General features: G+C 43.4%; 3 protein-coding genes across 10 annotated transcripts; 2 read left to right on the top strand and 1 right to left on the bottom strand.

The window, feature by feature from the left end:
• The first annotated feature begins 109,622 nt into the window (after nt 1-109,622).
• LOC126100176 (glucose-6-phosphate exchanger SLC37A2) lies at nt 109,623-466,940 on the top strand. 8 transcript variants are annotated; one of them, XM_049910729.1, is made up of 14 exons: nt 109,623-109,750; nt 402,379-402,642; nt 402,815-402,984; nt 404,051-404,129; nt 404,218-404,353; nt 418,062-418,143; nt 420,040-420,248; nt 428,967-429,071; nt 436,998-437,093; nt 437,183-437,273; nt 437,630-437,778; nt 448,627-448,828; nt 453,224-453,321; nt 466,620-466,940. In XM_049910729.1, exons 1-14 carry the CDS (start codon nt 109,701-109,703, stop codon nt 466,686-466,688), a joined length of 1,800 nt encoding a protein of 599 aa, XP_049766686.1. In that variant the 5' UTR covers nt 109,623-109,700; the 3' UTR covers nt 466,689-466,940. The 8 variants fall into 8 exon arrangements, with proteins under 8 accessions (XP_049766686.1, XP_049766689.1, XP_049766691.1 ...); XM_049910734.1 differs by lacking the exon at nt 109,623-109,750 and adding an exon at nt 245,871-245,931; XM_049910736.1 differs by lacking the exon at nt 109,623-109,750 and adding an exon at nt 245,914-245,931 and having other exon boundaries at nt 402,382-402,642.
• Nucleotides 466,941-487,487: 20,547 nt separating this feature from the next.
• On the bottom strand, nt 487,488-520,756 carry LOC126100493 (gamma-secretase subunit pen-2). Its single transcript, XM_049911102.1, has 3 exons — nt 520,589-520,756; nt 487,897-488,001; nt 487,488-487,813 (listed from the first exon to the last, which is right to left on the bottom strand). Exons 1-3 carry the CDS (start codon nt 520,647-520,649, stop codon nt 487,674-487,676), a joined length of 306 nt encoding a protein of 101 aa, XP_049767059.1. The 5' UTR covers nt 520,650-520,756; the 3' UTR covers nt 487,488-487,673.
• A 184-nt stretch (nt 520,757-520,940) lies between these two features.
• On the top strand, nt 520,941-575,998 carry LOC126100492 (peroxisomal biogenesis factor 19). The gene is made up of 7 exons (XM_049911101.1): nt 520,941-521,090; nt 521,314-521,430; nt 521,511-521,666; nt 521,794-521,954; nt 549,300-549,455; nt 558,930-559,106; nt 575,763-575,998. The coding sequence occupies exons 2-7, from the start codon at nt 521,328-521,330 to the stop codon at nt 575,895-575,897; spliced, it is 888 nt and encodes a 295-aa protein (XP_049767058.1). The 5' UTR covers nt 520,941-521,090; nt 521,314-521,327; the 3' UTR covers nt 575,898-575,998.
• The last annotated feature ends 718 nt before the right edge of the window (nt 575,999-576,716 follow it).

Genomic DNA, 576,716 nt, shown 5'->3' with positions numbered 1-576,716 from the left:
CTCCTCAGTAATGGTATGATGAGCTGGTTGTCTAGATAGTGTAGGCTACAGCTCTTGCTCTGGCTCCCTGCCAAGTCTGTCTGCTTCCACTTGTCTACCACGAGACCGCATGCCTCAAACCAGTGTCCTCTTCCGCATCCCTCTACACAGTGTCTTAAAAATTCTACACTTCCTCTCTGCTCCACACAAAATCTGTGCAAATGAGCTTCCACCAATGGGAATGGCTTATCCAATGATTAACCATAGCATTTATCTAAACTGTGCTCAAACACCCCAACTAGCGGGTATCATTTTAGTCACCCAATTAGCCGCCTCCCCGTGCATAAAATTTTTTGGACCAGAGTTCAAAATTCCCACCTAGTTGATATTTTTTAAATTAACTAATGTGCAGTCTTCCCGCATTGCGAGAGAGAGATATTGGCAATCCACATGGCGTGGTGTTTGAATGTCGCCAAATCTCCTGCACAAGTAGAGGAATAAATTTTTTTAAAGAGTGATTGCCAATAACTTCCTACACGAAGGCAACGAGATGACTATCTCTCACCATTCCGGCTTCCCTCAGTTTTCTTGGAGGGCTAGTGGGTGAAAAACATAGCACCAGGATGTCCTTGAAATTTCTACAACAACTGTGTAGGAAGTCAAAGCGCTAGCTACCATTGCTGCAGCAGACATCCTGGCCACTAATGTGATAGTACATTCTAACAGTCGTCGGAAAAGGGCACTGGAGCACTGAGGCAACATCAAGTTTTTTGAGTCATCCAGCGTTTGTGGGCGAGAATTCGTCGAATTCGACCCAAATACGGAGTGGCGGGTTACTGGTTGCTCCTCCAAGGCGGCACCACAGCCCAAAAAGTGAAGATAGTGCACAAGTTTTGGCCAGCAAATGGATCATAGTCCTGTAGCTCCTACCGTATTCGTCTGATTTAGCCACAGCCGACTTCCGGTTGTTCTGCAAATTTTAGTTGGCTGTGAAAGGACATCGTTATGATGCAGTTATGGACATCCAAGAAAATGATACTGCAGTACTAAACGCAACACCAGAAAAGGACTACAGTGACTGTTCATTTATAAAATTATTTCAGTTGTGTTTTGGTTCAGGGGAGACTATTTTGAAGAAATACAATGATTTTGTGAACATAGTCGATGATATCTAATTTTCACAACCACAGTCCTGACGGAAGTGGGACGTGTTGTGTAATTCATCTGATGACAGGAGTTCGAAATGCGCATCAGACGTGGACATTAATAAAACAGAGCCTCACTTCATTCTCTGAACAATAACAACATAACGTAACTCTGCCCTCCATCCAAGCATATCACAAACAAAGAAAATTTGTAGCCTGACACCATACTGAAAACTGGAAACTACCTCACCACACTGACAATCCATATGAAAAACAGCAAAACCACAGCAGATTTTTAATTCTTTCGTGAAATCATCCGTCAAGATAATATTCACTAGGCACCGAGCCCGCCATAAATATCTCGTATGTCGTCCATCGCAGTTTGTTTCCATCGACCCTTTATTCACCTACCGCCCTTACCAAAAAATAAGAGAAAAATTGGCTCTTCATTAATGCATCATGACACTCCTGTTGACGTAACCAGAAGACACAGATCTAGCAGAAAGCACCATAAGGTGCACAGGGCACAAAATGCAGTGGCAACAATTCATATCTCAATGATTTATCAAAACGCACAGTAAAGTTCCACCTTTGCCGTCACAGAGCCACAAATACAAATTGATTACAAGAGTCCTCCGCCCCCCCCCCCCCCTCTCCCCCTCCTCCCGCCAAATCACAAAAAAATCCAAAACGCTAAAGACAGGTAGTATTTATATCAAATATTTCGCTTTTGTTTTCCCACAATCTACTCACACACTGATTCAGCAATTAATATCATCAATTCATATCCATAGACACACTCATTGCTTCACTACACACGTAGAGGCGCTTTTACTCGAAACTAGGACTCAAATGGAACAAAATCCCAGGAATGCAGCAACAAATCAACAATTTCAACAAAAGTTTTCGTACTGTTGATGCGACGTACACAGCATGATTTCAAGGAAAAAACTGACTCTGTTTCGACCACTCTTACGTTACACTCTTCACCACAAATTGCCATTGATACCTAAGCAAGAAAAATCACATTATTTGTCAAATCCACAACTAATACAACCCAGAACTAATCACATGAATATCTTATCTAATTAACAAGACATAAATCATAATTGACATAACAGTACAGGAAATATGTGTCTAGAAACAGAGAATGAAGACAAAAGTACATCATGGCCATGACGAACGTAAAAATCACACAACACCCATCAAAATACATAAAAAAGTACCCTCAGATTTTGATTAACCAACATCTACATAAATCTACTCACACACTGATTCAGCAATTAATATCATCAATTCAAATCCATAGACACACTCATTGCTTCACTACACACGTAGAGGTGCTTTTACTCGAAACTAGGACTCAAATGGAACAAAATCCCAGGAATGCAGCAACAAATCAACATATATCAAAATGGCAAGAGGAGCAAGAGAGGCGCGTTGAGAGCGTAGAAAAATAGATGTGTATGGCTGGTGAGAAGACGCAAATGGTGCACGTAACGGTATGCAGCTTTCAGGTAAATGTGCACATAAGACAGGACGTGTTGATCAAGAAACAAGCCATGGAAAGGAATATTATCCCATATCGCGCAGGCGTGAGGATGAACAGCATACGACAAGCAACTGTCAAATGAGGTCACAATAAGATGAGTCTTTTGACTACAAACACATCAGGAATTCCAAGTCTTTAGGGATAATGAGACTGCATAACTCCTGAAAGTTGGGACTGAACAGTTTGACACTTAATGCCTCCTACGTGGCGGCTGAGGCAACGATTGGAATCTCTGTGCAGATACCTAGAGGGCGAAACAGTGACGAAAATGTGACCAATAGCAAAATAATGAACATCGGACAGGGAATTTAAGAACTCATTGCTGTCTGATTATCAATCCAATGCAGCACAAGAAAGAAACAAGCAGGATATTACCATAGGTCGGAATCTGGAGGGATGCATTTTCTGAAGTCCTGTAAAATCCTTCAAACCATGTCAAAGAAAAATCAGTTTCTTGATGTACCATCCAGCTCCTCACAGAACACAGGATCGTGTTATCAGAAATTACTCACTAACTGCAACACATTTTTTTTTCTGAAAGCAGGTTGGTTTTAATCATGATTCCAGTACACTATACAGGGTGATTCAAAAAGAATACCACAACTTTAAAAATGTGTATTTAATGAAAGAAACATAATATAACCTTCTGTTGTACATCATTACAAAGAATATTTAAAAAGTTTTTTTTTCACTCAAAAACAAGTTCAGAGATGTTCAATATGGCCCCTCCAGACACTCGAGCAATATCAACCCGATACTCCAACTCGTTCCACACTCTCTGTAGCATATCAGGCGTAACAGTTTGGGTAGCTGCTGTTATTTCTCGTTTCAAATCATCAATGGTGGCTGGGAGAGGTCGCCGAAACACCATATCCTTAACATACCCCCATAAGAAAAAATCGCAGGGGGTAAGATCAGGGCTTCTTGGAGGCCAGTGATGAAGTGCTCTGTTCTCGGCCGTCCAGAACTTTTCCCTTTGCACAAACACCCATTCTCTGTAAACGTTTAATACACCACCTATTAGGAGGTTTAACACCATACTTCGTTCGAAATGCACGCTGAACAACTGTCGTCGATGCACTTCTGCCGTACTCAATAACACAAAAAGCTTTCTGTTGAGCGGTCGCCATCTTAGCATCAATTGACGCTGACGCCTAGTCAACAGCGCCTCAAGCGAACAAATGTCCAACTAAATGAAACTTTATAGCTCCCTTAATTCGCCGACAGATAGTGCTTAGCTCTGCCTTTTGTCGTTGCAGAGTTTTAAATTCCTAAAGTTGTGGTATTCTTTTTGAATCACCCTGTATTATTCCCCACTCTTTTGGCTACGTAACCCGTAACCCTGTTTCTCAACATAGTCTCCATTAAGTGCTAGGGCCTTACACAACCTTACTGGCAGAGCGTCAATGCCCACATAGTGTGACTCTACTGGTCGACGTTGGAGCCAACGTCTGCTGCGTCAGTAACCTCCCCGTCTCCTCAACCCTCACATACTACTTCCCGTGGAGGGCATCCTTTACTGGGCCAAACAGAAGGAAGTCAGAGGGTGCAAGACCCGGGCTGTAGGACGGATGAGGAAGAACAGTCCAATGAAGTTTTGTGAGCTCTTCTTGGATGTGCACACTTGTGTGAGACCGTGTGTTGGTTTTAATCCGTCGATCACCTCAAATGAGAGTGTCCACACGTCCCAGCATTGCAGGAGCCGACGGCCCGTGGAGATCGAACAGGTTTGCACGACCTTGTTGCGATTATGACAGACACATCACCCAACGACTCACTGTGCTTTTGTTCGCTGCCAGGCCTCCTTAGAGATTCTGCAAGCACCCATGAATCCCTGAGATGCTCTGGTTTTCTGCCGAAAGAAACTCAGTGGCAACTCTCGGCTTGAAATGCACCTCCAGTACAGATGCTAAATATAGAGCCGCCATACATCAGAACTTCATGAAACTACACGGGAATATTCCTCAAGGTCCCACAACAAATTCTGAATTTTTTCAACGGATACTGCACGAGAAAAAGTGTTGCTTTACATGTTTAACGCACCCTGTAGTTGTCCCACGGTTTCCTTTAATCACTTGCGACGTAAGTAGGGGTTATTCACTATACGAGCGGGCACCACACAGTCTGACAGGTGGTATATTCTGCAAACGTGTCATGTCACTATGTCTTGTTTATTACTGCTTATGGGTATGTTTCACTGCTATTGTCTGTTAATAATCCACTGATATCTTACATTAACTTCGCTTTCCGCTGTATTATGTCACCTTAAGATTTTTCGTACCTCTTTGGCGTGAAGGTAGGAAGTGTTCGAATGCCAGGAAAAAGTAATCTTGAAGTATTTCAGCGCACATTCCGCTGCAGTGTGAAAATCTCATCCTGAAAAGTAATCTTGTCTCAGAAATCTAACTCTATGCTTGAATTTTTCAATATGTCCAGACTCTTTAACTGAAGAGAACTCATTACTCCGCTGTAAACTGATAATTTCATTCTGGAACATCCTCCCTGGCTGTGGCTAAGCTTCATCTCCCGAAATTCCTTTCTTGCTGGAGTGCTAGTCTCGCAAATTTCTCAGGAGAGCTTTCGTGTAGCTTGGAAGGTAGGAGACGAGGTAGTGGTGGAAGGGAAGTAAAGCAGTGAGGGCGGTCTGTGAGCCGTGCCTGGGTAGAGCACCTGGCTGCAAAAGGCAAAGGTCCCGACTTCGAGTCTCGGTCCAGCAATTAGCTTTAAGCTACCAGGAAGCTTCGTATCAGTGCACACTCCGCTGCAGAGTGAAAATTTAATTCTCGAGTATGATAGCAGTCAGGAACTCACATAACCAGTAATAAACACCACATAGCAGCGTGACACAACTTCTCAGCTACTGCGGCATGGGTTCCTCGTCATCAAAATGAACAGAACAGGTCTTAAAAATTCTTCTTAAAACAAAAGGAAAAAAAACTGTGAGGTGTGCGTGAAGAAACACGAAATTCGGAAAAATACAGACCACCCTAATGAAACATATCAGACCAAACGTGACTGACATATTGCAATATGGTCTAGGGTAGCCGCCACGGTAGCTCAGCGTGTTCGGTCAGAGAGTCGATTGGCCTCTGTAATAAAAAACTGAGTGGAAGGATCAACCACCGAACTTGAACAGGATGTCTTGCGACGTCCGCAACGACCAAACACAACGAAAAAAAAAAAAAAAAGGTAGCGTCTTTGACTCATAATCAAAACGTCTTCGGTCCCGGGTTCGATCCCCGCCACTGCCTAAATTTTGATAAATAATCAGCATTGGCGGCCGAAGACTTCCGGCATAAGAAGTCAGCCTCATTCTGCCAACGGCCTTGTCAAAGAGGGCGGAGGAGCGGATAGAGGTTCAGGGCACTCTCTTGTCCTAGGGGTGGGAAATTGCCCCTAAAGGCGGAAGAATAGGCAATGATCAACGACATGAGGATGCAGAAGGCAATGGAAACCACTGCATTAAAGACACGTAACATGTATGCACAGGACATGTGGCTTGTAATTGAAGAAGTTTCATGATGATCTCTCCATTGGCAAAAGATTCCGGAATAGTCCCCCATTCGGATCTCCGGGAGGGGACTGCCAAGGGGGAGGTTACCATGAGAAAAAGATTGAATAATCTACGAAAGGATAACGTTCTACGAGTCGGGGCATGGACTGTCAGAAGCTTGAACGTGGTAGGGAAACTAGAAAATCTGAAAAGGGAAATGCAAAGGCTCAATCTAGATATAGTAGGGGTCAGTGAAGTGAAGTGGAAGGAAAACAACGATATCTGGTCAGATGAGTATCGGGTAATATCAACAGCAGCAGAAAATGGTATAACAGGTGTAGGATTCGTTATGAATAGAAAGGTAGGGCAGAGGGTGTGTTACTGTGAACAGTTCAGTGACCGGGTTGTTCTAATCAGAATCGACAGCAGACCAACACCGACAACGATAGTTCAGCTGAAGATGAACAGATAGAGAAAGTGTATGAGGATATTGAAAGAGTAATGCAGTATGTAAAGGGGGACGAAAATCTAATAGTCATGGGCGACTGGAATGCAGTTGCAGGGGAAGGAGTAGAAGAAAAGGTTACAGGAGAATATGGGCTTGGGACAAGGAATGAAAGAGGAGAAAGACTAATTGAGTTCTGTAACAAGTTTCAGCTAGTAATAGCGAATACCCTGTTCAAGAATCAGAAGAGGAGGAGGTATACTTGGAAAAGGCCGGGAGATACGGGAAGATTTCAATTAGATTACATCATGGTCAGACAGAGATTCCGAAATCAGGTACTGGATTGTAAGGCGTACCCAGGAGCAGATATAGACTCAGATCACAATATAGTAGTGATGAAGAGTAGGCTGAAGTTCAATCATTAGTCAGGGAGAATCAATACGCAAAGAAGTGGGATACGGAAGTACTAAGGAATGACGAGATACGTTTGAAGTTCTCTAACGCTATAGATACAGCAATAAGGAATAGCGCAGTAGGCAGTACAGTTGAAGATGAATGGACATCTCTAAAAAGGGCCATCACAGAAGTTGGGAAGGAAAACATAGGTACAAATAAGGTAGCTGCGAAGAAACCACGGGTAACAGAAGAAATACTTCAGTTGATTGATGAAAGGAGGAAGTACAAACATGTTCCGGGATAATCAGGAATACAGAAATACAAATCGCTGAGGAATGAAATAAATAGGAAGTGCAGGGAAGCTAAGACGAAATGGCTGCAGGAAAAATGTGAAGACATCGAAAAAGATATGATTGTCGGAAGGACAGACTCAGCATACAGGAAAGTCAAAACTACCTTTGGTGACATTAAAAGCAACGGTGGTAACATTAAGAGTGCAACGGGAATTCCACTGTTAAATGCAGAGGAGAGAGCAGGTAGGTGGAAAGAATACATGGAAAGCCTCTATGAGGGTGAAGATTTGTCTGATGTGATAGAAGAAGAAACAGGAGTCGATTTAGAAGAGATAGGGGATCCAGTATTAGATTCGGAATTTAAAAGAGCTTTGGAGGACTTACGGTCAAATAAGGCAGAAGGGATAGATAACATTCCATCAGAATTTCTAAAATCATTGGGGGAAGTGGCAACAAAACGACTGTTCACGTTGGTGTGTAGAATATATGAGTCTGGCGATATACCATCTGACTTTCGGAAAAGCATCATCCACACAATTCCGAAGACGGCAAGAGCTGACAAGTGCGAGAATTATCGCACAATCAGCTTAACAGCTCATGCATCGAAGCTGCTTACAAGAATAATATACAGAAGAATGGAAAAGAAAATTGAGAATGCGCTAGGTGACGAACAGTTTGGCTTTAGGGAAAGTAAAGGGACGAGAGAGGCAATTCTGACGTTACGGCTAATAACGGAAGCAAGGCTAAAGAAAAATCAAAACACTTTCATAGGATTTGTCGACCTGGAAAAAGCGTTCGACAATATAAAATGGTGCAAGCTGTTCGAGATTCTGAAAAAAGTAGGGGTAAGCTATAGGGAGAGACGGGTCATATACAATATGTACAACAACCAAGAGGGAATAATAAGAGTGGACGATCAAGAACGAAGTGCTCGTATTAAGAAGGGTGTAAGACAAGGCTGTAGCCTTTCGCCCCTACTCTTCAATCTGTACATCGAGGAAGCAATGATGGAAATAAAAGAAAGGTTCAGGAGTGGAATTAAAATACAAGGTGAAAGGATGTCAATGATACGATTCGCTGATGACATTGCTATCCTGAGTGAAAGTGAAGAAGAATTAAATGATCTGCTGAACGGAATGAACAATCTAATGAGTACACAGTATAGTTTGAGAGTAAATCGGAGAAAGACGAAGGTAATGAGAAGTAGTAGAAATGAGAACAGCGAGAAACTTAACATCAGGATTGATGGTCACGAAGTCAATGAAGTTAAGGAATTCTGCTACCTAGGCAGTAAAATAACCAATGACGGACGGAGCAAAGAGGACATCAAAAGCAGACTCGCTATGGCAAAAAAGGCATTTCTGGCCAAGAGAAGTCTACTAATATCAAATACCGGCCTTAATTTGAGGAAGACATTTCTGAGGATGAACGTCTGGAGTACAGCATTGTATGGTAGTGAAACATGGACTGTGGGAAAACCGGAACAGAAGAGAATCGAAGCATTTGAGATGTGGTGCTATAGACGAATGTTGAAAATTAGGTGGACTGATAAGGTAAGGAATGAGGAGGTTCTACGCAGAATCGGAGAGGAAAGGAATATGTGGAAAACACTGGTAAGGAGAAGGGACAGGATGATAGGACATCCGCTAAGACATGAGGGAATGACTTCCATGGTACTAGAGGGAGCTGTAGAGGGCAAAAACTGTAGACGAAGACAGAGATTGGAATACGTCAAGCAAATAATTGAGGACGTAGGTTGCAAGTGCTACTCTGAGATGAAGAGGTTAGCACAGGAATGGAATTCGTGGCGGGCCGCATCAAACCAGTCAATAGACTGATGACAAAAAAAAAAATATAAATTCAAATTACTTGTTTTCCTTTTTTCAAGTGTTCAGTATAATGATACGATAAATATTGTTGTTCCCGTTTTTCATTTCATGTATTATCAAAACAGATATTAAATATTAAAAATTGTAGCACCGTTAGGTGTTGATGTTCCTAACTATGGTCCATCACACATAGTTTCTGTTGGCTCATAGTTACGGTTCTAATGTCTATTTGTTTGGGTAAGGAATGAAAGAAAACTTTGTTTGAAATACTTATTTTGCAATTTATCAAATTCAAACAGCGATACCTAAGAAAATAAGTGACACAATTATTCATTTTTCCCCACACATCTTAAAGTTCTTTTGCGGAATATAATTCCTTAAATGGCAATTGAATTTTCGAAATTACATCAGATTTCTTGTAAATGAGATCAGCTCTTTCTTTAGGCCAAACCCATAGTTTCTCAAGTCTTATTATGCAACTCATTTCTGCCCCAGATTTGCCAAAATTGACTAAATCATTAATTGTAAGGAAAAGAGAAAGATTAAGATTTAACATCCCATTGACATGGAGGTCATTAGAGATGGAGCACGAGACTGGATTGTTTCAAGGATGGGAAAGCAATTTGGCAAAATCACAGAAAACCTTAATCAGTATGACCAGACGTGGATTTGAACTATCATCCTCCCGAACACAAATACATTGTGGTAAGCACTGCGCCACCACGCTGTCTTTAATTGCAGTCTCTTCCCTCTCTCAGCTTTTTTTAAAGTGTTTCTTTCAAATGTAACTCCATTTTATCATGGGTATAAGAGCGATATAGCTTCCCATCTACTGTTTTGATGTTTATTGTGTATTATTTATTGTAATATAACCTGCAATTTGTGTTAAAAAGAGCTGTTTTAATTTCAGGTATTTAAATACCGTACCAGCAGTGTAAAACAATTTAACATGAACATCCTTATGATGCTACCTCTTTTTTCTTCTGCTGAGTAGTTTCTCTGTGACCAGCACTCCATACGAGCAAACCAGTTGCGATTTTACCTTATGTTGCTTGCATCTTAGGTAGTTGGGCTACACTTTGCTTTTTTTCAAAAATAATAGCACGATGTTGTCACAGGGTCGAGCCATTAACGTTTGCTTTCATGCCCAGCAGCTAACTTGCTTCAAATAATAATCTGTAGGTGTAACCCTACAGTCAGGTAGTCTATGCATTGGCTAGAATTGCGAATTAGTAAAATACACAGAAATATAAAAAAGGTAAATGAATAATTTAATAAATAGGATTCTATTCTAACATCTGTAACTGATGTAGAGAATGATACTGGATAATATTTATTGAAAAAAGTATAGCTCAAATAAACAGAAAGCTTTCCTACGATCTCCAATTGAAATACAGATAGAAATTAACCTCATCAAATGCAGTAGAGTTGCAGTGAGAGCGTTACGAGAATGGTAGCAAAATCCCAAAGCTAAATGCTGAGTAGAAACTTCTGCTCTATATATTCTCATACACTATCAAAGTATGTTAGTGGCCATTCACTACCCAGAATCAATCACATTCATGACTGAATAACACCAGTTACCACAGTTAGGTTTGCCTTCTTCCAGAACTTCTTCAAGATGTCAGCGAAAAGTGTGTTTAGTCGCTCCTTTGAGCTCTTCACTCGTAAAAGTGTCTCTCTGCATTTTACTTCAGTGGTGTTCCAACACTGTCTTGTTTTCCATTGGCTGAAGGCCATCCACATACAAATACATCGTTCCGAAGTTCTACAGAGATGATTTGACTCAACTTGATCACTTCCGACGCTAAACTAACATATTAAAACAATATTTACATAAAGAAATATCATAAACATTCAACCACACTCAGATCGAATATAATAATTACAGATAAAGGTTTGTTCATAAATGAATAAGCTAGTATTCTTGTGCAAGTATGTTCATGTTAAATGACAACGAATTTTTGTTAAATATTGTTTAAACAGTTATTTATGCCTGCTTGACATAAGTGACTTTTGGCAGTCTTTTTAACAGTGGGGTCAGCTAACACAAGCAGTTGACCACTTAATGGTATGAACATTCGCTTACACTCAAATCATTTACAATGAATTACAATTAAAGGTTTGTTCATAAAGAATGAATTTTTTGTTAAATGTTGCTCGAACAATTATTTATGCCTGCTTGACATACGTGACTTTTGGCAGTCTTGTTAACAGAGGTGTCAGTGAACACAAGCAATCTTTAATTAATGTTTAAATAAAGTTACTGGCAAAATAGCAGAATATCCATTAAGTAAATGCACACGTATGATCAGGTATGAGGCATTCATTTGCTGTATTATTGCAGAGAATATTATATTCTGACAGACATTTTCAAAATAAAAAGTTGATAATAAAGATAAATACAGATGAGCGGCTTCCAGGGATGACAGTTATCGTACAGTGCTATCACCTGAAATATCATTTGTTGAAATCACTTGAAATATTAAAAGTTGTTAATTCAGATGTTCATTGTGAAAATGTTTAGTCACTGTAAAATATTAACTTCCGTAGTTTTTAAGCTGTATATATACTCTTGTCATTGGATGCACCTCATTTTTCTGAGATTGGCGATGTGTTCAGATTTACTTAATTATGGAACTGTGATTTATTGTCGAATTTCAAAGAGCTGTAAGAAGCCATCTTCCAGCTTGTTTGATACTTCGCCATTGCTGGAGCATGTTAAACAATCGACAGGTCGGCCAAATTACCTGTACCGGGATTTTCCCCATTTCCGGCCAAGCCTTTCTACCCTCAGATAGGCTCGACATCAATGGTCGTTGCGGCAGGGCCAGATGCGGCGCTTTGGCGACCCTGGGCGCTGTCCTCCAACGTTCAGCTTCAGACATAAATTCACCTCACCTCGTAGCAGTTCTTGGCGGCCAGTTAACTCGCCTACACATGCATAACGTTCCACCCTGCAGATGGAAATTTTGTATCACAGTTACAACTCAAGTTTAAAAGCTTTTCAAAATATATAATGCAAATTCAGTAAAAATTACTGCAACAGATCACTGTTAAATAAAGAGAAAGTATACAGGATTGTTTATGAAACTTCCTGGCAGATTAAAACTGTGTGCCCGACCGAGACTCGAACTCGGGACCTTTGCCTTTCGCGGGCAAGTGCTCTACCAACTGAGCTACCGAAGCACGACTCACGCCCGCTACTCACAGCTTTACTTCTGCCAGTATCTCGTCTCCTACCTTCCAAACTTTACAGAAGTTCTCCTGCGAACCTTGCAGAACTAGCACTCCTGAAAGAAAGGATATAGCGGAGACATGGCTTAGCCACCACAGCCTGGGGGATGTTTCCAGAATGAGATTTTCACTCTGCAGCGGAGTGTGCGCTGATATGAAAAGCTGTGAGTACCGGGCATGAGTCGTGCTTCGGTAGCTCAGTTGGTAGAGCCCTTGCCCGCGAAAGGCGAAGGTCCCGAGTTCGAGTCTCGGTCGGGCACACAGTTTTAATCTGCCAGGAAGTTTCATATCAGCGCACACTCCGCTGCAGAGTGAAAATCTCATTCAGGATTGTTTATGTTTGCACACGAAATATTGCAACAAAATCAAAATCATATTCATTTCTCAAGAGAGTTCAACACCAACTAATGTTTTGCAAGAGTGCCAATAAAGTACTTTTGCGATTTCACAGACACCTATCAGACTTCCATATGCAGCACAAGAGAAATACAGACAACAGTTATACAGGTCTATACAAAAATGTAATTCGAGACTAGAACCATCGCCTTCACACTGTATCTCGTATACGCATACGGCGTCGAGGGCTTGTACTGTGTCGTTAGGGACCCTCCCAAATCCCGAATCCGGCGGCCACACCGAGAAATTGATTTGATGCCTCCTTGGCGAAGCACCTTGTCTCCTCGATCACTCATGCCCTTGAACTCAGGTAAACGTACCACTGTGAGCTATTCTTTTGTCTCGTTTCCTGTATCTGATTTCCTATTGACGTTAGTAGCTATTGCTATTTTTTTTATTGTCATATCTGTAGGCTCGAGAAGGTTTTCTTGTTTCTTGTTCGATATTGTATGTGTATGCAGGATGGAGTAGTTCTGCGCCTGATGAAGATCGTAGTATAAACAGATCGGCACTGGAGGAAATTTCAAGAAAGATGAATATTTGTGAAACAGCTGTTTATGCGTACAGGCAAAACAAGGGAGGCAATCGATATGCTAAGGCAGCCCGACAACATCAACAAACAAGACGGCTACAGGCTCCCGGAGTCTTGGTTGCCAGCTATTCCCTGCCAGCAAGCCCTGCAATCCACAAGTACTCTGCCACATAGCCCCTTCCTCTCTCATAACAGCCACCTATGTTACTTTAGGGCAAATCAAAATCCAATAAATGTCACGTCGGTGGTCTAGCGGCACCGTTCGAAAAGTGATGTAATCCAGCATCAAACTCGCCTGTCCAGAGGAAGGCCGCTGCAACTCGTCCGAGACAATGGTTTATTTGGTATTCTAGTATATTATAACATGACGCCACAGTATGACAATAAGGATTTTAATGTGACGCCTGTCTCGTGTTTACGAAAAAGTCGCAACCTCTGCTAACAGCGAGGTTAGTTAAAAAAAAAATGGCTCCAGTCACTATGGGACTTAACATCTGAGGGCATCAGTCCCTTAGACTTAGAGCTACGTAAACCTAACTAACCTAAGGACATCACACACATTCATGGCCGAGGCAGGATTCGAACCTGCGACCGTAGCAGCAGCGCGGTTCGGAACTCGAGCGCCTAGAACCGCTCGGTCACAGCGGCCGGCAGAGGTTAGTTATTTGTTTATTCATTCTCTAGCTTCACACTAGATATTCAGCTTAATGCAGAAATAAAACATACTTTATAGTTAGATAGCAACATGGGGGCTCATAAATACTTACAGTCTCATTAATTGCGAAGTTAATACCGAGCGAGATGCCGTAGTGGTCAGGACCCTGGACTCGCAGTCAGAACGACGAAGGTTCAAATCCCAGTCCACCCATTCAGATTTAGGTTTTTACATGATTTTCTTAACTCGCTCCAAGCAAATGCCAGGATGGTTTTTTGAAACGGCACGGCCGATTTGCTTGTCTGTCCTCGAAATAATTCCAGCTTGTATTGCATCCCTTATGATTTACTTTCTGACCAGACTTTAAAAACTGACCTCCTTTCCTTCCAAAACTGTCACACGGTTTATTCACACTTCGCAACAAATCGCTACACTCACACATCTATATGCTGACCATGCTGATACCCTCGCATTTTTTGCGCGTTTCCATTTGTCGGCCGGAAAACAGAGTCAGCATCCTTCCATAAGGAAGGAAGCGTTGAGCTGAGTAAGATGAAAAGGCGTTAGCATTTTCCATCTCAGTTCGGCGGGTGTACAATTTTTCCATAAATAATTCATACTCGAGAAAGTAAATTTTGCAATGACAGCGATGTTTCAGTTTTTAATTTCTACCAATTTATATTTTTTATGTAATAATTCGCTGCATATAGGATGTTTATTGAAGAAGTAGACTTGAAGTGACTTCGCTAACAGATTCGTCTCTTTCATATCTCTGGGCAATTTATTGTACAGTTTGACTCTCTGGTAGAAAATACTGTTTTGTTTTTTGTTTCATTTTCTCGGTACGTGTAGGTTAAGTCTGCCCTGTGCAATGGTAATGATGAGATCTGTTTGTTTACTAGTTACTTACGTTTTTCTTACTGTGCGCTGTGTACACTGTAGTGATAAAAGTAATCGAATAGCCATAAGTCCACATACAGATGGTGATACCATCACGTACACAAGGTGTAAAAGGGCGGTGCATTAGCGAGGCTGTCATTTGTAGTAAGGTGATACATGTGAAGAGGTTTCCGACGTGCTGTGCCCGCACAACGGGAGTTAACAGACTTTGAAATGTGACTGGAAGTTATAGCCAGAAGCATGGGACATTCCATTTCGGAAATCGTTGGGGAATTCAATATTCCCAGATCTGTAGTGTCAAGGGTGCGCCCAGAATACCACATTTCAGGCATTACCTGTCGCAACGGACAATGCAGTGGCCGACGGCCTTCACTTAACGACAGACAGCAGCAGCGTTTACGTATAGTTGTGAGTGCTATCGGACAAAAGTATCTGTTAGGTCAGTGTGGCAAAATTTGGCGTTAAGGGGCTACGGCATCAGACGACCGACGCAAGTGTCTTTGTTAAGAGCACGACATCGCCTACAGCTCGTCTCCTGGGCTCGCGACCACATCGGTTGGACCCTAGACGATTGGAAAATCACCGCCTAGTCAAATTTGTCCTGGTTTCAGTTTGTAAGACCTGGTGGTAAGGTTCGAGTATGGCCCAGACCCCACTGTAATGGGATGTCCAGAGCGGGTTGTAACAACAATAACAATATACTATTGTATTTATAATAAATTTTTCCCCTGAATTTCAATAAATTAGACTAATCGATGTTCTGATTTCAATTCTTTTTTGTTTCATGCCATTATGTTGAAGAAGCTATAAACAATTTTCAATGTAAATTTTAATATTTATGTCAAATTTCAAGCAATGTTGTAATCAAAGTGGAGTGTAACTAATGTTGAAACTACTGTAAGATGTGAAAGTTGTAATTATACGCCTGGTCCATACGTAGGCAAGGTATTAGGATAAGTAGAATGTAAAACCTTTGGTGAATACCCTGTCTGTAGGGGAGCGGTAAAAGGTGGAGGCAGGCGGCCGCGGGAAAATGCACACGGGCGCTGCACGGCATAACGGGCTCAGCAGAGTTAGTCGGAGTTGGGCATCGATCTGAGAAACACATGCTGGATCGAGGAGGCTCTCCTGGAAAAAGTGGTTTCGTTGAGCCTCGGATGCGCTGTTTCCGACGTCTATACAACATGACAATTTTCCATAGGCACTAAATGGAAAAGTATTGCGACGCCATGAAGAAGTAAAGTGCCGATATTTCATGAGCCATTGCTGTAATTGCACGTGTGCTCTGTGCCTCGCCATCTCGCCGCCTGCCGACCGCCTCATCGATACGAACAGGTTGAAACTTTCAGTACTGTATTCGTGTGGACCAGTGTTACTTTTGCTACATACTGTTCAATAACAACTTAAATTTTAACAGAACTGTCCTATCAATTAATTATCCTCACAACTAACTAGACAGGGTCCTTTCCACATGTTGTGCAATCCGAGTATCCCAAGATGAAGATTTAAAGTTTATGTTAATAATAATTACCTGCAGACCGATCAACGTTAAAATGATGTTTAAAGAACTTTGTTGTTAATTAATACTGGACGAATAATATAGGTGTGACAAAGTTGGAAGATAATGTTGAAATTGGTTTAGTAATGTAGTTTATTTAAATTGAGACAAAATAACGGTAGTTAAATGAGCAGGAAATAAGACAAAAAGAGTGGTAAATCATATTTTGAAAATCTTGAATGCTTAATGCTCTCAATAATCAAACTTTCACTACAGTTATCATAGTAGTTTCAGGGTCCGCCCCCCTTTTTTCTTTTCTATTCATTTGAATTCTGAAGTGTACTGAACTGATTTGACCAGCAAAGTTAAAGTCAATATAAAACCTAAATTTATCAGTGTTTTACCCTTCTTAAAATTGACATTGTATGTGTGTTTCAGAAGTGCTATTTCTAGGGTAGCCTATGCCCGATTTCAGTCAGATCAATAGACAAAACGCAGTTTGTAGTAACCATTATAGTGTAATGTTGTGTATTTATAGCTTGTCCAAATTAGTACAGAAAGTGCAAATATTAGTTCAGCAGATTTTTCTGGTTCTAAAATTTACCATATAATGCAGTATTACTACGTGTTGTTATGCTTGCACGTACATCCACTTGTATAGGGAAAAAAGTCACGTAATGCCTAATCAGGCTGGCGACCATATTATTAACAATTGGTAGCATCTGCTGTGTATGTTTCTTGCCCATCCTAACGTGTAGTTGCACTTAAGACTTGCTTGACGTATCATTGTTGTTACTGAGTGGGTGTAAGTCTGATTTTGCCTCCATTCAGGTACACGCGGTCAACATATTTACTAAAATCCTTTCTTATATGGTGAAGTCCGTCAACTTACCATAGTACAGGCTTTAAAGAGTTAACGTACGCGAGAGCGTAGACGTTACAGAGTGACATCGTCGGGGTTGTAGGGCGTGGCCGGGTAGAAGAAGGTGGCTGTTTTTAGCAATCTTCCTCTTTATTGTCAGTTCTTCCAATACATTTTCCGGTAGCTCAGCCCCACCGCTCGTGTTGTGGTGGAGACGTACTGATGAGCGCGAAGCCGTGCTCAGTCAGCGGCTGCGCAGGCGGTAGGAGGTTGGCAGCACGAGGCCCGGCCAAACTCGCCTCCTGCAGACGCGGCGGCTAGTGACGACGCCGGGAGTCGCCGGTGCAGCAGCGGGCAGCGCCCTCCGCCGGCTGGTCCTCGGGGACAGCGTCACTGATGACGACGACGTAACAGCGACCGAACGCCCAATTTGTCGAACCGCTGCCGACGTCCACCTCTGATGCCCTTAAATAGTGCAGACCGCTGCTGAAGACGCCGGTTACGCGGCGCCGTGTTTATTAGAATGTTGTCGATGAGTTGGCTAACCCAACCGCACCATACGCGGCCCGCGCCTGCGTCATTCTGCTAATGCTGCGTTCTGGCTGTTGATGGCTGCCGCGCACGTACACACATACCGACGCTCGTTGCAAAACTGTGTCACCTGCAAAACGCGCCGGTCAGCCTTTGTCCGCCGTCTGCCGTGAGGTTGGCGCATCGCGCACTGAAACACACTAAATCACAGTTTCGCACCAAATTTCCTAAAGATAACCCCTTGCCCTCTACACCATGGCGCCGTAGACCCAACTTGTCAAAAAGGCACTGTGCAAGCTGGTGGTGGCTCCACACTTGTGTGGGCTGTTTTTGCATGGAAAGGACTGGGTCCTGGTTATGTTGGGCTACTTCGAGACCATTTACTGCCATACGTAGACTTCATGTTCCCAAACAACGATGGGACTTTTATGGATGACAATTGTAACGCCGGAAATGCATATCCTCCTATTTCCATCTATTGTACTATAAATTTTTTTCTTATTTTGTTACCTGAATATATGACATTTCTGTGCCTTTATATATTGTAATTGTTTTATTGTTTGTATATATATATATATATATATATATATATATATATATATATATATATATATATATATATATATATATATGCATTTATTTTGGTTTGTTTTGTGAATATTATTTGTATTTATACGCTGGGTCTGGCCTAGGGAAAACTATGCTATCGAACGAATACATCGATAGGTCGTGTGGAGAAGCAAAGTGTTTAGGATCTTTGATAGTGTTAACTCTGCCGCATGGAGCGCGGGCGGAGGAGAGGGAGTCTGGCTGGGGTGGTGCAGTGGAGCAGGTGTGTTGTGTGAAGCTCCCGTGAGTTGCCACGCTTTCGGGGTTTGGCAGCATGTAATTGCGCTCGACTTGCGATGATAGTTTCTGACATGGTGTCGCCGACGGGAAGCATTAGCTGGCGCATATCAAGAGCCCGTTTCGCCTGGTGACCGTGTCGAGAAGAAGGCGCGCCATCATCCAGCTTCTGCAACAGCGACGGCCGACAATGAGTGACTGTCGCCACCTCCTCGATCGGCGGCTTCAAACCTTCAATCAACCAACAAGGAAGACTGGAAGCACGTAAAGTTTTAGAACTGTATGGCAGACCTCAGCTTTTCAAACTTTTAAAATTGTTGCATCACAAAATTACAGCAACTTAGCATGAACCTTTGTTGCTCATTGTCCCAATTGCATTGCCAAGCAGGGTCCCTTCCTTTTCCGAAATGAACCCGAGTGTCGTTGAAATTCAAACGCCAGCATTAAAGTAACATAATTCGATTTCACTGCTTAATTTCAAAGTTCAGTTGAAGTATTCATAGCTGGCTATGATATTTAGATTACACAAGCACAAATTAAGAGTGCGAGTTTTGTTACCGTATTTTAGCTTACCTGTGACTGCAGCTCAGCTTGGTACGTACTAAATTTTACTATTGTTAATTGTTCAGAATCATTTAATTCAAGTTCAAAGTTAAATCTCTTATTTCTAAATTGTGTAGATTCAAGTAGCTTTTGAAATGATTGTTGAGGTAGTCCAAGACTAACTGTATTTTACTGAATTTCGATGTGCTTCAGAAAGAAAGCTCACTTTCAACTTCAGTCACTAAATTAAGTTTCGATTTTCCGGTTTTATTAATTCTTTTGCTAAATTAAGTCAGAGTGTAGCGAAATTTATTACTTCTGACAAACTTTCAGTTTTCACACTACACGAGTCAACCTTCAGTTGCCACGCTTCTAGTGCTAATTATATGTGTAATAACCTTTCTCTTTCAGTTGTCCTTAGGACTGGCGACCGTAATTTTCCCCAAATCTCAAATATCTAATTACTGCTAGTTAATTGTTAACGTAACAGCCGCACATTTACTTTCTTTATTAACTTTACCCCTTTTCAAAATTAATTTCCACCTGTTTCATTTGCATCTTTCCTTTCATTTAGATGTAACCCTTTCCCCCCTCTTTACCGACAAATTAACTGCGGTGACGATTGCTTTTCCCAAATTTCCATTAGGTACACGCGGTTTAATTTTTCACTGTCATTGAGGTCGATAAGTGAGGGCGAGGTTACACAATGCACAATGTCACCTGGCAACAATCGTTTGCGATTGGTTTGAAGAACATTCTGGACAGTTCGAGCGAATGATTTGGCCACCCAGATCGCCCGACATGAATCCCACACAACATTTATGGGACATAATCGAGAGGTCAGTTCGTGCACAAAATCGTGCAGCGGTAACACCTTCGCCATTATGGACGGCTATAGCAGCAGCATGGCTCTGTATTTCTGCAGGGGACTTCTGACGACTTGTTGAGTCCATGCCACGTCGAGCAGCTGCACTTCGCCGGCTTAAAGGTGGTCCGACATGATATTAGGAGGTGTCTCATGACTTTTGCCATCTTATGTTGTTGTGGTTTCCAGTCCAGAGACTGGTTTGATGCAGCTCTCCATGCTACTCTACCCTGTGCAAGCTTCTTCATCTCCCAGAACCTACTGCAACCTACATCGTTCTGAATCTGTTTAGTGTATTCATCTCTTGGTCTCCGTCTACGATTTTTACCCTCCACGCTGTCCTCCAATGCTAAATTTGTGATCCCTTGATGCCTCAGAATATGCCCTACCAACTGATCCCTTCTTCTCCCCAATCCTATTCAACACTTCCTCATTAGTTACGTGATCTACCCATCTAATCTTCAGCATTCTTCTGTAGCAGCACATTTCGAAAGCTTCTATTCTCTTCTTGTCCAAACTATTTACCGTCCATGTTTCGCTTCCATACATGGCTACACTCCATACAAATACTTTCAGAAATGACTTCCTGACACTTAAATCTATACTCGATGTTAACAAATTTCTCTTCTTCAGAAACGCTTTCCTTGCCATTGCCAGTCTACATTTTATATCCTCTGTACTTCGACCATCATCAGTTATTTTGCTCCCCAATAGATCTCAGGATCTATGCACCCAAATTGCGTGAAAATGTAATCAGATGTAAGTTCTAGTATAATATATTTTTCCAATGAATACGCGTTTGTCATCTGCATTTCTTCTTGGTGTAGCAATTTTAATGGTCAGTAGTGTGTAAGGAAACGAAAGAGCTTGCAGTTGAAGAGATGTTTCAAATATTGAAGATGAACAAGCGCTCTCGGCTGTTGTTGTTGTTGTGGTCTTCAGTCCTGAGACTGGTTTGATACAGCTCTCCACATGCTACTCTACCCTGTGCAAGCTTCTTCATCTCCCAGTACTTACTGCAACCTACATCGTTCTGAATCTGTTTAGTGTATTCATCTCTTGGTCTCCCTCTACGATTTTCTACCCTCCACGCTATCCTCCAATACTAAATTGGTGATCCCTTGATGCCTCAGAATATGCCCTACCAACTGATCCCTTCTTCTAGTCAAGTTGTGCCACAAATTTCTCTTCTCTCCAATTCTGTTCAATACCTCGTCATTAGTCATGTGATCTACCCACCTAATCTTCAGAATTTTGTCATCTTACTGTATGTTACTTTAAGTCGTACACTGGTACGAACTTACATACGCGTAACAAAGGACGGATTCCAATATAAAACAAGTTTTACATCCACAGTATACTGAAACGAGTAAACAAGACGAAGATGTAGCGCAGGATACACAGAGGTGGTATGCTACAAAAATCCTTCTGATAACACGATGAGAAATGATAAATCGCCGTTGGTACAAATTTGGGATCTCTCCTATTCAATCCATAGTAATGACCAAGTCTCTAAATTAACAATAAAATTTTCATTTGTATGGCCCCTAGGAACTGTTTGAAAAGCTGCGGATGGATAACACATGCACGCACGTCTGTAAGTACCATCTAGACAGAAAGTGGGAACAGTATGCAGTTAGCAGAGTTGGGTATTACAGCCACATGTATAGTTACGCCAGTATTCAGGCACATACATATACGAGGTACACAGTGACATTCATTTATAGCCTGAGCGTTCCATATCCTGCTGAATAGCACGTCGGGATCCTGTCAGTTAATTGTGCTTTGGTCTTGGCATTCTAATTACCAAGAGCTTTAGCTTAGCAGCGCAAGGAGCTGTATTCGACGTATGCACTGTTGACGAGGTTTCTTTAGTTATTCTGCTTGTGGATATTTTCTGTAGTTTCAGTACTATGGCCATATTTTGTGCACTCAAGCCGAGATGACAGGCATCTTATCCGCATGGCTGTAACGCATCTTGCAGCCACGTCTCGGTCCCCGAGTCAACAGATGGGGACGTTTGCAAGACAACGACCATCTGCACGAACAGTTCGACGACGTTTGCAGCAGCATGGACTATCAGCTCGGAGACCATGGCTGCAGTTACCCTTGATGCTGCATCACAGACAGGAGCGCCTGCGATGGCGTACTCAACGACGAACCTGGGTGTACGAGTGGCAAAACCTCATTTTTTCGGATGAATCCAGGTTCTGTTTACAGCATTATGATGGTCGCATCCGTGTTTGGCGACATCGTGGTGAACGAACATTGGAAGCGTGTATTCGTCATCGCCATACTGGCGTATCACCCCGCGTGATGGTATGGGGTGCCATTGGTTACACGTCTCGGTCACCTCTTGTTCGCATTGACGGCACTTTGAACAGTGGGCGTTACATTTCACATGTGTTACGACCCGTGTCTCTACCCTTCATTCGATCCCTGCGAAACCCTACACTTCAGCAGGATAATGCACGACCGCATGTTGCAGGTCCTGTACGGGACTTTCTGGATACAGAAACTGTTCGACTCTGCCCTGGCCAGCACATTCTCCCGCCCTCTCACCAATTAAAAACGTCTGGTCAATGGTGGCCGACCGAGCAAATGGCTCGTCACAATACGCCAGTCACTACTCTTGATGAACTGTGGTATCGTGTTGAAGCTGCATGGGCAGCTGTACCTGTAGACGCCATCCAAGCTCTGTTTGACTCAATGCCCAGGCGTATCAAGGCCGTTATTATGGCCAGAGGTGGTTGTTCTGGGTACTGATTTTTCAGGACCTATGCACCCAAATTGCGTGAAAATGTAATCACATGTCAGTTCTAGTATAATATATTTGTCCAATGAATACCTGTTTATCATCTGTATTTGTTCTTGGTGTAGCAACTTTAATGGCCAGTAATGTAGAAGAAAACTTCCTATAATGATGTATCTCGAAACCAATGCCTGTTGAGATATGTACTGTTGAATATCCACAGTTCACAGCCTGCATTTTAGTTAACGATGACGCACGACTCACAAGAGAGATTATAGTAAATACGCACGTGTGGGCAGATGCAGATCCTCGAGCAATCTTCCACGGCAGGCACCAGTAAAGCTTCAGTATCAATGTATGGGCAGGTATGGTCGGTGACAGGTTCATGCAGCCGTACACTTCACCAAACAGATTAACAGGTGCTGTGTCTCGCTTATTTCAGCACAATGAATTACCAGCGCTACTGGAGAACGCTACCCTTGCAGGAAAGCGAGCGCGATTTACCCACGACTGGGTCGTGCGACACTACCTGACTGAAACGTTTCATGGGCGATGGTTTGGTCAGGAGCACCGGTAACATGATATCCCCGTTCACTGCACCCGAATCCGTTGGATTTCTGGCTATAAGGGCATCTAAAGTCATTGGTGCATGCCCACTCTATCGACAATGCGCAGACGTTAAAGGAGCGTGTAATCAAAGCATGTGACGCAATACGAATGGAGTGTACGATTCACTGCGAAGAAGGGCTCAAGGGTGTGTCAGGGTGGTTGAGAACCACACGCAGCAATGCCTATAGTGTCTATTTCTACGTAACAGACAGTTTGGTTCATATTTTAAAAGGTATTAGTTTCTGGACATGCTGGGTGGGTCAGGAGGAAAGGTAGTGTTAGCGATTCTGAACAAAATAAGAGGGCGTATGAACATATGTCCTGTTCTTAACAGTTAACGAGGACAATAATGAAAACAATGTTTAACGGGACAAGTGCATCTCACACTAAATGAAACATTGTAAGCTAATGTTTTGTTTAATTGTGTACATTTTCTCAAAAAAGATGTTGAGAAAATCGACCGTCAACTGCAATATATTTTGAAGCTCTTGTAGAAAGCTGTTATGGTGCTGATCCCATATCATTCATAAAGCGGCTCTGGAATTCCCATTCCAAAACCAATAGACAAAGATTATATCACCATATCCCGCATGTGTGAAGACCTGATCCTTACTGTTTTAAGTATACATGTAAGAACACTATAGCACACTGCTGCAACCACTGTAGTATTGAGTCATGAGGTAAACAACGTGTACATTTGCAAGACTCCTAGCCCCACCATGCGATGCGAACAGAAATGGTCAGTAAAGACAGCAGTATGTAGTCTAACGTAACTTTGCTCGTATTCGCATGTGAGTGATAGTGACCAAGGACATGCGACTGATACGCGTGATTTTCAAACAACTGTATGTCGGGTACGGTTGAGAAACGGGCATATTTTCATTTGAAATTTTTCGTCCAGTATCACCAATACTATCACTCCTCAAAGGACATACCTTGCCCTCTGACTAAACCTGTGTAGTTATAGGATTTTTCTTCTAGTTTTGATCAAAATTACCTCTGTAACACTTTGTTCTGATGACCCTGTATTATTTCGCAGTGTTTATGCCAGAGACGCGTCAGTTAGTGCTCTGCCTTCATAGCAAACATGGCACTCGACAACGTGGGCCTCACATTTATTGCGACTGAGTTGCTTGCCTTACAAAATATATGTAAGAGTTATGCAGTACAAGTCGGGGAGGCTTTCTGTGAATGTTTTAATGGACCACAGGATCTATCGTGGCATCATAGATTCGTACCATGTGCGGTTTCCTATATTTTTCTCTACTATAACGACTGCTGTAAACGAAAAAAAAAAAACATTATGCTGATCGAAAACTTACATGATCTTATACTGCGACAATTGTTGAGAGAAAATTAAACGTGTATGCTCACCGACAACTGCACCCACCATGGACCTCATCTTACTCTGAAAAATGCTACGAGTAAAATAAACACTTCTGCTTACTGTCAGGACACCACCTGCATCTACATCTACATCTACAAGGATACTCTGAAAATCAGAGCAGAGGGTTCATCGAACCACTTTCACAATAATTATTTATTACTTCACTCTCGAACAGCACGCGAACAAAACGAATGCATATATATTTCCGTGCGAGCTCTGATTTCCGGTTTTTTTATTACGATGATCGTTTATCCCCATGTAGGTCGACGTTAACAAAATATTTTCGCACCGGAGGAGAAAGTTGGTGATTGAAATTTCGTGAGAAGATCAAGAGAAAAGCCCTTGTTTTAATGGCGTCCTCCCAAATCTTGTACCATTTCCGTGACACTCTCTCGCCTATTTTGGGATAATACAAAATGTGCTGGCCTCCTTTGAACTTTCTCGATGTACTCCGTTAATCTATCTGACAAGGATCGCAGACCGCGCAGCACTACTCCAAAAAGAGGACGGACAGTCTGTTTAGTAGATCTGTTGCATCTTCTAAGTCTTATGCCAATAAAACGCAGTCTTTGTTTAACCTTCCCGACAACATTTTCTGTGTGTTCCTTCCAATTTAAGTTATCGTAATTGTCATTCCTAGGTATTTAGTTGAATTTACGGCCTTTAGGTTTGACTGATTTATCATGTGACCGAAGTTTAGCGGATTCCTTTTAGCACTCATGTGGATGACCTCACACTTTTCATTGTTTATGGTGAACTTCCAATTTTCGCAGCATACAGGTACCTTTTATAAATTGTTTTCCAATTTGTTTTGGTCTTTTGATGACTTCACTAGATGTCAAACAACAGCATTATCTGCAAACAACCTAAGACGGCTGCTCAGATTGTCTACTAGATCGTTTACATAGATAAGATACAGAAGAGGGCCTATAACACTACCTTGGAAAACGCCAGAAATCACTTCTGTTTTACACAATGACTTTCCGTCAATTACTACGAGCTGTGACCTCTCTGACAAGAAATCACGAATCCAATCGTGGAGACGATATTCCGTAAGCACACAATTTGATTACAAGCCGCTTGTGAGATATGGTGTCAAAAGCCTTCTCGAAATCTAGAAATAAGGTATCAATTTGAAATCGCTTGTCGATAGCAATCAACATTTCGTGTGAGTAAAGAGCTATTTGTGTTTCACGGTCTGCTGTTGTGGCTATTGTGGACAGCGTCGTATCTGGCATTTCCTGATCAGTCAGAAACTTTTTCAGAGTATCACATGGTGGGTGCTTTCATGTACTCGTACATCTTTCCAGACCACTTCCGGAAATTCGTTCGGAGTGAACTGTATTTCTCTCGGTCTAGACAGCGACTGACACCTATTGCGCAATACACCTTTACGCATTACAATATATTGCACAATACACTGAACGAGCTTCAGTAATTTTGAGATTCTGCAGTGGTCTTCAGAATATTGCGCAAACCGCCAATACCGATCTCAGTCAATATGCTTCTTCTTCTACTTGTTCCACACTTTCAGTGTTAGGCCTGTTATGGTTCCAATGTTTTTGTCGGCCTGCCAGGATCTCTTTTCGCTTTTGGAATAAAGTACACTGAATGACGTGGCAGTATTTCTGGAGCCATTCTTGGTAGATATTCATTCCATTACGTTTTGTTTTCATCCCATTTTTCTTTCGAAATCCACCGAGCGAGGTGGCGCAGTGGTTAGCACACTGGACTCGCATTCGGGAGGACGACGGTTTAATCCCGCGTCCGGCCATCCTGATTTAGGTTTTCCGTGATTTCCCTAGATCACTCCAGGCAAATGCCGGGATGGTTCCTTTGAAAGGGCACGGCCGACTTCCTTTCCCATCCTTCCCTAATCCGAGCTTGTGCTCCGTCTCTAATGACCTCGTTGTCGACGGGACGTTAAACACCAATATCCTCCTCCCTCTCTTTCGAAATTCATATTTTCGACATTTTTCGAATATCTTCGTTTCGTATTTTGTATTTTGTATTTTGAATTCCTGCACTGCTGTAAGACATCTCACTTCTATTCCTCGTACAGTTCTACTTCTTTTCTTTTCTTTTTTTAAATTTTTTCTTAGTATCCGCAATTCAATTCTATAAAATGGGGTTGGCAATACGACTGTTTTATAAAATTGCGGTCGTATTTTTTTCAATGCTTTACGCTTTAAAATTTATCAATACTTTCAAATCTATTCACTTAAACTGCATATCTTGTTCATATTCATACGACCTTTTGCGTCCAGGAAAGTTAAAATATTTTACCACTACAATCGTTTCTTTTTTTATTAACCACAGAGTTAATTCTCTCTGAATATTTCTCACAGAATTCCATTGACTTAGATTTACCAGAAGATATTTTCACATTTTATTCTGCACACATTTTATTCAGTTCATAAATTCCTTTTGTAAATAATCGTCTCTTGAAAAGAAAATCAGTGTAAGATCGTCAGCGTATAGGATTGGGTTTTAGCTTTGCCGAATTGCATAGCTGTACCCCAGTGTTTATCGTAGAATTCCTTTTGCGAACTGCACTGGCAGTATAAATACTGAACAGCGCAACGGATGAGATACAGCACTGTCGCTCCGCTTTACTCGCACCCATTTATTTACCCGGTGTACCGGTATGAAATGAGCGTTAAGATACAAATATGTCGATAGGGAACATTTGTTGTGAACGAGCCCCAATTTTTTTTTTTTGTATAATATCTGTCAAAGATATTTAGTATACATCAAGTCATGGAACAAACAACATCATATGTTTTCATCTTGTTAACAATGTCGAATTTTGTACCAGAAAGTGATGATTTGCGGAAAGCATTAATGTTTTGTTTTCATTTGAAAAAAAAAGTGCTGCAGAGTCGCATCGAATGCTTGTCGAGGCATATGGTTATCATGCTCTATCAGAAGCAACATGTGAAAGATGGTTTCAACGGTTCAGAAATAATGAAGAACGTGGAAGACCACCAAAAAAGTTCGAAGACGCCGAATTACAAGCAATATTGGATGAAGATGATACTTTGAGTCAGAAGCAAATGGCAGCAATGCTAAATGTTGCACAACAAACAATTTCTGACCGTTTCAAAGCTATGGGAAAGATCCAAAAGTGTGGAAAATGGGTGCCACATGAATTGAATGAAAGACAGATGGAAAACCGAAAAACCATTTGTCAAATATTGCTTCCAAGACATGAAAGAAAGTCAATTTTGTATCGAATTGTTACTAGCTATGAAAAATGGATTTATTTTAAGAATCCTAAACGGAAAAAAAATCATGGGTTAATCTGGGACAACCATAAACATCGACTGCAAAACCAGATCGATTCGGCAAGAAACAATGTTCTGTGTTTGGTGGGATCAGAAAGGTGTGGTGTACCATGAGCTTCTAAAACCCGGTGAAACTGTGAATACTAATCGCTACAGACAACAAATGATCAATTTGAACTATGCATTGATCGAAAAAAGACCAGAATGGGCCAGAATACATGGCAAAGTAGTATTTTTACACGACAATGCACCTGCACACAAAGCAAAACTGGTTCAGGATACAATCAAAACACTTGGCTGGGAGCTGATACCCCACCCGCCGTATTCACCAGACTTGGTCCCTTCCGAATACCATTTGTTTTCATCAATGGGACACGCATTGACTGAGGAGCACTTCGTTTCCTACGAAGAAGTCGAAAATTGGGTGTCTGATTGGTTTGCTTCAAAAGACGAACATTTCTATTGGCGTGGTGTCTAAGATTGCCATAAAGGTGGTCAAAATGTATAGGAAGCAATGATCAGTACTTTGAATAAAATGTTTTTACTTTTCAATTCAAAATTAGTGTTTCATTTTCACAAAAAAACGTTCATTTCATACCGGTACACCTGGTATTTGTATCGATTCTGTAGACTATTCCGCAATAGATACTGAGTGTGCACGGGGACCCTTTATAGTAAGAACTGAGACGACGGAGGGGAGAAGGCGCCTCTCTCTGGAAGCTGCCGCGTCATCCGCAGCGTGCGTGTTAGTCGCGTGCACTCCACCTTGAGCGTCCTTCACAGCTCGTCTGCACCTGGATGCTAACCGGCAGGACGGATAGGTCGCGTCTGCTGCCTCCTCGCAGGCCAAACCCTCTCCGTGCGTCACGTAAATTTCTCAGTCGCCCATCACCAGGAAGGTTCCTCACCTCGGACTCCTAAAAGCGAATTAAATTTATTTCAAAAGACGGGGAGATAAGTCTTTTCTTGGGAACAACAGAACTGTCTCTAGTTTGTCCACCTGCTAAGTACTGTTTAGCTGTATGGCTCGACAGTTCCCATACTCATCCGGTGGATGTTTTACTTTGAAAGGCCGCGCACACTGCATCTGGCCCGCTTCTCTGCATGCCTTTTCGTTGGTTCATTTGGTGAGCAACATCACCGCACTGCACGTACGACGACAGTACGCGCTATTCGTCCACGAGACTCAGAGGACCATAGACACGGGTTCACAGGTAGATGCCGTGTTTCTTGACTTCCGCAATGCGTTCGATACAGTTCCCCACAGTCGTTTAATGAACAAAGTAAGAGCATATGGACTATCAGACCAATTGTGTGATTGGATTGATGCGTTCCTAGATAACAGGACGCAGCATGTCATTCTCAATGGAGAGAAGTCTTACGAAGTAAGAGTGATTTCAGGTGTGCCGCAGGGGAGTGTCATAGGACCGTTGCTATTCACAATATACATAAATGACCTTGTGGATGACATCGGAAGTTCACTGAGGCTTTTTGCAGATGATGCTGTGGTGTATCGAGAGGTTGTAACAATGGAAAATTGTACTGAAATGCAGGAGGATCTGCAGCGAATTGACGCATGGTGCAGGGAATGGCAATTGAATCTCAATGTAGACAAGTGTAATGTGCTGCGAATACACAGAAAGATACATCCTTTATCATTTAGCTACAAAATAGCAGGTTCAAAAATGGCTCTGAGCACTATGGGACTCAACTGCTGAGGTCATTAGTCCCCGAGAACTTAGAACTAGTTAAATCTAACTAACCTAAGGACATCACAAACATCCATGCCCGAGGCAGGATTCGAACCTGCAACCGTAGCGGTCTTGCGGTTCCAGACTGCAGCGCCTTTAACCGCACGGCCACTTCGGCCGGCCAAATAGCAGGTCAGCAACTGGAAGCAGTTAATACCATAAATTATCTGGGAGTACGCATTAGGAGTGATTTAAAATGGAATGATCATATAATGTTGATCGTCGGTAAAGCAGATGCCAGACTGAGATTCATTGGAAGAATCCTAAGGAAATGCAATCCGAAAACAAAGGAAGTAGGTTACAGTACGCTTGTTCGCCCACTGCTTGAATACTGCTCAGCAGTGTGGGATCCGTACCAGATAGGGTTGATACAAGACATAGAGAAGATCCAACGGAGAGCAGCGCGCTTCGTTACAGCATCATTTAGTAATCGCGAAAGCGTTACGGAGATGATAGATAAACTCCAGTGGAAGACTCTGCAGGAGAGACGCTCAGTAGCTCGGTACGGGCTTTTGTCAAAGTTTCGAGAACATACCTTCACCGAAGAGTCAAGCAGTATATTGCTCCCTCCTACGTATATCTCGCGAAGAGACCATGAGGATAAAATCACAGAGATTAGAGCCCACACAGAGGCATACCGACAATCCTTCTTTCCACGAACAATACGACACTGGAATAGAAGGGAGAACCGATAGAGGTACTGAAGGTACCCTCTGCCACACACCGTCAGGTGGCTTGCGGAGTATGGATGTAGATGTAGATGTAGATACGCTCTCGTCGGTTATGGGCTAAAATACAGACGAACCAGTCTCTCTCCAAATGTGATATCATTTTACAAGGTTCTACAGTCCCATTCAAATCACATTTTTAATTAAATCTTTTATTGAACTGAAATAAGAATTACAAGGTTTTACATATTTTTAAGCTTTTTCATGAACACCCAAAGCACATCATCTCCTTCTCTTATGAAACTTCCTGGCGGATTAAAACTATGTGCCGGACCGAGACTCGAACTCGGGACCTTTGCCTTTCGGGGGCAAGTAAAGCTGGCGGAAGTGAAGCTGTGAGGAGGGGGCGTGAGTCGTGCTTGGGTAGCTCAGTTGGTAGAGCACTTGCCCGCGAAAGGCAAAGGTCCCGAGTTCGAGTCTCGGTCCGGCACACAGCTTTAATCTGCCAGGAAGTTTCATATCAGCGCACACTCCGCTGCAGAGTGAAAATCTCATTCTTTCTCTTATGCCTGAAATACTAATAATAACACACAGAAAAAGAAAAAAAATACACGAAGGTACACCAAACAATGGTCTGCCTCTGTCACATTCTCATATGTGGTCTCAAAACAGTCTGCATTTTAAGTCGTTTTCTTTGTAACTTAAGGGGCTCCGGAACGCCCTATACTTGCAATGTTAAAATAACGCTTATAAATTACATCTTTCCTCACAAAGTATTTGAGGTAGGAAGTTGAACTTTTTACAGATTATTTATTGGAATATGGGCTACAACTTAACACAGGGATTTTACAAAAATTTAGTTCAGTTATTAAAGATGATTTTTTTTCAATTGTAATGAAAATTCACAACATTTTTTTGCAATTTTTTATTTATATATTCAAAAATATGCAGTTTTTTGGAAAAAGGCTGTGTTAAATTATGCAGAAGGTACTGTGTAACATTTACTGAAAGTTTGAAACAAATATGTTTGGAAGATCCTTAGAAAACATGTAATTAGTATGAGAAAATAAAAGTTTTGGGAATCGAGCGACAAAAATTGGATTAACTTTTTAGTGCATTCCAGGTCCATAAGATGGATTATCTTCATCCTCTGCAAACTCCTCCTCCAGATTCCTCTTGTTCCTCCTCCTGTTTACTCTTGCTTGTATTTCTAGACTCTTTACAGCCCTGTCTGCAGCCCGAAGGCGTTCCTTGTCTAAAGCAAGCATCGCTCGTACCATGTTAGAATGTTATTACTTACAGTAATAACACATACCTTTGGCTTTCCAACATTTCTCCTTTTCTTAAAAGCCTGCAGAGGATTTCTAATAACTTTACTTCTACTCATGATTATACTTCAACAAAACAGAGACTCAAGAAACAGAATTAATTACGAATATTTTCGAGATATCGACAGAGTAAATAAACATGAAACAATCGACAATCACACCAGCGATATATATTGAACCATCACAGGTTAGCCACAACACATACTTTATCTCACATCACTAAAATGTACCTGATGAACACGGACGTTAATAATAACACCATTTGACAGCAGTTTAACAGCGCCACAGTGGGTCACGCCCATGTAGAACACATTTCAAAAAAAATTTAAAAATAGTTGTAGTCTTCGGAATTAAATAAATTATATATGTATTAAAATGTAATAGTCTGCACACTCAGAAAACGCAAAAAAGTAAAAATTGAACTTTTCATGATTTTGGGCCTTTCCGGAGCCCCTTAAATGATTTTCTCAAATGTCCTATTCCATCAGAAGATTATGTTACTGATTAATACGTACTCTTTATCGTCATTTTCCTTTCTTAGCCTGTCTCGCAGGTGACTGTGCAGTGGCCGTCCATACCTGGTTGCTAGATGAGGTTTAAGGCTGTCGTAACAGATAGGCCATAAATTCCTTTATATCATTGCCTTGAGTTTGACGAGAAAAAAAAGTGTCAAGTATCTAACAGGCCTGGCAAATGCATTGTGTTTAGCGTCAGGGAAAAATTTCCAAGCCGGTAGCAAAACTTGGTGGACGTTTGTTTAATTTATGATAGTTCTCATGATAACAGAGTGCATTTTGTTGCCCAATTTCAAATACAAATAGCTTTCATGTGTAGACACACACTGAGGTGACGAAAGTCATGAGGTGCCTCCTAATATTGTGTCGAAGCTCCTTTTGCTCAGCGTAGTGCAGCAACTCGACGTGGCGTGGACTCAGTAAGTCGCTGGAAGTCTTCTGTAGAAATACTGAGCCGAACTGCCTCTGTAGCTATCCATAATTGCGAAAGTGTTGCTGGTGCATGATCTTCTACAAGAACTGACCTCTAGATTACATTGCAATAAGTAGCAAGTCAAGTACAGATTTAGAAATAGCTGCTAATCAAATTTTCACTGACATTAATAAGTGGTTTAAAGCTAATTCACTGTCATTAAACTTTGAGAAGACGCACTATATGCAGTTCAGAAGCTCTAAGAGATTTCCTTCCAGCATGAGTATAACATATGACGACATGCAGATCGAAGAGGTTTACAATGTTAAATTTCTGGGATTACAACTCGACAATAAATTCAGTTGGGAAGGGCATACCAAAGAATTGCTTAAGCACCTAAACAAATCTGTATTTGCTGTGAGAATAATGTCAGATGTAGGAGATATAAATATAAAAAAACTTGCATAGTTTGCTTACTTTCATTCTGTTATACCATATGGGATCGTATTCTGGGACAACTCATCAAACCGAGCAAAAGTTTTTAAGGTGCAAAAGTGTCTGATAAGAATTATTTGTGGTGTAAATTCAAGAACATCTTGTAGGAATCTGTTCAAGGAACTTTGTATTCTAACCACTGCTTCTCAGTATATTTATTCCTTAATGAAATTTGTTGCATGTAATACATCTCTATTTCCAGCCAATAGCTCAATACATAGTATGAATACTAGGTATAAGAACAATCTACGTAAAGACCTAAAATCACTTACCTTGGTCCAAAAAGGGGTCCAATATTCAGGAACACACATTTTTAATAAATTGCCAGCAAGCATTAAAAACTTGGTTTCAGATAAAGTACGGTTTAAACAGAGTTTGAAAGACTTTTTATAGGCAACTCCTTCTACTCCATAGATGAATATCTTAACAGAGACTGTTAAGCCAGCTTAAGTAAAAATATCTATTAGATTTCAGTTTTGACAACACTTGGTCACAACAGTCAAGATTAGGTATTTTTGTGTATGATAATTTTATTAATAGTGCATAACAATGTTTCATTCTGACAGTGTGTTAATTCTGTAAATATTAGCTGTTTCAGTTTACTGCATTGTATTAACCTATTTCGACAATCTCCTGACAAATGATCAGGGTAGTAAGTGTTATATTCAAATGTTTTCTGTTCTTATATTATAGTTTCTGACATGTTCCACACCCACAAGAATCATTTCATTTTTTGGGTCTATGGAACGAAAACTGAATCTAATCTAATCAGAATGTTATATTATCATATTTGAGAGTATAGTTTTAGATTAATAAAGTGTCAGATTATGAAACATGTAATACTTCCCATTTCCTTACGACTTTTGTGAAGTTATTTATTTCTGGCGTTCTTAATTCTGTACTACATATTTAAGTCGTTAAAGTATCACTAAACAGTTATTCATTCAACATATACAAAAGTTATATGAATTTAGTCAATGGTTAGAATAGATGTGTTATTGTAACACTTTTCACACACATTCTTCATGTGGTTTAGACACATAGCTTTCAAACATCGTGCACAATGTGCTTGAACTTTTATGTGTTTACTCTGTGGACAAACTGCCCAGCGCCTGGGATTAGATATCATTTGTTCAGAAGGTACAACAGTCTTGCTGTCTTCGATTTCCGCCATTTGAGCAGCTTTATCTCTAACTTGTTTAGGCAAGGAGCGAGCTGCTGCTCTCTTACGCGCTATCGCGTTTATTAATGCTTTTCTCACTTTACGTAAAAACTTTCTCTGGGAAATCCTCTCACTGTTGTTACTTGCATGTATAATGAAGGCGTTAATGCCAGAAATGTCAACCACAAAATAGGTCAAGTGGTAATGTCTGGTTTTTCTTGAGACTGATTAAGTACCGCACACTTCATCTATTGTGTCTGCTCCTGTTTTTGTCTTATTGCACGTTGTTATAAGTTCTGGTTTCTTTTCATCCGCAATGTCAGTTTCAATGGCATTTTCAAGGTACAAAGATGAAAGGAGGATAACGTTTTTTCCTTTCTTTGGCAAGTAGGAAACTATGGGACTATCCTTTCAGAATCCAAAAAGGCTGCTTTTTAAATCACGACGTCTCATGCAAACAAACTCTTGTTATTTCTAAGAGTTCCTAGTTTCTTCATTAAAAGTTATTCAGCCAGTGAGATGGAACAAAACAACTTGTCAAGTGTCACATTTCTCTGAATTCGACTTTGAAAACGGAGCCTCTAGTTGTTTCCCAACATAGATTTCCAACCCCAAAGTATACGATCTTCTTGCATCGTGCAAGAGGAAGATCTTCAATCTATATTTTGCCGGATTGCTTGGTATACAGGGTCTAAATTTTAAGTTGACAAACCAGAATAACTCGAAGAATAAGCTTCACACGAAAAAATGTGTAGAATCCAAAGTTGATTATTTTCGATGGGGACATCTGCTAGTGCTAAAATTAGCCCGCCACCCCAGCCCTCTGCGGGGAACCCCCATTTTTTATTGTAGAATCAGATTCTACAGGAAAACTACGTACATTTTGTCTTAAACATTTGTTTTCATTCTTGGTAGTTGCCGCTGTAATTCAAGAAACCCCATGTTATTTTTGCGTGGAAAATGGTTACGGATAAATAAAAAAAGTTATTTACTTCGTAAATGTTGATTCGTTAAAACTAAAACTCTCCCTCTCTCCCCATACGGTGAGGTTTGAGAGAGAGGAATTAGAGCTTTACAAATGTTGATCCAAATATTATTTTTTTCTGCAGATATGTGTGTGTCAACATTTGTGAAACTTCCATGCACTTGCAGAGGCATCAGAATCTTAAACAAAATAGCAACAACTGGCCAAAGAAGTTTTTAGCTCTCACTAAGTGCAATATAAACATACCACAACGCAGTCTTAATCGCTGTTGTGCGCTGCGGCTCTAGGGTTTGGGCGCGTAGAGCCAGGAAGGTAAGGGCAGCAGTCTCTACGGCGAGCACAGAGAAGTTTACTGCTGTGCCTGACTGGGCCGCATAGAACAACACTGACCGAGGCGCTGCTGGAGATGCTAGGCTTCTTGCTAGCCGTAAGAAAGAGAGGTGCACTGTTGGCTCAAAAAGCCATAAGGTAAAGGAGATGTCAGGCACAAGAGCCGTATCGAATACGGAAATTGACGCATACGTTGACAGAGAATGCCAAGAAATCAGGGACAGCCTAGAAACAGGGGTGAGAAGGAGTCAGTTCCTTTCTAACATAAAAGAAAGATCCAGGATGTCATACATACTTCCGACTAAGGGAACTACACTCCTGGAAATGGAAAAAAGAACACATACTTGCTCCGGACACTGCGAGAGGGCTGTACAAGCAATGATCACACGCACGGCACAGCGGACACACCAGGAACCGCGGTGTTGGCCGTCGAATGGCGCTAGCTGCGCAGCATTTGTGCACCGCCGCCGTCAGTGTCAGCCAGTTTGCCATGGCATACGGAGCTCCATCGCAGTCTTTAACACTGCTAGCATGCCGCGACAGCGTGGACGTGAACCGTATGTGCAGTTGACGGACTTTGAGCGAGGGCGTATAGTGGGCATGCGGGAGGCCGGGTGGACGTACCGCCGAATTGCTCAACACGTGGGGCGTGAGGTCTCCACAGTACATCGATGTTGTCGCCAGTGGTCGGCGGAAGGTGCACGTGCCCGTCGACCTGGGACCGGATCGCAGCGACGCACGGATGCACGCCAAGACCGTAGGATCCTACGCAGTGCCGTAGGGGACCGCACCGCCACTTCCCAGCAAATTAGGGACACTGTTGCTCCTGGGGTATCGGCGAGGACCATTCGCAACCGTCTCCATGAAGCTGGGCTACGGTCCCGCACACCGTTAGGCCGTCTTCCGCTCACGCCCCAACATCGTGCAGCCCGGCTCCAGTGGTGTCGCGACAGGCGTGAATGGAGGGACGAATGGAGACGTGTCGTCTTCAGTGATGAGAGTCGCTTCTGCCTTGGTGCCAATGATGGTCGTATGCGTGTTTGGCGCCGTGCAGGTGAGCGCCACAATCAGGACTGCATACGACCGAGGCACACAGGGCCAACACCCGGCATCATGGTGTGGAGAGCGATCTCCTACACTGGCCGTACACCACTGGTGATCGTCGAGGGGACACTGAATAGTGCACGGTACATCCGAACCGTCATCGAACCCATCGTTCTACCATTCCTAGACCGGCAAGGGAACTTGCTGTTCCAACAGGACAATGCACGTCCGCATGTATCCCGTGCCACCCAACGTGCTCTAGAAGGTGTAAGTCAACTACCCTGGCCAGCAAGATCTCCGGATCTGTCCCCCATTGAGCATGTTTGGGACTGGATGAAGCGTCGTCTCACGCGGTCTGCACGTCCAGCACGAACGCTGGTCCAACTGAGGCGCCAGGTGGAAATGGCATGGCAAGCCGTTCCACAGGACTACATCCAGCATCTCTACGATCGTCTCCATGGGAGAATAGCAGCCTGCATTGCTGCGAAAGGTGGATATACACTGTACTAGTGCCGACATTGTGCATGCTCTGTTGCCTGTGTCTATGTGCCTGTGGTTCTGTCAGTGTGATCATGTGATGTATCTGACCCCAGGAATGTGTCAATAAAGTTTCCCCTTCCTGGGACAATGAATTCACGGTGTTATTATTTCAATTTCCAGGAGTGTATATACACTACTTACCTGGACATGGTCTCTCATAGTTGTCCGCAGCTCGTGGTCGTGCGGTAGCGTTCTCGCTTCCCGCGCCCGGGTTCCCGGGTTCGATTCCCGGCGGGGTCAGGGATTTTCTCTGCCTCGTGATGACTGGGTGTTGTGTGATGTCCTTAGGTTAGTCAGGTTTAGGTAGTTCTAAGTTCTAGGGGACTGATGACCATAGCTGTTAAGTCCCATTGTGTTCAGAGCCATTTGAACCATTTGAAAATGGTCTCTCATACCGTGGAGTTACGAGTTTATCACACAGTTAAGGGCTAGAAGGGATAATGTACACAATGTTATACATATATAGCTAATAGTATTGAGGAATATTGTACATCTGATAAGTGGTACTATAGCTACGCAGATCCATAGCTGAGGTGGTTTTTGGACCCAGTGATAGCCTGATCCTAAACCGAAAACGATCGTCTATAATCCAATATACAGTTACAGTTGACTATTGCTTAATACAGTTCTTAACTTTCTTTAAGGCTGTACAACACTTCCCCCAGAAAATATTTCCAAAATTTTGTTTTTCTTATTCTGCCTTAACCTGTTTCGTAATCTCAATAAACGATGATCTGACGCTGATACAAGGTGTAGCCAGAAATACGTGCGTTTACCGATAAGATCCACTTTGCGGCGAAATGGGCCGATCATTGCCCTTACTGACGTGTGATATCGAAAGACACGTGTTACAATATCTCCCCTGGTTTCGCAACTCTCAGTCTGCTTTTCCTCGTTTGTGTTTTGCAATGTTAGTCATTTCTTAGTGAGGAGCACACGATTTTCCTGTCATTCTGTAATGCTGTGGGCTCTTTCACGGCCTCAGTTATGTGAGACACCCTGTATTGTGATATGGATCGTTGCTGTGACCTGTAATTGAAGAGATCGTGAAAGGAAAGAAACAGAAGAGCAGGCCTGGATATTAGTATACAAAATAGATCTTGGGTGATGTGGTTTGCTATGCAGAATCGAAGAAGATGGCTGGCTGGCAAGCGCCAAATACGGAGGATAGCATCAAATCAACCTTAAGGCCGATGAGCGAAATAGGATGCATTGTCATTCCTTTTTGACTCGCATGGCATTCTGCAGCAGCACAGTCAATGATTTACATTCCGAATCAGTTGCCACAGATTCAGAAGACACAGGGGTTGTCGCTCAGGGCATTATTCAGCGCGTCGCGTTCCTATTACTCATAGACCCCTGTTTAATTGAAAATGTTTGTCAAACTAACCTTCACTGTCACTGTCAAACAACGAGGAAGAAAAAATAAGTTTACGTTACCATCAAATTTAAGCAATAACTCATAAGAACAATGACGAGGAAAGTAGCATCGTAGGATAAGGAATTCCGACGTATCCTGCCCCCCTTTTCCTTTTGAGAGGATTGCAAGCAGTTTAATACAGTCTACTGCTCTATTTTCTCTAAGCGAGTCAAAAATTAACAATCCTGGAACTTGGGAAACTTGGATCTAACAATGGTCTACCAAATGATCATCCCATCGCATTGTTCACTATGTGCGGTAAACTATTAGATAGATCAGTTCAGCCGGCCGTGGTGGCCGAGCGGTTCTAGGCGCTTCAGTCCGGAACTGCGCTGCTGCTACGGTCGCACGCTCGAATCCCGTCTCGCGCATGGATGTGTGTGACGTCCTTAGGTTACTTAGGTTTAAGTAGTTCTAAGTTCTAGGGGACTGATCACCTCAGATGTTAAGTCCCATAGTGCTCAGAGCCATTTGAACCATGTTTAGATCAATTCACATTAGGTTATGTACAGTTACTGATTCCGTGGTTCCAAGTCAATCTATAGTAGTTGTCTCCAGGTCTTACCACTACCTTCATTTACTGGAAAATGGAAATGAGCATTTGGCGTCATTTGCCGGAAGGACACTTACAGGGCAGGTTCGGCCACCATGGTGCAAGTCTTATTGGTTCAAATGGCTCTGAGCACTATGGGACTTAACTTCTAAGGTCATCAGTCCCCTAGAACTTAGAACTACTTAAACCTAACTAACCTAAGGACATCACACACATCCATGCCCGAAGCAGGATTCGAACCTGCGACCGTAGTGGTCTCGGGGCTCCAGAACCGCACGGCTACCCTGGCCAGCCAAGTCTTATTACGTTCGACGCCACATTGGGCGATCTGCGCGCCGAATGGGGGTGAAATGATGATGAAGACAACACAACACGCGAAAGAACTTGCCCCCCTTCTAACAGCCGTGTACCGCAAGTCTCTAGAGGAACGGAAGGTTCCAAATGATTCGAAAAGAGCATAGGTAGTCCCAGTCTTCAAGAAGGGTCGTCGAGCAGATGCGCAGAACTATAGACCTATATCTCTGACGTCGATCCGTTGTAGAATTTTAGAACATGTTTTTTGCTCACGTATCATGTCGTTTCTGGAAACCCAGAATCTAATCTGTAGGAATCAACGTGGATTCCGGAAACAGCGATCGTGTGAGACCCAACTCGCTTCATTTGTTCATGAGACCCAGAAAATATTAGATACAGGCTCCCAGGTAGATGCTGTTTTCCTTGACTTCCGGAAGGCGTTCGATACAGTTCCGCACTGTCAGCTGATAAACAAAGTAAGAGCCTACGGAATATCAGACCAGCTGTGTGGCTGGATTGAAGAGTTTTTAGCAAACAGAACACAGCATGTTGTTCTCAATGGAGAGACGTCTACAGACGTCAAAGTAATCTCTGGTGTGCCACAGGGGAGTGTTATGGGACCATTGCTTTTCACAATATATATAAATGACCTGGTAGGTAGAGTCGGAAGTTCCATGCGACTTTTCGCGGACGATGTTGTAGTATACAGAGAAGTTGCAGCATTAGAAAATTGTAGCGAAATGCAGGAAGATCTGCAGCGGATAGGCACTTGGTGCAGGGAGTGGCAACTGACCCTTAACATAGACAAATGTAATGTATTGCGAATACATAGAAAGACGGATCCTTTGTTGTATGATTATATGATAGCGGAACAAACACTGGTAGCAGTTACTTCTGTAAAATATCTGGGAGTATGCGTGCGGAACGATTTGAAGTGGAATGATCATATAAAATTAATTTTTGGTAAGGCGGGTACCAGGTTGAGATTCATTGGGAGAGTCCTTAGAAAATGTAGTCCATCAACAAAGGAGGTGGCTTACAAAACACTCGTTCGACCTATACTTGAGTATTGCTCATCAGTGTGAGATCCGTACCAGGTCGAGTTGACAGAGGAGATAGAGAAGATCCAAAGAAGAGCGGGGCGTTTCGTCACAGGGTTATCTGGTAAGCGTGATAGCGTTACGGAGATGCTTAGCAAACTCCAGTGCCAGACTCTGCAAGAGAGGCGCTCTGCATTGCGGTGTAGCTTGCTGTCCAGGTTTCGAGAGGGTGCGTTTCTGGATGAGGTACCGAATATATTGCTTCCCCCTGCTTATACCTCCCGAGGAGATCACGAATGTAAAATTAGAGAGATTCGAGCGCGCATGGAGGCTTTCCGGCAGTCGTTCTTCCCGCGAACCATACGCGACTGGAACCGGAAAGGGAGGTAATGACAGTGGCACGTAAAGTGCTCTCCGTCACACACCGTTGGGTGGCTTGCGGAGTATAAATGTAGATGTAGATGTAGAACACCCAGTCCCTGAGCGGAGAAAATCCCCGACCTAGCCGGGAATCGAGCCTGGGCGCCTTAGGACCGCAGTCCGTCACGCTGACCATCCAGCTATCGGGGCGGACACCTTCATTTACTGATGAAACAGCTTCCCGAAGAGGCCAGGAAACTTGGCTCGCCTTTGTTGATGAAACTGGATCCTACCAATTTCGGATGGCTAGATGGACTACTGATTAAGAGGAAACCAATCACACACTGTGATGAGCTCATTGAAATACTGGAGTTTTTTCTTAAAAATTGCTCTTTGAGAGCAGCTGCGGGTTAATGTTAAAGTAAATGAAATAAGACAAAAATTGGCCATGTGCGAGTAGGTCAGGCGCACATGATTATACGTATATCGACAATTTATCCATTTCTGGAATAGGTAATCTCGATCACTTTTGCCTGTTATCAACCTGGATACTGGCAAGATATCGGTCCTACGGATTCCAAAATTTTCGAGAGTGTTTTTATTTCAGTAATGTAACTGTGAGATAAGGTGATGCAGAAGGAAGGTGATCATTATTGTAACAATCAGTAGTTCTGCATTCAGGATGACTCGGTCGCAATAGTGAAATTGGAAAAAAAAAAATTTGTCATCTGACATGTGACACACACACAGTGGTTACGGTTACCACAAGCCACACCACCAGTTGGGAAACGGGGCTAAATTTCTATTAGTTTACTGCCGAGCTGAGATTTACACAAACAAATGTTTTATTCGTATCTTACAGAAACTAACAGTACGGCAATAAATAACCTTTTAAACACGCCGCTAACGGCAATCAAATCATTTATAACAATACAACAATTTAAAAAATTCATAAAAAAAAATAAAAGTGCCAGTACGGCAATCAACAACCTTTCAAAACACGCCGCTAATGGCAATCAAGTCATTTACAGCAATGCAACAGTTTAAAAATTTCTTTTAAAAACGGCAATCCAGTCATTTATAGCAATACAACAGTTTAAAATTTCTTTAAAAAAACACAGAAGCTAACAGTACGGCAATAACAGCCTTTCAAAACGCGCCGCTAACGGCAATCAAGTAATTTATTGCAACACCACAATTTAAAAAAATTATTTTTTTAAAAAGACACAGAAGTTAGCAGTACGGCAATAACAGCCTTTCAAAATACGCCGCTAACGGCAATCAAGTAATTTATAGCAATACAACAATTTAAAAAAATTTAAAGAACATTAGTAAAAAGGCTACTAAAGTAAATACAGAACTTTGTTAATAAAGTAGGTGAGGTAGTGAAGCTACCAACACCGCCATTAAAAAAAATTCAAAGGTCTCAGCAAACACACGATTAATGGCAATAAAGGCATGGAGGAATTTAAAAGGTTTTTAAACAAAAGTGTCCTGGAATATCATTAGAACATAACAGATATGACGGACCCGTGTAAGGCGGCCACAAATCACCCACTCAGGGATGCTCAGGCTAGGCAGAATACTGACCCATTTAATACGCCCCTAAACACAATTGCCACCCTCAGGCTGGTCACCGCACCGACTTTTAGCCAGCGAAAACTTGTAATAAGATGGCTTAACTTGCTGACAGAATTAGAGCCAACCTCGTGCAAGGAAACATTACAGCACACAGTCCTGAATGAGCGACCACATGATCAACCAACAAGAAGCAAGAATTTACTCATAACACACGACAGAATAACGAAACAATTAAAACTGCCAAAACTACACCTCCCATCGGGCAGTAACGAGAGGAGGAGGAAAGATCACTGTCTTCCATTACACCGGTGCCGGGGACAGGAAACCCGATCGCCAGAGGCCACAAGGCAGAAAAGACACTGGTTACGCAAACTTATTACTTAATGATTAAACCTTCCACTAACTTAACATGCAATTATGCTCGAACAGGCAGTACACGACCTCCGATGGCAAGGATCCACACATCCGACCGCGCACGCGTCGCTAGTGTACCCAACACGCCACGGTCACGCGACAACACGCTCTGTCACCGGAGTTCACGTCTTCTCTGCAACGTTGACGGGTAGTGACCGCTCTTTCACGTGGTATCTCCTTTTTAAACTCCGGTGTTGAACCGGAGGACTTAAAGAAGCTTGTTAACGTCCCGCCAAGGTGAAATGAACAGCAACTACTCGTGGGGCGATTCTGTATACAACCAACCCGCGGGGAGCTCTTCCGTCAACTCCACCCGCTCGTTACACACAGTAACTCAGTACAACCGACCACGCCTGGTCCGCGCTGGCGAGCCACACTGCCCTCCCGTGTCCACCAGACTCTCTCTGCGCATACCCTACTTTCGCACCACCACACGAAGTTACCACCGGTCAAAGATCTCACTTCCTCCATAGCAGTTTCCCGGAAGCAAAACGCAGATATCGATAGCAGAGGGAAAAATACAATCAAGCAGCCACTTAATGACAGACAACATATCAAACAAACATGTCATGGGAAGGAAAGGAAAACCAATGCAATTTAAACACAAGGTGTAGCACGAGTCGATACATGGCTCAACGTGGTTCGGAATTTATCCGTCATCAGATATCCAGGAGCGATTGTTGCACGTGGATATGGCGTTCACGTGACATATTCTCCACAATTGTTTGGAAGAAGAGGAAAGTGTGTGCTAAGTTTGTCCCACACACCTCGATACCCCAACAAAAGCAGTGATGTATCGATGTCTGTCATGTGCTCACTGGAACGCAAAATGTGGACAATTGTTTTCGGGAAAAAACCATCACGGTGACGAGACTTGTTATTACTCACATGAACCTACCACAAAAAAAAGTGCGGAAATCCACATGAAGGGTCAACACTTGGACGATGTAAGTGACATTCAAGTCAGTGTGACGTACGAGTTGAACAACATTCCAAAGAAGGACTTATAAGAAGGTTTCATGTGTTTGTGTTATTTTCTACATTGTACTCATGTCGAGGGGAGATTATGTACAACACCTGAAATGTCAAAACAAGCACCTTAAAACGGCAGGACGATCACTTGGCTTGCTGGTCTGTATGGACGGAGATGTACTTCAGACTAACGACAAAGTGTAAAGCATAGGGTCTGACTTCGCTGTTTTTCGCATTGAAAGATAACGCTTTCTCAAATTGGTTTATTGCGTATTGTGGCTTATTGATCACTAGGTCTATTAATACGTATCATCTTAAGGATTTTCAGTACTTCATACATTGAGAGTAGCAGTGTCTTTGCTCCACAGAAGTGAATATATGTGTAATGAAAATATCTTTTTAATGACCATACATGTATGTTTTGCAGACGATGTTTTCATTCTGGGATGCACCCCACTTGTGATCCTTCTGTGAGCCTAATGTTATTGATTAAATTGTTTGAGAGCCTTTTCTCGCAGCGACCTACCTCTCGCGTAACTCACCAGAATCTTCCCACCACGAGATGTTATGAAGTGGAACGGCACTCAGTGGCGTCGGGTTGTCTTCAGTGACGGGTGCACGATTTGTCATGTGCCTGGAGAATTTGGACACCACCGACGAACGTCCTGCAGCGCCATGACCAACCCCGGGTTAACAATGCTGTGAGCAATTTGAACACTGAGTCGAACAGACTGAAAAGTGTCTGTTGCTACAATTTGGACTTGAGGATATACTAGACATTGCCTTACACCTGAATAGGAACGGGAAAGACTGGCTGGATGACCTTCTTGCAGATAATATGTGTGTGGGGGGGGGGGGGGGGCACCATCACCCAGTAATATGAAATCTCTGACAGACAACAAAGTAAAATATGAAGAAAAAAACTGAAGAAGATTCTCCTTGACAGGTCCTTCTATTCTGTAGAAGAATTTCTGTTATAGTAATATGCAAAAGGTGTTGGGTGGAGTTGCTAACTCACAACTGTACATTTTATAAGAATTAGAAATGTTTAGCATGTAATCACATTTACAAATTAATATGCAATCTGAATGTAAAATGACTCATTATGATTAATCGTGCAAGATGGTCCATAGAACGTGAAACTACTAAATAACTAACTAATTTCAGGGTTTAACATGTGAGGGCCACATTACTTCCTTCTGTAGTATTGAGGAGTAGTAAAGAGTTGGAAACGTGGAATATTGTCAAAGTTTCTTTGCCTCTGCCAAGAGCCAGAGGCAGTAGGTTAGCCAAGAGGTAAGAGGATTGCACATGTATCAGAATGTGTCATCACGCAGGGGCAGTGGCGTGGGACAGAGGTACAGTTACAGCTGTACTGCATTACATAACTTCGCGTAAGTCTGCCGTAACAACACGTAACACTGTCACAAGAACACCTAAGGGGCGAGTACGACAGATAAATCAGCAGTATAAGTGGAACGAATGCGTTCATTACAAACGAGCATGACGTCAGGACGTCACTCGTGCTTCCTTTAAATACGCCAGCTTTGATAGCAACAAGGCACTCGCAGTCAGACTTGCAGTTAGATGTGTACTGGGACGCTGCATAGCGCTCAGCTCGGTGATCGACATGTTAATCTTTATTAAGGAGATATTGCAATAAGGGCGGCCCATCCAGCAGCAGACGTGAGGGGACAGTACCAGCTCTGGTCCTCTCTGCTGCCACTGTCAATCATCAACCCAGGATTAGCAGACATCGCGGCGGACTCGCTCGCCGCCAATGCTGACCACATCAGTGAGCCGTCGACGAGATCGTGCGAGGCCTAGGCCCTGTGCATCCGCCGTCACAACCGGATGAGCCGACGACGCTGGGGGACTGCAGCCCGTTCTGCCCGTCCACCGCAGACGAGCCACTGGGAGGAGCAGGGAAGAAGACGGGGTCGGATAGAGTACACTCCGCACTATGAGAACGCTTCTCGTGCAACCAGCGCCGGGACTCCAACCCGGAGCCTCCTACGTGCAGCGGCCTGCTATCCGCCGCCGAGCCGGCCGGCCAGCTAGGCACCGCCAGCCAAGTGCGGCTGAAGTAAGGGCATTCCACCACCACGTCACAGCACGCGGCGCTGCGCTAGCAAGACTGGTGCGGTCTGGAGTTGGTGTCATTGCTCCGAGTCAGCGAGGATTCGGGGAAGGTCGTTGATATCACGAAGCTCAGCCAGCCTGTGTTATGCGGGCCACATTGTACTCGGCAGGAATAAAGGAGCCATGAATTAATAATGTTTCTTTGGCGTTTCTGACGCGTCCACAGTCATTTCCTAGCATCCTGACAACTGGAGAGGTCATTGCTCGGCTTCCAGTCCACCATAGGCAACCGGGACCACCGGGGCACCTACAGATTTGGTGTCAGAAGTCCTCGCGCCAACCGCCTACGAATTTGGTATCAAAAGTGTTCGAACTGCCCACTACAGCACTGGCCTGCAGATCTGGTATCTGGAGTCGTCAACACCGCCACTACAGGACTGAAACCACAGAGCTGCGGTCAGAACTACGTAGCCTTATGGTAAGTGCACGAGGCGACTTTTGTTAATAACTATGGATGCACGTTCTTTGTTGGGAGTGCACTTTGTGAGACCTGCGGAAACAGTAGATTTATCTGAGTTTAAGGGAAACAGTTGGGAAACGTACTTCGTACCAGTCAGATGTACTGTGTGTAGTTTAACGAGGCATGGGGAGGCATGCACGAAGTTTGTACCAGTAGAATGTTCAATTTGTAGACGGTTTGGTCACGCAGCGTACAATTGTAGAGAGAGTTGCTGGGCAATAACAAGGCGGAAGAATTAATTTTGTCTAGTTGTGCATTGTGGGTCTTGTTTGTCTTCTTGTGTGTAGTGCTCAACTGAGCCAAAGGAGTTGAGTAGCTAGTGTAGTTATTGTTTTGAGGAGTAAATTCAGTATAGAGTACGTTGTTGGTAATTTGCACAAATCATGCCGGAAATAAGATCCGTTAGAACCGAAGTGAGTATAGCTGCTCTGATGGAGCAAGTCTCAAAATTGTTAGAAGAGATTGTGCAGCATAAGTTACGTCATGTTGAATTAATGACGCAAATGGAGACCTTGCGTTCGGCGCAAGAGTCGCAAATGGGTTCAAGTGAGTGCAAGTCAGTAGCAATGTCCACCTTGCAATATATCCTTCAGTGGCTAACCTGATCACGCCTTTCTCGGGTAAAACAACAGAGGATGTCACAGCGTTCATTAACGATGTTTTGGCAACAGCTGCAATCAGCAATTGGTCGGACGTAACTATGTTACGTATGTCAAATTTGCGACTTGCAGAGGAAGCCAAGACGTTCGTGATGTACCATGAGACGCTAAGTAAGGCGAGCACGTTTGAAGAATTGGCAGATGGGTTACGACAAAGATATCGTAAGCAGAATAGTGCGAGATTTTTAGGGTGAAGTTAGCTAATTTGACACAGAAGGTCAATGAGACAGTGGAGTCTTTTTCAGATAGGATACGGAAAATTAATTCGCAGGCCTATGAATTATAGGGTAATCCTGATGCGGATCGTGTGTTACTACGAGAGCAGAAAACAGAGCCCTCGATGTATTCCTCAGGGGAATTACTGCAGAATCTTCTCGTAGGGTTAGGATGGAGAACCCTGGGGATTTAGCTGCAACGTATCTGCAGGAGACAGACATTGCAACAAGGGTTCGCAATGATAAACGCATCTTTGCGTCGGAGTGGAATTGTTACCGTTGTGGGAGGAAAGGTCACGTGAAGGCTCAATGCAGACAGCCGCAGTGCTATGATTGTAAACGCTACGGTCACAAGAGGAATGAGTGTCGTAGTAAGCAGAATGGTAACGGGAATAAACAGGAAAAAGCGTTAAACGGGAACGGGAGTGTTTCGTCCGTCGGAAGACATTCCCGGTAAGCAGAAGTACGGTGACAACTAGTACAGAGACGGATTGTCGCTTGATGGCTGTTGTAAGGAATAACAGATGTAAGTTTTTGATTGATACAGGGGCACATGTATCTGTTGCTAGTCCAGACCTCGTGGGTAGGAGAAGACTAGGTACTCCTAGGTATAGATTACGTGAAGTAGGGAATAATGAGTTGCAATCATTGGGTACAACACAGCTCGTTTTTAAGATTGGAACTGTAGAGTTCGGAGAGCAAATGGAAGTGTTGCCAACTGTGGGACAAGGGAATTCTGTGATTCTCTGACTGAACTTCCGTGATAAACATCATGCCAAAATTAGTGTTTCACAGCGTACAGTTGAACTTAGTGGAAACTTGTTTTCGATGGGTACCACAGCTGTAAATGTTTCTACGTCGCGAGGTGCATCCGTTGCTAAGATGTCACCAATTGAACCGCGTACAAGGGCATTAACGATGATTACGCATTTCAAAGTGCCTTCGGGTACAGGGAAGTTAGTTTGGTTGTCAGTAGGTACTTATGTACCACAGCAGAGACTATGTGTGGTGGAGCGAATGCAGAGCAATGAAGCATTGGATGAATTGCTTTGTTTTATTAGGAGAAGCGTTGCGCGCGTAACGGATATAAATGGGGAACTGGTGATTCCGGTCAGTGTAGATAATTTTGGGGCAGATGAAGTGGATCTCCCAAAGGGTTTAGTGGCAGCAAGTTTGGAAATACTCGACGATGAGGATATAGGTGAATCCCAAGGTGCTTATAACGCCAAGAAAACCGTCAAGGCATCTGTACTACGTGATAAGATTCGTCATTTGGAGAATGGTGATCGAAAAGCTATGGAATCTTTGTAATTAGAGTATTTAGATTTGTTTAATTCAGAAGGTCCATTACCAGCAACTCCTATTACACAGCACCGTATATCGACTGGCGATAGTGCGCCTGTCTATAGAAAACCATACAGGATAGCGAAACACCTACAACCACTAGTGGAAGAATTTAATAATCAACAACTAAGAGTCGGTATTATAGAGAACAGTGAAAGCCCGTGGTCTGCCAACATAGTGGTAGTTCCTAAGAAGTCATTGGACGGTACTAAAAAGTATAGGTTTTGTTGTGACTATCGTTTTTTGAACGCACGAACTGTAACAGATGCGTATCCAATACCGAACATCACGGAAACATTGGACAACCTAGGTCGGTGTAAATATTTTTCGACACTAGATCTAAAGAGTGGGTGCCATCAGATAGAAGTAAGTCCTGAGGATAGACCGAAGACGGCCTTTACAAGCCTTGGTCACCTTCAGTATCGCAGAATGCCATTTGGGTTGAAAAACGCTCCTGCTACTTTCCAGCGTCTGTTAGATGGTGTGCTTCGGGGACTGAAACCGAAGATTGCTATGGTATACCTCGATGATATTGTTACTTTTTCGCGTAATATAGAAGAGCATGTGGAATGACTGAACGAAGTATTTAGTAGGCTAAGAGCGGCAAATCTTATGCTTAATGTCGAGAAATGTCAGTTTGCTCAGACGCAAGTGAATTATCTTGGGCATATTATCAGTCAGGATGGGGTAAGAACGGATCCTCGCCTAACGTCTGCTGTGCGTGGTTTTACAGTACCACAGACCACTAAACAAGTTCAGCAATATGTCGGTTCATGTAATTACTACAGACGATATGTAAAGGGGTTCGCGGAAATTTCACATCCATTAACGAGATTGTTAAAGAAAGGTGTTAAGTTTGAATTGACAGCACAGTGTCAGGAGGCATTCGAGAAGCTCAAACAGATACTAACATCAGACTCAATGTTGATACTTCCTGATTTCGAACAAGAGTTCATACTATCTTGTGATGCTAGTAATATTGCTGTAGGCTGTATTCTTTCTCAGAGGGTTAATGGACAGGAACATCCAGTGGCTTATGCTTCCAGGCAACTGAATAAGGCAGAGAAGAATTATTCAACTAAAGAGATAGAAATGTTAGCAGTGATATACGGTATCTCGTATTTTCGCTGTTATTTATGTGGGCGTAAGTTCAAGGTGATTACAGATCACGCAGCATTGAAGTGGTTGTTGGGGTTGAAAGATCCTTCGAGTCGTTTAACGAGATGGGCACTGAAACTAAGCGAATTTGACTAGGAGGTAATTCACAAACCAGGGGTAAAACATACGAATGCAGATGCGCTTAGTAGAAAAATAGCAACTGTACAAGTTGTGGGCATAAGTGAGGAGTGGCTGGCTCTGAGCACTATGGGAATTAACATCTCAGGTCATCAGTCCCTTAGAACTTAGAACTACTTAAACCTAACTAACCTAAGGACATCACACACATCCATGCCCGAGACAGGATTTGAACCTGCAACCGTAGCGGTCGCGCGGTTCAAGACTGAAGTGCCTAGAACCGCTCGGCCACCAGAGGCCGGCGAGAAGGAGTGAATAAAGGTGCAAGCCACTGACAGAGAGTGTCAATTGTTCCGAACGCAACCGCAGTTTGAAATTCTGGATGGGTTGCTTTGCAGGAAGACGAAGTGCGGACTACGCGTCGTAGTACCGGAGTCGCTGAGGGAAGAAGTGTTGGAATAAGCGCACGACCATGTATTGTCGGGTCATGATGGTAAAAGAACGACTGATAGACGGTTAGCTGAAAGGTTTTGGTGGAAGACACGTCGCAGTGATGTAGAGGAGTATGTGCAGAATTGTATACTGTGTGCGCAGAGAGCAGATTTAAGTCATCAGAAAATTCAGTTACAGAGACTATCTGAAGCGGATCGTCCGTTCGCATTCATGGGATTAGACGTAAGCTGAGCATTTAACAAGACCCAAGCGGGTAATCGATATGTATTAGCAATATTAGATCATTTTTCCCGATGCCTGGTAATGGTAGCGATTCCAGATCAGAAGGCAAGCACTGTTGCGCAAGCCTTAGTAAATAACTGGTTGCTGAAGTATGGTGTGCCTGATACTATAATTACAGATCAGGGTAGTAACTTTATGTCGGAGCTGATGAAGCAGTTATGCCGTTTATTGAAGGTTAAGAAATTGCGGACAAGCCCATTTCATCCTCAGTCGAATGGACGAACAGAACGGGTTCATAGGACGTTAATTAAGATGATTAGTCATTACGTAAATTCAGAACACACGAATTGGGATGTGTATTTAAATCTGTTGACAAGCGCATATAACGCGAAAGTTCATACAGGAACGGGGCTCTCTCCGTATGAGGTAATTTATGGTCGGAAAATGCCATCACTATTTAATGTGCTCAAACATCAGGTAGGTTCACAGGATGAGTCAGTGAAGAATTTCGACAAGAAATTGAGAGAGATTTGGCAAAGGGTATGGCGTGCTAATACTAAAGCTTTGGAGAAACAAGAGAGTATTGGGCAAAGAACAGGTAAACTGCCGCAATACAGAATTGGTCAATGGGTATTGTTGGCTAATCCTTATGTTCCGAAGGGTAAAACGAAGAAGTTTTTGACGAAATATTCTGGACCGTATCAGGTAAATGAAATAGTGTCTCCAGTGAACGTAAAGTTGCAGTTACCAACCAAGTCGTCAGTAGTTCATGTGAGTAGGATTAAGCCGTTTAAGGGCGCAGTGGATGCGTTATCGCAGATTCCTCCAGCAGTAACAAAGGGTGTGAGGGTACCGAAGCTAAGGTCCTCAGCTCGTGGTCGTGCGGTAGCGTTCTCGCTTCCCACGCCCGGGTTCCCGGGTTCGATTCCCGGCGAGGTCAGGGATTTTCTCTGCCTCGTGATGACTGGGTGTTATGTGCTGTCCTTAGGTTACTTAGGTTTAAGTAGTTCTAAGTTCTAGGAGACTGATGACCATAGATGTTAAGTCCCATAGTGCTCAGAGCCATTCGAACCGAAGCTAAAAGAACAGCAGAGGAACGTTCCTTACGCACTTACGTCTAGGGATAAGTAGATTAAGTGTCCTCGGGGAGGAACATGTCGTATTTATTGTTATTAGGTAACAGGGTATGTGTAGTTTTTACTTTCCATTTGTGTGTCTTAGACGTGGTAAGGAAGGGAGCGATGGACATGGCTTCCTTTTCCTTCAGGTGCCGTGCCAGGATGTGGCCCGGGAAACTTCTCGTCAGTCTGGTACTGCTACACTGTTGCAGAGGAGAGGTGGTGCGGGTGCAACCACTAGATAAGGGAATTTTGTTTGCAAGACAATTAGATGTGGTATTGCCAAGCCGCAGGTGGACAATTGTGTTCACATATAATATATGGGGAGTGAGGAATGATGTACGGACACTACAGGATGGGCTTACGGCGCTACAGGCGGCCACGGAGAAGGAGGGGTTGTTTCAAGACATACGGAACGAGTATCAGGAATAGAAGCTCTCATACGAAAAGCTGAGAAGGCAGCTGCAACAAGTAACAGAAGTGGTCCCGCAAACGCTCGTTCGCAGGAAACGATGGTGGTTGGTTGCAGGGGGAAAATTGCTGAAAACAGTGTTTGGAACCGCGACGAGGAAGATATAAGGAGCTTAAATAATATGGTGGGGGAGGTGCAGGAGTTGGCAACGTCAGACCTGGAACGGTATGCAGCAAATACCAGGAAATTGTTGAATGGGGATACAGAGGCTATACAGGCGAGATTGAGCCGAATAGACGGGAAAATATAAGTAGCAGCTTTATTGAGGGCATTAGCAGACAGGGTGGATGATGCGCGTGTCGAATTGGAAGCGTTATATGAAGCTATGCATCACGCAGTGCATGGGCAATTGAGTGCCACTTTGTTAGGTCCAGATCAGATGCTGAAGGCGTTGCTGAAAGCGCAGAAAGAATTCTCGGAAGGAGTGCGTCATGTCGTGCCTCAGGCGAAGCGAAATTTATCGTTACTCTGTCACATGTCTAAAGTGAGAGTAATTACGGATCAGGCGAGTATACAAGTAGAAGTGCAAATACCAGTGATGAGTATCAATTCGCGGTACCAGTGTTATACAGTACACCCGTATCCAATTAGATGAGGTGCATTTGGGAAGTGGGTGCAAGCGCAAACTCGGGAAGTGTTGTTGGTGTCAAGACGGAGGACTGCTTGTGTGGTAATGTCTATGGAAGACGTGACAGACTGTTTCAGGGGAAGTGTTTTTATTTGTCCAGCAAAGGAGGTGGCAATCCACAATCATTCGTGTGAGATGCAGTTGTTCTTGGGGAATATGGGAACCTTAGAATGCGAGAAGAAGTTGTTACTTCCGAGACCGAAATTTCAGAAAGTTGGGGAACATTGGATTTACTCTGTGTTCGAATTAGAGACCGTAGTTGCCACTTGTTACAGAAATGATAGATTGACAGATATATCAACGCTTGAATTGTAGGGCAGTGGGTTATTGATTAATGGCACTGGATGTGAAATAGTGGGGCAGCATTTTCACCTACCACCTACTTTCACGGGTACAACAATGATTAGCGTGACACAGCCTATCTTGTATTATCCAGAGGAACCACCACACATATTGCCTCGCCAGAACCTAACTTTTTTAACGAGTCCTTGGATCACACATTGCTACAATCTTTAGATAGCATGATTATCTCAGAAAGAGAGCAGATCTCAGTTAATCAACTACTGCAGCACGTGCAGCAATATCGGTAGGAACGTAAGCAAAACACAATTATATTTGGTGTGCCAACGACTAGCATAATCTTAGTTTTAGTGTTAATTAGTGCAACTTACTTTTTATACGGAAAAAGGTGTCTCGTTCTGAAATAACAACCGTACATCAAATATCTATGGGATGAATAGGGAAAAGTGGAACGTAATATAAGTAGATAACCAATGATAAGATGGAAACAGTATTAAGTGTAAATAGACTATTAGCGGATAAGAAAAATTTGACAGTGTTGAGGGAGTAGTTGTAAGATACTTGTAGGGTATAAGGAAGTATGGCGTGCACAACCAGCAAGTCCAGAATTGAATTTTCTTAAAGGGGGGGATGTGTAGTGTCACGGAATAGTAAAGAGTTGGAAACGTGGAATATTGTCAAAGTTTCGTTGCCTCTGCCAAGAGCCAGAGGCAGCAGGTTAGCCAAGAGGTAAGAAGATTGCACATGTATTGGAATGTGACGTCGTGCAGGGGCAGTGGCGTGGTTACACACAACAGGCGAGAGAGAATTGCTTAGCACGCGGGTTTGTGTTAGACGGAGACTTTCGTAGACTGTAAGACAGAGGTATAGCGTCAGCTGTACTGCATATCATAACTTTGCGTAAGTCTGCCGTAACAACACGTAACACTGTCACAAGAACACCTAAGGGGCGAGTACGACAGATACGTCAGCAGTATAAGTGGAACGAATGCGTTCATTACAAACGAGCATGACGTCAGGACGTCGCTCGTGCTTCCTTTAAATACGCCAGCTTTGATAGCAACAAGGCACTCGCAGTTAGACTTGCAGTTAGATGTGTACTGGGTCGCTGCGCAGCGCTCAGCTTGGTCATCGACATGTGAATCTTTATTAATGAGATGTTGCAGTAAGGGCAGCCCATCCAGCAGCAGACGTGAGGGGACAGTACCAGCTCTGGTCCTCTCTGCTGCCACTGTCAATCATAAACCCAGGATTAGCAGACATCACGGCAGACTCGCTCGCCGCCAATGCTGACCACATCAGTGAGCCGTCGTCGAGATCGTGCGGGGCCTGGGCTCTGTGCATCCGCCGTCACAACCGGGTGAGCCGACGACGCTGGGGGACTGCAGCCCGTTCCGGCCATCCACCGCGGACGAGCCACCAGGAGGAGCAGGGAAGAAGACGGGGTGGGATAGAGTACACTCCGCACTATGAGAATGCTTCTCGTGCCAACAGCGCCGGGACTCCAACCCGGAGCCTCCTACATGCAGCGGCCTATTATCCGCCGCCGAGCCGGCCGGACAGCTGGGCACCGCCAGCCACGTGCCGCTGAAGTAAGGGCATTCCACCACCACGTCACAGCATGCGGCGCTGCACTAGCAAGACTGCTGCGGCCCAGAGCTGGTGTCATCGCTACGAGTCAGCGAGGACTCAGGGAAGGTCGTTGATATCACCAAGCTCAACCAGCCTGTGTTATGCGGGCCAAATTGAACTCGGCAGGAATAAAGGTGTCATGAATTAATAATGTTTCTTTGGCGTTTCTGACGTGTCCACAGTCATTTCCTAGCATCCTGACAACTGGAGAGGTCACCGCTCAGCTTCCAGTCCACCGTAGGCGACCGGGACCACCGGGGTGCATACACTTCCTTCACCGTAGTTTCCACACTGCCTGAGAAAAAGAAAGAATGAAGCACCTGGAGAAACTGGGCTGGAGGTCAATCTAACTTCGTACACGTACACGCCGTCAACGCGTACGTATACGATTAGAGATAGTTTTCTGTGGCAGGTAGAATTACCGTCACAGTGCATGGTGTAGTTCATGATTTGTGTTGTTACTAGGGGTGGTAGGGTATATAAGGGGCGTGAACAGTGTTAGATGTTATCACTGAAGGACACGGAGTTTCTCATGTTATACGTGTTATCAGTGTCTATCAGAGTCTGAAGAAGCCATGATTGCAGACCACAATCAGGTGAGCTGGTCGATTTGTTCAATATTCAGATCTGTGGGGCATTCGAATGTGACAGTGGTCCAATGCTGGACTGCATGGGAACGTGAGGGCAGGCATAACCGTCGTCAAGGTTCCAGTCGACCAAGTCTCAGCACTACAATGGAGCGCTGCCACTTTGAATCCCAAGCACATCGTAACCCGTTCACACCTGACCCTGCCATCTGAGAACAAGTGATGCATTTCCTGCAACTCTCTGTGTAGATTTGCACGTTTGGTCGAAGACTATCTGCAACTGGACTTCGGAATTACCGTGACATCTGTACAGTGAAGTTAACACCACAACACAGACGGCTGCACTTGAAGTGGTGTCGTGACCAGGAAGCAGGGACTGCTGATGAAGGGCGTCACATTTTGTTGAGCGATTGATCCCAGTTCTGCACTACCCAGCGAGTATAGCAGCCACTTGGGAAGAAGTCCACTTTTTTAATGTTTGGAGAGGCACAGTGGTGTTACTCTCTGTATAATGGTGTGGGGAGGCACTGAGTACAATTTCAGGTCACAGCTGGTAATGACTAAAGGGACTGCGACGGCGCGTCAAGGCCATCCTGCCTCCTCATGTGTTACCTCTCCTGCAACAGTATTGTGGTGCCATTCTTCAACAGGACAATGCTCGTCCACATATGGCATTTCTCTCTATGAATTATCTGCGTGATGATGAGCTACTGTCGTGCCCAACAAGATTTCCAGATCCGCCCAGTCGATAAAGTATGGGACGAGTTCGGACGCCAACTCCGACCCAGCGTCAGTATCCATGATATCGAGGAACGCTTCAAAAAAGTTGTGGTCCTGCTCGCCTGAAAAGAGAATACAACTGCTACATGACATGCTTTCCAATCGAATCAATGAGTGCATTCAGACCAGAGGGGATCTAATGTCACGCTAATAAATCGGGTCCTACTGCCAAGTCCTTCGTAAATCTGACACGATTTCGTAATAACTGAAAAAGCATAATATACCCTCTCAGTTCCTGAAATTTCATTCCCTTTATTTGTCCCCTTCTGGGTATTTAACTATCGTGCTGGGCAGAGTATTTGGAGTTAATAATAACAAATAATACACTACTGGCCATTAAAATTACGACAGCACGAAGATGACGTGCTACAGAAATTTAACCGACAGGAAGAAGATGCTGTGATATGTAAATGATTAGCTTTTCAGAGCATTCACACAAGGATGGCGCCATTGGCGACACCTACAACGTGCTGACATGAGGAAAGTTTCCAACCGATTTCTCATACACAAACAGCAGTTGATAGGCGTTGCCTGGTGAAACGTTGTTGTGATGCCTCGTGTAAGGAGGACAAATGCGTACCATCACGTTTCCGACTTGGATTAAGGTCGGATTGTAGCCTATAGCGATTGCGTTTTATCGTATCGCGACATTGCTGCTCGCGTTGGTCGAGATCCAATGACTGTTAGCAGAATATGGAATCGGTGGGTTCAGAAGGGTAAAACGGAACGCCATGCTGGATCCCAACGGCCTCGTATCACTAGCAGTCGAGATGACAGGCATCTTATCCGCACGGCTGTAAAGCATCGTGCAGCCACGTCTCGATCCATGAGTCAACAGATGGGGACGTTTGCAAGACAACAACCATCTGCACGAACAGTTCGACGACTTATGCAGCAGCATGGACTATCAGCTCGGAGACCATGGCTGCGGTTACCCTTGACGCTGGATCACAGACAGGAACGCCTGCGATGGTGTACTCAACGACGAACCTGGGTGCACGAATGGCAAATCGTCGTTTTTTCGGATGAATCCAGGTTCTGTTTACAGCATCATGATGGTCGCATCCGTGTTTGGCGACATCGCGGTGAACGCACATTGGAAGCGTGTATTCGTCATCGCCATACTGGCGTATCACCGAGTGTGATGGTATGGGGTGCCATTGGTTACATGTCTCGGTCACCTCTTGTTCGCATTGACGGCACTTTGAAGAGTGGACGTTACATTTCAGATGTGTTACGACCCGTGGCTCTACCTTCATTCGATCCTTGCGAAACCCTACATTTCAGCAGGATAATGCACGACCGCATGTTGCAGGTCCTGTACGAGCCTTTCCGGATACAGAAAATGTTCGACTGCTGCCCTGGCCAGCACATTCTCCAGATCTCTCACCAATTGAAAACGTCTGGTCAATGGTGGCCGAGCAACTGGCTCGTCACAATACGCCAGTCACTACGCTTGATGAACTGTGGCGTCGTGTTAAAGCTGCTTGGGCAGCCATCCAAGCTCTGTTTCACTCAATGCCCAGGCGTATCAAGGCCGTTATTACGTCCAGAGGTGGTTGTTCTGAATACTGATTTCTCAGGATCTATGCACCCAAATCACATGTCAGCTCTAGTATATTATATTTTTCCAATGAATACCCGTTTATCATCTGCATTTTTTCTTGGTGTATTAATTTTAATGGCCTGTAGTGTATGATAAAGGGACAAACACATAAAAGCAGTACTCGGGAAAGCGAATGGAAGACATGCATTTGCTGGAAGCTTTCTGGGAAAGTGTGATGCATCTGTAAAGGAAGTTACCTGTAAGGCGTCAGTGCGACCATTTGTAGGGTAAATGGAAATGTCGTGTGGCTAGGGCCTCCCGTCGGGTAGACCGTTCGCCTGGTGCAGGTCTTTCGATTTGACGCCACTTCGGCGACCTGTGCGTCAATGGGGATGAAATGATGATGATTAGGACAACACAACACCCAGTCCCTGAGCGGAGAAAATCTCCGACCCAGCCGGGAATCGAACCCGGGCCCTTAGGACTGACAGTCTGTCACGCTGACCACTTAGCTACCGGGGCGGACATTTGTAGGGTACTGTTCCAGTATTCGGTGTCCTTGTCAGGCAGACATGGAAGAAACTCAGAGACCCGCTGCTAGCACTGTAACGTGTCCGTATAGCTCATACGAAGATGTAAAGGAAATGCTCAGAGCATTTTCATATGTAGGAATCCTTTGAAGAAAGACATTTGCCTTGAAACACTGTTGAGTAAATTTGGAGAAATTGTATTCGAAGCTCGCTGTTCGACAAGTAAGCCTCTACCGCCGTATATCTCGCATGTGGGTCGCGAGAATAAGATTAAAGGCACGTACAGAGGCCTATAGGCAGTAATTTTCCCTAGCTCATTAGGCGAATGGATTAAGAAAGGAAACCGCTGATATCGGCACGATGTGCCCTCCGCCATACAGTAACAGTGACTTGCGCGTTGCAGTAACAGTGACTTGCGCGTTGCAGTAACAGTGACTTGCGCGTTGCAGTAACAGTGACTTGCGCGTTAGGTATGTAGATATAGGTGGTGTCGTTTGACATGCGTGTCCGCCACTGTGGTCTCTTTACAGTTAAAAGTGGGGCACCTTCCAGCCAGACGGGGCCGTGCGTCATCTACCATTGTACCCGACTCTCGTGACGAACTCCGCCCGCACGCGACCCTGGGCTCCTCGCAAGCAGGCAGAAGGATGACGGGCTGTTCGCAGCTGTGACGGCGCGCCACGTCTGCCGTGAATGCCTGGCCGACTCGGGCTACCTCACAGACGTCGCTCCCGTTTGCCGTGGCCACACGTCGTATCACGTCTAGAACAGTGCAATAGTTACGAGGAGCGTTCAATAAGTAATGCAACACTTTTTTCTGAAAGCAAGTCCGTTTTAGAATGAGATTTTCACTCTGCAGCGGAGTGAGCGCTGATATGAAACTTCCTGGCAGATTAAAACTGTGTGCCGGACCGAGTCGAGTTCGAGTCTCGCTCCGGCTCACAGTTTTAATCTGCCAGGAAGTTTCATATCAGCGCACACGCCGCTGTAGAGTGAAAATCTCATTCTGGAAACATACCTCAGGCTGTGGCTAAGCCATGTCTCCGCAATATCCTTTCTTCCAGGAGTGCTAGTTCCGCAAGTTTCGCAGAAGAGCTTCTGTGAAGTTTGGAAGGTAGGGGACGAGGTACTGGCAGAAGTAAAGCTGTGAGGACGGGGCGTGAGTCGTGCTTGGGTAGCTCAGTTGGTAGAGCACTTACCCGCGAAAGGCAAAGGTCCCGAGCTCGAGTCTCGGTCCGGCACACAGTTTTAATCTGCCAGGAAGTTTCATATCAGCGCACACTCCACTGCAGAGTGAAAATCTCATTCTGGAAACATACCTCAGGCTGTGGCTAAGCCATGTCTGCGCAATATCCTTTCTTCCAGGAGTGCTAGTTCTGCAAGGTTCGCAGGAGAGCTTCTGTAAAGTTTGGAAGGTAGGAGACGAGGTACTGGCAGAAGTAAAGCTGTGAGGACGGGGCGTGAGTCGTGCTTGGATAGCTCAGTTGGTAGAGCACTTGCCCGCGAAAGGCAAAGGTCTCGAGTTCGAGTCCCGGTCCGGCACACAGTTTTAATCTGCCAGGAAGTTTCAAGTCGGTTTTATTTAGGATTCCAACACACCATATTATTTCCCATTGTTTTGCCTCCACAAGCCTATTTTTGAGGACATCTATTCCCGCATGATACCACTATACTGGTCGACGTCTCGATGTCTCAGCCTGCAAGATCACAGAGGGTGTGATTATTGATAGCTGGTAGCTCTAAAGTTAGGCGCGTTATGGGGCCGCTTAGGGACTTGGCTGCCACGAAGGGGAAGAAAACTAATGTGCACTCCGTGTTCGTAGCGGATGGAGTCATTCCAGACGTGGAACGGGTCCTTCCGGATACCATGAAGAGCACAGGGTGCAGCCAACTGCAGGCGGTGGCTCACGTCGCTACCAATGCTGTGTGTCACTTTGGATCAGAAGAGATTCTCTCTGGTTTCTAGCGGCTAGCTGAAGTGGTAAAGGCTGCTAGTCTTGCTTGCGAGATGAAAGCAGAGCTCACCAATTGCAGCATACTGGACAGGACCGATTGCGGATCTCTGGTACAGACAAGAGTGGAGAGTCTAAATCGGAGGCTCAGACGGTTCTGCGACCGTGTAGGCTGCAGATTCTTCGACTTGCACCATAGGGTGGTTGCGCTTCGGATCTACATCTACATCTGCAACTACATGGATACTCTGCAAATCACTTTTAAGTGCCTGCCAGAGGGTTCATCGAACCACCTTCACAATTCTCTATTATTCCAAACTCGTAGAGCGAGTGGGAAGAATGAACACCTATATCTTTCCGTACGAGCTCTGATTTCCCTTACTTTAGCTTTGTGTAGTATGTAAGTCGGTGTCAACAAAATATTTTCGCATTCAGAGGAGAAAGTCGGTGATTGGAATTTCGTGAGAAGATTCTGTCGCAACGAAAAACTTCTTTCTTTTAATGATGTCCATCCCAAATCCTGTATCATTTCTGTGACACTCTCTCCCATATTTCGCGATTTCGCTGAACAGGTCAGGAGTCCACTACACGTAGGAGGCGGTTACGCAGGGGCTGTGTGGCGTGAACTGGGAGCCTTTCTTTAGGTTAGAGGGTCTCGGAAAAACACAAAAAGGGCTTCAATCACAAAGGGTGTAGGCCGAACACAGGAAGAACATAGATACAGGAACCATCGGTATAACAGTTGTTCAAATGGCTCTGAGGACTATGGGACTTAACATCTGTGGTCATCAGTCCCCTAGAACTTAGAACTACTTAAGTCTAACTAACCTAAGGACATCACACACATCCATGCCCGAGGCAGGATTCGAACCTGCGACCGTACCGGTCACGCGGTTCCAGACTGAAGCGCGTAGAACCGCACGGCCAAAGCGGCCGGCTGGTATAACAGTTGTAAATTGTCGTAGCTGTGTTGGAAAAGTACCAGAGCTCAAAGAGCTGATAGAAAGCACTGATGTTCAAATCGTTATAGGCACTGAGAGCTGGCTAAAGCCGGAGATAAGTTAAGCCGAAATTTTTGCGAAGAACCTAACGATGTTCGGAAAGGATAGGCTAAACACAGTTGGCGGTGGAGTGTTCGTTGCTGTTAGAAGTAGTTTATCTTGTCACGATATAGAAGTAGATACTTCCTGTGAGTTAGTATCGGCAGAAATTGTTGGCAACCGGAATAAAATAATAATTGAATCCTTTTACCGACCTCCCAAGGCAGGTGGTACAGTTCCTGAAAGGATGATTTCAAACACGTACCCGACTCATACGATTATAGTTGGTGGTGACTTTAATTTACTCTCGTTACGTTGGCGAAAATACGTGTTTAATTCCGGAGGTACGCATAAAACATCATCCGAAATTGTGCTAAACGCATTCTCTGAAAATTATTTGGAGCAGTTAGTTCTTGAGCCCACGCGAATAGTAAACGGTTGTAAAACACACTTAACTTCTTAGCAACAAATAATCCTGAGTTAATAACGAGCATTCTCTGCCTCGTGATGACTGGGTGTTGTGTGATGTCCTTGGGTTAGTTAGGTTTAAGTAGTTGTAAGTTCTAGGGGACTGATGACCATAGATGTTAAGTCCCATAGTGCTCAGAGCCATTTAATAACGAGCATCAAAACCGATTCAGGGATTAGTGAACTCAGGGTTGTCATAGCGAGATTGAATATTATAAACTCCCAAATCCTCCAAAGAAGCAGAAAAAAGTTTACTTGACGCCTTCTTGAGCGACAATCTCCACTCCTTCCAAATTAACAATATAAGCGTAGATCAGATGTGGCTTGAATTCAAAGAAATAGTGTCGGTAGCAATTGAGAGATTTATACCAAATAAGTTAAAAACGATGGAGGTGATCCTCCTTGGTACACAAAACGGGTCTGAACACTGTTGCAGAAACAACGAAAAAAAATGCCAAATTTAAACGGTCGCAAAATCTCCAAGATTGGCCGTCTTTTACAGAAATTCTAAATTTAGCGCGAACTTCAGTGCGAGATGATGCCTATAATAGTTTCGGCAATGAAACTATGTCTCTAAAACTGGCAGGAAATCCAAAGAGATTCTGGTCGTATGTGAAGTATGCTAGCAGCAAGACACAATCAATGCCTTCTATGCGCGATAGCAATGGAGGTACTACCGAAGACAGTGCTGCCAAAGCAGAGTTACTAAACACAGCCTTCCGATATTCCTTTACCAAGGAAAACGAAGTAAATATTCCATAATTCGAATAAAGAAAAGCTGCCAATATGAGTAACGTAGACGTAAATATCCTCGGAGTAGTGAAGCAACTCAAACCACTTAATAAAAGCAAGTCTTCTGCTCCAGAATGTATACCAATTAGGTTCCTTTCCGAGTATGTTAATGCAATAGCTCCATACTAAAAATAATATACAACCGTTCTCTCGACAAAAGATACGTACCCTAGGCCTGGAAAGTTGCACAGGTCGTACCAATATTCATGAAAGGTAGTAGGAGTAATCCACTAAATTACAGGCCCTTATCATTAAAGTCGATATGCAGCAGGATTTTGGAACATAAATTGTGTTCGAACATTATGAATTACCTCAAATAAAACAGTCTATTGAGAGACAGTCAAAAATTTAGAAAACATCATTCTTACGAAACACAACTAGTTCTTTACTCGCACGAAGTACTGAGTGCTATTGACAAGGGATTTCAAATTGATTCCGTATTTCTGGATTTCCGGAAGGCTTTTAACAGTGTACCACACAAGCGGCTTGTAGTGGAATTGCGTGCTCAGTTATGTGACTGGACTCGTGATTTCCTGTCAGAGAGCTCACAATTCGTAGCAATTGACGGAACGTCATCGAGTAAAACAGAAGTAATTTCTGGCGTTCCCCAAGGTAGTGTTATAGGCCCTTTACTGTTCCTTATCTATATAAATGATTTGGGAGACAATCTGAGCAGCCGTCTTAGGTTGTTTGCAGATGACGCTGTCGTTTATCGCATAATAAAGTCATCAGAAGATCAAAACAAATTGCAAAAGATTTAGAAAAGATATCTGTGCGAAAATTGGCAGTTGACACCAAATAACGAAAAGTGTGACGTCATCCACATGAGTGCTAAAAGGAACTCGTTTAACTTCGGTTACACGATAAGTCAGTCAAATCTAAAGGCATTAAATTCAACTAAATACCTAGGAATTACAATTATGAACAACTTAAACTGGAAGGAACACACAGTAAATGTTGTGGGGAAGGCTAACCAAAGACTGCGTTTTATTGGCAGGCCACTTATAAAATGTAACAGGTCTTCTAAGGACACTGCCTACACTACGCTTGTCCGTCCTCTTTTAGAATACTACTGCGCAATGTGGGATCCTTACCAGACAGGGTTGACGGAGGACATCGAAAAAGTTCAAAGAAGGGCAGCACATTTGTATTATCGTGAAATAGGGGAGAGAGTGTAAGTGAAATGATATAGGATTTGGGATGGACATCACTGAAACAGAGGCGTTTTTCGTAGCGGAGGAATGTTCTCACGAAATTCGAATCACCAACTTATTCCTCTGAATGCGAAAATATTTTGTTGATGGCTACCTACGTAGGGAGAAACGACCACCATGATAAAACAAGGCAAATCAGAGCTCGCACGGAAGGATATAGGTGTTCGTTCTTTCCTCACGGTATACGAGATTGCAATATTAGAGAATTGTGAAGGTGGTTCGATGAACCCTCTGCCAGGCACTTGAATGTGATTTGCAGAGTATCCATGTAAATGTAGATGAGAACATCTTGCTGCATCAGTAACCTCCCCAGTATCCATGTACTGCATCTCATTGAGTGCGTCCTTCATTGGGCGACACAGATAGAAGTCGGAAGATGCAAGACACAGCTACAGAGTGGATGACAAAGAACGGTCCAAATGGTTCAAATGGCTCTGAGCACTATGGGACTCAACATCTTAGGTCATAAATCCCCTAGAACTTAGAACTACTTAAACCTAACTAACCTAAGGACATCACACATACCCATGCCCGAGGCAGGATTCGAACCTGCGACCGTAGCAGTCCCGTGGTTCCGGACTACGGCGCCAGAACCGCTAGACCACCGCGGCCGGCCAAAGAACGGTCCAATGTAGTATTGTCAGCTCCTCTAGGGTGCGAAGATTTGATTGAAGCCTTGCACTGTGATGAAGGAGGCGAAGAAGGAGAAGTTCGTTTGCTTTTTTGTGGCGACGAATACGCTGAAGTTGTTTCTTCGATTTCCTGAGGGTAGCACAATACATTTCCGAATTAATCATTGAACCATGACAGAGAACGTTAAACAGAATAATCCCTTCAGAGTAACAGAAGACCGTCGTCATGACTTTATCAGCTTCGCGTGCGGATTCGAACTTTTTCTTCGGAGGAGTGGTGGTGTGGTGCCATTCCATGGATTGCCGTTTTGTGTCGGTTCGAAATGGTGAACCCGTGTTTCATCACCTGTGACAATTTCCGACAAAAAATTGCCACTATCATCTTCGTAACAAGCAAACGGCTCCTTGCTGCTCTTTAACGTCTTCTGTCAGGCAGCAAGGAGATCATCGGGCACACACCTCTGAGAACCCCAACTAATGAACGAGTGCCTCAGCACTATCGACAAAGGCATCTAGTTGAGCAGCAAGGTGTTTAATTGTGATCAGTCGATCACCACGAATGAACATGTCTGCACGTGACAGTATTGCAGGAGTGTAGGCACCCCAGTGGTCCCAGTCGCCTACAGTGGACTGGACGCCAAGCGGAGACTCTCCAGTTGTCAGGATGCTAGGAAATGACTGTGGACGCGTCACAAACGCCAAAGAAATATGATTAATTCATAACACCTTTATTCCTGCCGAGTACAATGTGGCTTGGTGATATCAACGACCTTCCCCGAGACCTCGCTGACTCGTAGCGATGACACCAGCTCCGGGCTGTAAGTCTTGCTAGTGCAGCGCCGCGTGCGGTGACGTAGCGGTGGACTGTCCTTACTTCGTACTTCGGCCACGTGTGGCTAGCGGCGCCCAGCTGGCCGGCCGGCTGGGCGGCAGACAGCAGGAGGCTCCGGGTTGGAGTCCCAGCGCTGTCAGCACGAGAGGCGTTCTCGTAGTGCGGAGTGTACTCTGTCCCACCCCGTCTTCTTTCCTGCTCCTCCTTCTGGCTCGCCCGTGGTGGACGGGCAGAACGGGCTGCAGTTCCCCAGCGTCGTCGGCTCACCCGGTTGTGACGGCGGATGCACAGGGCCTAGGCCCCGCACGATCTCGACGACGGCTCACTGATGTGGTCAGCATTGGCGGCGAGCGAGTCTGCCGCGATATCTGCTAATCCTGGGTCGATGATTGACAGCGGCGGCAGAGAGGACCAGAGCTGGTACTGTCCCCTCACGTCTGCTGCTGGATGGGCCGCCCTTACGGCAACATCTCATTAATAAAGATTAACATGTCGATCACCGAGCTGAGCGCTATGCAGCGACCCAGTACACATCTAACTGCAAGTCTGACTGCGAGTGCCTTGTTGCTATCAAAGCTGGCGTATTTAAAGGAAGCACGAGCGACGTCCTGACGTCATGCTCGTTTGTAATGAACGCATTCGTTCCACTTATACTGGTGATTCACCTGTCATACTCGCCCCTTACGTATTCTTGCGACAGAGTTACGTGTTGTTACGGCAGACTTACGCGAAGTTGTGAAATGCAGTACAGCTGACACTATACCTCTGTCTTGCACTAAACGAAAGTCTCCATCTAACACCAACCTGCGTGCTAAGCAATTCTATCTCGCCTGTTGTGTGTAACCAGGCCATTGCCTCTGCGTGACGACACATTCCCTACATGTGCAATTCTCTTACCTCTTGGCTAACCTACTGCCTCTGGCTCTCGACAAAGGCAACGAAACTTTGACAATATTCCACGTTTCCAACTCTTTACTATTCCGCAACACTACAGGAGTCACAGCCGTGTGCAGCCGGCCGGCAGGAGAGATCTGACGGGTTCGTCCCACCTTGTTACCACGGTGACAGACGCCTTGCCCAAGGACTCACCGTATTTTTGTTCACTCCCAGGTCTCCGCAGGCATTCTGCAAGCACCTACGATTATCTGCGATGCTCTGGTTTTCCACCAAAAGACACTCAATTACGGCTGTCTGCTAGGAACGCACCTGCGTTACGGACGTCAATTTGAAGCCTACACATCTTGCTGCCACCAATCGGAACTTCACGAAACTACAGGGGCTGAAGCGGGAATATTCCACGATGTCCCAAAACAAATTCCGCAATTTTTCAACCGATACTGGCCGAGAAAAAAAAAAGGGTTGCGTTACTTGCTGAACGCTCCACGTACAATTCACAGGAAGGCAGGTGTTGACATGTGCGAATATTATAGATCTGTCAGTTTAATAAGTCTTGGTTGCAAAATACTGGCATGATTATTTACGGGAAAATGAAAAAAACTGATATACGAGGGGGGACCCAAAGCAAACCGGACTCCGAGGGCGCCGCCACTCGTATACATAGTGCACGGTTCTCACGCTAGATGGTGCTGGTAGAGACCTTCATGAAACAGCTGTGCAGACGGCGTCAGTGTAGAACCGAACGTGAAAGTGTGGTATTGAGTTTCTCTGACTGTTGGTGGGTTACCTCTGCGAAGTCGTTACGCCAGCTTTAAAAGAACAAAGAGTGTGTGTGAAATTTTGTTTCCTGCTTAAAAAAACTGCAACGGAGACACACTAAATGCTTCAGGAAGTTTTCCAGCGACCTCAGAGGAAATGGGAATGAGCGTTTGGCTTCATTGGCTGGGAGGCCCCTTATGGGGCAGGTCCGGCCGCCTTGGTGCAGGTCTTATTACATTCGACGCCACATTGGGCGACCTGCGCGCCGGATGGGGATGAAATGATGATGAAGACAACACAACACCCAGTCCCTGAGCGGAGAAAATCGCCGACCCAGCCGGGAATCGAACCCGGGTTCGTACGACGACAATCCGTCACGCTGATCACTCAGCTATCGGGGCGGAAAGCGACCTCAGTAGTCATTAGACATTGTGAGAGAGCAGAATGGGGCGCTTTGCGGAACTCATGGGCTTCGAACTTGATCAGGTGATTGGATGTCACTTCTGACATACGTCTTACGAGAGATTTCCACACTCCTAGACATCCCTAGATCCACTGTTTCCGATGTTTTTGTTTGGTGTGAGGAGCGTAAATAATGGACGTCTGAACGGTGGAAAAACGTTGTGTAGAGTCAAGAATCACGATACACAATGTGCCGATCCAATGGCAGACTGTGGGTATAGAGAATGCCCGGTGAAGGCCATTTGCCAGCTTGTGTATTGCCAACAGTAAAATTCGGTGTTATGGTGTGATCGTGTTTTTCATGTAGTGGGCTTGTACCCCTTGTTGTTTTGCACGACACTATCACAGCACAGGCCTGCAACGATACTTTAAGCACTTTCTTGCTTCCCACTGTTGAAGAGCAATTCGAGGATGGCGATTGCATTTATCAACACGATCGAGCACCTGTTCATAATGCATGGGTTGTGGCGGAGTGGTTACACGACAGCAACATCACTGTAATGGACTGGCCTACACAGAGTCGTGACCTGAATCCTATAGAACACCTTTGGGATGTTTTGGAACGCCGACCTCGTGCCAGTCCTGACCGACCGACATCAGTACCTCTCCTCAGCGCAGTACTCCGTGAAGAGTGGGGTGCCATTCCCCAAGAAACTTTCCAACATCTGATTGAACGTATGCCTGCCAGAGTGGAAGCTGCCATCAAGGCTAAGGGCGGCCCAACACCATATTGAAAATTCAACTGACACCGAGAAACCATTTCTCTAACGTCTCGGTTCAAAGACGGCCAAGTCAGATGCTCCTTAATCTTATGTAAGGTCTTATACGTTCCTAAATGCCCGCTAATCAAAGAGTTGTGAAAGTAATGGAAAACCTGGCGTATTAGGGCGGCTGGTAGACAGATCTTAATCTCCCTGGCACGTCCCACCCTTTTGCACAAAATGCCTTTGCTGATAACGTATTCACCCAAACGTTCTCCCACCGAAAGCCGTTTCTTAACGGGTCCTCAAGTGGGATCCTGATCCTGTTGGTCGGCAATGTCACTAAACAAACGAGGAATACCGCCTAACACGACACAACTAAGATTGCCCCCCTCAGTTTCCTGGGCGCCTTCACTAGACGGATGTTCAGTAAACATACGGCTGAGGACGTCCGCGATCACATTCTCAGTGCCCCTAATGTGTTTAATCTCGAGCTGAAACGCCGAAATGCGTACCGCCCACCTCGCGATATGGCCAGTTTTACGCGGTCTGGCTAGCACCCAGCTTAAGGCTTTATTGTCAGCCTCTAGCTGAAATACTCTATGTTCGAGATAAAACCGGTACTTCTCTAGCGCGAACAAGACGATCAATGCCTCCCATTCGTAAACAGAATATTTAAGCTCGGCGCTGGTTAACGGAGGAGACGCGTATGCTAATGGCTGCCTCTGACCCTCGAACTCCTGGAGGAGGACTGCCGAAATTCCAGCATTAGATGCGTCGGTTTCGACAGTGAATTTCTTATAAAATCAGGCACTCCGAGAACCAGAGGATTGGCGATAGCTGCCTTAATATGCTCAATAGGAGCCACTTGGGCATATCTCCATTCAAAAAGCACCCCCTTTCGGCGCAGTTCATTTAAAGGAGCCGCCAAAACGCCTAAAATAATTCACCATGCCTATAAACCTGGTAATCCAACGTTTATCAGTAAGCGGCGGCAGAGCCCTCAATGCCTTAATCCGCTCCTGGTCAGTGCGAATGCTTTCACCTAATACTAGATGACCTAAGAAGGATACCTGGCTAATGTCACCTTACTGGGTTTAACAGTCTAACTGGCCCCCTGCAACCTAGCAAATCTTGCTGGATGTGTTCCGGATGCTCTTGAAAAGAACGACTATAAATTACCAAATTTTCCAGATAATCATAAACACAGGCTAATTTCAAGTCTCCAAGAATATTATCCAGCAAACGAGTAAGGACTGCTGCGCCAGTAGCCAAACCAAAGGGTACCCTGTTAAACTCAAACAGATTCCAATCAGTACAAAATACCGTAACGTGTTTACATTCTGCGGCTAAGGGAATCTGATAATAGGCCTCATTCAGATCGAGCGCAGTGAACCAAATAGTCCCAGCAAAACAAGTAAAAGAGTTATGAAGATCAGGTAAAGGAACTGATTCTAGGATAACCTTCGTATTTAGGTGACGGTAGTCAACAACAGCCCGAAAATCAGGCCCCTGATCCTTAGGGATAAGGAATATAGGGCAGGCATAAGCAGATGTAGAAGGCCTAATAACTCCTTACTCAAGCACTTAGGAGATCTATGCCCTTAGCATCTTCATCTTAGGCGGTGAGAGACGATATGGGGACCTCCTGACAGGAATACGGTTATACAGGGTGTTACAAAAAGGTACGGCCAAACTTTCAGGAAACATTCCTCACACACAAATAAAGAAAAGATGTTATGTGGACATGTGTCCGGAAACGCTTAATTTCCATGTTAGAGCTCATTTTAGTTTCGTCCACCTGCGCTCAATGGAGCACGGTATCATGATTTCATACGGGATACTCTACCTGTGCTGCTTTACAAGTACGACACAGCATGTGGTTCATGCGCGATGGAGCTCCTGCACATTTCAGTCGAAGTGTTCGTACGCTTCTCAACAACGGATTCGGTGACCGATGGATTGGTAGAGGCGGACCAATTCCATGGCCTCCACGCTCTCCTGACCTCAACCCTCTTGACTTTCATTTATGGGGGCATTTGAAAGTTCTTGTCTACGCAAGCCCGGTACCAAATGTATCGACTCTTCGTGCTCGTATTGTGGACGGCTGTGATACAATACCCCGTTCTCCTAGACTGCCTCAGCGCATCAGGGATTCCATGCGACGGAGGGTGGATGCATGTATCCTCGCTGACGGAGGACATTTTGAACATTTCCTGTAACAAAGTGTTTGAAGTCACGCTGGTACGTTCTGTTGCTGTGTGTTTCCATTCCATGATTAATTTGATTTGAAGAGAAGTAATAAAATGAGCTCTAACATGGAAAGCAAGCGTTTCCGGACACATGTCCACATAACATATTTTCTTTGTTTGTGTGTGAGGAATGTTTCCTGAAAGTTTGGCCGTACCTTTTTGTAACACTCTGTATAGACGAATATGGTATTCGAGAACATTAGTAACACCCAGTCTGTCACAGGGAAGTTCTGGGAACCTCTCCAACAAGCCCCCTAGTTCAGAGGCCTGCTGGGAAGAAAGATGGGTGAGATCAAACTCACTAACTTTAGTATCAACAGCCAGCATTCCCGTGTACAGGTGCTGACAGATTGAGTACGGGAGTCCTTTATTTTCAATAAAAGAAAAGGATTTTTTTTTAAATGCCTGAGCTATGGATGTCAATGGATCTTCACAAAGCCGTGCGCGGGCCCTGGGTTGGCGACACGTCAGATTTTTCCAGTATGTGCCGCTATCCCACGGCTTGTTCACGTGCTCGACGAACAACCTTTCTGTTGACGGGGTGACGCTTAGGGAAGCGTCGCTTGCCTAGGTAGAGCTCCTACAGCAGCCAATCAGAAAGGTCCAGGAGATCACGTGTGAGCGCCCGCCGCGCCGAGCTGCGCGGACGAGGCGTGTGGATCGCCCTCTTTTACTGACAGGCCCCCGACGAGATCGGACGCATTGGCCGGTTGCCTCCGTGCACTTTTCGAGGCCCGGCTCAATTAGTTTGCGCCTTAGGGCCTCTAAACTCACATTAATGTACCTCGACTAGGTCAATCAGTAAATGTTTTCTCAATAAACGGGAGGCAGTTTGCCGACCGGAGTTGAAAAATTAACACTTGTTCTTTTTTAGACCCCACTTCCACCTCAGCCACATCCTGACACGTACACCGGCATCTCGATGCACCTTACGTTTAGCACATTCACATAACCCAAATTTCTGAGCAGAAGCGAACTTAAAGAAAAATGTACCCGGAATAATCCAAGACAAGACCAGTTTTACCGACAAAATCACACCCCAAAATCAAATTGACCGACACCTTCTTAACCAAGTGCAAAGAGACCGGCCACGAGAAATCGCCAACTGAGACACTTCCTCGGGCCTAACCAAGCAGAGGCGACACCTGCGCATTGGCAACCCGACATCTCTGCACCAGAGGCAGCCATTGAGTTTTTGTTTAAAGCTTTTAGGAGTCTTGAGGACAATATTGGCTTTTTAGAGGGCACTCAACCTAGTGGGAGTCAGTTAGACAGGGTGTGGGCAGAGTTGGTACATTTAGTCAACTGGATGTCTGATTAAACGGCATTAAAGTTAGAGGATCGTGATAAGGAATCAACCGCTGAATTGGGGTCCTTGGTTAATGAATTGCAGTTTAAGGTCACATGTTTAGAGCTTGATGGAAGAGGACGGGCGAGCAGGATTTATTATTTTCCGGTATAACAACCCTACCACAACAAAGGTCAAAAATTAATTATGATTGTAGTGTTGCTCACGCTGCTAAGTATTGCATTTTAGGGCAACAACAAAGTTATATTATGTGGCAGGTGTCATTAGAGCACAGTTAATAAAGTCATTTCTTGAAATAAGCGATAAACTAGGCACTCATCTTTTCGTGTTTCCCACGCTGGTCTCGTTGTGAACTCATGGCTCAACCGTCGAAAATCTAGGTAGTGATGATTCCAAGCTCGGATGCAAAGAGGCCTAGGTGTTATTCTGCGATATTCGAAAGTTTTATAGATGTGTTTCGTAAACCATTCTTGAAGATTAAACTTCTGCAAGTTAGGACAATGGTGATGTAAAAAAGTAATCAGCACTCCGAATTTAAGTTACATTTCTTTTTTATTACTTTTGTTGCAATATCACGTAACTCGTTCCAGAACATCACTTCACAATATAAAACATACTTGAAAATATCTTCCTCACCGTTAAAGTTCACATTTCATAAACTGACCACAATTTGCGTCTTTTTAACAGGACGACCAAAGCTTGACTCTATAATAACCGCTGAAGCGCCCAAAAATCAGAGTTACAAGTACGTCAAAGATCATAGTGACAAAAGAAAGAATACACATAAGAATAATATCATTGCAATATATACATTTCGATGTATCGAAGTACCTCTACATTAATGAAAACAAATCTGAATGTTGTCACAGAAATATGTGAGCTATTTTACAGAAACACAGTAGAATATTGCTGGTATCGAGTGGTTGGGGTGAAGTGCCGTAATGGTTACGTAATTCAAGTACCATTACACCGGGCAGTGTGCTAGCGACCCCAGGAATAACGCCCTGATGTCCTCCGAGAGGTTAGCAGGGGCGTTTGCTAAATTGCCAAATCCTCTGGTTCATCTGTTTCGAGACATCACAGAATTAGCCATAGACCAACTCGAGCAACTTGAACGGTTGTTGGTTCGCTTTGAGCAACACGCTGATCCGTTTGTTGTTTTGCATCAGGTAATTTTGGCACTGTTGTATCCTTTAGCTAGAGGCGAATTGAGGACTCTGGTATCCAGGGCCATGGCAGAAGGGTTTTCATGACAGGAGTTGAGGGAACTTGTGATCAGCGAAAGACTGACCACCAGAGTTCGTAAACAGCTCGAGTGTCGCTATGTTTGGCAAATGCAGAAAGATAGGGAGGAGTTGTGTCAATATGTGGAAAGAGTTAAGACGGCCTGTTTGGCCTTGTTAGCCGACTTGCCAGAACGAGAGTTAGTTTCAATTGTCCTAAAGGCAATGCGAGCGGCGGATAAGTCACATGTTGTTTTTCGTGGTCGTCCCTCCACTTGGGAAGATTTTCGCGCCACCGTTGTAGCGATATCCACGTTGCTATTCTCGGATGATGGACACCGTGGGCATCACTGAGGGTACCTCTGGATTACCAACATCAGCTGAGTCTGCTAAAGGGGAATCGCGGCGTTGTTTCAGGTGCGGTCGAACGGGGCATTTAGTTCGTACTTGCATTCAGCCGCGGACACCCAGAGCCAATAAATTCCGCCCAGCTGGGCAGCGACCCCGGGGTCGAGCCTTTAAACCCTGGTGTGCCCGTGTCGCTGCTCGATCATCACTCCCGCTGCCTTATACACTCCTGGAAATTGAAATAAGAACACCGTGAATTCATTGTCCCAGGAAGGGGAAACTTTATTGACACATTCCTGGGGTCAGATACATCACATGATCACACTGACAGAACCACAGGCACATAGACACAGGCAACAGAGCATGCACAATGTCGGCACTAGTACAGTGTATATCCACCTTTCGCAGCAATGCAGGCTGCTATTCTACCATGGAGACGATCGTAGAGATGCTGGATGTAGTCCTGTGGAACGGCTTGCCATGCCATTTCCACCTGGCGCCTCAGTTGGACCAGCGTTCGTGCTGGACGTGCAGACCGCGTGAGACGACGCTTCATCCAGTCCCAAACATGCTCAATGGCGGACAGATCCGGAGATCTTGCTGGCCAGGGTAGTTGACTTACACATTCTAGAGCACGTTGGGTGGCACGGGATACATGCGGACGTGCATTGTCCTGTTGGAACAGCAAGTTCCCTTGCCGGTCTAGGAATGGTAGAACGATGGGTTCGATGACGGTTTGGATGTACCGTGCACTATTCAGTGTCCCCTCGACGATCACCAGTGGTGTACGGCCAGTGTAGGAGATCGCTCCCCACATCACGATGCCGGGTGTTGGCCCTGTGTGCCTCGGTCGTATGCAGTCCTGATTGTGGCGCTCACCTGCACGGCGCCAAACACGCATACGACCATCATTGTCACCGAGGCAGAAGCGACTCTCATCGCTGAAGACGACACGTCTCCATTCGTCCCTCCATTCACGCCTGTCGCGACACCACTGGAGGCGGGCTGCACGATGTTGGCGCGTGAGCGGAAGACGGCCTAACGGTGTGCGGGACCGTAGCCCAGCTTCATGGAGACGGTTGCGAATGGTCCTCGCCGATACCCCAGGAGCAACAGTGTCCCTAATTTGCTGGGAAGTGGCAGTGCGGTCCCCTACGGCACTGCGTAGGATCCTACGGTCTTGGCGTGCATCCGTGCGTCGCTGCGGCCCGGTCCCAGGTCGACGGGCACGTGCACCTTCCGCCGACCACTGGCGACAACATCGATGTACTGTGGAGACCTCACGCCCCACGTGTTGAGCAATTCGGCGGTACGTCCACCCGGCCTCCCGCATGCCCACTATACGCCCTCGCTCAAAGTCCGTCAACTGCACATACGGTTCACGTCCACGTGTCGCGGCATGCTACCGGTGTTAAAGACTGCGATGGAGCTCCGTATGCCACGGCAAACTGGCTGACACTGACGGCGGCGGTGCACAAATGCTGCGCAGCTAGCACCATTCGACGGCCAACACCGCGGTTCCTGGTGTGTCCGCTGTGCCGTGCGTGTGATCATTGCTTGTACAGCCCTCTCGCAGTGTCCGGAGCAAGTATGGTGGGTCAGACACACCGGTGTCAATGTGTTCTTTTTTCCATTTCCAGGAGTGTATTTGTTCTCGAGTAAGTGGCGAACATATTTGTGCCCTGTTGGATTCTGGTAACTCCTTTTCATTATTGAGCCTGGAATGGTTTCTTGAATTTGGTCACCTTGTGAGACTTAGGAAGGTCCCTTTGGCCGTGCAGAGACGTCAGTTGGCCAACGGGCAGGTGTTGCCTCTGCACGGTTGGGACCAAGGAAGCATCTCTGTTGGTGATTTCTCGTGGCCTGTGTCTCTGGCCTTGGTTAAGATGCTGCCGGTCGATTTGATTTTGGGATGTGATTTTATCAGTAAAACTGGTCTTGTCTTGGATTATTCAGGAAACACCTTTTTCTTGAAGTTCGCTTGTGGTCAGAAATTTGGGTTCTGTGAGTGTACTAAACATGAGGTGCATCGAGTTGCGGGAATGCTGGCTGTTGATGATAAGGTTAGTGAGTTTGATCTCACCCATCTTTCTTCCCAGCAGGCTATTGTTCTTGACTACCATGTTCGTCTGTCTAACCATATTCCCGTCAGACAGTCCCTGTATCGCCCAGTAAGGTGACATTAGCCAGGCAGTATAAAGCGAGAGTATTCGCATCGGTCAGGAGCGGACTAAGGCCTTGAGAGCCCTTCTAACGCCCAATTATAAGCGAGGGATTGCCAAGTTCACAGGGATGGCGAATTATTTTAGGCGTTTTATTCTTAATTTTGCTCAGTTGGCGGCTCCTCTAAATGAACTGCGCCGGAAAGGGGTGCGTTTTGAGTGGGGACCTGCTCAAGATGCCGCATTTGAGCATATTAAGGCGGCCATAGACTATCCTCCCGTTCTCGGAGTGCATCATTTTAATAAGAAATGTATTGTCCAAACCGACGCATTGAATGCGTGAATTTCGGTAGTCTTCCTCCAGGAATTCGAAGGTCAAAGGCAGCCATTAGCATACACATCTCGTCGGTTAACCAGCGCCGAACTTAAATATTCTGTTTACGAATGTGCAGCATTGGCCATCTTGTTCGCGCTGGATAAGTACGGAGTTAATATACATCTACATCTACATACATACTCCGCAATCCACCATACGGTGCGTGTCGAAGGGTACCTCGCACCACAACTAGCATCTTCTCTCCCTGTTGCACTCCCAAACAGAACGAGGGGAAAATGACTGCCTAGATGCCTCTGTACGAGCCCTAATCTCTCTTATCTTTGTGGTCTTTCCGCGAAATGTAAGTTGGCGGCAGTAAAATTGTACTGCAGTCAGCCTCAAATGCTGTTTCTCTAAATTTCCTCAGTAGCGATTCACAAAAAGAACGCCTCCTTTCCTCTAGAGACTCCAACCCGAGTTCCTGAAGCATTTCCGTAACACTCGCGTGATGATCAAACCTACCAGTAACAAATCTAGCAGCCCGCCTCTGAATTGCTTCTATGTCCTCCCTCAATCCGACCTGATAGTGATCCCAAACGCTCCAGGAGTACTAAAGAAAAGGTCGTATTAGTGTTTTATAAGCAGTCTCCTTTACAGATGAGCCACATCGTCCCAAAATTCTACCAATGAACCGAAGACGACTATCCGCCTTCCCCACAACTGCCATTACATGCTTGTCCCACTTCATATCGCTCTGCAGTGTTACGCCCAAATATTTAATCGACGTGACTGTGTCAAACGCTACACTACTAATGGAGTATTCAAACATTACAGGATTTTTTTCTATTCATCTGCATTAATTTACATTTATCTACATTTAGAGTTAGCTGCCATTCTTTACACCAATCACAAATCCTGTCCAAGTCATCTTGTATCCTCCTACAGTCACTCAAAGACGACACCTTCCTGTACACCACAGCATCATCAGCAAACAGCCGCACATTGCTATCCACCCTATGCAAAAGATCATTTATGTAGATAGAAAACAACAGAGGACCTACCACACTTCCCTGGCCCACTCCAGATGATACCCTCACCTCCGATGAACACTCACCAAGATATCATGTGAAAAAAGGGCGAGTTGCGTTTCGCAGGAGCGATGCTTTCTAAAGCCGTGCTGATGCGTGGACAGCAACTTCTCTGTCTCCAGGAAATTCATTATATTAGAACTGAGAATATGTTCGAGAATCCTGCAACAAACCGATGTTAATGATATTGGTCTGTAATTTTGAGGATCCGTCCTTCTACCCTTCTTATATACAGGCGTCACCTGCGCTTTTTTCCAGTCGCTCGGGACTTTACGTTGGGCAAGAGATTCGCGATAAATGCAAGCTATGTAAGGAGCCAATGCAACAGAGAACTCTCTGTAAAACCGAATTGAAATCCCATCAGGACCTGGCGATTTATTTATTTGCACCCCATTCAGCTGCTTCACAAGCCCAGGGATGTCTATCACTATGTGCTCCATACGGGAATCTGTACGAGACTCAAACGGCGGTATGTTTGTACGATCCTCCTGTCTGAAAGATTTCTCAAATGCTATATTTTTATCTCGAACGTAGAGTATTTCAGCTAGAGACTGACAAACAAGCCTTAGTCCGACAAGCCTTAAGCTGCTAGCCTGGCCACGTAAAACTGGCCGTATCGCCAGGTGTGCGATACGCATTTCGGCGTTTCAGTTCGAGGTTAAACTCATTAGAGGCACTAAGAATACGCTCATGGACGTCCTCAGCCGTATGTTTACTGAACAACCATCTAGTGAGGGCGCCCAAGAAGCTGTCGAATGCAATCTTAGTTGTGTCGTGTTAGGCGGTATTCCTCTTTTGTTTAGCGACACTGCCGACCGTCAGGATCAGGACCCCACTTGGGGGATGGTTAAGAAACGGCTTTCGGTGGGAGAACGTGTGGATGAATACATGATCAGAAAAGGCATTTTGTGTAAAAGGGTGGAACGTGCCAGGGAGTTTAAGATCTGGCTGCCAGTCACCGTAATACGCCCGGTTTTCCTTAAATTTACAACTCGTTGAATAGTGGGCATTTAGGACCCTATAAGACCTTGCAGAAAATTAAGGAGCATCAGACTTGGCCGTCTATTGACCGAGACGTTAGAGAGAAATGGTTTCTCAGTGTCAGTTGTGTCGTGTGTCCAAACCGAACAACGCTATTCAACAGAGGTTCCTTAGTTTTGAGCTGAATCTTGCCCCATGGACAAACTCTTTATTGATTATGTGGTGACCTTTCCTCGCACCAGAAGAGTCCATCGGTATGTATTAGCCATTATTGATGCGTTTTCGACGTTTACCTGGCTTCTTCCGAGTCGTAATGTGACTGCTGCCACCATCATTGCGCATTTAACTAACGTATTTAGTGTGTTTGGACCTCCTAAGCAAATCATTAGATAACGCACCGACCTTTCCTTCTGCTCCCTTCAACGCCTTCTGTTTTGAAAGCGGTGTTAAGCATGTAACTGCCACTCCGTATTATCGGCAGGGCTCCTTCGTGGAAACGGTCAATCACAACCTCATATCCGCACTGATTATCTTTCATCAGAAGTCTTCCAGTAAGTGGGATTCTAGTCTCCCTTGAACTGGTTTTGCCTTCAATACCGCCAGCCATGAGGCATTGAAGGCTACTCCAGTTTCCTTGGTGTTTGCTTATCCTGTTAATTCCCCCCTTTCGAACTTATACGGGATTCAAGACCTAATTCCTGCGGAGATCACTCCTCAGGTCGTCAAGGAAAACTGGAATCGTGCCAGGCGCAATATTCTCAGGGCTCACAACAAACAAGCTGGTCGTTATAGCCGTAATCAGAGATCGTTCAGGGGTAAGCCGGGAGATCAGGTGTATGTTCGTAATTTTCCCTCCTGGAGGAAGGTGTCTGTTGGCAACCTCGGCAAGTTTACTCCCCATTTTGTGGGTTTGCTTATGATTATGCGGATTTTAGGCCCAGTTAATCTTCTGGTTAAAGACAACTGCACCAGTAAGCAATTCTGGGTCCTCCTTAACCAAATTAAGTTTGGTTAGGCCGCCAGTTGAGTCCCCTAACACCCTCCCCCCCCCCCCCCCTCCAGGTCGTTCTCTGCTGGAGGCCAGACTGTATCGTTTAGCTGACATGGTTGCGGTTGTTTGTCTTCTTCTTGTGTTGACTAGCGCCACTTGGTGTCGCAAGCATTGTCTGACCCCTAGTGGCAGCAGCGGTGTTGTCGATATGTAGTAACTGTGGCCCTATCTTTGGGGTGACGTCGTTGTTCTTCTGGGTCGTGTCAGTGAGCAGTTTGGTTGGGGACGCACGAGGTCCGTGCAGAGCGAGAACACGCCGGGACCACTGGCGACGCGCATGGACTGCCGGATCGAAGAGCTGTGGTCCTGAGGGTGCACGACCTCGTCGAAACCGGATCCTGCAAGTTTTAAGTTGAGTGCATTTCAATTTGAGTAGAGAAACCTCCACCATTTTAAAACCTCGCAATTCTCCAGTGACTTGGGTTCGTGTTGCTGCGTGTAGTGTCGCCGAGGCGAAGAGCAGTGAGTGGAGTGCTTGGAGAAGGCAAATCTGACTAGCTTTCCTGGGCTTCTAATTACGATTTACTACCTTCAGCTTGTTACTATTGTTAAGTTCAACCAACGGTATTTTTCCTGCCTGTTGGCCACTAACGCCCCAGTTACCTGCCCTGGGGGTTAGTGTATGTAACGGCAGTGTACATTTCCTCGCCTTCCCGCCTCTGTCCAGTGAGGCACGTAAGTTTGACAGCTTTCTTGATTGTAGATTGGTTGGCGATTCTTCTGCTTTGGTGGTAGTGAGTCCTTTCTTGTTCCGGGCGCTCTAAGCGCAGTATTCTGCGGGTGGAGTCCAGACCGCCGGTTCTAGCTTTCGCGTATTTTTACATCTCAGCATTTGGTTTAGTGGACATGAGATAACCTCACCTAGATTATAATTAGTCATTCGTTAGACTGTCACTAGTCTGAGTTACCATCTCGTGATGTGAATGAAAAACTTGACTGCCTTTCTCATCGCTCGAGGAAGTGTTTTTGGCCTGACCTACTCAGAGGTCGATTCCTGGAGCACTGTCTGTGACTGGCCCTTGTGTTTTATTATTCTGTTATTGTTTTATTATTGTATTACCAAGTTAACATCATTTGTCTCACCTGTTTGGTGATCAGTTCCCTGTCTTTTAAATTAACTTTTGCTATTGCATTGCTGTTTGATAGTATGTCTGTTAAATTTTTTTAATAATTGCCATTCTTGGCGTTAAAGGCCTTCAGCCGTGACTGTGGTTACTTGCCTTAATATTCTGATTGTGACCTCACTGCCTTGTTTACAAAATTCTATTTGCTGTGTCTATATGTTATGTGAGTTTGTTAATTTTTTTTAATAATTGCCATTCTTGGCGTTAAAGGCCTTCAGCCGTGACTGTGGTTACATGCCTTAAAATTCTGATTGCGACCACGTTTCCTTGTTTTCAAAACATTATTTGCTGTGTCTGTACTTTATGTACGTTTGTCAATTTTTTTAATAATAGCCATTCTCACCGTCAAAGGCTTTCAGTCATAACTGTGATTACTTTTCTTAAACTTCTAATTGCGGAGCCGGCCGGAGTGGCCGTGCGGTTCTAGGCGCTACAGTCTGGAACCGAGCGACCGCTACGGTCGCAGGTTCGAATCCTGCCTCGGGCATGGATGTGTGTGATGTCCTTAGGTTAGTTAGGTTTAATTAGTTCTAAGTTCTAGGCGACTGATGACCTCAGAAGTTAAGTCGCATAGTGCTCAGAGCCATTTGAACCATTTTTTTCTCATTGCGGCCACATTGCCTTGTTTTCAAAATATTATTTGCTGTGTCTGCATTTTATGCTCATTTTGTAAATTGTAATGTACTGAAAGTACTATTAATTAGGCAGTTGTTTCTTCCCTATTATTAATGTGTGATATTTTTATTTATTGCTGAGACTGGAATTATTGTCTTAAAATAAATGTGAGAAATTGCAAAAGAAAACCAATAGTAACTGATTTGGGCCCCGTCCACATTCGTAACCGAATCCTGTCTTCCTTGAGTACCAGGTCTCAACTGGTAGCAGAGCGTTCAGACCTGGTACCAAGAAAGGCAGGATTGGGTTGGAAACAATCGCAAATAAAAGGTGACAATAAATTAAGAAGTGTTCCCTGGCTGAAAGCCTTAATGATAACAAATTCAAAACTATTTCTCGGCTGAAGGCCCCAATAGTGATAATTTAAAAACTGTTTCAAGGCTGAAGGCCTGAATAGCAATCCATTAAGAACTAGTTAAACATCTTCAAACTTGAAATTACAGTTATTAAATGTTTTTAAATTTAAAAAATCATCAAATCTGACCAAACCAAAGAAAGGAGGGATGGCGCAGACATTGCTCCAAGGACCAACCTGAGAAAGTCCCTCAAAACTTCGCAAGCGATGAGACAGGCAGCCAAGAGTTGCATTCACTTCGCGAGATGGTAACCCATACTAGTGGCAGTTTAAACGCATGTGCAGTAATCATTTGCCGAATCTACCTAACGTCCGATGACCAATGCAGTGACGGACTAACACACCCAAGCCAGAACGAGGCAATGGTGGAGGTTTCACTACTTGAATTAAGGTCCACTCAACTTAAACTTCCTGGGTCCGGTTGACAACGAGGTTGTACTCCTCGCGACTACAGCCCTTCCACCTGCTAGTGAATGCGTGCCGCCAGTGGTCCCGGCGTGTTTCACGCTGTGCGGACCTGGCTGCTCGACCGTGCCCCACCGAAGCTGTTGAACTACACACCTTACGGGACAGCAGCGGCAAGGCAAGGAGAAGTACACTGCTGTAACATACACTAAGCTCCAGGGCAGGTAACTGGGGCTTTAGCGGCCACTAGGCAGAAAAATACCAGTGGTTGAACTTTACAAATAATAACATATACACTCCTGGAAATGGAAAAAAGAACACATTGACACCGGTGTGTCAGACCCACCATACTTGCTCCGGACACTGCGAGAGGGCTGTACAAGCAATGATCACACGCACGGCACAGCGGACACACCAGGAACCGCGGTGTTGGCCGTCGAATGGCGCTAGCTGCGCAGCATTTGTGCACCGCCGCCGTCAGTGTCAGCCAGTTTGCCGTGGCATACGGAGCTCCATCGCAGTCTTTAACACTGGTAGCATGCCGCGACAGCGTGGACGTGAACCGTATGTGCAGTTGACGGACTTTGAGCGAGGGCGTATAGTGGGCATGCGGGAGGCCGGGTGGACGTACCGCCGAATTGCTCAACACGTGGGGCGTGAGGTCTCCACAGTACATCGATGTTGTCGCCAGTGGTCGGCGGAAGGTGCACGTGCCCGTCGACCTGGGACCGGACCGCAGCGACGCACGGATGCACGCCAAGACCGTAGGATCCTACGCAGTACCGTAGGGGACCGCACCGCCACTTCCCAGCAAGTTAGGGACACTGTTGCTCCTGGGGTATCGGCGAGGACCATTCGCAACCGTCTCCATGAAGCTGGGCTACGGTCCCGCACACCGTTAGGCCGTCTTCCGCTCACGCTCCAACATCGTGCAGCCCGCCTCCAGTGGTGTCGCGACAGGCGTGAATGGAGGGACGAATGCAGACGTGTCGTCTTCAGCGATGAGAGTCGCTTCTGCCTTGGTGCCAATGATGGTCGTATGCGTGTTTGGCGCCGTGCAGGTGAGCGCCACAATCAGGACTGCATACGACCGAGGCACACAGGGCCAACACCCGGCATCATGGTGTGGGGAGCGATCTCCTACACTGGCCGTACACCACTGGTGATCGTCGAGGGGACACTGAATAGTGCACAGTACATCCAAACCGTCATCGAACCCATCGTTCTACCATTCCTAGACCGGCAAGGGAACTTGCTGTTCCAACAGGACAATGCACGTCCGCATGTATCCCGTGCCACCCAACGTGCTCTAGAAGGTGTAAGTCAACTACCCTGGCCAGCAAGATCTCCGGATCTGTCCCCCATTGAGCATGTTTGGGACTGGATGAAGCGTCCTCTCACGCGGTCTGCACGTCCAGCACGAACGCTGGCCCAACTGAGGCGCCAGGTGGAAATGGCATGGCAAGCCGTTCCACAGGACTACATCCAGCATCTCTACGATCGTCTCCATGGGAGAATAGCAGCCTGCATTGCTGCGAGAGGTAGATATACACTGTACTAGTGCCGACATTGTGCATGCTCTGTTGCCTGTGTCTATGTGCCTGTGGTTCTGTCAGTGTGATCATGTGATGTATCTGACCCCAGGAATGTGTCAATAAAGTTTCCCCTTCCTGGGACAATGAATTCACGGTGTTCTTATTTCAATTTCGAGGAGTGTAGAAATGGAGGAAGGCTAATTAGGTTCGCCTTCCCCAAACATTCCACTCGATGCTCTTCGCCTCGGCGACACTGCGAGCAGCAACACGCAAGCAAATGGCGAGATCTCACAATGGTGGAAGTTTCACTACTTGTATTAAGGTCCACTCAAACTTCCTGGGTCCGGTTGACAACGGGGTTGTACCCCTCACGACTACAGCCCCTCCATCCGGAAGTCTTGCGTGCCGCCAGTGGTCCTGGAGTGTTCTAGTTGCTCGTCCGTCCCCAACCGGACTGCCAACCCACATCACACGGAAACACCACAACGTCCTCCGAAAGATAGTACCACCATTACTAGATATCGATAACCGCCGCTGCTGCCACTAACGGACAGACGACGCTTGCAAACGGAGTGGCGCCAATGAACACAAGAAGAAGATAACAACCGTAACTATACCAACTAAACGATGCCAACCTAGCAACGGCAGCAACGCGAGCAGTAGCACGGCTTACCTTACATGGGATCAACGACTTCATTCACATTATTGTGCAAAAGACTAACAACTTCATTCGGTTCTTTATTCCATACTCCTTCAGTGTAAATATAAAATATTGCATCACTGTTGGACATTTGATGATTACTGAAACTGTAAAACGATAATTGACGCTTGTAATAAACATTGTTAGTGCTGATATTTGGCAAGGGTGTGTGTCTTGATGTCCACGCATATTGCTTCATTTTCCCTTGCTTTGTAGTTCGTTTTCTCGATTTCTCAATCGTGAATAAAATGTAACGGCCCTTAGCTTGTGAACCTGGTGTTCCATACTAAGTTCAAAAAAATGGCTCTGAGCACTATGCGACTTGACTTCTGAGGCCATCAGTCGCCTAGAACTTAGAACTAATTAAACCTAACTAACCTAAGGACATCACACACACCCATGCCCGAGGCAGGATTCGAACCTGCGACCGTAGCGGTCGTTCGGTTCCAGACTGTAGCGCCTAGAACTGCACGGCCACTTCGGCCGGCCCATACTAAGTATTTTGATTTTTTATGTAATTCCTTCCCCCATGAAGCATGGACCTTGCCATCGGGGGGTAACTTGTGTGCCTCAGCATTAGAATTAGAGAGAGCCGTACCACAAGTGCAACCACAACGGAGGGTTCTCTGTTGAGGGGCCAGACAAACGTGTGGTTCCTGAAGAGGGGGAACGGCCTTTATAGCGGTTGCAGGAACAACAGTCTGAATGATTGACTGACCTGGCCTCGTAACACTAACCAAAACGGCCTTGTTGTGCTGGTACTGCGAACGGCTGAAAGCAAGGGGAAACTACAGCCGTAATTTTTTTCCAAGGACATGTAGCGCTACTATATGCTTAAATGAGGATGGTCTCCTCTTGTGTAAAATATTTCGGAGGTAAAATAGTGCTCCATTTGGATTCCGGGCAGGGGCCACTTAGGAGGATGTCGTCAGCAGGAGAAAGAAAACTGGCATTCTACAGACCGGAGAGCGGAATGTTAGGTCACTTAACCGGAAGTAGGTGGTATGAAGTTAGATATAGTGGGAATCATTGAAGTTCGGTGGCAGGAGGAACAGTACTTCCACTCATCTGAATATAGGGTTATAAACTCAAAGTCAAGTAGGGGTAATGCAGGAAAATGGTAAATGAGTAAAAAAAAAATAGGAATACGGGTAAGCTACTACGAACCACATAGTGAAGGCTTCATCGTAGCCAAGACAGACAAGAAGTCCACTCCTACAATAGTACTACAAGTTTATACGCCAACTAGCTCCACAGATGATGAAGAGATTGAAGAAATGTACGCCGAGATAAAATAAATTATTCAGATAATTAAAGGAGAGGAAAATTTAATTGCGATGGGGGACTGGAATTCGATGTAGGAAAAAGAAGAGAAGGAAAAACAGTAGGTGAATGTGGACTGGGAGAAAGGAATGAAAGAAGAAGACGTCTCGTAAAAGTTTGCACCGAGCCTAATTTAATCATCGCTAACACTTGGTTTAAGAATCATAAAAGAAGATTGTATACATTGAAGAGACCTGGAGAAACGGGAAGGTTTCAGATTAATTATGAAACGGTTACACAGAGATTTAGGAACCAGATGTTAAATTGTAAGACATTTCTAGGGCAATTGTGAACTCTGACCACAACTTATTGGTTATGAACTGTAGAGTAAAACTGAAGTAATTGGAAAAAAATAGGAAATTAAGGAGATGGGACCTGGATAAGTTGAAAGAACCTGAGGTGGTTGAGAGTTTCAGAGCGAGCAATAGGAAAGAGTTGATTAGAGCAGGAGAAGGAGAATACAGTGGAAGACGAATTGGTATCTTTAAGAGATGAAATAGTGAAGGCATCAGAAGATCAAATAGGTAAAAAGATAAGTTCTAGAAGAAATCCTCGGATAACACAAGAGGTGTTGAATTTAATTGATGAAAGGGAAAATTTAAAAATGCAGCAGTTGTTACAGGCGACAGGGAATACAAAAGTCTATAAAACGAGATTGACAGGAAACGCAGAATGGCTAAGCAGCAATAGCTAAATGGCAAATGTAGAGATTTAGAAGCATATTTCACTAGGGGAAAGACAGATACCTCATACAGGAAAATTAAAGAGGCCTTTGGGGAAAAGAGAAGCAGCTGCATGAAAGACAAGAGATCAGTTGGTCGCAGGTTCGAATCCTGCCTCGGGCATGGATATGTGTGATGTCCTTAGGTTATTTAGGTTTAAGTAGTTCTACGTTCTAGGGGACTGATGACCTCAGAAGTTAAGTCCCATAGTGCTCAGAGTCATTTAGCTCAGTTGGAAAACCAGTCCTAAACAAATAAGGAAAGCTGAGGTGGAAGGAGTATTAGAGGGTCTATACAAGGGAGATGAAATTGAAGACGGTAGATGAAGATGTAAGGGGGGGGGGGCTATAATACTGCGAGAAGAATTTGACAGAGCCCTGAAAGATCTAAGTCGAAACAAGGCCACGTGGGTAGATTACACTCCGTCAGAACTACTGATAGCCTTGAGAGAGCCAGCCATGACAAAACTCTCTCATTTGGTTTGCAAGATTAATGAGACAGGGGAAATTACCTCAGACTTCAAGACGAATGTAGTAATTCTGATTCGAAAGAAATTAGTTGCTGACAGGTGTGAAAATTAGGGAACTAAGTCATGGCTGCAAAATACTAACACGAATTCTCTATAGAAGAATGGATAAACTGGTAGAAGCCGACCTCGGGGAATATCAATTGGGATTCCGGAGAAATGTAGGAATACGCGAGGTAGTACTGACCCTACGACTTATCTTAGAAGACAGGTTAAGGAAAGACAAAGCTACATTTACAGCATTTGTAGACTTAGAGAAAGCTTTTGACAATGTTGACTGGAATACTCTTTGAGATTCTGAAAGTAGCAGGGGTAAAATACAGAGAGCGAAAGGCTATTTACAATATGTACAGAAACCAAATGGCAGTTATAAGAGTCGAGGGGCATGAAGGGGAAGCAGTGGTCGTAAAGAGAGTGAGACATGGTTATACCCTATCCCCGACGTTATTCAATCTCTATATAGAGCAAGCAGTAAAGGAAGCAAAAGAAAAATTTGGAGTAAGAATTAAAGTTCAGGGAGAAGAAATAAAGACCTTGAGGTTTGCCGATGACATCGTAATTCTGTCACAGACAGCAAAGGACTTGGAAGAGCAATTGAACGGAATGGATGCTGTCTTGAAGGGAGGATATAAGATGAGCATCAACAAAAGCAAAACAAAGACAATGGAATATAGCTAATGAAATCATGTGATTCTAAGGGAATTACAGTATAGAGTAAGCAGATTCAATGGATGTAGGTTGCAGTAGTTATTCGGAGATGAAGGGGCTCGCACAGGATAGGACAGCATGGACAGCTGCATCAAACCATTCTTCGGACTGAAAACCATAACACCCAAAATATGTAATTTCTACCCTTTATTTTTCAGAGTTTTTTTGTGAAAGCTTCGCAGTGAAACTTTTGAATTCTGCTTGAAATTTGTCACATGTTCAGCAGGTATCAGTATACAGGTACCCAAATGATAAGTTCAGTTTACTGTGTAATATTTTCGTGTGTCTCTAATGCAACAGGAAGCTTAGGGTATTTTTCTTTATATAACTCAAAACTTTTTTTTTACAGATAGTTCTTCTGGAAGGTAAATTTTGCCTGTATTTCGTTTGCAACAGCGCCTCTTTCTTTCTAAAAAATGCGCATATGTAATATATAGCTGCTGCCTCCTTTTCTGTGATTAGTTTCCAAGGCCGATTAACATGTATGCTTTTATGTTTAGTTGACATTCTAGTATTCTTCACACTCGATTGTACAGTCAGTAATCTGCACTTTGTTATTCCGTGCAAATCATGGCAAACAGGAATTTCACTCATAATATCATTTCGTTTTTTTCTTACGCTGTATGAAAAAGAGCAATGTCTGGCATTGGAATTGTTATGCAAAGGCCTTTTATGAGTAAATAATGTCATAGAAATGAGACTGGTTAGAAATGAAGATTGGTCATTCCAGTTACCTAGCAAATTAAGACTCTTGATAAACAGTTCTCTCTCGTGAGCTTTGATTTGTTTGAAAGACCCTTAGAGCACCACACTGTTACCTCACTTTGAACGAAACACAGTATCACGTTTGCACTCGCAACCAAATTGAGGTAACAGGTGTAATGTCAACAGTGGAAGCAAACCCTGGTCTTATCCCATTCCTTCAGTGAGAACACCGTCTTAGAACGTTCTTTCCATTACCACTAAAAATGAAACTCTTTGTATCTCGTTGACTTTTCACATTTTTTGAACGTAATTTTGGCTGCCTTGTAGTACCAATGGCTGGTCATCAGAATGTGCCGTGAACTCGTTTCCTAATTAAATTGATTTCCCCTTTATTTCCATGATATCTTCATTTATAATATGACTGAACTACGTACAGCTTCTGAGAACAAATATCCATACAGCTTGATAACAGAAATGTCATGTTTCGCTTCTGGACCGCCAGAACCGACGTCAGAGTTGTTTACTTCTGGTCAGACAGAGTGAAGCTGGTCGCAAGAGTCTGAAGTACAGGGTGATTCAAAAAGAATACCACAACTTTAAAAATGTGTATTTAATGAAAGAAACATAATATAACCTTCTGTTATACATCATTACAAAGAGTATTTAAAAAAGTTTTTTTTTCATTCAAAAACAAGTTCAGAGATGTTCAGTATGGCCCCCTCCAGACACTCGAGCAATATCAACCCGATACTCCAACTCGTTCCATACTCTCTGTAGCATATCAGGCGTAACAGTTTGGATAGCTGCTGTTATTTCTCGTTTCAAATCATCAATGGTGACTGGGAGAGGTGGCCGAAACACCATATCCTTAACATACCCCCATAAGAAAAATCGCAGGGGGTAAGATCAGGGCTTCTTGGAGGCCAGTGATGAAGTGCTCTGTCACGGGCTGCCTGGCGGCCGATCCATCGCCTCGGGTAGTTGACGTTCAGGTAGTTACGGACAGATAAGTGCCAATGTGGTGGCGCTCCATCCTGCTGAAATATGAATTGTTGTGCTTCTTGTTCGAGCTGAGGGAACAGCCAATTCTCTAACATCTCCAGATACTGTAGTCCAGTTACAGTAGCACCTTCGAAGAGAAAGGGACCAAAAACTTTATTGGCTGAAATGGCACAGAAAACGTTCACCTTAGGCGAGTCACGTTCATACTGAGTTGTTTCCCGTGGATTCTCGTCGATTCGCTTCTGCCGTACTCAATAACACAAAAAGCTTTCTGTTGAGCGGTCGCCATCTTAGCATCAACTGACGCTGACGCCTAGTCAACAGCGCCTCAAGCGAACAAATGTACAACTAAATGAAACTTTATAGCTCCCTTAATTCGCCGACAGATAGTGCTTAGCTCTGCCTTTTGTCGTTGCAGAGTTTTAAATTCCTAAAGTTGTGGTATTCTTTTTGAATCACCCTGTATTACTGTCACACTAGTCTGGGCAGAGCCTGTCTGTTACCACTTGGTGATAACAGTCTGATTTTTTTCTCGTTTCGCGCTCGCACTATTTCGGTCAGGTCTTCATCCAAGGGCGTGGACACCACTGAGAGCACTTTCAACATCATCCCTGTGCTCCGAGCTGTCACCGTGTGCCCAGTGTTGCAGGTGGTAATGTATTCTCAGCAGTCTAATTAATTTGACCCCTCCCATCTTACGCCGTCTCCTTGTCGCCACACGAAGCCACAGCTTGCATGTATGATCTGTATCAATGACACTCACTCCCGATCGATAATGTTCGTAGTAGTCAGGGGTAACGTGTTATGGCATACTCTCACAAAGTTTGTAAGGCTCTATAACATGCCAGTTGATACCAGTCCTGCATGTGAACTTAGCCAATATCTCATCACTCAGGTTCCATTGTTCTTATTTATGCACTACTGGCCATTAAAATTGCTACACCACGAAGATGACGTGCTACAGACGCGAAATTTAACCGAAAGGAAGAAGATGCTGTGATATGCAAATGATTAGCTTTTCTGAGCATTCACACAAGGTTGGCGCCGGTGGCGACACCTACAACGTGCTGACATGAGGAAAGTTCCCAACCGATTTCTCGTACACAAACTGCAGTTGACCGGCGTTGCCTGGTGAAACGTTGTTGTCATGCCTCGTAAGGAGGAGAAATGCGTACCATCACGTTTCCGACTTAGATAAAGGTCGGATTGTAGCCTATCGCGATTGCGGTTTATCGTATCGCGACATTGCTGCTCGCGTTGGTCAAGATCCAATGACTGTTAGCTGAATATGGAATAGGTGGGTTCAGGAGGATAATACGGAACGCCGTGCTAAATCCCAACGGCCTCGTATCACTAGCGGTCGAGATGACAGGCATCTTATCCGCATGGCTGTAACGGATCGTGCAGCCACGTCTCGATCCCTGAGTCAACAGATGGGGACGTTTGCAAGACAACAACCATCTGCACGAGCATTTCGACGACGTTTGTAGCAGCATGGACTACCAGCTCGGAGACCACGGCTAAGGTTACCCTTGACGCTCCATCACCTGCGCCTGCGATGGTGTGTTCAACGACGAACCTGGGTGCACGAATGGCAAAACGTCATTTTTTTTGGATGAATCCAGGTTCTGTTTACAGCATCATGATGGTCGCATCCGTGTTTGGATACATCGCCGTGAACGCACATTGGAAGCGTGTATTCGTCATCGCCATACTGGCGTATCACCCGGCTTGATGGTGTTGGGTGCCATTGGTTACACGTCTAGGTCACCTCTTGTTCGCATTGACGGCACTTTGAACAGTGGACGTTACATTTCAGATGTGTTACGATCCGTGGCTCTACCCTTCATTCGATCCCTGCGAAACCCTACATTTCAGTAGGATAATGCACGACCGCATGTTGCAGGTCCTGTGCGGGCCTTTCTGGATTCAGAAAATGTTCGACTGCTGCCCTGGCCAGGACATTCTGCAGATCGCTCACCAATCGAAAACGTCTGGTCAGTGGTGGCCGAGCAACTGGCTCGTCACAATACGCCAGTCACTACTCTTGATGAACTGTGGTATCGTGTTGAAGCTGCATGGGCAGCTGTACCTACAGGGTGTTTCAAAAATGACCGGTATATTTGAAACGGCAATAAAAACTAAACGAGCAGCGATAGAAATACACCGTTTGTTGCAATATGCTTGGGACAACAGTACATTTTCAGGCAGACAAACTTTCGAAATTACAGTAGTTACAATTTTCAACAACAGATGGCGCTGCGGTCTGGGAAACTCTATAGTACGATATTTTCCACATATCCACCATGCGTAGCAATAATATGGCGTAGTGTCTGAATGAAATTACCCGAAACCTTTGACAACGTGTCTGGCGGAATGGCTGCACATGCAGATGAGATGTACTGCTTCAGCTGTTCAATTGTTTCTGGATTCTGGCGGTACACCTGGTCTTTCAAGTGTCCCCACAGAAAGAAGTCACAGGGGTTCATGTCTGGCGAATAGGGAGGCCAATCCACGCCGCCTCCTGTATGTTTCGGATAGCCCAAAGCAATCACACGATTATCGAAATATTCATTCAGGAAATTAAAGACGTCGGCCGTGCGATGTGGCCGGGCACCATCTTGCATAAACCACGAGGTGTTCGCAGTATCGTCTAAGGCAGTTTGTACCGCCACAAATTCACGAAGAATGTCCAGATAGCGTGATGCAGTAATCGTTTCGGATCTGAAAAATGGGCCAATGATTCCTTTGGAAGAAATGGCGGCCCGGACCAGTACTTTTTGAGGATGCAGGGACGATGGGACTGCAACATGGGGCTTTTTGGTTCCCCATATGCGCCTGTTCTGTTTATTGACGAAGCCGTCCAGGTAAAAATAAGCTTCGTCAGTAAACCAAATGCTGCCCACACGCATATCGCCGTCATCAATCCTGTGCACTATATCGTTAGCGAATGACTCTCGTGCAGCAATGGTAGCGGCGCTGAGGGGTTGCCGCGATTGAATTTTGTATGGATAGAGGTGTAAACTCTGGCGCATGAGACGATACGTGGACGTTGGCGTCATTTGAACCGCAGCTGCAACACGGCGAACGGAAACCCGAGGCCTCTGTCGGATCACCTGCTGCACTAGCTGCGCGTTGCCCTCTGTGGTTGCCGTACGCGGTCGCCCTACCTTTCCAGCACGTTCGTCCGTCACGTTCCCAGTCCGTTGAAATTTTTCAAACAGATCCTTTATTGTATCGCTTTTCGGTCCTTTGGTTACATTAAACCTCCGTTGAAAACTTCGTCTTGTTGCAACAACACTGTGTTCTAGGCGGTGGAATTCCAACACCAGAAAAATCCCCTGTTCTAAGGAATAAACCATGTTGTCTACAGCACACTTGCACGTTGTGAACAGCACACGCTTACAGCAGAAAGACGACGTACAGAATGGCGCACCCACAGACTGCGTTGTCTTCTATATCTTTCACATCACTTGCAGCGCCATCTGTTGTTGAAAATTGTAACTACTGTAATTTCGAAAGTTTGTCCGCCTGAAAATGTACTGTTGTCCCAAGCATATTGCAACAAACGGTGTATTTCTATCGCTGCTCGTTTAGTTTTTGTTGCGGTTTCAAATATACCGGTCATTTTTGAAACACCCTGTATATACGCCATTCAAGCTCGGTTTGACTCAATGCCCAGGCGTATCAAGGCCGTTATTACGGCCTGAGGTGGTTGTTCGGGTACTGATTTCTCAGGATCTATGCACCCAAATTGCGTGAAAATGTAATCACATGTCAGTTCTAGTATAATATATTTGTCCAATGAATACCCGTTTATCGTCTGCACTTCTTTTTGGTGTAGCAATTATAATGGCCAGTAGTCTCTGTTGGGAACGATAGCGAAGAGATGGCTGTGAGAAGACGTTAGAAAATTGCTTTCTGATCGGCCCCTCTGCAGGACAACAACGCAACAGCAGCGGCCCCTGTGTGAAGAGGACATAAGCATCTCGCCCGGCTGCTCGCGGTAATTTCTATTGCAGAGATTAGACACTTGTATAGCAGCGACTTAGGATTGTTTGTACTGAAGAACATTGCTTATGTTGCATGTCGCCCTTTGCTTACGACACGTCTGTTTAATTTACAAAGTAAAGTATTGTAATCTTTTCTTTTTTTAATAAAACTAATTAATACGATTTGTTTGAATGTTGTCGAGCGATCCGAGAAAGCAGGTTTCCTAGACACCCCATATTTGACAACTAGGCTGGATTTAACAAATTGTGTCTGGCAATACTTTAGAAATTATCGTAACAAACCACTTTGTGATACCAAAATCTTCGTATTATTTGGTAGTTGAATTTCATCTTTATTATCAGGGTCATTTGCCAGATAGGAGTGATCACCAGTTAAATTATAATCAATAGAATTACAACTGAAAGTGACCACAAACGGAGCCATATCATAATTTCCTCCATAAATTGCCTGTTGCGTGATAGGAGTTCTGGTAGCTAAAGAGGGGGGGGGGGGGGGGGGTTGAGTGTATTAGCCTAACTAATACGGATTTCCTTAATGAATCTGGGTGACATGGCCACCTCTAAACCCCAGTACCTCTCATAATATACCGATCCACGTCTAGCATCTTTCCAAGTTGGTTCTGAGAGGCAGTCAGCATTTATTAAAGTTCAGTTTTTTCACTGCCTTAATTTAATCATTGTGTTGTTCCTTTTATTTAGTTTTTTTTCATATGGATGTGGTTTCTGCACCACATTCCACGTTTTCTGTCTATTGATATCCGGCGTTGCTAACAACATTGTGGATCAGTTTTTGGAGGGGATGATAATTGATAATGCACATTAATGTGACAAGTGTTATGGGGAGACCAGGAAGCGTAACATAAATTTTAAAATTTTTACGAAATGTCATGCACTGCGAAGGAAGGCTAGGTTGAGACGTAGTGGGAGTCGGTCCGAAACGTATAGCGTGATGCACAGAGGAGAATTATGAACAAAAACGGGTCAACGGATGAGATGGTTCACATTCCCACGGAACAGGATGATGGACACAATGATGAGAGGCACTATTCAGTAACCGTTGCTAGTGTAGCAGTGAATGTGATAATATGGGAGAACAAGGAAGACAGAAGGATCAAGAGGCCAGTCCTACTAAGACGATGTCATCCGAATAGGATGCTCAGCCCTGAACTAATCATTTTGTTTTCTCTCGTCAGGCAGCTTTCTGATGATCCTGTAGTTAGCCCGTATGGGGTGAGTTCCACACAGGAAATGAGGCACATTCCGCGTTTCAATCACAACTGATACCTATGAGGACTTCCTGCGATGGCTGACGCAGTCTTCTGTAGAGCAGTTTATCTGTGCTGAGCTGCGTTGCCATGACGTGGGCCTCACGGTCCGACTGCCGTTACTTCTGTCGACGCGGGATGATGTCTGATACTGCCCACTGGCACCTATCCCGGATGCATCTACTGAGGGGCGTCTGGCTGGTGGCCCTTGCCACTAGCCGCATCATCTCCTCAGAGCACCACCATACCGACTTCAACTCACATCCCTGGAGCACTGCCACGGAGGAAAATGACCTGTGGAAGGGTGAAGTATAAAAATATGATATGTTCCTTAATTTGGGACTGCCAGTGGGAGACCATAGTTCTACAAAACATAGTCTCCCCCTGCCCCCCTCCCCCCCTCCCACACTATCAAGACAAGTTTTTCGTTATCGAATTTTGAGACCGTAATAAGCTATGTGTTGTAATATTTGACAGTCTTGGCATTGCCAAGTGTGTCAGTGTCTTATGGTTTTTTTCGCTATTGTTTATACAATAGAGGGCTCTGGACACATGATGTCTATCTGTGCCTCTCAAGCATCTAAACACTATTTTTTTTTAATTTTTTAATTTTACATGTTTTCTTAAATAACTCGTCAAGACAATTCTATTTTTTAGCTTAAGTGTTTGGTAAATCAGTCAAGAAAGATTCCTTTAATGGGTAGCCTTCTTCGAAGGATTTCATACAACACTCGCTGTCAATGACTTTTTATTGCTGAAAGATGAAACCTTTTTTTATTACTTCATTCTGGGAGTGTAAATTTTTGATGTACAGTATATTTGATGCCTATGTGACAACATATTTAAATCTGCTGTGTATCATTGTTTTGATCTTGCGAATTGTCTTATATAATGTGAGACATAATTATGACTGCTTGTCACTACCTACAAAATGTCACGCTTCATAGATGCCACACAAACACTGATAATGTTTCACTGCGCTGTCAGGCCTAAGAGCGCTGAATATTTGTTACAAATTTCCTGCATCAAGTGTTGAATGTCTGCTGTTTTCAATATACAATCGTAATTTGCTAAGCGAGACTCTATGTCTGTGAGTCAACAGAACAAGTCTGAAGGTTAAATTATTGCAATAACGACATTTGCGTTCTTAGAGGATGACGACTGTGATTGTGCTGGGTACACAAAAAAAGAATTTTTAATTATTTAAGAGTGTCAGTGAACTTGCAGACCACGTGCTCCGGTAATTAACAGAACTTCCAGCACAGCCTTCTACCAAATGTTCAACTTTCATTTGTGGGGATCACATGCTTGTTGAGTGTGTGTGGTATCCCTGAGCATAAGTCCGTGTTGGGCGAAGTGTTGTAGTTAGTGGGAAAGGGAGGTTCCCTGCATCGTTAACCCTTCCAGCTATCTTCTTGTCCCTGCTGACTTTCTGTCATTTGAGTAAGACATAGTGTAAGTTCCAGCCTCTAAGATTTTTAATGTGAATGACTTACTATTCTGACGCTAAATCAGCCAGTCACTATAAAACAAAATCTTTAGTGAGTGAGGGGCTATGAAAGACCCCAAGCTCTCGTGTCTTCTCCCCTTCATTTTTTATTCTTTTTTTTTTTTGCCTTGATTCAACTTTTTCTTGTTAACTTCGTGAGTGGTAACGGCAAATTAAGATCACTGGAATAATGAAATCTGGAATGACAGCTTTGATTTTCGTTACACAATAACTGGCTGATGGAGCTGTCACACATTGTTATCGCTTCTGGTCAGCTGCGTGAAGGTGATCGCAAGAGTCAAAACTACTACTGCCAAGCTATTCCGGGCAGAACCTGTCTGTTACCACTTGGTGACAACAGTCTGATTTGTCTGTCGTTTCGCACTCGCACTGCTTTGGTCGGGTCTTCTTTCTCCACGGCCGCGGACCGCCACTGACAACAGCTGCGACGTCATCAAATGGTTCAAATGGCTCTGAGCACTATGGGACTTAACTTCTGAGTTCATCAGTCCCCTAGACTTAGAACTACTTAAACCTAACTAACCTAAGGACATCACACACATCCATGCCCTAGGCAGGATTCGAACCTGCGACCCTCTCGGTCGCGCGGTTCCAGACTGTAGCGCCTAGAACCGCTTGGCCACCCCGCCCGCCTGCGACGTCATCCCTGCGCTCCGAGCTGTCGGCACGCTGCCAGTCTTGCAGGTGTTAATGTATTCGCAGCAGTCTAATTAATTTGGCTCCTCCCAGCTTACTCTGTCGCCTTGTCGTCATACAAGGCCACGGTTTGCCTGCGTGATGAGTATCAAAGGCTTTCATTTCCAATCAGTACTGTTCGTAATAGTCAGAGGTAGCGTGTTAAGACATATTCTCACTCACAAAGTTTGTAGGGCTCCATAACGTGGTAGTTGATCCCACTCCTATATGTGAATTCAGCCAACATCTCATCACCCATTTTACATTTTTCTTATATATATTCCATTGAATAACTGTGTCTGGTAATACTTCAGAAATTCTTGTAATAAATCACTTTGTGATACCAAAACATTTGAATTATTTAGTAGTTTAATTTCACCTTTATTATCAGGGCCCTTTGCCATATACGAGTGATCAGCTACTAATCTATAATGAAGAGAACTATGTCGAAGGCGCAAATCCTCAAGTGACCACAGAGAGGGCCATATCATAATCAATATGCATCATAAAAGTAAGGGTACAAGTTATGTGCCGCAAAAACTCAGAAACGAATCTCCGTAAAATCAAGGGAGTTATAAAGTGTGGTAACCCTCTATCCCCCATCCATGAAGAAGGTCCCCGTTTTTACCTGAAAGGTCTGCTTTTGAAGATATAAGGGCTGAGAAGTTTCACCCTCGTGAAATTTCTATAGTATTCGAGAATATTCGAGAGTATTCGAGAGCATTACACAACATTCCAGAATGTTCCGGAATGTTTTACAATGATCCAGGATGTTCTGAAATGTTCGAGAATAGTCTGGAACATTCGGGAAGATTCCAGAATTTTAGGGAACATCCCAGGAGATCCCAGATAGTTTTGAATCATTCCAGAACAATCTCGAATTCTGTGGAATGTTCTGGAACATTGTGGACCATTCGAAACCTTTTTGGTATGTTCTGGAATTCGCCACTGATGGGGCTACCCATTGGTAGGGGTGTATAAAGCAAGACCATTCGTGGGTTAGTACGTCAGCTCTTTATCAGTGTTATTTGAAGTCCCTATATGAGTTTTACCCCAAAGTTAATAAATATTGAGTTATCCATATTTTCTGATGTTTCCACTTAGAAGTTTGTTTTCAGTTGTACCTATTGTGGAAGTTTTGATCAACTAATTGAAAATCAAAAAGAATTAAGTATCAGAAGAAACGGTCGTGGTAATGGGAACCCATACGATCGGTTCCTAACTATGACATTTATCAACGATTAATACGTGTGAGAGGGACCCAGTATCCTGCCGATGTGGCCAAGCGGTTCTAGGCGCTTCAGTCCGGAACAGCGCTGCTGCTACGGTCGCAGGTTCGAATCCTGCCTCGGGCATGGATGTGTGTGATGTCCTTAGGTTAGTTATGTCTAAGTAGTTTTAAGTCTATGGGACTGGTGACGTCAGATGTCAAGTCCAATACCGCTTAGAGCCATTTTAGCCGGCTTGAGTGGCCGAGCGGTTTTAGGCGCTTCAGTCTGGAGCCGCGCGACCGCAACTGTCGCAGGTTCGAATCCTGCCTCGGGCTGGATGTGTGTGATGTCCTTAGGTTAGGTAGGTTTAAGTAGTTCTAAGTTCTAGGGGACTGATGACTCAGCTGTTAAGTCCCATAGTGCTCAGAGCCATTTGAACCATTAGAGCCATTTGAACCATTTTTTGGGACCCATTACACCACAACAGCTACAAGTGCAAATGATTGTTTTAAAGTTTGCTTCTTGGGTTTACAAACTTTCGTACAAGCGGAGAAAACGCACATATTAGCAAAAGAGGCAGGCAAAAGAGAATACAGGAGTCTAAAATATAGAGAGTTTGACGGGAAGCGCAATGGAATGTCTAGAGCAGGAATTCCAAGCATTTATGACTAGGGGAAAGATACACTGATCAGCCAGAACATTATTACAACTTACCTAACAACCGGTATGCCCACCTTTGGCACGGATAACGGCGGCGACTCTTCGGCGCATGGAAACAACGAGGCCTTGGTAGGTCGCTAGTTGGAGCTGGCATCACATCTGCACACACAACTCACTTAATTCTGGTAAATTCCGTAGAGGGGAGCGATGAGCTCTGACGCCACGTTCAATCACATCCCACATGCGTCGATCCGGTTCAGATTTGCTTGTTGAAGGGGGGGGGGGGGGGGGCAAGCACATCAATCGCCACTGTGCTCCTCAAACGACTCCGCCACATTCCTGACCCTGTGACATGTTGAAAAAAGCCACTGCCGTCGGGAAACAAGGTCGTCATGAAGGTGTGTACGTGATTTGCAACCGGTGTAAGATACTCGCTGGCCGTCATGGTGCCTTGCATAAGCTCCATTGGACCCAGGGACGCCCGTGTGAATGTTTCCCACAGCATTATGGAGCCGCCGCCAGAATGTCTCCGTCCCACAGTATAGCGGTCAAGGAGCTGTTCCCCTGGAAGATGACGGATTCGTGACCTCCCATCGGCATGATGAAGAAGGTATCGGGATTCATCACACCATTGCCCCAACATCCAGTGCGATGCTCACGTGCCCATTTCAGTCGTAGTTGCCGACCTCGTGGTGTTAACATTGTCACGTGCATGGGTCGTTGGCTGCAGAAGCGCATAATTAGGAGTTCTGGGTGCGCTGTGCGTTCAAACACACTTTTGCTCTGCTCAGCAGTAAAGACTGATGTTAGTTCCACCACAGTTCGCCGCCTGTCTTGTTTTACCTGTCTGCCCAGCCTACGATGTGCGATATCTCTAACGAGGGGTGGTAGCCTAACCGCATGACACCTGGACGTGGTTTCACAGTGGTTTCGCACGTCTTGGAGACATTCACCATAGAACTCCTCGAACACCCTAGGAGTCGAGCAGTTTCAGAAATGCTCGTGCCGAGCCTCCGGGTCTTCACAATCTGTCCTCGTTCAAACTCAGGCAGATGGTGCGCCTTCTCCATTCTACACAAGGACAGCACACAAGTAACGGGTAAGGCGAATTCTAGATTGCGTTTTATTGGTAGAATCCTGAAGCGATTCATTCCTTCAACAAAGGAAATTACTTACAATAGTTCGTCCAGTCTTAGGGTATTGTTCGTCTCTATGGGACCGTTACCAGCTGGGTCTGATTCAAGTGATTGAGAAGGTCCAAAGAAGGCGGCAAGATTCGTGACTGGTACATTTAGCCATCGCGAGAACGTTACAAATCTCATAGGAAGGCCGGCCGCGGTGGTCTCGCGGTTCTAGGCGCGCAGTCCGGAACCGCGCTGCTGCTACGGTCGCAGGTTCGAATCCTCCCTCGGGCATGGATGTGTGTGATGTCCTTCGGTTAGTTAGGTTTAAGTAGTTCTAAGTTCTACGGGACTGATGACCACAGCTGTTAAGTCCCATAGTGCTCAGAGCCATTTGAACCATTTGAATCTCATAGGAAGTTTGAAGTGGGACACACTTCCAGACAGACGAAGCGCTAAACGGAAGGGGCTGCTCACTAAATTCTAAAATCCTATCTTAGCCGAGGATGTAGGGCATATATTATTGCCACCAATTTTCAAATCGCGCAATGATCACCATTCGAAGATAAGGGAAATTAGAACTCGTACTGAGGCGTTCAGACAGTCGTTTCTCCCACGCGCGATCCGCGAGTGGAACAGTGGGGGGAAATATGGCCGCGCGGGATTAGCCGAGCGGTCTAGGGGGCTACAGTCGTGAACTGTGCGGCTGGTCTCGGCGGAGGTTCGAGTCCTCCCTCGGGCATGGGTGTGTGTGTTTGTCCTTAGGATAATTTAGGTTAAGTAGTGTGTAAGCTTAGGGACTGATGACCTTAGCAGTTCAGTCCCATAAGATTTCACACACATTTGAACATTTGGGGAAATATGATTTTGGCGAGAATAGCGCCCTCCTCCACACACCGCTTGGTGGATAGCGGAGTATATATGTAGATGCAGCACGCTCACTGGTACTACATTCACCGTGCGTGTGTCTGACTAGCAATCATTCCTCGTCAGGTGCGGCTGCCATCACGTGGACGTGTTTATACCTGTGGTAGGTCGGTGGTCATAATGTTCTGGGTGATGAGTGCAGATGTAGAAACGTTTGAAGGAAAGAGAAACAGTTATTTGAATATCAAGAGCTCAGACGGTAAGTCAGTATGTAAGTTTCTTCCCTTCTAACCGATTATACAAAACATGATCGTGACCGTGTGAGCCCAATCGTTCAGAAAATTAAGATATTCATCCCTGAACTAATAACTGATTAGTGGGTAAGAGTGTATAACAAGTTATTTTTTTAATAACTTACTCCACTCCCTTCTAATGCAAATTTTTAATGAACGTTATAATGTAGTGCAAATAACACACAACAAAGACAACGAAAAAACGAAATGAAATGTGCGCAAGGCATATTTTGGCCGTGAGTTCCCTATCAAGGAGATTGCCACCTGGTACAAGTCTTTTTTACTTGACGCCGCTTTGACATCTTGCGTGTCAATGACGACGACAACAGAGCACCCAGTATCCGAGCGGAGAGAATCGTTTCGGTCGTGAATCGAAACCGGGCCCCTCAGCCACAATGACCGCTCAGCTAAGAGGCTGCCTAGATAACGAAAAGATACCATGAACTTGTTAGTAACGTACAGCAAACAAATGACGTTAGTTGAAAATGTGTTCTCTGGTCCAATTGGATAAACACTGTTCATTTAACCAGTCACTTACCTGAACAGTTGAGTGTAACGTAACTAATCTGAACAAACGTGTGCTGAATAAATAGCTAGCACACGTAACCGACACAAATCTCTATGAAATAATAAAGAGACATGTTAGCTACGTTTTTGAATTACTAAAGAAAGTCAAATTTAAAATTTTGAAAAAAGTGCAGATAATCGTTATGGAAATGGTTAAGTGGTGAACTGGCCCTATTACAAGCAAAACTGCGTTACCTCGCAGTGACGTTTACCTTCACAGGCAAAACATATTAATCTCCCAAATAAATATTGTAGACTTTCACTACTTTAAATAATTTTAAAATTATTTTCAGTAAGGAAAGTAATTGAGATTAAGCGTCGTTGCAATGCCGGAATACGAACCATCAAACCAATCAGAAAACACTTTTACAAAATAATCATGATATTCGCAAATCAGAAAATTATAGTTCTGATTTTAATCATATTTTTCCAGTATAATTTCAGTCATTGCACTTCTGCTTTACTATTTACTTTCATTCAAACTGTAATTACACATACTGCATATGATTGTTATATAGAACAAATTCACTAGCTTACTGGGGAATCGTCATTTCCCAACAATTTTGTAATATATACTTTGACACATTAATAACATTCGGTAATTCTGAGTAATAATAACTGTAGTCAACGACAATACCGGGGAGCTCTAATTAACGAAACTAGCATTGTTACTTAGTCTTCCGTAGAAGTTCACTGAAATTCACTGGGTATGCCGTACAAACCCTCTAATCTGATCTGATGTGAACAGCTTTACAGGTTGTCAGTGCTGCTGATACGACAGTATTGGTGTCAGTGACAACGTTCCATTGGCTCCAGTTGTTACTTGTCCACATATGTCACTTCCACTATGCGTTCCAAAATGCAGTTTGGCGTTGCACGAGACACACGCACTTGCACTCTGCATCCTTGCTGGTGTTGGAGTGCCGTGGGTGTGCACTCAGCGTAAGAAGGCAACCTCCATAACAAATAAAAATGTCAGTCATGTGAAGGTTAGAAGGCACCTTCAACACAAAAGCGTTGTTATTATCTCACATGTTCTGCATCCTTGAGGATCTACTCACTATAGATCTATTGGAACGAAAAGTATACCCAGTCTAATGTAATCTAATCTAATCTACAGTTTACTCTTTGCCAAATATCGAAAACATCTAACCTCCCGTAACGTTTCCCTGCAGGCAGTGACCCAATGCGAAAATAATTTATATGGTATCACAAAGGTGATTTGAAATACCTTTAACAAAACTTACATTAAACAGACCCTCTTAAGATAAATAAAAAAAAAACCACGCACCGCGAAGGAATTATCCGAATGTGACTGAAATCGGTAGGTGTGATGTATATGTACAAACAAAAGATTACAATTTCAGAAAAAACTGGATGATTTGTTCAAGAGAAAGAGCTACATAACTTGAGCAAGTCAGTAACGCGTTGGTCCACCTCTGGTCCTTATATAAGCAGTTACTCGGCTTGACAATGATTGGCAGAGTTGTTGGATGTCGTGCCGAATTCTGTCAAATTGGTGAGTTGTTGTTGCGGTCTTCAGTGCTGAGACTGGTTTGATGCAGCTCTCCATGCTACTCTATCCCGTGCAAGCTTCTTCATCTCCCAGTATTTACTGCAACCTACCTCCTTCTGAATCTGCTTAGTATATTCATCTCATGGTCTCCCTCTACGGTTTTTACCCTCCACATTGCCCTCCAATGCTAAATTTGTGATCCCTTGATGCCTCAGAACATGTCCTACCAACCGGTCCCTTCTTCTTGTGAAGTTGTGCCACAAACTCCTCCTCTCCCCAATTCTATTCAATACCTCCTCATTAGTTATATGTTCTACCCATCTAACCTTCAGCATTCTTCCGTAGCACCTACATTTCGAAAGCTTCTATTCTCTTCTTGTCCAAACTATTTATCGTCCATGTTTCACTTCCATACATGGCTACAGTCCATACAAATACTTTCACAAACGACTTCCTGACACTTAAATCTATACTCGATGTTAACAAATTTCTCTTCTTCAGAAACGCTTTCCTTGCCATTGCCAGTCTACAATTTATATCCTCTCTACTTCGAACTACAGTTATTTTGCTCCCAAATAGCAAAACACATTTACTACTTTAAGCGTCTCATTTCCTAATATAATTCCCTCAGCATCACCAGACATAATTCGACTACATTCCATTATCCTCGTTTTGCTTTTGTTGATCTTCATCTTATACCCTCCTTTCAAGACACTGTCCATTCCGTTCAACTGCTCTTCCAAGTCCTTTGCTGTCTCTGACAGAATTACAATGTCATCGGCGAACCTCAAAGTTTGTATTTCTTCTCCATGGATTTTAATTCCTACTCCGAATTTTTCTTTTGCTTCCTTTACTGCTTGCTCAATATACAGATTGAATAACATCAGGGAGAGGCTACAACACTGTCTCACTCTCTTCCCAACCACTGCTTCCCTTTTGTGTCCCTCGACTCTTATAATTGCCATCTGGATTCTGTACATATTGTAAATAGCCTTTCGCTCCCTGTATTTTACCCCTGCCACGTTCAGAATTTGAAAGAGAGTATTCCATTCAACATTGTCAAAAGCTTTCTCTACGTCTACAAATGCTAGAAACGTAGGTTTGCCTTTCCTTAATCTCTCTTCTAATATAAGTCGTAAGGTCAGTATTGCCTCACGTGTTCCAACATTTGTACGGAATCCAAATTGATCTTCCCCGAGGTCGGCTTCTACCAGTTTTCCATTCGTCTGTAAAAAATTCGCGTTAGTATTTTGCAGCTGAGACTTATTAAACTGATAGTTCGGTAATGTTCACATCTGCCAACATCTGCTTTCTTTGGGATTGGAATTATTATATTCTTCTTGAAGTCTGAGGGAATTTCGCCTGTCTCATACATCTTGCTCACCAGATGGTAGAGTTTTGTCAAGACTGGCTCTCCCAAGGCCGTCAGTAGTGCTAATGGAATGTTGTCAACTCCCGGGGCCTTGTTTCGACTCAGGTCTTTCAGTGCTCTGTCAAACTCTTCGCGCAGTATCGTATCTCCCATTACATCTTCATCTACATCCTCATCCTTGGTGAGTTAGAATGTCAAAATCCCTAGCTGATTAGAGAGCCCTGCCCATAATCCTCCAACCGTTCTCAATTCGGGAGAGATCCAGCGACCTTGCTGGCAAAGGTAGAGTTTTGCAACAATGAGAACAAGCAATAGAAACTCTCGCCCTGTTCAAGTGGGCATTATCTTGCTGAAATGTGATCCCAGGATGGCTTGCCACGTAGGGCAACAAAGTCGTCCACGTGCTGCTATGCTGTAAGGGTGCCGAGGATGGCAACCAAAGTGGTCCTGCCAGATGGCACCCCGGACCGTTACTTCTGGTCATCAGGCTGTATGGCGGGTGACAGTCAGGTTGGTACTAAAGCACTGTCCGTGACGTCTCCAGAAACGTCTTCGGTGGTCATTGGGGCTCAGTTCGAAGCAGGACTCGTCACTGAAGACGATTCCACTGCAGTCAATGAGGTTACAGGCCATAGACGAGTCTGGAGGCGACCAGGACAGAGGTGAGACACCGATCTGACTGTTGCCCGCCGTAGGGCACGACACCGAAGACTGATGGTCCGGGGTGCCATTTGTTTTTGAAACGTAAACGTCCCCTTAGAACAATTTATACAAGACTGTGCTTAAACTGACACACAATATTTTTAGCACAACGCAATCTGACTTTCAAAAATCCCTACAAATGAATGGCCCCGACTAACATTAATCTATACCTTTCACAAATCACTTACCTCACCAAAAATCTCCGTTACTCGAACTACTGCAATACAGCGAGCGCCACTACTGCCAGCTAAATAAAAGATTCAAACTACGGAAGGCACTAACTACTGATGGGCATAGTTAGCAAATAAAAGATTTTAATAGAGAACAAACAATGTATTTACCTTAATAGTCATAATATATATAGCAATTCATAATATCCAGTATTACAAATTTTAAAACTCCGCCATCTCTCTCCCCACATCCACCACTGCTGGCGGCTCACCTCCAACTGCGCATCGCTACGCGCTGTTCACATCCAGCTGCCGCTGCCCAACACTACAATGGCAGACAACAATGCAAACTAGCCACAGACTGCACACAGCACAGCCAGTGATTTTCATACAGAGAGCGCTACGTGGCGGCGGCGTTACCAATATAAGAACCTAAACAGCCTACTTACATTTTCATAGCAGAAACGTTTTTGGTTGTCGTCCGAGGCACTCTTACATCACAGCATGACGTCGACGGTATTCTACGCTCCGTTATGTAGCCTTTCATTTCAAGCATTTCAGGGCTTATATTTCAGCAAGATAATGCCCGGCCGCGCTCGGCGAGAATTTCTACTGCTTGTCTTTGTGCTCGCCAAACCCTACCCTGTCCAGCAAGGTCGCCGGGTCTCTATCCGACTGAGAACGTTAGGAGCCATATGGACAGGGCCCACCAACCAGCTCTGGATTTCGACGATCCAATGCGCCAATTGGCTATAGAATTTGGTACGATACGCATCTAGACGACATCCGACATCTCTGTCAATCAATGCCAAGCTGAATAATTGCCTTCATAAGGAACAGAGGTGGCCAACGCGATATTGACTTGCAGTTTGTGAAGCTCTTTCTCTTTGATAAATCATCCAGTTTTTTTCTAAAATTGTACTCATTTGTTTGTCTGTACATGTACGGCACATCAACCGATTTCCGTCCCATACGGACAATTCCTTCGTGTGTTAGGCGGCGCGGTCCTTTCCGTCCCTTTACGACGGACCTGCACCTACCTGTGAACATTGTCTCAGCAGATCATCAGTAGGGAAACCGAGGGAAACCTACTGTAATTCGACGTGAACCACGCTGCAATTTAAGTCACTAATCTACTATTCGGGAGAAACATGAAATGAAAGTTTGGAAATTTTGTCCTCAACTAATATATTCTGAAACTTCGGTGAACAAATATCACTGCCAAGCCCGTGCTAGTCTTAACACAGTCACTCACAATCCCTTTCACTGACGTTAGCACGTTTATGGTGTTGCATTTCCCGAAAACGTAATAGCTACAAAAATACTAATTGTTTTTGATTGAGAACGCTCGCCAAATATTAAGTCTGTCGGTACCAAATGCAGTCACAGTTTTTAGCCACCGACCTGCTCAATATGCCACGCGGAATATATGTCTTTTCTCGTCACAAAATTCACTTAAAAATTCCGAAATTTCTACACACACATCGGAATACTTATGCCTTCACTTTCCAACACTTTTGATGTATGAAACACTGCTAGATCCGGAAACTTATCCTTTTCATCGGAACTACTACTGCACACGTCCGATCTGTTTCATGGCTAGGCTAGGACTCCCCTCTAGAATACTCTAAGTCTTCTCTACCAGCAGGGAAAGGCGCGCGAAGAATATTGCTTTGGTGGCGGTTAGTGTTTAACGTCCCGTCGACAACGAGGTCATTAGAGACGGAGCGCAAGCTCGGGTTAGGGAAGGATTGGGAAGGAAATCGGCCGTGCCCTTTCAAAGGAACCATCCCGGCATTTACCTGAAACGATTTAGGGAAATCACGGAAAACCTAAATCAGGATGGCCGGAGACGGGATTGAACCGTCGTCCTCCCGAATGCGAGTCCAGTGTGAATATTGCTTTACCATTGGACACTTTACTCAACAGCCAATAGCAAAACAACACTCTCCCGCGTCAGTCCGCGCTTTTCATCAATAACCAATCGCAAAATAGTAAACCTAACGACTGCACTTTATACCGACGTAATTGTCTAATATGCTGAAGTTTTGCTTATGCATAAAGTTATTTACTATTGTTATTTATCCCTGAATTAAATTTCCCTTCATCATAAACTTACTTTACAAATCTATTCTACAAAAATTCCCTTTGTTCATATCCATACTTCTTCGAAATGTTCCCACACTAAATCCTACTACACAACTCGTTAAACAATTATCTTCATATTAACCTTAAACCACACTCACGCATCATTCATACTGCTAAAACACATTTATAACATTTTACCTACACAAAAAGACATAATAATAGCAATTCATGAAAATACTAGAAGAGTTTATGAAAAACATTCCATTACTTTAGTGCACTCTAGTGGGCACAATCTAAACTAAAATCACAGTCCCACTATACAATATTGTCCTCTATCGGCTGATACATAAACTGCGTGCGCGTCCAGTCTCGCGTCACCATCTGTCACTATCCAGCTCTGAGACACATCTCCCACTTAACTGCCTCCAAGGCAGGATCGTTATTCGGCGCTACGCCTCACGTGGTGTCTCTCTTTCTTTTCTCTTTATATCGTGTCGCGTAGCCGTCCTCCTTCCTGCTATCACTGCAACCCAACTGGTTTTCACATCTTTAGCCTTCCCTACTTTGCTTACTACTTACAAAGCTGGGCGAATCATAGCGAACTATGGGGTACATACGTTGGTACATGCACAATAATCACAACGTTTATACTGACCGAGATAATGAGGCAAGTACATGTTTTTTTTTTTTTTTTTTTTTTTTAATGGGACGCTATACTGTTTTTACCATCATTCGAATGCTCTGGAAAAGATGCGTATAGAGATGTAACGCATGCTGCTATTGTGATTCAAACTTTGCTTAAAAGAGGATGGATGAGGATTTACCTGCCGGCCGGAGTGGCCCTTGCGGTTGGTTCTAGGCGCTACAGTCTGGAGCCGAGCGACCGCTACGGTCGCAGGTTCCAATCCTGCCTCGGGCATGGATGTGTGTGATGTCCTTAGGTTAGTTAGGTTTAAGTAGTTCTAAGTTCTAGGCGACTGATGACCTCAGAAGTTAACTCGCATAGTGCTCAGAGCCATTTGAACCATTTTTTAGGATTTATCTACGTAGCGTAAGCCGTGCATGCGCGAGGCGTGTTTACAGTCTGCAGCATCTTCCGACCGCCTCGACCTTCAATCGTACAATATTTAGCAGCGTCTTTTAAGCGAAGTTTCCATCACAATAGCAACTATATGCGTCTTTTCCAGAATGTTCGAATGATGGCAAAAAAAGTACAGCGCCCCATTTAAAAAACATGTACTTGCCTCATTATCTCGGTCAATGTAAACGTTGTGGTTATTGTGCATGTACCAAAGCATGTGTCCCATAGTCCGCTATGATTCGCCGAACACCGCTTGTCGATACGTGCAATCGCCCCCAGAATAATGGGGGTGTTACGGCTTACGTGACTCACCCTGTATACAGGGTGTTACAAAAAGGTACGGCCAAATTTTCAAGAAACATTCCCCACACACAAAGAAAGAAAAGATGTTATGTGGACATGTGTGCGGAAACGCTTAATTTCCATGTCAGAGCTAATTTTAGTTTCGTCGTCCATCTACGCTCAAAGGAGCACGTTATCATGATTTCATACGGGATACTCTACCTGTGTTGCTAGAACATGTGCCTTTACAAGTACGACACAACATGTGCCTTTACAAGTACGACATAACATGTGGTTCATGCACGATGGAGCTCCTACACATTTCAGTCGAAGTGTTCGTACGCTTCTCAACAACAGATTCGGTGACTGATGGATTGGTAGAGGCGGACCAATTCCATGGCCTCCACGCTCTCCTGACCTCAACCCTCTTGACTTTCATTTATGGGGGCATTTGAAAGTTCTTGTCTCTTCGTGCTCGTATTGTGGACGGCTGTGATACAATACGCCATTCTCCAGGGCTTCATCAGCCCATCAGGGATTCCATGCGATGGAGGGTGGATGCATGTATCCTCGCTAACGGAGGACATTTTGAACATTTCCTGCAGCAAAGTGTTTGAAGTCACGCTGGTACGTTCTGTTGCTGTGTGTTTCCATTCCATGATTAATGTAATTTGAAGAGAAGTAATAAAATGAGCTCTAACATGGAAAGTAAGCGTTTCCTGACACATGTCCACATAACATATTTTCTTTCTTTGTGTGTGAGGAATGTTTCCTGAAAGTTTGCCCGTACCTTTTTGTAACACCCTGTATAGACGAATATGGTATTCAGGAACATTAGTAACACCCAGACTGTCACAAGGTGGTCAGAAAATGTGTGAAATGCTTTTAGGGATGTTACAGTGTTCAAATGGTTCAAATGCCTCTGAGCACTATGGGACTCAACATCTGAGGTCATAAGTCCCCTCGAACTTAGAACTACTTAAGCCTAACTAACCTAAGGACATCACATACACCCATGCCCGAGGCAGGATTCGAACCTGCGACCGTAGCAGTCCCGCGGTTCCGGACTGCAGCGCCAGAACCGCTAGACCACGATGTTACAGGGCAAGTTGTACTGAGACATAAATGTTAAGAAAGAAATTCGACACGTTGCGCCGTTTCCGATTTATTTAGCATTGAAGTTAGCCAATCAGATCGTCGCGCGCGTAAACTCAAGTTTCAGCTAACGAGACAAAGCACTCGTTGGGCAACACCGCCCCTGGCATGCCGCTTGAATGCGAGCGCGCGACGCCCCGATTGGCTAAATTCTATGCTAAATAACTCAGAAACGGAGCAACGTATTGAATTTCTTTCTTAACATTTATGTCTCAGTACACCCTGCCCTGCAACATCCCTACAAGCATTTCACACATTTTCTGACCACCCTGTATATGTTTTAGTTACTGCTTGGTTAGTTACAGATCAGTTTAGTTTGTTTTAGTTACACGAAACTCCATTGCTTTCACTATTACAAAATTAGATAGTATTTGCGAAATATACTGTAAAAAATATCACATCTGTGTTGCAGCCTTATAAGTAGTAAGCAAAGTAGGGAAGGCTAAAGGTGGGAAGATCAGTTGGGTTGCAGTGATAGCAGGAAGGAGGAACGCTACGCGATACGACAGCAACGGCACAGCTGCGCAGCAGTCACGCACCCCGGTGTCGGCATAAAGAGGGCCTCCGCCAGATTGTCTGTCCCCAGTGCGAGTCTGCGTGTGCGGTGTGTGTGTGGTGCGGTGCGGCGCCCGTGTCGACCTGTGGAAGAGAGAGCACGGCGAGGCGCACATCAATGCTGCTGGCGAGGCGGAGTGACGTCACCGCCTTGTGGGACTGGGGTCGGTAAGTCGCGCCGTCCAACTACAAGCCACGGGTCAGTCTACAGTTGACTGTGATCACGAATTTTACAGTGACGTCACGAAATCGGCTCGAGGCGCACTGTTCAGCGTGGTTCAGATCGGCCGTTCCTACAATACAGGGTAATGCTTGAGGGCATTTGTCGTGTACGCTATGTCAACGGCTCGCATCCATCTTGGGGTAAGACCTCGGGTTTAAATGTGCCTCTACTGTGTTTCCATTCTCACTACACGCACGCGTGCATCCAGTGTTCGCTTCTGAACGAGGTCAGCGGGTATTCGTAATTTAGGACGATTTTTAAAATATGTTAACCTTCGGGCTCTCTTTTGGGGGGAAAGGTGTGATGAGAGAGTATTGTCTAATCCCCCTCCGGATGATGAGTATGGACGCTACTTCTACTAAACATTAATTATTTACATCGACAGTGCCTGTCCCCCCCCCCTCAAAAAAATCTGCACCTTCATTTACATACATAGTCAGCAAGCCACCGTATGGTGCGTGGCGGAGGGTACCCTGCGTCGCTTGTAGTCGTTTCGTTTCCTGTTCCCCTCGCAAACAGAGGGAGGGAAAAAACGACTTTGAGCCTCCGTATGAGCCATAATGGCTCGTATCTTGCCTTCGTGGTCTTTATGTGAAATGTTTGTTGGAGCCAGGAACCGGTAAGTGGATAAAGAGGACGCGCCAGCCAAGTCCCTAGCTTTTCTTCCCTTTGTCGGAAATATCTCCTTCGAGATAGCAAGGATTCTTAATCGTTTTAATGTGAAAGTGGTTTTTCGTCCTTCGGATTTGCTGGGGTCGGTGGAGGATGATTTGTTACTGCGGAAGTCGGGAATTTACAAAATACCGTGTCAATGTGGTATCGCCTATATAGGACAGACAACGCGTGCAGTGGAAGAGCGTTGTACAGAACATCAACGTTGCACTCGCCTACTGCAACCCAGTAAGTCTGCAGTTGCGGAACATTGTATTTCTAACGGATATTCAATGGAGTACGACAAAACTTCGATTTTTGGCCACTGCAAAAACGTTTTGGAACTCCATTATCAAAGAATCATTTGAAGTACGTTTTGCGGGAAATCTAATGAACCGTGACAGTGGTTACCAATTCAATAACGCATGGAATCCCGTCATCTCCAAATTTGCTCGAGACGAAGACGCCAGAAGACTTCGATAGCTGCGGCCGGCGACAATAGCGACGGCAGCTGAGTACTGCAGTTCCACCACCGAGGGCGCTGCCGCTGGTCGGTGTGGCCCTTCTGTCTCCGGGACTGCAACGCATGCGCGGCTGCACTATCAGCGCACTATAAAGCTGGAACGGAGAACGTCTTCGTCAGCCCTCGTTCGACTCACCTGAAGACGGCTGGAAGTTGTCCAGCCGAAATATCGTGCAATGAAGTTTACGACGACCGGCTGCAAAATCGAAATCTTTTTGACCACCAGTAGTAGAGTTCTGCAGTCAGTTTCAAATGCCGGCTCTCTAAATTTTCCCAGCAGTGTTCCTCCAAAAGAAAGTCGCCTCCCCTCCAGGGATTGATTCCCTTTTGAGATCCCGAAGCATCTCCGCAATATCTACATCTAGATCCATACTCCGCAAGCCACCTGACGGTGTGTGGCGGAGGGTACCCTGAGTACCTCTATCGGTTCTCCCTTCTACTCTAGTCTCGTATTGTTAGTGGAAAGAAAGATTGTCGGTATGCCTCCATGTGGGCTCTAATCTCTGATTTTATCCTCATGGTCTCTTCGCGAGATATACGTAGGAAGGAGCAATATACTGCTTGACTCCTCGGTGAAGGTATGTTCTCGAAACTTTGACAAAAGCCCGTACCGAGCTACTGAGCGACTCTCCTGCAGAGTCTTCCACTGGAGTTTATCTATCATCTCCGTAACGCTTTCGCGATTACTAAATGATCCTGTAACGAAGCGCGCTGCTTTCCGTTGGATCTTCTCTATCTCTTCTATTAACCCTATCTGGTACGGATCCCACATTGGTGAGCAGTATTCAAGCAGTGGGCGAACAAGCGTACTGTAACCTACTTGCGCATTGTTCGAACCATCCGATAACAAATCTAGCAGCCTGCCTCTGAATTGCTTCGATGTCTTCATCCGAGCTGAAAGCAGCCTAACCACTCCATCAGTACTCACTAATAGGTCGCTTTAGCGTCCTATATGCGGTGTCCTTTACAGATGAGTTACACTTTCCTAAAACTCTCCAAATAAACCAAAATCGACCATTCGCCTTCCCTACCACAATCCTCACATGCTCGTTCCATTTCGAATCGTTTTGCAACTTTATTCCCAGGTATTTAAACTATGTGACTGTTTCAAGCAGGACACTACTTATTCTGTATCCGAGCATTACGGGTTTGTTTTTCCTACTCATTCGCATTAACTAACACTTTTCTACATTTATACCCAGCTGCCATTCATCACATCAACTCTAAATTTTGTCTAACGTGCTGTGTTAGCAGAAGAGCCAACACCGTGTTACTAGTGGAGGCCGAAATGCATGCGTGTTAGCTCACGCAGGCTGGTGTGAGGAGGGAAGAACTATACTGACGTGAGGTCTGGAACATGACAAGGAATGAGAATTCAGAAAGCGGACGTAATTAGTTTGATACTTAACTTTAATCCATTAATGATGAACGTCGTTCTTGACGGTACATGATTCACAATGTTATCTGTTCAGAATACATTCTTGAAGATAGCCATTATAGTAACTGAATATGGCGCCTTGCCAGGCCGTAGCAAATGACGTAGCTGAAGGCTATGCGAAACTGTCGTCTCTGCAAATGAGAGCGTATTTAGACAGTGAACCATCGCTAGGAAAGTCGGCTGTACAACTGGGACGAGTGCTAGGAAGTCTCTCTAGACTAGACCTGCCGTGTGGCGGCGCTCGGTCTGCAATCACTGATAGTGGCGACACGCGGGTCCGACGTATACTAACGGACCGCGGTCGATTTAAAGGCTACCACCTAGCAAGTGTGGTGTCTGGCGGTGACACCACATATCTCATCCTACAGTGATTCATCTCTGACACCTTCTCGTACACCACTGCGTCATCAGCAAACAACTGCAGATTGTCCGCCCGATATTTATGTATACAGGAAGAACGTAAATAAAAAATCTAAACTTCTGGGAAGGATTCCTAATTGGAAATGAAGTAAAAAAGGTCCTATGAAATGGACGGTGTGGTGCAACTACAACAAATCGTCGCGGAACAGAGTGCAGGGCTGCATAGCATCCTGATCACAACAGGTGTTAAGGGCCACCTTGTAACACCTCAGATTTATATTATTTGCCGATCTGATCGAATAGCAGCCCAATAATTATTAATTAATGTGACCGTGTAGCTAATGGGGCTGGCAATCGGAATTGACTGCTACGGAGTTGTTACTTTCCAGTTTGTCCTTCTCAAATGCTGTAATAATGAAATGTCTGGTAACAAGAAGAAACACCAACACAGTTTCACTAATCAGGAACCTATATTCGTCTCAAAAACACAAAAAGAAGGAGACAGCCACTGCCTTCGTCATACATATCTAATTACGGCTAATCTCGGCTCAGGCTTCTTCGTTATTCATTATCGTCGTTTGCTAATCCAATCACTGCAATCCAACACTGCAATCCAACACTGCAATCCAAAATGATGCCGGCGCGGTAGACGCGAAACCAAAATATCGGCACTAGAAATATTACTGATCACTCTCGTAATTATACTTCTCCACTTTCCCGATATTATTCTAATACAAAGGGGTTAAACCGCGGCGATGGCCACTCCCTTTGTCGGTAAAAACTTGCATTACAACAGCTGGCCTCCACACAGCTCGGCCCGCAACATGGGACTGACTCAACTCACTCTCGCTCTCGCAACACGACACAATCGATCGTTCGCCCTATCGACCTGTGCCGAGTGCAAACTTATAGTAAGGGCCTACGGACCCCTTACAACTTCCATGGTACTGCAGGTGATAGGAATACTAGTGGTTGTCACGCAGGCTAAACATAATCGTACTTTCGCTTACACCATGTTGGCGGGACACTTGCTTGGACCTTGTACCAGGGTTCGTTTCCGTATCCTGTAGAACCCAGTCTGCCTAATCTGGTGTACCCACATTTGCCACCTCCCAGCACATTCGTCTGTCTGAAAGGATCCATGATCACACGATGGCCCGAAAAGGGCTTGAAATGTTGCGTGATGTGGTTGGTGTCTGTGGAGTACTTCTTTTGGTATAGCCCACCTGCTCGGCAGTACGCAAACACCACCTCGGCTTGTTCCCGACGTGAATACCGGACCATTCTGTTGCTCACAGTACGCTGCGTCACACAGCCCGCTACGCACAAGCAACTCATGGCACGTTGTCAAAGGGGCTTTCATTCGTCATTACCATCTACAGTGGCAACGATGCATTTCCGGATTTGACAGGACTTTTTTTCCTCTGTTTCTTGTCCGGAATCCGTTCCTGCAGTTTGTCGGTTTTATTAATGGTCACTCTGTATAGAAAATAATAACGTTCCTGTCACACTTTCCTGGAACACACCTGACGACACCCTTGCCTTTGGTGAACATTCGCCGTCGAGGACAACATACTGGGTTCTATTACTTAAGAAGTCTTTGAGCGACTCAAATATCTGGCAACATATTCCGTGTGTTCGTACCCTCGTTGACAGTCTACAGTGGGCTACCGTGTGAAATGCTTTTCGTAAATCTAGCAATATAGAATCACCCTGCTGCCCTTCATCCATAGTTCGCAGTATATCATGTGGGAAGGGGCGATCGGAGTTTAACACAAGCGTTGTTTTATAGACCGCGTCGATTTGTGAACATAAGCTTTTCGGTCTCTAGGAAATTTATAAAGTTCGGACTCAGAATTCTGTAGCAAACTGACGTTAAGGATATTGGCCTGTAATTTGGTGAGTCCGTTCTTTTACACTTCTTATACATCTGGGCTTTTTTCCAGTCGATTGGAACTTTGCACTGGACAAGAGATTCACCATAAATGGAAGTTAAGGAAGGTGCTAATGCCGTAGTGTACTCTTTGTAAAACCGAAATGAGATTCCATCCGGACCTGGCGAGCTATTTGTGTTCAACTGTATCAGTTATTTCTCTATGGCACAGATATTTATTCTTATGTCAGCCACACGGAACCCACTATGCTGGTCAAATGACGGTATGCTTGCACGATTCCACTACGTGAATGGTTTCTTAAACGTGGAATTTAAAACTTCGTCCTTCGTTTTGCCACATCACACTGGTGATTGAATGACTAGATGGAAGCCTTAGATGCACTTAGCGATTTTATATAGGACCAGAATTTTCTCGGGTTCTCCGCCATATCTTTTGCTAACGTATGACGGTGGTAGTTGTTACATGCTTCGCACATAGTATTTTTCACAGACGCACGAATCTCTACTAACCTTTGCGTATCGTCATCTGCGATTTCTCTTTCGAACCGAGTGTGCAGCAGCTTTTGCATCTTCAGCATTCTGTGAATTTCACAGTTAACCCACGGTAGATCATTTCTGTTCTTAAACAACTTACTTGCAACAGATGCCTACGACTGTAAGAATAATTTCAATAATAGGTGCATGTTTAATTATTAAAATAATACGTTTGCTGACTCAGCGGTAAACTGCCACACAATGGATCCGAAGATCCTGAGTTTGAACCCCAGTCAGTACTAGGTTTTTTTCCTGTCACTTTTCATCTCTTTCACCTCTATCAATGGTTGTTGTTGCGTAATCTGTCGAGTGGCACCGTGATTCAGAATCGACTTTAATCTTTAGCTCCGCCTATAACGGGCTGGGTAAAGTTAGTTTTTAGGTTGTAGGAAGGCAACGACATTCCAGCTCCAACTGGGTCATGCCTAGTAGAGCACTGTGGTATTCAAACTATCACATGATAGCTTTATTTTAATAATAACTGAAAACTGTTGCCTTGTGGCCTTGTAGTAAAGCACGTGCCTGCATAGTGAAAGGTCGTAGGATCGAGTCCTACTAGGACCTCTGAATTTTCGCACTGTCTTTTTGTGAATCATTCACCTCTCATGCGAATATTTGACACGTGTTCGGATTCGACGTTAAACTTTGGATGGATAGCAGGAGTATGTTAAGAAGACGCAAGTCGCCGAGGTAGCGTCCAATTGAAGGTCTCGCAACAGGCCATTGAGCGACACGAAATTATTATTACTTAGCGCTCATTAAATCGCTAGAGCATAGCTTCAATGAGATTGCAGAGCAGAGGAATACATCAACGCAAATTTTGAAAAATAGTACGGATCTGGAAGCATGTGAATGGGAGCAAACTGCTTGTTTCGGTCATTTCCGCTTACGTTTGGCAACGGCCAATATTTCTGAAACTTTTTCTTAGTGGAAGATATTTGCCTTTCGGGCTTTCCTTACTCAGTTTCGGCCAGTATCTCTGAAACTTATTCTCAGAGGAATACATTTCCCTTACGGGCTTTCCTTACGCAGATTCGGTCGAACCACGAAGATGCCGGATGCGTTCTCGGCGGTAGGAGTGGTCGACTTGTGAATGGAAGACTTAAGCACTCCGGAATATTCTCTGCAGCCGGTGAGGCTGAAAGTGCATCAACGTCGACAGGGAAGTATCTAAAAAGTATAATTCCTCGCCGTATTTGAGATCCTTAGTTTTGACACATGATTTTTCCCATTGTTGTTGTTGTTGTTGTGGTCTTCAGTCCTGAGACTGGTTTGATGCAGCTCTCCATGCTACTCTATCCTGTGCAAGCTTCTTCATCTCCCAGTACCTACTGCAACCTACATCCTTCTGAATCTGCTTAGTGTATTCGTCTCTTGGTCTCCCTCTACGATTTTTACCCTCCACACTGCCCTCCAATACTAAACTGGTGATCCCTTGATGCCTCAGAACATGTCCTACCAACCGATCCCTTCTTCTGGTCAAGTTGTGCCACAAATTTCTCTTCTCCCCAATCCTATTTAACACTTCCTCATTAGTTATGTGATCTACCCATCTAATCTTCAGCATTCTTCTGTAGCACCACATTTCGAAAGCTGCTATTGTCTTCTTGTCCAAACTATTTATCTTCCATGTTTCACTTCCATAGATGGCTACACTCCATACAAATACTTTCAGAAACGACTTCCTGACACTTGAATCTATACTCGATGTTAACAAATTTCTCTTCTTCAGAAACGCTTTCCTTCCCATTGCCAGTCTACATTTTATATCCTCTCTACTTCGACCATCATCAGTTATTTTGCTCCCCAAATAGCAAAACTCCTTTACTATTTTAAGTGTCTCATTTCCTAATGTAATTCCCTCAGCATCACCCGACTTAATTCGACTACATTCCATTATCCTTGTTTTGCTTTTGTTGATGTTCATCTTATATCCTCCTTTCAAGACACTGTCCATTCCATTCGACTGCTCTTCCAAGTCCTTTGCTGTCTCTGACAGAATTACAATGTCATCGGCGAACCTCAAAGTTTTTATTTCTTCTCCATGGATTTTAATACCTACTCCGAATTTTTCTTTTGTTTCCTTTACTGCTTGCTCAATATACAGATTGAATAACATCGGGGAGAGCCTACAACCCTGTCTTACTCCCTTCCCAACCACTGCTTCCCTTTCATGTCCCTCGACCCATAACTGCCATCTGGTTTCTGTACAAATTGTAAATAGCTCTTCGCTCCCTGTATTTTACCCCTGCCACCTTCAGAATTTGAAAGAGAGTATTCCAGTCAACATTGTCAAAAGCTTTCTCTAAGTCTACAAAAGCTTGAAACGTAGGTTTGCCTTTCCTTAATCTTTCTTCTAAGGTAAGTCGTAAGGTCAGTATTGCCTCACGTGTTCCAGTATTTCTACGGAATCCAAAGTGATCTTCCCCGAGGTCGGCTTCTACTAGTTTTTCCCTTCGTCTGTAAAGAATTCACGTTAGTATTTTGCAGCCGTGACTTATTACACTGATAGTTCGGTAATTTTCACATCTGTCAACATCTGATTTCTTTGGGATTGGATTATTTATATTCTTCTTGAAGTCTGAGGGAATTTCGTCTGTCTCATACATCTTGCTCACCAGATGGTAGAGTTTTGTTAGAACTGGCTCTCCCAAGGCCGTCAGTAGTTCTCCCGGGGCTTTGTTTCGACTCAGGTCTTTCAGTGCTCTGTCGAACTCTTCACGCAGTATCATATCTCCCATTTCATCTTCATCTACATCCTCTTCCATTTCCAAAATATTGTCCTCAAGTACATCGCCCTTGTATAGACCCTCTATATACTCCTTCCCCCTTTTTCCCATTAAGTCGGCTAAAAATTTCAAAACTGATGTTCGTTACCTGACGAAGAAAATGAAGCACCGAGAAGGGGAAGAGGACACGAACTGAAACTTCACAGGTTGAGAGGGTATGTGACGGTATCTCAGTGATTACAGTATCGTGTCAAATGTACAAAGACTTGACAGTATGAGACCACTTACCTATAAGAAGCTACACACATTTGGCCTAGAGGCATGCCCTGATTCGGTTGGGAGGTCTGTCGCAAAGCCGTTGTATCATCTCCTGGGGCAAGATGGCGCACAACTGTTGTAACTGGTGCTTGATATCCCGAATACTGCCTCTGGCGGCGAGTTGACGTCATAACGGGTCCCACACAAGTTCTATCAGCGACGAATCTGGGGATCCTGCCAGCCACGTGAGAACCTCAGTATTGCGCAACAGTTCATAGAGATAACTATCGTGTGCAGACGAGCATTGTCCTCTTGAAAAACGGCACCACGATATTGTCGCACGAGAGATAAGACACGAGGGTGCAATACGTTCGTGATGTGCCGTTGTGCTGTCAGAATTCCCTCAGTCAGCACTAGCCGTCACCTGGAGGCATACCTGACGGCTCCCCGCACCTGACACGACAAGGAACACCGCTGTGGCTCTCCAAAGCATTGGAAGAATGGGATCTCTGCCGAGGTCGCCGCCATAGCCGCCGACGATGGTCATCCGGGCGTGTGCGGATCCGCGATAGATCCCTGAACATAATGTGAGCGTGTGGGTTGCTATTCTGTCATTCTGCGCAACGGATTAATCTGAGGTGTACCCTTTACCCTGTGGCTCCTGCAAGATGCAATTTCCACCCCCACACTACTACAGAAGTCACACAGACGCTCCTAACGTTCTAAAGAGAAGTGTCTGAAAAACTTTCAGCAATAAATATCTTCTGGAGTCGTCCGCTGTAAGGAAATGACACAAAAATTCACAAAATTTCTTACATAACTAGTGGGATACTTGGGTACTGGAGTAGTGCTAGTTAGTGTAAGAAAAACATGAAACTAACGAAAGTTATTACTTATTTTGCAAAAATTCTGAGAAATCACAATGGCACTTTTAGTTGTAAATTGAACAAGTTATATCCTGGTTCTTTTCGGAATGTGAAGTTACCTCTCAAGGATAGCATTCGCTAATGAAATTTCTATACAAAGTTTAGGATTGTCATTGACTTGGCAGGATGGCTGAGAGCTGCGCCTACTCAACTTGAATAATTATCCTTTAGAATGTTGCTAGGTACGGTCGAGGCTGTCGCGTGTGAAATGCAGTGAAGTGTACTGTTGTGGATGAAATATGGGGCTCGCAAGAGCTGTAGCGCACAATACCGTAAGCTGCGATGACTGCTGTCTGCGCCGCTCGCTGCTGAAAAATAAGATAACTCTCGTTCTATCTGGATTGACCTTCACCAATCAAACTCTCCCTACGCCTTGATGAAGTCAAGGACTCCTATTCGCCCCTAGTCTAACTATTGGGGTGGTACACCGGTCAGATAACCAGTCCACCGTGATGCCACTCAAAAATTCGCTCACAGACGTTTATCTATAACTCTGTCCGTTCACACCGCCCAATAAGTGTGGTGGCCAACACAGTGAACAATGCTTAATCGCAAGGACTCAATATAGAGTCGCACTTCGAATCGCTCTCGACAGAGGTGCTCTCCCAGTGAAGTACTGTTCCTCTCTCTTTGAGTACACGTACGAGCGCGCACGCTCTCGTTACGTGTTCACGCTCCAAGAGCGACAACAGAACGGCTCCTCTCCACGCCAGACGTGAAGGGGTATATCTTTCGGTCTCTTCCATTACTCTTTCAGGTTAAGGCGTCAGAAATATCGTCTGCCAATCACCATTGCTCATCTAAAACGGGAGAATGACGTTTCGTTTAAGGCGACCAATCCGGAAACCTGTAGTATCGGCATTTGGCGTTTGCTGTCTCCCTGTGAAAATCTCTGAAACTGCATGCTATGTGTAAAGAATGCATAGGCTGGGCGCTCCCACATAATGTAGCGGAATTTGCTTTTAAGCCGAACATGGGGTTGTTCCTCCTTTCACTCGGGCAACTGCTGTCTGCTCTATGGGTGGTCACTGGCCGACATAGATAGGCTGGGTCGTCCTCTGAAGGGACCAGCTCCCTGGCGTGTGGTCTCCCTCTCTCGAACTAAAGGCTCCTGTGACCGTCGTGTCTGGAATGTATGTGTGTATGCCACCCTCGAGTATTTCAACCACCCACAGAGCACTTACTTGTTATATGCATATCGTTTACATGAATTAATACAACACTGACTTTATCTTATCGAGTTTGGGTTCGAATGAATCATATTGATGTGCGGAATATGATTGTGTGGGCGGAATATGTAAGCAATGAAGGTCAGGAGACAACGATGTCTTACAATAATTCGACTCCATTCTACGGCAGCGCAAGCTTACCGGCCATGGTACTGCTCCAAACGCAGCCATTTCTTCTCTGGTGTTAACAGGAGTCTATTGGTTCAAATGGCTCTGACCACTATGGGACTTAACATTGGAGGTCATCAGTCCCCTAGAACTTAGAACTTCTTCAACCTAACTAACCTAAGGACATCACACACATCCATGCCCGAGGCAGGATTCGAACCTGCGACCGTAGGAGTCGCGCGGTTCTAGGCTGAAGCGCCTAGAACTGCTCGGTCACCTCGGCCGGCTACAGCAGTCTATTCCCTAGCCCGGCTGCTGCTAGGCCACGATCAATGTTGCAGGATGATACAGAATGTTGCAAAGAGTCAACTACTTGTTCTCGGGTGGCAAGCGCAGAAGTTAATGGTTTACAATGCTCTTGGTACACTATATACCGATACTCCCTTGTAGCGGTCATACGTGGTCGACCGGAACTTCGAAGACGAGTGTGGCTGTCCTCACGTTCTCAAGCACTCCAACGTCGCCGGTCTCTGTGGCCGAGCGGTTCTAGGCGCTTCAGTCTTGAACCGCGCGACCGCTAAGGTCGCTGGTTTGAATCCTGCCTCGGGCATGGATGTGTGTGATGTCCTTAGCTTAGTTAGGTTTAAGTAGTTCTAAGTTCTAGGCGACTGATGACCTCAGATGTTAAGTCCCATAGTGCTCAGAGCCATTTGAACCATTTGAAATTCAACGTTAGACCACTGTCCCATCCGAAAGCCCCACAAATCTGGATACTGCGCGATTCGACCATTTGGCGAAATAGAGGCCCACAATGAGGGGGGGGGGGGGGGGATGCTGATAACACTGACTCACACGAGTACGCGGCATCTCCGTGTTCTTCACAGTGACCACTCAAAATCTGGTGCTGTTCACGTCGGTTATAAACCCTACCGCCCCAGGTAAGAACGCTAAACACGAACAACGCTAGTGCACTCTGGTTGCCGTTCTACTTGTCACAGAGAATTGTAATTCTAATCATTTATACAGGGTGAAAACTATTTAAGCCGACAAGTTCTGGGAGGTTGTAGGGGACATCAAAACAAATATTTTTCCATAATGTCAATTTTTCCTATGAGGATTATTTAAACCGGTGGAGGCCATATTACGCTCTTCAGTTGTTAGAGGGCGCATTACGATCGTCAGTTGTTAGAGGGCATATTGCGCTCGTCTCTGTTTACTAATGTAGCGATACACCTGGAGTGAGTACACTGTTATGGTTGGTGCGTACTACGTAGCGCACCGCAACGGACGAGCTGCACAGCGGGTTATCAACAACAATATCCTAATCGCCGTATCCCGCATCATACGACCTTAGCTGCTGTGTACCAACGTCTCCGTGAGACTGGGTCATTTAGCAGATTACCTGGACAGGGACGCCGTCGCACGGTAAGTACGCTGCAATTTGAGGAAGCTGTCTTGTAGCATGTGGAGCGGGATCCTTCAATCAGCACTCGTGCAATTGCACGTAACATGGGGACGAATCAGACGGACGTAAGAACAGTCCTTCGAGAACAATTGTTACGTCCATTTCACTTACAGCGTGTCCACAACCTGGAACCAATTGATTTTTCGCCCAGAGCACAGTTTCCGCAGTGGTACCTGGTACAGTGTGAAATGCATCCTACATTTCCATCCTCTGTGTTGTTTACCGACGAAGCAACGTTCGGGCGTGATGGAGTCTTCAACATGCACAATTCGCATGTTTGGAGTGAGGATAACCTACATGCCACAGTTACTAGCGCTCATCAAGTGCGGTTCTTCGTTAATGTGTGGGTCGGTGCTGTTGGGGACTGTTTAATTGGGCCGTATCTGCTACTTAGGCCATTAAATGGCAGGCAGTATTATAATTTTCTCGCCAGAGCATTGCCCGAATTGCTGGAAGACGTTGCGCTCCCTACAAGACGACGCATGTGGTTCCAACATGACGGGGCGCCGGCACGTTTCAGTCGTCGTGTGCGTCGATTCCTGGACAGACGGTTCCCAGAAATGTGGATTGGCAGAGGTGGTCCTGTACCATGGCCTGCTCGATCCCCAGATATGTCCCCTCTGGACTTCTTTGTGTGTGGAGAGATGCGCAACCTTGTTTACGCAATTCCTGTTGCATCAGAAGAGGATCTGGTTGCCCGGATAGCAGCAGCAGCAGGAACAATTCAGGATACTCCTGAGGATTTCGCCCGTGTCAGACAGAACATGATCCGACGGTGTAACCTTTGTTTACGTGTCAATGGAGGCATTTTGAAAAAAATGATGGCTCTGAGCACTATGGGACTCAACTGTTGTGGCCATCAGTCCCCTAGAACTTAGAACTAATTAAACCTAACTAACTTAAGGACATCACACGCATCCATGCCCGAGGCAGGATACGAACCTGCGACCGTAGCAGTCGCACTGTTCCGGACTGCGCGCCTGGAACCGCGAGACCACCGCGGCCGGCATTTTTTTGAAAATCTATTATAATTGAAAGTGGGTTGTGTTAATGTGTTGCCTCTTGGTCATTAAAAAATGGAAAAGTTTTTGTTGGTTTAATTAATTTGCCGCCAGAGAAATCTTCCTTTACTGATTTAAATACTCCTCATAGGACAAAATGACATTAGAGAAAAATATTTGTTTTGATGTCCCCTACAACCTCCCAGAGTTTGTCGGTTTAAATACTTTTCACCCTGTATACTAGCCGATGGCGCGTGCACTGTGAGTTAACGAGCATTCCGCTCTCATTTAAATACATGGCCGAAAGAGTCCGCCTACAGGAATTGTGAAGCGAACCCTGCCGTCCAGGACCGGATGCCACGAAGGGCGCAGATTCAGCACGAGATGGGAAAACTCACAGGCGTCTATTGTCTATTGAGGCCAAAGCGCTGTAGTGTGCCAGTGAGACAGGCGAGAACCTACGCCATAAGGAAATCCAGTAGAAGGATTCTGTGGCCAAGGAGACGTAGCAGTGTTAAATTTGGCGGACCTAAGATCGGTCATAAAGGGAAAAATTTACGAAAACTATTTAATTCTGTAGTAGTGCAGGGAATCAAGCCACCGTAACTTTAATCTGCCGTCTTTCATAAAATTTCATGGTGATCCCAATAAAAATCGAATATTGATCATATCTACACTCCTGGAAAAGGAAAAAAGAACACATTGACACCGGTGTGTCAGACCCACCATACTTGCTCCGGACACTGCGAGAGGGCTGTACAAGCAATGATCACACGCACGGCACAGCGGACACACCAGGAACCGCGGTGTTGGCCGTCGAATGGCGCTAGCTGCGCAGCATTTGTGCACCGCCGCCGTCAGTGTCAGCCAGTTTGCCGTGGCATACGGAGCTCCATCGCAGTCTTTAACACTAGTAGCATGCCGCGACAGCGTGGACGTGAACCGTATGTGCAGTTGACGGACTTTGAGCGAGGGCGTATAGTGGGCATGCGGGAGGCCGGGTGGACGTACCGCCGAATTGCTCAACACGTGGGGCGTGAGGTCTCCACAGTACATCGATGTTGTCGCCAGTGGTCGGCGGAAGGTGCACGCGCCCGTCGACCTGGGACCGGACCGCAGCGACGCACGGATGCACGCCAAGACCGTAGGATCCTACGCAGTGCCGTAGGGGACCGCACCGCCACTTCCCAGCAAATTAGGGACACTGTTGCTCCTGGGGTATCGGCGAGGACCATTCGCAACCGTCTCCATGAAGCTGGGCTACGGTCCCGCACACCGTTAGGCCGTCTTCCGCTCACGCCCCAACATCGTGCAGCCCGCCTCCAGTGGTGTCGTGACAGGCGTGAAGGGAGGGACGAATGAAGACGTGTCGTCTTCAGCGATGAGAGTCGCTTCTGCCTTGGTGCCAATGATGGTCGTATGCGTGTTTGGCGCCGTGCAGGTGAGCGCCACAATCAGGACTGCATACGACCGAGGCACACAGGGCCAACACCCGGCATCATGGTGTGGGGAGCGATCTCCTACACTGGCCGCACACCACTGGTGATCGTCGAGGGGACACTGAATAGTGCACGGTACATCCAAACCGTCATCGAACCCATCGTTCTACCATTCCTAGACCGGCAAGGGAACTTGCTGTTCCAACAGGACAATGCACGTCCGCATGTATCTCGTGCCACCCAACGTGCTCTAGAAGGTGTAAGTCAACTACCCTGGCCAGCAAGATCTCCGGATCTGTCCCCCATTGAGCATGTTTGGGACTGGATGAAGCGTCGTCTCACGCGGTCTGCACGTCCAGCACGAACGCTGGTCCAACTGAGGCGCCAGGTGTAAATGGCATGGCAAGCCGTTCCACAGGACTACATCCAGCATCTCTACGATCGTCTCCATGGGAGAATAGCAGCCTGCATTGCTGCGAAAGGTGGATATACACTGTACTAGTGCCGACATTGTGCATGCTCTGTTGCCTGTGTCTATGTGCCTGTGGTTCTGTCAGTGTGATCATGTGATGTATCTGACCCCAGGAATGTGTCAATAAAGTTTCCCCTTCCTGGGACAATGAATTCACGGTGTTCTTATTTCAATTTCCAGGAGTGTATAACAGATTAGGATTTACTGTTAAATTGAAATTAACAAGTTTTGTAACAAAGACCCGAATGCTAAAATCTGAACGCTTTGGTCGATCCGCGATCGACATTTCATATAGAACGGCATCATTAAAACGACAAATGTTGTAAATATCAACTCTAACTTTATTTATTGGAAAGATATAGTAAATTTAAATTATCTGTGTTTTCAGTTAAGCATCACATCATCATTCCCTCCACACAAAACGCAGCATGACACCTTATTGTATCATTAGGTAATAGAAGATTTGTTGTAAAGTTTAGTGCATAATAGTTACTTTTGTTCTTTATTTATTTATCAGAAAGCACATTGGCGCAAGGCTACTGGCCGTGACATTCAAAGCTAAGAAGGAAATTATATTGGTTTTATGTAAAAGAATTTAACGTTTGTTATGTAATGGATATTATTGTTATTTATTCAGAACGTGAAAGTGGCCAAGCTTTGATTATTTAAATATGTTAAAATGTAAAATAATGTAGAATAAGCTGTAGCCAATCAGATAGACGGCTTCAGGAAAGGGAACTGCTCTAGTCAGTTGAGCGACAATGTTCGGCACGCGGGGGACGCGGCCGGAGACGGCCAGAGGGACAGTTCGGCTGGAGACACCAAAGTGCACAGTTCGGATTGAGACACGAAAGCGGACAGTGGGTCTTTAGGTAGCTAGGAAGTGAAACGACTTGGCAACTGACCCTTAACATAGACAAATGCAATGTGTTGCGAATACATAGAAAGAAGGATCCTTTATTGTATGATTATATGATAGCGGAACAAACACTGGTAGCAGTTACTTCTGTAAAATATCTGGGAGTATGCGTCCGGAAGGATTTGAAGTGGAATTATCGTATAAAATTAATTGTTGGTAAGGCGGGTACCAGGTTGAGATTCATTGGGAGAGTCCTCAGAAAATGTAGTCCATCAACAAAGGAGGTGGCTTACAAAACACTCGTTCGACCTATACTTGAGTATTGCTCATCAGTGTGGGATCCGTACCAGGTCAGGTTGACGGAGGAGATGGAGAAGATCCAAAGAAGAGCGACGCGTTTCGTCATATGGTTATTCGGTAAGCGTGATAGCGTTACGGAGATGTTTAGCAAACTCAAGTGGCAGACTCTGCAAGAGAGGCGCTCTGCATCGCGGTGTAGCTTGCTCGCCAGGTTTCGAGAGGGTGCGTTTCTGGGTGAGGTATCGAATATATTGCTCCCCCCTACTTACACCTCCAGAGGAGATCACGAATGTAAAATTAGAGAGATTAGAGCGCGCACAGAGGCTTTCAGACAGTCGTTCTTCCCGCGAACCATACGCGACTGGAACGGGAAAGGGAGGTAATGACAGGGGCACGTAAAGTGCCCTCAGCCACACACCGTTGGGCGGCTTGCGGAGTATAAATGTAGATGTAGATGTAGAAAATTTCGCGTTGTGTGGTATCGCGGGACATAGTCTCTGAGCGGTGAGCAGCCGCGCGCCATTGTGTGAACTCTTAGTTAACGAGGTGCTGTACTGGACAGGTAATTCTCGATGAAATCGTGAGTGATCGAACTGTGTCAAATGGATATGCGTTGGAATGTAATATTAATTCTAATTATGACCACTTTCGCTATTACTTTGCTTTCTGTATAAACATTATTCTGAAAAAATCGCAACTGTGCGGCCTACAACATTTATGGGTCGTTAATTTCGTTCCCTATATTATTATTACTGTTATTATATGTTATGTTAACTTTGTACATCGCAAACTTGCCATCAGCCAGACAATTTAACCAAAGGGTCACAAGAGTTTAATTTAGGGCGTCTAGTGCGACATGTGCGGTTCATCCCCTAGACGAGTTTGAGGCAAGACATTTTAAACGAAGAGGAACCGCATTTGAGCCCGGACATCTTTGGGATGTTAGCTCGCAACACGTAGAAAGTTGCACTGACATCAGTCCACGTCTTCCGTCTGCTTCACTTTTTCTGTCAGGAAATGTAAGTGAAAATATAGAAGATTTTGGTAAATTGTTCTTTGGAACTGGTCATGACCCTCCCCTTATCTGCTCCTATATTTGTGAGGATTCGCGTATCATTTCGTGATCGCTTCATCATATCGAAACGGGCAAATGACTGTGCTCATATGAGCTCGTAATTATATTGCATGATAAATACTCGTAACTCTTCCATCAACGAAAATACTAAAGCTAGTACTTTTTTCCCCCCATGAACCATGCACCTTGCCGTTGGTGGGGAGGCTTGCGTGCCTCAGCGATACAGATAGCCGTACTGTAGGTGCAACCACAACGGAGGGGTATCTGTTGAGAGGCCAGACAAACGTGTGGTTCCTGAAGAGGGGCAGCAGCCTTTTCAGTAGTTGCAAGGGCAACAGTCTGGATGATTGACTGATCTGGCCTTGTAACAATAACCGAAACGGCCTTGCTGTGCTGGTACTGCGAACGGCTGAAAGCAAGGGGAAACTACGGCCGTAATTTTTCCCGAGGGCATGCAGCTTTACTGTATGATTAAATGATGATGGCGTCCTCTTGGGTAAAATATTCCGGAGGTAAAATAGTCCCCCATTCGGATCTCCGGGCGGGGACTACTCAAGAGGATGTCGTTATCAGCAGAAAGAAAACTGGCGTTCTACGGATCGGAGCGTGGAATGTCAGATCCCTTAATCGGGCAGGTAGGTTAGAAAATTTAAAAAGGGAAATGGATAGGTTAAAGTTAGATATAGTGGGAATTAGTGAAATTCGGTGGCAGGAGGAACAAGACTTCTGGTCAGGTGACTACAGGGTTATAAATACAAAATCAAATAGGGGTAATGCAGGAGTAGGTTTAATAATGAATAAAAAAATAGGAGTGCGGTTTAGCTACTACAAACAGCATAGTGAACGCATTATTGTGGCCAAGATAGACACAAAGCCCATGCCTACTACAGTAGTACAAGTTTATATGCCAACTACCTCTGCAGATGATGAAGAAATTGAAGAAATGTATGATGATATAAAAGAAATTATTCAGGTAGTGAAGGGAGACGAAAATTTATTAGTCATGGATGACTGGAATTCGAGTGTAGGAAAAGGGAGAGAAGGAAACGTAGTGGGTGAATATGGATTGGGGCTAAGAAATGAAAGAGGAAACCGCCTGGTAGAATTTTGCACAGAGCACAACTTAATCATAGCTAACACTTGGTTTAAGAATCATGATAGAAGGTCGTATACATGGAAGAACCCTGGAGACACTAAAAGGTATCAGATAGATTATATAATGGTAAGACAGAGATTTAGGAACCAGGTTTTAAATTGTAAGACATTTCCAGGGGCAGATGTGGACTCTGACCACAATCTATTGGTTATGACATATAGATTAAAACTGAAGAAACTGCAAAAAGGTGGGAACTTACGGAGATGGGACCTGGATAAACTGAAAGAACCAGAGGTTGTACAGAGTTTCAGGGAGAGCATAAGGGAACAATTGACAGGAATGGGGGAAAGAAATACAGTAGAAGAAGAATGGGTAGCTTTGAGGGATGAAGTAGTGAAGGCAGCAGAGGAAGTAGGTAAAAAGACGAGGGCTAGTAGAAATCCTTGGGTAACAGAAGAAATATTGAATTTAATTGATGAAAGGAGAAAATATAAAATGCAGTAAATGAAGCAGGCAAAAAGGAATACAAACGTCTCAGAAATGAGATCGACAGGAAGTGCAAAATGGCTAAGCAGGGATGGCTAGAGGACAAATGTAAGGATGTAGAGGCGTATCTCACTAGGGGTAAGATAGATACTGCCTACAGGAAAATTAAAGAGACTTTTGGAGATAAGAGAACCACTTGTATGAACATCAAGAGCTCAGATGGAAACCCAGTTCTAAGCAAAGAAGGGAAAGCAGAAAGGTGGAAGGAGTATATAGAGGGTCTATACAAGGGCGATGCACTTGAGGACAATATTATGGAACTGGAAGAGGATGTAGATGAAGATGAAATGGGAGATACGATACTGCGTGAAGAGTTTGATAGAGCACTGAAAGCCCTGAGTCGAAAGAAGGCCCCCGGAGTAGACAACATTCCATTGGATCTACTGACGGCCTTGGGAGAGACAGTCCTGACAAAACTCTACCATCTGGTGAGCAAGATGTATGAAACAGGCGAAATACCCTCAGACTTCAAGAAGAATATAATAATTCCAATCCCAAAGAAAGCAGGTGTTGACAGATGTGAAAATTACCGAACAATCAGTTTAATAAGCCACAGCTGCAAAATACTAACACGAATTCTTTACAGACGAATGGAAAAACTAGTAGAAGCCGACCTCGGGGAAGATCAGTTTGGATTCCGTAGAAATACTGGAACACCTGAGGCAATACTGACCTTACGACTTATCTTAGAAGAAAGATTAACGAAAGGCAAACCTACGCTTCTAGCATTTGTAGACTTAGAGAAAGGTTTTGACAATGTTGACTGGAATACTCTCTTTCAAATTCTAAAGGTGGCAGGGGTAAAATACAGGGAGCGAAAGGCTATTTACAATTTGTACAGAAACCAGATGGCAGTTATAAGAGTCGAAGGACATGAAAGGGAAGCAGTGGTTGGGAAGGGAGTAAGACAGGGTTGTAGTCTCTCCCCGATGTTATTCAATCTGTATATTGAGCAAGCAGTAAAGGAAACAAAAGAAAAATTCGGGGTATGTATTAAAATCCATGGAGAAGAAATAAAAACTTTGAGGTTCGCCGATGACATTGTAATTCTGTCAGAGACAGCAAAGGACTTGGAAGAGCAGTTGAACGGAATGGATGGTGTCTTGAAGAGAGGATATAAGATGAACATCAACAAAAACAAAACGAGAATAATGGAATGTAGTCGAATTAAGTCGGGTGATGTTGAGGGTATTAGATTAGGAAACGAGACACTTAAAGTAGTAAAGGAGTTTCGCTATTTGGGGAGCAAAATAACTGATGATGGTCGAAGTAGAGAGGATATAAAATGTAGACTGGCAATGGCAAGGAAAGCGTTTCTGAAGAAGAGAAATTTGTTAACATCGAGTATAGATTTAAGTGTCAGGAAGTCATTTCTGAAAGTATTTGTATGAAGTGTAGCCCTGTATGGAAGTGAAACATGGACGGTGAATAGTTTGGACAAGAAGAGAATAGAAGCTTTCGAAATGTGGTGCTACAGAAGAATGCTGAAGATTAGATGGGTAGATCACATAACTAATGAGGAAGTATTGAATAGAATTGAGGAGAAGAGGAGTTTGTGACACAACTTGACCAGAAGAAGGGATCGGTTGGTAGGACATGTTCTGAGGCATCAAGGGATCACCAATTTAGTATTGGAGGGCAGCGTGGAGGGTAAAAATCGTAGGGGGAGACCAAGAGACGAATACACTATGCAGATTCAGAAGGATGTAGGTTGCAGTAGGTACTGGGAGATGAAGAAGCTTGCACAGGATAGAGTAGCATGGAGAGCTGCATCAAACCAGTCTCAGGACTGAAGACCACAACAACAGTACTTTTTTAACTGAATAGTATAATTTTTAACAGTGTTCTACGGTTCTTGAAAAGACGATTACCGTGACATAACGCTTGTTAATGCCGGTTTATCAAACGTATCTGACACGGAACCAGCCATGAAAGCCCCGCTGCGAGGTGTTTATACCGCAGCATCGGATTCCTGTTGCCTTGCTTCTCAGTGTAACAACTTCTCTCAGATACTTTACCCAAAAATTTCAGTACCGCTACTAACAAGCGTGATATCACTGCACTCGTCTTTTCAAGAGCGTTCTCTATCCGACAAGAAAGATAGACCATTTTATTTCAGGAAAAAGCACACTGCCTTATTATCTCAGTTGAAGCAAGAGAGGAAAGTGTTACAATGTAATAAAGTGACGACCTCTCTTGGTACTATCATTTGCCGAAAACCTCATTTCGACATGTCGATGCCTCAGGATGTGTTCCATCAACCGATTCTTTCTTTTCGTCAACTGAACCCAAAATTTTCTTTTCTCACCGTTTTGATTCATAACCTCTTCTTCGGTTATCCGATCTACTCATCTAATTTTTGGTATTCTTCCGTATAATCATATTTCAAAAGCATATATTTTCTTTTTCTTTTTACTGCTTGTCATCTACGTTTGATTTTCGTATGTAACTACACTCAAGGAACTACAGTAGATAAATCAAGACCAGGCGGACTGAAACGCCTGATTAAACCCGCAGAACAGAACAGGTAGTTGGAATTGTGGAAAGGCGCCAGAAATGAGCGGCTGTTAGTTACACTCGAACACATACACTCCTGGAAATGGAAAAAAGAACACATTGACACCGGTTTGTCAGACCCACCATACTTGCTCCGGACACTGCGAGAGGGCTGTACAAGCAATGATCACACGCACGGCACAGCGGACACACCAGGAACCGCGGTGTTGGCCGTCGAATGGCGCTAGCTGCGCAGCATTTGTGCACCGCCGCCGTCAGTGTCAGCCAGTTTGCCGTGGCATACGGAGCTCCATCGCAGTCTTTAACACTGGTAGCATGCCGCGACAGCGTGGACGTGAACCGTATGTGCAGTTGACGGACTTTGAGCGAGGGCGTATAGTGGGCATGCGGGAGGCCGGGTGGACGTACCGCCGAATTGCTCAACACGTGGGGCGTGAGGTCTCCACAGTACATCGATGTTGTCGCCAGTGGTCGGCGGAAGGTGCACGTGCCCGTCGACCTGGGACCGGACCGCAGCGACGCACGGATGCACGCCAAGACCGTAGGATCCTACGCAGTGCCGTAGGGGACCGCACCGCCACTTCCCAGCAAATTAGGGACACTGTTGCTCCTGGGGTGTCGGCGAGGACCATTCGCAACCGTCTCCATGAATCTGGGCTACGGTCCCGCACACCGTTAGGCCGTCTTCCGCTCACGCCCCAACATCGTGCAGCCCGCCTCCAGTGGTGTCCCGACAGGCGTGAATGGAGGGACGAATGGAGACGTGTCGTCTTCAGCGATGAGAGTCGCTTCTGCCTTGGTGCCAATGATGGTCGTATGCGTGTTTGGCGCCGTGCAGGTGAGCGCCACTATCAGGACTGCATACGACCGAGGCACACAGGGCCAACACCCGGCATCATGGTGTGGGGAGCGATCTCCTACACTGGCCGTACACCACTGGTGATCGTCGAGGGGACACTGAATAGTGCACGGTACATCCAAACCGTCATCGAACCCATCGTTCTACCATTCCTAGACCGGCAAGGGAACTTGCTGTTCCAACAGGACAATGCACGTCCGCATGTATCCCGTGCCACCCAACGTGCTCTAGAAGGTGTAAGTCAACTACCATAGCCAGCAAGATCTCCGGATCTGGTCCCCATTGAGCATGTTTGGGACTGGATGAAGCGTCGTCTCACGCGGTCTGCACGTCCAGCACGAACGCTGGTCCAACTGAGGCGCCAGGTGGAAATGGCATGGCAAGTCGTTCCACAGGACTACATCCAGCATCTCTACGATCGTCTCCATGGGAGAATAGCGGCCTGCATTGCTGCGAAACGTGGATATACACTGTACTAGTGTCGACATTGAGCATGCTCTGTTGCCTGTGTCTATGTGCCTGTGGTTCTGTCAGTGTGATCATGTGATGTATCTGACCCCAGGAATGTGTCAATAAAGTTTCCCCTTCCTGGGACAATGAATTCACGGTGTTCTTATTTCAATTTCCAGGAGTGTATAACTTTATTTAGTTTCCCAAACATTACAGCGCAAATTTCCGAGCTTAACTATGGACTGAATATGTCACACAATCTTATGGCTTAAGGGCATAACGTTTTTAGTTTTTAAAACTGCTGAAGGCCCATGACTTAAAACACAACTACAATAAATTTTCAAAAGGGAGAAAGCGCAAGGTTTTATCCTTAAATAATATTTCAAATGAGGCTGAAGGCCCAAACAATCTAAGACTTGACAAATCAGAAATTTTAATTTTAAAACAGCTGAAGGCCCATGATTTAAAAACACACCTACAATAAATTTTCAAAGGCAGAAGGCCCAAAGATTTATCCTTAAATATTTAAAAAAAAAAAGTAGGCTGAAGGTCCAAACAATCTAAGACTTAACAATAAGGAATTTTACTATTAAAACGGCTAAAGGATCGTGATTCAAAACACAACTACCATAAATTTTTTACAAGGCAGAAATCCCAAGACTTTATCCTTAATAATTTTTTTTAAATGAGGCTGAAGGCCCAAACAATCTAAGATTTAACAAGTAAGGAATTTTTCAATTTTAAAACGGCTGAAAGCCCATTATTTAAAACCCAACTAAAAGCATACAAATTCAAACCATCGGCTATGAGCCATTAAAACACTCAATCAAACACCAATAAGAAAAGGCAGTACAGCCAGCGGCGCTCAGAAGTTTCCGGGGGTGGGTCTGCACTTGAAATATTAACGTTCGCTTAGGGGAGACAGGTAGTCAGCCCAGCTATATCCGATCCGCCGGGAACCTAACGCAACTTTGGCGTAAAAATCACTTTGCGGAAACGCACAATGCAGGTATTTCGCATTCGTATGCAACAATCGACAGCACCCTTGCCTGTCTGAATGCCATCACGAATGAGAGCCCAAGAAGTCGTCGGAAATGCTCTCGGCCGAGTCCTCAGTTGCATCAGCTACTCTTTCTTTCCGTACGAGGTACGGTCAATTCGCGCAGTCGCTATTGCAAATGATGTCACCAAAAGCAATCACTTCGTTAGCGGCGAGGAGCCTTGGCTCAGCGGTAGACCCACCGACAAGACGATTAGCCTCACACCCGACCTGTACACAAGGAAATCGAATGCCAAAACGTAAAAGGCGAAGCAGCCTACAACAAAGCGACAGCGACAACAAGGTGAGGAAAGGACACTGCCTGAATGTTACGTCAGTGGCCCGGGCAGGTAATCGGAACGCTAACGGCCACAAGGCAGAAAATTCCGCTGGTGCACTTGGACTTGAAATAACTAAAATACAGAATGAAATTTTCATTCTACAGCGGAGTGTCCGCTGATATGAATCTTCCTGGCAGATTAAAACTGTGTGCCAGGAAGATTCAACCAAAATACAGTTAAACTAAACCGGATGGTTGCCAAACTTTCGCCACCTCGAACACTCACTGTTGCTCACGGGAGTACCCCCCAACAGCCAGCCATGAAAACCAATGGCACTATATGAACAGACTGGCTTCGGTAATTAAATCACCACTCAACTTTGATGTCCTGGGTCGGTGAGCCACGAACCTCGTAGCACTCGGAACAGCCCCCACACGCTCCGACACTGCGTAGAGACCGCCAGCGGGCCCGGCCCACTGCGCCACGCGGAGATTTCTGGCTGATCCACACCAACCGACCGACTGCCGCACCCCGGCTAGCCGGAAACTATAAGGACCAGACCAAAGATAGTACTAGGTGCGAATATCGATACACACCGCTGCTGCCACACGTAGAAAGAGGAAGAACCACGGCATAACCGCAGTAACCGCGGGAAAGCAAACGCAGAGTAACAGTCACGGTTTAGACCAAAGCATAAGCCGGGGCAACCACGGCTCACGGACCTCGTGCGTTGTTGGTCAAGGACTGACTAGCATTGCGGAGGGTCGTTGTAAAAATATCACATAAAACCAGCAGAAGGAATCAATAGTGAGCTGCAAAATGCTGCAAGCTGTCCAGTTAGAGTAGTGAATGTGCATAGAGAGTTAAGAAGGCTGGGGTACATTGGTGGAGCGCCTCTTCACACACCACACATTTCTGTAGTCAATGTTAAGTGACGCTTGAAGTAGCGTAAACAATGACCTCAGAGTGGATACAGGCAATCCGATGGATGGGTTTGAGTTTGACGAATGCGTGCGGAACTTCACTTTGCCATCATGTGTATTGCCAACAGTGTAGTACAGAGTAGGTTCTGTTACGGTATGGGGGTGTTTTTCGTTGTTAGGTTGTAGTCCACTTCTTGTGCTTAAGAAAACGCTAAATTTGGAAGGATATGACCACATTTTGCAGCATTGTGTTCAGTGTACAGTAGAGGAACAGTTCCGAGAGGAAGCCTCTATCAGTATGGCAATCCACCCTGTCATAGAGCAGCATGTGCGACGCAATGTTTTATGGGCAATAACATTCCTGAAATGGACTGGTGTGCCCAGAGTCCCGACTGGAATCCAATTGAATACCTTTGGGAGGAGTTAGAAAGTCGACTTCGCACCAGATCCAAGTGTCCAACATCATTACATTCTCTTGTTTCGGCTCCTTCAGCACAGCCCTGAGGAAGACTACTTGCAACACAGGCAGAAGCGTCGACAATTTTATATATTGACAACGCAGCGTCAACAGTCCAGAAAATATCTCACTGAAAATGTCTCCAGTAGAGTTCCAGCAGTCATAAAGGCGAAGGGTGCACACATGTCCACTGATAGGTCTCCGGATACTTTTGCCTAGATACGGTGCTTTTTGGATTTGTATATGGGCGCCTTGAGAAACCGAAACCTTCCTCTATAAAAGAATTGTGTGTTACAGGCTTTTCCGCTATTTTGAAGGTATTTTCACAGAAATTAAGATAATTGATGTAGCAAACACAATGAATCATTATTACGCTTTTACTAAAGACCTATAGAAGGCCACAGGTCCTTATAATAGAATACTTAGAAGACATCCCAGAAGAGTTCCCGATATTTTTGGTGGCGGATTTGAGGATCGCCTTGTGGAACGGAACGTAAACTTCTGCAGTCACCCGTTGCGTCCAAACTCCAGCACTCTGCACCTACATAATACGATGCATGTTTTTCGTTTTCTAAGACAGCACCGTTTTCAAATAAAAATAAAACAGGTAGACTTTAATCAGTAATTTAATTTTCACCTCAAAGCGTGTACTCTAATCTACTTTTCTAAATAGGTCCCATAAATTTTAAGGCACTTGTATTGTACAACCAGCACTGAATACCTTTCTCGTAGAAATCTGGCACCTGAGCATAAATTTTCATAATTTAAATGTTCTTCATCATTTGCATAAAGTGCACTTCTTGACACTTGAGAAAACTCATCACATAACGTCGAAGTCGTAAAGCGTCTACCCTCTCTCACTTTCTGCACCAAATCGTCAGTAATGACTGTAGGTCGCCCACCTGGTTCCTCAACATACACGCTGGCACGGCCATCTTTAAAAGCCCTCAACCATTTCCGTACCATTACATCGGTCATATGACTCAAGAATTGTGTTTTGTGCAAATGCTACAAAACATTTAAATGATGGAAAGTTATATTGAGGTGACCAATTTCTACCTGAAAGGTATTCACTGCTTGTTATACGATACGATAAATGCCTTAATATCTGTGGGGATTGTGTAGAAAAGTAGATTATAGCAAAGGCTTTCATGTGAAAGTAAAATTGCTGAGAAAAGCCTACTTGTTTATTTCTCCTTCAAATCAGTACTTACTAAAAAAATAAAAAATCCATTTGTCACATAAACAAATTTTTTGTGTGCATTAACACTTAAACATTATCTTCTTATATTATTCAAAGCCAAAAAGGAACCCAGCATACCGTACATACAGAACAGTACTGATGTATTACAACAGCGGCTCGATGTGGCGACCACCAACATTGGTGCAGGCATTGTACCTACGAAGCATGTTCTGGTACACACTTTCCATCCCACATGATGTCTCTTCAATTTCCAGTGCACCGGCCGGAACTGGTGCCAGCAAACCTTCCATGTCTCTACAGGACTCGTAGCATGGCAGACGTTAAGTGACGTCAGGTACACGTCATCCTGTCTATCCTGTTGCATACCAGGACAAGCAACTCTGAGACTTTCTCTTTCCCTCACCAGATATGGACGTGTTACACATCCGAACTGAAACCGCTGCAGAACGGCAACGGTACGTTTCCGGACATGTTATGTACTCACTCCCTTTTACAAGTCCTAGAAGTCTGCAATGGGAACTTCTGAACGTCCTGTATAGTCCATAAAGCCACCGTACAGCGAGAGGTAGTGGGTATTTCGTATCAAATTAGTGGTTTTCCTCCTTTCGCCTACTGTTCAAAAGAAAAATTACTGTATGTCTCTGTATGCGCTCTAATCTCTCTTATCTCACTTTCCCTGGCGAGATATACGGTGGTGACAGCAGGAAATTTGCACAATCTTGCTCGCACAGAGGTTCTTTAAATTCAACGAACAGGCTTTCGCGAGAAACACTTTGCCTCTCTTCCGAGGATTCCTATTTAATTCCCTGAGTATCTCTGTTAAGAGAAAAACAAAAGTGCATTGAGGAAGAGACTTCCCTGAACGATCATGTTTTCAGCATTAAAATAATTCAAGAAAAATGACGTAAATTCTATCTGGAAACATATGTTGCAGTTATTGACTTCGAGGAAGTTTTTCTCCGTCGTTGCAACGAGATAACAGACAACAATGGAATAAAAGGGGATATAACTCATGGATCTTATGCAAACAATGTGAAGGTTCCAAAACAGTCTTAAACACGGGCTGCTCCAAAACAGAAGCAAGAATAACAATGAAGGCGTCAGTCGAGGATACAGCCTCGCACCGACACTCTTTAACGTCTATACTGAGAATCTCATAAGAAAACGGTAGAATGAATCACATGAAGGAATACAACTCAAAAGAAGCTACCTTTTGAAGACTACTCTGTACACATATGGTGAACAGGTGTTGGACAAAAATTTAGAAACACCGAAAGGAATGGACCCTTGAACGTACTCGTAAATGAAAACTTCAGCCAAGCCCTATGGTTGCACAGTTGTTTGACTACGAATGGCACCTGTGCAATGTTCTCAATACGTTTCCAATGTCAGTCGTGGTGATAACTGTGTTCTGTGTAGCTGTGATTGCCTGCCACGGTGGCCGAGCGGTTCTAGGCACTTCAGTCCGGAACCGCGCGACTGCTACGGCCGCAGGTTCGAATCCTGCCTTGGGCATGGATGTGTGTGATATCCTTAGTTAGGTTTAAGTAGTTCTAAGTTCTGGAGGACTGATGACCTCAGATGTTAAGTTCCATAGTGCTCAGAGCCATTTGAACCATTTTTTGTAGCTGTGAGTGCATTATGTTGGAGCTAGGTGACCTCCAACGTGGGCAAATATTGGTACTCCTATGGTGGCGTGCTTCCGTAACCAAGGAAGCCGAAGTGATTGGTGTTTCAAGAGGCACCGTACCGAAGATTTATCCCGAACAGAGAGAAGCGAAAAAAATACACCACAACGAGCACGAAGCTGTGTGTTCGTGTCAGACGGCCATTGAAGAGGGTTGTGACGAAAAACAAGAGGGCGAAACTGCAAACGTCACTGCAGAACTGAATATGGCATTCGCGAACCCCGTCAACATCAAAACAACCCGTAGTGAGCTCCGTAAACAGGAAACTGCAGAGAGATCCGGAATTCCAAAAGCAAACATCAGTAACGGAAATGCCCGTAATAGGGAAACGTGGTGCCGAAGCCATAAAACCCCGTCCACGGAGCAGTTGAAGGAAGTCCTTTGGTCGGGTGGGTCTTGCTTCACACTGCTTCCAACTTCTGGCCGTCCCAAGAGTGAAGTATGGTGGGAGTTCGATGACTACTTTGGCAGCCATATCGTGGTTTTCCACTTGTCCCATGTTTACTCTGCAAGGTATCATTACAGCCAAGGATTATTTGACTTTGGGTGATCAGGTCCATCCCAGAGACAAATATTGAGCCTTTGTGAGCTACTTTGGAGTTCGGTACTCACCTTCATCATCGTTATCTGAACTTGCCATTATTTTGTAGGAAGATTGTTAAGCCGTGGTGAAAACTGCTGTTTTGAAGTGCGCGCCGCAGCGCATAGTGTGAAGCAGTCGCCCTCCGTTTCTGGCGGTGGCGCCGCTGTGGCAATCGCGGCTTTAGTGTCTCCCTCTGGTGGGAAAGGGGAAAGGTTGCCTGTTCACGTGCATTTAAGGGGCGCTAGGAGCTCGCCAGTCGGTCAGTTGGTCAGCCGGGTAGTTGTGGGCATCAGTGTGTCTGTCATCACGAGTGCTGGTATGTGTTAGGCCGCCAGTCTGCTCGAGTTTGTTCAGGCAATGGTCATTGGCGGTTGCATCGATCGGTTGGTCGGTAGCGCACTGGGACAATGACATGAGCGTCGGCGCATGGGAGGTCGTCACGTCAGTCCAGTGGGCCGCGCAGTATAACGAGGGGTAGTGGCTCCGCTGCCGACAAGAGGGCAACAGGAAGTCAACCCACGACATCAGTCTGGCGGGTGCGAGCTGCGACGCAGCAGGACGGGAAATCGGTGAGCATTCCTGCGTCCGTTGAAGCGGCTGGCAGCGGACGGTTCGGGAGAGCGTTTTGGGGGTGCTGCGCCAGGTCTTCGCCTGACATCGCAGTTTATTATAAGTTAAGTGATTCGTGATGTTTCACTTACTTGTTAAATTCTACTACTTTTCTTGGTCAGTCTCTCGTACCCAGCTTGCTCCTCTGTCCCTCGTCCGCATTTGTTAGGCAGTTAGTGTCTGTCTGTCGGTCTGCCGTACGTTAATAGCTGCCTCTGTCGTGTTTGTCGGATTCGGTGTTAACGAATTTATTGCTTGAAGGGTAGCGCCCGAATTCCTGAAAAAGAGGCAAAGAGGTTTGCGCTACTTGTGAGAAATCCACCTGCGTTAGGTTGGTGGCGGAAATGGCATCCTTGGGTTTTCCGGGCCACGCGGAGTGTGGAGGAGGCTGGGGAGGAAAAAGGGAGGCAGTCTGCCGCAGGTACGGAAAGCGTCCACAGCTGTGGATATTGCGGAGACATGCGGAAACTGGCAGAAGTAAAGCTGTGAGGACGGGTCCTGATTCGTGCTTGCGTAGCTCAGTTGGTAGAGCACTTGTCCGTGAAAGGCAAAGGTCCCGAGATAGAGTCTCGGTCCGGCACACAGTTTTAATCTGCCAGGAAGTTTCATATCAGCGCACACTCCACTGAAGAGTGAAAATCTCATTCTGGAAACATCCCCAAGGCTGTGGCTAAGCCATGTCTCCGCAACATCCTTTCTTTCAGGAGTGCTAGTTCTGCAAGGTTCGCAGGAGAGCTTCTGTAAAGTCTCATTTCAAATTGTATTGAACGGATGGACGTGTACGGGTATGGAGACAACAGCATGAATCCATGGACTCTGCATGTCAGCATGGTACTGTTCAAGCTGGTGGAGGCTCGTGTGAGGCGTGCGCAGTTGGAGTGATATGGGACCCTAGTTACGTGTAGATACGACTCTTACAGGTGACACGTACGTAAGCATCCTGTCTGTTCACCTGCATCCTTTCACGTCCATTGCGCATTGCGACGAACTTGGGCAATTCCATCAGGACACTGCGACACCCCACATGTCCAGAATTGATACAGAGTGACTCTAGGAACACTCTTCTGAGTTTAAACACTTCCGCTGTTGGCCACCAAACTCCCCAAAAATTGAACATATCTGGGTTGCCTTGCAATGTGCTCTTCAGAAGAGATCTCCAACCCTTCATACTCTTATGGATGTATGGACAGCCCTGCAAGATTCATGGTGTCAATTCCCTCCAGCACTACTTCAGACATAAGTCGAGTCCATGCCGCGTCGTGTTGCGGCACTTCTGCGTGCTCCTGGAAGCCCTATTCAATATTAGGCAGGTGTACCAGTATCTTTGGCTCTTCAGTGTAGTAACTGTAGTTATTTTAAATTCATTTTGCAATATGAGACGTGATCACTAATGATTATTATATGTTTTGAAGGTAATTTCTCGTCTTCTCATTGTCTTGTATTCCAACAACCTTAATTAATTTAATGTCCCATGCTACAAGTACAGCGGATGGACAGAAATAGGGAAACAAGCCGTAGGCATTCAAAACAGCTTCCAGTCGTATCAATAACGATAAGTACAGGTGACACATGCTCTTCAAGAGAGTCTGACATTTCTCCTGCAAAACAGTGGCAAGTTATGGAGATCAGTAGCGATTGCGCACCGTCCTCTCTAAACTGGACAACAAATTCAGATCTTGTAACTGTGATGGCCACGGAAGATGCGACAATTCGCCCTCGTGCTCAGAAAGCAGTCCTGGACGATGTGAGTTGTGTCAACAGGGCTCTGTCATTTTGCAACACAGCATCACCACTGGGGAATAGTCACTGTACCACGGGATGGACCTGATCAGCCGAAATGGTCACATAATCCTTGGCAGTACTACGTCCCTGCAGAGTAACCTCGGGGCACTTGGAATATCACGGTATGGCTGCCCAAATCATACCCATGTTTCACTCTTGGAACGTAAACTCTGCTGAAAGTTGGAAACAGTGTGAAACGAGACTCATCTGACCAGACGACTTTCTTCCATTGCTCCATAGTTCAGGTCTTAAGGCTTCGGCTCCAGGTTTTCCTGTTACAGGCATTTTCATCAGTCATGACTGGTTCAAGAATTTCATTTCGCTCTGCAATCCTCTGAGTATGGAGCTCCCTTGGTGTTGTTTTGGTGCTGAGAGGGTTTCCGAGTGTGACATTCATTTCAGCAGTGACTTTTGCAACAGTAACTGGTAAAGAACTTGTCCGCTAAAGGCAAAGTTTCCTAGTTTGAGACTCGCTTCGGCACACAGTTTTCATCTGCCCGGAAGTTTCATATCAGCGCACACTCCGCTGCAGAGTGAAAATTTCATTCTTGTGACTTTTTCAGCTGCCGTCTTCCTAATTCGTTTCACAATCCTCTTCAGTGCACATCTGTCACACACAGTTTCATCCGCGTTGTGACTTAGCGGATGATGTTTTTCCGCTTTCACTGTATCCGGTACAAATCGTCAATACGATGCCTCTTGAAACACCAAACAAATGGTTCAAATGGCTCTGAGCACTATGCGACTTGACTTCTGAGGTCATCAGTCGCCTAGAACTTAGAACAACTAAAACCTAACCAACCTAAGGACATCACACACATCCATGCCCGAGGCAGGATTCGAACCTGCGACCGTAGCGGTCGCGCAGTTCCAGACTGTAGCGCCCAGAACCGCAAGGCCATTTCGAAACACCAAACACTTCGACTACTTGGTTCGGAAGCACCCACCATAAGAGTACCAACAATCTGCCCATGTTCGAATTCATTTAGCTCCCCCACACTGCACTCACAACTACACGGAATACTGTTCTTAACACGGCTGACATTTACAAGGTACTGACGACGTTGCACACGTGACTTTGCCGTCAAATAATGCATATGAATTTGTGTTCGAGCATGCATTTTGCGTATTTTTGTCCAACCCTTGCGAATACCGCCTTTAAAGATAAGTCTTTATGATGCGCATTCACGAACCCCAAATTATACTGCAGCAGCCGATCGGTACGAATCGCGAACGCTCATGAGTTATCAGGACTGAAAAACAAACAAAACACAGTCCCTCTTCTCACATCCTTTAACCCCGCAATGACCGCGCTGTTTACCTCTCTGCCCAGAGGTAAGTTGCCAACTTTATTTAAAATTAAGCACATCATAAGATATTACCCTTTCTGTATTTTTGTCAGTTACGGACCAGGAAAAGCATCATTAGTAGACATTTTACATTCAGTTGTTAGCTGGTAGACGCATCTTATTATAAAATACAGCTCAAAACTGTGGCCCACACCAGCACTTGATTCGGGCCGTAGTTTGATAACCACTGTTCTAAAGCAAAAGAAAGTTTTCTAAAAGGGACACGTTTTAAATTTTTTATGTTTGCATGCAGTCTTGAACCAAAAATAATATCAGTCAGAATCCCTTAAGAAACGTGGCTGATTACATATGTAGTACAGTCTTTAGAAAGGAGCGCTTGAGACAGAAGAGGCAGTTATTGTAGAACTCTCGTGTCCGCTTCCGCCATCTGTTGGTGAATTTTGCTAATATGTTTAGGCTGCAATATAATTGCAGCGTTTGTTTGTGATGCATGAAATGTTTCCATACATCAGTGACATAATGTCCCATAACATGGTGAACCCGAGGGCATTTAACACTGGATAACGTTATCGAGCAGAAGGTGAGTATTATCGCCAGTGTGCAGGTGGTCATTACTGCACTTGTGGTGGCGTCTGGCAGCTATATTTCGTAATAGGCCAATATTTACAAAAGAATCATCATCCGTGATTCGCCTCGAACGATTTGCGGAAACACACCAAATCTAAATCTGGGTGCGCTAATCACAGTAGCCGGTCGCTCGGTTACTCTGATAAGTAATACTGTGAATCCTGACTCGGATCCTCGAGGTCAGTGGGCAGAACTTTCCAAACAATTAATCACGTCTGCAGGTATCCTGTCAACGCAGGTAACATTTTATACCGCATAATTCAATGTGGGTACATCAATTCGAAGACTCACTGTATCAGCTTGTGTCATATCGGCCGATATCTGGTATGGAGTGGGCAGGTGCTACCTTAGTCCACAGAAATAACGCGAGATTTGATCTGCCGATGAACTGATTTAAACTTGCCTTGCGCAACCATCAGCGGCGTCGCCTTCTGTCATTGAGTGAGGCTTTCCACTCGAGCGAATTTTATCAGCCCGATTAAAGCTCACACCCGTCAATTGCATGCGTAGCTGTACATTTTGAATTGCACAGAACGAAGTAGTTAAAGTTCGGTTCACCGACACGGTTTCCTTATGTAGCATGACCTTGAGAAATGACAAACAACAAAATAGAACGCGGCTTCAACTTTCTGGATAACAAATAAACCTCTTCTGTACTACGAAACGCACTTTTGGTCCACGGGAAAGAACAGTAAATTCTCGAGCAAATACTTTTTCCCAAATTGCATGGATGCTATGATTTCGAAAAAAAGGGACTGCGAAAATATGTTTCCCAGGTGAAAATTTGCGTAAAAGCCTGCTAAGAGGTTGCTGTAAAATGGAACAAAAATTTAGTAATTAACCACTGATAATAAATTTACGGCTCTAGAGAACCCTTCAGTATGTGTAATTAAGATGCCGGAAATTCTGAGAAGAATGGGGATACAGTACACAAACAGCAGACTCAGTTGCAATATCCACGAAAACGAAATGGCAGCAATAAAAACATTATCGAACATGTACTTCTGATAAGTGATAAAAGAGATGAACAGACTTCGAGAATACGAATGAAGGAACAGTGGGAATAGATGGTAGCAGAAACTGCAGTTGTGACAGACAGGATGGACCACTTGGATGAAATGTTAAATGATAAGTAGTGCCGAATATCACGAAAGTGGTGAAGCACGGTAGAAGGAAAAATATGGACAAGGAATGTGAAACAGTCTCCAGAGAAGCTACTGGAACGCAATGTAGAAGGCAAATCCGCCAAGCAAAAGCGACCTCAAAAAAAGTAGGCGAAGCAATGTTTCTTAGCAAAAGAACCCCGCTCGTGTCGAGATAGGTCTTGAAATTTTGAACAATGTTTCTGAAACTGCGTATATCGATTACGTCATTTTCTCTTAATGTGGACCGTGAGAAAACTGGTAGCATCTGAAACGTGAAGCAACAGCAGGATTCGTATTTTTAAAAAAAGAAAATAAGTACACGCGTCACTCTCCATGTACGTAAACGCTCTATAAGCCAATGTACAATGTCGGTCGAAGGGTTCTTCTCACCAATATTAATGTTTCTGTGTCGCATTGCATCCGTATCCGAAGCGAGTGAGAAATTCCTGTACACTCGTGTCAGTGTAAGGCCGTATCTCCCTCGTTCTCAAGATTCCTGCAAGACCGCGACATGTACGATGCCTGTTGCTACCAGTTAATCACGGAGTCGGTTAATGGAAGCGAGAGGATTGCGCAGGGACTTACCAGACTTCAATGGCAGACGCTACAAGAGAGGCACTTGCATCACGAAGAGCTTTTACTGTAAAAATTCAGTGACGTATGATGGAAAACGGTCTACTTCCTCCCACATACACTTCGGGAAATGGCCACTTCTAGAAAATCAGGGAAATGTGAGCTCAGACGGAAGTTTATCGACTGTCATTCCTCCCACGGACCATTGACGAGCCGGCTGGTGTGGCCGTGCGGTTCTAGGCGCTTCAGTCTGGAACCGCGCTACCGCTGCGGTCGCAGGTTCGAATCCTGCCTCGGGCATGGATGTGTGTGATGTCCTTAGGTTAGTTAGGTTTAAGTAGTTCTAAGTTATAGGGGACTGATGACCTCAGATGTTAAGTCCCATAGTGCTCAGAGCCATTTGAACCATTTTGAACCGTTGACGAATTACCTTTTTTATCATAGCTACGTCATTCGCCACTTATGACTGGACAGGCCGCGTCAATGTTGCAAAGTTAATACTAGTCTACACAAGCAATTTCAATGAGGTGGCAACAGTCATGGGTTAGCGCTATGTACATACACAGATGGCGGTAGTATCGTGCACACACAGTGTACCAAGGCAGTGCATTGGCGGATCTATCATTTGTATTCGGGTGACACACGTGATAAAGTTTCCGACGTGATTACGGCCCCACGAGGCGAATTAACAGACGCTGAAAGCGGGATGTCTGCTGGATCTAAACCCATGGGACATTTGATTTCGGAAATCGTTAGGGAATTCAGTAATCCGAGATCCACGGTGTCAAGGGCGCGTCGAGAATACCAAATTTCAGGCATTACCTCTCAACGCGGACAATGCAGTGGTCTTTAGTTAACCATCGAGAACAGCGGCGTTTGTGGAGAGTTGTCAGTGTTAACAGACAAACAACACCGTGTGAAATAACCGCAGGAATCAACGCGGGACGTACCACGAACGTATCCATTAGGACTGTGCGGCAAAATTTGGCTTTAATGGGCTATTGCTGCAGACGACCGACAAGAATGCCTTTGTTAACAGCACGACTTCGCCTGTACCACCTCTCCTCGGCTCGTGACCATATCCGTTGGATCCTACACTACGGGGAAACCGTGGCTTGATGAGATGAGTCCCGTTTTCAGTTGGTAAGAGACGATGGTAGGGTTCGATGTGGCGCTGAACCCTCGAAGCCATGGACCCATGTTGTCAACAAGGCGATATGCAAGCTGGTGGTGGCTCCACAATGGTGCAGGCTGCGTTTACATGAAATGGGCTGAGTCCTCTGGTCCAAATGAACTGGTCACTGGAAATGGTTGTGTTCCGTTTCTTGGAGATTATTTGTAGCCAATCATGGACTTCATGTTCCGAAACATCTCACAAGACGTGATGTCACCGGGCGACAGTTGTTCCATATTTGGTTTGAAGTACATTTTGGACAGTTAGAGTGAATGATCTGGCCATCCATATCCTCCGATATGAATACCATCGTATACACTCCTGGAAATGGAAAAAAGAACACATTGACACCGGTGTGTCAGACCCACCATACTTGCTCCGGACACTGCGAGAGGGCTGTACAAGCAATGATCACACGCACGGCACAGCGGACACACCAGGAACCGCGGTGTTGGCCGTCGAATGGCGCTAGCTGCGCAGCATTTGTGCACCGCCGCCGTCAGTGTCAGCCAGTTTGCCGTGGCATACGGAGCTCCATCGCAGTCTTTAACACTGGTAGCATGCCGCGACAGCGTGGACGTGAACCGTATGTGCAGTTGACGGACTGTGAGCGAGGGCGTATAGTGGGCATGCGGGAGGCAGGGTGGACGTACCGCCGAATTGCTCAACACATGGGGCGTGAGGTCTCCACAGTACATCCATGTTGTCGCCAGTGGTCGGCGGAAGGTGCACGTGCCCGTCGACCTGGGACCGGACCGCAGCGACGCACGGATGCACGCCAAGACCGTAGGATCCTACGCAGTGCCGTAGGGGACCGCACCGCCACTTCCCAGCAAATTAGGGACACTGTTGCTCCTGGGGTATCGGCGAGGACCATTCGCAACCGTCTCCATGAAGCTGGGCTACGGTCCCGCACACCGTTAGGCCGTCTTCCGCTCACGCCCCAACATCGTGCAGCCCGCCTCCAGTGGTGTCGCGACAGGCGTGAATGGAGGGACGAATGGAGACGTGTCGTCTTCAGCGATGAGAGTCGCTTCTGCCTTGGTGCCAATGATGGTCGTATGCGTGTTTGGCGCCGTGCAGGTGAGCGCCACAATCAGGACTGCATACGACCGAGGCACACAGGGCCAACACCCGGCATCATGGTGTGGGGAGCGATCTCCTACACTGGCCGTACACCACTGGTGATCGTCGAGGGGACACTGAATAGTGCACGGTACATCCAAACCGTCATCGAACCCATCGTTCTACCATTCCTAGACCGGCAAGGGAACTTGCTGTTCCAACAGGACAATGCACGTCCGCATGTATCCCGTGCCACCCAACGTGCTCTAGAAGGTGTAAGTCAACTACCCTGGCCAGCAAGATCTCCGGATCTGTCCCCCATTGAGCATGTTTGGGACTGGATGAAGCGTCGTCTCACGCGGTCTGCACGTCCAGCACGAACGCTGGTCCAACTGAGGCGCCAGGTGGAAATGGCATGGCAAGCCATTCCACAGGACTACATCCAGCATCTCTACGATCGTCTCCATGGGAGAATAGCAGCCTGCATTGCTGCGAAAGGTGGATATACACTGTACTAGTGCCGACATTGTGCATGCTCTGTTGCCTGTGTCTATGTGCCTGTGGTTCTGTCTTTGTATCTGACCCCAGGAATGTGTCAATAAAGTTTCCCCTTCCTGGGACAATGAATTCACGGTGTTCTTATTTCAATTTCCAGGAGTGTATTTATGGGACATAATCGAGAGGTGAATTCGTGTACAAAATCCTACACTGGCCCCACTTCCGAAATTATGGACGGGTATAGGGGCAGCATGGCTCAATACTTCGACAAAGGACTTCCAGTGACTTGCTGAGTCCATGCCACGTCGATTTGCTGCACTATGCCGAGCAAAAGGAGGTCCGACACGATGTTAGCAGGTACCCTATGACTTTCGTATCCTCAGTGTATTTACAATAACACAAAAACAAATTAGCACAAGTATAGTATACGGGACGGGGCAACGGCCTTGCCGTAGTGGATACACCGGTTCCCGTGAGATCACTGAAGCGCTGTCGGGCGTGGTCGGCACTTGGATGGGTGACCATCCAGGCCGCCATGCGCTGTTACCATGTTTTGGGGTGCACTCAGCCTCGTGATGCCAATTGAGGAGCTACTCGACCGAATAGTAGCGGCTTCGGTCAAGAATACCATCATAACGACCGGCAGAGCGGTGTGCTGACGCCAGGCCCCTCCTATCCGGCTCCTCCTCGGATGATGACACGGCGGTCGGATGGTTCAGATGGGCCACTTGTGGCCTGTAGTGGTGGATAGTATACGGGACAGGAAAGGAGGAAAACGTACCAAACGTCCCCACCGTCACGCACCGTAACGTGACTTGCGGAGAGTAAATGTAGATGTAGACGTAGTTCCCAACGTGGATCTCTCCATTGATGGCTGAGACACCCTCAGTTACAGAACGGTTTTTCGTGTTGTACAGAGTGATTCCGTGACGATGATACAAAGTATCGGGGATGATGTGGGAGGGTAAATGTATCAGTTTGAGATAAGGGACTCCGGTCCGGAAACGACCAAGTCGAAAGGTATAAGCGAAAATCTCACTCAATTTCCGCACTAGCTTCGCACAGAGCTCAAACTTGGGGCCCCAGCCATCGAACTCTGACGACGACGTTCAGAATTCCCTCTGAATACTCTCCGATACCCTCAGATAATTTTCCCTGTTGACGGACTAGTAACGGCGGATGGAACTCGTGTCAGAGATACCGAAAATCCAAAGTCTATGGTACAGTAACAATGAATTCCATTTAGCTGCAAGTTTCACAAGCTGCTATGTTTACAAGTGTTGTTCAAAATGGCGTTCCCCAGCATCAATGCAGTCATGGCATCGTCGCACAAAGTTCCTTGGTTCGCTCCGGTGTCGTTTGAACAGTGTAACAGGCAGCGAGAAATTTTGCCAGGAGATCTTCTTTATTCTTGACAGTTGTCTCCTACACAACACTTTTCACATGGCCCCACAAGAAGAAATCAAACGGGCTGAGATCAGGTGAACGTGCTGGCCACGAAACAGTACCTCCTTGGCCGTCTTCTTTTTAGGGAATGACTGATCCCAATGCTCACGAATCGTCAGTCCAAAGTGAAGGGAGGCTCCATCATGTTGAACCTACTGAATAAAACAAGTGGGATATGTTCCAGTAACTATACTAAATGTCTTTTTCCAAAGTTGTTTCACAGAGGAAGATTGCACTGTAGTTCCTTCTCTAGATTGTCGCACAGATGACAAAATGGTAGATATCGAAATAGACGACAGAGGGATAGAGAAACAATTAAAATCGCTCAAAAGAGGAAAGGCCTCTGGACCTGATGGGATACCAGTTCGATTTTACACAGATTACGCGAAGGAACTTGCCCCCCTTCTTGCAGCGGTGTACCGTAGGTCTCTAGAAGAGCGTAGCGTTCCAAAGGATTGGAAAAGGGCACAGGTCATCCCCGTTTTCAAGAAGGGACGTCGAACAGATGTACAGAACTATACACCTATATCTCTAACGTAGATCAGTTGTAGAATTTTGGAACACGTATTGTGTTCGAGTATAATGACTTTTCTGGAGACTAGAAATCTACTCTGTAGGAATCAGCATGGGTTTCGAAAAAGACGGTCATGTGAAACCCAGCTCGCGCTATTCGTCCACGAGACTCAGAGGGCCATAGACACGGGTTCACAGGTAGATGCCGTGTTTCTTGACTTCCGCAAGGCATTCGATACAGTTCCCCACAGTCGTTTAATGAACAAAGTAAGAGCATATGGACTATCAGACCAATTGTGTGATTGGATTGAGGAGTTCCTAGATAACAGGACGCAGCATGTCATTCTCAATGGAGAGAAGTCCTCCGAAGTAAGAGTGATTTCAGGTGTGCCGCAGGGGAGTGTCATAGGACCGTTGCTATTCACAATATACATAAATGACCTGGTGGATGACATCGGAAGTTCACTGAGGCTTTTTACAGATGATGCTGTGGTGTATCGAGAGGTTGTAACAATGGAAAATTGTACTGAAATGCAGGAGGATCTGCAACGAATTGGCGCATGGTGCAGGGAATGGCAATTGAATCTCAATGTAGACAAGTGTAATGTGCTGCGAATACACAGAAAGATAGATCCTTTATCATTTAGCTACAAAATAGCAGGTCAGCAACTGGAAGCAGTTAATACCATAAATTATCTGGGAGTAGGCATTAGGAGTGATTTAAAATGGAATGATCATATAATGTTGAGCGTCGGTAAAGCAGATGCCAGACTGAGATTCATTGGAAGAATCCTAAGGAAATGCAATCCGAAAACAAAGGATGTAGGTTAGAGTACGCTTGTTCGCCCACTGCTTGAATACTGCTCAGCAGTGTGGGATCCGTACCAGATATGGTTGATAGAAGAGATTGAGAAGATCCAACGGAGAGCAGCGCGCTTCGTTACAGGATCATTCAGTAATCGCGAAAGCGTTACGGAGATGATAGATAAACTCCAGTGGAAGACTCTGCAGGAGAGACGCTCAGTAGCTCGGTACGGGCTTTTGTCAAAGTTTCGAGAACATACCTTCACCGAAGAGTCAAGCAGTATATTGCTCCCTCCTACGTATATCTCGCGAAGAGACCATGAGGATAAAATCAGAGAGATTAGAGCCCACACAGAGGCATACCGACAATCCTTCTTTCCACGAACAATACGAGACTGGAATAGAAGGGAGAACCGATAGAGGTATTCAAGGTACCCTCCGCCACACACCGTCAGGTGGCTTGCGGAGTATGGATGTAGATGTAGATGTAGATGTAGAACCTGGGTAGTACGTATCTGAAAATCACTACGTACGCTGGTGCATTTAAGTGGGGAGGAAGAAGAAACGGGCTTAGTACGTAATCATTGACTATGTCTGGCCACGCAACGAGTTACAATCTGTGTTGATAGTTCTCCACGGCTAAAGCGTGGGGATTCTCATCTGCTCAAAGATGGTTATGCGACTATTTATTATTCCGTCTCTGGTCGAAGAGGCTTCATTTATGAAAAATAATTACGCAGGAAAGCGAGGATCGTCTGTAAAGCACTGCAAGAACCAGTGGCTGACAACGAAATGAGGACCGAAGTCAGCAGGAGTCAAAGCAAACATTTCCGTGGATGATAGGGGTTAACTGCATTTCCCATAATTCTCGCCGCACAGTACTCAGTGAAACATCAATTTGATGTGCAACTGCCGGCCGCGGTGATCTAGCGGTTCTCGGCGCTCAGTCTGGAACCGCGCGACTGCTACGGTCGCAGGTTCGAATCCTGCCTCGGCCATGGATGTGTGTGATGTTAGGTTTAAGTAGTTCTAAGTTCTAGGGGACTGATGACCACAGATGTTAAGTCCCATAGTGCTCAGAGCCATTTTTTTGATGTGCAACTGATCGAGTGCTGATTGCAGGCGCCTCATCCACTTGAGCAAGAATTGCATCTTCTAAGACGGGAGCCCGTGGTGCTCATCATCCTCTACATTTACTTCTACATCTGTTCCGCAAGCCGCGTAATGGAGTGTGCGGAGGGTACTTCTGGTACTATTAACTGGTCCCGTGGGAAAAATGATTGTCTGTAAGCCTCTGTGTCGGCTCTAATTTCTCGAATTTTCTCGTCATGGTCGTTATGCCAGAGGAAGTAATACGTTGTCCCATTCTTCATGGTAAGTGCTCTCGCGAAATTTCAATAGCAAACATCTCCGTGATGCACATCGTCTCTCTTGTAACGTCTGCCAGTGGAGCTTGTTGAGCATCACAATAACGCCCTCGCACCGACGAAAAGGTCACGTGACAAAACGGGCCTCTCTTTGTTGGATCTTCTCCATCTCTTCTTTCAGTCCTGCCTCGTAAGGATACATTATTGACGAACAAAAAAATGGTTCAAATGGCTCTGAGCACTGTGGGACTTAACCTCTGAGGTCATCAGTCCCCTAGAACTTAGAACTAATTAAACCTACCTAACCTAAGGACATCACACACATCCATGCCCGAGGCAGGATTCGAACCTGCGACCGTAGCGGACGCGCGGTTCTAGACTGCAACGCCTAGAACCGCTCGGCCACCCCGGCTGGCATTGACGAACAGTACTGAAGAAGCGTCCTGTAAGCCACATCTCCTTAAGATTCTTCCTATGAATGTCAGTCTGACATCTGCTTTTCTTACTACGAGTGCAGTTCAATAAGTAATGCAACACTTTTTTTTCTCGGCCAATTTTGGTTGAAAAAACCGGAAATTTCTTGTGGAATATTTTCAAACATTCCCGCTTCGTCTCGTGTAGTTTTATTGACTTCCGACAGGTGGCAGCGCTGTACGGAGCTGTTAAAATGGCGTCTGTAACGGATGTGCGTTGCAACAATGGGCAGTGATAGAGTTTCTTTTGGCCGAAAACCAGGGCATCTCAGATATTCATAGGCGCTTGCAGAATGTCTACGGTGATCTGGCAGTGGACAAAAGCACCGTGAGTTGTTGGGCAAAGCGTGTCTCTTCATCGCCGCAAGGTCAAGCAAGACTGTCTGATCTCCCGCGTGCGGGCCGGCCGTGCACAGCTGTGACTCCTGCAATGGCGGAGCGTGCGAACACACTCGTTCGAGATGATCGACGGATCACCATCAAACAACTCAGTGCTCAACTTGACATCTCTGTTGGTAGTGCTGTCATAATTGTTCACCAGTTGGGATATTCAAAGGTTTGTCCCCGCTGGGTCCCTCGTTGTCTAACCAAACACCATAAAGAGCAAAGGAGAACCATCTGTGCGGAACTGCTTGCTCGTCATGTGGCTGAGGGTGACTATTTCTTGTCAAAGATTGTTACAGGCGATGAAACATGGGTTCATTACTTCGAACCTGAAACAAAACGGCAATCAATGGAGTGGCGCCACACCCACTCCCCTACCAAGAAAAAGTTTAAAGCCATACCCTCAGCCGGTAAAGTCATGGTTACAGTCTTCTGGGACGCTGAAGGGGTTATTCTGTTCGATGTCCTTCCCCATGGTCAAACGATCAACTCTGAAGTGTATTGTGCTACTCTTCAGAAATTGAAGAAACGACTTCAGCGTGTTTGTAGGCACAAAAATCTGAACGAACTTCTTCTTCCTGACAACGCAAGACCTCACACAAGTCTTCGCACCCGAGAGGAGCTCACAAAACTTCAGTTGACTGTTCTTCCTCATGCACCCTACAGCCCCGATCTCGCACCGTCGGATTTCCATATGTTTGGCCCAATGAAGGACGCAGTCCGTGGGAGGCACTACGCGGATGATGAAGTTATTGATGCAGTACGACGTTGGCTCCGACATCGACCAGTTGAATGGTACCGTGCAGGCATACAGGCCCTCATTTCAAGGTGGCGTAAGGTCGTAGCATTGAATGGAGATTACGTTGAAAAATAGTGTTGTGTAGCTAAAAGATTGGGGAATAACCTGGTGTATTTCAATGCTGAATAAAACAAACTCTGTTTCAGAAAAAAATGTGTTGCATTACTTATTCAACTGCCCTCGTATTTGTTTTATGTGGCCATTCCTCTTAAGGTCGCTCTGGATTGTTGCTCTAGATATTTTACGGTAGATACTGTATTCTCCTCGTTCGTTGTTCTGTGGTACCAATTGCCCCGGCCGGCCGGAGTGGCCGAGCGGTTCTAGGCGCTACAGTCTGAAACCGCACGACCACTACGGTCGCAGGTTCGAATCCTGCCTCGGGCATGGATGTGTGTGATGTCCTTAGGTTAGTTAGGTTTAAGTAGTTTTAAGTTCTAGGGGACTTACGACCACAGCAGTTGAGTCCCATAGTGCTCAGAGCCATTTGAACCATTTGAACCAATTGCCCCGTCTTACTTAGTCGTTGGAATAGTCTTGGAAACACGGTGTGAACAGGGAGTCTTCTACGCAACTGGTTGGTCCTGTACAACCTTTCCGCTTCTCTACTGCTTCCATTTGCTTTCATGTATAGGAAAATCATATCTGCAAGTTCCGTCACCACATACATCTCTAGTTGGTTAAGGCTGATCGACGTTAGTACTTCAACTTGTAAACAAAAAGTGCAGCCTACTACAGTGCAAATACTGAACACTAGGATTGCTCATGTCACTTCATAGTACGCCATCTGCATTTGATTACTTGAGATATTATCCCAACCTCTATATCTAAGGGCTCGTCGGAATTGCCTACCCCACAACTTTAGCGACAACAGTACTGGTAGATGTATTCCGCCGCCAGAGACATCAGAAATATTGTCGCTTTTAACTTTTGAGTTACCTCAAATTGATACATTTTCCCTGAAAATTTGTAATGTCAGCGAGAAATCACCCTATATAAGTCTGTTTACTACCGCAAATCAACACACCTCAGTTACACATTGATAGATGATTTTCCGTTTCGGACACACTGCACTCTTCACTCTAAATTTTATCTAGTTTACCTAAAAAACATGCGAAGACACTTTTACTGTACTCTTGAAGCCGGCCGAGGTGGTCGAGCGGTTCTAGGCGCTACAGTCTGGAACCGCGTTACCGCTACGGTCGCAGGTTCGAATCCTGCCTCGGGCATGGATGTGTTTGATGTCCTTAGGTTAGTTACGTTTAAGTAGTTCTAAGTTCTAGGGGACTGATGGCCTCAGATGTTAAGTCCCATAGTACTCAGAGCCATTTGAACCATTTGTACTCTTGAATACTTCTGCTATCAATACAATCGTTATCTTCAAGTGCTCTAAATAGACTGACAAAAAAAGTGAAACACCGAGAAAGGGATCAGGAAATGAAATGAGAATTCGTGAGTATTTCAGTGATCATCGAGACAAATTTACAAAAACTTGGCTATCTGAACACACTTATCAGTACGACGTTGCACCCCCTCTGTCCTAGATGCGTGCACTGATTCAGTTGGGAAGGCTGTCTCAAATCTATTGCATCCTCTCCTGAGGCGAGCTGGTCGGCTGCTGTTGTGTATGCCGGATATACGTATGCCGTATACCAGCGCTGGGCCTGAGTGCTCTCTGAGCTGGTCCCACGGATGTCCTGTCGAGGACAGGTCTGGAGATCTTGCTGACCACAGGAATACTTCAACATCACGCAAACTGTTCATAGAGATTTTGTGTGGATGACCATTGTCCTGTTGAAAAATGGCACCATGGAACTCTGAGAGGCAACACATGAGGACATAGATGTCCGTGACGTACTTTGTACATCAGAGTTCCCTCAGTCACTACCAATCATAATCTGAAGTCGCGCCCAATGCTCTCCCCCCTCCTCCCCTACCCACACTCACCATGAGTACAGGGATAACACTGCTAGGCCTCTCCAAAACACTGGAAGATTGGGGCCTCTCCCCAGCTGGCTGCCTTACTCATCATTGATGGTCATACAAGCTAGTACAGAACGCCAAGTCATCATAGAAAATGCGACGCCATGCATTTTTAGTACATGCTTCATAGTCACTGCACCATTCAAAACGCAGTCGTTTGTGTTGTGGTGTTAACGGCAGACTATTTGCGAAACAATAATTCCCTAGTCCACCTACTGCTAGTCTCCAACCAATGGTGTGGGATGACATAGAATACTGCAAAGAGTGCATTACATGTTCCGTGGCATGTGTAAATGTGGAAGGGTTACGATGCCCTTGGTGCACTATAGGATGAGCCTCCCTTGAGGTGGTCAGATTTTGTTGGCTGGTAACCTGGCAACAAGTATGTCTGCCTCCCTATGGTATCGTATAGAGATCACAGTGCCACATCGGAGTCGGCAGCGTGAATCGATACAACAATACCAGTGAGTGCTCGCTGCAATCCGCATCGACGTATGGGAGGCCCTCCAAAAGACCACAGCTCCCTCTCAGCAACAGCAGCGCCCTCACACTGAGGTCAATATAGCGTTGAGCATCCAAGAGCTCAGCCTCACTTCGAGGCCTCAGATACAGCAGTCAACGTCATTGTTTAAGCCCAATGAATGGTTAAAGTTTCAGATTATCTTGTAGTGTCGTTAATGTTGAACATTGTACCTCATGAGAACAGAATGTTCACGATAACAGATTGTTAATTAGTCCGTGAAGTGATGCGTTGCTTGTCCATGGCATTTGTAAATTATCCAGTACTCCTGTGACAAAGAAGTGTGTCAAAGTTAAGTAAATCTTTTATTCATTTATACAGGGTGATTCAAAAAGAATACCACAACTTTAGGAATTTAAAACTCTGCAACGACAAAAGGCAGAGCTAAGCACTATCTGTCGGCGAATTAAGGAAGCTATAAAGTTTCATTTAGTTGTACATTTGTTCGCTTGAGGCGCTGTTGACTAGGCGTCAATGTCAGTTGATGCCAAGATGGCGACCGCTCAACAGAAAGCTTTTTGTGTTATTGAGTACGGCAGAAGTGAATCGACGACAGTTGTTCAGCGTGCATTTCGAACGAAGTATGGTGTTAAACCTCCTGATAAGTGGTGTATTAAACTTTGGTATAAACAGTTTACAGAGAATGGGTGTTTGTGCAAAGGGAAAAGTTCTGGACGGCCGAGAATGAGTGATGAAAATGTAGCACGCATCCAGCAAGCATTTGTTCGCAGCCCAGGAAAATCGACTCGCAGAGCTAGCAGAGAGCTGCAAATTCCACAATCAACTGTATGGAGAGTCCTACGAAAAAGGTTAGTTATGAAACCTGAACTACCCGAGGCGATGGATCGGCCGCCAGGCAGCCCGTGACAGAGCACTTCATCACTGGCCTCCAAGAAGCCCTGATCTTACCCCCTGCGATTTTTTCTTATGGGGGTATGTTAAGGATATGGTGTTTCGGCCACCTCTCCCAGCCACCATTGATGATTTGAAACGAGAAATAACAGCAGCTATCCAAACTATTACGCCTGATATGCTACAGAGAGTGTGGAACGAGTTGGAGTATTGGGTTGATATTGCTCGAGTGTCTGGAGGGGGCCATATTGAACATCTCTGAACTTGTTTTTGAGTGAAAAAAAACCTTTTTAAATACTCTTTGTAATGATGTATAACAGAAGGTTATATTATGTTTCTTTCATTAAATACACATTTTTAAAGTTGTGGTATTCTTTTTGAATCACCCTGTATAATAAAGTGAACTGGTATTTCATATGTTCTAATATGGTCAGCCTTATCCAAGAGCAATGAGAGAACCTACAGTTGTGGCCGCACGGAATTAGTTCAGCAGGTCACAGCATTCACGTTCCCATGCAGTCCAACAACAGGCCAGGGTCACATCAGAATGCCCCACAAATTGGACGATTCGATCAGTTGGCCAAATGGAGACCCACAATAAGGTTCTTTTCAAACACTGTCAGCTGTCCATAATGTTTTTTCACCGAGTATGCGGTATCTCCATGTCCTTCAAAGTGATCACACAATGCCGGACACTATTTACACCCGTTATACACTCTACCAGGCCTAATAACAACACTAAACATGAACAGCATAAATGTGCTCTGGAAGCTGTTCTACCTGTGACAGAGAGTTGCACCTCCAATCATTTACATAACCGCCAATGGTGCGTGCGTATACGAAGTCACATTGGCACCATACCATTATCGTCCACAGGCTTCACTTTCTTTGTCAGGTAGTACACTGCAATTAATTAACTGTGTGTTTGCCTTGATCGTTAATTTGCAGCGTTTTCTTTTCGATGTTCGTAACGCTAATGGTTGATGAATCTATCTGCACTTGTCGGTCCACCGCATGAGCGGCTACACTTGAGCTCACCCTTCACGCGATTCCTATCGTTGTACTGCCACGTGTGGTTAGTGACGTAATGACCTCGCTCTTTGTGGTTATTTTTATGATTTTATCTCACATTCTATTATGAGTCTCTATTTTGTCAAAGAGAACTAGATAACAAACCAGATAGCGTCATTAGCTGATTCTGCTGTGCTACCAACATGCTGCATTGTCGGGCTTTTATTATTACTATGGCAGCAAAGTAATTGCTTAATAGCTCAGCAATTTATCCAGATAAATGTCAGATCTTGCTAACTCCATCTACATCATTCCCAGATACCGTTATCGAAAGTGAGCAAACACGATCCGGTTTTTGCTAGCCGATTACGAAACTCTGCACATAATTCACGATAATAAAATCGATTGTAGCTACGCCTCCCACCAGTAAGCCGCCTTGAATGACAAAAGTAGTGCTGAAGACGATTACTGAGAAACTGCCATCGTTCAAAATACACAATTTGATTACCTCACGTAAAACAATATAATTATCTCCATACATTGAGGCACATCTCTTAAATCTCTTTCATAGCTTTTGCTTTTCTAAACTGTTCATTGGCTTTTGCCACTTGCTAAATGTCTGCAAATACAACCAACCTCTCTGAAAGAAGTGTGCCATTGTTTCAATTAGGTTTACATGTCTCTTAAATGATAATCTGAGTCCACATTCCTCACTTTCTTCCTCACTTTCCGCTTGGCCACAACGGCCGGCAATTACTTCTCAGTGGCCCTCCAGAACAGTGTGTTCTCTGCCGCTCTCCGAAACCGAATGTTCTCTATACTCTTTCGTTTCTCTTACTCTGATATCTCAACGCAGTGATTCCGCCAAAAGCCCGTGTTAGCCAACGAGGGTTCGAGCTTATTTGTTTAACCTGTCAAAAGAGGGAAAAATTTTCCACACGACTCCCCTATTTTGGTCTTAAGAGTCTTAGGAAGATCCCCACTACATACCAGCCGCCAATGAGAGGCCTGGGCGTTAGCCTATGCGACATGAGCAAATACTAGTTCTGTTATTTTTCGGAAGTGTAATGAATTGCACAATTAATTGATTGCAGAAATCTCTCAGAACAATGTGTGTTGGTCAACTACCGCCAATAGTTTCACATTTTCCTGTGTCAGAGAGGGAGACACCACCATTATGAGTATGCCTGCAACAGAACTGGCGTTCGCCGTGCCTAGCTGACGTGACGTCACCAACAAGCGCCGAGACCTTCCTTCGAGTCGGTGTTGCTATAACATGCGTCTGCGTCTTGAGGGTAATCTGAAAAGCTACTGCCCGCATCTCGTGGTCGTGCGGTAGCGTTCTCGCTTCCCACGCCCGGGTTCCCGGGTTCGATTCCCGGCGGGGTCAGGGATTTTCTCTGCCTCGTGATGGCTGGGTGTTGTGTGCTGTCCTTAGGTTAGTTAGGTTTAAGTAGTTCTAAGTTCTAGGGGACTGATGACCATAGCTGTTAAGTCCCATAGTGCTCAGAACCATTTTTTGAAAAGCTACTGCTGTGGCGCACTGCAGTGAAACTTCCTGGCATATTAAAACCGTGTGCCATACTGAGACTCGAACTCGGGACCTTTGCCTTTCGCGGGCAAGTGCTCTATCATCTGAGCTGCCCAAGCACGACACACGACCCGTCCTCACGGCTTTACTTCCGCGAGTACCTCCTCTCCTACCTTCCAAACTTCGCAGAAGCTCTTCTGTGCAGGATGGTAGAGCACTTGCCCGCGAAAGGCAAAGGCCTCGAGTTCGAGTCTCAGTATGGCGCACTGTTTTAATGTGCCAAGAAGTTTCATACCAGCGCACACTCCGCTGCAGAGTGAAAATCTCATTAGGGAGCTACCGCTATATCACGAAGGTTTTACAGCCCAAGGCACTGCCTCTCCTGCAGGCCATTCTACATGTCATATTTCAGCAAGACAACGCCCGGATGCGTATTGCGAAGAATATGTAAGCTTTCTTCAAAGGATGATAGGTATCATTTATTCCCTGGCCTGCCCGTTCTCCTGACTTGTCATCCATCGAATGTGTCGAGGATGTGGTCGGTCGGCGACTTATTCGTTCAGGGCCTCCCGCAGCCACAGTTGATGCATTGTGGACGCGCCGACAAACCTCGTGACAGAATATTCCCCAGCAACATATTGAGGCGCTCTTTGCTTCCATGCCACGATGTTTATTGGCTCTGATTGCAGCACGTTGTGGCGCTACTCCATACTGAATTTCCACACTCGCAATGCACGTATTGGTCTGTAATTGTAATCATTTGTACAGTGCGATGTCCCTAATAAGTGGAATAAATTTCATTGTGGTCATATCTCTCGTTCTTGGTGTTCCACTTCTTCCAAACAGTACTTTATTGCGGTCAAGATTGTTTTTCATCCATTTTAAGGTAGACAGAAGTTTCTGATTCGGAGAGAGGCTGAGAACAGTGGCTTCCATTTTCTAAAGTGGACAGAGAGTAGTTGATGTTCATTCGAGATCCCAAACGGTAGCTAGAATGGTAAGTATTCTCACTGCCATTGAGGTCAACGTCGTGTGAGGTTCAGGAACCTTGCAATCAACTTGGAATCGTTTCACCAACCGTAGTCCGGTTTCTTAATTTTTCATTTCTGTTCTTTTGCGAGTCATGACTCAATGTTCGTCACAGTGAATCTGGAGCTACCACTGACTTGCTTGTTAACTGGCCTGGTGCATCTATTAATTCTGGTGTACGTCTAATCTCTCCTTAGCACCCTGGGTAATGCGATTACTTCTGCCACATCATTTAAAGTTGAGTCATCCGCGATTTCTGAAAGTAACGCCTCTTCTGGGTTATCCAGTACCCTTGTGGACGCACAATACGTTTATTACTTCTGAATGAGACAGTTTAATAGTTCATATATTTCTTGCTCTTTTTAATATAGACGTTCAAAAGTTTATATATTTTTTCATATTTGTAGGACTTGGTAAAACATACGTATAATAATCGAATTTCTCTGTATAACATTTCGATAATTAGTCAACCTCACGTCACTAGGATGTTGATTAACCAATCCCACTAGCCATAGTTATAAGTGAGGGACGTTGTTTCTCATAACGATTCCCTGGGACAAATCTTCTTTTAAATCAGACAGCTGCCGATCTACCTACAACCCATAGGATTTATTCCTTTGTTTTTGTGTTAATCACTGATGCTCAGATATCGGGCCACCATTGTATTAAATCATGAGTAGAAACAGTAGCAGCAGCTTACAGTTCTAGTTCCCCCTCCTCCTCCGCCAACATAATCGTTAACAATAGGCAATCTTCATTTGACTCACCCCACCAGGATACTCATTTCCGCAAAATAATGTCCTTTCCTTTAATCAGATAACTTTCAACATCTATAACGAATAACATTAGGCCTCATTTGAATTTCTGCTGCCGTTGTCAGTTTGTGACGCGTAAAGTGTGAGCGTCCGTTGCTTGATATCGTGTCGCTGGTCTACAGACTTCCCCATCTCTTATCTTTGGCCTCAGACTTGAGTGCGCTTATTCTCATCACTACTTATCTCAGCAGGATGTGTCGTATCAGCTGCTTTCTTAGTCAAGTTATGACATAAATTTATTTTTTCCCATCTCAAAACCTAATACTCTTCACTTGTCTGCAGTGTTTATCGTCCAGGCCTCATTAAAGTATAGGACTAAACCTTCAGAAAATACTTTCCAAATTTAAATTTCTAGTTAAGCGGAAGTTTCTACAATGCGCTGTCACGGAACTCACTGATCGGAACTGTGTAAGAGTGTCGTTGGCTGTGGATGAGGTAATCTCTCAAGTTTTCCACCAGAAAACTGGTCCAGACTGTATACCAATTAGGTTCTTTTCCGAGTATGCTGATGCATTAGCTCCATACGTAACAATCATATACAACCCTTCGCTCGACGAAAGATCCGTACCCAATGACTGGAAAGTTGCACAGGCCACACCAATATCCGAGAAAGGTAGTAGGAGTAATCCACTAAATTACAGGCTCATATCGTTAACGTCGATATGCAGCAGGATTTTAGAACGTATATTGTGTTCGAACATTATGAATTACCTCGATGAAAACGGTCTATAGACACACAGTCAACATGGGTTTAGAAAACATCGTTCCTGTGAAACACAACTAGCTCTTTATTCACATGAAGTGCTGAGAGCTATTGACAAGGGATTTCAGATCGATTCCGTATTTCTGGATTTCTGTGCCACACAAGCGGCTCGTAGTGAGATTGCGTGCTTATGGAATATCGTCTCAGTTATGTGACTGGATTTGTGATTTCCTGTCAGAGAGGTCATAGTTCGTAGTAATTGACGGAAAGACATCGAGTAAAACAGAAGTGATTTCTGGCGTTCCCCGAGGTAGTGTTATAGGCCCTCTGCTGTTCCTTATCTATATAAACGATTTTGGAGACAATCTGAGCAGCCGTCTTCGGTTGTTTGCAAATGACGTTGCCGTTTATCGACTAATAAAATCATCATAAGATCAAAACAAACTGAAAAACGATTTAGAAAAAATATCTGAATGGTGCGAAAAGTGGCAGTTGACCCTAAATAAGGAAAATTGTGAGGTCATCCAAACGAGTGCTGAAAGGAACTCGTTAAACTTCGGTTACACGATAAATCAGTCTAATCTACAAGCCGTAAATTCAACTAAATACCTAGGTATTACAATTACGAACAACTTAAATTGGAAGGAACACATAGAAAAAGTTGTGGGGAAGGCTAACCAAAGGCTGCGTTTTATTGGCAGGACACTGCCTACACTACGCTTGTCCGTCCTCTTTTAGAATACTGCTTCGCGGTGTAGGATCCTTACCAGATAGGACTGACGGAGTACATTGAAAAAGTTCAAAGACAGGCAGCACGTTTTGTACTATCGCGAAATATGGGAGAGAGTGTCATAGAAATGATACAGGATTTGGGCTGGAAATCATTAAAAGAAAGGCGTTTTTCTTTGCGACGGAAACTTCTCACGAAATTCCAATCGCCAACTTTCTCCTCCGAATGCGAAAATATTTTGTTGACGCCGATCTACACAGGGACGAACGATCACCAGGATAAAATAAGGGAAATAAGAGCTCTTACGGAAAGATATAGGTGTTCATTCTTTCCGTGCGCTATACGAGATTGGAATAATAGAGAATTGTGAAGGTGGTTCGATGAATCCTTTGCCAGGCACTTGAATGTGATTTGCAGAGTATGCATGTAGATGTAGATGTAGATGTAGAATTCTGTGCACTGTGAGGAGTAAAAGCAAAGTGAATAGAGTGAAAAAATGACCCATATTCAAACGAATGAAAACCGAAACTGAAAGTGAGTAAATCGAAAAACATACTACCTGTGATTAAATATAACAAAAAAGTGTGATCAAACTCAAATATATCTCAAAAAACGAAATTAAATATATCTGCCGAATCACCAGAGAAAATGCAGCTGACGACTCTTACGAGAGACAACCTGTTTGTACAGAAGGGTCGGAAACAGTCTGAAAAGCTTGTAAGGGTGTTGCTGGGTAGTTCGTGCTGAGAAATTATTGTTAAGAGAAAAATTAGATACGTTGCGCCTTTCCTAGCTAATTACCATTGAAGTTAGCCAAACAGGCCGATGTGCGCGGAAATTCAAGTGGCCCGCGAGAGACAGTTTTACCAAACGCGCTCCTCGTTTCCTTTCCTAAAACCGAGAGCGATACAGAATGTGGATATGGGACGGTAGTAAGGATCGAACCCGAGCCAAAGGCTGAGCAGTCTCGTGCGCTATCGTCTACGCTATGAGAACAACTGACACTAATTGTATCTGGCAGTCAGCTTAAATTTACGCGTGCAGCAGTCTGATTCAATGCCAGTTAACTCGTTATTTCTCAGCACAATCTACTCTGCAACACCCTTACAAGCTTCTCAGACCGTTTCTGCTCCGCAGCCAGAGACTGTGGATGTCTGTGTGGGTGAGTTGCGTTTGCGTAAGTGTATTTGTGTGTGTATGTTGACTACTTTTGATGAAGGCCTTGTTGGCCGAAAGCTTACTTTCTGACAGTGGCAGATTGTAATGTTAATCATGAATATGATCTATGGAACATGAAACAATCTACCTAAAAAAAAGTAAAGAAAGAAAAATCATAGACAAAAAAACGTAAGACGGAATAGTTAATAAATGTCTGCATATATTTTCATAGAACCGATACGTAATGACCTAAATCAATAAATTCGGGACATTTATACATAAATGCGCTATATTTTACAAAGAGGATCTTCCTAAAAATGGTAAGTTAGCATCAACCTACAAATTGCTGTTACGCATCGAAAATACACTACCGGCCATTAAAATTGCTACACCAAGAAGTAATCCAGATGATAAACGGGTATTCATTGGACAAATATATTATACTAGAACTGACATGTCATTACATTTTCACGCAATTTCGGTGGATAGATCCTGAGAAATCAGTACCCAGAACAACCACCACTGGCCGTAATAACGGCCTTGATACGCCTGGGTATTCAGTCAAACAGAGCTTGGATGGCGTGTACTCGTACAGCTGCCCATGCAGTTTCAACACGATACCACAGTTCATCAAGAGTAGTGACTGGCGTATCGTGACGAGCCAGTTGTGCTCGGCCAACATCGACTAGACGTTATCAGTTGGTGAGAGATCTGGAGAATCTGCTGGCCAGGGCAGCAGTCGAACATTTTCTGTATCCAGAAGGGCCAATGCAGGACCTTCAACATGCGGTCGTGCATTATCCTGCTGAAATGTAGGGTTTCGCAGGGATCGAATGAAGGGTAGAGCCACGGGTCGTAACACATCTGAAATGTAACGTCCACTGTTCAAAGTGTCGTCAATGCGAACAAGAGGTGACCGAGATGTGTAACCAATGGCGCCCCATACCATCACGCCGGGTGATACGCCAGTATGGCGATGACGAATACACACTTCCAATGTGCGTTCACCACGATGTCGCCAAACACAGATGCGACCATCATGATGCTGTAAAAAGAACCTGGATTCATGCGAAAAAATGACGTTTTGCCATTCGTGCACCCAGGTTCGTCGTTGAGTACACCATCGCAGGCGCTCCTGTCTGTGATGCAGCGTCAAGGGTAACCGCAGCCATAGTCTCAGAGTTGATAGTCCATACTGCTGCAAACGTCGTCGAACTGTTCGTGCAGATGATTGTTGTCTTGCTAACGTCCCCATCTGTTGACTCATGGATCGAGACGTGGCTGCACGATCCGTTACAGCCATGCGGATAAGATGCCTGTCATCTTGACTGATAGTGATACGAGGCCGTTGGGATCCAGCACGGCGTTCCGTATTACCCGCCTGAATCCACCAATTCCATATTCTGCTAACAGTCATTGTATCTCGAACAATGCGAGCAGCAATGTTGCGATACGATAAACCGCAATCGCGATAGGCTACAATCCGACCTTTATCAAAGTCGGAAACGTGATGGTACACATTTCTCCTCCTTACACGAGGCATCACAACAACGTTTTACCAGGCAATGCCAGTCAACTGTTCTTTATGTATGAGAAAACGGTTGGAAACTTTCCTCATGTCAGCACGTTGTAGGTGTCACCACCGGCGCAAACCTTGTGTGAATGCTCTGAAAAGCTAATCATTTGCATATCACAGCATCTTCTTCCTGTCGGTTACATTTCGTGTATGTAGCACGCCATCTTCGTGGTGTAGCAATTTTAATGGCCAGTATTGTATATTAGTAACGCCGTTACTTTTAATACTATCTTACCTGTGAAACAAGTTGCTATTGGCGTTCACACATTTTATTATTTAAATAAAAGTGCACAAGACTTCATTATCATCAAAATATTAGTACTGAAATCTCTGCAGTCCTGAATAACGTTTGCTTCACAATCCATCTGCAGTTGCTAGCCTCCCGTCACCTGATCCAGACGTTAGTTCCTTTCTAACGACACCATGCACTGTCTGCCTCATTCATTGTCTCAAGAAAACTCTGGCCTCTGAACACAGGACATCCACATGCCTAATGTCTACATCTGTAACAAGTATCCACCCGTCAGCTGTTCGAGATGCTGGCTTCATTCTAATGACATCGATCACTGTCTGCCTTATCGATGATCTCAAGAGAATGCTGTCCTGTGTGCACAGCGCATCATGCATAATGACTCCGTCTGTAACTGTTATCTTCCCATCACTCGATAGAGGTGTTGGTTTCATTCTAACGACAGCATACACTGTTTGCCTCATACGTGGTCTCAAGAAATTCTGGCCTGTGAACACAGGACATCGATGCGCCTGACTCCGCCTGTAATCGGCGTCTGCCCATCAGCTGACAGAGATTGTAACGGGCCGTTCACCTCTAGCATTACTTTTCCTCAACAATGTTATTTTTCTAATTTTGGACAGGTCAGTATTATCTCAGCTGCTTTTCTGAAAACTTTCATATAATTTTATACACAATACGTTATATTTCAAGCTAAAATTTATGAAAAGGGATTTTTTTTCCGATGCTACAATCGATAAGTACTATTTCTGAATGCACAATTAAAATTACCTTTCTTAGAAATATTTGAAATTACGAATTATTGGCACACTTAAAATTTGTGTTGATAATTACACAATCTAGTACTGTTTATTACGTTTATTTCTGGATTCTTTTACGAAATAATAATCGAAACTAATAGAAATTCATTTAATGAAACAACAAGTTCACTGATACCAGTCACCGTTTTATTTGTTTCCACGACGCGTTTCGAAGGTTTAAACCTCCATCATCGGGTGGATTTACATTAGTTAGTATTACATGTGTGTGTGTGTGTGTGTGTGTGTGTGTGTGTGTGTGTTGTTACGATTTTTGGAGGAACTTGTGGCACTGCCTAGTGGAGAAACAAGACACTATTACACATTAGAATAAAGACTAACAGACATCAGTTTGAAATTTATCGGATGCCTACCACAACGCATACCACAATCCACAACTCCACTTGCCACCCCTCAGCACACAAAATGGCAGCATTCTGGTACATGATTAATAGAGCTATCCAACTATCATCTCAGAAGATAAATGTGATCAAGAAATTGAAATAATAAAACAAACGGCTATTGAGAATGGTTATAACAGCTCCATAGTAGACACCCTAAAACACTCAATAATGGCAAAGCAATCACAAGACTAAAAACAAAAAAAGAATAACATATTCCATACAATCCCCTATCTGGGTAACATTTCATACCAGATTGTCAATGTCTTCAAACGAAAAGGCATAAGCATGTCCTTTACAACAGACAACAAGATTGGACAGAAGTTACCCCACAACATTGGCACACGAAAACCACTTCATCACACAGGTGTGTTCAAAATTGAATGTTTGGACTGTGACTGCTTCTACATAGGCCAGACAGGCAGATCATTTGAGATTAGGTTCAAGGAACACATGAAAGCACTAAAAAACAAAAAATACCACACATCAGCAATAGCTACCCACCTGCATGAAACAAAACACCATGTAACCAACACAAGTATTAGCATCCTACACATCCAACCAAAAGGCAGAAAACTAGACATCCTTGAAACACTCCAAATATACAAACACCAAATGAAACAACCAGAATCCATCTTAAATGACAAAAATGACAATATTTACAATAGTATCATCTGTTTTCAGCAACTGCCTACACTCTTAAAAAACGCGCACACACACACACACACACACACACACACACTTTCTCTCTCTCTTCCTCTCCTTCTGCCTCCAGCCCCTCACATCTGTTTATTAATCCCAATCAGAGAGTGTCATCTATGTATGATTTTACTGCTGTAGCCAATATGATCATTGTATTTCAAGTGTGTAACATTTCACCTAATTGTTATTAACAAGTATGGAGTTTAAGCCATTTTAACATTTCGCCTGATTGTATAAACGAGTATGAATATTTAGCTGCTTTAACTTGTCAAAGTTGGATTTATATACCACCTGAAGTACACACCCATATATATATTCGACACCTCAAAACAAACATCTCCAAATGCTTTAAACAATTATTTTGTAATAATGTTGTTACGATGTATATTCTTTGCTCTTTGCAATTATGTCATCTCTTCTGCTATACGAACCTTGCACCCAGCTGATTCCAGGCACCATATTTGTTTACAAATGTGGCAGTATACATGTGATGTGTTACGAGAGCAAAAGGAACCTGTGACCACTGGAGGTACTCTAGTTTACTTATTTAATGTTTACCATTAGATATCAGTTTAATTTTTTGTCAAAAGTAATCCTAAACCATGTTGTGTAATAGTGCCTTGTTTCTCCACTAGGCAGTGCCACCAGATCCTCCAAAAATCGTAACACAACACACACACAAATGTAATACTAACTAATGTAAATCCACCTGATGATGGAGGTTTAAACCTTCGAAACGCGTCGTGGAAATAAATAAAACAGTGACTGGTAACAGTGAACTTGTTGATTCATTCAATGTCAGTAACAGTCACGGTAAAGCCTAACCTAAAAATGTTCGCATTTAAAGAAATTCATTTGTCAAGAAAAATTGAAAACGCTTTGGGATATGGTTATTACCGCAGAGTGAAGTTGTAGTAGTAAGCATACATATGTGATCGGAAGTATTTTTGTATTTTGTGCGAACAATGTAAATTCGGCTTTGTTAATGTTAAAATTCAAAATACTGTATGATATACTAAAATGTGATAAAGTATATTAACGCAACAACAACAATTCTGCAACAACAATCTTCAAATTTATTTAGATCAGTTCAACCGTGAGGACCTAAAATGTGCGAATTTCAGCTTCAAGAATCAGACCCCTAGACAATAAGAACTGGGTCAAGCTCTACATGAAAATCTAAGTAAACTAGAAAGTTTACTGTAATCTTCGCTCCTCTCAAATTTTTCATAAAAGACTTTGCTTATTGTGGACAATAACTAGAATTAGGAAGGAGTGGGAAATTGCATGGTGTTGGCTTCATTCTAATGAGATCATGCACTGTCTGCCTCATCCATGGCCTCAAGACAGCTCTGTTCTCTGAGCACAGAACATCCAGATGCCTGATGACTCCACCTGTAACCTGTATCTGCCCGTCAGCTAATAGAGATGTTGGTTTCAGTCTCATGACAACATCCACTGTCTACCTCAACTGTGGTCTTAAGACAATTCTAACGTCTGAGCACACCACATCATGCCTGAAGACTTCATCTGTAACCAGTAACCATGCTTCAGCTGATAGAGATGTTGGTTTCATTCTAATGGCTTCGAGCACTGTCTGCCTCATTCATTGTCTCAGAACAACGCTGGCCTATGCACACAGGACATCATATACCGAATGACTCCACCTGTGACCGGTATCTACCCATCAACTGATCGAGATGTTAGTTTCATTCTCATGACAGCCTGCACTGTCTGCCTCATCCACGCAGTCAGGAGAACCCTTGTCTCTGAGTTCAGGATATCCACTTGCCTAATGTCTCTATCTTTAATCAGTATCTACCTGTCAGCTGATCGAGATGTTGGTTTCATTTCTGAGCACAGGACATCTGCATGCCTAACGAGCCCACCTGTAACCGGTATCCAGCCATCATCTGATCGAGATGCTGGTTTCATTCTAATGACAACATGTGGGGTCTGCCTCATTCGTGGTCTCAGGTGAACTCTGGCCTCTGAGCTCAGGACACCCACATCACCTATAACCAGTATTGGCCCATCATCTGAGAGAGATACTGGTTTCATTCTAATGAATTCATGCACATTTGCCTCATCCATAGCCTCGAAAGAATTCTGGTCTCTGAGCACAGGGCATCTGCAAGCCTAATGACTCCACCTGTAACCTATATCCGCCCATCAACTGATCAAGCTACTGGTTACGTTCTAATAACATCATGCGCTTTCTGCTTGATCTGTAGTCTCAGGAGTGTGCTGATGTCTAATCATGTGTGACTATTTACTCCTGTCGTCTGCATCGTCCGTCATATTCCAGTTAGGCAAAACAGATTAGTCAGTCTGTATATGATTAATGACAATTATGGTCGCGCATTTTCTGGTATATCCTATAGGAGACTGATATCATCTGCAATACTGTAGCCGAAATCCATTATCTGTCACCTTGTACATGTATCTTTGTTGTGAAATCAAGCCACAAGCAGTAACCTGAAGGTACATTATCTTCCTGAATACTTGATACATAGTGCCATACTGAGAAAAATACTTCGTTACATTTGTGGCATGTGTCTTATGTCGCTGAGTGGCAATATGAATGCTTTTAGTCAATCTATCACTTCAGATAATACGTACATAAATATGTATTTCGCTTTAGACTGATAAGGAGATGTAGATCCACGTGTTAATATCAGTTAGTACTTAATGAGTACATCCCAAGTTCATTCGTAATTTTTATTATCAGTTGTGACGTGTCTAAGCAATCTCAACTTTGGTCAAGAGGCGTCTACGTTGTTCATGACACTTGTTTTTAGAAGTAACACGTAGTGAAAGGCTTAGCTAATGTAGCATTTAATTTATGGACGTGTGCTGCACCACCTGGCGTTGTTTGACAGTACAACACAGTGTCTGAGTAAAGCATAAGAGAATCAGAATCAACTGACTGGTCAGCTTATCAACCTCTGAAAAACGCTGCAGTCTGAAATTATACGGCAGAACTTTACTCTTTTTTGTAGTAGTTTTGAAATGTGGAACATCCAAAGTAATACATTCATGAGGATGTGGAAGTGGAAAGTATTTTCTTTTTAGTTCTAGTCACGCTTTGTTTCTTTTCTAACTACAAATTGTGACATACCATCCTTTATTTAGAGGCCTAAATAAAGAGAACACAACCTGCCCCTACCTCTAACATCAATTAATTAGGTCGCCCGCCTCACTATAAAAAGTTCACCCCGGAAGACAAAGATATTTTTCTAAATACGAGTCCTAAGGCCACTCCGACTGTCCCGAAGGCCCAGTATCCCTCATGGGTTCGACGAACAACAGGAATACAAAGCTGGAAGATTAACAACAACAAATAAAATTAGACGATCACCTTACCCGTTCACTTATATCCACCCCACACAAAGATTACTGTGCACACTGGACATACAGCGACCAGCACAAAATGCATATAAACACTTAAAGTCAAAAGGACTAACTACTAAGGAGTTAATATCGGGCAGTTCCGCTATTACCCCGTTGCTTCTGTTTTGTTTTACCCCAGCTGCATTTTTTCTATAAAATTCCATCTGCATAACATAATATAACGGTATAAGTTACTTATTGAGCAAAAAAATCACAAAACAAGTAAAAAACCACAAAAACCTAACAAATTATTTCATCCAACAACAACGCATCTAATACTATAGTTCAATTCTTTTATCTTGGCGGTTTGCGCATGCCCGCCCAGACGCGGGAGCTTGCTGCGTTGCCAGTTGTATGCGCCAAGAGAAGCAGCGCCATAGTATAGTTCGCAAACTTACGTTTAGGGGGGAGCGCGCAGTTTATGAAGTAAAGCCACCACGGCCGCATTAACCCTTTCGCTGCTACAGAGACGTGCTCCCCGCATTCTGCGATGTGCGCGATTTTGTCATCATGCACTGCTCGCCTGTGCAGACACAAGGTGTTTCGACTGCTTTGACACACTTTATCATTCGATATCACAAAAACTATTTGGCCCAAAAATTTGATTTTTACACATCTTCTTGACTGATACCTTCCCCCCCATAAATGACTTAATTTTGTTTCAATGTTCAACGCAGTTATTGTGCAGCATTAGATGTAGGAAACCATTGCACGAAATTTTGAAGAGTTTGCAGGGGTAAAAGTTCATAGCGTATACTTTCCGTATGGTCGATTTTAGTTGCCACTAGAAATTTCAAAAAATTACATTCAAACGAATAAAATTCATGAAGTATGACACTTCGATATTGTTTTTAAATAAAAAAAATATTATGCACCAATCAAGGTTTGAACTCAGAACCTTTCGCTTAGCAGCCAATGCTTTTCCCAAACTTCCTATAAAAGAAAGTCTGCTATCAAGACATTACTTTTGTTCAATTACTTTATTTATGACTGAACGTTTCTAAAACTGAAGACACTCGTCCGTGCTCTGCGCTGCAGTCTAGTTCTGGCAACGTCATTCTCTGTTCATTGGCTGACTGTGTTTTGTGACGTCAGATGCGCAGAACGAACCTAAACTCGGCCGCCGTCATAAATGACGCGCACTTTACCAAACCCAGTGGCTGGTAGTGAAACTGCCAGCTGCTTTCAAAGTCTAACGGCCATCAAGCAATATTACCAACTCCCAAAGAGATTTAAGGGTTCCCAGTTTTATCCCCCCCCCCCCCCCCCCCATTATAGCCCTGTTGGCCCTACCCCTGTCGTCATGCTGACAGCACTGCAATGCCAATTCACTTAATCTGAGCGGTGAAACAACATCAATTCTCATCATTAAGAAAGTTGGAGAGTGTACGTAGAGGTAGTCGATCTGTTTGCTGTCTATTGGGAAGGTAGAAGTGGGAAAACCAGACAATCATGAATTTCATACATGGAATAACTCTAAGACCAGAGATATGAAACATAGAAAGCAATGTGTACAAAGACTGTAATCTGAAAAAGGACAATCTTGACAGATGTAGTAGGAGATCAACACTGAGAATGGAAACTCCCCGTCGTATCCCCCTCAGATTTAGTGGTAGAATGGCCCAGTGGATAGCCCTTCATAAATTGAACACAGGTCAGTCACGAAAACAGGAAGAAGGTCTGAAAAAAGAAGCAAAATAGAAACGGTGAATGGTCCAAGTTCAAGAAGTGCAACATCGAATGAGTTGCAAGAATCAAGGTCTCGTGATTATGTGGTCACGACGTTGGACTCCAAAGCTTGAGATACGTATTCAGACCTGCCTCGTGCCCCATTTTTTCCCCAAAAAATTATGGACTTTCCGACAGGTCATTGACGTGTCTCTTCTCCTCCTGAAGTCTTGGCAATTGCTATACTGTATACTGGTCGTAGAATAGGTAAGAGTACATTACCGTCACCAACAAATGTGAATGAGACGCCGCATAGACCTCTCACGGAAATGAAAACAACAAACAAACAGGTCTGAACTATGTTACAACAATGGAATTCAAGAGTCAAAACTTCCAAAACGAAACGCAAGAGTCAGAACATATGGTGCTTGTGTAGAACAAGTTCACAGGAGGTACGTACTTCCGGAGGTCCTTCCGTTACACCTCACTGTTGCAGACGGACGTTATACCACGACACAGACACAAATTTGAATACAACGGGCAGACACGGAAGTGACCCGACAAACAGTTCATAATTTTGTAGAACGGTTCCCCTCCCTTGCTGTCCAGCACCATCACCAGATGTCCACGTCCGCCCCCGTTAGCTGTGTGGTCAGCGCGGCGGAATGCCACGCCTACGAGCCCGGGTTCGATTCCCGGCTGGGGCAGGAGATTTTCTCCGTTCAGGGACTGCGTGTTGTGTTGTCCTCGTCATCATTTCATCCCCATCTCCGACGCCCAATGTGGCGTCGAATGCAATAAGTACTTGCCCTCGGCGGCCGAACTTCGGCGAAAGGGGTGCTCCCGGCACACAATGCCGTAGCTCATTTCCATACCACATGTCCGCGACGCTGTGGCTCTTTATTTCTGCTCGACGTTACACATCTTGACCTTGGACCGCTCGCTATTTCAGTTTCTCTTCTTTTTTTCTCACATGTTGAAAATACCGCTTTGGTTGTAAGGTTCTTTCAATTTAAAACACTACCGGTTTCGGGCTTTTACATGCCCATCATCAAGTGTTATAACTTCGTGCTGTGACCGCAAGTCCCGCGGTGGACGAGTACAAAACGCGGTTTCTCTTTTCCTTGCTAACTTTTGCCCTAGTGGAATTGTAAAAGCAGGGGAGCCACATTCACTCCCAACAGCTCGCTTTCTCCATTTCGTGGCAATACTGTGGCCTGTGCAAACACTTCTGATTCGGAAATACGCTGCCACAAACATTGCCGGGCAACAATGGCCGGCAGTGTTACAGAATATTTTGCTGCAATTATTCTATCCGGAAAAGTTGCGTACAACACTGCCGGACTATTTCTCTGCAATGCGCAGTTTGAAAATGGAAGTGACAAACTTCAAAATGCCACCACCGCTCTAGCAGAGCATTTATTCAGATTACCGGTTTCTGCATAACTGTGCTGTCGTTTTCAAATCACATGCACTATACTTCAAAGCGTCTCGTCCATGTGCACAATAATTTGTGTCAAATAATAATCAGACATTCCGAGAACATGCATAACATGCATGAAATATTATATCGCCTTGTCAAAGGTAAAACAATAATTATGTAAAATATTCTGTATGCGGCTTTTAATCGATTTGCCTTTGACATGTCAATATAATACTCCATGTAGCTCCCTGGAATGTCTGTTTATCACGTGACACAAGTTATTGTACTTTTTTTTTCTTTATTGAGTTTAGATTCCCCCCCAAGGTGGCGGGCTGGCAGCAGCTTAGTACGCCGCTCTTCAGCCTACACAATTTGTTTTAAAAAGATGAAGATAATAAATAATAAAAGCAGGCGATAAAATCGGTGACTTAAATGGTAAAATGGCGGAAAATCAGGGAACTTAAAACATAGAACAAAAGGTTGATAATGCTGATAAAATACACTCCTGGATATGGAAAAAAGAACACATTGACACCGGTGTGTCAGACCCACCATACTTGCTCCGGACACTGCGCGAGGGCTGTACAAGCAATGATCACACGCACGGCACAGCGGACACACCAGGAACCGCGGTGTTGGCCGTCGAATGGCGCTAGCTGCGCAGCATTTGTGCACCGCCGCCGTCAGTGTCAGCCAGTTTGCCGTGGCATACGGAACTCCATCGCAGTCTTTAACACTGGTAGCATGCCGCGACAGCGTGGACGTGAACCGTATGTGCAGTTGACGGACTTTGAGCGAGGGCGTATAGTGGGCATGCGGGAGGCCGGGTGGACGTACCGCCGAATTGCTCAACACGTGGGTCGTGAGGTCTCCACAGTACATCGATGTTGTCGCCAGTGGTCGGCGGAAGGTGCACGTGCCCGTCGACCTGGGACCGGACCGCAGCGACGCACGGATGCACGCCAAGACCGTAGGATCCTACGCAGTGCCGTAGGGGACCGCACTGCCACTTCCCAGCAAATTAGGGACACTGTTGCTCCTGGGGTATCGGCGAGGACCATTCGCAACCGTCTCCATGAAGCTGGGCTACGGTCCCGCACACCGTTAGGCCGTCTTCCGCTCACGCCCCAACATCGTGCAGCCCGCCTCCAGTGGTGTCGCGACAGGCGTGAATGGAGGGACGAATGGAGACGTGTCGTCTTCAGCGATGAGAGTCGCTTCTGCCTTGGTGCCAATGATGGTCGTATGCGTGTTTGGCGCCGTGCAGGTGAGCGCCACAATCAGGACTGCATACGACCGAGGCACACAGGGCCAACACCCGGCATCATGGTGTGGGGAGCGATCTCCTACACTGGCCGTACACCACTGGTGATCGTCGAGGGGACACTGAATAGTGCACGGTACATCCAAACCGTCATCGAACCCATCGTTCTACCATTCCTAGACCGGCAAGGGAACTTGCTGTTCCAACAGGACAATGCACGTCCGCATGTATCCCGTGCCACCCAACGTGCTCTAGAAGGTGTAAGTCAACTACCCTGGCCAGCAAGATCTCCGGATCTGTCCCCCATTGAGCATGTTTGGGACTGGATGAAGCGTCGTCTCACGCGGTCTGCACGTCCAGCACGAACGCTGGTCCAACTGAGGCGCCAGGTGGAAATGGCATGGCAAGCCGTTCCACAGGACTACATCCAGCATCTCTACGATCGTCTCCATGGGAGAATAGCAGCCTGCATTGCTGCGAAAGGTGGATATACACTGTACTAGTGCCGACATTGTGCCTGCTCTGTTGCCTGTGTCTATGTGCCTGTGGTTCTGTCAGTGTGATCATGTGATGTATCTGACCTCAGGAATGTGTCAATAAAGTTTCCCCTTCCTGGGACAATGAATTCACGGTGTTCTTATTTCAATTTCCAGGAGTGTACATATGAAGCAGACAGGTAAAAGAATAGACAGACAATTAAAAAAAACATGGCGACTGTCTGGTTTCTGTTGGCAAGAGATATAAAATTTACACCCATCGACAGCATGGTTTCTGTTCGCAACACTTTGGAAAGACAAACAACACTGAACATTTACTTGAACAATGCACTAAAAAATTGTCACAAATATGATATACCATAGCTGAGGGCAGATGGGGGGAACCTGGACAGATGATGGGAAAGGAAAGGGGTGGGAGAAGTAGAGGAAAAAACGAAGTGGGTGGCACGGGGGTTATGAGCCGATGGAGGACGAGGACCCGTAAGAGGGGGGCGGGTGCTGGACAGACGCGACAGGGAGTGGGGAAAGGCAGAGGAGGGTATACAAAAGGACTCAGTGGGGGATAGGGGAGGAAGAGATAGGTTAGGTGGGGAGAAAACAGGGTGGAAGGGGGGGGTAGAGAGAGGAAAGGACAGAGGAAAGGAGGGGGGCTGAGGATTAGAGTTGATAGGAAGGATAAATGGAGGGACAGAGGGCATCATCCAGGAGGGGGACTTGACAGTAGCCATCTTGCGAAAGGAGATTAAGGGCGTAGAGATGGAGGGTAGAGGGGACACAACAGTGAAGGCGTGGCAGAGGGCAGGGATTGGAGAGGAGAGGAGCAACCAGGGGGTAAGGGGGATCGAGGCAGCGGCAGGTGTAGAGTATGCGGATATGTTCGAGGAATAGGAGCAGATGGGGGAAAGGAATGAGGTCATAGAGGATCTGCGTGGGGGACGGGTGGCATATGCGGAAGGCGAGGTGGAGTGCGTGGTACTCAAGGATCTGGAGGGACTTATAGAATGTGGGGGGCGGATATGCAGGCGGGACTGGCATAACAGGACGGATTAAGGATTTTTAGGTGTGGAGGATGGTAGAGCGGTGCAACCCCCATGTCTGGCCAGAGAGGAGTTTGAGGTGTCGGAGGCAGTTGTGGGCTTTGGATTGGATGGAGCGGAGATGAGGGATCCAGGTGAGGTGGCGGTCAATGGTGAGGCCAAGTTAGGTGAGGGTGGATGAGAGGAGGACAGGAAGGATGCAGATGGTAAAGGAGAAATCCAGGAGCCGGAAGGAGCGTGTGGTACGACCTACGATGATTGCCTGGTTATTGTACACGTGGACGAGATACTTTGAAGTGTAGTGCGTAAGCCGGCCGGAGTGGCTGAGCGGTTCTAGGCGCTACAGTCTGGAACCGCGCGACCGCTATGGTTGCAGGTTCTAATCCTGCCTCGGGCATTGATGTATGTGATGTCCTTATGTTAGTTAGGTTTAAGTAGTTCTAAGTTCTAGGGGACTGATGACCTCAGCAGTTAAGTCCCATAGTGCTCAGAGCCATTTGAACCATTTTTTGTAGTGCGTAAGATCCGAATACGGTAACACAATAATACCGAAACTAGTTATCTGAATAAATGCTCCACCAGAGCGATCGTGGGATTTTGTAGTTTGTTATTTACACTGTTGGGAAAGAAATCAGTATACCTGGAAACACGACATCGATTTTGCTTAGATGACAGCATATACGCCGGCCGTTGCGGCCGAGCGGTTCTAGGCGCTTCAGTCTGTAACAGCGCGACCGCTACGGTCGCAGGTTCGAATTCTGCCTTGGGCATGGATGTGTGTGATGTCCTTCTTAGGTTAGTTAGGTTTAAGTAGGGGACTGATGACCTCAGAAGTTAAGTCCCATAGAGCTCAGAGCCATTTGAACAGCATATACCGCTTGGAGGGTAGTGAATGTACTGGTAATGGTTTCAATGTCGTCCACCAACAGATGGCGCAGTGGCATAGTTACCAGAGCAGTACTGTGTCTATCCTTTAATAGGTATTACTCACAACCAGAAGACTCTCTCGGGGGAGGAATCGAAATGCAATAAAGAAAAAAAAAAAAAAAGACAGGAGACTCAGTAGACAGCAAACGTGGGGAGCGAGCAAGCAACTACGCCACGGAGGTGCACTCGTGCTTCCTCTGAAAGAGTTCAAATTGTGGCCTTATGAGTGGCGGCATAGTCCTTTCGGAAAATTGTCGCACAGGTTGGACGTGTTGTATCAGTTGTGCAGGGATGTTGGTATCAGCTGTCACGTAAACATTCCCACACGCATAGACGAGGTTCTGGACGTCCAAGCACCACAGACGCCCACCAGCATCTTCGTCAGCAGTGGCTGATCGTACAGCTACCACATCACAGACAAGAGAGCTCGTGAGCCTATACATCACAACACAAACTGTTGCGAGCTGGTTACTAGCGTGTGACTGTGGAGTCGCAGACCTGGAGCCCGTCTTCTACTCACGCCACAACATCGACGAGCACGGCTCGACTGAGGCCGTCAGAGGATCACTCGGAAGATGGAATGGCGCGTTGTGGTCTTCAGCTACGAAAGGAGATTTTACCTGCACGCAAGTACGATGCAGACCTAGTAATCGCTGTCTCGTTGAGTTCCTTTGTCCAGCACACACTGGCCTTAACCCACGCCTTATGGTCTGGCAGGCGATAAGCTACAACTTTCGTACCTCTTGGGTGTTTCTGAAGGGGATGCTAACCGGTGCTCGGTATGTGCAGAATGTTGTTAGACCCGTTCTTTTACCATTCTTGCAACAGGAAGGTGAGGTGTTGTTCCATCAGGAAAATGTTCACACACACATTCAACGTGCTGTGCAACACGTGCAGCAACTTCCGTGGCCAGCACAATCTCCGAACTTGTCTCGAATCGAGCACGTGTGGATATGATGGGACGAGATGTGACCTGTGCGACTCATCAGTCAACAACTCTTACAGAACTACGTGAACAATTCGTGCAGGCGTGGCATAACATTTTCCGGTACAGTATTCGCCAACTGTATGATCGACTGGATGCCAGAGTAAGCACTTGCATTTCCGCCCGTGGAGGCTACTCCACGTGCTTACATGGGTATTTCAGCATGTGTCGTTACCTGGTACCTCAGAACCGCTTGTGCTAATGATCTGTAAATGAAATTATTTCATGTATTTCATATGCCCTGTTGCAACAATAAATCTTGACTGAGCTGGAAGTCTCTAAAAGGGCATACTATCATCAATCAACAACTCTTACAGAACTACGTGAACAATTCGTGCAGGCGTGGCATAACATTTTCCGGTACAGTATTCGCCAACTGTATGATCGACTGGATGCCAGAGTAAGCACTTGCATTTCCGCCCGTGGACGCTACTCGATGTGTTTACATGGGTATTTCAGCATATGTCGTTACCTGGTACCTCAGAACCGCTTGTGCTAATGATCTGTAAATGAAATTATTTCATGTATTTCATATGCCCTGTTGCAACAGTAAATCTTGACTGAGCTGGAAGTCACTAAAAGGGCATACTATTTTTTTTTCCGGCAATACATTTCCATACCAGTTTACATCGCCACCCGAATGGAATAATATCAAACCTGTACTAAGTCGAAACAAGGCCCCGGGAGTAGACAACATTCCATTAAAACTACTGACAGCCTTGGGACAGCCAGTCCTGACAAAACTCTACCATCTGGTGAGCAAGATGTATGAGACAGGCGAAATTCCCTCACACTTCAAGAAGAATATAATAATTCCAATCCCAAAGAAAGCAGGTGTTGACAGATGTGAAAATTACCAAACTATCTGTTTAATAAGTCACAGCTGCAAAATACTAATGCGAATTCTTTACACACGAATGGAAAAACTAGTAGAAGCCGACCTCGGGGAAGATCAGTTTGGATTCCGTAGCAATGTTGGAACACGTGAGGCAATACTGACCTTACGACTTCTCTTAGAAGAAAGATTAAGGAAAGGCAAACCTAAGTTTCTAGCATTTGTAGACTTAGAGAAAGCTTTTGACAATGTTGATTGGAATACTCTCTTTCAAATTCTGAAGGTGGCAGGGGTAAAATACAGAGAGCGAAAAGCTATTTACAATTTTTACAGAAACCAGATGGCAGTTATAAGAGTCGAGGGACATGAAAGGGAAGCAGTGGTTGGGAAGGGAGTAAGACAGGGTTGTAGCCTCTCCCCAATGTTATTCAATCTGTATATTGAGCAAGCTGTAAAGGAAACAAAAGAAAAGTTCGGAGTAGGTATTAAAATCCATGGAAAAGAAATAAAAACTTTGAGGTTCGCCCATGACACTGTAATTCTGTCGGAGACAGCAAAGGACTTGGAAGAGCAGTTGAACGGAATGGACAGTGTCTTGAAAGGAGCGTATAAGATGAACATCAACAAAAGGAAAACGAGGATAATGGAATGTAGTCGAGTTAACTCAGGTGATGCTGAGGGAATTAGATTAGGAAATGAGACACTTAATGTAGTAAAGAAGAAATTTTTTAAATTCGAGTATTGATTTAAGTGTCAGGAAGTCGTTTCTCAAAGTATTTGTATGGAGTGTAGCCATGTATGGAAGTGAAACATGGACGATAAATAGTTTAGACAAGAAGAGAACAGAAGCTTTCGAAATGTGGTGCTACAGAAGAATACTGAAGATTAGATGGGTAGATCACATAACTAATGAGGAGGTATTGAATAGAATTGGGGAGAAGAGGAGTTTGTGGTACAACTTGACTAGAAGAAGGGATCGGTTGGTAGAACATGTTCTGAGGCATCAAGGGATCACAAATTTAGTATTGGAGGGCAGCGTGGAGGGTAAAAATCGTAGAGGTAGGCCAAGAGATGAATACACTAAGCAGATTCAGAAGGATGTAGGCTGCAGTAGGTACTGGGAGATGAAGAGGCTTGCACAGGGTAGAGTAGCATGGAGAGCTGCATCAAACCAGTCTCAGGACTGAAGACCACAACAACAACAACAACAACAACAACAACAACTGTAAACATAACTTTAAGACAAAAGTGAGTTGGCTCTAGGTGATCCTACCCTGTGAAGATGTCTTTCCATGATTACGACAAATACCTCGGAAACAGCAGAAGAGGCGATTAAATTAATGAGTCCTGAGGTAAGGGTGACGGGAGAGGTAGCCCTCCCACGGAGGGACAATCAGGTGGATGGGTTAACTACTGCCATACCTACTGGCGCTTCTCCTTCAAACTTACTTTGAAGAACCTCTAGCTACACTGCCGAACTAAACAGGGAAACAGCCATAAGGGGAGGAGGAAGGGAACTGAAGCTTCGCGGGTTGAGAGGGAATGTGATGTTATTTCAGTGATTACAAAATCGAGTCAGATTTATTTAAGAATTTGGCGGTACGAACACACCTATCAGTACGACGTCGCTTCAGCTCTGGTCTAGATACATGCTCTGATTCGGTTGATAAGGGTGTCATAAATCCAGTATACTCTCCTGAGACAAGCTGGTCCATAAACGTTGTAACTGGTCCTAGGTATCCTGGACACTGACAATGGCATGCGGTTGACGATAGAGCTGGTTCCAAACATGTTCTATCAGGGACAGACCTGGGGATCTCTCCGGCCACAGGAGTACCTCAACATCAAGCAGGCAGTTCACAGAGACACGTGCCATGTGTGGACGAGTATTGTTCTCTTGAAAAATGACACCTTGAGTCTCTCACATGTGAGGTAATACGCGAGGACAGGATGTCCATGACGCACTGTTGTGGAATCAGAATTCCCTCAGCCATTAGCAGCCGTGATCTGGAACCATGCCTGATGGCTCCTCACCCCGTGACAGCAGGACACTGCGGTGCCTCTCCAAAGCACTGGAAGAATGGGACCTCTCCCCAGGCCACCTCCACACTCACCGACGTTTTTCTGCTGGGGTAATTCAGAGGCACAGTTCATTGTTGAGCACAATGCGACGCCTTTCGTCAGAAGTGCATGCTTCCCAGTCACAGCACCTTTTCAAACACAGCCGCTCGTTTTGTGGTGATAACGGCAGCCCACACAGGGGCCGGTAATTCCATAGTCCGGCTGCTCCTACTCTCCGATCAATAGTGTGAGACGACACAGAACGTTGAGGCGAGCTCTCCGATGGCAGGCACAAATGTGTCCAGTGGTCCATACGGAGATCCCTCTTTGTGGTGGTCAGACGTGGCCGACCAGAACCTCGACGAAGAGTCTGCCTGACTTCACGTTCCCTTGCCACTGTCACATCCGATTTCGCAGAAATCTGGATATTGCACGCTTCGACGAGCTGGCCAAGTGGAGACAAACAACGAGGCTCCTTTCAAACTCTGTCAGATGCCGGTAACGCCGTCTCACACGAGTACACGGCTTCTCCACGTCTTTCACAGTGCTCAGCCTACATATGACACTGTTTAGGCGCCTTACGTTCCCTACCAGGCTTCGTAACAACGCTGAACATGGACAACATTAATGCCGTCCAACCTGTCACAGTGGATTACAGCTCTAATCATTGAAATATCCGCAGATGGTGTGTGCGTTTGCAAAGTTACTTTGACATCTTACCGTGTCTTCTCGGTGTTTCTCTTTTTCTGTCAAGTAGTGTACTTCTGTACTTAGGGAACCACCTTACGGTGTGTGGCCGAGGGTACGCTGATCCTTTTCGTTATTGCATTCATGAATGGTGCACGAGTTCTAATATCCTGTCGTGGTCGTTTCGCGACATATATGTTAGACGAAGCCTATTACCTAAGCCTTCTTGGAATGTACGCTCTCTTAATAAAATGGCTCTGAGCACTATGGGACTCAACATCTTAGGTCATAAGTCCCCTAGAACTTAGAACTAATTAAACCTAACTAACCTAAAGACATCACACACACCCATGCCCGAGGCAGGATTCGAACGTGCGACCGTAGCAGTCCCGCGGTTCCGGACTGCAGCGCCAGAACCGCACGGCCACCGCGGCCGGCACTCTCTTAATAACAACAGTTAACCTCTTCGTGATGCATAATGGCTCTCCAGCAGCTTGTGTAACTAGAGCATCACATTAACGCTCACTAAACGCTTACTAAACGGATAGCTCTTGTTTTGCATCCTGTCTATCTCCACTATTAGTCCAACCATGTAAGGATTCCACACTCACGAACGGCACTCAAGAGTCGATCGAACAAGTGTTTCGTTAGTCACTTCTCTCGTGGATGAATCACACTTGCTCAAGATTCTTCCAATGAATCTCAGACTAGCATCTACTTGTCCTACCTATAGATTTACATGTTCACTCCACTTGAGTTAACTGTCAATGTTTACTCCTAAGTATTTCACAGCTTTTAAGGTTTCCAGTGATTTAAAAATGGTTCACATGGCTCTAAGTACTATGGGACTTAACGCCTGAGGTCATCAGTCCCCTATACTTAGAACTACTTAAACCTAACTAACCTAAGGAAATCACATACATCCATGCCCGTGGCAGGATTCGAACCTGCGACCGTAGCAGCAGCGCGGCTCCGGACTGAAGCACCTACAAACGCTCGGTCACAGCGACCGGCAAATCCAGTGATTTATCACCAATAATTTAACCTAATACTAATGTATCTTTTTGCTTATGAGCAAGACGTCAAATTTCTTTACATTACGAGCCCACTGTGCGCCCGTGTACCAGTCATCGATCCTTCCTGCATTTCGCTACAGTCTTCTAGAGTTGGGGCTTCCTATAGACGATCAGATGAGTCTGTAACAGTCGTGGGAAGTGACACTTTTGCGGAGATGAAAGGTGTTGGTGTTTCTGTGGAGTCCAAGACGTTTGAGGTAGACTTTTACGCTCACATTCGTTGTCTTCACCAGCTCACCACGTCCGCAGCTCTTGGTCTAGTGGCTAGCGTTGCTGCCTCTGGATCACGGGGTTCCAGTTTCGATTCCCGGCCAGGTTGGGAATTTTCTCTGCCTGGGGACTGAGTGTTTGTGTTGTTCTCATCATTTCATCATCATCATCGTAATTCGTGACAGTGGCTAGATTGTATTGTGAAAAAGAGGACTGTGTAAAAATTTGAAGTTTGTACGGGCGCTGAGACGGCCCAGTCGAGCGTCGTACAAGCCAAACATCATCATCACCACTCACCACAAAAATCGAGCTCACACGGAAGTTTACCAGCAATCGTTCTTCCAGTAAACTATTCGCGACTGGAACAAGAAAAGCGTTAAGTCACTCTGCTGCATAAAGTACACTCCACCACACCATAAGGTGACTCGCGGAGTATAGATGTAGCTGCACATGCCAACCTACCCCAGACGTCAGTGCAAGCTATAGATCAGTGTGGTGCTGCGAAAAGCCTCTTATCCCAGCACGAGCCCGAGGTTCAGCAGAAATGTATCTCCACAGAGGTATCACCCCATACAACTCTTCCAATCCCGATCTCAACAACTGCAAACACCTCCGGTAACTTCCACACTATCTGCGACATCATCTATAATTCTATGTAGAATGCTTGACAAAACTAGCATTCAGATGACGTGGTCGAATGTCAACGTAATTTCGTACTCTTACACATCGTCATTGGTATGTATTGACACATACTAGACTCTGTGTGAGGGGTAGTACAGCCACCAGAGTGCATTAGTGTTGTTAGTGTTTAGTGTTACCAGGCCTGGTATGGTATGTAAGGGGCGTGACAGCGTCATATCTTCAGTGATTACTGCGTACTCGCGTGAGATAAAGTAATCAGCACCTCACATAACTTGAAAGGTGCCTCATTGTGCGTCTCCATTTCATCGTCTGGTTGTGGGTCATTCGGGTGTGACTGTGAGGCGATGTTGTACTCATGGGAATGTGGGTGGAGGTATACGTGTCATCAAGATTCCGGTCGATCACATTTTACCACCGCAAGGGAGAATCGCCGAATTGTGCATCAAGCAGAGTGTAACACGTTCACATCTGCACCTGTCATCAGAAAATAGCGAATAGACTCCCTGCAGTATTCTGTGTCGTCCCTCACCAATCGTCAGACACTAGCAGTAGCCGAAGGAACTGCCGTCTCATGTGTAGGCTGCCGTTAACACCGTAACACAAACGACTGCATTAGGAATGACGCCATGACAGAGAAACATGGACTGCTCATGAACGGTGTTGCACTGTACTGAGCGTTGGATCGCGGTGTAAATGCGTGCGTGATTTCCTAAGGGACCAAACTGACGATGTCATCGGTCCCTAGACCTACACACTACTTAAACTAGCTTATGCTAAGAACAACACACACACTCATGCCCGAGACAGGACTCGAACCTCCGCCGGGAGGCGATCGCGGTACTGCAACATTACAGATGGGCATGTCGGCGAGTATGGCGGCAGTCAGCTTCTGGTCACCTACTGGTGACAAACAGACCCGAACTATTTGAAACAGTTAACGCAGAACAAGGAATCAGCGATCATAAAGCGGTTACTGCATCGATGATTTCAGCCGTAAATAGAAATATTAAAAAAGGTAGGAAGATTTTTCTGTTTAGCAAAAGTGACAAAAAGCAGATTTCAGAGTACCTGATGGCTCAACACAAAAGTTCTGTCTCAAGTACAGATAGTGTTGAGGATCGGTGGACAAAGTTCAAAACCATCGTACAATATGTGTTAGATGGGTATGTGCCAAGCAAGATCGTAAGAGATGGAAAAGAGCCACCGTGGTACAACAACCGAGTTAGAAAACTGCTGCGGAAGCAAAGGGAACTTCACAGCAAACATAAACATAGCCAAAGCCTTGCAGACAAACAAAAATTGCGTTCGATGAATTCGAAAGTAAAGTTCTATGTACTGACTTGGCAGAAAATCCTAAGAAATTTTGGTCTTATGTCAAAGCGGTAGGTGGATCAAAACAAAATGTCCAGATACTCTGTGACCAAAATTGTACTGAAACAGAGGATGACAGACTAGAGGCCGAAATACTAAATGTCTTATTCCAAAGCTGTTTCACAGAGGAAGACTGCACTGTAGTTCCTTCTCTAGATTGTTGCTCAGATGACAAAATGGTAGATATCGTAATAGACGACAAAGGCATAGAGATACAATTAAAATCGCTCAAAAGAGGAAAGGCCGCTGGGCCTGATGGGATACCAATTCGATTTTACACAGAGTACGCGAAGGAACTTGCCCCCCTTCTTCCAGCGGTGTACCGTAGGTCTCTAGAAGAGCGTAGCGTTCCAAAGGATTGGAAAAGGGAACAGGTCATCCCCGTTTTCAAGAAGGGACGTCGAACAGATGTGCAGAACTATAGACCTATATCTCTAACATCTATCAGTTGTAGAATTTTGGAACACGTATTATGTTCAAGTATAATGACTTTTCTGGAGACTAGAAATCTACTTTGTAGGAATCGGCATGGGTTTCGGAAAAGACGATCGTGTGAAACCCAGCTCGCGCTATTCGTCCACGAGACTCAGAGGGCCATAGACCCGGGTTCCCAGGTAGATGCCGTGTTTCTTACTTCCGCAAGGCGTTCGATACAGTTCCCCACAGTCGTTTAATGAACAAAGTAAGAGCATATGGACTATCAGACCAATTGTGTGATTGGATTGAGGAGTTCGTAGATAACAGAACGCAGCATGTCATTCTCAATGGAGAGAAGTCTTCCGAAGTAAGAGTGATTTCAGGTGTGCCGAAGGGGAGTGTCGTAGGACCGTTGCTATTCACAAAATACATCAATGACCTTGTGGATGACATCGGAAGTTCACTGAGGCTTTTTGCAGATGATGATGTGGTATATCGAGAGGTTGTAACAATGGAAAATTGTACTGAAATGCAGGAGGATCTGCAGCGAATTGACGCATGGTGCAGGGAATGGCTATTGAATCTCAATGTAGACAAGTGTAATGTGCTGCGAATACATAGAAAGATAAAGAATCTATCATTTAGCTACAATATAGCAGGTCAGCAACTGGAAGCAGTTAATTCCATAAATTATCTGGGAGTAGGCATTAGGAGTGATTTAAAATGGAATGATCATATAAAGTTGATCGTCGGTGAAGCAGATGCCAGACTGAGATTCATTGGAAGAATCCTAAGGAAATGCAATCCGAAAACAAAGGAAGTAGGTTACAGTACGCTTGTTCGCCCACTGCTTGAATACTGCTCAGCAGTGTGGGATCCGTACCAGACAGGGTTGATAGAAGAGATAGAGAAGATCCAATGGAGAGCAGCGCGCTTCGTTACAGGGTCATTTAGTAATCGCGAAAGCGTTACGGAAGTGATAGATAAACTCCAGTGGAAGACTCTGCAGGAGAGACGCTCAGTAGCTCGGTACGAGCTTTTGTTGAAGTTTCGAGAACATACTTTCATCGAGGAATCAAGTGGTATATTGCTCCCACCTACGTATATCTCGCGAAGAGACTATGAGGATAAAATCAGAGAGATTAGAGCCCACACAGATGCATAACGACATTCATTCTTTCCACGAACAATACGAGAATGGAACAGAAGGGAGAACCGATAGAGGTACTCAAGGTACCCTCCGCCACACACCGTCAGGTGGCTTGCGGAGTATGGATGTAGATGTAGATGTAGATTTTTACCGTGTTTTGGAGAGGCCCAGCGGTGTCGTGGCGTGGAGATCCGTCAGGTATAACGTCACGTGACGGCTGGTAGTGATCGAGAGAACTCTGAAGGCGCAACAGTGCGTCACAGACGAGCTGCGTCCTCATCACTTGCGTGATGTTGAGGCGAGAAAGATCTCTAGATCTCTCCCCCGAAAGAACACGTGTGGGACCGACTCGGACGGACACTCCGTCCCAGTGCCAGAATCTAGGGTATCAAGGATCAGTTACAACAGTATGTACGAGGGCTGTTCGGAAAGTAAGGTCCGATCGGCCGCGAAATGAAAACCACAGTGAACATTTAAAAAAAAAATTATTCCCAACAGTTAGCCACACCTTCCGGCTACCTCTATAAATAGTCGCCGCTCCGACTTCAGACGTTTGTCGTGGCGTTGTACCAACTTTCCAGTATTCTCGACGCAGAAGGCAGCCGCCTGTGATTTCCGCCAATTCTCTAAGCTGGTCCGCCTTTCATTGTTTGTGCCAAGATGTTGTCTTCGTACCCAGTGGTTGATACGGACAGAGATGAACATCGGAGGGACCCTATTAAGGGTGGTCAATCACTTCCCATCGAAAACGCTGCACGAGTGTCTCTGTTGCCCCTGCAGAATGTGGCTGAAAATTGTCTCGAAGAAAGAAACGCGTGACAGTTATGTTATGTGGGCTGCATAGCTTCAGGCGAAATCTCTCACCAGATCCACATACTTGGCGGGAGACACTGTTGTTGTGGGCATCACTTTTTGCTCTGGACTGAAAAGAGTGACGTGAAGCGATCGACAGGCACACTAAAGACACTGCCCAACACATCTGTGCAAAGTTCCATCGGACTTTCACTTTGGTTTCCATTTCGCGCCTAACCGGACGTTATTTTCCAAATACTACTCGTAATAAAATGGAATACCTACAGTCGTCTTTACGATGTTATTTATTATACGGCTACCAGTGTCGGTGTTTCAGTACACTATCGTCAGGTCTTAATTGACGCTGGAGGGGATAACTGAGACCGTATATACGGTTCCATTAGGGGCCAACACGTATGAACTGGTTTTCGCAGACTTCTTGTAACAACGATGTTGGCTGGAGACAAAACATCGTTATTACAGGTAGTCCGCAAAAACCAGTGCATGGATGTTGGCCACTGATGGAATCTCGTATACGGTGAGTTAACCCCTCCAGCGTCAATTAAGGCCTGAAGACAGTGTACTGAAGCACTGACACTGGTAGCCGTGTAATAAATAACATCGTGAGGACGGCTGTAGGTGTTCCATTTTATTACATTATGGAACGGCTGAAGTCCGTTAAACCACCAATCAGAAGTGTAACCTCCCCCTCACTTATCGACCTTAATGACAGTGAAAAATGAAACCGCGTGTACCTAATGGGAACTTGGAAAAAGCAATCGTCACCGAAGTTAATTTGTCGGTAAAGAGGGAGGAAAGGGTTACATCTAAATGAAAGGAAAAATGCAGATGAAACTGGTGGAAATTAATTTTGAAAATGGGTAAAGTTAATAAAGAAAGTAAATGTGCGGCCGTTACGTTAACAATTAACTAGCGGTAATTAGATATTTGAGATTTGGGGGAAATTACGGTCGCCAGTCCTAAGGACAATTACTATAGTAACTGAAAAAGAAAGGTTATTTCACATATAATTAGCACTAGAAGCGTGGCAACTGAAGGTTGACACGTGTAGTGTGAAAACTGAAAGTTTGTCAGAAGTAATAAATTTCGCTACACTCTGACTTAATTTAGCAAAAGAATTAATAAAACCGGAAAATCGAAAGTTAATTTAGTGACTGAAGTTAATAGTGAGCTTTCTTTCTGAAGCACATCGAAATTCAGTAAAATACGGTTAGTATTGGACTACCTCAACAATCATTTCAGAAGCTACTTGAATCTACGCAATTTAGAAATAAGAGATTTAACTTTGAACTTGAATTAAATGATTCTGAACAATTAACAATAGTAAAATTTAGTACGTACCAAGCTGAGCTGCAGCCACAGGTAACCTAAAATACGGTAACAAAACTCGCACTCTTAATTTGAGCTTGTGTAATCTAAATATTGTAGCCAGCTATGAATACTTTAACTGAACTTTGAAATTAAAGCAGCGAAATTGAATTATATTACTTTAATGCTGGCGTTTGAATTTCAACGACACTCGGGTTCATTTCGGAAAAGGAAGGGACCCTGCTTGGCAATGCAATTGGGACAATGAGCAACAAAGGGCCATGGTAAGTTGCTGTAATTTTGTGATGCAACAATTTTAAAAGTTTGAAAAGCTGAGGTCTGCCATACAGTTCTAAAACTTTACGTGCTTCCAGTCTTCCTTGTTGGTTGATTGAAGGTTTGAAGCCGTCGATCGAGGAGGTGGCGACAGTCACTCATTGTCGGCCGTCGCTGTTGCAGAAGCTGGATGTTGGCGCGCCTTCTTCTCGACACGGTCACCAGACGAAACGGGCTCTTGATGTGCGCCAGCTAATGCTTCTCGTCCGCGACACCATGTCAGAAACTATCATCGCAAGTCGAGCGCAATTACATGCTGCCAAAACCCCGAAAGCGCGGCAACTCGCGGGAGCTTCACACAACACACCTGCTCCACTGCACCACCCCAGCCAGACCCCTCTCTGCTCTGCCCGCGCTCCACGCGACAGAGTTAACACTACCAAAGATCTTAAACACTTGGGTTCTCCACACGATCTATAGATGTAATCGTTCGATAGCACAGTTTTCCCTAGGCCAGACCCAGCGTAAAAAATACAAATAATATTTACGAAACAAACCAATTATACATCGACATAAATGCATAAATATATATATACAAATAGTAAAACAATTACAATATGTAAAGACACAGAAATGTCATATATTCAGGTAACAAAAATAAGGAAAACAAATTTATAGTAAAATAGATGGAAATAGGAGGATATGCATTTCCGGCGTTACAGAAGGACGAACATTAAAAAGCTAGTTACACCGCTTGTGGGCCAGCTTGCCTCGGGAAACGATACAACCACTCTCTGACAGCCTTCCGGAACGAATCAGTGCACGCATCCTGATCAGAGGGGATGCAACGTCACACCGCAAAGTTGGCTCACACTTTCGAGTTCATAGTACATCTGACTCGATTTTCTAATGGCTGAGGGAACATAACTCACCCTCCTTCAGTTTTTTGTCAGGCAGTGTGTACAGTCGACAGTAACTGTCTTGCAACAGTCTCTTGAATACTTAGGAAGTTACAAGCGTTGCTTTCGCCTCACCAAGAATGCGTGTTAAGGTCTATCTGCTAGGCTGTTCTGAATTCAAAGTCGGTCGGATATTCGGAAAATTCTTCATCAGGCACCGTTGCAGAACTGTGCCACGCGGCTGTAGGGTGCACGCGCTTATTTCAACACTTTCTGTACGCACAGGCGTCTTCTGCACTGCGATAATCCTTAATGTCTTATCTCGTTAAAAACACCCAGCAAACAGCCTACTAGTATGTTAGCGCAGGCGTGCACATCAGAGCTGTGATAACTGCGGATTACGAACTGTCAGTAACTGGCACGGACGACTGCGTGAGCGGCTGCTGCTGCACGAGATTACAATTGTATGTGCCAACATTACTCCCGTATGTGTTCGACTGTGCAGATGTTTTCGCTTGTGTGCTCAGTACAGCACGGTCCGTCCAAAATTTTTCAAGACTGAATTAACAAAAAATAGAGAAAAGTTAATATAATGGTGTTAATATTTCAGGTGTTGTACATTAGATCCCCACCCCCGCCCCCCCCCCCCCTCCCCAAGAGTACAAAACACACAATGTTCATACAACTACGTGAAATTGTCAGAGAAGCCCTTCTTTGGGATGTACGAGGATTGAAACTTTAATAGTAGCAACGACTTGTTTACAGCTCGTACAAAATAGATACATGTTTCAAAGTTTTACTGACCTTCAAAGTAGTCACCAGCATTGTGTATAACCCGTTGCCAGCGATTTAGAAGTCGTAGGATACTCTTAGCAGTACTAGTTGTGTTGACAGTTCGAGCAACGCAGTCTATTGCCTGATGAATTTATAGCAGTTCTGAACCGAAAGCCGTGAAGTGTTCCCTTCAGTTTAGAAATCGAGTTGAACTCACGAGGGCTTAAGTCCAGGGAGTGCAGTAGGTGGTATAGCATTTAGCAGCCCCATCGGTCTAACACATCAGTAACAGCTTGCACTGTACGAGCTTGAGCATTGTCCTGCAAAATGATGGTCAGGTCCTGCAGAAAGTGTCATCACTTCTGTCTCTAAGCTGGTCGTAGGTTGTGTTCCAAAAATGAAGAGAAGAGGGACAGAAGTGATGACACTTTCTGCAGGGCCTGACCATCATTTTGCAGGACAATGCTCAAGCACGTACAGTGCAAGCTGTTACTGATTTGTTTGACTGATGGGGCTGCTAAGTGCTATACCACCTACTGAACTCCCCTGACTTAAGTCCTCGTGAGTTCAACTGCCACAAATTCATCGGGCAGTAGACTGCGTTGCTCGAACTGTCAAAAAAACTGGCTCTGCTAAGAGTATCCTACGACTTCTATATCGCTGGCAACGGGCTATACATAATGCTGGAGACTACTTTGAAGGTCAGTAAAACTTTGAAACACGTATCTATTTTGTACGAGCTGTAAATAAGTCGTTGCTACAATTAAAGTTCCAATCCTCATAGTGGAACCCACGCGTCATATTGGCTTGAATATCGATTACGTCGTCAAAACTTCGAGCCTTCATGTAAAGTTCTACACTTTGTCGTTTTGTGGTAGTTACGAGTCGATAACACCAAACACCATCATTTGTAGTGATTTCTTCCAGAAAAGAACTGACTGCGATTTGCATTGCATTTCATTCAGGTTGTGGCAGGTGGCCATGCACATTTTTTTCTGTTTAGATGTCTCTTCTTCAAAACATTCTGTAGCATGTCTTGAACACTTGCTTTAGACATGTTCCTGCATTGCGATTTGTGACCCAACGACGTTGACACACTATGGCTGCACATCTGTTGCTGAACTCTGCCTGCTCATGAGTGAATGGTCGAATGTACGTCGCTTGGTTATAGTTGTTAGTTCAAGCTGCAGCCGTAGTTGCTGCTCTGACGTCACTTATACACCAGAAATAAAATCAGTCTCGGAACGTTTTGACCGGATGACGTATGTTGTAATAGTTGCGTGTACGTGATGACATACGAAAGCTGGTAAACTCGTAGCAATTGGCATCAAAACTTTGTTCTGTGTAAAGATTTTAAACATGTTCTGTATGATCCCTTTATCAGTGTACGGTTTTGGAACACACCTGTTAAATGATACACAGGAACAACGATAAAACTGATTTCAAACTTGTCCAAAAAAATGTTCAAATGTGTGTGAAACCTTATGGGACTTAACTGTTAAGGTCATCAGTCCCTGAGCATACACACTACTGAACCTAAATTATCCTAAGGACAAACACACACACCCATGCCCGAGGGAGGACTCGAACCCCCGCCGGAGCCAGCCGCACAGTCCATGACTGCATCGCCCAAGACCGCTCGGCTAACCCCGGGCGGCTTCAAACTTGTCCGCTGGGTTATTTATTAACCTTGATGCTATTGTCAGGCATTCAGATTGGTCGTATGAACGTGAGGAACGGAACACTCTCTTGCTAGTTATCCGTTACAGTTCGTACCGGTGAACAGCATCACATGTCTTGAGTTCATCAAATGCGGTGGAGAAGTGGTTGCACTATCAGAACTCGGCCATCAAGACAGGGGGATGCAATATTAGCTACTACAGAAGACCTTCTATCAGCGATCTACGGAGGGTAAATAAAGCTACTGCTGCAAAGCAAATTCCAGCATAGTGTTGGCCGGACAGTCGACTACCAACGATGAGGACGGGGGAAGTGGTCGGAATCTTTTCATATAATATGTATTACTAAATGGCTGATTCAGCGCACGGGCAATAAATCTGGTTTTAAATATTCCATACAATTACTGAACGTATTTAAAATCTTAAAATGCTGTCACAATCTACTCATTAGCAGATTAATGATAACTTAACGGTTTAATACAGTAAGACAAGTGTTACATTTTGAAACTGTGTGCACTGTAGATTAAAACTGAAGAAACTGCAAAAAGGTGGGAATTTAAGGAGATGGGACCTGGATAAAATGAAAGAACCAGAGGTTGTACAGGGTTTCAGGGAGAGCATAAGGGAACAATTGACAGGAATGGGGGAAAGAAATACAGTAGAAGAAGAATGGGTAGCTTTGAGGGATGAAATAGTGCAGGTAGCAGAGGATCAAATAGGTACAAAGACGAAGGCTACTAGAAACCCTTGGGTAACAGAAGAAATATTGAATTTAATTGATGAAAGGAGAAAATATAAAAATGCAGTAAATGAAGCAGGCAAAAAAGGAATACAAACGTCTCAAAAATGAGATCTACAGGAAGTGCAAAATGGCTAAGCAGACATGGCTAGAGGACAAATGTAAGGATGTAGAGGCTTATCTCACGAGGGGTAAGATAGATACTGCCTACAGGAAAATTAAGGAGACTTTTGGAAAAAGGAAAACCACGTGCATGAATATCAAGAGCTTTGATGGAAACCCAGTTCTAAGCAAAGAAGGGAAAGCAGAAAGGTGGAACGAGTATATAGAGGGTCTATACAAGGGCGATGTTCTGGAGGACAATATTATGGAAATGGAAGAGGATGTAAATGAAGATGAAGTGGGAGATATGATACTGCGTGAAGAGTTTGACAGAGCACTGACAGACCTGAGTCGAAACAAGGCCTCCGGAGTACACAACATTATATTAGAACTACTGACAGCAGTGGGAGAGCCAGTCCTGACAAAACTCTACCATCTGGTGAGCAAGATGTATGAGACAGGTGAAATACCCTCCGACTTCAAGAAGAATATAATAATTCCAATCCCAAAGAAAGCAGGTGTTGACATATGAAAATTACCGAACTATCAGTTTAATAAGTCACAGCTGCAAAATACTACCGCGAATTCTTTACAGACCAATGGAGAAACTGGTAGAAACCGACCTCGGGGAAGATCAGTTTGGATTCCGTAGAAATGTTAGAACACGTGAGGCAATACTGACCCTACGACTTATCTTAGAATATAGATTAAGGAAAGGCAAACCTACGTTTCTAGCATTTGTAGACTTACTAGACTTAGAGGAAGCTTTTGACAATGTTGATTATAATACTCTCTTTCAAATTCTGAAGGTGGCAGGGGTAAAATTCAGGGAGCGAAAGGCTATTTACAATTTGTACAGAAAGCAGACGGCAGTTATAAGAGTCGAGGGGTATGAAAGGGAAGCAGTGGTTGGGAAGGGAGTGAGACAGGGTTGTAGCCTGTCCCCGATGTTATTAAAAAAAATGGCTCTGAGCACTATGGGACTTAACATCTGTGGTCATCAGTCCCCTAGAACTTATAACTACTTAAACCTAACTAACCTAAGGACATGACACACATCCATGCCCGAGGCAGGATTCGAACATGCGACCGTAGCAGTCGCGCGGTTCCGGACTGGGCGCCTAGAACCGCTAGACCACCGCGGCCGGCTAAAGATGTTATTCAATCTGTATATTGAGGAAGCAGTAAAGGAAACAAAAGAAAAGTTTGGAGTAGGTATTAAAATCCATGGAGAAGAAATAAAAACTTTGAGGTTCGCCGATGACATTGTAATTCTGTCAGAGACAGCAAAGGATTTGGAAGAGCAGTTGAACGGAATGGACAGTGTCTTGAAAGGAGGATATAAGATGAACATCAACAAAAGCAAAACGAGGATAATGGAATGTAGTCGAATTAAGTCGGGTGATGCTGAGGGAATTAGATTAGGAAATGAGACACTTAAAGTAGTAAAGGAGTTTTGCTACTTGGGGAGCAAAATAACTGATGATGGTCGAAGTAGAGAGGATATACAATGTAGACTGGCAATGGCAAGGAAAGCGTTTCTGAAGAAGAAAAATTTGTTAACATCGAGTATAGATTTAAATGTCAGGAAGTCGTTTCTGAAAGTATTTGTGTGGAGTGTAGCCATGTATGGAAGTGAAACATGGACGATAAATAGTTTAGACAAGAAGAGAATAGAAGCTTTCGAAATGTGGTGCTACAGAAGAATGCTGAAGTTTAGATGGGTAGATCACATAACTAATGAGGAGGTATTGAATAGAATTGGGGAGAAGAGGAGCTTGTGGCACAACTTGACTAGAAGAAGGGATCGGTTGGTGGGACATGTTCTGAGACATTGAGGGATCACCAATTTAGTATTGGAGGGCAGTGTGGAGGGTAAAAATCGTAGAGGGAGACGAAGATATGAATACACTAAGCAGATTCAGAAGGATGTAGGCTGCAGTAGGTACTAGGAGATGAAGAAGCTTGCACAGGATAGAGTAGCATGGAGAGCTGCATCAAACCAGTCTCAGGACTGAATACCACAACAACAACAGTTCATGTCTTGTGCGCGGATTACCCACACTACATTCATCCAGTTTTAGAGAGAGAGAGGGCACTTAGCGGCTTCCAACGAACTTTATAACATCTAAAAAAAAATTAAAAATCCTCAGTCGATAGGCGTCACTGGATGCGGATAAGCAGGGACAGGTAGTCAGTACGCCGCTGCCCCCGGCCATTGTCAGTTCTCAGTCAAGTAGCTCCTCAGCTGATCTCACACATTACATTCAATTTTCGTTACAGTGACCAAAAAATGAGATCATTCTCGTCGGTGTGGAACGAATCAGATAGTACAACATAAAAAACATCAAACATTTGAAAATAGCTCTTACTATCTCTGTCCGTTGTCAGGAGATTGTCAAAATATGTGGATGCTTTACATTAAACTGGAACTGTTCGTATTTACAGAATTAATGCACTTTTAATAAATTTGTCATACAGAAAAAGTACCTAATCTTGACTGCTGTGACCAAGTGCTGTCAGAACTGAAATTAAGAGACGTTCTTACTTAAGCTGGTCTAACTGATCTAACAATCTCTGTGAAGATATTCACCTATAGAGTAGAAAGAGTTGCCTATCAAAAAGTCTTTCGAACTCTGTTTAAACTGTACTCTATTTTTAACGGCTGCAGATAAAGCACAGATTAGACAGGGTTTGTAAGAGGCTGGGAGACCCTGCTTGCCAACAACGCTCAGCAGACACGGACTGTCACCCATCGAACTGCCAGTAAAGTCCGTCAGCGCTTAACTTCGATAATCTCAAGGGAACCGGTATTACCACTGCAGCAGGACCATTGACTTCTAATGTCTTCCATTTAAGAATCTTTTTCTCGCTAACACCCCTCCACAAAACGATGAAAGGGAAGACGTTTATCATCTACTAAACTTTCGCTGTTCTTGCAGTAAAACTGTCGCACCAGGCATGACATTTTAATTCTTCTCAACTGCTTACTCTGTGCGCAACACATTTTGCAGACAGTATCCAAACAAACCACTGAATGTACCTGCAATATTACGTCAATGTACTATTCATAGTTCGGAAGATAAAGCGTTATAACCATTGAGATGTGTAAGAAAACATGTTTTGCTAAAAACGGGCTCCAAACTACCCAGACTATCCTCATCCACTATCTGAAAATGAGAGCATTTCGCAACTTCCAACAGACTTTAAATACAATTTCAAACCTTTTTGTAAACTTATACGAGTTTCGCGTCAATTATTTAACACATTAACTACACTCCTGGAAACGGAAAAAAGAACACATTGACACCGGTGTGTCAGACCCACCATTCTTGCTCCGGACACTGCGAGAGGGCTGTACAAGCAATGATCACACGCACGGCACAGCGGACACACCAGGAACCGCGGTGTTGGCCGTCGAATGGCGCTGGCTGCGCAGCATTTCTGCACCGCCGCCGTCAGTGTCAGCCAGTTTGCCGTGGCATACGGAGCTCCATCGCAGTCTTTAACACTGGTAGCATGCCGCGACAGCGTGGACGTGAACCGTATGTGCAGTTGACGGACTTTGAGCGAGGGCGTATAGTGGGCATGCGGGAGGCCGGGTGGACGTACCGCCGAATTGCTCAACACGTGGGGCGTGAGGTCTCCACAGTACATCGATGTTGTCGCCAGTGGTCGGCGGAAGGTGCACGTGCCCGTCGACCTGGGACCGGACCGCAGCGACGCACGGATGCACGCCAAGACCGTAGGATCCTACGCAGTGCCGTAGGGGACCGCACCGCCACTTCCCAGCAAATTAGGGACACTGTTGCTCCTGGGGTATCGGCGAGGACCATTCGCAACCGTCTCCATGAAGCTGGGCTACGGTCCCGCACACCGTTAGGCCGTCTTCCGCTCACGCCCCAACATAGTGCAGCCCGCCTCCAGTGGTGTTGCATCAGGCGTGAATGGAGGGACGAATGGAGACGTGTCGTCTTCAGCGATGAGAGTCGCTTCTGCCTTGGTGCCAATGATGGCCGTATGCGTGTTTGGCGCCGTGCAGGTGAGCGCCACAATCAGGACTGCATACGACCGAGGCACACAGGGCCAACACCCGGCATCATGGTGTGGGGAGCGATCTCCTACACTGGCCGTACACCACTGGTGATCGTCGAGGGACGCTGAATAGTGCACGGTACATCCAAACCGTCATCGAACCCATCGTTCTACCATTCCTAGACCGGCAAGGGAACTTGCTGTTCCAACAGGACAATGCACGTCCGCATGTATCCCGTGCCACCCAACGTGCTCTAGAAGGTGTAAGTCAACTATCCTGGCCAGCAAGATCTCCGGATCTGTCCCCCATTGAGCATGTTTGGGACTGGATGAAGCGTCATCTCACGCGGTCTGCACGTCCAGCACGAACGCTGGTCCAACTGAGGCGCCAGGTGGAAATGGCATGGCAAGCCGTTCCACAGGACTACATCCAGCATCTCTACGATCGTCTCCATGGGAGAATAGCAGCCTGCATTGCTGCGAAAGGTGGATATACACTGTACTAGTGCCGACATTGTGCATGCTCTGTTGCCTGTGTCTATGTGCCTGTGGTTCTGTCAGTGTGATCATGTGATGTATCTGACCCCAGGAATGTGTCAATAAAGTTTCCGCTTCCTGGACAATGAATTCACGGTGTTCTTATTTCAATTTCCAGGAGTGTATTAAGGATGTGTTGACGTGAGCTGTGGTGTTATGTTGATCTCTGTGGCGTGTCTTTGTGTAAATAACTGCATAGATACGCTTTTCGCCGAACTCAGTATTAACTACGTGACAACGGCTTTGAGGGAAAGTCACTATAAAGTAAGAACACCGTGCAACATCTCCCGAGCGAGAAGATCCGAAGATCGCTCTTGATCTCCGTATCTTATCACACGTGATGACATCACCACGGAGAGACAATCTCTTTCTATTTGTTCTAAAGGATGAATCTCAGCAGCCACTCGAAGTCAGCTAACAGATCTCGCTGTCAAATGAAGTGCCTCCATGTCAGACCGAGTACTGAAACAAAGCAGCGAAAATCTTGACACTTCCTTCGGTCGAGTTTTTCCCGTTGTCTCGAAAACAACCCTGTTAACCCTGTTCCACAGAGCGCGCCCGTAAGCCGGCATCGCGTTTAAGACGGTACAGTCGTATCCTAGTGAAACATTTAGCGTCCCATCTTCTGCATTAATTCACAAAAGCTGCAGTAGCTGATGGCTGCGTGCATTCAGCACACTGGCAACTTGCTGCTCTTAAACAAGCTTGTGTCAGAGCGTGGTACGTCGAGATATATTATGTCGAGCAGGCCGAAGTGGCTGAGCTGTTCTAGTCGCTACAGTCTGGAACCGCGCAACCCCTACGGTCGCAGGTTCGAATCCTGCCTCGGGCATGGATGTGTGTGATGTCCTTAGGTTAGTTAGGTTTAACTAGTTCTAAGTTCTAGGGTACTGATGACCTCAGCAGTTAAGTCCCATAGTGCTCAGAGCCATTTGAACCATTTATTACGTCGATGCACAGGACAGAGTAGTGTGGGGAGCGGCATCATACCAGTTTTCTGACTGAAGACCACAACAACAACAACAACAACAACAACAACAACAACAACAACATTTTACTTCACATGACGGTTACAAGACAACATGTGTCTATGTGTTACCACACTGTTTAGTAAACACTTAAAAAAAACTTACATACACCACAAAAGTTGACGAAACATATATTGACCGAATCGCACGCTCCGACGGTGTGACAATAACAAAATGTGAAAAGGACAATTACATCTACATCTACATCTACATGATTACTCTGCAATTCACATTTAAGTGCTTGGCAGAGGGTTCATCGAACCACAATCATACTATCTCTCTACCATTCCACTCCCGAACAGCGCGCGGGAAAAACGAACACCTAAACCTTTCTGTGCGAGCTCTGATTTCTCTTATTTTATTTTGATGATCACTCCTACCTATGTAGGCTGGGCTCAACAAAATATTTTCACATTCGGAAGAGAAAGTAGGTGACTGAAATTTTGCAAACAGATCTCGCCGCGACGGAAAACGTCTTTGCTTTAATGACTTCCATCCCAACTCGCGTATCGTATCTGCCACACTCTCTCCCCTATTACGTGATAATACAAAACGAGCTGCCCTTTTTTTGCACCCTTTAGATGTCCTCCGTCAATCCCAACTGGTAAGGATCCCACACCGCGCAGCAATATTCTAACAGAGGACGAACGAGTGTAGTGTAAGCTGTCTGTTTAGTGGACTTGTTGCATCTTCTAAGTGTCCTGCCAATGAAACGCAACCTTTGGCTCACCTTCCCCACAATATTATCTATGTGGTCTTTCCAACTGAAGTTGTTCGCAATTTTAACACCCAGGTGCTTAGTTGAATTGACAGCCTTGAGAATTGTACTATTTATCGAGTAATCGAATTCCAACGGATTTCTTTTGGAACTCATGTGGATCACCTCACACTTCTCGTTATTTAGCGTCAACTGCCACCTGCCACACCATACAGCAATCTTTTCTAAATCGCTTTGCAACTGATACTGGTCTTCGGATGACCTTACTAGACGGTAAATTACAGCATCATCTGCGAACAACCTAAGAGAACTGCTCAGATTGTCACCCAGGTCATTTATATAGATCAGGAACAGCAGAGGTCCCAGGACGCTTCCCTGGGGAACACCTGATATCACTTCAGTTTTACTCAATGATTAGCCGTCTATTACTACGAACTGCGACCTTCCTGACAGGAAATCACGAAGCCAGTCGCACAACTGAGACGATACCTCATAGGCCCGCAGCTTGATTAGAAGTTGCTTGTGAGGAACGGTGTCAAAAGCTTTCCGGAAATCTAGAAATACGGAATCAACTTGAGACCCCCTGTCGATAGCGGCCATTACTTCGTGCGAATAAACCTGCGTTGTACAAGAACGATGTTTTCTGAAACCATGCTGATTATGCATCAATAGATCGTTCCCTTCGAGGTGATTCATAATGTTTGAACACAGTATATGCTCCAAAACCCTACTGCAAACCAATGTCAATGATATAGGTCTGTAGTTCGATGGATTACTCCTACTACCCTTCTTAAACACTGGTACGACCTGCGCAATTTTCCAATCTGTAGGTACAGATCTATCGGTTAGCGAGTGGTTGTATATGACTGCTAAGCAGGGAGCTATTGTATCAGCGTAATCTGAAAGGAACCTAATCGGTATACAATCTGGACCTGAAGACTTGCCCGTATCAAGCGATTTGAGTTGCTTCGCAAGCCCTAGGGTATCTACTTCTAAGAAACTCACGCTAGCAGCTGCTCGTGTTTCAAATTCTGGAATATTCCATTCGTCTTCCCTGGTAAAGGAATTTCGGAAAACTGCGTTCAATAACTCCGCTTTAGCGGCACAGCCGTCGGTAACAGTACCATCGGCAATGCGCAGCGAAGGTATTGATTGCGTCTTGCCGCTTGTGTGCTTTACATACGACCAGAATTTCTTCGGATTTTCTACCAAATTTCGAGACAATGTTTTGTTGTGGAACCTATTAAAGGCATCTCGCATTGAATTCCGTGCCAAATTTCGCGCGTCTGTAAATTTTAGCCAATCTTCGGGATTTCGCGTTCTTCTGAAGTTCGCATGCTTTTTCCGTTGCCTCTGCAACAGCGTTCGGACCAGTTTTGTGTACCATGGGGGATCAGTTCCATCTCTTACCAATTTATGAGGTATGAATCTCTCAATTGCTGTTGCTACTATATCTTTGAATTTGAGCCACATCTCGTCTACATTTGCATATTCAGTTCGGAAGGAATGGAGATTCTGTTGTGTCAGCAGATTAGCCAACACAACGCTCTAATTTAGAGAGGAAGCCGAAATGCACGCGTCAACTCAACGCAGGCTTGTTTTAGGTCTGAAACAGGATACGTAATGAATGCTATAAAGAAAAGTACGTAGCTACTGGAATACTTAACTTTAATTCATCATTTGTATACAGCATTCTTGATGATACAAGTGAGACTCTCTCCAGAAATGGTTAATGGCGCCTTGCTAGGTCATAGCCATGGACTTAGCTGAAGGCTATTCTAACTATCTCTCGGCAAATGAGAGAAAGGCTTCGTCAGTGTAGTCGCTAGCAAAGTCGTCCGTACAACTGGGGCGAGTGCTAGTACGTCTCTCTAGACCTGCCGTGTGGTGGCGCTCGGTCTGCAATTACTGACAGTGGCGACACGCGGGTCCGACATGTACTAATGGACCGCGGCCGATTTAAAGCTACCACCTAGCAAGTGTGGTGTCTGGCGGTGACACCACAGATTCTCTCTTAGGAAGGCTTCTAGTGACACTTTATCCGCTTTTTTAAGTAAAATGTTAAGAATTGTACGAAAGAGAAACATTTTTAAATAAAAAAAATATTCTTTTCTCAAAAAAAAGCAAGCATCTGTGCACATAAAAGCAAAATCTGTGGCGCCCAAACCGTGACAAGACTTCCGGCCTGGCCGCAGGTGTAGCGCAGCCTTTCTTTCGCCACGGCACTAGGAGGGGTAGGGTGGCGAGCCCATCGCCAACTCGTCATTTACCCCTGGGAAAGATCAGCAGTACCCAGTTTGATAGCAGTCTGAGTGGACCTTCGTTCTAGAAGGACTGGAGCGAAAAGAAAAAAAATCCCCGCTCTCATTCTGGACTGACACTTGCAATCACACAGAAACCCATAACGCAACAAACCTCTCTGGTACCCCAAGAAAGAGCAATTTTGATATACAAATAATGTGCCTTCACGGAGTCGCAGGCAGCAGCGTTGATTCTACCAAGGTAGTAGATGAGCGGCTACAGACAGTTGCTTCAGGCGCTACACGGAGTCGTCATCCCAGGTAGGCAACAGCAGTAGCAAGCCAAGTTCAAATGGCTCTGAGCACTATGGGACTTAACATCTGAGGCCATCAGTCCCCTAGAACTTAGAACTACTTAAACCTAACTAACCTAAGGACATCACACACATCCATGCCCGAGGCAGGATTCGAACCTGCGACCGTAGCTGTCGCTCGATTCCATACTACAGCGCTTAGAACCGCACGGCCACTCCGGCCGGCAGCAAGCCAAGCCAGCACATTAGCGGTCCCAGAGAGCTGTGGCAGGACCAAAAAAAGAGTCACCATCTATGGTAAGTGGCAGTGATGACGGAGCTGAGTCAGAATGTCGGCGCCGCGCGGGATTAGCCGAGCGGTCTTAGGCGCTACAGTCATGGACTGTGTGGCTGATCCCGGCGGATGTTTGAGTCCTCCCTGGGGCATGGATGTGTGTGTTTGTCCTTAGGATAATTTAGTTAAGTAGTGTGTAAGCTTAGGGACTAATGACCTTAGCAGTTAAGTCCCATAAGATTTCACACACATTTGAACATTTGAAGAATGTCGGCAGTCACAGACTGGTGCTTCAGGCCCAGCACACATTCGCCATCCTGGCCAGGTGCCAGTGGTGACGAAGCCAAGTGAGCAAATCGTAGCCAAGGCAGTATATTTCCAGAATGAAATTTTCACTCTGCAACGGAATGTGCACTGATATGAAACGTCCTGGCAGATTAAAACTGTGTGCCGGATGAGACCCGAACTCGGGACCTCTGCCTTTTTCGGTTACTTCGCTACATAGTGAAAATTTCATTCTGGAAACATCGCCCAGACTGTGACTGAGCCATGTTCCGCTATATTCTTTCTTCCAGTTGTGCTCGTTCTGCAAGATCTGCAGGAGAGCTTCTGTGAAATTTGGAAGGTAAGAGACGAGGTACTGGCGGAATTAGAGCTGCGAGGACGGGTGGTGAGTCGTGCTTGGGTAGCTCAGATGGTAGAGCATTTGCCCGCGAAAGGCAAAGGTGCCGAGTTCGAGTCTCGGTCCGACACCCACTGGTAGGGGCAGCTGAATCACCCTGTATAACTTCATAACATGGACAAGTCTGAGGTTGCAACGAGTACCATCAGTCACGCAATTAATGCAAAACATGAACAGCAAAGCTCTATCACACTTCACTGCTTCAGTATTTGTAGATGACTGTCCATCCAGGATGACATGTTCAGTGCTACCTGTCAGGAAATTTTCCGTCCAGGCGCAAACTTGCTTAGATACACGAAACGTGCGTATTTTCTTTAGAAGGCATCTATGTGATACTGAAACAAATGATTTCGAAAGTCTACAAACATCAAATTAACCTGTGTTCACTGAGCACTGAATGTATCGAGATTGATGACAGCGAGTTGATTCTGCTGTAAATACAATGCTGCCCTTTAAAATTACAACACCAAGACACGTCGCAAATAAAGAGATTATACTTATTAGGTATGGATAGCATTGTAAAAGAATAAATAATTAAATTTGTAGCTGATGTGGGATGTATAGGATTCGCAATTTAGTACACAGAGACGTAAACACGAGCGTTGACAATGACTCTATTCCAGCTGAGCATCAAACTGAACCGAGCTTGGCTGACACACACTTGTGCGTCATTTCATGCTGCTTCAGCTCAATGCCAGGACTTACCGGTCTTAGTGACTGATGATTGGTAGCATGTCTGTGTCTCGGCAACCCATCACCATATGTTTTCAGTCACAGAGAGATCTGGAGAATGTGATGGTCAGTATAATAATCTAACAACCTCTGTATCGAGATAGAGCAGAACAGCATGAACAACGTGCAGTCTTGCATTATCTTGTCGAAATATAACATCAGACACCTCGATGACAGGTCACAGCTACTGGCCTTAACACATCAGAAATACAGGGTGTTACACAAAGGTACGGCCAAACTTTCAGGAAACATTCCTCACACACAAAGAAAGAAAATATGTTATGTGAACATGTGTCCGAAAACGCTTACTTTCCGTGTTAGAGTCCGCAGCTCGTGGTCGTGCAGTAGCGATCCGCTTCCCACGCCCAGGTTCCGGGTTCGATTGCCGGCGGGGTCACGGATTTTCTGTGCCTCGTGATGACTGGGTGTTGTGTGATGTCCTTAGGTTAGTTAGGTTTAAGTAGTTCTAAGTTCTAGGGGACTGATGACCATAGATGTTAAGTTTCATAGTGCTCAGAGCCATTTGAACCATTTTTCCATGTTAGAGCTCATTTTATTACTTCTCTTCAAATCACATTAATCATGGAATGGAAACACACAGCAACAGAACGTACCAGCGTGACTTCAAACACTTTGTTACAGGAAATGTTCAAAATGTCCTCCGTTAACGAGGATACATGCATCCACCCTCCGTCGCATGGAATCCCTGATGCGCTGATGCAGCCCTGGAGAATGGCGTATTGTATCACAGCCGTCCACAATACGAGCACGAAGAGTCTCTACATTTGTTGCCGGGATTGCGTAGACAAGAGCTTTCAAATGCCCCCATAAATGAAAGTCAAGAGGGTTGAGGTCAGGAGAGCGTGGAGGCCATGGAATTGGTCCGCCTCTACCAATCCATCGGTCACCGAATCTGTTGTTGAGAAGCGTACGAACACTTTGACTGAAATGGGCAGAAGCTCCATCGTGCATGAACCACATGTTGTGTCGTACTTCTAAAGGCACTTTTTCTAGCAGCATAGGTAGAGTATCCCGTATGAAATCATGATAACGTGCTCCATTGAGCGTAGGCGGAAGAACATGGGGCCCAATCCAGACATCACCAACAATGCCTGCCCAAACGTTCACAGAAAATCTGTGTTGATGACGTGATTGCACAATTGCGTGTGGATTCTCGTCAGCCCAAACATGTTGATTGTGAAAATTTACAATTCGATCACGTTGAAATGAAGCCTCATCCGTAAAGAGAACATTTGCACTGAAATGAGGATTGACACATTGTTGGATGAACCATTCGCAAAACTGTACCCGTGGAGGCCAATCAGCTGCTGATAGTGCCTGCACACGCTGTACATGGTACGGAAACAACTGGTTCTCCCGTAGCACTCTCCATCCAGTGACGTGGTCAACGTTACCTTGTACAGCAGCGACTTCTCTGACGCTGACATTACGGTTATCGTCGACTGCACGAAGAATTGCCTCGTCCATTGCAGGTGTCCTCGTCGTTCTATGTCTTCCCCAGTCGCGAGTAATAGGCTGGAATATTCCGTGCTCCCTAAGACGCCGATCAATTGCTTCGAACGTCTTCCTGTCGGGACACCTTCGTTCTGGAAATCTGTCTCGATACAAACGTACCGCGCCACGGCTATTGCCCCGTGCTAATCCATACATCAAATGGGCATCTGCCAACTCCGCATTTGTAAACATTGCACTGACTGCAAAACCACGTTCGTGATAAACACTAACCTGTTGATGCTACGTACTGATGTGCTGATGCTAGTACTGTAGAGCAATGAGTCGCATGTCAACACAAGCACCGAAGTCAACATTACCTACCTTCAATTGGGCCAAATGGCGGTGAATCGAGGAAGTACAGTACATACTGACTAAACTAAAATGAGCTCTAACATAGAATTTAAGCGTTTCCAGACACATGTCCACATAACATCTTTTCTTTATTTGTGTGTGAGGAATGTTTCCTGAAAGTTTGGCCATACCTTTTTGTAACACCCTGTATAAAGCCTGCTGTCCAAATTACCCGCTGTACGAACCAGAGGCGTTCGTGTTGTATACCCAATGGCACCCTATACAATCAAGTCAGGTGCTCGGCGTGTATGACGATGACGAATGGACTCTAGCAACGTTTGTACGAAAACAAATATTCGAAAACAAATACGACTATCGAGAAGCTGTACTCAGAATCGAGACGCCTCTCCACTGATGACGTGGTGCCATTCCCGTGTCCAGTTTCGTCGTAGGTGCACCACTGTCGCCTCATACTCCCCTCCCCCCCCCCCCCTTCTGTCTCCTGCCGTGTCAAGGAAATGGTCGCCAAGCTGTCAGTCCCTGGTGATACAGACGTTGTCGCACTGACCGTGTGTGTACTGGCAAACCACTGTTACTGCAAACCACCCATTGTATTGTATTGCTTGGCACTGGGGACCTAGAAACGACGGACAGGCTTCGTCCCCGCCGTAATCCTCAGTGGTTCACAACCCCACAACAACAGGCTACAGTAGTCCACTCACCACCACCCCATCGCCGCCCCACATCCAACCCTGGGTTATTGTGCCATCCCCCCCCCCCCCCCCCGGGAACGTCAAACACCAGACGAGTGTAACACTAATGTTTGCGTGGTAGAGTAATTATGTTGTACGCGTACGTGGATTTTTTGAGGGGGTGGGGGTTTAGGGCGCAAAACATCTAAGGTCATAAGCGCCCAGTATAGAATCACAGAATGCTGGGACCGCGAGGCTAAAAAACCGTTTCGAGGTCCAAACAGAAAGGAAGAAAAAACAAATCGAAAACTTCAAGACGTTACGGAAGACTATCTAAAAGACTTCGACAAGACACCGGAGTCACCAGGTATAAATCAAATCTCTTTTGTCATATTACTGCTTTTTAAAAAAACTTAAAACGCGAGCCATAGCTCGCACGCCATCCGCTAAAATGTCCGGCAAAGCGGGCGGCAGCCCGACCCTGAGGCCTAAGTGGCTAAAATAGGGGCAGACCATCAGGAAATGTCTGACTGTTAATGGCTGGCTAACAAAAGGAGAGCGGGTGCAGGGTCGCCATTCAACAAGTGGCGGTGACTAAAGCGGCAGTGCCCCATTCGCAACTGAGTTAACATTACTTCCTCGTGGCGAGACGGCCGGGAGGAAGTCGACCAGGCTGTTGGGAGAGGTTTGATTTCTCTGAGTTTGTCCCCACGAAGGGAGCACCAATGGTCATGTCAAAGTGACGTGATACGCCGATAAAGAAAATTTCGAATATCTTGCGAGGGAACAGAGTAAGAGGCTGGCCGACCAAGATGGACTGCGGCCTTGGCTGCAGCTTCAGCAGCGTCATTCCCAGGCACACCAAGATGGCCAGGAACCCACATGGACATCACTTGGGCTCCCCCGTCCGGGGACAAATGGAGGCAGTCCTCGATCCGTCGAACGATGCGGTGGACTCGAACTGGATCATCCAGACTCTGAAGGGCACTGAGGGAGCCAGAGCAGATCACACGGCGAGTGAGCTGGTGCCTCTGGACGTAGTGAACAGCCTGATAGAGGGCAGAAAGCTCTGCGGTAAAAATTGTGCACTGGTCGAGAAGATGGTATCGAAACTTATCATCCCTGACGACAAAAGCGCAGTTAACACCGTGGCCGGACTTGGAGAAATTGCTTGGGCAGCAATCGCCGATATAGCGTAACTGAGGCGGAATAAGGGGAACCAGCCCACATGCGCCGAGGCAGATGGAAAACTGCCTTAAAAAGCATCCACAGACAGGCCAGCACACCGGACCTCGACACTAATACGAAGGGCGGATTCGTGCCGGAGACCGTCACGCCTTCCCGCCCGGAAAGCAGTGTGTTAGGCTGCATGGCTAGATGGGCACGCAAACCACCTATAGTCTGACTCAAGGACCGTTGTAGCGGCCTGCACATCCAAGAGAACAATATGTTTGTACTCTCAGGCGCTAGGCCCCTGGGGCTGTTCAGAGCTTGCATGGCGCTGAGTATGGACGTCCTGAACTCACTGATTTCCATATTCATGTAACAGTCATGGAATCCCAAGAAACACTGACTGCCACCTCGACTGGCCACAGTTCTGCGACTGCTGAATTCCGATATGTGTTAGTGGACTTTCTCTTCCTTTCAGGAGGTGTAACAAGATCTTCACACAAACAACTAACATTCAGAAGTGGTTTCTGAATGAGAAATGTGTGGGGTTCCCTTATATAAGTAATGTAGATCCCATGTCTCCTGCCTACTTCGTGCGTTTGGGCCGAAATGCTGATCATCTACATATCCGAGCATGCAGTACACTTCATACCAAATCGACATTGTAGTTTTAATGGTTAGCAGTGTAGACGTAATCTTGAAAAATACCAAGGAAGCCTCAAATCTTCTCTTAATTATCTTCAGAGGAGGTGATAACATTCTGACCGCCGACAAAGAACAAGATATCAGCAGCTTTATGTTGTTGCAACTGAACACCTGCTAGAGATATTTCTTTCCATTACTTCGTCAGTTGTCGAAGGCCATAAGGTACATAATGACTAGTCACCGAGTTAAGACAAGGTTCTACAAGTTCCCTGTCTTATTCGTAATGCACTTGTGATTCAGGATGCCAAATAAAGAGCCGGCCGGTGTGGCCGTGCGGTTCTAGGCGCTTCAGTCTGGAACCGCGTGACCGCTACAGTCGCAGGTTCGAATCCCGCCTCGGGCATGGATGTGTGATGTCCTTAGATTAGTTAGGTTTAAGTAGTTCTACGTTCTAGGGAACTGATGACCTCAGAAGTTAAGTCCCATAGTGCTCAGAGCAATTTTTTTAACAATGGTATAAGATTTTCTTCAAGACCATACAGGTCCTGTATTTATCAATTCCGAAACAAGCTGTTTTGAATTTCGCCTCTTTTCCTACACCGTATTAGCCACGATAATGCGTTGCGTTTATGCTGTTTCCATATGTTTATCCGTCCCGTGTACTGCGTAGGCCAGTTGGTTTTCTGCAGCTATTACACCTATGTTACAGCGGAGTACTATCTGTAGCCGTTGTCTCTTACAGTTTTAATACTGTGTTACTCATATTCGCGTAGACAGAATAACATGGGGGATGGGCGACAACTCTGTATCCCCCCTTTCTCAACAGCTACCCAGCGGCTCTCTTATAACTGCCGTCTGGTGTCATTGCGACGCTCAAAAGAGATGCGTATTTGATTTCAGGGTCAGGGGGAGATATTGATCTTTCATGGCATGCCATCGCAGCAATCTAGTCTCAAAAATAACGGTGACATGTAAACCTAATCATTATACAGGGTGATTCAAAAAGAATACCACAACTTTAAAAATGTGTATTTAATGAAAGAAACATAATATAACCTTCCGTTATACATCATTACAAAGAGTATTTAAAAAGGTTTTTTCTTCACTCAAAAACAAGTTCAGAGATGTTCAATATGGCCCCCTCCAGACACTCGAGCAATATCAACCCGATACTCCAACTCGTTCCACACTCTCTGTAGCATATCAGGTGTAACAGTTTGGATAGCTGCTGTTATTGCTCGTTTCAAATCATCAATGGTGGCTGGGAGAGGTGGCCGAAACACCATATCCTTAACATACCCCCATAAGAAAAAATCGCAGGGGGTAAGATCAGGGCTTCTTGGAGGCCAGTGATGAAGTGCTCTGTCACGGGCTGCCTGGCGGCCTTTGCACAAACCCCCATTCTCTGTAAACTGTTTATACCAACGTTTAATACACCACCTATCAGGAGGTTTAACACCAAACTTCGTTCGAAATGCACGCTGAACAACTGTCGTCGATTCACTTCTGCCGCACTCAATAACACAGAAAGCTTTCTGCTGAGCGGTCGCCATCTTAGCATCAACTGACGCTGACGCCTAGTCAACAGCGCCTCAAGCGAACAAATGTACAACTAAATGAAACTTTATAGCTCCCTTAATTCGCCGACAGATAGTGCTTAGCTCTGCCTTTTGTCGTTGCAGAGTTTTAAATTCCTAAAGTTGTGGTATTCTTTTTGAATCGCCCTGTATTTCCGAAGGACAGAATGCCATTAACCATCGGACCGTGAGAAAATCGGCACGAACTTCGATTAGGAGATTGGTGGATACGTAAGCGACAAATGTCGTTCGTCGTTATCAGCCCAGTTCGCGTTACGAAATCTACGTATGAGCGCGTCCGTGATGGCTGTGCGAGATTGTCCCGCTGATTCTCATCTATGGATCGAACGGACCCTACGTTTGTCGTAATCAGCCATGGACGAGGCGGCAGGCAACGGTCGCTTGAGCGTTGTGGACTTTGAATGCTCGGTACGAAATGTCTGAGAGTGGAAATGTCACGCCGAGGACCAGACGGAGTTGCCCTCGCGATATCGCACAGCAATGTCTGCTGCCGCACACTTACAAGAGAATGTGGCTCCCTGGCCTACCATCACTTGCATCCAACGACAGTCTGCAAATCATTCATTTATTTTTCTTAAGTCAGCAAGCCTCCTCGTGGCGGAGGCGGCGGGTACATCTGGCGGCCCGCATCTCGTGGTCGTGCGGTATCGTTCTCGCTTCCCACGCCCGGGTTCCCGGGTTCGATTCCCGGCGGGGTCAGGGTTTTTCTCTGCCTCGTGATGGCTGGGTGTTGCGTGCTGTCCTTAGGTTAGTTAGGTTTAAGTAGTTCTAAGTTCTAGGGGATTTATGACCACAGCAGTTGAGTCCCATAGTGCTCAGAGCCATTTGAACCATTTTTACATCTGGCGCCGCTAACATTCATCTACATCTACAGCTACGTGATTACTCTGCTATTCACAATAAAGTGCCTGGCAGAGGGTTCAATGAACCACCTTCATGCTGTCTCTCTACCGTTACACTCTCGAACGGCACGAGGGAAAAACGAGCACTTAAATTTTTCTGTGCGAGCTCCGATTTCTCTTATTTTATCGTGATGATCATTTCTATCTATGTAGGTGGGTGCCAACAGAATGTTTCCGCAATCGGAGGAGAAAACTGGTGATTGATATTTCATGGGGAGATCCCGTCGCAACGTTTGTTTTAATGAGTGCCACTCCAATTCATGTATCATGCCTGTGACACTATCTCCCCTGCTTCTCGATAATACAAAACGAGCCGCCCTTCTTTGCACTTTTTCGGTGTCATCCATCAGTCCCACCTGATGCGGATCCCACACCGCACAGCAATACTCCAGAATAGGGCGGACAAGCGTAGTGTAAGCAGTCTCTTTAGTACACCTGTAGCACCTTCTAAGCTAAGTGTTCTGCCACTGAATCACAGTCTTTGGCTTGTTCTACCCACAATATTATCTATGTGATCGTTACAATATAGGTTATTTGTAATTGTAATCCCTAAGTATGTAGTTGAATTTACGGCCCTCAGATTTGTGTGACTTATCGCGTAATCGAAATTTAGCTGATTTCTTTTAGTACTCATGTGAATAACTTCACACCTTTCTTTATTCAGAGTCAATTGCCACTTTTCGCACCATACAGAGATCTTATCTAAATCATTTTGCAATTCGTTTTGATCATCTCATGACTTTACAAGAAGTAAATGACAACATCATCTGCAAACAATCTAAGACCGCTACTGAGATTGCCTCCTATGTCGTTAATATAGATCAGGAACAATAGAGGCCCTATAACACTTCCTTGGGGAACGCCGGAGATTATTTCTGTTTTACTCGATGCCGGCCGCGGTGGTCTAGCGGTTCTGGCGCTGCAGTCCGGAACCGCGGGACTGCTACAGTCGCAGGTTCGAATCCTGCCTCGGGCATAGGTGTGTGTGATGTCCTTAGGTTAGTTAGGTTTAAGTAGTTCTAAGTTCTAGGGGACTTATGACCTAAGATGTTGAGTCCCATAGTGCTCAGAGCCATTTGAACCATTTTTTTTACTCGATGACTTTCCGTCTGTTATTACGAACTGTGAACTTTCTGACAGGAAACCACGAATCCAGTCGCACAACTGAGGCGATATTCCATAGGCACGCAGTTTGGTTAGGAGACGCTTGTGAGAAACCGTGTCGAAAGCCTTCTGGAAATCTAAAAATATGGAATCAATTTGACATCCTCTGACGATAGCACTTATTACTTCATGAGTATAAAGAGCTAGTTCTGTTTCACACAAACGATATTTTCTGAATCCGTGCTGACTATACGTCAATAAATTGTTTTCTTCGAGGTACTTCCTAATGTTGGAATACAGCATATGTTCTGAAACCCTACTGCAAATCGACGTTAGTGATATAGGCCTGTAATTCAGCGGATTCTACCCTGTCCTCTTCAATTTGCCAACGGTGGTCGAACAACGACTGTCAGAAAGCCTCCGTATAGATCTAAACTATTTGATCAAAAGTGTCAAGACGCCAGGTAGTGGTGAATGATACCTGTCGTCTTTTTACTGTTGCATGTTACTGGTAATGTCGGCTACGAAAAATATCTCTTTACTGATTCCCTAATTCCCATGAATGACTCTGCAAAGTAGGGGCTACGTTTGCTTTCCTGCAACAAATACCACACACAAAATTTCTGATTAGTGGGCCAAATTTATTTAAATATTAATTAATTAAACTGATAAAAACGCGCCAGCTCACAGATCATTTGATGTGTTAGTAAAGTACCAATCCATATATTGGATATACCGGGTGATCAAAAAGTCAGTATAAATTTGAAAACTTAATGAACCACGGAATAATGTAGATAGAGAGGTAAAAATTGGCACACATGCTTGGAATGACATGGGGTTTTATTAGAACCACCCCATATTGCTAGACGCGTGAAAGATCTCTTGCGCGCGTCGTTTGGTGATGATCGTGTGCTCAGCCGCCACTTTCGTCATGCCTTGCCTCCCAGGTCCCGAGACCTCAGTCCATGCGATTATTGGCTTTGGGGTTACCTGAAGTCGCAAGTGTATCGTGATCGACCGACATCTCTAGGGATGCTGAAAGACAACATCCGACGCCAATGCCTCACCATAACTCCGGACATGCTTTACACTGCTGTTCACAACACTATTCCTAGACTACAGCTATTTTTGAGGAATGATGGTGGACATATTGAGCATTTCCTGCAAAGAACATCATCTTTGCTTTGTCTTACTTTGTTTTGCTAATTATTGCTATTCTGATCAGATGAATCAGCATCTGTCGAAAACTTTTGAACTTTTGTATTTTTTTGGTTCTAATAAAACCCCAGTCGTTCCAAGCATGTGTGTAAATTTGAACTTCTCTATCTACATTATTCCATGATTTATTCAGGTTTCAAATGTATACTGACTTTTTGATCACCCGGTACAATAAACAGGCTAAATTTCATTGAAACATTGCTAAGAGGAGGTGCAAACTGACTGATTTTAAGGATCCTGACGAGGGAGCGGAGTGACGCTGTGAGATGTAGTAACAAAGAATTTAACAATAATTCACATTTATTTCCTCATTGACAGTAACACCCACACACAGAAATTAAAATACAGTTACTTGTGGTGCTAGCGCGTGGTTCGACACGTGGCACATTATACAGCGTAGCATCTGGACCGTGTAGCGTTGCTCTTGGGGGGCAAAAAGAAAAAGAATTGCTATTTTATTTTATTTTATTTTTTAAATGTCGAAAAAGTCAATATTTTGGTGGGCCACTTGGCAACAGAATCAGGGACTGATTACACTATTACAATAACATACGTTGAGCATTAAATACCTGAGTAAGAGAAACATTATCATTTCTGTGCATTTTTATATTCGCGAAGTAATCATACCTGGAACAACACTAAGGGACCAGAAGATTTATAGACGTTAAAAGAAATGCAACACTACACAATTTAAAAAAAATTGGTTCAGAAATAGTAGGAAAACGGAAATGTTCCTTCTGCCTCTGCTGCGTTCGGCCCATCAGCGTGATCGTAATTTCTGGTGATGAAGTAACACAAAATAATTATCAGTTAAGTAAATGAAGAGATGGAAATCATCAAGGTTAATTTACTAAAATAAGCACACTTATCTTTAACACACTTTCTTTAATGCTACGTACCTTTTCATATTGAATTACAATAGATGACCATTGTGGTTAAATACTTTATACATAACACTCAAAATGTCCTCTTGATGCTGTCTGTTCGCAATCAGTTACAAGAAACTACATGTTTTCTGATTGAAAAAAAAAACAATTAGCATATTCACTCAATATTTTCACATGAAATATAAAATACCGTTGCGGAACGCATCAATGCCGCGTCCGCCTTTCATGGAATACAAACAGTAAAAGGTGAGGCGCCAAATGCCTCATTTGTCTTGAAACAACAAAATTTCTTTTTTTATATCATTGATCGATACATGTACATAGATTCACAGGCACCGCGCAAGAGCGGCAAAGATAAAGAATAACAGATTCCGTCGCTGCTATGCGATGGTTCATTTCTTGTACTTTACAATTGTTCGATAAGTTTAGGCCATCAAGCGTTTACTATTGAGCGTATATTAAAGTCTGTGAGGCGAAAATTACTAATATTACAACCGACGCATGTGGGGCAAGACTGCTAAATTACTGGATACTGGATTTATCAAGATCACACACACCACGTTCACATTGCACACTCACACAACGAAAAACAGAATTTCCGTATTCCACATGTAAGCTCACTGGGTCTTAGCGCGACTGCCTTTAACCGTCAGTTTCAGAGAATAAAGTTCACTTCTGAAATTCCGTACAAGTCAGTAATTTTATAAATAAGCTACTCCATCACGAAACTGAGGTTTCAATTCAAACACGAGAGGTGTTTACGTCTAACTGGAGCCTCATGGTGTACACAGAAATACGCGTATTGCACCAGAGTATGGGCTACTAAGTCCTTGGGAATGAAACACAAATTGGACGGTAAATTAAATAAAATATAGCACAAACATTCCACAAAGCACACAACACATTCATACATAACACGCTAAACTACACTACAGGACATTAAAATTGCTACACCAAGAAGAAATGCAGATGATAAACGGGTATTCATTGGACAAATATATTATACTAGAACTGACATGTGATTACATTTTCACGCAATTTCGGTGCATAGATCCTGAGAAATCAGTTCCCAGAACAACCACCTCTGGCCGTAATAACGGCCTCGATACGCCTGGGCCTTGAATCAGAGCTCGGATGGTGTGTACAGGTTCCCATGCAGCTTCAACACAATACCACAGTTCATCAAGAATAGTGACTGGCGTATCGTGACGAGCCAGTTGCTCGGCCACCATTGACCAGACGTTTTCAGTTTGTGAGAGATTTGGAGAATGTGCTGGCGAGGGCAGAAGTCGAACATTTTCTGTATCCAGAAAGGCCCGCACAGGACCTGCGGCATGCGTTCGTGCATTATCCTGCTGAAATGTATGGTTTCGCAGGGATCGAATGAAGTGTAGAGCCACGGGTCGTGACACATCTGAAATGTAACGTCCACTGTTCAAAGTGCCGTCAATGCGAACAAGAGGTGACCGAGACGTGTATATTTCCATAACAGTAAATAATTGACGTATTTGTTGGATGAACAGTTGCCGTCAATTGAAGCATTTAAAATCTTGCTGAATGATGGAACATTGATCAAAGAATGTCAATACCAACAGAGTGTAGGCTTATTTGGATATAAGTATTGTGAAACTACTCCGCCCTATGTTTGAAAACTGATGTCTCGTTATTAGGTGATGTCTTTGAAACTTTCCGTTCACTCTGACTCGAAACGAACAAACTGGATTCAGCCCACTCTGTGACTTCACATTGTTTAGCACGGTATGCTTTGCTGAAAATTAGTAATGTAAAACTGCAACTTATTAAGGACATAGAACAAATACAAGTTGCTGAGCTTGGCGTCTGAAGTGGCACTGTTCACTGTTCGCATAGGCATGCAGTTGGGAACATAGGTTCATGGCTGATTATAATGCAAATAACAATGCAAAATATTATATACCTCAGTGTTAGTAGTCTCTACACCTGGGCAATTATGTAACATCAACAACTCTCTGATTTCGCATAACTGTCTGCAGAAATGGTGACCAGTTTTGAAGCAATGAACTTACCAGGTGATTCAGACGTAGGTTACGTTTTAGAAGTAGGCCTTGAGTATCCAGAAAATGTCCACAAACTTTACTCTGATCGACTACCATACCCAGCATCACCTAGTATCAGCAAGCAACAGGTTCCAAAGACGCTGATTTCCACATTATACGAAAAAAAAATTATGTCATTCACTACAGAAATGTAAAGGACTATCAGTAGAAAAATTTTATTCTAAGCAAAATTCATCGGATATTATCATTCGGTCAGATTCTTGATATTAAAATTATATATTGATATTAATGCTGATAAACGTATGAATGCAAAATCTCAATATTATGAACGAGACGGTTTTTGGCGAAGCTATGTAGAATGTGCGGAGAACAAATGAAGGTATTAATGTATATGGAGCTGCTGCTCTGAATTTCAAGTGCAGTGTTGTATTTAAGAAAAATTTGGTTGTTGTTGAAATGAGTACATCTACATCTGCATCTACATACATACTCCGCAATCCACCAAACGGTGCGTGGCGGAGGGTACCTCGTACCACAACTAGCATCTTCTCTCCCACTCCCAAACAGGACGAGGGAAAAATGACTGCCTGTATGCCTCTGTACCAGCCGTAATCTCTCTTATCTTTGTGGTCTTTCCGCGAAATGAAAGTTGGCGGCAGTAAAATTGTACTGCCGTCAGCCTCAAATGCTCGTTCTCTAAATTTCCTCAGTAGTGATTCACGAAAAGAACGCCTCCTTTCCTCTAGAGACTCCCACCCGAGTTCCTGAAGCATTTCCGTAACACTAGCGTGATGATCAAACCTACCAGTAACAAATCTAGCAGCCCGCCTCTGAATTGCTTCTATGTCCTCCCCCAATCCGACCTGATGGGGAACCCAAACGCTCGAGCAGTACTCAAGAATAGGTCGTATTAGTGTTTTATAAATGGTCTCCTTTACAGATGAACCACATCTTCCCAAAATTCTACCAATGAACCGAAGACGACTATCCGCCTTCCCCACAACTGCCATTGCATGCTTGTCCCACTTCACATCGCTCTGCAATGTTACGCCTAAATATTTAATCGACGTGACTGTGTCAAGCGCTACACTACTAATGGAGTCTTCAAACATTACAGGATTCTTTTTCCTATTCATCTGCATTAATTTACATTTATCTATATTTAGAGTTAGCTGCCATTCTTTACACCAGTAACAAATCCTGTCCAAGTCATCTTGCATCCTCCTACAGTCACTCAACAACGACACCTTCCCGTACACCACAGCATCATCAGCAAACAGCCGCACATTGCTATCCATCCTATGCAAAAGACCATTTATGTAGATAAAAAACAACAGCGGACCTACCACACTTCTCTGGGGCACTCCCGACGATACCCTCACCTCCGATGAACACTCACCATCGAGGACAGCGTACTGGGTTCTATTACTTAAGAAGTCTTCGAGCCACTCACATACTTGGGAACCAATCCCATATGCTCGTACCTTAGTTAGGAGTCTGCAGTGGGACACAGAGTCAAACGCTTTCCGAAAGTCAAGTAGACTTCACATTGCTTTTAAGAAACCCCATAGATGTAGGACCACCTACTTTAGAAATTTCTATGACGCTTCTTGTATATTTCCATTCCGGGATGTGTTACAGTTGAGGTAAAAAACGTTAAAGTGTGCTACATGGACATAGATAGCTTGTATTGTCTTGTATTGTACTGTATGTTAACCGGGGGCCTAGAAACGACGGAGAGGCTCCGTTCCCGCCGCAACCGCAGTGGTCCACAACCCCACGACGACTACCGCAGTCCACTTCATCCCTCCGCCGCCCACACCGAACCACTCTTTCAGCGTTATTGTGCGGTTCGGCTGTTTGCGCATCAATCGCCGACATAGTGTAGCTGAGACGGAATAAGGGGAACCAGCCCGCATTCTCCGATGCAAATTGAAAAACGCCTAAAAACCAGCCACAGACGGGCCGGCTCACCGGACCTCGACACAAGTCCGCCGGGCGGATTCGTGCCGGGGGCCAGGCGCTCCTTCCCAATCCAGAAAGCCTGCAACGTCCCCTTAGAACAATTGTACACGACTGTGCTTAAACTGACACACAATATTTTTAGCGCAACGCAATCTGACTTTCGAAAATCCCTACAAAAGAATGGCCCTGACTGACATTAACCTGTACCTATCACAAATCACTTACCTCACCAAAAATCTTCGTTACTCGAACTACTGCAATACAGCGAGCGCCACTACTGCCAGCTAAATAAAAGATTCAAACTACGGAAGGCACTAACTACTGATAGGCATAGTTAGCAAATGAAAGATTTTAATAGAGAACAAACAATGTATTTACCTTAATAGTGTTGAAAAATTATAATATACATAGCAGTTCATGACATCCAGTATTAGAAATTTCAGAACTCCGCCATTTCTCTCCCCACATCCACCACTGCTGGCGGCTCACCTCCAACTGCGCAACGCTACGCGCTGTTCACATCCAGCTGCCGCTGCCCAACACTACAAATGGCAGACAACAATGCAAACTAGCCACAGACTGCACACAGCACAGCCAGTGATTTTCATATAGAGAGCTACGTAACGTTGCCAATAAGAAAACATAAACAGCCTACTTACATAAAGAAAACATAAACAGCCTACTTACAAGCCGTGCGTTAGACCACACAGCTAACCGGGCATAGATAGCTTAGTCTATCATATAATTTCATCAGATATTCATGGTGTTTTAAAAGAAACGTGCATAAGTGGCTTGACACTTCAGGTTACCCCGATAACAACATTTATAACATACCAAGCGTCAATAGAAAGGAAGTTGGTTAATGCACGTTGAATTATCGTGGAACATTATTGCAGAATTCACATTAAGGAAAAATATGCAAGTTCGATACTGAAGCACAACGTGTGATGCAAAGAGCCAGAGGTGTGAAAGAGCCATCACCTAAAGAGTAAAGCATTGATATTTACTGAGAATCTCTATTAAATGATGTTGATCAATCAGCTGTTCAGTATAAATGGTAGGGTTTGGTTGCTTGGGGGAGAAGACCAAACAGCGAGGTCATCGGTCTCAGGACGGATGGGGAAGGAAGTCTGCCGTGCCCTTTCAAAGGAACCATCCCGGCATTTGCCTGAAGTGATTTAGGGAAATCACGAAAAACAAAATCTTTTTTTTTTTTTAATCTCATTTTGTTCGCTCTCGTTCGTTGCATCTGCTCGGGGCGGACGTCGTAAGACACCCGATGAAGTTCGTTGTTGATCGATTAACTCAGTTTTTTTGTTACAGAGGGTAGCTAGCCCTCTGACCGAACACGCTGAGCTACCGTGCCGGTAGGATTGAACCGTCGTCCTCCCGAATGCGAGTCCAGTGTGCTAACCACTGCGCCACCTCGCTCGGTCTCAGTACGCATGGTGTAACGGGTATAAGGGTAGATATTTCTATTAGTGACTGAGTACGGTGTACAGAACGACATTACATCAGTATATACGTCATTTGCAGACTAACAATTACTCCTAATGTAAGTCATATGTTTTTAGGTTGGGTAGTGCTCGTGGTCTCGTGGTAGCGTTCTCGATTCCCACGCACGGGGCCCCGGGTTCGATTCCCGGCGGGGTCGGGGATTTTCCCTGCCTCGAAATGACTGGGTGTTGTTGTGTCGTCTTAATCATCATTCATCCCCATTACGGTCGGAGGAAAGCAATGGCAAACCACCTCCGCTAGGACATTGCCTAGTCCGCGGCGCGGGTCTCCCGCATCTTCCACTACGCTCTTCGGAGTATGAGACCTCATCATCATCATCATCAGTGTCTTCAAGTACATTTGGCAAGAGCAAGCCATTGATGCTTATTTTCCCCTGGGCAGCATGTCAGGCGTTGAAGTGTGGACGCATGGGCACAAACTGGTTGGTCTACACGACGGGCATAGTCCACTTAATGGTGCACTTATGACGTGCGCAAAACATCCGGTCGTAAAGTTCGTTACGTATTTGTGTGAGACTGTTCAGTGCAGGGGAAAAGGAACCAACACATCGATGTGTGCTCATATTAAGCCATCAAGCATAACAAAATATCTGCACTTGTACCCACCATACCCTGTATAATTCCATCCAAGCTGCATTCAGTTTCCACTTTAAATCAATGTAAACTGGTGTTATTGCCAAAAGGTAAGCGCTTCGATGATAAAGTGAGCGCTGTAGCTTGGGCTCATTCACGAAAAGACACAGACAGCATCTGTGTGTGCAACAGGAGGCGATTTAAAATTGATTTAGCTCTAAAATAGATGAATGTCAAATTGTAAACTACTGGTTGTAAACGTAATGTATGTAAATTGTAACCTATTTCTTGTAGACATAGAAAGTATATAAACTGGAATTGTAACCTAGATAAAAAGTTAACAAAATGCACTGAAATTTCAGCCTGTGTGTTGTAGGCAGGTTATGATCAATAAATTGAAATACGCTGATTATAGACGTAGAAGAGATTTAAACAAATGTATTGCAAATGTAACCTATGTATTGTAAATATGTTGCGAAAATGTGATGCAGATGTATTATGAAAATCTGGTTTTGACGAAACATGTGCATAATATATTATGAGCTACATATCTCATTGTCTGATTTTGGTCTGTACCTATCAGATCTGTTTGAACGTTGAAAGGTCTCTGTTGGATTCCTTTCATGTTAATTTCTTAAATCTGTTGTCATTTACGGCATACATTCCACTTCTGAATTTACTGTGGTGTTTCTGACTCTATCTGGGAGGAGACTGAGCAGTGGAACGTGTTACTTTTACACATAAACAACAACGATCTGTCACACTACTACACTTTAAAACACAGTTTATATGTAATCCATGTCACACAGTCTCATATGGAACCTACATGCGCTTTTTTTATATAGTGTATACGATAAGATACTATCTTCTGTGTGAAAGGATGAATCAGCAAATGTATTTCTAGTTGCCTGCTTGATGGTAGCAGACAAACCAACGAGGTTTCTATTCTTGGTATGGTCCTGTCCATCCCTTGTCATGTTGGTGTAGGAAGCTGCCTCTCTGGTCACTTCCGTGTGTATCTGTGAAGCACCTTCGGTTGGGCCCACACGAGTCTGTCCACGGCGAGCGTCTGAAGTGGTAAGATCTCCGGCTAAGCACGTCTCCGCTAAGCCTGTAGGACAATGGATTTCTTAAGTTCAGCCTAACTGAAAATTTAATCACCTTTATTGCAGGTTTAGATCTAAAATATTTTATGTTATCTTAAATTGCAACACAGTGTAATTCGAGTGAGAAGTTCAGAATATCTTCCAGTAGTTGCTTTGTCACTACTTTGTGAGTAAAGTGGAACCACGTGTTTATGATCCGTAACTCTAACTAAGATCATCATTCTTAAATGAGAATGTGGGTGAGATTATAACGTCTCGTCTTGACAATATTTTTCAATATAGCAACTTTTCTTTATGTTCAACCCATGTGGGGTGTACTTTGTGAGACCAGTACCACGTGCTTATACAATTGTTTGACCCATCAGGTTAATAGTAAGACGATAGTAACCAGTTCGAGGTTTTCCTTTTGTAAATTGCGTTTCGATGTAATTTATTTTAATTATCAAAATTATTGTGGAGTTACACTCTTTGTGTAAACCAAGTTGACCACGTGAAGCATGTGGTGTAATCATCAAAGTAGCTCCGTGGCATACGGAGCTCCATCGCAGTCTTTAACACTGGTAGCATGGCGCGACAGCGTGGACGTGAACCGTATGTGCAGTTGACGGACTTTGAGCGAGGGCGTATAGTGGGCATGCGGGAGGCCGGGTGGACGTACCGCCGAATTGCTCAACACGTGGGGCGTGAGGTCTCCACAGTACATCGATGTTGTCGCCAGTGGTCGTCGGAAGGTGCACGTGCCCGTCGACCTGGGACCGGACCGCAGCGACGCACGGATGCACGCCAAGATCGTAGGATCCTACGCAGTGCCGTAGGGGACCGCACCGCCACTTCCCAGCAAATTAGGGACACTGTTGCTCCTGGGGTATCGGCGAGGACCATTCGCAACCGTCTCCATGAAGCTGGGCTACGGTCCCGCACACCGTTAGGCCGTCTTCCGCTCACGCCCCAACATCGTGCAGCCCGCCTCCAGTGGTGTCGCGACAGGCGTGAATGGAGGGACGAATGGAGACGTGTCGTCTTCAGCGATGAGAGTCGCTTCTGCCTTGGTGCCAATGATGGTCGTATGCGTGTTTGGCGCCGTGCAGGTGAGCGCCACAATCAGGACTGCATACGACCGAGGCACACAGGGCCAACACCCGGCATCATGGTGTGGGGAGCGATCTCCTACACTGGCCGTACACCAGTGGTGATCGTCGAGGGGACACTGAATAGTGCACGGTACATCCAAACCGTCATCGAACCCATCGTTCTACCATTCCTAGACCGGCAAGGGAACTTGCTGTTCCAACAGGACAATGCACGTCCGCATGTATCCCGTGCCACCCAACGTGCTCTAGAAGGTGTAAGTCAACTACCCTGGCCAGCAAGATCTCCGGATCTGTCCCCCATTGAGCATGTTTGGGACTGGATGAAGCGTCGTCTCACGCGGTCTGCACGTCCAGCACGAACGCTGGTCCAACTGAGGCGCCAGGTGGAATTGGCATGGCAAGCCGTTCCACAGGACTACATCCAGCATCTCTACGATCGTCTCCATGGGAGAATAGCAGCCTGCATTGCTGCGAAAGGTGGATATACACTGTACTAGTGCCGACATTGTGCATGCTCTGTTGCCTGTGTCTATGTGCCTGTGGTTCTGTCAGTGTGATCATGTGATGTATCTGACCCCAGGAATGTGTCAATAAAGTTTCCCCTTCCTGGGACAATGAATTCACGGTGTTCTTATTTCAATTTCCAGGAGTGTATATTCCAGGAACAGCATAGAACCTCTCATACGGTCCGCTATCGACATTGTCCACCTCCATGGCCCAAAGTCGACAAATATCTCCTACTGCTGACCGACAAGCAGTTCTCAGATCTCTGTTTCGTAGGCTTCGGCACTTGTTTGGCAGGTATAGATGTTACTGTCTACTACTCATGAACAGTGTACCGTCACGTGGCAAAATTATGTCAAAAGTGTGTCTCATGAACAAAGTGGAACAACGAAAGAGAAAGAAAAACTACGTGCTAATCTTAAAATACCGATTACCTAAAATTGTAAATAACTGTGAAACTGCAGAACGAGAAAGATGGCTGTAATTTAGTTAACATAAATGCCATTATGTTTTATCTGTGTATTGTAATAGTCCAAAGCAGCCATATTCTAGAAAGTCCTTGAAAATTAACTATGTCTCTGATGTTAAAGAGGAATACTTTGACTTTTGTTCGGAAAGAGAAAAGCTACGGACGTATTTTCTTGTAGAGGTCAATGTATGTAAGCGTCTTTTCGCAATACACGTATTAAACATAATTGTGTGTTCCTTCATTTTATCCCTCTCCACGTGAAATAATTAATAACGTAAATAATAACGTAAGAATCTGGTAGAGAGATTCTTTTGGCCATCTACTTCCCGTATGTCGCAATGGCGCACAGGTAGTCATACGTTATAATTGGAAATATTAATTATTTACGGGCTTCCCCCGACAAGATAAGCGTAGGAAATAGTTTCAATCAGTTTTGCGTAATATTTGAAGTTCATTACTTTAAAGTCAGACTGATTACAATCTGAATTTAAGTCAGAATGAATTATAAAGCTCTAGCGTGTATCAGTAATAATGTCTTTGCTCAATAACAGCGAGATAACAGCTATCATTAAGAAAATAAAATTAATTTCTATTGAAATACTTAAAAGCATTTCGCCTTTAAAATCAGGTCAGAACAGGTTATTATCATTATTCTCGCTGCCACGTTGGTGGTAGTATCGTCTCTCTCTGTAGCATTGTACTAAAGCAGGAAATATTGATACGATTTTTTAACAAGCTTCGTGTATGGTATATACTGGCAGCGTGTTTGTATTGGGAAGCAAATTTCCGCAAAACACTAATTTGATCTTTTTTTTTTCCCTACGTAGCGCATTTCTTTGCTACCGGAACATAAAACTAGCCGTTCATGCGAACCTGTGAAAACGCATACGGAAAATTACACACACACTTAATTACAGGAGAGTGGGATGATGTAACAAGTTTTGCTGACTTGCATCGTAGGAGACAGGTACTGTTACGGCTGAGAATGTCTGCTGCTACCTTCACCGCATTGGGCAACACTTATTCTATTTTCCAACACATACCGAGAAGAATTCCTTTCAATCACCGTATGTTGCACTCAGACGATGAAGCTGAATGCTACGAACCAACCAAGCCCTTCTGCTTGTGTGCCTAAGTCTGTTCTTCACGAGCCATGACGGGACTTTCTTCTGTAGCACGACATCTCAGATGCTTCGATTCTCTTCAGTTCCGGTTTTCCCACAGTCCGTGTTTCACTGTCTCACTTCAAATTAAGGCCTATATTTGATACTAGCAGACTTCTCTCGGCCAGGAATCCCCTTTCTGCCGTGCTATTATGCTTTTTGTGTCCTCCCTGCCCCGTCCGTCACGATCTATTTCGCTGCTTCGGAGTAACAACATTCCATTAGAATTACTGACAGCCTTGGGAGAGCCAGTCCTGACAAAACTCTACCATCTGGTGAGCAAGATCTATGAGACAGGCGAAATACCCTCAAACTTCAACAAGAATATAATGATTCCAATCCGAAAGAAAGCAGGTGTTGACAGATGTGAAAATTACCGCGCTGTAGCTTTAATAAGTCACAGCTGCAAAATACTAACGCGAATTATTTACAGACGAATGGAAAAACTGGTAGAAGCCGACCTCGGGGAAGATCACTTTGGATTCCGTAGAAATATTGGAACACGTGAGGCAATACTGACGACTTATCTTAGAAGAAAGATTAAGGAAAGGCAAACCTACGTTTCTAGCATTTGTAGACTTAGAGAAAGCTTTTGACAATGTTGACTGGAATACTCTCTTTCAAATTCTGAAGGTGTCAGGGGTAAAATACAGAGAGCGAAAGGCTATTTACAATTTGTACAGATACCAGATGGCAGTTATAAGAGTCGAGGGGTATGAAAGGGAAGCAGTGGTTGGGAAGGGAGTGAGACAGGGTTGTAGCCTATCCCCGATGTTATTCAATCTGTATATTGAGCAAGCAATAAAGGAAACAAAAGAAAAGTTCGGAGTAGGTATTAAAATCCATGGAGAAGAAATAAAAACTTTGAGGTTCGCCGATGACATTGTAATTCTGTCAGAGACAGCAAAGGACTTGGAAGAGCAGTTGAACGGAATGGACAGTGTCTTGAAAGGAGGGTATATGATGAACATCAACAAAAGCAAAACGAGGATAATGGAATGCAGTCGAATTAAGTCAGGTGTTGCTGAGTGAATTAGATTAGGAAATGAGACACTTAAAGTAGTAAAGGAGTTTTGCTATATGGGGAGCAAAATAACTGACGATGGTCGAAGTATAGAGGATATAAAATGTAGACTGACAATGGTAAGGAAAGCGATTCTGAGGAATAAAAATTTGTTAACATCGAGTATAGATTTAAATGTCAGGAAGACCTTTCTGAAAGTATTTGTATGGAGTGTAGCCATGTATGGATGTGAAACGTGGACGATAAATAGTTTAGACAAGAAGAGAATAGAAGCTTTCGAAATGTGGTGCTACAGAAGAATGCTGAAGATTAGATGGGTAGATCACATAACTAATGAGGAGGTATTGAATAGAATTGAGGAGAAGAGGAGATGTGGCTCAACTTGACTAGAAGAAGGGATCACTTGGTAGGACATGTTATGAGACATCGAGGGATCACCAATTTAGTACTGGAGGGCAGCGTGGAGGGTAAAAATCGTAGAGGGAGACCAAGAGATGAATACACTTAGCAGATTCGGAAGGATGTATGTTGCCGTAGGTACTGGGAGATGAAGAAGGTTGCATAGGATAGAGTAGCATGGCGAGCTGCATCAAACCAGTCTCAGGACTGAAGACCACAACAACAGGCGGCAGAATTCCTTAACTTCGTCTACTTCGTGATCACAAATCCTGATGTTAAGTTTCTCCTTGTTCTCATTTCTACTGCTTCTCATTACCTTAGTCTTTCTTCGATTTACTCTCAATCCATATCTGTTCTCATTAGACACTTCGTTCCGTTCAACAGGTCCTGTAAATCCTCTTCAGTTTCACTTTTGATATCACTCTTGGACTTTCATTTGTTTCCGTCATTCCTCCTTCGATGTATAGATCGAACAGTAGGGGCGAAAGACTACATCTCTGTCTTACATCCATTTTAATCCGAGTAATTTGTTCATGGTCTTCCACACTTATTGTTCCCTCTTGGCTCTTTTACATGTTGTCTTTCCCTATAGCTTACTCCTAATTTTCTCAGAATTTTGAAGATCCTGTAGCATTTGACGTTGTCGAATGTTTTTTCCATATCGACAAGTGTGTCTTGATTTTGCTGTGGTTTGCTTCCAATATCAACGGCAAAGTCAGAACTGCTGCTCTGGTGCCTTTCCTTTCCCTAGAGCCAAACTAATCCTCATCTAATACATCCTCAGCTTTCTTTTCCTTTCTTCTGTGCATTTATTGGTGTCAGCAACTTGGATACAATGGCTGTTAACCTGATTTTGCGAGAATTCTCGCACTTGTTGGCTTTTGCAATCTTCGAAATTGTGTGGATGTTTTTTCGAAAGTCAGATGGCATATCAGCAGACACATGCATTCTACACACTAACGCAACATCAACTGTCATTTTGTTGCCATTTTTTCAATGATTTTAGAAATTCTGATGGAATTTTTCCTGTCCCTATTGCCTTTGTCGTTCTTAAGCCTTCCAAATCTCTTTTAAATTCTGATTCTAATACTGGATCCTTTATGTCTTCTATTCTGACTTCTGTTTGTCCTTCTTCTATTACGCCATCAGACAAGTCTTCATTCTCATAGAGGCCTCCAATGTCCTCTTTCCACCTATCCGCTCTCTCCTCTGCATCGATTTTTCATACAGCCATTTCGTCTTGCTTCCCTGCACTTCCCGTTTACTTCGTACTTCAGCGAACTGTATTTCTGTATTCCTGAATTTCACTGAACATTTTTGTACTTACTTCTTTCACCTATCAGGTAAAATACACTCCTGGAAATTGAAATAAGAACACCGTGAATTCATTGTCCCAGGAAGGGGAAACTTTATTGACACATTCCTGGGGTCAGATACATCACATGATCACACTGACAGAACCACAGGCACATAGACACAGGCAACAGAGCATGCACAATGTCGGCACTAGTACAGTGTATATCCACCTTTCGCAGCAATGCAGGCTGCTATTCTCCCATGGAGACGATCGTAGAGATGCTGGATGTAGTCCTGTGGAACGGCTTGCCATGCCATTTCCACCTGGCGCCTCAGTTGGACCAGCGTTCGTGCTGGACGTGCAGACCGCGTGAGACGACGCTTCATCCAGTCCCAAACATGCTCAATGGGGGACAGATCCGGAGATCTTGCTGGCCAGGGTAGTTGACTTACACCTTCTAGAGCACGTTGGGTGGCACGGGATACATGCGGACGTGCATTGTCCTGTTGGAACAGCAAGTTCCCTTGCCGGTCTAGGAATGGTAGAACGATGGGTTCGATGACGGTTTGGATGTACCGTGCACTATTCAGTGTCCCCTCGACGATCACCAGTGGTGTACGGCCAGTGTAGGAGATCGCTCCCCACACCATGATGCCGGGTGTTGGCCCTGTGTGCCTCGGTCGTATGCAGTCCTGATTGTGGCGCTCACCTGCACGGCGCCAAACACGCATACGACCATCATTGGCACCGGCAGAAGCGACTCTCATCGCTGAAGACGACACGTCTCCATTCGTCCCTCCATTCACGCCTGTCGCGAACCCACTGGAGGCGGGCTGCACGATGTTGGGGCGTGAGCGGAAGGCGGCCTAACGGTGCGCGGGACCGTAGCCCAGCTTCATGGAGACGGTTGCGAATGGTCCTCGCCGATACCCCAGGAGCAACAGTGTCCCTAATTTGCTGGGAAGTGGCGGTGCGGTCCCCTACGGCACTGCGTAGGATCCTACGGTCTTGGCGTGCATCCGTGCGTCGCTGCGGTCCGGTCCCAGGTCGACGGGCACGTGCACCTTCCGCCGACCACTGGCGACAACATCGATGTACTGTGGAGACCTCACACCCCACGTGTTGAGCAATTCGGCGGTACTTCCACCCGGCCTCCCGCATGCCCACTATACGCCCTCGCTCAAAGTCCGTCAACTGCACATACGGTTCACGTCCACGCTGTCACGGCATGCTACCAGTGTTAAAGACTGCGATGGAGCTCCGTATGCCACGGCAAACTGGCTGACACTGACGGCGGCGGTGCACAAATGCTGCGCAGCTAGCGCCATTCGACGGCCAACACCGCGGTTCCTGGTGTGTCCGCTGTGCCGTGCGTGTGATCATTGCTTGTACAGCCCTCTCGCAGTGTCCGGAGCAAGTATGGTGGGTCTGACACACCGGTGTCAATGTGTTCTTTTTTCCATTTCCAGGAGTGTATTTCTTCTATTATCCAAGGTTTCTATGCATTGTACCTATGTTTTTCTTTCCAACTTCCGTGATTGCCCTTTTTAGAGACGTCCATTCCTCTTCAACTGTACTGCCTACTGGACTGTTCTTTATTGCTGTACCTATAGCCTTAGAGTACTTTCAAGCTTATCTCGTCATTCCTTAGTACTTCCATATACCACTTCTTGGGGTATTGATTCTTCCTGACTAATCTCTTAAACTTCAGCCTAATCTTCATCACTACCACATTGTGACCGAAGTGTATGTCTGCTTCTGGCTACGCCTTACAATCCAGTATCTGATTTCGGAATCTCTGACTGACCATGATGTAATCTAACTGAAATCTTCCCATATCACCAGGCCTTTTCCAAGTATACCTCCTCCGCTTCTGATTCTTGTACTGGCTGCTACTAGCTGAAATTTATTACAGAACTAAGTCTTCTCCTCTCTCATTCCTTTTCCCAAGCTCATATTCTCCTGTATCCATTTCTTCGACTCCTTCCCCTACAACTGCATTCCAGTCTCCCATGACTATCAGATTTTCATCTCCCTTTACGTAATGAGTTATGAGTTCAATGTCCTCGTATACTTCCTCTATCTCTTCAACTTCAGCTTGAGACGTCGAGATGTATACCTGAACTATCATTGTCAGTGTTGGTTTGTTGTCGACTTTAACAAGAGCAACCCTATCACTGAACTGTTCACAGTAACACATTGTCATTCATAACGAATCCTAATCCCGCTATACCATTTTCTGCTGCTGTTGGTGTTACCGTATACTCATCTGCCCACAAATCCTTGTCTTCTTTCCATTTCACTTCACTGGCCCGTACTGTATCTAGATTGAGTCTTTAAATTTCCTTTTTCAGATTTTCTAGCTTCCCTACCACATTGAAGCTTCTGACGCTCCACACCCCGACTAGTAGATCGTTATCGTCTCGTTGATTATTCAATTATTTTCTCGTGCTTACCTCCCCCTTGGCATCCCCTCCCGGAGATCCGAATTGGGGCTATACCGTAATCTTGTGCCAACGGAGAGATAATCATGACATTTTTTCAGTTACAGGCCACACGTCTTGTTTATACACGTTACGTGTCTTTAATGCAGTGGTTTCCATTACCTTCTGCATTCTCATTCCGTTGATAATTGCTGATTTTTCCGCCTTTAGGGGCACTTTCCCATCCCAAGGACAAGACAGTGCCCTGAATCTCTGTCCGCTCCTCCATCCCCTTTGACAAGCCGTTGCAGAATGAGGTTGACTTCGTACGCCGGAAGTCTTCGGCAGCCAATGGTGATTATAAATCTCAATTTAAGCAAGTGGAGAATTTCGAACCAGGACCGAGGACGTTTTGATTACTGATCAAAGATGCTGCCCCTAGACCACGGTTTCGCTCGGCTGTCTCCTTTACTAAACCACAGATAAATGAAAACATGACTCTAGTGCTCCTGAAGAGAGGAAGGTTGAAGATCTCGAACTGTTCGCGTAGAACTTCAATAACTGAATTAGTCAAAGCCGCTACGACGCTGTTGGTTGTTTATAGTAAAATGGTGACATGACAAAAAATATCGTTTCGTGTGTTGCAGTTAGAAGAATCAGAGACCAGTTTTAATGTGCAACATGCTTTTCGCCGACAATTCCAGAAAGATACACCTCGTGATAAATAATTTAATCAGAGGCATCGTAAATTCGTAGAAGGTGGTTGGATCCGCAAACGGTTAAACAAATGTTGTTCACGCACGTCACATGGAAGTGTCGAGCGTCTCCGTATAACTTACGAAAGGAACCCTAGGGAATCCACAGCACGAGCAAGCAGTGAACTTAAAATCTTCTAACTAACGGCATGGCGAGTTCTGAAACATTGCTTGCATCACAGGCCGTAAAACTGTAGTTATTGCAAGCCTTGCATCATGACGACCACACCAAAAGACATGAATTTAACACTGCAATTCTGGAGGACACGGAAGACAACAGTTTTTCTGAACGGTTAATATTTACAGATGAATCCACTTTGTTTCTTTGTGGTACAATAGAGCGCCACAGATTTAGCTTTTGGGTGAATGAAAATCATATGATAATTATTCGCCACGAAAGATATTACACGAAAATTAACACCTTCTATGCCAGTTCTGTAAAGGAAGATCATGGACGACTTTTTTTTTTACTCAGAACACTGTCGCAGGAGTTTCGGATCTAGGCGGGGAGTTAACCTGGCTATTTCCCCAACTATCAAATGATTCATATAATTTCATGTTCATGCAAGATGTTCCGCTGCCTGACTTCTACAACCGCATCCAACCTGACGTAAATAATTCCACTCCAGGAATCTGGATTAAAAGAGAAGGGCCAGGAGATCAGGTTCATCGTCGGTGGGCTCCTACGTCACCAGACCTTAGCCCCTGCCATATTTAACTGCAGGAGTTGCAGCGTTCTCAATATTGAGTCCAGTCATGTATCGAGCAGTACAACATCAGTTGCTGTGGATCGAATTCTTCACTAAAGCATTGCACACTTAGTTGTCGGCATATAAAGCCCTAAGTTAAATAATAAAAATCGGATCACTGCCTTTACGGCCAGTACCTGTACAGTGCCGTAGTGGTCAGCTTATATTCTCATGTTTCATAAATAAATGAAAGGTTTTTTAATGAACTCTAATTACACCACATTTGCAATACGCAAATATACAAAACTAATAGATTGTGAGGCAATTTAAAAATAAGTAATGTTCAGTCAATTTTGATAATGACAGCAACTTCTCTTAGAGACCGAAAGTGCATCATAGCTGTTACAGAACAAAAATAGAACATAATTTCAGAAATTAATTAACTTCAAAATTTGCTTACTTAAAAATGTAATTACCTGTAGGGAATTTATAGCTCATCAGAAAGGTTTGAAAACGAAGTATTTGCAGTGCCGTTAAATCTTGTTAAACTAGCTGTATGAGTCGTTATGAAACTTGAAATATTTACATTGCATCATATACCAAAATTTCCAAAATATATTTTATTTCGACAAAAGTTGATACTCGATTTCTATTTGAATTTTTACAATATTAATGTAATATGCAAAACGTAGAAAGTCATTTTCAGAAAAAAGTTAACTTCAAAATGGAAATTTGTCTAAAAAATTTCAAAACAGCTAGTGGGTCGATGTTCATTGCACTGTAAAACAGAGAAACTGTAACTTATACTCCTGTAATTAATTATCATTACAAGGAAGTAGAATAAGTGCATGTTAATCACCAATATCCGTTTGGTTTTCATCGCAATTATTGTTTTCCGTATGTCACTTGCGTAAGAACGTTAAACCGTAACTTACGCATTTATTCTGGACTATGTCTGCCATGTTCGTTATTGGGGAGATATCACTTGAGAGACGACAGACGTGAGCTTCGGTCTTGCACATTTTATGCCATTCTAGTCTAGGCGGTGTTGATTGTATTGAGCAGTAATGTCATTGATAGTGAAATGTTGTATGACTATGGGTTGAAGTGAACCTGCTCATTAATAAACCGGATAATTCATCTAAATTTACATGTCGTAAAGAGAGTTGAAGTACGTTTCTAATGAGAAAAATATCAAGGACAATTTACGATGGGGTAGTCCATCCACAAATTTCATGCGGCACCTGGTCTCGGAAAATTCTGGAAATGTGAACATAAAAGAAGTACAAAAGCTACAAAAGAATGCTGTAAGATTCATAACAAAATTATCTCCTAGAGATTCCTGCAGAAATAAATTCGGCGAACTAAACATATTAACAGCAGCATCACTGTGACACATATGAAACACTTACATAAAAAAATAACTAAGAGATCTTCATAACTATAATACAAGAAATAAAAATGATTATTATATTGAAGGAAATGGGCTCAAATTGACTGACAAAGAGCTTATACAAATAGGATGCCTTCTATACGACAGTTTGCCAAACTGTGTAAAGATAGTAGAAAATACTTCTTTTTTTTTCAAAAAAAAATTAAAAATGTCTCTTAATTAAAACTTATCCATACACTCTTAACGAATACTTTGAAGCTAAAAATTACTGTAATGTTTTTATATAACTGTGCAAATATGTATATTTTTCGGAAAGCATAAAGCGATTTTAATGTTTGGTGATTATGTAGGATTTTTTTTTTTTTAGCTAATTGTACTTCAGAAGTTATTTTTGAAGAAATCATTCCACTGATATATGCACGTAGTTGTGCAATTTGAAACTTGTAATTGTGTAATTTTTCAAAATTCATGTTAACCTGGTGTCTCCAGTACCATTGTACAGAATAGTCCAAAAACATAAATAAATAAATAATCACATAACTGCACAGAGAAAACGATACGCAGTTTTACACCGACGAGAACATTAAGAATTAAGTTAAGTATAGCAAACTTGACTGGGTTTCTTCGCCTAGCAAGGAGTTTATTGTGCTTGAATCACGCCAGCCTGAAAGTTTACTCTGATTTCATGTCGAGAACAGGAGCTGTGTTTGAGGGTATATAAAAGACCATGTGTTTGTTCCACTTATACCTTTTACTCTTCAGGATCTGTGACATCGAACTACCAAATCCAGACGAACGTTTCCATAAGTAGGGTCTCTCTCTCTCTCTCTCTCTCTCTCTCTCTCTCTCTCTCTTGTATAGTGATAACGGGTGCATTTAGAGACAGGACTTCAATTGACAAACTGCCTGTTGGCTTCTGTCTCGGGCTCTTCGACCGGCGTTTGTCTGATGATTTTGATGATTTTTCTGACTTTTCGCCAGCACGAGTGGCTGGCATTGACAAAGCTTCACCCTCCGTTGCTGGTGGTGGACTGGCGCCGAGCTCGCGGCCGCAGACTATACGTACCTCACGCGCCAGCGTCCAAGGGCTTTTCCGTGGTCATTTCCAGTGCGGTTCTCCTCTTGCTACCTGCAACGGTCGTTCGGTGCAGCACGGGAATCCAGGAACCGTTTAACTTGAGGCTTTCTTCTTTCTTGTTGAAGCTACTCACGTGTTTGTGTATTTCTATAGCTTGTCTGAACAAGCGGGTGTCATAGCTTTTCTCTAGAACCAGAACTTCCGTGTCGCCGAATCTTACTCCGTGGTTGGCCTCACACACTGTATTCAAATATTATGAATCACCTCGAAGGGAACGATCTATTGATACGTAATCAGCATGGTTTCAGAAAACATCGTTCTTGTGCAACGCAGGTTTATTCGCACGAAGTAATGGCCGCTATCGACAGGGGATCTCAAGTTGATTCCGTATTTCTAGATTTCCGGAAAGCTTTTGACACCCTTCCTCACAAGCAACTTCTAATCAAGCTGCGGACCTATGAGGTATCGTCTCAGTTGTGCGACTGGCTTCATGATTTCCTGTCAGGGAGGTCGCAGCTCGTAGTAATAGACGGCTAATCATCGAGTAAAACTGAAGTGATATCAGGTGTTCCCCAGGGAAGCGTCCTGGGACCTCTGCTGTTCCTGATCTATATAAATGACCTGGGTGACAATCTGAGCAGTTCTCTTAGGTTGTTCGCAGATGATGCTGTAATTTACCGTCTAGTAAGGTCATCCGAAGACCAGTATCAGTTGCAAAGCGATTTAGAAAAGATTGCTGTGTGGTGTGGCAGGTGTCAGTTGACGCCAAATAACGAAAAGTGTGAGGTGATCCACATGAGTTCCAAAAGAAATCCGTTGGAATTCGATTACTCGATAAATAGTACAATTCTCAAGGCTGTCAATTCAACTAAGTACCAGGGTGTTAAAATTACGAACAACTTCAGTTGGAAAGACCACATAGACAATATTGTGGGGAAGGCGAGCCAAAGGTTGCGTATCATTGGCAGGACACTTAGAAGATGCAACAAGTCCACTAAACAGACAGCTTACACTCACTCGTTTGTCCTCTGTTAGAATATTGCTGCGCGGTGTGGGATCCTTACCGGGTGGGATTGACGGAGGACGTCGAAAGGGTGCAAAAAAGGGCAGCTCGTTTTGTATTATCACGTAATAGGGGAGAGAGTGTGGCAGATATGATACGCGAGTTGGGATGGAAGTCATTAAAGCAAAGACGTTTTTCGTCGCGGCGAGATCTATTTACGAAATTTCAGTCACCAACAACTTTCTCTTCCGAATGCGAAAATATTTTCTTGAGCCCAACCTACATAGGTAGGAATGATCATAAAAATAAAATAAGAGAAATCAGAGCTAGAACAGAAAGGTTTAGGTGTTCGTTTTTCCCGCGCGCTGTTCGGGAGTGGAATGGTAGAGAGATAGTATGATTGTGGTTCGATGAACCCTCTGCCAAGCACTTAAATGTGAATTGCAGAGTAATCATGTAGATGTAGATGTAGATGCCTTGCCGCCGCCGATTTCTCCACCTGCCCCAGTCTGCAATATCGCTTATGTTCTGTGACCCTGGTGTTGATTGAACGTCCAGTCATTCCAATATAAACTTTACCGCATGTGCTGCGTATGCGGTATACGGCAAGTGATCTCTTTTCTCCTTTGCCGATCTGAGATACTCTTTGATCTTCTTTGTCGGTTTATAAACAGTCTTTACGCCGCGTTTGCGCAATATACGGCCGATTCTGTCGGTCGTTCTGGGAATGTATGGCAGAGAGGCCGTGCCCGACATTTCTTTTTTCGATGTGTTACTTCGCCGATTGTTTGACTCTGTTACACTTCTAACGTAACTGGTGAAGTATCCATTGCTCTTCAGAACGCTTTCAGGTGTTGCACTTAGCGTCTGAGGTGTTGCGGCTCACGTATTCTTCTTGCTCGCGTTACGAGTCAAATCGCCACCCGAGCCAGAAAAAAGGCGTGATTAACGCGCTGTCTGACGCGATTGCCAAACATAGTGTGTTTGAGGTATGTTAAAAGAAATTTTGTTTGACGGCGGATTTGACGAGATGTTTGTGTTGATGTTTTGCCGCATTTATAATTTATGTCACAGTGTGGAAACTTCGATCAAGCATAAAAAATAGCACTGACAGTTACCAAAATGGTTGATGTGTTGCGTCTTTCCCAGCCATATATTACGTAGGAAGAGCTTAAGGGGGGTAGGACGTCAAACTGGCCGACTTGGAGTAGAAGAAGCACTTCAGGACATTTTAATTTCCACTGACTATACTTTTACAAATAAATTCATAAAACTTTGTCAGCATGACCAGGAAGGGTTCAGGATTCACACTCATAGCAGTGGAACTTCAAAAATATAGCAAAATATATGCAGCCAATAGTAAGTTAAAAAATGATGAAATTTCACACGTAAAAAACTTTATTTTGTTATACTTTTGAACTTACATTGCTATGAGTTTGAATCCTGAATCCTTCCTGGTCGCGTTGAAAAAGTTTTATAAATTTATTTGTAAAAGTATAGACAGTGGATATCAAAGTGTCGTGTGGTGCCTCTCCTGCTCCAAGTCGGCCTGTTTGACGTCCTACCCCCCTTATGGAGAAAATCAATATTCTACTGAACAATATGTAAGCAGGAGTGCAATAAAATAAAATAAATTGGGCAGGACTCGCGCCCCGAGGTTTTCGTACAAACTTAGCTATACATATAGACAGTTATCCATCTCAGGAATCTAGACTCTCGACGATCCTTGCCTGCTATGAACATTGATACTGGCAAGATATCGGTGCTATCGGTCGCGAGATTTCCAAAACTTCAGTTTCAATTCTAAGTATGAAATCGGATAAGAAATGATGTGATTAAAAATTAACAATTTTCTGATTTTTCCTTTAATTGTACTGTGAAAACTTGCTTCTTACCGAATTTCATGATTCTATATCAACGGGACATTCCCTATAGGTTTTGTTGAGTGAGTTTGCGAGTATCCAAATGTGAGACCTAAATGGCCCTACCTTTTGCTTGCATTGACTTAGAAGCTTCAAGTTTTTATTCAGCCAAGGGATCGTAAACCTTAGAATGTGCCACAAATTTCGACTTGATACGGTTTTTTCCTGTTCCTGAAAAAAAAGGTCTTAACACACGAACATATAGTAGTATAACATATCACAAAAATTTTTTTCGTGTGAGAATTACTAATTGATAACTTTTAGTCTTTTCATTTACCTTGTACTGTGAAACATTGCTTCTTGCCAAATTTCATGATTCTAAGTTTACGGAAGGTACCTTACATGCTTTTATGAGTGAATTTGCAAGTCTCAAAATATGTCACATAAATGGCCGTATCTTTTGAGTATTGATTTAGAAATTAAAGTTTTTACTCAGGCAAGGGATCGTCGACCTTAGAATGTGGCATACATTTCAACGTAATTCGTCAGCTCGTTCTTCATAGAAAGGGTTTTTAACAGTCGGACACACAGTCACACGGACAACAAAGTTATTCTCTAACGGTTCCGTTTTTACCGATTTAGACACGAAACCCTAAGAATAGAAGCTCTACGGTTCTTCCACAGATAATGTATGTGCTCGCACGTTGTTGTATTTTAATAATCTGTGCCTGGAGGATCAAGTATAAGAGAATAAATTTTCGTTTTCCTGTGTCTTCTTTTTCAATGTGAGGGCGAAGTAACTCGTTTATTTAAAGTTTGATTCCATACCAGTTTGGCTTCCCCTTCGTCGCTCGAACAAACAGTAGGGTCTGCACAGATTTTTTATATTTTTATTTTCAGGTTTTGGGTGTAACATTCCCTTTAGCGGATTTTCATGGGTATATTTATCTCTCAGTTTCAACCATTCCCTGGACCAGCGTCTTGTTTTCTTTTTCTTCTTTATACAGCGACCGAGAAATGCTTTGTCTGCATTGGTAGACATTCCAGCTATCGTCAAAATAGTTCGCGACATGAACAGCGTCCGCTCCAGACGTGAAGTTAAATTGAAAAAAACTTTGTTGGTTTGTGCACGAGCTTGTTGTGGATAAAGAAGAGGGAATTTGACAAAATAAATTGATCTTGTAAGGAGGTCTTTAGGCGTTTTTTGTTAATCACTATGCTAAATGTTTAGTCCTTGTACTTCATGTGTCGAATCTCATTGAAATGTCGGTCTCTGTGCGTCATATTCAATAAACCTACTTACAAAATTATAAAGATCTACCATCTCTGTAGAAATAATTGCAGGAGGGAAGTTTTATGGAGATGAGGGCCAGAGATTTGCAGCTTTGGCAATTCCTCCAGGGGTACAGGATAACTTCGGTATGGCTCCGGTTTAGCTTATACCATACTAGTTTAGCTTCCCCTTCGTCGCTCGAGCAAACAGTAGGGTTTGCACAGATTTTTTATATTTTTATTTTCCTTTAATCGAATTTTATGTTGTTCACAAACTGAAATATCTACTAAACTTTTCACGCTAATTAAGGCTGTAGAAACATGGTCTGTTACGAATGTACAGCTGACCAATAAGCGATTCTGGTACCTGGAGTCAGAGGTTTTTGTTAATCGGGCTTTTTCAGTTCTTGTGGTGATATTTACATAGAAACGTTCATCCTTTTACACACAGTTTTTTATGAGTGAAACAACAATTTTCGTAGATTTATCTTTAAAAATGTTTAATAAATAACGAAGTGTTTTCAAAAACACTGAATAACGTCTTTTCTTATTTCTAACCGAGAAATCAAATACCAAAATTCGTAGATGTAATTTAAAAATGGTTTAGTAGTACTTCAGTAAGGACTTATTTTCAAAAAGAAACATTCACCCACTATTTTAGACCCTTAGTCGTTGAATTTCAAAACTGGCTGAAACACTTATTTTTTTACTTTGGAACGAGAAACCAAACACAAATTTTCGTAGTTCTTCAAAATTGCCTTAATAGCGACATATTTTCAGAAAATCTTTCATCCTCTTCTTCACTCAGTTAGGAGTGAAATTTCGAACAATCCTTTAATAAACGATGGCTACAGTACAAGATCACACTTCTCCAAATTTCAAGTCAGTGTATCAGTCAGACCCTAGTTCGTCCCCTTAGGGATTTCCAATCCCAAAGAATGCAGGTGTTCACAGACGTGAAAATTACCGAACTATCAGTTTAATAAGTCACGGCTGCAAAATACTAACACGAATACTTTAGAGACGAATGGAAAAACTGGTAGAAGCCAAACCTGTAGGAAGTTCACTGTGGATTCCGGAGAAATGTAGAAACACTTGAGGCAATACTGACCCTACGACTTACCTTAGAAGATAGATTAAGGAAAGGCAAACCTGCGTTTCTGGCATTTGTAGACTTAGAGAAAGCTTTTGCCAATGTTGACTGGAATACTCTCTTTCAAATTCTGAAGGTAGCAGGGGTAAAATACAGGAAACGAAAGGCTATTTACAATTTGTACAGAAACCAGATGGCAATTATAAGAGTCGAGGGACATGAAAGGGAAGCAGTGGTTGCGAAGGGAGTGAGACAGGGTTGTATCCTCTCCCCGATTTTATTCAATTTGTGTATTGAGCAAGCAATAAAGGAAACAAAAGAGAAGTTCGGAGTAGGAATTAAAATCCATAGAGAAGAAATAAAAACTTTGAGGTTCGCCGATGACATTGTAATTCTTTCAGAGACAGCAAAGGACCTGGAAGAGCAGTTGAACGGAATGGACAGTGTCTTGAAAGGAGGATATGAGATGAACATCAAAAAAAGCAAAACGAGGATGATGGAATGTAGTAGAATTAAATCGGGTGATGCTGAGGGAATTAGATTAGCAAATGAGACCCTTCAAGTAGTAAATGAGTTTTGGTATTTGGGGAGCAAAATAACTGATGATGGTCGAAGTAGAGAGGATATAAAATGTAGACTGACAATGGCAAGGAAAGTGATTCTGCAGAAGAGAAATTTGTTAACAGAGAATATAGATTTCAGTGTCAGGAAGTCGTTTCTGAAAGTATGGAGTGTAGCCATGTGTGGAAGTGAAACGTGGACGATAAATAGTTTAGACAAGAAGAGAATAGAAGCTTTCGAAATGTGGTGCTACAGAAGGATGCTGAAGATTAGAAGGGTAGATCACATAACTAATGAGGAGGTATTGAATAGAATTGGGGAGAAGAGGAGATGTGGCTCACAACTTGACTAGAAGAGGGGATCGGTTGGTAGGACATGTTATGAGGCAACAGGGGATCACCAATTTAGTATTGGGGAGGGGGGGGGGGCAGAGTGGAAGGAGACCAAGAGATGAATACACTAAGCAGATTCAGAAGGATGTATATTACCGTAGGTACTGGGAGATGAAGAAGCTTGCACAGGATAGAGTAGCATGGAGAGTTGCATCAAACTAGTCTCTGGACTGAAGACCACAGCAACAGGGATTTAATTTCCATAAGCACTGGAAGACTTAGTTTTTTATTTCCAGCCGAGAAGACAAATTCGAATTTTCGTACATTTACACGTAAAAATTCTTTCATAATGAAATATCCCTATATCGCCCCCTTAGGTATTGAATTTCCAAGAACGGCGAAACACGTATTTTTTTCTATTTCTAGCCGGAAAGTCAAACATCTGTTTTCGTAAATGTAGCTTTAAAAATGCTTCAGTAATGTTAAATAACAATTTATTTTAAAAAGAAATAAAGCTTTCACCCACTATTTCATCCTCATTGGAGTTAAATTCCCAAAACTGTTGGAACACGTATTTCTTTATTGCTTCCCGAGAAACCAAATTTTAATTTTGGTAGTTTTATTTCAAAATAACTGCAATAGCGACCTAGTTTCAAAAAACCTTTCATCCCACACTTCGCCCCCTTAGGGATGTAATTTCGAACAATCCCTTACTAAACGATGCATGCCATATAAGATTAATTCCTCCTCGAAATTTCAAGTTTCTATCCTTAGCGGTTTGGGCTGGGCGATGAAGAGTCGATCAGTCAGTTGGTTCAAATGACTCTGAGCACTATGGGAGTTAACATCTGAGATCATCAGTCCCCTAGGACTTAGAACTACTTAAACCTAACTAACCTAAGGACGTCACACACATCCATGCCCGAGGCAGGATTCGAACCTGCGACCGTAGCAGTCGCGCGGTTCCGGACTGAGCGCCTAGAACCGCTCGGCCACCGCGGGCGGCCCGATCAGTCAGACAGGACATGTCCTTTTATTTTTTTGTGTCCATCCTTCTGATTGATGGTCCGCCGGACTTCGTCCTTCACTTTGGTAATAAAATGTAAAATGAAACACCTGAAGCCGTCGTTTTGACGATATTTCATTATATTGTAACCAGTTTCGGTGGCTCAATACACCATCTTCAGGCCTTAAATGATTGTTAGGGAGTGAACTCCAGTCGTATACACGCTCCCATCAGTGACCTGGCTTCCGTAGTATATTGTAACAACGACGTTTTCTCTGCAACCATCAACTATCAACTATTGTGACTTAATAGAAGTTGGCCACTGATAGGATGATGTATACGACTGGAAATTCACCCTCTCAGTTTCAGTTAAGGCCTAAAGATTGTACACTGAGTCACCGAAACTGGCTGCAGTATAATAAAATAACATCAAAACGACTGCTTCACGTGTTTCATTTTATATTTTATTACGAAAGTGAAGAACCGGAGTCCGGCGGGCCATCAGTCAGAAGGATGCGCATACAAGAAAAATAATATATTTCATTTTATTACATTTCCTTTTATATAAACAGAGGTGATAAAAGTCATGGTATAAAATGGCTCAAATGGTTCAAATGGCTCTGAGCACTATGGGAGTTAACATCTGAGGTCATCAGTACCCTAGAACTTAGAACTACTTAAACCTAACCAACCTAAGGACATCACACACATCCATGCCCGAGGCAGGATTCGAACCTGCGACCGTAGCGGTCGCGAGGTTCCGGGCTGAAGCGCCTAGAACCGCTCGGTCACTACGAAAATGTTGCCGGTGCAGTATTTTGTGCACGAACTGACCTCTCGATTATGTCCCATGAATGTCCGATGGGATTCGTGTCGGGCGATCTGGGTGGCCAGATCATTCACTCGATTTGTCCATAATATTCTTAAAACCAGTTGCCAACAGTAATAGCCCAGTGACATGGCGCATCGCCATCCAAAAAAAAAAAAAAAAAAAAAAAATCCATCGTTCTTTCGGTACATGAAGTTCATAATTGGCTGCAAATAGCCTCCAAGTAGCCGAACATAACCATTTCCAGTCAATGATCGGTGGAGTTGGACCAGAGACCCCAGCTGATTCAATGTAAACACATCCCATACTACTGTGGAGCTACCACCAGCTTGCACAGTGCCTTGGGTCCACAGTTTCGTGAGGTCTGCGCCACACTCGAACCCCGCCATCAGCTCTTACCAACAGAAATCGGCACTCATCTGCCCAAGCCAAGGTTTTTCAGTCGTCCGGGGTCCACCCTTACGCGGTCCGGAGCCTAGAAGAGGCGCTGCAAGTGATGTCGTGCTGCCGGCCGGAGTGGCCGTGCGGTTCTAGGCGCTACAGTCTGGAACCGCGTGACCGCTACGGTCTCAGGTTCGAATCCTGCCTCGGGCATGGATGTGTGTGATGTCCTTAGGTTGGTTAGGTTTAAGTAGTTCTAAGTTCTCGGGTATCCATGTATGGACGTGACACATTGACGATAACTAGTTTGGACAAGAAGAGAATAGAAGCTTTCGAAATGTGGTGCTAAATGGGTAGATCACATAACTAATGAGGAGGTATTGAATAGGATTGGGGAGAAGCGAAGTTTGCGGCACAACTTGACTAGAAGAAGGGATCGGTTGCTAGGACATGTTCTGAGGCATCAAGGTATCACCAATTTAGTATTGGAGGGCAGCGTGGAGGGTAAAAATCGTAGACGGAGACCAAGAGATGAATACACTAAACAGATTCAGAAGGATGTAGGTTGCAGTAGGTACTGGGAGATGAAGAAGCTTGCACAGGATAGAGTAGCATGGAGAGCTGAATCAAACTGGACTGAAGACCACAACCACAAGAAGTTCTAGGGGGCTCATGACTTCAGAAGTTAAGTCCCATAGTGCTCAGAGCCATTTGAACCATTCATTACACGTTGGCGCTAACACACTGCTTTCGTCTTCACTGTCATTTCTCAGTTTACTTTGGAGCCTAGTATTACGTTTTTCACACGCCATTATTGTCACAATATTTCACACGACAACACAGAAAAGCACAATTTGAAGAGCAAAATCGCCATCTCTCTCCCCACATCCACCACTGCTGGCGGCTCACCTCCAAATGCGCAACGCTACACGCTGTTAACATCCAGCTACCCAACACTACAATGGCAGACAACAATGCAAAGTAGCCACAGACTGCACACAGCACAGCCAGTGATTTTCATACAGAGCGCTACGTGGCGTCACCAATTGAAAACCTAAACAGCCTACTTACACAAGAACCGCAGTGGTAATTATCGTAAAACAATAATTTTTGCGACATCTTGTGCAACATATAAAAGCGGATTTTTTACAGTCTCAGGGCGTTTGCAATAAATGTGTATAAAAACATGCCCCATTAACATTTACGAATATGTTTTGAGTTTCTGATAATTTTGAGGCAAACCAGGCATACTGAATCATGTCTCGGAATGTTGGTTAATCATAGAATGAATTTTTATACAATCTTCCAGGGAATTAATTTCACGACTCTCCTGTAACAATGCGCTGCAATTTTGCAAGCGCTTTATGAAATTTTTAACTTGCCTGTAAAACTAAACATCACAAGGTCCACCAAAGAAGTGCATTTTGGAAGTATGACTTTTACAGCCCAAGTTGGCGTATTTTCGTCATGTTGAAAAATTGCATCATATCTCTCCGGATTCGTTCGACCTCTCCAAGAGTTAATGAGAAGCAAATATTTATTCTCCCCAGTGTATTATTATAAAGTTCTCCGGCCAATAACATAGCATCGCGAGAGCTTTCTTCCGAAGATGTCGATGCAATTAAATTATTTTCCGTCAACAGCTTTTCATAATACACCACTGCATCCTTCAATCGTAATTTTAATAGATCACTATGAATGGATTCGTCAAGAATTTCTTCTCCTATTCCACATGAGCCAGCAACTTCTTCAGTCGACATGTTTAACCTCGGATCAGAATAACACTTCGAAATTTGAAACAGTCACGTCTGTTCACGACGAAATCGAAAACAAACGGCCGTTTACTTCTCACGGATCGCGCACAGTCCTATGCGTAGATGACCGTTATAATCTCAAGGGGACTCTTAAAAAGTCCCTTTAAACCTTCAAACCCCATAAATCGAAATAGAACAACGAGCATGAATATTTTTCAGTGAATGAAAAACTTTATGTTCTTGAGCTAAAATAATGTTTTAAAAATATTGTAGGTTTGAGAAACTTTTTGAATAATTGGTGGAATAACAAAAGGAAATGAAACAGAAAAAAAGTGCCAGAAAAGGAATCGAACGCGAAACCTCTGGCGTAAGTGTGCTAGTCCTAACCATCTACGCCACACATAACGCACCTAAGAAACTTTGGATCGATTATTCTCGGGATTTTCCGAGTAGTACGTCCTAATACGAGGGATCTCCAGAAACTAAGTTCCGATTGATTGCGAGACGGAAACTGCAGCGAAAATCAGATATGTTTTACTTGTAACACTTAGCTACACCTTCCAGCTACTTCTCTACGTAGTCGCCGTTCTGACTTAGACATTTTTCTTAGCGTTGTACCAACTTCCCAATACCCTCACCATAGAAGGCAGCCGCCAGTGCTTTCCACCGATTCTCTACGCTAGCCTACAGCTCGTTGTCTGTGCCAAAATGTTGTCTTCATAGCCAGTGGTTCACGTGAGCAGAGATGAAACTCAGAGAGAGTCATTACGTGCTGTATTGTGGGTAATCAAACATTGGCAATTGAAAACGATGTAGGAGCACCTTCATTGCCCCTGCAGAATGCGGCTATGAATTGTCTCGAAGAAGAAACCGCAAGACAGTTATGTCATGTTGGCTACATAGCTTCAGGCGAAATTTCTCACCAGGCCCTCGTACTCGGCGGGAGACACTATTGTTCTATGAATCTTTATGTGCTCCCCGTGAGATCAGAAATGAGAAGAGCGCCGTGATGCTATCTAGGGTCATACTAGAGACACTGCCCAACACACCTGCGCAAACCTTTATCGGATTTTCATAGTCGTTTCCATTTCACGACAGATCGGTACTTACTTTCTGGACACCCCTCGTATTTTAACGACGTGAGGTGTTAGGGGTCCTCTTTCACCATACAAAATTTCGGACAAATCTCCGACACCACGGTCGTGCCGTCTCCTTGTGAGTGTTGTTGTTGTTGTGGTCTTCAGTCCTGAGACTGGTTTGATGCAGCTCTCCATGCTACTCTATCCTGTGCAAGCTTCTTCATCTCCCAGTACCTACTGCAACCTACATCCTTCTGAATCTGCTTAGTGTATTGGTCTCTTGGTCTCCATCTACGATTTTTACCCTCCACGCTGCCCTCCAATACTAAATTGGTGATCCCTTGATGCCTCAGAACATGTCCTATCAACCGATCCCTTCTTCTTGTCAAGTTGTGCCACAAACTTCTCTTCCCCCAATCCTATTCAATACTTCCTCATTAGTTATGTGATCTACCCATCTAATCTTCAGCATTCTTCTGTAGCACCACATTTCAAAAGCTTCTATTCTCTTCTTGTCCAAACTATTTACCGTCCAGGTTTCACTTCCATACATGGCTACACTCCATACAAATACTTTCAGAAATGACTTCCTGACACTTAAATCTATACTCGATGTTAACAAATTTCTCTTCTTCAGAAACGCTTTCCTTGCCATTGCCAGTCTACATTTTATATCCTCTCTACTTCGACCATCATCAGTTATTTTGCTCCCCAAGTAGCAAAACTCCTTTACTACTTTAAGTGTCTCATTTCCTAATCTAATACCCTCAACATCACCCGACTTAATTCGACTACATTCCATTATCCTCGTTTTGCTTTTGTGCACAATAAGCGAAACATCTGTTAAGTGTTCTCTTTCCTGGTGCGGTGGTCTAATATGTGTACGATCAAAGGTGGTCCACCGGAGAGCGTAGAGGGTTGCAACTCGGTCAGGGGCTTGGCTTCCCGCGTGGCGAGGGGTCAGCGGCTAGCGTGGGCGCGCGGGGGCGGCCGAGCTGTGTCGCGGCCACACAATGGACCGTTATCTGCCGGCTGCTGATAAGGAGCGGTACTGCAGTGCAGCGGCCAGCGGACAGCCAGTCAGTTGTCGGGCAGACGGCGCTCCGAGAAGACGCAGCTCCTACCGCGGGTGAGTGTGCGCTGGCAAGGCGAGTCCACGTGGTCTACCAGGGGGGTGCAGCATTGCCGGTTCTGCACAGAGTGGGTTTCGCTGCCGGATTTAATCTACTACGCTCGACAGTCTTTCCGTGTAACCACTATACAGCACTTCAGGGCTCTGCCGAGGGGGTGGCGAGATAGGGTACCGGCGAGAGTGGGAAGGCGTTCGATACGGTTCCGCACTTTCGCCTCATAAACAAAGTAAGAGCCTACGGAATATCAGACTGTGTGGCTGGATAGAAGAGTTTTTAGCAAACAGAATACAGCATGTTGTTCTCAATGGAGAGACGTCTACAGACGTTAAAGTAACCTCTGGCGTGCCACAGGGGGAGTGTTATGGGACCTTTCCTTTTCACAATATATATAAATGACCTAGTAGATAGTGTCGGAAGTTCCATGCCGCTTTTCGCGGATGATGCTGTAGTATACAGAGAAGTTGCAGCATTAGAAAATTGTAGCGAAATGCAGGAAGATCTGCAGCGGATAGGCACTTGGTGCAGGCAGTGGCAACTGACCCTTAACATAGACAAATGTAATGTATTGCGAATACATAGAAAGAAGGATCCTTTATTGTATGATTATATGATAGCGGAACAAACACTGGTAGCAGTTACTTCTGTAAAATATCTGGGAGTATGCGTACGGAACGATTAGAAGTGGAATGATCATATAAAATTAATTGTTGGTAAGGTGGGTGCCAGGTTGAGATTCACTGGGAGAGTCCTTAGAAAATGTAGTCCATCAACAAAGGAGGTGGCTTACAAAACACTCGTTCGACCTATACTTGAGTATTGCTCATCGGTGTGGGATCCGTACCAGGTCGAGTTGACAGAGGAGATAGAGAAGATCCAAAGAAGAGCGGCGCGTTTCGTCACAGGGTTATTTGGTAATCGTGATAGCGTTACGGAGATGTTTAGCAAACTCAAGTGGCAGACTCTGCAAGAGAGGCGCTCTGCATCGCGGTGTAGCTTGCTGTCCAGGTTTCGAGAGGGTGCGTTTCTGGATGAGGTATCGAATATATTGCTTCCCCCTACCTATACCTCCCGAGGAGATCACGAATGTAAAATTAGAGAGATTCGAGCGCGCACGGAGGCTTTCCGGCAGTCGTTCTTCCCGCGAACCATACGCGACTGGAACAGAAAAGGGAGGTAATGACAGTGGCACGTGAAGTGCCCTCCGCCACACACCGTTGGGTGGCTTGCGGAGTATAAATGTAGATGTAGACGTAGAAGGGGTGAAGGGGAAGGGGGGAGGGGGCAGGACCGACCGGAAAAGAAAATAAAAACAAGGACAGATTAAGAATAAGCTGGATAGGTACGGTAACTTCCCATGGTTCAACTTCCGCACTTGCGTGTGTGTGTGTGTGTGTGTGTGTGTGTAAAACATGTAGACCGGGGATTTATTTTAACCTGAGACAGCTAAATTTGTCGAAAACGATGCGTTCTACGAAAAAAAAGTTCTTGGTGAAAAGTTAATATTAGTAAAGAGTACAGCTGTCTATGCTACGGCTGACCACATCCTAACTACCCTTCCTGTGTAGGCGTGGTCAAATTCGTATTTTAAAATAGGAACCTCGCCCCCATTTTTACTGCAATCCAAATTCCACACCGAAAAATACTGTACCTACGGCTTACTCAGACCTTTGTTTTCCATACGCAGTAGATGGCGCTGTAATTGACAAATAGCAAGCGTGCCTGTTTTTGCAATTAAGGACCGACGCATTTGATTCTACATTTCATTTTACGATGTAAATATAGACCTTCTTTTCTAACGGTTGATATTTATGTTCAAATATTACTTGAGTGTTGCAAATGTACAACTAATACGGCTATGCATTGACATTTCTGCCAAATAAGTTATTTGCATGCTAACGTAGCTTTCTGCTCCATAAGGAGTTGATTGTGGTGAGACCCCAGTCCATCAGAATGCTTGATTTTGGTGCCTGCCCTCGAACGCCGCTATCAGGGTGACTAATTTCGGTGCATGTTCCCATCCAACCACTGTTACTCCCGCGCCGGCCGCTATGTGGCTACCGGCGGTGTACAAACCACAACCATCGTAGTAAGGTAAAACGCCAACGAGGTGGAAGTGACAGGCACGCCTGCTACGAATACCGAAATTAAGCACCCCACTGGTGAGATGCAAGGTAACTCATCGATATCAAGCATCCTCATTGGAAGAGAAAACTATTACATCCGCATTGTTGTTCCTGGGTCACGCTTAATTGTTTTCTAACCAGACATGGATAACACTATTGTGCTGCAACAATAAAGTAAATTTCGGAAATAAATTTCAACCTTAGAACTCAAAGGTTTACATTTACATCGTAAATGAAATGAGACAGGCGAAATACCCTCAGACTTCAAGAGGAGTATAATAATTTCAATCCCAAAGAAAGAAGTTGCCGACAGGTGTGAAAATTACCGATCTATCAGTTTAATAAGTCACGGCTGCAACATATTAACACGAATTCTTTACAGAAAAATGAAAAAACTGGTAGGAGCCAAATCCCTAGGAGGGCCAGTTTGGATTCCGGAGAAATGTAGGAACACACGAGTCGATACTGACACCACGACTTCTCATAGAAGATAGGTTAAGGAAAAGCAAACCTACGTTTATAGCATTTGTAGACTTAGAGGATGCTTTTGACAATTTTGACTGGAATACTCTCTTTCAAATTCTGAAGGTGGCAAGGGTAAAATATAGGAAGCGAAAGACTATTTACAATTTGTACAGAAACCAGATCGCAGTTAGAAGAGTCGAGGGGCATGAAAGGGAAGCAGTGGTTGCGAAGGGAGTGAGACAGGGTTGTCGCCTATCCCCGATTTTATTCAATCTGTATATTGAGCAAGCAGTAAAGGAAACAAAAGAAAAACTTCGAGTAGGAATTAAAATCCAGGGAGAAGAAAGAAAAACTTTAAGGTTCGCCGATGACATTGTAATTGTGTCAGAGACAGCAAAGGACTTGGAAGAGCAGTTGAACGGAATGGACAGTGTCTTGAAAGGAGGATATGAGATGAACATCAACGAAAGTAAAACGAGGTTAATGGAAGGTAGTCAATTTAAATCAGGTGATGATGAGGAAATTAGATTAGCAAATGAAACACTTCAAGTAGTAGATGAGTTTTGCTATTTGGGAAGCAAAATAAACTATAATGGTCGAAGTAGAGAGGATATAAAATGTAGACTGGCAATGGCAAGGAAAGCATTTCTGAAGAAGAGAAATTTGTTAACTTCAAGTATAAATTTAAGTGTCACAAAGTCTCTTCTGAAAGTATTTGTATGGAGTGTAGCCATGTATAGAAGTGAAACGTGGAGGATAAATAGATTAGACAAGAAGAGAATAGAAGATTCTGAATTGTGGTGCTACAGAAGAATACTGAAGATTAGATGGGTAGATCACATAACTAATGAGGAGGGTTTGAATAGAACTGGGGAGGAGTTTGTAGCACAACTTGCCAAGAAGAAGGGACTGGTTGGTAGGACATCTTCTGAGGCATCAAGGGATGAGCAGTTTAGTATTGGAGGGCAGCATGGAGGGTAAAAATCGTATAGGGAGGCCAAGAGATGAATACACTAAGCAGATCCAGAAGGATGTAGGTTGCAGTAGGTACTGGGAGATGAAGAAGCTTGCAGAGGATAGAGTAGCATGGAGAGCTGCATCAAACCAGTCTTTGCACTGAAGACCACAGTAACAACAACAACAACATGAAACGATAGAATCAAACGCCTGTGTGAAAACAGGAAGTCTTTATATTTGTTGATTACAGCACCATCTACCACACATGTGAAACAATGATCTGAGTATACCACATTTATTATTTGGCGTAGATTCCGAATATGCAACATAATATGACCTTCAAATTACTTCTTTATTCTTTTTTTTCCAGTGTCAAGGAAGTGAAATAAACGTTACTATTAACTCAGTTTTTAATTTCATGTGTTGTTAATGTTGATATTGGAAATGGGACCACAGTGAGGCACTGATGTTCATAAATGTAGTCCACCTCGCATACATTTTGGTGGTTTATAGCTGTGATTCTTATGTCCGTTTATAACAGTGGGAAATTAAAGAAATATGTTATATATTTAACCCATTTGCGTTGCAATTTATGAAACTTAAATACCTGTACAGAAGAAAATAAGTGGTACAACTATTTATTCGCTCCATACGCTTTCGAGTTCCTTTTAAGAATATAATTTTCATCAGTTGACGCCTTAATCACGGGGTTGTATTTTGCAAGTTACTCTACCCTGCTTACGTTTGGAAACTCTAATTGACTATGTACAACAGAAAGAATAAATTACAAAACTGACGCCTTAATCACGGGGTTGCATTTTGCAAATTACACTACCCTGCATACGTTTGGAAACTCTAATTGACTGTGTACAACAGAAAGAATAAATTACAAAACTGAATTTTATTGTTTTCCAAATATTTATTAAGCTCAAACAATACGTGGTAAAATGTAATGGTTACATTTTAGATTCCCCAAATTAGCCGCTCCTTGCCTTCAATCTCTGCCTTGCATACTCTTGGCATGCAACGGTTCAATTCCGCCAAGGTTTCAGTTAGAATTAGTCTCCTTTCTTGCCGCAAGACCCCCCACTAGTGTGTCCCACTCATGATTTCCCGTTCTCAGATCCTCCTGTCCAACTCATCCCATAGTAGCTCGATTGGGTTACGATAAGGGCACTGGGGAGGCCATTCCACGTTTTTCTCAAAATTTTCTGAAACTCTAGGGATACCACATAGTTCTGAAGCAAACGGAATGTATGTTTAGGTCGTTGTATTTCTGCAAGACATGCCTTTTCCCCAGTAGGACGCAAACGAAATGGCTTGAAATATCGCTGAAGAATGGCATGATAATTTTTTGATTCATTTTTCCATCTACTTTCACAAACCTCCGACTTTATTTCCTCTAAAAGATCCTCATACCATCACGGAACCCCCTTAATACTACACAGCTGGAATTACGCACTGAGGAATCAAGCGTTCATGAGGAGAACAACGTACGAATTGACGGCGCTTACTTCCAGATATGTAGAACCCGGATTCGTCACTGAATAAAACCGTTTCCCAAATCCCTGCTGTCTACTGTTGGTGTGTTGTAGCCCACTCTAGCATTTTCTTCTTGTTACCAGGACGCAGAAACGGTTTCTTTGCTGCAACATAATCCTGGCGAGTGTTTTCTGCCAGACAGTGTCTCACTGTTGACTCACTCATTGGTGTATCCCTAGCTGTGTTCAGTTTTGCAATCAATTCGCGGATAGTGTTGAATCTAGTACGTAAACTGGTCACTACCAAATATTTTTCGCGGCGTTCTGACATTTCTGTGGGCGCCCCTGAGCGAGGACAATCACCGCAGGAGTCTGTATCTCGATCACGGTGTATGGTCTTGACAACTCTGCAATGGAAACCTTCAGCTACTTTGACGTTTGTCGAAAACTATTGCCTTCTTAGTGCTCACTGATTGTCTTTACTCGTGAATCACCATTACTTTCGCTGCGTGTACCACTTTCTTTCGTGGTGTATCCTGCCTTCACACAAACGGAACTACAACTGAACAGAACTGTAAACAACGGTGCTCTACAGTGTGGAACCGTCTACTGGCCCCACCTGGCGTCTTTAGCAGAGCTGCTTGGACCGGTAAAATTAGTTTATATAAAACCGAGCCGTACCAGTATGTACCACTATGTATGTATACGTACGACAATTATCTGTACAGTACTGTGTCATTATTAATAGTTATTTGAGCATTCTATTCCGTATTATAACCAATAACCCAGACTGACAACTCCTAGCTTGCTCCTTTGCAATAGGCAGTATTGTGTTTCCAAACTTATGGAGGGTAGTGCGCATCAGATTCGTTGTACATAAGAAGATCCATTTCTGTAGGCCAAATCCTCAGTTTCCCATTTCTTACCATGGAACTTATTTCTGCCCCAGATTTGTCAGCTTCAATGACTACCTGCCCTGATTTCACTCTCATATTTGATAGTGACTAAATGTTTAATTTTAGACGCTTTCCTCCGACTGAGCTACTTTTCAAGCATTTTCCTTAGGAAATACTTGATCAGGGATAAGAAAGATATGGCATCCCACCTTACCTGTTTTGATACTTATTGTTCATTATTTACTGAAGTAAAGCCCGCAGATTGTATTAGAAAGAGCTATTTTAGCTTCAGGCGAATCCAAAAAAACTTAATATGAACACCATGTAGATGAAACTCTTGAACCACAGTTATGTCTCAGGCTTCAATTTTTTTTATAAAATATCATATAACACAGATTCATTAAAAGTTATGTGACAAAGCATTGCTAAATAACGAGAAGCAATACAAAATATGAACAAGCAAAGTCTTGGGTGTAGTGTCAACATTTTTTACTACTTCCCAATAATTTTAACACTGCAACCAAGACTGTTTGTTTGTCCATATCACAAATACTGGTTGTATTGAATGAAATGGAAGCAGCTTTAATATACAGAATTACTTAAATTTCCTTGCCTGTTTATAGTCACACACGGAAGTCTGCAAAAAATCACATTCACTCCTCAACAAAACTCAACAGCAGCTAAAACTTACCAAGTACGCCAATAAATTAATTTGACTGTTTTCACAGAGTGCAGCATCTATCGGACTTCCAAATGCAGCATAAAAGAAACACAGACATTTGCGCAGGTCTGCTCAACAGTATGAATCGAGAATGACGGCTTGGACCATAGCTGTGGGCCTGGACCATAGTTATGGGAAATTACAGTAGTGAGTACTTCTACCACTCATGTTTGTATCTCCAGCCTGTGAGAACAAGCCTTTCCCTCTGCCCACAACTGTAAATGCACGGTGTTGTCACCGTGTCGTATCTACAGTCTCATTTCGTCCAAGAAACATCATAAAGATACAACTACTACAAACAGACGTCTACCACTATCATTGTTTTTGTACCACCAGCGCGCCTGGGTCACGGAGCTGCCGCGTACATAGTTCCCTCATGTTCAAGAATGGAGTTCTTTCTGGTACTTCGCGACAGTGTTGTACACTCCGTCATCAGACCACGAGTGGCCTACCGGGACCATCCGACCGCCGTGTCATCCTCAGTGGAGTATGCAGATAGGAGGGGCGTAGGGTCAGCACACCGCTCTCCCAGTCGTTAAAATGGTATTCTTGACCAAAGTCGTTACTATTCGGTCGAGTAGCTTCTCAGTTGGTATCACGAGGCTGAGTGCACCCCGAAAAATGGCTACAGCGCATGGCGGCCTGGATGGTCACCCATCCAAGTGCCTACCACGCCCGACACCGCGTAGCTTCGGTGATCTCACGAGAACTGGTGTATCCACTGCGGCAAGCCCATTGCCCTCGCTACAGTGTTGTAGGATCTTAAATATCGATGAGAGGATGCTGAAACCAACTACAACTACAACCAGTCGCCGTTTGTGATGGTTCAATTTTTATTAGACCGTGACCAGTTTTGAGTCTCCCAGCGACTAATCTTCATATGGTACACGCTTTAGTAAGTGTTTATGTCACTGAGGGGGTTGTGTAGAGTTATTGGCATCCATGATTTTAATCCTGGCGCACACTTTACTCTGAAAAACATAATTTATGCTTTTCCAAAAGCAACTCCCATGTGCTCTACAGGATGTAAAGCAAGTACAGCCCGTAAAATAAATGGGAGTTGTTGCGTGTGGCGAAGTTCGAGTTTTATATTTGTGTTTTATGTTTGTGCACCAGAATCAAACCCATGGATGCCATCAACTCTACACAACCCTCACAATGATGCAATGATTAAAAGTGTGTTCCTACTGAAGATGAGTCGCTTGGCGATTCGAAGTCAGTCATGATGTAATAAAAACTTAGTCATCCGGAAAGGTAGTTATTTCTCATCACAGTCGCAGTGCTCTACATCCTGTCTGCCCCGATAGCTGAGTGGTTAGTGTGACGGATTGCCATCCTATGGGCCCGGGTTCGATTCCCGGCTGGGTTGGGGATTTTTCTCCGCTTGGACTCTGAGTGTTGTGTTGTCTTTATCATTATTTCATTCCCATCCGGCTCGCAGGTCACCCAATGTGGCGTCGAATGTAGTAAGAGCTGCACCAAGGCGGCCGGACCTGCCCCGTAAGGGTCCTCCCGGCCAATGACGCCAAATGCTCATTTCTGTTTTTGTTCTACATCCTTAATAAATAAAAGTTATAAACATATTAAGGCTTCCGGTTTTTTTTCAGTTTCTGCCGACTGAAGACGGGGGCGAGACATAAGGATGGAGGAAGTAGTCAAAAAGGGGGGGGGGGAGTAAAATGCAGTTTAATTTCCCCTCCTTCTACTAATTTTCCTGCTGCCAAGTTTCAGTTGGGACACTCCGCATTGGAAATGAGAAAGATATCTATACCATCCCTTCTGTGAGTGATTAATAATATTATGGGAGTTGTTACTCATTGTACCTACAGACAGCTACTCTCTGAATATTTACTTTGAAGCCTTGTACAAACAAATGCACGTTCTGCCATTGGCCCTCAGCTGTGCTGCACAGGCATCTGGTGTCACAACACCACTGGAGGTAGGCCAACTTTGTAGTAGATATTTTGTTGTTATTCTAGTGTGAGTGAAACGCTAGCTCACGCTAAAGCAGGGATGGACAAGATTTCGGCTTGTGGGCCATGCTCGAGCCCGTGTGCCAAAGCGATCAGCCTCGCTTCACATTTCCCCCACCACCACGCCGCAGTGTCTGAGCGTGAGGAGGGGGGGAGAAGGGAAAACAGCGAATGCGCCACATTTAAATGGCAGTATAGTCGTAAATGCTTTATATTTCACGTTTCTCAACAACACAGATCACAAACAAAACAAGTTTTCAGCATCAATTCATTAGTTTTGGCGCACTGAAGACATACTACAATTTCTATCTCGTACAAACTGTCGGCATACGGACAGACGCAGAATTTCGGTTTCAAGTTGCATGTAATCGAGACATATTTAGTTTCGTAATCGTGAAAAGATCTTTCACACAAATATGTCGACCGAAATATTGTAGCACTTTTGCAACCTCATTATTGAGACTTGGAAAATCTATCTGAGAAAAGCAATGTATACATACTGGACCGATTTAATGTAAAAAGATTTGTAATTAAAACTGGAATTACCTGGCAGGTCAATCAGCTACATCGCACATGCATAGGGACGCTTTCAACTGAAATTGCAAACAATCTCTGAAACAGGTGTATGATTGGCAGTGCCCTCAAGAACTTTATAAACTATCGTTGTAATTCTTGCAAGGCCACAATCAATTTGTCAGACCTCGCGCTTTCTTAAATGCCAGTGAGCTTAGGGAATTGGTTTGTCTTTGTCAGAACGCGTCCCATCTACACCGTGATTTTCTTCTTAAGTGCATCCCGACCATATCAGAAACAAGTTACTATGCACTGTCTTACTGTGGGCAGTGGGCAGTGACGTGGCGCAGTGGTTAGTACACTGCACCTGATATTGCGAATACAACAGTTCAAACCTGTGTCCAGCCATACTGATTTAGATTTTCTGTGCTTTCCTTAAATCGCTCCTGGGATGGTTCCTTTGAAAGGGCACAGCCAATTTCCCTCCCCTCCCTGACAAATACGAGCTTGTGCTCCGTCTCTGTGGACCTCGATGTCGACGGGACGTTAAATCCAGTCTTCCATCCTTCCTTTCCTTTGTCGTGTGCAGTCAAGTGCGAAGTCAGCAATCCATTCTGGATGTTCTAATTTTCGTTTCTGCGCTACTTTTGCCTTCATAAATTCAAAAACAGCGACATTTACATCGAAAAGTCGTTCCAGGCATGGCCCTTGTCTTTACCAACGCACTTTGCAGTAATAAATAAAGTTCATTTCCACTGAAAGTTGTTTAACTGAAAATGGAATAATGGGTGAGACTTTTACTATTCGTACCACCAGTTTCGTCGAGTGCTCCATGACCGCAAATTTAGCACAAAGTGCTTGTTAATGTACAGAACAATGAATTCCCTCTGTCAATTGTTCTAATTTTTTGCTCTTTCATTGCCGTCTAAAAGTATGAGCTGTTTCTGCTTGGTACTATAATGTCGTTTTCTAGCAAATAGGCAGTATCTGTCGTTTATGCGAATTGAGAATTTCCATTCCTCTGTTCTGTCATTACTACTCATTTTGAAGGTTTTGTGTTAGCAGAAGAGCCAACACCGTGTTACGAGTGGAGGCCGAAATGCATGCGTTTTAGCTCAAGCAGGTTAGCGTGAGGAGGGAAGAACTATACTGACGTGAGGTCTGGAACATGACAAGGAATGAGAATTCAGAAAGCGGACGTAATTAGTTTGATACTTAACTTTAATCCATTAATGGTGAACGTCGCTCTTGACGGTACATGATTCACAATATTATCTGTTCAGAATACATTCATAGTAACTGAATATGGCGCCTTGCTAGGTCGTAGCAAATGACGTAGCTGAATGCTACGCTAAACTGTCGTCTCTGCAAATGAGAGCGTATGTAAACAGTGAACTAACGCTAGCAAAGTCGGCTGTACAACTGGGGCGAGTGCTAGGGAGTCTCTCTAGACTAGACTTGCCGTGTGGCGGCGCTCGGTCTGCAATCACTGATAGTGGCGACACGCGGGTCCGACGTATACTAGCGGACCGCGGCCGATTTAAAGGCTACCACCTAGCAAGTGCGGTGTCTGGCGGTGACAACACAGAAGGGTTGGAATGACGGACCGCTAGACTGCCTCTTTTTGTGCAAACAGCCACTGGAAGTGTGAAAGCCTTCAATGTCACGAAACAAATACGAAAGGGTAAACAGCGCCGACATCATGACCCTGCAGAACTCGAGAGTTGTGCCGAATGTAAAATGCCGCACCGCAGTGCACCGGGCGCTTCCGAGAATGACCGAACAAAGCCGAGCAACAAGCCGGGCCTTGGTATCACGCGGCCCGCACGCACTGCACACGTGAAGTGTGGCATGCCGAAAGTCACAAGCTGCTTTGCTAACCACCGTGATAAACATTTAACCCGTGTAGTCCTTCTGTCAATCTCACCGTACAGTTGGTTTCGCTGTGCTTGCCAGTCGTGCCCATATGGATTAGTGTAGGCAGTAGCTGCCATGAACAGTAAGATGCAGGTCTTGGTTTACAGGGTTATTATAATGATTGAAGCGATTTCACAGCTCTACAATAACTTTATTATTTGAGATATTTTCAAAATGCTTTGCACACACATACAAGAACTCAAAAAGTTCTTTTAGGCATCCACAAATGTTCGATATGTGCCCCTTTAGTGATTCGGCAGACATCAAGCCGATAATCAAGTTCCTCCCACACTCGGCGCAGCATGTCCACATCAATGAGTTCGAAAGCATCATTGATGCGAGCTCGCTGTTCTGGCACGTTTCTTGGTAGAGGAGGTTTAAACACTGAATCTTTCACATAACCCCACTGAAAGAAATCGCATGGGGTTAAGTCGGGAGAGCGTGGAGGCCATGACATGAATTGCTGATCATGATCTCCACCACGACCGATCCATCGGTTTTCCAATCTCCTGTTTAAGAAATGCCCATGATGGAAGTGCGGTGGAGCACCATCCTGTTGAAAGATGAAGTCGGCGCTGTCGGTCTCCAGTTGCGGCATGAGCCAATTTTTCGCGGGCTACGCGTGAAACCTGCCCGCACGCGTTCAACCGTTTCTTCGCTCACTGCAGGCCGACCCGTTGATTTCCCCTTACAGAGGCATCCAGAAGCTTTAAACTGCGCATACCATCGCCGAATGGAGTTAGCAGTTTGTGGATCTTTGTTGAACTTCGTCCTGAAGTGTCGTTGCACTGTTATGACTGACTGATGTGAGTGCATTTCAAGCACGACATACGCTTTCTCGGCTCCTGTCGCCATTTTGTCTCACTGCGCTCTCGAGCGCTCTGACAGCAGAAACCTGAAGTGCGGCTTCAGCCGAACAAAACTTTATGAGTTTTTTTACGTATCTGTAGTGTGTCGTGACCATATGTCAATGAATGGAGCTACAGTGAATTTATGAAATCGCTTCAATCATTTGTAATAGCCCTGTACTGTCATGTCATGTAATTTATTTACTACAATGACAGATTTATGTTGCAGTGTGCAATGTACTTCAGCAATATGGATCACTGAAGTAATATTTCTTTAAAATGCTTCATTAGTTACAAAATTATAGAATTTGCTAAATCTTCGTATAAAAAAGCTGCGTAAGAACTGGGGATGGGGTAGTGGGAGCCAGGCGTACCTTTGGCGGTTCTCGCAAGGGTGCAAGGTCACCACAGTATGATCTGCCGCATTTGTTTCGTGACGGAATTCGGAGGTTGCCACTTATTAATATGTTGCTCAGTTTGGACGAAGCCACCTATTTCGGTTTCAGTTTGATACGCTCCGCACACTAACCCTTTTATTTAACCGATGCTTGGTTGTGGTGACTGATTGATTTCTAGCGTGCTGTAGTGTTGGTCGGACAGTAACAATTTGATGGAATTGCTGGAGCTAACGGAACTGGAGGTGACATAAGGATTCTGGTAGCCCGCCCGGCTAGCCGTGCGGTCTAACGCACAGCTTTACGGATTAGCAAGGAGCGCCTGGTCCCCGGCGCGAATCCTCCCAGCGGACTTGCGTCGAGGTCAGGTGAGCCGGACAGTCTGTGGCTGATTTTTAGGCGGTTTTCCATCTGCATCGGCGAATGCGGGCTGGTTCCACTTATTCCGCCTCAGCTACACTATGTCGGCGATTGCTGCGCAAACAAGTTCTCCACTTCTCCACGTACGCATACACCACCATTACTCTACCATGCAAACATAGGGGTTACATTCGTCTGGTGTGAGACATAGCCTGGGGGGGGGGGAGATGGTGGGAGACGGAGAGGGTGTCCACCGGGGGCCGAACCGCATCAATAACCCTGAAAGAGTGGTTCGGTGTGGGGTGGCGGAGGGGTGAAGTGGACTGCGGTAGTCGTCGTGGGGTTGTGGACCACTGCGGTTGCGGCAGGGACGGAGACTCTCCGTCGTTTCTAGGACCCCGATTAACATACAATACAAGGGTTCCGGTAAGACTTTGATCTGTGGCCTCCATATTTTATACATGACAACACGTGACAACTGCTTTAAGATTGGGGGTTTAAGAGTCCGTCGCAGCCAATATTCGCTGCATATTTAACGCGCTTTTGGTTACTAGTAGCCAAACTGCAAGTAAAACTGCTTTGTTATACAAGGCGTAGCTATAAAATAACGGGACTCCTGCTGTAAGACATTTTATTTCAAATACATATGTATTTAGTTATTTTCACCCTCAGTATACTCCCCTTCCTGAAGTCTCCGCCTGTGAACTCCTTGATGTTCACTGTTTTTTTCTTTCACTACTCCAAAACGCTCAAATGTTGTTCCTTTTAATGCAGATCTGAAGATTTTACCTTGGGGAGAACATAAAATTCACAGGGTTCTAGGTCAGGCGAAAAAGGTGGGTTTGTCTCCCATTGGAACGCTATACTTCGGTAGAAACCTCTTAACAGACAATGCTGTGTGAGCGGGTGCGTTGTCGTGATGCAAAACCCATAACCTGTTCGGGTCGTTTTCTGACTTATTTTCTCACGAAACTGAGCAAGAACCTCAAGGTAGTAATGTTGATCAATAGTTTGACCTTCAGAAACCCAGTACAAATGCACAATTCCAACAATATCGAAAAAAACAGTCATCATCGCATTGAATGCTGACTTGCTGATTCGAGCTTTTTTCGCTCTCGGTGAAGATGGTTTCTTCCGGTGCATGGATGTCGCTTTGTTCCTGGAGCGTAGTGAAAAGCCAAAATTCGTTACGTGTTATCACTCTTTCCAAGAAATTAGGATCAATTTCAGTGGTATTGAAAGTGTTAGTACAAACATTTTCACGAGCTTCTTTTCGTTCGAAGGTGAGAATTTTTGGCGCCAGTTTCGCACACACTTTTCTCATGTTAAACTAGTTATGTATAATTTGCCTTATACATTCTTTGTAAATTTCTAAAGTTTCAGCAATCGATCGAAAACTCAACCGACAGTCAGATCGAATCATATTACCTATTTTTCATCCGTTTTTGATGTTGAATGGCGTCCCGGGCGTGGGTCATCCTCAATGCCTTCTCGGCCACTCAGAAACTCGCGTACGTGATAGTCTTCGACATACACTTCTTTTAGTAAAACATAAGTTTCAGCAGCAGTTTTTCCAAGTTTCAAGGGAAATGTCACTATCGTTCGTTGTTCTATTATAACACACATCATTTTTCCACCAGAACAAAATAGCAGCTCTTAAACAAACGAAGGCCACAGCCGCACTGATTTGGCACCAGAGATGTCGCATTCGACTGAGAAGGATTCACGCTTCACAGCTATTGGTCGTTCATCCTTGGTGCATGCGTGCTTACTGTGTGACAGCATCAGTCCGTTATTTTATACTCGCATCTCGTAAATTAATCGAAGCAGTATTTTGGTGCACATTCTGCTACGAAAAATGCAAGGGGAAGTTTAGGTCCTTATGTAACAGAATTCATTTCTTGTATTTAACGTAATACTTCCAGTTTCAAACAGAGGCAGCTGCTGATACCAGTGAATATTAACAAACTATCAGTTTACTAAATCATAGTTGCAAAATACCGGCTGGAATTATTCACAGAAGAGCGGAAAAACTGGTTGTGAAGGCAACAGGGATAAAAAACAGGGAGCGCCCAATTAATTACATTTTTTATAGAAATAAGATTCTAGTTACAAGAGTCGATGGACGTGAAAGAGAAGCAGTGGCTGAGAAAGCAAGAGTGACATGTTTGCAGCCCACCCCCGATGTTGTTCAATTTGTACGTTGCGCAAGCAGTATAGAAAATAAGGAGAAATTCGGAAAGGGAATTAAAGTGTATGGAGAAGAAATAAAAACGTTGTTTACCGGTAACATTGTAATTCTTTCAGAGGCAGCAAAGTGTGAACAGTTGAACGAAATGGATTGGATTTTGAAAAGAGACCATACAGTGATACGAGGTACAAGGGCAACTTAACATAGTTAATTAAATCAGTGGCTGCTAAGGCAATTGGATTAGGAACTGAGGGACTAAAAGTTGCAGATGAGTTTGGGTAGCAAACTAATATTGGCCGAATTAGAGAAGAGGGTATAAAATGAAGAGTGGCAACACCAAGAAAAATATTTCCAAAAAAGATAAATTTGCTAAGATTAAATATAAATTTCTGTAGAAGTATTCAGTGGAAGCATTTTGTGAAGCTATTTGTATGGAGTGGAGCCTTGTATGGAAGTGAAACGTGAACGATAAGGATTTCAGACAAGAAGAGAACAGAAGGTTTTGAAATTTGGTGCTACAGAAGAACGCGGAAGACTAGAAGGGCAGATCTAATAACACGTGGGGAGGTACTAGAGCTGCGCTCTACCAAAAGTACAGTTCGGTAGTTTTGGTAAAGTACGTAAATGACGGAGTAAATTGTGGGATTACCCATAGTACTTATAGGATTGGTAGGGAAAGAAACATAAATGAATGTGTAATAGAGAAACCTCTTCGTTAATTTATTTGCTTTGCACATAATTAGAACTGTACATCGTTCAATGCTAGTCCATTGTGAATTTTATTCGAGGGTTGAAACTTTAATAGCAGCAAATGTTTATTTACAGCTCTTACAAAATAGATACGTGTTTCAAAGTTTTACTGACATTCAAAGTAGTCACCAGCATTGTGTATAACCCGTTGCTAGCGATGTGGAAGTCGTAGGACACTGTTAGCAGTGCTACTTGTGTTGACAGTTCGAGCGGCGCGGTCTGTTGCCTAACGAATCTGTAGCAGTTCTGAAGCGAATGCCGTGAAGAGTTTCCTTCAGTTTAGAAATCGAACTCACGAGGCTTTGAGTCAGGGGAGTGCAGTAGGTTGTACAGCACTTAGCAGCCTCATCAGTCAAACAAATCACTAACAGCTTGTAATGTACGTGCTTGAGCATTGTCCTACAAAATTATGGTCAGGTCCTGCAGAAAGTGTCATCACTTCTGTCTCTAAGCTGGTTGTAGGTTGTGTTCAAAACATGAACGGCATAGAGACAGAAGTGATGACACTTTCTGCAGGACCTGACCATCATTTTGCAGGAGAATGCTCAAGCACGGACAGTGCAAGCTGTTACTGATTTGTTTGACTGACGGGGCTGCTAAGTGCTGTACCACCTACTGCACTCCCCTGACTTGAGCCCTCGTAAGTTTAACTCGATTTCTAAACTGATGGAAACTCTTCACGGCATTCGCTTCAGAACTGCTACAAATTCGTCGGGCAATAGACCGCGCTGCTCGAACTGTCAACACAACTGGCACTGCTAAGAGTATCCTACGACTTCCACATCGCTAGCAACGGGTTATACACAATGCTGGTGACTACTTTGAAGACCAGTAAAACTTCGAAAGAAGTATCTGTTTTCTACGAGCTGCAAATAAATAGTTGCCATTATTAAAGTTCCAACCCTCGTATCTGTACCCCGATATAAATTGCGTTTATGAGTTATTAAAATAAGTTGATCGCGCAACTTCTGCTCTTTTATGCAACCAAAACAGTTACTTTTGATGGAAGTACAGTTTACATGCACAAACATAAAAAATCTATATTATTACTGTTGTTATTTTGTACTCAATAGAACGCTTTTCATCACGATCAAATGCAAGAGTTTCCTGTTATGTGGAAGTTGTTTATGAACATCAGGAACATGTGTACGAGCTTGAAGAAGTATTGAAGCGATGTTTGATATATTTTTGCTTTTTTTTAACTTTATTTTTTAGGAAGTTACGTTTTCTAGCGCTATATGATAAATTCGTGTCCATTTCATATTTTTCCTACCATATCACTCTGTTTCACAGCTACAAATCAACAATTTTCGAATAAAGCGCAAATTAAACACTGATAGTTTCACTGTTTTTATTAAATATTGTCTATTTTTAAATAATAATTTTAAGTGACAGACAGGAGGATAACTATGTAAAATAAAAATGTTACAATTTTCCATATGTTGCAGTCAGTAATATCGGAAAAAATAACCAATATGGGTGTACATTTCATGACATGAAGTCAAAGATACGTCACTAAAGATTGTGAAAAACCACCCATGATTGTTACTTTATTTGCCTGTAAACGCAAAGTAATTAACATGAGGTGGACTCGAATAGCTACTTACGTCGTGTTGCGGCACTTGTACGTGCTCGAGGGGGCCCTACACGATATTAGGCAGGAGTGCCAGTTTCTTTGGCTCTTCTGTGTAGATAAGGAAGGCACCGACTTTCCGACTTCGTCCCGTATTCGGTTAATGTCATTCTGTGGGTCCCATATTCGGTTAATGTCATTCTGTGGGAGAGTAAATTGCGTCCCCATGTATTATCTTGCCTGCATGTCCACCGGTCCGCCGCGCGGGGTAACCGCGCGGTCTCAGGCGCCATGCCACGGTTATCGTGGCTCCCCCCGTCGGAAGTTCGAGCCCTCCCTCGATCATGGGTGTTTGTGTTGTCCTTAGTATAAGTTAGTTTAAGTTAGATTAAGTAGTGTGTAAGTCTAGGAATCGTTGACCTCAATACGTTGGTCCCATAGGAAGTAACCACAATTTCCAAAAATTTCCATTGGTCCCTGTTGTGACCTCTTCATCGGATCCAGAATGTGTTGGACTGTTGTAAGTAACTGTGTCTGTTTATGACAATAAAAGTCAAATAAAACAATTATCTACGCCAGTCATTCGTTGTTTCATCCCACGACGGGTTTCGAGGGTTTACAATCTTCAGATGGAACAATAATATAATTTTACAGTTTTGCCATCTGGATGCAGTCAGTTTTTTGTTGTGGTTTCATTTTGCTACGAAAACGTATAATAGGTACTTGTTAGCGTAATAGAGCACTAATGATATATACTCAATACTTATGACGAACTACGGGGTTCTGTACACTGTAACAAATTGCTCTAACAAATATTACTCTAACAAACAAAAACAAAAAAAACTAAAAGAACTGGCTGCATCCAGCTAGCAAAAATGTAACACAATATCATTATTCCACCGATGCTTAGTTGTGTTGACCGACTGATCTCTAGCGTAGCACCGGTTGGACGTGTAAACTCTCGAAAGGCATCGTGGGAGGAAATAAAAAGAATGACTGATGGAGCTCATTAAAGAGTTGACTTCGTTTGATTTCTTTCCCAGTTATCTCCGTATATGTACTCCACTGCAAATAGTACACAACAGTGTAAATTTCGACGGTATGCACTTTGTGTCTCGTTTCCATTCGCTCACAGTACCTGCTTCTGACAAGAGTAATGCCCTCTTTAAGTCGTTGCCTCAAGTCTGCATTCAGTAACGCTCGGTTCTGTCTAGAGTTTTTTTTTCGAACAGTATTAGTTGTGCTTGCATTAACGGTGATACGCAGCAGTACTCTGGATAAGTGTACTGATGAAGAGTCGGCCGATATTCACCTTGCGTATGGTTTCACGGAATGCAATACAAAAGAGTACAACGACGCTAACTTGAACTGTCCCCGCAGCGACGCCAAGCACGTCAGCTGTTGCAAGGCCGCCTACGAGAAACTAAACCCAGTGTTTCGTGTTGTACGCTTTGGGATTCCATATTAAGGGCTTTATTATTATTGTGAACGTACTCTCTCAGGAACAAAGGTAATTGGGGTAACGAACAGAAAGAAACATAATTACATTGTCACTCTGTAACTGAGGCCGTGGGTCCCTTGTACCATAATACTCAGAAAGCATCTCTGAAAAACCTCTGAAAATAAGTCGGTGGAGTTCTGGATCACCCTGCTGGTTCACACTGCTTTGAGCGCCACTTTGGTTGTAATACGAAGTCAGGTCAGTACCAAGTAGTCAGTATTAAAAATTCAGCTGTCAGGACGAATCCAAGAACAACGTAGGGAGAACAATGCTGGATGGGGCGTGCATACTGTATTGTGCGCAAAATGTGTGTGGATACAGGAAACTGTGTTTCACACGAATGGTTTTTTTTTCTGAATCAGTGATGATTCTTTCGCACACAAGATTGTTTTCCTCCTAGAATGTCATCATTTTCGAGCTTCTAATATGGTCTATAATCATGCGACGGACCTTTCTAGCTTGCGACATAAACAAACCGGGAACATTCCGGTATTCTGGCCACCGATCGAGATCTGAGGTTGAGGGTTGTCAGTGTGCAGCTGAGCGCAACAGGAACGCTTTAACGGAAACTGTCTGTGGTTCTCCGAATTTGCGGCACTTGGTTAGGTGGAGGACTGTGTTCAACCTCACATCGGTGTCGTGGATTTTCCGATCGTGGGCTTTGCGACCCGTGACGTTAACGTGGTGTTTCCGACCACAAATACAGGGCTATTACAAATGATTGAAACGATTTTATAAATTCACTGTAGCGCCATTCATTGGCATATGGTCACGACACACTACAGATACGTAGAAAAACTCATAAAGTTTTGTTCGGCTGAAGCCGCACTTCAGGTTTCTGCCGCCAGAGCGCTCGAGAGCGCAGTGAGACAAAATGGCGACAGGAGCCGAGAAAGCGTATGTCGTGCTTGAAATGCACTCACATCAGTCAGTCATAACAGCGCAACGACACTTCAGGACGAAGTTCAACAAAGATCTACCAACTGCTAACTCCATTCGCCGATGGTATGCGAATTTTAAAGCTTCTGGATGCCTCTGTAAGGGGAAATCAACGGGTCGGCCTGCAGTGAGCGAAGAAACGGTTGGACGGGTGCGGGCAAGTTTCACGCGTAGCCCGCGGAAGTCGACGAATAAAGCAAGCAGGGAGCTAAACGTACCACAGCCGACGGTTTGGAAAATCTTACGGAAAAGACTAAAGCAGAAGCCTTACCGTTTACAATTGCTACACTTCCATCATGATGTTCGGCATTTCTTAAACAGGAGATTGGAAAACCGATGGATCGGTCGTGGTGGAGATCATGATCCGCAATTCATGTCATGGCTTCCACGCTCTCCCGACTTAATCCCATGCGATTTCTTTCTGTAGGGTTATGTGAAAGATTCGATGTTTAAACCTCCTCTACCAAGAAACGTGCCAGAACTGCGAGCTCGCATCAACGATGCTTTCGAACTCATTGATGGGGACATGCTGCGCCTAGTGTGGGAGGAACTTGATTATCGGCTTGATGTCTGCCGAATCATTAAAGGGGCACATATCGAACATTTGTGAATGCCTAAAAAAACGTTTTGAGTTTTTGTATGTGTGTGCAAAGCATTGTGAAAATATCTCAAATAATAGAGCTGTGAAATCGCTTCAATCATTTGTAATAACCCTGTATTTTAGCAATGGGTTTTCCGATTGTCAAAGAGAGACCGCCAGTTTTGTTATAAGAACAGCCCTTTATACTTTATCCTCGCTTAGGACTGGCAATGTACATAGTACACAGCCATGTATAAATTGATATTATTTTATTTTTTATTTTTTATGATCTTCTACAACATTACATCAGCAAATGGTTAAACTTATTGTCTTATTTTAATTTCTCACTCGATTTTTTCTAAAAAAGCCAGAGATTTTAAACACCTTCTTAAATCGTCAAAGTCATTATATGTCCTTTTAATGTCTTTCAGTCTTTTGTCATGATCTTCTTTTCTCAAGTGGCAGAGCAATAGAACCTCTTTTTAACATCAAATATAACAGTTGCCGCTTCCTCTAGCTTATTTATCAGAAAGTACATGTTCAGATGTTTTTGATTTTTTGAGGAGTTTAGTTTCCTTCGCTAAACTTAGACAGCATTCGCGGTCTTGTGCCGCTGGAAATAAACATACGACATTTCAACTGGTATAATGGCATTTTCCATCTTATTGATTGACCATATAGTCTGCAAATTTCTAGATCTTTTCTCCACTGGGTATTTCCTCCATTATTACCATCCATGCTTCATCTACGCTATTTGGTGGAAGATGTGCCACGGTAGCACACAAGTGCAAAACAATCGGCCTTCTCCTCTATCCCTGCATTTTTACATTAATCACAGTTCTTGTATTTTCTTCTGCAGACATTCGTTAAAGCGAAAATTGCGATCGGAAATGGATGTTCAGGGAACACAGTTTTCATAGTTTTAATTGTAGCCATCGCAAAGTTTAGCACTGCTGTTTGCGGTTACCACCCATGTATCTTATTTTTCAATCCAGAAAAAGTTTTTCTTATGCATTTTGATTTTTGTCTGTTGTCTGGGAACAAAGCAAATAAAACAGGAAATATCTTCGTCTCCTCTTGTGCAGTTCCGATGTCGACGTGTATGGCGTACAGTTCCCTGAAGTTTTTCGAACAACTGTCAAATGTCCCTTCCGTAAGAACAGTTCCAATCTGACACAAGATTTTTCCGCTTCTTCACAACCAAACACCAGGTCACTTTTGGCAGGAACTGACCTACTGCCTCATCGTCAGTTTTCAGAAAACTATCATCTTTAACTAATTTCAAAACGTCTTCACTCGGTTCAATCTCCGAACTAGTGTCAAGGTTCTGCGTCGACCAATAGCTTCCCTTCTTGCTTTACCCAATGTAGTCTTGAAATTCTCATAATCTGGCATATTTGTTTAACTTACAAATCTTGAAGTTCCTCTTTAAAAATTTGGGAAACACACACTGACTTTTTTTTTTCGAGGATTCTTTTCCTGCAGTTACACGTTAGTTTCTTCGTCTGCAAATCTGCTTCGTCAGATCGGCAAGAATATTGCCTTTCAGCCATGGCTCTGCCATTTGTAATTTCTTAACAGCCTCGGCACTTACTCCGCTCGAAATTCTTGCACGGGCAGTTCGTACATTCATCATATTTTCTGTGCACAAGGTAGCGGTGACCATTCTTGAGAAGACACTGGTCCCCTTTCGTTGTAATTATTTATGTTACGCAGAGGGCACAGAACTCAAATAGCTCAGGCCTACAAAACAACACAGAAACGAAAGCTGTAGACGTGGGTGCTGACTCACAGACAGTGGCAACACATCTGTTGCTGCGGAACGACAGACATAAATCATCAGTGGGGGTGGTTCTGGTCGGAGAACCCACTGTGCAAGACTGTTTGGTCGAAAGTCCCACGGTACCTGCGGCACCTACAAAGTGGTCGGAAACACCACAGTCGGAAAACTAACGCGATGGTCATCAGAGACTGAACACCGTCTCAGTTGTTTCGGGTTGCGTGAGCAGTTGGCTGTGCTCGTCCACGTGCAGCTCGTGCGATAAACACTGGAGAGTACAGGGCGGAGGGTGGTTTATACCATCCTTAGCCACTTCTCGTTCTGTTCTGTACACATATGTAGCGAAAGGTCAGTGGAGGGAAAGGAGGAGGGGGAGGGTATGATGGAGAGGTGGAGACACTCTATGCGCAACTAATCTCTCTTATCTCATTCTCACGTTCCCTACGCGAGATATGCAACCATGACAGCAGAACTGTCGCACAGTCTTCCTCAAATCTAGGTTATCTAAATTTACTCAAAGTGATTACGTGACAACAATGTCGCCTTTCTTCCAAAGATTTAAATTTCACTTCTCCGAACACATGAAAGAACAAACACTCTCGGTTGCAAAACTGGATTTTTTATTTTGTTTATCCTCCAACGGAGCGTTTCGCCTCATACCAAGCCATCTTCAGATTCAAGGTTTCGCAGTGATGGTGTCGCCCGTTTCTCTCCTCGACAATCTGAAGACACATTGTCTAAGGCGAAATAAAAATCCAGTTTTGTAACCAAGATTGTTAGTTCCTTCACATTGTTACCAGTGGTTGCTGTATCATGACGCCAAGAATTGGAAAAAGTTCCCCTAATATTTCTGTTACGCTTTCATTTGAACTGCACCAACCTATTTACGGCCCCAGCTGCGCGTTGTTAATGATCGCAAACGCTTCAGCGGAACTCTGGTTGCGATTTGTGCGCGGTTACAGGTTTGTAGATGTATCACACGCTCTCAGAATCTTCCCAATGAATCCTGGTCTTTAATTTGTCCCTGTGGATTTCACGTGATTATCCCCTAAGCCCATACTGGCACAGAAATCCAAGAGTTGTTTCACGTTCCTGTTGGCCTCCATATCCTCTCCAAATTTACCAATAACCTTTTCAACAGAAGGGTATGAAAAGGTTATTGGTAAATTTGTAGAGGATATGGAGGCCAACAGGAACGGGAAACAACTCTTGGATTTCTGTGCCAGTATGGGCTTAGTAATCACAAACTCCTTTTTTAAACATAAGAACATTCACCGGTATACTTGGGAAGGCAGGGGAACCAGATCTGTCATTGACTATATAATAACAGATCAGGAATTCAGGAAGGCTGTGAGGGACACACGTGTATTCAGGGGATTCTTTGATGACACTGATCATTATTTAATCTGCAGTGAAATTGGGATCGTGAGGCCGAAAGTGCAGGAGGTCAGGTCCATATGTAGGAGGATAAGAGTGGAGAAACTTCAGGATAAGGAAATCAGGCACAAGTACATAACAGCGATCTCAGAAAGGTACCAGTTAGTTGAATGTAGTCAATTACAGTCATTGGAAAAGGAATGGACAAGGTACAGGGATACAGTACTAGAAGTGGCTAAAGAATGTCTTGGAACAGTAGTGTGTAAAAGTAGGATGAAGCAAACAGCTTGATGGAATGATACAGTCAAGGCAGCCTGTAAAAGGAAAAAGAAGGCGTATCAAAAATGGCTACATACCGGAACCCAGGTAGACACAGAAAGTTATGTTGAAGAAAGAAACAAAGCCAAACAGATAATTGCAGCATCCAAGAAGAAATCGTGGGAAGACTTTGGAAACAGGTTGGAGACTATGGGTCAAGCTGCTGGAAAACCATTCTGGAGTGTAATTAGCAGTCTTCGAAAGGGAGGTAAGAAGGAAATGACAAGTATTTTGGACAGGTCAGGAAAACTGCTGGTGAATCCTGTGGATGCCTTGGGCAGATGGAGGGAATATTTTGAAGACTTGCTCAATGTAGGTGAAAATGCGATCAGTAATGTTTCAGATTTCGAGGTAGAATTGGATAGGAATGATGATGGAAATAGGATCACATTTGAGGAAGTGGAAAAAATGGTCAATAGATTGCAGTGCAATAAAGCGACTGGGGTGGATGAAATTAAGTCGGAACTCATCAAATACAGTGGAATGTCAGGTCTTAAACAGCTACACAGGATAACTGAAATGGCCTGGGAGTCGGGACAGGTTCCATCAGACTGGACAAAAGCAGTAATCACACCAATCTTTAAACATGGAAACAGAAAAGAATGTAACAACTACAGAGGTATCTCTTTAATCAGCGTTGTGGGTAAAATCTTCGCAGGTATTGTTGAAAGGAAAGTGCGAGTATTAGTTGAGGACCAATTGGATGAAAATCAGTGTGGGTTTAGGCCTCTTAGAGGTTGTCAGGACCAGATCTTTAGCTTACGGCAAATAATGGAGAAGTGTTATGAGTGGAACAGGGAATTGTATCTATGCTTTATAGATCTAGAAAAGGCATATGACCGGGTTCCTAGGAGGAAGTTATTGTCGGTTCTACAAGATTATGGAATAGGAGGCAAACTTTTGCAAGCAATTAAAGGTCTTTACATGGATAGTCAGGCAGCAGTTAGAGTTGACGGTAAATTGAGTTCATGGTTCAGAGTAGTTTCAGGTGTAAGACAAGGCTGCAACCTGTCTCCACTGTTGTTAATATTATTTATGGATCATATGTTGAAAACAATAGACTGGCTGGGTGAGATTCGGATATGTGAACACAAAATAAGCAGTCTTGCATATGCGGATGACTTAGTTGTGATGGCAGATTCGATTGAAAGTTTGCAAAGTAATATTTCAGAGCTAGATCAGAAATGTAAGGACTATGGTATGAAGATTAGCATCTCCAAAACGAAAGTAATGTCAGTGGGAAATAAATATAAACGGACTGAGTGCCAAATAGGAGGAACAAAGTTAGAACAGGTGGACGGTTTCAAGTACTTAGGATGCATATTCTCACAGGATGGCAACATAGTGAAAGAACTGGAAGCGAGGTGTAGCAAAGCTAATGCAGTGAGCGCTCAGCTACGATCTACTCTCTTCTGCAAGAAGGAAGTCAGTACCAAGACTAAGTTATCTGTGCACCGTTCAATCTTTCGACCAACTTTGTTGTATGGGACCGAAAGCTGGGTGGATTCAGGTTACCTTATCAACAAGGTTGAGGTTACGGATATGAAAGTAGCTAGGATGATTGCAGGTACTAGTAGATGGGAACAATGGAAGGAGAGTGTCCACAATGAGGAAATCAAAGAAAAACTGGGAATGAACTCTATAGATGTAGCAGTCAGGGCGAACAGGCTTAGATGGTGGGGTCATGTTACACGCATGGGAGAAGCAAGGTTACCCAAGAGACTCTATGGATTCAGCAGTAGAGGGTAGGAGGAGTCGGGGCAGACCGAGGAGAAGGTACCTGGATTCGGTTAAGAATGATTTTGAAGTAATAGGTTTAACATAAGAAGAGGCACCAATGTTAGCACTGAATAGGGAATCATGGAGGAACTGTATAAGGGTGGCTATGCTCCAGACTGAACGCTGAAAGGCATAATCAGTCTTAAATGATGATGATGATGATGATGATGATCCCCTTTCGTATTCTTTCTTAGTACTGTCCCTAACAGTTTAAACTATACGACAGGCGTCAGACGAATAATCTTGTAATCGTGCTATCTAGTTGTTGTGAGGGATGGTAAGAAGCCACCGTGATCCAATAGACTTATTAGGAAGCTACTAGGAAAGCAAAATTATTTAAGCTAAGTGGAAGTCTAGTCGACAGATAACAACTGAAGAGAAAACAAGCGTAATGAGAACTGCGTCAGAATCATCAATGAAAATGAGAGTAAAATTTTGCCGTCTTACTACAAACCCCAAGTTGTTTTGATCTGAAAAAAGTTAGTGAGCCTATCGATTTCATCAGTTCAGTCGCTCATTGAGCATTATGGCAGGGACACGCAAGGCGACAGAGAGAGGGTCAAAACACTGAATTCAGCACTCCGAAATAGTATCACAGCGTAACTGCAATACGTATCCTCCTTTCAGTCATCGCACGAATGCCGAAATAGTAGATATTGAAATAAGTGATCACGATATAGAAAATCAACTGAAATTGCTCAACAGTGCAATAGTTGTTGAGTTCTGAACGCAGGAAGGCCAACGTCGTGAAATTATCTACCATTTTGTCAGCGTTCCCACGCTACAGAGTCGAGGATGATCTGAACAAAGTGTTTGGTTCCGAACTCCAATCAAACCGCGTATCTCAGCGATAAGAATCAACAATACCCAGAAGTTACCCGGCGGTAGAGGCTAAAGCGTTTGGATAGCTCCATTAATGTCCCGATTGTCTGTTTTATCACGTACTTCAAGTTACGCAACATGTATCTGAACAGGCATGTGGATCGAACAGCCTTTTCAGTATTTGCGGGCAGTTTTCCAACTTAGGTTACTTTAAATCTAATGACGTCACTATGTTAACTATGCAACTACCTACACTGCAAACTGAATACTGGTCACGTATTGGTGCCTTTACTTTCACTTTATTATTATTGCTTTTCAAAGATGTATTTTATGCGTTTGATCTGTGACATTGTTGTTGCCGTTATTATTGACTGGTTATTCCATTTGCCATGGAAGTGCATATATGAGCTCATTATGTTTTAAGTTCTTTTTTAGAAGTGCGACGATCAAATGTTTCTAAATGTCTTTGCTGCACTAGTTCGAGCTCCGTGTGTTGTTCAAAGATTTTAGTTTTTTATTAGTATTTTAAATCGGGAGTTCTCCAGACAGGACCTTTGTGTAATGTATATTGTACTATGAAATGCTGTAAATTCAATCTTTTTACATATACCATCTTCTGCAGTGTTTATGAGTGATTTATTGGAAGTTCCTATGGCGTCAGACTTCCGGTTTCTAGGCATTACTTGGATGTGAAAAGGATTTATCAAGTTTGCTTTGCGAGCTATTCATGTTAAAAACCTGCGGGAAGCTTCAAAGAATAATAATTTGTTCTAATGCTTAATTATTCCGAAGTTTTTCTCCGAAGCTACAACCTCTCACAGTTTCTTTTCTAAGTAATGAAAGTGGATTTCATCTGTCCCAAGAATCTATTCAGACTGCCTACATTTTCAATAATTCACGTCGGTAAATGTACAGCACCTGATATTCTCAATGATATGTGTTAAGTTAATACTGCTTTCCTCCGAAGTTATTTCCAGGCTACTTGCTGTTTTGAAACGTCTACTGTATTTCTGTTCTTTTTCGAAGCGTTACTCGTAAAAATTGAAAATACTGCTTTCTTTTTTTCCCGTTGTATGAGACTTTCGAACGGACTTTTTTTTCCCCATCCGCTTTTCTCTATAAAGTTCATCTCAGTATAAGTTTTGCTGCATCTCACTTCATTTAGGTTAACGTGGTGTTAGCCGTCTTGGTTGGATTAATAGAAGAGATAGACATGATCCAGCGAAAAGCAGCGCGATTCGTCATGGGGATATTTAGTCAGCGCGAGAGCGTTACGGAGATGCTGAACAAGCTCCAGTGGCGGACACTTCAAGAAAGGCGTTACGCAATACGGAGAGGTTTATTATCGAAATTACGAGAGAGCACATTCCGGGAAGAGATGGGCAACATATTACTACCGCCCACATATATCTCGCGTAATGATCACAACGAAAAGATCCGAGAAATTAGAGCAAATACGGAGACTTACAAGCAGTCGTTCTTCCCACGCACAATTCGTGAATGGAACAGGGAAGGGGGGATCAGATAGTGGTACAATAAGTACCCTCCGCCACACACCGTAAGGTGGCTCGCGGAGTATAGATGTAGATGTAGATGTATCCGGATGAGATATCTGTGAGATTAGACAGCGATTATGCGGAAGGACTTGCTCTCATTTCAGCGTCAGTTTCGCGTGGGTTGCTGGAGCAACTGAGGGTACCTGGCGACTGGAAAGTAGCACAGATCAATCCCGTTTTTAAGAAGGGCCTTAGGACAGATGAACACAATTATAGGCCTTATCGCTGACAGTCTATTGTAGAACTGCGGAACACATTTACGCACAACTTTTATGGCCTTTTTAGAGAATAAAAATATCCTCCATAAAAATCAGCATGGATTTCTCAAAGATCTTGCGACACCTAGCATGTTCGGTTCGCCCTTGACATTCAGGGCGTAGGCCGATAAGGATGCGATACGGTTCCGCAGAGTCGTTACGTGAACTCAATACAAGCATTCTGAGCATCGGACTAGATCTGTGGATTCCGCTTCCTTGCAGATAGATCCCATCGCGCCGATGTAGAGATAATTTCGGGAGTACTTTAAGGAGATGTTATAAACAGTATACCGGGTGTTATAAATGTCTAATAAACATGGGCTCCAAAATGGATACCTTAGGATTTATGACCACTTGTTCACCCTCGCTACTGTGAAACGCACCCTTCTACTGAGCAAGTGGTCAGAGCTCTTAAAGCAATGCGTATTAGAGCCCATGTTAACTGGACACTTGTTAGGTTGTTTCAAATAGCTCTGAGCACTATGGGACTTAACTTCTGAGGTCATCAGTCCCCTAGAACTTAAAACTAATTAAACCTCACTAACCTAAGGACATCACACACATCCATGCCTGAGGCAGGATTCGAACCTGCGACCGTAGCGGCAGCCCAGTTCCAGACTGTAGCGCCTAGAACCGCACGGCCACTCCGGCCGGCACTTGTTTGGTGTTTTGCTCCATCCAACCACCTCTCAAAATATGGAAACCAAGGAGTTGCCAGTAGAAGAGACGTATTCGACAATTGCAAAGATGAACAGGTGCTCATAGCTCTTAACACATGCATTTTAGAGCCATGTGTACTCTTGGAGCGACTGGCGGTTGATCCTGAACGTAAGTAATCATAACGTTTTACGCTTAAATAAGCAAAGTGATCTGTTACCGATCGATTAGGCTATTAGCGAAAAATCGCTGGAAAGAATAACTACCGTAAAATAGCTAGCAGTGACCGCCTGGAGCGACATAAAGTGTGATGACCGCTCAAAAGAATTATAGGAAACGCTGATACCTGCCTCATATTCTTTGGAAGTATCTTAATGTAATTCATCCACCTGAAGCTTACAAAACTTTTGTTCGACCGTTCCTTGAGTATTGTTCACCAGTCTGGGAATTTCACCATGTTGTTATTGTGGTCTTCAGTCCTGAGACTGGTTTGATGTAGCTCTCCATGCTACTCTATCCTGTGCACCCTTTTTCATCTCCCAGTACCTACTGCAGGCTACATCCTTCTCAATCTGCTTAGTGTATTCATCTCTTGGTCTCCCTCTTCGATTTTTACCCTCCGCGCTGCCCTCCATTACTAAATTGGTGATCCCTTGATGCCTCAGAACATGTCCTACCAACCGATCCCTTCATCTAGTCAAGTTGTGCCACAAACTCCTCTTCTCCCCAATTCTATTCAATACCTCCTCATTAGTTATGTGATCTACCCATCTAATCTTCAGCATTCTTCTGCAGCACCACATTTCGAAAGCTTCTATTCTCCTCTTGTCTAAGCTATTTATCGTCCACGTTTCACTTCCATACATGGCTACACTCCATATAAATACTTTCAGAAACGACTACCTGACACTTAAATCTATACTCGATGTTAACAAATTTCACTTATTCAGAAACGCTTTCCTTGCCATTGCCAGTTTACATTTTATACCCTCTCTACTTCGACCATCATTAGTTATTTTGCTCCCCAAATAGGAAAACTCCTTTACTACCTTAAGTGTCTAATTTCCTAATCTAATTCCCTCAGCATCACCCGACTTAATTCGACTACATTCCATTATCCTCGTTTTGCTTTTGTTGATGTTCGTCTTATACCCTCCTTTCAAGACACTGCTCTTTCAAGTAGTTCGCTGTCTCTGACAGAATTACAATGTCATCGGCGAACCTCAAAGTTTTTATTTCTTCTCCATGGATTTTAATACCTACTCCCCTGGAAATGTCTTCCAATTTAAAACCTGGTTCCTAAATCTCTGTCTTACCATTATATAATCTATCTGATACCTTCCAGTATCTCCAGGATTCTTCCATGTATACAGCCTTCTTTTATGATTCTTGAACCAAGTGTTAACTATAATTAAGTTATGCTCTGTGGAAAATTGTACCAGACGGCTTCTTCTTTCATTTCTTACCCCCAATCCATATTCACCTACTGTGTTTCCTTCCCTCCCTTTTCCAGTCACCCATGACTATTCAATTTTCGTCTCCCTTCACTACCTGAATAATTTCTTTTATCTCATCATACATTTCATCAATTTCTTCAGCATCTGCAGAGCTAGTTGGCATATAAACTTGTACTACTGTAGCAGGCGTGGGCTTTGTGTCTATCTTCGCCACAATAATGCGTTCACTATGCTGTCTGTAGTAGCTTACATGCACTCCTATTTTTGTATTCATTATTAAACCTGTTCCTGCATTACCCCTATTTGATTTTGTATTTATAACCCTGTATTCACCTGACCAAAAGTCTTGTTCCTCTTGCCACCGAACTTCACTAATTCCCTCTATATCTAACTTTAACTTATTCATTTCCTTTTTTAAATTTTCTAACCGACCTGCCCGATTAAGGGATCTGACATTCCACGCTCCGATCCGAGGACGCCAGTTCTCTTTCTCCTGATAACGCCGTCCTCTTGAGTAGTCCCCGCCCGGAGATACGAATGGGGGACTATTTTACCTCCGGAATATTTTACCCAAGAGGACGCCATCATCATTTAATCATACAGTAAAGCTGCATGCCCTCGGGAGACAGCAATGCAGGGGCGTTTTCCAACAGGATAACGCTCGCCCGCATACCGCTGTTGTAGCGCAACAAGTTGTGCAGAATGTCGACATGTTGCCTTGGCCTGCTCGACCACTAGATCTGTCTCCAATCGAGCACATATGGGACACCATCGGACGACTACTGCAGCGTCATCCACAATCAGCATCAACCATTCCTGTACAGATCGACCAAGAGCAACAGGCATTGAACTCCATCCCAGAAACTGACATCCGTCACCTGTGAAACACTGTCCATCACGTCAGCATGCTCAACATTTTAGTGGTTACCGTGGTTATTAATGTACCAGCATTTCACATTTGCAAAGGCATATCTCGCGCTTACATGAACTTGTGATCTTGCATTGTCAAACACTTAAATAAGTTATCCAGACAAATGTATTCCCGAAATTTCATTTTTCTACATGAATTGTTTTTAGGTGTTGTGTTTTTCTTCCTTCAGTGTACGCTGATATGATAGAAGAGATTGATGAAACGGAGAAAATATTCCAGTGGAACTCTGTCCGGTGCGTCCTAACAGAACGAGGGGTTGTAGAAGCGCTCAGGACTCCCGCCTTCCACGTTGCGAACGCCAGTCGCCAGCCTTCGGGTACATGGAGAGGTTCCGCGACAGAGCGGCCTTGGTCACGGTAGCTGGGCCGCGACGTTTATCAGCGAAACAGCTCCGGTATCAGCGACCGCCGTGTCTGGGCGACCAGAGCACACACCACAATCGCTGTGTGGGCACCAAACATTCCAAGTAACGGTAGGCTGTCTAACCGGACACCCCTCCGGAATCCTTTGTCTTCTCGCGACAGCTTAAAGGTCGCCGGCGGAATGACGCACACGCCCGTAGCTGAAGAAGAACGTATTCCCCGCAGACAGTCAGAAGAACGTCCCGGAAGCGGGTATTTGGAGCGTGGCTCTGAGCTCTGGTATATAGAGAATGAGAAGAGGTAAAGACTGAACTCTTTTGAGACAACCGGGGAACCAATGGGGGTGGAGGGTAGAGGTTATTCGGTTCAAAACGTTCCCCCGCCACCCTCCCCCCTCAACTTTCCACGCTCATAACATACACTCCTGGAAATTGAAATACGAACACCGTGAATTCATTGTCCCAGGAAGGGGAAACTTTATTGACACATGCCTGGGGTCAGATACATCACATGATCACACTGACAGAACCACAGACACATAGACACAGGCAACAGAGCATGCACAATGTCGGCACTAGTACAGTGTATATCCACCTTTCGCAGCAATGCAGGCTGCTATTCTCCCATGGAGACGATCGTAGAGATGCTGGATGTAGTCCTGTGGAACGGCTTGCCATGCCATTTCCACCTGGCGCCTCAGTTGGACCAGCGTTCGTGCTGGACGTGCAGACCGCGTGAGACGACGCTTCATCCAGTCCCAAACATGCTCAATGGGGGACAGATCCGGAGATCTTGCTGGCCAGGGTAGTTGACTTACACCTTCTAGAGCACGTTGGGTGGCACGGGATGCATGCGGACGTGCATTGTCCTGTTGGAACAGCAAGTTCCCTTGCCGGTCTAGGAATGGTAGAACGATGGGTTCGATGACGGTTTGGATGTACCGTGCACTATTCAGTGTCCCCTCGACGATCACCAGTGGTGTTCGGCCAGTGTAGGAGATCGCTCCTCACACCATGATGCCGGGTGTTGGCCCTGTGTGCCTCGGTCGTATGCAGTCCTGATTGTGGCGCTCACCTGCACGGCGCCAAACACGCATACGACCATCATTGGCATCAAGGCAGAAGCGACTCTCATCGCTGAAGACGACACGTCTCCATTCGTCCCTCCATTCACGCCTGTCGCGACACCACTGGAGGCGGGCTGCACGATGTTGGGGCGTGAGCGGAAGACGGCCTAACGGTGTGCGGGACCGTAGCCCAGCTTCATGGAGACGGTTGCGAATGGTCCTCGCCGATACCCCAGGAGCAACAGTGTCCCTAATTTGCTGGGAAGTGGCGGTGCGGTCCCCTACGGCACTGCATAGGATCCTACGGTCTTGGCGTGCATCCGTGCGTCGCTGCGGTCCGGTCCCAGGTCGACGGGCACGTGCACCTTCCGCCGACCACTGGCGACAACATCGATGTACTGTGGAGACCTCACGCCCCACGTGTTGAGCAATTCGGCGGTACGTCCACCCGGCCTCCCGCATGCCCACTATACGCCCTCGCTCAAAGTCCGTCAACTGCACATACGGTTCACGTCCACGCTGTCGCGGCATGCTGCCAGTGTTAAAGACTGCGATGGAGCTCCGTATGCCACGGCAAACTGGCTGACACTGACGGCGGCGGTGCACAAATGCTGCGCAGCTAGCGCCATTCGACGGCCAACACCGCGGTTCCTGGTGTGTCCGCTGTGCCGTGCGTGTGATCATTGCTTGTATAGCCCTCTCGCAATGTCCGGAGCAAGTATGGTGGGTCTGACACACCGGTGTCAATGTGTTCTTTTTTCCATTTCCAGGAGTGTATTTTTACTTACACTATCTGATCGAAAGTGTGTGTACACCAGTTAGTCGACATTAATACGCACCGTGTCAACCCTTCGCCTTAATGGGCTTGTGCTTTGCTGGGGTTAGTGAGTTTTCAGACTGCCTCTGAGCAATGGCAGACCATTCTTCCTCAGGAGCCGAAACTAGAGACTGTAATGTCGGACACTGGGGGTCTGGAGCGATGTCGACGTTTTAATTCGTACCAAAGGTGTTCTACTAGGTTTAGATCGGAACTCTGGGCAAGATAGTCCACTTCAGGAATGGCATTGCCCACAGACCATTGCCCAACAGATGCTGCTTGATGACAGGCTGCACTGTATCTGGTACAAACAGTAACTATCTCCGAACTGTTCCGCTTCTGTATACAATACACAGTGTCGTAAAATGTGCTCATTCCTTCCGCATTTAGCATCTTCTTAAGTGCAATAAGAGGACCACACTCTGACCACAAAAAAAACACCACCTTACCATAACACCACCTTACCATAACACCACCTTCTCCGTACTTCACTATTGGCGCTACACATGATGGCAGGTGATGTTCTCCAGACATTCGCTAATCTCAAACCCTTCCGTTGGATTGCCACAGGGTATACAGTGATTAATAACTTGTTTACTGTCGCCCACTGCCCAATGGCGTCGCTCTCTACATTACCTAAAGTGTTACTTAGCACTGGCTGACTTACGAGTACCTGATCGATCATAATAGCCCATTCTTTTTAATTCCTTGCGCGCTAGATGACGCTCAGGTTAGCTGTAGGAAAGGTAGGTAATTCTGACGTTGCGGTTAATAGTGGAAGCAAGACTAAAGAAAAATCGAGACACGTTCATAGGATTTGTCGACCCGGAAAAAGCATTCGACGATGTAAACTGGTGCAAGATGTTCGAAATTCTGAGAAAAGTAGGGGGTAAGCATTAGGAAGGTATGGGTAATATACAATATGTGCAACAGCCAAGAGGGAATAATAAGAGTAGATGACCAAGAAAGAAGTGTTGGTATTAAAAAGGGTGTAAGACAAGGGTGTAGCCTTTCGCCCCTACTGTTCAAACTGTACACTGAGGAAGCAATGATGGAAATAAAAGAAATGTTCACGTCAGAGGCTACAATTGATGATGAAAGGGTATCAATAATACGATTCGCTGATGACATTGCTGTTCTGAGTGAAAGTGAAGAAGAATTACATGATCTTCTGAATGGAATGAACAGTCTAATGAGTACAGAGTATGGATTGAGAGTAAATCGAAGAAAGACGAAGGTATTGAGAAGTAGTAGAAATGACAACAGCGAGAAACTTAATATCAGGATCGATGGTCACGAAATGGATGAAGTTAAGGAATTCTGCTACCTAGGTAGTAAGATAACCAGTGACGGACGGAGCAAGGAGGACATGAAAAGCAGACTAGTAATGGCAAAGAGGGCATTCCTGGCCAAGAGAAGTCCACTAATATCAAATATCGGCCTTAATTTGAGGAAGAAATATCTGAGAATGTACGTCTGGAGTACAGCATTGTATGGTAGTGAAACATGGACTGTGGGAAAACTGGATGATGAGGTTCTGTACAGAATCGGAGAGGAAAGGATAAGGAGAAGGTAAGGATGATAGCACATCTGTTAAGGCATGAGCGAATGACTTCCATGGTACTAGAGGGAGCTCTAGAGGAAGACAGAGATTGGAATACGTCCAGAAAATAATAGAGGACGTAGATTGCAAGTGCTACTCTGAGACGAAGAGGTTAGCACAGGAGAGGAATTCGTGGCGGGCCGCATCAAACCAGTCAGAATTCTGATGAAAAAAAAAAAAAAAACGCGCAGTCATTCTGTTTGCTGAACTGCTGGTAGCACTTCGAAACTCACGAGTGGTTTCTTCCGCTGATTTCATGCGAATTCCGTACTGCCAATCTCCGCAATGCTCAGCACTCTCTGTCTGTCATTGCATGAGGTCTGCCAATTTTTGGCTTAGCTGTAGCTCTTCCAGTAACATCACTAGCAGTCGACTTGGGCAGCTTTAGATAGGTTGAAATTTCCCATGGCCTTTGTTACCCAGGTGACATCCAATGACGAGTCCACGTTCGAAGTCGCTGATCTCACCTCACTGACCTAATCTGTCATTAATGCTTCTCTACTGGGGACACAGAATATTCCGTGCCTCCTTTTGTACTGACAAATTTGCCTGTCCTGACATTTGGTGGTCCATTCTAGATTACATAGGCGTGTTTGGGTACTTCAGGTAGTGTATATCAGTTTCAAAATTTCGCAACTACCTGTTGGAAAATAAAGTATCATGAAAGCCACGAGTCTCAAAAATGTCAGGGAACTCTAGAAAGTACAAAAATGTGTGTATGTATGTGTGCATGTATGCTCAGATCTCCTCCCAAACCACATGACCGATGTCAACCAAACTTGGTTTACATATCAGTTACTGTCAGACAACAACTGTAATGTATACCAAGCACGCCGCTGCCAACGAAACTTCTGAGTCATGACTCAGATATTAGCTGGAAACTAAAAACACAGAAATCCACAATTACACTGACGGAAAAAAACAGCAACGTAGAAAAACAGTTAATGTAGCGTAACGAAATTTCGGCAATACATGTGTCTAGGTAGCATGTTTCAGTGATTAACATTGCAACATCACAGGTTCATGTAAGCGCGAGACATGTCATTGCAAATGTGATATGCTGGTACATTAATATCCAGCGTGACCACCAGAATGTTGAACACGAGCCTTCAAATGTGAATGCATTGTGTTGTAGAAGTGCCGGATGTCAGTTTGTGGGATGGAGTTTCATGCCTGTTGCACTACATCGGTCAGTACAGGGACAGTGAATGCTGTTTGTGGATGACGCTGGAGTTGTCGTCCAATGATGTCGCATATGTGACGGACAGGAGACAGGTGTGGTGATCGAGCAGTCCAAGGCCACATGTCGACACTCTGTAGAACATGTTGGGTTACACAGCGGTATGTGGACGAGCGTTATTCTGTTAGAAAACACCACCTGTAATGTTGTTCATGGATGGCAGCACAACAGGTCGGGACACCAGACAGACGTACAAGTTTGCAGTCAGGGTGCATGGGATGACCACGAGAGGGCTCATGCTGATATACGTAATCGCAACCTACACCAAAACTCTTGTTGTAGGTTCAATATGTCTAGCACGCTGAAACGTCCTCTTAGCAAAATTAATGAATTACTGTGCTTAAAGTGAGACACAATATTTTTAGCGCAACGCAATCTGACTTTTAAAAATCCCTACAAAAGAATGGCCCTGGCTAACAATAACCTATACCTTCATGAACCACTTACCTCACAAAAATCTTCGTTACTCAAACTACTGCAATACAACGTGCGCCAATACTGCCAGCTGAATAAAAGATTCTAACTACTGAAGGCACTAACTACTGATAGGCATAGTTAGCAAATGAAAGATTTTGATAGAGAACAAACAATGTATTACCTTAATAGTGTTCAAAAGTCATTATATATATATATATATATATATATATATATATATATATAATCAGTTTATGATATCCAATATTAAAAATTTACTCTTTCTGGCGGACACACGTCCAGATCGTCCGCTCTTAAAATTCTGCCATCTCTCTCCCCACACCTACCACTGCTGGCGGCTCACCTCCAACTGCGCAACGCTATGCGCTGTTCACATCCAACTGCCCACCACTACAATAGCGAATATTTCAACAATGCCAACCAGCCACAGACTGCACACAGCACAGTCAGTGATTTTCCTACCTTCCCACTTGCCCGCGAAAGGCAAAGGTCCCGAGTTCGAGTCTCGGTCCGGCACACAGTTTTAATCTGCCAGGAAGTTTCATATCAGCGCACACTCCGCTGCAGAGTGAAAATCTCATTCTGAGGTTCTAATGTTGGTAATTTGATTAAATTTACTTCGCGAAATCTAGATCACATGTTCGAATAATTTCTACGTGCTCTATTATTTCTCGTACTGGCATTCATGTTGTAGCGGACACTTTTCTGGCAGTCGGCCGCGAACTTAAAACAAACGAGGAGTTCTGGCTGCCGATGGGAGAAGAGCGGAGTGGGGGGACAAACCACGCCTCCCTCTCACAGGGCTGGCAGCCTACGTCAGAATTCTGTGCTTCTGGGAAGGCAGGACCGATGTAATAGTGGATATCATCATCAGTTATCTGCTATATTAGTAGGTCCTTTGCCTCTCCATTTTCTGCGATCCATTGCTTCCTTCTTAAGGCTGCTGTATGTTGTACCGTCCATCATGTCATCCAGTATCTGGAATCTCTTCCTTCCTCGCTTCCTTTTCCCTTCTACATAACCTTCCAATACTGTTTTTATCAGTCCGTCATTCTTTCTTAATATATGCCCAATCCAATTTCTTTTTCTTCTCTTTATTACATCTAGTAACTGTCTTTTCTCTCCCACTCTTCTCAGTACCTCTTCATTTTTTACTCTGTCCATCCAACTGTAATGACCTTGATTTAAATGTATCGCTGTTTCCATCTGGTGTTGTCAGAGTCGTATTCGAATCCTGTGACAGAGCAAGATTGCTCTCTGCACACATCTCAAAATAAGAAAAGGAAAGTGGAACACATAAATCATTCGATAACGGCTAGAGCGCAATTGTTAGCTGAGGTTGGCAGTGTCGTTAACGTGATAGCTCAGGCCCAATCTCAATCGGTGTCTTACGCAACCATACGTCAAAACATCCCCCACTTACGACCGCCACGTGTAAATGACCGCACATATCCTGTGAGCAATGAAGAATTGTGCTGTTGATATGTGTGGGAGCGCGTGCATTTGCGTGTGCGAGAGAGATTTCGGAATTAGTGTTACGTTTTATATCTCACGCGGACAGGCGGAAAAGATTGATAAAACGACCACTCTCTCTCTCTCTCTCTCTCTCTCTCTCTCTCTTATACAAACGCTTGCTATCATGTCAGGTCAGGAGACAAACAAAAAATGGTTCAAATGGCTCTGAGCACTATAGGACTTAACATCTGAGGTCATCAGTTCCCTAGAACTGAGAACTACTTAAACCTAACTAACCTAAGGACATCACACACATCCATGCCCGAGGCAGGATTCGAACCTGCGACCGTAGCGGTCGCGCGGTTCCAGACTGAAGCGCCTAGAACCGCTCGGCCACACTGGCCGGCGGAGACAAAACACGCGGTGTCTAAATAAAGATAATAGGTTTAAATCAAGGTCATTACAGTGTTAACATCCTTAACAAAATGTCATCTTACAGTCGTATTTACAAAACACGTCTGTGAAGTATCTTCAAGGAAATGTCAAATCTGTGAAAGGGCTCCGTGTGGTCGTATGTTGGTTACTAGCCGATGATGTGATATAGTGCGGACGCGTTTAGGTAATCCAAGAAAATGGAATCTACCTGTCCACCTCCATTAACTGTTTGGAAGTGCGATAAAAGTGAGGTGTGTTTCGCATGGGAACATCATAGTGATTGAGCCTAATTGTGCTCTAGGTTCCTGCAACAGACGGAAGTTAACTACAGTATATTGGAGTATAACTTTGTGCACCATATCTTTTACCCTCTTTGTAAACTTATACTTCTTTCTAAGTACGCAGTATCATTCGTTGCGCAAGAGATAATCTAGCACTAACATGTCCAGACACGTCACGACTATATTGTCCTGTGACGTAGCACGTATATTTGCTGAGCAATTGGATCGGCTACTTTTGTAACCGATGTATTGGTCTCTGAAGACGCGTCGTGTAGAACAGAAAGCGGCCACAGTTTTAAAAGTACATGATGGTTGGTTGCTTTTGGGGGAGGAGACCAAACAGCGAGGTCATCGGTCCCATCGGATTAGCGAAGGATGGGAAGGAAGTCGGCCATGGCCTTCCAAAGGAACCATCACGGCATTTGCCTGAGGCAATTCAGGGAAATCACGGAAAACCTAAATCAGGATGGCCGGGCGCGGGTTTGAACCGTCATCCTCCGGGATGCGAGTCCAGTGTGCTGATCACAGCGCCACCTCGCTCGGTAAAACACATGCAATCTACGTGGAAAGTAAAACGTTTGGTACTTCAGTTCAAAGTGGATTTTCCGGATGTTTGGTTGTACGCACGAGGAAATATCCACACCGCGGCAGCTTTTTGCACAAATAAGTCGTTTGCGCTGGTCCGTTCCGTCGTTTGGGTAGCAGTTAGCAGGTAATAACGTATAATAAATAACGCACAACGCGTTGAACCCAAATCTTTTTTTGGGATCAGCAAACAGTCGTGCCACGGATATTACCACTTGGCCGTGTGTTGACGTTACGTAAACTGAGGCTGCTGAGTGCTAAAACACACTATTGAGAGTGAGCATAACATTGTGTTAAGTGCCAAGTTGGGACCACTATCTGTACTCCGCTACAGGATCCACTTATTTATCTGGGTACTTCGTCCAGACAGCACCGTTCACACACGTCACATCAGTACAGAGAGACAAATAACAAAAAACTTAATCAATTCACACATACAGCCGTATTACGAGAGGTGTTCAATAAGTAATACAACACATTTTTTTTCTGAAAGCTGATTGCTTTCGTTCACGATTCCCACACGCCATATCATTTCCCACTCTTTTGGCTACAAAACTCTATTTTTCAACATAATCTCCGTTCAATGGACGGCCTTACGCCACCGTACTGGGTGGGCCCCTATGCTGCCATGGTGCCACTGTCAATGCCGGGGCCAACGTCTTGCCGTATCAGTAACCTCCCCATCATCTACGTACTGTTTCCCGCGGACGCGGAGTCCTTCCGTCATTGGGGCCCAACAAATGGAAGTCTGAAGGCGCGATATCCGGCCTACAGAGTGGACGAAGAAGAACAGTCCAGTGAAGTTTTGTGAGCTACTCTCGGATGCGTAAACTTGTTCAAATGGTTCAAATGGCTCTGAGCACTATGGGACTTAACAGCTGAGGTCATCAGTCCCCTAGAACTTAGAACTACTTAAACCTAACTAACCTAAGGACATCACACACATCCATGCCCGAGGCAGGATTCGAACCTGCGACCGCAGCGGTCGCGCTGTTCCAGACTGGAGCGCCTAGAACCGCTCGGCCACTCCGGCCGGCGCGTAAACTTGTGTGAGGCCTTGCGTTTTCATGGAGAAGGAGAAATTCGTCTGCATTTTTGTGGCGGCAAACATTCTGAAGTTGTTCCTTCAGTTTCCTGAACCGTTGTACCGTGAAGGAGGTCATCAAACGGAACAACCCCTTCAGAGTCCCAAAGGACCGTCGCAATGACTTTACCGGCTGAGAAGAGGTCGTGTGGCGCAACTCCAAGGATTGCCATTTCGTTTCGGGTTCTAAGTGATGAGCCCATGTTTCATCACCTGTGACGATGTTCGACAAAAAATTGCCACAGTCAGCCTCGTAACGTGCAAGCACTTCCGCACAGATGGTCCCTCGTTGCTCTGTATGGTCTTCTGTAAGGCGGCAAAGAACGTTTGAGCCACCTTGTCACGCCATTGCATACTACCAATGAACTGTGGATGAAGCCCGACCAACAGGCATTACATACATTGATCAAAAATGATAGTACATTGAGAATGGCTAATTTCTAGCTGAAATGTAGATCTGCCAATAAAATTTAAAAAGGACCACTGATAGCTGAAATCTATTATTTACAAGTCAATACAACAGTCACTGCGTGCCACAGCCTTATGAATGGAAGGTAACGTGATAAGGAGGAATTTAATTACATCTAACATCATAAGGGCCCGGGTTCAATTCCCGGCTGGGTCGGAGATTTTCTCCGCTCAGGGATTGGGTGTTGTGCTGTCCTAATCATCATCGTTTCATCCCCATCGACGCGCAAGTCGCCGAAGTGGCGTCAAATCGAAAGACTTGCACCAGGCGAGCGGTCTACCCGACGGGAGGACTTCGCCGCACGCCATTTATATCATTTTAAGTGGCAGGAAGACTTTTCTGAAGGTATTTGTGTGGAGAGCAACAATGTACGGAAGTGCAAAGTGAACAATAAACAGTCTAGGCAAGAAGAGAAGAGACACACTTGAAACGTACTGCTACAGAAGAACATTGAAGGTTAAAGTGATATCTACATCTACGTTTACATCCTCATGATTACTCAGCAATTCACAAGTAATTAGTTCATCGAACCACATCCAAGCTATTTCTCTACTGTTCCGCTGTCAAATGGCACGTGGGAAAAACGAGCAGTTAAATCTTTCTGCGTGAACTCTGATTTCTCTTATTTTATCTTGATGATCATTTCTCTCTGTGTAGGTGGGCGCCAACAGAATATTTTCGCAATCAGAGGAGAAAGCTGGTGATTGAAATTTCACGAGAAGATCCTCCCGGAACGAAAACCGCCTTTGTTTTAATAAATGCCACCCCAATTCACATAACATATCCGTAGCACTCTCGCCTCTATTTCGCGATAATACAAAACTAGCTGCCATTCTTTGAACTTTTTGTATGTCATGCATCAATCCCATCTGATTCGGAACCCACACTGCAGAGCAATACTGCAATAGAGGGCGGACAAGCATTGTGTACGCAGTCTTTTTAGTAGACATGTTGCACTTTCTAAGTGTTCTGCCAATAAATCATAGTCTTTTGTTTGCTTTCCCTGTAATATTATCTATATGATCGTTCCAATTTAAGTTGCTTATAATTGTAATCTGTAAGTATTTAGTTGACTTTACAGCCTTTAGATTTTTGTGATTTATCATGTCATCGAAATTCAGCGGATTCCTTTTACTACTCATGTGGATGACTTCACACTTTTCATTATTTAGTCAATTTCCACTTTTTGCACCATACGAGATACCTTGTCTAAACCATTTTGTAGTTCGTTTTGATCATCTGATGACTCTGCAAGGAGGTAAATGACAGCATCATCTGCACATAATCTAAGAGGGCTGCTCATATTGTCTCCTATATCATTTATGTAGATCAGGAGCATTAGGGGGTGTATAACACTTTCTTGGGGAACGCCAGATATTACTTCTGCAACTCAATGACTTTCCGTCAGTTACTGTCTTTCTGACAGGAACGCACGAATCCAGTCACACAACTGAGGCGACACTCCATAGGCACGCAATTTGATTAGAAGTCGCTTGTAAGGAACGGTGTCAAAAGCCTTCTGGAAATCTAAAACTATGGAATCAATTTGACATCACCTGTCGACAGCACTCAATGCTACACGAGAACAGAAAGCTAGTTTTTTTCGTGAGAACGATATTTTCTGAATCTGTGTTGGCTATTTGTCAATAAAATGCTTTCTTCGAAGTAGTTCATAATGTTCTAACACAGTACCTGTTCCAAAATCCTAGTGCCAATCGACTTTAGTGATATGAGTCTATAATTCAGCGGATTACTCCTATGTCCTTTCTTGGGTACTGGTGTGACTTGTGCAACTTTCCATTCCTTAGGTACAGATCTTTGTGTATGATTGCTAAGTACAGAGTAACCACTGAGGAAGTACTTAATCTCATTGGGAAAAAAAGAGACTTTATGGTACAACTTGACTAAATGAAGAGATCGGTTGACAGGACCCATCCTGAGGCATCTAGGAATCGTGATTTTGGTAATGGAGAAAAGCGCGGGGGGTAAAAATTGTAGAGGGAGACAAAGGCTTGATTATAGTAAGAAGGTTCAAATAGATGTAGGTTGTACTAGGAACGCAGATATGAAGAGGGTTGCAAAGATTAGCCTAACTTGGAGAACTGCATCAAATCAGATTTCGCAATAAAAGCCACAACAACAACACAATCGTAGAATGGCAGACGTATTTTTTATTATTTTTTTTTTAATTTATTGCCAATCCCTGCTCTGTGCTCCCTGCACGATTATTGGCTGTTTAGTGTCATCTAAAACGTATGCGTTAAGAGACTTTTTAAACACTTGTTCGGGTTCATAGGAACTTGTTGTCTCGTTTAAATCTTTCTACCGCTTGGCGTTACCTCCAAATTCCAGAAACAACCCGTACTTAGAGTGGTCGTCGTTAAATTGCCTAAAGTGCGCCGAGAGCAGCGTTAAGGACATAAGCGTCCATGTTTTGGGAGGAGGACTGCTGAAAGGGCGAGGGTGTTGTAGTCTTTCTGACCGAGGACTTTGCGACCCGTGACCCCAGTGTGGTGCTCCCGACTTCGCGTATTTTAGCCGTGGTGTTTTCGACCGTCAAAGGAAGCCGCGACATGGGGATCGCTTCGGTCGCACATACCACGGTGCAAACCTGGTTGGTGTTAGCCGTGGCTTCTCCGAACGTTGTACGAGGTGCAGTCAAGTTCTAAGGCCTCCGATTTTTTTTTCTCCGGACTGGAAAGAGATAGAAACATGCGCATTGTTTTAAAATGAGGCCGCGTTCATTGTCAATACGTCCCAGAGATGGCAGCACCGTAAGGCAGATGGAATTTTACCACCAGCGGCGAGAATGAGAACTGTTTTAAATACTTAAAATGGCGACGTTTTCCTTGCTTGAACAGCGTGCAATCATTCGTTTTCTGAATTTGCGTGGTGTGAAACCAATTGAAATTCATCGACAGTTGAAGGAGACATGTGGTGATGGAGTTAAGGATGTGTCGAAAGTGCGTTCGTGGGTGCGAGAGTTTAATGAAGGCAGAACATCGTGTGAAAACAAACCGAAACAACCTCGGGCTCGCACAAGCCGGTCTGACGACATGATCGAGAAAGTGGAGAGAATTGTTTTGGGGGATCGCCGAATGACTGTTGAACAGATCGCCTCCAGAGTTGGCATTTCTGTGGGTTCTGTGCACACAATCCTGCATGACGACCTGAAAATGCGAAAAGTGTCATCCAAGTGGGTGTCACGAATGCTGACGGACAACCACATGGCTGCCTGTGTGGCAAGTTGCCAAGCAATGTTGACGCACAACGACAGCATGAATGGGACTTTCTTCTCGTCGGTTGTGACAATGGATGAGATGCGGATGCCATTTTTCAAGCCAGAAACAAAGCGCCAGTCAGCTCAATGGAAGCACACAGATTCACCGCCACCAAAAAAATTTCGGGTAACCGCCAGTGCTGAAAAAATTATGGTGTCCATGTTCTGGGACAGCGAGGGCGTAATCCTTACCCACTGCGTTCCAAAGGGCATTACGGTAACAGGTGCATCCTACTAAAATGTTTTGAAGAACAAATTCCTTCCTGCACTGCAACAAAAACGTCCGGGAAGGGCTGCGCGTGTGCTGTTCCACCAAGACAACGCTCCCGCACATCGAGCTAACGTTACGCAACAGTTTCTTCGTGATAACAACTTTGAAGTGATTCGTCATGCTCCCTACTCACCTGACCTGGCTCCTAGTGACTTTTGGCTTTTTCCAACAATGAAAGACACTCCGTGGCCGCACATTCACCAGCCGTGCTGCTATTGCCTCAGCGATTTTCCAGTGGTCAAAACAGACTCCTAAAGAAGCCTTCGCCGCTGCCATGGAATCATGGCGTCAGCGTTGTGAAAAATGTGTGCGTCTGCAGGGCGATTACGTAGAGAAGTAACGCCAGTTTAATCGATTTCGGGTGAGCAGTTAATTAGAAAAAAAATCGGAGGCCTTAGAACTTGAATTCACCTCGTATAATAATAACACCTCTTAACATTTTGTCCAATTAAAAATCAAGATGAAATTTGTATTCTTCCTTGGTGTGATTCGACAAGAACTTAAGAGGACAGCTTAAATTGCTGCGAAGGAGCAGCGATGACATTTATATTCTGGCTCGTTGTAAATATTTGGCTGTTTATTTCTGAAAATGTCACTATTTCCGAGGCTGTGGTTAGGCAGGAACCAAAGAACGCAACTTATATTGGTGCGAGTCGCACCATAAAGGTAAGACAAAAGTGGGGCGACATTACTTCGCTACGAATGGTTACTTCGCGATACTGTACGATTGTTAATCTTTCCACTGGTTGATCGCTAGTAGCGTAATCGGACAGTGACGGATTTCTTCACCTCTTTACGCGCAATATGTTAGATTTACACACGACGAGGGTAAGCTCGTAAGTTATTTTCTTACGGCCTCTCTCTGTGCTGGCGTGTAGAATTTGTCGCCGGTTTGTGCGTCCGTTGTGTCCGGCGCAGTGAAGAAGTGAAGGGTCTAATTCCACTCGTTGTGCTAACGTCTTATGACTTCTTGGTGTTAATCACTTCGGCAAACAACCGAGGAGAAAGTCACCGCTGTCGAAAGACTTCTGTTACAAGAAGATCTTTTTGTATCAGCCCCGTTGTTATCTGCAGTATTTTCATCAGCTCTCTCTCTCTCTCTCTCTCTCTCTCTCTCTGTGTGTGTGGTGTGTGTGTGTGTGGGTGGGTGGGTGTGGGTGGGTGGGTGGGTGTGTCTGTGTGTATGTATGCTCTTTTTCCATAATATTAGTAATTAGAGAAAGATCAAACAATGGAAAATTCCGGACGGAATAACGTCAATATTATGAAAAAGATAGATTACGGTGGGTAGCAATCTCTCCTTCTCATAATTAGAGAACGAGTATTTTTCGAGTTATGGCAAGTGACGAAAAATCAGTTATGGTATATACGATGCAGCTGAGTTGTGTAGTTGAGTTGTTAACTGAAATGTTTCAGGTACGTTCGTAAGGAACTAAGCACCGATGTCTGCACTTATAAACTGAAGAGTACTGATGCATCTACATGTGATGCAAGTGGCATTCCTTCCATACTTGAGGATTTCTAGCGAAGCTTGGTGGTAAACATGTGCAGAATGGAGAACTTCAAAGGATCCAGTAGCCTAAACTATAACGAGAACCAAACGGAATTGAATACATGTTTGAGAACGGAGCAAGTGTTTATATTCATTTATTTGACCTTCAGAAAAAAGTGCCATTTAACTAGCTAAAAACTATATGCAGTAAAGTGATATACACTGAAAAAGATCATTCGAGAATAGAGGAAGACATTGAGCGAAGAAGAGCGGAATAGAGAACGGTTCAGAGTAGGGTCCATACTGAAAGGGATGTACGTTGATTGCTTGGCCTTTGTGAGTGACCTATCCCTTTATTCCAACAATATTAAGTCAGCAATCAAACAGGTTATCGACTGGCAGTGATAGCTGATAAAATAGGAACAAAGGTCACCAATGAGAAGACGAAAATCAGTAATGGATAATAATTGATGATTTTAAACCAAGAGAAGATTAACACTGTGTGAAGAAATTTAGATACCTACGTGAGACAATCCAACAGAAAGGTTTAGGTCAGGAAGCGTTCGATCTTAAAGGCTCTGCAAATTCCACCGAGCATATCACCTGACAAAAAACTTCTGCAATAAGAAGTCGCTGAGCATTGGAGCCACGTTAAGACACTACGGTACGGTCGTCAAGCCAGAAGGATTTTATGCTTTGGAGACTTTGGCTATGAACAGACGGGGACTAGTCGATATGTTAGTAAAAGGAAACACAGCGTATTAAGGAAGATTTTAGACAGGAACGGATTAATGGGTACAAATATTTGAGATGAAACGAAGAACTGCACAGAAAGACGGAACCAGTAACATCATCGATTAAAAATGAAAGGTTAATGTTGTATGGGCATATCTTAAGAATTTGCAACAAAGAAAATGTGGACTTACACGAGGCCAAAGGCAAAAAGATTGCACATGGACCGACAGACATAAAGTGAATTGTGAATTTAATAAAATAGCAGGTTACTACAGGGACCTTCTGACTAGCTGTAAATACGCACGTTTACTGAAATGGTATAAAGATAGCAGTTGAAAAGTGCCATCTGAAAGTACAGGTTTATCAAAAACACTTATAGGGTAAAAACAAAATAAAAAGGATATGACACTGATGTATACCGTAGTGAGTGGTGCACACTGCTTATGAATGGACATGCCCAGGTAGCGAAAGACCAATGGAACTTCATTAGTCTTCTAAATAAACCCAGTAACACTTTCTTAGAAAGTACGAGCCGTATCGTTTATGCTAACCGTAGTCACAGACGTACACTGGTCTGTCCTAACAGGATATCACTGATGTAGCCGGGAAATGTTCGTACGTGGACGTAGGTTGTGACTGAGGCACTGCGAACTCCCAATGTCGATAATGTGGAGAGCGGCCAGGTGGTATACTACAAAGCCATCCCACAGAAGGTTATTGGGAGAGCGTGGTCGTGGCGTGTGACTCGTGGAGCCGAGGTAGTGCCGATAGCAGCAGCACAGTCGTACCTGTTCCACAGTGGCTCCTGGAGTTGTGATCTCCCTCATTGCGTTACTGGCGGCAAGCCTGCATACACCACTGAGTGTTTCTTGGCTGGCCCATAGGTGACAGCCAAGTGTACAGCGTCTCTCTTTCCTAAGAATGAGATGATGGAGCCATCTTGCCGTGTGATTGGTGACTCTGACATAGGTGACTTCCAAGGATTTGGCATCTTTCCTAAGAATGAGATGGTGGAGCCATCTTGCTGTGTGATTGGTGGCTCTGGCGTAGGTGACATCCCAAGATATGGCATCCTTCTTTCTATCTACATCTACATCTACATCCATACTCCGCAAGCCACCTGACGGTGTGTGGCGGAGGCTACCTTGAGTACCTCTATCTGTTCTCCCTTCTATTCCAGTCTCGTACTGTTCGTGGAAAGAAGGATTGTCGGTAGGCCTCTGTGTGGGCTCTAATCTCTCTGATTTTATCCTCATGGTCTCTTCGCGAGATATACGCAGGAGGGAGCAATACACTGCTTGACTCCTCGATGAAGGTATGTTCTCGAAACTTCAACAAAAGCCCGTACCGAACTACTGAGCGTCTCTCCTGCAGAGTCTTCCACTGGAGTTTATCTGTCATCTCCGTAACGCTTTCGCGATTACTAAATGATCCTGTAATGAAGCGCGCTGCTCTTCGTTGTATCTTCTCTATCTCTTCTATCAACCCTATCTGGTACGGATCCCACACTGCTGAGCAGTATTCAAGCAGTGGGCGAACAAGCGTACTGTAACCTACTTCCTTTGTTTTCGGATTGCATTTCCTTAGGATTCTTCCAATGAATCTCAGTCTGGCATCTGCTTTACAGACGATCCACTTTATATGATCATTCCATTTTAAATCACTCCTAAAGCGTACTCCCAGATAATTTATGGAATTAACTGCTTCCAGTTGCTAACCTGCTACATTGTAGCTAAATGATAAGGGATCTTTCTTTCTATGTATTCGCAGCACTTTACACTTGTCTACATTGAGATTCAATTGCCATTCCCTGCCCCATGCGTCAATTCACTGCAGATCCTCATGCATTTCAGTACAATTTTCCATTGTTACAACCTCTCGATATACCACAGCATCATCCGCAAAAATCCTCAGTGAACTTCCGATGTCATCCACAAGGTCATTTATGTATATTGTGAATAGCAACGCTCCTACGACACTACCCTGCGGCACACCTGAAATCACTCTTACTTCGGAAGACTTCTCTCCATTGAGAATGACACGCTGCGTTCTGTTATCTAGGAACTCTTCAATCCAATCACACAATTGGTCTGATAGTCCATATGCTCTTACTTTGTTCATGAAACGACTGTGGGGAACTGTATCGAACGCCTTGCGGAAGTCAAGAAACACGGCATCTACCTATGGCCCTCTGAGTCTCGTGGACGAATAGCGCAAGCTGGGTTTCACACGATCGTCCTTTTCGAAACCCATGCTGATTCCTATAGAGTAGATTTCTAGTCTCCATAAAAGTCATTATACTCGAACATAATACGTGTTCCAAAATTCTACAACTGATCGACGTTAGAGATGCAGGTCTATAGTTCTGCACATCTGTTCGACGTCCCTTCTTGAAAACGGGGATGACCTGTGCCCTTTTCCAATCCTTTGGAACGCTACGTTTTCTAGAGACCTACGGTACACCGCTGCAAGAAGGGGGGCAAGTTCCTTCGCGTACTCTGTGTAAAATCGAACTGGTATCCCATCAGGTCCAGCGGCCTTTCCTCTTTTGAGCGATTTTAATTGTTTCTCTATCCCTCTGTCGTCTATTTCGATATCTACCATTTTGTTCCTACGGAACTGATGGCAGTGTCACCTCGGTGTGAGGTCGGCGAATGTGATGTAGTTGGCAGCCGAGGATACCATATCCCTTCTTTCATAAGGGACAGATGGCGGAAAAGAAACACCTCCTGAAGGGAGGAGGCGCCCTGGAGGATCTAGGAATGGTTGGTAGTGGTGGTAGAGACCACGAGCTGGAAGCAGGTGTCGAAGGCAGACCATGCTGAGGCGTCCGTGAAGATAGAGAGAGCTGCCTGTTTGAGAACAGGGAGTAGGGAACCTGGAAAAAAAGGAGATGGCGACTGGATAATCGAAGTCGGTACGACCTGGTATGGCCAGGCTTTGCAATGGAGCCTCCAAGATGGAGAACTAGATTGTCGGGAAAGCGCAGATGGTGTCCCGTGGAAGGCGTCCAGTTGAGGAAGCAAAAGGCACTCTGTGCGGGGCAGAGGGCCCTTGAGGTCACAGCAGACAACCACAACCAGAGACTCCAGGGGCAACGAACAGGCTGGAGTGGCACGTGATGGGGTCCTGACATACGACGTGAAGTCGCCTGTCACAGAAGTAAGCAAGAGCATGAGATGCGTGACCCCACACTCGGAAAGGAAGCAGCCTAGGAGAGGAAGGAGAGCACTGAGGATGTGATCTGACACTCAGCGACATGCCAGCAGAGGACAAGCTGAGGCCAGCATAGTCGGAAGAGCGCAGGGCGATACTACTGTCAGATGGAGAGGGTGAATTAATGGAATGGATGGGTGCCGAGAGCACAGGAAACAAGTGGGAGGGTCGCATGGAGGTGGGCGTTTGTTGGGCTGGTGGAGGAGGCACCGATAGCGCTGGGGCTGGTGGCACTGGAGGCAGTGACGCTGGAGCGAGTGGTACCTGAGCTGGTACCTGAAGAGGCACTGGACCCTAAGGTGTCAGAACAGGAGGCAGAAGTACTGGAGGCAGAGGGCCCAGAGGGGGCTGGGAAACAACCATCTCGAAACGCAGAGGCCTTGAGGCAGTGGTTCAGCCTTTGCAATGAAGGAAGGCCACGAATGCAAGACGTCATTAAACTCCTGAGGAGGTTGAGGCAGTGTCGTCCAAGCTGGGAGCTGGGGCAACATTAAACAAGCTTGGAGGCGTTTGAGACAGAAGCTGGGCCAACATGTGTACCGCTTGTACTGGTGCTGCCATTCAAGACTGACTGTAAGTGAACCAATTGTTGAACACTATAGAGCAACTGTGGATCTATTGCCCCGTAACTGTGAAATCTGAGTTAATGACAGTTCCAGCATTAGGTTGGTCATGAAGGCTAGCGACCACAACCACACAAGAATCCTTATTTATTCACTCCGCAAACGAATGTAAAACTTGTATCACAGTTTCACGAGCAATAAAGAGTTTCCAAACATTCTCAGGTGAAAGGAACAGAATCTGAATTTTCAGAGTTGATAGCATAAGCATCTATCTTTTAAGTACTTCATAACAATGACAACAGCCTGCCGGGTGGCCGAGCGGTTCTAGGCGCTACAGTCTGGAACAGCGCGACCGTTACGGTCGCAGGTTCGAATTCTGCCTCGGGCATGGATGTGTGTGGTGTCCTTAGGTTAGTTAGGTTTAAGTAGTTCTAAGTTCTAGGGGACTGATGACCTCAGAAGTTAAGTCCCATAGTGCTCAGAGCCATTTGAACCATTTGAACACTGATAACAAAATGAAATAATTTTCATCCACTAGAGAGAAACAAGGCAAATAAGCAAAGAAAGTGATATGAAATCACTGTATATTATATAGCAAGAAGCGTGCACACAAATATGAGAATTTAGTCACACTGACCTGATAGCAAGAAGTAAGTGACTTGGAATTCACACGAAGTTCTGTCTCCCACAGAAAAATGGATTAATAAAGAATTTTAAAGCAGGAAGTAGCTATGACTACTGTCAATCCAAGACCAAACAGTTAGTGAAAACACCAATAAGCCACAATTCCCTAGAACATATAGTACTTAAGAAAACCACACATACCATGCCAAGTAAACAGCAACAAAGACTGTTCATGGTCGTATTGTGGGGCAGCAGCCAACTGCAAATAGTGCACGGAGAGGGCGTGAAAAGCAAATGAAGCGAGACGCTATACTGGTTGAGCACAAGTCGCTGGAGACGCAATCCTGGAAGCAAGAATCCTCGTCAGCTACTGATGGGACGAGACCACTGCGGAAACGTTTTACCCTTATCACCAACTCACGAGACGAGAACGTTGCAGAGAAGTAATACCCTTGTTGCCAACTGATATATCCTGTAGTGCACGGTGCATATTGCTAATGAACAGCTGTGCACAGGTGACCAAACACAATATAAATTTTATTAATCTGTTGAACAAATAAAGTAACAGTTTCTTAGAAGGTATGAACTGCATCGTTTACGCTAGCTGCAGTCACTGACGTTGCACTGGTCCATCCTAATAAGATGCTACTGACGGAACCGGGAAATGTCTGTATGTAGCAGTAGTCCATGACTAAGGCACTCATGATGACTCGGTAGTTTGGAGTGGCATTCAAGACGGTGATGACTGATCGGTGGACCGTAGGCGCAGCCAGCATAGAGCACAGACTGTACTCTGTGCTCGCGAATGGAACTCTGGTTACGGGACTGCTTGGTGCATTTGGCGTTAAGCACAGAGAACCGTGAACCGTGAACTCCCAATGTTAACTGCCTGGAGAGCGGCCCGGTGCCATCCTATAAATTCCATCCAGCAGAAGGATACAGGAAAAGTGTAGTGGTGGCACTCGACTTGCAAAGTAAAGATAGCGTCGACGATAATAGCGCTGCGTATTGTGAGCATAGCGACATCTGGTATCGTATAGCTGCTGGATGCGTGATATCCTATGGTTGCGTTGCTAGTGTGCTGGAAGGGCGGCAACCCGCGATACATTGTTGTCTGGCTGGTAGTTGCACTGTAGGCGACAGCCAAGAGCACAGGAGATACAATAACATTAGTATCGGTGATCTAACACTGCAGTTCAACAATGTTTACAACCAGGTTAAATACACTTTTGCTATGACTGCTAGCATAGTCCCCAATGGTTCATTTTAACTATATCTGCATCCTAATGGACTGTTGTACGCTACTGGCCATTAAAATTACTACACCAAGAACAAATGTAGATGATAAACGGATATTCATTGGACAAATATATTATACTAGAACTGACACGTGATTACATTTTCACGCAATTTGAGGGCATAGACCCTGAGAAATCAGTACTCAGAACAACCACCTCTGGCCGTAATAACGGCCTTGATACGCCTGGGCATTGAGTCAAACAGAGCTTGGATGGCGTGTACATGTACAGCTGCCCATGCAGCTTCAACACGATAGCACAGTTCATCAAGAGTAGTGACTGGCGTATTGTGACGAGCCAGTTGCTCGGCCACCAGACGTTTTCAATTGGTGAGAGATCTGGAGAATGTGCTGGCCAGGGCAGCAATCGAACATTTTCTGTATCCAGAAAGGCCCGTAGAGGACCTGCAACATGCGATCGTGCATTATCCTGCTGAAATGTAGGGTTTCGCAGGGATCGAATGAAGGGTAGAGCCGAGGGTCGTAACACATCTGAAATGTAACGTCCACTGTTCAAAGTGCCGTCAATGCGAACAAGAGGTGACCGAGACGAGTAACCAATGGCACCCCCTACCATCACACCGGGTGATACGCCAGTATGGCAATGACGAATACACGCTTCCAATGTGTGTTCACAGCTATGTCGCCAAACACGGATGCGACCATCATGGATTCATCCTAAAAAAAGACGTTTTGCCTTTCGTGCACCCAGGTTCGTCGTTGAGTACACCACCGCAAGCGCTCCCGTCTGTGATACAGCGTCAAGGGTATCCGCAGCCATGGTCTCCGAGCTGATAGTCCATGCTGCTGCAAACGTCGTCGAACTGTTCGTGCAGATGGTTGTTGTCTTGCAAACGTCCCCATCGGTTGACTCAGGGATCGAGACGTGGCTGCACGATCCGTTGCAGCCATGCGGATAAGACGCCTGTCATCTCGACTGCTAGTGATACGAGGCCGTTGGGATCCAGCACGGCGTTCCGTATTACCCTCCTGAACCCACCGATTCCATATTCTACTAACAGTCATTGGATCTCGACCAACGCGAGCAGCAATGTCGCAATAGGCTACAATCCGATCTTTATCAAAGTCGGAAACGTGATGGTACGCATTTGTCCTCCTTACACGAGGCATCACAACCACCAGGCAACGCCGGTCAACTGCTGTTTGTGTATGAGAAATCTGTTGGAAACTTTCCTCATGTCAGCACGTTTTAGGTGTCGCCACCGGCGCCAACCTTGTGTGAATGCTCTGAAAAGCTAATCATTTGCATATCACAGCATCTCCATCCTGACGGTTAAATTTCGCGTCTGTAGGACGTCATCTTCGTGGTGTAGCAATTTTAATGGCCAGTAGTGTAATATAAAAAAATCATTGATAATACCAGGGTTGGTCTTAAGGGGGCATATTGAGAATGCCTGTGGGTAGTTCTACTTTCAGATAGTACAGCTGTTGTAAAAATGGTCGTCTGTTTCTTTCCAGCTTCGTGCACGCAAACTGAATTTCCTTAAGGTCAGCTTCTGTGGGAATGATATAGCCACAGTGCGGGTTTCGATTCATTCCAGTCTACATCTACATCTACATCTAAACTCCGCAAGTTATTGCGTGTGGCGCAAGGTACCTCGTGTAACACTATCACTTGCCCTTTTCCACATCCGAATTGCGTTCGGGAAGAACGATTGTTGGCAGTCCTGCATTTGAGCTTCATTATCTCCGATTTACCTTCATGCTTTCGTGAGATATATAGAGAAGAGGGCAGTAATTTATTGAATCTTATAGGAAGGTATGCTCTCGAGATTTTTATAGTAAACCAACCGTAATGCACATTGTCTCCCTCTTAGCATCTGCCACTGTATTTGGATAAACATCTCCGTGTCGCTTTCTTGCATACTAAACGACCTCGCGACGAAATGTAGTGCTCTTCTTTGGACCCCTTCTCTGTTTACTTTATCAACCTGACCTGGTAATGGTAACGGTAGGCATTAGTGGACAGTTTGTTTCTATCTTGAAGCATCTACCATTTACGGTTTTTCCACATCTCCATGACGCTCTTCCACGAACCGATATCAATCAGGTTTCTGTGAACAGTACAGTACAACTTCTGCCTTCATAAAGATAACTGATGACTTGAAGCTTGTAATGGATGCACAAGGAGATACTATCATGTGCTTCTTATACTTCAGCAAAGGCTTTGACACTGTCGTCTTCGACCATCTACTTGCCAAACTTAACAGCCTGACGTCTCGCCAGCAACGCCTCATGTCTGGGACTATAAAGTCACAATGGAGGCAGGAGTATCAGGTGTCCCCCAGGGTTCATATTTAGGTCCTATACTCTTTTCATTGTGTGTCAACGCTGTATCATCAGTTTTGTCCTGCTGAAGATAGCACTCAAATCTTGAATATATAGACGAACCTAACTGCTTAATAACACCTCCAAATTTCAGGTAAACTTACGAGCCGAACTACCACACATCACTCACTCGCGCCGGCCGAAGTGGCCGTGCGGTTCTAGGCGCTGCAGCCTGGAACCGCGAGACCGCTGCGGTCGCAGGTTCGAATCCTGCCTTAGGCATGGATGTGTGTGATGTCCTTACGTTAGTTAGGTTTAACTAGTTCTAAGTTCTAGGGGACTGATGACCTCAGAAGTTGAGTCCCATAGTGCTCAGAGCCATTTGAACCATTTTTGAACTCACTCGCCGCCATCTTGTAGAATTGTAATTTTGTGGTAAGGTCTTATGGGACCAAACTGCTGAGGTCATCGGTCCCTAAGCTTACACACTATTTAATCTAATTTAAACTAACTTACGCCAAGGACGAGTGTACCTAAAAGCAAAGCCAAAGAACATGAAGACGGCTGCCGAGAATCTCAGTATTGGCCTGTGTGCACTATCAAAATGGACGCAGGATATACGGTAAAAGCCAAACCATCCAAAACCCAAGCGGCTATGGTTGGTCATTTTACTCTCATTAGCCTGAATTATCGGGTCTCACTTCTGTCTTTAGCCCTTCATAAGTAGAATGCCTTGTTAGATGTAAGAGAGGGCCTGATGGCCCTAATCTTGCCAGGTTAAATAAATAAATAAATAAATGGGACACATACCAACTTCTTTCTTTCAGCAAAGAGCCTAGGAGTAATGATACATGAAAATCTAAAGTGGACTGAGCACGTAACTACAGAGTGCAAGAAGGCAACAGAATGTCTCGAAGCCGAATAAAAATATAAATAGCTCTACTTCCAATTATTAATTACAGAAATGTTATCCTGCAAGAGCTTTATCGGAAAGGTCACGGCGCCTGCAACTGGTTAAGAATGCCTGTGCTCGTTCTATTCGTGATGTTCTACTACGATCACATTTTACTATCATATACTGCGTAGACAAGCGCGGAGATTTCCATACCCACTGTCTTCTCTACTGTCTGTCCCCCGTATCTCTCGTCGGCCTTAACGCTCTTGTCTGCACAACACGGCAGAAACACCCGTTCCTATCAGAGCAACATCCTTTCTGTCCCACTCCATCGTTTAGCCACTTTCTTCAAGTCCGTCTCAGTGGCAGCAACCCAACTCTGGAATAACCTGCGGCAGTATATTAGAGAACAGAATAACATCTCCAGCTTCAGAAGACAGTTAATGACATATCTACTGAAGCATCAATAATGATTGCTTAAAAGACATCATAGTCGCCGTTGACTGTATGAAATATTTATTATTACGACTGCAATTTCGGCCTTAGGACCATTTTCAAGTAACACTGCAACAGTTACATTCTGTCAGAATATGAGACTATCTGAAATGAGTACATGTTGTCGTCAAAATGCAGCCTTTTGAATGCGAGAGCTCCACAAGAATTCTATACTGTAGACTTTCAACGCCTTGTCGAAAGATGGGATAATTTTTTAAGTTTACTAGGAGAGTATGCTGAAAAGGAAAATAATTTTCAGGCTGGTACACATTTTATTTTATTTTTTGACTCACCCTCGTGTTCATCTTCTGATTTTTACATTTATTTATGGCGTTGCAGAATTTTACAACGGAAGTTTTTAAGACAGCTATTGTAAAACGTCATAAGTAAAGAAACAATGTTCACTACGCGTAAATAAATGTAAACATCTGGAGATGGTGTAAACATAAAATCAACGTACTCTCAAAATGCCTATTTTGAGGTATAATTTGTACGCGTGCCGTGTCGGGAAATGGGTGCCATTCATATTGGTGCGTTACCCGATAAACATAAACGTCACAGATCCTGTAGTTTTGGCTTTGTGCCCCAGGTGCGCTGCTGTCGCGTCACGTGACGAGGCGGTCAGCGAGCTTAAGTAGGTAAGTGAATCAATCATCAATGGTTGCCCATGCCTGTTTTTACACGATGCACAGTTTTCATAGTGGACTATTTAAATTTCCGAGTTAAAAGTCCTTATTACAAACATTGTCAAAGCGCGTAAATAGATACATTTCTTCCGAGCATTCCTAGGTCGCTCTAGAGTGGAGTCCACTCTAAGTTCGCTCAGTTTAAAAGAGCGATTTTACAACATAGTCGCCAAACGAGGAAAGAAGTTTAAATGTTAAGCGTGCGATATCACAATGTATCGTCACAGAATTATCCTCGAACTCGACAGCCAGGCTCCTATCGAACCTGGGACAACAGGGAGTGTAGTAAAACGACCTCTGATGCCGTATTAACGATCGCGGCGGGCATGGGGTCACAACTAGAGCAACGGTCACAAATTCCTAACTGAAATTCATTCCAATTCTCATTTAGCTCCATGACTCTCGCCACACAAACGAGCCTGTGCGTCCAGGTGAGATTCCTGTTGTGTGTGGATGGCAACGCAGTCAAAGTTGCAGGCTAAACTAAAGTAAAATAAACATCACCTTAGCTGTCGACCGGGTTCTAAGTACGCTACCTCGATCTTAAGGAAAATATGAGCAACGAATAGGGATAGATACAGATAAATCGTTATCGCCAAGATGGCATCGGAAAATCGCTATCAGGACAGCGATTCGCAATACTGACTACATATTTGGTCTTCCCCGAAACGCTTCGTCTGATATGATATCTGGACAGTGTGGCACTGCGTTAAGGGGCTCCGGAAAGGCTCAAAGTCATGAAAAGTTCAATTTTTACTTTTTTGCGTTTTCTGAATCTGCAGACTATTACCTTTTAATAGATATATAATTTATTCAATTCCGAAGACTACAACTATTTTTAAAATTTTTTTGAAATGTGTTCTACATGGGCGTGACCCACTGTGGCGCTGTTAAACTGCTGTCAAATGGTGTTATTATTAACGTCCGTGTTCATCAGGTACATTTTAGTGATGTGAGATAAAGTATGTGTTGTGGCTAACCTGTGATGGTTCAATATATATCGCTGGTGTGATTGTCGATTGTTTCATGTTTACTTACTCTGTCGTTATCTCGAAAATATTCGTAATTGATTCTGTTTCTTGAGTCTCTGTTTTGTTGAAGTATAATAATGAGTAAAAGTAAAGTTGCTGTTGCGACTTTCAATGAGGGCTACATTGTAAGGTGCAAGGTATTTAGAAATATGGGAATGAAGATAGGTTCTAACATGGTACGAGCGATGCTTGCTTTAGACAAGGAACGCCTTCGGGCTGCAGACAGGGCTGTAAAGAGTCTAGAAATACAACCAAGAGTAAACAGGAGGAGGAACAAGAGGAAGCTGGAGGAGGAGTTTGCAGAGGATGAAGATAATCCATCCTATGGACCTGGAATGCACTAAAAAGTTAATCCAATCTTTGTCGCTCGATTCCCAAAACTTTTATTTTCTCATACTAATTACATGTTTTCTAACGATCTTCCAAACATATTTGTTTCAAACTTTCAGTAAATGTTACACAGTACCTTCTGCATAATTTAACACAGCCTTTTTCCAAAAAACTGTATATTTTTGAACATATATATAAAAAATTGCAAAAAAATGTTTTGAATTTTCATTACAATTGAAAAAAAATCATCTTTAATAACTGAACTAAAATTTTGTAAAATCCCTGTGTTAAGTTGTAGCCCATATTCCAATAAATAATCTGTAAAAAGTTCAACTTCCTACCTCAAATACTTTGTGAGGAAAGATGTAATTTATAAGCGTTATTTTAACGTTGCAAGTATAGGGCGTTCCGGAGCCCCTTAAAACACCAGAGGCAGTTGCGATATCAGATATATAGTTTCGTTAACGAGATCTTACAAAGGCTGAAACAAAGTTCTACATCTGCATAACATGCACGAGTTATCTAGACCGTGGGCCAGTGTGCAGCAGGTGGATGAGGGTAGTTCGTTCCATTGTTAGTCCTCCCCTTTCTAGATCCCCAATAAATACCGGTGACAGGTGCTCACACAGAAGCGTACGGGCAACCATATTCCCAACCCACCATTTGCCGGTGGCATGGAAATGGGAGGACTAGCAATTGTCCAAGATACCCTCGTCCAAGTGTTGCATACTACCCTGCGGAGTAGGCAGTACACGAATGTTGTGCAAATGTAGGACTTTGTTTCAGCACTTACGGTTAACGAACTCCTATATGTGATATCGCAGCTGTTTCAGGTGTTTAATCACACAGATACACTGTCGAGATATCATATCAAGCGAATCATTTCGGGCCGGCCGCGGTGGTCTAGCGGTTCTGGCGCTGCAGTCCGGAACCGCGGGACTACTACGGTCGCAGGTTCGAATCCTGCCTCGGGCATGGGTGTTTGTGATGTCCTTAGGTTAGTTAGGTTTAAGTAGTTCTAAGTTCTAGGGGACTTATGACCTCAGATGTTGAGTCCCATAGTGCTCAGAGCCATTTGAACCATTTTTGAAGCATTTCGGAAAAGAGCAAATACGTCATCAGTACCCCGAATCCTGTCCTTATAGCGATTTCCGACGCTGTCATTCACATCTTGCTGTTAACGAGTTATCGGTAAGTAGCTGTCGCTCTTCTTTGTTCGTCTTTTGCTTAAGGTTGAGGTAGCGTAGTTAGACCTACCGCAGGCTAAGCTGACGTTTATTTTACTTTAGTTTGGCCTGATTGTGGGCTCTGTCTTATGTTGTAAATTCTTCCGTAAATGGATTTTATACTGATCCTGACTTTGACAATGAATTTAGCGGTTCAGAAAGTGAAGAAGTTTGCGATGTTACGTCATTAAAGACTGAAAGTGAAGACAGTTCGTCAGACGGCTGACAAGTGCTCGCCAGTATTAAGAGATAAGTATATCTTCTGTGCTCCACTCAGCTTCTCCAGGATTTCAGTTCACAGGAACCTGTTATGAAGTATATGGTTCGACTTCATAGCTACACAGACACTAAAAAATTGACTAAGTTTCAGTATACTTTAGTCGAAGTCCAGTGCACCGGCAGACTCGGGATTTATTAATGACAATCTTAAAAAAAATATAAGGCATTATTTTGAACTTTATATCTATACTAGCGTTTGGTTTCGCACAGGTAGCGCTAAGAATCTTCAACTGGATGACTTGTCTGGCGTAGCGGCAATTTTGTTTACAGTTCACTGCGTAATTCAAATGGCTCTGAGCACTATGGGACTGAACTTCTAAGGTCATCAGTCCCCTAGAACTTAGAACTACTTAAACCTAACTAACCTGAGGACATCAAACACATCAATGCCCGAGACAGGATTCGAACCTGCGACCGTAGCGGTCGCGCGGTTCCAGATTGTAGCGCCTAGAACCGCTCGGCCACCCCGGCCGGCCACTGTGTAGTGTGTTGGTTCAAAGATGACTTAATATCATCACCTTCATATAAATTAAACGACTGAAACAGCACACGACACTTACAGACGAACCCAGCGCCTAAAGACTTGAGCGATCTGCGCAACCGCTACCCACAATGCGAGCCATGCGTCAAAGGAGTCTCGCCAAGCAGGAGATTTTAATTTATAACGTGCATCGAGGAGAATGTGTAAGTACAGGGTTACCCGGAAATGTTGGAACAAACGTCGAGGGGTGCAGAGGGTGTTTTGAAGAATTAATCGAGGATAGAAAACCTTTCCAGAAACGTCAACCGACGTAGCGTCGTTGGATGACGTTTCCAGATACAGATTCCTATCCTCGATTTGTTCCTCGAGACATCCTCAACGACCCCGCGAAAACTGTCGCAACATTTCTGCGACGCCCTGTATATAAGGGGCAGTCAAATGAAAACCGAACACCCACCACAACAGGACGACGGAATGGTTCTGTTCAACAACAATTACCACACACAAGACATTCATGCCATTGGAAGACGAGATGATCAAGTCCTGTTTCGTAGAAGGCTGTTGGCTGCTGACAGATCCACAACCGCAGCCATTCTTGCACTTCCTTGTCAGACTGAAATCGAAGTCCATGCATAACTTTCTTCAGGTCGCCAATGAGGTGAAAATCACGTGGTGAAAGTTCCACGCTGTACAGAGGACGTTGCAGTGTTTCCCAACGAAATCGCGGAAAGTAGGCTTAGTCCAATGGGGAGTGTGGGGGGTGAGATGCATTGCATTTTCCGTAAAGTGTCTTCACAGCGCTGCACGTTGATTGTGATATCACGCTCGAGGAACTCGACGAGCAGAAGGGCCCCAGCAGTTGGGGTATTAGATCACTATCACCTTACTGCTATCTGTGTGAATAGCTTTGAATTTCTTTGGCAGGGCAGACGTGCGATGTTTCCGCTGTTGACTTTGCTGTTTCCCCTTGGGCTGTCGGAGGGAACCATTCTGTTGCGTGACAACGCCTGCCCCCACTCTGCCAATTGGACGAAGGTGTTGCTTTAGCGATTTGGGGTGGAAACGCTGCAATATCTTCCATACATCACGGATCTTTCACTGTGTGAGTTTCACATCTTTGGTGACCTAAAGAAAGACATACATGGACGTCAGTTTCAGTTGAACAAGATGCGCTTGTGGATCCGTGAGCGACCGGCCGCGTTCTATGAAACAGAAAATGATTGTTCCATCTCCCAGTGGGATAAATGTCTTAAAGTGTGTGATAATGACATTTGAATGGAACCATTCCATGGTCTCATTGTGGCGGGAGTTTGGTTTTCATTTTACTGCCCATCATATATATAGATTCTGGTAATAATAATTTAGTGTTACTTGATGTCCATGTGCAAGTTTTTCAATTAGACGTCACTTCGACGACTAGAGTCTTCCTAGCCAGTCATTCAACCAGGAAAGGTGTCCTACAGTTTAAAGTGGAACGCGAAAAATGTTCCATTTCTGGCGAATCTCCGCATTACTGACAGGTGACTGCTGGATTAAAAACTAGATAAAAATGTGTGGTATGACCGGGATTCGATCCGCGACATTTCCATTTACAGGCGCGCGCTAGACGACCAGGCCCAGCGTAGGCCAGTCTGCAGTCTGGAGCTGCAGAGACTTTACCACTAGATGACACTGTCATCGTCTTCACAACAGTGGCGTCTTTAATTCATCACAGTTCTGCCAATTTCCACGAAACATGTATAAATAATACACGCAAACTTTCTTCATGAATTAGCCTATGTCTTCGTTAAAACCTGATCAAAATACTTACAGCTCTTCCTGAGATAGCCCAGTACAAACAGAAGTGAGCAGAGAGCTTAAAAAAATGGTTCAAATCGCTCTGAGCACTATGCGACTTAACTTCTGAGATCACAAGTCGCCTAGAACTTAGAACTAATGAAACATAACTAACCTAAGGACATCCCACACATCCATGCCCGAGGCAGGATTCGAACCTGCAACCGTAGCGGTCGCTCGGTTCCAGACTGTAGCGCCTAGAACCGCACGGCCACTCTGGCCGGCAGAGAGCTTCAGTTTATATATATAGAGAGAGAGGGGGGGGGGAGAATGATAGTAGAAGAAGATGTAATGTTATTCATTATACAACGTTCTTCATTAAGAATGGGGTTTTGTGAAATATATTTTTTACAAAAATCAAGAAGTCAAAGGGTTAAAAAAAATGTCGAAGCAATTCAACGGCTGGATGTGTTGCTCAATTGGCGAGTACGAGAGTATTGCGGCCATTTCCATGAGCTTATATCAGTATCATTGGAGGAGAGGAAACGAAATTTTCGCGGAAAAAGTTTGGCATTTGTGACAGACTTGGCAGAAGCTATGTCTTCCTTCTCCAAGGCATCCATCCCAGAATTCACCATAAGCGACTTACGGAAGTCACGGCCTAGTGGGCAATTGAATCGCGTCGCGTTTGACTGATCTTCCAATTCTTTAGCCGTTTCCGATAAAAGAAAAATCTTTTATAGGTGGACAAAAATGCCGCGAGAAGTGAATGCTCGTACTTAAAGGCAGATGCTTCTCAAGTCTGCAGGTTGCGATGTTGTATTTGAGCATGAACGGCGCGTGTGCAGTGTCAATACATTGCAACTGCTAGTCGTGGTCATAACAGCGTTCTGTGTAGTTGTGAGTAGAGATGGGCAAACTCGTTCATCCTTGGGAACTAGTTCACTGCTGATCGTTCTTTTTTGGGAACCGTTCATTTTTACTCCTTCACCGTTCATTTGTACCTGGTATATGTTTCTTATAAAAACTGGAAACTAGTAGTGTAGGTGACTGAAGGATGGAGGGCACGAAGAGGGAGCACTTGCCTCCCCCCTGGAGTATACAGTTTTCTTCATTACAGATTCCTTACACACTTTTAGAAATAATTTCTGTGATTCTGCAGAACCTCTCGTTTAGCCAAAAGTAGCCTTGTGTGGCTGATCGCAGGGAAATAATATAGGGTGGCGCACGGAAAACCGGCCCCGAGTACAGACTGCTCGCCAATTACGGACGATGTGTTGCTCGTTACGAGCAGATACAACAAACAGACAAACATGTAATAACTAGGCAGTGAAGAAATAATAAGCTAATGCAAGCAACAATTGCGAAACAATCAATGACGATGTGTAGAGAGCTGGGGAAGAGAACATGAAAATCTCACGCGACGCGCATGGGCTATAGCTCATGTAGTCTTGTAAACCTGTTGGTGGCTTTTCCCAACTTAATAGACCACAAGCGTCTTGTATAAAATTCTTTGTTTCGACTTTCACTACATAGCTATGTACGTTGTAAACAATAACCGTTTTCACTCTATATATACTTCACATTGTCTCTGAGTTCGTAGGCGAAGTAGAGACTTTATGGAAGCATAAAATAAAATGTGGTTTTCTCACACGCTTAGTAAAAATTAGGTGTTTATGTTGCATTATTAAAGTTAATGCAGCAATAATAATAATTAAGTTCGCAGTAATAAAGTTTTTGGTTTGAAAGCTCCTTCTGAACAAATGTTTTTGAGATAATAAGTAAATAAGATTTTATGACAATCTATGTCTTTTCAAATGGAGAGGCACCGCTTTTCCTACTGAGCCAAAATGACCCTCAACCCATTTTTTTTTTCGAAGAAACCAAACTAGCAGGTAATGCAAATTGGAAACAACCAAACTTAAAAATAATTAGAGCCTTCCAAAATGTAATGTTTTGTATATGAAAGATACACGAAAATCGTTTTATATGAATTTTCTTAAACTAAAAATTAAGCAAATTACTGAAAGTTAGCTGCTAAATGGAGTCGATGAAACCAAAAAAATATATGAATAACAAAAAAACTTGCCTTGTTATAAGTATGTCTTCTGCTGTTCATCGATATAATGAAGTGAGCTGATATGCCCTTTTGTTACCTGAAAAGACGTACATCTTACATACAACGTAATTTTTATGTAATTTACGTAACTATAAAATACTTTTTGATTACCGGTCGTGGACGCTGAATAGCCAGAACCAAGTGCAAGAACAGTTTGGAACACATGTAAAATAGGCGAGCGCAGTGAACGAAACGAACATCTGGATACTGTACTAACTAGGAGCAGTCGGCAGTGGAACTGAGACAGGTGGACATGCGAAGAACGACGAGTGCGGCCGAGGGAGACCGAGACTGAGACGAGCACGCGACCGCGGCTGGAACGAGAACTGCCGAAGTGACCGCCGCGACCGAAGTGAACTAGTGAACTATGAACCGATCGTTCCTCGTTCCCGGGAGCTATAAGTACACCGCCGCGACCGAAGTGAACTATGAACCGATCGTTCCTTGGAATTCGTTCCTCGGTCCTTTCGCTCATCTTGGTGAACCGTTCCTTTGCACCCGTTCGTTCGCGAACTACCCATCTCTAGTTGTGAGTCATTATGTTAGAGATAAGTGGATTTGGACATGGGCAAATCGTTGTTGTTCGTGTGGTGGGTGTATCCGCAATTGAGGTAGCGGGAAAGCTGAAAAACATCATCCACTAAGCCGCAACGCATACAATAGTGTGTGTTGAGTGGTAGTGATGGACAGTCATTGAGGAGGACGGCAGCTGCGAAAGTCACTGCGCTACTGAATATCGCACTCGCGAACACTGTGGGCACCAAAAAGGCATATAGGGAGCTCCAGAAGCAGCGAATAGCAGGGCGAGCTTGAATTCCAGAACCACTCATCAGTGATGCCCGTAACCGGAAAACATGGTGTCGAAGCCATAAAACATGAACGATGGAGCGGTGGTAGAAAGTTGTAAGTTTGTTACTTTAATTTGCTATGATGGTTGAAATGGTTCAAATGGCTCTGAGCACTATGGGACTTAACATCTGTGGTCATCAGTCCCCTAGACCTTAGAACTACTTTAACCTAACTAACCTAAGGACAGCACACAACACCCAGCCATCACGAGGCAGAGAAAATCCCTGACCCCGCCGGGAATCGAACCCGGGAACCCGGGCGTGGGAAGCGAGAACGCTACCACACGACCACGAGATGCGGGCTTTGCTATGATGAAAGCGGTACTGATGGACAATAAAGGCGGGTTAAAAGCTGTGAGCTGTCTGGGGAAGTTAGCCTTGCATTGCTGCGCAACTGTTTCATCAGGTATCCAGTCTAGCTTAACAAATTCCCAACCAGACTAACATTAATTATAATCTTTTAATAGTCATACGACAACCGGTGATATATATATATAAAAGTGATTTTAAATAAAAAGAATTAAATCAGTTTATATTTGGAAATTTATTTTAACATTGATCATTGAAATTTCAGCATATTAAACGTGAGTTATAACTGAGCTGGTGCCTTATTTAGGATTGTGAAAATGTGAGTTTGCAATCTTACGGAACACATCAAATATGGAGGCAAGATCGGGAGACTGCATACAACACTGCATTCATAAAACAACACACAAAGAACGTTGAAACGTATGCAAGAGAAAGTTAACCACTACCAACAGATTCAAATTTTCACCCAAAGAAGATACGTTCGTAGCACAATCCTGTCCGTCATGTAATTACCACACACTGGTATACTAAATTCATATTAACTCTGTGAAATCTTGGCGAAAAGAATAGCTGAGGGCTACTTTGATGATTACACCACTTGCTTCACGTGGTCAACTTGGTTTACACAAAGAGTGTAACTCCACAATAATTTTGATAATTAAAATAAATTAGATCGAAAAGCAATTTACAAAAGAAAAACCTCGAACTGGTTAGTAACGTCTTACTGTTAACCTGACGGGTCAAACAGTTATATAAGCACGTGGTATTGGTCTCGCAAAGTACACCCCACGTGGGTTGAACATAAAGAAAAGTTGCTATATTGAAAAATATTGTCAAGACGAGACGTTATAATCACACAAGCATTCGCATTTAAGATTGATCTTAGTTAGAGTTACTGATCAACACGTGGTTCCACTTTACTCACAAAGTAGTGACAAAGCAACTACCGGAAAATAATCTAAACTTCACACGAGAATTACACTGCGCTGCAATTTAAGATAACATTAGATATTTTAGAGCTAAACCTGAAATAAAGGTGATTAATTTTTCAGTTAGGCTGAACTTAAGAAATCCATTGTCCTACGGACTTAGCAGACACGCGCTTAGCCGGAGATCTTACCACTTCAGACGCTCGCCACGGACCGACTGCCCTGCGCTCCTACCGAGCGTGCTTCCCAAATACAAACGGAAGTGACCAGAGGGGCAGCTTCCTATACCAACATGACAACGGACGGACAGGACCATACTAAGGATAGAAACCTCTTTGCTTTTAGAAACCGTAGCTACCTGTTCCGACGTTGGTCCTACTGTTCTCTAGCAGACAGGCTTGTCTGCTACCCTCAAGCATGCAACTACAAATACATTTGCTCATTCATCCTCTCACACAGAAGGGAAGGGGGATGACAGTATCTTATCATACACAGTCTATAAAAGAAAGCGGATGTAGGTTCCGTATGAGACTGTGTGACATGAATTACACATAAACTGTGTTTTAAAGTGTAGTAGTGTGACAGATCGTTCTTGTTTATGTGTAAAAGTAACACGTTCCACTACTCAGTCTCCTCCCAGATAGTCAGAAACGCCACAGTAAATTTACAAGAGGAATTTATGCCGTAAATGACAATAGATTTAAGAAATTAAACATGAAAGGAATCCAACAGAGACCTTTCAAAGTCAATTGTTGGGATGAGTCTTGCTTCAGTCGGTTTACAACTTCTGGTCGAGTCTACGTCCCAGGAGTGGAACACGGCGGGGGTTCGGTGATGGTTTGGGTAGCCATTTCGCGGTATTTCATAGGCTCCATAGTTACTCTGAAAGGTCGTACCATTTTGGCCGATCAGGTCGATGCCATTGTACAATGTTTTTCTCTGATACTGGTGCTGTGTTCGAAGACGACGGGAGCCCTTTTCACACAATCATATCGCCCACTACAGGTTTTGTAAGCACGATGACGAATTGTTACACCTCCACTGTCCACCATTGTTGCCAGATATCAATATTCTTGAGGGTTTGTGGTCTACTTGGAAACAGTATGTGTGACATCGTTATCCACCTGCATAACCGTTACCTTATGACGTTTCCGCAGGAATAGAGGTATAAGATTCCATTGAAAACCACACAGGAAGGACACGTATTTATTCATTCCTCCCACACCGATTAGCCATGGTAATGTATTGTGTTTTTGGGGTTTCCGTATTTTTGCCCATACCGTGTAGGCACGTTGAGGACATTAGTGACCTATTGCTCCTATTATGGCCCACCAGATTCTTTTTTTGTTTGTTTTAAATATTTGCCCATCATTAATTTTTTGAAAATAAAACGATTAGTTTTTAATAAATTTTAAGTAAATCGAAGATTCTTCTGTAACGATACATCCATTTCAAGTGCTGCCGTGGAACTTCTCCAGAGTTTTCCAGCGCCTATCAGTGCGTTGTTGTTTAATTGTTTCCTTAGCCCGAATGAGATTTTCACTCTGCAGCGGAGTGTGCGCTGATATGAAACTTCCTGGCAGATTAAAACTGTGTGCCCGACCGAGACTTGAACTCGGGACCTTTGCCTTTCGCGGGCAAGTGCTCTACCATCTGAGCTACCGAAGCACGACTCACGCCCGGTACTCACAGCTCTACTTCTGCCAGTATCTCGTCTCCTACCTTCCAAACCTTACAGAAGCTCTCCTGCGAACCTTGCGGAATTGAAGCTATGGGGAGGGGTCGTGAGTCGTGCTTGAGTAGCTCAGATGGTAGAGCACTTGCCCGCGAAAGGCAAAGGTCCCGAGTTCGAGTCTCGGTCGGGCACACAGTTTTAATCTGCCAGGAAGTTCCATATCAGCGCACACTCCGCTGCAGAGTGAAAATCTCATTCTGGAAACATCCCCTAGGCTGTGGCTAAGCCATGTCTCCGCTATATCCTTTCTTTCAGGAGTGCTAGTTCTGCAAGGTTCGCAGGAGAGCTTCTGTAAAGTTTGGAAGGTAGGAGACGAGATACTGGCAGAAGTAAAGCTGTGAGTACCGGCCGTGAGTCGTGCTTCGGTAGCTCAGATGGTAGAGCACTTGCCCGCGAAAGGCAAAGGTCCCGAGTTCGAGTCTCGGTCGGGCACACAGTTTTAATGTTTCCTTAGTATTTCTAAGTCGATCTTCACATTGTTTGGGCGTTAATGACTTTCAAAATCCTAAAAAATCGTAGCCCTCAAATGCTGTCTAGCCAAATTCATTTGTCGATGCACAAAGAATCTTTATACGATGATAACACTGGGCAACAACCAAAAAAACGTCATGGGTTTCTCAGCTAATTTAGACTAATTTTGGTGTTCTGAGTCCGAATATCACATTGATTTTGCTCTATCAGGTCAACTTTTTGAGATACAGCCATAGGCCTACATGACCATTTTTCCCTGAAATGTAGGCCTTTTTATAGGCTTCAATATGCTAATATTAGGGGTTTTAAGGGGATTATTCAGGACATATGAAAACAAAAGAAGCCTTTAAGATTGTAACAGTTAATCATTCCAATAGATGCCTTTCTTTCTTACTATAGTATAAAATTTATTCTAATTTTTATTGTCTGACAGTCAACTGCATATTTCTATTACTACACTCCTGGAAATGGAAAAAAGAACACATTGACACCGGTGTGTCAGACCCACCATACTTGCTCCGGACACTGCGAGAGGGCTGTACAAGCAATGATCACACGCACGGCACAGCGGACACACCAGGAACCGCGGTGTTGGCCGTCGAATGGCGCTAGCTGCGCAGTATTTGTGCGCCGCCGCCGTCAGTGTCAGCCAGTTTGCCGTGGCATACAGAGCTCCATCGCAGTCTTTAACACTGGTAGCATGCCGCGACAGCGTGGACGTGAACCGTATGTGCAGTTGACGGACTTTGAGCCAGGGCGTATAGTGGGCATGCGGGAGGCCGGGTGGACGTACCGCCGAATTGCTCAACACGTGGGGCGTGAGGTCTCCACAGTACATCGATGTTGTCGCCAGTGGTCGGCGGAAGGTGCACGTGCCCGTCGACCTGGGACCGGACCGCAGCGACGCACGGATGCACGCCAAGACCGTAGAATCCTACGCAGTGCCGTAGGGGACCGCACCGCCACTTCCCAGCAAATTAGGGACACTGTTGCTCCTGGGGTATCGGCGAGGACCATTCGCAACCGTCTCCATGAAGCTGGGCTACGGTCCCGCACACCGTTAGGCCGTCTTCCGCTCACGCCCCAACATCGTGCAGCCCGCCTCCAGTGGTGTCGCGACAGGCGTGAATGGAGGGACGAATGGAGACGTGTCGTCTTCAGCGATGAGAGTCGCTTCTGCCTTGGTGCCAATGATGGTCGTATGCGTGTTTGGCGCCGTGCAGGTGAGCGCCACAATCAGGACTGCATACGACCGAGGCACACAGGGCCAACACCCGGCATCATGGTGTGGGGAGCGATCTCCTACACTGGCCGTACACCACTGGTGATCGTCGAGAGGACACTGAATAGTGCACAGTACATCCAAACCGTCATCGAACCCATCGTTCTACCATTCCTAGACCGGCAAGGGAACTTGCTGTTCCAACAGGACAATGCACGTCCGCATGTATCCCGTGCCACCCAACGTGCTCTAGAAGGTGTAAGTCAACTACCCTGGCCAGCAAGATCTCCGGATCTGTCCCCCATTGAGCATGTTTGGGACTGGATGAAGCGTCGTCTCACGCGGTCTGCACGTCCAGCACGAACGCTCGTCCAACTGAGGCGCCAGGTGGAAATGGCATGGCAAGCCGTTCCACAGGACTACAACCAGCATCTCTACGATCGTCTCCATGGGAGAATAGCAGCCTGCATTGCTGCGAAAGGTGGATATACACTGTACTAGTGCCGACATTGTGCATGCTCTGTTGCCTGTGTCTATGTGCCTGTGGTTCTGTCAGTGTGATCATGTGATGTATCTGACCCCAGGAATGTGTCAATAAAGTTTCCCCTTCCTGGGACAATGAATTCACGGTGTTCTTATTTCAATTTCCAGGGGTGTATTTCAGATTGATATGGCTTCTGCACGACGTTCATGCATGAATAATCCAGACGTTTTCTGCTACATCTGCGGAGAATACACGCTTTCAGTGGACAGGAAGAACATCACGGGATTTGTGAAGAACGCCTACCAGGCTTACTTTCAAGTCAAGCTGGGTGACCAAGATAAGCCCTGGGCACCGCACACGGTCTGCAAGAAGTGCGTGGAATACCTCCGGCGGTGGACGAAGGGCACGAAAACTTCACTGAAGTTTGGGATTCCGATGGTTTGGAGGGAGCCCTTTGACCATGTATCGGATTGTTACTTCTGCGCCATCAATACTACTGGCATCAACCGGAAGAATCGGCACAGCCTCCAGTACCCCGATCTTCCATCTGCCCGCCGTCCAGTTGCTCACTGCGAAGAAATTCCTGTACCAGCGTTCACAGAGCTTCCTAACATCGACGACGAGGCCACCACTGCAGACGAGGGAGGATATATAGCAGACGAGGAGTATGAAGCACAAGATGGTCGGCAGCTCTTTTCACAATGTGAGCTTAATGATCTTGTTCGGGATCTTAGCTTGTCGAAGACTTCATCCGAGCTGTTGGCCTCCAGACTCAAAGAGAAAAATCTACTTGGCGAGGACGCGCGTATCACTTTCTTTCGTAGAAGGCATGAGGACTACATGGGCTACTTCTGCCAGGAGGAAGACCTAGTGTACTGCCGAGATGTCGCCGGTCTTCTTGTTAAACTCGGGGCTCCTACATACGATCCGAGAGATTGGCGACTCTTTATTGACAGCTGCAAGCGCTCTTTGAAGTGTGTGCTCCTCCACAACGGGAACGAGTTCGCCTCAATCCCTCTTGCTCACTCCACAACTCTCGTAGAGAAATATGAAGCAGTGAAGTACGTGCTCGACAAAATCCAATATGAGCAGCACCAATGGATCATCTGCGTCGACTTCAAGATGGTGAACTTTCTACTTGGTCAGCAGTCCGGGTTCACGAAATACCCATGCTTTATATGTATGTGGGACAGTCGAGACAGAGCCCAGCACTATGTAAAGAAAGTGTGGCCGCCACGAGAGCAGTTAGTACCTGGTGCGAGAAACATCATAAACGAACCTCTTGTTGACCGGGAGAAGATATTGATCCCACCGCTATACATGAAGCTTGGGTTAATGAAACAGTTCACGCGTGCTCTGGACAAGGAAGGGAGGTGCTTCCACTACCTGTGCCGAGCCTTTCCGCGACTGACCATTGAGAAGCTGAAGGTCGGCATTTTCGATGGGCCACAGATACGGCAGCTCATAAAGGACACAGAGTTCGAAAACTCCATGAACACGTTAGAGTGCGCCGCGTGGAAATCGTTTGTGCAGGTGGTGAACAACTTCCTGGGGAACACGAAGGCAGCAAACCACGCCAGACTCATCAGCAGCATGATAGAGGCCTTTCAAAAGCTCGGGTGTTTGATGAGTATAAAGATGCACTTCCTGTACTCACACATGGAGAAGTTTCCTGAAAACCTTGGGGCGATGAGCGACGAGCAGGGAGAAAGGTTCCATCAGGACATGCGCCAAATGGAGGATAGGTACCAGGGGAGGTGGGACGCAGTCATGATGGCGGACTACTGCTGGATGCTGAAGAGAGGCAACCCAGCAGCTGCTCACAAACGGGAATCGAAGAAACGCCGATTCATGCCGTGAACTCTGAACTTTTGTGTCACGTAACGCTCATTGTTATACTAATATTATGATAAATATGCTTATTTAATTTGATGGAGTAAATAAAAACTTAATGAATTTGCATACGTTGACTTTTATTTCTTGAGGAAAACGGAAAAAATCTTCCGGGGCTTCTCAGCAGATGATACAAAGAAATTTGTTTTTTTACGAAAAATCGATTTTTAAAAATGTCTGTAGCAAAAAATCCTGACCTGATAGAACAAAACCAAGGTCATTTTCGGACTCAGGGCATCAAAATTAGTCTAATTCAGCGGGAAAACCCTAGACTTTTTTAAAAAAATCTTTTTTTGTTGCCCAGTGTAATTAACAAATTCTTCGAGGAAATCGAACAAACTGTACGGCCATCAACATAAAAACATTAGAAAGCAGGTGTCAAATAGAAACAAATTTCAATTGTTTTTAGAACCTTGGCCTCTAAATTTTTTCAGAGTCTCGCTCATTCTGGGTTCTGTTAATCAACAATTCGTCGATGCACTCTCGTATATCTGCGTAGGGGTCTTCCCCAGATCCGTGCTGTTACCGTGTCGTGTGCCTTGTTACCCTTGTTTGTTCAAAAATGGCTCTGAGCACTAGGGGATTCAACATCTTAGGTCATAAGTCCCGTAGAACTTAGAACTACTTAAACCTAACTAACCTAAGGACATCACACACACCCATGCCCGAGGCAGGAGTCGAACCTGCGACCGTAGCAGTCCCGCGGTTCCGGAATGCAGCGCCAGAACCGCTAGACCACCGCGGCCGGCCCTTGTTTGTTAATTATACCTGTTATGAGGCAGCAGTATTTGTCAGCTCGCTCCTGCAGCCGTGTTGGCTCCACGGGATTTTCAAATGGTAGCCATCAGAGTGGCACGATTAACTCCCGGCTAACGGCCGTCTCATACCATAACGGCCGCCGCGTGCCGTGACTTTTTACTAGCTCCGTGTGCGCAGTTCTCAAATGGGCCCCGAGAAAAACAGCACGCCGGCGGCAACGTTCTCTGCCCGTCTGAGGTACGTAGCCAGCCCGAGTGTCCGATCTGAACGTTCGGGGCACTGTGGCAGGTCCGTTGTTGTTCATGATGTCTGTAAATGGCCTGGCGAAATGGGAAACGCCTGTTCGCTGAGGACACAGTGGAGCAGCATTTACACTGGAGTCTATGGGCTTGCACCATTACAATTTAAAATAAAAGAAAAATCTGTTACTATTGGTCATCCGTCTTTAGCTGACTGCAAAGTAATTAAAAGTAATCACACCCGACGCGTTTCCTTTTATTTGTAAACCATCTTCCGTGGTTATTCTGCAAATTGGATAATTACATTTGTACATTTTTTGTTCTTTTAGGTTAAAAACAGCGTTTCGCTTGCAGCAGTTTTCTTTTTCATTGTTTTCTGTTGTATGTTCAGTGTCTTTCAAAGTGTTTCTCAACTTCCTTTACAATATGTTAGCTGGATCTGATTATAGTTTTAAAATTTTTTTCTGATCAACTCTTGTGTCTTACTGATGTATTGCTCTCTATCCATAAGAACCACGGTGTTTCCTTTATCTGAATCTGTATTGTTTTAGTTTCCGTTATTTCTTTCATCTGTGCTATTATGTTTTTGATTTCATTACTGACTAGCTCATCTCGTCGGACCAATCTTTACCTCACTGGTTTCAACTCTGTTTTCCTGTGTGATAATGCTTTGTGATTCAACTATGAGGTTCCCATACTATTTGTCATCTATTTGTGTGCTGACGTTGTGTTTTAGACCTTTTTCGAGCAGTTTTATTTCTTCTGTATGCAAAACCGTGTCAGTGAGATTCCCCAGCCTTCGACGGAAGTGATGTTTTTCGTTAGAGTGGGTGTAATTTGTGACTGTGGTGGGTGTTCGTTTAGCTTTTAAATTTGCAAGCTTTCTTTTGTGAGTATTTTTCATTTTTTCTATCACTGCATATGTACGATTTTCAACCTTACTAACAAGATGGGAGAAAACAGCTTTATGTAGCTCCCAATTTAGGGTTTGCTTTTTGGCATAAAGAGACTTGATTTCGTTGTTTAGCCAAACGTAATAAAAGAAAAATCTTCGATAGTTTCGTTTGCATAGCCATATTACACAGCACTTATTAAATAAATCAATTATTATTTTTTCCGTCTTACGCTTACGGTAATTTAAGATCGCTTTTCACCAGAAGCGTTTCGCTTTACAAAGCATCTCTAATGCTCATTGATGTTCTAGCCTCTTGTTTACTTGTTTTGCAGATCAATGAATTTTGCTTTGTTGCTCGCGTAAAATGTAATCGTAATTTTTTCGGCTTTCGTGAATCCACTTTTCTTAATTTTTTCGGCTTCCATAAATCCACTTTCCTTACGTTAAGAATGAAATATACGCTAGAGCATCCAGAACAAGCTTTTTTTGTCTGCTGTCCAGCGCCACCCTCTTCATTAAGAAAGGAACATTTAGAGCTTAATGCACCATCGACAACAGGGTCGTTTAGAGACGGAGCATAAGTTATGATGTGTGGTATAAGGGGAGACCCTTGGACCCCATAATATGCTGAGGCTTAGATTATATGAGAATTTCATCTTAGAAACATAAGCGTATTTCGTCACATGTATTGTGTATTGCAACACGTAATATACAACTAAGATAGGCACATCCGGAGTCCTGATGACTGTAGTCACGCCTTGGAGTTTTGCTCTGTTATTGGGTTCGTTTCATACACGTTGATATTGCCAAAAGTAGAGAAGCTTATCTATATGCTATGATTATATTAGCTGTATATGCTCTTTGGAACCATATAAGCTTGGCTTAACTTTGCTCTAGACCGCTACCACGATTTAGCTATTTCAAACCGAAACGTCAGTCCAGTCATCGGTATTCTGACTATGCCTCCGTTGGTTGTATACCAGTAAACCCCCGATTCTTTAAAGTATCCAACTTCCATGTATAAAACAGCTGCAAACTTCTGTTATTTTACAAACGAGTTTATGTCTTAAATATTTTACTTTAAGCATGGAAGAGAGGAAGAAAGTTTAGAAAATGTTTGAAATTATGTATAAAGATTACTGGAAGTCGCTAAGCGCTCTCATTAGCAAACACTGGATGAGTACATTCTGGATAATTTGCTCTCGGTTTTAAGCGAAAGCTGGTTTTCGTGTATCTCAATGCTTGTGACGTATCTCCTCAACCATATGTCGTACAGTGATATAAATTTGCAGGTACGTTCAGCGTATATGTGGAGACTGTCTGCAAAACGAGTTTCTAATGCAGTTAGTAATAAAGAGGAAATAAATTAAAACATCATGCCTGAGGCAGCAATTTTACTGCATGAACAGCGAAAATGTAGCATGTGATAAACTTTTATCCTTTCATCATTTTGTGTGTATGTTTAGGGAAAGAAGTGGTAAGGGGGGAGGGGAGCGGTGTCTGTGAGAAAAAGTACCGAAAAGGTCTGAAACTATGTGCAGAGTTTGCTGCAAGTTTCTAAGTGCTGTCATTCACAAATACTGGATGAATATACTCTGAAATACACTGCCGCAATACATATACACAGTTTACATCTTCGATATGAGGCACGCTCATAAAAAATACCGTTTTGGGAAAAACACAGAAAATTCGTTTTCGAATCAAAATTTATTTTTACAATAAAGAACATTTCTTAAACTATTTTTTTACATAGTTACCGTCATTGTTCGGAGATTTGTCATAGCGGGAAACCAATTTTCTAAGCCCCTTCACAGAAAGTTGCCGCTAATGAATGCAGCCACTGCTGAACACGCCTTTTTGCCCCTTCGTCGCTGTCAAACCGACTTCCTCCAAAATGACGCTTCGAGTTCAAGCACAAGAGGTAGTCAGAAGGTGCGAGTTCGGAGATGTTTCGTGGGTGATCGAACTGCTCCCAACGGAATTGATGAATAAGATTTTGAGTGACAGCAGCAGAATGGGGACGTGCAATGTCATGAAGCAACACATTGCCTTTTTGTTTGAATTGCTCGCCAAAGTTTTCTCGCCGTTTCACAGTATCGTACCGCATTGATGGTTTTACATCTGGGAAGGAATTCAACAAGGAGAATGCCTGTCTGTCCCAGAACACAGTGCACATGATTTTTTGTGCCAACAACGTTGTTTTGAACGTTTGTTTTTTGGGGTATCGTGAGTGCCTTCACCCCATAGACTGTTGTATTGATTTTGGAGTGACATGACGAGCTCAAGTTTCATCAGCGGTCACAATTCCATTTGAGAATTCATCTCTCTCATTGTACCAGGTAAGAAACGTCGGCCGGCCGCGGTGGTCTAGCGGTTCTAGGCGCTGCAGTCCGGAACCGCGGGACTGCTACGGTCGCAGGTTCGAATCCTGCCTCGGGCATGGGTGTGTGTGATGTCCTTAGGTTAGTTAGGTTTAAGTAGTTCTAAGTTCTAGGGGACTTATGACCAAAGATGTTGAGTCCCATAGTGCTCAGAGCCATTTGAACCATTTAAGAAACGTCAAAGCCCTGCCAAGTCGCTTCTTTTTTAGGACATCCGTAAGCATTTTCGGAACCCAACGGAAAAACAATTTGCGGAAATTCAAGCGATTTGTGGCAATCCCGGGAAAAACAGTTTTAGAAATTTGTGGAAATTCATCAGAATGCGTTCTTATTGTGAACCGTGTATTTTCAGGAATTTTCTCATTCACCCTGTCAACCAAACCACCATTGACAATAGAAGTCCGCCAATTCATCTACATCTACATCTACAACTACATGGATACTCTGCAAATCACATTTAAGTGCCTGGCAGAGGGTTCATCGAACCACTTTCACAATTCTCTATTATTCCAATCTCGTATAGCGCGCGGAAAAAATGAACACCTATATTTTTCCGTACGAGCTTTGATTTCCCTTATTTTATCGTGGTGATCGTTCCGCCCTACGTAGGTCGGTGTCAACAAAATATTTTCGCATTCGGAGGAGAAAGTTGGTGATTGGAATTTCGTGAGAAGATTCCGTCGCAACGAAAAACGACTTTCTTTTAATGATTTCCAGCCCAAATCTTGTATCATTTCTGTGACACTCTCTCCCATATTTCGCGATAATACAAAACGTGCTGCCTTTCTCTGAACTTTTGCGATGTACTCCGTCAGCCCTACCTGGTAAGGATCCCACACCGCGCAGCAGTATTCTAAAAGAGAACGGACAAGCGTAGTGTAGGCAGTCTCCCTAGTAGGTCTGTTACATTTTCTAAGTGTCCTGCCAATAAAATGCAGCCTTTGGTTAGCCTTCCTCACAACATTTTCTATGTGTTCTTTCCAATTTAAGTTGTTCGTAATTGTAATAGCTAGGTATTTAGTTGAAATTACGGATTTTTTTTAGACTAATTTATCGTGTAACCAAAGTTTAACGAGTTACTTTTAGCACTCATGTGGATGACTTCACACTTTTCGTTATTTAGGGTCAACTGCCACTTTTCGCACCATTCAGATATTTTTTCTAAATCGTTTTGGAGTTTGTTTTGATCTTCTGATGACTTTATTAGTCGATAAACGACAACGTCATCTGCAAACAACCGAAGACGGCTGCTCAGATTGTCTCCCAAATCGTTTACATTGATAAGGAACAGCAAAGGGCGTAGAACGCTACCTTGGGGAGCGCCTGAAATCACTTCTGTTTTACTCGATGACTTTCCGTCAATTACTACGAACTGTGACCTCTCTGACAGGAAATCGCAAATCCATTCACATAACAGACGATATTCCATAAGCACGCAATTTTACTACGAGGCGCTTATGTGGTACAGTGTCAAAATCCATCCGGAAATCCAGGAATACGGAATCGATCTGAAATCCCTTGTCAATAACACTCAGCACTTCATGTGAATAAAGAGCTAGTTGTGTTTCACAGGAACGATGTTTTCTAACCCATGTTGACTGTGTGTCAATAGACCGTTTCCTTCGAGGTAATTCATAATGTTCGAACACAATATATGTTCTAAAATCCTGCTGCATATCGACGTTAACGATATGGGCCTGTAATTTAGTGTATTACTCCTACTACCTTTCTTGAATATTGGTGTGACCTGTGCTACTTTCCAGTCTATGGGTACGGAACTTTCGTCGAGCGAACGGTTGTACATGATTGTTAAGTATAGAGCTAATGCATCAGCATACTACGAAATGAACCTAATTGGTATACAGTCTGGGCCAGAAGACTTGCTTTTATTAAGTGATTTGAGTTGCTTCACTACTCCGAGGATATTTACCTCTACGTTACTCATGTTGTCAGCTGTTCTCGATTCGAATTCTGGAATATATACTTCGTCTTCTTTTGTGAAGGCATTTCGGAAGGCTGTGTTTCGTAAATCTGCTTTGGCCGCACTGCCTTCGATAGCATCTCCATTGTTATCGCGTAGAGAAGGCATTGATTGTTTCTTGCCGCTAACATAACTTCACATAAGACCAGAATCTCTTTGGCTTTTCTGCCAGGTTTCGAGACAAAGTTTCGTTGTGGAAACTGTTATAGGTGTCTCGCATTGAACTCCGCACTAAGTTTCGAGCTTCTGCAGAGGAGCGCCAATCTTGGGGACTTGGTGTCTGTTTAAATTTGGCATGTTTGTTTCGTTGTTTCTGCAACAGTGTTCTAACCCGTTTTGTGTACCAAGGAGGACCAGCTCCGTCGTTTGATAGTTGATTTGGTATAAACCTTTCAATTGCTGCCGATACTATTTCTTTGAATTTAAGCTACATCTGGTCTACACTTATATTATTAATTTGGAATGAGTGGAGATTGTCTCTCATCAATTGAATTTTTATCTGCTTTTTTGAATAGGTATATTTTTCGCTTATTTTTCGAGGATTTGGGGATTACAATATTCAATCTCGCTACGACAACCCTGTGTTCACTAATCCCTACATCGGTTTTGATGCTGGTTATTAACTCAGGATTATTTGTTGCTAAGAGGTAAAGTGTGTTTTCACAACCGTTTACTATTGGCGTGGGCTTATGAACTAACTGCTCGAAATAATTTTCAGAGAATGCGTTTAGCACAATTTCGGATGATGTTTTATGCGTACCTCCGGAATTAAACATGTATTTTCGCCAACATATCGAGGGTAAATTAAAGTCACCAGCAACTATAATCGTATGAGTCGGGTACGTCTTTGAACCTTTAAGCAACTGTATCATCTGAATTGGGAGGTCGGTAAAAGGATCCAATTATTATTTTATTCCGGTTGCCAACAATGACTTCTGCCCATACTAACTCACAGGAACTATCCACTTCAATTTCACGACAAGATAAACCACTTCTAACAGCAACAAACACGCCACCGCCAACCGTGTTTAGCCTCTTCATTCGGAACACCGTTAGGTTCTTCGCAAAAATTTCGGCTGAGCTTATCCTCGGCTTTAGCCAGCTTTAAGTGCCTATAACGATTTGAGCATCAGTGCTTTCTATTAGCGCTTTTAGCTCTCGTACTTTTCCAACACAGCTACGACAATTTCAACTGTTATACCGATGGTTACTGTCTCTACGTTTTTCCTGTGTTCGGCCTGCACCCATCGTGACTGAAGGCCTTCTTGTGTTTTCCCGAGATCCTCTAACCCAAAAAACCGCCCATTCCACGCAACACAGGCCCTGTTACCCGTGTAGCTGCCTCCTGCGTATAGTGGACACCTGACCTATTCAGTGGAACGCGAAACCCAACCACCCTTTGGCGCAAATCGAGGAATCTGCGGCCTAAGCGATCGCAGAACCATCTTAGCCTCTCATTCAGACCCTCCACTAGGCTCTGTATCATAGGTCCGCAATCGTTCCTGACGACTATGCTGCAAATGGGTAGCTCTGCTTTCATCTTCCGAGCAAGCCTGGCATCCTTTGCCACTTCTGTCAGCCGCTCGAAACCAGGGAGAATCTCTTCTGATCCAAAGTGACACACGTCATTTGTACCGACGTGAGCCCCACCTGCAGTTGGCTGCACCGTGTGCTCTTCATGGCATCTGGAAGGACTTGTTTCACTTCTGGAATGACTCCACCCGGTATGCACACCGAGTTTTGCTTTACTTTCCCTTCTTGGCAGCCAAGTCCCTAAGGGGCCCCATAACACGCCTAGAGTTGGAGCTCCCAACTATCAATAATCACACCCTCTGCGATTGTCTGGATCTTGCAGGCTGGGAGGTTTCCTCTGAAGCGGGACAGGCGACAGCATCTGGCTCAGCGACAGTGTCAGCCACAGACAGCACCTGGAACCTGCTTGTCAGACAAAACGGGGAGGCCTTACATGCGGCCGCCTGGGAAGTCTTTCGCCAACTGCTTCGCCCCGGGCCGACCTGCCACTCGACCACAAGTGAGGGGTCAGCCTCAGTGCGAGCAGTAACTTCGTTGGCCACCGGTGAGGACCGATAGGAGGACTCTGACGCCCTGGACGTCCGTTGGATCCCCACGGCCGGCTCACAACAGTGGTGCCCATCCATTGCAGCCTCAAGCTGTGTAACCGAAACCATCACAGCCTGAAGCTGAGAGCGAAGTGTCACCTACTCGGCTCACATCCGCACACAGCAATCGCATCCCTGTCCATACCAAAGACCGTGGCAAACTAAACTATACAGATAAACGGACTATCGGCACGTGCTGCGCAACTCTAATGTAGACCCTGAGGAAAAGGCACGAACTGTGTCTAGTAATACGCAGATATTCAAGACCTAACTACCGAAGCACTCAGGTGAAACTAAATAATTTGCCCCTGATAAGGAACTTGTAATATGGCACAAAATCGGTTTACTTTCTGGCGCAAACTAAAACGCTATAACTGTGGTTATTACATTTTAAATTTACACACAGAAACTCAAGAAACTAAACCATTAAAGCACAAAGATGATATCATAAAATTCGCTCATGGTTAGGAACTCGTAAATGTCACAAAAGCGGTTTACTTATCTGTCGCTGCTTCTGTGGCGGTCGGCTACTACTGCCTTACTGCGAGTCAAATTCAGTGCTTCATCATGAACATTGGTTCATCCATGATTGAATTGTCTCACCCACTTCCTCGCCATTCTAGTCATTACATTTTCACCATACCGAGCGGGCTGGCAATATGGTTAGTACACAGGCTCGCACTCGGGAGGACGACGGTTCAATCCCGTGTCCAGCCATCCTGCTTTAGGTTTACCGTGATTTCCCTAAATCTCTTGGGGAAAATGTCGGGATGGTTTCTTTGAACGGGCACAGCCGACTTCCTTCCCCATCCTTCCCTAATCCGATGGGACCGATGACCTCGCTGTTCGGTCTCTTCCCCCAAATCAACTGATCTTAACACTCTTTGCGTTCAAAAACCGCATTACAAAGCGCACTTTCCAGTCGGCAGGTTTAGTACAATCTTGTACTAAACATCTTGAACGATCACTAACAAACAGCACACTCCAGCTGAAATGGGAGAGACGAGCGCGAATGTGCGGAACTGCGACATTAGTGCTACGGAGGCGATAGAACGAAACGGTAGTTAACTTTACGGACACGTTTCGTACCTGGCTTACTGTGTTGTCCTTTCACATAAGATTATATCTCTTAATGAGCAGATTATGTCGGCATTTTAAATTTTTGAATTCGGTCACTATTTATACGAAATGCGAGTCAAATTTATGTTGCCTCTGGAAGCCTTTAGACAGGCAACCTGAAACAATGTAATGGTTCCGTGGCCCCGGGATAGTGGATCGGTAACAGGCACTGGGAAGGTATCGACGGTGTCCTTTAGAAAGGAATTCCCCCGACAGTTGGCAACTATTGTTGTTGTTACGGTCTCCAGTCCTGAGACTGGTTTGCTGCAGCTCTCCATGCTACTCTATCCTGTGCAAGCTTCTTCATCTCCCAATACGTACTGCAGCCTACATCCTTCTGAATCTGTTCAGTGTATTCATCTCTTCGTCTCCCTCTATGATTTTTACCCTCCACGCTGCCCTCCAATACTAAATTAGTGATCCCTTGATATCTCAGAACATGTCCTACCAACCGATCCCTTCTTCTTGTCAAGTTGTGCCACAAACTCCTCCTCTCCCTAATCCTATTCAATACCTCCTCATTAGTTATGTGATCTACCCATTTCATCTTCAGCATTCTTCTGTATCACCACATTTCAAAAGCTTCTATTCTCTTCTTGTCCAAACTATTTATAGTCCATGTTTCAGTTCCATACATTGCTACTCTCCATACAAATACTTTCAGAAACGACTTTCTGACACTTAAATCTATACTCGATGTTAACAAATTTCTCTTCTTCAGAAACGCTTTCCTTGCCATTGCCAGTCCACATTTTATATCCTCTCTACTTCGACCATCATCAGTTGTTTTGCTCCCCAAATACCAAAACTCCTTCACTACTTTAAGTGTCTCATTTCCTAATCTAATTCCCTCAGCATCACCCGACTTAATTCGACTACATTCCATTATCCTCGTTTTGCTTTTGTTGATGTTCATCTTATACCCTCCCTTCAAGACACTGCCCATTCCGTTCAACTGCTCTTCCAAGTCCTTTGCTGTCTCTGACAGAATTACAGTGTCATCGGCGAACCTCAATGTTTTTATTTCTTCTCCGTGGATTTTAATACCTACTCCGAATTTTTCGTTTGTTTCCTTTACTGCTTGCTCAATATACAGATTGAATAACATCGGGGAGAGGCTACAACCCTGTCTCACTCCCTTCCCAACCACTGCTTCCCTTTCATGTCCCTCGGCTATTATAACTGCCATCTGGTTTCTGTAAAAATTGTAAATAGCCTTTCGCTCCCTGTATTTTGCTTCTGCCACCTTTAGAATTTGAAAGAGAGTATTCCAGTCAACACTGTCAAAAGCTTCCTCTAAGTCTACAAATGCTACAAACGTAGGTTTGCCTTTCCTTAATCTTTCTTCTAAGTCAAGTGGTAAGTTCAGCATTGCCTCACATGTTCCAACATTTCTACTGAATCGAAACTGATCTTCCCCGAGGTCGGTTTCTACCAGTTTTTCCATTCGTCTGGCAGCAAGCATGCAACATACAAACGTAATATTCTGTAAAAATTAGGTTTTCTTCTGAATTGACGGCGAAGTACGATTTTGAATTTGCGTCAGCTAACATACTGACGCAGTAATTTTACGAAGAGAAAATGCAGGGCGCGTTAAAATTCTACCGATAAAGATTTGAAGTTGACATAGTTGCTTGCTGAGTGGTTTTGTGTTAACAGCTCTCGGTCGCCAGTGGCTCGTTAATTACCCAAACTACCTTTGAGCCTGAATTGCACTGCTAATAGGAATAACTGCACACTAGAGCACCCTGGGCATGGAATCAGCCAGCGAATGTAGTTTACCTCCCTTATTAGATAAAGACAAACCCTCGTCCCACAGGGCTAATTTTAACGATTTGAAAATGTGTTTCACTGGTGTCCTTACGAGACAAGTTCGGAAAAAAAGATTCGTTTAAAAGTCGAAAACATTATTGACACTATTAACAGGTATCCTGTCTTCTTTTCTTCTTTTTATAACATCTAGTGCCGATTTTTGTCTTTAACGGCGTTGTTACGATGTTTCAATGATTTTGGTACCGATACTGAAACATCGACGTTTAAACTCCCAGCGTCGATGTTTTTTAAACATATCCCTAATCAGGGGAGTTGGAGGAAATTCGGCAGCTAGCAGCAGGCGCAGTGGCAGGAGCGACCAACGCGTGACACCTGGCATCAACAGCACGTCACAGAACAAGCCACCGTCAGCAAACAGTCGTGGCGCCCCGTGCTAAGCGGTTCCGGTTAGCGGTCGCAGGCAGGTGGCGTGGAACGCGTAGCATCCGCTGGGCTGTGGCCACACCACTGCGCCATCTGCGTCTACAAACCACTGTGGCCCACAGACCAGCTGACAGTCTTTCGCACGTATGTATCTACAGGGTGTTTCAAATATGACCGGTATATTTGAAACGGCAATACAAACTAAACGAGCAGCGATAGAAATACACCGTTTGTTGCAATATGCTTGGGACAACAGTACATTTTCAGGCAGACAAACTTTCGAAATTACAGTAGTTACAATTGTCAACAACAGATGGCGCTGCGGTCTGGGAAACTCTATAGTACGATATTTTCCACATATCCACCATGCGTAGCAATAATATGGCGTAGTCTCTGAATGAAATTACCCGAAACCTTTGACAACGTGTCTGGCGGAATGGCTTCACATGCAGATGAGATGTACTGCTTCAGCTGTTCAATTGTTCCTGGATTCTGGCGGTACACCTGGTCTCTCAAGTGTCCCCACAGAAAGAAGTCACAGGGGTTCATGTCTGGCGAATAGGGAGGCCAATCCACGCTGCCTCCTGTATGTTTCGGATAGCCCAAAGCAATCACACGATCATCGAAATATTCATTCAGGAAATTAAAGACGTCGGCCGTGCGATGTGGCCGGGCACCATCTTGCATAAACCACGAGGTGTTCGCAGTGTCGTCTAAGGCAGTTTGTACCGCCACAAATTCACGAAGAATGTCCAGATAGCGTGATGCAGTAATCGTTTCGGATCTGAAAAATGGGCCAATGATTCCTTTGGAAGAAATGGCGGCCCAGACCAGTACTTTTTGAGGATGCAGGGACGATGGGACTGCAACATGGGGCTTTTCGGTTCCCCATATGCGCCGGTTCTGTTTATTGACGAAGCCGTCCAGGTAAAAATAAGCTTCGTCAGTAAACCAAATGCTGCCCACATGCATATCGCCGTCATCAATCCTGTGCACTATATCGTTAGCGAATGTCTCTCGTGCAGCAATGGTAGTGGCGCTGAGGGGTTGCCGCGTTTGAATTTTGTATGGATAGAGGTGTAAACTCTGGCGCATGAGACGATACGTGGACGTTGGCGTCATTTGGACCGCAGCTGCAACACGGCGAACGGAAACCTGAGGCCGCTGTTGGATCACCTGCTGCACTAGCTGCGCGTTGCCCTCTGTGGTTGCCGTACGCGGTCGCCCTACCTTTCCAGCACGTTCATCCGTCACGTTCCCAGTCCGTTGAAATTTTTCAAACAGATCCTTTATTGTATCGCTTTTCGGTCCTTTGGTTACATTAAACCTCCGTTGAAAACTTCGTCTTGTTGCAACAACACTGTGTTCTAGGCGGTGGAATTCCAACACCAGAAAAATCCTCTGCTCTAAGGAATAAACCATGTTGTCCACAGCACACTTGCACGTTGTGAACAGCACACGCTTACAGCAGAAAGACGACGTACAGAATGGCGCACCCACAGACTACGTTGTTTTCTATATCTTTCACATCACTTGCAGCGCCATCTGTTGTTGAAAATTGTAACTACTGTAATTTCGAAAGTTTGTCCGCCTGAAAATGTACTGTTGTCCCAAGCATATTGCAACAAACGGTGTATTTCTACCGCTGCTCGTTTAGTTTTTATTGCCGTTTCAAATATACCGGTCATTTTTGAAACACCCTGTACATTCTGCGCATTGCTATATAAATTTTAAGTTGACAAACCAGAATAACTCGAAAAATAAGCTTCACCCGAAAAAAGTCGTTGATTATTTTCGAGGGGGACATCTGCTAGTGCTAAAATTAGCCCGCCACCCCAGCCCCCTGGGGGTGGGGCGGAAGGTAGCTTTAAAATTTCATATGGGAACCCCCATTTTTAATTGCAGAATAAGATTCTACGTAAAAAAACTACGTCCATTTTGTCTTAAACATTTGTCCTGGTTCTTGGTAGTTGGCGCTGTAATTCAAGAAGACCCATGTTCTCATTTTTACGTGGAAAATGGTTACGGATAGATAAAAAATACTTGTTTACTTCGTAAAATTTCGATTCGCTAAAACTAAAACTCTCCCTCTCTCCCCATAAGGTGGGGTTTGAGAGAGAGGAATTAGGGTTTTACAAATATTAAATTAATATTTGGGTCAACATTTCTAAAACTCTAATTCCACTCTCTCAAACCTCACCGTATGGGGAGAGAGGGAGAAAACTGGCTCTGAGCACTATGGGACTTAACTGCTGTGGTCATCAGTCCCCTAGAACTTAGAACTACTTGAACCTAACTAACCTAAAGACATCACACACATCCACGCCCGAGGCAGGATTCGAACCTGCGACCGTAGCGGTCACACAGTTCCAGACTGTAGCGCCTAGACCCGCACGGCCACTCAGGCCGGCAGAGAGGGAGAATTTTAGTTTTAGCGAATCAAAATTTTACGAAGTAAATAAGTATTTTTCATTTATCCGTAACCATTTTCACGCAAAATTGAGAACATGGCTTTTCTTGAATTATAGCGCCAACTACCAAGAATCAGAACAAATGTTTAAGAGAAAATGTACGTAGTTTTTATGTAGAATCTGATTCTACAATTAAAAATGGGGGTTCCCATTTGAAATTTTAATGTTGCCTCCCGCCCACCCCCATGGGGCTCTCGGGTGGCGGGCTAATTTTAACACCGGACGATGTCCCACTCGAAAATAATCAACTTTGGATTCTACACATTTTTTTCGTATGAAGCTTATTTTTCGAGTTATTCTGGTTTGTCAACTTAATATTTACACCCTGTATAGTGCGTGGCAGAAACTGCTTTTTATTGTACAAGCGTATGGGGCTCCTGCCCGCTCAATATTATATCTACATCAGTACTCTGCAGACCGCTGTGAAGTCCAGGACAGAGTCTACTTCCCAATATACCACTCAGTATTGATTCTTCCCGTTACATTCACTTACGGAACGCAGGAAGAATGATTGCATCAGTGCCTCTGCGCACACAGTAATCAGTCTATTCTTATCTTCGCGGTCCCTACTTGAGCAACACGTAGGGATCTGCAATACACTTAAAGACATAGAAAGACGACGCACCACAAAGGAATTGTTCGAATGGGATGGAAATCAATAGATGTTATGCACATGTACAAATAAACAAATGATTACGATTTCAGAAAAATTGGATGATGTTTTCAAGAGAAAGAGCTCTGCAAATCTAGCAAGTCACCTCTGGCCCTTATGCAATCAGTTATTCGGCTCGGCATTGATTGACAGAGCTGTTGGATGTCCCGCTGAGGGATAGCGTGCCAAATTTTTTACAACTGGCGCGTTAGATTGTCAAAACCTGGAGTTGGTTCAAGGGCCATGGCCATAGTGCTCCAAACGTTCTGAACTGGGGAGAGATGCGACCTTGTTGACCAAGATAGCGTTTGGCAAGCACCAAGAGCCGGCCGCTGTTGCCGAGCGGGTCTAGGCTCTTCAGTCCGAAACCGCGCTACTGCTACGGTCGCATGTTTGAATCCTGCCTCGGGCATGGATGTGTGTGATGTTCTTAGGTTAGTTAGGTTTAAGTAGTTCTAAGTTCTAGGGGACTGATGACCACAGATGTTAAGTCCCATAGTGCTCAGAGCCATTTGAACCATTTGAACCAAGCACGAACAGAAGCAGCAGAAATATTCGCCGTGTGCGGGCGGGCGTTATCTTGCTGAAACCTAAGCCCATGAAGGGTAACAAAACGTGGCATAGTATATAGTCGACGTACCGCTGACCTGTAAGTGTGCCTTGGATGAAAACGAAAGGGGTCCAGCTATGAAACTAAATTGCACCCCAGGCCATCACTCCTAGCTGTCGGGCCATATGGCGAGCGAAGGGTCATTTTGGCAGCCCACCGCTGGTATCTTCGACCTGGAATCTCGTTGAGTGGAGTAGAATTGTCTTCAGTAACGAGTCTCGCTTCGGACTGAGACCTGACCGCCAGTGAAGACGTGTCTGTAGACTCCCCAGACAGTAATGGGATACGAACCTGGCTGTTGCCCGCCGTACGTCCCGATAACCAAAAATGGTGGTCTGGGATGCCATTTCTTTTCACAGTAGGCCTCCTTTGGTTATCATCTGCGGTACTCCTACAACACAGCAGTACATCGGCGATATTCTACGCCCCGTTTAGCTGCCCTCAACGGCAAGTCATCCAGGGATTACATTTCAGCAAGATAATGGCCGCTCGCACATGGCCAGTTTCTACTGCTCGTCTCCGTACTTGTCAAACCGTACCTTGACCAACAAGGTCGCCGGATCTCTCCCCAACTGAGAATGTTTGGAGCATTATGGGCAGGGCCGTCTAACCAGCTCCGGATTTTCGCGATCTAACGTGGGAATTGGACAGAATTTGGCCAGATATTCCTCAGGACTACCTCCAACAACTCTATCGATTAATGCCAAGGCGAATAACTGCTTGCATGAGGACCAGAGGCGAACAAACGGATATTGAGTAGCGTAATTTGTGAATTTCTTTCTCTTGCCTAAATCAACCAATTTTTCTGAAACTGTAATCATTTTTTGTCTGTACATGTACATCACGTCCATCGATTTCCGTCCCACTTGAATGGGGCACATAGGGATTCCTGGAAATGAACTTGCAGATGCGGCTGCCAAGGAGGCTTGCTCCATCCCACCTCCTGCTCGCTGTTCCGTCCCCCTGCAGGCCATTACGTCTTTCGTGACTCGGAAGGTCATGCGTTGGTGGGAGGCTCAGTGGCTGGACGTGAGGGATAATAAGTTGCGAGCGGTGAAGGATTCTGTCCGACCGTGGCTCACCTCCTTCCGGCAACGACGCGCTGAGGAAGTAGCCCTTACACGGCTTAGAATAGGGCATCGTCCTTTGACACATGGTTTTCTGTTACGTCGTGAGGAGCCACCAACATGTCAGACATGTGGGACACAGCTGTCGATACGACATATTTTAACTGAGTGTGTTTTATATGCGGGTTTGAGGGAAGATTTCAGTTTCCCACCAGACCTACCCTCTCTTTTAACTAATAATGAGGCGAGTTTCGCTAGAGTTTTACGTTTTTGTGTGATGTCTGGCCTTCTTCCCAAAATATTGGGATTGAAGTCTTAATGTGCTGTCCAGTGGTTTGGTCACCCATTATTTGTAAGTGGTCACTCAGCCACCGTTAATTAATTTTACCTGTTTGTACTGCTATTTTATTTTTAGTTTTATCTCCCTGTTTTGCTGTGCTGTGTCCAATCTTGTAATTTAAACAATACCAATTCTCTCACAATTCGGCTCTGAATTGAACTTTTGGGAACGGGCGCTGATAACCTCGCTGTTGTGCGCCCTAGAACACTAATCATCATCATCATCATCATCATTGAATGATTTATTTGTGGTGCGTCGGTTTTTTTGCTTTCCTTACTCTTGTGTACAACTTTGTGCACAATGGTAAGGAGATGTGGGATAAGAGTGGTGCGGCAACTGTCGTCATAGGAAAGCTGCACAGGAGTAGAAATGATTAGCGAACAAAATAACACAGCAAACGGAGGTTTCACTTGTATTTCTCCAAACTGATGAAGACTCATTACGAATGATGCAACAGCATATAGAGTGCAGCACGTACAACTGCAGAAACAGTGATACTTGAGCCATGACAAGGTGGCGTCTGCATGGCGTCCTGTAGAGAAACAGCTCCAAGCGCGACCGGGCTTGAGCTGCTTCCGCCGGCCCTCCTATACTGCGCCGGGGAGCCGCTAGAGGCATGGCTCAGCGGGTGTGCTCCATTGGGTCCTGCACGACCACTATCGGCGTCTCACAGAAACTTGCAGTTCAGTTGCTATGACGACCGTGCAGTGGTATCGGCACGTGATACGACACTTACTGTGTACATTCCTAGATTCTGCAGGTCACGCTGTCACTCGAAATTTTGCAAGTAGGCTTTTGTGGGACAGCTGACGTCTTATCTTTAAGTGTCTGCCAATTCAGATTTTTCTGCATCTTCGTGACACTCTCCTATGTGTCAAACAATTCTGTAACTTTCTGTGACGCCCTTCTCTTTATACTTTCAGTATCCCACGTTAATCTTTCTCGGTATGAGTTCCGCGCATCCTGTTAATATTCTGACATAAATTGCACAAGTGTTTTGTAAGCAGTTTCCTTTGTAAACTGGTGCATTGACCGAGTATCCTACTAATGAACTGAAGTCTGTCACTTGCTTTATTCTCAACTGGCTAATATTGTAGTAATACTATACAATTTTTTTTTTTGCTAAGCCCTGAAAATTTAACGTAAGTTGCCACCATTTTTCCGCACTACGGACTTTGAAATTTTATCAACATCTGACTGGATATATTTACAGCTTATTTCAGACAGTACTTCATAATAAATAACTACTGAATATCCACAATGTCCGACGTAGCGATTAAAATTAACATACAACATGAACAGCAAGTGTCCAAACACACTTCCTTGGGGACATCTTTGAATACTTCTACGCTCATCAGTGATTCCCCATCCAAGAAAACATGTTGCGTCCTCCCTAGAGAGAAATCCTCAACCCGGTCACAAATTCCTTATGATACCCAATACGGTCTTATTGTCGTTAAAAGTACATTTGTGGAACTGAATCAAATGCTTTCTCAGAGATCACAAAATGCTCTGTCTACATGATTTCCTTGATCCCTGGTCATGTGAGAATAGTGCATTATGGCCATCTGTTCCGATTTTACCGGGAAAATGCCGTTTTTTTCCAGAATTTCCCACTGTTCCGAAGGTTTTTTTGGGGACGCAGAAATGTCCCGCATTTATGTGATCCCACTTGGCTAAAGCAGCTAACTCTAGTAACTTACTACGCAAGTATATACACTAGAAAGCAGCACTTGAACATCTTGCTTTACAATCTCTGTTTATTTACATAACAGAAAAGGAACAACTCATAAATTATCAGACCTACTCGGCAAACCATACAATTTTTAAGCTGACTGACCACTTAATATATCATTAAGTATACGCACATAACCACAGGCTCCATTTACCACTACCATCTCTTCCCAGATTCTGTCCTATAATCATCATGCAGGCACATCCCCGACACCCCCCCCCCCAAAAAAATCCTTGCACGCCCCCTCCCCCCCCCCCCCAAACTTCTCTCACATCCCTGCCTAACATACAAGACTTTTCAGTCATTTACACTAATTCACACACACACACACACTCACACACACTTTAACAAGATGTAGTTTCACATTTTGTCAACACTTACAACGTGAACGAAAGGAACCCAACAGACTGCTACTGTGCAGAGTGATAAACACACATAACTTCAGTTCAGTTTACAAAAATAAAGTGTAAATAACGCAGCCCAAGAAATACTGCAGAATAACGACGTAAGATGTTTTATAAATAAAGGCAAGACGCGTCTGGTTCAATTCTCTTTATTAAACTGCAGTAAGCTGAAGGCGGAAATTCAACAATAATTGATTGTTTATCTACTTCTAATGTGTTGCACTGTTGGTAGTAGTAATTCATGTTAAGTTGTATTTTCGATTGGTTTACATAGTAAGAAGTTCCGTTTCCGTTGTGGTAAGCAGTTTGAAGGCATAATGGTGGTTACGTGACAGGTTTAAATGTATGGAAGAACTGTTTCATCTTGAGAAGACGCGACTGTAATTCTGAAGTGAGTTTCGTTTTATTCTGGTAGTGAAAAAACTGTACAACACACGTGTTCTCCTTAGTAAACGCTTAGTGATCAATGAGAAAAATCAGAATGAAAGTTGAACCTGTCAAGACCTTGCTCATTGTCAAAACACACTTTAATGAGGTATAATGTGCTCACTTTTATGAAAAAATGCCAGAAAAAGCTCTTCTTGATAAAATACATAGAAATTAAAAGTACGGTGATAGAGCAGCAGAATAATTGAAAAAAGTTATTTGGAAGCATCTGAGCGCATGCTGCAAAGGTGAACTTCTACGTTCATTAAACTTTGTCATTACAGTTTGTGCCCCGTTTTCCTTCTTAATTGTCCCAGTTTTTTTTCTAAACTTTTTAAAATTTCCGTTTTCAATAAAAATGACAATCGGACCCCACAAGAGCGCAAGTTGGGTTTCGCATGATCGACATTTCCGGAACTGACGCATGGTTGAGGTCATTCTGTTCGAGGTGCCTCATAACGTTTGAAATCAGAATATCTTCTAATATTCAACAACAGATGGATGCCAGTCAACATGGACGTCGCTCCAGTTACCGTTATCATTCACAAATGGACTGACTGCTTGAAAGCGTCTGTGTGCACTGCTGTTTGCCTAGTTTTGTCTGAGCGGTCTTTGCCATATCGACACGTAGGAAGCTGTGGAACCCTGTATTCCGATTCTCGGCGTTTTGTGTGCGGTTTTCCGTGAGATGCCCAGCACCTTTCTTCGACTGCCTGCCGTATGAGGTTTCGCAGCGTATCACTTTCTCTCACGTTTGGCAATGAAGCTCGTTACTATCTGCGCTGCCCGTTTTTGCAGATACTCCAAATGACTCGTGTTATTCGCAGAGACGGAATTTATACCATAAGACAACAATACGCAAAAAAACAGCAACATCAAAAATGATGGAGCCGGTTTCACCTAGCAGAAAGACGATAGCCATTGCTTTCTGGAAATGGGCAATGATTCCCCTGATTATTTATCCAGTTTAGTGTAAAACAATATGTGGTTGATTCCACGCAGCTTTTCTGAATAATGCAGATGAAAAAAAGATTGCTCTGTTGTGAGAGGAAAAATTAGCCTTAGGCACCCCAGTAAAACATCCTTCGCCTGTGGAGCAAACTTACGTGTGCAGTACGAATTATAGGAGCATCTACATCTACATGCGTACTCCGCAAGCCGCCTTATGGTGTGTGGCGGAGGGTACTTTGCGTGGCATTGTCTCTTCACCCCGTTTTCTGTTCTAGACACGAAAGATCCGCGGAAAGACCCACTGTAGGAGAGCTACAATGTCCCTAATTTTACCTTCATTGTCTTTTCGCGAGATACGTGTACCTGGAAGCAATGTATCGGTTGACTTTTCTAACAGGGTACGCTCTCGGAATTTTAAAAATAAATTGTTAAAATTTCAAGAGCGGGCGTTCCAGGGAGAGTCCGGCGACATATTACTTCCAGGGACAAAATCTCGCAAAACGACCAAGACGGTTAATACACACCATAAAGTGGCTTGCACAGTATATATAAGTAGACGTAAGATGTTAACTTCAAGCTCTGCGGGAACCATTTAAGGTACGGAAACAGGGTTTAAGACAAGTAAAGAGTAGGTATTTTATCCCGCGTTCAGTTATCGTAACTTCCCTAGCTAAACTTACATCAAGAAACTGTGTTTTTTGAAAGTGAATCATCTTCTCATCAGCGTCCCAGAGCCAATAAAAGTATGTTTATGTTAATGGAGAGCTGCATCAAACCAGTCTCAGGACTGAAGACCACAACAACAACAACATGTTAATCTTTCCAGCTTTTTGAGCAAATATTTGACCTATCTGTAACAAAATAGGTCAGTTTCCCCTGGGTATCGAGCGACGGGAATTTCATATTCTGCACATTCTCTTATTGTTTTTGCTGAAAATTGTCTCTGGAAACTGTAATATATTTCTCTTCCCAACGACCCTGTAACACCGTTAAATAATTACGTGGGATGGAAACGCAACCAACATTGTCCAAACAGCGATATACGCGCCTCTTTGTGCATTATCTCTTGACAAAGACGTTGTTTACTTAGTTTCAACTGTTCCGGAAATATTTGAGGCTAACAGACTTGGGCGCCTGCTGACAGATAACGTCGGCAGCTCTCTCAGAACTATCCACGAACGATATAGCAGTATACGGGGAGGAGCCACTGTTAGAAAATCGTTACGAAACGCCAAAAGGCGTGTAGATAGTCTATGACTGTTGACTCATATTGTTCCACTCACCGGCATTGCTGAACCTGCGTCGGGTCCTTCGCTTTCACGTGGGCGATGCCTACGGTCCCATCTACCTGCAGGAGTCGGCCACTTGCGTCTTCTTACAAAGGAAACTCCCCATCGCACCCCCCTCAGACTTAGTGTTAAAATGCCCAAGAACTGAACACATATCAGACATGAAAACCGGAAGAAGGTGTACTGAACTGTGAAAAAAGAAGCAAAATAGCATAGGGAATAATATGGTGTATTTGAATAAAAACAACCTGCTTTCAGAAAAAAATTGTTGCATTACTTATTGAAGTCCCCTCGTAGAAGTACTAGTAGTAGGATATAACCTTACCTTGTGCAGTATCAAATGGGAAAACTACGTATACGTTGTCGGCAAAAAGGACGAAGTCTTGTGAACTAATATTAAAAGCTTTGTCTAACAACTGCCACGATCAACTAGTCGGAAATATTCTAGACCTTCTGGTTACAAACAGGCCCATTCTTTTCGAAAGGGTCACCAATGAGACAGGGATTGGCGATGTGATGCTAAGTTCAAATGGCTCTGAGCACTATGGGACTCAACTGCTGAGGTCATTAGTCCCCTAGAACTTAGATCTAGTTAAACCTAACTAACCTAAGGACATCACACACATCCATGCCCGAGGCAGGATTCGAACCTGCGACCGTAGCGGTCTCGCGGTTCCAGACTGCAGCGCCAGAACCGCGCGGCCACTTCGGCCGGCGGCGATGTGATGCTGTCAAGGGACAGTGGTCAACAAGGGAAAAGAAGTCACCAAGAAAGCCAGGAGAGTGATTTTTCTCTTTTTTTTCAAAATGGGAATCATTACACTGGGAAACAGCCATTTTGTTGTCCTAGATCTGTGACTTGTTCTTAACTAATTATTGGTCTCTGAATTCAAAACTGTTAGCAGTTTCTCTCTATCACGTCAAGTCATTAAAACTGGGCAAACAAAGTAAAATTAAATTGGTACTAAGCAAACGTAGTAGAAGATTAGAATATTTTATTCATTCAAAGGTTATTATAATATTCAAAGCTACATTGTGTTTATACAAATAATAAAAACAAAGATATTAGGGTACAAATTTTCGCTTATAACTTTTCCTACAATGTTCCATATGGGGACATTCTCGCTTGATGCTCCAACAGTAGTCAGCCATCATACCGACATCCCATCTACCTTGATACCTTGCTTCCATGTCCTTCAAATCTTGGTGGAATCGCTCACCCTCTTCATGGCTAACAGCACCAAAATTTTCTGGAAAGTTAGCAAGATCGCTATGTAAGAAATGCAGTTTGATACTCATGTTACAGCCTAGCTTTTTAAAGCTCCCTAATAGTGATTGAACAATTTCCACGTACTTCTGGGCTCGTGTATTTCCTAGAAAGTCCTTGACATTACATTCGAATGCCAACCAAGCATTCTTTTCAAGTTCGGTCATTATTTCTATGAAACGTTCATCTTTAATAAGTTGCCGAATCCTTGGCCCATCAAACACACCAGCCTTCATCTTCTCATATGACAAACTAGAAAATGCCGAAATGATCTAGTTAAAACACTCCCCTTCAGTTGTCAGAGCTCTAACAAAATGCTCCATGAGACCTAGTTTTATACGCAAAGGCGGAAATATAATGTTTTTTTCTGTCGACAAGTGGATGATTTACAATGTTTGGATCACCAGGTTTCAGGTCAGATCTTGGCGGCCACTTTGACGGCACCCAATGCTTCTCACGAGCTCTGTTGTCCCACATACACAGAAATCACGGATACTTGGTATATCCGCGTTGCTGGCCAAGAAAGAAAGACACCATTTTAAGGTTAACACGGATGATCCATTGGTGCAAGTTATACTGCAACACGTCAATGACCTTCTTTATGTCTTCGTATTTTTCATGCAAGAAAACTGAATGGCCTATTGGGACTGAACCGTATAAATTTCCATTGTGGAGGAGAACACACTTCAAGCTACGTTTTCAGCTATCTATAAACAATCGCCATTCGGTTGCATTATAGTCTGAAATTCCCAATTCCTTCATTAAACCAGGTATGTTGTGGCAAAACACAGCACTCCGAAAGAACTGCAGAAATGCACTTTCTCTCGATCGGAAGTAGATGATTTTAGCTCCTTTTTCTAACAAGTTTTTTTTCGTGCAGTCTTGATGCTAGAAGTTCTGATGCTTTTTGGGATAGTCCCAAATCCCGAACCAACACATTTAACTCGTGCTAATTAAATCCTTTACGAACAGAATCATCGTCACCTTTAAAATCTTCGTCGCTGCGGTCACTTCGATCTTCGCCCGACTCATCTTCTTGTATTTCCAAAGAGGTTAATTCTTGAAACAATGGCACTGGAGTTTCAGCTGAATGAGGCACAGGGCGTATAGCTGACTTTAAAGTAGGGTAATCTATTTTATATATTTTTTTTGTTATATCCTAACGATTTTACTATATAAAAGTAAAAATCACTGGAGTGGTCTTTGGGTTCTCGCCAAATCATTGGTATACCAAGTTTATCGCGTGTTCCTTGTGTCCACATTCTCAAATCCTCCACACACTGCTTGCAAACTTTGTGACGATCTGAGCAGTTCTCTTAGGTTGTTCGCAGATGGTGCTGTAATTTACCGTCTAGTAAGGTCATCCGAAGACCAGTATCAGTTGCAAAGCGATTTATAAAAGATTGCTGTATGGTGTGGCAGGTGGCTGTTGACGCTAAATAACGAAAAGTGTGAGGTGATCCACATAAGTTCCAAAAGAAATCCGTTGGAATTCGATTACTCGATAAATAGTACAATTCTCAAGGCTGTCAATTCAACTAAGTACCTGGGTGTTAAAATTACGAACAACTTCAGTTGGAAAGACCACATAGATAATATTGTGGGGAAGGCGAGCCAAAGGTTGCATTTCATTGGCAGGACACTTAGAAGATGCAACAAGTCCACTAAAGAGACAGCTTACACTACACTCGTTCGTCCTCTGTTAGAATATTGCTGCGCGGTGGGGGATCCTTACCAGGTGGGATTGACGGAGGACATCGAAAGGGTGCAAAAAAGGGCAGCTCGTTTTGTATTACCACGTAATAGGGGAGAGAGTGTGGCAGATATGATACGTGAGTTGGGATGGAAGTCATTAAAGCAAAGACGTTTTTCGTCGCGGAGAGATTTATTTACGAAATTTCAGTCACCAATTTTCTCTTCCGAATGCGAAAATATTTTGTTGAGCACAACCTACATAGGTAGGAATGATCATCAAAATAAAATAAGAGAAATCAGAGCTCGAACAGAAAGGTTTAGGTGTTCGTTTTTCCCGCGCGCTGTTCGGGAGTGGAATTGTAGAGAGATAGTATGATTATAGTTTGATGAACCCTCTGCCAAGAACTTAAATGTGAATTGCAGAGTAGTCATGTAGATGTAGATGTAGATGTAGGGGCCCATGATTTATCTTGGTCGCCAATTTTTACTTTAAAATAAGCAAAATAGGCTTCCCTGAAAAAATTACTGATGTTTGTCCGTTGACTGGGAATGATAAAACTGCCACATGTATAACAAAACGAATCGGGGCTGTTTAAGCACTTACCACGCGAACTACCAGCGGCAGGCATAGAGAAACTTTTTCGTTTATGTATAAATAAGAAGTAAATACTGCTAATCTTGTGTAAATACAAATTCTTGCACTACTCGTCGGAAGCAGGCTTCGCTATATCAGAGCGACAAGTACACCTCTTTACTGCAGCGTCTCATGCGTAACTGACAGCATTAGTCTAGACAATATGAACCTAAACCTGTCACGCGGTGTCACTATTCCCTCCAGTCGTCACTGGTTTAACGTTCGCCGACAGAGTGATGCATTGCTTTCTGTAACAAACAAGACACCTGTCAGAAGCGTAATCTTATGCGCAAAAACTGTAGAAACAAAACTTGACGTGATAGGAAAAAGTAGTTACACTTTTGGAATGAGCATGTCCACTTACCTCTGAAACGGCCTAAGAATCGAAGTCAGCAGAAATTAAGTTACAAATTGTTCCCCAGTGTTATCAACGTAATTAAGAGGGAAACTGAGAGCATACACTACTGGCCATTAAAATTGCTACACCACGAAGATGACGTGCTACAGACGCGAAATTTAACCGACAGGAAGAAGATGCTGTGATATGCAAATGATTAGCTTTTCAGAGCATTCACACAAGCTTGGCGCCGGTGGCGACACCTACAACGTGCTGACATGAGGAAAGTTTCCAACCGATTTCTCATACACAAACAGCAGTTGACCGGCGTTGCCTGGTGAAACGTAGTTGTGATGCCTCGTGTACGGAAGAGAAATGCGTACCATCACGTTTTCGTCGGATTGTACCCTATCGCGATTGCGGTTTATCGTATCCGACATTGCTGCTCGCGTTCGTCGAGATCCAATGACTGTTAGCAGAATATGGAATCGGTGGGTTCAGGAGGGTAATACGGAGCGCCGTGCTGGATCCCAACGGCCTCGTATCACTAGGAGTCGAGATGACAGGCACCTTATCCGCATGGCTGTAACGGATCGTGCAGCCACGTCTCGATCCCTTAGTCAACAGATGGGGACGTTTGCAAGACAACAACCATATGCACGAACAGTTCGGCGACGTTTGCAGCAGCATGAACTATCAGCTCGGAGACCGTGGCTGCGGTTACCCTTGACGCTGCATCACAGACAGGAGCGCCTGCGATGGTGTACTCGACGACGAACCTGGTTGCACGAATGACAAAACGTCATTTTTTCGGATGAATCCAGGTTCTGTTTACAGCATCATGATGGTCGCATCCGTGTTTGGCGACATCGCGGTGAACGCACATTGGAAGCGTGTATTCGTCATCGCCATACTGGCGTATCACCCGGCGTGATGGTATGGGGTGCCATTGGTTACACGTCTCGGTCACCTCTTGTTCGTATTGACGGCACTTTGAACAGTGGACGTTGCATTTCAGATGTGTTACGACCCGTGGCTCTACCCTTCATTCGATCCCTTGCGAAACCCCACTTTTCAGCAGGATAATGCACGACCGCACGCTGCAGGTCCTGTACGAGCCTTTCTGGACACAGAAAATTACTGCTGCCCTGGCCAGCACATTCTCCAGATCTCTCACCAATTGAAAATGTCCGGTCAATGCTGGCCTTGCAACTGGCTCGTCACAATACGCCGGTCAGTACTATTGATGAACTGTGGTATCGTGTTGAAACTGCATGGGCAACTGTACCTGTACACGCCTTCCAAGCTCTGTTTGACTCAATGCCCAGGCGTATCAAGGCCGTTGTTACGGCGAGGGGTGGTTGTTCTGGGTACTGATTTCTCAGGATCTAAGCACCCAAATTGCGTGAAAATGTGATCACATGTCAGTTCTAGTATAACATATTCGTCCAATGAATACCCGTTTATCATCTGCATTTCTTCTTGGTGTAGCAATTTTAATGGCCAGTAGTGTACAACTGAGATGTGGCAAACGCAGAACGAAGCGGGAGGGTCTTACAACCCGCGGTTTGGATTCGACGAAAGGAGCACAGCTGCCGTGGCCTTGAGCTGCGCTTTGTACGAGCAGGCTCCAGCTGATTGAGAGGTTCAGGTGCGCTCCACGTGCTCGCGTCGCTCCTCTCCACAGACGCAATCTGCACCACCGATCATAAGTTCTATGCGTGGGACACTTTTCAAGGAAAAGCAGTATCTCATCTTTAGAGCAGAATTTTATTCCACCTCCTACTGGTTTTGTGAACACGACTTAGGACTTGAAAACAGTGTCGCAGCGACCGCTCTCCCTCCCACCATCAGAGATAATTCCTAGCACAGTCTGAGATTTTAATGCAGCCTGGATGCACTGGCCTTGTGCTGAGAGGTACCAATAGCTCGTTAGCGGCAGCTTCGCTTACAACGAATAGTGGGCTTCTGTGTGGACTAAGTGATGGTTCAAAACGTTTGTCTAATCTCATTGTCAAAGCCTATGCGTTTAGCGAAAGGAACAGAAAGCCACATGTGTCTTGGTTTTAAATTAGCATTTATATTTAGATGACTACTATGCAATTCACACCTGAGTGTTCGTCAGAGGTCGGCGCTGTGGCCGAGCGGTTCTAGGCGCTTCAGTCCGGTGCCGCGCTGCTGCTACGGTCGCAGGTTCGAATCCTGCCTCGGGCATGGATGTGTGTGATGTCTTTAGGTTAGTTAGGTTTAAGTAGTTCTAAGTCTGGGGGACTGATGACTTCAGATTGTAAGTCCCATAGTGCTCAGAGCCATTTGAACCATTTGTGCGTGAGAGAGTTTACAGATCCACATTCCGATCAGTTCTCTACCTTTTCACTCTCTAATATTACGAACGAAAAATGATCACCTGTTTCTCTGCATACGAGATCGGATTTCTCTTATTTCATTACAATAGTAATTTCTCCCTACGTAGGTGCGAGTCAATAAAATATTTTGGCACTGGGAGCAGAAAATTAGCGTTTGAAGTTTCTTGAAAAGATCTCGCCGCAACGAAAAACGCCTTTCTTTTAACAATTACCAATCCCAATTCGCTTACGTACTCGTGACGCTCCCTTCCCAATTTTGTAGTAACACTGAACGAACTGCCTCTCTTTGAACTTATCCACTGTTCTCCTTCAATCCTACCCGGAAAGGGCGAGCATGAAGTAGACAGCTTCTTCAGTATATTTGATGCACGTTCTAAGAGTTATACATATAAAACGCAGACTTTGATTCGCCTTCCTCAAAATAGTTTCTACGTGATGGTTGCAACTTAAGTTGTTCTTAATTTTAATCCCTAGGTATTTAGGTGAATCGACAACGTTTAAATCTATGTGATTCTTTGTAACTTACATCTATCGGACTTTTGTTAGTATTATGTTGGAGGTTCTTACACTTTTTGTTGCTCAGGGTCAGTTACGAATTTTCCGCACCATGCAGATATCTTGTTCAAATCATCTCGTAATTCGGTTTGATTCTCTGATGACTTTATTACGAGATAAACGAAAGCATCATCTGCAAACTATGTGAGGGCTGTTCTAATGGTCGCCTAAATTGTTTGTGAAGAGTTTATCATAACAAATGGCACAAATGCATGGAGTTGAAAGTACACAATACTATAAGCAAAAAAGTCTCAGTAAACATAGGTCCACAAACGAACCGTTTGCGAGATGATTGCGAATTTGTGGTTACCAGACGCCACTGGCATGATTCTGTGTAAACTCTGGATAGGTCTGCACAGATTACACATGTTCTTGAAGGTGTAGTGCTGCAAACTGTCAAATACTCTCCAGGAATCGCGACAAGGAGACTTGCTTCACAAATTTCTGAGAAGAGCCACTGTAGTGTTTGAGGGCTAATGCACCGCAGTGCAATGTACCCGTACCACCTCCACCGAGTTTAATGTCTTAGTGAGGTAGACTTTGGTTCTAGCTGTAGGCAGTTCAAAAATGGTTCAAATGGCTCTGAGCGCTATGCGACTTAACTTCTGAGGTCATCAGTCGCCTAGAACTTAGAACTAATTAAACCTAATGACATCACACACATCCATGCCCGAGGCAGGATTCGAACCTGGGACCGTAGCGGTGGCGCGGTACCAGACCGTAGCGCCTAGAACCGCACGGTCACTCCGGCCGGCAGCTGTAGGCAGTCCTACGTTTGACAGCAACACATACTTTACAGATGAAGCAGGGTTCATTCGTGATGGTGTGTTAATTCTCACGTTTGGAGTCATGTAGGCTCCAAGCGACATGCTCTGCGTGGGGCTCCACGTCAGCGGCGTTTCTCATCGAATGTGACCAATTGTGTGATTGGATTGAGGAGTTCCTAGATAACAGGACGCAGCATGTCATTCTCAATGGAGAAAAGTCTTCCGAAGTAAGAGTGATTTCAGGTGTGCCGCAGGGGAGTGTCATAGGACCGTTGCTATTCACAATATACATAAATGACCTGGTGGATGACATCGGAAGTTCACTGAGGCTTTTTGCGGATGATGCTGTGGTGTATCGAGAGGTTGTAACAATGGAAAATTGTACTGAAATGCAGGAGGATCTGCAGCGAATTGACGCATGGTGCAGGGAATGGCAATTGAATCTCAATGTAGACAAGTGTAATGTGCTGCGAATACACAGAAAGATAGATCCTTTATCATTTAGCTACAAAATAGCAGGTCAGCAACTGGAAGCAGTTAATACCATAAATTATCTGGGAGTACGCATTAGGAGTGATTTAAAATGGAATGATCATATAATGTTGATCGTCGGTAAAGCAGATGCCAGACTGAGATTCATTGGAAGAATCCTAAGGAAATGCAATCCGAAAACAAAGGAAGTAGGTTACAGTACGCTTGTTCGCCCACTGCTTGAATATTGCTCAGCAGTGTGGGATCCGTACCAGATAGGGTTGATACAAGACATAGAGAAGATCCAACGGAGACCAGCGCGCTTCGTTACAGGATCATTTAGTAATCGCGAAAGCGTTACGGAGATGATAGATAAACTCCAGTGGAAGACTCTGCAGGAGAGACGCTCAGTAGCTCGGTACGGGCTTTTGTCAAAGTTTCGAGAACATACCTTCACCGAAGAGTCAAGCAGTATATTGCTCCCTCCTACGTATATCTCGCGAAGAGACCATGAGGATAAAATCAGAGAGATTAGAGCCCACACAGAGGCATACCGACAATCCTTCTTTCCACGAACAATACGAGACTGGATTAGAAGGGAGAACCGATAGAGGTACTGAAGGTACCCTCCGCCACACACCGTCAGGTCGCTTGCGTAGTATAGATGTAGATGTAGATGTGGTTAGGGTCTCAAGTGATCGTCTTATTGGGCCATACATGTTACCAGACAAACTTAATGGACGGATTACCTACGGTTTATGTGGCATCATCTTGCAGGATTGCATGAGGATATTCACTTAGAGTAACGCCAGATGATGTGGTACGTGCGTGATGGGGCACCAGCACCTACTGCTGCTGTGGTGAGATGAAATCTAACGCGCAAGGTGGCCATAGACGGATTGGGCGAGAAGGTCCTGTGCCGCGGCCCCCAAGGCCGTCTTATCTGAACCCCATAGATTATGGGTTTGGGGCCACTTTGGAGGTGTAGTGCAGGCCCTATGGTCAATACGGTTGAAGAACTGGATGACAGACTTGTCAGTGTTATTCGAGAATTTCGAAATGATTCAGGCGTCTTTGAAAGGATTCTAAACTCACTGCGGCGACGGATATAGGCCTGAATCTGGCTACAAGGACGGCATTCTGAACCTCTCCTTTACCTAAGCGTTCAGCTGTGTAACTATTATTGCGTTCATTCAGAACCCCTGCAAATCTACCAAAGTATCTTTAATAACTTTTCTTAACTTTCTACAGTATTGTTACGTTTTTCCTAAGTGGGATTACGTTTACACAGGATCAAGTCAGTGGTGGGTGGTAACTACAGAGTCGCAATTATCTCAATAACAGCTCGTTGTGGACCTATGTTTACTGAGACTTTTTTGCTTCTAGTACCAAGTACTTTCAAATGTACGCATTTAAGCCATTAATTTGAAACATCCTGTATACAGGACGCACCAAAATTCGCACACTCGGACGCCACAGAGCGATTCCTTGCATAATAGCAGTACGAGAACGTCTCTAATAAAATTTCACCCTGTGCATGTTTTCGGCAGAACACTTGCATTGCTATATGGACGCCTCCACTCCCTTATGCGAAGATCATCAGGTGTCAGGAAACTGTCTCTGACCCAGTGTCCCCCGGTGCTGGCGGAGCTCTACTCTTGTTTCTATTGGACACGCATACGCGATGTTGATGACAAGGAGACGCATGCACTCTGTCTGGGCCGACAGAGCCATCCCAGCTAACTCCAAAAGGGGAGCGCAAAGTTCTGCTGCGCTATGCTCGGGATACCTATGATCCTCAATTTGTAGGTATCATCAGCTGGTTTTGTTGCCGGGCGACCGCAGGGACCCACACACGAGCGGTTGGTCACAGCGACCGATCACCAGGGCGTGCGGTCTGTCCCGAGAGGACACGAGTGCGGGCAAATTGCAGATCGCAGCGGTTGTTCGCTGACGGCTTGGAATTCACATGCAAGCTGATGAATCGCATGCGAAGTATTGCAATATGCCTCCCTGGCTGCGACTCGTATATCTAGTTATCAAGCGTGGTTGATTAGTTTTGTTTAGCTTTGCCCGCATTGAGTAAGAACTTTACGTTACAATTTATAGTTACACTACTGGCCATTAAAATTACTACACCACGAAGATGACGTACTACAGACGCGAAATTTAACCGACAGGAAGAAGATGCTGTGATATGCAAAATATTAGCTTTTCAGAGCATTCACACAAGCTTGGCGCCGGTGGCGACACCTACAATGTGCTGACAGGAGGAAAGTTTCCAACCTATTTCTCATACACAAACAGCAGTTGACCGGCGTTCCCTGGTGAAACGTTGTTGTGATGTCTCGTGTAAGGAAGAGAAATGCGTACCATCACGTTTCCGATTTGATAACGGTCGGATTGTAGCCTATCGCGATTGCGGTTTATCGTATCGCGACATTGCTGCTCGCGTTGGTTGAGATCCAATGACTGTTAGCAGAATATGGAGTCGGTGGGTTCAGGAGGGTAATACGGAACGCCGTGCTGGATCCCAACGGCCTCGTATCACTAGCAGTCGAGACGACAGGCATCTTATCCGCATGGCTGTAACGGATCGTGCAGCCACGTGTCGATCCCTGAGTCAGCAGATGGGGACGTTTGCAAGATAACAACCATATGCACGAACAGTTCGACGACGTTTACAGCAGCGTGGATTATCATCTCGGAGACCATGGCTGCGGTTACCCTTGACGCTGCATCACAGACAGAAGCACCTGCGATGGTGTACTCAACGGCGAACCTGGGTGCACGAATGACAAAACGTCATTTTTTCGGATGAATCCAGGTTCTGTTTACAGCATCACTATGGTCGCATCCGTGTTTGGCGACATCGCGGTGAACGCACATTGGAAGCGTGTATTCGTCATCGCCATACTGGCGTATCACCCGGCGTGATGACATGGGGTGCCATTGGTTACTCATCTCGGTCACCTCTTGTTCGCATTGACGGCACTTTGAACAGTGGACGTTACATTTAAGATGTGTTACGATCTGTGAGTCTATCCTTCATTCGATCCCTGCAAAACCCTACTTTTCAGCAGGATAATGCACGACCGCATGTTGCAGGGCCTGTACGCGCCTTTCTGGATACAGAAACTGTTCGACTGCTGCCTTGGCCGGCACATTCTCTAGATCGCTCACCAATTGAAAACGTCTGGTCAATGGTGGCCGAGTAATTGGCTCGTCACAATACGCCAGTCACTACTCTTGATGAACTGTGGTATCGTGTTGAAGCTGCATGGGCAGCTGTACCTGTACACGCCATCCAAGCTCTGTTTGACTCAATGGCCAGGTGTATCAAGGCCGTTACTACGGCCTGAGGTGGTTGTTCTGGGTACTGATTTCTCAGGATCTAAGCACCCAAATTGCGTGAAAATGTAATCACATGTCAGTTCTAGTATAATATATTTGTCCAATGAATACCCGTTTATCATCTGCATTTCTTCTTGGTGTAGCAATTTTAGTGGCCAGTAGTGTATATTATCTGAATTTTGAGTGATTTTTTTCTATTTTTTCATTTGCTGTTGTAGAACTTTTTTTATTTTTTCCTAAGATTTCTCTATTTATATGTAAAATAATATACAGTTAAATCTGCTTTTTCCTGTTCTTCATTAATTCCTAAAACCCACTTCCGAAACTTTTAAATAACACGTGCTATCATAATCAATCTGAATTTTAAAACAGAATTTTTTGGCATCAGTATGTCTAAATATAGCTTTTACATTCGATGAATCGTCGATAGCGATGGTTATTACAGTTTTATTCGATTACATCGAATATCGAATTTATCTTCCAATGTCCCATTCCGACTAAGAGGTCACAGTCAGGAGAAACACCTTCCGAAAAGACTTCCAAACATTTCACTTTATATTCTATGTCGACAGATTTGCCTTTTTTATAAAGGCTCTTTTCTCTAGTGCCAGTTTGCATTTTACATCCTCTCTTCCTCACCATCTTCTGTTATTTTGCTGCTTAACTAGCAAAAATTTATCTACATGATTAACATGTTGGAATCCTTACAGTAGTTGTCAGACTTACCGAAATTTTGGAACTACTGACTTCAGAAATCACTTTCCACAAATAAGCTGTATATCTTTCCTCCTGTCGTCTTAACACGCTCACTCCTCCTTCCTCCTTCCCCTCCCCCCCCCCACTCCCCTCCCCTCCCCTCCCACCCACTCTTTACCGACGTGTCATTGCAGAAAGTACGCGTTTCGAGTCCGTTATCACTTTGTCAGGGCTGCGTTCCGCTTAATCTTATCTACCTCTATTCGTGCAGCCTGCTCGCAGCACGCTCTGTCGTAGGCTCGCCACTTTGCAAATAGCTACTCCACAGTGTCCGCAGTCCACTCGAAACGGATCTTGAGAAAGGCATGGCGGAGCAGAAGCCACCGGCGTGATGGAACTCTGCGAGCGAAAGACTGCCACCACTAGTGCGAGGTGAGTTCTCTTTCCCTCGGCGCGTCTTTGTTGCCGCACGATCAAGCCTACTCGCGCTTTCTCTATCGGTATTCAATGAGCTACGCTCGTCTCGTTCCTAAAAAAGGCATTCCTTTCGTGTTATGATCCCACTCTCTCTCTCTCTCTCTCTCTCTCTCTCTCTCTCTCTCTCTCTCTCTCTCTCTCTCTTTCTCTCCCTCCCCCTTCTCTTGATTTGGCTCTGAGCACTATGGGACTTAACATCTGTGGTCATCAGTCCCCTAGAACTTAGAGCTACTTAAACCTAACCAACCTAAGGACATCACACACATCCATGCCCGAGGCAGGATTCGAACCTGCGACCGTAGCGGTCACGCGGTTCCAGACTGAAGCGCCTAGAACCGCACGGCTCTCTTGAATTCTTCTCTTTCTTTTAACTCTGGTTCTTATACTAATAATGCTTCTCGTTCTATTAAGCGTTACCCCCTTGCAAGTTACTTATATTTGATCGTACTAACTCACCTTGTAAGCTGCCACTTCCTTTCTCGTCGATCTGTCCTCACTGTCGCAACAGATAAACACTTTTAATCCATGTGAGACCTGAGTTTCTCCTGGCGTATACAACTTTTAAATAACTTCCGGGAATTGAGCCAGGTAACACTTTCAGCGACCGCCGATATTTCGGCGGGAGAACACCCCGCCGTGTTCAAGGCAAACTGTAACGGACAGGCGGCGTACATGCAAATTTAAAACCTCGCTTCTCGGACTGAAGCAGGAAAGATAACACACACACTGAACACTAGTGCCACCAAAGATGACCAAAGTCAGAGCTGTCGATAGTGAGACTATGAATTCGCAGGTGAGGTAGCATTGACTCTGTCCCTCTGTTTTTTGACAAGGGAGAGAGCCGGATTCCAAACAGAGTTTAAACAGAAACTTCCATCCCTGTCAACGAGGTTGCTCGCTAATTTAATCTCAACTGCCTCCCTAATAACACTGCCCCAATAGCTGGACTTGCATGCCAATATCACAGTGTTATTATATAACATGTGGTGACCAGTATCCAAGCAATGTTTGGCAATAGCAGATCTACTTGGCTGCTGTAATCGTGTGCGCCGTTTATGCTCAGTACATCGGTCCTCCACGGTCCTGATAGTTTGACCAATATATGCCATGCCGCAGCTACAAGGAATACGATATACACGCGCCTTACGCAGTCCAAGATCATTCTTAACGGAACTCAACAGTGCTCTAATTTTAGATGGAGGTCGGAAAACACATTTCACATCGTACTTACGTAAAATACGATCGATCTTGTTGGACGTGTTTCCTACTTAAGGCAAAAAGGCAGTAGACTTAGGTCGTATTTTACGTAAATACGATGTGAAATGTGTTTTCCGACCTCCATCTAAAATTAGACCACTGTTGAGTTCCGTTAAGGATGATCTTGGACTGCGTAAGGCGCGTGTATATCGTATTCCTTGTAGCTGCGACATGGCATATATTGGTCAAGCTATCAGGACCGTGGAGGACCGATGTACTGAGCATAAACGGCACAGACGATTACAGCAGCCAAGTAGATCTGCTATTGCCAAACATTGCTTGGATACTGGTCACCCCATGTTATATAATAACAACGAGATATTGCCATGCACGTCCAGCTATTGGGACAGTGGTATTAGGGAGGAAGTTGAGATTAAATTAGCGAGCAACCTCGTTAACAGGGATGGAGGTTTCTGTTTAAACTCTGTTTGGAATCCGGCTCTCTCCCTTGTCAAAAAACAGAGGGACAGAGTCAACGCTACCTCACCTGCGAATTCATAGTCTCACTATCGATAGCTCTGACTTTGGTCATCTTTGATTGCACTAGTGTTCAGTGTGTGTGTTATCTTTCCTGCTTCAGTCCCAGAAGCGAGGTTTTAAATATGCATGTACGCCGCCTGTCCGTTGCAGTTTGCCTTGAAATTGGCGGGGTGTTCTCCCGCCGAAATATCGGCGGTCGCTGAAAGTGTTACCTGGCTGAATTCCCGGAAGTTATTTGAAACTTTTAATTCATTTCTAAATTAATTCGCTAACTGCAAATTCCTATACATCAGCTGTGCTAGGTATAGATCTACCACTCAATATTAACATACAAAGTTTGCATCGGTGAGGGGAACGTGCAGGGATAGCCGACGTGTTTAATGTGACCACTCGGGATAAGCGGCCACTGCGAGTCTTTGTACGGCACAAATTTTCATATGTCACTGTTGGGTAGCAGATCTATACTTAATATAGCTGCTGTCGAGGAATTCGCAGTTAGTGAATTAACTTCGAAGCATTTCGTACAGCTGTGTGTCGTCAACAGGGTCTGTTCTTGTAGAGATGCATGTAATCATTTAATCCAGTTAACACACTACTGGCCATTAAAATTGCTACACCACGTAGATGATGTGCTACAGACGCGAAATTTAACCGACAGGAAGAAGATGCTGTGATATGCAAATGATTAGCTTTTTCAGAGCATTCACACAAGGTTGGCGACGGTGGCGACACCTACAACGTGCTGACATGAGGAAAGTTTCCAACCGCTTTCTCATACACAAACAACAGTTGACCGGCGTTGCCTGGTGAAACGTTGTTGTGATGCCTCGTGTAAGGAGGACAAATGCGTACCATCACGTTTCCGACTTTGATAAAGGTCGGATTGTAGAATATCGCGATTGCGGTTTATCGTATCGCGGCATTGCTGCTCGCGTTTGTCGACATCCAATGACTGTTAGCAGAATATGGAATCGGTGGGCTCAGGAGGGTAATACGGAACGCCGTGCTGGATCCCAACGGCCTCGTATCACTAGCAGTCGAGATGACGGGCATCTTATCCGCATGACTGTAACGGATCGTGCAGCCACGTCTCGATCCCTGAGTCAACAGATGGGGACGTTTGCAAGCCAAAACCGTCTGCACGAACAGTTCGACGACCTTTGCAGCAGCATGGACTATCAGCTCGGAAACCGTGACTGCGGTTACCCTTGACGCTGCATCACAGACAGGAGCACCTGCGATGGTGTACTCAACAAAGAACCTGGGTGCACGAATGGCGAAACCTCATTTTTTCGGATGAATCAAGGTTCTGTTTACAGCATCATGATGGTCGCATCCGTGTTTGGCGACATCGCGGTGAACGCACATTGGAAGTGTGTATTCGTCATCGCCATACTGGCGTATCACCCGGCGTGATGGTATGGGGTGCCAATGCGGCTCCTTTTTGTGGGGCTATATTAAAGACAATATCTACAGCAATAACTCCAAAACTATTGCTGAGCTGAAAACAGCCATTCAATTGGTCATCGACAGCATCGATGTTCCGACACTTCGGCAGGTCATGCAGAATTTCGCTATTCGTCTGCACCTCATCATCGTCAATCATCGCAGGCATATCGAATATGCTAGAACCCAAATCCGAATGTCTTTAGTGACCTTTATATGTTGAATAATGTGCACCCCGTAGTAGGAAACTAATTTACGTTTTTTTTCAAATAGTTCAATAATTGTCTCCCTGTAGATATAATGCACTCCTGACCCATTTTGAGGGAACGTACAATTCACAACCGTGTGGCGCAAGTCAGAAAAGTCCCATACCAGCCTGTCACAGAACATTTGAAGTATCTGGTTCAAGCCTCCCACTCGACTAAGCAATGTAATACAATGTTTACATTAGTTGTAATCTGCAAAGCAGAATGTCACTGCCATAGCGTATGAGGCGAACAGAAAATGCATTCTCGTTATCTCCTTGTCGGTCGGTTGAGATGCGGAACCCTTTGTGAAAATCCACTTGTAGCCAGTAGAGACAACAAGACTGGTGGCAGGAGTGGCGTTCTCATAGTGAAGATATGTACTTGTCAACCACGTCCAACAACACATTACGTCGTATCTTTCTCTCGTGCAAGTGCTGCGTGAACAGTTGATAACTGAACCCTGAGTAGTGTTCTGCCCACTCACGTCTTCCAGTCGGCACACTCCGTTCTATATCTGCCCGAACAAGTGGACCCTCAGTAGTCTCCAATAGTCTGACCTATCTGCACATTCCACTCTACTTCTGTTCCAAAATAATTAAGGCGTTCGCAGGATGCTTTTGAACGGCCACCGCTTTTAGTCGAGATAGCAACATCGTGGAGACGCCAGTTCGAACCCTGTTAACAAAAGCAACTCCATAAGCGAATCTATTTTGCATCAGCCCCTTCACCTCTGCTCAGCAACTGCTACCAACATTTGTTTTACCTGCTTACAAAAGACACCCCTCGCCCGCACTACACATTTTGCCCCTCACGCTGCCTTCCATTACGCAATCGATGATTCTTTCATGACTCAGGATGTGTACTGTCAACCGCTTCCTTTTTTTAGCCAGGTTGTGGCGCTGGTTGACCTCTAAAAGACTAAGCCTTCATTATACGAGGGCTGTTCAGAAAGTAAGCTCCGATTGATCGCGAAATGGAAACGACTATGATAATCCGATAAAGCTTTGCACAGATGTGTTGGGCAGTGTCTCTAGTATGACCCTAGATAGCATCACGTCACTCCTCTCATTTCTGAGCTCACAGTGATCGCGTAAAGTTGTCTAGAGAATAGTGTCTCCCGCCAAGTACGAGGACCTGGTGAGAAATTTCGCCTGAAGCTATACAGCCAACATTACATAACTGTCATGCAGTTTCTTCTACAAGGCAATATTCTCAGCCGCATTCTGAAGGGGCAATGAAGATGCTCCTGCATCGTTTTCAATTGGAAATGTTTGACTACCCACAATACAGCCCGTAATTGACTCCCCCTGCGTTTCATTTCTGCTCACATGAACCGCTGGCTATGAAGACAACATTTTGGCACAGAAAACGAGCTGTAGGCCAGCGTAGAGAATTGCCGGAAAGCACTGGCGGCTGTCTTTTATGATGAGGGTATTGGAAAGTTGGTACAACGCTACAACAAAGGTCTTAGTCAGAACGGCAACTACGTAGAGAAGTAGCTGGATGGTGTAGCTAACTGTTAAAAATAAAACATTTCTAATTTTCACTGTGGTTCCCATTTCACGATCAATCGGAGCTTACTTTCTGAACAGCCCTCGTACATATTGTTTTTTAAGCAGAAATGCATCGTCAGCAACAATGACATATGGTGCCCGAACAGTTGCACCCCGTAAAGTTCGAAGAACCGGTAAATAAGAGAATTATACTCAAGACATTCTGATAATTACGATTATTGAAAACTTAATCAGATATTCTACCATTACTGCCTACATCGAGGTATAGAACTCTATTAGTTGATATTACCAGTGCTAATAGCACAGTCCAATGAGTCGCTTTATAACTAAAGTATACACTGCCTTCTTTCTTGCGAGCCTGAAAGACTACATGTTTCCCATTCATAGCACCAATAATGTTTGGAGAATACCACTGCTTTCAAAATCATCGGCAATTTGTAGCCATTCTTCTTCTGTTCAAGGCACTAAAATTATAGAAAGCAATGATTATGTCCGAAATTTAAGTATATGAATAGTAAGAAGCGCACTACATTATATTTATTTCAGGTGTCAGACATAGAAAGCAAAGATAATCAATGTGATACAATTATGCCTATTGCTCTGGAGGACAATTGTGTGGAAACAAAAGCCACAAGGACTCCTTGCAAAAGGAAGAAACACAGGCAAATTCTAACCAGCGGAGAAATGCTCCCATCGGAGCACAAAAAGGACGAATATGCTGCTAGTTCAAAAAAACTCTGACCGAAAAGTGGGCTACCAGCTGCCTCATTCTAACTTCCACAGCACCTTCAAAAATTTTGGCATGCGAACGTATGCGCGCTCTTTTTAACATGTAACACACCTTCCAATCCCACAAGCTGCCTTCACTATAACTCGTTGACACCCACTAGTCCATCACTGTAACTCGCTCATACCCATCCGCTCCTACTTGCCCATTCTCACTCACTTATTCAGCCCAACTCATGGTCATTATCTCCTCGTCTCTCGCCAGCTGTCACTCCCTCCTGTCTCACAGCCAGTCTCCTTCATTCCGTCCTTTTACTACTGTCTCCTTTCCCTCTCTCTCCCTCTTGCTCTCTCTTACTGCTCCTATCTCATTCATTACTTCCCACCGTTGCTGTCTCTTCTCGCTTTCACGATCTCTCTTCCTCATTGTCACTGTCACAGACTTTTTCACTTACTATCACTGGTTCTCACCCACTTCCACTTTGTCCTTCTCTTTATTCTGGTCCCATTGGCACAGTCTCCTTCGCTCTTTCCCTAGCGCTGTTCTGTCCCTGTCAAGTATGTTCCACTGCAACTGTGTCCTTCTCTTTCTCTCACGCTGCCAATGTCTCTTCGCTCTTTCTATGCCACAACCACCGTCTATTATCTTGCAGTACTTGCTACTTTTCCGTTGCTTTCCCACTATCTCTGCCGCCTTATCTCTCAGCATAAAAAAGTGCAAATATTTTCGCATGCAAAAAATTTTAAAGGTGCTGAAGAAGGCAGAATAACACAGTTGGCACCCCATCTTTCAGTCAGAGTCTTTTAAACAGGAGCGTATTGCCGTTTTTGTGCTCGGAGAGCAGCATTATTCCCGCTTGTTCCATTTTTTCCCCTACAGCAGGGCATGCCACTCATATGAAAAAAAACTTTATGGGCTCAGTAAAATTTTGATAGTTTACCTATGTGACATTGAAATAACGCTAAACTAATTTTACACCTGAAGCCGGATTTTACGTACATAAAACTTTTGTATATGCTTCAGTTCTAGAATATGGGGTTCCTAGAATGCTTCTGATGATAACTGAGACGCTTTATAGGATATTTCACCATGCTTCACCACTTTATAAATGACGCTTTAGCCTCACACTAGATTTTACGTGTGCAAGTAGGGAAATTTTGAATCTCTGTATCTAGAAAACGGTTAAATGTATCAAGAAAAGTTTTAAGGTTATTCGCGATCGGGATCTTAGGAATATATCATAAATATTTCAGCCATTAACTATGCACAGCCACCTTGGAATCCAGGGTCGGTTTTGGCATCCAAAACCATTTTTTTTTTGGTTGTTTCTCGGTAACGAATACAGAAACGAGAAGATGGTGCTTCTAGATAAAAGCCTAGAGGATATACCGTTGAAATGTGAGTAATTTGCTACATTAGTTATTTAGATATCCGCTGCTGACCGCGAAAAATGGTGAAAAGCGCTTTTTTCGAATTTTCTCAGGAGCCGCCCACGAACTAAACAGTGCCTCCATGAGCCCTTAAAGGCGAGCCGTAGACCACATACAATGCAAAAAGAACCAGCCTGTTGTCTCCATTTACCAAAACTGGAGGAAGTTTGTAATATTCAAACTTTGACTATGTACTGTAGGATACTCAGAGTAAGACAATCCTTTTGTTGGGTATACGAGTGGTCCCTAGCCCAAGGACTATCCAAACCACATGATCCTATCTTTTTATCACCAATGGAACCTGAGATATGACCCTAGAAAATTCCCGTTATTATGTGCGCCGTTTTGGAACACATTGGTAATAAAAATTAAAAGTAAGTACATAAATAACGCATTCCCTCGCATGCACACCGGTGCTATTTTTAAGAATGCGGTAGAAATTATGCAGAAGCTGACTGACGAATTTCGAGTCTTTGGTGATCATGTTGCTTCCGAGCTTAGTTGTCACAAGCAGTCTGTAAAAAAAAGTTAAAATGTACAATTCAAAAGACGATATCAGAAGTTTCGGCAGAGGATGACGCTTGAACTGAAGTCAGCTGCCACCTATCGGCTGCGCTACTTATTAGAGTATTAGGAGATTTTTCGTTTTACACGAATGGTCTCCTTAACCGCTTTGGATATCCGTGCACGACCCACGGCCAGGCCCAAGCTTCCATATGTCGCTGTTCCTAAGTCAGGATTAAAATGTCCTCCCTTGTATGGTAATTACATAACGTGTGTGCGAGTACAGGCAGTGGCGCAGGAAAAACGACAGATGGAAGTTTGGGGTCTGACCGTGGGTCGCGCACGGAGAGCCGAAGCGGGTAAGGCGACCGCTCAAGTAAACTGCGAAATCCGGTTTCTAGTCTCGGTCCTGCACAATCTTGCATTGTTCTCATTTCCTTATAGTGCTCATGGTTGTTCGTACTCGCAACTGCAAATACATTTCATGTTGTCCTGCAAATGTCCTTAAGTGAATTATTTGAGTGAGCTTATGAAATAAGCTTTAAATATTCTCTTTCCAAACATTCAACTAGGGCCTCGCACCAGCCCTAAAAAGATACGTGAGCGAGTGCAGGGAATCTCCTTGTTTTATATTTAACTGTTTTTTCTCTTAGTTATTGCTAAAAATCTAAAAGTAATTAAAAGGCTATCTCTAAGTGAAATACACTGCTAAAAACAATAAGGGGAGCACGTGTGTCAATATCCGGCATGTTAAATCTACTGGGTGATCAAAAAGTCAGTATAAATTTGAAAACTGAATAAATCACGGAATAATGTAGGTTTTAATGAAATTAAATTAAATGAAATAAATTAAATAGTTACTTTTTTATAATGTTTTTTTTGTTAAATATTTTTTCCTTCTTTCTTTCAGTACGAACTTTGTTGTAGAACCCCTTATTTACGTGTGGTAATAAAAATTCATTTAGATAGAATTAAGTACATTTAAAATTACGTGAACTTATTCAACCCTCTCATGCTGATAAATTCATATTAACTGATTAAGAATATTTAGTTGAGAATTAAATCCCTTACATAATTCGGCCTTGGCACACATTTTCTAAATGCAGTGGTTCTTTTTAAATATTTACTGAATTCTTTCCCGGCGTTAGCTATGGAACACAAGACTGTCTCTATTAGCAGAAAATGGTTAAATATTGCCAAGCCGACGTTTAATTATCATTGATAAAACACACTTCACTATACATTTAAGTTATTTGAAAGAACCAACAAATTGTTAAATTTCAACCTTAACTATCCGCCTATGAATGCACAAATGCGAAACTAGTAATAAATCCCGTCAGTCTCAGGATCGCTGTAAAAGAAAAACATTTTCTTAATTCACTGCTAATTTTTATCTGCTCCCGATTTACGGGTTTGGTTAATTTGTCTTAGCGGAACAATTTTTTAAATGTGCCGCCGCTGCAAATCGTTCGGTCGCGGCACAGCCCAGCAACACCAGCGATCATTGCTAAAAATGCTGAAAATTCTTTAAAGAAATATTATAGATGACATGGGCAAGCTAATTTACATTAGTAATACACACTTTTGATAAATTATAATGTATTTAGACCACAACAATAATTCAACTTACATTAGTTTGTAATATCTCCTCTAATGGCGGCTAAATCTAGATACAGACAAATGAAGTCTACCCATTCATAAAATGCTACGTCACAGGTTCCTCTCTCTCTCAGCTCTCGAGGAAGACGACAAAGAATACACACTACGTGGTGCTTTTTATACTACTGCTGACCATTAACATCTCTTTGTAATCTTACAACATTATTTTCCTCTGTGGCTGAATTTTACAATTTTGCTATCGCAGATATTGACACATTTCGCAATTACATTATGAGTATAGAAATATTACAATCATAAATACATCGAGAATATTACTGCAGAAAATATTACAATAATAACGAATGTCCTTTACACAAAATTAAATAATAGTTTTTGTTAAATAATTAGAGTATATACAGATTGCTTCATAGCAGCGTATATAGTACAATTAAATTTTAGTTTATTAATAGTGTGAGTGTTGCCAGGGAAAGTTACAAGGTAGAGAGGTACAAATTGGCACACTTGCTTGGAATGACATGGAGTTTTATTAGAACCCAAAAAAATACGAAGTCCAAAAAAATGTCCGACAGATGGCACTTCATCTGATCAGAATAGGAATAATTAGCATAACAAAGTAAGACAAAGCAAAGATAATGTTCTTTACAGGAAATGCTCAATATGTCCACCATCTTTCCTCAACAATAGCTGTAGGAAGGAATAATGTTGTGAACAGCACTGTAAAGCATGTCCGGAGTTATGGTGAGGCATTGGCGTCGGATGTTGTCTTTCAGCATCCCTAGAGATGTCGGTCGATCACGATACACTTGCGACTTTAGGTAACCCCCAAAGCCAATAATCGCACGGACTGAGGTCTGGGGACCTGGGAGGCCAAGCATGACGAAAGTGGCGGCTGAGCACACGGTCATCACCAAACGACGCGCGCAAGAGATCTTTCACGCGTCTGATAATACAGCTTCACTGAAAGCGCCTTTTCAGGTAACGTCAACATGCTGCGATTGCTGGCGCATCTGATTCTCTCTCTCTCTCATTACAGCTCCTTTTATACACGATTGTCATGCGCAGTCACTGACGTTTTGCTGTCCAGCGCCATCTGTCGGACATTTCGTGAACTTTCTTTTTTTGTTGTAATAAATTCCCATGTCATTCCAAGCATGTGTGTCAATTTTTACCTCTCCATCAACATTATTCCATGGTTTATTAAGTTTTCAAATTTATACTGAGTTTTTGATCACCTAGTATTTCGACGAAGGCGACATCTGTGGTCTTATTGAACAGCCTGAGATCTTCGCTTTCAATGGATGCAATAATTAAAGTCTTTCGCCATTATCGGCTGTGTTATACGAGGGTCATTCAATAATTAAAGATACAAATTGGTCTGGTGAAAAAACTGTTAGTAGGGCAAGTTTGGTACTTTTACGGCTTTAAGTTGGCATCACTAGGATGAGCCCTGATCAGCTGATGTATCAACACTGCTTTGTTTATAACCTCAAAAATACATTTCAAGATGGCGAGTCCGCTTGGAACGTCCACAGTAGTTGAACAACGTTCTATTATTCACTTTTTACTTGCTGAAGGCGAGAAACCAGTGAATATTTGCTATAGAATGTCTAAAGTTTTTGGTGAAGGTTGTATGAATCGCGCAAATTTTTACAAGTGGGTAGAGCAGTTCAAAAATGGTCACGACTCAGTCACTGACGAACACTGTTCTGGCCGATCAGTTTCAGTTTCAACTGCCTCACTTCAAAGTCGAATTAATGACATTATCCGTGGCGACCGCCGTGTGACTGTGGAAATTATAGTTGATATGGTTCAACTTAGTACTGGTACAGTTCGAACATTACCTGTAACAAGCTGAAGTACCGCAAAACATGTGCAAGATGGGTCCCAAAGGAGTTGACGCGGCTACACAAGGAAACAAGGTTGCGAGTGTGCACAGAGCTAAAGGAAAGTTATGAAAGAGAAGGTGAGCACTTCCTCAACACAATTTTAACTCGTGATTAAACTTGGCTTCACTTTTATGAGTCAGAATCAAAAAGGCAAAGCACGGAGTGGAAGCACACCAACTCACTTGCCAAGAGAAAATTCAAAACCAAAGCATCAGCAGAAAAAGTCATGTTGACGGTGTTTTGGAATGCTAAAGGTCCAGTTTTTGTGATTATCTCGAAGAGTAGCATACAATAAACAGCCAATACTACTCGGATTTGCTTTTAAACAAGGTGAAGCCAGCCATGAGAGAGAAACGTTGTGGATATCAGAGAAGAGGTGTGATTCTCCAGCAAGACAACGCACGTCCTCATATTGCTCAACTAACCCGTGTGAAACCACCGGCAAAATGGACTGGGGAGTACTGCCTAATCCCTCTTACAGTCCCGATTTAGCACATAAGGATTTACATTTGTTTGGTGCACTGAAGGAGGCATTACATGGGAAGAGGTTCCAGGAAAACGAGGACGTGAAAAAGTTTGTGGGAAATTGGTTCAAACATCAAGATAAAGAGTTCTTTGCAGCCGGAATAAAACAGCTCTTAGCTCGTTGGAACACGTGCATAAATGTTAATGGGGATTATGTTGAAAAGTAGAAAAAATATTGTTTCGTAAAAAATAAACGCTTTTTCTCCAGACCAATTTCTCTCTTTAATTCTAAACGTGGCAGGGGTAAAATACAGGGAGCGAAAGGCTATTTACAATTTGTACAGAAACCAGATGGCAGTTATAAGAGTCGAGGGACATGAAAGGGAAGCAGTGGTTAAGAAGGGAGTAAGACAGGGTTGTAGCCTCTCCCCGATGTTATTCAATCTGTATATTGAGCAAGCAGTAAAGGAAACAAAAGAAAAATTCGGCGTAGGTATTAAAATCCATGGAGAAGAAATAAAAACGTTGAGGTTCGCCGATGACATTGTAATTCTGTCAGAGACGGCAAAGGACTTGGAAGAGCAGTTGAACGGAATGGACAGTGTCTTGAAAAGAGGGTATAAGATGAACATCAACAAAAGCAAAACGAGGATAATGGAATGTAGTCGAATTAAGTCGGGTGATGCTGAGGGAATTAGATTAGGAAATGAGACACTTAAAGTAGTAAAGGAGTTTTGCTATTTGGGGAGCAAAATAACTGATGATGGTCGAAGTAGAGAGGATATAAAATGTAGACTGGCAATGGCAAGGAAAACGTTTCTGAAGAAGAGAAATTTGTTAACATCGAGTATAGATTTAAGTGTCAGGAAGTCATTTGTGAAAGTATTTGTATGGAGTGTAGCCATGTATGGAAGTGAAACATGGACGGTAAATAGTTTGGATAAGAAGAAATAGAAGCTTTCGAAATGTGGTGCTACAGAAGAATGCTGAAGATTAGATGGGTAGATCACATAACTAATGAGGAAGTATTGAATAAGATTGGGGAGAAGGGAAGTTTGTGGCACAACTTGACCAGAAGAAGGGATCGGTTGGTAGGACATTTTCTGAGGCATCAAGGGATCACCAATTTAGTATTGGAGGGAAGCGTGGAGGGTAAAAATCGTAGGGGGAGACCAAGAGATGAATACACTAAGCAGATTCAGAAGGATGTAGGTTGCAGTAGGTACTGGGAGATGAAGAAGCTTGCACAGGATAGAGTAGCATGGAGAGCTGCATCAAACCAGTCTCAGGACTGAAGACCATAACAACAACAACAATTATTGAATGACCCTCGTACATTACTGTACAAGGTAGTATCTTATACGAAAGTGAGTACCGGTGTCCCAGTGTTCTGTAGACTGAGGTACACAAACGACAGCTGTCATTTCTGGAAGCTGTATTCAGCTAAGCACATGAAGTGCGACATCTTCATGCCATGCAAGTTGCGAGAGCAATCAGTTTGACGCAAGAGGAATGGACTTTCCGTCGTGTTGCTGCAGATGCCAATGTCTCTCCATCTGTCATCCATAGGTCGTGGACACGCAACAGGGAGACAGGTCAGTACACAAGAAGACTTGGACAAGGTCACTGACGCATTACAACCCCACGCGAGGACCGATATCTGGCCATCTCTGCGTTGCGACGTCGTGTCGCTACGGCCAGAGCACTGCAAGACGATCTCAGAAGTGCCAACGATGCCACTGTGACCGATCGGGCTGTAAAGAACAGGTTACGAGAAAGGACCTTACGACCCAAACGTCCTGTTGGAGTACCACGCTTGACACGATAGCTTCTCGCAGCTCGCCTTCAGTTCTGCCGTTCTCATATCTACTGGAAACGTCGTCACTTGCGAAAAGCATTATTCACAGACGAGTCCAGATTTCTTCAGCCAGAGGTGATGGTGGTATTCGTGTGTGGAAACCCCGTGGTGACCGGTATCTGCCGAATGTTATCAAGGAAACCGACAGATTCGGCCAAAGTTTTGTGATGGTGTGGGGAGCGATCAGTATTGACTGCCGTACGGATCTTGTCGTTGTCCACGGTCTCCATACCGCCAGGCAGTGCATCGAACAGATGCTGTTGGACCATTTGGTCGTTGTCACATACGCTGTGGCCCTTACTTACTTCTCACGCACGATAATGCCAGGCCCCATGTGGCAGGCGTCACCAGGGTTGTATTGTGAAGCCTGAACATTGAAGTAATGGAATGGCCGGCGATGAGTCCCGACCTAAGCCCCATCGAGTATGTGTGGGACATGTTCGTGGTCTTCCTGTTCCACTACAGAATCTCCGAGAACTCCCAAGGGCTCTTACTGATACCACAGGTTGATCTCCGTAGCCTTATACGCAGCATGGCACGTAGGTGTCAGCCGGTGATAAACGTTCACCGAGGGAATACACGTTACTGAAGCTCTCAAAGTCCACTGAAAAGCAACCATGGTGACTGGATGATTGATTGTTTCCACTTTGTTTTCTACACCTGTCGGACATTGGTTTTCTTGTTATGTACATAAACTACTGGCCATTAAAATTGCTACACCAAGAAGATGACGTGCTACAGGCGTGAAATTTAACTGACAGGAAGAAGATGCTGTGATATGCAAATGATTAGCTTTTCAGAGCATTCACACATGCTGACACGAGGAAAGTTTCCAGCCGATTTCTCAAACACAAACAGCAGTTGACCGGCGTTGCCTGGTGAAACGTTGTTGTGATGCCTCGTGTAAGGAGGACAAATGCGTACCATCACGTTTCCGACTTTGATAAAGGTCGGATTGTAGCCTATCGCGATTGCGGTTTATCTTATCGCGACATTGCTGCTCGCGTTGGTCGAGATCGAATGACTGTTAGCAGAATATGGAATCGGTGGGTTCAGGAGGGTAATACGGAACGCCGTGCTGGATCCCAACGGCCTCGTATCACTAGCAGTCGAGATGACAGGCATCTTATCCGCATGGCTGTAACGGATCGTGCAGCCACGTCTCGATCCCTGAGTCAACAGACAACAACCATCTGCACGAACAGTTCGACGACGTGTGCAGCAGCATGGACTATCAGCTCGGAGACCATGGCTGCGGTTACCCTTGACGCTGCATCACAGACAGGAGCGCCTGCGATAGTGTACTCAACGACGAACCTGGGTGCACGAATGGCAAAACGCCATTTTTTCGGATGAATCCAGATTCTGTTTACAGGATCATGATGGTCGCATCCGTGTTTGGCGACATCGCGGTGAAAGCACATTGGAAGAGTGTATTCGTCATCGCCATACAGACGTATCACCCAGCGTGATGGTATGGGGTGCCATTGGTTACACGTCTCGGTCACATCTTGTTCGCATTGACGGCACTTTGAGCAGTGCACGTTACATTTCAGATGTGTTACGAGCCGTGGCTCCACCCGTCATTCGATGGCTGCGAAACCCTACATTTCAGCAGGATAATGCACGACCGCATGTTGTAGGTCCTGTACGGGCGTTTCTGGATAAAGAAAATGTTCGACTGTTGCTCTGGCCGGCACATTCTCCAGATCTCTCACCAATTGAAAACGTCTGGTCAATGGTGGCCGAGCAACTGGCTCGTCGCAATACGCCAGTCACTACTCTTGATGAACTGTGGTATCATGTTGAAGCTGCATGGGCAGCTGTACCTGTACACGCCATCCAAGCTCTGTTTGAGGCGTATCAAAGCCGTTATTACGTCCAGAGGTGGTTGTTCTGGGTACTGATTTCCCAGGATCTATGCACCCAAATTGCGTGAAAATATAATCACATGTCAGTTCTAGTATAATATATTTGTCCAATGAATACCCGTTTATCATCTCCATTTCTTCTTGGTGTAGCAGTTTTAATGGCCAGTAGTGTAAATGATGATTTTTCGTTGTGTAGTTCACGTGAAAGAGAAGGGTATAATTTGGCAACATACCCAGTCCTCAGTTATTGCTTTGTGGAGTATGGCAGGCGCTCAGAGTTATGTTCTACTAATTCTTTTGAGCAGTGTAACTGGCTGCATTTTTGTTTCCTGTTTTCGAAAACTTTATTCAAGAACATGCCAGAGTTGTTTAAAACTTTAAGTACGACATTCTCAGGAAGTTTTTTATTTGAGCAGAGTCTTCTGCTTTTAGTTAATTCAATAATGTTTCTTGAAAACTTAACCATTTACGCCTCTGCACGTATTTCTTCATCCGAACCCTTCCTTTTTCTTAAAATTTTTTTCGTAACGTTTATCCTTCAATAACCAATACGCAACGAAGGTGGCGGCTGTTCTGATTTATGCGCACGCCACTGTAAATTTCCCCTTGCCTATCCCACAACGTGACTCTCGTAGAAACACTTCCGCAAGGACTTGCAGCAAGTTCCCGAAATAAGACGCCCAAAAGACTTGCAGAAGAAAATTTGTGCAAGTTTTTGTTCTGATGTAAACACCTTGATAAATAAGTCCGCTTACGGAAGTTACTCGCGAAAGCTACTTGGTTTTGGACACACACATTTGCGGGCTTTCGAATAACTTCGCACCCTCCGACTCCGTGTTCCAAAATTAAAAGTTTTGGCTGGTTTAGTTGTCTAGGGGCTGGGATACGTAGTTGCCGCATTACAAGCCAAATACTGCTTAGTCTACAGTATACTATAAGAATACACACATGAATCGAATGGTCGAAGGTTTCTATCACTCGGCAATTGCGAATTATGAATGTAACATATAAACTTATAAATGAAAGATTGCAATTAAATAAAATCTGCAGATGCTATCTCAACGACTTTAAATGATGAGTACGATATCAGAAGTACTTTTGAGAATGCGGTATATTTCCGCAAAACACTTATTGGTGTCGAGGGTCCAGCAATTAAATAAAATATAAGTTAAATAATAGGGAAACAATAGATTCCTACTGCACGTTATTAGGTATGAACAACAACATAGCTCGCGAGATATTCACTTCTAAACGCACACTACGTCTTCACTGCAGAAGCCACGGAAATCACACAAGAGCACTGGTCGGCACTCCAAAATATTTCTATCCTCCGCGACCACGCACAAACTGCTCCACTGTCCAAGTCTTTCCGCCGACCGAGCGTCCGTCGCGCCATCACGTCCAGCACCCCCGTCCTGTGCTGTACTCTCCAGAACTGCCCACTCTCAGGACTCCCTCGTGTCCTCTCCGGAAACGATGCTCCTCCCCATCCTCCATATGTCTCTCTTAGTAACGATCGCTGTGATTGGCTAGAGCGCTCCCTCCATGTCTCTACGCCAACGTATAATCACAAACATATTTAAACACATACGAAATACTGGTTTTACATTTAAATACTTGAAATTAAATAAATATTCCTACGGCTGGACCATAAACACGCTCTAACACACATTAGCAAATACATGAACAAATTAAATACACATATATCAAAGGAATAGCAAGCAAAAGTAGGACAGTAACCTAATGTCTCTGTGCTTTAACCAATTTCTTCATGAATAGTATAGGGTGATTCAAAAAGAATACCACAACTTTAAAAATGTGTATTTAATGAAAGAAACATAATATAACCTTCTGTTATATATCATTACAAAGAGTATTTAAAAAGGTTTTTTTCACTCAAAAACAAGTTCAGAGATGTTCAATATGGCCCCCTCCAGACACTCGAGCAATATCAACCCGATACTCCAACTCGTTCCACACTCTCTGTAGCATATCAGGCGTAACAGTTTGGATAGCTGCTGTTATTTCTCGTTTCAAATCATCAATGGTGGCTGGGAGAGGTGGCCGAAACACCATATCCTTAACATACCCCCATAAGGAAAAATCGCAGGGGGTAAGATCAGGGCTTCTTGGAGGCCAGTGATGAAGTGCTCTGTCACGGGCTGCCTGGCGGCCGATCCATCGCCTCGGGTAGTTGACGTTCAGGTAGTTACGGACAGATAAGTGCCAATGTGGTGGCGCTCCATCCATACTTCGTTCGAAATGCACGCTGAACAACTGTCGTCGATTCACTTCTGCCGTACTCAATAACACAAAAAGCTTTCTGTTGAGCGGTCGCCATCTTAGCATCAACTGACGCTGACGCCTAGTCAACAGCGCCTCAAGCGAACAAATGTACAACTAAATGAAACTTTATAGCTCCCTTAATTCGCCGACAGATAGTGCTTAGCTCTGCCTTTTGTCGTTGCAGAGTTTTAAATTCCTAAAGTTGTGGTATTCTTTTTGAATCACCCTGTATATATCGGATATAAACAAAAACATAGATGAATAAATATATTTATAGGCATGCTGCTACCGTTTTTTCGTGTAACTGCGGAGTATTTATGGCCTGACGCGATCGATAGTTATCGGCTACTTTGACCTCCAATAACTCATGTACTATTTAGGTTACATGCCTGTAATTCATACCAATTTTGGTTTACTCTAATAGCTTTCTAAAGACACGGCGATCGACAAAATCGGATGAAGCGTTTATATTTTAGAAATTCGTTGCTGGGTGTTACTTGTATAATTTACCGTCAGATACTAAACTTTAAACTAATAAAGACATTGAAAATCTGATTACACCATCAGAATCTTCGTGCAAATAATAGTAATGTACATGTTTCTTTTTGAGGTATCATGATTGATCTGGGTACTATTAATTTCTATACGAACTGTGAAATGTCTGCCATTAAGGTTTCACAAAGTCGCCATCTTTGGCACTCCCGACATACACATCTCCTTCATCGACACAAAGCACCGTCCTCGTCACAGCGGAATTCCCAGCCACGCGGCTGGACCATGCGCTGGGGCTACCCCTCTCGTCCGGCTAAAGTTCGACACCACGTGTTTACTGCCGGGCCCCGGCTTTGACGAGCATCCTATGCGGCCGCCCCAATTCCGAACATACAGGGTTTACAAAAAGGTACGGCCAAACTTTCAGGAAACATTCCTCACACACAAATAAAGAAAAGATGTTACGTGGACATGTGTCCGGAAACGCTTAATTTCCATGTTAGAGCTCGTTTTAGTTTCGTCAGTATGTACTGTACTTCCTCGATTCACCGCCACATGTGTGGGCTGACGAGAATCCGCACGCAGTTGTGCAATCACGTCATCAACAAAGATTTTCTGTGAACGTTTGGGCAGGCATTGTTGGTGATGTCTTGATTGGCCCCCATGTTCTTCCACCTACGCTCAATGGAGCACGTTATCATGATTTCATACGGGATACTCTACCTGTGCTGCTAGAACATGTGCCTTTGCAAGTACGACACAACATGTGGTTCATGCACGCTGGAGCTCCTGCACATTTCAGTCGAAGTGTTCGTACGCTTCTCAACAACAGATTCGGTGACCGATGGATTGGTGGAGGCGGACCGATTCCATAGCCTCCACGCTCTCCTGACCTCAACCCTCTTGACTTTCATTTATGGGGGCATTTGAAAGCTCTTGTCTACGCAACCCAGGTACCAAATGTAGAGACTCTTCGTGGTCGTATTGTGGACGGCTGTGATACAATACGCCATTCTCCAAGGCGGCATCAGCGCATCAGGGATTCCATGCGACGGAGGGTGGATGCATGTATCCTCGCTAACAGAGGACATTTTGAACATTTCCTGTGACAAAGTGTTTGAAGTCACGCTGGTACGTTCTGTTGCTGTGTGTTTCCATTCCATGATTAATGTGATTTGAAGAGAAGTAATAAAATGAGCTCTAACATGGAAAGTAAGCGTTTCCGGACACATGTCCACATAACATATTTTCTTTCTTTGTGTGTGAGGAATGTTTCCTGAAAGTTTGGCAGTACCTTTTTGTAACACCCTGTATAATATTTCCAGGGCACCACAACTCGCCCGTTATCTCACAACCTTAACAATCAGCACTGCTTCCAAGGTACGTGATAACGTTAGTATCGCTTTGGTGTTCGTGCGTTACAGTCTTTGCATTCTTCTGTAGGTATTTCGTGTCAGTATTTTTGAACCGAGACTAAATGATGGTTGCGTAAAAGTCACGCCAGTCAGCAACTGCCATATTTTGGACTGGGAATATTACCTTCTTTTTGACGTTCAGACTATTTTGATTGCTTCATACACCGCACGTACGGCGGGAATAACGTCAACTACAGTAGCCTAACACGTATCAACAGATATAGGAAGACGGAAAAAAAGTTCTTGAAAAAACAATCAGTCGAAAGTTTTGTAAAATGATTTGTCCACAAGCGAGAAACAAAATAGATTAGAAAAACATTGGACACGCCCTTGAATGGCGCTCGAAATCGTGTACAGCAAATGATGAGTAGATTGAGAACTTCAAGTTCAGTGTTTGACTTAGAATTTTAAAGAGTACTAGAGGATGTTTGTGTGGTGAATGATGGAGGTCGCGTAGTCTGCTGTTGTGGGGCACCTTATTTGCTGCACACAAATTCTAGCATAATTCAAAGGTGTGACGAATGTTTCCTAATCGGTTTTATTTTTTACTTTTAGATAACTCATTTCATAAAACGTCTGACAGCTTTTTTTTAGTTTTTATTTTTAAGTTTGGTTCAGAATGAATATAACACATTTATTCACAATTAAATATCACATAAATGTAACGTTTTATCCGCGAAACGGCCAGGCCTTGAGAGATGAACTTTTGACACTTTGTTTACATAGTCAACAGCAGCTGTTAGTGAAAGAATTCAGTTTTCGTCAAGTCGCAAATTAAGGCAATTTAAACTTTTTTGCGTAATTATACCTCACACTGGTTGCTTTCATACCACGTTTGTCCACTTCCCACTCTTGATTTTGCTATGAAACTTGGGACATAAATTTTCCCTCAAAATCACTAAGTTTGTTTAAAGTATCCTGATTACTTTGAAGCAATTTAATCACCTTTTTCGCAAAACTAAACGTTCGACTGGTCAATTTGGTAACGTATCTGTACATTTCCCTCTCTTCGTTTGGCGATGAAAATTCGTCCACTGTGCAATTTCTAGGAAGGTAGGAAGTCTTGTTTTCGTTCCGCTCAAGCATTAGGCCAAAAATCCCTGCACCAAGTTCCGCGTCGCTTTCGGCAATGTCTGGTATGCAGACAGTGCGTTATCTAAATATACACGTTCTATATACTCCGTAAGCCACAGTACAGCGCATGGCGGAGAGTACTTCACACGTATATTGTCGATATTCTGCCCCGTTTCATTCGCATATTGCGCGAGAGAAAAAGTGACTGTCTAAATGCCTCTGTACCCGTCCTAAAATCTCTTACTTTACTCTCACGGTCCCTATACGAGATATTCGGTGATGACAGCTTTCATTTAGTACTCGGTTCTCTACATTTACTCGACAGGTTATCACTGCAACAACGTCGCATTTCCCGCAAAGGTTCCCCGAACATCTCTGTTAGAATTCCGTATGGCCTATATCGACCTATCGCGACACAATCAGCTCGTCTTTGAATTAGAAACTCCAAACACTGGAGCAATTGTCAAGAATTGCTCACGCTGTCGCCTCTTGTGCGATTTTGTTTATACATGTAGTGCACCCTAGAATTGAGCGCACGTATCTGAGTTTCCCAGAAGCCTTGCATTCTACGTTCCATTGATTCTTCGTCCCATTTCGTAGGGGTTCTTAGTATTAACACCAAATGTTTAATCTCTGTGATGTGCTCTACCAATATTTTTTTTTCTGTTACGGGTATTATCTTGCATTTAACCACTTTTTAAGAGCGTTGCCTCTCGTTGAACAAAGGGAAATTTTATCTAAATCTTTCTTCATTGCCTTACGAATATACTGGGCTCCGTCACTTGAACAGCCGCCAATAGAAACTTCCTGGCAGATTAAAACTGTGTGCCGGACCGAAACTCGAAACGGGACCTTTGCCTTTCGCGGACAAGTGCTCTACCATCTGAGCTACCCAAGCACGACTCACGACCCGTCCCCACAGCTTCAATTCCGCCAGCACCTTGTCTCCTACTTTCCAAACTTCACACACTTTCCAAACTTTCCTGACCGATTAAAGTACTCGGTAGTGAAGCCACTTTATAAAAAGGTTGACATTGATAATGTTGACAATTTTAGACCTATTTCTATGCCATCGGTGTTTGCTAAAGTTACCGAGAAGGTTGTATATACAAGGTTACTGGAGCATTTAAATTCACATAATTTGCTGTCAAATGTTGTTTGGTTTTAGAAATGGTTTAACAACTGAAAATGCTATATTCTCTTTTCTCTGTGAGGTTTTGGACGGATTAAATAAAAGGTTGCGAACGCTAGGTGTTTTCTTTGATTTAACGAAGGCTTTTGACTGTGTTGACCACAAAATATTACTGCAGAAGTTGGACCATTATGGAGTAAGGGGAGTAGCTTACAATTGGTTAGCCTCTTACTTTAAGAACAGAAAGCAAAGGGTAATTCTCCGCAATATTGAGAGTGGTAGTGATGTTTAGTCCCAATGGGGCACTGTTAAGTGGGGCGTTCCCCAAGGGTCGGTTCTGGGGCCACTGCTGTTTCTTATTTATATAAATGATATGCCTTCTAGTATTACAGGTGATTCAAAAATATTTCTGTTTGCTGATGACACCAGCTTGATAGTGAAGGATCTTGTGTGTAATATTGAAACAGTAACAAATAATGTAGTTCATGAAATAAGTTCGTGGCTTGTGGAAAATAATTTGATGCTAAATCACAGTAAGACTCAGTTTTTACAGTTTCTAACTCACAATTCAACAAGAACCGATATTTTGATCAGACAGAATGGGCATATTATAAGCGAGACGGAACAGTTCAAATTCCTAGGCATTCGGATAGATAGTAAGCTGCTGTGGAAAGCCCATGTCCAGGATCTTGTTCAGAAGCTAAATGCTGCTTTATTTACCATTAGAACAGTATCTGAAATAAGTGACACTTCAACACGAAAAGTAGTCTACTTCGCATATTTTCATACGCTTATGTCGTATGGTATTATTTTTTGGGGTAATTCTTCTGATTCAAAAAGGGTATTTTTGGCTCAAAAACGGGCTGTTCGAGCTATATGTGGTGTAAGTTCGAGAACCCCTTGTCGACCACTATTCAAAAATCTGGGAATTCTGACATTGCCCTCACAGTATATATTTTCTTTAATGTCGTTTGTTGTTAGCAATATTAGCCTATTCCCAAGAGTTAGCAGCTTTCACTCAGTTAATACTACACAGAAATCAACTTCCTTGACTCTTGTGCAGAAAGGAGTGCAGTATTCTGCTGCATCCATTTTCAATAAGCTACCACAAGAACTCAAAAATCTTAGCAGTAGCCCAAACTCTTTTAAGTCTAAACTGAAGAGTTTCCTCATGGCTCACTCCTTCTATTCAGTCGAGGAGCTCCTGGAAGAGCTAAAAAATTAAGCAAATTCCTGTGTTACATTGTTGATTGTCTTCATTTAAACTTACGACTTGTCACCTGAATATGTTTTTTTTTATATTTCATTTTATCTGTTTCTAATATCGCGTTATAATTTCATGTATTGACTCGTTCCATGACCATGGAGACGTCTCCTTAATTTGGTGCCACGGAACAATAAATAAATAAATAAAATAAAAAACAGAAGCTCTTCTGCGAACCTTGCAAACTAGCACTCCTGGAAGAAATGATATTGCGGAGACATGGCTTAGCCACAGCCTGGGGGATGTTTCCAGAATGAGATTTTCACTCTGCAGCGGAGTGTACGCTGATATGAAACTTCCTGGCAGATTAAAACTGTGTGCCGGACTGAGACTAGAACTCGGGACCTCTGCCTTTCGCGGGCAAGTGCTCTACCATCTGAGCTACTCAAGCACGACTCACGACCCCTCCCCATAGCTTCAATTCCGCAAGGTTCGCAGAAGAGCTTCTGTGAAGTTTGGAAAGTAGGAGACGAGGTATTGGCGGAATTGAAACTGTGGGGACGGGTCGTGAGTCGTGCTTGGGTAGCTCAGATGGTAGAGCACTTCCCAGCGAAAGGCAAAGGTCCCGAGTTCGAGTCTCGATCCGGCACACAGTTTTAACCTGCCAGGAAGTTTCATACGAGCGCACACTCCGCTGCAGAGTGAAAATCTCATTCCTGAAGCCGCCAAGAGAGTCCATACGATCATATTTCCATTATTACTCCGCGATGACATACTGAATCGAAACTGTTTTTAACTCTACAGTGAACGAAATTGGGGATCGAAGAAGAGCTACTGAATCGAATTGTAAGAAAAGAACTATATGTCAAAATTTGACAAAAAGAAGGAATTGATTGACAGAACACATTCTGAAGCATCAAGGAATGGTTAATAAGTGTTCGTGTACGGGAAAGGGAGGCGGGGGGTGGGGGAGAGAGGGTAAAAATTGTAGAGGGAGAACATGGCTTTAATACGTTCAAATGCACATGGTGCTATAGTAATACAGATTTGAAGAGTATTGCGTGCAGAGGATAGATTAGCGTTGGGAGGGTCGCATCAGACATGTCTTCACACTGAAGGTCACAGTAACAGTAATCGAAATGCCAAAAATGTGTATCTTCTCCAAATGTTTACAGAAACGCCAGTGATGACGTTTTAACAATATAGTAAAACGCATCGGGCGAAATATTTTCTTTTGGAGTACGCTTAGGACGGGAAAATCAAATAACATTTTATGTTGTTGTTGTTTTTGTTGTTGTTGTTGTTGTGGTGGTGGTGGTGTTCAGTCCGAAGATTGTCTTGCACGAGCATTTTCACCTCTGTATAACTGCTGCAACCCATATTTATTTGAACCTGTTTGCTGTTGTCAAGTCTTGCTCCTCCTAGGGCTGCTTAGAGAACAATTTTCACGCAAACGACTTATCGTTTGGCGGCCACCTTCCCCATTTATCCTCGTACAATTTCTCCGGTGTCAGATTTTGCTGCTAACTGTGACACGCACTGTACACAAACCTTGCAGTTAGGCGCCCCTCTCAACTTGGCACCCCAGGCGGACGGTACTGACAGGAGAGAAGTTAAATTCATATAACCCTTCTCCGTGACGTCACGTGTAAATGCCCAGTTTCAACCGTCGGGGACGTCAATAGACTTCCGAGGTCGCATCGAGTTCTGAGAGGTGGGAGGACCCATACTGGATTTCGCCACTTACTTGAATCCGGAGCCAACGAGATATATGGGCCTTGCAACGAACTTGTGACGTCACGCTAGTAGGCTTGTCGCGCCACACTTCGTGGACGCTCGGCTCCGTGCAGGGTCCACGGGAAATCAATATTTAATTGTGAAGGTACCCACTGTAGGTCTTAATTTTGTCGTGGGCTATCGGGAACTTATATGCGTTTAAACGAGAAGTTGATAATCATTAAACTCGTCTCAAGTAATTACTCGCTCCCCGCCGGATATGGCTGCTGGCACTCATAAGACCTGCAGTGTCACGTGCTGCGATGTGCGCGGCAAGGCCTGTCTTTCTCGTGGGCCTCGGCTGAATCTCACATTAGATACGTTTTAAACTGCTGCTTCAAATATTAAGACTCTCTCGAAAACGCATTGCTATTGGTATGATTCATTATAAGTAAAAGTAAGATAAAAACAAATCAGCAGGTAAAAAACAAAACAGGTTTCCTGATACAAAAGTGTACAATGACATCACGAATATGGTTCGGTCTCCAGGTCAGCCCCAGTCATGTTATGAGACATTCCAACCCTCTTTTATCACTGTCGGAATTAAGTTACATCCTCCAATCCTTATCACTCTTATATATCCTTATACTCTGGACGAAAGGTGTACACGGCGCATTACAAATGGATATTCCTCTCAATCCGATCGAACACAAGTCTCCACAGATCATATGGCGTCATGAATGGAAAACGGCGCATGCAGGCTTTCTACATTTACGTCTTCAACCACACTCCGCAAGCCACCTGAGGGTGTGTGGCGGAGGGTGTTGTTCGTGGAAAGAAGGATTGTCGGTATGCCTCTGTGTGGGCTCTAATCTCTCTGATTTTATCCTCATGGTCTCTTCACGAGATAAGCGTAGGAGGGAGCAATATACTGCTTGACTCCTCGGTTCTCGAAACTTCACCAAAAGCCCGTACCGAGCTACTGAGCGTCTCTCCTGCAGAGTCTTCCACAGGAGTTTATCTGTTATCTCCGTAACGCTTTCGCGATTACTAAATGATCCTGTAACGAAGCGAGCTGCTCTCCGTTGGATCCTCTCTGTCTCTTCTATCAACCCTATCTGGTACGGATCCCACACTGCTGAGCAGTATTCGACACCAACGTTCAATCCGCCTGGTATATCACCGTCAATAGCAAACAGGTCAACCGGTTTCGTTTGCACCGCGTCCTCCTCACCGACTCACCCCTGCGGTTCACTGAGGTGTGGACGACACAGACGCCCACCGATTCTCAAGTGGTCCGGCGTCGAGGCTCGCGCAGCGTATCTTGGCTTTCCTTATCCTAAAGACACCTGCACATATCGCTTTCCCTGACTTATTACTCTGCAACGAAAACTAACGCTGCTAATTGGATACGCAGCCATACGGTCCCCTACACGATGAGAAATCGAAACTGGGTTATTGGATGTACCTTAATGACCACCACTGCGTACTTGGTCACAACCCCAGAAACAAGCAGTTCTTTTCACATTTTCTACGGAGCGCCTTTCGTGACCCGCCTTCCAGCTGAAACGTCCAGGTGATAAGATGCTCATGTTTATTGTTACCACATAGTACTCTGAACGACTTACAAACGGAATGTCCATAAATATTTTGAGAAGACGCGTTTTAATGTTCCACTATCTGAAGGCGCGAGCAACTCCAGGAATTTCGCTACATAAAAATAACCTCCTACACAAGTCCATTCATTTTCATCGCTACCCTGTGTGATCTCTTCCCATACTTCTTCCTTTCCTAGCCCCCTTTTATTAATACATTAGACGTTTTGGGATAGGTATGATAGATGCTAACGGCTGAAGAGGTGCAGTTCATTTCCTTTCTTAGGATACAAGTTTCGGTGGCAACTAAATATTTCTGTCCAGGGGAGATGAAAAAATAAAACTAAAAAAATGACGTAATCAGTGGAGGTGTGTAGTTGAGATGTAGTTTCTACGCAGGTTCGAATTCTGATACTACTACAATTTTTCCCCTATTGTAAAAGATTGCGGGACCCTCTTATTATTTTAAGGAAAATATATACTGTAATAATCGATGTTCTGTACATGTAAGAGCACTCTCTCCCAGGAGCGAGTTGTCACTGTCAATGATTTACAAATTAGGCATGAAATACGCAAATGGCAGTAAGTATTCGAAACACGTTGATTATCTGATAAAACAAACTAGGTACCATTCAGAATAAAAAGAATAGAAAATACTGGTACATTTGAAAGAGAGTTAAATGGTAACTTAGTCGACGCCGCATATGAAGTATAAAAGAAGTTGCAAGCTAGTTAGCTTAGAAGACTTCTTTTCCAAACAAGAATGTCGTCAATTAAACATCATCTGCAGACGAAATGTAGTCTGGTACTTGTACAGGTACATGAATGTTCCTGCTGCGGTCTTTTCTCGTTGTTCCAGGTACTTTCAAATCATACGGAAGAATTTATATTTTCTCGCTGTGAATTATAATGTTTCGCACAAATCAGAAAATACACCACACAACCAGCACACTTTTACCATTGGTGGAACTTACTGCTAAGTACTTTTCGTAATAGCTATGAAAATAATGAGTATGAAGTGGGTAGGTTCTCAATGTCAAAGAAAGAAAAGGCAGCAGTAGTTTTCAAAATTGCAGTAAATGTACCAAATGGAGATAATGAGCTGCTGGTTTACAAAGTGGCTACCACAGTGACAACAATACTCCGTATTTACAATCTTTTTAAGGTTTCAGAACAGTGTTATGGTGATATTATATTTATTTTCTGGTGTGAAAAACACGTTTAATGTTGAGCATGTAACTAGACGACATAACGTTATGTACACTCCTGGAAATGGAAAAAAGAACACATTGACACCAGTGTGTCAGACCCACCATACTTGCTCCGGACACTGCGAGAGGGCTGTACAAGCAATGATCACACGCACGGCACAGCGGACACACCAGGAACCGCGGTGTTGGCCGTCGACTGGCGCTAGCTGCGCAGCATTTGTGCACCGCCGCCGTCAGTGTCAGCCAGTTTGCCGTGGCATACGGAGCTCCATCGCAGTCTTTAACACTGGTAGCATGCCGCGACAGCGTGGACGTGAACCGTATGTGCAGTTGACGGACTTTGAGCGAGGGCGTATAGTGGGCATGCGGGAGGCCGGGTGGACGTACCGCCGAATTGCTCAACACGTGGGGCGTCAGGTCTCCACAGTACATCGATGTTGTCGCCAGTGGTCGGCGGAAGGTGCACGTGCCCGTCGACCTGGGACCGAACCGCAGCGACGCACGGATGCACGCCAAGACCGTAGGATCCTACGCAGTGCCGTAGGGGACCGCACCGCCACTTCCCAGCAAATTAGGGACACTGTTGCTCCTGGGGTATCGGCGAGGACCATTCGCAACCGTCTCCATGAAGCTGGGCTACGGTCCCGCACACCGTTAGGCCGTCTTCCGCTCACGCCCCAACATCGTGCAGCCCGCCTCCAGTGGTGTCGCGACAGGCGTGAATGGAGGGACGAATGGAGACGTGTCGTCTTCAGCGATGAGAGTCGCTTCTGCCTTGGTGCCAATGATGGTCGTATGCGTGTTTGGCGCCGTGCAGGTGAGCGCCACAATCAGGACTGCATACGACCGAGGCACACAGGGCCAACACCCGGCATCATGGTGTGGGGAGCGATCTCCTACACTGGCCGTACACCACTGGTGATCGTCGAGGGGACACTGAATAGTGCACGGTACATCCAAACCGTCATCGACCCATCGTTCTACCATTCCTAGACCGTCAAGGGAACTTGCTGTTCCAACAGGACAATGCACGTCCGCATGTATCCCGTGCCACCCAACGTGCTCTAGAAGGTGTAAGTCAACTACCCTGGCCAGAAAGATCTCCGGATCTGTCCCCCATTGAGCATGTTTGGGACTGGATGAAGCGTCGTCTCACGTGGGTTGCACGTCCAGCACGAACGCTGGTCCAACTGAGGCGCCAGGTGGAAATGGCATGGCAAGCCGTTCCACAGGACTACATCCAGCATCTCTACGATCGTCTCCATGGGAGAATAGCAGCCTGCATTGCTGCGAAAGGTGGATATACACTGTACTAGTGCCGACATTGTGCATGCTCTGTTGGCTGTGTCTATGTGCCTGTGGTTCTGTCAGTGTGATCATGTGATGTATCTGACCCAAGGAATGGGTCAATAAAGTTTCCCCTTCCTGGGACAATGAATTCACGGTGTTCTTATTTCAATTTCCAGGAGTGTATATTGTCCTCAAATGAATGAACAGGTCAACTATAACGAAGTCACTAAACAGGTCAAATCGAGTAAGACGAGGCAAGATGTTATTTATCCAGTGGTTGCAACCTATAAACGCGTTTCCATTTATTAATACTTATGAGGCACACACACAATGATTGTGCATTTGCAGATGGCATTTCTGAAATTAACATATCGCAAGCACTTTCGTGCTAGGAATTAATTAGCTATTGGAAACAGCAGAAAGTCACATTATTTCTAACAAGTGAAACTCCCCATCTCATCCCCTCAGATTTAGTGCTAAAATAGCCCTGTGGATATCGGGTCAAAAACTGAACAGAGATCAATCATGAAAACAAGAAGAAGGTGCACTGAACTCTGAAAAAAGAAGCAAAATAGAAACAGTGAACGGTTCAAACTCAAGATGTGCAACGTTTAGCGACCGTGAATAGGTGTGGTGTCGGACTGCGAAGTGGGAGACCCCCGTTCAAAACTCTCTCGTGCCCCTTTTTTCCACAAAATTAAGAACTGTCCATCTGTTCATTGGCTTATCTGTTCTCCTTCTGTAGTCCTGGCAACTGCCATACTATTCACTGGTTACAGAATATGAGTCACGTTGTAAGAATATATTATCGTCCCAAGTAAATGTGACGAATAGTGAGCGCAGGCGAGGTGCCTCATAGATCTCTCACAGAAATGAGAACAACAAATAAACGGATGTGAACCATATTACAACGAAGGAATTAAAGAATCAAAACATCCAAAACGGAACTCAAAAGGCATAACATGAGGTACTTGTGTGGAAGAAATACAAGGTACGTACGTCTGTAGGTCCCTTCGTTACACGTCGCTGTTGCAAGCGGACATAACACGGCGACACAAACACAAATTTGAATACAGCGAACAAACACGTCAATGTCCGGACGACCACTTCATAATTTTGTGCAACAGAAAAAAATGGGTCATGAGGGAGATTTGAGCACCGTGATCATATGACCACCACACCACGATGCTTCGGCGTTGCCCAATGTTGCACATATTGATCCCGCTCAGTTCACTGTTTCTATTTCGTTTTCACCCTTCATTACCCTTTTTTTCTGTTTCCACCCTTGATCTGTGTTCAGCTCTCGACGGGCTGTCCAATGACCCATCTTACCACTAAATCTGAGGGGAGATGGGATGGGGAATTTCCCTTGTGAAGAACCATTAAGTTACGGCAGCAAGTGTACCAGATGCCAGCTTCTTGCTACGGGTGGTTCGCGCCGTTGACACGCTCATACTTCATACGACCACCAAAGTCGATAGACATCCCCGAAGGTCGAAACTGGGCGTGTACACGTTATACGAGGGCAGTTCAATAAGTAATGCAACACATTTTTTTTTTTCTGAAACAGGGGTTGTTTTATTCAGCATTGAAATACATCAGGTTATTCCTCAATCTTTTAGCTACACAACACTATTTTTCAACGTAATCTCCATTCAATGCTACGGCCTTACGCCACCTTGAAATGAGGGCCTGTATGCCTGCACGATACGATTCCACTGGTCGATGTCGGAGCCAACGTCGTACTGCATCAATAACTTCATCATCATCCGCGTAGTGCCTCCCACGGATTGCGTCCTTCATTGGGCGAAACATATGGAAATCCGACGGTGCGAGATCGGGGCTGTAGGGTGCATGAGGAAGAACAGTCCACTGAAGTTTTGTGAGCTCCTCTCGAGTGCGAAGACTTGTGTGAGGTCTTGCGTTGTCATGAAGAAGGAGAAGTTCGTTCAGATTTTTGTGCCTACGAACACGCTGAAGTCGTTTCTTCAATTTCTGAAGAGTAGCACAATACACTTCAGAGTTGATCGTTTGACCATGGGGAAGGACATCGAACAGAATAGCCCCTTCAGCGTCCCAGAAGACTGTAACCATGACTTTACCGGCTGAGGGTATGGCTTTAAAATTTTTCTTGGTAGGGGAGTGGGTGTGGCGCCACTCCATTGATTGCCGTTTTGTTTCAGGTTCGAAGTGATGTACCCATGTTTCATCGCCTGTAACAATCTTTGACAAGAAATTGTCACCCTCAGCCACATGACGAGCAAGCAGTTCCGCACAGATGGTTCTCCTTTGCTCTTTATGGTGTTCGGTTAGACAACGAGGGACCCAGCGGGAACAAACCTTTGAATATCCCAACTGGTGAACAATTGTGACAGCACTACCAACAGAGATGTCAAGTTGAGCACTGAGTTGTTTGATGGTGATCCGTCTATCATCTCGAACGAGTGTGTTCGCACGCTCCGCCATTGCAGGAGTCACAGCTGTGCACGGCCGGCCCGCACGCGGGAGATCAGACAGTCTTGCTTGACCTTGCGGCGATGATGACACACGCTTTGCCCAACGACTCACCGTGCTTTTGTCCACTGCCAGATCACCGTAGACATTCTGCAAGCGCCTATAAATATCTGAGATGCCCTGGTTTTCCGCCAAAAGAAACTCGATCACTGCCCGTTGTTTGCAACGCACATCCGTCACAGACGCCATTTTAACGGCTTCGTACAGCGCTGCCACCTGTCGGAAGTCAATGAAACTATACGAGACGAAGCGGGAATGTTTGAAAATATTCCACAAGAAATTTCCGGTTTTTTCAACCAAAATTGGCCGAGAAAAAAAAATGTGTTGCATTACTTATTGAACTGCCCTCTTAATAGGTGTTATAATAGGTGACTTTAACTTTTCCGTACTGACTTTGATAACGTTCTGTGTAGAAATCATTCAGTGACGGCAGCTCTAGCGCCCTTCTCAGCTTGGTGGCCAACTTGGCGCCTTGTCCTTTGGGCCTTCAACCGGTCCTTCTTCCTCTAGAATTTTTACCCTGCGCCCTTCATAAGTCCTTCCATTACTAAACGGACGATCACTTGGTGGCTCAGGGTAGACCCTATCAACTGATCCTTTCGTTAGTCAAATTGTGCACAAATTCCTTTTTTCTCAGTTCGATTCAGTACCGTCTCATTAGTTATTCGATCTACCCATCTAATTTTTAACATTCTTCTGTAGCACCACATTTCGAAAGCTTCTCTTCTTGTCTAAATGCTTGTTGTCCATTTTTCACTTCCATACAAGACTACTCTCCATACAAATACCTTCAGAAAACACACTCTCACATTTAAACTTATATTCGATGTTAACAAATTCCCATCACTAAAGGCGTTTGACAACGGCAAATGGGGAAACGAGATGCGTTAGATTGTTTGGGCATTTGTCGTACACGAATCCGATCTGTAGGCCTAGGTGGTATCATGACGGCGGATGACTCATTACCTCGTACTGCTCTGAATCATGTTGGGGGCGCAGTCGGCGACTACGTATCACATCGTTAGAAAGTTGGTCCGTTGCAAGTGGCAGAAAGGCTGGCGAACTGTGACTTCCATTCCTTGTGCTGCGTTTCGAATGTCTCATTCAAGCCTTTCACATGTCCTGTCTTTTGTTTGGTCTCGTAGAGAACGTATACATCTGAATAAACAAAAACGTATATATTCGTTTGTTCGAAATCTTAAATCTCCAAGCTTTCTTCACCGACTGCTTTGAATACGCGCGTGTTTTTATACACCTGCTGCAACGCCATTTTATAATACATATTTATTATATAAGGCGCTAACGTCGTTACCAAAAACCTCGAAAATTTCCTGACTGATTTAGTTCATATTTTACATGATACACTTACGAATATTCGGCTGGACACATGCTACGAAACGTTGCTAGCAAAAATCTCGAAAAGTTACTGACCAATTTACTTCAAATTTTTACAGGACACTAACTCACATTCATGTGAACATAGGCTATGCATTTTTTAAACTACACTCATCAAAAAAAGTTTTGCATCACCTCGGTTCCGAAGTACAGAAAATTGGAGTAGAGATCAACATAAACATTATTTCCGCCCTTCTTATTGCTCATGAAAACCACACATTGCATGTTGTACCACCATACAGCGAGACCTTCAGAGGTGTTCGTCCAGATTGCTGTACACACCGGTACCTCTAATACCCAGTAGCACGTCCTCACGCACTGATGCATGCCTGTATTCGTCGTGGCATACTATCCACAAGTTCAGCAAGGCACTGTTGGTCCAGATTGTCCCACTCCTCAACGGCGATTCGGCGTAGATCCTTCAGAGTGATTGATGGGTCACGTCGTCCATAAACAGCCGTTTTCAGTCTATCCCAGGCATGTTCGATAGGGTTCATGTCTGGAGAACATGCTGGCCACTCTAGTCGAGCGATGTCGTTATACTGAAGGAAGTCATTCACAAGATGTGCACGAAGGGGACACGAATTGTCGTCCATGAAGTCGAATGCCTCGCCAATATGCTGCCGATATGGTTGCACTATCGATCGGAGGATAGCATACACGTATCGTACAGCCGTTAAGGCGCCTTCCATGACCACCAGCGGCATACGTCGGCCCCACATAATGCCACCCTAAATCAGCAGGGAACCTCCACCTTGCTGCGCTCGCTGGACAGTGTGTCTAAGGCATTCAGCCTGACCGGGTTCCCTCGAAACACGTCTCCGACAATTGCCTGGTTGAAAGCATATGCGACACTCCTCGGTGGAGAGAACGTAATGCCAATCCTGAGAGGTCCATTCGGCATGTTGTTGGGCCCATCTGTACCGTACTGCACGGTTTCGTGGTTGCAAAGATGGACCACGCCATGGGCGTCAGGAGTGAAGTTGTGCATCGTGCAGCCTATTGTGCACAGTTTGAGTCGTAACACGACGTCCTGTGGCTGCACGAAAAGCATTATTCAACATGTGGCGTTTCTGTCAAGAGTTCCTCCGAGCCATAATCCTTAGGTAGCGGTCATCCACTGCAGTAGTAGACCATGCGCAGCCTGAGCGAGGCATGTCATCGACAGTTCTGTCTCCCTGTATCTCTTCCATGTCCGAACAACACTCCGAGACACCTAGACATTCCCCTGTTGAGGGCCCTTCCTGGCGCAAAGTAACAATGCGGACGCGATCGGACCGCGGTAGTGACTGTCTAGGCATGGTTGAACTACAGACATCACGAGCCGTGTACCTCCTTCCTGGTGGAATGACTGCAACTGATTGGCTGACGGACCCCCTCAGACTAATGGGTGCTGCTCATGTGTGGTTGTTTACATCTTTGGGCGTATTTAGCGACATCTCTCAACAGTCAAATGAACTGTGTCTATGATACAATGTCCGCAATTAACATCTATCTTCAGGAGTTCTGGCAACTGGGGTGATGCAAAACTTATTTTGATGTGTGTATAATTCGAGAAAGAAAATGCTGTGCTTTGCTCTGTTGTGTGAATACGTGCGGCTTGTTTTCTTCCTCGCGGTCAGTTTTCGCAGAAAACAGAAAAGTTGTATTTATGGTTTATCAGCTTATGATTAAAATACTGCTATGGAATTTGAAATTGCAGCAACAATAAACAAGGCTCAAAATCAGAGAGATGGCGAAGCAACTGGTGCACAGAGAAGGAAGTAGAGGGAGGGGGGGGGGGGGGGAAGGACATGAAGACAGAGAGAGGGGGAAGGAGGAGATAAGATGGACAAAATGGAATGAGGATGAGGAGATGGACAAAGAGAGGGGTAGGAGTAGATGGGTGGAGAGAGGGGGGAGAAGAAGATTACTACATATAACCAATTCCCATACATACTCAAGAGTAGCAAATGCGAAGCATTACTGGGTTCGCTAGTATGTATAAAAATCCTCCTTGCTGGAATAATTTCAGTCTCAATTACATGTAGTGTATTTGTCTTTCCTCGTCTTGACAGAATTTCCATATGGACCCCAAAAAGAACTCTGGTTTCTTGTTTCCTCTCCTACAACCCTTGCCACCCCCTTTTCCCATGTTCACTCCTCCATGCACGTATTTTCATGAAAAACTATTGTTTGCTGGTAGCAGGCTCAGTGGTATATCCTATACTTGTTTCTGGAAGCTGCTTTCAGCTGCATTTCCTTCGTACCATTTGTTTCCAGTTAAATGTTTCTCATGTGGGTAAGGAGAAATGTTATCTGCCTTGTGTAGTTATCTACGTGATAAACATAATGGAAGCAGCAACTGAGCAAGACGCCTGCAAATATTAACGATATGTTAAGAGTCTCTTACCTACGGATCTTTGGAGTTGATGAGTCAACTATAAGGCATCATGGTTTACATTGTTTACTTTAATTTTTTTTCCGTTCACAAATTTCCACTTAGTCTCCCTGGGCCACAAAAGAACAATAAAAAATGCTGTATTGAAACATAAAAGTACCAACACGTCGCGTTGCTGAAGGTAGAACTGCAATCTTACTGCTTTCCATAGTGATCATGTGCGCAGAAGCTTCAGAGAATACATTTTAGTAGCAATAAAAAGGGAGAGCGAAGTGGCGCAGTGGTAGCACCCTGGTATCTCACATGGCAAGACACTAGTTTAAACCTCGATCCAGAGTTATGTTTTCCCTACTGTCCTTATTTCTGTAACGGCAATCACCGGGGTGATTTTTTTGAAGACACGGGCAATGTTCTTGCACATCCTTCCCCAAACCGGGCTGCACTCCGTTTCTGATGACCTCCCCGGCGACTGGAAATTAAACCCATTCTTTTATCATTTACAGAAGACACAGATGTGACAGGTACGTTTGTAAAGGCGGCTACAGAAAACCTGATCTGTCGGCCCGACAGCGGACACGACGATTCAGATGCGGCATCTACACGGCCTGGCGTAGCGCCCGATTTCCTCAGTCGACTCTTGGCTTCTGTTGAAAATACGAAGTGTGACAATGAAGAAACCGGACTCATAGTCTAACTCCAACTGAAATGTTGTCCACTTCAGCGTAGTCCCCTCACTCTTCAGTTTCGAGAAAAGAAAGAAGTTGCGTGGAGGTTAGGTCAAACGACTACGGTGGATGTTCCATCACTGGAATGTTTTTTTTTTTCGCCAAAAACCTCTTCACAGACATGGGGTTATGGGTCGGCCCATTGTCCTGACAAGGAATCCATGAGCGATTCTTCCAGAAATCTCGTCTGCATCGCACACGTTCAAGGGGGGTCGTCAGAACAGTTATACAATAAGCTTCAGTCACTCAATAATCATAGATAACACCTTGGATATAAAATAAAACGATCATCACTGCTTTGAATTTTGATTTGCTCATGTGCGCTTCCTTCTTTCTATGGGATTGAGGGCTCTTCCAATGCAAGGATTGGCGCTTAGTCTTTGTATCATATTGGAATATCCACGTTTCATCACACGTAATTACTTTGATGAGGTAACGAGGGCCATTTTCAATGTTTTCAAGAGTGTCAGCACAGTAGTGCACTCTGTGTTGCTTTTGCTCGTTTGTGAGGACTCTTTGCACCACTTTAGCACAAACTTTTGTCATACTCAGAACATCAGGCATAATCTAACGGTTCCCTTATTGATGCAGGCAAGTTCTCAAATTGCTCGAATGCTCAGACGGCGGTCTTCTCGAACAATTCTACTGCCCTTCTCCACATTCTCTTCAGTTTTCGAAGTGGAAGGACGGCCCGATTTCGGAACGTCTTCGACGTCTTCTCTAACGCACTTGAACCTCTTAACTCACTCGAAAACTTGCCTGCGAGACAGACTCTGATCACATTTAACTTGTTGCAGCAAATCATAAGATTCTGTTGGGGATTTTCCAGACTTTGTGAGGAATTATACACTCCTGGAAATGGAAAAAAGAACACATTGACACCGGTGTGTCAGACCCACCATACTTGCTCCGGACACTGCGAGAGGGCTGTACAAGCAATGATCACACGCACGGCACAGCGGACACACCAGGAACCGCGGTGTTGGCCGTCGACTGGCGCTAGCTGCGCAGCATTTGTGCACCGCCGCCGTCAGTGTCAGCCAGTTTGCCGTGGCATACGGAGCTCCATCGCAGTCTTTAACACTGGTAGCATGCCGCGACAGCGTGGACGTGAACCGTATGTGCAGTTGACGGACTTTGAGCGAGGGCTTATAGTGGGCATGCGGGAGGCCGGGTGGACGTACCGCCGAATTGTTCAACACGTGGGGCGTGAGGTCTCCACAGTACATCGATGTTGTCGCCAGTGGTCGGCGGAAGGTGCACGTGCCCGTCGACCTGGGACCGGACCGCAGCGACGCACGGATGCACGCCAAGACCGTAGGATCCTACGCAGTGCCGTAGGGGACCGCACCGCCACTTCCCAGCAAATTAGGGACACTGTTGCTCCTGGGGTATCGGCGAGGACCATTCGCAACCGTCTCCATGAAGCTGGGCTACGGTCCCGCACACCGTTAGGCCGTCTTCCGCTCACGCCCCAACATCGTGCAGCCCGCCTCCAGTGGTGTCGCGACAGGCGTGAATGGAGGGACGAATGGAGACGTGTCGTCTTCAGCGATGAGAGTCGCTTCTGCCTTGGTGCCAATGATGGTCGTATGCGTGTTTGGCGCCGTGCAGGTGAGCGCCACAATCAGGACTGCATACGACCGAGGCACACAGGGCCAACACCCGGCATCATGGTGTGGGGAGCGATCTCCTACACTGGCCGTACACCACTGGTGATCGTCGAGGGGACACTGAATAGTGCACGGTACATCCAAACCGTCATCGAACCCATCGTTCTACCATTCCTAGACCGGCAAGGGAACTTGCTGTTCCAACAGGACAATGCACGTCCGCATGTATCCCGTGCCACCCAACGTGCTCTAGAAGGTGTAAGTCAACTACCCTGGCCAGCAAGATCTCCGGATCTGTCCCCCATTGAGCATGTTTGGGACTGGATGAAGCGTCGTCTCACGCGGTCTGCACGTCCAGCACGAACGCTGGTCCAACTGAGGCGCCGTGGAAATGGCATGGCAAGCCGTTCCACAGGACTACATCCAGCATCTCTACGATCGTCTCCATGGGAGAATAGCAGCCTGCATTGCTGCGAAAGGTGGATATACACTGTACTAGTGCCGACATTGTGCATGCTCTGTTGCCTGTGTCTATGTGCCTGTGGTTCTGTCAGTGTGATCATGTGATGTATCTGACCCCAGGAATGTGTCAATAAAGTTTCCCCTTCCTGGGACAATGAATTCACGGTGTTCTTATTCCAATTTCCAGGAGTGTATGTTAACACGTTGTTCCACTTTAGAGCGTACCATAATTCCGAAGGAGCTGAAGTACAGAACTCATTTCTAAGAAGGCTCACAGCCAGACATCGCCACAGCGGCGCGACATTATGTACACGTGTCAAGGAGAGCCTCAAAGCCGTTCCCTCACTCTTCTCTTGTCATCGAGGAAGCCGGAAACGTGCACAACAACCAGTCTGGTTTCTTTATCGCCACACCTCGTACGCGCGCGCGTCAAGCCTCCTGTTCTGTCGAAACAGAAGAAAGTTGGATTTGCTCTGGTAGCATTGCTAGATACTCTTCACGTAAGAAGGAACGATGTGTCCAAAAAATGGTTATAGAAACGAGAACTGTACAGTCATACGACATTATTGAGGGAACTCGATGGTGACGATTTTCGCAATTATCTGAGAATGGAAAACGGCAGTTTCACTGTACTGCTGCCTTTAGTGACTCCATTGATTTCGAAGCAGAATAGTGCCATGACAGAAGCAGTTACTGCTGCTTGCCACTTTCAGATTTTTGACTACTGGAAGGGACAGATGCCTATAAATATTAACGGTATGTTATTAATCCGTTACTTTGGAATGTTTGTGACCTGATGACACAGTTGTAACGTATCATGGCTAACACACTGCCACCGTGGTCTAGTGGCTAGCGTTGTGCCTCTGGATCACTGGGTCCCCGGTTCGATTCCTGGCCAGAATGGCGATTTTCTATTCCTGGGGACTGGGTGTTTGTGTTGTCCTCATCATTTCATCATCAGTCATGAACGTGGAGAGATTGAACTGTCTAAAGATTGGAACTTTGTACGGGCACTGGTAACCGCGCAGTTGAGCGTCCCACACACCAAATATCATCGTCATCATCTCTGAGGCACAAGAGATAAATAAAACAAAAAATCTGCATTAACACACAAGACTTCTTCAGTACTAGATTGTCGCACTGCAGTTCTTAAAAACAGTGTTCCAGTCCCTCAACAGTTATTTACAGAGATAATCCATGCAACGTGCAGACCAATATACGAAGTTCTGAGGAACTACACACTTTAAATGTTCAAAACTCGACTGTCGTGAATATCACAGAACTCGAAAAACGTAGTATTCTATGACTGCAACGTCACTGAGCAACAACCAGAATCATACAATTACCCAGTTTGTAGGAATATGAAATTGATCACATACATACAAGTGTAGAAAAACAGGTGACAGACTTCAGTTCATATATGATACTTGGACTGTATTGCTCAGATGTGTTGGACCAATAGCAGATAGGACAAACTGGGAATGTTCGATGTATATATAGAAGAGCAGCAAGAGAAACTGAATTGACAGACGCTTGAGGATAGACGTCTGCTATCCCGTCAAACCTTGATTATGAAGTTTCATGAGCCGGTATTAAGTGAGGAATCTATACACAAACGACCAACCTGTAGCCCCGAACACCAGGAGCTTCTTATATGCTGACGACCTCGCTCTAGCCACCCAGAGCACAGATTTTGAATCAGGGGAGAACAACCTGACGAATGCCCTTGAAGACCTATCCAGATGCTACAACACAAACCAGCTTCAACCAAACCCTTCAAAGACCCAAGTGTGTGCTTTTCATTCGAGAAACAAGGAAGACCCTTGCAAGTTGAAAATAGCATGGTCGGGGGTCGAACTGGAACACTACGAGACTCCAAAATACCTAGGAGTGATACTCGACAGACCTCTCACTTTCAAAAAAGCACTGCATGAAATGCAAGTCGAAAGTTTCCACCAGGAACAGTCTCCTACAGGAACTGGCCAGATCACAGCGGGGTTGTCAACCTGAAGCAATCCGAACATCTGCAATGGCACTATGCTATTCTGCGGCAGAGTATGCCTGTCCTGTTTGGTATAATTCAGCTCGTGCCAAACAGGTCGTTATAGCTGCCATCGAAGCGTGCAGAATTATAACCGGTTGCTTGAAATCCACTACACTCAAATGGCGTTACCACCTCTCAGGAATTGCAGCACCATGTGTTCGGAGAGAGACAGCTGTGAACAAGGAAAGAAAGACAATGGAACAGGTTCAAATGGTTCTGAGCACTATGGGACTCAACTTCTGAGGTCATTAGACCCCTAGAACTTAGAACTAGTTAAACCTAACTAACCTAAGGACATCACACACATCCATGCCCGAGGCAGGATTCGAACCTGCGACCATAGCAGTCTCGCAGTTCCAGACTGCAGCACCTAGAACCGCACGGCCACTTCGGTCGGCAGTGGAACAGGAAATTATTTATCCTCTGCATGGGCATGAACTACATCCGCAACGAATGAAATCAAGGAAGAGTTTCCTTAGGACATCAAAGGAACTTAGAGCCCCTGCTGAAAAAGCTAGGTTATAACCATGGACGGCTACGACCTACCTTCTCCCTCTTTGGAAAAGAGTTGCTGAAGCTTTACCTCCAGGCCATGACAGGGAATGAACAACTTGGAAGTCCCTGAATAGACTGAGATCTGGAGTTGGAAGATCAAAAGTTAACTTGGCAAGATGGGGATACACTGATCCAAATGATATTCGGTGCGACTGTGGAGAAGAACAGACAGTTCGGCACATGCTTCGGTGTCAATTGTGCCCAGTCTCGTGTACAGAAGATGATCTTCAACAAGCAACAGTAAATGCACTGAAAGTGGCCAAGTTTTGGTCAAAAGTAATGACAACTGTGTAAAATGTATGTACATGTACCTGTATGTTTCTGACTCGAGAATAATAACAATAATAATCTACTACTGGACATTAATATGAGGTGCATCACCCCTTTGCCTTTATGACAGCTTGAACTGTGCTAGGGACACTTTTAATGAGGTATCCGAATGTCTGTGGAGGGATGGCATACCATTCTCCTTCAAGAGCAGAAACCAGAAACGACAGTGATGTTGGACGCCGGGATCTGGAGCGGAAGCAACCTTTTTAACTCACCCAGAAGCGTGCCATTGGTTTCAGTTCGGGACCCTGGGCAGGCTAATCCATTTCAGGAATGTTACTGTCCACAAACCATTGCCTCACAGATGCTGCTTCATGACACGACGCATTGTCATGTTGATACAAGCAATCATCGTTTCCGAGTTTTTCCTCTAGTGAACAGATACACAGTGCTGTAAAATGTGTTCATATCCTTTCTCTTTTCGCGGTTCCTTGCACGCAATAAGAGGAACACATCCTAACCACACACACTCTTACCATAACATCACCTCCCCCGTACTCCACTGTTGGCACTACACGCGATCCCAGGCAACGTTCTCCAGGTAAGCGCCTGGATTGGCAACACTGCGCCGGCGCGGACTCTTCGAGTATTTGCTGCACTAAATAATTATAAAAAGCGTTGTTATTAAGATACTTTTAAACGTCTACAGGTGTTGTAAATATAATATAAGTGTTGTTAAATTAGTGGAAGTGTTAGTGAAGTATAAAATAAGATTAAACGGGGTAAGAAGCGTATTTTTCTTCTCGCGCCTGTAGCACGAATCCTAGGCCTAATTTCACGCGCGCGAATCGTAAGTAAGCAGTGAATTAAACTTATAGGTCAACGTTTCCAGTTGGTATAAATATAAGTGTTGTTATATTAGTGGAAGTGTTAGTGAAGTGTTAAATGAGATTAAACGGGATAAGAAGTTTATTTTCCTTCTCGCGCCTATAGCACGGATTTTAGGCTTAATTTCACGCGCTCGTATCGTAAGTAAACAGTGACTTAAACTTATATGTAATCGCCAGTTTTTTTATTCAATACTCTTTCAATTTATTTATATCTGACGGAATAGTTTCTAGGGTCCTTCGTTTACGTATTAGTCAGTACTTAAATCAGTTTATACGATTTCTGTTTTTACCATGAGTGAGAAGTGTGTGACATGCCGTAGGATCGTTAGTTCCGGGGTATGGTGTGATGGGTGCTGTAGTTTCTTTCATTGGGGCGAATGTAGTGGCGTGGGAAATGGGGACATAAATGAGGTATTGTAGGATCTGCAGTAGAGACAGGAAAATATTGCAACAGGAAGGGAAAATTGCAACTCTTCAAGCTGACCTAGACAAGGCAAGGGAGGATCTGGACAGGTTAAAGAGGGAGAAGGGTCAACAGAGTGGGGGAAGTGGCAACAGGTAATAGGGGGAACAGGCAAAGGAGAGCATCAGACAGCTTTGTCATAAATCTTGAAAATAGGTTTGACCTGTTGCCTCAGTCAGAATCGGATGAGCCTCATGTAGCTGAAGCTGTAGAAAGAGCACAACAAGCTTTCAAGGACTTGAAAAAGGTAGGGAAATTTGTGAAGAGAAAGAAAGTTCTGTTGTTAGGTAGTTCCCATGGTGGAGGTGTTAGCCAACTACTGCAGGAAAATCTAGGTCCAGAGTACCAGGTCACAAACTTTTTCAAGCCTAGTGCAGATCTGGGTCAGGTAACAGAGGATGTAGGTTCGATATGCAATGATTTCACAAAGGAGGATGCCGTGGTTATATTGGGTGGTCTGGGAAATAGCATTGGCAGAGACTCTGAATATTCCATAAAGAGTGACCTGGTGAAGATAGCATCAGCAACGAAGCATACGAGTGTGGGATTTGTGTCTGTGTTGAGACGCCATGAGCGGCCTCATTTGAACTCTTCTGTAGGGAGGGTGAACTTGGTGTGGCTGCTTAGGCCGGATATAGGGTCCCATATTGGTTTGATTCCTGTGGATGCTATCGATAGGTGGGACTACACTAGGTATGGCCTTCACCTCAATAGGAAAGGGAAGGGAAAACTGTCTGGGTTGATTGCAGAAAACGTAAGGGGAGACACTGACACAAGTAGTGAAATACCAGTGGTAACAGGTGTCAGAGGGATGCCTTTTTTAGGATAGGGAAGGGGGAAAGAAAATCTAATCTAAACCCAAACCCTCCCATCGGATTGCTGCGGAGTATAAGCTGATTCACTCGTTTCCAGTCACCAACTGTGCAATTGGCATTGGCTACACTCTTTTTAACGCCCTATGAACAGTTGTTGTGCTAGCTGGAATGCGGGTAGCACTTTGGAACTCACAAGTAATTCCTTCCGCAAATTTCATGTGATTTTCTACAACCATCCTCAGCAATGCTACACAGTCGCTGTCCGTCAGTACATGTTCTCTGCCTGGTCTTGGTTTTACTCTGGCTGTTGCTCAGCGTTTCTGTTTCACATCCCCATCACCAACAGTCAACTTGGGCAAGTTAAGAAGAGCGGAAACGTCCCTCATGGGCTTGTTATCGTGTGACATTCAGTGCCTAGAACACGATGAAAGTCAGTGACCTCGTAAATGGCAGACTCTTGAAGGTAGACGTGTACTATCCCGAGAAAACCTACTTAACAAAATTTCAAGAACTGGCTTTAAATTATGACTAGGAATAGTATACAACCCGCAACTTATCACTCTCGTAGGGACATTTCTACTTCTATATTCCGCAAATCACCGTGCAGCGCACAGCAGAGGGTACGTCCCATTGTACCATTTATTACGGATTCTTCCTGTTCCATTCACGTATGGAGCGAGGGAAGATTAAGTGTTTGAATGCTTCTGCGCGTGCTGTAATTTTTCTAATGTTATTCTCACGATCCCTAGAGTGTTGTAGTATATTCCTAGGGTTATCAGTTAAAGCCGGTTCTTGAAACTTTGTTAATAGACTTTCTCAGAATAGTTTACGTCTATCTTCAAATATCTGCCAGTTCAGTTCCTTCACTATCTTGTGACACTGTCCCGCGGATCGAACAAACCTGTTAGTACTTAGTACTATTTCATACTGATCCTACACGCTTGAGCAACATTCTAGAAACGGTCGCACGAGTGACTTGTAAGCAATCTCCTTTGTAGACTGGTTGGACTTCTCCAGAATTCTACCAGTGAACCAAAGTCTGCTTTACCTGTCACTGAGCCTATATGATCATTCCATTTCATATCCCTACAAAGGAACTTGTATGAGTTGACCGATTCCAAACATTGACATTATAGTCATAGGATACCTTTTTTTTTTTTTTTTTTTTTTGAAGTGCACAGTTTTACATTTCTGAACATTTAAAACAAGTTGCCAAACTTTGCACCACTTCGACAAAATATTTATGCAGCTAATTTCAGACAGTACTTCATTAGAGATAAATGCATCATCTGCAAAAAGTCTGAGGTTACTGTTAATATTGTCTGCAAGGTCATTAATATATAATATGATCAGCAAGGGTCCCAACACACTTCTCTGGGGCACACCAGAGGACACTTCCACATCTGACGATGACTCTCTATCCAAGATAACATACTACGTCCTCACTACCAAAAATTCCTCAATCCAGTCACCAATTTCACTTGATACCCCATATGATCGTACATTTGACGATAAGTGCAGGTGTGCAACTACATCAATCTGACTGCTTGATCCACAGATTTCAGTATGTTATGTGAGAAAAGTGCGAAGATTGTTTCACAAAATCGATGTTTTCGGAATCCATGCTGGTTGGCATGGAGGAGGTCATTCTGTTCAAGATACATCATTATGTTTGAGCTCAGAATATATTCTAAGATTCTACAACAAATAAATGTTAAGGATTTTGGACGGTAGCTTTCTGGATCATTTCTACTACTCTTCTTCTACACAAGTGTGACCTGTGCTTTTTTCAAAGAATTGGGCACGGTTTTTTGTTCAAAGCGTGTACGATAGATTATAGTTAAAAGAAGGGCTAACTCAGCCGCAAATTCAGTATAGAATCTAACAGGGACTCAATCGGCCCCTGGAACTTTATTCAGTTTTAACGATTTCATTTGTTTCTCAATAACACTGACATCAATACTTATTTCACTCATCTTTTTAGTCGTACGAGGATTAAATTTGGGCGATTCTCCTGGGTTTTCCTTTGTAAACGGAGTTAAGCATTTTAGCTTTTGCTTTGCTACCCTCAGTTTCAGTTCCTGCCTCACTCGCTAGAGAATGGACAATAACTTTGGTGCCACAAACAGAATTTACATACAACAAGAATTTCTTTGGGTTTTGTGAAAGATCATTTGACGTTATTCTGCTATGGTAGTCATTGAAGGCATCACACATTGCTCTCTTGACAGCCAAATGCGTTTCATTCAGTATCTCTCTGTCTATAAACCTACACTTTGTTTTACACCTATTATGCAGTAATCTGTTTCTTTACACTGACTGTATACCCTGGGGGGTCCCTCCAATTATGAACTGTTCTACTGTGCACATACCTAGCCAGCGCATGGTCAATTATTCTTTTAAATTTGGCCCATAGTTCTTCTGCATGCTCCTGCCCTGTGCTGAAAGTCTCAAGTTCCTCATTGATATATGACACTACTGATTTTTTTATCCAGTTTACTGGAACCATGGACCTTGCCGTTGGTGGGGAGGCTTGCGTGTCTCAGCGATACAGATAGCCGTACCGTAGGTGCAACCACAACGGAGGGGTATCTGTTGAGAGGCCAGACAAACGTGTGGTTCCTGAAGAGGGGCAGCAGCCTTTTCAGTAGTTGCAGGGGCAACAGTCTGGATGATTGACTGATCTGGCCTTGTAACAATAACCAAAACGGCCTTGCTGTGCTGGTACTGCAAACGACTGAAAGCAAGGGGAAACTACGGCCGTAATTTTTCCCGAGGGCATGCAGCTTTACTGTATGATTAAATGATGATGGCGTCCTCTTGGGTAAAATATTCCGGAGGTAAAATAGTCCCCCATTCGGATCTCCGGGCGGGGACTACTCAAGAGGGTGTCGTTATCAGGAGAAAGAAAACTGGCGTTCTACGGATCGGAGCGTGGAATGTCAGATCCCTTAATCGGGCAGGTAGGTTAGAAAATTTAAAAAGGGAAATGGATAGGTTAAAGTTAGATATAGTGGGAATTAGTGAAGTTCGGTGGCAGGAGGAACAAGACTTCTGGTCAGGTGACTACAGGGTTATAAACACAAAATCAAATAGGGGTAACGCAGGAGTAGGTTTAATAATGAATAAAAAAATAGGAGTGCGGGTAAGCTACTACAAACAGCATAGTGAACGCATTATTGTGGCCAAGATAGATACGAAGCCCACACCCACTACAGTAGTACAAGTTTATATGCCAACTAGCTCTGCAGATGACGAAGAAATTGAAGAAATGTATGATGAGATAAAAGAAATTATTCAGATAGTGAAGGGTGACGAAAATTTAATAGTCATGAGTGACTGGAATTCGGTAGTAGGAAAAGGGAGAGAAGGAAACGTAGTAGGTGAATATGGACTGAGGCTAAGAAATGAAAGAGGAAGCCGCCTGGTAGAATTTTGCACAGAGCACAACTTAATCATAGCTAACACTTGGTTCAAGAATCATAAAAGAAGCCTGGAGATACTGACAAGTTTCCGATAGATTATATAATGGTAAGACAGAGATTTAGGAACCAGGTTTTAAATTGTAAGACATTTCCAGGGGCAGATGTGGATTCTGACCACAATCTATTGATTATGAACTGTAGATTAAAAATGAAGAAACTGCAAAAAGGTGGGAATTCAAGGAGATGGGACCTGGATAAACTAAAAGAACCAGAGGTCGTACAGAGTTTCAGGGAGAGCATAAGGGAGCAATTGACAGTAATGGGGGAAAGAAATACAGTAGAAGAAGAATGGGTAGCTTTGAGGGATGAAGTAGTGAAGGCAGCAGAGGATCAAGTAGGTAAAAAGACGAGGGCTTGTAGAAACCCTTGGGTAAGAGAAGAAATATTGAATTTAATTGATGAAAGGAGAAAATATAAAAATGCAGTAAATGAAGCAGACAAAAAGGAATACAAACGTCTCAAAAATGAGACTGACAGGAAGTTCAAAATGGCTAAGCAGGGATGGCTAGAGGACAAATGTAAGGATGTAGAGGCTTATCTCACTAGGGGTAAGATAGATACTGCCTACAGGAAAATTAAAGAGACCTTTGGAGGTAAGAGAACCACTTGTATGAACATCAAGAGCCCAGTTCTAAGCAAAGAAGGGAAAGCAGAAAGGTGGAAGGAGTATATAGAGGGTCTATACAAGGGCGATGTACTTGAGGACAATATTATGGAAAAGGAAGAGGATGTAGATGAAGATGAAATGGGAGATACGATACTGCGTGAAGAGTTTGACAGAGCACTGAAAGACCTGAGTCGAAACAAGGCCCCCGGAGTAGATAACATTCCATTGGAACTACTGACGGCCTTGGGAGAGCCAGTCCTGACAAAAACCATCTGGTGAGCAAGATGTATGAAACAGGCGAAATACCCTCAGACTTCAAGAAGAATATAATAATGCCAATCCCAAAGAAAGCAGATGTTGACAGATGTGAAAATTACCGAACTATCAGTTTAATAAGTCACAGCTGCAAAATACTAACGCGAATTCTTTACAGACGAATGGAAAAACTAGTAGAAGCCGACCTCGGGGAAGATCAGTTTGGATTCCGTAGAAATGTTGGAACACGTGAGGCAATACTGACCCTACGACTTATCTTAGAAGCTAGATTAAGGAGGGGCAAACCTACGTTTCTAGCATTTGTTGACTTAGAGAAAGCTTTTGACAATGTTGACTGGAATACTCTCTTTCAAATTCTGAAGGTGGCAGGGGTAAAATACAGGGAGCGAAAGGCTATTTACAATTTGTACAGAAACCAGATGGCAGTTATAAGAGTCGAGGGACATGAAACGGAAGCAGTATTCAGTCTGTATATTGAGCAAGCGGTGAAGGAAACAAAAGAAAAATTCGGAGTTGGTATTAAAATCCATGGAGAAGAAATAAAAACTTTGAGGTTCGCCGATGACATTGTAATTCTGTCAGAGGCAGCAAAGGACTTGGAAGAGCAGTTGAACGGAATGGATAGTGTCTTGAAAGGAGGAAAAGGAGGATATAAGATGAACATCAACAAAAGCAAAACGAGAATAATGGAATGTAGTCGAATTAAGTCGAGTGATGTCGAGGGAATTAGATTAGGAAATGAGACACTTAAAGTAGTAAAGGAGTTTTGATATTTGGGGAGCAAAATAACTGATGATGGTCGAAGTAGAGACGATATATAATGTAGACTGGCAATGGCAAGGAAAGCGTTTCTGAAGAAGAGAAATTTGTTAACATGGAGTATGGATTTAAGTGTCAGGAAGTCATTTATGGAAGTATTTGTATGGAGTGTAGCAATGTATGGAAGTGAAACATGGACAATAAATAGTTTGGACAAGAAGAGAATAGAAGCTTTCGAAATGTGGCGCTACAGAAGAATGCTGAAGATTAGATGGGTAGATCACATAAATAATGAGGAAGTATTGAATAGGATTGGGGAGAAGAGAAGTTTATGGCACAACTTGATCAGAAGAAGAGATCGGTTGGTAGGACATGTTCTGAGGCATCAAGGGATCACCAGTTTAGTATTGGAGGGCAGCGTGGAGGGTAAAAATCGTAGAGGGAGACCAAGAGATGACTACACTAAGCAGATTCAGAAGGATGTAGGTTGCAGTAGGTACTGGGAGATGGAGAAGCTTGCACAGGATAGAGTAGCATGGGGAGCTGCATCAAACCAGTCTCAGGACTGAAGACCATAACAACAACAACTGCTTGTTTTAGTTGTCCTTTGTACTTTGCTAATCATTGTTGCTACAACCACATCATGGTCACTGATCACAGTTTCGATGCGGACATCCTCAAAGAGGTCAGGTCCAGTTGTTGCCATTAAATCCAACCCTTTTTACATCTTGAGTGGGATTACGAACTATCTGTTCTACTTAGTTTTCAGAGAAGGCATTTAGTATTATTTCACAGGATGTTTTATCACGCTCACCACTAACAAAACTGTAATTTTCCCAATTGATTTTCGGATGATAAAGTCTCCACTGATGATTCCATTGTGATTGGGAAACTTAAGTACAAGTAAATTGAGGTTTTCTCTAAAGTTTTCGGTTACTTCAGAAGACGAACCTGGTGAGTGACAGAAGGATCCAATTATCATTTCATATCCACCCCTAATACTGAGTCTTGCCCAAACAGTCTCATATGCAACTTCAATTTCTATCTCAGTGGATCTGAGTTTACTGTCTACTGCAACAAATACACCACTTACATTTCCCATTTGCCTATCCTTTCGATATATAATTAAATTTTCCCCAAAAAAACTCATTGCTATCAATTTCATGTTTCAACCAGCTTTCTCTTAAATTAATTACAGCGCACACAGAGATATTCAGTCATTCTGCCCACGCTCCATTGACGAGTGGAACGGCTAGAAACTCTAATACATGCCACAATGAGAAGTACCCTCTGCCATGCGCTTCACAGTGGTTTGCAGATAGACAGACTCCAAACCGAGGACGTCTTGGAATTTTTCACAGAAACGAATCGTTGCCGTTGGTGAAAGAAGAAATTCATCCTAATATCTAGCGCGCTTACTAAAGTTTTTTAACTGATTGATAAAATGCCTTGTATAAAAATCGAAAGTTTACTTATTATCTTCGCCATTGACGTCATCACCGTTTTGGTGGGCCAGACGCTGCTTCCTGACACCGCTATAACATTCATCACAGTTGTCAACCGCGCGTTGACAGTCTTGGAGCTCTCGTGGTGATGGAAATCAACGAGAACGTCAGCTGTCAAGAGCTTTATGGAAAAAAATAAACATATTTTGTTACTCTCTTTGTATCCTTTCTTGCATCCACTGAGATGTATTTATTGTTTTCCAGTTGTCATACCTATTTCGAAGCCAAACGTGTTCATTTTTAGGCACAAGGTTGCGGAAATCGATGTACCTCAACATTCGGTATACCATGTCGTGACGGCGAAGCACGAATCTTCATTCTCTCTGTGTACCTTTGTCACGTTTAATTCGTCATAGCGGGATGTAGTCATAGCTCTCGTCAGCGCTACCGTGGCCTCCAAAAGTAGCCTACGCAAAGCAAGCCGTTTCGCGGGGAGGGGGGATGTGTATCAGAGTGCGACTGTCTTTGTGAAGTCCCACGCTTTGTGTCATCGGATGACAGAAGGTGCGTGTAAACATTGCACACTGTCCGGTGAAGAAATTGAGGCTGCGACCTGACAACGTCAAAAATCGGGCTTGTTTTAAGTGTGAAATGGGCGGAAGTTTAATATTAGCCCCTCTGGTTGCCAATTACGGTTTTTGAGCGTTCTTGCTGCTAGTGTGTTGGAGCTCCCATAACCTCGTACCTCGCCAATTAGGGCGGTATCGCAAAGTAGATAAAGTTATCGTAAGTGAAAAATGAATGTGACGATTCTGTAGCCTTCTAATTTGCTGATTTCTTCACAGCAGTGGGTCAGCTGCACCACCCAACTTCGGAAAATCTGGAGAAACTCTCACAACTACTGTGAGAAATGGAGTGACAACTGGGACCAGGGCAGAACACCTGCAGGAAGCAAAGACTCTCCCAGTTTTCTGTGAGGTATTCACCAGGAGGCGGCGAAAAACGTCTAAGAATATGTCGCGCTACACGGACGTTCCGCTCGGCATAATCGCCGTACAAAAAGTGTCGGACTGTTGCAGTATTGAAGCTGGACCAAGACGAGCTTTACTGTGAGTACAAACAGTATGTGTACGTTTTAAACTTTATTTGTTGTATATTTTTGTTCTAGTTGTTTGTCCTAAACGGGCGCTTGGGCTAATGAAACAGTTTTGCCTATTTGTAAGTAAGGTTAAATCGCCTCTTTATCTTCTAAGTGTTGTATTCATTTTTGTCCCCATTCAGATATAAAGTCAGTGTTCTGTTACTGACCTACATGTCATACACGTTTTATCATATGTCACGAAAGCCATTAAGTGTGGTGAAAAACGTGTTTCATCAGAACTGCAGTGGACTGACTCCTGGTGCTGATGATGATGCGAATGTTTCAACATGGTGCGACTGGGCTCCATTTGGTAAGAATTTATTTGTAAAAAAAAAAAATTGTTACCTCTCTCATAAACACTACTTGTTGATATAGATTGCCCTCTAACTGTGTATACTGTAGGTGATGTTTCATTTACAGTTCCTTACATGTTTGTTATCTAATGTACATTGCTAGTTACTCAAATGAACATGCAGCTTTTAAACAGCAAAGAAATTTTGCCAAATTTATCTGTTCACTATTTTAATGGAGACTAAGTCATTACCTGTGTCTAGTGTTTCAAATATTACAATTATTACACATAGAAAAAGCCAGTTTTCCTCAGTTCAGATACTTTGCATGGCATATGTGACTAAGATGTATGGTCTGAGGTAAATTTCAGTTGTAGCTTTTGATACATTAGCAGTTAGTTCTATTAAAATTAACATAAATAGTAATATTTAATATTAAATCTTTCAGTTCTGTGATTTTCTTCTTGTTAGTACACCTTACAATTTTTGGTGTAGGCCTACTGCAGATTTATTCAATAATTTTCGCACAATAATGAAGAAATTGTTAAAAGTTACTTATTGGAAACCATCCCCCCACCCCCATCTTTTGCATTGTTCACTATGTGATGGATGTAACTATTAGGGTCCACTACTAATCAGTTTGTTACCACAACCAGATTTTATGCCTTCACATTTTGTGACCTTCCAACCTAACCTAGACCTCAGGCTGCACTACAGATCAGTCTGTTCCCACAACCAAGGTTTCAAGGGAGCGGGGGGTTCCAATATATAAGTTTAACCAAGAAATTATATTAGTAAGACACTAGATTAACAGTTCGATAAATAATCTTTCTCTTAATGTAGCATTTAGTCTTAGTTCTCTTTTTTTAAAAGTATAACAGAATATTAACTGAAAATTCCAAAGTTAAAAATGCTGGCAGTCTTTGCATTAAAATAGATAGTAGCTTTCTATATACAAAACCAACATATGTATCATATTTAACTTAGTAAAAGAAGGCATTGATATTTAAATTATCATTTCTTTGTTATGAGTGCTTGAGGTGTTCTGCTTATTCTTATCTTCCCTTCTTTATATAATATTTTTAGATGGAGATGACTATTCCACATTGTTTGGCACACTGGACTCTGCATTTTTGTTTGCTTACAGTGCTGGAATGTTTGTGAGGTGAGTACAGAATTAATGAAGATGTGCATGTAGTAGTTGAAGCACTAACCAATGGGTACAAGTTTACAGTTTTACTTCCCATTTGCAGTGGAATTATAGCAGAGCGAGTAAACTTAAGGTACTTCCTATCACTTGGGATGATTTTCTCTGGTGTATTCTGCTACTTATTTGGACTGGCAAGGACGTGTAACATCCATGCCATGTGGTATTTTATTCTTATGCAGGTACAGTATGCCATAGTATCTTCACTGTTCAGTATATAACCTATGTTGTAAGTGAAGTAGAGGATGTGTGTGTGTGTGTGTGTGTGTGTGTGTGTGTGTGCACTTGTGCATGTCTGCATGCACACGCATGCATGTATGTTCATAATTAAATATCAAAGTCTCACAATTGGTATCTTTCTTGCTGGAATTTCCTTAATCATGCAACTATCTTTATGCATCATCACAGACAGACAGACAGAAAGAATGATGATATACAGAATCAGTGCTGTTTGGGAGAGTTCAGTCAGTTTGTGATGTCTGAAATTTACACAGAGAGGAATTAATGATTGAGACAGCAAGCAAAATGTGAGAAAAGATGAAATGTGCTAAGCTCATTGGTTATGCAATCTGGCTATCTAACCTTCAACATTCTTCTGTAGCACTACATTTCAAAAGCTTCTCTTCTTGTCCAAACTGTTTATTGACCACACTTCCATAAATGGCTACACTCCAGACAAAGAACTCCTTAAAAGACCTAAAACTTAAATCTGTATTTGATGTTAACAAATTTCTCTCCTTCAGAGACACTTTTCTGGCTGTTGCCAGTCTACATGCATTAGTTGTTTCGCTGCCCAAGTAGAAAAACTCATCTATTACTTTTAATGTCTCATTTTCTAATCTAATTCCGTTGGCACTGCCTGATTTAATCAGAGTTCATTATAGTACCGTTGGTGTACTTACGTTAATGTTCACCTTGTACCATCCTTTCAAGACATTGTCCATTCCGTTCAGCTGTTCTTCAAAGTCCTTTGCTGTCTGAGACAGAACTACAATTTCACTCTCAGACATTCTTGCTCCATTTACAGACTGAATAAAAATCAGCAATAGGTACAATTCTGCTATGACCCCTTTCTTTATCCCTGCTTCCCTTTCACACTCCTTGACTCATAACTGAAATCTGATTTCTGCAGAAGTTGTATGTAACCTCCTGCTCCTTGTATTTTACCCTACCTACCTTCAGAATTTCAAAGAGTTTTATCCGATTGACATTTACTCATATTCTCCAAATTTATAAAAGCTGTAAATGAAGACTTGTATGTCCTTAACCTGTCACTTAAGATAAGTCATAGAATCCATGTACTCTCACATGTTCCCACATTTCTCTGGAATTCAAACTGGTCGCTCTGAGGTCGGCTTCTATCAGTATTCTCATTCCTTTGTACATAATTAATGTTAGTAACGTTAGTTATTTATTGAACTGAAAGCTCAGTAATATTCACTCCTATCAGCACCTGCTTTCTTTGGAATTTTAATTACTATATTCTTCTTGAAGTCTGAGGGTATTTCACCTGTCTCATATATCTTGCACACCAGGTCGAACAGTCCCAAGGATATCATTAGTTTTGAGGGAATGCCATCTACTTCAGGAGCCTAGTTTTGACATAAGCCATTCGGTGCTCTGTCAAATTCTTCTCACCGTGTCATATATCTTATTTCATCTACATCAACATCCTCTTCCCTTTCTATAATATTGCCTTCAAGCTCATTTCCCTTGCATAGCCCTCTTTATATACTCCTTTCCGGTTTCCGTTCTCTGCTTAGTACCGGTTTTCCATCTGAGCCTTTGATAATCATATGGCTGCTTTTCTTTTCTCCAGACATCTGTTTAATTTCCCTGTATGTGGTATCTATCCTTCCCATAGTTATATATGCTTCTGTATCCTTACTTTGTTCTGTACCAATTCCTGCAAAGCCATTTTGTATTTCCTGTCAGTCTCATTTTTTTTTTTTTTTTTTTTAGATATTTTCGTTTCCTTTTCCTGCTTCATTTGCTGCACTTTTATATTTCCTCCTTCATCAATTAAATTCAATATTGCCTGTGATAGCAAAGGATTTCTACTAGGTCTTGTCTTTTTACCTATTCGGTCCTCTGCTTCCTTCACTATTTCATCTCTTAAACATAGCCATTTGTCTTGTACTATGTTCCTTTCCCCTTTTGTAGTCAATCTTCGTGTAATGTTCCCTCTGAAATTCACAACCACCACTTATTCTTTCAACTTATCTAGGTCCCATCATCTTAATTTATTACCTTTCTGCAGTTTCTTCAGATTTAATATACAGCTCATAACAAAAAATGTGGTCAGAGTAGACACCTGCCCCTGGAAATGTCTTGCAGTTTAAAATTTGGTTCTGAAGTCATTTCTTTCCATTGTAGAATGAATCTGAAAATTTCATTCTTTCAGGATTCTTAGACGAAATGAGCAGTTAAATTAAAAGGAAGGTCAGCGTTGGTCGTAATATTGATGATTTATTGATAGTATAATCGATTTTTGATCACATAGTGATCATCTTCAGTGCTGTACAAATTAAACTCAGACACTGGTATCAAGTTATCAGTAACCAAGATGATCACCATGTGATCTAAAATCGATTATACTATCAATAAAACATCAATATTACGGCCAACGCTGACGTTCCTTTTAATTTAACATATATGGACATTGTGCACACAGCACTCCATGGAGTCACCAATCAATGAAATGAGCAGTGAGTAAATTATGCTCTATGCAAAATTCTGCTTCCTCTTTCATTCCTTTCGTCCAGTCCGTATTCACCTACTAGGTTTCCCTCTCTTCCTACTACCGAATTCTAGTCCCTCATCACAATTAAACCTCTCTCTCCCTTAATTATCTAAATAATTTCTTTTGTCTCATCATACATTCTTTCAATCTCTTCATCTGTGGAGCTAGCTGGCTCATAAACTTGTCTAATGTGGTGGATGTTGGCTTCGTGTCTACCTTGGCTACGATAATGCATTCACTCTGCTGTTCATAGTATTTACCTGCATTTATATTTTCTTATTCATTATTAGACCTACTCCTGTATCACCCCTATTTGGTGTTGTATTTATAACCCTATACTCACCTGACCAGGAGTACTGTTTATCATGCCATTGAACTTCACAAATTGCTACTATATCTAACGTCAACCTATCCAATCCCCTTTTTAAATTTTCTTCAGTTTTTCTGGATGACAAAATCCCTAGAATAGTGCCTGGCTGGAGATACCAGTGGGGGACTATTGTACCTGCAGAATATTTTACCTAATTTAAGCATACAATACAGCTCCATTCCCTTGGAGAAAAAATGTTGGCTGTAGTTTCACCTTGCTTTCAGTCATTTGCAGTACCAGCATAGCAAGACCATGTTAAAAGCCAGATCAGTTAATCATCCAGACTGTTGCCCATGTAACTACTGAAAATACTGCTGCCCCCTTTCAGGAACCACATGTTTGTCTGGTCTCTCAACAGATACCCGTTTGTTGTGGTTGCAGCTATGGTACAGCTATCTCTATCATGGAGGCATGCATGCCACCCCACCACAGCTAGGTGTACAGTTCATGGGGAGGGGGTGGGTGAGGGGGAACAATTAAAGATATATTAACAACAGACAGGTAAATTATAAAAACTTAATCTGTGTACAGTATTTTTGGAATGAAGCTGCAGCTGTGGAAAAAAGCTGCTGCCTCATTTATACTAAGTGACTGCTGTTGATCTATTGATAGCTTTTCTTGATTACAATCATAGTTATCTACATCCATAAGTAAAGAGCTCAGTTTACAGTACATTTCTACTAAACAAGAAGTTCTACAGCATACACTTCTACTTGCCGTGTAACTAACAGAATATTTTAGCGTTGAATCTAAAAATTCAGATAACTTGTAGTAAAAATTCATATTAAGATGTATTTTTAATTAATTTTTGTTGTGATTTCCAGTTTCCTGCTTTATATTAAATGAAAGCTAGTTGAATACCTTTGCTCCGGAGTACACAACTCCACTCTGAGTATTAGACATGGAGGCAAAGTTTACAAGAAAATTATTTTTGTGTCATGTATTCTGACAGTGTAGTCATAGTTCTGTGTCTACATACATATTCTGCAAACCACAGTGAAGTGCATGGCAGTAGATACTTAGCAGAGTACCACACATTATGGTTTCTTCTCATTCCAATGTGTGCAGCAGGGGATCAATGACGGCCTAAATGCCTCTGTGGAGAGCAATATGTAGAAGGCACAAGAATCTCTCTAGACTCACTTAACACTGGTTCTGGGAATTGTAAACAGGCTTTTGGAGGATAATTTACATCTGTTTTCCAATTCTACAACATTTCTGTGATGCTCCCCCATGAATAAAAACACCTGTTAACATTTTTACCTCCCTTCTTTGTATATATCATTATCCCGCATTTGGTATGGTACTCAGTCTACAAATGAAACTGTTCATAAAACACTTGTGCCTCCAATAATGAAATATTGTTCAAGTGTGTGGACTCAAACCACACAGAACAGGAGACTTGTACAGAAACTCAATTTAATTTCTTTTTCTCTACATCTACATGACGTTAAAACATACTCAAACAAAGGCAACATGAGTGATCATAGGTTTGCTTGGCTCTGGGGAGTCTCATGGAAATGATGCAAAACTTTAATTTGTAAACACTTGATGCCAGCTATCCCTTGAAAGCTTGCATACAGAGTTTCAATAACCAGTGTAAAGCGAAGAATCTAGAAATATTCAGAGCTATTAGAAATTATTAATTGTTTTCAGAGTTCAATATTTTCCAAAATATTACATGTACAAATATGTTTGATTCATGAATTGAACCAAAAACTCTACAAACATCTTGTCACATGACACACTTCCAAGAGATACTAAGGCTCATTCCACACCTTATTTAGAACATCATGTCAGTGGTCATCGCAGCAGCATTTGTGTGTTCTCTGAACCAATCCACTTTTGTTGGTAGTGGGAGTACATAAATGTGATCCATAATGTACTCCCAAAGATAGGAAAAAGTCACAAAGCATTGAGTCAGGTGACCTGAGGGAGGGGTGGTGGGGGTCACTATGCCAAATAGAGCAACACAGAAGTTCATCGTTTTCATAGAATCAAACATCATTGCTCCAATGAGGGGGTGTCCCATCTTGTTAGAAGCTGATTTTTGGAATCAGAAGTCAGTTGTGGAAATAATCACAAGTTCATTGTATCGAGGTAAGAGGTACCTGTCACAGGGTCCTCAGAAGAAAAGCAGCCCATGCAGCTTTGTCTAGATACCAACACACAATCCTCTGCTTATACAGTAGTTCTTTGTAATTCTTTGTGAATACTTCCTGCACTGCTGTAGTAGATAAACATCTTTGTTACCATTTTGTCAGAGTGCTGCACTCGTAACGCCAACTGGTGAGCACAATGCATATTTGGTGAGTTTACAGTTCTATTCATGCATCAATCAAATCTGTGCATGTAATACTTTGGAAAATATAGAACTCTGAAAATAAATGAATCATTTGTAGCATCCCTGTATTTTAGCTTCTTTCGTATCACTCCCATAGAGATCACAAAGTCAGCATTAGCCTAATTATAGCATGTGCATAGGTATTTAAGTAGTCATTTTCTCCATGCTCCATACGTAATTAGAACTGGAAGAAACTGTAACAAGTGATATGATGTTAGGAGTCTTCGGCCATGCAATTCAGTGGTTTGCAAACTGTGAATTTAAATGTATGTGTGGATTTCCATCACAAAATATACTCACTGCTGCTTCTGCTGAATAAACACTTTATTCCCTTGGAGTGTAACTGTACTTTATTGGTCCACTAATCATTTGAAATGAAAGAGGTGTACTGTGTGTATTGTGCTGTAGGACAAGTCAGTATAGTGATATTGTAAATTATGCAAGATTATATAATGACAAAAGCGATGTGGATTGTTTTGCTGATGTGGCAATATATGATTAGATGAAGACATAATTTCAGAAAAAGTAGAACTTTAGTTGCACTGTAGCACAAGATAATTCAATAAAAAGGGAAATGAAAATGAAGGGTGTCTCAAACTGAAGACTGGATTTGAAGCTCCTATAAATTGAATGCATTTATTTGAAAGAAGCCAACAAAGCACACAATTCTCTTCAGGAGGTGTTGTGGTTTAAACGTGAAACATAGTGTCTGGTATACGACTCCCTAACCCCCCCCCCCCCCTCTCTCTCTCTCTCTCTCTCTCTCACACACACACACACACACACACACACACACACACACACACTACAAGTGATTACTTGGTCCATGAAATTAACCATCACCCACTCACACTTTTCCCCATCAACTTCGTCATGAATATGTTAAATTTCTTGTTTGAGTTCCAACGGATTAAGGGGTTTGTTCTGGTAAACTCATGATTTAGTGTATCCCCAATAGGTCAGGTCACAAGACTGAGGTGGATAGATTTGATCTCATCATAACAAGATTAGTCTGTCAAGGAAATTTTCATGCAATGGAGGGATTGTGTCCCCTGAAGTGTGGCAGATTGTGCCGTCTTGTTGGAATTAAAATTCTCGATCTACATTTGATCCAAATGGGGCCAAAGGAAAACAGTGTGCATCGTGCAATAAAAAGTGAACTCCATTTAGTGTGACAGCCCTTCCTTGTTCATCTTCAAAAAAGTAATGATGGATTAAGCCAACACTCCAAATCCCACTCCAAACTGTAATTCACTGAGGATGCATGTATTTTTCATGATTACTCTTGGGTACTCTGATCCCCACATTTGGCAACTATGCTTGTTCACAAAGCTGTTTAAATGGAATTGATCTTGGAAAGTGATTCACTTTGTGAAACCATGGTCTCTCATTCCTTTTCCAGGATCCATTGCACAAGTATTGTTTTTTTCCATGATCCATTGGTTCCTGTGTTAAGGGGAGCTGGAACAATAAAAATTACAAAATTGATGTTTTTTTTCATTATAAAATTATTTGGAGTTTTCTGAATAAAACAAATCAAGTTTCACCCTTCTAAGTAAATTCTAAGTGTGTTTTTTATCGCTGCAAAGTTGACGCGCCACGTAAACAGTTGTAACGACTTGGTGTGTCACCTCTGAGGGCGCCGCTCACTGGCTGCAAGCAGGGTATCTTTGCAGAATTAGACAGTGTTTTGTTTTCCAACATTGTGTGGCTTTATCTCTGTGACAAGTGACTGTTTATATCGGTAAATACAAATGCTATAACATGTGTGTTGACTTGTGGAGTACGCTTTGTGTTGTTTAGCTGTTCAATTTTGCGTATTTGATGAATGGTAGCTTACTCTAAATACAGATAGATGTAAATTAATGCAGATGAATAGGAAAAATAATCCTGTAATGTTTGAATACTCCATTAGTAGTGTAGCGCTTGACACAGTCATGTCGATTAAATATTTGGGCGTAACATTGCACAGCGATATGAAGTGGGACAAGCATGTAATGGCAGTTGTGGGGAAGGCGGATAGTCGTCTTCAGTTCATTGGTAGAATTTAGGGGAAGATGTGGTTCATCTGTAAAGGAGACCGCTTATAAAACACTAATACGACCTCTTCTTGAGTACTGCTTGAGCGTTTGGGATCCCTATCATGTCGGATTGAGGGAGGACATAGAAGCAATTCAGAGGCAGGCTGCTAGATCTGTTACTGGTAGGTTTGATCATCATGCGAGTGTTACGGAAATGCTTCAGGAACTCTGGTCGGAATCTCTAGAGGAAATGAGGCATTCTTTTCGTGAATCACTACTGAGGAGATTTAGAGAACCAGCATTTGAGGCTGACTGCAGTACAATTTTACTGCTGCCAACTTATATTTCGCGGAAAGACCACAAAGATAAGATAAGAGAGATTAGGGCTCGTACAGAGGCATATAGGCAGTCATTTTTTCCTCGTTCTGTTTGGGAGTGGAACAGGGAGAGAAGATTCTAGTTGTGGTACGAGGTTCCCTCCGCCACACACCGTATGGTGGATTGCGGAGTATGTATGTAGATGTAGATGTAGATTTTGCACATACCTGTTTTACGTATTTGGTTTGTGGATATCAATATGCCCCGTTTCAGCAATCGAGTGTTTAAGAAAAGGCAAAATGAGTAGAAGAATAAATCTTTTGTTGTTTCGAAGGGAGACGCTGCTCAGACTGCCTCACCGACTACTCCAAATGAATGTGATAGAACTTCTTCCAGCAAGAAACTTTGTGACAGCAAAGAAAAATTTGAAAACTATGAAAGTGACAGTAATGTTATGAATGAAATAATTAACATTTCCTGTTTCTCTAATATTTTGAAACATAACGTATTATGCCAAGTTTGCAAAGAAAGAGGACTGGAATTGAAAATAACTTCACACATAACATTCAAATGTTATTGAAGTGTAACAAATGTATTGTAGAAGTTTCGTTTTCTAATTCTAACAGGTTCCTCATACTGGTAATAGTGGAAAGAAGATGTATGATATAAATATTAGGCTAGTGGGTAATTTCCAAGAATGATTGCCTATCGAAGTCGCTGGGTCCAAACAATTCATACCAAACGTGCGATCGTAAATCGATCATTCAAACCTGATGGCGGGCATTTTGAGTATGTTTATGGTGGTCACTACAGCAATGACAAAAGAAGAGCATTACAAAAATTGCAAAAGAGACAACTTACCTTACTAGTCATCAGTGTTGTCGTCATATTAAAGTCCATTACAATGGTCAGGATGGATAATTTGGAAGAGTTGAACCATGTATTCTTCCTGATACTTGTTCATTTTCCGCACTGTCCACAATGAAATTGTAATGGTATTTCAGCATCGAAACCATTCTTATGAAGTTTTACACACTTCGCACCACCACAGTCTACACAGTCCCTTCTTCCCTCGTCTGGTAGTATTCCATATTTGCGGCAAAAAGTCAAACAATTTTCTATGCTGGATAATCATGGAATTAGATTTTTCCCTGTGAGAGAATCCACTGAAGAAACATCAAGAACACCAGACATCCCACTCACTAACAACATAAATCATCTGGGTTTCCCTAGCAACTCACAAATAATTTGTGGAGATATGTAATTTGAGCAACTACAGGAACAACGGGAAACAGACAAAAATGATGATCACCAATAATTGGTCACAACGCCCACCACCGAAGTTGCATGATCAATTTACAATTGCACATTCGATATGTGTCGTTTGGACCCAGCTACTTCAATAGGCAATCATTCTTGGAAATTACCTGCTAGTGTATGGCTTGCGTTGCATTGGCGAGGGCGGTGCTGCAGGGACAATGTTATGTGGCATTATGAACTTGCCAAACACCAACCAAGTTTGGATTTTATAATGAATGGTGGGATCTTCTGCTGAATATATTGCTCAAGCAACAATGAAGAAAGCAGTTGAAGAAGCTGTGACAGATAATGGGAATTGTAGAGATTTAACTGTTGCTTTAGATGGATCATGGCAATGTAGAGGTCATAAATCTGTAAATGGAGTTGTGACAGCTACCTGTGGGAGACAGTTGCAAAGCAATTGATGTTGCTGTTCTCTCAAAACATTGTAGATGTAAGGGCAATACCAAGGACGAACATAGTGAAAGTTATGAAGCAAATTTTCACGGCACGAGTGGAGCGATGGAAGTAGAGGGAGTGAAAGCAATTTTTTTCCAGATCACAGGAGTTGTATGATGTATGATACACTAACTATCTAGGAGATGGTGATTCTAAGGGATATAAAGCTGTAGAGGAACTCAAACCTTATGGCAGTGAAATTCACATTAAAAAACATGAGTGCATTGGACATGTGCAGAAGCGCATGGGGCCTCATTTGCGCAAACTAATGCAGACATTAGGATCCCAGAAGCTTAGTGATGGTAAGACCCTTGGAGGAAGGGGAGATTGACAGATGAAGCAACTGATAGATTGCAGAGGTATTATGGGTGTGCAATTAGGCAAAATACAAGAAGCATTGAGCACATGAGGAGAGTAGTATGGGCATTATTTTTATACTGCATCAACAAATGAGCACCCACAACATGCACTGTGCCCCAAGGTGACGACTCGTGGTGTAAGTACCAACCAGGAAAGGAATATGTCCATAAAAACAGTTTGCCAAATGCTGTAATTGATGTAATTGAGCCCATATTCAGAGATTTATCACAGCCAAGTTTATTGGAAAAGTGTTTACATGGGAAAACACAAAATCCAAATTAAAGTGTAAATAATTTAATTTAGATTAGGATTCCCAAAAGAGTGTTTGTACAGAAAAAAACATTGCATTTTGGAGTGTATGATGCAGTGGCAACATACAGTGAAGGAAACATTATCAAATGTGATGTGCTGAAACATTTAGGTGTCCAACCAGGACGACACAACACCATTTCCAAAATGTGCCTAATTGATGAAGAAAGACTAAGAGGTGCAGGAAGAAGAGACAAAAGCCTACAACATGCAGCAAAAGGGAAGAAAAGACCAGTGAAAAGGAAACTAACACTGAAAAAGAAAAAGAATAGGATGCTGATAATCCATCATATGGGGCAGGAATGTATTAAAAAACTTTATAAACCATTTCCCGTAACTTTAAAATTTTCATCTTTGAGGAACTTTTCTCAAAAACTGCCTACAGTATATCAATTAAATTTATACACAATATTGTTTACTTCTTTTCCTTCATTTTTATAACAAATTGTAAAAGAATATTGTATAATTCAAGAGTTATAGAAGAAAAAGAGCAAAATTTTAGAGAAAAAAATAAACATTTGTTTAAAAAAAATTATAAAACAAAAACCAATTAATATTTCTTAACATGACATTATAACTTTGTAGAGAAATATTCACTGAACATGTAGTCCAAATTTCAGAGCAATATATTTAATGGTTTTAGAAAAAAGGTTCCTTCTATTTGTTAAAATTAACTTGAAGGAGATGGATCGTTCCAGCTCCCCTTAACTAAGCTTTGTACACTTGCAAGCACAAATTTTTCATTAAGATTCTGTGCATTGTTGCGGGACACATGCACACTTCTTGAGCATGCAGGTGACATGATTTTCCTCGACTCACAGTAACAGAGTAACGGACAGCAACGTCATTTGCCTCATTCTGGCCACTTTGAGGGTGTTCAGGGCTTTTTGCACATACTGTTAAACTGTCTTCCCCCCCCCCCCCCCCCCCCCCCACACACACACACAGATTTCTTGATGGACATATGGACAGTGGATTCATTTGTTGCATTGTTGTGTCCAAAAATAGTACAGAGTTTCTGAACATTTTGCACAAAACTTTTGCCATTCTTCTAGTGAGTTTTCACAACCTACACTCACTGTTCAATACTGTATGTTTCCATGCCAATACTCCACAAACACAGACCTGGAAAACAAAAGCACAGTATCAAAACATACCTCAATGAACACTCATGACAAAATATGCGGAAACAATCTTTCCAATAACAATAAATAAAAATAATGTGCTTTCAAAATCCAACACTCTTTTTGACACACCCATTATGAAAATAAGCAAATGCTGCTGTCTTCAGAGAGATGTTTCTGAGAACAGAACATGCTGAACTGAGCTTCTCGATTAGTTTATCTATGTTTTCACTATCTTTTAACTTATTATCCAGCTGGGTTCCATGGAATTTGACACTGATTTAGTGAATTATAATAATGTCTTCTTCTGGTGCTAACAAGTTGTTAATGTTTGTCTGAAGTGGCATAATTTGAGCCTTCATGAAATTAAGACTTCAACTGTTAGCTGTAAACAAGTTGTAGGCCTTTTCAGTTATCAACTGAGGTGTGACTGATAATGCTGTTTCAACCCCTCATTAGAATGCTCGTCTTCAGCAAATATTAGTTTTTGAACCATTCGTTAAAGTCACTGGATGGTTTCATGTCTGAGACAGTCTGTTAATGAGGTACCCTGTTTGCTGTTATGAAGGTAAGAATCCATCCGTGTAAAATGATTACCATTATTGCCATAACACTTCAGTTTCTAAATTGAATTTTGTGACCCACACAAAGGCTTGGTAATGTCACAAAATTTTTGCCTGATGTAGTTCAGCAACTCAGCATAGCATGGACTCAATGAGTCCTTGGAAGCCCCTGCAGAAATATTGAGCCATGCTGCCTTTGTAGTCATTCATAATAGCAAAAGTGTTGCCACTGTAGGATTTTGTGCGAGAACTGACCTCTAGATTATGCTCCATAATTGTATGATGGGGTTCATGTTGGGCAATCTGGGTGCCAAATCATTCATCAAAAAATCATTCGCTCAAACTATCCACAGTGCTCTTCAAACCAATCACAAACAATTGCGTCCAAGTGACCTGGACCTTAGGCATCCATAAACATTCCATTGTTGTTTGGGAACATAAGTTCTACATTGATTTCTGTGGTTATTACATGCAGTGTTGCTTGTCTGTTAGCACTGACAACTCTACACAAATGCATCTACTCTCAGTTGCAAAGTGAAAGCTTTGGCCACTGCATTGTCCGTTGTGAGAGGTGATGCCAGCATTTTGGTATTCTTGGCACATTCTTGACACTGTGGATCTCTGAATATTGAATTCCATAACAATATCTGAATTGGAATGCCCCATGTGTCTAGCTCCAACTACCATTCCTGTCATGCAGCCTTAGTCATGTTGGAAACCTTTTTAAATGTATCACCTGAGTACAAATGAAATGTTCTTCAACATACTGCCCTTTTATACCTCATGTATGCGATACTACCACTATTCGTATATGTGCTTATTGCTATGCCATGACTTTTGTCACCTCAGTGTATTTCTGAGATCATTTTTGCTTTTTCTGTGGATGATCTTTTATGAAAAATAAATTGCCAGGCAGTTAACACATTCATCTCACTTAAATAAGCCAGTGGTCTGTCGTAAGACATTTTCTCAATATTGTTTGAAAATAATGGAAGGAAAATAGGTCTGTAATTAAGGGTGTTGCTTGTCTTTGTCTTCAGTTTTATAGATGGCTTTTACTACAGCATCTTTAAATCTGTTAGGATATATGCCCTGGGACATTTATTAATTACAAAAATGCCATAAATAAATCTAATCTTGATGGGTACAAAATTTTCTGCCACTGTGGGGAAGTAGCCATTGAATTTGATGGCCATTGATTCCAAAGCATCACCATTTCTCCCAGAGCTATTTTCTAGGTGCTTAATTTCATTTGGATAATTTTTTACAGTGTTCCAAATTGTTTTGCCTTATTGTTCAAGTCAACTTAAATCGTAGTCCAGGTGTCTGTCCTTTTAGTAACAGACTGAAGGAGTTTACAGTACTGTTGGTAATGAAGTTTCAAATTTTTGACTACAGTATGTCCTCTGTATGAGGTACAGCCCTCTCTTCCAAGTCAAGAGACTTAATCACATGTGTAATCCATCTTTCATTGTGGTTTCTGTTCAATTGTCACCTTTATTTGTTTCAGAGGTAAACAAGTTGCAAAGTGCTGTGAAACATGTTTAATAAAAGGTTAACTTTTCCATCTAATCTGTTTGATGTATAAATTTTTCAAAGCTTTCTTCCTGTAGTTTCTCACAAAACACCATATTGAGTCAATGCTTATGATTCTGTGATATGATATTTTTCTTCTGTGGTCTGTACCCAACTGGTCGGTATTCTTAGTGTTAACATTTGACCATCATGGTCAGATAAAGCATCATACAGTTCATTACTACAGATTCTTAAGTCTAAAACCAAGAACAAAACATGTTGATAAAAAAGATCTAAAAGGCTTCAACACTGTTAGTATATTGTGATGTTCAAGAACCAGTTCCCTTTAGTCAAATATCTGTTCTTCCCAATTTCAATATCTAATATGTCTTTCTACTGATTGTTGTATAAGTTTATTTCGCTACATGGAGTATTTTGAGTAAATTGCATGTGCTTTACTTCCAGGTGCTAGGTGGTATTGTGCAAACAACAGGTTGGCCTGGTGTTGTAACAGTTGTTGGCAACTGGTTTGGCGAAGGAAACAGAGGTAAATAGTGAGCAGCTTTTTTTTAAAGAAAAAAAATATTGCCTCAACAGATATTCTCACCTTTCGTATCTCCATTCATCATATCTCTATTACAAATCTCGTTGGTTTCCTAATTTACATTGCATCCATGTACATTCGAAACCTTGCAACATTCTCGGTCTTGTTTATAAATCTATGTTATATGGGGGAGTTCAACAATATTAGGAAACAGGATAGATTGCTACTCACTGAAAAGATTACTCTTTGAGTTACAGACAGGCACAACAAAAAGACTGAGCTTTCAGCCAAAGCCTTCTTCAGAAAAGAAAACACAACACACATTCACACAAGCAAGCACACCCCATGCACATATGACTGCTATCTCTGGTGGCTTGGACTGGAATGTAACTGTTAGATTGAATTAAAGCAGCAACCTGGAGTAAGGTGAAGGAAGGAAGAAGGATACGGGTGGAGGGGTGGGGGGGGGGGGGGCTTTCTGGTGAAGTGTGCAGCCTGTGTGCCACCCTCTGAAAATGCACCTGCCTGTCTTTCCCCATCCCTGCTCCTCTCCTTTTCTGCTCTACATCCCCCCCCCCCCCCCCCCCCCCCCCGCTCTGCCTCAAAAAGCCTCCTGACACTGCACCTGACAGCCTTGTCATGTCTCCACCTAGCCCCGTATGCTCAGCCATACAGCGCTCTTCTCTCCCCACGTCCCCACACACACACATCCCTATCCTGCTATTATCCCCCTCCCCACTCCATATTGCAGCTTTTGTCCAACATGACAGTTTCATTCCAGTCTGAGCTGCCATAGATGGCAGTCGTGTCTGTGGGAGGTATGCTTTCCTGCGTGAAAGAGTGTGTGTTTGTATGTGTGTATTCAAAAATGGTTCAAATGGCTCTGAGCACTATGGGACTTTACATCTGAGGTCATCAGTCCCCTATAACTTAGAACTACTTAAACCTAACTAACCTAAGGACATTACACACATCTGTGCCCCAGGCAGGATTCAAACCTGCGACTGTAGCAGTCACGCGGTTCTGGACTGAAGCGCCTAGAACCACTTGGCCACCGCGGCCAGCTGTGTGTGTGTGTTTCCTTTTCTTTTCTGAAGAAGGTTGTGGCTGAAAGCTAAATGGGTAACAATCTTTTCGTTGTGCCAGTCTGCAGCTCAATGTGTCATCTTTAAGGCAAGTAGCAGTCTATCCTCTTCCTAATATTATTGATTTTCTATCATGGAATTTCCATTATATTGTCACAGAAGAAGCTGAGTTGTGTAGTGGTTATGATACTAAACTGTTGCATGGAGGGTCGTGAGTTCAGAACTCACCTGGACTGTAAAATTTTAATTTCCATATTCGGTTCGAGTACATTCTAGAAGTATCCACAAATGTCAAGAATCATTGTACTGGAATGTTCTGTAGTTGTATATATACTATATGTGTTCTGACTGGAGGCTGAAGGCAGTTCACTCCGTGCTCTTGTACGTGCAAATGCTGAATAAACCTTCATTAAGTGAAGTTAGTGTTCACCGTTCATCTAATTACACCTTCTTCTACATGACAATATGGTGAGCAGTTTCCTTTACTTTTTCCATTATTTATATTCCTCCAACGACTTCTCGTTATTGTATTCATATTGAAATAGATATTATTAAAATCTGTGTCAGTACTTCCAACATGCCTTTTCATTTGCTGTTCGCCTACTATTACACTCATCTTGCATGAGTCTTGATCAGCTAGGTTTGATTCCTTCTGAATTAAGTTTCTTCTGGAAATAAATCAGTACTAGTAACGAACTGCATTTAAATTTTAGTGTTTGTAGAAATGTATATTTAACATTTATGCTTGGTTTCAGTAGGTGTAGTGTAGCTGAAGACTATTATATATTTTCTAATTGTTTACCTGAATTTACAGGTTTAATATTTGGTATCTGGAATTCCCACACTTCAGTAGGGAATATATTAGGTTCTTTAGTAGCTGCTGCATTTGTCGAACAGGATTGGGGCTTGTCATTTATTGTTCCTGGTGCCATTATTGCTGGGGGCGGTTTCCTGATATTCCTCTTCATGGTCGAAAACCCATCACATGTGGGTTGTCCGAGACCAGGAGAGGATGAATCGGAGGTAGGTATCTAAAGCAAATGTGTCCTGCATTTTGTGCAGTGCCTTTTATTAATGGTGTACTAGATGTAATGATATATTATGCATTCATTTAGTGAAAACACGATAATGATTAGTGCTAGTTTTTTCTTTCCATATGTGATAATCATTCACTCATTGTATTATTTACTGAAGCACAGTTGTTGTTAGGATTTACCTTGCAACTGTCGAGATCATCATTTTAAAAGGTTTTTTTTTTTTTTTTTTTAAGCAGTGCAACAGTTAACATTGATTTGCAGGAACATACAGTTATTTGGGTTATTAGTGTTATGCTATGAAAACTTACACTTGAAACATATTATTAATTAAATTATACTTCTGCAACCAGTGTTGGTGGCTGGTACCTCCTTCAACACAATTACTACTGTGTCTTTAGTGACACTGATTTCTTGCCTTGGTCACAGACGCTCAAATTTGTAATATACCATTAAGCTGTGTGTGCAGATTGTCACATATTAGGCAATATAGCACATATCTTTGATAACTACAGTCAAGACAGCATAAGTAGATCCTTGACAGCTTGCAGCCCTGTTGCTAGCTTTCAACATAGTGAAGCGCTAACGGCCGCAGGTGAAAACATTAAAAACATTAGCCATCTACAAAGCGCTGAGGCACTGCCATATTGACGTTTACAAAATTGGTTGAGGCAGGCACGTGAAGCTATTGTACCCTGCCCACTGCAGCTGTCTGCGATAAACTTATGCAGTAGTCTTCATAAATTGTTTTGGAAGCAGTCTGAGCTGCCCTCTTAGATCGTTTGCAGATGATATCATTGTTCACTGTTGTGAATTCAGCACAAGATCAAAACAAACTGTAAAGTGATTCATACAAGGTATGTAACTGGTGCAAGAAGTGACAATTGGCCTTGAACAGTAAAAATCATGAGGTCCTCCATAGAGATACTAAGACAATTCCATTGAATCTTTGTTACATGGAAAATGACAAAAAATGTAGTTCATCAATTAAACTAAATATATAGGACTTATAGTTAGAAACCCCAAAAATTAGAAGCAAGATATAACACACTGATGTTAAACTGAAAACTTTGTTTTATTGGCCGGGCACATGGAAGGTGCAAATTCACTAAAGAAACTGCCTGCACTACACCTTTCTGTCATCTTCTAGAGAATGGGGATCTTTTCAGATAGGATAGACAGAAGTTATTGAAAAAGTTCAAAGAAGGGTGGCACAGTTTCTGTTCTCGTGAAGTGGGAGCGATAGTGTCACAGGTGTAATAAACAGTTTGTGATACAAATCACTGATACAGACTTTTCTCATTGTGATAAAATCTTTTCATGAAATTTCAGCCAACACTTTTCTTCTTCAAATGCCAAAACATTTTGTTTCCTTCCAGTTCCATGAGAAGGAATGGCCGTTGTGATGAGACAAATCAGAGTTCACACAGAAATATTTAGATGTTTATTTTTCTGATGCACTATCTAAGAATGGTGCAATAGAGGTGTTGTTGTAGTTGTTGTTGGTGTTGCTGACTTCAGTACAAGGGCTGGTTTAAAGCAACTCTCCACACCAGTTCATCCTGTGCAAGTCTCTTCATCTGTGCGTAACTAATCCCCAACCTACAGCCACTTGAACCTGCTTACTGTATTCAAGCCTTGGTCTCCCCATACAGTTTGTAACCCCCCATTCTCACTGTTTCCATACTGACTATTCCTTGATGCCTCACATGATCTATTAATTGATACCTCCTTTTATTCAGGTTGTGCCATTTCTTTTTTCACCAATTCTGTTTAATACCTCCTCATTAGTTATTTTTTCTACTGAAGATTAGACAGGTATAGTTAAAAACTGTAATTACTGCACCACTACAAATGTGTGTGATATAGATATCAGTGTCATTGACATTGAGAAGCTGCTGAAATTAATAAAATAGGCCAAGACCCCAGGGACTGGTGGAATCCCTGCCAGATTCTATAAGGAATTTGGGGATGATTTCGCTTCTATCTTAGCCATAGTACAGTGTGTACCTTTGCAACCTCTCACACATTTCAAAGATCCAGGAAAGAAAAAACTGCAGTAAATATATCACACCATATGCTCGAGCATCTCAAAGAATTTATTTAATAATCATCAGTACACCTCTACATGTGAACCATTTGTATCATGAACGATATTGAACCTGTATCCAATTTCTCTTCTTCTTTGTAATATGTCCTCTGCTAAATCTACAGAGCAAGAACCAACTTGCTTTGCCAACTTATTTATTAAGGAAACCACAATAAATCACCAAGAGTAACACACTCTTCAAAACCAGCAAAACAATAAGGATCCCTTCTACAGATCAAGCAAATAACAACTAATTCCTCCAATCAGAATTCCCTTTGACTCTATACCTATACAGCTGTTCCACACCGAAATCGGCTGTTAGCACCTGGTAGATAACGTAACCTGAGGGAAGCAACATATCCTAACCGTTGCTGAAGAGAGGATGGTCGAGGTGGCACACAGCGGAATTTGCCAATCTTCTCAGCACTTGGCAAGTCAAGAACTGCTTACTGAATGGCTGGGCACCGGCTTATCTAGCCCCGCATGGAGTGATATTTCTGGGACTATTTGTACACACATGATCACCAGCAAATAGTTGGCTGATCATCACATCCCCTTCCTCTGCTGTTGGTTGATGCCCTCTGATGGGTGGTGGCCACACCTATGCGTTTGTTGTCAACTGTGGTACTTGATGGTAAACACTCTCGCCAGACTTCGTAACGGGGCCGGCAATCCATGTCACTGGTCTGTCTGCAGTGTTGTCGCTACAGTCTGTGGTGACTCCAGGATCTTCTGTCACTGTTGCTGTTATATCAGTGATAAGACAGCTTGTTGTGTCAGACTTCTTGGATGCTGAGGTGGCCAACAATAATACAGTTAATTAGAACTCTCTGAATAAGTAATGCTTTATTAATTACAACAAAACTCTTATTTGATCGCCAGACTTGGCTTTAGCTATGAAGTTGCACATGCAGACTTGCAGTTCAGAACACACTATACAGAGCCACGATTATGGAGTGGCAAATTTATACAAGTTCAGGATAGCTGTACTGTGGCTTCATTACAGTCACTAGAAAACACAATTTCATAGACACTCGTTGAAACAGTTCAGATAGCGTTGGCATGTAGGCACAGTTCACAGGAGACAGAAGTCTCTTCACTTCCCAATGGTTGACATGGGCTGTGTCATGGCGAGTATGCAGTACAATGACATTACTCTGTCAGGAACTACCTGGAATTGGCCAGTATCCAGCCTCGAACAGAACTGCCCTTCTGGTCTCTGGCGGTGTCATTTCAGGGTAGAGGTGTGGCAGTGGTGCCCTGTGATACTGCTTTGCTGTGCAGTAGTTCTGCAGTGGTTGATACTTCTTGCACCGCTCTCGATACTTGATGACACTGCACGTCTTGACACAGGAATATCATCCACTTTGGTCACATATGTGCAGTCCTTCAGTATTCCCCACAAGAAGAAATCCAGTTGGGTAATATTGTTGGGAATGTGGTGCTCAGGCAATGGGTCCCCTGCATCTGATCCAGCGACTGGGAAATTTCGTATCCAGTAACTTGCAAACGGCTGTTGACCAATGCAGCAGAACTTCATCTTGTTGAAAGATGATGTACGATTCCAATACTTGTATCTGGGGTATACAAACTGTTGCAACATATCCAGAAACACTGACATATTCACTATATTTTCTGCAAAGAAGAACAGTCCAACAATCTTATTGTACATCAGCCCACACTTGGCATTCAGTTTAGGGATATCACGAACATGTTCACTGATAGTGTGCGGATCTTGCGAGCCCCAAATCTGAACATTATGCTGGTTAACCATTCCTTATAATGAAAGTTTGTCTCATCATACATTAATTTGTCTAGATGCCTGCCAAACTGGCCTATGTGGTCTTCTGCACAGTTTCTTCTGAAACACCATGACCTGCACCACCAGAATGTTTCAGAACCCTTCCAGCTGCCACTTATATATCACTTATTAACTGTTTTCACATAAGGTCAATCACATCCACATAATCTACAATAATTTCTTTGCACATTAATTTGTGATTTTTTTCCCTGCATCCACATTACTCCTTGCATTCACTGCTGGGGAGGTTGAAAGGGCCACCCTGTATTTTTTAAAAAAATCTGCCCAGTAGTTGGAATAAAATGCAGGTCACTCCCACTGGACAGAAAGGTAGTGGAAGTTACCCAGAAAATTACAATCCAGTATCACTGAACCCATCCTTTACAGAGTCTTAGAACATGTTTTGAGCTTATACATAATGACTTTTCTTAAACAGTGAGACATTCTCCACATTAAGCAGAATGAATTTCAGAAACACCTGTCATTCAAAATCCAACTTGCACTACTGGCCAGTGTGTAAGGCTCATCTACATGAAATTTTCAAACTGCATTGTATATGTTGGATGAAGATTGGAAATTTTGTGCATTTTTGTACATAGCAATTGTGATTTTTAATGGATTTTATGCTATTTGATGCCATAGGTTAATGTCACCAAGTAAGCTGTTTTTTAAGTCTAGTAATATTCCTGATGATGGTCATAATACAGGAGTGTTTATCAGCTCTCAGTAGTGAAACTAATATATTTTTAAATACTTGCAAGCTGTGAGGCACCAGATCAACAAAATATACTTACAGAATTTGTTCGACTCTTTGAGTGACATGGGATAGTGCCAATTGGATGACCTGCACTCAGTCTCTGGAGTCAAATGAGACAGTCTTGTCTCATCACCAGTAATAGTTTGCTCAAAAAAGACATATCTGTCTTCTCATCCGGCCATCCTGATTTCTGTTTTCCATGATTTCCCTAAATCACTTCAGGCAAATGCCGGGATGGTTTCTTTGAAAGGGCATGGCCAACTTCCTTCCCCACCCTTCCCTAATCTGATCGGATCGATGACCTTGCTGTTTGGTCCCCTCTCTCAAATACACCAGCCAATCAACATATCTGTCTCCGCAATAACATGTCAAAAACATCAGAGAGCTGCAACTGCTTTAGTGTTTTGTATTCTAATATAATTATCAGACTTGATTCATCAGAATACTGTGTGGTGATTTATTTGATACTTCAACTAAGATACATCACAACATTACATTAATTAATTATAAGTTGTTAGAACAAAAATAACATTTGTACTTAATTTTTGTGTAGAAATGACAGGTCCACATAAATTAATAACCTTACAGTATTTGAATGTATCTCCCACTTTACTACTTCCAGGTGCGGTAAATAAATTCAGACATTTGTACAAACATCAGATTCCATTTTTCTGATAACTTCAGATCTGATCTTAAAACTCTACTGATCACAATAATACATATATACTAACTCTAAACAGAACTCAGTAGAACTCACTGCTTGGCCTTGCACCCACCCTTATAATAAAATGTAACAAATTGAAGTAAAAAATCCATTATTGGTTCTAGAACATTAGTAATATTATAATGAAAAGTGACATAGTAATAAAAAATTGAGCTTAATTGTATGTTTTAAAATAAAAGCATAAATGCCTCATACAATTTGATTAACACAATTTGATTTGGTGTGGAAAATTTTGTTAAATATTGTTACGAAGCAGTTGCTTTCAAAGTATGCAAATTGCTGCTGAAGTGCTTAACTGTTTTAATTACTACCATTTACAGAGGCTTCAACACAAATGTTACATTATTGGGAACACACAGTTATCTTAAGAACAATGTTAAAGATTATTATGTACTGAACTGTTTAAAGTTTCAGTAATCAGTCGCAATATTACACAGTGATTTTTCTAGAACTTTCTATTTGTCATTTTACAAAACTGTATTATGGGAACATGTTTGACTTGAAATTCCAAACTATCGTAATTTTGTCAACAGCGTAACTAACTTGTCATGTAAATGCTATTTAATTATTCCAAATAGTATTATATTAAAAAAACAACAACTGGAAAAGGAATAAACACAAACATAAATTTAAGATTAAATGAGGAAAGATACAATACATTAAATAATACACAAAATATTGTGTGTCATGATATTAATAATGAAATGTATCATTCACTACTGTATGTGAATCTCAGTCAGTTACATTACAGTGCCAGTCACTCATCTGCCAGGGAGTCCATTGTGCACAAATTTTGCTGTAGTCAAGATGTTCAGATGCCTAATTGCCAAGCAGAGAATGAGAAACACTTGGAAAATATTTCATTCTTCAATTCATTCTTAAAATCTGTAATGAGGACATCAAAATTGAATTTTGTAATGCTTATTTGTTCATCTATTTTTGAATGCTTCACATCACTTTCTCACATTTCTTTTGTTCTTTACTGGATGGTAAATTTTAGCATAAAATTCTGAGCATTTGAAAATTGAATAACATGTGTGATCTATAATGTGCTTCCAGGTGTTATGCCAAGTTGTTGTTTCTATTTTATTCACAATATTTAGTTGACAAATCCAGCTGCCTTCTTTCAGTGCTAAAGTTTTGCTGTTACGTGTACTCACCAAACTGTGAACTATTGTTGGTCTCACACCAATAGTTACAGTAGATTTCAATTCCAGATGCCCGATAGGCCCTTCGATGCTTTTTCGCTTTTCAAAGCTCACACTGATACTCTGGTGAAATGCAAATTTTCTGTGTTTATCAACTCTGGTGGATGTGATGGCATGCAAGATTTTAATACATTGAGTGCTGGACCCCAAGCATTATTTAAATTGCTGTCATCCCTGTTTATTAGATTTTCTGACATCTTAAGTTTGATAGACCCCTTAATTATGCATTTGTACCACGTTACTTGTTTCATCGTAGTTTAATGGAGTCCAAACAAAACAGCAAAACTTGTAGCACTTGTAGGAGGAGGCTGGGTCAGTCATTCAAATATTGTGCATAAAGTGGAAACAACAACTTGGCAGAACACAAGCAACTGAACTATTTATCAGTTGCACTGAAAAAACCAAGGAGATAATACCTGTAATCTCACTGCTGATGGGACTTTGTATCAGAAAGTTTGTTTTAAAGTCACATAATCCAGAGACAATAACAACTTGTGTCAATTGGGTCCCATACAGCACTGAGACAAGAAGTTGATGAAACCACTAGACTGTGAATGGAAGTCTGGTATCAGTCTGTGGACAGGGAATGCACAATAGGGCACTGCCTCCTGGATTGTGTGGGAAGGAGAGAACAAAGAATCTCATATGAGATCAGTATATGTAGCAAAAATGTAAGTGATTTATTAGAGAAACAGCTCATTGCAGAAGCAGCTGTACTTGGAGACAAACGGTGGAAGTCTGTTCTCAACAACAAACGGATAAATGATGAACAGAGAAAATCAGTTAACTATATAAAATAATTATGGGGATGGGGTGTCAGTGATATAAAGGGGTTACTTGAAATGCAATACTGAAAACTGTTTGTGCTTTTCACGTGTAGTAACTTGATGTTCATTATATTGTGGTTGTTATTTTTATTTATGGTGTTTTTTTTCCCACCTCCTCTCGGTGATGATATAGTGTCTATACAGAAAACTTTTTAAATCAGAAGTTGGACTAGTATTGTTTTTGTAATTTGGTGATGGTTGTGCCATTTGTTCTTCTGGAGTAACAAAGTTGTGATTTTGTTAACTTTGTATGGCATTTGTTGGTTGCACTCACTATTAGGTGTAGTTCATGTATATCTATAGGGTAAGTGGTTGGCTTGGTGATGGCAAAGCATTCTGTTTTGTTTGGAATGCCTTTGAAGGTGGTGGCCTTGCTTTTTTCCACACTACTTAGATATTATCTGGATAACTTCACACTTGAGAGTTCATCACTGGATTTGAAGGATGATATGAGTAGAACATCATTTTTATGAATAATTTGTTTTCCTGTACATCTCCCTGCATGACCATCCCTTTTTCACAGCCAAATAAAAATTATTTCTTTGAAGAAAGTATAAAATATATTTCAGTAAGCTTGAAGTTTTCATTGTATAGGTTTTATTTACTAGTCTGGTAGCTTCATAATTATTTTCCTAAAAATTGTGTAATTTTCATAATACAGTTTGAAAATTACCATCAAAAACAGCATCACAGTAATTTTGGCATGGAAAAACTAAAGTTTTGATGTATCAAATCAAATGGTTGTTCTCTTCCATCTATTAGTCTCTATAATAAGACATGTAACAACAGAGTAATAAGCAACAGGAAATCATACATGCCCCCCCCCCCCTTTTTTTGTAATAAAGTTGATAATAACAAGCTGAAGACTAGTCGAACATATGACAGTGGTATCAAAAAATAGTTTTCAACATTCCTGTTTAGTGTATCCTATTAACTACCCACTGCATCTGTTACATAAATACTGATGAACTCTGTTCAAGAATAAGTGGTTTGATAAGTACATTTGAGATAAATTGTAGAATATTCATAATCTCGGAAGAAACCCATTATCTTGTTGAGTTTCAAGTGAGTAACAAGTTGTAAGTGAAGAGCACTACATTCATATACCAGATGCTGACATTGCTAATTGTATTCAAACCTATTTGAATGTGGAAATTGGAAGCCCACTAAGTGGTATCGATTTTTGAATCTTATTTCTGAGGACTGACATGACTTTCCCAATGGCATCCTCACATATTTTGGCAGCCACTCGTGTTTCTGTATTTATCTTTGTTTAGGCACCATGTAACTTCACTGTTTAGATGCGCTCGGCATTCGGCTACCAAAGGATCAGCACAAGAGTGACGTCAGATTCAAGTTCTGATGAGTACAGCTCAGGTGAAGAGGATTCCCTACTGGGAGGGCAGGTAAGGCTCCACCATTTGTGAATGATGCTATTTTTTTTTTTTAAATGCAGGCATGCTTGTAGACAGGACCATCATGCATGCTGTGCTTGTGCATAGGTATTTCTTCCAGTCCTGCAGTGTACAATAAGACATGCATGTCTGATACTTCCCATTGTACATTTCTAAATATGGTAAAAGACTAATGGTTTGAGAGTTACGGTAGCCAGTGCACAAATGGAGTATACTGCAGTTCAGGCTGGTACCACATAGATGAACCATTATGAGGTAATTATTATGTACTGAAGGTTTACATTTAATTTTACATTGATGATACAGGCATCACAATAAGAATTAGCAATGGAAGATATCCATTGTCACATAAGTCAGCAGCACACGTAATACACTGAAAGATTTTCTGTATAAGCTTCTGCTGAGCAGTCACTTACATTTTATCATAGCTTCTACCTCTTTCTATTTCATTAAATTTTCCAACAACTGTTGAAAACAGGAATTAAAGATATGCATTATCATTTTTCTCTTTTACCACACTTAAATTTGTGAAACTGAACACTAACAAAGTGCATGATTTTGTGCACAGTTAGTCAAAAATCAGGAAGCTATTGAAAAAAAACTTTCATTAGCAAGATTTGATAGAGGTCAGAAGCCAGGATTAAGGTTAATAACAAATATTGTTCATTATATTCTGAGGTACATAAAGCACTAAGCACATTATTCAAATTGAAGTTTATTGATAGTTTGGCTAGAAAGTGGCTACTGCTTTTTTTATTTCAGTCATGTGACCTGTTTACCTTGTGTAACATTTCCAGCTCTCCTTTTACATCAGTTCTATCTTGAATGTTTGAAACATCAGCAAAACTTGACCATGATGGGGAACCCTACAACTTACGGGATTTATTTAGCATCACCTAATTTTGTTCAACTCAGTTTATGTGAGTCATCCAACTTCTTTTTAAATAATTTTTTTTACCACTATACAGTATTGGTATTAATCCATTTCTACATAATGTGTTACTCCAGTCACTGAAGACAGCTGTGAAGATTCATTCATACATACATACATTGTGTTCTGTAACTCCTAACCAATCGTGAAGGAGAGCCTCTGGGATGTTGTAACAAGACAAGCTCAGGCAGAAGTACTTCTGTGTAGTATACCAACACTTCCCTTTTCTTACTGCTTTCACTGAGGATGCTTGTTACAAATTGCTCCCAACATGTCCTTGCATAAGCCCAAATGTCTCAAATTTTACTGGTCAGTACATGACTCATCTTGCATCAACACAGGGCATTTCAGAATTTTCTTTTGGCATTTCTTTGTGTCCATATTAATTTCATTCTTCAAAAATGGGCTCTACTTATTTTAAAACGAAGTGGTCACAGTCGTGTATGTGTGGGTTTTTTTGCTGACTGGTAGATTTTCCTGCCATGAACTTTCTGCCTAAATTTTTTTCTACCTTGTATTCCATGTTTATCTCTGCTTCATTTAGCTCTTCTTTTATAAAGATAATAATTTTAAGAGTGAGGTGTTTCTGTGATCCATGAACTGTACATACTCAGACTTGATGGGTCTTGTCATAAAGGGCAGAGGCAGCTGAGTGGTAATTTTAATACTTTTCTGCAGTCACATGTTGCTTTCTATTATAGTTGCCCGAAAGCAAAGCACCCACATAATTTGGGGCTAAGTGTGCTGACATAATTTTGTTCTTTCTGCTGTAGTGTGTGACACACATTGTCCAGAAAATTCATACATGCACTGTATCTTGTTACTTTAAATAAATCTGCCTGATGATGCAGATATAGAATCATCTGAAATATGTAGTGGAAAGATCTGTAAAAATGTTGGTTACATTTACTTATGTATTCTGTTCATATTCATACCACAGTTAGGCCTCACCTGAAATGTTTGTAGTAATTTAACATTTTTGTTAATTGTTTTAACTGTCTCTCCAGCTGCAACAAATAATTAATGAGACAGTCAAAAAGCACAGAGAGTTTTTCAAGCTAACACTTGTTTGTCTCGAAATAAGCATAGTGAAATTCCATACATTCAAACACTACTCAAAATAGTAAAATATATCATTCACCACTGATTTATACAGTTTTAATGGTTTTTTATATTGATGGATTAGTTATAGGATTGGATAGGAAAATTCATCCAGGTAGAGTATGAAGCTGCACACGAGATTGCTTGGGCAAAACTTAGTATCAGGGGTGGGCATAAAATTATAACTGGATTCTTTTATCAACCACCAGAATCACCTCCTGATTTAACTGAAAACATAAGAGAGACATTCAGCTCACAAGTATGCAAGTTCCCAAGTCATACTGTAGTCATGGGAGAAGACTTCAGTCATCCGACAATCAGTTGGGAAACTTAGTTTTTTAGTTTTGGGCATGACAGGGCATACTGTAAAATATTACTTTTCTATATATTTGACTTCTCTGAAAACTATCAAAAACAGGTGGTTTGAAATCCCACTGATGATGGAAATATATCTCACGGCAACAAATAGATGTGACTTCTTTGAGGACATCCACATCGAAACTGTTATTATCTGTAACAATAATGATTACCGAAGTGCAAAGGGCAACTAAAGCAAGTAGAAAGATTTATATGTTCAGTAAACTAGATAAAGAGATGGTAGTGTGACATCATGATGAGGAACTTCAAACTTTTAGCTTGGGACAGGTGAAACTAGAAGAACTGTGCCTCAAGTTCAAAAGAATAGTTGACCATATAATGGATAGATATGCACCCATTGTAGCAGTTCATGGTGCAAGGGGTGCTCCATGGTACACTGTCACTGTAAAGAAACAGACTGCCACATAACAGGTGTAAAATAAAGCACAGGGCTATCAATATCAAGATGCTCAGTGAAACATGTTTGGCTTAGAGAGAAATGTGTGAAGCCTTCAATGACTACCTTAGCAGAATACTGCCAAAAGATGTTTCACAAAATAAAAGGAAATCTTGGTTGCATGTAAAGACTGTTAATGACACCAAAGTTAGTTTCACTCACTCATGGATGAGAATGGAACTGAAAGGGAGGGTATCAAAACAAAAGCATATATGCCTTTACATATGGAAACCCAGGAATGTTGCCTCAGTTTGATTCCCATACCACTGAAAACGTAAGTGAAATAGATATTAGTGCCAGTGGAATTGAGATAAAGCTGAAATCGTTTAAATTGAACAAACTTCCAGGGCCCAATGGCACCCATATCATATTCTACACTGAATTTGTGTCTGAGTTAGCCCCTCTTTTAATTAGAAATACCACAGATCCCCCCCCCAATAAAACTGTGCCCAGTAGTTGCAAGGAAGACCAGTCACTGTCGTCTACGGGAAGGGTTAAAGAAGTGTTCCACAAAACTACTGTCCAATATCTTTGATATTCAATTGTTGTAGAATCTTGGAATCTAATCTGAGGTCAAATATAAACAGTATGGATTCCTGAACCATTGATCATCTAAAACCCAACTTGTGCTTTCCTCACTTGACATTTTTTGTCGTGGTAGTGGTAGTGCTTGTCAATTTCGAAAAGCATTTGCCTCCATACCACATCTACACCTATTATCAAAAGTATGATCTGTCAAGTGAAATTTGTCTCTGGATTCAGGCCTTTTTGATAGGGAGTATGCAACGAGGTATCTTCGATAGAACGTAGAGTTATTGTGCTTAGAAAAACAGTCTAGATCACACAAATCACATTTATTAGTGACCGATTTTAGTCTAAACATGGATTGTCTCCAGACTATACTCGAAAGTTCATGTGTGGAGATGGATCCATGGAACAGGAACTGCAGAAGTATCTCGATGCTATCAAGTTCAGTTTACAGTATTTGGAGACTTCTGGTGTTCCTGCTCCATGCATCAGTCTGCACACAAGTTTGGAGTACAGTCTTTAGGCTGAAATCAGTTCCAAAAAATGTGATTTGCACAATGTAGATGGTTTATTTAAGTACAATTGTGAAACTGATTGCTGTTTTCCCAAAGTGTTTTTGGAAATATGTAGTTAGAGTTATTGCAGATTATGAAATATAATTAAAACGCATAATAAACGAGATCATATGCTCGAGAACTTTAACAGCTGTTACTTCTTTTACACAGATTTCACAAAATAATTCTGAATACATAATAACATAATACACTCCTGGAAATGGAAAAAAGAACACATTGACACCAGTGTACCAGACCCACCATACTTGCTCCGGACACTGCGAGAGGGCTGTACAAGCAATGATCACACGCACGGCACAGCGGACACACCAGGAACCGCGGTGTTGGCCGTCGAATGGCGCTAGCTGCGCAGCATTTGTGCACCGCCGCCGTCAGTGTCAGCCAGTTTGCCGTGGCATACGGAGCTCCATCGCAGTCTTTAACACTGGTAGCATGCCGCGACAGTGTGGACGTGAACCGTATGTGCAGTTGACGGACTTTGAGCGAGGGCGTATAGTGGCCATCGGGAGGCCGGGTGGACGTACCGCCGAATTGCTCAACACATGGGGCGTGAGGTCTCCACAGTACATCGATGTTGTCGCCAGTGGTCGGCGGAAGGTGCATGTGCCCGTCGACCTGGGACCGGGCCGCAGTGACGCACAGATGCACGCCAAGACCGTAGGATCCTACGCAGTGCCGTAGGGGACCGCACCGCCACTTCCCAGCAAATTAGGGACACTGTTGCTCCTGGGGTATTGGCGAGGACCATTCGCAACCGTCTCCATGAAGCTGGGCTACGGTCCCGCACACCATTAGGCCGTCTTCCGCTCACGCCCCAACATCGTGCAGCCCGCCTCCAGTGGTGTCGCGACAGGCGTGAATGGAGGGACGAATGGAGACGTGTCGTCTTCAGCGATGAGAGTCGCTTCTGCCTTGGTGCCAATGATGGTCGTATGCGTGTTTGGCGCCGTGCAGGTGAGCGCCACAATCAGGACTGCATACGACCGAGGCACACAGGGCCAACACCCGGCATCATGGTGTGGGGAGCGATCTCCTACACTGGCCGTACACCACTGGTGATCGTCGAGGGGACACTGAATAGTGCACGGTACATCCAAACCGTCATCGAACCCATCGTTTTACCATTCCTAGACCGGCAAGGGAACTTGCTGTTCCAACAGGACAGTGCACGTCCGCATGTATCCCGTACCACCCAACGTGCTCTAGAAGGTGTAAGTCAACTACCCTGGCCAGCAAGATCTCCGGATCTGTCCCCCATTGAGCATGTTTGGGACTGGATGAAGCGTCGTCTCACGCGGTCTGCACGTCCAGCACGAATGCTGGTCCAACTGAGGCGCCAGGTGGAAATGGCATGGCAAGCCGTTCCACAGGACTACATCCAGCATCTCTACGATCGTCTCCATGGGAGAATAGCAGCCTGCATTGCTGCGAAAGGTGGATATACACTGTACTAGTGCCGACATTGTGCATGCTCTGTTGCCTGTGTCTATGTGCCTGTGGTTCTGTCAGTGTGATCATGTGATGTATCTGACCCCAGGAATGTGTCAATAAAGTTTCCCCTTCCTGGGACAATGAATTCACGGTGTTCTTATTACAATTTCCAGGAGTGTATCAGTATTTTGAAAAGAGTTGATTTTATTCATCTTATAGTGGTGATTTTGAGTAGCAAACAAGTACAACAAAGATACAGCTAAACAAGTGAGCCTTTGGCCAAAAGACCTCCTTCTAAAGTAGATAAAGCACACACACACACACACACACACACACACACACACACACACACATTCACGCTAACACAACTCACACATGACCACTCTCTCTCTGGCCTTTGAACCCAGACTGCGACTGCAAGCATCTGCATGTGAGGGGGGAAACAATCTGGGTGGTGGCGGTAAGGAGAAGGCTGGGAAAAAGGGGGGGGGGGGGGGGAGGGTATAGTAGGGTAGGGGTGGGAGATGTTAAAGTACTGCTTGCGGAAATGTACAGGCACGTGGTGGAGACAGAGTAGGGCAGCTAGGTGTAGTTGGGGAGGGGGGGCAGTGGAAAATGAGAGAAGTAAAGGCTGTGGGTGCTTTGGTAGAATAGAAGGCCAGAAGGCCATGTAGTGCTGGAGTGGGAGCAGAGAAGGGGATAGATGTATGAAGGGCAATGATTAACGAAGTTTGAGGGTATGAGGGTTACAGAAACATAGGGTATACTGGAGGGAGAGTTCCCACCTCCACAATTCAGAGAAGCTGGTGTTGGCAAGAAGGTACAGGCTGTGAAGCAGTCATTGAAGTGAAGCACATTGAGTTGGGCAGCATGCTCAGCAACTCAGTGCTCCAGCTGTCTTTTCGCCATTTTGTCTCAGTGTGGGAAAAGTGCATTAACGATTATGGTGATTACTTTTTAAATAATAAACAGTTTGCTTACTTTTTTCATTTGTCTCATTGTCACTTTATTGCCCCTTATAGGTAACACTATTTCAGTACCCGTTGTCCCTCATCCTTCCCAGCAGAGAAATTATGCAGTATTTCTCTCCATCTTCTATTCCTCCACCCAGGGGGACCAAAGAAAGCTTTCAAGACACTAAAATTACCTTTAAATCACTATCTTGGCTCTTTTTTTTTCACTTACCTTGCCTTTATATATTGGACTATGAATGTTGGTTGATAAATATGTGCATTAACTCTCCACTGCACCTACTGAAATGGTTCTCTCTTTGAGGATACAAATAAAAATTTACCATGAGCCTCATATTTTAGTTATCTGTTTGTAATTTTAAAAACAAATCTGTTACATTAGAAAGTAACAGAGTAACTATACATTGGTTCAGCACAGTAGTACACTTAAGAATTTCCTAAAATTGTGTATTAGTGATGCCTGGAGTGAGAGCGAAGGGTAACGACTTGTCTGAATACCTCCCCATTCATCCCCTTGACATTACTCACACTGAAATGGAGTATAAGGTGATCAGGACGTGACAGTATTTCTCTCTGTGTGCTGTCTTTAAGTAAACTACATTATTTGAGGCACATGTAACATCTAAACCTTTTTTTGTTTACCTGTCAGAGCAAATTATTAGACTGTTCTGTATAGAATTGGCAACCTTTATAGCTTGTAATTTGTCTTGGCCTTATTTTCATTAAAGAATATAGCACATACAGTAAATGCAGTTTTTTTTTTTTTCCCCTGCTGTGCTTTATTTGTGCATTTTTGTTAAATTGTGATGTAAACACATAGCTAACTAGCTTTGCAACTAAGTGATTTTTAACTGTTGTGTCTCTTACAGTAACCCTTCCTTTTTGAGACAAGGAGGGTTACTTGAACCTTCCATTTTAGGACCAGGAAGGCATTCATTGTTGCATGCATGTTATGAGGTTTTTCTAGTTTGTCGTTTTTCAAATGTTTTGTTTTTGTTGTTTTTTTCACTCATAACTAATTGCATGCTGTTTTTTTTACTTGTACTTTTGATACACTGTATCTCTCCTGAAACACACATGAGGAATCATGGATTTTCTGTGACAAAGTAGATGACAAATAAGTGTAAGTATAAAATCTACTTCTACGTAATGAGTATTAATGTTTTACACACTGATTAGGGTGTGTGTAATTGTAGTATCAGGCCATTGCTAACTGCAATATCTTAATAATACTTTAATGTTTGATCATGATCTTAACAGAGTGAATTATAATTAGAAATTTGTATTTGAAACCCAGTTTCTGTCCATCACTATTCTGACAAAATAGAAGAATCTTCTGATACCGTTACAAATATATGTTAATTGTATCCAGAAACTTTCTATTAACGGCCTCAGTGTGCTCTATTCATCATATTTGAATCCAGATTGTTAATATTTTTGTTACTGAAAGTAACAAGACTGAAAATGTATGACACTGATTTCTGCAAAGAGTGTACCTTGCATCTATGGAAATTTACACTGATACTGATATATGCAACTTATCATTCCTAAAATTGTCTGTCCCAGGAAATAAAGAGATTCCCTCCAAATGAGACAATGCCAATTGCAGCAGTGATTCCAAATGAAACACCCATCGGTTTCTGGTCAGCACTAAAAATTCCGGTATGTTTCAAGATTTCAGTGTGCTTTGAGTTAATGGAAAATTAGCTTTGTGTATAAGTGACAACACTTTTAATTTCTTCTTTTTCCAGGGAGTTGTGGAATATTCTCTTTCCCTATTTTTTGCAAAATTAGTGAGCTACACGTTTCTTTACTGGCTTCCTTTATACATATCAGCATCAAGTAAGTATAGTTGATCCAGTTAACTATTAAAATGTCAGCCCCATTTTTTTGATATTTTGTTTCTGTGTCACTCAGACATAGATAGGAACATAATACTAGACAAAAATGTCCATAAACTGCATTGTATGTGATTGTCTAAAATTTAATTTTTTTGTTGTATGTAATTCGTGATCTCCAACTTCTAATCAAAACCCTCCTTAATGCATGGGTTTCAAACTGCAAGTATGTCATCAAGTGAAGGTCACAATGTTTTTATATGAAAGTATGTTCTGTGGTAGATTTTTGTTAATTAATACTCCGACATTTAATTGTGATGTTTTGTGTTGTGCTGAAAATTATGAAGACATATCTCACAGCAACATTGGGTGCAACTCTCAGCGCTGACGTTTCTACCTTATTTGATGTTGGTGGCATAATCGGCGGCATTGCGGCAGGTGTGATCAGTGATTACACTGGAATGAGTGCTGTTACTTGTGCTGGGATGCTTGTTGTAGCCATTCCTTTGGTAAATATGCATTGGAACATATTTACTTATAGTTTAGAGAATATGCCAGTAGTTTCTTTTTTATGCATAACATGAATTTTAATATCAAGTGTTAGCTGACAAAAGAAAGTAGAAGTTACATTCAATACCTTAAGTAATTCCCACTGCCAAAGGGATCCTGTAATTTGCATATTGTCAACACACTGTCTGATTCATGTTTTCCCAGGCGTTATGGATGAGCCATGTTTTTGAGTGTCCAGCCAGGTTGCCAGTTCAGTTTTTATGCAAAAAGGAAGTTACCCATGTGGCTACACACACAAAAACATATTGTCTACCAGTTTACTATTTTTGTTTTTTGTGATACTTGGTTAACAAGGAATGTGCAGATACTCTTTATAAGAGAACAAAATAATGGATAAATTGAACAGTTCCATGTCTTGTTAGGATTACCACAAATCAGGGGCGAACTGACATTTTAATTTCACCTTTTTATGGGAGCTGTTAGTTGGATAGAGTTTCTGAAAGTTATTTGTGAGCTTCATCCATAATGTTAAATCATGCTAATCACATTATTGTGAAAATGAAAGTTGCTACTCACTATATAGTAGAGATGCTGAGTCACAGGTAGGCCAACAAAAAGACTGTCCCATATAAGCTTCCGACCAACATGGCCTTTGTCAAAAATGTGTGTGGCTTCAGCTGCCAGAGGCTGCAGGTGTGTGTGTGTGTGTGTGTGTGTGTGTGTGTGTGTGTGTGTGTGTGTGTGTTTGGTGTCTATTTTAGACAAAGGCCTTCTTGGCCGAAAGCTTATATTGTGACAGTCTTTGTTGTGCCTATCTGCAACTCAGCATCTCCGCTATATGGTGAGTACCAATTTTCCTTTTCATAATATTCTTTCACTCCATCCTGGATTTTCCATTGTTTAATCACATTATCTCTCTCTCTCTCTCTCTCTCTCACACACACACACACACATGGACACACACACACACACACACACAGAGAGAGAGAGAGAGAGAGAGAGAGAGAGAGAGATTTGGTGGGGGGGGGGGGGGGGGGGGGGTTGTGCTTCCATCATCAGACCAAAAGCCATATAAGAATTTTGCACCCTAGCACAAGATAAATAAAAACAAGCAAAGTCAGTCCTGTCCCACAATAAAATACTAGATTGTTAGTGTTAACCTAACTCCACTTACCTGTGAAGTAGTGGTGTATGACGAACAGAAACGTTATAGAAAACGGTTAATACTAGCTTCCGAGCTATTGCTCTTTTTCTCATATGAGTGCACACAAACTCTCACAAAACACCTCTGAGTCATCTGGCGAAAGACCTCTCTCACACTACCTTTCTACCCGCTCCATGCCTCGTGCCTCCTTCCCTAGCCCATCCTCCCCCTCCCTACCCCCCTTCCATCTACCTTGGCAACTGCTTTCAATAATAAATATCCAGTAACCAGTCTTGCTGCTACTGCAGGCACGCACATTTGGGTGTCTGTGTGGTTGTGTGTGAATGTGCGTATTCTTACTGTTCAAAGAGCAAGTACTCAAAAGCTAGTGTTCATTGTTATCTATAATGAGTTTCTGTGCACCACCCTTCTGTCCTCTTTACTATAAATTTTTAATCTCGTAATTTTAACCCTGTGAACCTCTTCTAAAAATGTTTTGAGTTTATAGGGGGCGTATTCTCAGAGTTTAGTGACTGAGTTTGGGTAGTAACAATTTGTTAACATCCCTGAAAATTTAAATAACTGGCCTTTCTAAAACTATATTTGATTTGCTGTTTATTGCAATGTTTGTGTAATATGGAACCAAAACAAACTTGGATCTGGTAAAATTACTAATGAAAGGTCATTAACAAACACAAGAAAGAACAGATGGCCCTAAGATGCATCCTTGTGGGACACCAAAAGTAATAAGTTCCTTGTTGGATACTGACACAGCTTAATAACAGGACTCTTTCCTGTTGACACCCTTTGTTTTGTACCATTTTGTCATATTCCCTGTTAAATCATAAAATTATAATTTACTTAAAAGGATATGGTGGAATCTTATTAGCACATTTTTGAAGGGACCACTATTTTGAACATCATACTACTGAAAAATACCTAATTTGGTAAAGATTGTTTGTTCATTGGTGAAAATGTGGGATTTAAGGTACCATGTTTGGAGTACACACCTCCTGGTGTGCTCCTTCAATAAATTATAATTCAAAATGCGCCTTTTTAAGAACACATTCGGAATATCGTAACCAGAACCTCTCAAAACAGTGTCAGTATTCAAGAAGCAAAAATGTGTAAAATACAGCAACATGGGCTAAATCCAATAAATTGAACTTGTACACTTATACTATCAGCCATTTGGAATGCAGGGCAGTTATGTTACACAAGACCATGACCTTTAGCATCCAAAATATGTACCTGGCATGTGTTGTGGAAAAAATATAAAAATACACTAAAATCGCAACTTTTATTACACTTCTCAAAACAAATAAATGTCATTCATTCAGCATAGCTCCATTAGCAAATCACTACTGATAAGTTAATAGGTATTGTCCTTTCAACAAACTATCTTAAACTGACAACACTATAATACAAGAAGATACAATGTGTAGTCCTACCTTCACAAAAGTTTGGAAAACATATAAATACTTGAGTGTTTCTTTTGTGCCTAGTTAACATGTCTGTCACTTCCCTGTCAACTCAAAATTCAAAACATAATGCTGAAGTGTCCATTGCTTCAGTAGTTTTTGATATTGTTGTAACTGACAAAGATTCTAGTTCATTCTTGTCTTCACTTTCTTCTTGTTTCTTTGCCACGTGTTCCTGCAACACTTCCTCAATTGTTATGGACTGACAAGATGGCAACACCTTCATCACATTTAACATATTAATTGAAGCTAAGATAGCCAACATTTTCTTTTTGCCCCATTATTGGCTGCTATTGCTCAGCTGCAGTTCCTTTGTTTTGTGACACAATGTCCTCTATAAGCATCTGATGAAAGTCAGCCTTCTTGAATCAGTTTGAGAGTGTGCTTTCTTGCACGGAATCTCTGGCACTTCTTATAAGATGCATAGTGTCCAAGGACATTACCTTTCTCATTCTAGTATGAAGACAGCCCAGCCTCTTACATACAAGAATCTTCCTGTGTTTTCCTTTCAGGCATTTTATAATGCTGTGGTCTAGCGACTGAAGGTGACTTGTAAAGGTGGGAGGGAAAAAAAAATTACATTTAAATTATATAGCTATGTCTTATCTTGGGAATGCACTGCACACTGTTCAATAAACAGGATGTTTGGCTGCTTCTAATACTCAACCTTCCATCCCAGGCACATAATAATTGTTCGAATGTAAATGATGTTACCCATGCTTTCACATTAGATATATATTTGCATGGAAACATCCATGCATTTTTAAAGCATTGTGAACTCTTCACCTTTTCAATTATTATTGGCATCATTTTTTTTTTTTTGTTCCACTTTCATTACAACATAATAAAACAGTTAGCCTCTCTTTTAAATTTTCTGCTGTCGCCTTTCTGTCCTCTGAACTAGAGAGTTTTTGAACTAGAGAGTTTTGTCTGGAAGAAGGTGAATGAATAAGCCAATTTCATCTGAATTGTGGCTGTACCTTTCTATGACTAATGGAAGAGTATTTTTCCATGACTGAACAGTGTCAATGTTTACGCTTCTAGTCTCACCTCAAACTTATTTATACACAACAAGTTCTTGAACCTATTGATCCTACTGTTGAATGCTTTGAAATCTTTAAGTCACAATTTTTGTGTGAAATATATGACCATCATGCATTCAATTTCATTTACTGTTTCTCCTACCAACCAAGCTGCTTCAGTTACTTTTTGTGTGCTCACTAATGTACTCGTATTTAATTTTGATGGAGAAATGTTCAGTTTTCATGCAGTATCATCAAGCTTCACGCGTGAGTTTTTGTCCCCTTTCTGAATAATGCACCATTTTGTTAACTGTCTCACTATCTTTTTGTCCATGATGTATCAGTACACTGTTAAGACAAAAAAAAAAAAAAAAAAAATTCACAGTCTACGCCAGTCAGAAGCTAAACGTGAACAAAGGACACTAGCAACTGAGCTGCATGCTAATAAATAATAATTATTATTATTGTTAGTCTGCTACAGAAGTTGGAAGTTGTCAGAGTTACTGCCAGCTAATATGAATTACTTTGACAAATCATTTCTACCATAGCAGATGATCTCTGACTTGCAAAGCTGCTGCCACTGAATAACACTGTCTGACGGCACATTTCTGCGCCCCACATCTGCAAATGTCCTACTCCCGCCACACACAGAATTCATGGTGACAAAAGTTGCAGCAGCCAAATAATACAGTTACTAACTATTTTGAACATGCTAAGAGGGGTGGAAGAATGTATTAATGCTTTAACATGTGTTTGATGCAAATTAGGACTGGGACTTCCAAACATGAACTTACTATGCGGGAAAAGGCGGTAATGAGGGACGTACAAACACGATATTGCTGTATTGTGATTCACATAGTCAAATGCCTTTGATAGATCACAGAATATGCCAGTAGCCAGTAGCCTGTAATTTATTGTCTTAAAGAATGAAGTACATTGTCGTTGTATGTGTAAATAGTCTTTTCAGTATCAAAACCCTTCAGAAATACAAACCATGACTGTAACAATGTGTTACTTGTAGTTATAAATATAGAAGGAAAGTTCTGGTAGAATGTAAATAATTTAAAAGTAAAAGAGGTCACTCGTGGAATATGAGAAACATTCAGTTATCAACAGGCACACAAAAAAGGGAAAGAAAACTTGCTACCTTCCAGGATCAATCCTTTTTCAGGATAGTGCACGCGCGCGCGCGCGCGCGCACACACACACACACACACACACACACACACACACACACACACACACAAATAATCACAAAATCTCTGTGCCCCTACATAGTATCAACTAAACACACATTGCTGTGATTCAGTTTGGCATGGGGACAGCTTGGGGTGGGAAAGGGGGGGGAGGGGCAGAGCCAGGAGGCAGGAAAGAGGGGTCATGGTGGGTAGGTGACAGCTCAGAGAGTGGCAGCTGGTTTGCTGGCTAGAAATGTGGGAGGAAAGGGTGGCAGGTGTAGAGGCTAGCCTAGGCTTGTGGTGCACCAGTGGTGGTAGTGACCAGCACACGGTGAAGGTGGCATGGAGATGTGAATTGGGAGGGAGTGATATGACAGAGGTAGGGGAAACTGTGGGGTGGAGGGTGTGTGGACAGTGGTTAACAGAGACTGGGTCCAGGAGGATTACAGGTCCAGGAGGATTACAGGAGCAAAAGATTTGTTGCAAGGATAACTCTGTCTACGTAGTTCAGGAAAGCTGGCACTGTATAGAAGGATCCAGGTGGCATGGGTTATGGAGCAGCCATTGCTCTTGGTGGTGCCCATTCATTGTGGCGCACAGCTGGTTGATTGTCATACTAACTTAAAAAGCTATGCAGTATTGCAGCAGAGTTGCTATATGACCTGCCTGCTTTCACGGGCGGCTTTGCCACTGGTAGGATAGGATAATCCTGTGACCGGACTGGAGTAGAAAGTGCTGGGTTGGTGGATTGGGCAAGTCTTCCACCTGGTTCTTCCACAGGAATATGACCCCTGTAGCAAGGGAATGCAGTGGGAATGGTATAAGGATGGACTAGGATGCTTTGAGGTTGGGTGGGTGATGTTGTAAAGGCAACCGGAACAGTCGCGGGGTAGTAGTGACGGAAATGCGGCGGGACCCGCGGAGCGGCCCGCAAACAACAACACAACGGGAGAGGATGGACACGACCAACGGAGGACCTTACGACACAACAAGAACAGACAACAGGGTAACGAACCAAACAAGACAGCCACGTCCACTGGAATAGAAACACGAAGTCAATACGCTGTCTGAGACGATATGTCCTGAGACGCAACACAATGTTAGACTGTTGGCTGAGCGCGAAGCAGGCGCTTAAGTATGCTATCGGGGGCACTGCTATTGGCCGCTGGGACCACATGTTTCACTGTGGCGTCCTCACACTAGAAGCCACCACAACTTAAGGCGCGATGGTGCAGAGACCTCTATGGATCTTCAACGTCCATGGCGTTTGGCGCAGATTCAAATTCCACAGTGCGCGGTACCAGAGGTGATGGAATAGAAAATGGGTGGAAAGGATCATGGGTAGGATGTCCTTCATTTCAGGGCCAGTGAATGTTGATACATAAACAAAGCCCTGGTGAAGGATATGGACCGGTTGTTCCAGTTCAGAGTGATATTAGGTGATGAGGGGGGCACTGCTTCCTGGGGTGGTGGGAGGATCAGAAGTGTGCGAGGATACGGCACAGGAAATTCATTGCACACAGTGTTTGGAAAGAAGTGGTGGGGTTAATGTGTCTCTGGGAAGGCCCCACTAAGCAAAGGAGTTCTTGTCATTGCAGATACACTGTCCGTAGGTGTCGAAATTGCATGGGTGGATTTTTTGGTGTGGAGGGAGTGACAGCTGCCAAAATGCCAAATGATTTGGCTGAAATTTTCGATGTAAAATTTTGAAGATGATAGATTGTAACTCACATAAAGGTAATACACAGAGTTGCAGACAAGCAGAATAAAAAGACTAGTACACACTTACCTTTCAAAAAGAAAAGAAAGCACACACACACACACACACACACACACACACACACACACACACACAAAAAACCAAGCACACTTTATGCATACATTATGGCTTTCTGCAGCCACTGTAGTCAAAGAGAGTGGTAACGTGTGTGCGCGCACGCGCGTGCACGTTTGTGTGTGTGCGCGCGCAGAAATGAATCTCATAATTGAAACAAGACAAGGAAAGAGCCCAACGCAGGAGGCAGTGTGCAGCCTCTCGGGAAACGACGTTGATGGATGAAACAAGGAAACAAGTGGTTTGTGGTCCGTAACAAGATGAAATTTGGATCCATAGAGAAAAACACCAAAGTTATGAAGAGCATAACTAATGGCCAAAGCTTATTTTTCAATTTGAGAATATTTTCGTTGGGCATCCGTGAGCATTTTGGGGCATAAGCACTGGGTTGTTCAGAACCGTCAGAAAAACAGTGCACAAGGACTGCACCAAACGCGTATTGAGAGGCGTCTGTCACAAGAACAAGATGTTGGCCAGGTCGATAAGTAGCCAGGCACGGGGCCTGTTTCAGCATAGTCTTCAATTTCTGGAAAGTCACATCGCATGACGCGGACCAGTGAAAAGGCACGTTTTTATGCAACAGGTGATGCAACGGCTGAGCCACTGAAGCAGCAGATGGTAAAAACTTGTGATAGTATGCTAATTTTCCCAAGAAGGCCTGCAGTTCCTTAACAGATGTAGGGCGAGGAAGGGCATCGATCGCAGTGACAGTTTGCTGAAGCAGACGAATACCGTCCTGAGAGAGTTGAAACCCCAAGTACGTGATAGGCACCTGAAAAAAAATTGATTTCTGAAGGTTACACTTAAGACCGGCAGTGTGTAAGACATGAAAAAGTGTGCAGAGATTTCGAAGATGTTCTTCAGTGGTGGAGCCAGTGACAAGAATGTCGTCCATGTAATTTATACACCCAGGGACAGGGAGCAATAATTGTTCCAAGAATCGCTGAAAGAGAGCAGGGGCACTGGCAACCCCGAATGGCAATCGTTGATATTGATAGAGGCCAAAAGGCGTGTTTAAGGACCAGGAACTGTCGGGAAGCAGAGTCGAGAGGAAGTTGATGATAAGCTTCTGACAGGTCAAGTTTAGAAAAATACTGGCCTCCAGCAAGTTTAGTGAACAATTCTTCAGGTCGGGACATAGGGTAAGTGTCGATGAGGCATTGAGCATTTACAGTGGCTTTGAAATCGCCATTGGGCTTAGCAACAACGACGACAGAAGAGGACCACTCACTGGAAGTGACAGGAAGCAAGACCCCTGAAGCAGTGAGATGATCCAGCTCCCATTTGACCTGATCACGAAGGGTCACAGGAATGGGCTGAGCCCTAAAAAACTTAGGTCGAGCAGTGGGTTTGAGCATGATATGAGCTTCAAAGTCATTTGCACGGCCTAACCCAGGAGAGAAAAGGGACGAAAATGCCGTCGACAAGAAATCCAGTTGAGCATAAGGAATAGCATCAGAGACGATATTGACAGAGTCATCTATGGAGAACCCAAAAACGCGAAAGGCATCGAAACCAAAAAGATTCTCCGCATTAATATGATCGACAACAAATATGGGAACAGTGCAAATGACGGATTTGTAAGATACCTCAGCATCAAATTGTCCCAAGAGAGACATCTTCTGTTTATGGTCGTCTGTAATTGCCTAGCAGCGGGTGATAGGATTGGAGAACCCAACTGAAGATACGTCTGAGAATTGATGATAGCGGCAGCAGAACCAGTATCCACCTGCATGCGAGCATCCCGACCAAGTATTTGGACAGTGAGGAATAACTTCCCTGAAAGGGAAGAAGTACCATTGACTGACAACACAGAAGCAGAATCAACATCACATTCATGAACATCAGGAATGCGGTCAGAAATGCAAACGGAGGACACATGACCCTTCTTTTTGCATTTGTGACACACGGCCCAATGTTGGGGACAATCCTCCCATGAATGTTTTGTAAAACACCGCGGACATGAAGGAAGTTGCCGGGGGTTTTGCTGCAGTTTCTTAGAGGTTTGTTTACGGTTAGGCCGAGGCTCCGCTTGGGAGTGTACTGCGGCCACGTCGGCCAGCAGGGACATGCCACATGCTTCATCAACATCGCACAGAGGTTGTATTTCCCCTGACGTCACCCCATGCCTCTATTTGCGCCCCAGCGACGCGAGAAATTTCAAAAGACTGCACAGTGGATAGAACTTCATCTAGAGTTGGATTTGCCAACTGAAGGGCATGTTGCCTAACTTCTTTGTCGGGTGCTGGCCGGATAATAGCATCCCGTACCATGGAATCGGTGTAGGATTCTTTCTGAACTTCAGTAACGAATAGACACTTTCTACTGAGGCCGTGAAGTTCAACCGCCCAAGCGCGATAGGATTGATTCGGTTGTTTTTGACAACAATAAAAGGCAACACGAGAGGCTACCACATGCGTATGCTTTTGAAAATATACGGACAGAAGTGAGCACATTTCAGCAAAGGACAAAGACGCAGGATCTTTCAAAGGAGCCAATTGTGACAACAACCGATACATTTGAGGTGAAATCCATGAAAGGAACAGAGACTTACATGTTTGTTCGTCCACGACATGAAATGCCAAGAAGTGCTGTCAAAGACGTTTTTCATAATCAGACCAGTCCTCCGCTGTCTCGTCGTAAGGAGGAAAAGGAGGTATAGACAATGACGAGAGACGCCCCGCATTGGATGCCGCGACGAAATCACGAATCGCCGATGTGAGAAGCGTTTGCTGTTCAATGAGACCTTGCAATAGTTGCTCTAAAGTAGCCATGGAAACTTGTGGGTTAACGATGAAAAAGAAAAATTCACTGCCTCGTTGCCAATTGTTATAACGTCAAGTTGAACAAATATATTTTTAGGACGACACAATACATGTAAGTCACAGATCAAGTAAACAAAGTAAGACGTGTGTACACTGTAACGTTCAAATCACACTGAGCCCCAGTCTAGCGGCCGCTGGCTGGCTGGCCGCTTAGGTGGCGCGGCTGCTGTATAGCTGGCAGACAGCACCGCATGTAGAGGACGCGCGTAACTGCACGGCAGCACTTTGAAAGATCAGCAAGTCACAACACTTACACTACTCGGCTACCATTTTTATCTTTTTATCTACGTCTTCAAACTAAACATTTATGTAAATTTACACACATTTGTATTAAATAGGTCTTGACTTTTCCAGTAGACCCTATATAGATGCTGACACTGAAAAATTCAAAACCCGTTTAATATAAACATTAGACTTCAGTGGAATTTACATCCTCAAGTTCAAATATTCTGATAAACTGTAGGAGCAGTGGCTGATAAGGTACTCTTCTAGTCAGGATATCTGAGGATTTTCAATTTCCTGTCTGGTGTCTGTTACTAAGCTCTTATAGACTTTTGCATCAGAATATAAAACACCATCCTGGAGCCTAAGTGTGGATGTTTAGTGTATATGGAAATTATTTTTACTGCTAGTGCTATCATTGTGAATTTCACTGCCCATCCTAAATTTGTTGAAGTTGTTAAGCACAAAAAATTAGGGAGTAAACACATTGCCTCACAAGTGTAAGAATCTCCCTGCAGATGCTTTGCATGATATTGGGTTATCAACTTTAAATAAGACTTTTACTGTACACTTTTTGACCTTACCTGCATCTTTCCAGAAGATTGTAATATGACACTGTTGATTGAAAGAATGCTAGCAGTCGCATCTGCAGGTCAAAAAAAGTGAGATAGATTTTAAAGTGCAAAGAGACCTGACTTTGCCATCCAACTGGATGACCTACCGTATCTAGTATATGTCCATTGATTTTCACTTCTGATTTTTATTTGTTTGGAATTGGATCATATAAGTCTCTGTACAGTTAAGGATAAGGTATTTGCAGGTATGGATGTGTTAGAGCCCTTTATCGTGATACTTGTCATCAAGAAACATCAAAATGTTTGAAGAGCCCTCCCATGTTCTGGGAAAATCATTTAGGTGAGTAGTCAAGAACATGAATGGGCAGGCACAGAACATTGCAAGAGACCACATTTCACATTTCCTCACCCCAAATTTGTACTCACTCCTGTTATATCATTTGTTAATGTGATCTCCCGTATCTGTCATTATGATATGAGTTGATAAGTGAATAAATGACTTTCATTATACTGATGCTGAGGATATGGAAGAAATAATTCTAAAACTGTGTGCTTCTTATTTTCAGATGTTTGTGTATGATGAATACGGGTCTGTGAGTGTGGAGATGAACATCTTCCTGCTGATAGTGGTGGGCATCCTTGTGAATGGGCCCTACGCCCTAATCACCACGGCAGTCTCTGCAGACTTGGGCACACATGAGTCACTCAAAGGGAGCTCCAGGGCATTGGCCACAGTCACAGCCATTATTGATGGCACTGGTTCAATAGGTACCCTGAAAAACTTAATAATGGTTGTTTGTATTATGATAGAAAATAAAGTTTGCTCAAAAAATAGGTAATACGAAAAAGAATGATTATATTGTAAACCAATAATGATTTCATCCAAGGAAATGGATTGGAGCACTGAAATGGAAAAGCAAGGGAAAAGTGATGAGCAATTTCAATTGTAAAAATTACAATTTTCTCAAAATTGAGAGGTAAACTTTGGCAGCAATATCTTTTCTGAAAACTATTTTCCTCTTCTTACAGTGCAGGTAGATATGTGATTAGTGCAGTAATTCCACTTTTTTCACTCATTGGCATGTTTCTCCTAAGTTGGTGTTTGAAGTATTCAATTGCAAGGTAAACTTGTTTGAATTAGATGGCTGCTTCGACAATATTATGAAAATGATAGTTGCTACTCAGCATATAGCGGAGATGCCGAGTTGCAGATAGGCGCAACATAAAGACTGCCAAACAAACCTTTCAGCCAGACAGGCCTTAGACAGAGTAGACAACATACACACCCATACTCACTCACACTCACACAAACGCAACTCACACTCACATGACCACAGTCTCACGTTGCTAAGGCCAGACTGTGATCAGCAGCACTTGATGGGAGATGCAACTGGTTGGTGGGGGTAAGGAAGGAGGCTGGGATGGAAGGGGGAGGGATAGTAGAATAGGGGTGGGAGACAGTAAAGTGCTGCTTGTGGGAGCATACAGGGACAAGATGGGGAGAGAGGGTAGGGCAGTTAAGTGCAGCAGTGAAGCTGGGAGATTGACAGAGGGCTGGGAGGGGGGACAGCGGAAAAGTAGAGATGTAAAAAGACTGTGGGTGTGATGGTGGAATAGAGGGTGTGTAGTACTGGAAGGGGATAGTTGAGTAAGGCCAATGACTAATGAAGGTTGAGTGTTATGGGAATGTAGAATATATTGTAGGTAGAGATACCATCTGCAAAATTCAGAAAATCTGGTGTTGATGGGGAGGATCCAGATGTCATAGGCTACGAAGCAGTCATTGTAATGAAGAATATTGTGTTGAGCAGTGTGCTCAGCAACTGGGTGGTCCATCTGTTTCTTGGCTGCAGTTTGTTGATGGCCATTCATGTAGACAGACAGCTTGTTGGTTGTAATGCCCACATAGAATCAGCACAATGTTTGGTTGCGGCTTAGCTAGTAGATCACATGACTGAGTTAACAGGTAGCTCTGCCTTTGGTAGGATAGGTGATGTTTGTGACCTGACTGAAGTAGGTGGTGGTGGTGGGAGAATGCATGGCACAGTCTTGCATCTAGGTCTATTACAAGAATATGAGCCATGGGACAAAGGTTTGGTAGCAGGTGTGTAGGAATGGACAAGGATATTGTCGAAGTTCAAAGGGCAGCAGAATACCACTGTAGGAGGGGTGAGAAGGATAGTGTGTACGGCATTCCTCATTTCAGGGGCATGATAAGAGGTAGTCAAAGCCCTGGCAGAGAATGTGATTTGGTTGCTCCAGTCTTGGGTAGTACTGAGTCACCAGGGGAATGCTTCTCTGTGGCCGGACAGTGGGACTTTGGGTGGTGGTGGGTGCAGGGGTTGTGTAGGGATGAACGAGGATATTTTGCAAGTTTGGTGGGCAGGGGAATAACATGGTGGGGGGGGGGGGGGGGGGGGGGGAAGGATAGTGGGTAAGACATTTCCCATTTCAGGGCACGAGAGGTAGTCGAAACCCTGGTGCAGAATGTGATTCAGTTGCTCTTGCCCTGGATAGGACTGAGTCACAAGGGGAATGCATTTCTGTGACCAGACAATGGGACTTTTGGAGGTGGTGGGTGACTGGAGAGATAAGACTGTATCGTTATGACTCTTCTGAGATGTGAATCCATTCAAATGGACCACTTTTGAAACAAGGGACTGATGACCTTGCTGTTTGGTCCCTTCAACCCCGATCAGCCAACCAACCAACCATCCTTCACCAACTCGAAGATCCTATTCAGTGGCGTCGCCACATGATACCCTCGCCCAGCCAACCTCCATGTTGCCAATGCTCACCACCAACTGTTTTTCTGCCCTGGATTTCACAGGCCGACAGAGGGAGAGTGCTGACATCTCTGTAGATCTCTTGAAGCAGGATCCTCCATCCTCTGTGCCCTGTAGCAGTGAGTCTTTTAAGGCTGGCACTCGGCAGCCACTGAGGTGACACCCCTTCATTTTTTCCCTCCTCCCCTTTCTTCATTATGGCTCTCCTTCAATGGAATGTTTGTGCCTTTGATCAAACAAAGAGGATTTACAGCTGCTCTTAGATTTGCAGCATCCACTTTTTCTCTGCCTCCAGAAAACGAAATTGCGTCCTCATGACCGCTTTGAGCTTTCGCATTTCTTCCCGGTCCATTTTGACCTTCCCCTCAAGGACAGCATTCTGTCTCGTGGGGGAGTCATTCTGCTCATACGGGAAGACGTTCATAGTCAACCTGCCTTTAAGCTGTTGCAGTTTGCCTTTTCCTTCCTCACTTTACCTTTTCCCTTTGTACTGCTTAATCCCTCCATCATTTGATATCACCAGGGCAAACTTCCTCCAACTTATTGGGCAGCTACCTCAACCATTTCTGCTGCTCGGTGACTGTAATGCACACCTTCCCCTTTGGGTTCTCCCAGAACCTTTCCCAGAGGTGCCCTCTTGGCTGACCACCTCAATCAACTTAACCTCTTCTGCCTTAACACAGGAGCACCCACGTTCCTTTCAGACTCCTCGCACAGCTATTCCCATTTGGACTTATCTTTCTGTATTGCTCAGCTTTCCCACTGTCTTGGTTGTTCTGTTCTCTCTTGACACGTACTCGAGCGACAATTTCCTGAGTGCTATCCATTTGCCGACTCCTACCCCAAACTACGTGCACACCCAAATGGCAGCTTACTATGGCCGACTTGACACTTTACTCCTCCCCCTTGACCTTCGATGAACATTTCCCCAGTTGTGATGACCAGGTGAAATATCTTACAAATATTATCCTTACCACCACAGAATGTTCCATTCCTCACACTTCCTCTTTACCATACCGTGTCTTGGTCCCGTGGTGAACTGAGGCTTGCCGTGACGCAATAAGACCTTGGAGATGCGCTCTCCGCATTTTTAACCATCATCCTATGATGGCAAATTGTATTCATTATAAACAGTTGCATGCACAGTGTTGTTATATTCTTCAGGATGGTAAAAAAGCCAGCTGGATTTCATTCGTCAGTTCTTTTAACAGTTCCACTCCCTCTTCCGTCGTGTGGGCCAATCTCCGGCGGCTCTCTGGGACCAAGATCCATTCCCCAATTTCCAGCCTGACAGTGGCAGACAGTGTCATAGTGGACCCTATTTCTATCTCCAACACTGTGGGCCACTATTTTATGGACATTTAAAGATCCTCCCACTATCACCCTGCCTTTCTCCATTGGAACCCAGTGGAGGAGGTTCAGGCGATACTCTTCTCTTCTCAGAATCGTGAGTGCTACAATGCCGCCTTTACTAAGAGGGAGCTGGATCATGCTCTCGCTTCATCCCAATCCTCTGCCCCAGGGCCAATTTGGTCCTACAGAACTTGACGTGTAAATAAATAAATAAGGAGAGTTCCCACAGCTGTACAATTCAGAAAAGCTGATGTTGTGGGAAGAATTCGATGGAACATAGCTTAATGCTGCACAGAGCCCACTATCATGTCCTTGCATTCTCTCACAAGCGGCACTGGTGTCTTCCACCACCAACCCTATCCTGTTATCCCTCCCCCTCTCCACTCCACATGTCTTCCATACACTCACTACTCATCCCAGCAAAGATCATTGCTCACCTCAGGTCCAGTCACAGTTGAGCCTTAGTGCCAGGAGACATAATGGCTGGCTGTGTGTGTTTTTTTGTCCACATCTGATGAAGGATTAACATCTAGCAGTCACCATGTCCCTGTCTGCCATTCAATGCCTCTCTTTGTGGTGAGTAGTTGTGATTCTGGAATGATTGCATAGGCTCAGTCGTAAGAAATACAGATGGCAGACTTTGGTATGTTTTCTGGATACTGGGGAAATGCCTTCAGACTACAAAGCAGACTGCTTACAAATCACTGGGCCTTCAATCTGCAGAGTATGTATGTTGATGTTCTACAGACAGTAAGGGCAAGAAATAACTGAGATTTCTGCTCCTGATATTCTGCAATGTTCTTTTGCATGTTCTATTTTTGATTCTTAAGCACACAAATTTAGTAGAACAAAATGAACAAATATACAGGTTATTAAATTTAAAGGTATGTGGATGTTGTTATTTCATGAAGCTCTAGTGACAATTTTCTGTAACTTAAAACTTCTCACAAACTTAACTACATTTATCTACTTGGCAAATGTTATGAGCTAATTTGTCATACTCATGTATTTGTTCTCTCAAAAGGTGCTGCAGTTGGACCCTTGTTAGCTGGTGTCATATATTCATACGGCTGGGAATCCGTGTTCTACATGCTGATGGCTTCTGATGTACTAGCATTGCTGGTACGTACCACTCGCATACTTGGTAACACTGGACATTTTGCTGTATCAAGACAACATATTTCCATTCATTAATGACTTGTGCTAAAATTTCTGGTTTAACTTACCACTTAGAGGAGGAGTAACAATTGCACAAAAGTGATCCTTGAAAATGATACATGGTGTTCAGCCACAACCATCTTGTAGATGCCTCTTTAATGAGTTGGACATTTTATTATCTGACCCTTCACAAGATGCATTTTGTGCAACTAAACCATCTCAGTTTGATCATTGGCTGTAAGACATAAAATTACTGACAGATAGCAAAGGACATTTTTAAATGTAGCCTAACATAATTTCTTTGAATTGCTCCTTCTGTCCTAGATAAATATTTAATGAAAACTGTTAGCAGAATGTGTAGCTTAAAAAAGCTTAAATGTTTCGCAAATTACATTGTTAGTATTAAAGCAATACCTTAACTGCTGGCAGAATTAACATCCCAAGTCAACATTTGTGATGAATTAAAACTGCCACACTCCTTCATTTGGCAGGTAGTGAGCTATGCAATTTGTACTTAAGTGAACCTTGTTCATGGACAAATAAGAACTGACACCACATACGTTACCTCCCATTAGAGAGTATAAATGTCGTATCCGCAGACCAACTGAGAGACCTGTCCTTAAGACTACTGAATTCTAATAATGTCATGAATGATGGCCTCCATTCAACACTGAACATCAATTTTAATTATAATTCTACCTTGTTTTGGTGACATCCAGTTTCAGCAAACATTTGCTGTGTTTAGGTCTACAGTGGAAATAAAACACTGAAAGACTTGTGAAACTAGGAAATAAAGTAAAACACAGCATATCTTCTCCAACAGCCACACACGGTAAAGTTTTCACTGTATGCCATTGATAGTAACTGTTGGGAAAAGATTCATAGGGTCTGACACACCGGTGTCAATGTGTTCTTTTTTCCATTTCCAGGAGTGTAGTAGACAGATCCCTAAATGCATTTGCCCCCATCCCCATCTCCGCCTTTATCCTCATTAAATTACACTTGCACACGCGCACACACCAATATTGTTGTTTGCATGATTCCATCTCCTCACCAGTTTCACATTCCTGGCTTGTCTCCAAGATACTTCTCACCCACTCCACCCAACACAACCTCAATCAGGCTGCAGAGCCTGGACAATGTAATCAGGCAGAGATTTATAATTTTGTGGTTATGTGTGTTTGTGTGTGTGTCTTCTTTTTTAGAAGACAAAAAAGCTTTCAAAGAAGAAAGTTCAGCAGTGTTTTCACCATCGTCTTTGTTCCTCTTGACTGAACTTTCCAACATCTGTCGAACATGAGCATTCATGTCAAGCTGGGAAAGTTGTTGTGTAAGAACAATTTTTATCAGATAGAGGTTGACATTTGAACATTGGTGCAGTAAGCCCAGATGTTAGAGCTAAGTCAATATGATAGGAATGAACTTTGTGAATACAGCTTTCAGAATCGACATGTGGACTTGGACACACTTTTTCTGTAATTTAAAACCATATGGCAGTGCTACAAGGAAGCTATGTTGTTCTCAGAAAAAACTCCTTTAGCAAAATTCTTTTCAAGGGTAATAAATTTAGTATCACAATCTTGCTGTATCCGTGTGTATAGACGTGCAGAAATGTCTGACCAACATTCTGTGCCCACCAGTTTCCATCCTGCACTAAAGGAGGATTCCCCAAGGGAAAGGTGGCATTCATCATCTTGTTGGCAGCAGTTTGTCAGCTAATAACCAAGATGTGATACTTTTGCATACCTTCACAGATATGAGAATGACCCAATGGCCTTTTGACTGAAAGAACTGAGGGCATTATAATAGACAGCAAATGTTCAAAAGAAATGAAACTAGGTATCAGGCATGTCCCAATGTTCATAATATGTGTAAATGATTTATGATACAGCGTCAACAGAACTATCAGATTGTTTATTAATCATGCTGTTGTCTACAGTGAAGTATTATTTTTTATCGATCGTAAGGAAATGCAAAGAGATATGGATGAAATTTCCTTTTAATGTAATGAATGGCAGCTGTAAGTACATAAATGGAAGATAATGCCCAAAATAGAACCCAGCAGGATCGTATTAAAGATCTGGGGAATGTTTTATAATTTAAATATTTTTGGATAATACTGAGAAATTGTACAAAATGTGATGAACATGTAAAATCTGTAATAGGTAAGGTGAACAGAAGACATAGATTCTTTGGAAGGATTCTGGGATAGTGCAGTGCATCAGTAAAGGAAAATACATACAACACACTAGTGGAACCAATACAAGCATATTGCTTCAGTGTTCATATTACTTATTAAGTAGACATAAGAACAAACTATGAATACATTAAGAGATTTGTTGCTGGGATGCTAAAAATGTCAGAGTAGATAATTCAAAAGTGTAACAGAGATACTAGGGGAACTAAATTGGGTATGCTTGGAAAAAGGATGGTGATGTTAGCAAAAAAAGCTGCTGAGTAAACTTTGGAAACCAGTGTTGGAGAAACAGTGTGCAACGATTGTACTGCTACAGTTGTACATCTCACATAAGAATCCTGAGAATAAGATAAAGGGTATTAGTTCCGGCAGTATGTAAATAATTTAGGAGTAAAAGTAACAACCCAGCAAATACTAGAGTGCTGAGTCACCCACTACCTTGAAAAAGACTCATTCAAAAATGAACACAGTTTTCAGTCTTCTTTATGTGCCCGTCAACGATTCAATGCCTCTAATATTCAGTGAGTTATTACCTTCATTCCTAAATTATTTACATAAAGGAGATAACAGTGCATAGGGAGGCATTCAGTCAGTTATTTTTTCTTCACTCAATACACAAATAGAATAGGGCAGAAAACGTAATATTAGCTCCTTGGCCTGCAAAAGGAGGTTAGTTGATGTGATTGATCATATGATTCTGCAAGGATTACAAATGGCCTCTGGGATTGTACTCTGTGGTTCAGGGAGCTTAGCACAAAACAAGTTTTACTTCACTGTGCTTATGCTGGTAATATCAGTTTTAATCAATTGTAGAGAGCCATAGAGAAGCCAAAGCTTTGGGCAGCCATGATGTTTTAACTAGACTGTACAACTAGGCATTGTCACAATGTGAGCTGCAGTCGCCTGTTGTCTGTATCAAGGAGGGATTAGATAAGTTATGCGAAAGCAGCATTTGTAGTTTATATCTGATTACAGTCAAAAGCAGACACCTTTCCTATATGGCTATGTAGATAAACAAGGGAGAAAAAATAACACTCAGTTTGCAAAGCAGTGCATATGGCCCAAAAATAGCAGAATTAGTGAAACAAGTACAGGTAACAAGTCACTGTATAGTTCAGGTGCTGAACCTTCAATATACACATTGAGAACAGTGAAAATATTGCTGAGATTTCAACAATATCCTTCCTCCTCCAGAACTAACGTAACAAAACAGTGCATGCGAGGCTCCCACTTCCCCCCACCCCCCACCCCACCCCCTACCCCCCTCCTCCCTACCTACACACACACACACACACACTCACACTCTCTCTCTCTCTCTCTCTCTCTCTCTCTCTCTCTCTCTCTCTCTCTCTCTCTCTCTCTTCATTGTTCCAGCATTTGGGTGAGGGGTTGTGTCAGTAGAGTTGGTGATTCAAGCTGGGACACAGAGTTAATTGTTTCACTGCTATGTCATTCCCCAGGTGCTGTGGTCATGTGTATGAACACTGTTTGGGTTTTCCAACAGTGCTATTGTGTCTGTATGTGTCCTGAGCTACCTACCTCTCACAGCTGCAGACAAGTTACTTCTGTATCTTGGTGAATGAAAAAGCGTTGAGTACTTACCATGCAACATATGTGCCTCATTGTGCGCTATCATTTGCAAACTCCTGTTTCGATATCTTGAATCGTTCCTGAGGTATGGCGTTTGTTACGATGATGATTCACAGATGCGCAAGAAAGTGAATAGGCGAATCGCGTGACTGTCCGCCAGATATAAAATAGTAACTCAAGAACCTTTAGCTTAACATAAAATTCACCTTTTGCTGTCTGTCAGTCATTTTATATCATTAGTTAAGATTTGGTAGGAGCATCATTCAGTCCGTTTTGAGTTAAGGCACATTTGTAAAGAGTAATGAAGGTCATCTTTTCTTCTATTATAATTTATCCAATCTGTACTCCAATGGATTATTTACAACTACTTTCAGATTTATAATTCGTATTGTTGTGCTGCAGTTAAAATATCTCCTTCTTTTCCCAGTTTTCTACTAGATGATCATGGCTGAATGCTACACATTTTATGGCACACTTTCATGCAATGAAAAGTCACCGTTTTAAAAATGAGTTACCCCACAATATAACTGTGTATGACATTGCTGAATGAAATTTAAGAAAAAAAATTGTTTCTCTCAGATTTGCAATGAAATTAAATACAAATTTGGCTGAATTAGGTTGCTTAATTTTGAATATATTACCAAAACTTTTGAAGATTCTGTGATATTAATTCTTGCCTATGCTTTAAGTATACCTTTAGATGTACAGAATTTAATATCACTTCTGCAATCTTTTTGTTGTTAAGTATGATGTGAGCCATTTGTATGTGTACTGCCATTTCTCTTACGGAATGTTATGATTTACACAGTCAAATGTCTTTGATAGGTCACAAAAACTGAGTGGTGCTGTTTCGTTATGTAATCCTTGTAAAATTTTGTGCATGAGCATGTAAACACCAGTATCAGTTCAGTAGTGTTACTGAAAGTGTGGCAAAGAATGGCTTGCGAGTCACCTACCTCCTGCTTGTGCAGCCCCATGCTAGTCAGCTCTTAGTGTGCTATCATGGGCCCACCACAGCTATGCTGAGTGATTGCAGGGGCAACTGTCAGTATTGTGAGCCATGTCTACCCTTTATGCATAAACATCATAAGATATAAAGTGCTAAAACATTTAGTTTTATTCAGTCATTTGTCTCAAAGTGTTGTACTTACATTAATTAGATATTCAGATATTTAGGTTTGATTTATTTTACTAGGTCTTGACAAGTTCTGCAATATTAATCTTAATTCATGTTGTGCAGAATCAATGTTGATATTCCAGTGACTCACTGGGCTCTGAATTACACTTAGCAGGTTTAATGCACTTCATCAAAGAAAGTTTATATAATTTTGACTCAAAAAGAGTCTGCAAGTTTTAGGACTTCAAAAATTTCAGCATCCCTTTCATTCTGGATAGCATGAACGGATCATTTTGCAAACTGTGCCCTTCTCGAGAATCACTTCTGGCACTTCAAAGACTGATGTTAATTGTATTATTAAAGAAAACTGTATCAGATTTAACATCTTTAGAATGACTGTGAAGTCAATGGAGACTCCATCACTAATAGAAGTAAATTTTTAAAAAAATTCTCCATGTATTCTTGTTTCAGTTCACAGCAACTCAGGAAAGACACAAATTTTCCTTGTTTAGTTGCAACGCAAACACTCTGTGCAAAAAAAACTAAAAATTTTCCCACACTCAACCAACAAATTTCAGAATGAAGCAGCTAATCTTCATACAAGGCCTGTTCAAAAAACTCAGGAACTTGGTCCACAAAATTTTTCTACACTTACCTTTTACCTATTGTGCATGGTCTCCTTTGAAATACTCTCCTCCACAATTGATGCACTGCTCCCAACACCGTCTCTATTTCCGGAAGCAGTCTTGGTACGCCTATATCTGGATCGAACGAAGTGCCTTCTATGAATTTTCTTTTACCTCATCTCATCTATTGTCCTTTCAGCTTTGTTCTTGCGGTGAGGTTTTCAACTTTGGAAGTAAAAAATAAATAAATAAAATGTCTGTAGGGGTCAGGTCTGGAGATTACAGAGGATGAGGTAGCACAGTGCTTTCGTTTTTCGGTCAGTAATCATGCACCTACAGAAATGAATGTGCAGGTCCATTATCATGATGCAAGAGCCATGAATTGTCTCATCACATTGCAGGCTGTTTCCTTCACACATTTTCTTGCAGGCATCGCGACACGTTCCGATTGTACCATCAATCGACAGTAGCGCCTATGGCATGAATTCATGATGAACTAATCCTTGCCGGCCGAGGTGGCCGAGCGGTTCTAGGCGCTACAGTCTGGAGCCGCGCAACCACTACGGTCGCAGGTTCGAATCCTGCTTCGGGCATGGATGTATGTGATGTCCTTAGGTTAGTTAGGTTTAAGTAGTTCTAAGTTCTAGGAGACTGATGACCTCAGAAGTTAAGTCCCATAGTGCTCAGAGCCATTTGAACCATTTTTTGAACTAATCCTTCAAAGTCAAAGAAAACTATCAGCATGGCTTTGACATTTGACCTGATCTGACAAGCTTTGTTTGTACGTGGAGAACCTTTCCCAACCCATTGTGAAGATTGAACCTTGGTCTCAACATCTTAACTGTAGACCCATATCCCATCACCAGTCACGATTCTCTTAAGGAACATCTCACTCTCATTTGCACGCTCCAAAAGCTCTTCACAGATCGCAAGGTGAAGATCTTTCTGTTCTTGACTCATGAGATGTGAGACGAACTTGATCGCAACACGATGCATTCCAAGATGCTATGTCAGGCTTTCATAACATGATCCAACTGAAATCTCTTGGACACTCGTTTCTCAATTGGCACAAATGATTTTTGATGTTCCTGAAATGAGCATTGTCAGTAGACATCAAAGGGCGTCCTGAACGAGGGTCATCTTTAACTTCCGCCCAGCCATTTTTAAACTTTGTGAAACATTTGTAATACTCGGTATGGCTTAAGCATTCATCACCATAGGCTTCCTGCATCATTTGGTGTCTCTGTAAATGTTTTCTCGAGTTTCACGCAAAATTTAATGCAGACGCATGGCTCCTCTAACTTCTGCCATTTCAAAATTCGCAAACTGTGCTACACAATGTTCAACTTAATACAGCACTGAACAATAACAGACATACAACAATGAAACTCGTGCCAGTTACATATTAAACATAGGTGTGTGCAGGGATAGGGATGCCAACTGCATTTCACTCCAACACACCATTGGAAACGAAATTATGAATGTTCCGAAATTTTTTAAAGAGAGCTAGTATTCTGCACCAGTTTCTTTCAAAAATAGTTCAAATTTTCCATGAGATACTGATCAATTTTCTCCATGTATTTTATTCATAATTTTTATTACATCTGTCATTGTGAACAGCATTCTGACACACACACACACACACACACACACACACACACACACACACACACACAGTGCTCCTTGAACTATAATGCAACAAGAAGTCGAATATTTTACTCCGTTTTTCCTTAACTGACCAACGAAATTGTTTTTGCTACCAACCATAGCTGGTGTACAATCGGTAGAAACTGCACAATATTTTTTAAAACCACCAATTTTGTCAACATGCTTTTTAATTACATTAAAAAATAACCAAACCTGTTCTTCTGACTAACAGAACTACAGTGAGTAACAATTCATGCACAGAAAAGTCATCCAATATTATGCACATAAAAATTAGTAGCCAAATAAGATCTTTCTGATCAGTACTCTGGTCCACGTATACAAAGAATAATAGTGACAGTCTGCAATGAAATTGTTTAACTTTGTTTTACGCTGTGTACTATATCGAGAAATCAACTTTTTAGTATTAAGGTACAAAGCATCTGTCTTAAAGTGTTCAGAGGCATCGTCATAACCAAATACCTTTGCCATTTTTACTGCACATTCTTTCACGAGTAATGTGTTGCTGAAGCATTTCTAAGCTTTTGCTAATTTTAAACATACCACATATGATGCAGTTAAAACCTTTTCTTTAAGACTTGATGGTTCAGAGACTATTCACTAAAGTGCGTAATTCATTGTGAAAGTGACATCCATGTGTTGCTTCATGGAGCAAAGAGAAATGTCAAGAAAAATTACTATCTTTGTTTTGATGCAAGCATTTTTTACATATTAAACAGTGGGGTTCTTCATAGGAATTGCTCACAAAAAAAAGTACTTAATCTTGGACTCATCATTGAAAATGCATTTCTCAGCATTCTTTCTTTTCAGCATTCTTAAGAACAGTAATAGCAAAATAATTAAAGTAATAAACAAGATCAAAACCAGAATAATAGCCAACCTGAATAATGAAGCAATATTAAGGATAGTAGATCTGAACAAAATGCCGAGAGCAAGGTGACTAAAAGAGACAGCAATGCCTTTCCAAAGTCAGACAATGGGTGAAGGTGCTACAACTTACGATTTGAGGAGACAGTCAAAGGGATGCTGCCCCACTCAACTGCTGACAAACAAGTGTACTGAAGCTGTGGCAAGGTCATAATGACTCTGCACATGTAGAGTTTTATGGAATACTGAGAAACCCCACATGTCCATTTTTTGACAAAGTCAAGTTACCTATGATTTTGTACTTTAAACACATAGGCTGATGATGATATGGAGAAACCCCATACATTTTGGCGTTTTATGTCTTGTTATGCAGACAATATATTGCCTAATCCAAAGATAAAACCCCACATTACAAAAGATATGAGGTTCCTCGAAATTTTATGTTGCCAACATTGTTTTAAACAGAGAGAATAATAGATGGGTGCCTATAAACGACAAGAAAATGCATGACGTAAGATGATTTCTACCATTCCTACGAAAGAAGAAATTGTCCAGAATTGCTCAGTGGCAGATATGTATGAGGGGGTGTGCACGGCTGCCCCCCCCCCCCCCCCCCCGGGCGGGGCCACCCGCATTTCCACCCGCGCCACCTCCGCCAGTCAGCCTGCACGCTATTCATTCATTTCTTTCGTCAGTCAACTCAAATGAATCGAGATGCGTCATCGTATTTTATATATTTCTGTCTGGTACATAGACAGCTAGCACATACCTACTTGAAGTTACGGCCAGTTTAGTGCTCTCAATATGTTATTCTGTCCGGTATTTGTTTGAGAAAAGTCACCAATATTCTACTGTTTTCTTGTACAGAGAACCTTTGATATGTAGCATTACAAATACAGACTATTCACCGAATAGGAAGCTAGTTTACATACAGAAGCAGAAATATTAAGAATGAAAAATGAATAAGTAAAAAATCCTAGTTGTAGGAAGTGTAAGTGTGAAGATTCGAGAAGATTCCTAAAAATGCATTGTTACTATATAGGCCCTCTATCAAATGCACTAGAAAGGAACAGAATCGACACAAATTGTCGGATGACGTTGTCATTGGAAACTCTTGGCATTGTCTTCTATATGTATATAATTAGTTTAAATAAAACTTCCTTACACTTTGGATGTGATTTGATTAGTTTTATATTGCGGTAAAAGTAAAGGTAGCTCAAGATATCTTTAGTGCCCCCTCCTTGAGGTTTTTCCCGCCACTGGAACTGTTACACTGATGTATACAATTGGCCAACATGTGTCAAAGAAAGAATCATATGTGGTGTATAATTCCAAAGAGAATGGAAACTAAGCATACTATGTTTGATTTTTGTCCATATTAGCAACAAAGTATGAGTTATGCAATGATGTATGCTTATTTATTACAAAACATTGAGAAAACCCACATGTTCACTAAATAAAATTTAACTTAACATCAAGAAAACATATCAAAAATGTCTCAAGGCACGGGCATTCTTTTCTCAATGTTCATTTTAACAAAAACTGAGAAGAAAACTGGAATTTCAGCACAATTTTAAGAAGGAATATTTTTTCTGTCCCCTGAAAAGTTTAGTGTTTTGGACACATGGGGTTTCTCATTGTTTCTATTCATCTGCGATGTTAAGTTTCTGCTTTTTAAAAAAGAGCATATTTTGTTCATTGTCTGCAGCTTTATTTTTAATGTAACTTAATTTGTGAATCTCATTGTTTGTTGCTGGCAGAAGGGTGATAGTGCTACATTTCTTGGTAGGTGGCCTCTACTTCACAGTCTTGAATCAGTTGTCTAACAATCAACCATGTGAAGCATAGGTTGTGTTGAAGGGTTGTGTCTGTAAATGATATTTCACATGTTTTTGTTCCTCCTCCTATGTCTTAAAAATACCTTTTCATTCAGGGAAACACGAAATACCAGAGGGGATACACATACAGTAAAATGGGTGTAAAACTTACTGTCTTTGGCAGTGCTGGTTAACTAAAGTGCGCGTCATTTATGACGGCGGCCGAGTTTAGGTTCGTTCTGCGCATCTGACGTCACAAAACACAGTCGGCCAATAAACAGAGAACGACATTGCCAGAGCTCGACTGCAGTGCAGAGCACGGACGAGTGTCTTCAGTTTTAGAAACATACAGTCATAAATAAAGTAATTGAACGAAAGCAATGTCTTGATAGCAGACTTTCTTTTATAGAAAGTTTGGAAAAAGCATTCTTTACACCAATTGCTTCATATTCTATTAATTAATTAAACCAAACAAGCAATAAGCCTCCTAATTCAGGTGATAGCAAGGAAAGGTGTTTGTATCATTCTTACTAACCGCTTTATCGCAATAAAAGACAGTGGTAACTGTTTATTTCCTATTGTACTTCGACGGAACGTGAGTAATTCATAATCATACAAACAGTGTTTGTCGGTATTTTGCGTGATATTTTAAAGTCCTCCGGGAAATGTAATTGAATGACGAGCTGCGTTAGCGTAGTGGTTAAAGTGTCGCCAGCACGGTAGCTCAGCGTGTTCGGTCAGAGGGTCAGCACCCCTATGTAATAAAAAAATTGAGCTAATCGATCAACAACGAACTTAAACGGATGTCTTACGACGTGCGCCCCGAGCAGATGCAACGAACAAAAGCGAACAAAATGAGATAAAAAAAAAGTGTATGGCTGCTAAGCGAAAGGTTCTGAGTTCAAACCTTGCTCGGTGCTTAATATCTTCTTTATTTAAAAACAATATCGAAGTGTCTTACTTCATGAATCTTATTCGTTTGATTGTAATTTTTTGAAATTTCTAGTGGCAACTAAAATCAACCATATGGAAAGTATACGCTATGGACTTTTACCTCTGCAAACTCTTCAAAATTACGTGCAATGGTTTACTACATCTAATGCTGCACAATAACTGCGTTGAACATCGAAACGAAATTACGTCATTTATGGGGGGAAGGTATCAGTCAAGATACGTAAAAATCAAATTTTTGGGCCAAATAGTTTTTGTGAAATCGAATGATAAAGTGTGTCAAAGCAGTCGAAACACCATGTATCTTCACAGGCGACCAGTGCAATGAGGACAAAATCGGGCACATCGCGGAATGCGGGGAGCACATCTCAGTAGCAGCGAAAGGGTTAATGTGGCCATGGTGGCTTTACTTCATAAACTGCGCACTCCCCCCTAAACGTAAGTTTGCGAACTATACTATGGCGCTGCTTCTCTTGGCGCGTACAACTGGCAACGCAGCAATCTCCCGCGTCTGGGCGGGCATGCGCGAACCGCCAAGATAAAAGAATTGAACTATAGTGTACCTTCAAGAATAGGTTCAAGAAACAATCATCCTTCATCTCAATAAAACAAACTTTGTTACCACTTTGGTTCTCACCTGTTCCACCTCCTTTGATTGTGGTGGTAATGAAGCAAGCTTTCAATGGCTCATTATACCTGTACACTACAATGATTTTTTACAACAACTATGTCAGCAAATTTTTCTATCAATTACAAAATTTCCAAACACACACAACACAGTTTACCTATATTCCACCCTAAATTATGCTTTCACACAGATGAAAGTCAGTCCCTCGATTCAGAGTAGAGTGGTGTCCCAATAAGAAAGTGGGAGCATGATGCATTCCATGCTGAGGTGGATGGAGAAACCTTTGCTGTGTCACCAATGTGTGCCCTCTGTCTCAGTTCCACACAACATGCTCCAGCGCTTGCTTATCCTGGTAGTAACTCTGGGGCCACTGCCACTATTCTTGCTTCTGGCTCTCCCCAAAAAGATTTATATGCTTGGAAAACTATTTTTGCCACTTCTTGATGTAATAATAATGAATATGTTTGGTATATGCCATCCAGAATGAGCACCAGAATGGCTAAAGGCTATGTCAACATCTAATTTGATAACTGGTGCAAAGTGTTACATGTGCACACTACACTCAGATGTCACAGAATGATGTTATCGGCTGTAGTGTTGTGTGGTGAACTGCCCATCACTATTGCACATCCTCTAACTGCCCATCTTCTTAAATGCCAATCTTGGCTTTCCATTACAGTGTTCATCTCCTTCAGCAATTCTGTTTTTATATCATCAGTGGTGGGCAAAACTATGTCCTTTCATGGTTCTCAGAAATAGAAGGAAGATGCAGAAGGCCATGCCTGGAAGAAAAAAAACAGGCACCGAGGTGATGCAATTTCCACAGGTGGTTTTTCCACAATTCTGGTTGTTTCCTTTAGAATGCTTCATGCAAATGGTGCATAACTTCTAGGTAGTATTTCTTATTGACCGTACAACTGTAAGGCAGGAACTCGTAATGCAGTAACCCACAGTAACTGAAGAAGACAGTGAGAAGAACCTTAACATCTGATCAAATCTGTCAAATTTTTTTGGTCTTGGCTCTTTAGGCAGTTTTCATTGGGATGATTTGACCTTGGCTTTGATGTCATATCCATATACCCATGTTTCGTCACCTGTTATAACCTTCTTTGACATCTCCTTTGGTTGAAATATGTCAATTTCAGAACAAACTTTACTGCTACATGTCTCACGGCCAAACACTCCGAAAAAATTGCTTGGCTTGAGCTGAAGGATATGCCAATATCAGCAACCACTCTCATGTAGATTTGATGATTTTCCAGGATCATATTATTTACTTCTTCCACATTGTTATCAGTAATTGATGTGCTAGGGTGGTCATCGTCAATGTCTTCTTGACCTACTGTGAAACATTTATACCACTAAACTCTTGTCTTAATAGTGGCAGACTTGCCAAAAGCCACAGTCAACATTTCAAACATGGGGCTGCATTTTATTCCACTCTTCAAGCAAAGTTTAATGTAAATTTTCTGATCCATCTGTAACATAACTAAAAATTTACTGAGCACACAGAAACACGTATAACCCTTTCAACTGTCAGCAGTAAACTAAATATTCAAAACATCTGAAAACGCAAACATACTTCACAAACGTATATACCAATAAGATAAAAAAAATTGGATGTATAAGGCTTGCGAAGTTAAAAAATTCTGTTACCTTTTTTATCACACTTCACATCTGGAAAAGCCATTTGCATCACCATTCATATCGTTAAAGAGCAACTATCTTTCACTGTTTTTGCTGTGTATAAAAGACTCTGTCAAAGTACAGTTCAATAAGAGACAAATGCTTCTCTCTTTTACAGCTTTTAGTACGTCTGGTGATCAAGGAATTCACTCAAAGGCGGCGCAGGACTCGACAACACATAGGTTAACTTTCAGCAGTTGTATTCCTTCATCATTCTCGAAGACACCAGCCAGAGGAAGTTACTAAAATGAAGAATACTTTCATGCAATGAAAGTATTTAACGTGCTGCCTTCCAGGATTTTACGATCTGAAAACTTTCAGAAAACTAGTGAACTCTTTCTGGATGTGTCATAAAAAAAACAAAAAACCTCAACAGTTCCTCAGCTACAAAGTACATCAGGATACTGTAATCTCCACAGCATATTGCTAAAATGAAGCAGGAAAACAATTTCCAAGAAATACTTACATTTGCATGCAATAAACCATTTTTATATAAAAAAATTCTTGTGTCCTCTTTTTTTAACTCTGTGGTGATGGAGTTATCGAAACACAAAGAAACAAAATACAAATATGATTTTAACCACCACAATGTTATGAACATTTAAGCAGTAAGGAGTGTTCCCTGAGACTGCAGTTGTGTGTGTGTGTGAGAGAGAGAGAGAGAGAGAGAGAGAGAAGGCCTTACTGGCCAAAAGCTTTATTTGTGACAGTCTTTTGATGTGCCTATCTGTGACTCAGCATCTACGCTATATGGTGAGTGGCAACTTTCCTTTTCATAATTTTGTTTAAGCAGTAATATATGTACATGTAAGACGGTCACAGTAAAACAGCAAAAAATGTCATTGGCTAAGGAATTGCCAGTTGTTAGTCTACTAATTTGAATTTTTGTTAGAATTTTATCTGACCCTTAGTTAATATTCCGAAAGTTTCAAAACAAATATATTCCTGTTACCTGCTTTACAACTGGTTGAAATTTGGATAAGGAAATTTTGTCTGACTGTGGGCCACCATTGTCTGCAGTGAGACATCACACGAAACAGAGTGACACAGATATTTATTTAATTTATTACAAACTGATTCATGTATTCAGATAAATTAATAGGAAAGTATTACATCAATAATCATTTCACATTTAACTTGTCGAAAATCAACCAAAAACGAAAGATTGGAAATACATGGTGTATCAAAAAGAATCATCCCATTTGGCACATCTATATTTTTTAAACTAATAAACATATAAAATGAATTTTGTTTTTTGATGAACAGGAAACTCAAAACAATTTTTTCGTACCTTTTCATAGGTGTTCAATATGCCCTCCTTGAGATGCACGGTGTATGTCTATGCGATATTCAAATTGTTCCCACACTGCAGCGAGCATGTCTTGAGTTACAGCTTCCGTAGCTGCTGTTAAGCGATGTCTCAGTATATTCATTGTTGTTGGTAACAGAGGTACATAAATAATGTCTTTCATAAACCCCACAAGAAAAATCTCATACAGTCAGGTCTGATGACCTTGGAGGGCAGTAATGTAAGACTGAATCATTTGGTCCAGTGCAACCGATCTACCATTCAGTAAACCTTTGATTTAAAAATTCCCACTTCCAGATGCCAAAATGCTGGTAAATGAAGTTGCTCCAATAAGTCTACAACTATGGGAAAGTAAAGTTCTCAAGCATATCAAGATGTGTACTTCCTGTAACAGTAATCTCGGGAAAGAAATATGGTCCTTACACCTTTTCCTGTAAAACTCCACAAAACACATTAAATTTTGACAGTCCCTCTCATGTTGTACAGCTTCATGAGGTTGTCTCGTACCCCATATTCTCAAATTATAACAGTTCACCTTTCCATTTAAATGGAATGTTGCCTCATCACAAAACACTTTTAAGTGTGGAAGAAAACCTTCATTCTACATCTTACCAAGAACAAAATTAAAGAACTCCACATGTTGTCATTTGTCACCTTCACAAAGAGCTAGCAGTAGCTGAATTTTGTATAGTTCCTGTGTAAACGTCGATGCAACACACACCAGATGGACATCGGGGGCAAGCTGAGCTGTCGAGCTGCACGGCGAATGGATTTCTGCGGACTCCTTGTGACGCTTGGCCCGGCAGTTTGCCTTTACACAAACAACCCGTTTCTCAGAATTGTTCATGCCATCAACTAATGCTCTGCACTGTAGGACGATCTACACCATACCTAGTACGAAAGTCATGCTATACAGTTATTACTGACCCACACTGCGCAAAATGTATAACACAATAAGCTTTCTGTTGTCCCGACATAATTTTTACTAGAACTGGAATGGACACACACTGCTTCCACCTAGTGGGAACCATGTAAAACTTGAGAGTTTGCTCTTTCCAACAGTACTTTGTTCATGCACATTTCTCAAATAACTTAATAGTTATGATTTTTTAAAATTGCATAGTCTTTTTGATGCACACTGCATGTTGTTTTGGTTTACCACATGAAACTGGTGGCAGAAAAACCATTTTCACATTACTATCATTCACTGCAGCAACATCTGGTACCTCAGTCAAAATCTTATTTATATTCTTCTCTCTTTGAAGTTCCACAAGTGTGGTGACAAATCCTATATCACTGTGAGGTGATCCCTGCACGAGTGAATGAATGAATAATTAAATGTAAACCCTTGTTTATGTTTGACCAACATTTTCAAAATTAAATGCAGCCAACATGAGCAACCAGTCTTTATCTGTAGAAAGGTCTGATATTGTAATTTCATGTCCTTACTGTGGATTTGGATAGGAATACTCATAATGGAATAACTAAGGCAGCTAGTGTAGATAAAACACACTTTATTACTGGCACTGCGACACAGAGAAAGGCCCGTGTGCAAACAACTATTGTTCAGAGTGAACTGACTCAACCCAAGATAGTCTTGTACCAGTGCTCTCACAGCCGAAGAAAGTCCCCGTCTCCCTTGCTATGGTTAACGGTGGTGGAGCTGCCACAGAGCACCCCTACACACACACACACACACACACACACACACACACACACACAAAACCACCACCACAACCCTGCCTCGGGAGTGTGAAGCCCTGGGAGGAGGGAGGGGGGGGGGGGGTGGGTTGTTTCCAGAGCAATATCAGCCATGCCTTGGCTGGCTGCTATGCAGGGCATGGTATTGCATAAAGTGGGGAGGGAGTCATTGGGGTCAGCCATAGCTTGACTATTGGCCTGTGTTGGAGTGGGGTGGGGGAGGCAGAGGCAGAGGACTGTGTTGCGGGAGCGGCAGGGTCATAGTTATGGTTGCCTCAACCTCTGTTTGTGTACATGGAGTGCTGCTTCTTATTATCTGTGACAGTAAGGACTCCATCAGCTAATAATTGTGATGTGTTTGAGGTCAGTTTGACATTGTAGGGCAGTTTGCAGGTGCAAGTGAACTGCCTGGAAAGGGAACTTTCATTGATCCGCTGTCCCCTGTGGTGTCCTTTGACATTGATGAAGCAATCATCCAGTTTCACTGTTACATCTTCTGGTGGCAATTGTTGAACATAAAGTTTCACTACAAAAGTGTGTTTCTTTTCCCATTTGACATGTCAGCAGGTTTTCTCTCGAGTGTTGAGAGAATTACCATTTGTGTGTGTTATATCTCTGTTACTTATGTCGCTGGTATTCCACTGAATCCATGCAGGTTTAAAATGGTTCAATGTAACAGTGGTTGGTTTCTGACAGAGGAAAATGCCACAGGTATTAGGTCTACATTTTATCACCTTATAGGGCCTGAATATGGTGGCTGTAAGGTAGGGCGGATCATATCACCCCACAATGTGACAGTCACAGTCCTTTAGAATTGGATGTACAAAAATTTGGGGTGAGTTCTTTCCCTGTGGAGGTGATAGTCTGAGGCAAGTGATGTGCTGTTTAACTTTGCAGATGAGAGTAGATAGTTCCTTGTATGTCATTGGTTATGTCAGAAAGACGAAGTCAGCAGTGCCAGCACTTCACCAACCCATTGCTTTGAGAGTGATGGCTGTGGTGCAGAAGTGCTGGACACTACAGAGAGAACAGAGTTTGGTAAAGTGCCAGCTTGAATTGAGGACATTGGTGAGTCATGATGGAGGCAGTGCAGCCAGAATATGAGATCCAAAAATGCATAGTTTTTGCCGTGATGTCATGGAAATGTTTGGCCTCGACGCAGTGGGTGACCCAGTCAATTGCAGAGAGAATGTACTGGAAGCTTCCCAACTCTAGGAGGGTCCGACTAGGTCAAGGTGAACATGTTGAAAGCAGCCCTTACATATCATTAGTTGACCACATTCTGATTGTATATTCTGTCCTATTTTACATCACTGGCAAGCTGTACATCTTTGTGTCCAATTTTTGCAGTGTCATTTGATGTTTGACCTCATGAAATGGTCTGTTTTTCGTTTGATTGAGGGAAGTAGTCTTGGGTGTGTTAGTCCATGTAGCTGATTGACAATAGCCTTCCATGTGTTTAGTAGGATGAGGGGTCTGAAGCAGTTTTGCAGCATGTCGCACCAAACTTGTGCAGAGGAGCCAGGCAAAGTTTAGTGTACTATTTTCAACCATGTCGTGGTGGTACCTAGGAGTTTCCGTATTTATTCGTTATGATGATGTGTTCTGGCTAGTTCATCTTAGTTTGTATCCATAGAGAGTATGTTCCCTCCAAAGAGGTCGTCTACAACAGTGTTATCTGCCCCATGAAGGTGCTTAACCTCAGTCATAAACTGTGCGATACTGTTGTTGGTTGTGGAGATGGCCAATAAACAAATTGTGCATCTATCAAAAGGTAAAACATTAAACACTGATTAAAATTACTTTGTGACTGATGCGAGATGAGTGGTAGGGGACAGTCGCCCAATCATAGTTCTTTCTTCTACAGCTACATCTACATCCATACTCCGCAAGCCACCTGACGGTGTGTGGCGGAGGGTACCTTGAGTACCTCTAACGGTTCTCCCTTCTATTCCAGTCTCGTATTGTTCGTGGAAAGAAGGATTGTCGGTATGCTTCTGTGTGGGCTCTAATCTCTCTGATTTTATCCTCATGGTCTCTTCGCGAGATATAAGTAGGAGGGAGCAATATACTGCTTGACTCTTCGGTGAAGGTATGTTCTCGAAACTTTGACAAAAGCCCGTACCGAGCAACTGAGCGTCTCTCCTGCAGAGTCTTCCACTGGAGTTTATCTATCATCTCCGTAACGCTTTCGCGATTACTAAATGATCCTGTAACGAAGCGTGCTGCTCGCCATTGGATCTTCTCTATCTCTTCTATCAACCCTATCTGGTACGGATCCCACACTGCTTAGCACTATTCAAGCAGTGGGCGAACAAGCGTACTGTAACCTACTTCCTTTGTTTTCGGATTGCATTTCCTTAGGATTCTTCCAATGAATCTCAGTCTAGCATCTGCTTTACTGACGATTAACTTTATATGATCATTCCATTTTAAATCACCCCTAATGTGTACTCCCAGATAATTTATGGAATTAACTGCTTCCAGTTGCTGACCTGCTATTTTGTAGCTAAATGATAAGGGATCTATCTTTCTATGTATTGGCAGCACATTACACTTGTCTACATTGAGATTCAATTGCCATTCCCTGCACCATGCGTCAATTCCCTGCAGATCCTCCTGCATTTCAGTACAATTTTCCATTGTTACAACCTCTCGATATACCAAGGCATCATCCGCAAAAAGCCTCAGCGAACTTCTGATGTCATCCACAAAGTCATTTATGTATATTGTGAATAGCAACGGTCCTACGACACTCCCCTGCGGCACACCTGAAATCACATTTCCTTCGGAAGACTTCTCTCCATTGAGAATGACATGCTGCATTCTGTTATCTAGGAACTCTTCAATCCAATCACACAATTGGTCTGATAATCCATATGCTCTTATTTTGTTCATTAAACGACTGTGGGGAACTGTATCGAACGCCTTGTGGAAGTCAAGAAACACGGCATCTACCTGGGAACCTGTGTCTATGGCCCTCCGAGTCTCATGGACGAATAGCGCGAGCTGGGTTTCACACGACCGTCTTTTTCAAAACCCATGCCGATTCCTACAGAGTAGATTTCTAGTCTCCAGAAAAGTCATTATACTCGAACATAATACGTGTTCCAAAATTCTACAACTGATCGACGTTAGAGATATAGGTCTATAGTTCTGCACATATGTTCTACGTCCCTTCTTGAAAACGGGGATGACCTGTGCCCTTTTCCAATCCTTTGGAACGCTATGCTCTTCTAGAGACCTACGGTACACCGCTGCAAGAAGGGGGGCAAGTTCCTTCGCGTACTCTGTGTAAAATCGAACTGGTATCCCATCAGGTCCAGAGGCCTTTCCTCTTTTGAGCGATTTTAATTGTTTCTCTATCCCTCTGTCGTCTATTTCGATGTCTACCATTTTGTCATCTGTGCGACAATCTAGAGAAGGAACTACAGTGCAATCTTCCTCTGTGAAACAGCTTTGGAAAAAGACATTTAGTATTTCGGCCTTTAGTCAGTCATCCTCTGTTTCAGTACCATTTTGGTCAGAGAGTGTCTGGACATTTTGTTTTGATCCACCAACCGCTTTGACATAAGACCAAAATTTCCTAGGATTTTCTGCCAAGTCAGCACATAGAACTTTACTTTTGAATTCATTGAATACCTCTCGCATAGCCCTCCTCACACTACATTTCGCTTCGCGTAAGTTTTGTTTGTCTGCAAGGCTTTGGCTATGTTTATGTTTGCTGTGAAGTTCCCTTTGCTTCCGCAGCAGTTTTCTAACTCGGTTGTTGTACCATGGTGGCTCTTTTCCATCTCTTACGATCTTGCTTGGCACATACTCATCTAACGCATATTGTACAATGGTTTTGAACTTTGTCCACTGATCCTCAACACTATCTGTACTTGAGACAAAACTTTTGTGTTGAGCCATCAGGTACTCTGAAATCTGCTTTTTGTCACTTTTGCTAAACAGAAAAATCTTCCTACCTTTCATAATATCTCTATTTACGGCTGAAATCATCGATGCAGTAACCGCTTTATGATCGCTGATTCCCTGTTCTGCGTTAACTGTTTCAAATAGTTTGGGTCTGTTTGTCACCAGGAGGCCTAATTTGTTATCGCCACAAGTCGGTTTTCTGTTGAACTGCTCAAGATAGTTTTCAGATAAAGCACTTTAAAAAAATTCATTGGATTCTTTGTCCCTGCCACTCGTTATGAACGTTTGATTCTCCCAGTCTATATCCGGCAAATTAAAATCTCCACCCAGAACTATAACATGGTGGGGAAATCTACTCGAAATATTTTCCAAATTATCCTTCAGGTGCTCAGCCACAACAGCTGCTGAGCCAGGGGGCCTATAGAGACATCCAATTACCATGTCTGAGCCTGCTTTAACCGTGACCTTCACCCAAATTAATTCACATTTTGGATCTATCAATTTCCTTCGATACTATTGCACTTCTTATCGCTATAAACACGCCTCCCCCTTCACTGTCCATCCTGTCTCTGCGGTATACATTCCAATCTGAGTTTAGGATTTCATTACTGTTTACGTCTGGTTTCAGCCAACTTTCTGTCCCTAGTACTATATGGGCATTTTGACCGTTTATTAATGACAGCCGTTCTGGGATCTTTCTGTAGACGCTTCTGCAGTTTACTATTAGCACATTAATATTGTTATTCCCTGTTGCATTTTGCCTATTCCTACCTTGCCGCGTCTCAGGAGGCGTCTTGTCGAGCCTAGGGAGGGAATTCTCTAGCCTAAAAAACCCACATGTGCACTCCACATGTACTCCGCTACCCTTGTAGCCGCTTCCGGCGTGTAGTGCACACCTGACCTATTCAGGGGGACCTTACATTTCTCCACCCGATAGTGGAGGTTGAGAAATTTGCACCCCGGATCTCCACAGATCATCTGAGCCTCTGGTTTAAGCCTTCTACTCGGCTCCAAACCAGAGGACCGCGATCGGTTCTGGGAACGATACTACAAATAGTTAGCTCAGATTCCACCCCGCGAGCGAGGCTTTCCGCCTTCACCAATTCCGCCAACTGCCTGTACGAACTGAGGATGACCTCTGAACCCAGACGGCAGGAGTAATTGGTGCTGACATGAGCAACAATTTGCAGTCGGGTGCACCCAGTGCTCTCTATCGCCGCCGGTAGGGCCTCCTCCACATCTCGGATGAGCCCCCCCGGCAAGCAGACAGAGTGAACACCATGTGAGTGCTGTGTTGCATGTTTAATAGGTACATGCCTTATGAAGTGTGGCTGGTAACAGTGTTCCCCTCCTCCCAACCCCCCTCTCTTTTCCATTGGAATCTGTCAATCACAAAGTAATTTAATTGGAGTATAATAAGTTTATTGATATTATGCAAAGTTGCCACAAGCTTCCCCAAGTGAAATTCCCTGATTTTCAGACAAGTTTCAGCATTTTTCCCCTGACAGATTTTGAGATCTTAAGGGTAAGTTAAGACATTAAGTTGACAATCTGTCTTTGCAGCTATGGTACAAGAAACAATAGTGCAAATGAGGAAATACCTTAAAAAAAAAAAAAAAAAAAAAAAAAAAAAAAAAAAAAAAAAAAAAAAAAAAAAATCACCACCTGCAAGCAGATGGTGTTTCCTGATGTGAGCAAAACTCTTAAGCACTAACATCAACATCTTTTGTAATAAATTTTTTTTGATGGAGAAAGCAAGCCAAATGGTATGTGTGCTTCATTAAGACCACTGACGTTATTTTATTTCAGTAAAATGAAACACATTTGATGACAAAAATATGCATTTCCTTGGAGTCACAAGTCAGATTTAAAATACCTTCACTGATTTCAGAAATAACCTCTGAAAAAAGTAAGCCTCTTCAGAGAAGTGTATAATGTGGGGAAGCATTGTGTAAACCAACACTGTAAGTGATTGCCAATAAAAGCTGGTTCTACTACGTTCGTTATTGTTGGTTATTACCAAGTGTCTTATATATATTATTTTACAGGTATTTTTATTTCAGGAAATATATGAGTACATAGCATACAAACCTTCAGTGACTGACATAATTTTCTTCTTCTTATCGTCCATACTTTCTAACATATAAACTACTTTTTAAGTGCCAAAAATGTGCTAGAACAAATAAAATGTCTATAAAATGCCACACTGTACAATGTACATATGGTGAGACAGTTGCAGTTCCTGAAATCCATTGACCTTGGCCTCTGGCCTGCAGAGAAGAAATGCATTACAGTACACACAAACAAATCCAGCCTGCAGGCAGATCGGTGAGACTAGATCCGACAGGCAGGGCATGCACATTAGTGGGAACTGAATGGCTTCATATCGGAAGGCCCGATCCATTACAGATACCACAGAAACAGCCTGCAGCTTTGGACCATCACAGAAATCCACTTGTGTGCCAGCTATTCATGAGCCACAACAGCATGTTGTTGAAATGAGACCACAGCAATCAATCCAGGCAACAGATAAGCTGTTCAAATAATCTGAGAATCAATAATAATAATAATAATAATAATACAATCATACTCTCACAACTTAATTTTCAGCTATAGCTTTTGTCAGAAAACGAGAGCACACACACAATCACTTAGACACAACTCGTGCACATGCAACGATCATGTCCGGCTGCTGCATCTACAGTCTCTGAGAATCAGGTCCAAAAAACTGCTCCTCACATTTACCTGCCTCTTGTCGGCAGCTGCTAGGCTAGTGGCAAGAAGTGGTGGCAGCACTGACTGCAAGCTGAGGGGAGTGGCAGGAAGGGGAGTAACAGTAGGAATGAGGGAGTAGGGAAGCAGCACATGTACTGAGCTGGGCCCAGCCAGCGATGATGCATGACACCTCAATAAACAAACAATTTTATCTACTGAGACAAAAATGAGATTTTTCCAGTTTTACTTATTTTTTTTATTTAATTAATTTATTTATTTTTCAAATTTCCCTGTCGGGTTTGAAATTCCCTGATTTCGAAAACCTGTGGCAATCCTGTTATGTGTACTTAATAAATGAGTGATACATAATTTTGAAATGCTGTAGATTCTTCTGTGATGCTGAGTTATATGCAAATGATAGTAATTTCTTGATAGAACCACATGGTCTTTAATGATAATACACTTACAATCAGTCGCACCCCCTCAGATTTAGTTATAAGTTGGCACAGTGGATAGGCCTTGAAAAACTGAACACAGATCAATCGAGAAAACAGGAAGAAGTTGTGTGGAACTATGAAAAAAATAAGCAAAATATACAAACTGAGTAGTCCATGTGTAAGATAGGCAACATCAAGAGTAGTTGAGCTCAGGAGCGCTGTGGTCCCATGGTTAGCATGAGATGTTGCAGAACGAGAGGTCCTTGGTTCAAGTCTTCCCTCGAGTGAAAAGTTTACTTTTTTTATTTGTGCAAAGTTATGATCTGTCCGTTCGTTCATTGACGTCGCTGTTCACTGTAATAAGTTTAGTGCCTGTGTTTTGCGACCACACCGCAAAACCGTGCGATTAGTAGACGAAAGGACGTGCCTCTCCAATGGGAACCAAAAACATTTGATCGCAAGGTCATAGGTCAACCGATTCGTCCACAGAAAAACACGTCTGATATATTCTATACGACACTGCTGACGGCATGTGCGTCACATGACAGGAATATGTTGTCGACCCACCTAACTTGTACACTTGGCGAATGGGCAGAAAGATTCTTCTACCTTGCCCGATTTAGGTTTTCTTGTGGATGTTATAATCACTCCCAAAAAAGTGATGAAAACATAAGAGTTTGTCACATAAACTGCAACAAATGAATGCAATAGTTTCACAGTCGCACAGTTTTCCCTCTGCTCTGTCAAAACATGTTTTTAATGTTGTCAAATTTTTCCGTTTAGATGTAGCGTCCCCATACTATGGCGCAGTTACCTCGCATCGGACAGACGGACGGACAGATGATAACTGTCTGAAAATAAAAAATTAAACTTTTCACTCGAGGGAAGACTTGAACCAAGGACCTCTTGTTCCACAGCTGTTCACGCTAACCACGGGACCACGGCGCTCCTCAGCTCATATTATCCTTCATGTTACTTATCTTGTACATGGACTACTCTGTTTGTATATTTTGCTTATTTTTTTCATAGTTCCACACAACTTCTTCCTGTTTTCTCGATTGATCTGTGTTCAGTTTTTCAAGGCCTACCCACTGTGCTAACTTATAGCTAAATCTGACGGGGGTGCGATGGGGAGGTTCCCTTGTTAGTAGAGTAACACTATGTTCAAAGCATTGTCCTCAGTGCAGCCTTCCACACTATTGTTGATAAGTCTATTGATGCAGTAAATCTGGGTGGTAAGCTTTGACTTGCAGTGCTTAAAAGGAGGCACTCACCAGTCAGTCTCGAGCAGTGAGGTATTATGGATTTGCACCCTCTTGTGGCTTGTATGTGTGGTGCCACCCGACTGAAAACAGCAAGCAATGGAAAAGGGAAGCTCACCTGGTGACATGCTGATGACAGGTCCAAAAGTGTCATTTCTTGCATTGCTGTGGGTGGCACACCATTGATACTGCATATTCCAAGGATGGAATCTGCCCTTCGCTAGTGGTCAGTGTGAATAGTAAGTTGTCTGGCCTTTCTCATCTTTGAAATGATGCATCACTGCATATGTATGCAACAACTCCATATTGTATTATGGTCGCTTGCACTGGGCCTTTTGATTATTTCCATTAGAGAGGAGGAGGAGGAGGAGGAGGAGGAGGAGGAGAAGAAGAAGAAGAAGAAGAAGGCAAGGGTTATTGTGCTGCTGTTACAGTCTGTTCAAGTACTGCCATATAACTCGTAGCAGATGTGACTGATGAGAGCGGTAGGCAGCAGGTGTGCCAACATTGTAGTGTGGATAGGGGGCCACACAAGATATCTTTTGCACATGCACGTTTTCCTGACAGTGCATTCGTCAATGGAACCTAAATAGCAGCTGCATGGTGTAAGTGCCATCAGTAAAAGTTCCCTTGCTGAGAAATCAGCTAATTTCTGGCAGTTTTCTGGTTTAACATTGCTTATGGCTTCGTTCCTTCAGATTTTTACTAAAAATTTTAGCGGCTTCTTTATTGTTATTAGTGCCCAGTCATTTGCCAAAGGTGTTTTCGCCTAGCCATTAAATGATGCACTCTTGAGATTTTTCTGCTCACTGATTATGCCTATTTGCCTAAGTTAGGTATCCCTTGCACACTTCAGTAGCTTTCTTCTTCCTACTGACATTACTTTTTCGTTCTGATTCTAGGCGATGTAATGAAGCATTGACAGTGGTTGTCTGGCTATTACCTCCCAGCTCTGTGTGATTCTTAATTACATTCAACAGCAAATGAAGCTGTTTTTTTCTGTTCTGCGGATCTATTACAGTTGCTGCACCAGTGCCACTGCAGTAGTCATGGAGTGGGGTCATTTAAGATTTTTGCAGTTGGCCTTTGGCATCAATGATCATGATGCCAAAAATGTTTCAGTGCTTTGAAAATGATTGTGAGATGTTCCACGCATTCATGCAGGGAAGGGGGAAAAGACTAAAAAATCGACTAGATCTGCATAGCAGAAAGGGAACTTGAAGAGAATATTTACGAAACGCTGCAAAGTTTGTGCTGCATTTCTCATGCCATAGTGTAGGAACAGAATTCATAAAGGCCAAACGGGGTGGTGATCGGTGTCTGGAGTATGTCCTTATCCACAGGAATTTGCACGTCAGATTTTCTACAATCCAGAGCACAGAAGCATCTTCTAAGGTATTGTTGAAGTCTCTGATGTTTGGGCTATGGTAGCTATCGGGAATTGTGACACCAGTCCACTACTATTGGATCGACGAATGAAATCCCTGGACTGCGTGGGGCACAGGGTTGCAACATTTCTCTCAAAAATAACGATGCTGAGACATCAATGTTTGTAAGGCAAAGCATAGACGTTAAAAAAAAAATTGCTCTTAATACGATACAAATTGAAGTTTTTATGCATTTTAGAAATATTAGTAAAAGTGTGCCGAACTGATTTTTTTTAAAATAATATAATACAAGAACGTTAGATATATGGTCAGAGATATTTTAAACCCCAAAAGAACTGGAAAACGTTACCAATGACACTGACCGATGCTATGATTAACTATCTTCATATAAATCTGATAGATGGACGCACAGCTAGCTACTACGATAAAAACTACCATAAAACAGCTTAAGTGTGACAATTAAAGCATAATACTATGCCAGATTTTGGAGGCAATATATCATCAAAATATACCTTTGACAAAAATCTGAGACAAACTGGCGTCCAGAAAATATTTTTCGAGGCATTAAAGAATTTAATGTAAACCGGGTTCGTCCCCAGGGTACAAGGACGTCTAGTAACTCTAGCCCTTAATATCCCAGGTGTGGTCTCACAAACCACTAGCGTTTATTGTTACTGTTGCTGATGCATAAGAGTGGGGTAGGAGATTACAGCGTTATCTAGTTGTTCTTTCCCAAAGCTGCAGTGATTTCCTTTGTCAGTAGCCACTTTACAGTGACGTGAATCTGTACTATTACTGCTTTGTGACGTGAATCTGTACTATTACTGCTTCTTTCATCCTAGTCGTCTCTCAGATCGCACCCAGGACTCTGTGTTATGGATTCAGTAGCCAATTCTTCATCTACTGTTCATGCTACTGACCTTGACTTTGAGGATACTGTTTCAAAATGGTTTGAGCACAGTATAAGAAGTGATGATGGATTAGACAGCGACAATGAAATTGAAAGTTAACACAATTCAGAATAGGAACAGTGCGGGAGTGAAGACGAATTTGTTTTGCCACCTATGAAATCCTTGTAGAGACTGAATCTTTAGCTAAAGGTTCTGCTAGAAATGTATATAGTTGGAACAAATATCGCTGGTCTTCGAAGCCTCTTCCAACGATGGCCAATGGCATTATTTTCCACATGCTGGACATGAGCGGGATGAATGCGTTTGTCCTTCACAATTCCTACAAAAGCGATACTCAGGTGAGCTGCTTTAATTTTTTGAAGAAACTTGCAAACTCGATGGTGACACCATTGATAACAAGGGAGTCAACAACAATTACATAGCCCGTGAACTTGGTGTATCCATACACCTTTTTTTGGGTGTAGCAGAACCAAGAGTAGAGCAAAACATGCTCCACCTGCGACCAAAAAAAGAAGAGAAAGATGTCTTACATTAATCATTGTTGCAAGATGCCAATGTAGCTTGGTTCGTCTATAAAAATTTCCAGTGAGTGCAAAGAAAACCTCTGGAAAGAAAAGTATAAACCCAAAAATTACTGCAATTTTCATTTTTTGAATGTTTTAAGGAAGTTTGTTTTATTACACATATAATAAGCAATACAAATGTAGCAAAAAATCAAATTTAGAGTGCAGGGTATTTTAAGTTTTCATAGCATTAACATTATCATCTAATATTACTTTCATTTTGTATAGTTTTTTTAATGCTTTTTTTCTTAAACCTTGTGTGCTATTAAAACAACCTTTTACATAAAAACTGAACTGCTTAACTGAAACTGCTGAATGCAAATTTTGTTGCTATTTAAAGGCAGTGGTCTGTCAGACCGCACAATTAACAATGTGACAAAAAAGTGACCTGGGAAGCTAAGGGATAGGCAAGAGTCACAAAGTCTTTCACAGACTGTACCGGAAGTGAACCAAATAAACATATGGTTTTAGCATTTTAGAGGTTAGGTATGTAATTATAAAAAAGTAATTATGCTACAGGCTTACAGTACACTTAAAAATAACATTACCGGTATAGTTAATAAGACATTACAATAAACGATGTTACCCAAAATGAAATCATTAAAATTTAATTTGTACGCATTGGCAAAGTATTAAAATCCATGACAACACAATCTTCATTCAAAAATTCTCGCATCTCCAGACAATGGTCACTGTCAATGCAACAAACAGGAGAGAAATACGACAGCAATTGTTGGCTGTTATACTTCTCTGGTACAGTCTGTGTGTGAAGTTATCACCCCAGGCACCATACAGTATGTGTCAGAAGAAGTGCAGTAGCCAGTGCTACTAATTGTGTTGTTATAACAAATTAACTTTCATATTAGTTAGTAATAATAAGAACAAAAATGTCTGTCATTTAAACCAAAACAGATGCTGTTTGTCTGTTGTCATCACTGAGAAGAAGGAAATTCTTTACTCCGCAGTTTCCCATCCCTGTGGCGGTCTTTATGCTGATTTCCCTGCTCTTTGCATACCACTCCACACACGAGGCATAATGTTGCTAGCAGTCTGTACTAAGTTATTATCTGGAATTATACGGTTTGACGTTAAGATGTAGATTCTCAGCATGTGTATGAAAATGTTTACTGCCCCCTTTAAACAAAGGTCTCTACCCTGCAAAAATATTTCCATGGTGATACCATCCACCAAAGAATTTTAGTGAGCGATTTCTGCTTGATGTTAATCCTAGTAATCTACCAACAAATTAAGCGCTGTTATGTGATCTATAAGCAGCCCATTTTTTTTAAGACGACTATTTGTCGAAATCTGGGTACTCCTGTGTTCTTGTAACCTAAAGATTACCATTAATTCAAGTAAAATACTACTAAAATTTGGCACACGTTCATAAATTTATCCCCAACTAATCAATAAATTTTATTTACTGGTATCTCTGTTTACTAAACTGACACAAACATAATAGACCAGTAACGAACTATCGTAATGCCATCCAATGTTACGGCCCACAAGCACATGCACAGACATGGAACCTAGAATAAGAGTCACTTACATTAAATCCAAATAGGGTTGCCATATTTCAGTGAGGGAAAATAGGAACACATTTATTGAAACTGACATTTTTTTAAATAATTATATTTACTGCACATCTTCTAATAGACTCCACTTCACCAAACCTGTTCTCGATATTTTCCATGAAAAACAATGGTTCTGTGGCGGTGAATGTGTCCCCATCTGTCCTAGTACAGATGAGGTAAAGGGGAAAGGGTTTCAGACCAAGATGGCAAGCCTGGCCTTCCTCCCATGGTGTAGCTAGGGAAGGGAGGCAGCATTCAAGGATCCTTCACCATTAAAAGAGATGGCTGTTTGAGAACAGCCAGATTTTTGCAGCTTTATATGATTCATGTGCCAGGCACCTGCTCTGATACCACTCACTCCGACCAGGGGCTCTCCCCATGGGCACCGCCCAGCCACAGCAAGGACCGTCTGGCACGGCGGGCGTTGGTGGGACTTCCAATGCTCCAAAAAGATAAGCAACCACTCCTTGGCATACATGGGGAGGCAACAGCTCAGGTATCAGTAGTGTGATCCTTGTGTTGTCAGTGGGCTCTGCCATATGGGTACGTAACAGACCCACCACACGGACTGGCTACGCATACTGGTGACCTAGCAGGGTGGAACAGGGTTACAGTAGGGAAGGGAGGGGGGAGAGGAATTCACACCGTAGATACTAGGGAGGGAGTTCTTCCCCATATGGCTCACACTAAAAAAAGGAAATTTTGAAGTGGAGGTCAAACCTCGAGTGGAGACCAAAATGCCAAAAGGGTGAAAGAACAGGCAAAAGGAACAAAACTGCAACCAATACAGAAAACCATGTAGATAGCCAGGTCGACATAAATCAGAACACCGAGAGAGGGGAAGGAGGTGACACTGGGGTAGGAGTGGGGGTAGGGAGCGAGAGGGCAGGGGGAAGGAAATGCAGCCAGGGAATGAAGAATGGGCTCATGTGTGCCATGCACGAACTCACGAAAGAAGTGTGAGCCCCCTTGGAGGTGGGGGGGGGGGGGGGGGGGTGTGCTCATCTGAAATGTTCTTAAACGTATATCTAAAAATTTATTCATACTGCTGCTTTTTTTAAAACCAATCAAATTGAAAACAACCCTGTGCCTGTGAAGAATCCACATTGACGATTTAATCCACCTTTAGCATGAAATGTTAATATCTGACACACCCATTTCTGGAAGATGCCTCTGTGCTAATCTCAAATGGCCTCATTGCTTGTGGCTACTACTGAAAAGATATTCCAACGGTCGGTGAGCAACAGGACAGTATGCAGGTGCCTGGGGTAAGGAATACATATTGTACTTATTATACCAAAAATAACTGCCACCCAGTTAAAAGTGGTGGCTTGCAAGTTTCGGCACAAGGGCTGGGACTCATTTTAAATGTGCTTGTTGCCAACATAATGCCCTCATGGTGTACTTAAGCAAGAAGTACCTTAAGGTATGATGGTCTAGCAGACCCACACACCATGCATCCATAATCAGCCTGGGACCAAATAAAAGCTCCATAAAACTGGAGCACCCATGGTCAGTCTACTTCCAATACCCAAAGTGCAACACATTTTAAAACATTAAAGGCTCTGTGGGATTGAGTTCTCAAGCTCATGAAGTGTGGAATCCATGTAAGCATCTGATAGAAATAGAAGCCTATACACCTAACTGACTCTTGAAAATTTAAAACAGAGTCCATTGATTTAAGTTCTGGAATGTTAGAAGGATGAGGGGAATGGTTGAAAACAGACGACACAGATTTTTCAGATGAAAACTTAAAACCAGTTTTTAGTGCCCATTCCTCCAATCTCTTAACAGTCATCTGCATCTGGCATGTACTTGCTAGAAGACGAAGATGTACAAAAAATTGAAAATTCGCCCACAAATAAGGAGCACTTAATTGGACCCTTTATTGTGGATGTAATGCTGTCTACAGCTATTAAAAGTACAGTAACACTTAAAACATTACGTTTCTCATATAAAATGATCTAATAAATCATCACTACCTCCACACCTAAAATAAAATTGGCAATTGGGAGGGCCATATAAAATAGGAAGACATCCCCGAAAAAGTCACATGTGGGGTTGTTCAACATATTATGCCTCCAAGTAATATTATAGTCCTCCTCATTAGTTATAGGCAGGTCCTGCAAGGTACAGTTACCAACCATGAAGCAATACCTCCAGAAAACACACTGTATGCAACCTACGTGCTGCCTAGATTCTAAGATCCAGACAAGGTGATGGCTGACCATCCACTCCAGTCTTTCCCATGCAGCTACCTGAGCATTTCCTAAGTTCAAGAAGGAAGATAAAATAGCTTCCTTGCATGAATCAAGAAATTAACAGGTTTCCCAGTTTTAAGAGAATTTCATTAACAGTCCTAGTAAGGTCTCGCCTCACATGCTGAATCCGCTATCACACACTGATGGGGGCAGGTACAGACAACACTGGTGGAACCAAAGTCCCAAGTGCACCTCTCAGCAAGCAATCAGTAGTGACAGGAAGTTGGATCTTGCCTGCTGATCTAAGCGAAGTGCTCTGCCTTGGTCTCTGCAATATCTTTCATGTTGGTTAGGAGACTCATTCATCATTACAGCATTAGGCACCTCCCATCTCTCCCTGAAATCCTCTTAATGGCTTCCTATACAAGGGCTGGTGTAGTGGAACTATTGCCATGAAATCTTTTTATTCTCCATAACTGCACAACAGCTCTTTGCCCTCACCACCTTAAGGGCTGTGAGTTTCTCATCAGATGGCTAGCACTTGATCCTCAACAGGATGTAACTCTCCTTAATTGCCAAGTGACAATCATCACTCCACCGTTAGACAGGCAGTCTTCCTGGCTGGCCCAAAAACTTCAACATGGATGCATCAGTAGTGTAGTGGATTGTTTTGATGATATGATACACCCAATCTTTGATGCCATCTCTACACTCAAATACAGCCAATTGGCAGAACAGCATCAGTTAACCTAGGTAAGCACCTATCTAGACAGCACTCTTTTTAGCGTTATTCTTTTTGGTATAAGAATCCAATTTGGGAAGTGGTCATCCCAGTGCTATTGCAGTCGACGCAAGTGGCTGCTATTGCATTTGACACAGAACAGAGAAACTGCACCAATTTTCGCCACCTTCGTTTGTAGCTCAGCAACATTATCCACATTGCATCATGATATGATGTGATCATAGTACTGACATCTGAAACAGCGGATTGACCTGAGGACAAATAAATCCTACTGTAATATGCTCTGGCAACACTGGCGAGGTGTAGGTTAGAATAAATATAGGTGACTTTTGTTCTAGCTTGCCACTTAATCACTCTAATTGGTTTCTGTCAACTGTAATCCTCCCATTCTTCTCAAGTTTCTCTACATCTATATGCATTAAGTCCCAGAAAACATCCTTTGCTTGAATTAAGGTTGTTGTGTAATTCAGTCTCAGTTCAATATTCTGCAAGAGCGTTCACTTCCTGCAGTTGTTCCTCTTTATGTGGAAGTTTCTACCAATAGTGTGTCTGTCCACAAGCTCTTTGTAAATTTCAGTATGCCTGCTATACGTCGTAACCTTTTATTTATACAAGAAATGTGAAACTTTTTCAAAGCTTTCCTCCTGTCTTTTGATAATAAAAAAAACACTGCGAGACACATTACGTGTACTGTTACTAATAGCCTAGGAGGCGTTCTTTTTTTAGCCAGAGCATGCGGAGGGCTACCTACAGTCCTTTTTGCCGAGTGCGTGTCTTTACTCCCAGGTGTACACCCATTCCGTTGAAAGCATTTTTTTTGTGATGAATTAATCATGGTGATCTGTGTTACTATTATTGCTGCTTCCAATATTGACAGATGTCTCAGGTGGACTAGTCATGTGAGATCTCATTGGGATTTGGGTGTTAATACCACCCGATGGACCACCTTTACCACTGTGAGTTTTTGAAAATGATGAAGGCTGCATTTATGTCCCATAAGCAGCTATGGAAACAGGAGTCCACCCAGAGACCCCACTTGCCTGACTAAGATTTTTATCATCAAGGTGGCGCAGGTTCCTTAGAAGTTATATCACCTCAAAAGCCATTTACCCCATTGGCACGTAGTTCATCATGACACTGAGGTTTTCTTTTATACAGGTTTGTAGCAGCCTCGTGATCCAGGAGATAAAGCAAAGATTCCCATTCCTTCTGATGTACAACCATCCACTGCCATGCATCACTGTGGTTGCTGAAGCCTGCCCAGAAATTAAAATTACAGAACGCTCATGGCACTCACCAAACCTCAACTCAGGAAGCACAGATTCACCAATCCCATACCCAGTCAACGAAGACAGAGTCGCCTGATGTGCTTGCCATGTGGCATGTTCCAAGAGGCACAGACGCACCTAGCATAACCTCTCAGTAATATTAAAGCCACTTCTTTTGATCTGTGGGACTGGAATGACATTTTCCATGATAAGATTGTGGTCTTAAGCAGTCTTAATTTGTTACTGCGTACCTCCAGCCACCCATTCTATCACTGACACATAACTTCCCCCCTCAACATTGAAGTAATAGCACTCACGGGGACAGTACAGACTGCAACAAAGTTAGGAACCTAGGGATAATTGTCTGGGACATCACAAGTGTTGATGATGATGTTACGAAGATTAGGAGGATGACAGTGTGTGATGTGGTATGAATACTGGCAAGAGATTAGGGCTCAGCTAAAAAGAAAAAAAATTAGTCTTGGTGAAGTAATGGATTGGGGAATTCAAGGTCTTTGAGGCCTAGGTGGTACTGGGTGACAGGAGGGCACAGGAGTGCTTAGAAAGTTTCAGGAAATGAGAGCTTATTTGTCAGTAGCTGAGAGGAGACTGCTTGGGACACTGGTCTGTGAACAAGATCTGTGAGGAATATGTGAGAGAAGAGCTTGGGAGAAGTTATCAAGAGAGGCGTGGAGGCATTCAGTATTGGGGCAGATATGTTTGTCACAGGTGCCTAGGCTGTTGGGAAAAGAATGTGATGTAGCAAGAGTGTCACTTCATTACAGCCATATATTGAATGTTGCCCCTTATAACACAAAAAAATAAAAAAAACTTAAAACTAGTCTTCAAATTTAATCACTGATAGTTTAAATAGTTCCAATAAATTACAAGAATTTGTACAATTTCAAACTTTGAAAATTTATTGTTTTCAATATGACAAACCCTACATCTTTTGTTACATATTTATATATAAAAAAATCAAAGAATGCACTAAAGATTTTGACAGTGATTCTCAAGTTTATTCCAATACTACATTATATTTACAATGCTTCTTTTAAAACAAAGTTTGTCTCCCAATAGGTTCAGTATTATTAAGATAATGAAAAATCACGGGCTCACAGTTTATAGTCTCCTTCTGAGAACATTTGATTAGCACAAACCACAAAGTGCCAGCATACTGCAGTTATGGGACCCCAGTTGGTATAATGAAAGACATGTAATCAGCTGTAGCTCCCCATTCTGCTCTGTGTGTTTGAAACATGACAATCCACGACACCAGAATTATAGTCCAAATAATAGCTCCAATTGCAGATAAAATCACATCTGAAACAACATACAATAGTAAAACACATAATCTTATCCTTCAAACATTCCATAAATAAGATTTGGATGTAAGAAATACATACATTTCTTGATAGGCTTTTGCTCTTCATACTCTGGTCGTTTGAATGCTTCCGGAAAAAACCATATAGCATTTATGCACCACAGAAATGGCAAAAATGCAAAGCCCGCTAAAACAGAGAGAAAACAAATTCCTTATAAAAATGTATCTCAACATCACAGCAGTTTGATGAAAGAGAATTTTGCTAGACACATGTCAGCAAACAAAAATACTTTAGGGCTGGGAAAGGACAGTTTTGTTCACAAAAAAAAAAAAAAAAAAAAAAAAAACAAGACAAATGAGGTATTTTGTTATGCCACACCAACCATACTGGAACATACAGATGGATCACGATTGATTCTTTCACTATGAAATTATGTGTTCGTAGCTACAAAACTTTAAGGCAGATTAATTTTATGTCAGACTAAGACTCAAACATAGAGTCACTCTCTTCCCTAGGAGCTATTTAGCTCTGAAAATTACTAGTCCTTCCTTTTCCTCTTGCCTATTTACTTCTGTACAAGACTTAATATCCACTATTTTATTCTTATGAAATTTACTCAAAAGAAAGCCTGAGGTGGTAGAATTATTCTGCAGTCTATTGCAAATGCTGTTTCTCTAACCTTTCTCAATAGTGTTTCACAAAAAGATCCACCTTCTCTCCAAAAACTACCATCAAACCTATGGAGCATTTCTATAATACTCACACACGATTGAACCAACCAGTAACAAAGCTGGTACGATGCCTCCGAATTGCTTCCATGTCTTCCTTTTGTCTGATGTTGTAGGGACATCAAACACTTCAGACAGGGCAGAACAAGGGTGTACTACACTTTACCAGAACTTGAGGGTCCTGTAACAAATGGCATTAAATATATTGGCCTATAATGTGGCACACCTGTTGTTGAGTCCTATACAGGATACTCTGTGCATTTTCCCACCTGCTTGGGGTGTTCACTCTGTGTGAGGGCTCTCAAAATAATCATGAACTAAGACAGGAGCAATGCAAAGCACTCACTGTAAAACTGTTACTTTTCAACACAAGGGATGTTTATATCTGTCACTGTTTTGTGAGAATGTTTGGTTATCAAATGATGATAATTCTGTACAGTTTTCATGTGTGGGTGATGTTTTTAATTTTACTCAGCTATTTGTTCTGAGATTAGTGGCCACTGTAATCAGTGTAGTTAACAGCTCAGTTCAGTGCCAGCTATCGCCTGTGACACATATCCAGGGTATCAAGTTACGTACTTGGCTTTTCCTGTGTTTTCTTAAGTGTACATATTTGTTTAATTGCTTGTGTGTTTTGGTATTTAAGAAGTTTAGTCTCACTTTTCTGTTAGCTGTAAATGTGAATTCAGGCAGTCTGTACTTCAGTTGTCATTCTTCTGAACAGCCACCTACATAGTTCACTGAGGTATCCGCGTCCCTTTGTTACACACCAAGTTGCTTACCTAGGTTTCTGCCACCTTGTACTGTTTACTCTTCAGTTAGTCTTGCTAGGATGGGTAGGTTGTGTGCCTGCTGTGTGCGGACACAGGAGCAGCTGGCTCCAGTTTGCGGGGAACAGTCGAATGTGGTTTTGGCTGTGATCAGTCGCCTTCAGGACCGTCTTGGGGTGTAGTGGTGGCAGAGATTCTGGAGCGTCGCATGGGACACCTCACGTGTCACTTGTTTCGCCGGAGGGTTCTACTGCTGAGGCACCTTCTATCGCACACAACGTGGTGGACCCGAATGGTGAATGGCGGACGGTAACATGTTTGTGTCGTATGGCCTCTCCTATTCACACTGCTAGTGAACTGGTGACTCTTCCTTCAGCAGCATCTGAGCAGCAACAAGTGGGCAGTAGTTTGCTGATTATTGGGTGCTCCATTGTTAGGACGTTATGGAGCCCTTTAGGAAGATAGCATTCAGGGCTGGAAATAAGGCCAATGTGCACTTGATATGTCTACTGGAGGCCCTCATCCAAGACGTGGAGGCGACCTCACCTGGAGCTGTCAAACATACAGCATACAGGCGCAGTCGTCTGGAAGCTGTGGCTGACATCGGCACCAATGATGCCTGTCGCATGGGTGCTGAGGGCATCCTCAGTTCTTACAAGTGGCTGGCAGAGGTGGTGAAGACAGCTGGCCTTACATGCTGGGTGCAAGCATAGCTCGCAATTTGCAGCACCATTCCCAAAGTTGATGGGGGCCTTTGGTTTTGAGCTGAGTGGAGGGTCTCTCAACCGAGGGCTTCATTGTCTTTGTGACAGTCTTGGCTGCAGATTTATGGACCTCTGTCATTGGGTGGGAATTTGTAAGACTCCCTTTGATAAGTCAGGTGTGTACTACACAAAGGAAGAAGCTACTCGAGTAGCACAGTACTTGTGGAGTGCATATGTTTTCTTTTTTAGGCTGGGTGGTAGTTTGATGTATTCTCACAAATACTTGCCAGTCAATATGCATATAGGGAAATCATATAGTGTTCAGAGTAAAGAAAGTTTGACTGCAAAAATTGTAATAGTAAACTTGCCAGTCAATATGCATATAGGGAAATCATATAGTGTTCAGAGTAAAGAAAGTTTGACTGCAAAAATTGTAATAGTAAACTGTCGAAGTATTCATAACAAAGTTCCAGATTGTATTGTCCTCCAGCAAAGTTCTCATCCTCAAATTATTCATGAGACTGAGAGCTGGCTAAAACACGAAGTAAAAAGGTCTGAGATATTTAGCGTGTCTTGGAGTGTTCATCAGACAGACAGATTAGATACTGTAGGAAGGGGAGTGTTCATTGCAGCTGACAAAAATATTGTCTAGAGAGTTTGAAATTGAGTGTGATAGTGAAGTTATCAGGTCACGCATAACATGTCTAGGTGAAACCAAGTTAACTGTGGGACGTTCTTCGGACCACTCTAGTCCACTGTGACAATTCTAGAGTCATTCAAAGAAAGTTAATAAATCAGTCAAGAGAGCTAGGAGAGTGTTCGTGCTAGAAAGAGCAGATAAGCAGTTTTTAGCATCTCACTTAGACAATGAACTGCAATCATTTAGTTCCAGAATGATGGCCATAGAGGAATTATGGGCAAAGTTTAAATAATTGTAAATCTTGCTCTGGACAAGTATGTGCCTAGTCAGTGGATTAAGGATGGGAAAGACCCACTGTGGTTTAATAACAAAATCTGGAAAATGCTGAGGAAGAAAAGGCTGTTGCACTCTCGGTTCAAAAGAGGATGCGCAAATGACGACAGGCAAAGTTTAGTAGAGATTCGTACGTCTGTGAAAAGATCTGTGCTCAAAGCATAGAACATCTACTGCTGTCCTACCTTGGCTAAAGATCTGGTGGAGAAACTGAAAAAATTCTGGTCCTAAGTAAAATTGCTAAGTGGGTCTAAGGCTTCCGTTCAGTAGTTTGTTGACCAGTCTGGTTTAACAGTAGAAGATAGCAAAAGGAAAGCGAAAGTTTTAAATTCCACATTTAAGAAATTGTTCATGCAGGAGACTCGTAAATAAATCCCCTAGAGACTGAAAAGCTTATCTCCACAAATCAGCATGGCTTTAGAAAACATCGCTTGTGCGAAACTCTTATTTCTCTTTTCTCACATGATATACTGCAAACTATGGATGAAGGACGACAGGCTGATTCCATATTTCTAGATTTCCAAGAAGTATTCAACACAGTACCCCACTGCAAACTGTTAATGAAGGTATGTGCAAATGGAATAGGTTCCCAGATATGTGATTGGCTTGAAGACTTCTTAAGTAGTAGAACATAGTTTGTTGTCCTCGATAGTAATTATTCATCAGAGGCAGGGTGTAATGTCCCCACAGAAAAATACCCTCTACCATGCACCAATTAATCATTGTCAATCAAACCATCCACATTTATTTACTTTGGAAAAGTATCTGATCTGATTTTCTAGTAACATATGCGGCGACAGCTCGTCGACGCCAAAGTATTTTCTAGTACGTTTATTCCTTGGAATAACAGAGATACATGTATGTATTCTCCATGGTTGTTAGACGGGTAACTAGGACAGCTTCGGAAGTATCTGTTGAAAGATTGACGGGTTTCTAAAAGAGACATATTTGCTTTTCTTCACACTAAAGCGAGCTATTAACATTTGTGCCACTAGCGGGTTATTTGAAGAGAAAGAAATTGTAACGGAAAGTAATCAAGACTTGGAACCAAAAGAAATCTGGACATGTAATGGAGATGGATTGAATATACAATTCCCTTCATAAATAAGGTTTGTGACCCCTTTTATTCTGGAGTGAATGAACAAATGAGTTCTTTGTCTGAATCATTGATGATCGCGTTGGCCCTGTAATTAGTGGGGAAGTTTCAGCTGTGTCGAAGAGAGCCTGCAATCACCGAGTCTTTGTTAAATCGTCCAAAAAGGCTTCGTACACGTCTGGAATTCAAAATCTGTCGTAAAAGGAACGAATTGTTCAAACGATCGATTTTCCCAACTGAATGCAGCGCTTAACAATAATAATAAATGTAAAGATCTTTTACAGCAAGCCAGCCGCTGAATACTAAGACGAAGGGCTCCACCAGAGATTCTATTGGGCTGATTTCACATAATGAAATATTATATTTAAAACTGTACATAGATAAAGGAGAGAGAGAGAGAGAGAGAGAGAGAGAGAGAGAGAGAGAGAGAGAGACCGAATGAAATTAGAGAAAATACTCATAAGCCTCCATTAGTTTAAATTTTCGCCTGTCTTATCACGGATCAGCCTAAAGACAAAACGGGAGGCCCTTACTTTACTGTATAGATTTATGTGTGAAAGTGAAGGGATCTTAAAGGCAACAGATACACGTCTATACAGACAAAACATTACACAAAGTTAACGGCAAGCTGCATGCATTCATGATTCAGCATCTATTCTATTCTTACATTAATACAACATCAGGAGTGCCATGGAAGTGTGATACAACCTCTGCTATCTTCTGGATACATTAATGATCTGGCAGACAGGGGGGGCAGCAATCTGCAGTTTTCGCTGATGGTACTGTGTTGTACAGGATGGTGCTAAAGATCAGTCACTGTAGGTTGATGCAAGATGACCTAGACAAAATATCTAGTTGGTTTGATGAATGGCAGTCTGTTCTTAATGTAGAAAAATGTAAGTTAATGTGGACGATAAGAAAAACAAACCCTTATTGTTTGGATACAGCATTAGTAGTGTCCTGCTTGGCACAGTCAAGTCGTTTAAATATCTGGCCATAATGTAGTGAAGTGATATGAATTGGAACAAGCATGTGAGCACTGTGGTAGGGAAGGCAAATGGCTGACTTCAGTTTATTGGGAGAATTTTACGAAATTTACGAAACAGTGGTTCAACTTTAAAGGAGACCGCATATAGGATGCTAGTGCAATCTATTCTTGAGTACCTAGATTTGTTACCAGGAGATTCCATCTGCATGCAAGTGTTACGGATATGCTTCGGGGGCTAAACTGAGAATCTGTGTAGGGAAGAAAACATTCATTTTGAAGAACCCTATTAAGAAAATTTAGACATCCAGCATTTGAGGCTGACTGCAGAACAATCCTACTGCCCCCAACATACATTTCGCATAGGGACCATGTAAAAAAGATATGAGAAATCAGGGCTCATATAGAGGCATACAGACAAAATTTTCCCTCACACTATTTGCAAGTGGATCATGAAAGGAAAGAACTAGTTGTGGTACAGGGTACCCTCTGCCACGCACTGTACAGTGGCTTGCAGTGTACGTATGTAGATGTAGATTGCACTTAGTCTCAAGGACAACTAAAAAGGTTTCCATTTTTGGGCATAATTCTCAGCTTATAAATTTATTCTAAAGACAGAGTTTACTTATTTATCAAAAAATAAGCTTAGTGCATTTTGGTAACATCTACTTCAAGTCCGATGAACATTCTGTTTAAATTGAATATTCATGAATAGGCAAAAAGCTTTAATTTTTTTAATTCTAAACTCAAGGTATAAAAAGGCGTTTCCATTTGTTTAGATCCAAAATCCAAGCACAGTGTGCCATTTTCATTTGGGAAGAAGCAATTATACGCACACACACACACTACCTGATCAAAAGTACATGGACACCAATATGCAACTCGAAATTGGCCGCTAGAAGTCACAAGTGGCAGACCCCACTAGTATAAAAGGAGTCGGGGAGTATCGAGTTGTCATTAGAGAAGCAGTAACAGCAGAATGGTTGGTTGGTTGGTTTGTTTAAAAGAGGGGGGAAGGGACCAAACTACAAGGTCATCAGTCCCTTGTTCTGAAGGAAACAATGCCACAAGGATAAGAATAAGACACTTGAGACAACACAAAACAGAATGAAAGGAAAAACGATAACAATGACTGAAGGGCAACAAAACACTTAAATGGAAAAAAAGGGGACAACAAAACCACAAAGAGACAAGGAGCAGTTAGAGGAGGTTAAAACAAGAAATCATGTTACCATTGCTGGCTGACCATGAGGATAAAAAGGAAAAGTCAGCCACTCTGCAACACAATAAAACCCCCACACTGAAAGCACTAAGGTGGAGGACACACAGGAACAAAGGACATGTGCTAAAACTTTGAGCAAATGATAAAACTCACCCTCACGAATAAAACGTAAAACTAAAGCTGCTGTTGAGGCATTGTCATCCAACACTGAAGGTAGGGTGCTGGGAAAGTTAAAAGTCTGCCGCAGAGCGGCTAAAAGTGGGCAATCCAGTAAGAGATGGACAACCGTCATTTGTGAGCCACAGCGACACCGAGATGGGTCCTTGTGACAGAGGAGGTAACCATGCATCAGCCACGTATGGCCAATGCGGAGCCGACAGAGAACCACAGAGTCACTGTGAGAAGCGTGCATGGAGGTCTTCCACACATTCGTAGTTTCCTTAATGGCATGCACCTTGTTGTGCATACTGAGGTTATGCCATTCCGTCTCCCAAAGCCGCAAAACCTTGCGGCATAATACCGAACACAGGTCAGTTTCAGAGAAGCCAATCTCCATAAGCGGTTTCTGCGTAGCCTGTCTGACCAGCCCGTCAACAAGTTCGTTGCCTGGGATTCAGATGTGACCTGAGGTCCAAACAAACACCACTGAATGACTGGACTTTTCCATGGCACAGATGGACTCCTGGATTGTCGCTACTGAAGGATGATGAGGGTAGCACTGGGTGATATCTTGTAGGCTGCTCAAGGAGTCAGTACACAGGAGAAATGACTCGACTGGGCATGAGTGGATGTGCTCAAGAGTAGAAGATATGGCCGCCAGCTCTGCAGTGAAAACACTGCAGCCATCTGGCAAGGAGTGCTGTTCTATCTGTCCTCCATGAACATATGCAATGCCAACATGACCATCAGCCATCGAGCCACCATGGACCCGGTACATGTTGAGCATCGAGTGGAAGTGACAGATGTGATTACTCTGCTATTCAAAATAAAGTGCCTGGCAGAGGGTTCAATGAACCATCTTCAAACTGTGCCTCTACTGTTCCACTCTCGAATGGCACGTGGGAAAAACGAGCACAAAGTTTTCTGTGTGAGCCATGATTTCCCTATTTTATCGTGATGATCATTTCTCCCTATGTAGGTGGGTGCCAACAGAACATTTTTGCAAGCAGAGGAGAAAACTGGTGATTGAAATTTCATGAGAAGATCCCGTCGCAACGAAAAACACCTTTGTTTTAATGATTGCCGCTCCAATTCATGTATCATGTCTGTGGCACTATCTCCCTTACTTCACAATAATACAAAACAAGGTGCCCTTCTTTGTACTTTTCCAACATCATCCGTCAGTCCCATCTGAAGTGGATCCCACACCGCACAGCAATACTCCAGAATGGGGCAGACAAGCATGGTGCAAGCAGTCTCTTTAGTAGACCTGTTGCACCTTCCAAGTGTTCTGCCAGTGAATCATAGTCTTTGGTTGGCTCTACCCACAACATTATCTATGTGATCATTCCAATTTAGGGTATTTGTAATTGTAATTCCTAAGTATTTAGTTGAATTTACAGCCTTCAGATTTGTGTGACTTATCACGTAATCAAAATGTAGCGGATTTCTTTTAGTACTAATGTGAATAACTTCACACTTTTCTTTATTCATGGTCAATTGCCACTTTTTGCACCATACAGACATCTTATCTAAATCATTTTGCAATTTGTTTTGGTCATCCGATGACTTTACAAGATGGTAAATGACAGCATCATCTGCAAACAATCTAAGATGGCTACTGAGATTTGTCTCCTATGTCATTAATATAGTTCAGGAACAATAGAGGGCCTATAACACTTCCTTGGGGAACACCGGATATTATTTCTGTTTTACTCAATGACTTTCCATCTATTACCACGAACTGTAACCTTCCTGACAGAAAATCACTGATCCAGTTGCACAACTGAGGCGTATTCCATAGGCATGCAGTTGGGTTAGAAGACGTTTGTGAGGAACAGTGTCGAAAGCCTACTGGAAATCTAAAAATATGGAATCAATTTCACATCCCCTGGTGGAAGCACTCATTACTTCACAAGTATAAAGAGCTATTTGTGTTTCGCAAGAATGATATTTTCTGAATCCACGCTGGGTATGTGTTAATAAATCGATTTCTTTGAGGTACTTCACAATGTTCAAATACGGTTTATGTTCCAAAACCATACTGCAAATCGACGTTAGTGATATGGGCCTGTAATCCAGCGGATTACTGCTACTTCCCTTTTTGTGTCTTGGTGTGACTCGTTAGGTATGGTCTTTCCGTGAGCGAGTGGTTGTATATAATTGCTAAATATGGAGCTACTGTATCAGCATACTCTGAGAGGAACCTGACTGGTATACAATCTGGATCAGAAGCCTTGCTTTTATTAAGTGTTTTAAGCTGCTTTGCAACAGTGAGGATATCTATTTCTCTGTTTCTCATCTTGGCAGTTGTTCCTGATTGGAATTCAGTAATATTTACTTTGTCTTCTTTGGTGAAGCAGTTTCAGAAAATTATGTTTAATAACTCTGCTTTAGTGGCACAATCATCAATGACTTCACCATTCTTATCATGCAGTGAAGGTATTGATTGCGTCTTGCCATTGGTATGCCCGAATCTCTCTGGGTTTCCTGCCAGATTTCGAGACAGAGTTTCATTGTGGAAATTATTGAGAGCATCTAGCAGTGAAGTACGCGCTATATTTTGAACTTATGCAAAACTTTGCCAGTCTTGGGAATTTTGCGTTCTTTTAAATTTGGCATACTTTTTTTGCTGCTTCTGCAACAGCAATGTGGCCCATTTTGTGTACCTTGGGGGGATCAGTACCATCACTTATTAAGTTATTTGGTATATAGAGTGTAGCCACGTATGGAAGTGGAACATGGACGATAAATAGTTTGGACAAGAAGAGAATAGAAGCTTTTGAAATGTGGTGCTACAGAAGAATGCTGAAGATTAGATGGGTAGATTACATAACTAATGAGGAGGTGCTGAATAGGATTGGGGAGAAGAGAAGTTTGTGGCACAACTTGACTAGAAGAAGGGATCGGTTGGTAGGACATGTTCTGAGGCAACAAGGGATCACCAATTTAGTATTGGAGGGCAGCGTGGAGGGTAAAAATCGTAGAGGGAGACCAAGAGATGAATACCCCAAGCAGATTCAGAAGGATGTAGGTTGCAGTAGGTACTGGGAGATGATGAAGCTTGCACAGGATAGATTAGCATGGAGAGCTGCATCAAACCAGTCTCAGGATTGAAGACCTCAACAACAACAACAACAACAACAACAACAACATATCTCACAACTGCTGTCGCAGCGTTAACTGAGTCCTTAGGGCCACGTGAAAGGTCCAGGCAAAGCCGCAGCCAAGTTGTACACCGCGGAGATGTACGTGAATGAACCACAAGTATAGGCGGTAAAGGCAAGGACTCCAGTTCTGAGAGAAGGGATCGTACATGAACTGCAATTTTAAGCCCTGATCTGGGCCGCCGATGCGGGAGATGAACCGCCGTGGGTGGGAAAAGGAGACGGTATTTCGGATGTGCAGGAGGACTACAAACATGTGCAACATAACTGGAGAGCAATTATGCATGCCTAACTTGCAATGGAGGGACTGCGGCCTCCAAAAGGAAGCTGGTCACTGGACTCATCCTAAAACCTCCTGTCACTAGGCGAACGCCACAATGGTGCACTGGGTCGAGTAAACGCAATGCTGAGGGTGCCGACGAACCACAATACAGACTCCTATAGTCGAGGTGGGATTCAACAACGGCTCTGTAGAGCTGCAGCAGCATAGAGTGATCTGCACCCCAGTTGGTGTTGCTCAGGCAGCGGAGGGCACTGAGGTGCTGCCAGCACTTCCGCTTAAGCTGACAAAGGTGAGGAAGCCAAGTCAATTGGGCGTCGAAAACCAGTCCTAAGAATCGACATGTATCTCCTACAGTGAGTGGATCATCATTAAAATAAAGTTCTGGTTCCAGATGTACGGTATGACGCCGACAGAAGTGCATAACACACGAATTTGCGGCTGAAAACTGGAAACTGTGGGCTAGAGCCCGTGACTGTGCCTTGTGGATGGCTCCCTGTAGGCGCCGCTCAGCAGCACCAGTATTGGTGGAGCAGTATGAAATGCAGAAGTCGTCTGCATACAGAGATGGTAAGGCGGACAGCCCTACAGCTGCTGCTTGACCATTAATGGCCACTAAAAATAGAGATACACTCAATATGGAGCCCTGTGGGACCTCATTCTCCTGGATATGGGGCGAACTATGGGAGGCACCAACTTGGACATGGAAAGTACGAAGCAACAGGAAATTTTGGATAAAAATCGGGAGTGGGCCTCTGACACCCCACTTGCATAATGTGGCAAGGATACGAAGTTGCTGGGTCCTGTCATACGCTTTTCGTAAATCAAGAAGACGGCAACCATGTGTTGGCATCTGGAAAATGCTGTTCAGATGGCAGACTTGAGGGAAACAAGATTATCAGTGGTAGAGCGACCCTGGCAGAAGCTGTTCTGACATGGAGCCAGTAGGCCACATGACTCTAGGACCCAATCCAACCCAACTGCCTACACACCACACATTCCAGCACCTCACAAAGAATGATGGTGAGGCTGATGGGCCGATAGCTATCCACATTGTGGGTTTTCACCAGGTTTAAGCACTGGAGTGATAGCGTTCTCCCACCACTGCGATGGAAAGACGCCATCTGGTTGAAGATGACGAGGAGATGTCGCTTGTAGTCAGATGACAGATGTTTAATCATCTGACTGTGGATCTGATCAGACCCAGGAGCTGTGTTGGGTCAATGTGCAAGGGCACTGAGGACCTCCCACTCTGTAAATGGGGCATTTTAGGTTTGACTGTGGCATGTATTGATCGAGAGGACTTTCCTTTCCATCCGCCATTTGAGGGTGCAAAAGGCTGGGGGGTAGTTCTCCAATGTAGACACTCGAGCATAGTGCTCACAAAAGTGCTCTGCAATCACATTTGCATTGGTAGACAACACACCACAGATGTTAATGCCAGGGACACCGGTTGGGGTCTGGTACCCAAAATGATGTCCGAGCTTCATCCAGACTTGGGAAGGTAACGTATGGCATCCAATGGTCGAAATGTATCTCTCCCAACAGTCCTGTTTCTGTCTTTTGATAAGCTGGCAAACGCGGGCACGGGACCACTTAAAGGCTATGAGATGCTCCAGGGAAGGGTGCCACTTATGCTGCTGCAGAGCTCGCTGGCACTCCTTAATTGCCTCAGCGACTTAGCAACTTTAGTTAACCACCAAGGGACCGCCTTTTGCCAGGGGCACCCTAAAGAGCAAGGGATCATGTTTAATGATTGTTGTAGTCTCCTGCTCAGCCATCACATCAATGTTCCTATGTGGGGGAGAGTCAATGGTGACAGCAGAGGTGAAAGTTTCCCAATCCCTTGTTTAAAGCCCATCTGGGCACGTATCTGTGTGCCTGATGCCGGGACAGTGACAAGGAGATGGGAAAGTGGTCACTACAACACAGGTCGTCATGTGCTCTCCAGTGCATAGATGGGAGAAGTCCTGGGCTGGCCAAGTAAATACCACGAGCCACGCTGAAATGTGTGGCGGCCCCAGTATTTAAGAGGCAGAGGTCAAACTGAGTCAGTAAGGTTTCGACATCTCTGCCTCGGCTAGTAAGCACGGTGTCACCCCACAAGGGGTTATGGGCGTTAAAATCTCCCAAAAGTAGGAAAGGTTTAGGGAGTTGATCAATCAGTGCACTTAATACATTCAGGGGTACTGCACCATCTGGAGGAAGATATACAGTGCAGACAGTTATTTCCCGATTGTCCTTATTCTGACAGCCACAGCTTCAAGAGGGGTTTGAAGGGGCACAAGTTCACTACAGAATGAGTTCAGGACATAAACGCAAGCTTGACCTGGCACTTGATTATAGTCACTACGGTTCCTGTAACATCCCATATAGCTGTGGAGAGCAGGGGACCACATTGCTGGGAACCAGATTTCCTGGAGGGCAATGCAGAAAGCAGGTGTAAAGCTTACAAGTTGCCGTAGCTCAGCCAGGTAGTGGAAAAAAAATGCCGTAATTCCACTGGAGGAGGACATCATGAGACTGGGAAGGCATTGAACATTCAATGAGGCAGTTTACACCTCAGGGTCACCTGCTGCCACTGACTTATTGCCTGAGCAGTCTGTATCCATTGTGTCTGAGGGTTTGGCAAGATCTAGGTCCTCAGCATTCGCCACAATCTCCACCTCATCCGCAGACACAGGGCTTGTAGGTGGCAGTGGCATGTGTGCCACTGCAAATTTCCTTGGTCTTAGGGGTCTTCTTTTTTACTTTTCTCGCTGCCCCTTGGGTTTCTCTGACTGGGGCTGATTCAGTCTCCAGGACTGAGGAGGATTATGAAGCCCTACAACCAGCTGCTTTTGGGCACTTCATCCACTGGCAGGCACAATCTTTCCCACTAGCAGAAAACTGGGAAGGGAGTGACCAACGGATCCCTTCCTGGAGAGAAGCTGAAGAAGACTGATGCCTCTCCGGCTGGGAGAGAGGGGCAGTGCTCCTGAGGTAGGTGGTGTGGGAGCAACAAGAAAGGGGTTGGGGGGAGGGCGGGGGAATCGCCCCGCCCCCCACCACCACCACCAAGGGGGTAGGTGTAGCCTTCTGGCTCTGAGAGCCAACTGGAATTCGCAGAACTAATGGGGCTACAACTGTTCTCATAGCGACGGCATAGGAGCTGGTCATAGCCACAGGATGTAGGCGCTCATATTTTCACTTAGCCTTAGTGTAGGTGAGTTGGTCCAGGGTCTACTATTCCATGGTTTTCCTCTCTTTCTGTAAAATCCTGCAGTCTGGCGAGCAAGGTGAATGATGCTCTCTGCAGTTGACACAGATGGGAGGTGAGGCACATGGAGTATTGGGATGTGATGGATGTCCACTATCTCGACATGTGACGCTGGAAGTACAGCAGGAAGACATAGGGCCGAACTTCCAGCACTCAAAGCACTGCATCAGGGGAGGGATATATGGTTTGACATCACAGCGGTAGACCATCCAACTTGACCTTCTCGGGTAAGGTTATAACAGTACAGCTTCCCCCAAGAATCATATGAAATGTCTGATACCATCTTTTTTCTATATGCATCCGGATAGTTATCAGACAATTCAGTGCTTTCTAAGGCCTTGTAGGTGTGTCTTCATATATATCATTCTGTCCAAATTGCTAAAACACTTGCTGTTCATTGTGAAAGCATATAGAATATTCTGGAAGGACGCGCGTTGTTGTGATTGTCAATAGATTGTTGTTATTAATAAAATTATGTACATACGGTAAATTAAATATATAATCAAGAAATTGAAGTAATAAATATGCAGCAACAGATAATAAGAGGCTATGCAAATGTTGGCATAAATAACTAACGCTTCTAATTACCATAACTGCAATTGAGTAACGAGTAAACACAGAAAACCTCATTATCTTGAGAAACAGCTTAAAAGTTATTACCAAGCAATGTATTTTCATTTGTTATCTATTTTTATGTCTTCCTCTGTAAGTAATATTCTTTGTAATTACATTTCTAATTAACCCTGCAACTGTTTACATCATACAACTTTCCGATTTCCAGAATTTGAGGCCTTATTTGTGCATTTTATGTAGGTAATCGGATAAAGCACGAGTTCTGTACTACCACTGAATGTTAGAAACCAAATTCAAACTGTAATTAATTGCATGACTAAAATACACTCCTGGAAATTGAAATAAGAACACCGTGAATTCATTGTCCCAGGAAGGGGAAACTTTATTGACACATTCCTGGGGTCAGATACATCACATGATCACACTGACAGAACCACAGGCACATAGACACAGGCAACAGAGCATGCACAATGTCGGCACTAGTACAGTGTATATCCACCTTTCGCAGCAATGCAGGCTGCTATTCTCCCATGGAGACGATCGTAGAGATGCTGGATGTAGTCCTGTGGAACGGCTTGCCATGCCATTTCCACCTGGCGCCTCAGTTGGACCAGCGTTCGTGCTGGACGTGCAGACCGCGTGAGACGACGCTTCATCCAGTCCCAAACATGCTCAATGGGGGACAGATCCGGAGATCTTGCTGGCCAGGGTAGTTGACTTACACCTTATAGAGCACGTTGGGTGGCACGGGATACATGCGGACGTGCATTGTCCTGTTGGAACAGCAAGTTCCCTTGCCGGTCTAGGAATGGTAGAACGATGGGTTCGATGACGGTTTGGATGTACCGTGCACTATTCAGTGTCCCCTCGACGATCACCAGTAGTGTACGGCCAGTGTAGGAGATCGCTCCCCACACCATGATGCCGGGTGTTGGCCCTGTGTGCCTCAGTCGTATGCAGTCCTGATTGTGGCGCTCACCTGCACGGCGCCAAACACGCATACGACCATCATTGGCACCAAGGCAGAAGCGACTCTCATCGCTGAAGACGACACGTCTCCATTCGTCCCTCCATTCACGCCTGTCGCGACACCACTGGAGGCGGGCTGCACGATGTTGGGGCGTGAGCGGAAGACGGCCTAACGGTGTGCGGGACCGTAGCCCAGCTTCATGGAGACGGTTGCGAATGGTCCTCGCTGATACCCCAGGAGCAACAGTGTCCCTAATTTGCTGGGAAGTGGCGGTGCGGTCCCCTACGGCACTGCGTAGGATCCTACGCTCTTGGCGTGCATCCGTGCGTCGCTGCGGTCCGGTCCCAGGTTGACGGGCACGTGCACCTTCCGCCGACCACTGGCGACAACATCGATGTACTGTGGAGACCTCAAGCCCCACGTGTGGAGCAATTCGGCGGTACGTCCACCCGGCCTCCCGCATGCCCACTATACGCCCTCGCTCAAAGTCCGTCAACTGCACATACGGTTCATGTCCACACTGTCGCGGCATGCTACCAGTGTTAAAGACTGCGATGGAGCTCCGTATGCCACGGCAAACTGGCTGACACTGACGGCGGCGGTGCACAAATGCTGCGCAGCTAGCGCCATTCGACAGCCAACACCGCGGTTCCTGGTGTGTCCGCTGTGCCGTGCGTGTGATCATTGCTTGTACAGCCCTCTCGCAGTGTCCAGAGCAAGTATGGTGGGTCTGACACACCGGTGTCAATGTGTTCTTTTTTCCATTTCCAGGAGTGTAATACAAGAGGCATTACTGTAATTAAAGCGCCGCACGAAATGAACACCTCACCGCTCAAAATTGGCATACAGCTCGTCGTCAGAGTGCAAAAGAAGGTCCCTGTAGAATATAATACCCTGAACCACATTTAAACTCTTATGTGGTGTGAAGATAACAGAAACATCCCCCAACTTGTTACAAACGAATAAAGCCTGTGACTGGGGAGAGGATGCTATTTTTATCAAGACTGACCCAGAGCGTATTATGGACAAGCCCTCCACCTCCACAAACTTGTCCTCTAAATGCTCCACAAAAAACAGTGCCTTCATCGAAACGAAGGAGTCCCCATCAGTTCTCATACATCTACATCTACATCTATACTCCGCGAGCCACCTTACGGTGTGTGGCGGAGGGTACTTATTGTACCACTATCTGATCCCCCCTTCCCTGTTCCATTCACGAATTGTGCGTGGGAAGAACGACTGCTTGTAAGTCTCCGTATTTGCTCTAATTTCTCGGATCTTTTCGTTGTGATCATTACGCGAGATATATGTGGGCGGTAGTAATATGTTGCCCATCTCTTCCCGGAATGTGCTCTCTCGTAATTTCGATAATAAACCTCTCCGTATTGCGTAACGCCTTTCTTGAAGTGTCCGCCACTGGAGCTTGTTCAGCATCTCCGTAACGCTCTCGCGCTGACTAAATGTCCCCATGACGAATCGCGCTGCTTTTCGCTGGATCATGTCTATCTCTTCTATTAATCCAACCTGGTAAGGGTCCCATACTGATGAGCAATACTCAAGAATCGGACGAACAAGCGTTTTGTAAGCTACCTCTTTCGTCGATGAGTCACATTTTCTTAGAATTCTTCCTATGAATCTCAACCTGGCGCCTGCTTTTCCCACTATTTGTTTTATGTGATCATTCCACTTCAGATCGCTCCGGATAGTAACTCCTAAGTATTTTACGGTCGTTACCGCTTCCAATGATTTACCACCTATGGCATAATCGTACTGGAATGGATTTCTGCCCCTATGTATGCGCATTATATTACATTTATCTACGTTTAATGAAAGCTGCCAGCTGTCGCACCATGCATTAATCCTCTGCAGGTCTTCCTGGAGTACGTACGAGTCTTCTGATGTTGCTACTTTCTTGTAGACAACCGTGTCATCTGCAAATAGCCTCACGGAGCTACCGATGTTGTCAACTAAGTCATTTATGTATATTGTAAACAATAAAGGTCCTATCACGCTTCCTTGCGGTACTCCCGAAATTACCTCTACATCTGCAGATTTTGAACCGTTAAGAATGACATGTTGTGTTCTTTCTTCTAGGAAATCCTGAATCCAATCACAAACCTGGTCCGATATTCCGTAAGCTCGTATTTTTTTCACTAAACGTAAGTGCGGAACCGTATCAAATGCCTTCCTGAAGTCCAGGAATACGGCATCAATCTGCTCGCCAGTGTCTACGGCACTGTGAATTTCTTGAGCAAATAGGGCGAGCTGAGTTTCACATGATCTCTGTTTGCGGAATCCATGTTGGTTATGATGAAGGAGATTTGTATTATCTAAGAACGTCATAATACGAGAACACAAAACATGTTCCATTATTCTACAACAGATTGACGTAAGCGAAATAGGCCTATAATTATTCGCATCTGATTTATGACCCTTCTTGAAAATGGGAACGACCTGCGCTTTCTTCCAGTCGCTAGGTACTTTACGTTCTTCCAGCGATCTACGATAAATTGCTGATAGAAAGGGGGCAAGTTCTTTAGCATAATCACTGTAGAATCTTAAGGGTATCTCGTCTGGTCCGGATGCTTTTCCGCTACTAAGTGATAGCAGTTGTTTTTCAATTCCGATATCGTTTATTTCAATATTTTCCATTTTGGCGTCCGTGCGACGGCTGAAGTCAGGGACCGTGTTACGATTTTCCGCAGTGAAACAGTTTCGGAACACTGAATTCAGTATTTCTGCCTTTCTTCGGTCATCCTCTGTTTCGGTGCCATCGTGGTCAACGAGTGACTGAATAGGGGATTTAGATCCGCTTACCGATTTTACATATGACCAAAACTTTTTAGGGTTCTTGTTTAGATTGTTTGCCAATGTTTTATGTTCGAATTCGTTGAATGCTTCTCTCATTGCTCTCTTTACGCTCTTTTTCGCTTCGTTCAGCTTTTTCTTATCAGCTATGATTCGACTACTCTTAAACCTATGATGAAGCTTTCTTTGTTTCCGTAGTACCTTTCGTACATGATTGTTATACCACAGTGGATCTTTCCCCTCGCTTTGGACCTTAGTCGGTACGAACTTATCTAAGGCATACTGGACGATGTTTCTGAATTTTTTCCATTTTTGTTCCACATCCTCTTTCTCAGAAATGAACGTTTGATGGTGGTCACTCAGATATTCTGCGATTTGTGCCCTATCACTCTTGTTAAGCAAATATATTTTCCTTCCTTTCTTGGCATTTCTTATTACACTTGTAGTCATTGATGCAACCACTGACTTATGATCACTGATACCCTCTTCTACATTCACGGAGTCGAAAAGTTCCGGTCTATTTGTTGCTATGAGGTCTAAAACGTTAGCTTCACGAGTTGGTTCTCTAACTATCTGCTCGAAGTAATTCTCGGACAAGGCAGTCAGGATAATGTCACAAGAGTCTCTGTCCCTGGCTCCAGTTCTGATTGTGTGACTATCCCATTCTATACCTGGTAGATTGAAGTCTCCCCCTATTACAATAGTATGATCACGAAACTTCTTCACGACGTTCTGCAGGTTCTCTCTGAGGCGCTCAACTACTACGGTTGCTGATGCAGGTGGTCTATAGAAGCATCCGACTATCATATCTGACCCACCTTTGATACTTAGCTTAACCCAGATTATTTCACATTCGCATTCGCTAATAACTTCACTGGATATTATTGAATTCTTTACTGCTATAAATACTCCTCCACCATTGGCGTTTATCCTATCCTTGCGGTATATATTCCATTCTGTGTCTAGGATTTCGTTACTGTTCACTTCCGGTTTTAACCAACTTTCCGTTCCTAATACTATATGCGCACTATTTCCTTCAATAAGAGATACTAATTCAGGAACCTTGCCCTGGATACTCCTGCAGTTTACCAATATTACGTTAACTTTTCCTGTTTTTGGTCTCTGAGGACGGACGTTCTTTATCAACGATGATAATGTCCTCTCTGGTAAGCCGTCAGGTATTTTATCGTTTCGCCCAAGGGGGGGGGGGGGGGGGGGTCCCTCTAACCTAAAAAACCCCCGTGTGCACGCCACACGTACTCTGCTACCCTACCCTAGTAGCTGCTTCCGGTGTGTAGTGCGAAGTACTGGGGTGAATAAGGTTCGCTGCCATCCTTAGCCTGGTGTTCCCCCCATGGTGTGGCCAAGGAGGGGAATGATTTAGGGTTGTACTTTCTTGCATTGTACTGAGACTTTGAACACTTGGAGACTGCTGGTGTCCGATCACCAGCAAGTGATGACGCGGTACGCTTCATCGCGCGTCATCCGCCCTGATGCCATCCACTCCTACCTGGAGCCCTCCCCACAGGTGCCACCCAGCTGCAGCAAAAGCCAACTGGCAGGATCGCCTTTGCCAAGAGTCCTGATGCCCCAGCATGACAGGCATCTACTCCCTGGCATACGTGGGGAGTTAACGGCTCAGGCATCAGCAGAGTGGTCCCCATGTTGTCAGGGGGCTACAACCAACAGGGTACATGGTGGCCCCACCACAATGGTCTGGCTACCGCGCTGGATATGATGTGCAAAGAAGTCCATGGTTATCGTTGGCGCAGAAAGCGACACTGCATAGTGCATGGTGGAAAATGCACTCACGAAGGTTTCCTCACCCCAGAGATGGAAAATGAGCTGGACTGAAATGCAATGACGAGAAAGTGGGCTAAGATCAAGGGACAATGGACACGATGCACCATATAAGGCGCCCTTCCCCAACTGGCTCGCTCTTCGGGTAAATTTTGAAAATGGAGGTAAAACCCTACAGGGGACATCACATAAAGACCGAAATGTGTGACACTTCTGTTAGTTGCCTCTTACAACAGGCAGGAACACCTCAGGCCTATTCTAACCCCTGGACCCGCAGGGGGGAGTAACAGCAGAATGTATCAGGTAGAAGAGCTCAACGACTTTGAACATAGACTGGTCACTGGATGTGACCTGAGTAACAAATCCATCAGGGACATATCACCCATTCTTAAGGTCCGCAGCTAGTGGTCTATTGGCTAGCATTACTGCCTCTATATCACGGGGTCCCAGGTTCGATTCCCGACTGGGTTGGGGATTCTCTCTGTCCGGGGACTGGGTGTTTGTGTTGACATCATCATCATCAAACCCTTCTAAGGCTGCCCACATTGACTGTTGTGATGTACCGGCCTCATGTACTGATGGGCAGGGACTGTCAAGCATTGCACAGGGAAGGTGTAAAAGAATCGCATGAAATCAGCGGAAGGAATCACCCGTGAGTTCCGAAGTGCTACCAGTATTGCAGCTAGGACAATAACTGTGCACAGGAAGTTAAAAACAATGGGTTATAATAGTCAAACAGCTGCGCATAAGCCACATATTTCTGTAGCCAATGCTGAGTGGCATTTGAGATGGTGTAAAGAGTGATGTCATTGGACAGTGGATGGCTGGAATCCAGTGATATGAAATACTTGGTGTCAATTCAACAGAAGTTCTTTGGGTTTGGCGAATGTATGGAGAACATTACCTGCCAACAGTGAAGTGCGGAGGAGGTGGTGCTATGGTGTGGGAGTTTTTCATTGTTACATCTACATCTACAAAATACTCCGCAATCCAACCCTCCATGGAGGGTACCCTGTGCCACTGCTAGTCATTTCCTTTCCTGTTCCTCTCGCAAATACAGTGAGGGATAAACAACTGTCTATATGCCTCCATATGAGCCCTGATCTCTCTAATCTAATCTTTGTGGTCCTTATACTAAATGTACCATGGCAACAGGAGAACCATTCTGCAGTCAGCCTCAAATTCTGGTTCTTTCAATTTTCTCAATAGTGATCCTTGGAAAGAATGTCGCTTTCCCTCCAGTGATTCCCATTTGGGTTCCCGAAAGGTCTCTGTAATACTTGCATGTTGGTCAGACCTATGGGTAAAAAATCTAGCAACCTTTTCAGAATTGCCTCAATGTCTTCTTTTAATTCGACCTGGGCAGATCCCAAACACTCTAACAGTACTCAACAAAGGGTTACACTAGTGTCCTACATGCAGTCTCCTTTAGGACCAACCACATTTTCCTAAAATTCTCCCAATAAGTCGACCATTTGCCTTCCCTACTACAGTCCTTATCTTACACATAGATATTTAATCGATGTGACTGTGTCAAGCAGCATGCTACTAATGCTGTTTTTGAACATTTGGTTTTGTTTTTGCTGTTCATTTGCATTAAGTTAGATCTTTCCATATTTAGAGCTAGCTGGATCATACCAACTAGAAATTTTGTCTAAGTCATCTTGTATCCTCCTACAGTCAATCGATGATGACTCCTTTCATACAACACAGCATCATCAACCACAATCTGCTACTTACCCTGTCTGCCAATTCTTTTATGTATATAGAAAATAACAGTAGTAGTATCATACTTCCCTGGGGCACTCCAGATGATTCTCTTGACTGATGAACACTAGCTGTCAAGGATGACATACTGGGTTCTATTACTTAACAAGTCTTCAAGCCACTCACACATCTGGGAACCTATTCCGTATACTTGTACCTACCATTAACAGGACAGCAGTGGGGCACCGTGTCAAAGGCTTTACAGAAATCAACAAATCTGGAATCCACCTGCTGCCCTTCAGCCATTATTCACAGGATATCATTTGAGAAAATGGCAAGCTGAGTTTCGCATGAGTGATGCTTTCTAAAACCATGGTCCTCTGATTTGTTGCAGTCAATACTAAAAGTTTTTATACTGGGCTTGAACAAATACTGCAATAAGTGCAATGCAGATCTCCCAGGCGGTCACTTCGCAAGAGCCACGTCACCAAGCAACAGGTGTTGGAGATGTGGGAGTAGACCGTACTATGCAAGTGATCTAGCCACCGAATGTGACATTCCTTGAGAGTGGCAGTGATACTCAGCAGCTTTGCAGTATTCAGGAGCAACTTATTTTTTTATTTTTATTTTTTTTTTTTATTATTGGTTTAGGGTGCACAACAGCTATGGTCATAAGCACCCATTCTGTGGCTTAGTGAAGGGTAAAAAACAGGAATATAAATTAGCAGCAATGGGACTGAAACTCAAGGAGAAGGGAAACTAAAACGGAAGGAAATATTACAAAAGTGCTATTGAAGAGGGGTTGTTTTCCCCGAAAAGAGCTTCAGATGTCATCTCACTAACACTTATAAACTCAAGGAGGCAATTGGCTGAGCGCGCGTCATACGCTAAAAGGGAAGATAAATCAGGCGACAGCTGTAAATGGGCACGTAGCTGATTAAAATAGGAGCACTGAAGTAAAAGGTGTCTCACCATCCATGACAGAGAGCAGTGGGGGCAAAGTGGGAAAGTATCGTCACTTAAAAGATGTCGACAGCTAAAAAGTGTGCCCAATCTGGAGTCTATTTAAAATTAACTCCTCCTGACGACGAGGCCGGGAGGAAGAGGTCCAAGCACAGGGAAGAGATTTTATGCCCTGTAACGAAGAGGTTTTATGTCCTGTAATTTATTATCCTGAAGTGCAAACCAATGTGTATGCCATAAAGGAGCAACACGACAACATAAAATTCTCTATAGATCAGCAAAGGGAACCATGCTAACTATGCGGTTGCCTGTTTCCACATACACCAATATGCCCTGAGATTCAGAGAAATGCCACAGATATGCTCCCCAAGTGGAGCATGTGCAAGCAGTCCTGAATCCGGTGGTGGACCAGAGGGTGGATGGGATAAAGAGCTTGGAGGTTGAGAAGAGAGCTGAGGGAATCCGAGCATATAATATACTGTAGCCACTCATGGCAACGGATGTATTGGACAGCCTGGAGAACAGTGCAAAGCTCCCCAGTAAAAACCGAACACTGTTGGGAAGCCAAAATCTAACAGAGGTGTCATCAATAATATAGGCACTCCTGACACCAAAGGTGCTCATGGAGCCATCAAGTAAATAAATGAGGCATCCTCCATTTGTGTGCATAGAGCAGCAAATGCCCGACGATAAACTACAGGGAGGGCACTATTCTTGGGAAGCTAACAAGCGCAATGGAGAAGGCAGATCTGCGGGTGAAGCCAGGGTGGTGTCGTATCCCCCATTTGTCAAGAAAGTTTTAGGAAACTGGAAGGAACATGAATGTAACAGTTCACTGAAGCGAACTCCTGGTGGTAGTAGAGAGGAAGAGCTGCCTGCATACCCTAAATCCAATGAGGCGTCAAAAAAAAAAGGCATGGGTCGGTTGAGCAGGCATGGAAGACAGGTGACTAGCATAATGACGCGTAAGGACAGCTTGCTGGGCAATAGTTGGAGGGGAGATGTTTGTCCTTTCCAGGTTTCGAACAGGAATGACAATAGCTTCCCGCCACCTTCTGGGAAAGTTACTGCTGACCTGAAGTCAATTATCATGGCGAAGGAGTTAGCACAGACTAGGATATGAGAGATGTAACAACATTTGGACGTGGATACCATCTGGTCTTGGAGCAGAAGAGCGAGAGGAGAGTGCATGTCTGAGTTCCTGCACAGAAAAAACGGCATTATAGCTTTTGCAATTTTGAGAGGCAAAAGTCACTCTTCCGCTACCTGTTTCTTCGGGAGAAAGGCTGGTGGATAATAAGAAGAGCTCAAAATCTCAGTGACGGCATCATGCAGATAACTGCTTATAGTGGATACATTTGGCCAATGTAGGACGATGGCGGAAAACGCAAAGAGCACATCTCTGCTTGCGTATTTGCATTACAGCACGCCTTGTTCCACCATGGAACTGGGGGGTACTGGGACAATGGGGAAGTGCAATGTATTGAACGTTCCGCTGCTGTAAGAATAACTTCTGTAACATGAGTGACCTGATCATAAATGCTAGGAAATTGATGGTCATCAAATGTTGCTAGAGAGGAGAAAAGTGTCCAATCTGCTTGGGAAAACTTCTAGCATTCTGGATGCATAGATGGCAGTTGTGGTTGTAATCGAAGGACACATGAAAAATGGTCACTCGAGTGTGTATCAGCAAGAGTGAACCATTCCGAGCGCTAAGCTAGCCAAACAGTACCGACTGAAAGGTCCAAATGAGAGAAGGTTGACTTGCAGCCAGACAAAAATGTAGGTTCCCCAGTGTTGAGGCAAACAAGATCCATTTGGTCAATCAATAGGGAGCCTCTCTGACAAGGACCGGAGATCCCCAAAGCAGGTGGTGGGCATTGGGAGTCCCCAACCACCAAATTGGAGAAGGGGGGGGAGGGGGGACCTGACCAAGGAGATGAAAGAGATCGGCTCTTGCCATTGGTGTGGACGATAGAAAATACCGGGTGATCAAAAAGTCAGTATAAATTTGAAAACTGAATAAATCATGGAATAATGTAGATAGAGAGGTACAAATTGACAAACATGCTTGGAATGACATGGGGTTACATTGGGGGGGGGGGGGGGGGGGGGGGGGGGGGGGAATGTCCGACAGATGGCACTTCATCTGATCAGAATAGCAATAATTAGCATAACAAAGTGCCGGCTGGGGTGGCCGAGCGGTTCTAGGCGCTGCAGTCAGGAATCGCCCGACCACTACGGTCGCAGGTTCAAATCCTGCCTTGGGCATGGAGGTGTGTGATGTCCTTAGGTTAGTTAGGTTTAGGCGGTTCTAAGCTCTAGGGGACTGATGACGTCAGAAGTTAAGTCCCATAGTGCTCAGAGCCATTTGAACCATAACAAAGTAAGACAAAGCAAAAATGATGTTCTTTACGGGAAATGCTCAATATGTCCACCATCATTCATCAACAATAGCTGTAGTCGAGGAATAATGTTGTGAAGAGAACAGCACTGTAAAGCATGTCCGGAGTTAAATAATGTTGTGAACAGAACAGCACTGTAAAGCATGTCCGGAGTTACGGTGAGGCATTGGCGTCGGGTGTTGTCTTTCAGCATCCCTAGATGTCGGTCGATCATGATACACTTGCAACTTCAGATAACCCCAAAGCCAACAATCGCACAGACTGACGTCTGGGGACCTGGGAGGCCAAGCATGACGAAAGTGGCAGATGAGCACACGATCACCACCAAACGACGCGCAAGAGATCTTTCACGCGTCTAGCAATACTTTGTTTTTTATTTTGATTCTAGTAAAACCCCATGTCATTCCAGGCATGTGTGTCAATTTTTACCTCTCTATCTACATATTCCGTGGTTTATTAAGTTTTTAAATTTATACTGGCTTTTTGATCACCAGGTATATGATCCAAAGAGAGAAGGTGAATGCAGAAAGGGAAAGACGTACGGAGACAGCTTGGAAGGAACTGTGTAAGTGGATTAGGTGATAATGGATAGTATCATAGAGAATCATCATAGGTCCCCCATGTGCCAGAATGCCAGCAACAGAGGGGAGATCAAACCAGACTGAGGGAAGAGAAAGCAATCATGGGAATGTAGCTTTGTTTTGTGAAGACAGAGGATGACTGGGGAATAGGACCATAAGAGGATCAAGAGTTCATCCCAATTGGAGTGAAGGATTGGGGACAGGAAGAGATGTGGAATGGGAAGGTACACAGCCCAGAAAGGAAAGAGAGTTGCACAAGCTCTGAGTCCTGTGCTCACCACACATGTATCCACAAAAGGGTTGTGTGGACCCCGACAGGGGGGGGGGGGGGGCAACTTATTTGTTGCATGATCTCCCTCTGTTATGCTTAGAATATTTCAAAGGCACCATATGTGCAAGGTGTTGAGCTTAGCATATGATGTCCAAGTCTTGGCCCCATACAAGAGGGTGTCATGTGTGGCAGACAAGTATTTTAGAGTGATACATGTTTATCTTATTACAGGATACAACTTTCTACTAACTTTTGTCTGTCAGGATTCATGCACCCTCTTCTGAAGCTTGAGTACAGCTACTTTCTACACTACATGTAAAATATCCTGCTAATACAAGGAGTATCCAAAAGATTCCAGAATGTGACTTCTGAAATTTTCCCGGCGTATTTCTTCTTCTAATAATTTCCGGGTATGCAGCCGGATCCCGTCGACATTCTGCCACGATATTTCGGCCCAGAGACGTCCGGCCATCATCAGGTGAGTACACAACTACTGAAGAGCCCAGGTGCAGTCGCGGTATTTATGCCGAATCTCGCGCATGTGAAATGTACTGGCATCCTACAGCGCATGCGTCAGGTGTTGACATGCGCAGCATAGCCGAGTTGTACGTGCTGCCCTCGGTGGTGGAAATAAAGGTTCATCTAGTCATTGAGTATCGAATGACACTGTCGATTCCGCTGTGATTGTATAATTTTAATAACAGGATTCCAATTTTTATCCAGCTGAAAGCCGTTGTCACGATTTATAAGTATAAATCGTGACAACGGCTTTCAGCTGGATAAAAATTGGAATCCTGTTATTAAAATTATACAATCACAGCGGAATCGACAGTGTCATTCGATACTCAATGACTAGATGAACCTTTATTTCCACCACCGAGGGCAGCACGTACAACTCGGCTATGCTGCGCATGTCAACACCTGACGCATGCGCTGTAGGATGCCAGTACATTTCACATGCGCGAGATTCGGCATAAATACCGCGACTGCACCTGGGCTCTTCAGTAGTTGTGTACTCACCTGATGATGGCCGGACGTCTCTGGGCCGAAATATCGTGGCAGAATGTCGACGGGATCCGGCTGCATACCCGGAAATTATTAGAAGATTCCAGAATAGTGCTGCCCTGGGCATAGTTTGTGTAGTACAAACACACTTATTTTGGATGTGTTGTACAACTCCTTGCAAGCTACAGTATTGCATCTGGTGTTTCCTGAGAATATTTTGTCTCCTCACAGTGAATTTGTTTGCTGTAGCTGTTTTGCTCTCTACTCTTTTTATGATGGGTGTTAGTGAACAATGCATAGCAATGAAATTTTGCTCCGCACTAGGGAAAAGCATTGCACACAGTATTGTGATGAAAACAGCTTACAATGATGACACTATTAGTAAAGCTCAAGTGTACAAGTGGTTTTCCCCACTTTAAAAACAGTGATGTCAACAAATGGCAAATGCCATTCTGGGAATCTTTCACCTGCTCAAACAGAAGAAAATGTAATGAAAAATCTTGAACTTGGGCTTAAATGTAGGAAATGACTATCCAATATGTGGGGCAGAGTTAACTATATGTCATCAGAGCCCATTAAGTAGATTTTAAAAAGAACGGAGAATGAGAATTTTGGCTTGTAAACTTGGGTCTCAGGTTCTGGCTGACCAGAAATGGTATGTGAAATGGAAACATGCAGCACTTTGCAGGAACAGCTCCAAACTGACCCAGAATTTTGTTCCACTATCATCATTACCGGTGATGGGTCATGGTGCTAGAGTTGTGTGGCATCCAACATTGATCAGATAATGCAGAAGTGCCTGGGATAAACAAAAACGGGGAGCAACTGTAAGCCATGACTAAAGCCGAGTATAAAAATGTTTTCAACAATGGATTCACTGATTGTAAAAAAAACTTATGTGTAATGGAACATACCTTGAAGGAGATGTTGTTTTGTCAAAAAAATTAAATAAATAGTTTCTTTCAGGAACCCTCTTGTACAACTAGAAGGCAGTCCTGCAAGAAAAGAAGAGAGAGGAGAGGCATTGGCAGTCTGAAGCTATGGCTTACATTCAGACACATCAGACAGTGACAGCAGAGCTGCCAGAGGGCAAAGTCTTCCTCTGTTGGGAAGTTCCACATGAAAATGGATCTCAATAGAAAAAGGAGTTATTGTAGTGGTCTTCAGTCTGAAGACTGGTTTGATACAGCTCTCTATGCTACTCTATCCTGTGTGAGCATCTTCATCTCCAAGTAACTACTGCAACCTACATCCTTCTAAATCTGCTTACTGTATTCCTCTCTTGGTCTCCCTCTACGATTTTTACCCCCAAGCTTCCTTCCAGTGCTAACCTGGTGATCCTTTGATGCCTCAGATTAGGTCCAGTCAACCAATCCCTTCTTCTAGTCTGGTTGTGCCACAAATTTGTTTTCTCCCCAATTATTTCAGTATTTCCTCATTAGTTACACGACTTACCCATATAACCTTCAGCATTCTTCTGTAGCACCACATTTCGAAAGCTTCTATTCTCTTCTTGTCTAAGCTGTTTATTGTCCATGTTTCACTTCCATGCTTGGCTACACTCCATACAAATACTTTCAGAAGAGACTTCCTGAAACTTCGATCTATATTCAATGTTAAGAAATTTTTCTTCTTCAGAAAAGCTTTTCCTTCCATTGCCAATCTAAATTTTATATACTCTCTATTTCGACCACCATCAGTTATTTTGCTGCCCAAATAGTAAAACTCATCTATTTTAAATGTCTTGTTTCCTAATCAAGTTCTCTCAGCATAACCTGATTTAATTTGATTACATTCCAGTATCCGTGTTTTGCTTTTGTTGATGTTCATCTGATAACCTCCTTTAAAGATGTTGTCCACTCCGTTCAACTGCTCTTCTGAGACTCTTGCTGTCTGACAGAATTGCAAAGTCATCAGCAACCTCAAAGTTTTTAGTTCTTCTGCCAGGACTTCAATTCCTATTTCAAATGAGGGTTTATTGTACCTCCAGAATAGAAGTGGATGCCATTATGATTTACACATACAGGAGAGCCGCATGCCCCTCAGGAAAAATTACGGCTGTAGTTCCCCCTTGTTTTCAGCAGTTTGCAGTACCAGCATGGCAAGTCATTTTTGCCCCTGCAACTACTGAAACAGCTGCCGTCCCTCTTCAGGAACCACACATTTGTCTGGCCTCTCAATAGATATCTCTCCACTACAGTTGCACTTATGAGACAGCTATATGTATCGCTGAGGCATGCAAGCCTCCCCACCAACGGCACGGTCCAGGGCGGGAGGTGAAAAATTAAATTATGAAAGAAGTGAAGCAGGGTGATTATTCACAGGAGATACTGTGAAGGGAAATATTCTAAATAAATAACTAAAATGGAATAAAAATTATTTTAAAATGTGGAGATGTGCATAATCTACCACCATCACATCTGTATACATCTGCATTTGCAGATCGATATTTAATGTTAACAAAGCCCAAGACTGAAGAAGCAATACTGTGATCCATAACTATGAGCAGCAGATTCACTAGAGTCATAAATGAGATATTATTTGACAACTACAGCATTTGATTGAAACAATATATATTGATATAATAGAGGGAAACATTCCATGTGGGAAAAATATATCTAAAAACAAAGATGATGTGACTTACCAAACGAAAGTGTTGGCACGTCGATAGACACACAAACAAACACAAACATACACACAAAATTCTAGCTTTCGCAACCAACGGTTGCTTCATCAGGAAAGAGGGAAGGAGAGGGAAAGACGAAAGGATGTGGGTTTTAAGGGAGAGGGTAAGGAGTCATTCCAATCCCGGGAGCGGAAAGTCTTGCCTTATGGGGGAAAAAGGACAGGCAAACAATCGCGCGCACACACGCACGCGCGCGCGCACACACACACACACACACACACACACACACACACACACACACACACACACACACACATATACAGACACAAGCAGACATATACAGAGGCAGAGAGTTTGGGCAGAGAACAGAGAGAAGGCTATATATTAATATATATTAATGCACGTGTGAGTTATATACTGAAACAGAAGTTGCTTTTGTTGGACATTCTTCACATCAATCCTAAGAACACTCAACAGTTGCTGGTTTTTAGCTGAAGGAAACCTGTGGATGGAGTCCACTTGACCTCTCCAGCATGCATAGCACCACTCCTAACAATATGACAGAGGAATTCCACTTTCTGACAAGTAAATCTACACTACCTTAGTTGGAGGCTCAAGTCAGCACGATACACTGCTCGTAACACTTTTCACACAGCCTGACAGTGCTCTCCAAAACTCTCTGAGGACATTAAAATGTCACTGATGTAAAAGGTGACTCATCTAGCAAGGTCTGGCTGATGACTACATCCAGTGCATGTATAAATGTTAGGACATTTAAATTTAACTATAAAAATAGCACAGCCAATACATAAATGCTGCCACTGATTAGAAACCCTGTATATTCCCTGGATAGCTTTGAAAAAGAATGTGGCTCACTCAAACTGTGTCAACTCTTCAGCTACTTTTGGTTGGTCTCGTTCAGTTAATCTGATTTAGGCCACCAAATTTTCACCTGGTGGCAGAAAGTAGAACTGTTATTTTTTTCAGCATGATCCTTGAGTCCCCTGATTAATAAACACACTTACTATAAACACACATACTGTTTCAGCATACTGTGATGTGTACAGCCTACACTGCAGCACTTTGACCACTGTCAGTTTAATTGCAGCAACTGTAAATTTTGAAAAAGTTTTTGATGATGTTCACTGAAATACATTCTTTGAACTTCTGAAGGTGGGTGGGATTAAATACAGGGAGGAAAAGGCTATCTACAACTTGTACTGAAACCATACTTCTGTAATAAGGGCTACATGAAATGAAAGAAAAGTTGTAATTAAGAAGGGAGTGAGAGGTTTCCAGCTTGCCCCTTATGCTACTGATTATGTACACTGGGTAAATTGTAGAGGACACCAAGGAGAAACCTGGAAAGGAAATTTAAATCCAAGAAATTGAAACAAAAAATTTCTGGTTTATAGAGGACATCGTAATTCTGTTAGAAATACCAAAACACTTGAAATAACAGTCGATTCGAATGGGTAGTGTCGTGTAATGAGGCTGTACAATTAATATCTGCAAAAGTAAAACAGGGGTAACAGAACGTAGTAAAATCAAATCAGATGGTGCTTTGAGACTTGTACTATTAAATGAGACACTAAAAATAGTTTAAATGACTTTTGTAATTTGAGTAGCAAAATTCCTGATGATGGCTGAAGTACATATAATATAAAATATTGACTGGCACTACCAAGAAAAGAATTTGCAAAAAAGAAGAATTTGTAGGCATTGAATAAAAATTTAAGTGCAAGGGTGTTTTAGTCCAGAGTGTGTCACTGTATGGAAGTGAAACATGGATGATAAACAGGTAAGACAAGAAGAGAACAGAAGTTCCCGAAATGTGATACTACAGGATACTGCTGGAGATTAGGTGAGTTGATCAGATAACTACTGAGAAGGTACTGAACCAAATCAGGGAGAAAAAGACAGTTCTGGCACAACTTGACTAAGAAAGGGTGCTGACAGAAAACACACACACACACACACACACACACACACACACACACACACACACACAGAGAGAGAGAGAGAGAGAGAGAGAGGGGGAGAGAGAGAGAGAGAGAGAGAGAGAGAGGGAGAGAGAGGGAGAGAGGGAGAGAGAGAGGGGGGGGGGGCTGAAGTGGATGTGGCTGCAGTAATCATGCAGAGATAAGGGAACTGCATGGGAACACTAAATCATACAAAACTTGGGGTCGACAGAAGCGTCCGATCCCACGCGTCGGCTTTGACCTTTGACGTAAGGGTGTTGTGTGTGACGTCATGACGGCACGGAGTTTGGTTTGAGTGTGGCTGTCTCCAGTTCTGTTTTATCTTATTTTATTTATTTTTCTGGTCTGTTTGTTCTATCTCGTGAGACTTTTTTTTAAATTTAAAAACACTTATTACTTATTTTAATTGTCTGTTTCCTCCAATTTCTGTTTTAGTTTATTATATTTATCTTTCTGATCTGTTCGTTCTATCCCGTGAGATTTTTTTTTTTTTTTTAAAGACAAAAAACACTAATCGGCTACTGAAGCATCTTTATCTTCTATGGGTTGCAGGGGTTACAACCCCTGGGGAGGTGGGTGGGTATTCATGCATGGCTGTCTTCACTTACACGTTGTAGCTACGCAAGGCGTCTAAATTTATTTATATTTCGTTTTCCCCCCCACCCAAAACACCCCATTTCCCGCGCTTGTCCCTTTAGTGTCATTAGGCTTCTTGTGGAAAGAGTGTGTTTTTGTTTTTGTTTCCGCTATATTTGTGACGTCATGGGTCAAAGCAGACGGGCGGGATCGGACGCTTCCGTATTTCCAAAACTTGGGGCTGGTCACAACAACAAGTCATTTATATCAAAAATGGCACATGCACTAGCAAGAGAAATAATTACTTTTGAGCTGACTTTGTACATAAAACGTCTAGCAAATGTATCAGCACTGGAAGAGGCTGACTTGAGATACTAAACACAAAACAGAGTGGTCATTGTAAGTCACTCGTTTTACAAACCTTAACCTCTGGCAATACTTCTTAATAACGTGAAAAAATGCTGAGTTGCATCACATTTTGGAGTCAATGTTAAACTGCAAACCTTCCTTTATTTGGCGAAGTCAGCCGACTGTAAGACCAAAAGAAGGCAATTTCAAATCACCCCCAATTGGACCATGTCTAGTAAAGTACTTCTGTGTACAAACCAACCTTCAGATTGATTGCCACTGATATTTGTTTAACTTTAAAAATGTTTCCTCGGACTCGGCGTAACACAGGCCAACTACGCATTAACAGACGAATACTGAGGATATACACACACATCCTCCAGCCTGCCGTTCTCTGAAACGCAGTCGTTTCTAGTTCAACAATGAATGTACATTTACAACTGTCGGCGTGTACGCCAAATACCATTCTCAAAATGGGTTAGAATGTAATACGGCACCATCTCGATATCTTCGTTTTAGCGATAGGCTGATATGTAGCGAGCTCACGTCTTCGTTTGATTAGAATCACTAGCACTTAAGCAGAGAGATAAAGTAATAAAAATATTTAGCTGCAGGCAATATTAGGGCAATACACTTTAAAGTTTGTTTATTGATGGTGACTTTCTCTTTATGAACGAAAGTATTTGCTTCAATCACAGTTTACTGTAGGACTGATTAACTGCAGCAGGTTCCTAACCTGGGACAAGGTTGGTTTCCTTCCTTTAAAATGCATTGATTTTATCATTTTATAACCTGTTACTTGCGAATACACTCACCTCTAAAGTACCATCGACATAGATATAGCTTCCTTTCATTTTTCATTTTAGACAAATCCATAGCGGATATATCAACACAAAACTCACTGACGTCTAAGGAAGAGCTGTCAACTTACGCACACCCATTATCACAACACTGTACCAAAGATCAAAAAGTGCAGACATTTTACTCTAGCCTGAGACAGATCAATTTAAAGAGTCAAGCCCTGTCTCCACATCGAAAATAAGTTTAAAGGCTTTTAACACTTCTTACTGTCGTACCAGCTGACAAGGCAGTGAATCAATAAGATGTTTTTTCACAAGCTAACTGACAGGTAGGTGCGGTATTTTGGGAGGAATGTATGTGCAAGTTTTCGTTGCCTGCGGAAACATGGCTTCAAACATGACGTACACAAAAATCAAAGACTTTCATCTTTCTTCCTATAACTTTAGGCGCTAATGATTTGTGATCACTGTACAGTGTACAGGCAGTGCAAAGTCGAAGGATGAGTTTGTGTTATAGGTAATCAGAATTTCACTTTTTTCCTTCTTTTCACAGAGTGATGGTGGAATAACGCTTTAGGTTGTCTCATTCGTGTTGTTTTAAATAAACTGAAGTTATTTATAGTGTTTTTTTTTGTATGGCCCTGAAACTGAACGTATTTATATATACAGTGTGTAACATTAGACACGGACAGCTATGAGTTCCGGAAACGTAACAGTACGTATGTTGTAATGTTTTACAGTGACAAAATTTAAAATGGCAGAGGCAGAGAAAGGAACAGATACGGGGGCGAGCGAGTCCGTTAGTGAACACAAATCAGATGCTCCGCAAGTAGACACACTGGATAACATTCTGGACAGTAGGGGCTGATAATTTATTTTGTTTATGTACCTGCCACGACTTGTTTGGTACGGTCAACATTAATTATTTGTGTAACAGGTGCTCTCGAAGATTTTGATAATCCTCCTCCAAACCGAGGAAAATCAACTACTGATGATGCGGCACAGTGCACGTCTTCTGATAATGCACAAGAATTGTTGGACAATAGATGGACGGAGGAGTTCATTAAGGAGGCAACGGCCGCCCTAAATCTTGGTGAGGCTTCACTCTTTCGATAAATGTTGCATTGCTGCATGTCAATCAAAGTGTGAATTAAGAAATTATTCCGAAATGTTGTTATATGAATCTTTCATGAAATTTTAAAGTGGTTATTATATACCAGACAGCAGCTCGTCGATAAGTGCTGAAGAGTTTGGAGCTACTATACAGAAAATAGCAGAAGCTGCAGGGCAGGCAATATCTGAGGATACATCTGATAGCGATTTCACAGAAACAATATCACGAACATTGAAGAACCTGTCTGAGGGAGCAGACGGACTGCAGGTATGTTGACTTTTGGATTTCCACTTAGGACATTAAAGCCAAAGACTTGTTTAATCCCTTGTAAGTGTAGACAGTTACGACTGTATCTTGTAATGATAATCATACATATGTAAGTTGTAGATATTAAAATGTAATTGATTTACATCAAACCTAATATAGGTAGCTACTATCATTCTGTAGAGCTTTTTTCTGTTCGTAAATGGTGAGGTGGAAATAAATTGGGTGTTCCCTGTTGTTGTTGTTGTTGTTGAACCACAGCCTTAGTCTCCCTCTCTCTTTTGTTTACTTATCTGTTTAATAGTGGCAGACCACAGAGAGGAATAATAATTGACCTACCGTACTTTCCTTTTTTCTAGTGTTTTCAAATAAATTTCTCTCTTCTCTCAACATCCGCCACTCATGTAAAGTATTTATTCTGCTGGTCAAGATGATTTTTGAGTTTTGATCCAAGCGCACACAGAATTTGATATTTTTCCTGTAAGATTTTCTTTGCATTCAATTTTTTGGGTCAACAGAACCACTGATAACAATTATTGGCTTGGGCCAATATCATAATAACAGTGTGGCTTATGATGTCATACAGGCACAAACGGAAATAGAACAGAACTCCGTCTTCTCCTCTCTGATTTTTTTTTTTTTTTTTTTTTTTCCCTGCCTGCTGTGTCTCATCATGCTCTGCTATGAGGGGTATCCTTCCCAACATCCTACAGTCACCTTACAAAATAGCAGTCTGTCATCCACCTGACGTATGTAATAGTGTGGATCTTGAGGGTTGCACTTTTGTATATGGCCCAGATACAACACCTGTAAGATCCATCAAATATACCCATGCACTTCCCTCCTATAGCAATCAAATCACAAGCATTTCCCATCCAAAGTTAGAGCAGACATCTCAGTCACCGGCTGTGCACCTATTATTGTCCACCATTCTTGCAACATGAAAACAAGATAACAATCCCACACCAAACTTATGTTCTACATCTACATCCATACTTTGTTCTACATCTACATCCATACTCCACAAGCCACCCGACAGTGTGTGGCGGAGGGTACCTTGAGTACTTCTATCGGTTCTCCCTTCTATTCCAGTCTCGTATTGCTCACAGAAAGAAAGACTGTCGGTATTCCTCTGTGTGGGCTCTAATCACTCTGATTTTATCCTCATGGTCTCTTCGCGATATGTATGTAGAAGGGAGGAATATACTGCTTGACTCCTCGGTGAAGTTCTGTTCTCGAAACTTCAACAAAAGCCCGTACTGAGCTACTGAGCGTCTCTTTTGCAGAGTCTTCCACTGGAGTTTATCTGTCATCTCCATAACGCTTTCGCGATTAGCAAATGATCCTGTAACGAAGCACGCTGCTCTCCGTTGCATCTTCTCTCTCTCTCTTCTATCAACCCTATCTGGTACGGAACCCACACCTGGGAGCAGTATTCAAGCAGTGGGCGAACAAGTGTACTGTAACCTACTTCCTTTGTTTTCAGACTACATTTCCGTAGGGTTCTTCCAATGAATCTCAGTCTGGCATCTGCTTTACTGACGATTAATTTTATATGGTCATTCCATTATAAATCACTCCTAATGCCTACTCCCAGATAATTTATGGAATTAACTGCTTCCAGTTGCTGACCTGCTATATTGTTGCTAAATGATAAAGGATCTTTCTTTCTATGTATTTGCAGCACATTACACTTGTCTACATTGAGATTCAATTGCCATTTCCAGCACCATCAACCAATTTGTTGCAGATTCTCCTGCAATTCAGTACAATTTTCCATTGTTACAACCTCTCGATATACTACAGCATCATCTGCAAAAGGCCTCGGTGAATTTCCAATGTTATCCACAAGGTCATTTATGTATATTGTGAATAACAACAGTCCTACGACACTCCCCTGTGGCCCACCTGGAATCATTCTTACTTCGGAAGACTTCTCTCCATTAAGAATGACATGTTCCCACCTACAATAACTTATTTTGTAGTTTCTGTGAGCTAGTGTCATTCGTCAGTAAGAAGACATAATGATATACATCACTCATCTGGTGTGGTGTCTGTCATCACATATTAACCCACGTATACTTGCTGGAACTGTAGCAATTGCCCTACTTCATATGAAAAGTTTGTATCATTTTGAAGTCTTTTTTTATGTTAATAATAAATTATTTTCATACATCTTTTTAATTCCAGGCACTTTGTTAAAGTAGGGACTACAGAAGCATCCGATTCGACCTGTCTCCTTTGACCCATGACATCATCAGTATGGCGGAAAAGGCCATTCTCAGCGTCTCCAAGATATCACTATGATGCCGCTACATACACACAGTAACAAACATGAAAATACATATAAAAAAGACAATAACATCGCCCTCCAAAAATAGAATCAAACTAACAGCACAACCATGGGAAATAAGGGGTTTTAGGGTGGGAATAAGCTAAATATATTTTTAATAAAACCACACACAATCCCAAAACACAGGACATGATGAACAAAGAAAAAAAACAAAATTACAACATTCTGCTATCCAACAAAAATCCACAGGAATCGGACGCTCCCATGACCTATATAGCTAAACTGCAATTGTCGATACCACGAAAACAACACCTACAACTACGAAAATTGGAATTGGACGTTTCCCTTGACCAGTATAGGTCAACCATAGCTGATGTTCCAGAACACCAATGACAACACCAACACCTACACCTACACTTACGAAAACTGGAATCAGACATTTCCTGTGACCTATATCGGTCAACCACAACTGTCGATACCAAAAAACCAACACTCACAACTCTTGTTGTTGTTGTGGTCTTCATTTTGATGCAGCTCTCCATGCTACTCTATCCTGTGCAAGCTTCATCATCTCCCAGTACCTACTGCACCGTACATCTTTCTGAATCTGCTTTAGTGTATTCATCTCTTGGTCTCCCTCTACGATTTTTACCCTCCACGCTGCCCTCTAATACTAAATTTGTGATCCCTTGATGCCTCAGATGATGTCCTACCAACAGGTCTCTTCTTCTTGTCAAGTTGTGCCACAAACTCCTCTTCTCCTCAATTCTATTCAATACCTCCTCATTAGTTATGTGATCTACCCATCTAGTCTTCAGCATTCTTCTGTAGCACCACATTTCGAAAGCGTCTATTCTCTTCTTGTCCAAACTATTTATTGTCCACGTTTCACTTCCATACATGGCAACAGTCCATACAAATACTTTCAGAAACAACCTCCTGACACTTAAATCTATACTCGACGTTAACAAATTTCTCTTCTTCAGAAACGCTTTCCTTGCCATTGCCAGTCTACATTTTATATCGTCTCTACTTCGACCATCATCAGTTATTTTGCTCCCCAAATAGCGAAACTCCTTTACTACTTTAAGTGTCTAATTTCCCAATCTAATTCCCTCAGCATCACCCGAGTTAACTCGACTACATTCCATTATACTCGTTTGGCTTTTGTTGATGTTCATCTTATATCCTTCCTTCAAGACACTGTCCATTCCGTTCAACTGCTCTTCCATGTCCTTTGCTGTCTCTGACAGAATTACAATGTCATCGACGAACCTCAACGTTTTTATTTCTTCTCCATGGATTTTAATACCTACTCCGAAATTTTCTTCTGTTTCCTTTATTTCTTGCTCAATATACAGATTGAATAACACTGGGGAGAGGCTACAACCCTGTCTCACTCCCTTCCCAACCACTGCTTCCCTTCGATGTCCCTCGACTCTTATAACTGCCATCTGGTTTCTGTACAAATTGTAAATAGCCTTTCGCTCCCTGTATTTTACCCCTGCCATCTTCAGAATTTGAAAGAGAGTATTCTAGTCAACATTGTCCAAAGATTTATCTAAGTCTACAAATGCCAGGAACGTTGGTTTGCCTTTCCTTAATCTTTCTTCTAAGATAAGTCGTAAGTTCAGTATTGCCACATGAGTTCCAATATTTCTACAGTCCAATCTTATCTTCCCCGAGGTCGGCTTCTACCTATTTTTCCATTCGTCTGTTAAGAATTCATGTTAGTATTTTGCAGCTGTGACTTATTAAACGTATAGTTTGGTAATTTTCACATCTGTCAACACCTATTTTCTTTGGGATTGGAATTACTATATTCTTCTTGAAGTCTGAGGGAATTTCGCCTGTCTCATTCATCTTGCTCACCACATGGTAGAGTTTTGTCAGGACTGGCTCTCCCGAGGCTGTCAGTAGCTCTAATGAAATGTTGTCTATTCCCGGGGCCTTGTTTCGACTCAGGTCTTTCAGTGCTCGATCAAACTATTCACGCAGTATCGTATCTCCCATTTCATCTTCATCTACATCCTCTTCCATTTCCATAATGTTGTCCTCAAGTACATTGCCCTTGTATAGACCCTCTGTATACTCCTTCCACCTTTCTGCTTTCCCTTCTTTGCTTAGAATTGGGTTTCCATCTGAGCTCTTGATATTCATACAAGAGGTTCTCGTTTCTCCAAAGGTCTCTTTAATTTTCCTGTAGGCAGTATCTATCTTAGCCCTAGTGAGATAAGCCTCTATATCCTTACATTTGTCCTCTAGTCATCCCTGCTTAGCCATTTTGTACTTCCTGTCGATCTCATTTTTGAGACGTTTGTATTCCTTTTTGCCTACTTCATTTACTGTGGTTTTATATTTTCTCCTTTCATCAATTAAATTCAATATTTCTTCTGTTACCCAAGGATTTCTACTAGCCCTCGTCTTTTTACCTACGTGATCCTCTGCTGCCTTCACTATTTCATCCCTCAAAGCTATCCATTCTTTTTCTAGTGTGTTTCTTTCCCCCATTCCTGTCAATTCTTCCCTTACGCTATCCCTGAAACTCTCTACAACTTCAGGTTTAGTCAGTTTATCCAGGTCCCATCTCCTTAAATTCCCACCTTTTTGCAGTTTCTTCAGTTTTAATCTACAGCTCATAACCAATAGATTGTGGTCAGAGTCCACATCTGCCCCTGGAAATGTCTTACAATTTAAAACCTGGTTCCTAAATCTCTGTCTTACCATTATATAATCTATCTGAAACCTGTCAGTATCTCCAGGCTTCTTCCATGTATACAACCTTCTTTTATGATTCTTGAACCAAGTGTTAGCTATGATTAAGTTGTGCTCTGAGCAAAATTCTAGCAGACGGCTTCCTCTTTCATTTCTTACGCCCAATCCATATTCACCTACTACGTTTCCTTCTCTCCCTTTTCCTACTGCTGAATCCAGTCACCTGTGACTATTAAATTTTCTTCTCCCTTCGCTGTCTGGATAATTTCTTTTATTTCATCATACATTCTTTCAATTTCTTCATCTGCAGAGCTAGTTGGCACATAAACTTGTACTACTGTAGTAGGCGTGGGCTTTGTGTCTATCGGGGCCTTCTGGCTCCGTCTCAGGGTGGGTTCCGTAAAGGCCGCTCCGCCACCGACAATCTGGTGAGCCTTGAGTCGGCCATCCGTACAGCCTTTGCCCGCCGTCAGCACCTGGTCGCTGTCTTTTTCGACATGCGGAAGGCGTACGATACGACATGGCGTCATCACATCCTTTCTACGCTTCATGGATGGGGTCTTCGGGGCCCTCTGCTGATCTATATCAGAAATTTTCTGTCGTATCGTACCTTCCGCGTGCAAGTCGCGGCCTCGTATAGTTCCTCCCTCGTCCAGGAGAACGGGGTACCCCAGGGCTCTGTCCTCAGTGTCTGCCTGTTTTTAATTGCAATAAACGGTCTCGCTGCGGCAGTAGGAAATTCTGTCTCCGCTTCCCTGTATGCTGACGACTTCTGTCTTTACTATAGTTCTATTAGCATTGCAGCAGCTGAACGTCAGCTACAGGGCGCAATCCGCAAGGCGCAGTCTTGGGCTGTAGCGCGTGGTTTTCAGTTTTCGGCTGCCAAGACCCGCGTTATGCATTTCTGCCGGCGCCGAACGGTCCATCCTGAGCCGCGGCTTTACCTTGCCGACGAACTTCTTGCTGTGGTGGAGACCCACAGGTTTTTGGGTGTCCTTTTTGATGCCCGGTTGACTTGGCTGCCTCATATCCGGCAGCTTAAACAAGCGTGTTGGCGGCATCTCAACGCCCTGCGTTGTTTGAGCCACACCCGCTGGGGCGCTGACCGATCTACCCTGTTGCGGCTCTACCAGGCGTTAATCCAGTCTCGCCTGGATTATGGGTGCCTAGCTTATGGCTCAGCATCCCCATCTGCGTTGCGGGTGCTGGACCCAATTCTCCACAGCGGGATACGCCTTGCCACTGGTGCTTTCCGCACCAGCCCTGTGGACAGCGTCCTAGTGGAGGCAGGTGTACCTCCACTGCGGTTCCGACGCCAACGTTTGCTGGCCACTTATGCTGCCCATGTTTTTAGCTTGCCCGGGCATCCAAATTATCGTGTCCTGTTCCCGCAGTCAGTCGTCCATCTGCCAGACCGTCGGCCCCGGTCGGGTTGTCCGATCGCCGTACGCATCAAGGAGCTTCTCTGCGGGCTTGGGTTTTTCTCTGTTCCACCTCCTTTCCGGGTGCCTCTGCGTACACCCCCATGGTGTGTTCCTCGCCCTTGCCTTCGGCTCGACTTGGCACAGGGCTCGAAGGACTCGGTCCCTCCAGAGGCCTTCCGCCGCCGCTTTTATTCCATCCTGGCCACGTATCAGGGCTCTGGAATTGTTTACACCGACGGTTCGATGGTTGCTGGTCGTGTCGGGTATGCGCTAACTCTAGGGGACCATTCTGAACAACGGTCCTTGGCGGCTGGCTGCAGCGTTTACACTGCTGAGCTAGTCGCCATCTTTCGTGCCCTAGAGTATATCCGCTCCTGCTCAGGTGAGTCCTTCGTTATCTGTAGCGATTCCCTGAGCGGTTTACGAGCTCTCGACCAGTGTTTTCCTCGTTCTCGTCTGGTGATGGCTATCCATGAGTCCCTGCATACTCTTGCACGTTGCGGCCGCTCTGTGGTCTTTGTGTGGACCCCCGGTCATGTCGGTATCCCGGGCAATGAACATGTTGACCGCCTGGCGAAAGAGGCCACGAGTAAACAGTCTCTGGACGTTGGCCTCCCAGAGACTGATTTGCGGGCAGTCCTCCGCCGAAAAGTTTTTGCGCTTTGGGACGCTGAATGGCGCAATCGGATCATGCCCAGTAAACTCCGTGCCATCAAGGACACGACGACTGTGTGGCGGTCATCCCTGCGAGCCAACCGCAGGGACTCTGTCGTCCTTTGTCGGCTCCGCATTGGCCACTCCCACCTGACACACAGTTATTTACTGCGCCGGGAGGACCCTCCTGTATGTCGCTGCGGGGCGGCTTTGACAGTGGCCCACATTTTGTTGGCCTGCCCCCTTTTAGCTGTGGTCAGGCAGACATTTGCGCTGCCTGATACGCTCCCTGCCCTCTTATGTGATGACCCTGGTATGGCTGACTTAGTTTTCCGTTTTATTCGGGCAGGGGGTTTTTATTATTTACTCTGAGTGTTTGTTCTGTTCTTTTGTGTTGATTCTGGCCATTGGCCTACGATTTTACGCTGAGTTTTTAATGTGTTCTCGGTGGTTGGCTTTTCCTTTTTATCTCTATGGTCGGCCAACCACTGTCACACTCTGTGTGATTTTAATTTGTTTCGTCTGATCCTTGTAGGAGTATTTCTTGTCCTGTGTCGTCTGACGTCTTTCCTGTTGTTCGTTTTTTATTCTCTTTGGGTGGTTTTACTTTTTTTTGGAAAAAGGGACCGATGACCGTCGCAGTCTGGTCCCTTTAATCCCCCCCCAAACCAACCAACCAACCAACCAACCAACTTTGTGTCTATCTTGGCCACAATAATACATTCACTATGCTGCTTGTTGTAACTTACCCGCACTCTTATTATTTTTTTTTAAATTTCTTTATTAAACCTACTCCCCTATTTGATTTTGTATTTATAACCCTCTATTCTCCTGACCAAAAGTCTTGTTCCTCCTGCCACCGAACTTCACTAATTCCCACTATATCTAACTTGAACCTATCCATTTCCCTTTTTAAATTTTCTATCCTACCTGCCCGATTAAGGCAGCTGACATTCCATGCTCCGATCTGTAGAACACCAGTCTTCTTTCTCCTGATAACGACGTCCTCTTGAATAGTCCCCACCTGGAGATCCGAATGGGGGACTATTTTACCTCCAGAATATTTTACCCAAAAGGACGCCATCATAATTTAACCATACAGTCAAGCTGCATGCCCTCGGGAAAAATTAAGCCTGTAGTTTCCCCTTGCTTTCAGCCATTCGCAGCACCAGCACAGCAAGACCGTTTTGGTTTGTGTTACAAGGCCAGATCAGTCAATCATCCAGACTGTTGCCCCTGCAACTACTGAAAAGGCTGCTGCCCCTCTTCAGGAACCACACGTTTGTCTGGCCTTTCAACAGATACCTCTCCGTTGTGGTTGCACCTACGGTACGGCTATCTGTTTCACTTAGGCACGCAAGCCTCCCCACGAACGGCAAGGTCCATGGTTCATGGGGGGAAATGTAACATACTGTAAATAATAACAAATAAGAATCAAATAATAACAAAATCCATCCTGGATTTTCCGTTGTTTGATACTGTGTATGAAATAATATGAAAGTTTTCAGAAAGGCAACTGAGATAATATTGACCTGTCAAAAATTTGAATAATAATACTGGTATCGACAATTACTGTTGATGAAAAGTAAAGAGGAGGATGTCCCATTACAAGTTCTCCTTTTAAACTTAATATAGTAGATAAAGTACACCAAGTTCTGATATTTTTTGATTTGTGTCAACCTTTCCCTGACATGAGTTAGCAAATTCTCATCTAAATTATTGTCTTGTTGGTTTGTTTTAGTATTTCTTGTACCAGAATTAGCTTTTTGTTGTGTTCTATTTGTGCTCCCAGATCAGTTCTGACTGTTTCATTTTAGTAGCTAACTTTCCCATTTTAGCATTTAGGTCTGCCTTAAATGGCTCTATCTGCCCTAAATTGTTTACTAAAGTTTTTCAGAAATCTCCAAATCCTCTACTTTGTTTCTGGACAATACTGCCACACACTTTAAATAATGATACTTGAACAACACTTTCCCAATTCAAAATAGTTATCAACACTTCAGTAAATTCTAAAAAAGGGGAGGCAGTTTTCACTCAAGATATGACACAAAAGATGGGGGGGGGGGGGGGGGGTTGCTCAGGAGTAAATACAGCTCACCCAGCTCTGCCGTGCAGTACACATCAGAATGTAGACTGTACTGCGCTGCTGCAACTCATTGACATTGTGAAGTAACTGCACAACTACCCCTCATCCTGCTAGCTGTTGTATATTCATTAATCACCCATTAAAATCTGTGATCTTTAGTCAAAGCAACCAGCCATCGATTTTTCATATCAATGTCTTAGACTTTTACTTGTCTGACATTGGCGATACATTACTTTTTAATATTTGCTTTCAGTGTTTAGTATGTGCACTTTCTTTCTTGAAATAGTTATTGATCAGGTTGTCGAGGGCAATGACACAATTTCACAATAATTTTCTGTATAAATTAGTTTATTCTTCTCAAATAGTTTCATTCAGTAGTTGTTGTTATCATTCTTTTGTGTACAGCTTCTTCCTCTTGTTATTCCTTGTGGTGTCCATTTGTTTCTTACATAGTTAGAGTTTCCATTACAATTTCCAGCAATCATTTCATTCATGTTCTGTACTAAGACACCACAAATTAGCTGTTCAATTGGATGTTGTATGATTTTATACAGTTCTTGTTACACTTGTATATTCTCGGATGTATCCTCTTGGAAAGCTGTGCCAAAAATCGTCTCGAACCATATTTTTATTGCTGTTAAGAAACTTCTTACCAAAATTATAACTACCTTAAAGGGGCATGAGAAGTCAATCATTTGTATTAATAAAACCATATCTTGACATTAAACATGCACATCATTGACCTTATCACATCAGTAGCTTCCGTCAGCCATAACACCCCAACACAGACTCTGAACATAGAATGGAAAATTAAGAGACCATTTCATTTGTCTCTTTACACCACATAATAACCATTGTCAAAATGATGACTTGCCACATGAAAAAAAATAGCAAACCTGCAAAATATCTGTGCCATTACTTTCAATATCTTTCTTGATGATTTTTATTTACAAGAATTGTTCATCAATAAGAAGACGCAAGCTTACGCAACATTCCTCTGGAGTCGTATATATCACCACAAGCAGTTGGGTTTGAAGATATGAGTGGGTTGCAGAGTTACAACAGAACGTAAGGACAAATCATCCTTAAATTAGTTATATAGGTTAGTCTGAAAAATTTGAAAAGCTTGGTTAACTGTGTTGCACCATTTCCAAGTTAATTAGCATAGAAGTTAGACGATCAGTCCGTTACGCACACAAATTCAAGCAGCCTGCCAGATACAGTTAGTGTCAGTTGTTCTCATGATGTAGATGATAATAGTGTGCAAAACTGGTCTGCCTTTGGCTCAGGTTCACTCCTTATTACTGTCCCATGTCCGGTTTTTATATTGCTCTCCTGTTTGGTTTTGGGAAGCCAAACAAAGAACCAGTTTGACAACACAATCTCTGGCGGACCATGTGAATTAGCACCCACAACAGCCTGATTGGCTAACTTATATGATAATTAAGTCAGAAACATGTCAGTTTTTTCTTCTTCTGAACAAATATTTCTCATCACAACCTACCCTGCAACACCCTTACAAGCTAGTGAGACCCGTCCAGAGAACAGATAAAAGATATGCTTGGATCTTTATCTAAGCCCGAAGGAACTGGTAGCCCCTTGAACCTTCCTGCATTTGTTCCTTGCAGTTCTCTGTGAGCGTTTTTATGGTGACTCATTATGATGGAAGGCTGAACTGGTTAAGCTTGCTCTCATAACAGAAATCTCTGGTGACATTGGGTTCTCTCTCTCTCTCTCTCTCTCTCTCTCTGTGTGTGTGTGTGTGTGTGTGTGTGTGTGTGTGTGTGTGTGTGTGTGTGTGTGTTAAACCAATCTTACTTTCTTATGTTCACTCCTGTGTTTGGGCAATATTATATTAAAGACTTTTAAAAACAGTGTTCATCAGAGGGACTGCATGTTCAGAAACATTTATTTAAGGTTATTTAGTAAACCCGGCCATGGTCCTTATAAGTTGTTACTTTTTACTTGTGACTAATTGGTTTTGATCTACTAGAGATTGATCTCTAGCAGATTGAAACAAGTCATCCACAAATAAGAGGTAAAAACTTATATGCAACCACAGCTGTGTTTACTAAATAATTATAATACTATTAGGTCACTCGTTTTTGGAAAAATATTTTAAAAAAATGTTATTTAAGGCTCTTCTTGTTTCAAATGCTAATTCCTCCCATCAAGTATTATAGTTTTTATGTCTTGTTGTGAACCTTTCTAATGCACTTTTACTTCCTTTTTCATGAAACCATCAGTACTTTCTGTAAGTAGATCCATAAAGGATTTGGCACGTATTATGGTAGAACCTTCTTTCTCCGACATAAACTTATTTAGAGTCCCTAGATATTTCTTTCTATTAAACACAACCACTCACCTTCCTTCGCCATTACTATTTTTTCCCTTCCTTTTTGCACATCATTTGCACTTAATATTGGGTGTAATTTCTCATGTATATTCATGAAATTATTGCAGCTGTTCTAAATTAATCCTTTAGCTTTATTTAAGTCGTCCTGCAATAGCAATCCTTGAATATCAAACTTATTTGCTCACTTGATAACACAAATTATAAAACATCAAATGAATTATTATGCACCCATCAGATGTATGTAGTTATCATGCGACTAATGCGTCAGTAATAATGTGGTATTCTGCGCACTCTCACAGTGTACAGTGACCATGCGTACAGCCACAACTGATCTGCTCCATCTCCATACTCCAGTTTAATGCAATTTGTTGTGTGTAAAGTGCCCATGGGTTCGCAGTGGATTGACAATGGCCTGTAGAGCCAGATGTCGACAGCTGACGTGGCAGACCTGTCCAAATAAGACTTAGGGACAGTCCATTCTTCACTTTACTTCGAGTTGAATCAACTTTAGATGGGCCACACTGTTCTATAACGCATCTCACCTCAAAAACCAGTTATCGTAATGTCTTCTTTGGTTCATATTTCCCTTGAATCACCTCTTCTGTAGCTTGCAATTCATTTGGTTCTTACAAATTATCACAAAATGGTTTTAATTCTTTGTTAGTTAGTTTGTTAAGGTATTTGTACATTAATGCTTGCAACATACACATTAGTTCTTTAGTTTTCGGAGCGTTGCTAAGCAACTGTTTATCGTATCAGTAAATTGTTTCTACATAATTGGTGCATATGATCAAGCTGTTTCTTTGCAAAATTATTTCAGACTTTCAGTGATCATTACCTTAAACCATTCTTCACAGTTTTCTGTTCCGTGTACTAAACTTTTCCACACGGAACAGTATCTACCTGCAATGCCCGTACACGTTGTCTCCTTGAAGGAGGCTCATTAATTGGTATAAACTAGGTTTTAGGAATTGGTCTAATAATGTACACTGCACACTTGTATTATTAAGCCTGAGACTTCACACATTTATAGCCTCTATCAAACCCCTGCTGACCAGTTCCAGCTGTGACGAAAAATATCCTTTATTGGTAGGTTCTTCCATAATCCCTTTCACCAGTACAATGCATACAACAAAACTATTGAGAATTCTCACTACCCAACTCTAACTTTATAATGTCACAACAGTGGCTGCACACATTATAGTCCTGATGTAACAACACAGATAATATATATCCAATATTTAGACATAGTAAAGGCCAAAAAGGCAGTAAATCTACATCTATACACCATAAGCCACCTTGCAGTGTGTGGCACAGGGTACTTCGTGTACCACTCTCGCTTCCCCCCTTTCCTGTTCCAGAAGACTGATTGCCGATAAGCCTCTTTGTGGGTCCGAATCTGTCTAATTCTATCTTCATTGGTCCTGTCACTCACAAAACTTTGAGATAAACCACAATGTGATCCAGAATGCTTCTCTTTGCAGTGTCTGCTACTGGAGTAGGTTGATTATCTCAGTGATGCTTTTGTGCTTACTAAATGTATTTGTAATGAAATGTGTTGCTCTTTGGATATTCATTATTTTGTATATCTATTCTCTCTTGGGCAGTTCCCATATTGATCTGTAGTTTCAAGTATTGGTTGAATGAGGGATTTGTTAAGCTACCCTCTTTGTTGACAGACTACATTTCCTGAAGCCTTTCCAGTGAATCTCTAGCTAGCATCTGCCTTTCCTGCAATTTGTTTTGTGTGTTTGTTCCTCTTCAGATTGCTCTGTATGTATAGTCTTAGATATTTTATGGAAGGAACTGCTTCCAGTTAATGTTCTGCAAATGTGTAATCACACAAGGCAGATTTCTATGTATGTATATGCAATATGTTACATTTGTTTAGGTTGAGTCAATTTCCACTACCTACACCAACTGTCGGTCCTCTACAGGTCTTCCTGCATTTTGCTGCAGTTTTTGTAGCATTACAACTTCTGTGTGTACAACAGTATCATCCACAAAAATCCTCAGGGAAATTCCAGTGTTGTCTACTATGTAATTTATATACAAAATAATGGACTTATAGCAACTCCCTTAGGCACACCCAAAGTCACTTTTTGTCTGAAGACTTCTCTCCATTGACAATGACGTGCTGTGTTCTATCTGCTAGAAACCCATCAGTCCAGTCACAAGGTTGGTCTGGTATTCTGCGTGTGTTTAGCTCATTAAGTGGCAGTGTGGAACTGTATCAAATGCCTTACGGAAGGCCAGGAACTTGGCAGCTACCTGGGCGCCGGTATCTACCGCCTTCTGGGTCTCGTGGACCAATGGAGTGAAATGGGTTTCACATAATCGTTGTTTTACAGAGATTTTCAGTCTCCAGGGGCAAAGTAGTTTATTGGTAGAATACTGGAAAAGTGCAATCATTCTACAAGGGAGATCGCTTACAAATCACTTGTGTAACAAGTTATAGAATACTGCTCAAGTGTGCGGAACCTGTACCAAATAAGACTTACAGGGGATATTGTACGTTCACAGAGCAGGGCAACACAAATGGTCACAAGTTTGTTTGATTCATGGGATAGTGTCAAGATATACTGAAGGAACTGAACTGGCAGACTATTGAAGATAGACATCAACTATCCTGAGAAAGTCTGTTTACAAAGTTTCAAGAACCAGCTTCAAATAATGACTCTAGGATTATATGACAACTCTCTACATATCACTCACTTAGGGATAGTGAGGATAAGATTAGAATAATTACAGCATGCACAGAGGCATTCAGTCAGTCATTCTTCCTGCGCTTCATATGTGAACGGAACAGGAAGGAATCCTAATAACTGGTACAATGAGACGCACCCTCTGTCATGGTGGTTTGCAGAGTATAGATGTAGATGTAGACCAGAATCGGAACCGATTTTTGCATAACTCAGAATGGTCACAGTCTCCTGACATTTCATGTAGGTATTACCTGTCTGCTAATCTGGTACTGACACTCGCGGAGAGGTGGACGCAGTGGTAGCAGACTATTGTGTGCCATATAAAGATTGGTGTATGAACATATCATGCTTTTGGAAACTGTGAGGATCATAATGAAAGTAGTGGCAATGGTCTCTTAATATTTATTTTTTAGAGAAACCATAATCTATGGACTTTTCTCTTGCTTTTAAATGTAGCATCTATTTCTTTCCAGATGTTTTTCCCATCATTCTACGAGTTTGAAAAGGGTCTTCCAATAGAACTCACTACCCGCCCCCCCTCACCCCCCACCCCATCCCCCATGGGACCAGGGGCTAGAATAGGCCCAAGGTATTCCTGCCTGTCGTAAGAGGTGACTAAAGGGAGTCTCAGGCATTTCGGCCTTTATGTGATGGTCCCCTGTAGCGTTTGACCACCATTTTTCAAAATTTTCCCGAAAAGTGGCCAATTGTGGAAGGGTGCCTTACATGGTGCATAGTGTCCATCATGCGCTGAGACCTCTCGCATCCTTCATTGACATGGATCTGCACTTCTGCTCATTCTCCAACTGTTGGTTGAGGTCACCCTCTTGGGTGCTAATGATGGCAGCAAAGCTTGTTTACCCCGATACCTCATATGTATGAGAGTTGCTGGGGAATCTTTCTTGTCAATGAAACCCCAGTGTTTTGGGGAGCATTTAGAGGACAAATTTGGGGAGATGGAGAGCTTTCCAAAATGCGGTCAGGGTCAGTCTTGATCAAAACAGCATCCTCTGTCCAGTCATGGGCACTGCTCACCTGTGACAAGCTTAGGGATGTTTCTGCATCCATCACGCCGCATAAGAGCTTAAGTATGGTCCAGGGTATCATATTTCACAGGGGCCTTCTTTTGCAGTCTGACGATGAGCTGCGCCCCAATTTAGAGTGCCGAGGTGTCTATTTCATCCGGTGCGTCCACCGAGGTCCGAGGGACAATCAGGTTGCCACCAGTGCCTTCATCTTGGCCGTCGAGGGTGACACATTATCCGAGAAGCTCAAGGTGATGGTCTACCACTGTGACAGAAAGCCATATATCCCTCTCCTGATGAGGTGCTTTAAGTGCTGGAAGTTCGGCCATGTCTTCCCGCTGTACTTCCAGCATCAACTGTCGAGATTGTGGACATCCTTCAAATCCCAATACCCCCTGTGCCCTGCTCCCATTTCTGTCGACTGTGGAGAACACTATTCACCTTGCTTGGCAGACTACAGGATTCTCCAGAAAGAGACTAAGAGAAAATATCAGAGGCTATATCATGTGCATATGACATCAAACTATGCCGCCGATACGACAAAGGTTCTACTATCTTCCGTTCCGCCACGTACAGTTGGCTCTCAGAGCCAACAGACTCCATCTGCCCCCTTGATGGTGGAGGGCACTTCCCTCCCTGTTGCTCCTGCTCAACCTACTTCAGGAGCAAACACCCCCACCCCCTGCCCCCCAACAATCGGGGAAGTCAATCCCCACTTCACAGCCAGAGAAGCGTAAGTCTTCTTTGGTTCCTCTCGCCAGGAAGGGATCCCTTGGGTCACTCCCTTCCCAGGTTCCTACCACTGGCAAAGTTGACACCCGACAGTGGCTGAAGCAACCACAGGTAGCTGGTTGTAGGGTTTCACAGTCCTCCTCCGTCCCCTAGACAGTCAGTGAAACCCTTCCAGCTGGGCAAACCTAAGGAGCAGTGTGAGAAACCTAAAAGGAAAAAGATCCCCAAGAAACAAGCCGGTGCCTCCCATAGTTCCCCCCATGTAAAGGAGAATGGTGTTCCACAGGGCTCCTTATTGAGTGTTGTGTCCCTATTTTTAGTGGCTATTAACAGTATAGCAGCAGCTGTAGGGCCATTGGTCTCACATTCTCTGTATGCGGATGACTTCTGCATTTTGTACTGCTGCTCCAGTACTGGTGTTACTGAGCAGCACCTGCAGGGAGCTATTCACTAGGCGCAGTCATGGGCTCTAGCACATGGCTTCCAGTTTTCAGCCACTAAGTCGTGTGTCATGCACTTCTGTCCACGTTGTTCTGTTAACCCTGAACCAGAACTTTATCTTAATGACAATCCACTCACTGTAGTGGAGACGTATCGAATCTTAGGACTGGTTTTTGACACCCGATTGACTTGGCTACCTCACCTTCGTCAGTGTCATCTTAAGTGGAAGTTCTGGCAGCATCTCAATGCCCTCTGCTGCCTGAGCAACACCAACTGGGGTGCAGATCGCTCTACATTGATGCAGCTCTACAAAGCCCTTGTTCAATCCTGCCTTGACTATGGGAGTGTGGTTTGTGGTTCGGCAGTGTCCTCAGCATTGCGTTTACTCAACCCAGTGCACCACTGTGACGTTCACCTAGCGACGAGAGCCTTTAGAACGAGTCCAGTGACCAGTGGCCTGTTGGAGGCAGGAGTCCCTCCATTGAAAGTTAGGCGTGCACAACTGCTTGCCAGTTACGTTGCACACATTAATAGTTCTCCTGTGCATCTGAATTACTGTCTCCTTTTCCCAACTATGGCAGTTGATCTCCCACATCAGCGGCTCAGGTCAGGGCTTACGATTTTGGTTCGCATCCGGTCCCTTCTGTCTGAACTGGGTTCCTTCCTGTTACCACTTCTCCTCAACATCCATTCACGTACAACTCCATGGTGTACACCTAGGCTGCAGATTCTTCTGGACCTTTTGCATAGAGAGAGAAAAAAATATTGAGCAGAGTGGGAGCCAGTACACAGCCTTGATGAACCCCTCTTTTTCACAGCAAATGGGTCAGATGTGTTTCTGTCAAAGACCACAGCACTTTTCACATCTTCGTGAAAAGCCATGATCATCTTTAAGAGCTTTGGAGGACACCCTATCTTCAAAAGTACTGCATACAGCCCTCTGCTGACTGTGTCGAAAGCCTTGTTTAGGTCGATAAAGGCAATGAACAGATGGGTTTTCTGCTCGTGAGACTTTTCCTGAATTTGCCAGAGTGTGAAGACCGTATCAACTGTAGATCGTTAAGGATGAAACCTACATTGTTTCTCAGGGTATATGGACTCAGCAAGCTTCTGAAGTCTGCCCAACACAACACAGGCAAATGTTTTTCCAGCTATATTCAGAAGTGAGATTCCATGTTGACAGTTGCAATCGCCACAATCACCTTTACCTTTGTATAAAGTAATGATATTGGCATTGCGCATGTCTTGCACCACAGTACCCTCAGCCCAACATTTCAGTGAGAAGTTGAAAAGCAGTGGAAAACATGGCTTAAGGTTTACAATTTCTGTGGAGGTATTGTCTTTGCCAGGGCACTTGCCACTTTTAAGCTGTGAAATTGCTCTTTGAAGCTCCTCTGTAGTAGGCAAGACATTCAAACCATGATAAGGTGTTGTCTGAGGAATTTCATCCATTGCGTTTGGACTAATGTTGGTGGGATGAGAGTAGAGGCTGGAGTAATGTTCTTCCCAACAATGCAGTTGACGATTTTGACTTGTGATGACTTTTCCATTTATTTCCTTGAGTGGTATGCTCTTCTTTGGAATGGGTCCAATGGCCTGTTTGATGCCCAAGTATGCACCACAAATGTCGCCAGCATTGAAACACTCCTGTATAACAGTGCAAAGTTGCTCCAAATAGGAACTGATGCTGTTGCAGCCAGTGCATTGAACAGTTACCTTCGCTTTGCTTTGCTCTCGGTGTGTAGAATTGCATGGGTTTTTATGCCAGATGACAGTGGCCTGACACTTAGTCTCAAGGAGTGGTTTCAGGACATCTACATTCTCGATTAACCAATCCTGCGATTTTGCTTCCAGATTACTGAACACATATCCAGCCGTAACGGTAAGAAGCAATTTTATCTTCTGCAAGTCTTCAGAAATAGGAGTGGCTGAGTCTCAGGGATCCACCTCTTTTCATGTCTCGTCACTAAATACTTCAGAGTGGCTGGCTCATCCTCTTTTTATTATTGTGATCAGCCAGTCCAGGCCTTCTGCTCTATGGTTTTAATACCTTCTTCTATTTTTCTTGTGGTGTATGTTTTCCCTATTTTTTGTTCATTCCATTTGTTTTCTTTTTAGGTGTGGTTCCCCATTCCTTTTCCCCCTTTTACTTTCTCAAACATACTTTGGGTGTTTTTGTACCTTGAGCCTTACATGCGTCAGGAAAAAGGGACTGATGACCCTTTAGTTTTGTCCCTTTATACCCCAAACCAACCAGTCTTGTGGTACATACTGGTTTCTTGTTACAACAGGGTGTCGGCCAAAGTTGCTTCAGGCTGAACACTTACAACACAAACAAGACATCTTGATTTTTTGCATTGAAATTGTTAATAATATGAAGTGTATCATAATTAAATAATTAATGGCACAATTGGTTACAGTTGAAAGTAAGTGACACTAAGAAAAAATGTTTTAGTAAACATTGGGTTCTAAAACACGTACTTTAAGAACTGTGAGCACTTCTTCATCCTTGATACTGCGAAATAAATCTCTTCTATTGCTAGCTCTTTGCTCTCCATATTTTGGGAGAAGGCAGTATGGACCAAAACAAGGGCAGTAAACACGGGCTCTTAAAGTACATACACCTTAAGAGCTATGAGCACTTTTTCAGTAGAGATATGTGTTTCGTCAGTAGCAAAGACGAACAAGTCCTCATATCTCTTAAGGTATGCACTTTGGAGCCCATGTTTACTTGGCTTTTTTTTCTTGTTTACCCCATACTACCTCCTCCCAAAGTGTGGAAAGCAAAAAGCTTGGAATAGAAAAGATTTGTTTCACTGTAACAAAGACGAAGTAGTGCTCATAGCTCTAAGCATTGTAGAGCCTATGTTTACTTAGACTTGTTTTGCTTCAAGTACTGTGTACTTTCAACTATGTGTGTTTATGCCATTAATGGTGATACACCCTGTATAATCAATTCTTGGAGACTCTTTAACTGCTATCTTGGCATGACAATGCCCAACCTCAGAGTGGCAGTTGGATGAGGGCTACAGCAATTTGGTTGGAAACACTGCAACATCTTGCATACCTCTTTGGTGACCTGAAGGAAGATTTGCGTGAACGTGGGTTTCAGTCAGACAAGGAAATTCAAGAGTGGGTGCAGTTGTGGTCGGTCAGCGGCTGACTGTTTCGTAGGAACGGGCATTGATCATGTCCTTTTCCAGTGGAATAAATGTCGTACCATGTGTGGTTACTTTTGAATAGAACCATTTCATGGTTCCATCATGACAGGTGTTCAGTTTTTATTTGATTTCCCTTTTTATGACATGGTGTAATGTTACATGGGTTATTCATGAGAATGGCCTATGTTCCACCAAGGTACCCATTCTGTTGAAAGAGGATTTTGTCTCTTATAAACATTTTTTCTAGTGGAGAAATACGCTGTGCATGCCTCCATCTGTGATCTGTCCAGATTGTACCTGCGGTGATGTAACACAGCAGGGGAGAGGCATGGTGTGGTGAGTGTGGAGCCCTACTTGAACATGGCCATTCATGCCTTGGTGTTGCCCCTTGAAGATGTTGTGCACATCTCAGAGAAACCGAACATACTTAAATGTAAACACTCAAGACAAATGAAGATTGTAAACCTTATATCTTTAGTAGAGTTCAGTTGGTTGGACATACTGTTTGACCTATTTAAGTTCATGAGTTGCTGATGTTTGGATCTGTCTTCACAGTTGATGTACATAGTTGAAACAATACAGAAGATTATCATTGAAGATGCATTCATCATTCAATAGTGGAAAGTAGTGAGACACTTTCTTAAAGCATCACACTGCCTTGAGACAAAGGCTGGAGGAGAAAGCTTGTGCATGGCTGTGGTATTGGGTAGTCTGACCACGAGAACAAAACAAAAAGGTGACTGTAGTGAAAGAAGAATAATCAAAGAAAACTTCAACCATATCACACTGACAAATCCTTACTCGTGGTGTTACAGCCAAGACACACACACACACACACACACACACACACACACACACACACACACACACAAGAAAAGGAAACACCACAACAGCTGCTTTCACAGGTGGCCCGGCCTCTGATAGAGTATGGTATGCCTGTGGCAGGACTTGAATAGGAAATGCTGAGTGGGTGGATTGCGCAGGTCTTACATCTGGCTCTTCCACAGAGGTGTGATCCCTGTGTCAAGGGACTGGGACTGGAAGTGGCATAAGGATGGACTAGGATGTTGTGGAGGTTGGGTGGTCAATGGAACACCACTCTAGGAGGGGTGGGAAGGATCTTGGATAGAAGGTTCCTAATTTCAATGCATGATTATAGTTAATCAGGACCCTGAAGGAGCCTGTGGTTCAGTTGTTCCAGTGTGGGATAGTATTGGGTGACACTCTTTTATAGCTGGTTCGTGGAGGATTGTGGAGTGTGCTGGGATATTGCACAAGAAATCTGTTTGCAGACTAGATCTGGGAGATACTGCCTGTCTGTAAATGCCTTTGAGAGACCTTCAGCATATGAACCATGGGAGTTCCTGCCACTGCAGATACACTGTATCCGGGTGGCCAAGTTGTATGGGAGGGATTGATAATCTCATAAAAGTGTTCAATAAGACCTCTCCATAGACACTTAGTTTGTGAAAATCACTTAAGGCTTTGTCGAGATGTTAATTTTCAAATTCCATTTTATACATAAAACATTTAGCATGAAATAACTTAAAAACAACTCTTTGGATCAAGGGCTTATTTTCACCCACACACTCGGTTTTTGATTTTGTAACTGTGTTTCTGGCTTCTTTGTTACCATTTTTGTTGTTGGATTTAATCTTATTTGATATTTATTCTGAACACACAATTTACCTATCATGATAACTACTCCATGTTTCATGCCAATGGCTGGACACCTCGGATTTCCCCGATCACACAGCCAGAGCATGGGTTTATGTGTTAGGCAATGTCCTGTAGTCTTGGTAATTCTCATATTCACAGTGTTCACCAATCACTGAGGCTCACAGAGTGATGACAGTGCAAGACTTGTGCAGTTGCAGGGCTCTGCCTGGCTCTTCTCACAACGGAAGACATGAGCACGATTGTATCTGTTTTTAAAGTTTCTAGTCACAGTTACAGGGACGCACATCTCAATACCCCTGCCTACTACTCCATACATTTAGTGAGTCTTCACTAGTCATTGGGGCTCAGTTCAAAGTGGAACTCATCACCGAAGACAATCCTACTATAATCAGTGAGATTCCAGGCTGTCGGAGACGTGTCTGTAGACACCCCAGACAGCAGTGGAACACCAACCTGACTGACGACAACCGTACATCCAGACAACGAGGAGTGATGTTTTGGGATGCCATCTCATTTTGTAGCACCCATGGCATCCTTACAGCACAGCAGTATGTTGACAATATTGTGCACCCCAATTTGTTGCCCGACATAAGCCATCCTGGGCATACATTTCAGCAAGATAATGCCCACCTGCATGCACCCAGAGTCTCTACTGCTTGTCTTCATGCTTGCCAAACCCTACCTTGACCAGCAGGGTCACCAGATATCTTTTTAATTGAGAATGCTTGGAGCAGTGCGTGCAGGGCCCTTCAACCAGGCCAGGATTTTGATGATCTAATATGCCAGTTGGAGAGAATTTGGCACGATATCCCACAGAAAGACATCCAAAAACCATATCAGTTGGTGCCAGGCTGAATAACTACTTGCGTAAGGACCAGAGGTGGACCAACATGTTATTGACTTCCTCAATTTGTGAACCTTTTTCTCTTGAATAAATCCTCCAATTTTCTGAAATTGTAATCATTTGTTTGTGTGTACATGTACATCACATCTACCAATTTCTGTCCTATTTGGATAATTCCTTCGTCGTGTCCCCCCCTCCCCTTTGTGTGTGTGTGTGTGTGTGTGTGTGTGTGTGTGTGTGTGTGTGTGTGTGTTTTAAAGTCCACGAGTTGAAAATATTTCTAATGCACATGAATGTCTCAAGTCCACAACTCAACACTTAGAGAAATTTCAGATCACTCAAAACGCAGCCTACTGCTTGCAAATATGTGCTACCTGTTCCATCTGACTCTGCATCTGAGCCAAAAGTGTCCCACACAACAAGGCCTGCCACTGTTTAAGCCCTCACCCTGATGTGAGTCAAGTGGACACACTTCTGACTTCCACACCGTACTTAAAAACTATGAATTTAATGTATCATGCATCATTTAGTAAGTAAATTTCTTCAGCTTTCTATTGCTATTCTTTGTTTTTCTCTAAGGTAAATAGTTTGTTGACAAATAATGATTTTGTCCAAGTGAACACTACTTTACGGCATGTCTTTACTAATGTAAACAATTAAAACCAAGTACCTTCATACCACCCTGTCTATGTCTACTTAGTAATACTGTCACTATTTTTAATGTTTTATTTTTTTGTGTGAAAAGTGAAAATTCAAGTTTTTGTGGGCAGTATGCACATTGTGGCCTATAATTCACATTTAAATCATGTTTATAAAAAAAGTCTATTATGATAGTCCGATAATGCTCAATGAGACCTCTTCATCATCTCCAAGTAACTACTGCACCCTACATCCTTCTGAATCTGCTTAATGTATTCATCTCTTGGTCTGCTTCTATGATTTTTACCCTCCACACTGCCTTCCAATACTAACTTGGTGGTCCCTTGATGCCTCAGAACATGTCCTCCCAACCAATCCTTTCTTCTAGTCAAACATTTAATATGAAAAAAATTAAAAACTACTCTTCGGACAAAGGGCGCGTCTTGATGCACAACCTCATTCTGATTTTTCTGTTTGTAACAATGTTACTGGCTTCTTTGTTGGGTTCACTTTTCACTTTTTGTTGGTTTTAATCTCATTTGGTATTTATTTTGGATACTTAACTAAGCCATGATGGTTACTCCTCCTGGTTTCATGCCAACAGCCAGATGCCTGGGTTTTCCCCAACATGTGGCCAGAGCATGGCTTTATGTGCTAGCCACAGTCCTGTGGTCTTGGTAATTCTCGTAGTCAGGTCAGCTTGTTCGCCAATCACTGCAGGTAAAAGGGTCCCCACCATCTATTGATGACAATGGGAGACTGGTTCAGCTACTGGGCTCTGCCTGTCTCAGACGCCACCCCTTCTCAGCTGCCAAAACACTTGCGCAGGCTTGGCAGCGCATATCTCTTGCCACAACAGAAGGCGTATGCACAGCTGCACCTGTTTTTAAAGTTCCAAGTCACAATTACAGAGTTGTACCCTCTCAGTTTGTATTTTATTTTATAAACAAACTTTGTTTATACAACTTCACTCAAACAAGATATGTTAAATCTTTGAACTTGGCAAATTCAGGAATGTTGAAGACCCCAGAGTGTACAACAACAGATATTGTGTTCTCAAAACTTGTATCTGCATCATCCATGTCCTTCATTGTAGTGCCCACTTAAAGATCCATTTGGCTGACTAAATTGCTATGTCTCCAGGAACCTCATTATGGCTCGGTTACTTTTTTATCTTCATCCCTCTCCCTCCCTCCCTGGTTTTGGTGTCTCATCAAAGCTGATAACAGTCTTGTACACTGGCATTCTTGAACGTCGAAATCCTCTTCTACGTTGGTACGGCATGGCTGTGTGCTCCGTGCGGCTGCCTCGAGTCGACTAAACATGCTGCTGCCTGACGAGCGCCAAGGCCCCCCAGCGGCCCCCTCCACGGGTCCCTCCAGATAACAGCGCCAGCGCGCCTTATCGCTTCCGGTTGCGCAATCCCGCAGCTTGATTTTCCAGCAACATGGGCGTAGTAATACTAGGGCCCGTGTCGCGCGGCTGCCTCGCTCAGCGGCTAAGTCCGCTTCAAGGTCACCCGCCTTATGTGGCTATGTACATTAACTGCACACAGCCATTTTCCTCTTAGTCCTGAGATACACTTCTCATCTGTCTTCCCCTTAAGTGATTTATATTTCTCTATCTCTAGCTTCTGCCAGTTCTGAACTGAAGCTATCACAGTCATCATTTGTGGTCTCCTCACTTCTTGATGGTCCCCCCTCTATCTTTGTATTCCCTTGTTCTCCCAATAGGTGGTCCTTCCTCTTGGAGTGATGTAAATATTCCCCAACCAGTCCCTTTTTCCTCCCTGAAGAAGGAGCATTTAATCTGGAAAGTTAGGATTAGTATTTTTTTACCTTTAATGACAATATTATGAAAGGTAGATTGTTACAAACCATAGAGAGATGTTGAGTCGCAGGCAGGCACAACAAAAAGACTGCCATACATGTGAGCTTTCGGCCAAAAGGCCATGTATTCATACAAGTAGAACTCCACACGCATGACCACTTTCTCTGGCCACCAAGACCTAAAGTCTTAATATTGTCATTACCGTATTTACTCGAATCTAAGCCGCACTCGAATCTAAGCCGCACCTGAAAATAAGACTCGAAATCAAGGAAAAAAAAATTTCCCGAATCTAAGCCGCACCTGAAATTTGAGACTTGAAATTGAAGGGATAGAAAAGTTTTAGGACGCACCTCCAAATCGAAACACAGTTAGTCCATTGTAATATGAGACATAATTTAGGTTGAATGAATGACGATACAGCTACAGTAGTTTGGTTCGAGTCGTAAGCTTAGCAGTTAAGCTTTACCAGGTAACCATTGCTATGCGTCAGGCGCTCCATTCTTATTTATATGGGTACCCTTCCTTTTTCACGTGCTACGCCTGGTTTGAATCGATTGCTTATTTTTCTTTGATCTGATAAGTGCCGTTCTCTTTGTTATAGGTGTTTACGTCACTCTACGCTGAAAATGTGTTTTTGTACTGTGTCATGCATTGTTTGTCGCATTCTGATAATGTGTGTGTACGACCTGTCGCCGCTCGAGGCATGGCTTGCTTTTGTGCGCACTAACGCCGCTTACGATAAAAAAAAGAGAGCAATTGTCTCTTTAGCGTAACAATGGCAAGAGACTGCTATTTGTTGTTACTTACACTACTGCTTTCTTTGATAATGATAAACAAGAACCAAATAATAGACTGTGTATGATAGATGGTGTTCTGAACGAGAGTTTAGCTAAAATTGTTCGCCGTTTGAAAATCTTTGCAGACGCCTCTTTTGTACATCACATTCTGCACAGAAATTAGAGTCATCTTAGATTTAAAAATCTAGCCAATTGCTGTGCTTCATTTCTGACAGCAAACACGAAAGAATACATGGCAAAATGTTTATATTCGTATTATTCTTATGGAGAAGAGAATACTGCATGTGATTCACAATTCATAAAAGTTCCTATTGCAACCATCTCTTCTCACAGGTAGGAAAAAATTCAGAATGTAGAGTTGGCCATATTGTCTAACATCCCAAACAGTCTTGCCAGTCGGATTTTCATAGTACATTAAAATGCTGCTACATTCGAAGATGAACAATACGAAATTTGTATTTACTTCGTTGGATAATGTACGAAAATGCAATGGTCGAAACTCGGGGCGGAGAAAAAAGCTTGTCTTCCACCCTTTTTTTAAATTTATTTACTGAGTCAGAGGTTTTGGCGCCATTATTTATCTTTGTGCCTGCAAAGCATGCCTGTGTAGCGCTACATATATTCGTCGGCAGAAGTTAGTTGTGGCGGTACCAACATTTTTCAGAACTTCCTCTTACTTTGCACTCAATTCTAAGCCGCAGGCGGTTTTTTGGATTACAAAAACCGGAGAAAAAGTGCGGCTTAGATTCGAGTAAATACGGTAATCCAACTTGGATTTTCCATTGTTTTATTTTGTACCTTTCATTTTTGTGTTTGCAGTACTAGGAATTTTACTTAATGCTGGTAAGTACTAACCAGACATTCTGTTTCCTTGTGATTTAAACAGTTTTGTTATTTGAATTTTCCATCTGGTGCGTTTACTGTAGCATGTGAGTGCCCTATTTAGGAAATCTCAGATGTACTCGGACCTCACTTAACGGGTGAAAGGGTATTATGTAAAATCTTTCTTGTTTTTCATTCTCAGGCCAGTAGAATTTCACCTGTTCATTTCATTGTTCCTATTGTAATCTGAGATTGTACTGTAAATGATGAAGGAAGCAAACATCAATCCCACTATTATTTCAGGGCTGCAGCCAGTTTTTTGAGATTTTACATACAGCTGCATGTTAAAGATAATCTCATTATTGTTGTTGAAATTTCTTGTAAGTATGGATAATATTAACAAATATTTAACTTATTATTATAGCAAATCAAAATTTAACCCAGAACACTAAAATTAAGAGAAATAATTGTTTGCCAATGCTTACCATCAGGAAGCAGAATGTTTAGTACTGCCAATAGATACAGCGAAAAGTAAAAGTGACAGCATTGTCCTAGCTTTCAAAACTGTTGAGTTCCTTCCTCATAGAGGAGTGACAGATAGGTTGGGTGAGGTTAAAACTGAAGAGCAGGTCACTCAGTACCCAGGGTGAGGGAGACTCACCTATGGTCTGAGTGACCTGCCCTCCCTTCTCAAACTTTGCCAAACAATTCCCCTCTCCTCCCACTGAGGAAAGTGATGCAGTGGTTAGCACACTGGACTCACATTTTGGAGGACAACAGTTCAAATTTGTGTCCTGCCATCCAGGTACAGGCTTTCCAAGATTTCCCTCAAATCGCTCCGAGCAAATGCCAGGATGTTTCCTCCGAAAGCGCATGGATTCCTTCTCCGTTCATGGAACGTGGTGAACTATTGCACAATCTCGAATGGACTCAATGTTGATGGGACATTAAAGCCAATCTTCCTTCCTTACATCTCTCCCAAAGGAAGGAACTCAGTTCTGAAAGCTAGGACAGTCTCGCCACTTTCATATGTGTGTCTGTTGGCAGGACTAAACATTTTGCTTTCTGAAGGTAAATACAGCATCATAATTTAAACTTCGTTATCTGACATGTGCAAACTTCTTCCTTTATGTTGTGATTCCAGAATGAATTCTCCGACGAGCAGATGGCAAATCTGTTGGGTGGACTTGGCCTGGGAGAAGGTGGAGACAATGACTTCCTTAAATTCATGCAAACAATGATGCAGTCCCTTCTGTCAAAAGAAATATTATACCCTACAATGAAGGACATTGTTGACAAGGTAAATGTAATGTTCAGTAGTTTTGGATGTTACTGTTTGACACTGCGTAACTATTCATTTGATCCTATTAGCTGTGACCGTACCAGCCAACTTATCTAAAAGATGTCACAGTGTTAGAATGTGATTTGTAGAGAGTTCGTATCTTCATGTCATTCCATAGTGTCAGGATAATGTAGTGTGTGCCTATTTGTGCTTGGAAGAAGAATGCAGTTGCATAAACTGAACTACTATGCTCAAGTTCTTGTGCCCCCTCCTTCCTTCCTTCCTCCCACCCCCTCCCCCCTCCCCCTCCCCCTCATCATCTCATTTCCTGTATTGTGTGGTATCTGACACATTCATTGTTGGTTTTGCATGCTGGATTTTACAGTAGTGTGTGGATTACACATTCAGTTTCAATACAATTATTCTAGTTTCCAATTAATTACTCACGTATTACACAATCCTTATAGTCCAGTCAATGAAGGGAAAGTGGGGGAAATAATTTGGGGCGTTGCAAATTTTTTATACAAAGTTATGTGCCACCAACCTGTTTTGGGTACCTGTTGAGTCTCATGGAAGTAAATCTTAGCCATTGTTTTGCCTATGATTATATGACATAACAATTATTTAATAAAAGTACACATATGGTTGAATTTACTTTGTCGTTCAAATTTATTGATATTAAGCACATGATGATCAACATTCTTGTAATATATTAATATTGTAACATGTTAAGGTTGATTTTGTAACACAGGTTGCAAAGTACATATGCTATGGGTAACCAAACCAAAATTTACAACTCAAAATAGTCAACACAGTAACTACACATCTTCGTGACAAATAAATATTTGTGTATTAAATGTTGAGCCACAACTGACTGACAATTTTGACTTCCTCACACTGACTGACTGAGGTGTAGTAACTTTACAGGATGGTTACCAAATACTGACTGACTGTGTGAGCAAAACGAATAATATAGTATTTGAACTGGTTGAATGCTTGCCCACAATTGATTGTGTCTTTGTGCATGACACAGCGGCCCTCAGTGATCGACGACATGGGGATCAGGGTACAACAAATGCAGGAGACCTACAGCTGGTGCCCATGCAAATTTCTGCCACAATGCACCCGTTGACTAGAGTCAACCAGTGCATAGCCAGAAAATTTGAAAATGAATCTTTGCAGGAAGAGATAAACGGGGACTTCTTCATTTGGGTCTTGAACATACGCATGGAGCACTCTACCTCTGAGTTACAAGCCGAGTGAAATGCAGCAGTCAGATGCTGCATACCGATCTAAATGTCAAAATCCTCAATCTCCTGTAACACAAACAGCCAACTGTTTTCAGACATCAGCATTGTGGGGTGTCCCTTGGTGGCAAAAATGACTGACAACATGCAAACAGTGGTAGTCGATGATATGGGAGACAACTTGACACAATACAGGAAATTTGATAAGGCACTGAACATTCACAGCCACATGCTGCCCAAAAATAGACCAGTGAAATCAATGTGCACCATGTCCAGAGGGTGGTCCAGGATTGGCCAAGGGGAAAACTGGTGTGGTGGCGCAGCCTGGTTCTGCACACAAGCCCTGCAAGCCCACACCAGATGGTCAGTGTTGCAGTTGATTGCCTTCCAGTAGACATGACATCGTGTCAACGGCTTCATGCAAGTCATACCTCAGTGTGATGCATGCAGCAGCTGAAGTATTTGAGGATACAATGCTGGGGGTGACCACCGACAGTTTTGCTTGTCCATGGCAAGCAAGAGGAATGCCAAATAAGATCCATGCCCAAAGAGGTGTGCTGTGATGAACCTATCTGGACAGCTGAATGATTTTCCCAAGAAGTGGGTTGCCAGCTGTGGAGGTCACACCCGCACACACCATCAACAGAAAAGACAACAAAATGTGCTTTTTGTTCAAGATGAACATGAGAGCCTCTTGTGGATCGTACCTCTGGATCGCCCCCTTCCCCCTGGCAGCCATTATAGAGCATCAGCACTAGTGCGTAGTGTGCCGGGTGGTGAAGTGGTAATGAATGTCATGGCACTAATTACTGAGAAAGACAGCTCACTCTGCAATTGGTGGGCAGTCCTATCTGTTAGCTTGGAATAATGACCAAATAAGGAACGAGCGGCTTGGTCAGTAATGATGCGGAACCTATCCCATACAAAAAAAGTGAATCTTTGTAATTGTGAAAACAGTCATCAGCAATCCGTCTCCACCTGTGAAAAATTGCACTGCGCCATGGAAAGTGTCTTTTATGCATAAGCGATCCAGGTTCTGATGGGACAGAACTGCACCAATGCCATCCTGAATTGTCACAGGCCAGGGATAAAGATTTGCCCAGTGGAAAAGCAGTCAAACAGTGAGCAGAGTACATACACTGCTTGAGGGACGGAAAAGCCCATTGACAGTCCACAGACCAGACAAACTTTACACCCTGTTGGCGAAGCCGGTTGAGTGAATGGGAGATGTGTTCGGCCTGGGGATTGAACTTAGCATAAGATGGAAATCTTGCCCAAAGAAGACTGGAGCTCCATTAGGTTGTTGAGTGCTGAAGGTTGACAATGGCTTAGATGTGGTCATCCATAGGGAGGGGCCATCTTTGCTAAGCATGTCCCAAAAAATGCACCATTGGAGAGAGAAAAACTGCACTTTTTGAGCTTTCAATGAAAGCCATTCTCTGGAAGGCATTGGAAAACCCTTTGTAGGTTTCGTAAATGCTACTTTCTTGTAGAGCTCGTAACACAACTGTCCGTTGCATCAATAATGGGGAATGTCTGGAATCAGCTGTTCCAGATATTGTTGATAAATTCTCAGCACAGATGAGATTAAAAAAGGAAATCAATTAAACTGTTAAAGCCAAAAGGTGGTGTTGGGTACCAAAAAAGTTGGAGAAGCTGTGTCCAACAGCAACTGCAGGTATGCAGCACAATAGTCAAATGCATGAAAAATACTGGTCCCCTGTAAAACTTCACCAACAACTCCTCCGGCCTTGGAGTTTGATACATTTCTGTGACACATTATGCATTGACTATCTGTTTAAAATCGCCTATAGGCACACGGTGCTGCTGAGCTTCTGAATCACCACCAAAGCAGTAGCCCACTGACTCAACAAATAGGAGATACGACACCCTGATCCTGCTAGCTTTGCAACTTGGCCTTTACCCCGTTGCACATGGAGAAAGGAATGGAGTAGGGCCACAAAATTTACACACCACTGACAGCTTAAGAAAAAACTTATGCCTCAAAATATTCTGCTCACCTTTCTTCAAGTGGTTTTATGACTACACTAAGGAGTCAGAATCTTGAAAAAGTACTGGCTGAGACATTGAATGGACTTCACCAATTATCTTCAAGTCCAAAACAGCAAAAGCTTCTAATCCAAAAATATTTTGCAACAGGGAATTGACCATTAACAATGTAAGTTGATGTTCCACCTTCTTATAACTTGCTGAGATGAAGAATTGTCCACTCAAAGTATACACTGGTTACTATACAACACAGCCTGACATCGTGGCTTACGTACATATCTAAAAGAACAGACACTGTTGATGATACACAGCTGTACAAAATATTTCAAAAGTAATCCGATGACTGTGAATCTCATGACTTCAGCTGTATTAGGGACTTGAGGTGTGTGAGAAAAGTAATAAGAATGATTTTTTTGTCTACTAAAAATTTTATTTTTTCAAAGTAATTCCCTTGGGCAGCTATTCACCGGCAGCATTGTTGTTCCCAGCCTTGGTAGCAGCACTGAAAGGCGTAAACTGATAGGGCCTCTAACATGTCAATTAAATTATTCTGAATATTCTCCGAAGTTCCAAAATGATGTCCTTTTATGATGTTTTTCAATTTCAGGAAAAGAAAAAAAGTCACAAGGACTCAGATCAGATGAATAGAGGGCTGTGGAGCAACAGGAATGCCTTTTGAGGTCAGAAATTTCACGATGGAAACGGCCATATGACATGGGGTGTTGTCATGATGCAGCATCCACTTGTCTGCAATGTTCAGTCTCACTTGATTCACTCTTTTCCTTAGCCTTTTAAGGACATCTTTGTAAAACACATGGTTGATAGTTTGTCCTGGACTAACAAATTCCATATGCATGATATCCCTACTGTCAAAAAAGCAAATCAGCACTGTTTTGATCTTTGATTTGCTCATTCTAGCTTTTTTAGGTTGAGGAGATGTCTCACTGTTCCGTTCCTCACTTTGCCACTTTGTCTCAGGATTGCACTCGTAAATCCAGGATTCATGACTTGTGATCACACAACTGAGAACCATCTACAGTCATTGGCAATGCTCTCAAGATTATCAGTGCACATGTTTCTTTGATTGTCCTTCTGCTCAGTTGTGAGGTTTTTCAGTACTATTTTGGCACAAACCTATCGCATGTGTAAACCTTCGGTCAAAATTTGATGTATGGTGAAAGTGGTTAAGTTTAATAGATCATCCGCCATCCTTATTGTTAAATGTCAGTTCGATCTTACAAGAGCGTGCCCACGTTCAACATTTTCATCAGGTTTTGAAGCAAGCTTCATCTTCACTGTGTTTTCGGCCCTCCAAAAATGATTTGTGCCAGCGAAAAACTTGTACTCTTGATAAGACATTTTCCCCATAGGCCCGTTTTATCTTTTCAAAGATCACACTCGCAGATTCTCCCCATTTAACACCAAACTTTGGGTCATAACATTGCTCTTAATTCCATTGTTCCATTTTCGTAACACACAACAAAAACACATCTTCCCTGATGGCATTGTCAGACGACATGTGATCGCTGTACTGGGCTGAAACTTGGACTCAGCATCTGGAAGGGATGAACATGCTGGTCTATTCAGGTAGAACAACAGTGTGTTTCCAAATCACGTACAATGTTGTCAGTTCCATTACTTTTCTCACACACCTCATAGATCTACTACCCAATAGTGACATATGAAAATTTGTGTGAAACTGGGACTTGAACCCAGATTTCCTGGGAACATATGCAAGTTTGAGTCAGTTCAGGGAGCAAGCACATATAGACAGTTTAGTTATGCCAACCACTTGTGGTAAATGGAAAATCCAGGGTTGGATCCAGGTGGTGGGCAGTCCTTGTTTAATCTGGCTAATGGATGTGACCTCACCCAACTGGAAGGTTTACAGAGGTGAGCATTTCCCACAGGATGTCTGGCATTTTCAAGTATCCTTTAGGAACAAATTACTGAAATTGTCGGCAAGCAGCAGCACTTTGCAGTAGTACTGTGAGCACTGGGCAGGAAATGACCAGTAGCAGCCCGTACTTTCAGCTCTCGAGGCTGATTGGCTGAAAAGTCTGTGTGTGAAAAAATGTTGTGTAGCTGTGAGCAGCTCACGAAATGGAGTCAGTTGTTGGTCGTGGTAGGGTGCAGAAGCTGAATCTTGCACTCTGGGGCAGAGGTGGCGTGGAGGCGTATTGCGGAAGTTTGCAGTCAGGAGTCACTAATGTTGTTCTCTAGGTGTGGAAGGTTCAGAAAGTGTTAAAAATAGCATCCACTTGCATGGGCATAGGAAACATTTCGGTTTATTTCATGTTTTAGAGGTGGGTGTTGCTACTTAGTGAGCGTACATGGACTGTTTAAGAAAAGGCCACCTAATGGAGCTTGTAGCAACTGGCTAGATGGTGTTGTCTAACGGACAAAGTGGACTTGGTGAAGATTATTTGAAAATAATACATTACGTTTTGCTCCAATAGATGTTATGAAGCTTGTTCTTTTGTGTGTTCTTATGCATTTGGGTGTGAATCCTTTGATGTCTACAGCAGAAATTGTAGAAACCAGTTGGTCATGGTATAGTGACTGATGGCGGTGTTTGTTGTCTAGTCCAGTGGTTGAATTCTGGGAATCACTTCCTCTTTACCTGTACTCAATACCTGTAGAAACCTGATTGCTCTCGAAAAAAATCAGGTACCTACAGGTATTGAGTAGGAGTATAGAGGAAGTGATTAACTTAACCCTAAGTCACGGATCAAAGAAAAGCTGGTGACCTTTATTATTTAACTTTATACTGTATGTTTATCAGGGCCTAGAAATTATCCAGGTCCACCTACAAACATTTCAGAGGAAGTTTACGGTGCAGTACCTCATATAATCTAGAGATGAGTTCGTGGCCACAGCCAAGAAAAGTTTTCACCAGATGCTACAGAAGCTGCAAGATGATGGATGAGAAGGAACATTTCTGTTCTCATGAGAGATTCTACAAATTGATGACCCATGGCGCATGATTGCTTGGGGTGCATGTGGTCTGGTTAAACTGCAACTGTGACACCACCAAATGGGTCTGATGTCTGAAGTACTGCCTAAGCAGCCGACAAAGTTCATCGGAGGAGAATTTCTCAGGCTCCATGGAGGACTTTAAATTCTGCACAAATTCACATAACCCTGCACTGCTATACAATAATAAGGCAGCTGTATCAACTACATCAATCAACGATGTGCCCTGCCCAGCAGTGCAGCAAGAACTGGCGCAAGTAATTTTTCAACCTCTCCATAGACTCATCGAAACTGGCAAATGGTGGCAGGGGCTAGGAAGAAAAGTGTGCAGTGGGCACCTCACCCACCACTTGCATAGCTTGGGTGTGAAGCAATTCCACATTCTGGTTTAGCAGTGCCTGCATCTGGCCATGCTGCTGCTACTACTGTAGGTATAACTATTCCTGCCAGCATTGCAGAAATACTCTGAAAAGGAAAGAATAAAAATGAACTATCACACATGTAAGACTGTCCTTCATCACCATTTTAGTATCTGAAAAGGAATAAGGACACCACAAGAAAATGTAATCGGCTCCAGGAGCTGTACGGGCCAATGGTGGCTCAATCAGAAGCCGGGGAGCAGAAACCTTCAGGGGGAAATCAAAACTCACTGTGCAATTCAGTCTATAGGGAAGCAGAAAGTCTGAAACAGCATAGAGACATGTACAGGGATGAACACAACATGGGTGCAAGCAGCTGACAACTGAGCATATGGGAAGAGCACAGAGCACAAGGTGTGAGGCGAGGTCAGATCTACAGTGGTTGAATTCGGTATTGGAACTGCCATGCCCTGTTTACCATCACCTTCAGGCAAACAGTTCAGTCAATGGATCTGTCCATTCAGTGAGTTGCATGCACCCACCATGGCAGTTGTCCGCACTAGTCCGCTGCACTACCCACACCAGTCCATCATAAACTAATGTTCATAGTTCATAAACTAATGTGTTATTTTAGAAAAGTCATATGGGTTTGTAATCAGGAAAATTCATCGCTACAAAACTGCAACAGCAGAATTTTGATCAGATTGCATTTTTAAGACTGGAGCATTCTGGAATATAATAATTTTGATTATGTACTAATAACTTTTGAAATACTGAGTTTTCAGAAAAAGTATAACATTTGTTTGAAAGAGAAGAATGAGAGCTTTCAAATAAGCACTGTCAGTCTTGAGACAAACAGTTACTAGCAGTGTCAAATTTTGCAGCGAATGTAGTTTTACAATACCCTAAAATTGTAAATATCCCTTTAAATAAAATGTTTCCATATCAACTAAATATACCATTATCATCAGTAGTTTGAAAACTGTACTGTGAATAATAATGTTTAGTGAAATATTGCATGAATAAGAATTTAGGAGGTTTGTGTAATTGCATTATATGAATTACATACATAATAGAAAACAGAAAAAACTGTTTATTTAAGGAGTAGAAACGCATCAGGTGTAACCTTGCTTTGCCTCAAGTGGCAGTGGTGGGGGTAGGGGAGAAGAGAAGTATCTTATATTTATTTTTCTGCTGCTGATGCCAGCCAAAGAAATCTTATGGCTTCTGTTTGTCAATATTCACTCTTTGTCTTCCTTGGTAAAATGTAAAAGAAGTAACTTATTTCATCAAATGATGTAGTCTGCACTATCGGATTTTAAACTAACAAATCTATTCATAGTTATGGCACAAAGCTGAGAGCATGCCCTTCTTTGCACCCGCTCTGTTTCATGAATACCAGGAGAAAACAAATCTGATATGTTTGTTTATTTTGAAACAAGCAAAAATGTGATGACAGCAGAGGTGAAACTGCTTTAGTGAGTGTCCAAAAAAAATAGCTACAATAACCACAAAACTAAACAGGAAGAGCTTTGCTACAGCCAGGGAGGTGTGATATATTATAGGGACTGCCTTGAAGAACATTTTGTTACATTTTCCTCGAACAATTCAAACACCTCAGTCTCTCACAAAAATGTGACCCAGCATAAAATCAAATTACATTAAGTGCTTCCAAGTGTTTATGCTCAATATTTTGACAACTGTCGAAAACACCATCTTCAGGCCCTGTGAGTTTTGCTGTTGTTGCATAGGCTCCAACCACACTGAGAGCTGTCATTCGTAAGAGTTTGACTACGACAATTGATAACGGCCTACCTTTTGCCGCGCCATTGGTTTGTACTAATATTTTCTGTTCTGTGAACCAGTCATCAAATTTTTTCATGACTAGTTCTAAAGAATCAGAAAGTGGGACTTCCATAAAATAGGGAAACTGCATTGAAACTGACTTTGTTAAAAAACCATTCAACAGCCAAGATCGTATAAAATATTTCTTTATTTAAGGCAACTGGTTGTCTTTTTTATGCGATATTGGCAAGTGAATAGTTTTTTACAGTTAAACAGAGTGTCCTTCATTAGTCTCAAAATGAGAAATTTCAATGAAACTGACTTTAATATCTATGTCCTAGAGTTGCAATTGGCTGATGTGGTGTATAAAGTCGATGTGGTGTATAAAGTCAAGGGAGCTGCAAATGTGATGTCGGCACTTCTCCACATATTCACTGAGTATGCTTTCCAGGTATTTTGCCATCTGGTATTTAAGTGTACCATAATATTTACTATTAGTCTTACAGGAGTTCCTTCCTTGTGCATGTTAGGAAGGCTATGTGGTCATGGTGGCAGTCAGACTTCAATATGTCAAGTGGCGCCATTTCAGTGTAATAGTGCCACACTTCAAATGTCCCAATTTGCCCTTGTTTTTGAAACTACGTGAGGACAGATATTGTCACTTTTAGCCAGACATATTGGTATCCACCTTTATTGGGTGTGTTTTGAATCAAAACACCACCACATGATTTTAATTGTGTGTATTGTCATCTGCATTTCCACGGTGGGAAATTTGACCTAGCACTGACAAGTTTCTTTTAAACTGTGTAGCCATGTAAAATATTTGTGGGTTTTAATGCTGTTTCTTTCTACAGAAAATCATTTGCTGGTATTGGAAAGTAGTCTGAAACTGCTGTTTTGTCTGTTTCTTACAGGTTTTGTGTCAGAATGCCAAGCAGTTCCACATAGGAAGAGGAAGTAGTTATAACATCCAAATTCTTTCTGTATAAGATTATATTTTTGTCTTGTTATGGCTATAAAAGTGATATCAGTATCTGCCAGATGGTAGCTGTAAGATCTGCAGGTTTTCTGCATGTCGAATGATAAAGTGTTATTTATAATTTTGTGTGTTGCAGTATCCAGCATGGCTTGAAGAAAATAAGAGTAAGTTAGCTACCTCGGAATATGAACGGTACAGTAAACAAAAGGAACTTATGACACGCATGTGTGAAGAACTGGAGAAAGAGGATGACACAGACAGTGCTGATGTTAAGGAAAAGAGATGCAATCTCTTACTGGACCTTATGCAGAAGGTGAGATTTTGCAAGGAAATATCATGTTGAATCGCTCTTTTCCTATTTCTGCACTCTGCCAAAACTTTACTTTGCTCAGCTATTATATAAATGAGGAATATTTTACAACATATGTATTGCACCAGCTTTTTAGTTGCTGAAATCTGTTTTTAGAAAAAAAGTTCATACCATAATACTGTTGATGATGGGAAGTTCAGATTTGACAGATTCGTAGTTAACGTATAAGAACATTAAATTGTGCTTAACAAAGCAGTTTAATGTAAATAATGAAGTACGTTTGTCTCATTAATGGTCATTTTTAAAGGGAAAGATGTGAAATTACATTTTGTAGGGAGGGGAAAAGGGGGAGAGGGTTTCCACCACCTGAGGAATCTTTCTCCCCCTTTTTAAAAAAAATTTAAAAAGGATTGATTTATAGTTGAGGTATTGAGTGGTTTGTTGGGCACTTAAACAAGGCTGAAAGCTTGGCTAGGTTTTGGGATGATATCCTTCTCAGAGCTAACTACACGTACAGATATACACCCCAACTATATGTACTGACACTGTAGCTCAATTGGGGTGAGGATTTGTGCCAGGTGGAGACAGTGAGGCGAGAAAAGAAATTGGAGGGGGGGGGGGGCGATGATATGAAGGAAGAGGAAGCAGCAGGAATGTGGCACCAGTAAGCTAGTTCTGTCACAAGCAGTTTGGTGGTTATGTGCGACACACATGAACATTATGTGGAAGAGATTAGAGAGAGAGAGAGAGAGAGAGAGAGAGAGAGAGAGAGAGAGAGAGAGAGAGACTGACTGCCCTCGTGGGCCGGCATCCATTTGTGGGTACCAGTTTGGCGACCCTGGGGTACCTGAGCTGGGGAATGGTGCTGCCACATGCTTGAGGCGACCACTGTGTGGCACGGCAGTGGAACATTGTATGTCATAGGGATGGGGATCTTAGCTTGACTGCCCAGATCACGAGGATGGTAAAAATCTCTATTAAAAAAACCTACAATCTCAAGGTGTACTGCATGCCAATCAGATGCATGGCTGTTGAGGTGGAACAATCATTAGCGTGTGACCTCTGGGGAATCTGCTGCCCTCAGATGTATAAGACTTAGGTAGGCATACGGGCTCTGTCTGCGTCGACTTTCCTTTGCCTAGCTACTCTTGGGCTCGAGATGGAATGCTCAAAATTTTCTCCTCCTCCTCCTCCCAGCAGAAATGGTGGGCTGCTGGTGGGTACTAACACCCAATCAAACAAGAGGGTCAGTCCTCCTGACTCGGGGGTTCCTTCCAGAAGTTTTGTCTGTAGTAACAGAACACATTCTGGTGGTCATGAGAATGTGTTTTTAATAGTGAAAAGGAAAGAGGGTAGCTTTGAAAAAGTTTCACCTTTCTATATTAAAAAAAGCCACAGAGGACATTGCTGGCATCTTAAATTCAGTCAAGCGATTGTGTAATGGGTCACTTTTAGTAGAAACTTCTAGTTCCCAACAAGTTAAGAACCTCCAGAAAGCTCAGTGCCTTGGGAAATTGGTATCAAAACTAAGCTACACACCACCTTACAGCAAATATATTGTGATGTGCTGGGATCTGGTGGACATTCCCAAGGAGGAATTGAAAGATGAATGGGGTCCAGAATGTACAGTCGATGTGTAAAACGTAATGAACAGGGTGGATGAGGATCTTCTCAAATCTGTCTCCTGTATCCTAACATTCAGTAGCACAAACTTCCTGAGCATATTAAGGCAGGTTTCCTTCACCTAAGTGTGAGGCCTTACACCCCCAACTCGGTGTACTGTTTCAAATGGTCATACTATTCTTACGTGTCATGGAGAAGCCACTTGTGGCAAATATATAAGGGGCTTTCAAATGAAACCCGGTCAATAGTGTAAAGTAACACTAATGATTTTATAAACTCAACAATGAAGTTATACACAGTACACATACTCAAATAGTCGCCAGAACTGTTGGCACATTTATCCCATTGCGGCACTAGCCGGTCGATTCCATCCTTTAAAAAGCTGGTAGGCTGCTGTCAGATCCAGGCCTGGACCCAGTCACACACTTCGTCATCAGTTGCGAATCAATGTCTGTGAATAGCTTGTTTTAGAGGTCCAAACACATGAAAGTCACACAGTGAAAGATCGGGACTGTACGGTGGATGTTCCAGCGTGTCCCATTGAAACTGCAGCAGTGTCATCTTCACTGCATTGGCTGTGTGTGGGCAGGCATTATCATGCAGGAGGACATCTAAGGTTCTACAAAGTGGCTTGATAATGCTTGGCATTGAACTCAGCAAGCAGTGGGCCCTTGTGGTTAAAAAAAGGACATCATGACCTTACCATAACTGGTGTGTGTGGCCTTTGATTTCTTTGGAGATGGTGGAATCGCATGTTTTCACTGCTTTTCACTTCCGGTTCAAAATGGTGACACCATGTTTCGTCACCAGTGATAATACGTGACAAAAAGCTATATTCCTCCTTATGATGATGTTGCAGATGACTCGAAGACAGCGCCATTTGAGTACTGCACTGTTAGGCAATCAGTTGGTGAGGAACCCTCTGCACGCAGATTTTTGAAAGTTCAAGTGTTGATGCATTGTGGTGTGGGCGGCGCCCATACTAATACCCAGTAACTGATGGAGCTCATCCACGGTGACTCTGTGGTTGTCCAAGGCTAAAGCATTCACTTCCGCAGCCATTTCCAGTGTGATGACGCGATGAGCCTGTCCAGGAGGAGCATCGTCTTCCAGTGACTCGCACCCCTCAAGGAATCATTTGTGCCATTCCACAACACTTTAACGACTTAGACTGTACTCACCCTATACACCCTTCATCTGACAATACATTTCGTGGCCTCCAACTCCCTCCGCCGCCAAAAATCGAATCACTTGTTGGTCCTGCTTACTCGCTTGCATGTTCGGTAGTGGACGATAACTTGTGTGACCACCTTGACCACCTTCTCTTCTGCGTGAAACAACACTGGCGCTATGCAACATCAAGCACGGAAGATGCAAGAGCTTAAGATGAGGAAATGCGTCTGGTACGGTGAGACCAGTAAGCTGTATAACGCAATGCTGCCCCCAAAATTTGCCACCTCCTTTGCTTCATTTCTTAAACAGCCAGTGCAGAAAGCCAATGCTGCTACACAAAGGGAGATTGCTGGTGTCAGCACTGGTACCTGCGAGTGTCAATGCACCTGTGCTGCTGCAGTTATTTCGAAATTCCCCCCCCCCGGCAGAACATCAGAAAAGGCCGTAGTAGCCAATGTTGTGGGGCTCCCAGCCCCTCCAAATTTTCGTTCTGGTCCACTGTCCAGCACTGCCACAAAGACTTCCATGGTTGTGGCTCTGAAGCCTCCTCAGACAAAAAAATAAAAAGTTGAAGGTGAAGAATCGCTCAATGGCAGAGACGGAAAGTACACAGTCTGATGATGTCGACTTCATCCTCTCAGACATCTCTCTCAACCCTTCTTCAGCGGCAATGGACCTTGATATCAGATTGAGGCAATCATTTCGCTGCCAAGAGTGAGCCTCTACCCATTGCGGGCTCCCCTCCCCAGCAGAAAGTCAGGAAGAAAGTGCTAGCCCCAAGAAAGAGGGCTCCCATCCTACAGAGGAACATTAATGGGTTCAGGACACGTGGGGGAACTGAAACTCCTAGTAAAAGAATGCCCCATGTCCTGGTGTTTGCAGGAAACGCACTTTAAAGTATCTGATACCTGTGTACCAAGGGGATGTATGCTCTTTCACGAAGATGACCTGACTGACAAAAGGGCCAAGGGAGGGCTTTCTGTGTTTGTAAATAATGTGCACCGCCCCTCTGCTCTCCCCCTGGTTACTGACCTACAAACAGTTGCAGTTGAAATTCATGTGTGTCAGAGGATCACTGTTTGCTGACTTTATTTACCCCCACAAGATGCAATGGACTCCGAGGCTCTCAGAGATCTTATGGAACAACTCCTCCAACTGTTTCTCCTACTGGGAGACTTCAGTGGCCATCAAGTCTTGTGGGGCTCAATTACTATTTGCCATTGGGATCGCATTTTGGAGAGCTCATGATGTCTCATGAGCTGCCAGCTGTGCATCCTCAACACAGGTACTCCCACTCATCTCTGTGCTGCTACTGCGTCATTGATCATTCTCAGCCATACACCTCTCTTTCTGCTCTCTACCCCATGTGGACTCTGTTCAGTGGGAGGACGTTAATGATCTTTCCAGTGACCACTTCTCCCTTAGCATTCATCTATTGGATGGAGCATTATTTGCACACAAGCCACCAAAATGGATGATCGTCGGGGCTAACTGGGTGGTGTGCAGCCAGCTAGCTGTGTTTGAACACCGCAACAGTGTTCAGAAGTGGATGACCACATCACACAAGTGATCCATCATGCCACTGACTTATCAATTCCAAAGTCCATAGGTTAACTTAGGAGGCATCCTGTTCATTGGTGGTCCAATGAGTGCCACTCAGCAATCTGGGACAGGCGTGCAGCTTTTCAATGGTTGAAGTGTCGCCTCACAGCATTTCAGGTTTTAAAATCCAAGGCTCACCTCATCATTAAAGAGAGCAAGAAAAGCGTTCCTGGACTCTCATCAGGTTTTGGACGGATTAAATAGAAGGTTCCGAACGCTAGGTGTTTTCTTTGATTTAACGAAGGCTGACTGTGTTGACCACAAAATATTACTGCAGAAGTTGGACCATTATGGAGTAAGGGGAGTAGCTTACAATTGGTTCGCCTCTTATATTAAGAACAGAAAGCAGAGGGTAATTCTCCGCAATATTGAGAGTGGTAGTGATGTTCAGTCCTAATGGGGCACTGTTAAGTGGGGCGTTCCCCAAGGGTCGGTGCTGGGGCCACTGCTGTTTCGTATTTATATAAATGATATGCCTTCTAGTGTTACAGGTGATTCAAAAATATTTCTGTTTGCTGATGACACCAGCTTGATAGTGAAGGATCTAAGTGTAATATTGAAACAATAACAAATAATGTAGTTCATGAAATAAGTTCGTGGCTTGTGGGAAATAATTTGATGCTAAATCACAGTAAGACTCAGTTTTTACAGTTTCTAACTCACAATTCAACAAGAACCGATATTTTGATCAGACAGAATAGGCATATTATAAGCGAGACGGAACAGTTAAAGTTCCTAGGCGTTCAGATAGATAGTAAGCTGTTGTGGAAAGCCCATGTCCAGGATCTTGTTCAGAAACTAAATGCTGCTTTATTTACCATTAGAACAGTATCTGAAATAAGTGACACTTCAACACGAAAAGTAGTCTACTTCGCATATTTTCATACGCTTATGTCGTATGGTATTATTTTTTGGGGTAATTCTTCTGATTCAAAAAGGGTATTTTTGGCTCAAAAACGGGCTGTTCGAGCTATATGTGGTGTAAGTTCGAGAACCTCTTGTCGACCACTATTCAAAAATCTGGGAATTCTGACATTGCCCTCACAGTATATATTTTCTTTAATGTCGTTTGTTGTTAGCAATATTAGCCTATTCTGAAGAGTTAGCAGCTTTCACTCAGTTAATACTAGGCAGAAATCAAATCTGCATGTAGAATGCACTTCCTTGATTCTTGTGCAGAAAGGAGTGCAGTATTCAGCTGCATCCATTTTCAATAAGCTACCACAAGAACTCAAAAATCTTAGCAGTAGCCCAAACTCTTTTAAGTCCAAACTGAAGAGTTTCCCCATGGCTCACTCCTCCTACTCTGTCGAGGAGCTCCTGGAAGAGCTAAAAAATTAAGCAAATTCCAGTGTTACATTGCTGATTGTCTTCATTTAAACTTACGACTTGTCACCTGAATATGTTTTTTTATATTTCATTTTATCTGTTTCTAATATCGTTTTATAATTTCATGTATTGACTCGTTCCATGACCATGGAGACTTCTCCTTAATTTGGTCCCACGGAACAATAAATAAATAAATAAAATAAAAAAAACTGTTCCACCTTTCCATTTCTTCTAAAACAGTATGGGAAGCCATCAGGAGGATTTCTGGTAAATACAGCCATTTACCAGTAATGACAGTGCTGAAACAAGGGTGTCTTCCAACAGTGCCAGGAGACATCACTCAGACACTGGCAGAGCATTTTGCAGCGACTACTGCTGATGTGTTTTGCTGCTAGCATGCGACTGCTGAGAGGGGCAAGTTGGACTTCAGGTTTCATAATTCTGAGAATTACAACTACCCTTTCTCCATGTGGGAGCTGGAATCGGTACTGTCTGAGGCTCATGATACTGCATGTGGTCACAATCAAATCCAGTACCGCATACTTCGACATTTGCCAGCAGTGTCAAACGAAATTCTCCTCAAATGTTTTAATTTTATCTGGCAGACAGGCAACTTTCCCAGCTCATGGAAGGAAACACTTCTGTTAACCCGTTCCAAACCAAGAATTTACCGCACATGTCCCAGTAGTTACTGGAGCATCGCGTTAACGAGCTATGTTGGAAAGACCGCGGAGCAAATGGTTAACCATCGCCTGGTCTTGTTGGTAAAGACTAGGCAACTCCTTGCATCTCTCAGTGTGGATTCCGGAATATTTTGGTCCAATGTCAACAGCCTGGCCCTATTAGAGGCAGCTATTCAGCAGGCTTTCCTACGTAAACATCACTGTCTCAGCATATTCTTCGATATCAGTAAGACATACAGCACTACTTGGAGACACAATATTCTCATGCAACTCCATCAGTGGGCTTTTATGATCACATCCCCATTTTCATATGGTCCCCCCTGTCTAACCTCTTTCTTCTGTCCCAATTTAGTGACGTGCTGTCAGATTGTTTTGAGCTGGAGAATAGTGTTCCTCAAGCCAGTATTTTAAGTGTTACCCTCTTTGCCATAGCCATAAACAGTATCACGTTTACAGTAAGGAGTCCTGTACAGTGTTCCTTATTTTTGGATGATTTTGCTGTTTTTTGTTCCTTCTCCAGTGTTGCAACAGCAATCAGTCAGATGCAACTTACAGTGCGGAGGTTAGAGGAGTGGGCTGCAAAGATGAGTTTTCAGTTTTCTGTAGACAAGTGTGTGTGTGTGTGTGTGTGTGTGTGTGTGTGTGTGTGTGTGTGTGTGTGTTCATTTTAATCATTCTTGTTGTTGAAGGGACACCATACTACATTTTGAAGATTGAGCGAGGTTTCTGGGCCTCATTTTTTACTCCAAACTATTATGGTTACCACACCTGAAAGCCAGAACCCAGAAGGCATTGAATGTTGTAAAGTGCCTTAGCTACAGGTCTTGGGGATCAGAGAGGACATGTCTGCTCCAGTTTTATGGGGCTTTTGTGCGTCCACAGCTAGACTGTGGATGCACACTGCCCACCATGAGGGTATTAGGCAGGCCACAGGCTCTTTCAAGACAAGCCCTGTAGGCAGTCTCTGTGCTGAAACTGGTGAACTGCCACTCATAATCTGGTGCCAGTTCCTTGCAGTGCATCAGGCGTGCAAGTTACTCACAACTCTGACTTCACCCGCATGCCATGCTGTTGTTCGTCCATCTCTGGAACGCCTTTTCTCCAATCATCCACAAGTAACACCACCATTTGGGATTTGGATGCGACATGTGCTGGAGTCACTTGGTGTGGAGCACATACAACCCCAAATTCACAGCTTTAACCACCAGCCACCATGGTTATTGCAGAGGCCCAGAGTAAAATTACTGGTGCAGTGCAGAAGATATTGCATTCCTGCTTATGTTTTTAATACATTATTTTATGACATTTTAACTGAGCACCACAATTCTACAGCTGTCTTTATGAGTGGGTCAAAATGGGGGGATTCCGCTGATTGCTAAGTTTGTTTTTCCTGATTGTGTCCTCCAGGTCCAACTGCCTCAAGGCTGAACTGCCTTTGATCTGGAATTATATGGAATCTTCAAGGCACTGGAGTGGATGAGATGTGTTTCAAGGGCTAAATTCCTTGTCTGTTCTGATTCTCTGAGTGCCCTTCACTCTCTAAAACACCTGTATCAAGCAGATAAAGTAAATCAGAATATCCAAGAACCTTCCTCCAGCTACAAGAGCCGGGGAAGGAGGTGTCTTTGTGCTGAGTTTCAAGGCACATGGGTATTGCACGGAAGGGCAGATAAAGCAGCTGATGAGGCATGTCATGAGCCTCAGTTATTCCCCTGCATGCTATCACCTCACTGTTGCTGTACAGAGTCATGTATTGAAGGGAGGATGAGTGGCTGGAAGTGAGAGATAATAAGCTGTATCTAGTAAAGCCCACTACGCAACCATGGCATACCTTTGAGCCACGAAGACTTGGTGAGGTCCTCCTTACTTGTCCTTGCATGTGCCACAGTCCTCTGATGATGTATGGCTTCTTGATTTGGTGTGGTGACCTTCCAATGTGTGGTGCTTGTGGCCTACAGATCACTGTGCACCACATTTTACTAGACTGTGTTTTATTTTCAGATCAGAGGGTTAGTGGCAGATTTTCCAGCAGATTAACTTTTTTTTTTTTTTTTTTTTTTTTAAAGTGACTTTTAAACGTATATGGTGATGCTTTTAAGATTTGTGATTTGTCCAACTTGTTGCCAAAAAAAAATTAAGGAGATGTTCTCAATGTGTTAGCAGGATGACTGGCTCACTCATGTTTATTGTAAGTGATCAGCTGGTCACATATCTCTGTGCAATTGTTTTAGCTCCTCTCTCATTTTCCTTCCGTTTTCCTCCCAGGCGGGGAGGAGGGAGGGGGGGGGGTGAGATTAGATTACACCAAAAACTTTCCATTATCAACAACACTGCATTATTGTACGCCAAGGACTTTCCAGAATCAAAATTTTGTTCTGTAGCAGGTGTTCCTGTTTTGGTGGGTGATTAGTAGATGCTCAGCAAATAATTTGTGTGGGAACTGCAAGTCACTTTATAATGTTTTAAAAACTTAACTCACATTCGAGACACTGTAGGCTCATTATCAGGTCTTGGGTATTTGAATGAGCCATCTATCTGATGATGACAGACCTGCGAAGGATGAAGGTTGGTTAATGAGAAAGTGAAAGCTTTTAAAAATCATTATAAAGCTACCAATCACAGTTCCTGTGCAGATAATACACTAATTCAACCACAGTTGCAGTGTAATGCACCAGAATGGGGTAAGATAAAAATAGATATAAACTTTATCATTTAAATTGTGAAAATAAAAAGGGGCATAAATGGTTGTGCTTAGAGGTGGAGCAGGGAAAACTTTGCAACAGCCTGTGAAATACGAACAGCAGGCAGAGTGAAAGAGCTTAATGAACGTTATTAAGAATGTACAGGATGTGCTTTTAATGTGGCAGAAGGATAACCAAACATAAGTACCTGAATCATCATGGCCTAAAGTGAGTTTCCAAGATCAAATGTGGCTATTTATCTTCAACAAAAGGGGTAAAAGTGAGATAACAGCACAACAGTAACAAACATACAGGATTTCCTGAATGAGACGACAATGAAATACAAGGGTAATCCCAAAAGTAAGGTCTCCTATTTTTTATATATACATAGACCTGTTTATTTCTACAATGGTTTACATCAGTTTACAGCTTGAACATTTAGCTATTTTTGACATAATCAACGTTTCTGTCGATGCATTTTTGTAGATGCTGTGGCAGTTATTGTATGCCCATGTCATACCAGCTCACTGCCATTCTGTTCATCAGAAAGTTATGAACCTCTTCTTTCACCTCGTCGTTGGAGCTGAATTGCTTTCCGGCCAAATGTTCTTTTAACCTATGGAACAGGTGACGGTCACTGGGTGTCAACTCAGGACTATAGAGTGGGTGGGTGATTATGTTCCACTGAAACTGTTGCAGGAGAGCAAAGGTTTGCCGAGCGATGTGTGGGTGAGGTTGTCGTGGAGAATGTGTACTCCCTTGCTCAACATTCCTCTTCTCCAGTTCTGAATTGCCCATTTGAGTTTTTTCAGAGTCTCACAGTACCTGTCAGCATTAATTGTGGTCCCAGCGATTCAGCTCCGACAACGAGGTGAAAGAAGAGGTTCATAACTTTCTGAACAGCTTGGCGGTGAGCTGGTATGACATGGGCATACAACAACTACCACAGCGTCTACAAAACTGCATCGACAGAAATGGTGATTATGTCAAAAAATAGCTAAATGTTCAAGCTGTAAACTGATGTAAACCATTGTAGAAATACACAAGTCTATGTACTTATAAAAAAATAGGAGACCTTACTTTTGGGATTACCCTTGTATTTATAGAAAAACTTTCTAACTATCAAATGATAGCAAACCTATGTAATCGTCTACACAAACTACAACAAATTGGACTTGAAGTTCCTTTTTCCCAGAGGAGTGGAAAGGGCTAGCTGTTGAATTCCCACTCACCTTGTCCAGCTGCACCTCCTTTCATGTTTGGGCGTTCATGATGTTCCTACTTCATTCATGAGTAGTCTTAGTTTCCCAAATCTTCTCTTTCACCATTTAATGGAAAAGCAAGGGTTTTGATTGTGCGTTTTTGTTGCACAATCTGTAAGTGGCAGAAAAAGGGAGAGAACATGTGAACACTAGGAAAGAATGCCCTGAATGTACTTGTTTCAGATGCAAGAAATAGTTTGGTGAAACACAGAAGAATGATTCAATAAATTCACATAAAGTATGGCTCTCATCTTATTTCTTTAGACACCTAGCCTTAAAATGTCGAACACACGTTTGATTTTAGTAGTGGAACAATGACTGGTCCTTTTTTCCCCAAATGCATACAGAAACCTATTCTAGAATTAACAGTGAATCCAAACCAACAACCCCCTTCCTAGTCGCCATGACCAACTATATCCTCACCCACAATTACTTCTCTTTTGAAGGCATTACCTACAAACATATCTGGGGTATGGCTGTGGGCACCCGCATGCCACAATCCTATTGCCACCCTATTCATAGGCCATCCAGAGGACTCCTTTCTAAACACCCAGAATCCTACACCCCTCACCTAGTACAGATTCATTGATGACATCTTTGCGATCTGGTCGAGGGTGAGGACACCCTATCGACAGTCCTCCAGAATCTCAACTACTCTCCTCCCCCCCGTTTGCTTCACCTGGCCCTACTCAATCCAACAAATCACCTTCCTAGATGTTGGCCTCCACCTCAAAGATGGCTACATTAGTACCTCCGTCCATATCAACCCTACTAACCCCCAGCAATACCTCCACTTCGACAGCTGCCATCCGTTCCATACCAAGAATTTCCTTCTGCACAGCCTAGCCACCCTTGGTTGTTGCACCTCAAGTGAAATATACTGAGGATCTCACTGAAACAGACCATAATTATCCTCCCAACCATTTACAAAAACAAATCTCCCAAGCACTTATCTTTCCATTCTCCCAAAGTCTCACCATCCAGGCACGAGCATTTGCCTCATAACTCAGTACCACCCAGACTGGAGCAACTGAATTACATTCCCCACCAGGGTTTTAATTACCTCTCGTCATGTCCCGAAATGAGTAATGTCCTCCCCACTATCCTTCCAACCTCTCCCACAGTGGTATTCTACCATCCACCAAACCTACACCATATACTTGTCCATGCCTACACAACCTCTTGCCTAATGGCTCATACCTCTCTAATAGATTTAGATGCAAGACCTGCCCCATACATCCTCCCACCACCACCTACTCCTGTCCAGTCACAAACATCCTCCCACCACCACCGTCTCCTGTCCGGTCACAAACATCACCTATCTCATCAAAGGCAGGGCTGATCTACAAGCTAAGCTGCAACCACTGTGCTGCATTCTATGTGGCCATGACAGCCAACAAGCTGTCTGTCCACGTGAGTGGCCATCGGCAAACTGTGGCCAAGAAACAAGTGGACCAGCCTGTTGCTGAGCACGCTGCCAAACACTACATCCTTGATTTCAGTGACTGTTTTACAGCCTGTGTCATATGGATCCTTCCCACCAACACCAGCTTTTATGAATTGCACAAGTGGGAACTTCCCTGCAAAATATCCTACGTTCCCATAACCTTCCTGGCCTCAACCTTTGTTAGTCATTGTCCTCACCCATCCAGCCCCTTCCCTGTTCTCATTCCAGTGCTACACAGCCCTCATTCCACCATCGCACCCAGTCTTTTTACTTATCTCCTTTTCCGCTAATCCCCCTCCCTCCCCACTTCTCCCCTGCCCATGGCTAAACCGCCTGCCCACACACAGCTGCCCTACCCTCTCTCCACCTTGTCACTGCACACACCCCAGCAACCTTCACTGCCCATCACCGCTACCCTACTATCCCTCCCCCTCCCTGCCCCAGCCTCCTCCTTACTCCCACCCAGTCACCAATTCCATCATGCACTGGCGCTGCTGCTCGGAGTGTGGCTTCAGTTGACTGAGACTGTGTGTGTGTGTGTGTGTGTGTGTGTGTGTGTGTGTGTGTGTGTGTGTGTGTGTGTGTCGTCTATTTTTGACGAAGGCCTTTCTGGCTGAAAGCTTTATTTGTGACAGTCTTTTTGTTGTGCCTGTCTGCGGCCCAGCATCTCCGCTATATGGTGAGTAGTAACTTTCCGTTTCTTAGTATTGTCACATTCCATCCTGGATTTTCTGTTGTTTGAAATCAAGACTTCAGTAACACATGATGTTATTGATACAGTGCACATATAGTCCAGCTGTTCGCAATACACACTAAAATTGCTCTTCAGCATTAACTAGATACACACAGTGTGTGCCTGGACTAGGTTAGGTTACTTATCGGATGTGGTTTGTCATTTTCTATTGCTTGAAAATGGTAGAAGTAGAGAGCAGGTGTGGCACTGTTCTCTCTCCGCTCGATGGCGTCCCAGTCTATATGATGTGGAACGGCATCCATAGGTCATGACAATGCCAATCTGTAACTATTAGGAAAAGAGCGAACTCCTCGCGTGGTTCGCTTATTTTCAGATACTGTATATCAGAAATGATATCACTGTCTTGATGGAGCGGCACGCCGGATTGTGTGCACCGCCCTTGCTTGTAATGAAAGCAATTGTGTTAGTTGTCTGTGGATCTTCTTCACTTATAAATGTAGCGACTGCACCACTCGATAACACGATGCCTCCATTGACCTGAAATAACCAAAAGTCCCTTGTATGTTTGCGATGGACCCTTCAGTTTACGCGAGCTTGCTGACTATAGTTTTTATGCCCAGTTTGAGAATGGTTATTCAAACGTTAAAATTTAGTGTCTTGAATCATTATTCCATCACCCAAGCCTAGGCCACATTATGAATTTTGCGAGGATATTAGTTTGTTAATTATTATTCCGTCACAAGATGCCGATACATCGCATATTCAACAACTGTGGCATTTATGGGGAGATAGGCGGCAAACTGGCCTGGTCACAGTCGCTAGCCAGGTTTTACTTGTAGTATTGGTTTTATGTATGGGTTTCTACTTAATATTAAATGGCCAATAAAGAGTAACCATAATTGTGCCACTGCTCATTGCAAGACCATTGCCCATGAACTAAGGATTTTGTGTCAGATTGTTTCCTGACAGTAGAAATATTGTTCAGTGTATTTGAGTAACTAGGTACAAGTTAGTGGATAACATGAATATTCCTATTGAAAAATATATTCAGAACGTTTCCTCCCTGAGGATTACTAGTGGGATTATTATAAAAATGAGGCATTAGTTTTGCCTTTTAAATAAGGTGTAGAAACTGAACACTGTTCTGTCATAGAAATATCTCTCTCTCTCTCTCTCTCTCGTGTGTGTGTGTGTGTGTGTGTGTGTGTGTGTGTGTGTTTTCCATATCTCCTAAACCATTGGATCGATTCCAGCCAAATTTGGTGCACACCCTGCATACCATCTGGAAAGAAGTACTGTGGGGAAAGAATTGCCTAGCTCCCAAAGGGGCGGGAGTGAAAATGATTTGTAACACCTGACATCTAGGCTGCTCTCCACAACTGGCATGTCATGTGAATAGTATTGGAATTTGTTCCAGGAGATATATGTGTGTGGATAGGCACAGCTGAGCAAAGAGGGCAGTTGGTCAGATATTGGTGGGAGTTGGAAACGGTCAAAGAGAGAGGGGGAGAGGAGATGGACAGAGAGGGCATTGTAGAATTTGTTGGTTGGTTTTGAAGATGGTGATCAAACAGTAAGGTCATCGGTCCCATCAGATTAGAGAAGGATGGGGAAGGACGTCAGCTGTGCCCTTTCAAAGGGACCATCCCAGCATTTACCTGAAGTGATTTCGGGTAATTATGGGAGACCTATATCAGGGTGGCCAGATGCGGGTGGCAGAGGAAGAGACAGAGAGTGTTAGGGAAGGAGGGGATGGGGATGGACAGAGTGGAGTGGAGATTAGGGTTGGGTTGTTTGGGGGAGGAGACCAAACAGCTAAGTCATCACCTCATTGGATTAGGGAAGGAGGGGGAAGGAAGTCGGCTGTGCCCTTTCAAAGGAAGCATCTCAGCATTTGCCTGGAGCGATTTAGGGAAATGATGGAAAACCTAAATCAGGATGGCCAGACACAGGATTGAATCGTCATCCTCCTGAATGCGAGTCCAGTGTGCTAACCACTGCACCACCTCACTTGGATAGTGGAAATTAGGAAATGGACAGAGATATGGGTAGAGAAGGAGGGGGGAGGAGGTGATAGACAGAAGTGGTGGACAAAGGGGGGAGGAGATGGACAGTGGAGGGGAGAAAATGTGGATTAAATAAATACCTTTTTTATTACTAATTGGATTGCCAGGTCCATGGTTCAAGGTCCCAGTTACAGACTGCCTGTCAAACGGCATCCAGGTGCAACAGAATTTTGATTTTCAACATTTCACATAATTAATGACCAAATTTAAAAACTTGAAGTGCTGCAATACTCTACTAACTAAGAAGATTAACACAGTAAGAGAAGTATTATATTTAGAAACTGAATACATGTCTTGAGGCAGCGTAACTCATGGCAGGCAAATACTCGGACTATATTCATTGAGTATTTAAGAATGAGCGCACTTGTTGGCTGCCAACAAACTTTACACAGGATTTCATACTTTTTACAAAACTTTTTCTCTCACTGACACACACACACACACACACACACACACACACACACACACTATACTGAAAGGAAAAATGAAAAAAGTTTATTGCTTACTTTTCACTGTCCATGCAGTAAAACTGCCACATCAAATACGGCCTTTTAATTTATACATTTTTACTATTGACTCTATTCACAACACATTTTGCAGACTGTATCCACATATACAACTGAATGTACCTGCGAAATTATATAATGGCACAACACAGGTTCAAGAAATATGACGACATAAATATTGAGACGCATAGAGAACTAGCTTTTACGAAAGACTGTGCAAATTGTCCAGACTGTACTTACCCATTGTTTGATAATGACAGCACATAATGACTTCAAACGTGTAATGTAATCAGAAGACTGAAGCTGTTTTATACATGGAGTTCAGTTCTTTGCAGAATCAGAGGTTTATTTGGATTATATAGAATCCTTAAGTACATAATTAGTGTACTTTTCGTTGTAGAATGTCACAGAATTGCAGTGGCACTCTTAAGCCTTCCTCATTTTCAAGTAGATATCTCAAATTAAAATGATATAAACTCAAAACTGCAATTACACCTGAAATGCTGCAAGAGTAGCTCTTCTTGCACCTGTCATAACCAAACTAACTACCAAAAATCATCTTAAAATATTGTCCCAGTTTTTAAACTGAGATCGTATGCACTTCCCTGAGAAGTTTCCCCATCTTTGGAATATACTGAGTGTAACACTTTATGTTTGGGAGTTCAAAAAAAGAATTGTGTTTTCTTCAGCATTTTCACAGCTTGCACATTGTGACATAGAAGTAACTGCAATTGAAAGATCATAGATCGTCCATATTTTGATGCCTCAGATCTTTTATTAACTTCTTTGTCAAGGTCATGACATCTGGCAAAATGAAGTCCTTTGTCTAGTGAACAGTTTCTTAGCAATTCCACGAAGTGGCACATTACATAATACCCATAATCGTGTCATGATCTGAAGGGTTTGAGAAATGCTTCATTTGTAGATAGTTGAAGCTGCTTCTGTACTTTCAAATTTTTTGCTCCCATGTCACAAGAAAAAAGCTAGAGTGAATCCAGATCCTTGTTCTTACTGTTATTCTTTTTGCTGAAAATTCTTGCAAACTCTACAAAGTGTGCTGACCAGAAAATTGTGAGCAAGTATTTTAAAAGCTGACAACCTAGTGGGTTTTCACATTTAGTTATAAGAATTTGAAATTATCTGCATCAGTTGTGCCATATTTAAATCTTCCTGTTTTCTGACAAACATTTCTTATACTTCAAATTCTTATTGTAAACTGTGGAATTATCACTTATCATGCAAAATCGTAACTCCATTCTTTCAATGTCATTGTGTCTTGTAAAATCGGGTTCACTTATTCAATTTTTTAAAGTATAAATGTTTATTGTGTTCAACTTTTGACATGAAGGAACATTACATTGTTACACCCAAGAAGGTAAATTGTTAAGTGAAAATTGGCCTGTTTGTTCATTTGTGAAAAGAATCATCACTTTTAGTGAACAGAGGAATAATTTATTTGTTGGGTATGACGATACATAATCAACTCTTTACTTTTGTTGTAGAATAGTTTGGATCACATAGACATGTTTACAACTTAAAGAAAATTAGATGTGTGTGGAACCAAATGTAATTATGTACATTTTTGTTGTACAGATGCAGAATTGTGGTCATCCACCAAAGGATCTCGTTGGAGACATGAATTCAGTTATAACGTTTGATGAACAAGGCAACCCAGTTCTGCCTTCTCTGCCACCTGGGGCAGATCCCAGCCAATGTGCTGTCATGTGACATAGGAAAACGTGCACTGCTATATACAGTGCCGCTTTGTAATCTTTTAGTCGAGAAATCCTTGTAAAAAGTTTGTTTAATAAAATTCTATACCAGTGTAACCTGATGGTTTCCATCTTACTGTAGCCATCCTTTTGTAACTGCATTGTTTTTGGGAGGACAGCATTTCAGTTCCTCATCCAGTCAACTAGAATTAGGTTTCCGTACATTACTTAGGTTAAATGCCTGCGTGATTACCTTGAAAGGAGCATGACCAATTTCCTGCCCCCATGTTTCTTGTAACCGAGCTTGGGCTGCATATCTCATGACCTTCTCAATGACAGGACATTAAACCCTAATCTTCTTTCCTATTTCTATATGACATCAAACTGACTAGTGGCAGAAAAATAATTGTTACTGTGGCACTTCATATTCTGCCTTAGTGAGGGGTCAGATAAGCTTTTATCTTTGTCTTTCCTTCAAATGGAAACATTGAAGTAACAACTGTAGACCATGCAAAAAGTAAGCACTGTAAATGATTAGTATCTGTTGATGCAATTGAACACAAAGAAGGATGCATCTGACAGGTTAATGTTAGATGTAGAAAGCTAGTGAAGGATAAAAATTTGTTTCCAAGAGACTGAAGTAAAATAAAAAAAATCAGTTTGGCATGAATTATAGCTTGCAGTGTGATGTACAGATCCTAAGTTAAATGGTCCACGTGGATGTGAAATAGGTATATCTGAATCATATTTTTAAGCGGTAATACTTGTCACAAATATGTAAATGAATATACACTGAGGAAAAATATATCTAAAAACAAAGATGATGCGACTTACC

Source organism: Schistocerca cancellata, chromosome 9 (genome assembly GCF_023864275.1).
Source record: "Schistocerca cancellata isolate TAMUIC-IGC-003103 chromosome 9, iqSchCanc2.1, whole genome shotgun sequence".
Taxonomy (NCBI): Eukaryota; Metazoa; Arthropoda; class Insecta; order Orthoptera; family Acrididae; genus Schistocerca; species Schistocerca cancellata.
This window is presented reverse-complemented; position numbering and strand designations above follow the sequence as displayed.

What these genes read in the sequence shown, in the direction of transcription:
- LOC126100176 (XM_049910729.1), top strand. Translation starts at nt 109,701, where the DNA reads ATGCTGCTGGCGAGGCGGAGTGACGTCACCGCCTTGTGGGACTGGGGT. An exon ending in AGTGCTGGAATGTTTGTGAG is followed by an intron (nt 404,130 to 404,217) that starts GTGAGTACAGAA and finishes TCCCATTTGCAG; the next exon opens with TGGAATTATAGCAGAGCGAG. An exon ending in TTGTTGTAGCCATTCCTTTG is followed by an intron (nt 437,779 to 448,626) that starts GTAAATATGCAT and finishes TCTTATTTTCAG; the next exon opens with ATGTTTGTGTATGATGAATA.
- LOC126100493 (XM_049911102.1), bottom strand. Translation starts at nt 520,649, where the DNA reads ATGGATTTGTCTAAAATGAAAAATGAAAGGAAGCTATATCTATGTCGA. An exon ending in ATGTCGATGGTACTTTAGAG is followed by an intron (nt 488,002 to 520,588) that starts GTGAGTGTATTC and finishes TCTCTGTTTTAG; the next exon opens with CGGGCTTTGCATTTTTGCCA. An exon ending in GCAAAAGCCTATCAAGAAAT is followed by an intron (nt 487,814 to 487,896) that starts GTATGTATTTCT and finishes ATGTTGTTTCAG; the next exon opens with ATGTGATTTTATCTGCAATT.
- LOC126100492 (XM_049911101.1), top strand. Translation starts at nt 521,328, where the DNA reads ATGGCAGAGGCAGAGAAAGGAACAGATACGGGGGCGAGCGAGTCCGTT. An exon ending in TGAAGGACATTGTTGACAAG is followed by an intron (nt 549,456 to 558,929) that starts GTAAATGTAATG and finishes TGTGTGTTGCAG; the next exon opens with TATCCAGCATGGCTTGAAGA. An exon ending in TACTGGACCTTATGCAGAAG is followed by an intron (nt 559,107 to 575,762) that starts GTGAGATTTTGC and finishes TTTGTTGTACAG; the next exon opens with ATGCAGAATTGTGGTCATCC.